We start from the raw sequence: 576,716 nt of genomic DNA, 5'->3' as shown, positions 1-576,716 counted from the left end.
GGTTACAGTTGGTTATGAACCACCTTGTCAGTGCTCAGAACCTAACTCAGGTCCTCTTCAAGAGTGGTAAGGCTCTTAACCACTCACTGACCATCTCTCCAATGCCCTCCTAAAGACTTCTTAAGGAGTTACTGAACACATAGTATAAAAGTATAAGGCTTGGTATTTTGTTAGTTTAGACTTTTGATCATATTGATCATTGTTTAATGTTGGTTGAGAAAGGGTTGACAAATGGAGGTTGAAATTATTTTAATTCCTCTTTGAACATTTGCAACACTATTTCAAGAATCCTGACAGAATAAATTTGCCTACTTTGGCTACAGGGTGCTTGGACCTTCACAGTGAGTACATGAGCCCACACATTTCTTTTTACCGAACTACACGTTTGCTGTATTTATGAACAAGACTGCAAAAAGGAGAATAAATTGCCCTTTATTTCTACAATCCACCTCTCCTAGTCATTTTCTGTTAAGTCACTGGAGACCCAGCCTTATTACAAATAAATCAGACCAATGATCAGATCCAATCACCTGATTGTACAAAATAGGAGAAGTGGCATATCCAGGGGCCTCAGTGAGGAAGGAAGCTAGGACTTGTGTGCTTCTTTCTCTAATCAAGGACCGGGATCTAGGAGACTTTCTCACTATAAATATAGTGCTACAAAGGAGGAGACTGAAGTGAGATGTAGTGTGCTTCTTTTCCCAGTTCGTTCTGCTTAAGCTTACATCATTTTAAACAGTTCTGAATCGCTTTGCCTATTAGTTACCTTCATATCACTGTGACAGATAGCTGACTGAGAAACTAGTGTGTGGAAAGACTAATTGTAACCCATGGTTTGAGGGGACCTCAGAATATCATTGTGGGCAGGTATTAATTTCATTGTGTGAGCATAAGACCACTAAAACAATTTTGAGCCAAAGTTGAAGCAATCTTTAATTAAATACTGGCCAAGATGATGGAATGTAGCCAGGACCATTCTGGGAGTTCCCAGAAAAATAGCGATGAGTAAAATTTTGCAGAGGCTTATTAAGACAAACCCTGCCCCAGCCCACGGATAATTTCCACCAGGTCTAATCTGGGTATACTTCCTTCCTGTGTACTTTCTGCCTACATCCAGACACTGCAAAGCGTACATCCTGATCTATTTCCTGCCTGTGATCCTCCCATCACCATGGGATCAAGCGCATCTGGTATAGCTGGGTCAAACAAACTTGTTTAGGGAAGCAAAAACATTTGGCTTCTTATCTCACATAAACTGTATCTTTCAGCATTCCAGGAAGTATCTGTCCTTGGTCAAGGGGCTAACAGGTTAGAGGAATTTTTATTTTATGGATCTCTTAGATACAGTAATTAAAACTTAAAACATAACTTTGGCTTTCACAATAGGGAGAGCAGTGCAGCTCCCTGGGGGAGGAGATGGGTTTGGGGTGGGGTGGGGTTGCAGGACTTGGTGGCCAGGAAACAATGAGGGGAACTCACTGCTCTGCCGAGCTCTGATCCTCAGTCTTTCTCCTAATGGTTGAGTTCCAGCAAGGTCCTGACTCCTACACCACCGCCTACTAAAGCATCACCACCCACTGGGGACCATACAGGAGTTATTTCAGACCCAAAGCATACCCTAAGCCATATCTTGCATTTCTGACAAATAAGCTAGAATTACTTCATAAATGAATATGTGATTTCACTCTTTCCCGTTCTCTGTTTTAAAACATTTTAGACAAATGAAAAGATTCAAAGCAGTTTTCAACTGGAAGTCTGCATGCGTTAATTCATATTTGAAATCTTTAACATAGCATGGGGGAGTACAGTTTTATTTGACATCTCCTTAACAAAATGATTTGTAGACATAGCTTTAAATAATTTAGGAGATGACTACTTTTACACCTGTTTTTCTAAACATTCCAAAATCTTTTAAAATTAATGTATAGTTGCTAAATGACTAAATTTAGAATTATGTTCATTTATATTCTTCCATGAAACAAAACAAAACAGGAAATTGATTTTTTTCAGACAATAACTTGTTTAAAGTTAGAAATTAGAGTAGATAAAGGTTTGTTCTATGTCTTTTAGAATATCACCTAAATTCTATAAATAAAATATGGCACAATATTTAACTAACTACACAAATTACTTATGTATCAATGAATTTATTGGCCCCTACTGTATTAAATTGTAGTTATATGGATTGCTTATAAAGTATGAGAATCAAATTAGAATCTTGGCTCTTACATGTTTGTTCAGGGTCAGCAAATGCAGTTCAAATATTTTTAAAGTAAATGTTTTGTTCAAGTAATCTCAATTATCAGGATGCAGATACTCCTCAGCAATGTGCTGATTAAAAATATCCTTCAAGTTATTCTAGTCTTGCGTTTTACTTTAGCTTGTTTTTCTAACTCCATCTTACGTAAGGAGGTTAATTTGATAACTGAGTAGTTTAGTAACCTTGTTGGCAACATGTATTGACATGCTTTTGAAATTCTGACTGCGAAAATAAATGATATTTTAGTTTTCCTCATGTGTTTCTCATTGATGTTTTCTTGACTTTACAGGGTTTAGACGTAAATGTTTGTTGAGAACTCACGGAGGGCTACACTCTTGAAGAAGTGTTTTCTGCCAGCATTCCTCCTGTCCAGTAGGAGGAGGTACCTATTAGAGAGGCCTGGAGCCCCACTAGCCCACCTCCTACTGTGTCCTCCCTCCCCTCCTACTTTTCCATGCAGCAGGCTTCCTCCAAATTAAATTGTTCAGCAGCACAATTACAACCTTTGGATCTTTTATTTTTCTTCATAATACACATACAATTCCTTTATGTCAGCAGAAGATTTTAGGGTGGCTAGAAGGCAGCTATTTTGAGCTACATCAGCATGTTTCTAAAACAAAGGCTGCCTTCAGTGCAGTCTGCAAGCTCATGGTGAAAAAGTGACAGGAGCCACATTTGCCCTGTTCCCTTCTCTGTTCCACTGTTCCAGATACACAACTCTGGCATTTTTGCCAAGCAGATCCTTTCTGATAAAAGAGGTAAATATGATTTTTAATGGAATGTGCAATTAACACTGGTTAACAATTTGTCAGGGTTTTTGTTTTTACTTGAGTTTTTTTTTTTTTGCACATTAGTCTATGGCAACTAAAAATTAGTAAATTGATTAACTGAACTGCCCGAAGCATTGTTCTACAACAAACACTGAGGAAAATAAATGCAATAAAGTAACATAAACTAAAGAGAGGAAATTAATGTTTTGTGAATGAAAAGGCATGTTTACAGTCCTATTGCATATAACAACAGTGAACAGATGTTAAAGTAGTTTTAGGATTGATGTTTGTGTTGTTTATTTAAAGAGGTCTAGGGATAAGCCAACTTTAATGCTTGCATTACATTCAGAAAAAGAAGACGCTTTTTGTTCTCTTTAATTTTAGGAAAACAATTCTCCCATAGGCCACATATCTACATAAAAAGAATAAACTATTAGCATATACTGCTTTGATAGTTGTCCAGGCATCATTTAGTCATAAAATTTACATTAATCTTATTCAGAGCATTAGCTTCTTTGCCAAATCCCTGTGATACTCCTTTTCTTAACACAGAAAGCAGATGAATAGGTACAACATTTCTAGACATAGAATCAATCTATCCAGCATTAGTAATGTAAAAATGAAGTTTGAAGTAGGAGGGGTTTTAGTATCTTATTTTTAGTATAAATGTTGGCAGAAAGTTTGGACCAAGTTAAAAATCAAAGTTGATCACCAATATAGTCTATTAAAGCATGATTAAATCATTTAATTTTTCATACTAATGGAAAATTTTCTGTCTCTTCGTGACAGAGTAAAAGCTGGTGACAATGCCTCAGATAGGAAAAATAAAAACTATTAAAAATATAGATTGAAAGTTAGTAGTCAAATGAGGGGGCAGGAAAATATTATCAAAATATTTTGTAATAAACTCTAAGTACCAATAAGAAATGTCAGTGGCAGAAATATATTCTAAATTTTATTTTCAAAAATTCTGTTAAATTGACAGTCTTTGTCTTGGTTAGGATTTTATTGCTGTGAAAAGACATCATGTATAAAGTAAAACATTTATTTGGGGCCAAATCAGAGGTTTAGTCTATTATTGTCATGTCAGAAAGCACAGTGGCATGTAGGCAGACATGACGCTGGAGAGGTAGCTGAGAGTTCTAAATTTGGATCCACAGATAGCAGGATGATACAGTGACACACTGGCCAGGCTTGAGCATCCAAGACCTCAAAACCCACTCCCAGTGACAAACTTTCTCTAAGAAAGCCATACCTCCTAATAGTACTCCCTATGTGCCCATGGGGGCTATTTTATTCAAACCAGCACAGTCTTTATCTCATATGTAAAACCCTGGAACTATTTTGTTCCAATTTAAATGAGGTGAGTTGAGGCAAGACAAAAATATGGAAAATGAAGAGGACATGGTAAGGGAATGGAGCCCTTCACCCCAAACTGGGTGAAGCCTCTGGCCAGCTGAAGAACAACTATTCTAACTCAAAAATTCTACCACAATTAATTGTTTCTCTCAACATCAGCACGTTGAGACATTATTTTTTAATGGAAGATATTTCAGAAAGGAATCTTAAAGTAACAATAAATCATGCTTAAGGACTGCATGTATGGCCTTTTTCCTCCTTGTTGTAAACGTGGAATTTCTAGTAATTTCACAAGATATCCCATTATAGTAAAACGATATCTTAAACCCTTTGTGCAACCTTTATGGGTCATTTTTTTTCTCATCAGGTTTAAATTCTTTTTTTTAAGGAATATAAAACTATTTATTGACCACTGTTTACCATTATTTACAATAAAGTAAATATACAGTTAGATGACATTCTGATACTACAAAGTTACTTTTCTGGCTCACTGAACCAGAACCCAAATACTGAAAAGATTGATCCTACCAGTAAGGAATGAGTCAGGGTAAAGAAAAAGCATGCAAGTCATTAATTTATATTACCAAATTTTGTTCATTTATGTCAGCGGGTCTGAAATTGCCAACATCTTTTCTAACTGTATTACATTTCTACAGCAAACAGATATTCCATGAATCATAACCTTTTAGTAGATTTCAACTTTCTACAAAGGAATGGATCACCAGAGGAACCTTTACATGCCCACTTACGTCTTTTTGTTTGGTTTTAAGAGACTGGGATTCTCTGTGTAGTCCAGGCTGACCTACTCTAAATCAGAGTGCTGGGATTAAAGGCATGTACAACCACACCCAGCTTAAGTCATGTATTATACTAAAACTTTGTCTAATTCCATTTTCTGAAGGGGGAGTTTGTTAATGACAAGATTTTGTAAATAAATGACTGTATGTGATATTACATACATTCTGATGCGCTTGCTGTAAAATTATCCAATAAATTACAGAATCACCTACTCATAATCTGAAAGGTTACGGTTTCAGGAAAATGTTCACAATGATGGAACCTCATCAACACAATTTCTTTCATCTGTGGTTTTTGAGTATTAAAAAAAACAAGAAAAAACAAAAAAGTTATATGTCTTATGCATAACACACAAATACAAAGAAAAAAAAACCCAGAATGGTCCTTCTGTGTCTCAGTTAAAAATAAGTTCTGATCGTAAGATCTCCCCATTGTTTAAGAAAAGCTGTTCTTCAAAGCTGAGGAAATACAACATGGTATCAAATATTCTATTGTGAAAGAAAGCTTTTCCTATAGCCTCTTTCCCTGGGTTGATACTCTCAGTTCACTGCCACAGGCTAGTTCTCCCCACTCACACATACAGAGTTCACTGAAAGTGTCTACAGATGTGATAAGACACTGGGAACACTTAAAGGAAAGAATTAGTTGAAATTAGTGTTTACCCAAATTAAAAATGGGAAATACAATTACAGTGGAGAGAGTTAGGTCTCTGTATGATTATACAATGCATGATGTAAAAATGGAACAATTAAATGAAGGGATAATCAGCTTAACTGGGGTGGACATACTGTTAATTATCATTTTAATAATTCTTGGTTTAACCAATGATGACTCATGTAGGAGAGGATGCGGAGAAAGGGGAACACTCCTCCACTGCTGGTGGGAGTGCAAACTCATATAGCCATTTTGGAGATCAGTAGGGCGGTTCCTCAGGAAAATGGGAATTAGTTTACCACAGGACCCGGCAATCCCCCTCTTAGGCATATACCCAAAGGATCCACATCCATGCAACAAAGACATCTGTTCAACTATGTTCATAGCAGGATTATTTGTAATAGCAAGAACCTGGAAGCAACCTAGATGCCCCTCAATTGAAGAATGGTTAATGAAGATGTGGCACATCTACACAATGGAATACTACTCTGCAGAAGAAAGAATAATGGTATCTTGAAATTTGCAGGCAAGTGGGTGGCACTTGAAGAAACCATCCGGAAAGAGGTAACCCAGTCACAAAAAGAGGAACACAGTATGTACTCACTCATATATGGATTTTAGACCTAGATCAAAGGATCACCAGCCTATAATTCACACCACCAGAGGAACTAGGATACAAGATGTGTTCTAAGAGATTCATATAAAGTCCCTCACAGAACTGGGAAAGGACAAGTTCCCCAGAGCACAGAGGAAGTGGGGGGGGGGGAGCAGCGAATGGAGAGAGAAGTAGGAGAAAAACGAAGAGGAGGAAAGGAAAACACATGTGACCAGGAAGATTGAGCCCGATTAGGAATAGAACAAGAGAGAGAGAGAGAGAGAGAGAGAGAGAGAGAGAGAGAGAGAGAGAGAGAGAGAGAGAGAGAGAACATAAAAGACAGAGCCAATATTGGTTTGAAGATAAAATTGAACACAAAGAAAGGTCTAGAGAACTACAAGACTGCTGCCAACTAACAATTAGAGCTTCCATGGAAAGGCTACCATAAATGCCCTTCCCAGAGAGTGAAATCAACAACTAACTTATTCATGGAGCCCTCAACCAATGTCTGTTGGAAACAGGAGCAAACATCCATACATAAACACTGAGTCAAAGTAGATCCCAGATGCAGATGGAGAGGACAAGGCCAGGTGGCAGAAACACATAGAGACAGCTTACCTGAACAAGGAGGAGCTAACGGGCCACCAGTCTGATAGCTGGGAAGCCAGCATGGGACTGACTCAGGCCCACCTGAATATGGGTCTTAGCCAGAAGGACTGAGCAGTCTAAGAGACCTCAGACAATGGAGCCAAAATGTATCCCTGGTGCACAAAATGTCCTTGCAAACACATCCCCCATGGAGGAATAAATGCCTTAATCTAGAGACAGGAGAGAAGCCCTAGTCCCTACTTCACATGACCTGTCAGATCCACATGACCCCAACTGGATGGCATTCCCCTACATATGGAATTGGGGTGGGGGGATGGGAGGTGAGGGTGGGTAGAGTGCATGTGAGGGGCAGAGAGGCTAAAAGGGAAGGAAGGAGGGAAGGAGGGAGGGAGGGAGGGAGAGGGAATTGGGATCAACATGTAAAATAATAAATTAAATTTATAAAAATGCTTTGACTCCAAAATTTAAGTTCAAGGACAAGAAAAAAAAATAATTCTTGGTTTATCTCTAATACAGTTCATTGATATGAGTGCCAAGATGTAGGCCTTAGGAAAACTTATTAAAGCAGATAATAGAGCTATTCAAACCCAAACTAAGGAAATAAACGGAGAACTAAGTTTAGCATTGAATATCAGCTTAAAGTGGAGCAGTCTAACATATTAAGAAAACCAGATTTAATAAATCCAGTATGAATATGTTATACAAAACACCAAATAATAGAGGCTCTGTAAGAGCTAATTAGAACCATGTTAAAACGTTAGATTTAGGGAAATTCAAGCAAGTGGGTAGTCTAATATGGTATGCATTCACCATATGTGTTAATTAAACGTGTAGTCAGTTAGTAATAGAGTTATCACTATAGACTGGATAAACTTGACTGAAGCCACCCTATTGCCTAGATAAAAATTACAATGGACTACTTCCTTCAAGGAAGAAGCTAAAACTATTCAACAGGCTAAAGCCAAAATTATGGCTAACTCCCAATATCAATTATGGGAAAAGGAGATTTTGCTACTCTAGAAGGCAATGTCTACATCTCTTGACTTTAATGCAGCAGCATTGAATGCTTGGGACAGAATTGGAGAAGTAGAAAAGAAAATTGAAACATTCACAAAAATTATCCAAGGCCCAAAGAAACGTTCATGGATTTCTTACAAAGATTGGCATCAGCAATAATAGAATGGCACCATATTCAGAAGCTACACAGATAATAATTGAAACTATCACTTTTGGAAATCCTAATGCCCAATGCAAAAGAATAATTATGCTTTTAAAGGCCAGGTCAGCACCTTGAAAGGAATGGATCTGAGAACAATTAATATTGAAGCTTATGACCATAATGATACATGGATAGGAGAGGTGATTTCAGAGGTGTGAAGAAAAATCAAAATATCAAATGTTTCAATTATGGCAGACAAGGTCACCTTTAAAAAGGTATTGCAAACAGGACCTTCCTAGAAACAATATTTTTTCCTGAGCATAATTCAAACAGAATGCCTGTTCCTTCTGTATTGTGCTGAAGATGCGGCAAAGGCAGGCACTGGACGAATGAATGCAGGTCAAAAAGGGACTTTCAAGGTAATTCTCTGTCATTGGGAACTAACTGCCTTGAGGGGCCTCTTGAAGGCTCCTATGTTAATGTCAGTCATTTCCTGTCAATGTGGAGGAAACTCCTTCCCAGAGCATTCAAAGAACCTAAAGTCTACTGTATAAAAAAAAGAAAGGAAGGAAGGAAGAAAAGAGTGCTTTGGATGATAGAATAGCTTTAGATGATAAAACAAAAATTTTAGCAGAAATCATAAATTAAAATCAATAAAGATTAGGATCATCCCCAAAATTAGGCCTGGAGCAAGGTTGTTTTTGTCTTTTGAGAAAAATCATAATAACTATCTTGAAGAATTTAAAGACCTTTGGACAAATAAGGATCCAAAGAAGAGAGAACTAGTGGAAAGGAAAATTTACCAAGAAAAGGATTAATCTGACCTAATATTATCTCTGAAGTCTCCAAAAATAAGATGGAACCCCACAGTGACAATTCCACCAAGACTGTAATAACACCACTAAGCTGTACAATACCAACTAAAGATCAGCTTTGGACTACAGACTGTTCAAAATAATTTTGAGGTGACTTGCGCAGATGATCCAGCCTTACAGACACTGTTTAGAACAGTTTCATGGTAGCTAGCTGAGATGATCTAGCCTCACAAACCACTCTAGCCAGGACATGAGACAAGCCCTGCACTTTCCCATTATGATACAGATTGACAATTAACCCAATTTTTTTCAGAGTTCCCTAAAGATGCTGTTGCCCCAAAACAGTAGAAATTAATTTTAATAACACAATGTCCATTTTCCCAAGAAGTGGAGTGGGTAGATTTTAGTTATTCAACAGATTATGAATATTTGTCAGTGTTTAGGGGGATTGGTTATAATTTTTATTGGCAATTGTCAAAAATGGGGGGGCAAATTATTGAATCTACTTTGAAAAGAAAAAAGGGAAGATTATATATGTACATATGTATGTATATATATTGATATATATATATATATATATATGATAAGACAAAATGGTAGATTATTGAATCTACTCTTAAGAACAACTACTAGTTTTACATATTTTACATTGGATTGAAATTTTGTATATTGTATACAAATATTATGTATTGATAAAAATTTGAGATTAATTTTGTTAAAACATATGGTACATCTATTTATAATCTTCCTCAAGGTATTATGCCTATACATCTCGTTTAACAATGTAATGCAAATTTCTAGCCCTTGAAATTTACTATTGCCAACTGTTTAGGAAAAGGAAATGTAAGTTAATAATTAGTCACCAATGATAGTCAAACTCATATTCATGATAGGTATGTTTTCAAAGTCAAACAGAGATATATTTTAGAAAGACAGGTCATCTTCAAACATTTTAGACATCTACAGAATATGGAATTTAAGATCTTTTAATAGCATAGGTTCATTTTTTTTATAACAACCAGACATGCAGACTTCAGAGAGATGATGGGCATCAAAGAAACTCCACATGGAGTTTACTTTCTTTATGGCAAAAATAGTCACTGGGCAAAAAAGTATGTTTTCCTTGACTGTTGACAGTATGCTATCATAATTAGACAAACAGGACACAAAAGAGAATTATTGCAAAACCTTGCCAGGACAAGGTGGACAGTCCTTCAAAAATCCTGCTTCACAGAAATGTGTGTCAGGTATGCTAGTCCTGTTGGCAGAAGATGGATGCCGAACATTGATGCAGAAGAACCTCCAGTGACTGTTCAGGCAGCCAGATCTTTTTATCATTTCTGACATTTTCTGGAATTCCCTTATTTGTACTTCCTGCTTACTCAGTTAATATTATCTCCTTTTTGGATCTCTGAGGGAGTGGAACACTAGATAGTGATATTTAGAGTTTTCCTTATTTAAAAGACTCAGAAAATAAACTCTCTAAAAATGAAATGGTAAAATATAAACGTTTGAAAGACATTAAAAAAAGAATTTTAAATGCAAATTAGAATAGAAATTCATATTAGGTACAAGGCTTTGGAATCACCTAGATAGGAAAAATAATGGAATATTTTCTCTTAATTTGTCAAATCCAAATGGACTAGACATTGTTGATATACTCATTGCCTGTATATATTGTATATAGATTTTTTTACTTATTGTACATAGCTTTTCTTATATTAGTTATAGCCTTATTTTTGTATTATACAAAAAAGGACAATTGTGGTAATGTATTATTTATGATTAATAAAACTTGCCTGAGGAGTTCAAAATGCAAAGCCATAAAGGCCAGGTGGTGGTGATGGGCACTTTAATCCCAGGACTCAGGAGTTAGAGGTAGATAGATCTCTGTGAGGGCTACACAAGAGTAAATCAGCCACAAATAAATAAATAAATAAATAAATAAATAAATAAACAAACAAATAAATAAGTAAGTAAATAAATAACAGAGCTCACACTTTTTTTTTTTTTAAATCGTACTTCTTTATTTCCTTCTACTGCTGAGACATGACAAGGATTTTCTTTCTCCTTGAAAAACGATACATGATAGTACATGATAAGGGGTTTCTTTGTCTTAACATATCCTATGAATAAAGTAATTTTTTAATATTCTTCACTCTGTTATATTCTTGAGAAATGGCTTTCAAATTACAGATTTGATTCCTTTCCTGGTATTGGAAGATCATAAACAAATGTGTTATTATGCTATTTTTTCTTTAGTAGGCTTTATGGTTTTCTTCCCCCAGCAACTGGAATAAGTCAATAAGCAGCAGACCATACAGCAGAGATGGATACACTATTAATTTTTGTCGCTAAAGTTTCTTTTATGTACTGTTTAATCCAGAGATGTTATTCACATTTTTTATCCAATATTTTTATCTATTTATTTATTTTTTATAACCAAGTCCATTTAAATGAAAACAAACATTTATAGACAATATTTGGGAATTTGGGCGTCATAAACTACTTACTGCTGGTAAGGGGCGCTATCTTGGGGGATTCGAAGAAGATGCAGAAATCCTGGCTGTAGCCTGTAAGGCTGCTTTGTCCAGCTGTTTTGAATGTAGGATCACCTGGTTACTCTGTTTCAGGCAGTCTGGCTTGATCAAACCACATTAGTCTGGAAGGAATCCACATCTTTTCATTTTCTGTGGAAACAAAAATAGAAATCCTTTTCCCCAGTAACTTGTCCTTGAACTTAAATTTTGGAGTCAAAGCATTTTTTTAATATAATTTATTATTTTACATGACAATCCAAGTTCCCTCTCCCTCCATTCCTCCTTCTCTTCCTCCCTCTCTCCCTCCTTCCCTCCCTCACTTCCTTCTTCCCTTTTACCCTCTCTGCCCTCTCACATATACCCTAACCACCCTCTCCTCCCATCCCCCACCCCAATTCATCCAATTGGGGTCATGTAGATGTGACAGGTCATTTAAAGTAGGGACTAGGGCTTCTCTCCTGTCTCTAGGTTAAGGCAGTTATCTCTCCATGGGGGATGTGTTCACAAGGTCCTTTTGTGCACCAGGGATACATCCTGGTTCCACTGTCTGAGGTCCCTTAGACTGCTCAGTCCTTCTGGCTGAGACCCATATTCAGGGGGGGCCTAAGTCAGTCCCATGCTGGCTTCCCAGCTATCAGTCTGGTGGCCTGTTATAGAGCTCACACCTTTAATCCCAGCACAAAGGAGGTATAAAAAGAAGAAACAAGGGGTCTCAAGTGAGATTTTATTTCCAGACAGGGAAAGAATTGCCTCTGAGGATTCGTGGAGAGCATTGTCTCTGAGATTACATGGAGACAGGATCACCATTTTAGCTTGGTAGTGTTAAGAGCTACTGGTTTGACTGCTGTGCTTTTCGGATCTTCAGCTTGAACCCCAATATCTGTCTCTGGGTTATTATTATTTGTGTTTCAGGAATACTAGAAATTACATTTATTTGGGAAAATTCTATCGAAAATATTGTAGAAATAACATGCTGTTACTTAAGAAAACAATTACCTACTTTTACAATTTCTTCATATTTAAGTTGGTACCTCAATTCATTTGAAAAAATATTAAAATAAAGTCAGCAATATTTCTCTACATAATGCAAGGGTCTCAGATTTAGTGGTTCAAAAGTGAAACCAAGGAAGATTGATCTTTGGGGTATAGGTTTGGAATATTAACGGCACAGAAGTGGAGTATTGTGTGACTTTAAGGAAAGTTCAGGGTGAAGTAGAATAAGGAACCCCTATTTGGTGTCTAGAGAGAATGGGGAGATCCCATGCCAAGTTAGTGATGAGTACCTTATAATACATCCTTGCATTCAGGTGGACTCTAATTCCTATGTGGCAGAAGCGAACAGTTGTACATCCTTTATAAAGGATATAAAATCTATAGCTCTGATTGCTTTGGGCTTTGACTAGCCTGAGGTTGGTAAACTATTTTCTTTGGAGAAATAAAAATTCAATCACTTAAGGTACTGGTTATTTTACTAGATGCTGGTGGCATGCAGCCACAATGTGGTGCTGATCATTTTTTTTTTTTTTCTGTAGCTATGAGAGTAAAGAGAAAGAAGCAGGGTATGTGAGCAAGACTGGGATAGTCTTAGCTCAAAACTGATTTTGTCTATAAAATTACCTACAAAGATAAAAGTTTAGCCCTTTCTTTCTGGGAAGATAATATAAGGCTAGCTGTTTTAAGAAGATTAACTGTAAAGAAGATAAACTTTGTTTATTATTTTTAATATTGGGAGTGATGGTGGACACACGGAACTGTGCAAAATGACCTCTGTACTAGAAATTATTGGATTTATTGGTTACTTTTCTTGTTGGTCTGATCCAGCATTCTACGAGAAGCAACTTAAGGGAGTAAAACTTTGTTGTGACTATATAGCCCTTCATGACAGGGATGACATGCTAGCAGGTGAATGAGCACACATTATCAGAAAGAATATGTATAGGAGATTTATTTGACTATCTCATGGGATTTGTCCACATAGTAAAAAACTGAATACTTTACACTGGAGAGACAATCACCATCTGATATTCAAGATCTGGAGGATTCCTGAAGAATTTTCAGTCTTCAGTAAAGACTGGAAACAAAAAGAAGCTGATTCTTATAATGGTAAAAGGATTCCCAAGCAATAGGATAATGGAATTGCTAACAAGATTGACGGTAATAGGCAGACAAAAAGTTTCCTTCCTATACATTCTATTATTTGGGCTATCACCAGAAGATTCCATCTATATTTGTTGGGAGTCTTCCTGCTTAAATAATCTGTCAACAAAGTTCCAGATAGAAGTGCCCAGTGGCTTGTGTTTCAGTTTATTTCAGATACAGTCAAGCTGACAATGGATAGGAGCCATTAAAATTAGTGATAAATACCACCTAAACATAAAATTACTGTGAAAACATTAAGAGTTATTGTTTTCCATGTTCTTCCCTTTCCTAAATCTGAAGTAGTTTGTTCTCCTTTCATGTTCATTAGTACGGTAAGTATTTAGTGTTTGATTTGAACTTTACCTCATCTGGGAGTTTGACCTCTCAATATATGAGTTGGAAAAAGAAACTTTGCAAGTTGGAATTTGCAAACTTGCAAACTGTCAAGCTTCAGCTGAGTAGAATAAAAGTGTGTAAGAATCTATCAAATTTGAACTACAATTGAAATGTTTCTGAATCATGCATATTATAATTAGGCAGGGCACCAATTTATCTATTTTCTTAGACTTTAACATCTTTCTAAAGTAGAGAATATAAGTTATTTTACTTCCATTATATAAAGTAGTCTATTACTCTCAAATGAAAGTAAAGAATAACGACCAAAAATATTTAATGGTATTACAGCAATTTGTATATTTATATACACAAATATATATATATATATATATATATATATATATAGTTAATGGTATCACAGCAATATATGTATATATTTGTATAAATTATATATATGTATATATTTGCATATACATATGCATATATACAAATTGCTGTAATACCATTAAATATTTTTTGTTATTGTATATATGATATTATATATGTGTTTGTGTATATATATATATATATATGAAATTAGAGTTATTGCATATAGTTAATTTTGATGGTTAAAAGAAACATGTGGACTCTAATATAAGAGGACATTACAACATTCCAAGTTGCTTCACAACATATTTCAATCAATACTCAAGACTGAAGCTGTTTTAGCATCTGTTAGATGTTGCAGGAAAAATTTCCTGTGTTGTGTGTTGTTAATGTCCCTTCTAAATTCAAGACGTTTTGATTGAAATAATAATGATAAGCATGACAATTGCTCTGTGAAATTTGAAATCTTCTATGGCAGGAACTCATATCTGCTTCAGTTGCATCTTCACATCATAATGATGGTGGAAAATGACTTGTCCTGTAATTTGACACAGATGCAGCACTACAATCATAATCACCTTTTCTAATCAAAACCATTGGACATTGAAGATGAGCATTCAAGCAAATAGGGAACATATCTTAATTAGATTAATTTTTACCATAAATATATAGTCTTCTCAGCCCCATTGATTACTTTTTACATATTGCCTACTTATTAAAATAAATTACTAAATGTTCATTGCTAATTACATGCTTGTCTGCATTTCTGTTTTTACAAACTCATTAATTTTATTATTTCTCTAAGTTTCTTTGTCCTTCTTCTTTTATATAATTAAAACCAAGACTGTATTACTTACTTTTTAAACAATCCACAGAAATCTTACTTCTCATTAAAGAACACACTTTTCTTTCCATATCAGAATAGATTATATCTCACAAGAAATTTGTTAGGCATTTCTGGGTAGTGTGCATGACCTTAGACAAGTCTCTTAAAATTTTGAAATGATTTATTTTTGTCACTAGAATTATAATAAAAGATAGCTTACACAAGAATTATTAATAAGAAATATAGAAAAACACCTTGTATAGGACTTGACATATAGTAACATTTTACTAAAGTTAGGTTCTGTCTGTCATGCCCATGCTCCATACTATTTCTCACACCCAAAGAATCTATAGAACTATTCCCATTTGGTATGACATTTATCTTGTGCCCAACAAAGATACTATGAACAATTTCAGCACATTATTAACAGTTAACAACTGAAGTTTTCTTTGCTATGCATTTCTCATTGGGTAAAAGTAAATCTCTATTTACCAAAATAAAAATTCAGGTTAATGATAAAAGAAAACATCTCTTGTCTTAATTTGTGTTGAATCAAAGCACTGCTGTGACAGCAGAGTCCAGGCTAAGAATGGACTCTGGTAACCAGAGAAGTTGCTACATTTCAGCTATGTCTTTCTTTTCAAACTCAATAAAGGAACCAAGGGTTCATAATCTTCCTATTGTCCTTTGCTTTGGTGTTCCTATACTTGCTCTTTATTCTCATGGTGTCAACATTTTAAGGGGAGATAAACACAGAACATTCAATAATGCTTGAGATAAGCTGTGATTGTTCTTAGCAATAAGTGAATTGGATGGACATTTCAAGCTATCCCAAGTCAATGAAGTCTTAACTTCATTATAGCTTTAAGAATCTTTTAGAAAATACAGCTTTTCTGAGATCACAGCATGGAAGTTTTAGAATTGTTACTGTACGACAGACACTTTTCCTGGTCATCGTGCAGTCTCATCCATCAGTGTTGACTTTGGCAGGTTGTACTTTTTCTAGTGGCACAAAGTTAATTTAACTTCTTCATCATAGACTATTATTCATTTAGACCACTAGCTGCTTGACAAGTTTTATATAAATATTTGATTAAAATAATGGCTTTCTGGCTCTCAAGAGAAGAACTACAAAAATTAGTCTCCCATTTATAATCTACACTGACTCCATCTTATAAAACAGTCATATCTATAAAAGTCAGACAAGTTAAAAGTAAGATAAGTAACTTTGACTAACTTGGACTCTGATTTCAATTTTTTCTGCACTTACTCTTAAGATTTAGATAAAATATTTTCATGTATAAGCATAACTTGCTGATGTTTATAATAAACATAGCAGTAAAGTAATTGAGGAACATCAAGACTGGCTTCTAGCCAATGACTAGAGCTTCTTATTGGCTACCTATGTCTTAAATATTAACTCATTTCTATCACTCTAAGTATTTCCACATGGTCTTTTCTTACCGGAGAGAGGGTCCTGACCTATTCCCCCAAGTCCTACATTTTGACTCCTCCCTACTACTCCTCCCAGAATCCTCCTTGTCTCCTATGGCTTTATTCATTAACCAATATGAGAAACATATTTACAGAATGACATCTCCCATCAGTTCCTCTTTTCTGTCTAAAATAAAAAGAAAGGTTTTATCTTTAACATAGTAAAATATATAACAAAACAGTTATCAAATAAGAACTATAGTTAACAATTTTAGTACAATAACATTTAGTTAGATTTTAAAAAAATATTCCATCATCTATCCTATCTTGGTGAGTATAAAGTCTTATATGTAACTTATCTTTAATCCTAACTAAGAAAAACTATAATGATAACTGTCTGCCTTCAACTTTAAAGACCACAGAAAATTAATATGTAAAGTCGAGAACTGGCAGAGACATCCCACACCTGGTCAGTCATCTAAAGTTCTTCTGTAATGTTCCATCTTCAGCCTATAGGCCATAGTATATCTAGCAGACTCCTCAGCAAAGCAGGAAACTTTAAACTATCCCCATGTATTGTCAGTTTGTTAGTCACTTTTCTCTCTGTCCTGCAGAATGTCTGGCAGACTCTTCCATGAGGCAGAAATGCTGTAGCATTGTCCATCTTATTTCACCAGTCACTTTCCTGTGGGTCCTGTATGTCTACTTTATAAAGCATATAGTTAAACAGTCTAGATAAGAGCAATATCTTGCCCAAACGGCTAGTCTTGCCATAAAGGAAGCAAACACCATAAGGAGCTTCTTCTATGTCCATCTTCCTTTCTGACACAGGTAGTGTTGCCAGGAGCAGTTAGGCCTCACTGTCAAGAAAAACCCTAAACCATGTTAAATTCCATATTCTGTAGGTCTTTGAAAGGTTTAAAGAATGCCTATCCTTTTGAAATATATCTCTATATATCTAGAAAACCTAACCAACCTAACTATAAGGTTTGACTATCATAGGTATAATATGTACTTTATTATACATTACACTTTTTAAATGAACCATATAAACATAATACCTAAACATGAGAAGACATATACATATCACAAAATTGACCTTAAATTTGTATCAATAAATGAAAATACATCCCAAAACAAAGTATTCATTTCTACACCATAATCCCCTTTTTACCTTTAAAAAGGGATTGGTTGTGATCATTAACCATTTACAATCAACCCCATTTAAATGAAAACAAACATGTACAGACAATATTTGCAAATTTGGGTATTGCTGTTAAATAAGGATCAGGATAAACAAATAGGCGGCGGGAGGAAAAAACCTACGCCCTACATATGGCGCCCACGTGGCTTATAAGAAGTTCCACTTAAAATTTAACAAACGCTTAAAAAACGGTTTTAGAAACAAAAGAACAGAGACAAGCAAGGTTTCTTGGTAACAGCATTTTTCTCAGTTGGACTCTGACTTGCTAGAGACAAGCAAATTGCACAGCCCCTTTAAGGGAAGGTTCCTGACTCAGCATAAGCAGCAAAAAACCTCAAGGCTTTTAAAAAGCACTGCTAACAATTTATTGGTGTGTACGAGAGCTTGCAATGGCAGTGACCACATCTCCAAGCCGGCAGTGTGCAGACCAAGGCAGTGAGCAGATTTCTCAGTGCTGGCCGTAAAATAGTAAACTAGCCGCGGCCATCTTTGCTAAACCACGGCTGACACAGCTATGATTTTCATTTTAACAATGTTGTTGTTTACCAGATAAAAGACTCGTGGCCAGAAAAAGATAAAGATTTGCAGTAAAGAAAGATTCACATTAAGAAAAAGTGCTAAAAGTTTACAGTGTGTTTTAAAATATAGATATGCTTGGGAAAAAAAAATGGTTTTAAAAAGACAAAGAGGAACTGGGTGTTGTAGCACACGCCTTTAATCCCAGCACTCAGGAGACAGAGGCAAGCAGATCTCTGTGATTCCAAGTAAACCTGGTATGCAGAGTAAATTCCAGGACAGATAAGAGATACAGAGAGAAACCCTGTCTCAAAAAATAGAAAAGAAACAGAATAATAAAAAAGCCACAGATGGAGAGAATTTGTATACTGTACGGTATTATATTGTCTTTGTATTTTTGACTGCTGAGGAAACAACAACTGTTGAAGGAAATGCTGCTGGATTAATTTAATTTATATATTTTAAAAATGCTTTGACTCCAACATTTAAGTTCAAGGACAAGTTACTGGGGAAAAGGATTTCTATTTTTGTTTCCACAGAAAATAAAAAGCTGACTAATGTGGTTTGAGCAAGCCAGACCCCCTGAAACAGTGTTCCTGGTGATCCAACATTCAAAACAACTTGAACAAGGCAACCTTGCAGACTACAGCCAGGATTTCTTCATCTTGTTAGGATTCCCCCATGACAGTGCCCCTTATCATCAGGAAGTAGTTTGGAAAGAATGACACCCAAATTCCCAAATATTGTTTATAAATGTTTGTTTTCATTTAAATGGGGTTGGTTATAAATGGTTAATGATCACAGCCAAATATTTTTAAAGGTAAAAAAGGGATTATGGTATAGATATTAATACTTTGTTTTGGAATGGATTTCATTTATTGATACGATTTAAGGTCAATTTTGTGATACGTATATTTCTTTTCTTGTTTATGTATTGTGTTTATATAGCTCATTTAGAAATGTAATGTATAATGTAGTACAGATTATAAATAATTGCCTATGATAGTCAAAGCTTAGAGTTAAGTTAGTTAAGTTTTTCAAGATACACAGAGATATATTTGAGATGAATAGGCATTCTTCAAACCTTTCAAAGACCTATAGAATATGGCATTTAAAAATGGTTTAGGGTTTTTCTTGACAAGGAGTCATAAATGCTCCTGGCAACACCACCTGCGTCAGAAAGGAAGATGGACATGAAAGAAACATGTTATGGAGTTTGCCTCCAATATGGCAAGACTAGCCATGTGGACAAGATACTGCTCTTGTCTGGACTGTTTGATTTTATGTTGTATAAACTGGACATGCAGGACCCATAGAAAAGTGACTGCTGATTCAAGATGGACGTTGCTACAGAGTTCCTGCTTCATGGAAGAGTCTGCCAGACAGTCTGCAGGACACAGAAAAGTGACTGACAAACTGCCAATACAAGAAGACAGTTTAAAGTTTCCTACTTTGCTGAAGAGTCTGCTAGACACACTATGGCCTATGGGCTGAAGATGGAAGATTACAGACAAACTTCAGGTGACTGACCAGGCAGTGAGTTATCTCTGTCATTTCTAGAGTTTATATATTATCCTCCTGTGATCTTTGAAGGAGATGAAGACAGATAGTTATGGTTATAGTTTTCCTTAGTTAGGATTAAAGATAAGTTACATATAGGACTTTAGACACACAAATATAGGATAGATGATAGAATATTTTCTTTAAATCTTGCTAAATGTTAATGAACTAAATATTGTTAACTGTGATTCTTATCTGATAACTGCTGTGTTATATATTTTGCTATGTTAAGGTTAAAACCCTTCTTTTTATTTAGACAGAAAAGAGGAGATGATGGGAGATGCCATTATGCATATATGTTCCTCATACTGGTTAATGAATAAAGCACTGTCGGCCAATAGGAAAGGAAGATAGGAGGGACTAGGAGACAAGGAGGAAAGAGGAAGTAGTAAGGAGGGCTCAACATGGAAAGTCTGGAGAAGGTAGAACCGCTAGCCACCTCTCCCTGGTAAGACCACGTGGAAATACATAGAAATGGGTTAATAATTAAGACAGAGCTATCCAATAAGAAACTAGTAATGGGCCAACAGAATTATATCAAATACAGAGTCTTGGTGTGTTCATTGGGGCTGGCTGACAAGGCCAGTAAAACCTTATACCTTACATTTGGGTGTTATTCTTTCCAAACTGCTCCTTGCTGATAGGGGGAGCTGTCATTGGGAGCCTAAGAAACATAGAAATTCTGGCTTTAGTGGTCTTCAAGGCTACCTTGACCCAGCTGTTTTGAATGTTGGATCAGCTGGGACACTGTTTCAGGGGGTCTTGATTGATCAAACCTTGTTAGCCTGGAAGGAATACACAGCTTTTCATTTTTTGTGGGAAAAAAAAAAATTGAAATTCTTTTCCCCAGAAACCTGTCCTTAGACTTAAACTTTGAAGTCAAAGCATTTTTAAAATATATAAGTTGGATTAATTCAGCAGTATTGATAATCAAAGGTGTTTTAGCAGTTGCTTTCCTTCCTTAGCAGCTGAGCAATTCAAAGGCAACACAATAGCATACAGTATCCAGACTCTTTGTGTACTTTATCTTCATGTGTCTTTTATTACTCTATTTCTTTTACTTCTATTTTTTTGAGACAGGGTTTCTCCATGCAACTTTGCAGCCCTGCAATTCACTCTGTAACCAGCCTGGCCTGGGAATTACAGAAATCTACTTGCCTCTGGCACTGAGTGCTTGAATTAAAGGTGTGTGCCACCACACCCAGCTACTCTCTTTCTTTCTTTCTTCCTTCCTTCCTTCCTTCCTTCCTTCCTTCCTTCCTTCCTTTCTTTCTTTCTTAAACCACTTTATCCTGTTTCTTTTTCTCTCCAAAGTCTATGTATATATTAAAACACACTATAAATCTTTAGAGGGTTTTCTTTATCTTAATCTGTCTTTACTGTAAATCTTTTTTTTTTTTTTTCTGGCCATGAGTCTTTTATCTGCTAAACAACAACATTACTAAAATGAAAGCCACAGCTTTTTTAGCCATCATCTATCCAAGATGGCAGGGACGAGTTTACCGCAAGCACTGAGCTCACCTCCTTGGTCTATGCTGCCATCAAGCAGCTTGCTGCCAGCTTGGAGATGTGGTCATCACCAGCTGTCATACAATGAAAACAAACATAATGAAAACAAAATTTTTAAAAAGACTGAAGTTTTCTTTGTCTATACCCATTTTTATGTGTAAAATATAGAATTCTATCAATCCTGAAAATTTGGATGGTGCATGCAACAAAAATTTAGCTTCCAGTAGGGCATTGGTGGTTCATGCCCTTAGTCCCAGCCCTTGGGAGGCAGAGGCAAGCAGATCTCTGTGAGTTCAAAACCAGCCTGGTCTACAAGAGCTAGTTCCAGGACAGGCTCCAAAGCTACACAGGGAAACCCTGTCTCAAAAAAAAAAAACAACAACAACAACAACAATAACAAAAATTAGCTTCCTACACACATACACACACACACACACACACACACACACACACACACACACACACATATATATATATATATATATATATATATATATATATATACATTTTAAATGGATGACAGATAGGGGTAATTTGTCCTCTAAAATGTTTTCTATGTTTAATGTCTCATCATATGTATAATGTCCTATTCACCATATATTTCCTAGAAATTTAGCATGAGCATTATATATAAAACTTTTGAATCACACGATTCCCTCTAACTTTCTGAAATATTCATTCCCTATTACATTGAATCCAGTATACCTTGTTTGCTTTTAGAAGCATTTCTTTTATTAGACTAGCCAAGAAAGACTTTACTCTTTTGTCCTTTGATTTTATGCTTATTGAAGAAAAAACTATCAGGAGGAACATAAGTTCTTCAGAAATTGTATATCCTATTTGAATGTTCTGCTTATTTAGTTATTAATCATTGAAAAGCTAGAATTCAGTTACTGACATTTGTGGGCATTTGCTGTTGTTGTGTTTATTTGTTTGTTGTTTTCCTTTGTGACATGAGGCTCTCTCATTTACTTTACCCAAACTGGCCTTGGATTCTTGGACTGCAAACAATCCTCCCACATTAAGCTCTGTAGTACTGAGCTCACTGGCATTTGTCACTGCTCCTGAATTAGTAAGTGCAATTTATTTCTTAATTAGAAAAAACAGAATAAATATGTATGAATTTTACATGTGTTTGCATGAATATGCACAGTGATGCAAATCAACCTAGCAAGCTGATATTTCTCAGAGCAACAAAGCTTACAATATAGTAGGAGATAGCTAATTTTAACACATATTATAGTATTTGTTTTATTAATAGCATTTTCAGTATTTTAGAAAAAACCAAATTATTCTTTAACTTTATTTTTAAATATTGATTTTTTTTTTTATGTGACCATGCAAGTGCAACATGCACATGGCTGGTGCCTATGGGGGCCAGAGGAAGGCATCAGATCTCCTGCAATTGAAATTATAGGTGGTTGTGAGTCACCATGTGAGTGCTGGGAATTGAACCCACATCCTTTCCTCAAGCAAATAGTAATACTAACTACTGAACCGTCTCTGAAACGTCTTCAAATTCTTGTTTTAATTAATGTAAACCTTAAAAAATGGTGTCAGGCTCTATTATTTATTTTTTCTTTTTTTTTAATTTTTAATTTTTATTTTACATATCAATCCCAGTTCCCTCTCCTTCCCCTCCCTTCCCTCCCTCCCTCTTTCCCCTTTTACTCTCTCATGCCGCCTGACCCCCCCTCCCCTCCCGTCCCCCTCCACTCCACATGTAGGTTGATGCCTTCCAGGAGGGGTCATCTATTTATGTCAAGTCATTTGGAGTAGGACTAGGACTTCTCTCCTGTCTCTAGGTTAAGGGAGTATCCTTCCATGGGGGATATGTGTAATGTGTAAGGTTTTTCCCATGTACTTACAGGAGACAAAAATAGAAGACAGTTGGACCTTGCCAAGTCAGGGTAAGACAGCCATTCTACCTCCCTGCTGTTGTTGTGGTCTGTCAAGTTCTCTTGGCCTTAGCCAAAACTGGGTGTACCAACGTTGCTGTGAGACCTAGGGTGACTGTCCAGGTGGCTTGCTGTTTCTGTCCTTGCTGCACCTTTTGGAAGTTGCCCATCCGCACTTCCTGTCTACTCTAGTATCGTTATTTTCCTTCTCAGGTCTTGATGAGGTTGAAGATTAAACTATCACAACTATAGGTGCTAGACTTACGTTTTCCAGCTTAGGACGACTCTATTGTAAACTCTATTATGCCTTCACCCTAGGACTAGATATGTAGGTCATTTTGTTCTCGATTCTCCTTTTCTTAGAGTACAATTGTTATTCACTGTTTTGTATAAAGTTTTGTATTAAGCCTAAATCTTTTCTTTAGACTAAAAGGGGAATTGTAGTGAGGTAGTCCTTCTGTGGCACTGACCACACCCATTGGGGGTGGAGCCATGGGTAGAAGTGACCTGTGGAAGGAGGTCGGAGGAAGAGCCTGGAAAAGCTCTCTTGCTGGCGGGACTGGGACAGGAGAGCATCCGGTGGAACTTGCTGGTGTTTATCTGTCTAGGTTGTAAGTTATTTCTCCCTGAATAAACATCTATTCGGCTTATTTGTTTATCCCAATCCTTATTTAATAGCAATAGATATGCCCCCAAAATCCTTTTGTGCACCAGGGATACATCCTTGTTCCACTGTCAGAGGTCCCTTAGACTGCCGAGGCATTCTACTGGGACCCATGTTCTTATTTTAATTTCCTATTTCACCAAAAACATTTCTCTCAACTTTTACTAATCGCTTCATTAATGTTTTAGAATTAGGATATTTGTCATATCTAGTTGATCTAAGTCAGACCTAATCCTAGCTTCAGATGTGTTGCCAGTTATATTTTGTGTACAATTTGGTAAATCCTATACTCTTAGATTTTGTAATAAATGTGTCTGGGTGGAAGATAGCATGAAAGGTTGTCTCTGTTTAGAAGCTTCTCAGTTGTTCTAATTTTAATGATTTTTAATGGTATACAGTAGCTTAAATTTTTAGGAGTCAACATACATGATAAATTTTGAAATCCTTTACTGACATCAATGGTGTGAGCCAATCAAAGAACAAACATGAAGAACAGATGCTTTTTCAAAAAGGGACATGTGGACCCTGATGTTTTATTAAAACAAATGGTATTGCTAATGACTTTGTGAATGTTTAATACTAGTTTGTGTTAAGTACATCTTAGATGTGTGTTATGTAGCTTGATAAGCAGTCTCTATTTTTCACATTTGCTATGTTAGTGTTTTTTTTTTTTTTTTTTTAATCATTAAAATCCCCAGGTATTTCTGACATATTCACATGACTCTAATGAAAATGCAATCACCATTCTAGATAAAGATGGCAATGATGGAAGATGTTGTAGAGTATTTCTTATATGAATTAAGTGGTTTATATTCTATGTTAAAGAAAACATTGCCCATCAATCTAGAAATGTATGTATTGATCCAAAGAACTTTAATGACTTACATACATGACTTCTTGCTGTGATAAACATCCTGAGGAAAGCAACTGAAGAGAGAGAAGTCTATCTTTGCTCACAGTTCCAGGGCCGGGGAACTCATAGCAACAGGAGCTCCAGGTAGCTAGCTGGTCACCCTGTATCCCATAGTAAGGAAGCAGAAAATGATGAATGCTTGTGGTCTGCTGACCTTTTATTCCCCTTTTTCTACCTGCATTCCCATATCAAGAAATGGGGCTACCCAAAGAGCTGGGTCTTCCTACTTAATTTAAACCAATAGAGACAACTAAACCAGGGGCATACCCTAAATCCTATTGAGGTAATAGACCTTATCAAGTTGACAACTGAGACTAAGCACAAAATGTATGTGTGCACTTCTAGTGTAAACCCTTCTTTTTGTAAATGCAAATCATGTGGTGTGGCCTGTGGACAAGGGCTCAGTTTTATCTCTGTGTGAAGCCTTGCTTGATAACATAAGGAGGAACATCAAGGAGGAAGGCAGAACTCAAATCAGGGCTTCCTGATCCATTAGTTAAATCCTTGAAGGCTATTTCACAGTTATATATTGGCCACTGCTGTTTCTAGAGTGCTGACTAGCTTAGGGTGGTGCTGGCCTGCAAATCAGTCAACATGGAGGCACATACCTCAGCCTGGAAGGTTGCATGATCTTCTGGAGTAGATCACACATGCTTGCAAGAAAGAGCTTGGATCCGTATATGTGATAAAGAATAAAGATAAAGTCCCTATCCTCAGTGAAAAAAAATTAAATAAAATAAAAATATATGTGTGTGTGTGTGTATGTGTGTGTGTAAATAAGTGTGTGTATATGTACTGGGGAAAGCACAGGGGAGGATAATTTATGTTGTCATCCTTAGAAATGCCGGCATGGTCTTTCAGACAGGGTTTGTCATTGGCTATAAGCTTACCAATTATACAAGAATGGCTGATCAACAAGTAACAAGAATTTATTTGCCTCCACCATCCCCATTGGGGTCATAAGCACTTGCCACCTCACCTAGTAATTTTATGTGGGTTTTCAGGATTCAACTTTTATCCTCATACTGACAAGGCAAGACCTATCAACTTGGGTATTTTCCCAATCCTGAAAATAAAATTTTAAGCAGATTTCCTTATTTCTATTTCATTTTTCTCAAATATTATATCCTATTTTGCAATAAAATTTTCTAATATGTTAGAGAAAAAATTTTAATGTTAGTATAAATTTAAAATTTAATTTAAAGGTATGACAATACTTTTTCTCTATTCTAATTATCTATGGGGATCATGACAGCCAGGTTAAAAGAGAATAAGCAAATATTTTACATACAGATGATCCTTGACTTATGTGAGGTTAAATCCTGATAAACACATTCTAACATGACAGTACTGTAAGAAAAGTACATCTAATAGGACTAGCCTCAGAGCACTGTAGCTTAGCAACAAGGTAGAGTATCAGTTATTTTCCTCATAAGTACCTAGCTGACAGAAAATATAAATAGCAACTATATATATTAAATATAGATATTCAAGGAAAATATGAACATTCAAAAGAATCATGTTTTTTTTTTATTTTTTAAACTTTATTGAATGTTTGGAGGTTTCATATCATGCACTCCAATTCTGTTCTCCTACCCAGCCCTCTATATTTTCCCCTCACCCCGTTGGATGCCCCTCACGAAAGAAAAAGAAAACATAGTAAGCAAGCAAACAAAAAACAACAATAAAAACCCCAATAAATCAAAACAGAACAAAAACCATATCTTTAACAATAACAACAAATTATGAGTTGAATCATCTTAAACTTCAGATTGCCTATTTAAAGCAAACTTCTCTACTTTTAAAGCTATCTTTATCTCTACTAATTAATTCATAAAATAGTCAACTCAAAGTGATCATTTTGCCCCTATGGATTATTTGAGAGTAACAATTAACTATTCACAGTCATATTGTGATGAACCGTACTCTGGTCTCTTAGTTCTAAACAAGGAAAATAAAGTCCTGAAATGCATTAGAGTAATTTTAATTTAAACACACCATCTAGATTTCTATTGGGAAATAATGTGATATTTAGAAGAAGCCATTGAACTAAAAAATGTAATTATGAGATTATGGGCACTGGGTAGATGGAGCGATGTAGGCCCTGTGTGATAAAATGAATTTTTTAAAGGCTGCAGTTAGTGCTCAAGAGTTCTAAATACTTATGTCTTTGTGTTATATTGCCTCAAAATGGTTAGTCAAAACATTAGTATACATTATACAATGATGAATTGTTATATTTATAACACACAAAATTAGAGTTTTAAGAAACTTTATGCAATTTTTATACAATTTTATATAATATTTGAACATGGTTTACCTCTTACCAAGTCTTCCCAGATCCTTCCCACATTTCTACCTATCCAACTTTATGTTCTTTCTTTAAAAAAAATCAAAACAAAAAACTCAATAAGACAATGTCAAAACAAAACAAAATGCCAAATGAAACAAAAAGCCCACAAACAAACAAACAAACAAACAAACAAAAATCATGAAGTTTATTTTGTGTTGGCCAACTACTACTGGGCATGGGGTTTGCCCTAAAATGTTTGCCTTAAATCCAGTGACACTTCATTGAAGAACACTGATAGGTGTGCAATATTCTTCCCCAAAATGAAATGTTTCCTAGGATACACAATATGAAAAAGACATGAGGCAAGGAAGACAAATGATGGGAGATGTCATTCTGTAAATATGTTTCTCATGCTGGTTAATAAATAAAGCATTATTGGCCAATAGGAAAGCTAGATAGGCGGGACTAGGAGATGAGGAGGAAAGAGGAAGGAGTGAGGAAGAGTCAAGATGGAGAGTCTGGAGAAAGCAGAACCGCCAGCTGCCTCTCCCTGGTGAGACCACGTGGAAATATATAGAAATGGGTTAATAATTAAGACAGAGTTAGCCGATAAGAAATTAGTACCTGGCCAACAGCATTATATCAAATACAGAGTCTTGGTGTATTAATTGGGGCTGGCGGCGGGAGGAAAAACCTTACTTCTTAAAGACAAATGTATGTTTCCATAAGTGTAACAGAGTTTCATGAACTAAAGTGAAAATTTCTTTTATTTTTCTCCTCATAGTTAACAAAGAATCAGAAAAAGGCAATTTAAGGAAGGGAAGATTTACTCTGGTTCACAGTCTAGCACAACAGGGAAGTCATGATATCAGGACTGGGATGCACCTGGTAACACTGCACCCTCAACCAGGAAGAAGAGACACACTGAGTTCCCTATTTTAATTCAATACCTTATTAACCTGACAACAAAACATAGTACTTTTAAGCCTCCATCCAATGTTCCCATATACTCGTGGCCTGGAGTTGCCTTAACCCTTCACCCATTATCCATGTAGTCATGTCATAACACACAATGCATGCAGTCCAATTTCCAATTCCCCATAGTCTTTAATAGTTCTTGTACTATTCAGAAGAGTGAAATATTTTTGCCAACCTGAGCAATCTTTTAACTTTCACAAAACCATAATTTCAATCCACAATGAGCAGAGCAAACATACACACTCTGAAAATGAAGAATGGGAACTGTCAAGGAAATATAAGACGACAGCAAGATTGAAACTCATCAGAGAAAACACTAAGTCTTGAGATTTTAAGTCTGGTATCTGGGGCTTATGATGGAATTGTCTTGATTCTAACAGCTTGGCTATCCTGTCCCCTCCTGGCTCTGCTTCCTGCAGCACCTGTAGCCTTGTCATTTTGTTTGTATCTTTTGTTTTCTTCACATTTTAGGAGAGCATATGCCAAGATTCCAGTGCCTCCAATATATCGAGTCTCCTTTGTAACTTAGACTTAATCTTCACATGTCCATCCAGTCATCTCTAAGAGTCTCCCTGCAAGGAGCTTGAACCCTGCCACACATTTTTTGGCTTAAGTGGTTCTCATGAGCCACACCTCTACTATCCATACATCTATTGGCATTATGGTATTTCAAACTGCTACCACAATGAGGCATGCTGTAATCCCTGTTTATAGCATTGTAGTGTTTCTCTAGTACAAAGCTCAAAACTCCTTTACCTGTTTTATAGCCTAACCACTATTGTCAGGTTTATCACAGCAACAACCATAACTCACAAGATCAGTGTTCTGTATTGGTTATTTTTGTCCTCATAATGACAAAATACCTGAAAAGCAACCTCAGGAATGGTTTGTCTTGGCTTACAGTTTTAGGGTACACTTCATCTTCATGGGAAATTCATGGTGGGAGAAGCTTGAGGCAGCTAGTTGCCATGTGCTCACACCCAGGAACAAGGAAAATGCTGATTTCTGCCCTGCTTTCTCCTTTTCATTCATTCTAGGACGACAGGCACTGTAATAGTGGTACCCAAGTTTAGTGTGTAACTTCTGACACCACTTAATCTGGTCAGTCTAGAAACTCCTTCACAATCATATCCATAGGTTATCTCTATGGTGATTCTGACACCCATCAAGGTGACAATCAAGATAACCACTGTATTAGTAAGAATTTTAAATAGGGTCAGAATAGCTATGTTTTACTTAATATATAGAGTGATATCTTTCATATCAATAATATACGTGTATTGTATAGCAGGCCCTGGTTTAAAAGATGAGGATGGTAGATTGAATCCATCTGAAATAAGCTCATTTTTCATCATGTTTCATGAGCATTATATGATAGCAATAATGCAGTTTCTGCATAATATAAATCTGTTTATTAATAGTGTTGCAGTGATGATTGCAACTGTGGTAATTTAAGATGAAACAAATTTGTGATGTTGAGTGAAAAGGGAAAGAAAAACCTGCTGCAACAAAAAAGCAAACTTGAAAGTAATCTAAGGGCAATAAGAAAGTGAAATTAGAATGAAGGCACTCTGTCAGTTCTAATTATCCTAATTTGAAAAAGCAAATAGGCCTACCAGATGTTACTACATGAGTTAATTGTGTCTTCAACATTAGAGGTAATTAACTTACATGCTTACTCTTGTACAATTTCTTACACTGGAGTTAAATTCATGTTATGATTTCTAATGGCACTGTCTTCAAACAAAAACCCCAGCAGAGTAGTCTAAGTATCTGCTAACTCAGTATGTCCTGTGCATTCTTTGCTCATAGGACCACCATGATGCTCTCAGCCTTTACTGGGGATGCGATGCCTTAGGTCTAACTGTCATCAGCATTCTTAACTGGCTGATTGGCTATTCCTCACTGAGAATTCCATGACATATTTTGCTTGCTTCTCAGCTCATCTAGTACCACATAGAGAGAAGATAACCTAGATAGGGATGGTATAGCTGCCTTCATCATCTACTGGTAACTTAATCACTGTAATAATGATAGGCAGAATTTACTGAATGATTTAATAAATGTCTAGCTGTATTTAATCCTCATTGGAAACCTTTAAGTTTTCAGTATCTGTATCCAGATTTCAAGAGAGTCAAAGTGTCAGGGAACCTTTCCAGTAGTCTAAGTTGGAAAACCATGAAGGCCAGAGGAGGATTTGTGATTTTAGTAAGTGGTAGGAGCAGAACAAAACTTTCTGCAATTTAAATATTCCCATATTCACATCATTTACTGTGACTTTTAAAATATGCTTCAAACCACATATGTTTATTAAGGGAAAGAAAAAATATAGCTCTGTTTTGCCCCCCGATTAAGCTGTAACTTTTAACAAGTTATAAGAAAAATATCTGATAAATATAAAACACTAGATAAGTTTTAAAATGATTATGATTATGACAGTACACTTGAGAATTCCTTTATTCTTTCTGGTTCTGTAATAGTCATCCTTCTTCACGTCTCCTACCTTTTATAATGTGTCTTCGGCTCATTCAATTTGGGGATTCTCCTGTAATGACCAACTGCTCTAAATAGGCAAAGCTGTCATACTCACCTTGGGTCTAGAGAATTGAGACTTACTCCTTCATCATATGATGAGGAAAGCTTTTAATCAGTTTTCTGTTGTTACAAGGTTAATTTCTTCCAGAGCTAGTATTTGTGCATGGATTACACTACCTAGTCTTAAGTCCTTCCTTGGCAGATGCTTGGTCAATTAAGTGGGAATAATTTCTCCATCTTTTGCACATCATAGTGTATCTGATCTGAAAGTTAATAGTGGTTAAAACATAAAAGTTACAAGAGGAAATGTTTTAAGACCATTTCTGTAAGATTGCAATCGGTGAGTAACTTCAGTTAAATGCGAAAGAAAATTAAAGGGATTAAATAAATTGACTCCATAATAAAAAGATATGCCATATCAGGGCAAAGTAACAAAAACATCTGTTTTTACATCTTTTAAGGAGGGGAAAAAACTAATTAGTTTGGTACCAATTCCGATAGATGTCATTTAAAATTAGTTTTTTTTTCTTCTGCTACTAAAATAAAGCAATCAGATGCAGTAGAACAATAAAGAAGATTGTGTTAAAACAGATGTTTGTCAATAGACATTACACTATGAAAAACTATATAAGGAACTGCCTGCTAGGCACATTACACAGAATAAAGTACGAGGTCATTCTCAGAAAAAAAAAAATACTTGGACTGAAGTGCGTAGATGAGGCCATGGCTATTTTTATGTAATCAAGGATGAATATGGCTTCTCAAGTTAGGCTGACCATATTGATCTGTTATTTGAAGGAAAAGTTGGTGGTGAGGGGAACTAATTGGCTTAGTCCATCCAAGAAAAGGCATTAGCAATATTTAATATTTTTAATTTAATTGAGATTTTTATTTGCTTTGCTCTTTTGATTTCTGTTGTGAATATGTTCTGTCTTTATATTTATATTTATATACTTGCACAATTTTTTTTTCTCAGAGAGTTAAATTATAATAAATATTGTTTCTTAGTAGTGAAATTTTCCTTAAGCAGAACTGATCCTCTTCCTGGAATACTTTTTTTAAGTAGGAAAAGAGGATTTATCTTAGATGGTAACAATTGATTTTGACTCAAGCACAAAAAGTTTATATTTTTTAAGTCTGAATAACAGAATACTTAAAATAAAAATAAAATGTGACTTTAAACCATGGGCCTTCTGAAGATCTTTAGACATTTTTACAGTGACAGACATGTTTTTCTTCCTAACCAAAAATATTAATATGTTAGAAATTACATCACGCTCTTATTATGTGAAAATTTTCTTCTTCTGCAACTAAATGATCTTTACAGTCACCTACCAATTCGTTGCACATTTCTTGCTCATCAGCTTGTACAGTACCATGAGGCCACTGTGGTGTAGGATCAACATTATGATATATGTAAGTGTGGATGGCCTGTTTCTTTGGTTGATTGTTGGGATTTTTGAGTCAGGATCCCATGGTATAGCTCTGTTTTACTTGTAATTAGCTATGTGGGGCCAGGCTGACAATGAAGAAGCAAAGAACCACCTGTCTCTATCCCTAAGTGCTAGGATTAAAGGCATATGCTACCACATCCATCCCTATGAGTGTTGGTAGTGTTATTGTTTGTAGTTTACAATTCAATATGATTAGCAGATGGAATATTTTCTATACCTGTTAAATACACATAGATCCATCTTATCTAATATGATGTAATTTGCATGTGGAAATATGTGGGACATTAATTGAGGGATATGTGGCTGTAATGAGCAAAATATAGAAAGCTGGTAGAACAAGTTGGCTAATGAAGTATGGTAACAATTTTTGAAATAACATATGAACAACAGAAAATAAGTGGTTTTAAGAAATAGAGAAATGGTTATCTAGCTTACATTAAATAGCAATTATTGCTAAGTTTAGTTTTCAGGAAATATTTATCCACACTAATCTTGACACAGCTCTTTGTCAACAAACTGTTATGACATTACAGAGAAGAAATTGAAAACTTGGGCTTGTTTGGTTTCTGCTTGATATTTATCAATTGTGTTCTTCTTTGCCATACTGCAAAGATTTGCTGGATTTTGTGAGTTTATAATAGGAACCCTTGAGACCATCAATTTGGCCAGAGAGATATTTCTGAGGAAACCACACTCCCTTTCTATTGATTTAGAGAACTGTACAACTGTGCATTTACTGGCCTGTTTCCAATTGCTTTTCTATTAATCCTGAAACCCCTTTAAATTATCATCCTGGTCAGTCTCTCTTCTTGTATCTTAGCCCACTTTATGAGACTTTCACCTGATGGCAATCCCATTTGTTTGCTTGTTTGTTTGTTTGTTTGTTTGTTTTCAAAAATCTCTGCTTCATACAGCTGTCTTTTGAATTCATGTTGCCTTGGCTCCTCTCTCAGTCTTCATAGCATCTAGAAGACATGTGTGTTTCTTTTTAAATAGTACTACACTAATGGGTCTTCACTGTTTTGCTTCCGTATATTGTGTTTAAACACGAATATGTAGATCAATGTTTAGTCAATAGCTTTTGGTGGGTAGAGTCATAGGAAATAAAGCAATATTTAGCAACTGTTCATGGAGGAAATAGTTTCCCATTGCCAACATTTCACTCCCAAAGTTACATTTTTTTAATGAGTGCTTTGTTTCAATTGTCAAGTTGTCTCCTGTCTTGATAAAAGGAGAAGGTTGGCTTTTGCTTTAAAAAAAGCCAGTTAGTGTACCCATCTGGACTTATAGCTGCCCTTCAGTTCTCAATTCTGTTCTGCTTTAGTATGAGTGGCCTTCAGCTCAGAGCTCTGGCTCCCTTTGTATTGTAACAGGCTTGAAAAATGTTTTTCTTATCTGTTGCTGTTTTTTTTATTTGTATTTCACAATCATCATGAACTAAATTGTTTCCACTCAAAACTTGCGTTTTGAAACTGTTATTCCCAAAGCATTTGAATATAAGAGTATTTGGAGATAATACCTCTAAGGTGGCATTTGGAGGGAAAATAAGATCATTTGAGTCAAAATTACCAGTGTCCTTTCAAAAAGAAAAGAGGACATATCTGGGGAAAGAGTGTGTGGAGACTTGAGGATAAAAAAAGCCTGAGAGGAAGGAAGGAGTAGAAACCAACCCTACTGACAACTTCGCCTTGACACCTAGCTCCTAAAATTGAGAAAATAAAATGTCTGTTAACTCATGCAGCATGTTGCATTTTGATGTTGCATGCATAGTGAATTCAGACAGTGGTAATAGTAACTGAGAGATTACCATATTGTAGAATCTCTACTTTATAGCATCAGATATTTTAAACTACTTGCTAATTTATAAAATTCATTATTTCATTTTATTTCTAGTTCTATTGTTTAGTAATGCCATTTTCGATCTTACAATTTTCCCCACTGCATTTATTCCATCATAACTAATCAACTTTTGGACAACTGTTTCCTATTGCAACTTTAAGGTGGTTTCTCAATGTGTCTTCTGTTTCCATTTTCAATACAGAATGTCTTAGAATTTTAGTTACCATCATTGTTGATGGATCTCAGGGCAGAACTCTAGCAGGGAAGGAGCTGAAACAGAAATCATGGGTGAATGCTGCTTGAAGTCTTTTACTCTTTGGTTTGCTTAGCTACCTTATACAGCCAATACAGCCTAGTCGTGCACTCCTGGGGACAGCAAGCCCCACAATGAACTAGATCTTCCTACATAAAGTAGCAATTAAGAAAATGCATCACAAACAAGGCCAAGGCCAATTGGATTTAGTCAACTTTTCCCTTCCCAAGATGGTTTTATGTTTATATGAATTTGGCATAGAAAGCTTTGACAGTTCTATTCTGTTTTTCTTTTAGTATCATTTTTGTTTTATCCCTTACATATTTTAAGACTTTTGTAATGAACCTTTTATTTGACCCTACAAAGTATTTTATTCCTGCATGTAACTGAAATTTCTCATCTTTTTTGTGTGTATAAGATTGAGCTGAAACAATTATTGTCTTGGAATTTTTTGTTACATTTTTAAGCCACTTATATTGTGTGGTATATATGTGTAGGTGCATGTATGCCAAGGAATGATTTGAGGTCAGTAGACAATTTGTGGGAGTCAGTTTAGATCACAGGGATCTAAATCAGGTGGTCAAAGTTGGTGACAGGGCCCTTACCTCAGTGGCCTTGATGGTTTGATTTTAAAGAGTTATATACTTATTTTAAGATAGGGTTCTCTCTTTCTCCCTCTCACTCCCCCTCTCTCTGAATCCCTCCTGCATCTCTCTGTCTCTGTCTGTCTCTGTCTCTCTCTCTCTCTCTCTCTCTCTCTCTCTCTCTCTCTCTCTCTCTGTGTGTGTGTGTGTGTGTGTGTGTGTATTAGGAACTGACCTCAAATCTTCTCCAAGAGAAGCATGCATTCTTAACCAGTGAGTCATTTCTCCAGCCCCAAATTTTATCAATAATAAATTGTTATTGAATTTTATCAAAAGTGTCTGGATTGTATCATAACTTTTTTCTAGTTTATATAATTGTAATTGAATATCTAATACTGAACCTTAGTATGTTACAATAATCTGGACTTAAGTGCTTTATTATACATTAAATTCCCATTGATTTTCTAATATTCTACTTAATATTATTAAGATGGGGCCAATACAATTTCATGCCTATTCATCAAGTCTAAGAACATACTGGCTGAATGAAGTTACTACCAAATTTAACATATTTTAGAATAGTAATATTAAGTATAAGTCTTACAGATGAATTAATTTTCATTTAATGGTTTACATTCATTTTCATTACCATCAGGTGTACTATAAAACATACATATATATGTAAATATATATACATATATATATATATATATATATATATATTATAAAAGAGGGTTATAGGAAGAGAGAGTTCCCTAAAATCCTCTTCCAGCAAAAAAAAAAAAAAAAAAAAAAAAAAAAAAAAAAGGCAATAAAACACCAGAAGGTTTGGAGAGATACTAAAAAGCATGAACTTTAAAATTGTATTACAACTCTTTGTAATTGCTTAATGTTTCTCATCAATAGAATAAAAAAAAAACCCTAAAACAAGGAATGTAGGGTAGGCAGTAGGCTAAGCATGATTTTAAATGTACCCATGACAACAGCAAGCTTATCAGAGAACTGATTTTACTGAAATAGTTGAAATACCATATCTGGGAATCTATTAGTAACTAATTCACTCTTAACTTTTCTCTCTTACATCCGTTCCCACTCTTTGTCTGGTTTTCTTCATTTGGAATTATTTTTGGTCATCCAACTGATTTTATCTATATTCAGGGTGTTCTTTTTCCCTAGTACATTTTGTATGAGTCAGCTGGGAAAATATGGGGGAATGTCCAACCACCTTAAATCTCATTTCTCTTTTGTGCCTGAAGGTGCTTCCCCTTTGGACTCCTTCCTCCATCCCCCTGCAAAATACTGTGTTGCAGAGACTTAACAGATAGTGCTTTTCTGTAAAGGATGACCAATAATTTATAATAATGATTCTTTATTTAGTGCCCTTCCAACTGTGTTGCAAAATGGGATAAAAGATTTTAAGTGAGTTTCCAATTACATGGCAAAATGCTTTTTTTTTTTTTAACCTATTACCAGATTAATGGCTCTTGAAAACACAACAAAAGTAAAAATGAATAGGACAAAAGTGCATAAATGTGTTTGATGCAAAGTTTTGTGTGACACAGACAACGGATAACCCAAAGGGTTAGAAGTATGATTGGACACAGAGAATATAGTTCAGAGGTAACAAATGGGAGTCAGGCAGGGTTGTGAGGATTCTTTTTTCAGTCTTTGAGGCAAAGATATTTCTTCCTTCTGGATATCAATGTTTTATGATCTGCTCAGAGGAGACAGAAAAAGGAAAATGAGTGATTGTACTATTTCTGCTGTTTTCTCAAAAGTCAAAGTATATTTTGCAGTGTGCATTCCTAACTTAATTTACAATGAAGTAATATTTTACCACAATTGTTTGCCAAATATCTCAATAGTAATATGTAAATGTGAGTCACTGTAGACTCAAATCAGACCTACCTGCTCAACAGTCAGAACTACCATGTACTCAGAATTATGTTAAAATTTGAATATTTGCTTTGAAAATATAATCTGAGCTTGTGTATGCATGCACACTTATCTTGTTTTATAGAGGAACCCTGTTCACGTCATAATACTGATATAAGTGGCTGATGTCTATCTATTACTATAACTAGGGAACTTGATGACTTCTTCTGATCTCTATGTGATATTTAATCACACACACACACACACACACACATACATACATACATACATACACAGAGAGAGAGAGAGAGATAAACAGAGAAATAAAAATAATAAATTCAATTTTTCACTTTAATTTTTTTTAGATTATAATATAGTTAATTATATTTCCCTTTTCCTCTTCCCACTCCAGTCTTCCCTTATGCCTCTCCATGCTTTCTTTCACATTTGTGCTCTATTTTTTCAATAATTGCATACATGTATATGAATATATATATTTTTTTCTGGTTGTATTTCAGCTCAGTCCATATAATGCTACATATATGTATAGTTTCAGGGCTGACTATTTGATATTGGATAAGTAATTAGTCATCTTCTACAGCCATTACTAAGGAGGTGAAGACAAGAGGAGTGGGTGCTGAGACTAGACATCCTGGATTATATAGAAAGACCCTGGATATCCATTGTTGATATAGTGCTTACAACTCTTTGAACTTGGAAGAAAGTGTATGGCTTACTACTTATACATGTGAGTATATGCGGTTATAAGAAAATTGCTATTCATGGTATTAATACTTAATATGTTACTGCTACTATTGATGGTAGTGACCCAATAAATAATATGTGGAATATATACATATTGTGGTCACTTACTTTGTGCCTTTGTCTTGAAAAGCAGGTAATTTATTTGTAAAAGGTCTTCATTATGCCTATCCAAAGTTAAGGCCAATTTTGACAGTTTCTGGACTAGAAAGTGTATTAACTTGCTGATGCTTAGTAGTTGGCAGGGTTTATACAAGATTTCTGGTACAAGTAATATTTTTGGAAAATTTATTCAGCTTTGTTAGTCACAAAATTTGCAATTTTCCAGCAATATGTTTTAAAGCTGTGAAGTAATATACTTTTAAAGAGATAAATATTCCATAGAATGTAGTCTATTTGGATGATAAAACCCTTTGTACTTAATTAAGAACACCAAGGAATTTGCCTGGTTACAGAAGATGGCCAGTTCAGGATCCATATTCTCCATTATTTAAAGTCTTCACTAGGGTCACCCTCATTGATTTTAGAGTTTCAACTGTACTAGGTTTCCACATCACCACTAAAATGCCCTCCATTTCTATTAATCTCCCCCCATACCCCTTCCCTCCATCCCACTCCCACCACTTGATCCCTCCTGTTTCCATTCCCATCTACCCCCAGTCCACCCACAAAATCTATTCTCTTTTCCCTTTACAAGGTAGATCTATGTGTCCCCCTTAGTTCCTGGTGTGAAGGGAAAACCAACCTAGCCACAAAACTTTTAACTTACATTTTATCCTGCCTGAAAGATTTGCAACAGCAGTGTAGTTTCAGAACTTGTAGTGGCCAACCAATGATGGGTCGAGTTTGAGGTCATCCATGTTCCACACAGTCAGGATGACCAGGAAACAGAGGCTGAATAACCCAGAGATCTAGTATAGCAAACAGATCTAGAATAGAATAAAAAAAACAATGAAATGATTTCTAATTATATTTTGCTAAATTCATATATGGTGCCTCGTTCAGGCACATCAGAGAGTCTTCCTACGGCAACTGATTGGAGCAGAGGCAGAGACCCATGGCAAAATATTAGGCAGAGATAGAGACCAAATTGGAGATCTCCATTGAGTCCATTCCCTTGGAACTTGGAGAACTCCATAGAAGAAGGGGAGGAAGAATTATAGGAGCCAGAGTGGTAGAGGATACCAGGAGAACACAGCCACAGAATAAACTAAGCAGGGCTCATATTGGCTCACTGAGACTGCAGTGACAATCATGGAACTAGGTAGGTCCTTTGCAAGTACATTGTGGTTGTTAGTTTCGTATTTCTGTGGGACTCCTAATAGTTCGAGTTGGGCTGGCTGACTCATTTGCCTGCTCTTGGGACCCTTTTCCTCCTACTGAGTTGCCTCACCCAGCCTGGTTATGAAGGTTTGTTCTAGACTTACTGCAACTTGTTATACCATGTTCTGCTGATATCCCTAGCAAACCTGCTCTTTTCTGAAGGAAATGGAGGAGAATGGATGTGGAAGAGAGGAGAGATGGGAGGAGGGACTGCAAGATGTGATGGGAGGGGAAATTGCAGTTGGGATGTATTGTTTAAGAGAACAGGAAAGAAAGAGAGAAAGAAAGAACGAAAGGAAGGAAGGAAGGAAGGAAGAAAAGAAAGGGAGAAAGAAAGGAGGGAGGGGAAGAGAAAGAAAGAGAACAATAAGAAATATAAGCCGAAGCAATGAGCCACACTACAATGTCTCCACAGGACAATGGAGTATAAAAATATGATTACTACACCTTTCCTTAAGGATTTCAGGGTAATCATGTGTATCCTATGCTCTTTTCAGCTTTCCCATGTCTCTCCCACAAAAAGAATAATACTTTGGAGGAGTCAGTTTTTTATTTTGTTAAAGAGAAACAGAAAAGTAGAACAATAACTAGAATTTTGAACTTTTCTGAAACATGCTTAACACATTGAACTTATTTTGTTTACAACTTAAAAATTATATATTGAAACAAATCTTCGATGTAGTATAATTACCACTTAAAGATAAAGTTCATTATTTTTTTTTCTCCAAGCACCTCTACCCACCGAGTCATCTTGCTGTCCTTTTTAATTAAATTTATGTAATTTTTACATTCCAAATCCAGTTCTCCCACCCTCTTCCCCTCTCCTTCTCCCCTCCTTCGCCCCACCCCACTTCTGAGAGGATAAGGCCTCTTAGAAAGTTGATTAAGTCTGTCCCATCACCTTGTTGAAGCAGTATCAAGCCACCAACCAGTGTCTAGGCTGAGCAAGGTACCTCTCTATAGAGAATGGTAACTTATAGTGAGAAAAAAAAAGGTATCAACTTTTCAATGAAATAAAAAAACTCCTTGTCATGAGTGTGCCATGTTAGCAGCATAGAGGAATGGCTGGAGCTTTTACAAAACATCAAAATTTATTAAATACCAGTGCTTTCATAAAGTCAGCAGTTTCCATGGCAGCATTTTTTTTTTTCAGAAAGATATCCCTGTTTTCCAAAATAACTCTGGCCAAGGAAATGATGTTCTTTCATTCCTATCTGTATTACTAATATTAATGTCTCTATCTCTCTCTGTCTCTGTCTCTGCCTCTCTCTCTCTCTCTCTCTCTCTCTGTGTGTGTGTGTGTGTGTGTGTTTGTTTGTAAGGTATGCTATGGGATGGTGTTAAAGGGTTACAAGGCCAAAGCAGAGCTCAAAGTTTATGATGATGAGCCAAACCCAGATGCAGAAGAAGGTAGACCTGTTGCTATGGCTATTGGCCAGTGGCCATCCATGCATGCTGTATGTCCACAGGAAGTAAGAAGCAGAACCAGGTGCATATTTACAAACATTCAAAGAGAAAGCATGCAGTTCCAGATGGGCAAGAAGAAGGAAAAGTCAAACCACATTAGTCTGGAAGGAATCCACATCTTTTCATTTTCTGTGGAAATAAAAATAGAAATACTTTTCCCCAGTAACTTGTTCTTCAACTTAAATTTTGGAGTCAAAGCGTTTTTTTTTTATTATTATTATTATTATTTTACATGTCGATCCCAGTTCCCTCTCCCTCCCTCCCTCCCTCCCCCCAAGCCCTCCCTCCCTTCTTCCCTCCCTTTTGCCCTCTCTACCCTCTCCCATGCACTCTAAACACCCTCCCCTCCCAACCCCCCACCACAATACAATATGTAGGGGAATGCCATCCAGTTGGGGTCATGTAGATCTGACAGGTCCTGTGAAGTAGGGACTAGGGCTTCTCTCCTATCTCTAGAATAAGGCAGTTATCCCTCCATGGGGGATATGTTTGCAAAGTCCTTTTGTGCACCAGGGATACATCCTGGCTCCACTGTCTGAGGTCTCTTAGGCTGCTCAGACCTTCTGGCTGAGACCCATATTCAGGGGGGTCCGAGTCAGACCCCTGTTGGCTTCACAGCTATCAGTCTAGTGGCCCTTAGCTCCTCCTTGTTCAGGTAAGCTGTCTCTATGTACTTCTACCGCATGGTCTTGTCCTCTCCATCTGCGAGTACAAGCTGATCCTACATTCCAAACAGCTGGACAAAACAGCCCTACAGACTACAGCTAGGATATCTGAATCTTCTTCGAATCCCCCAAGACAGCGCCCCTTACCAGCAGGAAGTAGTTTGGAAAGAACGACGCCCAAATTCCCAAATATTGTGTATAAATGTTTGTTTTCATTTAATTGGACTTTGTTATATAAAATTAAATAAAAAATACTCTATATGCATAAAAAAAAAAGAAGAAGAAGGAAAAGTCGATAGCAACTTGAGTACGTCGTATCAGCAGTAAACACCTACATGAACTAAAGCTTCTGGAACAAAGGAAGATTTCTGCTTGCTTGTCCCAGAAGTACACATTAGTGAAGACTATATTCATCCCAGTATTAGATTTCTTTTCTGTTTGAGGTTTAGTGCGGTTGTTATACACATTCCTCAAACAGGTATGTATATTAAGTTTTTGGCATATTTCTTTCTGATGTGACTTTATGTGGACAATTTATACGCTATGATCCTATTTAACTACAGTAAGTTTGTAGGGTTGCACACTTTCTACCTTCAAGAATAAAACATTTTTCAGTTTGTGCTGAATATGTGGTATTATAGATAGTGCCAGACAAATGAAGTTATCCATGACCCAGGTGTAGAGTCATTTAATATCAAGATGGGAACAATCGTTGCTTATAAAAAAAGATTTCACAGGGCAAAATACATGCCATAAAAACACACAATATGAAGGAATTTAGGCCAGGGCACAATCTTATCTCAACACTCCTATACAGAGAGAATTCTGATATCCTTTTGTCATACAGAGGAAGGACTCAAGAAACAAAAAGGGGGGAAGAAAGAGAGAAAGGAAAGGAGAAAAAGAGGGTGGAAGGATAACACAGAGAGAAGGAGAAGTGTGTGTGTGTGTGTGTGTGTGTGTAAAATGAGCCTCCAGACCTTAACAAAACTGTTCCTATGATGGAAATATCAATTCATGGCATAAAACTCAGAATGTGAGCAGTACCAACTGCCAAAGCAAAAACAAAGAACTAATCCATCTATGTCCGTAATTGTGAGTTCTGGGAAAATCTCTGAATGTGCTCCCCTCACCTGATTGCTTCTGTACATCCACTTCTGCCAACTGTTCTTGTCAAACTGAAGTGTGTCACCCAAGGATAAAGCTTAAGCCAAGGAAATCTTGGTGCTACACTGGGATCCCGAACACCCAGTATCAAATATGTGTCTCAGTAGTCATCTCTGATTGATATCACATGACACACACACACATACACACACACACAAACACACACACACACACACAGAGAGAGAGAGAGACAGAGAGAGAGAGATCATTTAAACTTAGGTATCTATCTAACCTGAATACTCGTATTAGTTCTGCTGCCACATACTTTATAATCATAAATTTTCTGAGACATTTTAGCGTGTGTACAGCCTGGAACTACCAGTGTGAATGAAAGCAAAAAGCAGTTTTCAAAATCTGTTAAAACTTAGTATTCTGCTATATTAACAGAACTTTACACTGGTCTCTGGACATAGTTAAATAATAGAGCAAAGGGGATTATATTGCTCTGCTGTAATTTGAAAATGTGGCAATCTGTATTTGTTTAAGTTAGTCATTTGGACTGCTGTCCTTTTATTTATAACTTAACAGTACAGGAATTGCAACATCACCACTGAAAAAAATTAGACAGGATTTAATGCATATTCCCCCCCAAAAAAATATTTTCCGTAAAATACACTAAGTGTACTAATCTCAGCTGGTCAAGCTGCAGGGTTTGGAGAATAAAAGTTCCAATTAATATTGCTTGTTTTACACATGTCATATTTTTATGCTTTTGATTAATTTCTAGGTATTTATATCTATGTTCAAGAGTTAGAACTTGTTTCATTGGTTTTGTGGCTGTAGGTAATTCACGATAACTTCAGATTTTTATGGTTTTGTATCTACAATGAGGGATAACAGACTCTCTATGAACTTTCAAAGGCTGTGAGATGAGGTAATGAATGCATTCCCTAAGTGGAAAGTCATAAATCACATGTTAGGTAATAGCATTGCATATACAGGTATACTGAAAGCATTTAGTCATAACTATGGTTTTCAAAACCTGCATCCAAATGTGCTTTGAGGAATGCAAGCCCAACCTCTATTAAAACCTACTCTTGAACTTCAAGTTTTAGTAAAAATCATTTTCTTACTATATTGTCTTACTCATTATAAATAAGTAGACATAAGGTTATGAGAACATTGTCTGACCCAGAATAGGCCATAGTCTTAAGTATAAGGTTTAATCTGTTACATTGGAGTGTAATTCATTTAGATAAATAAAATGATCAAATCATATCTGAAGGAAATACCTTTGCACATTTCTTACAATAAATAATATGTAGTATTCATCTAGTGCCTGTTGTATATCAGGCACTGATCTTATTCAGTACAATTGTGTTAATATTCAAAACTCGGGTGTTATTTCCATAATGTAGATGGGCAAACTGAGGCTTACAGAATTCAGATAATGTTTCCACTGTCACAATGCTAGAAGGTTGGGATTTATAATCCAAATCTGTGTGTTGTTTGTATTATGTCAGCTCTAGGGTTAGTCATGTATGTATATATGTGATAATGAAATGTGTATAAACACACAGAGACATGTATGAGTACTGCAAAAATCTGCTACTTTTCACCAGTAATAGCCTAAGTGGTCAAACAGCTAAATTGGTATGGTGATTCTTAAATTGTGATCCTCACACCCTTACCTGGAGTTTGAAATGGAGATTTCAAGTGTTGAGTTTTGCATGAAACCCTGGAGTAAGCATTAATAACCAGATACCTTCTAGTGAAAGTAACTAAATTAGCAATGCTGGCAGCTTGGTGGAGCTACACCTCACCCAGATCACCTAACTCGGAAACTCTAAGATAGTGGCTAGAATTTAGGTTTAAAGAGGTCCTGAAGGTTGGTTTTACTAATCCTATGTTGAGATCCATTGCCTGTTTACCTATGTGATTTTGGTGCACATAGTCTTCAGAACACACTCGGGACTTCTGCCCAGGAGAGAGGCATTTTTCAAAGAGTAAACCATATTTTAAATCAGTGAGGTCCAGAAACATACTATATTAAAAGTAAAATGCTATAGGGTTTAAAAGGTCAGTGAATCATTGATTTTGGCAAAATTCTTTACTTCCCTAGAGTGTCTATTATTGAGACCCTCAAAATCTAAAACTCTTGAGGTTTAGTTATTTCACATTGAACAGAAAGAGTAGAGTAACTGCTAATATGTTTATATAGAAATTAAAAATGATAGCAGAAAATGGAAAGATTTCCCATGCTCTTGGATAAGTAGGAGCAACATAGAAAATGGCAATCTTGCCAAAAGCAATCTACACACAATGCAATCCCCATCAAAATCTAAGCACAAATCTTTACAGACTTTGAAAGAACAATACTCAATCTTATGTGGAAAAACAAAACTTCCAGGATAGCTAAAACAACCTGGTACACTAAAGGAACTTCAAAAGCATCACTATCCTTTACTTCAAGAACTATCATAGGGCTATAGTACTGAAAACAGCTTGGTTTTGGCACAAAAATAAACAGGTAGACCAAGGAAATAGAATTGAAAACCCTGATATTTACCCACACACCTATGAGCAACTGATTTTTTGACAAAGAAATTATACAATGTAAAATTATACAATGAAAAACAGAAAGCATCTTCAAGAAATGGTGCTGGCATTACTGGATGAGGACACGTAAAAGATTGCAGATAGATTCATATCTATTTCCATGCACAAAACTTCACTCCAAATGGATGAAAGACCTCAACATAAACCCAGCCACACTGAAAGTCTTAAAAGAGAAAGTTGGAGATATCCTTGAAAAAATTGGTACCGGAACTGCTTCCTGAATATAACACCAGTAGCACAGACACTGAGATTGATAATTAATAAACTCCTCAAACTGAAAAGCTTGAGTTGACCACAGTCAACAAGACAAAATTGCAGCCTACAGAATGGGAGAATATCTTCACCAAACCCGCATCTGACAGAGGGTTGATTTCCAAAATATACAATGAACCCAACAAGCTAGTCATCAAAACACCAAATAATCCAATTAAAAAGTGGAGTAAAGAACTAAATAGAGAATTCTCAATAGAGGAATCCAAAAAGACTGGAAAACACTTAAGAAAGTGCTCAATATCCTTAACTATCAGGAAATTGCAAATCAAAACTATTCTGAGATATGATCTTGTAACTGTCAGAATGGCTAAAATGAAACACAGCAAACACAGTTTATGCTGGAGAGGATGTGGACAAGGGGAACACACCTCCACTGCTGGTGGGAGTGCAAACTTATGCAGCCACTTTGGAAATCAGTATGGTGGCTCCTCAGGAAAATGGGAATCAGTATACCTCAAGATCCAGAAATTCTACTATTAGGCATACACCCAAAGCATGCACATTCATGCAACAAGGGCATTTGTTCGAGTATGTTCATAGCAGCATTATTTATAAAAGCCACAATCTGGAAGCAACTTATATGCCCCTCAACTGAAGAATGGATAAAGAAAATGGGGTATATTTACAGAATGGATTATTACTCAGTGGGAAAAAAAAATCAATGGAACCTTCAAATTCTAAAGCAAATGGATGGAACTGGAAGAAACCATTATGAGTGAGGCAACCCAGTCACAAAAAGGCAAACATGGTATGTACTCACTCATATGTGGATTGTAGACATAGAACAAAGAATTACCAGCCTACAATCCACACCTCCAGAGAAGCTAGGAAACAAGGAAGGCCCTAAAAGAAACATACATGGTCCCCTGGGGAAGGGAAAGGAACAAGATCTCCTGAGCAAATTGGGAGCATGTGGGTAGGGAAGAGGGAGTTAGGAAAAAGAGAAGGGGATAAAGAGGGGGAGGAGGACATGAGGGAGCAGATTGATTGAGTCATGGGAAGAATAGAAGAGAGCAAGAAAAGAGATAACATGACAGAGGGAGCCATTATAGGTGTAGAAAGAAATCTGGCTCTAGGGAAATGTCCAGAGATATACTAGGATGACCTTAACTGAGAAATAAGGGACTATATTTTAAATGTCCTTCCCCTATAGTGAGATTGATAGCTACCTTATATGCCATCACAGAACATTTACCCAGTAGCTGATAAAAACAAGCAGAGACCCATAGCAAAGCATTGAGCTGAATTCCTGGAATCCAGTTGTAGAGAGGGAGGGGTGGTGAGCAAAGGAGTTAAGACCATGCTAGGGAAACCCACAGAAACATCTGTTTAAACATGTTGCCACAATCTCATTGCCCTCGTTGAGGATATGTGGGTTCTTTAGAAAATGGAGCCACATTGGAGAAATTGGTTCCTTGAAACCCAGCCCTGCTTCCTATACCATCTCTGCTTCCTGTCCTGTGAGTTGTGAACAAGCAGCCTCATAGGTTGCCACCACAGGTATGAACTGTATACTGCTCTCCCTACTGCCATCATGATGCTTAGTAAACTTTCATGCTCCCTGTTCCCACTTAAAATCCTCCCATTTCTTGTCAGCATTCCTGGAAATGAGAAAATTTAAATATATGGTGTATGTTGAAAAACAAGAAAGCAATATGAAAAGGAAATAGAAAGAAAGGAGGGGGGAGGTATGGAATGACCCAAGAGTGAAGATGATCTTAATGATTATTTATTAAATTCAGCTAGAAGTGTTACTGTAGCTGAATGTAAATATTTTTATCATTAACATTATTATTAAAGAGACAGAAAGACAAAGGACGGGTAGGTCCTGGCTATACACCTTGGTTGCCATTTTCCTTTAAAAGTGACTTTCAGAGCAGTTAAGACTTAAAATGCATCATCTTTGATATATACGATGTATCTCTATTAAGTTATTCACATTTAAATGGACATAGATTTAGGCATTGTGGTGGTTTTAAGAATGGACCCAATAGACTCATACATTTGAATGCTTGGTCACAAGGGAGTGGCACCATTTGAAAGAAGTAAGAGGTGTGTTCTACTTAGAGAAAGTGTGTCACTGAAGAATATACTTTGAGGTTTCAGAAGCCCAGGTCAAGCCAAGAGTATCTCTCTTCCTGCTGCCCATAGATCCCTGTGCAGAGCTCTCGGCTACCATATTTGCTTAAATGCCACCATGCTTCTCACCATGAGGAAAATAGACTGAACCCCTGAAAACATTAAGCAAGCCTCAACTAAATGCTTCCCTTTTTAAGAGTTGCCTTGGTCATGCATGATGTCTCTTTACAGCAATAAACACGGGCTAAAACAGGCACCAAAATACATATGTATCTCATTGCTTATATTTTTCTAATTTTTTTTTTCCATCTGTGTGCAATCAATCATGTCTCAATTCATTAAACTAAAGTTAGGCAGACAAATGCTGAATAATTTTATTCTTGGTCAATAGTGAACAAAAAGCTGCACTATGATAGGAATTTTCCTATCAGTAGCTATGAATAATGGTTGAATTTTATTGCTGGCATTTCTGTTCATGCACTTATCATCAGTGAGGCAGTATTATTACAGCTGAATGTAAACCTGTAGAGAGTATGTTTCTTGATAAAATTATGGAGTTCCATTTCTATTAGATATACTGCCTATTTCCCATTGAAACCATAATTTCATAGTGAATTAATGATGTGGCAACTAATAGACTGTAAACACTTTTACATACATATCAATTAATTAGCCTTGAAAGCATACTGGTAAATACTTGTATCCAATGAAGTATTTACAACTCTATTTTTCCCTAGAGATATAGAAGTAATTTCTGACGATCAATCAATATACTCATTTGTTACATACAATTAATGTTAAATCATTATAATATATCCCAATTACTGAGACTAGCTAGGAGCTGGTTGAAAGTAATCTTTCCTTTCCTTGGCAGTGAACCACTGACCTCTAGTTAGTCAAATTTGGGACTGTCTCTCTTCAATGCACCCAGGGACCACTCCTGAAAATTTGCAGTGTTTTTAAATGTAACATATTTTTACTGTGGTTCTTACTTTGTGTTCTTTTTCCTCTTAATAGTACTAACCACCAATTATTTTATTTTTATATAAATACTGATATCAAATATTCTTTAAAACCACCTTGAGAATATCAAAACAAACAGGAATCTTTCTCAATGTTTTGCTAATAGTCTATTATGTACATTTGATTTTTCACTTTTCTGGAGCATCTAGAGTAAATTAATATTTGAAAAATTAAATAATATAACCGTGTGTGTGTGTGTGTGTGTGTGTGTGTGTGTGTGTGTGTGTGTGTGCGTGCGCGCGCGCATGCAGCTTTTGAGTTGGACTGGTTAATCACCTGGCCAAAATAACCCCTCAGGATGTCAGCACTATCTTCTGCCACACTAAAGAAATAGGAGGAATAATTATGTCTTTAGTAAGAAAATGTTATTTTGTTCCAGGAATACCCACTCCAAACATAATAGCTTATAAAGCTGTTGACAAACAACTTGGTAATTCTGCCCACTTTTCTGATTTTTTCAGAAAAAAAAAACCCCGATAACTTTCCCTTTTCATCCTAACACATTTGTCTTACATAATACTTCAGGATTAACTCTTTAAATCTCATCTCCCTGGCATGTAGTTATATGTCTATCACAGGGCTTAATTCAGTTTATCTTTTTCTATTTCTCTAGGCAGTTACCTGAGCTTCCATTTGAATTTATTTTTCAATTCTTAAAAAAGAAAAGAAAAGAAAAAAAAAAAAGACTAAGAACTCCAGCAGAGAAATCCCCAATTTCCCTACTACTTTGTTATAGCTATAAAAGAATTTTCCTGAATTTCTGGTAATATTGTTAAAAATACAAAATACTATCTGGGGTTAGGTAAAGTCTGCTTTTATATTCAATTTAATTATAAATGTAAATTAATTTATTCTATAGTCTCCTTTAAACCTTTTTAATATATTGTGACAAATTGTGATAACCAATATTCTCAATTCCGTGGCAAAGCACAAATAATAGTTCAGTATGTAAAGGCTGTGAAGAGATACCATGACCATAGTAAAACTTATAAAGGAAAACATTTCATTGGGGTTGATTTACAATTCAGAGGTTTATTTCATTATGGTCATGGTGGCATACAGGTAGACATTGTGTTGGAGAGGTATGGGAGACTTCTACATCTGGATTGGCAGGCAGCAGGAAGAGAGGGTGAGCCACTGGGCCTGACCTGAGCTTCTGAAATCTTGAAGCCCACCGCCACTGACACACTACCTCCAACAAGACACATCCTAATCCTTTCAAATGCCACATCCTATGAGCCCATGGGAACCATTTTCATTCAAACTACCACAGATGGTAAAACAATAACAACAGTGTAATCTTGGAATTAAAGGATAAATGTTGATGTAAACTCAAAACACTCAAAATAAAAATAACTCACACCTCAAAAGGAAAAATAAAAAACTTATCCTGAAGCAAAATATGAGTGACCAATAAACAGTAACACAAGTTCAAGTTATTCAGCTTATCTCAGCTGTGAGTGTTCTTACTACTGTGATGAAACACAATGACTAAAATATGAGTGACAGACGACTTAGCAAGACAGTCTTAGCAAGAATTTCTATTGCTGTGGTGAAACACTATGACCAAAAGACAAGTTGGGAGGAGGAGTTTATTTGGCTACACTTATACTTCCACAACATTGTTCATCATTGAAGGAAGCCAGGGCACAAACTCAAACAGACAGAATCCTCAAAGCAGGAGCGAATGCACAGGGGTGCTGCTTACAGTCTTGTTCACCTTGCTTTCTTATACAATGCAGGACCACCAGCTCAGGGATGGCACCTCCCACAATGGCCTGGGTCCCTCCCCCATCATTCACTCATTAATAAAATGCCTTGCCACGGGGACTTATGGAAGCATTTTTCAATTGAGGTTCCCTTCTTTCAGATGATTTTAGCTTGTGTTAAGTTGACATAAGACTAATCATTTCACCCAACCAAATTACATACTCCAGTTTGATGAAGTTTTGAAAGTAACAGAATAAAAGGCTCATTTAAAATATATTTCTTGAGAATTCAGTTGGGTAGATCAAACTTGGGGAAATCTTGGTTACAGACCTGTGATGGCATCTTCAGGTATTCTTAGATTCTTAGTGTTTGGGTTAGTGAAAGCTATGGGTTTCTTAAGTTAATATATTCCACAAGCTATTAGGTCCAACACAGATGTTGATAAGGAATGATTATTCAGGGAGCTAAAGATAGCCTAAAATAAGTTGTAATTAAGCTCTAGATCTGCAGTATCCCAACCCTTCCATAGCTTCTAAAGTTCTTATTAGTTAATCAGCCTTTTGGAAGGTGTTGGTCTTTCTAGAAATTCTGCTTCACAAATGTCAGTAACTTACAGGAGTAACATTCTTTTCCAAAGTTTCATTCTGATTTATGAGGACATGACGTTCATTGTGCCTTCCAAACCTGGCATGTGATAGGCTCTCTGTTTTGTTTTGTTTCTTTGCTTCTGTCTTTTAGTTTGTGCTAACATTTCCAACTGAGAGCAAAGACAAAGAAGTCAGCCCACCTACACTACTGCAAATATACATATCCCCAGTTTCCTCAGTTCCTGATAGTATAAAAGCTATTACTCTGAATTGTAGAATTTTATGCATGGTTTAGGTGTTTATCTGAGCCTCTGTGTATAGGTGTATTTTTATTTTGTCACATGAAATTTTTCAATGTTTGGTCATCCTCATAAAAACTCAGAATTATCATGACACTTTTTTCTGCAGTTCAAAAAGAGGATTGAATCCAGTCTTTTGTGTAATCTGGTTTCAACACAAACAACTGTTGATTATTAATGGCTTGCCATTCTACCAGGGCAACGAAAGAGCTCTTATGCCCTTTATAGGCTTCAGCTGCAAGTCTGTTTCTCCAAAGCCTGTTAGTGATGTAATAAGTGTGAGTTTGTCAACAGGATAATATTGCAGTTCTAATTCAAGAAAACTAAGTATTGAAAGACATATTAGTATAATGCTAGCCATGGATAGGGTGCATATTTTAATTGAACTTGTATGTTTTTATTCTGGTTATGCATATTACAGACGGGTCGACATTCATCTTTCCTTCTGATTTAGGAGGAAACCTTGTAATCAAAGGTTTCCTATTTGTTTTCATAGAGAATTTAACAAGGTGTATTAGTTAATTCTTTCTTTGTTGTTTGGGAATATAAATACTTTCAAAAGTTTCTTGCCTAAAAATCAAGGGTAACTTTTTCAAGAACCTAGAGAGTGGAACGTAGTGGTTTATACTTGCATTCCCACAGTGCTCAGTTGGTTCAGAGTGATGCAGAGGCTGAGGCCAGCCTGAGCTATGAAGCTAGTTTCTTCTGAATAACCTGAGCTGTCATTTCTAAATGTACTCATCAAGGTGGTTAAGATTCTTTTCTAGTTTCTATGGGGGGTTGGGAGCTTAAGGTCATAATTTTAAGGAGTCTCATGCTGAAATAAAAAAAAAAAAGTTGCCTATCTGGAAGAGAATAGAAAATGTGTTCTTCCTTCAAGCAGTACACACAGACAAGACCCCTAAGATCCTCACTCCATCCTAGTTTTTATACTTAGTAGTGGTTCTTTCCTGTGCAGTTGCGCTCATATCCCATGGCCCCTGTGATGGTTAATTTTTATTTTAAACTTGACTGGATTTGGAGAGGACATTTCTAGAGAAAATGAACTGAAATGGTAACATACACTCTAAATATGGGTAATACTATATCATGGGCTGAGGCTCCATAATCAATAAAACAGAGGGAAGGAAAGAGAAAGATGACCACCCATTTTTTTCCCAACTTGCTCTGGGGATTTCCTGTCTCTGACTTCTGATGCAGAGATTACAGACATGAAGCCAAGGTCACCTGGTATCTAAGTATTAGGCATCCAAACTCAGGTTCTCACACTAGCTTGGCAACCATAGAACTATCTCTTTAACACAAAAGGGAGTAACACACACAACACACACACACACACACGCACATACACACACTCAACACAAACATTAAAAACTAGTCAGGGATGAGGCAACAGCCAGACTGGCCTACAGGAGTTTGTTTGCATTTTGAGATCAAAGTCTTCCTATGTCCCCTTGAATGGTCTAGGACTTGCTAAGTAGAGTAGGCTATCCTCAGATTTGCAGAAATCCCCTTGTCTCTTTATTCTAAATGCTATGATAAACACTGAGTGCCACCATACTCAGCAGATTGCAATTGTTTTCTTAGTTTTTACATTTTGACATAAGGGAATCTTTAAGCTTTAGCCACAAATTGGCTAGCCACAACTATAAATTGGATGTTCTAAAGAAAATGTAAGTAATATAGGAAACTAATAACTCTGTAATGTATTTTTGCAAACTCATAACTCTGAAATATATTACAAACAAGGGTATTAAATCTACAGTACAGTGATACTATAATTAAAAATATATAATCCCAAATCATACACCATTATGTATTTATACTGTATATACATATATATATATGTATACACATATTTTGGTATATGAGATGAATGCTGGTAAATAGTCACCAAGTCTTAATATTTATACCTTAGAAGCCAAGTTTGTTACAAAATGTATTAAATTGAACTTTGATGTACTTGGTATTCACAGTCCTTTAAATCAGAATAACATGATGTCCTCAACCCTGACCATCACCAAATAATTCAAAAGTCACTGGGATCCTTACATACAAAAAAATAGGTGACTGGGACAGGTTCCATACACAAGCAAACTCTATGTAAAACAGCATAGAGGACAAAGGAGAGAAGCCCATATTGACTCTTCCCACACAGTCTTTATATGGAATCATTCTGTAAACATCCTCACTATGGCCTTTAACTTCCCATACTTAACTTACATTTACATTTACTTTTTTTTTTTTTTTTTTTAGGACATCCAGTTTGTGGTGTGACTAGCAGCCAATCAGTGGCTAATGCTCAAAGTTTTCCTTACACACACACACACACACACACACACACACACACACACACACAGAGAGAGAGAGAAAGAAAAGAAAAAGTTTGCAATTTGCTGAGCAATGTGGCACTCAGTTTTTAATTCCAGCTTTCAGAGCAAAGAGACAAGGGGATTTCTGCAAATTTGAGGACAGCCTACACTACTTAGCATGTCCTAGACCAGTCAAAGGGTCTAGGAAGATTTTATCCCAAAAAGCAAGCAAAACAAACAAAAATGAAGTCATATTTGTTGAAAACTAAAAACATCTTCAGAGAAAGTAGAACCCATATTTCCTGCTGGTGGGAAGGTAAGCTTGTGGAGCCACTATGGAAATTTCTTAAAAAAAAAACTAAAAATAGAACAATATGAACCAGGTATATAACTGTTAGGTATGTATCCAAAAGGCTATATGTCAACATACTACTGATATTCTTAAACATCGATACTAACCACTTTGCTACTTATAACAGACAGGAAATGTAGCCAGCAATTGTATTTTAACCATTCCATGTGAATTTAAGAAGCTAACCTTAACCTAACATTTAGAGCCAAAGGGACAGATTGTGACCATTTGCTGTGCATAACTGTTCAGCAGTGTTTGGCAGTTGTGAATGTGGTAAATGATCACCCTCTCCTAGACAACTTTCTATCTAAATTGAATTCACTATAATTGCAGCTAAAATTTGGACCACATGGAGCTTACCTATAAATTTCCAATTTTTATTTATTGCTTCAGTGAAGAACTAATATTAAACTTAGAAGCCCTTTTGATTGTTTAAGTCTTGTGACAACTTTGCTCTACATCAAACATCCATCTACATTTGAAGTAACTAAACCAGAATGGTTGTAGATAATAAACAGAATACCCAAAGATAAGATTTGTCATTCAAACATTGTGTCACTTTCTGCTCTATTTAACTTTGAATTACATTCCAAATTGTTTAATAACACAATCTTAGTTGTGTTAAACGCAAATTGAAACCAACTGATCCATATCACTAATATCTTTAAATATGCCCTATTAAAGAAATGAGTCTTTTGGATACAGTATTTTCTACTACTATTTTAGACTCTTAAATAGCTCATATATAAAATAACAGAAAAATAAATATATGTACATTTTACATGCTATGTAATTTTCTTACTACAAAAATATTTTGATGAAAGATGACTTTATTAGTCCTCAGTGTAATATGATACTTGAGGTGTGATACTTACAGAGAAGGAAGGTTTATTTAGCTTATATGTTTGGTGGCTAGATGTCCAAACAGCAAACACTGGGTCATTGACAGTCCAGTTGGCTGCACCTTTTCATGGCAGATAGCATTATAATGGTAACAACTTGTACAGGAAGACAGAATTACACAACCGAATAGGAACTCAAAGCTGAGGGTTGGGCTAGTTGTATACTAGGCTGTGTCTTTTGCACATTCACCATCTTAACACTGTCAAATCTAGCACATCAGCCTTTCCTCCAGTGAATCTGAACCCCTGAAGTGACCAATTAAATTATGTAAAGCATTACTACAAATGCATGCTTTGTTGATCACACCCATGGAATTAGCAAACTGGATTTTATGAATGATGAGAGTCATTTTAACATTTAAGGATCAAAAAGAAAATAAAGAAAGAAGAGAGCATCTGCCACAGATTTCAGCTGTTAGCTTAGTCAACCATGACTCAGGACATAAAGCATGAATACACTTATATGTTTTACCAGTGTGTAGATGCTCTATGTAAGCAAACAGAAACACAATAAATGCTCACTAGTTAAATTGAGAAATATGGTTTTAAAAACATTTTTTCCAGTAGCCAAAAGACCATGAAAAGATCCCTGGAAATAATAAATATTGCTTTTGTGATTCCTTAATATATTCAACCATCAAAATTACAAATTTGATGGCTGACCTTAACACACCTCGAAAAAAGGAACTTCAGTGGAGGAATTGCCTCTATAATTGGCCTACGAAAATATATGTATTTTTGTGAACTGCAATTGATGGAGAGCCCATCTCACTGTGGGTACAATCATCCCTAAGCAGATAGACCTGGGCTATATGAAAAAGATAGTTAAACATGAGCATTTATCCATGGTTACTAATCCCAATTCCTGGCAATTTGAGTTTCTACTCTGGCTTCTCTCAGTGATGGAAGTTACCTGTAAGTATAAGTTGAAATAAACTATTTCCTCTGTTCATATCTTAGGTGCTAAAATGAATGTTCCATGAAATATATCAGGTTAGTATGGAGCTGGCCCTGCTCTAGAGAGGCTTTCAGATCCCAAAACCCAGTAAGAAGATACATTTGTGAAGATACAACATAAAATTATATTTCATTTTAAGTATACTGGAGAAATTATGACTTTAAAGGATGATGGCCTCAATTTCTCTTGGTTTCTTTTGCAGATGTCTTCAATACTATAGGGAGGTTATTCTCTGCAGCATACAATCCCTGGGGACAAGCAAATGTTTGCTTTCAGCATCTGCTTATCATTTGCAATAAGGCATAGCAGGAAATTCTGAATTATACATTGACCAATGTATTTATAGGACTAAGGTTTATGAGAGCAAAATAAAAGCCCGGGGTTTAGATAACATGGCTAATTTTTTAGTTATCTGACTTGATTGTAATTAATATACAATCAGAATTTGGTTTTACATATAGAGTAAATGCATTTATTGTTTTCAGGGAAATGAAGTAATGCCTGAAGACTAGACTTGAGCACTTCTAATATATATGATGAGGAAAACATATAGATAATAGTAAAAATACTATTACTGATATGCCCACTGATAAGTAACTGGGTTTTCTTATATTTTCAGTTGTGGGCCTAGCCTTTAAAAGCTGAGCCATCTCTCCAGCCATAAAAATGGGTTTTCTTAAAGTGATTAATTAGTTCAAGATAAATGTGACCTCTGTTGCATAACCACTTATTTCCATTTGCCAATTATTCTTAGCAATAGAATTTAGAAACTCTAAAAGAATTGCACCACAGGGCCAGTTAATTACATGGAGAATCCTATAGCCTTCTGAGTGAAGGCATCATTGACCATCAGTGACAGCCAACAAAGGCATCCAGTGCTGCCCAGAAGAAATTCATGTTTCTATGTGTAATATTATTAGTTAATATTTTCGCTGGATTGTAAAGTGATGAGTGAATCTAATAAGTTGTCTCTTCACTTCTTTAGTGTTTTGTTGACAACTTTATACATATTTTTTAGATGTTCCAATTAATTTCAACTCCTTTACCCTCTCTCATCTCCCTTCCCATCCCTGTTAACTTTGTCATCCTTATACTTTCTTTTGTTCATCTACATCTTTTTGTTTTATTTTGTGACCCAGTGAGTTTAGCAGGACCATCTATGAGCAGGTGTTTGGAACTCTCTATTGGAGTCTAGTGTGTTCATCACTTGGTATATAATGGAAAGGTGATAATCCCAACCAGCCCCCACCTCTCCCAAATCTATCAGTAACCAATAATTCAGAAGTAAGGATGGAACCTCATGAGCCCTTCCCCTGCCCATACCTGTTGATAGGTCCATTCTTTTTTTTTTTTTTTTTAAACTATTTTCTTATTATATTTAAATTAGAAACAATCTTATTTTACATGTCAATTCCAGTTCCCTCTCCCTCCTATCCTCCCATAATCCCCACCGACTGCCTCCATCCCCCATCCACTCCCCATAGAGGGTGAGGCCTTCCATCTGTGAAGTCATTTGGGATAGGGCCTAGGCTCTCCCCTGTGTATCTAGGCTAAAGGAGTATCCCTTCATAGGAAATGGGTTCCCAAAGTCCATTCATGCACTAGGAATACATCCTGGTTTCACTGTCAGAGGTCCCATAGACTGCCCTGCCTTCTAACTGAGACCCACATTCAGGGGGTCTGGGTTGGTCCTATACTGGTTTCCCAGCTATCAGTCTGTGGATTGTCCCAGCATGGTCTTAACCCCTTTGTTTATCATTTCTCCCTCAATGAAACTGGATTCCAGGAGTTTGGCTAAGAGTTTAGCTGTGCATCTCTGTTTCTGCTTCCATCAGCTACTGGATGAAGGCTCTAGGATGGCATTTAAGTTAGTCATCATTCTCATTATAGGAGAAAGGCATTTAAGGAAGACTCTCCACTATTGTTTAGATTCCTAGTTGGGATCATTCTTGTGGATCTCTGTACAAGTCCCTAGTGCCAGACTTCTCTTTAAATGTATACTGGCTCCCTCTATATATGTGTCTCTTTTCTTGCTCTCCTATATTCATCTTCCCACTCAATCTTCCTGGTCCCTCATGTTCTCCTCCCCCTCTTCTTCTCCTCTCCTCTTTCTCCTACCTCTCTTCCCACTCCCATGCTCCTAATTTGTTCAGGGGCTCTTGCCCCTTCCCCTTTCGCTTGCGGAAATTGTATGCTTCTGTAAGGCAAAAGACACTGTCAACAAGCAAAATGGCAGCCCTCAGACTGGGAAAAGAACTTTACCAATACCACTTCTGGAAGAGGGCTGATCTCTAAAACATACAAAGAACTCAAGAAACTAGTCACCAAAACACCAAATAATTCAATTAAAAAGTGGAGTGCAGAGCTAAACAGAATTCACAATAGAGGGATCTAAAATGGCAGAAAGATATTTAAGAAATTTCTCAATATCCTTAGCCATCAGGGATATGCAAATCAAAATAACTCTGAGATACCATTTTACACCAGTCAGAATGGCTAAAATGAAAAACACCAACAACAGTTTATTGATGGGAGATGCCATATGTTTCTCATACAAATAAAGCACTATTGGCCAATAGGAAAGGAAGATAGGAGGGACTAGGAGACAAGGAGGAAAGAGGAAGTTAGGAAGGAGGAGTCAAGATGGAGAGTCTGGAAAAAGCAGAATGCCAGCTGGCTCTCCTGTAAGATAAGACCACTTTGAAATACATAGAAATGGGGTAATAATTAAGACAGAGCTAGTCGATAAGAAACAAGTAACTGGCCAACAGCATAATACCAAATACACAGTCTCAGTGAGTTAATTGGGGCTGGTGCAGTGGCGGGACAAGACCAGTGGCGGGAGGAAAAACCCTACTCCTTACATATGGCACCCACGTGACTAATAAGAACTTCAACTTAAAATTTAACAAAAGCTTAAAAAAGGGTTTTACAAACAAAAGAACAGAGACAAGCAAGGTTTTTGGTAACAGCATTTTTCTCGTTTGGACTCTGACTTGCGAGAGACGAAGATTTGTGTAGCTCCTTTAAGAGAGTTTTCCTGACTCAGCATAAGCGGCAAAAAACCACAAGGCTTTAAAAAAGCACTGCTAACAATTTATTGCTGTGTATCAGAGCTGGCAATGGCAGTGACCACATCTCCAAGCCAACAACATGCGGCTGGATGGCAGTATAGACCAAGACAGTGACCACAACTCTCACTGCTGGCGGTAAAATAGCAGCCACCATCTTTGATAAACCATGGCAGAAACAAAAATGACTTTCATTTAGCAATGTTGTTGTTTACCAGTTAAAAGACTCGTGGCCAGAAAAGGTAAAGATTTAGAGTAAAGACAGATTCACATTGAAAAAAAAAAAAAGCGCTAAAGGTTTACACTGTTTTTTAAAATACACATAGACATGGAAAAAAAAGAATAAAAATGGTTTTGAAAAGACAAAGAGGAACTGGATGTGGTAGCACACACCTTTAATCCCAGCACTTGAGAGACAGAGGCAAGCAGATCTCTGTTGATGCAAAGTAAACCTGATATGCAGAGTGAATTCCAGGACAGCTAAGAGTTACACAGAGAAACCCTGTCTCAAAAAATAAAAAAATAAAAAGTAAAAGAAACAGAGTAATAATAAAGCCACGTAAAGATGAAAAGCTCAGAGAGAATCTGGTTTACTGTATAGTGTTATATTGTCTTTGTATCTTTTAACTGCTGAGGAAACAACTGTTAAAACAAATGCTGCTGGATCAATCAAATTTATATATTTTAAAAATGCTTTGACTCAGAAATTTAAGTTCTGGGGAAAAGGATTTCTATTTTTGTTTCCACAGAAAATGAAAAGCTGTGGATTTCTTCCAGACTAATGTGGTTTGATCAAGCCAGACCCCCGAAACAAAGTCACAGGTGATCCAACATTCAAAATAGCTGGGACAAGGCAGCCTTTCAGAGTACAGCCAGGATTTCTGGGTTTCTTAGGATCCCCATGACAGAGTTTAAATGTGTGATAGGGAAAATAATTTATGAAACTGTGTGTACCCAAAAGGGCAAGCTTTCTTTCTAATATATTCCATATATATATTATCTTGAAAGATCACATAGTAGACCTGGAGTCCCCAGCTGTCTGCAGGTATTCTGTACTTTAAAGGGTCTGACTGAAATACAACCCAAAAAACTAAGGAATAACATACCTGTTTCCTGTATGATTCTCATGAAAACCTTCTGGGAGAGTGGCATGCTGGGAATGATCACACAATCACTACAAGTGGCAACAGGTCACTAAACAAACACTGCAATAACTATCTCATTACTATGTTCACTAGTTGAGTCCATAATTACTAAGTGCCTGCTATAAATAGCTCAGCCAGGTTCCGTGTTTCTGTTGGGAGAGAACAAAATGGGCAGCTTTTTCTATTGCAATCCAGAGGTGAGGAGAATTGACTAGACAATTATAGTTATTTCCAAATCCGCAAATACTACTTAATTGAATATGTTTCTGGTTTTATTTTAACTTTATTATGTTTAAATCCATACAGATTCCTTTTGCCTTGATATTAAGATTCAAAATCAAACAAGTATGAGACTCAATAGATATGGCTGCTATATTGTTTAGCTTTAATCTTAAGATATATTTACTTTTATAATTTTTTTTTAACCTGTGAGAACAGAGAAATGAGAGAATTGGTTCTCTAAGGCACTTTACAGTGCTTTTGCACTAAATTAAAAACAAAACCCTAAAATGTTCGCAGCTTTTTCTTCTTCTTCTTCTTCTTCTTCTTCTTCTTCTTCTTCTTCTTCTTCTTCTTCTTCTTCTTCTTCAGTTCTAGGATGATCCCTGGATCTCAAATATTTGTATATATATATATATATATATATATATATATATATGCATATATATATATATATATATATATATATTAAAGTGAATGTTGAAGGAACAGAAGGAATGGGTGCTTACAAATTTATAAAACCATCAGGCCAACAATAAATACTTAAATAAATAATGAATTCATCAATAAAAAAAAACTGAAATCTGTGTGTTTATAAGCTATAGCATTAGAGAAAACAATAAAGAAGTTCTAGAAATTTTTTATTTAATGAAACCAGATTAATCATTGCAAGCACAGTAATGTATGCATGAGCTCATCTAGCGTTCTATGTGGGTAGACTAGACTCTCTTACCACTTGGTGGTATTCAGAAGCTCTTTTGCTACGCCTAGCCAGAGGACAAATCTGTTACTGGTTTCTGTTCATATCTCTGCTAAGACATTGTGCTTTTGTTCTCATGCTGAGAATTTTCTTGGCTTAGCAAGCTTCTGGCCCCAAACCCCACCACAAATAACAAATTTAAAATATTTTTTCTTCATTGAGTATTAGAAACAAAAGTATATGCACAGAGTCCTGGCATCAGCCTGCCTATTGTGTTTACTGAGTGTGCACAAGCATGGAGGGGGGAGCGGAGGGGGGGTGCTGGTAGAAACCATGCTGAGTAATTATCAATGGTAATGAGCTTTGCCATTGTCTTCTGCACTGAGAAATTTGCACATTTATTGTTGGATAAATATTGATACTGTATTTGTGCATTCATTAAAGTGCAAAAGTCTCTCATTTTAATTCCTAGAGCATGGATTAGGAGAAGGAAAGAATTAAATGAGGAACTGTGCAGCAAAAATCTGATTATGGCTTGGATAAGTGCTCTTTAAGTAGAATTAAATTTGCAAAGGAATCTCTTCTGCATGCTTATAGCTACCCTTATAAGGATTCAGTCATTTATGATTTCAAAGACCTACACATTGTTTGACCATGATGAGGAACTCTGTCAGCAAGTAGTTTCCTAATAACCAAATTATTTCATACTATAATTTACAGATTGTAGCTTGTCAATTGATTATTTGTCTTTTAGACAGATAGCTGCAATAATGACCCACGCTTATTTTAAAAGCCTAGCAAATTTTCTTGGCTCTCAAAAGTAGTGATTTGCTCTTTAAATCTAAAACGACAATGTTAAAGTTAGTTCTCAAAAACCCTTATCCAAGAATACAACTTCTAATACTTTATTAATATTGTGTAAGCACAACTACATCACTACAAAAACTATTAATAATAAAATGAATGATGCCATGCTATTTTTTGAGGGAAACAAAAATGGAGATAGTATCTGAAACACAGTTAGAAAAATAAGCACTTTCTAAAAGAAATTTTAAAAAAGAAAGAAAATCCTTTTACTGCATAAAGAATGCAATGAAGAAAATTATATGTTTAAAATAATTAAAGCTAAATGTTAGACTTACAAAGGGGCATGACAACAAAAGTGATAATCTCTTAGGTTCCTCTTTGTGTCCTAGTTCCTCTGGTGGTGTGAATTATAGGCTGGTGATCCTTTGATCTAGGTCTAAAATCCATATATGAGTGAGTACATACTGTGTTCCTCTTTTTGTGACTGGGTTACCTCACTCAGGATGGTTTCTTCTAGTTTCACCCATTTGCCTACAAATTTCAAGATTCCATCTACTCCCCAAACCCCCACCCCTGCTGAGTAGCACTCTAGTGTGTAAATGTACCACATTTTCTCCATCCATTCTTCAGCTGAGGGTCATCTAGGTTGCTTTTAGTTTCTGGCTATTACAAATAATGTTGCTATATACATAGTTGAACAGATGTCCTTTTTAAATGAATGTACATCCTTTGGGTATATGCCTATGACTGGAATTAATGGATCTTGAGGTAGACTGATTCCCATTTTCCTGAGGAACTGCCATACTGATTTCCATAGTGACTGTACAATTTTCACTCCCACCAGCAGTGGAGGCATGTACCCCTTTCTCCACATCCTCTCCAGCATAAAAATGTCTTTGGTGTTTTTGATTTTAGTTATTTCAACAGGAGTAAGATGATATCTCAGAGTTGTTTTGATTTGCATTTCCCTGATGGCTAAGGATGTTGAGCACTTACTTAAATGTCTTTCACTTTGGATTCCTCTATTGAGAATTTTCTATTTAGTTCTGTACCCCACATTTTAATTGAATTATTTGGTGTTTTGGTGACTAGCTTCTTGAGTTCTTTGTATATTTTAGAGATCATCCCTCCATCTGATGTGGGGTTGGTGAAGATCTTTTACCATTCTGTGGGCTGCCATTTAATACTATTATAGAGGGAGCCATTATAGCATTAGGTAAATGTCCAGAGATCTACAAGGATGACCCCAACTAACAAACTAAGCAATAATGGACAGGCTACCTTAAATGCCCTACCTCGATAATGATATTAATGGCTACATTATATGCCACCTAGAGCCCTCATCTAGTAGCTGATGGAAGCAAAAGCAGACATCCACAGCTAGACACTGAGCCAAACTCCTGGAATTCAGTTTCCAAAATGGAGGAGTGATAAGCAAAGCGGTCAAATGGGTCTGGAGAAAGTCATAGAAACTGATGACCTGAACTAGGGGGGAGCTCGTGGACTTCAGTCTGATAGCAAGGGAATCAGCAAATGACCAACCCAGAACACCTGAATGTGGGTGTTACTTAGGAGGATTAGGCAATCAATGGGGCCTCTGGCAGTGGATTAGAATTTATCCCTAGTATAGGAATGGACTTTGGGAGCCCATTCCACATAGAGGGATACTCTCTCAGCCTAGACACATGGGGGAGGGCCTAGGCCTTGCTCCAAATGATATGACAGACTTTGAAGACTCCCCATGGAAGGATTCATTCTCCCTGGGGAGCAGAAAGAAGATGGGTGGAGGGGGATATGGGAGGAAGGGAGCATGTGGGAACTGGGATTGACATGTAAAACAAGCTTGTTTCAAATTTAAATTTAAAACAGTAAAGAAAAGTTATCTTGCTAATGATGATGATGAAATAAAATTTCTTTTGGAAACAAAATAGCCAAAATCTTTTAAAATCCAGTCATTTAAAAATCAAAGTCTCTCAGCTTTGGCCTAAAGTACAGTCACAAATAAACTGAAGAGCTTCTTCCTTCAAAAGGGGAGAACCAGGGCACAGTCATAGTCAAATCAAAGTAAAACCAAATTCCAACTGCATAACTAACTTAGTGGCCAGATCTGCAATCCACTCACAATCTTCGTGATTATTTCTATGGCTCTATCCTCTGCAGCATACACAGTTTCCCCTTTAGGTTCCAGCTGACTCCACTCCATTGCTGCTGCTGCTGCTGCTGCTGCTGATGATGATGATGATGATGTTTTGGAGGTCATCTCATGCTACTGGCATCCCCAAACTACTGGGCTCTTCTGCTACAACTGGTCTGTAGTTTCATCAATAGTTCCTTGTAGTCTCTCTTCATAGTAGCTAGCCTCCCCTTCTCACAATGACCCCTTCAATCTAGAGCCTCCAATTTCCACTGAGGCTGCATCTTCTCTAATGTCCTCTCCTGGCCTCTCACAGTGCCAAGTCCTAGCTTCTGTCCACGAACCTTTCATGCCAACAAAACCAGTTACCGTCTAGGTGACTCTTCTACTACCAAGTTTGGCTTGCAGCAAGAGATACCACCTCAGCCACCTCTGGAATACAGCTTGTATGTGCTGACCCTAAGGAAATATTGTTCAAAAGATTTCATCTCAATGATACTCGTCTCTTCTAAATTACCACTACCTGTTAAGCCCAGCTAACCAGCATCAATAATCCCAGGAAGAAAACGTTTCACTTCTACAGTGCTGATCTCTTGTTAATCATGATCGATTCTTCAGCTCCAGATATCAGTGTCAGAATCTTAATTCAAAATGGCAAAAGGCCCATTTTGAACTTTAAACTTCCCAAGCCAGGCCTTCATCTCCTGTACTGTCGCTAACATTCTTATCTTCCAAGTTCTCCCAAACCATCCCATTGAGCTATCAACACTCAATACCCTTTTTAGCTCAACATTTCAAAGTCCTTCCACAGTTCTCCAAAACGACATTGTCAGATCTATCACAACAATGCCCCACGATCCTGCTACCAACTTGCCTTAGTTAATCTTTCTATTGCTGCAATGAAACATCATGACCTAAAAACAAAATGGAGAGGAAAGAGTTTATTTGGCTTACACTTCCATATCACTGTTCATCAATGAAGTAATCAAGGCAGGAACTCAAACAGGACAGAAATCTGAAGGTAGGAGATGATACAGAAGTCATAGAGGGATACTGCTTACTACCGTTCTCCCCATGGCTTGCTCAGCCTGATTTCTTATAGAACCAGGACCATCAGCCCAGGGATGGTACCAACCACAATGAGTTAGTCTCTCCCCCATCAGTCGCCAATTAAAAATGAGTTACAGCCTGGTCTTAAGGAGGCACTTTCTCAATTGAGTTTCCCTTCTTTCAGATAACTTTACCCTGTGTCAAGTTAAAATAAAATTAGTCAGCAAATCATGTAAGACTGCCTATCATTTCAATCACAGATACCACAACTACTCATTTCTCCACTAACTTCAAATTTCTCTTTTCATACATGAAATTCTTTTCTAATCTGAGACATTCTGAGCTTAATTACCTTCTAGTTTGATGTCAGTATCCTTCTATTTTCATTTTACAGTGGGCCTTTTTTTGTTTTTTCTGATGTTTGAAACAGGGTTTCCTTGTGTATAGCTCTGGATGTTCTGGAACTCACTATGCAGATCTGTCTGTTCTGGAACTCACCAAGACCCACATGCCTCTGCCTCCTGGATGCTGGAATTAAAGGCATGATCAACCACTGCATGGCCACTCTTGATAATTAATACCTTTGTACATCTTCCACACTTTGAGTTGGAGGGAATGCATGAAAAGTAAGGGACACCACTTACCCTTAGTGGAACAACAGACTTTAAATTAAAGAGACGACTAAATGAGATAATCTGAATTAATTAAGAACAAAGAACTTTTTGTGGTCATTGACAAAAATGATATTTGGAAGCAGCAGAGCCTTTGAACAACAGGCTCTTCATTACTAAGAATCAGGAGCCATAGACAAAGCAGGAGATAATCTCTAGAAACTGAAAAGGGTACACCTGGTAGCACATTTCCACCCTGCAATCACAGAGAAATTGACTCACCAAACTCCAAATGAGGAAGTATCCTCTGACTTTTTGGTGTTAGCCTTGAGTAGCCTGAGCATAGTCTTAAATATGCTGTGATGGAGTTCTATCTTAGAGGACTGTGCGATGTATTGAGCAACTACCTTTGCATTAATTTTTACAACATAATAATAAAACAATAGACATGCAGAGTGAGTTTCTTCACGTCATTAATTTTTTAAACATTTTCTTAGCTTTGCTTAAACATTTTTATTTCATTTTTTTTCTGGTTCTTCAAACAAATTGCCCTTAGAAAAGACACTAATATCTAGTTGGATAGAATTCTTCTAATACTAACTATTTGAAGGAAATTAAACTTAATATTACGAACTCAAACATTTGTTTTGTTGTGTTTTGTTTTTTTAGCACTATTATAATTATAATTTTATGTAGTGAATTATTATTGTTTCTTTTCAATATGCACTCTTCAGTTATAATGTCTAGGTAGTTTTATAGTTTTGATAATTTTTGATGTTAGGAATCTAATGTTCCTTTGTTTCTAACATTATTACAATGATATTTATAATGAACTGTAAGTTATTTAAAATATGAAAAATGTGTTTACAATTAAAAATATCATATAACCCTTGTTGCATAAGCACTTCCAAATATTAATATTCATTGCCAATTATATTATTTATGCAAACCCTTAAAACACGTGTTTTATGATACTGAAACTGTTTTACAGTTGTTTACAGTTGTAGTGGCATGCAACACTGATTTTTTTGGTCTTGGTATACAGGATGTATTAGAGTAAAAGGGAGATAATGGTACTTGAGAGAATAGTGTTGTAGTTATTCTAAAGATAAGAATGAATCAAAGGAAAGAGTAGTGTATTTAAACAAGTGTCACAGAGGAAAACTCAGAAGAATTTGTAGAGAAATTGAATTTGAAGGCAAGGATGGACCCATGCAAACTGATATAAGTTTTAAATTAAGACTTGCATTGGTGATTTATTATGTTGAATAATCACAGACATGAATATGAAGCACAGGACACAGGAAGACATGAACTTGTTATGACAATACTGAGTTTAGAGCAGCAATGAAAATGTTTATGGTTCAGGAATAATCGATCTGATAATTTAATTGAATTTTGCTCTTGACTTAACCATGGTATGGTAGCTGATCTTAAATAAGTGGGTAAACTTTGTTTATTGATTAAGGCAAGAATTTCAACCATATTCAGCTAACATTTATTAAACTTCTTCTCTGTGGAAAATACAGCTGTAGCAGCAATAGAGGAAGAAAACAAAGTGATCTGAGAGAATAGTTTGTTCATGACACTGATAAATGTGAGTTTAGGAAACACATAGATGAAAAAATCAGAATTTACAATTCAGTAACGAAGTCCAGTGCAATGGAGAGGGCTTTATTTTCTTAATGCAACATATCCAAAACCTTTCCCTACACAACTGAAAAATTTGCATTGTGTTTATTATAGAAAAGATGAATTGCTTGGAGTGTATAGACCATCATTTATGACTTTTCCTGCTTTATTCTTCTGCATTCTGCTTCCCCAAGCTACTATGAGTTCCAGTCATTTCAAGTCTGGTTAATATGTAATGCAATATTCCTGATCTGATGTCACATGTCAGTGCTTATGCCTAGAATTCCACCCCCACCATAAAATTGCTTACTCAGTGAATGTCTGTCAACACTTCAAACCTGACTGTCATTTCACCCTTTGTAAGAGATTCTAGATCTCATAATGATGATGTTGTATGGGTACTTATTTTTGTCACACAAATTTGCTTTTCTTGCCTGAGTTAAAATAGTGTATGTTTTGAAATTTCTTTTTCTCATTAGGTGAACATACTTGAAAACAGTGTTTGTGTCACATTTTAATATTTTCATTAAGCATGCAGTGTGACTTTTTCTCTTCTGATTTGTTATCAGCAGTTCCCAATTCAAGCTTGGTCCATACCAAGTCAGTACTGAATAAATATCACTGTTAACAGATCTATTCTCATTTCCTGAAGTGCTGTTTCCTTTGGTCACAAACACATTTCTAAAATGAAATCAAAACTTTCCCTTTCAAATACAGTGACTAAAGAGTTTGTCTAAAACAAATAAAATCAAGGAAATTATCACTTTACATTTTGAAAGTATGGGGTATTTTTTAATCATTTGTATTCTGATGCCTAGAGAAACATTTAGAAAAAAAAAAACTTATTCAATCTATGATTTCCATCAGCAAATACTCACTTGTGAGCTTGCGTCACAGTTTGTTTCAAAGTCAATTTAGGACCTGCCTCTACGAGCACATTTATAGAATCAGTACATCTGCTGCCATTGGACACTCAGGCCATGGAAGAGCCAGCTGCAGCATGCATTATTTATTTGAACAGCTGGCTGATTTGAAAGTCTTTAAAAATTCTCTGTCTCTAAAGCACCAATAAAGGATGTTTTCCTTTGTATTTTCCTTTTTTGGTCATTGATTTCCTACATGTTCTATGAACAGGACCTGAGTAATTAAAATAATTACAGCAAAAATTGTGTGGCACAAAGCGTTCCACCCCATAGTCATATAAGTTGGTGAGAGGGATAGCATTGTGCTGTTTCTTATGGCTCTTATTAAAGTATCTATCATAAAGATAAAGCAAATGGAATATTTTCATGACAGCAAGTGTTTATTAACAGTCTAACTGGTAAAAACTGATATATCTAAGCTATGCATAACCAAGTGGCCACCAATCTTTTAGGTAACTTTTGGAAATTTATTATATTCTAATTAGGTGTCCAAACATTTTCACAGGAGTGAGTTATTTATAATCTATTAATGCCTTAAATCCTAAACTATCTTGAAAGTGAATACACCATTTTTTTTTCTTTCTAAAAGAGTTATAAAACCTCTCTATTACTGTTATTTTGGAATAATCAACTTTGCATAATCAACTTTGATCATATTTAAGAATGTTCATGGAGGCAAGTAGTAAAAAATCAACTACATAGCACTTTTAATTAACAAATCTACACATGTGATGAATACTACACAAATGCACCACACATGCGTTTTACAACAGGGTCTTGTTTCCTTAGTTTTGACAGTAATTTCTGACATTAATTAGCTAAAGCTAGCCTCCTGTAACAGACAATGGGAAAGATGATTTGAGTAGTTGACACATGGCATGTTGCTGGTTATTTATCACAGTGACTATCATATATTTTAGGTAATTGATTTCTGGTTATATTCAAATAAGTACATTTAATTAACATTAGAACCACTTCAATTATAACATATTAGTAAAATTGGGATTGTTAATTATTTTAATCTCATAATAAAGCAACGAATGATCATTATAGATGATTATAAAAACAGTACACTGTCTTTTTGGTTCTTGGTATCCAGCATGCATTGGAGTAAAACAAAGATTTATTGTACTTGGGAGAACAGTGTTGAAGTTATTCTAAAAAGATAAGAATGAATCAAAAGAGAGAATAGTGTATTTAAACAGGTGTCACAGAGGAAAACGCAAAAGAATTTGTAGAGAAATTGAATTTAAAGGCAAGGACAGACCCATGCAAACGGTTATAATTTTTAAAACAATACTTGTATTTGATGAATTTGAAATGTTTGTTCTTGCAGTGTGAAATACAGTGACATTTAGTTTGTTCACTTTGAAGCCAAGTTTCACTATGTTGCCTAGGTTAGTCTAAAAATACCATATAGCTCAGAATGAACTTGAATTCTATTTAAATCTACTGTTTCAGTCTCCTACATGTTGGTATTGCTACAACTAGTACTTTGATGGATTGATATATGTGTATATTGTGAAATTCTTGAGTCTAAATAATTTAGATGCCCATCATTAGGTACTTATGATTCTGGACAAAATAAAATCTTTATGATCCAAGCTGCAGAAAATTCAAATGCACTGTTCATTATCTTTAACTAGAGCTCATTTGCCACACAAAAGAGCAGCAACATATTCCCTGTGGCTGGAAAGAACTCTATACCCTGTGAAAAGTGTCTTCTCCTTCTCAACTTCCCACTCCCAGACATGAGTAATCAGCTTTTTGTGTATATGAGTTTGGTATTTTTATTTTATCATCTGAAACTGAGATAATGGATTATTTACTTTTCTATGTCCGAAACTTCCCAAGTATCCATCACCTTCATGTATGTTATGTAATTGAACAGACTTCTGTCCTTTTAGAGACTGAATAATATTTGTGTGTGTGTGTGTGTGTGTGTGTGTGTGTGTGTGCGTGTGTGTGTGTGCGTGTGTGTATTATATTGTGAACATTAATTAATCCCTTTGTACCATATTTTGGAACAGTCTCTACACTGTTTTCTATAAAAATTATACGATTTTTGCATTCTTACCAAGAGTATATGTAAATTGCCCTTCTCCATGTTCTTCCCAATGCCTTTTAAATTCTTTCTGGTGACAAAATTCCAATTGATGTCAGATGGTCACATGCTGTGATGTTTCTGGTGAGTATTAATGTCGAGGATTTATTCATATGTTTGTTAACCATTTATGTGACTGTCATTCTCTGTCAACTTATTCTCCAATTGTTCTTTTCCTGTTGATGTGAGTTATATATTTATTTTAAACAATTCTTTAACATATGCATACACTTGACTTTATGAATATATACACTTTTCTAAACAATTGTTGAAGAAACTTTACTTTTTCTGTTGCACATATTTACATGTACATATTATCAAAGATTGATTGAATGTAACTCTGTAAATACTTTCTGAGATATATACATTTATTTCATTGATCTTTAGGTCTGTTTTATGCTTGTACTTTCATGTTTTAAAATATTATGTAGTTGTTTTTCTTTTTTGTTTGTTTTGTATGAGTTTTGTGAAAGAAAAAGATATTGAGAGATCAAATGTAAATTTATATGAGCAAGAAGGCAAGAAAGATCTGGGAGGATTTGGAGAAGAAAAAGAATATTATCAAAATATATTTTAGAAAAAAATTACAATAAAAATATTTTTAACAATAGGCCATGAATAGGAAAGAGAGTTGTGTGAGTATGTTGAACTATTTGTAATAAAGAAAATGGAAGAGAAGTGGTATAATTATAATATTATAATCTCAAAAATTTTCAATAATACTTATATACTTAAAAGTAACTAGTATAAAAAGAAAATTTGTAATTCATCACATAAATAGACACTAGGAGAGATAATATAAGACTGTTTCAATAGACTCCTGACTTCAATTGCTTAGGATATGTAGTTAGTGGATCACATATTTGTTCTATTTTTAATATTTTAAAAGAATTTCCATTTAGTTTTCCATAATTAGTCTACCAATTTGCATTCCAAATAGTAATGAGTAACAGTGCCCCATTATCACCAATACTAGCTGTCATCTTTTTGGTTGTGTTTTTCCAGAAAACTATTTTAGCTGGAATGAAATATTATTTCCCTGGCTTTCTTTGCATTTCATTTGATGATTAGTAAAGCTAATCTCTTATATGTGTGTACCTGTTACTGTCTATATTTTTAAAGAAATATTTTATATATTTCATTCATATTTCTGTTGGCCTTTGATAGAAGTAATAGGAGATGTTATCTATAAACTAGGGTACTTTAATATCGTTTTCCTATTGTATGCTTTTAATTTATTTCTCTTACCTATTTATTCTAAGACCATATTGAACAGTGGCTTTTCTGTTTTTACCTTGATTATAATTTTAAAATTGGCTGCTAAATGTGACCTTCATTTATTTGGGTAAACCAAAAAGAAATTTTATGTCTCCTCTACAATTATCCTAATATCAACCAGGGGGAGATTATATTACACATATAGTGTGCCAGATGGTATATAATCTAATGAAAGTTGTTTTACTTTGACATATTAAACATTTTCAATGTTAATGATAATATGTAATCTATTATTTCATACATACTTATATTTAATAATAAATAGGAACTAAATTTTTATCAAAACAGATATCTATATTAAATAATTTGGCCATTCATAGACATTTGTTTTCTTTTATAAATTGTTCACAGAAAACACTTAGAGATAAAATGTTACTGTTATATATTATTTATTTATTTATTTATTTAGTTAGTTAGATATTATTCTCTCATATAATACATTCTGACCACAGTTTCCCTTACCTCTACTCCTGCCAGCTCCCCACTCCCTCTCCCAGATCTACTCCTCCACTTCCCTTCAGAAAAAAATTAGATCTCCCATGAACATCAAATAAAGCTTAAAAAGATGCAATAAGACTAGGCACAAATCCTCATATTAGGGCTGGTAAAGGCAGTACGATGGGGGGAAAATGATCCCAAGAGGAGGCAAAAGTCAGAGACACCTTCATTCCAACTATTAGGAATCCCACATCAACACCAAGCTAATAACCATTGCATAGCACAGACCCATGTAGATATAATAATTGGCACTTTAGTCTCTGTGAGTTCCTATGAGCTCCGTTGCTTGATTTTATGGGCCATGTTCTACTGATGTTCTCAACGCCTGTAACTTTTACAATTTTCATCCCTCTTTTCTGCAATGTTCCCCAAGATCCAAAGGGAGGAACCTGACAGAGGTCTCCAATTTGGGCTCTCTCTCCACCTAATGGTTCGCTGTGAGTTTCCTCATTTGCTTACAGTATCTGCTGGAGGAAGCCTCTCTGATGATAACTGTGCTAGGTACCAGTGTATGGGTATAATACAATATCATTATGAATCATTTTTATTAACTTTTTCCTATTTTAGGTCTCTGGAATATCCAGCCCCCCAATTCCTGGTCATTAAAGCAATGCCAAATGTAGGCTCTCTTGTGACATGGGCCTCAAAGTAGACTGCTCATTGGTTAGCCACTTCCAAAAGAAGGCCCTAGTCCTATCACAGAAGGTTGCCTGGTTACAGAAGATGGTTAGTTCAAGCTTGTTATCCTCCATTATTAGGAGTCCTCACTGAGGTCACCCTAACTGAATCCTGGGAGTTTCCACATCACCCCCAAATGCCCTCAAGTTCTAACTGTCTTCTCTATAGTCTCTTCCTCCACACTACCCTCTACTTGATCCCTCCTCTACCTATTCCCACTCTTCCCCAGTCCATGAACAAAATATATTTTATTTCCTCTTTCCAGTGAGATCCATGCATCCCCTTTAGAATCCTCTTGTTATTTCACCTTCTAGGACAATGGATTGTAGCCTGGTTATCCATTATATTATGGCCATTATCCACTTTTAAGTGAGTGCCTACCATGTTTGTCTTTCTGTGTCTAGATTATCTCACTTGAGATGGTTCTTTCTAATTCCACCCATTTGCCAGCAAATTTCACAATGTCAAATTTTAAAGATGAGGTAATACACCACTATGTAAATTTACCACATTTTCTTTTTTCCATTCTTCAGTTGAGCGGCCTCTAGATTGTTTCTATTTCCTGGATATTATTAATAAAGCCAATAGGAACATAGCTGAGGGAATGTCATTTGGATATATGCCCAAGAGTGTTTTAACTGGGTCTTGAGGTAGAGCAATTCCAAGGTTTCTGGACAACTGCCATATTGATTTTCATAGTGGATGTACAAGTGTGTACTCCCAATACCAGTGGAGGAGGGCTCCCCTTACTCCAAATGCTACCCACACAAACTTCCACATTACTGATTTTAGCCATTTTGACAAGTGTAAGATGAAATCTCAAAGTAGTTTTGACTTGCATTTTCCTGATGTCTAAGGATATTTAACAGTTTTGCAACCATTTGGGATTCTGTTATTGGGAATTACCTGTTTAGAGCTGCACGCAATACTTAAATTAGATTATTTGTATTGTTGATGTCTCCTTTCTTGAGTTCTTTATATATTTTGGGTATTAGCCCTCTTTCAGATGTGGAGTTAGTAAAATCTCTTCCCATTGTGTAGTCTGCCAATATTTTTTACTGATACTATTCTTTAACTTAAAGCTTTTCAGTTTCATGTGATTCCATTTATTAATTATTGATCTTACTACCTGCATTATTGGTTTCTATTTAGGATGTTGTCTCCTGTGCAAGTGCATTCAAGGCTATTTCCCACTTTATCTTTTTTTCAGTTTCAGTGTATCTGGTTTTATGTTTGATCCATTTGAACTTGAATTTTGTGACAGGTGATAGGTGATAAATGTGGAACTATTTCCAGTCTTCTCAGTTCTGACATAGAGTTAGACTAGCACCATTTGTTGAAGAGGACATTTCCCTCATTGTGTCTTTTTGGCTCCTTTATTAAAAATCTGATGCCCCTGGTGTGTGGATTTATGTCTGTGTCTTCAATTAGATTCTACCGATGGGTGTGTGTGTGTGTGTGTCTGTGTCTGTGTTTTAGTGACAGTACCATGAACTTTTTTTTATTTCTAAAGCTCTGTATACAACTTGAAATCAGGGATGGTAATACCCCTGGAAGCACTTTTATTGCTCAGGATTATTATAGCTACCCTGTGTTTGTTTTTATTTTATATGAATATGAATCAGCAAATTATTTTTTCAAGGTTTGTGAAGAATTGTGTTGGCATATTTGATGGGGATTGAGTTGACTCTAAAGATTGCTTTTGGAAGGATGGCCATTTTTACTATGCTTATCCTATTGATCAATAAGCAATGGAGATCTTCTGATTTCCTTAAATATTTAATATTTTTTTCTTCAAATCCTGAAGTTTTTGTTTGTTTGTTTGTTTGTTTTCAAAGAAGTCTTTTACTTTCTTGGTTAGAGTTCCCCAAGACATTCTAGGTTGCATGTGTTTATTGTGAAGGGTGTAGTTTTCCCGATTTTTTCTCAGTCCCTTTGTCATTTGTATATAGGTGGGCTACTGTGTTTTGTTTTTAGTTAATCTTGTGTTCAGCCACTTCACCGAATGTGTTTATCAGCTGTAGGAATTCCCTGCTACAATTTTGGGGCCACTTTTGTATACCATCATAACATTTCTGAACAATGATAATTTGACCACTTCCTTTCAATTTGTATCCCCTTGATCTTCTTAACTTATTTTATTGCTCTAAAAAATCTAAACATTTCAAAAAGTACATTGAATAGATATGGAAAGAGTGGGTAGCCTTTTCTTGTTCCTCATTTTAGTGGCATTGTTTTTAGTTTCATTACATTTAATTTCATGTTGGCAAAAGGCTTGCTATGAATTGCCTTTATTATATTTGGGGATGTTCCTTTTAGTCCCACACTCTTCAAGACTTTTATCATGAAAGGATGTTAGATTTTGTCAAATGCTTTTTCAGCATGTATTAAGATGGTCTTATGGGTTTTTTTTTTCTTCCAGTTTGTTTGTATGGTGCATTACATTGACAGGTTTTCATATACTGAACCATCTCTGCATCTCTAGGAAGATAGAACCTAATTGATCATTGTGGATGATTTGTTTGATGTGTTCTTGGATTTGGTTTGTGAGTATTTTATTAAGTTTTTCATCATTGTTTACGAGGAAGATTGGTCTGTAATTCTCTCTCTCTCTCTCTTTTGTCATTTAATATTAATGTGGTTTGCATATCTGAGTGACAGTGGCCTCATAAAATGAATTTGACAATGTTCCTTCTGTTTCTATGTTGTGGGATAATTTGAAGAGTATTTGCATTAGCTCTTCTTTAAAAGTCTGGTAGACTGGGCTATGTTGTTGTTGTTGTTGGAAAACTTTGAACAATGGCTTCTATTTCCTTAGAGATTATAGGTATATTTAAATTGTTTATATGATCTTGACTTAACTTTGGTAAGTGATATATATCAAGAAAATTATCCGTTTCTTTTAGACTTTCCAATTTTGTTGAGTAAAGTGAAGTATAACCTAATGATTTTTTTGATTTCCTAGGTATCTGTTGTTATCCCTTTTTCTTTCTGATTTTGTTAATTTTGATATTCACTCTCTGTTTTTTAATTAGTTTGACCTGGGCCTTGTCAATCTTGTTCATTTCCTCAAAGAACAAATACTTTGTTTCATTGATTTTTTTTTTTTTTGTATTGTTCTCTTTGTTTCTATTTTATTGATTTCAGCCCCAAGTTTGACTATTTCCTTCCATCTACTCCACTGGGACGTACTTACTTCTTTTTGTTCTAGAGCTTTCAGGTGTGCTGTCAATTTGTTAGCATTAGTATTTCCAACTTTTTAAAAATGTAAGCCCTTAGCACTATGAAATTTCCCCTTATTACTGTGTTCATTGTATTCCATAAGTTTGTGTGTGTTGTCAATTCATTTTCACTGAGTTCTAGGTTTTCAATTTTTTTATTTCAGTCTTGGCCCATGTTTGTTCATTCAGTAGATAGTTGTTCAGTTTCCATGAGTTTTGTTTTTGTTGTTGGTGTTTCTGTTGATGAAATCTGTAGTGGTCTTACAGGTTGCAGGGGTTTATTTTAATTTTCTTTTATTTTTTGAGATTTGCTTTGTGAATGAGCCTGTGTTCAATTTTGGAAAAGTTCTGGGAGGTGCAGAGAAGGAGGTATTTATTTGTGTTTGGGTGAAATGTTCTGTAGATATCAGTTGGGCCATATGGTTCTTTATGATGGTGTTTGATATCCTTGAACTGGAGTCATAGACAGTCGTGAGTTGCCTTGTGAGTGCTGGGAAGAGCAGCCACCGATCCATCTCTCCAGTCCCCAGGAATATTCTTATTATACATGAGTTTAAAGAATAAAGGGCCATTTTTAATGCTATTAGTTTTTATGATTTGATCATCAGAAGTTTTCCACCTGCTTATTTTCTCTGTGTTTATATACTCTGGGTTTAAGTAAGCCTTTTCTTATTTAAAAGAGATGCACATCTCTCCAGCTAAACTCATTACTTTCCTCTCCCTCCCAGACTTAGTATGGTCCTTTTGTAAGGTTTCCAGTGAAATGCATGAAATCTTCTGAGTTGAATACTCCCAGAATTCTTCATTCATCTAGTTCAACTTCTTGAGAAAATGAGAAATGACTTGGATTTCTTAACTACAAAGCCTGATTTTAAAAATGTAACAATATGGGTACTATAGACATATATTTTTTAGTCTTTCTTTGTATGCTTCATTGTGTGCTTTTGTAGTCCAGTGACAGTACAGTGGACTGAGCAGCTATTTACCACATCACTTAGGGGCCACCACATTAACTCCATAAGGTGTTGAGATAAATAACATTCTGCATTTTGTGTTCTTTTCATTTCCTAACTTTTGATTTTCTTGAAAGTTTTATATATAGAAAGTTGCAATTTTTTCAGCATGTCTTCTCTCATTTGTAGATCATATCAATTCCAAAGCTTAGTTCTTCTCTATTATTTGTAATCATATGTGTTAGTCATGGAATTGTGATACTTTTCATAGCTATGATTCTACCATTTTTAGAATTTTCTAGAAAATGTGCCTTCAGTTATTTGTTTTGCATTTCTAACTTCAGAAATGAGTCTCTATAACATGACCAGTTCTGTTTCCCTTCTTTTTACATGTGTATATGTGTGCAATGTTCATGTACACATGTATATGCACAGAGTCCAGAGGAATGGGTGGGATACCTACCATTTTGATTCTCACCTTTATTCTTATGAACCTGGAACTATTTTGAAGGAGTCTAGCCTCAATACCTTCTGCCCATGTCTCCTCAGTGCTATTGTTACAGACATTTATTGAACCACTTATTATACGGCTGTTGGGATAAGACCCCTGGTCCTCATGACTTGGATTTTGGTATGATTTGGTTTGTTTTGTTTGTTTGTTTTTTGTTTTGTTTGTGTGTGTTTATTTTAGTTATTTTTTCATTCTACATACCAATCCCTCCTCTCTCACTTTCTCTCACTCCCATCCACTTATTCTACCTCCCATCCACTCCTCAGAGGGGGTAAGGCCTTCATTGGGGAGTCAACCAAGTCTGGCATACCACGTTGAGGCAAGACCAAGCCCTTCCTTGCTGCATCAAGGCTGAGGAAGGTTTCCTATCATAGGGAATGGGTTCCAAAAAGCCAGTTCATGTACCCAGGATAAATACTGGTCCCACTGCCAGTGACCCTCCCCCAAACAGATGAAGCCATATAACCATTACCTACATTCAGAGGGCCTAGTTAGCTCCCATGCTGGTTCTCCAGATGACAGTCCAGAGTCTCCAGGCCTTATCCCCCACTGGTCCTCATGTTTGTCTATCAAGTATTCTTAACTACCAAGCAATCTCTTTAGTTTTGGTTTTATCACCACCTGATTCAGTGATTTTCTTAGTGGCCATTACCAATGTCCATTAATTTGATGATGAAATGTCATAGTCTCTTTGATACTAAAATTCATATGAATATGGTAATATGTTATTTATGATTTATTAAAGCTTGCCTGATGGTTCAGAAAACAAAGTCGGTCACAAGCTATGGAGGTCAGAAGGTGGTGACACTCACCATTAATCCCAGGACTCAGGAGATTAATGTGGATGGATCTCTGTTGGTTCAAGGCCTCCCAGGCATACATTTGAGTGAAATCAGTCCAAAAGAGAATTAGAGCTCACACTTTTAATCCCAGGAATTATGAGAGGTATTTAAGACAGGAACAGGGTGTCAGAGCTGGCATTCAGTTTACAACCACACTGAAGATAGGGAGGCAAGGAGTCTTAGGATTCTCTCCAGTCATGCTGAGGAGAGGCAACAGTCTGATGCTTGGTGAAGAGTTCATGGCTCAGCCCTTTCACCCTTAGCTAAAGCTAAGAGTTTCTGGCTTTGCATCTCTGATGTTCAGGGAAGCTTTAATAAATCATAAATAATACATCACCACATATGAATTCAAAAGCCCTTGTGATTTAAAAAATATCCAAAGTGTTTTTATTTTTCTATCGTATATGTTTCTTGGCATGCAGTGGATTAACATAATAGATTTACTACTTGACCATGGTGTGAAAAGTGACATTTATTCAGTAGAAATCATATTTTGAATTTTGATCATATTCTTGGTCAGGAATAATACATATGTAGTATGATTATCTTGTGCAACATAGGGCAGAGAAGCAGCAACAGAAGCAAGCTACAACTCTGTCATTTCTACTTTGATGAGGATAAAAGTGACACTCCAGTGTGTACTATGTTGCTGAGCTATGATGCAGAGAAGGTTAGGTGGTATAAATGCATGTTCAACTTATGATCTCTTGAATATTCAATGGGTTTGTCAGGGTGCAATCTTATTGTGAGTTGAGGAACACTGGCACTCACTTTGCCTTGCTGGTAGCATCACTGCTGGCCTTCATATTAGCTCCCGTGTGCCTGAGTCCTATTAAAGTCACCTCTAGACACAGTATAATATATTGCCCTCCTCGTGTACATTCTACTTTTACCTTCAAGTTTTATTTATGCCTTTAAAGCCTATAATAAATCTCTTCACTCCCTTACATGCTTTGCCAAAGTCTTATCAGAACAGAGAAAACAGTCATAAACTACTCTTGATTCTCCAGGCGGGTATGTTCCATACATTCCTGCAATTCCAATGGTATCCAGAGATATGGGGAGAAGAGATTAGAGAGTTACTGTCCAGTAAGAGGCACTTGAATATGACTAGTCATGATGAAGATGTATTGTGAGTATAAAATGCATAGATTTCTACATCAACTCAAATGAAAGAATATTTTCTTAATAATTATTTATACTAAACCCTACCAGCAGCACATATATTACAATTTACAACAGATGTACCTGTTTGCAGAAACTGACAAATTTGGTAAAGGATGTATTCAACGGTTTTGGATATACATAGCGTTCAGAAAAACAGTCTAAATAAACAGAGACTCAGCCTATCCTGGGGATTAGTACCTTACCTTCTCACTTGCCCTTCCTTTTAATTTTGTGATCACAACAAGGTAACCGGATTACCCTCTCAAGTGAGCCCCTTCGTGGTATATTATATCCAACACAATAAGGATCAAAGAAACTAGTTAAATGTACCCCCCACCCTGAGACCTGAAAGAACTGTATTTTGTTATGTAACAGGCAACTATCATCTCTGATCCTGACACTATCTAGGTAAATAATCATTATTTGAGAATCCATTTTGTTTGATCCATTTCATGACTTCATTTAACAAGAAAACATGACTCAGTTTATGGTACAGAAACTGGATACCTGATGTAAGACAGTCTCTTAAATAGGTCTGGTGTCTTTGAATAGACAATGACCTTGCTGTGGGAGATGTGGCCATTCCCCTCTAGAGCTGGAAATGTAGCACTGTCCACTTGAATGGCAAATTGTGATAAACTAGTGAGAGCAAAATTGCATAGCATAATCATTGCAATTATTTTTATTGAATTGAGCCCTTTGCTCTTACATTTGACAGAACAGTTTATTGAATGTGCTTGTGGAAAACAAAGAAAGGCAGCAAATATATATATATATATATATATATATATATATATATATATATATGTATATATATATTTCTCCTTTTTCTTTGTGTAAGAATAGAGGAGGCAAAAAAATGTGTCTACTTTAAGTGAGCATTTGTTAAATGGAAGAACATTTTCAGGAGCAAACAGACTCCTTAGAAATATCATAAAACAGTGTGGCTCAAGGGCAGTTCAGTAACTGATGGATGAGGTCTCTAGATGACACTGCTGACCACTTAACAATGGGAGTTTCTTCTGTCCTTTATTTCTGGGAAATGGAAAATTTCTACCAGATGATAAAATATTTTCAATGAAAAGTAGAAAGATGATTTTTAACAGATGACTAATGTTTAATTTATGCATCTGATAAGATAATGAGAGGGTCAGTAAGTTTCAAATTAAACTTTAATGAATATGTATGAATACCAAAATGATTACCTGAAGTTGTAGGTACAATTTGACTTGGAAATTGGTTTTGAATTGTATCTTTAGTGCTGATACCACTGGGGTAGAAGGGATGATTTTTGGGGGTTGTATTAAGTATCTTCAAACTTAGTAATCTTTGAAAATAAAGCCTTGACTTTGTCTTAAGTGTTTTTGGTTAAAAGCAGGGAAAGTGCCATTTATTATGAAATACCCGGGAACATCACTGGGTCTCTGCTTCTTGCTCCTTCTCTTGGGCCCTTTGCCTTCTGCTTGTTTATTTTGTTCAAATCTGATGTGTTGGTTTTTGTTTTTGTCTTATTATATTTCTAAATCAAGAAAACTGAGAAGAAAAGGATGTGAGTTAAAAAAAAAAAATTCAAAGGGTGTGTATGTACTGAACTTGCAATGAACAATATTGATTGTCCCCCTACAAATTGAAAACATTTAACTGCAAAAGGATAGAGTAAAATCAAATAAACTAAGAAAATTGGTCTAAAACAGGTGAGGTTCTAGGTCCTCCTCCAAATGATATGACAGACTTTGAAGATCCTCCAGGGAAGGCCTCACCCTCCCTGGGAAGCAGAAAGGGGATGGGATGAGGGTTGGAAGGGGGGGCAGTGGAGGAGAGGAGGGTGAGGAAGCTGGGATTGGCATCTAAAACAAGCTTGTTTCAAATTTAAATAAAAAATAGCATATTAAAAAAATTGGTCTAAAAGTTGATTACCACATGTTGTGAGCTATCTTCAATATTTTTCATTTGTTCAATATTTTGATTTTATAGTTATTAATAGTGAAAATTCCACTTCATATGAACATAAAACCATGAAAAGATTAATGTTTGCTAGGGTCATAATAGGGTAGCATCATTGGAAAGGTAGAAAATAGAGCCAACCTGCATAAGGTTCATATGCCAGGGGATATACTTTGTCCAGTCTATTTCTGTATGCACCTTTTTCTTTTGCACTCGCATGTGATCTACATTTTGCTAAACCCTTGTCTACATTGTTATGGAATAATCTTTTTGTCCACTGTGAAGATGTGTCTTTTCCAAGGAGAGTTCTGATTTGTTTAATAAAAGGCTAAATGGCCAAAAGGTAGGCAGGTAGAGGTTAGGTGAGACTGCAGAAAAATAGAGAACACAGTGAAGAAGAAGGCAGTGCAGTGAGCCAGATGCAGAAGAAGCAGGAGATGAATATGCGGTGATGAAAAATGGTAGCTCCATATGGTAGAATATGGATAATATCTATGAATTATTTCAATATGTAATAACTAGTTAGTAAGAAACCTAAGCTCTTGGCAGAGCATTTTTAATTAATAATAAGTCTCTGTATGGTTATTTGGGAGCTGGCTGCTGGGATAGAGCTGACTGGTAGAAGAAAGAAAGTTCTCCTATACTACATTATTGAATTTAATTAAAAATATCCTTAAGTAAATTGTCGCATGGAGGTAGACAAGATTTTCAATAATTGCTAAAACTGTCTTAACCATATCAATATGATACTATACTCACAGCATCAGTAACTATAAAATAAAAAACCATCTGTAAAACAATGTTTAGAATGGTCAGTGTCATATAGTTTCAAATACTCAGCTAAAGTCATACTCTGTGTAAAATTAATGAGTACCACTTTTTTATTACTATACACATTTATTTTATATTATTAAAGACAAAATTGTATGAGGTAACACAAAAAAGTAAATGACCCAGAGACTGCTATTAGGGTTCAAACTTCAATCTGAAGTTCAGAAAAGCAAAGCAGTCAGCCACCAACTCTTACCTCTACCTCAGGCTGAATGGGCTGATCCTGTCTCCACATTCTCTCACCAAACCTCAGACTGTAACCTCTCCTCAGTGTGGCTGGAGAATGTATGCCTCTACAGAGACCTTGCTTCTGTCTTATATACTCCCCTAATGTTGGGATTAAAGGTGTGAGCTATACTTCTCTTTTAGACTGATTCTTTCTTGTGTAGATCTGGGTGGCTTTGGACTCATGGAGATTTGTCTACCTCTTAATCCAGAGTCCTAGGATTAAAGGTGTGTACCACCACTTCCTAGCTTCTTGTTGCCAGTATTAAAGGTGTATGTCTGGCTTCTATAGCTTGTGACTGACTTTGTTTTCTGAATCCTCCAGTAAGCTTTAATAAATCATAAAAATTATATCACCACAGTATGACTATATGCATATCAAATATCATCAACATATGGTGACTTGTATACCTGCATTATTTGCCTATATACCAAGGTTTGCAAAAAAAAATTCCTATGGTGAAAAAGAGTTGAGCCATGCTGTTACCAAGACACTAGATTGCTCTCCATGAAGTTACAGCAAGATGCATTGCTGAAGACAACACAATATAACTCATTTAATAGGGAAAAGTCAAGTTGGTATCCATATAGAGCCTTCCCTTCTACATTCTAATGCCTTTTGTACAAGAAGGCATTCTTCATGCTCCCAAAAAGAGAGATAACCACAAAACCACCAATCAAGTCACACACCTTTTGATCCACACAGGTGTCCTAGCCTGTAATATATGATAAGGCAATAGTGGAATAAAACATGTGGGAGTAACCACTAATATTTGATTTGTATTAAGGCCCACTCCACAAGATAGAACCTAAACCCAGTACTTCTTGTATCACCAAGAACCTGAAACTAGTTAGCCCTAGAGTAAAACCAAATGCTACTAAAAGAAAAAAATTCGTAGCAAGAAAATGACTCCTAATGGCATTCTGCTATAATTATAGAATAGTGCCTTGCTTGGCCATCACCAGGGAAGCTTCCTTCTGCCCCAGATGAACAAATACAAAGACCCACAGCTAGGCATTATGCAGAGAGTGAGAGACCTTGGTGCACTCAGCCATAAATGGGATGTCTCCTGCAAATCCGTCCCTTCAGTGCTCAGTGAACACCGGGAAGAGAAGGCAGACAGACTCTGTTAAGAGACAGAGCAGATAGAGAACAAGGCCCTCTAAACAACATGTTCAAAGCTTATATGATCTCACACAGACTGAGGCAATATGTATGGGTCTTGCACAGGTCTGAACCAGGTCCTTTGTATGTATATTATAGCAACCAGTTTAGCATCTTTATGGGTTTCTTGAGTGTATTATTGAGTGAATCTCTGTTTCTTGTGCCTACTCTTGGGCTATTTTTGTTCTGTTTGTTTGTCCAATTCTAATGTATTCATTTTGGTTTTATCTTATTTTATTATATTTTTAAAATAAAAGACAATAAAAAGGGTTGTGAGTACTGAACTTGTAATAAACCACATTGATCATCCCCCCATGAATTTGCAAAATGTATTGAGATCCTGTTATGAAAAGGATGCCAAGATTTATTTGATGCCTTCTTCTGCTGAGCTGGGGATGTATATTGTTCTCTTTAGTTATCACAATTATTTTAAGAAAAGGGACTATTATTTTCATTTCTATATAGTGAAACTAAGATTTTAGATTTTAATAATTTGTTTCATGTCTCGGTTTCTATACAGGTATGTCTTTCGAAAAGGCAGACATTTCAATCATATATCTTCTGAAGAAGAAACCCGATGGTGCTAAAAGAAAATTTAAATAGTGATATATATAAATTAGGTAAAAATATAAGCACATAGGAACAGAAAATCAGCAGCATTGAATAAATATCTAAAAGCACATTGTGTACTATAAATAACACTGTGGAAAATAAATCATGTTTACTTGAGGCACTATAGCAATAGAAACCAAATAAATGGAAAAATAGAATAGAGTGCTCATGAATTCATCATGTTCATGATAATGGTTCTCCTGGATGGCATGAAAATGACTCACAGTGTTTAAATGCAGCCTTTATGCCCAGATAGCAGGAGCCCTGTAGGCCATAGAAGCAGCAGCAGCAGGGGCCTCCCAGCAAATGTATTTTTCCCTGGCTAGAAATGCAACTGAACTACATGAAAGAAAATATGACTTGATGATAGTAGGATAGCCAAACCAATGAATCCCTCACAATCCAGGCCACAGGCAACTGGTGGTTTGAACCCACAAAGATAAGGATGAGCCATACATTGTGTTTCTGGCTTGTTCACATTAAGAAACAAAAATTGTGTGACAATTATTAGTGCTTATGTTTTAAATTATTTAAGACTCAATAAAGCTAACTGGAACCTTGTATATATAAAGTAAATGTAATAAATAAATAAATAAAGTCAAGTAATAAATGAGTATATTATAAGATATTCTCCTAGTTTTAATTGCTTGTGTATTTGACATTTAAGTTGTATGTATGCCTTACATGAAAAGTTAGTGTGTATATATATATATATATATATATATGTGTGTGTGTGTGTGTGTGTGTGTGTGTGTGTGTGTGTGTGTGTGTGTATGTGTGTGTGTGTATGTAAAGAGTAAGGTTTTTCCACCGCTGGTCTTGTCCCACCACCGCACCAGACCCAAATAACACACCGAGACTCTGTATTTGATATTATGCTGTGGGCCAGTAACTTGTTTCTTACCAGCTAGCGCTGTCTTAAGTATTAACCCATTTCTATGTATTTCCACGTGGTCTTACCGAGAGTGGAAGAATGGCGGTTCTGTTCTCTCCAGACTCTCCATCTTGACTCCTCCTTACTACTTCCTCTTTCCTCCTTGTCTCCTAGTCCCTCCTATCTTCCTTTCCTATTGGCCAACAGTGCTTTATTCATTAACCAGTATGAGAAACATATATACATAATGACATCTCCCATCATATATATATATATATATATATATATATATATATATATATATATATTTCTTAATACATATAGATTTTCAAAATGTATAGCATCTAATAAGGCTAATAGTAATATACATATTACCAAAATATTTAAAAATAATTTATATTTCCATGGTTGCTCAAATTGTTAGTTGGCGTCAGTAACTTATCCACCATCATGGAGCCCTCATCTAGTACCTGTTGGAAACAGGAACAAACACCTATACCTAAACACTGAGTTGAACTAGAATCCAGATGCAGAGGGAAAAGACAAGATCAGGTTGCAGAAACATATAGAGACAGCTGACCTGAACAAGGAGGAGCTAACGGGCCACCAGACTGATAGCTGGGAATCCAGCATGGGACTGACTCAGGCCCCCCTGATAATGGGTCTCAGCCAGAAGGACTGAACAGTCTAAGGGACCTCAGACAGTGACACCAGGATTCCCGGTACACAAAAAGACCTTGCGGACACATCCCCCACGGAGGGATACTCCCTTAACCTAGAGACAGGAAAGAAGTCCTAGTCCCTACTTCAAATGACTTGACAGATCTATATGACCCCACCTGGATGGCATTGCCCTACATGTGGAATTGGGGTGGGGGGATGGGAGGGGAGGGTGGTCAGAGTGCATGTGAGAGGGCTGAGAGGGTAAAAGGGAGGGAAGGAGGGAGGGAGAGGGAACTGGGATTGACATGTAATATAATAAAATTAAAAAATATTGTATTTAAATTTACGATTGATTCAAGTCTTATCATTACTAATCACACTGCATCCTTTGAGAACTCTTCTTTGAAGAGAATTCTATTCTTTTCTGCATGTTAGTTAAGACATAGAGTACTAAAAAAAATACTACAAATATTGTCATTTGTCTAAGTATGTAGAGATGAAACTATGAGGACCATGTAAATCTGTAAAGGCAGAAAGTCTTAACAGATAGAGTAGGGAGACATGGGACTGAACATCTCTGGCTTTAAAGAAAGATATATCTCCATTGAAACTCAGCTTAATATTCTTGTGAAGAGATAAAAAAATTAAAATCTAAAGTCTTAGCTTCACAAATGAATATAATAGTCCAAATAAGTTATACTGAGAGTGAGATATATCCAATACCAAATAATCAACCTCCTTCTCAAAATATTCAACATCAAAACAAAACAAAACAAATTGTTACTTCTTCATTTTTTAAATATCTATTTTATTGCTTTTAAATTTCTTCTTCTTGATTGTCTCATTAATATGTTGTAAGTCACAATAAAATTAGAAAATTTAAAGTAGCTTTGGCCACTTTAATAGAAAATGAAAACAAACCTGAAATCTTATAGGTATTTTTTTATTTACTGTTTTTACTTCTTATCCTGGAAAGCACTGTTTATGCCAATACCAATCAATAAAAAGTGGTTGCCTGGAGTGCTCTGTGGGAAAAGGCAGAATCCACCCATCTACTTAATGGTTAAGTGGTTTAAAGTTGTATAATCAATTAACAATGTTGGCCAGAAGCTTGGGTTTAAGCTGTGTTATTGTCAAACCTGCATTACATTATTTGTTCAGATCTCAGCCTTTTCCTGTGCTAGTCTTAGTGTAAACATGGCTTAACAATAATGTGTTTATATTATATCACTCAATGTAAAGCATGCCCAAGGGTTTTTTTTTTTTTTTTTTTTTTTTGCTTCCTGCACTTTTTCTAGCAATTAAATTTGATTACATACAAGTATTTATTTTGCCATTGCATTCTCATTAGTAGTCAAGCAATTAGAATTGTGTGTGTGTGTGTGTGTGTGTGTGTGTGTGTGTGTGTGTGTGTGTGAGTGTTGGTCTGACATTAATTTAAAAAATTTAAAAATAAGATTGGGGCTGGTGAGTTGGCTCAGTGGTTAAGAGCACTGGCTGCTCTTCCAGTGGATTCTCACATGGTGGCTAAAAACTATCTGTAATTGAAGTTCCAGATTATCCACATTCTTCAAGCCTCCATGAGAACTAGGTATGCATATGGTGCACATACATGCAAGCAATACCCATATGCATACAATAAAATAATAGTTAAGACAGAAAAACTTTATGACTATTTTTCTTCATAGATATTTTTAAAGCCCTGGGCCAATTAGCTTAAGTAGCAATTATATTTGAAAAGAAATTAAAATCTTAGTATAAAACTTTGAAACAGAATCCCAAATATTTTATGTTGACTTTACTTAGCATATATTTCTAACTCTGACTGCATGGATACTTCAACTTAACACTTGTTCGCAGACATTAAACACCTAGTTTAAAGAGAAGGCCTTTGTCTTCCCTACTCACATAAAAATTTTAATAGGTTATGAATTCTTAAGTGTGAAATTATTATTATATGAGTTATTTAAGAACTAGGAATAAAGGTATATGTCTTTAATGACTATAGTGGATAGTTAACAATTCTGTGATTCAAGAACCTCTTAGCTATGTGAATTATTGCATGAAAGAAAAATGTAGAATAAATTCTATGTACATCTTAAATACTGTAGTATAATTCACAATTCATTGGTGACTACTAATTTTGAAGCATATACGTTACTTCATATGTATGTTATTAACACTTAAAATGTATTTGTGCTAGCAAACTATTTAGTGGGTTAAGGCAACTGCTACTATGTCTAATTACCTTAGTTTGATCTCTGGGTTCTATGTGTAATAAGAGGGAGCTAACTCTGACAATTTTTCAACTGACCTGCACATGCATGCATAGCATGCTTGTATCTGTAGAGTTAAAGTTAAAAAGTCCTGAAAAAGTAAATACATTTAAGCATCTACAATAAGTATATTGGTTTGTATGCTTTTATGGCTGACTATGTGGCAATAGACAGTTTAAATTAAATGTACAATTATTTTTTTTCATATTGTGATTTTCTTTTCACGTATCTAAACAAAGGACACATACTCTATTTGATCATTATTCCTTTTATTTATCAAATTTTGTAAGTTATTGCTATGGTACTTATTTTTTATTAGTATTCACAAAGATAGATTATATTTCTTACTTGTTATTAACATATTGGTAAAATTTTATTATACACCCTTCATTTCAACATTTTATACTCCATGAGCAGTTTCAATTTTTTAAATTTTGAACATCTACATGAATTTGAAGTCCTATGCTACATTTCTTCCTAGAATTAGACTACAATTCTGCAGTATTCTTAGTGACATGTCTCCCCAATATAATTGTTGCTATTATTTATATATAAAATAAATGCATTGAGCATCTTTTGTATTTTTGTCACTGTATTATATACTTTGGAAAAGTTGAACAGCTGGTTTCTGTCTCTTCATTGATCTCAAATTATTTTTCCTTATTTATTATTTTTATTAGTACTTTGAGATTTTCATGCAATGTTTAATCCCAGCTCTCCTCCAACTCTTTCCATATTTGGACCTACCTCAACTTCATCTCCTCTCTTTTCTTTCTCATTCTCTTTAATTGATTTATATTTTATGTCTTACACATTAATCTTTAAAACATTATTATTAAAGAGTTGCAAATAAAACATGCTAAAATTAATAAAATATAATATAGATTAATATATATTAAAATAACCTATAATATATTCTCAAAGGACTGATATTAGCCCTTTGAGAATCTCATAGAGTTTGTTCTGATTGTGCATCTGCTCCTTCACTTCCTCCCAGGTAAAGGTACCTTCTGTTCCCTACCAACCAAACTTGTGCCCTTTAGTTTTTAAATCTATTGAGTCCGATTTGCTCTGGTGATAAAGCTTTGGATATGGAGTCTTCCAGTGGAGGTGTCAACTTACCAGAGGCTACATTTTCAGAGAAAACTTTCTTTGTTCAGCCACTATCAGTTGCCAATAGCTCCTCATTAAGGGGAGGGTCTTTCATGTCAAACTTCTTCCTGCATTCTGGGACTTTGTCGGACTTGAACTTGCACAGATCCTGTGGACAATGTTAAAACAACATGCATTGTATCACTTCTGTGTACAGAAGATAGGTTTCATTGTAGTCTTTCATCACCTCTGGTCTCACACACTTTCTGTATGCTCTTTACAATGATTCCACAAGCCTTTGGATATGGTATAGATTTTTTTTTAGGGCTGAGTAATCAAGCTTCCATTTCTAACCAAAGTCGGTTGTGGGTCCCTGTATTTATCCTCATCTACTCCAAATAGGATGAAGGTTGAGAAAGATGTTAATTTAAGAGTGTCATGATAAGTCATTAAAAGTCATGAAACTAGCCTCTTCATATGTGGGAGACAGTTATAAACCTTGGACTAGCTAAGAGGACCCTGGCAATAGGAACACAACACAAACCTGGTACATGAACTAGCTTATTGGAGCCCATTCCTTAAGGTGAAATGCCATGCTCAGTGGCAGTAGGGCCATGATATAATCCTGGTACATGAGCTGGCTTGTTGGAGCGCACTCCCCATGGTAGGATGACATGCTCAGCCTTAAAGTATGGGAGAGGGTCCTGGCACTGCCCCAACCTATTGTGCCAGACTATGTTGACTCCTCATGGGAACCCTTATCAATGAGGAGGAATAAACTATGGGGTAGGTTAGGAGGGAGGCAGGGGTTGAGGGAGCAGGAGGGGGCATGGGAGGGAGAACTGTAGTTGGAATGTAAAATAAAATAAAATGTTTTAAAATGGGGAAAAGAGTCACTGTGATACTGGACTATGCTCATTTAAAAACTAATAGTATCAGCTCATACCTAGGGCTTATAACCTAACTAAAGATTCTTGATCTGATAATGGCTTTCATCTTGTGGAGTGCGACTTAAATCCGTTCAGAAAGTAGCTGGTTATTCTTCACGATATTTGTGCCAATATTGCACTGGTCGACTTGTTTTGCATTCAGTCCTTATTGTATCTTGCAGGGTTTACAGCTGCATAATAATGATTTCAGACTTATCATTGCTTGTTTTTCCTCTAGTAATGTGCATAGAATCTCCTAGCACTATGAAAGCTAGGCATTAAAAATGAAGTTTCTAGGTTGATTTCTCCATGTTATTATTACTTGAAGATGTTATAGATTCAGATACAGGTCTCTATCATCAAGTGCTGGAGGTAAACCAAGAGCACTGGCAGTAGCCTGTAACGTTTGAGCATCTATGGGATATCAATAACCAGCAATTTCAATAGTACTAGATTCTACTATTTATTATTTATTTTGTTCTGCAGTGTACAAACCCAGGTCCTTTACTCAATATGTAAATGCTCTATCACTGAACCATACTCCTACAGATGATTTGGTAATAATTCTTCCTCATCCTCTATTGTGGAAAAGCATTCGCTAGTCTTACTTCACTCTGTAATTTCATTTTGGAAAGGCAATGACAATAGTGGGAGAAATAATGTATTCTCATTTTGTTTTCTTCTCTTTCAACCGGAAGGCCCATATTTGCTAACTACATTTAAACGTTTTTTCAGGCTGGAATTGAGGTAAGAAATTTTAAATTTTAGTGGTAAACAAGGAATTTTGAAAGTCTGCGGTTTGACTTAGGTTAGGCATTCCACCCCCTCCACTGCCACCCTACCCCCACCCCACCCCCACTCCCACCCTTTGGAAACCAGCCCCTGAGTAATAAATGTTTGTTCTTGGTTGGTAAAACAGAAAGTAAGTCTAGACACTTAGTATGGATAATCCTTTTTGTTGTGTTATTTTTCTCATAGAAACAGATTCTGAGCTATGTTTTCCATGTGGAAAGTGCATTAAGGCTGCTCTTAGCAAGCACTCCTCTGGGTAGAAGACTAGGGGTTTATAAGGAGATGCAGTTGCAGTCCCTAGTAAAGGAGTATCATCACAGCAGGGGTTCTTAGATGTGTATTTGCTCTAAAAGGGGGCACAAGCTTTTGTGAAGAAGTTCTTTTCTGCATAAGGCCCTTTCTGAGATAGAAGAAGTTCCTAAAGTGAGAATAACAGTATACCACAGTGTTCACTGCTCCTTTCTTTATGTTGTTTCCAATGTTTAGAGACATGAATGATTTGTACACTATTTCCCTTTTTATTTCCAAGAAAAACACTGCAATGTGAATAATCTATATTTCTTTACAAATCTAGCTTTTCCCTCAATCGTCTTATTTATAATATTTGCTTTTTTTGAATATAGAAAATCAAAGTAATGAAATACATCAAGAGAAGTGAAGTGATACCTTATTTGAAAAGTTTATTCTTTTATAAAATAAGAAGGTATAGTAGTTTGAATGTATTTGGTTTCCATAAGCTGAGGGAGAGGCACTATGAGGAAATATGGCTTTGTTGAAGGTGGTATAGCCTTATTGGAGGAAGTGTGTCACTGTGTCAGTGGGCTTTGAGGTGTCCTATTAGCTCAAGCCACAGCCAGTGTCTCAGACTACTTCCTGCAGATCAATATGTAGAACTCTCCAGCACCATGTCTGCTTGCCTGCTGCCATGTCACACCATGATGATAATGGAGTAAACCTTTCTCCTTATCCCTCATCCCTTGTCACCTGCTGCAGATGGGAAAAGCTGGTCCCAGGGTCATGAGCGTATAGGACTGATCCTGCCACTCACTGGCTACAGAACTCTGGGAGAGTGGGCCCTGCACCTCACCTGGGCAGCCAACCTGAGAGCAAGAGGACTAACCCCCCCACCCCCACTGGAGTAGAACTGGTCCTGCCACTCACCAGTTGCAGCACACTGGAGAGCGGGCATGGCACCTTGCCTAGGCATCACACTAGAGCTGATCCTGTTGGCAGGGGCTCAGGTGAGCTGGCCTGAGAGCAGGAGAGTTGCCCCCCACCCTCTTTCTCATATTCCTTAGGATGGCAAGGGTAAAGGAAATACAGCCCCCTGCCCCTAGCCACCTTCGACAGGTGCAAGGGACGACCTTGGTGGCATGAAAATGGAAGAGCCAGCCTTGCCCTTCACCTATTGTCTCACTCCTGAGAGCAGGTCCTGAACCTCAACTGGGCAAAATAGTAGAGCTGGCCCTGGTGGTGGGATTGTGGGTGAGCTGGACCCAAGGGGATGAGAGTAGGAGAACTAGCTCCACTTTTTTCCTTTCTACTACATTGGATGAGCTAGCCAGAGCGGTGATGGAGAGCTTGCCTGGGTAGCCACATGAGGGAAAGGTGGCAGGCTGGCCAATGTAGCTACCACCTAGTTCCAGAACCAGGACTATGAGGTAACGCACTCCAACACCTTCTTCATCTATGGACTGCTGAAGCATATGAAGGGGCAGGAGTTGGGAACCCAAAGCTACAGAATCTCCATAACACACTGCAACAACACGATATCCAAGAAGAGTCCCAAGGAGAGCCCAGTATTGGGGGTGTAGCAGAAACCAGAGGCCTCAAGCCAGACAGATGACTCATTGCAATAAATGTATAAGTAAAGATACATGGAATAAAGGGAAAACCATGTGACTCAGTGAGACACACTACAGCTTCCATGCTGAGATTTTTTTTTGGTCTTATTTTCTTCCATTTTGGAGTTTTGTTTGTTTGTTTGCTTTACTTTTAAATTTTGTTTTTGGGAGGATGTTGCAAGGGCAGAGAGCAGACATGAAAGGACAGGGAGTTGAGTTGAGTGGGATTGGGATGCATGCTGTTAAGTCTACAAAGAATCTTTAAAATATTTTTAAACCAAAAAAAAAAAAAAAAAAAAAAAAGACATACATAAAGAAAAAATATCTAGATAGTATCAGTAAAACCCTTAAATTCATTCAACTTACAAAATGGGCAATCACACATAAAGGAACAACATGATACCAAAGGGGTATTTTAGGTAATGAATTTAAACCAATCTGAAATGCAGATGGCTTCCAAAAAATAGATCCGTGACCTTTTCTTGACTTGGAGCTCAAAAGATAACATGCTAGAGAGTGAGCAGGAACACACTTAAATATTTTCAGTCTTCATTTGGAGCTTCTAGATCCCTGCAGAATACGTTTAAATCCTCTTAGGAGCACACTATTGCCAAAAGAATCATTTTTCTTTCCTTTGTTAAAAATTTTCCGATTTTTTTTTTTCCTGTATAAAAGATTAGACCAAGTACCTTTCACCTAAGTAGGCAAGGGAGCAACAACTAAGATACATATCCTCTGTTAGTTTTTGAGACAGTGTCTCATAACACATCAGTGTTTGGCTTGTATTTCAAAATCCTCTGGCTTCTGCCTCCTAAGTCCTGGGACTGCAGCAATACATGACTACATTTTGGGGATTTTGCACTAGAGTTTGTATGGAATGGTTCATGCTTTATATTTCCTAGGTATATTCTCCTTACATTTTCTCCCTCCATTCCTACTTTCTTCTCTCCCTCCTTCTCTACACACACACACACACACACACACACACACACACACACACACATATATATATATATTTACAATCTATATATATATATTATGAACATAATATATTAATAGGAGATGGTGGTAAAGGTGGTCATTATCAGTTTTACTAACTGTATATCCAGCTTACTATATAATTTCATAAAATCAATCATTTATGTACTATAGTGATCCACAGGCCCAAGTCAGATTGACAAGGCTGTGTGGAAAGGAGGACCCATGAGCTAACAGTAGACAGTAGCACATCCGACAGGAGCGTACTCTTCCACATAGAGAAGCGAAGTGACACAGGGCGAATACTGTCTTTCCCACACCACAGGGGGTTCAACATCTTAAGCAGAAAAAATAATGTGCATAAGGAAACGGAGCTAAATCTAAATTATTTTTTCAAAATACTCATCAGAGCCAGTTTGCTCATTTTCTTTTTATGTGTATTGAACAATCTACTCCAAGTTTTCTTTGACAAAAGGGACAAATCATAAGATACAAAGATTCGAATGTCTAAGATAAATCCATTTGGTGACTGCTGAGAAGTACATCCATTATTCTGAACTTTATTGTTGCTTCACTTAGTATGAACGCATTTTCTTATATCCTTTTTTTTTTTTTTTTTTTTTTTTTTAAATACCTTAGCATGAACTTTAGGAGTGATAATATACTAGGAATGTGGCATTGTCTTTTACAAGTTTATGTGACTTGTGCTTCGTATGTGTAAACTGAAAATCTGTAAATTTTATATTCACAACTCAGGTTAAACCTTTGTTCCATGACACTTCCTGTTTAATACAAACAGTTCAGGCAAAGGAATGAATGATGAGTATGAAATATAATTTCAAACACTGCACCTTACCACACACCACCAACTCATAACTGTGGGCACATAACTCACCAGGGTCTGCTTGAGGAAGCAATTGTGAACTCTGTTGTTTGGTCATTAAGACTGCACCTAGGGATCTTCTGAGAACTGTATGTTTCATTCTGTTTTCCTTTAGCTCTTTCTTTCTTCTATGAGGGAATATTGCACAATGCAAGCACATCCCAGTTTCCACTGGGGCCCATTCCTGAAGATGTCTTCCTCGAGCAAAAAAAGTCATTGTGGCCTTACTCACTCTATGACTTGTGTATTAAAAGATAAAATGACAAAAGTAAAACTGAGAAGGGAGAAAGGTGGAAGATAGGAATATTATAATCTGAAAAATTAAATAAAGATACAAATATAAAAATAAAAGAGTCATTCAAAAGGTAATCTCAAGGAGTACCTGATTAGTAGAAATCACAACTGCTTTTAATAAATTTATTCTTTTTTGTCATTATTCAAATTGGTGAGGTCAAGAGTTTTCATATACTCAATTTTTGGAGCTCTACATTTAGAAACAAAGAGGCATTACATTTAGTTATTTTAATATTTTTCATTTGAGTTCCTTTTAATTAATGGTACTTTAAAACATTAAAATTAGAAAAATCTTGTCTTAATACTCCATTATGCTGCTATCTGCTCTTCAGATGTGCATATGATCTCATACAAAAATATTTTACAATATTAAATCAACTCAGATTTTATCAATGTGTATAAATAGTTTATTTTTATGAGCAAATGTATTATATAAACCTTAAATTCTTTGTTCAATGCTACGAATGTACAATTATTTACTATATTAGTTATTTCATGATACAGTTTGTTTTTAATTTTCATATATTTCTATGCATGCATATAAATATATCAATGTATGATTTCACAAAATGCAAAAGCAAATAAATAAAATATAGCCTTTATGCAAAAGTACATGTCTAACATATCTTAAACTAGGTTCAATATACTCAAGATGACTAATGAAATAGTTGATTCATTAAATGTAGAAGACAACAATGGCATGAACTATTCATGTTTTGAGATTTCTTTTTAGATAATTGCTCATTTCTGTATAAATAGCAACATTTGTTAGCTGGCTCTGGGCAGGTGGCACAGCAAAGAAATTTAGAGAAAAATAATATCAAAGATAGAAGACTATGATTTAATTCTTATTAAAATGAAGTATTCCAAACTATTGCATACTGATCATACTTACTTGTTCTGCATGGAAGATTTCATTTTAGTATCATGGTTAGATCTTTTCAAAATTCAATTGTTATTTGCAGATGTATAAAGCAATTCGATATTTTAAAAATATAGCTTTGAAAAGTAATTTATCAATTCTTTGATGATTTCATGTAATGCATTTTGATCACACTCACACCAAATTCCTTCCCTTAACTCAGAGTAAAACAGTGGCATGGATGTTATGGGGTTAACTAATATATCTTTTACTTACATTTCAGGCACTTTGTGGCAACATTTTTTCTATTGTTTGTCTTAAAGATGTTTAAACTTTAATGATGACAATATAAGTTAAGTTCAGCTCCTCAGAAATTTTGACTGCCTCTTAGTTTTGAAGAGTCCTTACCTCTGATTCACATGACTACAATTTTGCTCTTTTTCCACACCTGAGTCATAATCCACTGTTAAGGACATATTCAAGCTATACAATGGAGCTGAACATGTTGGATTATTCTACAACACAATAGAAACTATACTTAAACTACCAAAAAAGTCAATACTTTGTTTTATGCTTAAAATTTAATATTTATTATTAGATTATACTGTGAGAACCTTTTACAAATAAAATCTTCATGATTTCTTCAAAATAAAATTTACACCCAATAGTCAAAATTTCCTTTTCAATAGTCAAAAGACATATTAATGGCATATTGATGACAAAATGATTTTGCAAGGTAATACTTTAATTAAAATGTGTTACCATAGGCAACTTTTATCCAAATATCATTTTTTTAAATATAACAATGTAATCTAATATTTAAAAGAAGAATAAATATAAAAATAAAGGATAACGCTTACTAATATTTTAAGATTTTAAGAAACAATATAAAAATAGAAACTGCCGCTCTTGGCATAAATTTTCAGTACTAATTAAGTTGTGGTCTCCTGCTTCCCAGATGGTTTGCTTGGGTGGCATGATCTTGCTTCTCTTATCTCCTGGGCATTAAAGCAGGCATGGAAATAAGTAGAGGCCCATGTGTCCATGGCCTAATTAGAACTGGGCAGTTAACCTCAGAAAAATTAAGTGCTTTGTGTGTCTTGTCTAGTCCCTTACTGTCAAATTACCTTAAATCCCTCTTTTGAGATGAAACACTAAATTATTCTTCTTCAAGCCAATATATTTGCTCTTATTAAAAATAATTGAAAGTATCATTATTCAAAAATACCAGAAAGTATTGACTACCTATAAATGTAGAAGATAATAAAGAAGTAGACAAATCATAGTTGTTTTCAAACTTGATGTGGCTATATCTATCTCGATAAGCCAAATAAAGAATAGATTTATTTCACTTAACATTAAATTTCAGTACACCCACTGTCCCTTAAGTGGGAGATGAGTTTTACTCAGAATGAATATACTGCCCACATTCTGCAGAACTGTAAGTGCCTTGGAACCTAGTGAAATCCTGAATAAAAATGAGAAGTGCATTCTCATTTCAAGTACTATTTGCTAGTTTTTGCCTCTACTTACTGTCATTAGAAATGGGAAATCACAGTTTTGTGCCACTTTTTGGGTTGTGTCCTTTTTTCATTTTTATGGTTTGGAATGATCAGTTCTTGTGATACTCTATATACCTTTCATTGCTTAAGGATGACTATTAGGAAGTTATAGGTGATGTCAATTCAGACATCTGTTCATAATGGGAATTCTGAAACCTATGCTCAAATCACAATCCAATTTGATGGTTGTTCACAATAAATTTGGCTCTAAGTTCCCCTATTGAGGCAAAATTCAGTATAGCAAGTTGGACTATATTCCGGTTCTATAATATTACATTAATAAACATCAGGGAACATGAAATAAGCCATATCCGTTTAGTGCTCAGAACCAGAGCCTGGTACTTGGTAGGTGATTTTGACCACTATTTTCCTCTAGCATAGATACACACCTGTAGTTGTTTCAGTTAGAATGGCACCCATAGACTCATATTTGAATACTTACCTCTCAGTTGCTGAAACTGTTTGGGAAGGATCAGAAAGTGGGACCTTGGAGTAGGCATGCCAGTGAGGGGCTGGCTTCAAGGTTTCAAAATCCTACAGCATTTCCAGTTAGCTCTGTCTCTCTGACACATGGTTCTGTCTTAAGATAGGAAATCTCAGCAACTGTTCCAGTGCCTTGCTCTCCTGCCTCCTGCCATGCTCTTGGCCATGATGGTCAAGGACTTTAACCCTCTGAAACATAAAATTTTCCTTAAATAGTTGACTTGGTCACCGTCTTATCACAGCTAAGTCAGTTCCATATGGGAACATTTAGGAAGATGTAAATCAAATTTGTAAATTTGTGTTCACTCTTTTTGAAGTTTGACCTTGCTGAAAAAACAAAAATTACTAGTATAACCTAAATGACTCATTCACTGCTAGTAATACTCCTTTATTTCAAAAATTCCATTTAAAAACATTTTGTTCATTTGATATTTACATTTAAATATCTTTAGCTATAGTTTTCAAATATAATGTTTATAATTTTTCAAAACATTCTTCATTGTAAAGGATTGTGGTGGTAAAATCATATTCAAATAATGAAAGTTTTACCACTAAAATTAGTCATAAGGAAATGAATGAATGTACAATTATTGATTAGTTGATTAATTTGTGAATATTTAACCCATATTTAACCCTCTAATCACAATTGCATTTCCAATTGCTTTTATTTTGGTGTTGCCATCCATAGTCAAGATTACTTGCAACTGGTACATAAATTTAGTTTTCTTTGAAAAGCATACAGATATCTGACAAAATTGTTACAATTTTATTCTCCATAGTCTTTACTTAGTTGCTATTCATTCTTAAGTCATTCTTCAAATCCCAAAGTTATTGGAAAGATATTCCAATAGGGCACACCTTGAAATGAAGGTAAAGTGAGAAATAAAATCTTCTAAGTATAATAATCCCACTGTTTTATTACTTCCTATAGAACAGTAAACAATCATTTAAAGGCTACAATAACAAATACTTTATGCACCCCCCCCAGGTTCATACAGGATGACATATGGAAGTGTGGAGGCCCGAGTTCTGTATGACTCTATAACTACAAGTGGAAAAGTAATTGTCACATTTAGTTCAGAATCACCAAATTACTTTAGTTTGCACAGTTAATTAAAATAGACTTTTGAAACTTTATAGGAATAATAATGGCCAGGATAAACTATTTTCTTGCTAGATTTTAATAGACTTTTATATTCAGATTCTTTATGTCACAGTATTTCAAACTAATTTCATTTTCTCACAAAATTGGTCTTCATTATGTATGAACATCCATTGTGATTATTTTATCTTTTTTCAAAAATTTTAATTTTTTAGCCTCAAGATTTCATGAAAGTAGATAGAAGGGGCTAAAAAAAAAAAACCTACTAATACGTATCTCTGAAGAAAAAGTAAACTGTATTATTGATATTATTGATTTCAAACTAAAATTTTAAATCTAAATAATGTTGGTTAATTTTACCTGTTGGTTAACAAAGCAGGCTCTCATAGTGAAAGTAACATCATTAGGTCATCTTCTCAAACACATCATGCTGAGATGGGCTTTTCTTATTTCTAGAATCTTTTTCCTTTCTTTCTTTTTATTTCTTTTCTTTCTTTCTTTATTTGTTTGTTTATTTATTTATTCTTATTTTACATATCAATCCCAGTTCCCTCTCCTTCCCTCCCTCCTTCCCTCTCTCTCCCTCCCTTGCATGCTCCCTGGTCACCCTCCCATTCCATCTCCCCCACACACACACTCCACAGGGAGAGCGGTGCCTTCCAGGAGGGGTCAAAAAATCTGTTAAGTCATTTGGAATAGTGACTAGGCCCTCCCTTCTGCCTTTAGGTTAAGGGAGTATCCCTCCATGGGGAATATGCTCTCAAATTTCTTCTGTGCACCAGGGCTACATCCTGGTTCCACTGTCAGAAGTCCCTTAGACTGCCCAGGCCTTCTAACTGAGACCCATGTTTCAGAGGGTCTGAGTTGGTCCAATGCTGGATTCCCAGCTGTCAGTCTGGGGGCCAATTGGGTCCTCCTTGTTCAGGTCAGCTGTTTCTATGTGTTTCTGTAGCCTGGTCTTGTCCTCCCTCTCTGCATCTGGATTCCAATTCGGCTCAGTGTTTAGCTGTGGGTGTCTGCTTCTGTTTTTATTAGCTACTAGATATCATAAAAAATGAAGTCATTATAGGTTTGAAGAGAAAACTGACTCTAGAGAAATGTCCAGAGACCTACAAGACTGACCCCAGCTAACAATTTGAGCAACAGTGGAAAGGCTACCATAAATGATCTTCCCTGATAATGAGATTGATGACTAAGTTATCCATCATCATAGAGCCTTCATCTTTTTCCTTTCAAATGAGTGGAAAACTTGACTCATTTCACTTGTTCATATGACTTGATTACAACAAATTCAATTATGACAGCATAAAAACTACTGTAGCACAAATAAAAAGATATATGCTATTGTGTGATTATTATGGATATAATACTACTATTATAGACCTGTGAGTTGTCTCACATTTTAATAAGCCGGTCCTTAATTGATGGGTTTCAACAAAAAAATCAGCTGTTTTAGTTGATTCTTTACAACTTAAGTATAATTTTCAAGTCATGCATATCTTTATTTATATGTATAATCATTATTAAATTGTCTCTAAATTTTAGTATGTCAAAAAATAAATGGAATATGTAATACTTTGGTCTCCCTGCGTTAGGTGCAACAAAATTGGAAGGCCAAATCAGCCTTTGATTCTAATTCTGTCCTTATCTTACACAGCTTGTTGAGATCTTGAACATTTGGATGATCTGTGGATTAATTTGTTTATATATCAATTTATTTTTAATCACTTTGAGTTTCTAGCCTCAATTAGTATTTCAAGAGTAGGATATATAAAGAGTATGGACTACCCATGATAATGATATGTAGCCGAAGAAATTCAACCTACTTTTTTCTCCATAAATATTCTTAACTGCATCCACATATTTTATCATTCTCAAACTCACTCTTTGTTTAAATATAAATTACTGTAGCTGGCATAGGGTTGTATATTAATCAATTTAAATTTAAATTTAACCTAATAGGTTATGCTTCGACATAAAGCTAGCTATTAATAAAAATATAATTAGCCTGTGTGTAAATTAGGGTTACGAAGCTGCTATCAAAGATGGCCCAAACTGTCAAGCTTACATAAAGAGTATATTTCTTACCCACTTAATGCTCCTGAAGAGTCTAGTTCTAATTCACTAAGTTACTAAGGAACCCAAGCTGGAAATATTTCTGCAATTCTCATCATACACATGACATCTTACCCAGTGGATAGAAAACTTACTCTGATTTTGGGCTCTGCACTATCAAATGAGTGAATCATCAATATGGCTTTCTGAGAACTACATAGTATTCCAGAAACATTGAGGACCCATGCTTATAAAGTGACTGTACAGCAAACCCCAATCTCACCAATAACCTCTCTCCACCCCAACCCTTACCCTCAATTATCTAGACTTTCAGTTTTCTTCTCCTCACTAAGGTGTATCCTCCTCACTACAAGCAGCAAATCATGATTTCTAGGTGTCATATGACATGGTACCATGTTCATAGACTATTTTTGTATGATTTCCAGTATTTATGGTAGTTGATTAATACAAACATTTCAACGAAATTTTTGTTCACTTATTACTAGTAAAGAGATCTCATTTGTAAAGTTCTTTAAATTTTTAAATGTTTAACACTGCTTTACAATATGTGTTGAACCCAAATTCCCTTACTTTGCCATATTTCTTTCAATGTTGTTTATAATGTTTTTCTCAGTAAGTGATTGAAAAATCACATAGTCATATTTATGAGTTTTTCCACAGCTAATTCCTTTTGAAGCGTGTTTAGAAAAGTCCATGTCACAAAAATTGGTATGCTTTGTTCCAGTATTTGTGACCCATCTTAGTGTGTAACCCTTTGATATGATTGGGATTATAAGGAGAGGACATCGCATTCAGGCAATATTGTTTGCCCGTCAATAAATGGAGTGGCACATACTAATTATTGGATTTAATAATACCTAATCTGAAGCATGTGACTATATGGTTCCTGGTTCTAATAAAGGATGTTTCAAAGAATATTTTCATGTGATGTTTATCATATTGTTTTTCGTTTCTTGGCAATATTTTTGTTTTTTGACCCATGAATTATCCATTAATATACAGTAACAAGAAAACCTGATGTTGTAAATATTAACAGAAACAACAAAATCTTAGAGCTGAGCTCCAAACATGTTCAAACATTATACATATCTTTATGTCACAAACTGGGGGGGGGCAGGGAATGATGCTAAAATCCTTCTAAATTTCCCATCCTCATTGTCGTTTGTCTCAACTTTCTTGACTCAAGGAAAAAAGTTTATTACACTAATTTAACATACTATCCAACCTTCTCAGATTCTTGAAGCATGGAGTATTTAATAGATAAAAGTGCAACAAAATAAATTAGTTGAATTAGCTTCTGAGATAATTTATAGTACTAAACTTTAAATGGTTTTAGAAGAGGTTAAAAAGAAATACAGTACGTGCATACAGGTTGATGACAAAGATGGGGACAATAGATAGGAAAGACAAAATATGTTAAATGGGAAGTAAATACAAGAATTACGAACCTGCATTTCATTTGGTCATTCATCTACTGTCTTTTCTTTGTTTGTTTGTTTATTTGCTTTTTTCAGGCTTCTTTAAATTGAGTGGACAGTTAACACAATTATTAATAGATAAAACTCCAAGTATGCCTCAGACCTAAAACATTCAAATTCTTCTAGTGCAGCTTTAATGATGGGTGGACGATATCTCTAACAATGTTGTGATAGGAAAGGGACTCTGAGTTGCTTGTTTTCTTAGCATGTCAAACACCCTGCTAAGGATGAGCAAACCAAACCTGAGCACCATCTGGATCCTAGATCTGGGCTTCAGCTGGATCACTGTCATATAACTACTGAATTACACAAACAAATAAACACATCAAAGAAACAACCAGGAAAATCCCAGTTACTGTAGCTGTCCGTTTTCCACTCACCCATCTGTTGTTTTCTCATTGTAAATGATTGACATTACCGTAACAGTCTGATTTCACTTACTACATCTAAGCTGTGTTACTTTAATTTGTACAATGCTTTTTGCCATGTGAAGTTACATTTGAATAATAGTGAAACCAAGTTGTAAGGGGAATAGCAGGAAGGTCCTTTTGCCCAAGGATCTCCAGAGAAACCAGGAATATTAAGCACCCAGGATTGCCTTTCCAATGGAAAAGAAGTAAAAGCTGTTCTTCCAGAAAGCTGAGAGCTCTAAGTGATTGATAGCCTAGTGATCTGCCTCTGCATTATCTGTTGGCACAGCAACCCTACAATCAGGACAAAGAGTGGCTAGTGATCTAAATGATCCTTACAGCCAGGGGCTCTTCAAGCTCTTACAGACCAGGACCAGAGGTGACTAATAGCCCAAATGACCTCTATGCTATTGCTATCTATATGACATACCCTTAGACCCTTTAACTAAGCTAATGTGGGTAGCCTATCTCTAGAATCAATCTTCTTGGAAGAAATGACATGTTCCTTGTATCACGTTTCAATATAGTTAAACTTTCTTGTGTAATTGTATTACACCAGGAAGCCTTGTTTCAATTATACTGGGCTTACATATACTGGACCAAAATTCCTGATATCAGATTCTTGAGAAAACTTGATCCAGATTAAAGAAGTCATTCTGAACTGAGTTTTCATTCTCATATTCTCTCACTCCGCTTATCTGCATGAGACTTACAGAGACCTCCTCACCAATTCTCCTAACTATAACAAATAAATAAATCAAGATATATATATATATATATCACTTTAAACTTATTTTGATAAAGGGTCATAAAATATATACTAGACAATTGAAAATAACAGATTGGTTCCCTAGATGGTTTGGTTGGTCTATGATAAGTCTGTGCCTGTGACTTTGTGTGAGATACTAAGGCCTCAGGATAAATGCTGCTAATGTTGTGTACAAGCTCTCCATGCCCAGAAGAATCATTACATGCAGTAACAGCAGTCTTGTATGTACATCCTGGCTCCTGGTTCCCTCACTGTGTACCACAGATGGAGTAAATGGGCCTGCAATTCCTCAGGGTTTTTAAAAATTCACTGTCGTAGTTTAGACATTGTGGCTGCTCCATTGGCTTCCACTCATAGCAGTCTGATTCAGTGTAGTCTCCTCTGCTACAGAGCCTGTAAAGATTAAATCTAAAGCTTTGCTTAAAATCTCTTTATGGACTGTTAATCACCAAAGCATGGAATATAATGGACTGCAAATATTTACAAGACTTGAGCTTTTATATACAGCTGTGCCTACATAATTTAATCAAGGCTTTACAAGACAATTTATCGCAAATAGTTTTGTAATTTTGAATTTAAATAAGAAAAAAAATACTAAGCAAAGTATTTGCATTTTAATGGTTTTGATTGTTGGCCATTAATTTAAAAGGTTTTCATTTATGATGTAATATGGAAAACTATAAAGACAGACAACATTATCCATTAACCATGCATAATTGCATGCTTAGATATAAAGAAAAATGTTGCCTTTACATAAATGTTCATTGAAAATATTCCCATGGGAAACCAGGAAATTGACAATTCTGATCAAAGAACAGAAAAGCTGAACAATTTGAATACCAGTCTTGGGATAAGTACTGCCACAGTTTCATTGATGATGTTTTACTGGGAGATGAACTAAATATTCATTTCATGCATACACAACACTTACTATATCTCATAATTAGAAACTAACCCCACTGATATGCTCATTCTCCTTAAATGCTCATTGCTTTATATTCTAATTTCTGGGAAGAACCTTTGTAGGGAGATACAATATGAGAGACAATTGTGCCCTGATTTATGTGCTAGTTTCTCAAGTCTACTTCTTTCCTTAGCTAATACCTCTGTTGAAACCAGAGCCTTACACAGTGGGAATGAACCTTGTAAGGAAAATTTGTATAGGAAAACAAAAGGAGCTCATGCCAAGATCCACGGACATATTTTTTTTTCTGAGACCCCAGATGCTGATAAAAACTGGTTCTGGAGGGAGAAGATTATTTTCATAAAAACAAAAACCAAAACCAAAAAACCCAAAAACTCATTAAGATAAAATCAGTGGTAAGAATGGGGTGGTTCCCGAACTACAGTCTGTTTTGTAAAGGGTAAGGAAATACATACTCCAAAGAGATACAATAAAGTGTATGGCTTTTTATAATAAACACTAAGTTATAAACTAGATAATGTCAATGTGGTTAATACATTAAGAAAAAGGTAAAATTTAAAAAGCCCAATTAACTGTTGTCAGCCTTAGACAAGGAGGCTAAATATCTATTGCTCCTCTTTCTAGAACTCTAGAGGGATGAGGATACAAAGTTCAAGGTCCATGTAATGGGCATATATTGAATAAACTGTAATAAGCAATTACCACAACACAGGAATACATACAGCTATAAGTGTGTCAAACTGATAAGAGAAAGTCAGGTTAATTTGTGCTAATAATCTGTTCTCACATTCCAGCCATTTATTTAAAGTAAACTGCAGAGGAATAGAAACATAATAGCTATTTTACAAAGGTGCTTCACATGGAAAGAAAAAAGAGACTGTGTAATTATGGCCCAGGGACAACGTTAGGGCTGTGAGGGATGAGATAATCATGCAAGTAGCAAGGCTTTTATGTTACTTCCAAAGGCACCAGCATGTGGTATTGTCAACCCCTTGGATCACTAGCTTTGCCTGCAAAATGAAGTCCCTTGAGATATTTAGGGGGTGGTGAGAAATTATGTGGGAGGTGTTGGGTGCTTTAATATTCTTGTACATCTTAGACCTGGCTGAATTTTATCACTTGTAAATCCACTTGTTCCACCTTTATTGTAAATGAATGTACACCTCTTTAGGATGTGCATGGATTGGGAATTAGAGATATAAATCCAAGGCAGACTTTTAAAGTAAAGCTTTCTTTGAAATATTTATCTGTGAAAAAAAATGAGAAATCCCTGGGAAACATGGATATTTTCAAACCCATATAATGTGATGCAGACAGTGTTTATGTGGTGAAAATTTATTTCCATAATCTTAAAAGCAATCTTTGCCCCAACCTTGTAATACTTAGCTGCAATTGCTTTAGGGAGTTATAAGTGTTGTAATTAAAAAAAAAAAAAAAAAAAAGTGGTTCTATAGAGAAAGACACCATACAATAGAGTTCAAGAGAAGCAGTTTTTGTTTTTGTTTTTTTATTAAGGGAAAAAGATTTAATGGGGGGAAAGGGCTGCGAGGAAGGGGGAGACTGGCTTCCAGGGATAGAAGTAGAGGCAAAGGAGAGAGGCAGAGAGACAGAAAATGAGAGAAAGAGAGAGACAGAAAGAGGTAAAGAAAGAGCGGGATGAAAGATATTAAATAGGCACAGGTGGTACTCTTAGTGGCAACAGGTGAGGGGATATCTCCAAAGGCAGGTCAGTAAACTGCCTAAATATTAACAATTTTACTGTGTTACCATCATCAACCTCAGAATATGGTGATGGGAGATGTCATTTGTAAATATGTTTCTAATACTGGTTAATGAATAAAGCACTGTTGGCCAATAGGAAAGCAAAATAGGCGGGACTAGGAGACAAGGAGGATTCCAGAAAGTAGTATGGAGGAGTCAAGATGGAGAGACCGGGGAGAGCATAACGCCACCTCATTCCCTGGTAAGATGAGACCACGTGAAAATACTTAGATTAATAGAAATGGGTTAATACTTAAGACAGAACTAGCTGATAAGAAACTAGTAACTGGCCAACAGAATTATATCAAATACAGAGTCTCTGTGTGTTATTTGTGGCTGGCTCGGAGGCAGAACAAGACCAGCAGCTGGTGAAAAAACCTACTCCTTACAATATGGATTCTAACTGTCTGGGAATGCATGTCAGCATACATCATCAAAAAGTGACTTGTTTTTCTTCTTTTATTCACTTTTATTTCAAAGTTTTAATGCCATCTTAATGGGTCATAAATTACGATGAGATTTTGGGAAGTTGTGACTTCTCTGTATTTAGCAATTAAAAACCCATTGAATTGTCTTTTTTATATATAAATGATGAATTAAATATAACTTGGTAGTTACATTGTAAAGAGGAATTATTCTAAATCTCTTGAGGTAAAATGACACACATAAACAAATTTCTTAATTTTAGCAGTCAAATACTCAAGTATTCAAGTATAACCAACCCAAAATAGTTAAAAAGGAAAAAAGTACATACTTATATGAATTTTTATGTTAAAATGACAAAAATTACTAGAGTTGAAGAACTCTGCATAGGGGATAACAAGATACAAGAAAAGTGAATTAACAGAAAACATGTAAGGGCTTTTACTTTTCTTGGTAAAATGGAAAAGAACAATACTAATGGAGAGAGGGAGAGGAGAGATTAATGAAAATAAAGATATTTGAAAAAGACAGGGGGAATCAAAATATTTTATATTTACCTAAAATTACAGATAACACACACAACCGTATACTACTTGGGGTATAGACAGAAGCCATTCAGTCCCAAATAAACATACAGGGGCTTATACTAAACTCTTTGGGCCATTGCTCAGGTTTATTACTAACAAACTCTTACAACTTAAATTACCCCATAATTCTAATCTAGTTTTTACCATGCAGCTTCATACCTTCTCTCAATAAGGCAATCTCATATTTCTTCCTCTACATCTGGCTGGTGACTCACTCTCTCTCTGCCTTTGCTCTTCCCAGAATTCTCCTAGTCTGGTAACCCGCCTATACTTCCTGCCTGGCTACTGGCCAATCAGCATTTTACTCAACCAATACAAGTGACAAATCTTTACAGTGTACAAGAGCAGTATCCCATATCAGGGTGAAAATGGTCTTCCCAAGAGCCATAGAAATGGAATATCAAGTAAAATTCTAGAACTAATTATGAAAAAAAAAAAAAAAACTCTTTGAGTTGTAGGTCAGAGAGGTTCAAGAAGCTTTCAAAACTATACAGGATGTTGCTATTGCTCTTGGTTACCTCCCAGAAGTTGGAGGTAAATCCTTATTGTGTTGACAAAGACACCAAGCTTTTTGCATATAGCACATATCATAAGATATCCTTAAGAGTGCAATAGTGGCACTCTTACCTTGGATGTAACCAACACCTCTCTAGTTGTATACAGGCCTGCTTAGCATGCAACTAGCATTGACTAAAACTACTCAATGACCTGTGGCTAATGAAATCATAGATCTTAGAGAAGAAACTACTGCAGCCATTTGCCCAGACACTGTAATTCTTAACAGCTTTAAAGATAATTTTCCTTATACTCACAGGTAAGTTTGGTTCTCACCCTTCTTCTAAGAAATATTTTTATATAATATTTTTTTATAATTTTCTTTTTTAAATTTGAAACAAGCTAGTTTTACATGTAGTTCCATTTCCCACACCCTCCTGTCCTCCCCTGTTCCCCCCACCAACCTCCACCCCATCCCCTTTCTGATCCCCAGGGAGGGTGACACCTTCCATAGGGGGGTCTTCAAAGTCTATTCTATCATTTGGAATAAGGCCTAGGCCCTACCCCCATGTGTCTAGGCCGAGGGAGTATGCATCTATATGAAATGAGCTACCAAAGTCCACTCATATACTAGGGATAAATACTAATCCCTTAAAAGAGGCCCCATAGACAGCCTAGTCCTCCTAACTAACACCCACATTCAAGGAGTCTGGAATTGGTTCTATGCTGATTTCCCAGCTATCAAACTGGAAAGATTGATGTCTCCCTTATATACCATAGCCTTTTATCTAGCAGTTGATGGAAGCAGAAGCAGACACCCATAGCTAAACACTGAGCTGAACTTCTGGAATCCAGTTGCACAGAGGGAGGAGTGATGAGCAAAGGGGTCAAGACCAGGCTAGAGAAACCCACATTAACAGCTGACCTGAACAACCAACACCATTACACAAAGTCAAAATGTGTCACATTATGGAGAACAACTGATATTTATAATACAATTCCTACACCTATGACTCAGAACGCATCATGGAAAAAGTTGGAAGAGCACAAGAGTCATAGTACCAGGAAACATGCTGAGAGATTGTTTCTTGTACATATTTCATAGACTATACATTCATGAAATCTTAATAGTATGTCTGGCTGCTTAAACAAGATCTGAACAATGAAAACACCAATCAACATATCATTAGGGATAAGGGAAATCTCCTCTTCCTGTAGATAAATATCTGAAAACAATCAAGGACTACTGAGAGAAAGAGAATTAGTTTTTCCTAGAATTGAGACTCCTAATTGGTTATACCAAGTGGTCAGTGCTAAAAACATATATATATAAACAACATTAAATGAACTCATCTTGTTACACACACACACACACACACACACACACATATATCAATAATAGTTGCTATATACTGAGTTTGTGTTGTGAGAGTGGGGAAAAGATGTATTTTATTTAAAAATAAAATTTTAAAAAATTATTAGATGGAATCTAATTGATGAATATATACAAGTTCATTGTAAATTAGTCATTTTCAAGAATATTTACAATTTTATAAAATAAAAACATACAAAATTTGTAAAGGAGCATGTGATCCAACCAACAGGTCTCAAGATCCACACCAGAACCTTTGAGGAGGAGAACAAATAGCCTTGTACTATAATTCAAAGTGTGAAATAAACAACATATTATGGTGGTTTGAATGAGAATGTTCCCTGTAGGCTCATATATTGAATATTTAGTCCCCAGTTGATAGAAATATTTGGAAAGAATTAAAGATACAGTCTTGTTGGAAGAGGTGTGTCACGGAATGTAGACTTCAAAGTTTCAAAAGCTCTTGCAATTGTCAGTGTATCTCATTATTTCATGCTTATAGATCAAGATGTAAGCTTTCAGTTACTGACTCAATGCCATACTTGCTATGTTTTCCATCATGATAGTCATAGACTCATCTCTGAAACCGTGAGCCACAAATTAACCCTTTCTTTTATAGTTACGTTGGTCATAGGGTCTTATCACAGCAATAAAAAACAAAACAAACAAACAAAAAACCCTAAGACACACTGATATAAATAAACATTTAGACAGACGAATTAGTGAGTATGGAAAAGAAGTATCCCATGCATGAGTCATCTCTGGGAAGGTGGTCCTGAGACGTATAAGGATAAGGCTGAAATGGGGAGCAAATTCCTCCATGGCTTCTGTCTAGGTCCTGCTTTTAGGTTCCAGCTCTGAGTTCCTGCCATTGTTTTCCTTCAAGGTGGACTGTAGAGTGAGTGAAATTTCATCAACAAGTTATTTTGGGGCACCTCAATAGAAATCCTAGCTTTGATTATATGCCAATTCTTTGAAATGTGTATTCATGTATAAAGTGCATATTGATCTTTTTATTTATAAATTGATTCATCATTGAAGACCCAGACAATTTTTCCTATGTGCTGCCAACTAAAGTCACAGATAATATTAATTTCAGTAGCTAAAGATAGGTACTTTATTTAAGTATAAAAACCCTTGAAAATAAATATAGGCACACACATACACACACACACACACACACACACACACACACACACAAAAGGAAAGCAGTCACTACGTTACTATATACCCAGCACAATTTATTTTCTCAAAACATTTAAAAATAGAAAAAGAAAAAGTCTTACAGCTATGATAAGTATCAGTTTTGACAAATGTAATCTACAGGTCAAAGTTTCTCTCTATAATCCCATTAATATTTTAGTAAACAGGCAATATTTAATCATATGTGCTTTAAATATAGTATGTTCTTTCATGTTTTATAAGATTTTTAGGTGAATAATCCTGTCTGAATCTGTCTGTTCACTAAACATTATGTATGTGAAACTCATCCATGCTTACAAATGTAGTTTGACTGGTATATAATTAATAATGTATTAATAATAAGTTATTAATAATAACTTTTATGTCTATTCCTTGATATAAACAAAATGTATAATTTCACATAATTAAAAAGCTATATATAATATATTATAATGATTTTTAATGTGATGTTCAACCCACACTAGAAACAATTGAGTAAATACTGTTTGAAAACACTAAGGTTAGGTATTGCTCCTCTATGAATCTCAGACTAGAAGGGTGTAACATAAATATGAATAAAACAGAGAAAATGTGAACTAAAATAAATTAGAAGTGCAATAACAATCTGGATTATTATCAAGACTCACAGAATGTATGGTCTTACCTGATTAATCAGGCACAGTCAATGTGAATCCAACTCACAGATGCAAATATCTAGCAGACCTCAAATGTACAATCATTCTCTTTAGAGGGTTGGTAAATAAACAACAAAAAAAGTCACTTCCAAGAGGTCAGTCTTACTATGAGCAAATATAAGTAAAATAAATGTACACAGTACCTGAACAGAGTGTGATCTTTTATGGGTGCACAATAGAATTACCCTATCTAAAGATTAAGAAGAAAAGAATATCATGCTATTAATTGTATAGTACAAGTGGAAATATTACATACTCCAGAAAAAGAAGTTAAGATTAACTCCAGGTATTTGTTTTAATGTTAATATTGATGAAATTTTGAGAAACACTTGACATGTCTCCGCTCAGGTGTACAAGACTCAGGGACTCATGATATGAGAAATTTGCTGATGACCAAAAGCCAGACTGAGATTCTTGATTTTCTCTTCACCCCAGTGAAATTAAAAGACCTGTACATTCATGGGTAAAAGCCAAGCACAACAAGCAATATTAAGGAAAATTATAGACAGGTGAGATTAATATAAAGGCAGACAAACTCACTAGACCAGGAGGTATTATAAAGGGAGGGGAACTCCACTGAACTGTTTTTGTTTTGTTTTGTTTTTACAGGATTTATGGCAGAAATTGGACAAAGACCACAGTAACTTCTATTGAGATTGACTAGTCCTCTTGGCTAGCATAATAAACTAAAACAATAGAGGGAATTTTTACACTGTCCATACACTGCCAAAGCTGGTGTGATTTAAGCACCAATTTTTGCTTTTCAGATTTATGTTATCTCAGTTGCATGTATTGGCTACTTGCTAGCCATTGGCCTGCTAGTCATTGATGTTGGATGTGGTTGGCTTGCATGTGCTCTCACATTTACGTTGCCAGGTTGTAGTCCTACCATGGCAGAGTACAGAATCTATCAAAGCTACTGAAATGCATCACCAGTCTATCCATTTGTCTCATGTCTAATATCTTATCTATTGGGTCTGTGACAGTTTAAATGTAATGGGACCCCAAAAGCTCATATCACCACTTAAAACTTTTCTCTGTGTTAGAAATGGTGATTTCCATAAATATTTGTCTTTGACTAAGACCCTGAATAGTTTAAATTATGAAAATATAGTTTGCAAATTAAAGGCAACAAGGAAGAGGATAAAATGGAATGAGAGACATAATAGAAGATATTTATCATCTTAGAAATATTATCTTACAGCTGAAATGCAGATTACATTGTTTCACAATGATTCTTTCTTTCAAACACCCAAGATAATATTTGCATATCTAAATTAGATCTAACCAGATGGGTTCCCTGGACCTCTTTCCCTTGAAAATAAAACGTGCAGATGACACCCCCCAAAAAAATTCATACTCAAGTCTTCATTAGATTTGTGAGTACATGTACATAGTCGTGTATATATGTAACTACATTTAATTGTACTTACAACCAAATTCACTTTTGTTTTATTTTAAATTTAGTTTTTACAAAAATGTTTACTTATTGCACTGTAAGAGATGATCCATATGGTAAGAACATATATTGCTTCTCGTCTCTTAGTTAGATTTATTGCTGTGAAGTAACACCATAACCTTGGCCACTCTTATAAAGAAAACATTTCACTGGACCTGGCTTACAGTTTCAGACAATTGCCATTGTCATCATGGCAGGAAATATGGCAGCATGCAGATAGCTCACCCTCAAAGTGACACACTTCTTCCAACAAGGTTGCACCTACTCCAACACAGCCACATCTTCTAATGGTGCACACTACCAATATGCCAAGCCTTCAAACACATGAATCAATGGGCGCCATTCCTTTTCAAACTACCACACTGCTGTTGGAAAAGGATGCCAGTTTGCTCCCAGTACATAGACTGGACAGCCCATATGATGAAGACAGACCTTGTTTTGAGAGCTAATTTATTTAAAATAGTTTTTACCCGTTGACCAAGTGGGATGTATGGTACAGTGTAGGGCCCTGCATGGGTCTGAAGCTGTTAGTTGGAACATTCTGCAGTTTTAGCTGGAACATCGTGCACAAGAGTAGTTCTTCATACTCTTCTTGATTTGCTAACACACACTGCTGAGGAGGAACTAAGCCCGAGAACTTGCATGCTTGACTCTTGATTGTTTTCCACTGTGCTGTGAGTCAGTATATAAGCCTGCTCCTTCCCCTCAATAAACAGCATTTACCGTTCCAGTATTCCTGTTGCATGAATGACCAGCTGCCTTTTCTTTTATTTAAATCTCTAGGCCTTTGCCCAGTTAGTGGAAAAGATTGTAGCTCAGGAACTATAGTACACTGTAATTCATGAAATTATACACTGTCTTATTTAATGCCAATTTCAAATAAGGGATTCTCTCTCTCTCTCTCTCTCTCTCTCTCTCTCTCTCTCTCTCTCTCTCTCTCTCTCTCTCTCTCTCCATGCATGAGTGAGTGTGTGTGTGTCTGTCTGTCTGGAATAGTTGGTTATACATATTATTTTGTTGAGAATTTAATCATGATTGCATCTTAGTCGTCCATTGAGGTACAATCAAGTTGATATTACCTCACCACACACAAAGGAAACATTTTTATTTTTTACATTTAAGCACTTCCACACAGTAGCTATCATCCTTTATTGTGAAGTCTCCATAACTTGTCACTAGTATCACCGTTTCGCAATTACTTATTGAGCTATTTTAGCATCATGATATTCTGAGTAAAATTCCATAGTTGTCCAATTACATTCTATTCACACTGTCATATTCTCTTTGAAGTTTGAAAACAAAAGTGTTGCTAAGGTAACGAAATTTGATTTGCAACAAAAATTAATACTTTCTATATTAGGAAATTACTTCAATGAACCCTTCTTATTATGAATACCAGTTGAATCTATTTATTAAAGAATAAATGTGTATATTTGAATCTAATATAACCAACAGAAACAGTCATGAAATTTAATAATCAAGAAAATATGTTATATTTAAATGCCTGTCAAGCACAGGGAGAAAAACACTTCACTAGCAATCTTTCATAAAGAGAAAAGGAATTTTGTATTTCTGCATCTAAAACACTGTGATAATATTTTAATTAGAGATGTTAATATCCCAGTGTGTGTAATACCTTGATCCCAACAGAAGGCATTTATTTAGAAGACTAATTTGGAAAACTGTGGAGATTTTGGGATGTAAAGAACACAATACCTATACAAAATGAAGACAAGTTTGCATCTGCTAGTTCATAATTTTACCAGTGTGGCTAAGGTTCCAGGTTATGCTCATTATTTATTTGCATCTGTTTAACAAGACCACTTTGCATTTCTAAATTGTTCTTAGAATCAATGATAGAATCAATGATTCTGAAGCGGAAAAAAAAAATCTCAGTTTCCAAAAACACCCCAAAATTCCCAGAGACAATCTTATTCATTTAAAACTGAGAGAACAATGACAATGACTTAGAACTTCAAAGTATTCCTTACATTTAATCAAATAGACAGTGACAGTTAATAGACAGTATCTGTTAATGTTTGGTACTACAGCTATTGGATAAAACTGAATTTGAAAATAGTTCCTGCCTGTGAGCGAAGCTATAGGCCTAATATTGATACTGCACACTGAAATCTCTTGAAGCGTGTGTTTACTTAATCATGTTAGAGATATCTGAGAGGATTCATGTATATGTAACATCGAAGTCAGAGATGTCAAAGGCATTTGACATGTCAATACATTTGTGTAATCATTGCTGGGTAGAATTGCTGGAATTCATATGCATCTGTGTGATGCAGCAACAATGACAACATAAATTTCCTGCAGCCACACTGGGAGACAGGGTTAGGGTGTAATTTCCAAGTGTTGTGCACGCATGACCTCAGTGTTGCCTATTGAACGGTGATTAATGCTTCCACTTCAGGTGCCACAATGATCATTAACTAACCAAGGGTATCATCTAAATTATAGATAATTGAATTAACTTCTTAGTTTAACTGACTTTACAGAAGAGTGAGCTTTTAACTTTAAGAAATTACAACCATCCCCATAATTTCTATTACTCAATAGATTTCCTCCAAAGAGAAGGAATTTGATCTAATAGCTGTGTTCACAGTATCTTACTAAAAACAAGCATAGTCAGATCTCCTTATTTGTCTCTTTATACAAATTGATAGTAGCCAAACTAGAACAATAATAAATTAAAATTTTTTTAGGGTGAGCCTACGCTCACTCTGTTACCTATGTAAACAACTGAAAAGTTTTGTGAATTATGATTATAAATATATATTTTGCCAGGTAACTATACAAACTAGACATTTTAATGAAAATGTACAAATCAAATGAATCCTTTAACAAGATTTTGTTTCCATACCTATAGATTTAAAAAAATAACATTTTGTGTTAATCTCTGATCTCTTATCATTTTAATGGATTAAAATTACAAAAATGCTAATTAAATGCAAAATAATGACCATAAGAGGAGACCCACAATAACTGGGATGCTCTGTGATTATCTTTGTTGAAACACAGACTTGATGTTTTGCAAAGAAATCATTTGTTCTGCCTTAGTGAAGCTAATTATTCCCAGCATGCAATCACGGTTTCAAATTGCAAAAGGCACATCAGCCTTTGCTGTATGCTTCTGGAATTAAAACCCAATCAAATGAGATAATGAAGTGCACACAAAGAATATGATCTCACTTTTGCAATGCAACAACAGTGAAAACCCCGCAAAGAAATGTTGCAGAAATCATAGCTCACAGAGGAAAAATGCAAATGTTTACTCTGTGTTTAAGTACTGAGTGCTTAGAGACAAGCATGGGTTTATCACATGATGGGATCAGTCTTCCTTTAAGTGTCTGAGTCACATCTTAATAGTTCAGAGTGAGGTATAAAATGTTTCTTTTCCTGTTATTTTGTAGAAAAGCAAGGAGCTAGACCAAAGATAAACATTTTATTATAATGATTTTATAAGAAAGTATATACTAAAAGTAGTCTCCTGAACTTACAGATCTAAAAGCATAAAACACACGTTTCCTTTTCATTAAATGGTAATTTCTGCTAATGTCTAAAACAAAGTCTTATCCATCTAACAATCTGTGTTTATTCTTCCAAATTTAAAAATGATCTACAAGCCACAGGTAGCCAGTATGATTGTATAATCTAGTGAAATATCGTTGAGACTAGGTATGTTCAATGTTACTGAAGGAAAATGTCTTGTTATTTAAACCTATTGAATCATTTACTGTGTTAGTCAGGATTCTTTGTAGACCCTACAGAAAATGTGTGTGTGTGTGTGTGTGTGTGTGTGTGATAAGATTTTTTTTCTTAAAAACCTAGCTGTTGTGACAGTGCAAACAGAATTCATATATTGTTTAACTTTTTTAGAATGACTTACAGACAATGGTCCAGCTAATTCAACAATGACTGTCTATGAATGGTAGGTCAAGAATCCAATAGTTGTTAGTCTGTGAGGTTGGATTTCTCACATAGCTGGTATTGAGTATAAGTGAGAATCCTGAAGAAGTAGGCTATAATGCCAGTAAAAGAATGGGCTTTCTAGTGAGTATGAGAGTAAACAGGAAAAAGAGAAAGAGCTTCTTTCTTTCATGTCCTTTGTTCCGGTTGTCAACAGTAGTTATGTCCCTGAATAAAAGCAGTTCTTTCCACCTTAAAAGATATATATTAAAATTTTATTTTCCTACCTCAATGATTTGGATTGCAAGTGGGTCCTCCCACTTCAAATGATTTAATGAAGAAAAAAAAATCACTCACACGTGTGCCCAGCCATTTGGGTTTTATTTAATTTCAGATGTAGTCAAAGTGACAATCAAGAATAGCCATCACAAGTTCACCCCTTGTCAATATGACACACATAATCATATTTCCTTATGTTATACACTTAATTTCCAAATGAAAACAAATACCAGGTTATAATTATACCTCACATGATATACCTATCACTTGTACAACTGCAAACCATTAGAAATTTATAATAGGTGACACTCTTTCTTGAGGGGCATTCTTTTAATATCTGGTTCTAGAGCAACATAAGAATGAATATTTTAAGTATCTGAAATAGGTTTTCCAATTTGCCAACACCTAGAGTTCCAAAGCCTCCCCAGTTACTGGAGCCTCTCCACAGAGCTCAGAAAGTGCTAAAAGCCCATGATGTAAACTATTTTACAAACTTAAGAAGGTAAATGGTTATCCTGATTCACCAGTTGTGAGTAGCAACAGATTTTGGTCACTCTGTAAATAAAACTTTTGGTAATTAAAAAGAGGTTGATGATGATGCTGGTTTGTTGCCCCTCACCTCTCTGGCGAAACTGACAAAGGGTAATAGAGAAAGATATTTATAAATACCATCTAAGACCACATGACAGGTCAAAGAAACAAGGATTATAATTGACATGATTGTTTCTGTTGTACATTGCTAAGAGTGTGTTTGCATAGATATTTGTGTTTTCTTTCCTCAGTTTCTTTATCATGCAATGTAACATCAATTAAGAAGAAGAAACCTCTCACAGTATGCTAAGTCATTTGAGGTTTAGTTTCTTCCAGATGTGGTCAAGTTGACAACCAAGAATAGGCATCCCATTCATTTTTATGTCTTGATTTTAGATTTAGTTGTCTTCCATATTAGCCTCTGTCAAGGATGCTTTCTGTTGTCTGCACCAACACTTCCTTTCAAATAAATCTGCTGAAATGAAGATGGATTATAGGTTTTGTCCCTTGCTTGTTATGAAGTAGACCAGAGTCACTTCCCTTTCCAGCTGCTAAGAATGAGCAGTCATCTCAGCTGCCCAGAGTGGAAACAGCAAGATGCAAACAGAAGTGACAATACTGAGATGCTGTAGTTTCTGCTCACTGCTGGGGGGGGGGGCTGCCGGCCTGGAACAGTTTACTCCGCATCTTACTGACGGAAGATAATGGCCACTATTAGTTACTTACATGCCAGTGTGGTCAGTATAAGGGAATGTTTCTTTCAGCTGTGGCTGGAATTCCTCCCTTACTGTTAAAATTGATCTGTGTTTACACAGTGCATGTAAACAAAGGCACATACAGTGTAGTTAGCATGTGTAGTTTCATACTCCCATTCTGGAACCTCTATACCATAAAAAGCACTGAGTGGTATGTTGTGTTGACATTGCCACCTCTACAGTCTGTCACACAGGGTAACACAGAAGCTCTCAGTAAATATTTTACTGTTGGCTGAATGAATGTGCTCACGTTCAATGACAATCTGATACAGGAGACATAATGAAATGCTGTAAAAAAAAATCTATGATGAAACAAGTGTACCAGTATTACAAAGTGGTCCACAATAATTACATCAGGACTCAACAAGCACTGGAAAGACTGTAGCACTTGCTTGTGCATGTGTGTAATTATTGAGTTGGTGTTACATTCTTAGTTTAACTTTTGCTTAAAGTTTAATAATTGTAGAAGAGGCAAACAGCTGCAAACTGTGCTTTCTATCACTATTTCTCTAACGGTATGTACTGACAGGAGCATTTTGCCTCAGCTCTCAGCCCTGGCCTATTGAGTGCTCACAACAGTTTGGCAAGTGGATGTGTGACATATTTACCAGCCTTCCCTCTTAGCGCTGCTTTGAGGGGCACTTCTCTTCCCATTCCATCTCAGCTGCTGTGCTCATCACTCTCCTTTCAACTTGAGTCACATGGAATGGGATGGTGACCTATTATTCAGCTAATGCGGCAGCTTTCATCCAGAAGATAGATAACTGAAAAGTCTTTGCACATTATTATTATCTTCTTGAATCTACTGCAACACAATATCTATGCTAAAAATTGGGAAATGAGAGAAAAGATTGGTTTTTTTAAGAAGCCAAACAATGCAATTGTCATATAAAGACAGGTTTGCATTTGCATTTCAAGGGGGAAAAAACTTTTTAAAGTAACAGAACTGCCAGTGGCAATTAATGAGAAAGCTTTTCATATTGTTTTCAGTAACAGACATGTACTAGCAGTTTGAGAAAACCGGGAGTGACGGCTGCTGTCACCACAGGGTGCTACCATGAATTGAAATAATTTACTGACATTTGCTGGGTTTGTTTTTCTTTCCCCCCCCGCAAATTGTCATATCTTTAACTTACACTGAGTTTGGTCTTCATTGCCAAATGGTGAATTTAGCATAAATATAGTTTTTCAGAATTAAATTACAGTACATGTTGGTGTGTGAGATCTAAGCCCATTGTAGTCTACAGGAACAAATGCAGCTTATACTCATGAATGACAAGCTGTAGTGAGCAGATGATACCCTTTCAACACCTACTATGCCAGAATACAAAAGATGGCCTCTCTGTTCGAAGAAGCAAAGGAAAACAAACATTAGCAAGATGTCAAAGTTATTTGACAAATTTTCCAGAGTAAAAGTATTTTCTACATAACTTCAACATTATTTCAAAGGGAAGCTGCACTTATTTTGGGGGGATAATTGTGCAAGGCTGGGTTTCTTATTTTCTTGCAAAGTCTTTTCTTTGAACTATTTCAAGGTCCTAGACACTGAGCACATTCTCTTCTCTCTTCCTAACTAAGTAAATCAAAACCTGATGATGCATCAGTTTTAAAGCATTGACGTTATTTGCTTAAATTGTTGATTCATTTTCACAATTTTTATCTTGTTTCTGTAATATAATGTGTGCTACCTTTAAATCAAAACCATATGAATATTTGCAAATATATTATGTCTCAATAAAGCCACTCTCCACAGATCACTAACTTTTAATATCTTTCTTTATTAAGAGCAGCACTACACCTAGCAAGTACTACTACTTCCTGATCACCACTGCTTATTTATGTTGTAGCATAAATAATAAAAAACCAGAGACAAATATTGGGGTTCAACTAAAGAATAGAAAAGCAAAGCATCCAGCCACTAGAGAGTTCTTACCTCTACCAAGGCTAGGGTGATCCTACCTTCAGTGTGACTACAGACAACATACACTGTACTTCTGCTTCCACCCACCTTATAGCCCTCTGTAATGCTGGGATTAAAGGTGTGCACCACCACCACCCAGCATCTACAGCTAACTAGTGTGGCTGCTGGGATTAAAGGTGTGTGTCACCACTATGACTGAGTAGTGTGGCTAGCTTTGCACTCTGACCATCAGGCAAGCTTTGTTAAATTATTAACAAATTATCACCACACTCTGTCTACTATTTTTTTGGTGACCTCATAAAGTATTATTTTAATCATCTTGTTCTTCAGACAGTGATAGCTTTAACTGACATTGCATATGTGAAAGCAATGAGCTCCTGTCAATTAGACTTTATGGCTTCTTTATGCAATTGATTATACAACTCAAAGCTAAATAAAAGCAGCAACTAAGTATCAGTTCCCAATTAATTATGATGTGTTGCCTTTCTCTATTTTATTATAAAACCTCACTGAAAGTTCACCACCATATATAAATGCAAAGACAAAATAGAAGATTAAGGGAAATAACAGCAAAAAAAAATGATAAAATGTATTTTAAAAACTCAATCAAGAAGATCTGTTTTTAAATATCTCAAGACTGTTGGAGTATCTGGAACCTTACAGGTGTTCAAGAAGCAAAGCTAAACCTTATTTGAGGGAAGACAGGAAAGTGGAGGCATCTCACACTGTCAAGATTTGTGTTTTTGTACCATATAGACACTGAAAATAAAGTACTAAAAGAGACATGTAACACTGAGAAAATAACCATTCACCTTGAACACATTCAGGTCTCTCCTTTCCTACAGTGTGATCACTTTCCCCTTTCACTTCTGAATTGGCTTCCTTATTTGGTCAGAGTTGCCAACTTGATTCCTGTTTTCTCTTTATAAAATTATTTTTTAACATTTCTAACATAACTAACATTTGTTAGTTTACATGATTGTCTGTAGACTTGGCAGTTTGGCCTGGAAAGCTGAGGGTTATGACATTTTGAACAAGTAGACAAAAAAAAAAAAAAAAAAAGTCACAAACCTTTCCGAGATACAATTGCCTTATCAAAGGACAGTATGACAGAATTAATGCTATGTATTTTTTTTAAATGTCTCGTGTGGTTCTATGATCTTTTCTTGGTTCTATACAAAGACAAGTTTTCCTGGTTCACATGCAAGTAAATGGCAGTCACACCATGCTAAGTTCCCACAAATGTATACAGAGAAAGGGAGAACATAAACATTTAATATGATTCCTTCGTCATCTTCTTTCCTTCAGTGACAAGCACAGGGGCCACAAGGTGGAACAGCAACCCAAAAGTTGATATAATCACTTATGTGAAGAAAAGCTGCATCAATAAGCTTGAACATAGATTATTAGGCTTGATGCAATCAAATGAACAGAGAAGATAAATCGAACAAACAGATCTCTACAGATGTGTGAATCAGAAACAAGCATTCAAAAGAATAAGTCATAAAACTATCAAAGTGAGTAAAGAGGGGTATGAAAAATTGTATTTGAAGATTTCATATTCAAAATTTAATGTTGAGCATTAAAAAATGAATCTCAAAAAATCTGAAGTAGAATAAGATAATATTTAAAATATGACGAGAAATTAGTATAATTCATTAAGAAAAATGAATCATTAAGTAAAAATTTAATATCAACAGCTAATTTACAACTAGAACCAATGGTTATTAGAAGACAGTAGAATATTATGTTCAAAGTATTAAAAGAACGGTTTTAACTGTGTTTTTATTAAAGAGGACAATTAATCAAAATTTAGGTGAAACAAAGGCCTTAATAGATAAAGGCCAAGTGTTTCTATGGCTCACACATTTGACTTTTATGACAAAGAAATACACAGGTTAGAGTGAAGTTAGACAGTTATTGTCCTCAACAGACTGAAATGAAGGCTGCAAAAGTGGTAAATATGTTGAGAAAATATAAAAAATTTTGTATGTTCATTTTTTAACTTCTCTAAAAGATATAAGTTTTTGCATAGGATTATTTATGCTGTTAGTTTGCTGCAGTCGCAATATATAGACGGCACAGAAAAGTGGAGGAGGAAGGAAATGTAGGGAAAGTGTGCTTTGTGTAAATTATGGTCCACTATTCTAAAGTAAATTGTAAAAAGGTGAAATAAACACTATAATTCCTAGAGCAGCTGCAAAGAAATTTACCAAATTTACCTTAAGAAGCCCAAGGATTAAGATGGCAATTATGTCTACAGTTATAAAAGGAGGCATAAAGAAGGAACAGAAGCATCAAAATAACTCTGAGACACCATCTTGCACCAGTCAGATCGGTTATATTCAGAAATGCCAAAGACAGTTAGTGGGGAAAAGAGAACATTCCTCCACTGCTGGTGTGAGTATAATCTCTTACAGCCACTTTGGAAATCAGTATGGCGGTTCCTCAGGAAAATGGGAATCAGTCTACCTCAAGATCCATTATTCCACTCTTAGACATATATCCAAAGGATGTTCATTTATACAACAAGGACATCCATCCAATTATGTTCATAGCAGCATTATTTGTGACAGGCAGAACTTGAAAGCAACCAAGATACCCCTCAACTGAAAAATGGATACAGAAAATGTGGTACATTTACACAATGGAACATTACTCAAAGGAAAAAAAAATCAATGGAATCTTGAAATTTGCAGGTAAATGTATGGAACTAGAAAAAAAAAAAAAAAAAACCATGCTGAGTGAGGTAACCCAGTCAACAAAAAGACATACATCATAGTATGTACTCATTCATATATGGATTTTAGACATAGAGCAAAGTATCATCAGCCTACAATCCACACCTCCAGAGGAAACATACATGATCCCCTGTAGAAGGGGAAAGGGAAGATCTGAGCAAATTCAGAGCATGGAGGGCGGGGAGGGAGTTAGGAGAAAGAGAAGGGGAGAAGCGGGGGGGGGGGGTGGGATGGGTGGAGACATAAGGGAGCAGGAAGATTGAGTTAGAGGAAGAACAGAGAAGAACAAGAGGGAGCCATTATAGGTTAAAGAGAAAGCTGACACTAGGGAAATGTTCAGAGACCTTTAAGGATGACCCCAACTAACAATCTAAGCAATAGTGGAGAGGCTATCTTAAATGCCCTTCCCCTATAATGAGATTGATGGCTACCTTATATACCATCCTAGAGCCTTCATCCGGGACAATTATAATATATTGTTCATAATAGTCAGAAAACAGAGACAACCCAAAAACCTGAAAACAAACTAACTAATTACTGGAATTGTTGCATCTAAATAAAATAAAGTATTTAACAACTACAAAAGAAAAACACTGCCTTCTGACATTTAAAACAGAAAGAACACTTCCAAGCTCATTTTATGTGACCAGACACTTGGAGATAAAGATATCTCACACAAAAAAGATCAAAATCATTAGTGAACACAAATGCAAAATTTCTCAAAAATTTAATATCAGATCAAATTCAATAGCACATCAAACAGATTAGACATCATAATTATGTGGGATTTGCCATTGGATTCAAGCTTACCTCAATATATTCCAACCATACAATGTGATATCCCACCTTAACACATCCAAATATAAAAAGCACAGGATCGCTCAGCTGTAGAAGAAGTAGTAGACCATATAGACAGTGTAGACAATGTTCAACATTGAGTCATGGCAAGAACTCTGTCTAAAATAGATTACCTCAACACAATAAAGGCATGCAATTAAATCATACACATGCACATACATACTACAAACACACACTCACACACACACACACACACACAGAGAGAGAGAGAGAGAGAGAGAGAGAGAGAGAGAAAGAGAGAGAGAGAGAGCACTAACATTGTAATTAATCAATGTGGAAAAACTAAAAGGTTTTCCATTAATTCCTAGGATAATGCAAAGATACCAGCTCTCTTCACGTTTACTCAGTACTATAGTAACTGTCCCAACTAAAGTAATTGCATTTAAAATGGAAGTGAAAGTATCTATATTGGAGGGAAAGAAGTCAAATTATCTGCTTGTGTAGATGATATGATTCTATAAATAGATTCCATCAAAATGTTTCAATTAGTAAGTTCAGTGATATGTCAGGATAAAACCATTAACACAACACCTCTAATCAATAATAAATTAGGTAAGAATGAAAAAAAATAACATCACAGTAATATAAAAGGGAATATAATTTTAGGAATGAGTTTAAGAAGGTAGATATATCTGCACCTGAAACAGGTAAATCAATGACAGAAGACATTGAAGAAGTCACAAATAAGCAAAGAGATTTAATGCCATTTCAGAGGAAGTTGGAAGAGATACTAGGTGATAGATATTGTCAAAATAAATTTATCCATGTATATAATCCTCAAAAAATAAAAATTATTAACTAAAAAATAAATTGCAGCACACAATATCAATATATAAAAGTTAATTTTATTGCTATGATCCAATAATTAAAAAGATCTAAAATCAAAATCAGGAAAATATTTTTAAAAATAAGAAATAAGTGCTTAAGGGAAAATTCACAAAGCATATGCAATTTTCTTATGCTGAAAAACCCAAGAAATGTATGAAAACAACTTAGGAAAACTAAATAAATGGACGGTACAATCCATGTTTATGAATCAGTAGACTCATTACTACTATTCAAATTTATCTTGAAATTTATTACTGTATCCATTTAAATCTTTTCCAGCAATTTGTAGAAGTTGAAAAATCTCCCCAAAACACTTTTGACAACACAGAGGACTTTGAATAGCCACTTTTGAGAAAGATGAAAACTAGAGCATTTAATATATTTCATAGCTTCCTACAGACAATTGGTATAAGCTTAAAGTTGGCATTTTCACCAAGGAATAGAAATAAATCATTCCATTTATGGTCATCTGACATTTAACAAAGGTTCTAAGGCAGTTCAGTGTGAAAAGTAATAATCTTAAAAATAAATTATTTTCAGACAATTGGATATGTTAGCTTTCCATTACTGTTACTACATACCTAAGATGATGCACCCAACGTGGAAAAGGCTTGGTTTTCTTCACAGTTTTGGAGTTATCTCTCATTGCTTTTGAGCTCTTTATGAGGTAGAAGTACACTGTGTTGCAAGTTCATGTCAGAGAAAGCTACTCCAGCTGCTGAAAGACAAAAACAGACAGAAGGCACAGGTTTTACTCAATAAGTCCTTTCTTGGTCTTAACAATAGTCTCGACCCAGAATATCTTTCCAGTATTTTTGAAGTTATCATCAGTTCTTAAGATTTTCAGTCTGATATTCAGGTTTTTCTACTCTACCACCAAGGAGATAAAGGTTTATATTTCAACCACTAAAGAGAACTTCTGTTGTACAAGCTTCAGGTTTGTTGTTTGTTAAGGGCCAAGGCTTTTTCATTACCCTTCTGTAGGCATCATGGCATCAGCACACTACTGAGAACTGGTCAGTGTTGTTGTCTTTTTCTGTGCTGTTCTGCATTTCTCAAATATCCAAATCCTTGCATTTAGCCAGAGAGCTCAGCTCTCTAGTAACATTCTCCCTAGTTATCCTTGGTAGATTACTTAACAGGTAGATTACCTGTCTTCTGCCAGGTACCGTTGATGTCTTGTGGACCACCTGGAAAAGGATACTCTCTGAGTCTAAGACCAGCTGTAAACAATCTACCCCCAATGTTTGAAGGATCTGAAATAGAACATAGTACTTTCATCTGATGCACAGAGTCAGATCTCTTTTGTTTCCAAAAGACTTTAAATATTAATAACATAGAAAATATGTGACAATATTAGTCTGCAAACTTTTTAAATTTAGAATCTTACCTCTTATCACTATATAAAACTCCAAATCAGAAAACCAGTTGAATAACCAACCAACCAACATAGTACATAGTTGGTAACTAAAAAGGAACTGGAAGGAAAATTGAGGATGAATACTGGAAGGTAAGATATATGGTTACTTACCACAGAGATCAAATGTGAAATGTTCTGTTTCTTTTTTACTTTGTAATTTGATGGGTGTACAGAGGATTGATGGGAAAGAGTATAAAATAAATTTTGTTGAATACAAATCTTGGTTAAGTATGACACCTAGAGGATGCATAAATAGAATTCCTTTGAGTTTTGTTTGTTGTTACTGGATTTAAGCAGTGACTATGTGGAGAAATATAGTTAAGATTTTTATTTAAAATAAGCATTTTAAATACTCCTCTGATACTATTCTGTCAATAAATAGTTTTGTCTATATTGTATCACTTAATTAAATTCATAAAGTTATATTAAAATAGCTTCATTTTCCATCAAACAATGATTATAATTGCCTTACATATTGCCTACACATACACACACACACACACACACACACACACACACACACACACCATGTGAATGTGAATAACTTTAAACAATGGAATTCCTAAATGAGATCAAGGATAACAAAGGGCAATTAAGGATACCATACATATATATAATGGATAGGGTCAGAATTGTGCCATTTCCAAGTATGAAAAATGTTGGTTTGGAAAACTTTTTAAGTCTTGGTTCATTAATACTTGAACAGCTCATGAAAAATAATGGCTGCTTTACTTCATGGCAGGCTTTACAATTTAATCTGCATCCTTGAGATGTCTCTGAACTGTATTGTCACATGGTATCATTAAACATTTGTGTACTATTTATATCTTTCCAGAAAATAAAGTTAGGTATTTCTAGCTATCTCTTGACATCAATCTGGTTTATTGATAAAGTTTATCCATGTGAACAGTATTTTTTTTTTTTTACCAGTTTCTATAACATTCTTTGGAGATGTTTCTACTACTAGGGAACATTTGCAGTGTGTCTTGGGTGGGGGGGGGGGTGGAGGTGTTCCCTAAGTTTGGTTTAAGTTTCAGTTAAAAGAGAGGAACCTACTGATGGCAAATTTCAAACACTTCTGCACAACAAGTTACCTTGGTTGTGGATTTTAAATGATAACAGATTCTGATTTAGAAATTAGCCTTGACATTATCGCTATTATATTTAATATCTTGCATGAATTAGTAATTATTCTACAATCCTGGATAAATAAAAAAATCCCATCTTAAATGTTTGTTTGACTTTAAGCTATGGAGTGTGACATCTGATGGCCTTGAGAGGTCAGGTGGTCAGCTTGCCCATTAACTACTCTGATTTGTCTCCAGCCGCCTGTCTTCTGTTGTATAAAGAGCCTCCACCTGGTGAACTGACTTGGAGCTTATGAAAAATGCTATGAATGGACACTAATAACACAGCATCTGCAGTGTGAGCTTACAGAACTTCAGGGCTGAGCACTGAGAAATACAACCAGAAGCTATAGGAAGACGATTCCTTGAAGAGTGGCATTGCAGGAAGGAACAATTTCTGAGAGGGCGCAACCCAGGAGGCAAGGACAGATCTTTTTCTTCTTTGACAGTGCGAACATTGAAGGACTTGTTCCTTCAGGGAAGCATACATTAGTTAGGATCAGGCTTCCTTTGTATCCCTATCAACCTATAATCTTTTGATCATTGCCTATTTTTCACCAGTGTAGAAATAGTAAGCCATAGTGGCTTATCGCCTCTAATCACTGACTCAGGCCAGGGCTCTCTGAGCTTTTAATTCCCTCTTAGAGGCCTAACAGAGTGAAAAGTAAACAAAGACCAAATTTGCAACCCTGAAAGCAGCTAATTTCCTCTGATGTCAGAATACTTAAACAGGCAGGACCTGGGAATTATTTGATCAAACCTGCTTTTAATCTAATGCATGCAGAAGGGCTGTGTCTGGAAAGCTCAGCAAAATGACAAGCATCCCCAGGGAGTCCTATGGAAGGTTTCCTCCCTGAGAAACAGTAGCTTTATCCTTTCAGACTCCTGGGTGGCTGATCCTTGTGGATAGTCACCAAAAGAAGTTTTCTGCTTCTCAAATGTTTTTGTACTTGGTGTAAGAACCAAATGACAACAGTTATCCTCAGCTTTTGATGCTGATGGATTTTTGTTGTTATTGTTTTGCTTTGTTGTAAATGGCTAACTGCCTTGGTATTATTTAAACTTTACAAGGAAATGAATTAGTAATAAAAGACTGTTAGTGTGAATTTGTGGGGTCGGGGGAGAAAGACAGAGCTGTTTTATCTGACTGGACACATTCTTCTGTTAGTACTGATCCAAGAAAATGAAAACAAGAGAACAAAAGGTACAAGACATGTGGTTCCTTATTCTGGTTGTGAAAAGAATTTCTAAAATAAATAAATAAAAAAATAAATAAAAATCAGGAAGTATTAGTCTCAGGAATAAAATCTAAGTAAAAATATTTTTTAACTGGGGGTAGCCAGCTACTGTTACTGACACATTCACACTTTAATTTTTCTCCCCACCTCTGATACTTACTAGTATGTTACCAACAGAGAGAGGAAAGATGGAACTTTTATTCACTTCACCCTTGAAATAGAATTCAGCTAGCAATGTTTGCACAGTCTTATTCATACAATTGGACAGCATCGTGCACTTTTGTACAAATTCACTTTCAAAGGCGATTACAGGACAAGTGTTGAATTTGACACAGACTAACCATGGTCACATTGTTACTGAGAATGGACTGAAGTTAAAAAAAAAAATAATAATAACACTTAAGAAAGTGCTCAACTGCTTTTGGACAGTGAGTTTTGTTCTGTTACCTTATAGATTCATAAATACCGCTCCTCATATAAAGTAATTCAGAAGCCAGGGCTTCAGAACAAATGACCAACACTGATGCTTTGTATAAATATGCAGGGAGAATAACACGCCTCTAGATCAGCATTTGACTCCTTGGGTGACGATGAATTTCAATGTCAGTTATTCGTCATCCCGAAGCCTGCCCCGAGATGATTCTTTTTATTGGTGTATCCTTGCGAACATATTTCACCGCACCATGTGCCAGGGAGTTCTCCGCGCGGATGCTTGGGGTCTTGGTGCTGGCCCTGTGCCCTCGCTGCCCTCCGCCCGTGGTCCCCTTGGATCCCCTCGGTTCCTCTATTCTCTCGCCCCCCTCCCCTCCCTACAGCTGGCAGCGGGGGCTGCTCCTCGCAGAGCTCTGGGCTGGCTCTGTCAGCTGGGGCCCCCTGCGGCCGGCTGTGTCCCTAGCCGCTAGGACCTGCCAGTCTGCGCGCCATGGCAGCGGAGGCAGCATCCCCGCCAGCATCCCCGCCAGCGGCGGCGGCAGTGGCGTCCACGGCCGCCGCGGATGCTATTGTTCCCTAGTGTTAGTTTCTCTTTGGCTGCTTTTCATCTGGAGCGAACAATAGCAGCTGAGAGAGCTTTGCATTCTCTTCTCGTGGTGAAGGAAGGACGGTCCCCCGCGAGAGTACTGAGGCTCCGGAGGCTGGAGCGGCTGCGGACAGCATGGGGCTGCTGCGAGCCGGGCGCCTGGCGTCCCCGAGCCGGGGCGTCCTGCAGCTGCTGTGGCTGCCGCTGCTCTTGCTGCTCCTGCTGAGCTCTGGCGCCTGCCGGGCTGCTGCTCAGGGAGACACCGAGGTGCCCACCCTCTATCTGTGGAAGACCGGTAAGTGGGACAGAGTTGCCCTTTCCTTCATCTCCAAATCGGGGACCATGGTCGGGAGCTGGGGGCGCCCGAAGGGACCCCTGTGCTTCCAGCTGTCCCTGATTATGCAGAGATACTCAGGTCAAAAGTATGATTCCTGCAAGTGAATTAGGTCACGTCCTAAGCTATCAGGAAAGAACAACATAACTAAGAGGCAACAGTGAGTCACTGGGGTGATTGTTTCTCTCACAGCTCGCTGCTCGGCAGTGAATGAGGGCAGCGTTATACTTTCATTACAAAGTGAAGTGTTTTTCTTCTCTGGATTTCCAGTCTAAGACTTTCCAAAAAGACAGTCTAGCAAGAAATAAGTTAACAGTTTCGCCCATGTTTACGCTGTGTTTCGGTAAACACTATGCTTACTGCTGTTATATATGAGGAGATAGAGCTAAATTTTTGAGCTTAGATTTATGATGTGGGGGACAGTCGGGGACAAGCTCTATGAGGACAGATCTAACAATTAAGAGGCAAAAGAGACTCTTCGAGAACCCCAGGGAAGGCTGGACAGTGCAATTTGTTATGAGTGAGTTAAAGTGATATTTAGTGTGGAATGATTAATCGTGTGGATTTTGAAACTTTTCCTTCCGAGAAAGAAGTCTTTTCGCTTTGTTTTTCGACCAAGCCAGAAAGGCAGCAACTCTCTTCTCCTAAGACTATCCCCACAAAGCGCTGTAGAGGCAAGAACCCACAGGGAAACAACAAAACGCGACCTTCCCAAGGCTCCCCTCTCAGCTTGGTGGGTGGATACTCTCTATCCGCGATCAGACATGGATTTCCCGAGCTGCCTCAGACTTCATACACTCATAGGGAAGGAGTGGAGGAGGTATTCTCATTACAGAGACCTGGGGATGACTGGAGAGTTCCGGGCGATGCCTAAATATTGAGAGGGACTAGATAAAAGCAAAAGAGCCTCAATTACAAAGTAGAGATCAGGTCTCCTTTCTGGCTTCAGCCTTCCTATCCCCAGTTGAAGAGACAGCTCTATTTACTCCAAACACACGGACAGCTGATGGTTTAAAAAAGGTCCACATACCCAAGCAACTTAGTGAGGGAATTAAACAGAAATTCACTTAAAGACAGAACACACTTTGACTCAGAACACTGCATGAAATGAACATGCGTGCTTGCACGTGTACAAATATAGACACAGATTAGGCAAAGCAAACTCTTTCTTCCTAACACTTTGAAGACAAACTGGTTGGTGAATGCGGTTTAAAATCAAATAAGTTCCTTTAGGGCTAAACAAAAAAATTGAAAAGTTTTTTTCTAAACTGGTAATAATTGGTAGTATTTGGAAGCTGAGAAAGAGCTTCTCAGGCAAACAGTGGGCTAATTGAAATTTGTACTATCAAAGGAACATGAGCCAAGTAGTAATTTAGATGAAAAAGAATGTATTCAGCATTCACTGAGCTGCCTCTTGGGTACCAATATATGTAAACATTAATGCAAAGGCAGTAACACAAGCCAATTAACAGTTTAAAATAGAAGAAAGCACTAGGGATCAAGGGGATGGAGACCTTGATACCAGTGCCCTGTTCAGCTCTAGCATGTTCTAAGAAGAGTTTGCTTGACTTTTGACCTCTACTTTCTTAGCTGCCTTCATGTTGATAGCACTTGATGTTGACTGTACATCCATACAAGGTATGGTGAAGTCAAGTGGGTTATCAGAAACTAACTCATGCATTGTCAAGTTTTGTGTAAGCAGAAGGTGATCTAATGAGGATGTGGGTACTATGTTTCTCACAGTGATTCCCTCTTTGATGGGAAATAATGAATAATTTAACCTGCTGAGCAAATTAACAATTACTTTATTTTCATTTTTTTTTCCTCATTCAGGGGAGATGTTACCAGATCTGAAATGAGTTGAGAATAGTTCTCAGAGGAAGTAGGACATATGCAAAGGGACAGAATGCATTGTAACTGAAAATGCAGAGGTGATAGAATCTTTTGTCTATCATTTGATGAGAAGCAAGCAAATACATTTGATTTAAATGAGAAAAAAAAAAAAGAGAGAGAGAGAGAGAAAAGGGGTAGGAAAGGAACTGGGAGAGGAGAATAGAGAGGGAACTTGCTCTTCTACTGTTTACAGGAAATGTCATGAAAAATGACTTCATTTAAGTGGAATTTTCACTGACAAAGGCCTGGGGAAGGATATTTAACTGTCAATAACATGCTGTCCATTGTGGTGAAGTAAGACAGTACCTAGTACAATGATTATAAAAGGTAATATCTAAATATCTACTCAGCCATTAAGTATTTTATTTACATAAATATGTATAAATGCATACATCATTAAAGACAGTATATTCGTGTAGTAAAGAATTGTGATCCATGAAGAATATGTCAGATTTATTATAACACATGATTTACAATATATTATATGTGTCATATAACAGATTTAGGTCTACTCACAAGAGAATTATTAAAGATTTGCAGTTGGCCCTCACTTTAGTAGAGGATGAATATGATATTTCTGTTTTTACCCTTAACCAATTTAAAATTAACAGTACCATAAAAACACAATAACTAATACATAGCATACCATACTCATGAACATTATATAACGAGAGAAGAGCTTTTGATGAAACAGTTGAGAGTATGGATCGATGAGGAATTTCTATTAGCTTTTGATCTTGGCTTTTTTTTTTCCCAAGGAGAAAGTGATGCACAGAAGGAAGAGAGAGAGAGAGAGAGAGAGTGTGTGTGTGTGTGTGTGTGTGTGTGAGTGTGTGTGTGTGTGTGTGTATATATATATATATATATTAGCTCATGATCAAATAAATACTCAGCAGAAAAGGATTTAATGTCAATGAAGTTAATTGCAAAGAGATTTTAAGAAAATTCTAGCACCATGAAAAAGCTGTTTAGCCATTGCAAGCTCTAAGAAGACTGATGTATTGTTTGTTGAGTAAGAAGAGAGGTGAATCTAAAGGCTGTAGGGCTGATAAGAAAGGGAAAACAGCACCTGGGCCATAGAAGTTATATTAAAATCATGATGAAGAACTCTGCTTTGCATTGCAGAAGTGTCAGATCAGATTTAACATCATTCCTAAAGAAGTCATCAAGGAACCCATCATTTCAGCACCCAAGAAGTGAGATAGAAGGTGACAAAGAAGAAACATCAGATTTCTTAGGGTTGGGAAGGACATCAGTTTAATTCAGATAAACTGAACTCAAGGAACAATGATCTAAAGGATAAAGCTAATGCAAAAAAGAAATCTAATAATCTAACAGATGATTAGGAGTATGCTGAATTTGGAAGCTTGGAAGTCAATTTTGAGTTTTCAAGTTATGAGTAGTTTGCAAATGAAAGCAAATATTGAAAAGTAAAATAAGGATAGTTTACAAAGAATATTAAATTTTTAGGAAGCATATCAGAAATAGTAAAAAAAAAGTTTGGGAAGTATTATCAGAAAATTTATAAGGAATATAGCAATAGATACTCATTGATAGATGTGTATTGCTAAACCATACTGCAAAAGATTAAGAAATTTCAGCAATTGGTGGGTATTATAGGTAATATCGTGCAAGATGAAGAATTGATGAAAGAACTGGTTTTGAAATGGACATAATAGCTAGAGTGCTAGATATATAAACTTTATTAATTGATAAACAAGAAAATAGAAAACATGCACTTTTGATTGAACTAAAAAAAACAAGTAGCATTTAAGTCTGTCACTATACTTTCAAACTTATTTTATAATAGAGCAAATTAAATCATTTCTTAAAATACAAAAGTTTAAAATTTAAATTGTTTTGTATCATAGCTATTTAAAATAACTTGCCTTTATGTGAATTGTTAGTAATACATACATATCAGTATGTCAAATAACTGATGTAATTATAATTTGAAAAACTAAGATATTATTAGATAGTAAATAATCACTACAAGTTTTAAATGGTTGCTTACTATTGATATTTTCTTAGCTTATGAAATTATTTCCACAATAGTTTTGATTAAGCAAATTTACCTGACAGTTTCATACAAGAGTGAATACACTAGCCAAAATGTGCTTGACAACATAAAAACATTAGGCATTTGCCAACTCAAGTCATGGAGATCTAGTCTTAATAAAGTCCTAATAAATACATTGAACATACTTTTATGACAAAAACATTATTTTGAAATCCGAGAAATATGAAAATATTTTCCATTATTTAGAATTGGGCTATTTATGAGTATAATTATCCTTCAAAAAGAATGCTTCTCACATCAGATTCATGTGATAACTGATAACACAACTATACTCTAATTATAATGTTACAGTGTCCTTTACACAACTAATTGCATGAAAATTAGTAGTATATTTATTCTTCAATTTAAAATGAAAAACAATAATCATTTTCTTTTCATTTCTTTTGACTGATACACATTATATATTTGAAAATGAAGTCACCTGCAATGTCTGTAGAGAATTATCTCTTCTTTGTGTCAGTCAGTAAGTAGGAAAGTTGATACCTATCATGCCAGACAGTCTAAAATACATTTCTTGAACTTCAGTTATGCTGGAAAAGTATTTTTCTTTGTATTCTATTCAGTTTACTCATATACTTGAGAAAAAATGAAAAAGCATGGGTAAAGGATGAGGACCAATGTTAGTCCTGGTCAGAGTGTTTTATTTTTTTTGTCCCTGATTTTTGTTTTTGATCATCTATTTATTTTATATCCCTGCTGCAGACTCCCTCCACCATCCTCTCCTTCCAGCCCTTCATCCCCACCACATTTCCCCATTTCTTTCTTCTTTCATCTCTATCCAGGAAAGGGTATGTCTCCTATGCATATCAATAAAATATTTTACTTTTATCGTCACTATGGTTTTGCAGCATATGTTCTCTAGTATTTAATATAGTAACATTCATAAGCTGCTAGTAAATGCTTGGCTCACATCAGAAGTTCAATAGTGATGTGTTTTTATTGTTGTTAACATTCTTCTACACAATTTTGTAACTTCAATCAAGTATGGACATGTATGTTACTTCTCTCTAAAACACTTCTTTCCCTGTAGATGCACTGCTTAACTTATATTGATAAAGTTAAAATACTGCAACAGGTTAGAAGGCATATAGCATTGTTGAATGAAAATGCACATGGACTGAGACCACACAGAATCGTTTTAACCTAAACCTTACCTAATTATTCTGGGTATTTAAATGCTACAGCATTTTGTATTAGAATGATAATAGAAGTTCTGAGGTGGAAAAGTACCTGTGAAGTTTTAACAGGTTCTAAACAGAAGGTATTTAACCGCATCCTCTGAAGTTCTCTCCTGATATAATTAGCAAGGATTCTGCTGGTCTCACCTGTTAGTCTGCCTATTTCAATTAAGGGCAAATAAAAATATCTAGGAAATGAAGTTATTTGCCCACAGATCTAACTATCATAGTAAATTGGCTCTTACTGGATATCATAAGAATATTTTAAGTAACAAGCCCAAGGTTAATTGTTCAAAAGAACCTTTTGTACTTCATTTTGTAATAGTTCTCAGGGGACTGAACAAGAGACTGAAATTCCACACACTAAAAAAATGTTCCTTCCAAGTTTCATGCATGTATACACTAAAATATGATCTTGTACTCTGTATTACCTCTTCTTCAAATCTCTCCAGATTCCCAAAACACATCCTCTGCCTATTTCTTCTTCCTCCTTCTCCTTCTCCATTCCTGACCAAGAAAATCATGAGTGCTGAAGAATTAAATCCACAGTTAGAATGAAAGCAGTATCCACTCACACACACACGAATCTGTACTTAATAAACTGAGATATTTAAGACAGCATTTGTGGACAGGTATACATGAATTGCTCAAAACTTTGGAGCTATGACTTCTAGTCTCTCTTTTTATCTTGTCCTTCAGCTGTAAATTAGGTATGCATTATTATCAACTTCTTCATACATTTTAAAGATAATGATATAAACTTGTATGGGACTTAGACAATGTTTGGCAATTACTCAGAAAATAGTTATCTACCGCAGTGATCCCATTGTGAACTTAAGCTGCCCTCAATCCCCCACCCCGGGAAAGAGTCTGTGGCCAGTATCTTTTATTTCTTCAAATTGGTTCTTCCTATGTGGATCTATGAGCACCTTCTGATCCTTACTACATCAGTGTGGGTTTGTTTGTTTGTTTGTTTTTTCCTGTCTGTTGCTTGGACAACAGCATCACAGATTTTAGCAAGATTATGTACAGTACAGAGTATTCTGCCTTGATGTTTTTCCTTGTGATAGCATGCATCATTGCCATGCTGGAAATGCTGGAGGTGTGACTCTTTAAGTGGGACTATGCAGTTCCAAAATGATTTAGTGTAGAAACACCTGACGCTATTCTTGGCAAGATGATTTAACTCTGTGATGTGTGAAGACAAAATGAATGCTTCATTTTCAAAAGTGCAATGTGTACATGTGTGTATATTTAGGTCACATATATAATTAGACTAATAATTTACATACCTAAATCTAGATGATTTGATATTTTCCAAATAAAACTATTTAATCACTACTTGTAAAAAGATAGCTATGCAAATGTTTCATGACCATTAAAACCCATTTACCTATACATTTCTAAATTTCTTTAAGCATTTTAAATTTATAGTAGAATTACAATAATCTAAAGTACCAATACAAGCATACTAACACACACATATCTGTATGTGTGTTGATATGTATAAATATAGACATATATGCACAAATTCCATCACTTATCACTAAATCACCACACAAAACTTCATTTTTTATCTTCTATTAGGAAATTACTTCTTCTGAAATGTGTTTTATATGTGTGGTATTTATAGTACTGACTTTAAAATGTTATTAAATTATTCATACTTTTTCTAAAATATTAATTATATTCAATTTATTTTAGTGTTCTTTGTGCTAATTTTTCTGCTCAATAAAATCCTATAAAAGCATTTACGCAAACTCGTAAACATCTCCCACCAACTTAAGAGTTTTATTTTAAGATACTTTATGTCTAACCACCTTCCTGTGTTTCCCACTGTGGTGTCTGAGCAATGTCTACAAACTTCAATGCCTTCATATATTTCTAAGAAATACTTCTTTTTTTTTTTTTTTTTAGTAGTATCTATCTGTTAGTGTCTAACTTGTTAGTGTCACATATAGTTAATGAAGATATTATTGGTAAGAAACCCAGGCAGAATAGAGTAGACATAGTCCTGCATTCTAGAGGAGACAGTTAAGACAGACAACACATTCTATAACTTTTGAAGACTCTGATCACAGAAGCAATGGTCTTTTTCCTTTTCAACTTTGGTCAACCTGGCTCAATTATGTAGGACCAGTATCCACTTTATGGTAAGCTCTGTGCCAGATTTAGGAGCCCAAACTTAAGGAGCACGTGAATCTGTCTCTCTTGGAAATCCCCATTAAGTTTCAGTGGATCATTTGAAGTAAGCTGACTGCCTGTAAAGACAGAAGAATATAGAGCTGTAGAACACAGGCAGAGGCACTCAGTACAGGACACAGTGACTCTCTTGCAAAATGGGTCAATCAAAGAATATTTTCCTACAAGAGGAGCTTGAAAGATAAACAGTTTACAAAACAAACATAAGCTAGAAAGAGAATTACATGCAGAGAAAGAGCACCGATAAAAAGGGAACAAACAAAAAAAGAATGAAGGCTAACCAGAAGTCTTGCATGCCTGTAATACAAGTACTCAGGAAGCTGACTCAGGAGTGCTGCTAGTTAAAAGTCAGCCAGGCTTGGGGAGGGGGTGGGGGAGGAGGTAAGGAGGGAGGAAGGAAAAAAGGGAGTGATGAAGGGAGGAAGGAAGCAAGCAGATCCTGCTTCAAAACACCAGTAAAACTTTTTATAAAAAAGAAACAAATGAAAGCCAGCAAGTTAGCTTAAGTAATAAAGGATCTTGCTTTCATGGCTTTGATCCCTAGTACACTTAAGGTGAGATGAGAAAACAGCTCCTACAAGTGTCATTTTTCTTCACATAAGTGACTTGATTATAGGACAATCTCTTGGTATTTGTTGGGAAGGTGAGGGATAAGCAGAGTATACAGAACTTGTCTAAGGAGATTGTCCTTGGTTTTCTGTCCTCTGATTTATGGAAACAAGTATGTATGTATAGATCATTGCCAGAAGTAAAAGAATATACTTGTAAAGTTTAGGTCAAGGGAACTTACATATTTCATATGACTGTTGTTCTAAATAAACATCTACCACTTTTCTTGTAAAATTTTCAGTAAAAATAAACACAACCTTTGGTGATGCTAATTACACATACTTTTAGAACGATAACTTTTCTATTATTGGAAATTAAAATACAATTACATAATTTCTCTCTACTTTCTAATCTTCCAATATACCTTTCTTACTATTCTAAAATTAATGGTCTCTTTTTGTTTTTACATACATTTATTCCTAAATATTTTAGTACAACCTGCTCAATCCATATAATGTTACTTGTATGAATATGGTTTCAGATCTGATCTCTTATTACTGAATAACCAACTGGGGCTTCTTTCTTGGGAAAAAAAATCTCCATCTTTCGTGTTAGTTGCCTATAATTCTCATCGAAGGTTGGGACCCCAAAATATTGTCCTCTTCATGCCAGCGTGACTATTGGTGTAGTTGTTGTTTACATCATGTTTATGAGACTCTGTGAGTGTTCTCTGGCATATCTAAGAGGTGCAATATCACAGCAAAATTCCTGTTCCTCTGACTGCTGTGATCTTTCTTCCCACTCTTCTACAATAAACATAAGCCTTAGTTTCAGGAACTGTGTTGTAGATGTATCAGGTGGAACAAGGCACTTTAAGGCCATTGTTTATATTTTGAGCTGGTGTGGTTTTCTGTAATGTTCTCTGTCTGTTGCAATTTGAAGCTTCATGATGAGGGGTGAGAATTACACTTATCTGTGAGTATAATGACTATGTGGAAGATGTGGAGTGAATAAAGTAGTGGCTGTAGGTTCTTCTCAAACATTCATGAGTTCATTAGCTCTGGAGAGTTGGCTAGGTTTTCATACCAGACATGATTTCACATTTGTCGGCCAGACCTTGTGTCCAATTGGAAGGCTCTTGGTTCTTGCCAAGGTATGCATGCTACTATTGCTCATTAGGGTCACACATCATGCTGGTCAGTGTTGTAGTTCATAGGCATCATAACTAGGTAGGACTATTGGTTGCTTCCCTCCGTTGGAAGTTAGCATTGTGCCTTTGATGCCATGAAAGCTCTTCCTCAGGGAGGAATCATTTAGGTCAGTAGCAGCTCAGGAGCCCAGTGCCTGAAGTGGATGATGTCTTCAGCAACAGAAATTTAACTTTCACTTCTGGGAGATAATGAAAGTTAACAACAGATGGTGGAGTCTGTCAGATAAAATTGAGAGATAAAACTCATGCCCATAGTTAGGGTTTCTGTTAGATAGTCTATGGATCTTGAGAGGAGCACTATCTGGCCAACTAGGTGAAGTTTATTTAAATTTTATTTGTGTGCAAAGATTTACATGTATTATATGCAGTTTTTAGGTAAGTATATAATGTGAATCCTTATGACTTTTTAGACATCCTTTTTTATTTTTCCCTCCTGCTTCCCTCGCCTTCAGTATTGACCTCCCCTCTTCCTTCCTAATTAAAGGTCACTCCCCATTTTCCCTACTTCCTCTTTAAATTATTTGTACCTTGCTTTCCCTCTCTCTATGATCCCAAGTATTACCATGATCCCTTTGCAATTTCCTGTTTCCAAGTTGTATACTCATTTTTTTTTCTTTTTGAGGCCATTATGAATGGGGTTGTATCTATGATTTTTTTTCTTTTTGAATGTTGTTGGTGTATTGAAAGCCTAGTGATTTTTACAAGGTTTTTGTGTATCCTGAAATACTAAAATTGATTGCCTTTAGAAGTTATCTCATATAACTTTTGACATTCCTTATGAATCTCACTCATCTGAAAATTGGGATAGTTTGAAATTTTCTTTCTCTATTTGTATCTCTTTCAGGTTTTTTTTCTCTTATTGAATTGTTCTATCTAAAGTGTTTCATGCACTGTATTGAAAAGGAGTATGGAAAATGGACAGCTGTTTTATTTCAAATTTTAGTGGGATTGCTTCAAGTGTTTCCACATTTAGGATGATGTTTTTCGGTTTCCCATATATAACTTTTATTTTATTGAGGTTTATTCCCTCTAATTGTGTTTACTCTATGGGAGCTTTATTATGAACATGTGTTAGATTTTGTCAAATATCTTTGTCTTTAAGTTCAGTTGTATAGTTTATTACATCTCTGGGATAAAGCCAATTGGTCATAGTGGATAATCTTTTTGATATATGTCTGTACATTCTTCAGTTTGCAAGTACTTTATTGAGGATTGCTGAGTCTTTGTTCACCAATGATAGAAGTCTATCTTTACCTTCCTTCTTCCCTTCTTTCCTCCTTTATTCCTCCTTCCCTCCCTCTTTCTTTCTATGTTCCTTTCTTTCCTTTCTTGTGTTTTTGCCTGGTTTTGGTATTAGAGCAATACTACCTTTATAGAATGAATTTAGGAATGCTCCTTCTGTTTATAATTTTCAGAATAATTTAAGAAGGACTGGCTGATATTTTCTTAACATCCATAAGAGATCTGCCCTTTTCTGAATAGAAATGGAGAAGTGGATTGGGAGGGTGGAGGGGAAGTGGGAGAGAGATTAGGAAAAGGGAGGGAAACCATAGTGAGGCATAAACTAAATAAATAAATTAGAAAGGAAGGAAGGAAGGAAAGAAGGAAGAAAGGAAGGAGGAAAAAGATTGGTTACAGATTGTCTTTGAAAATCTGCTAGGATCCTGCTGTGAATCCAACTGGTCCTGTGTTTGTTATTTATTCTTTTTAACTCTTTATTGCTGTCTCAATCTTCTTTGTTATGGGTCTGTTTAGGTTGCTGATCTCTTCATAGTTTAATGGTGGTGATTTAGCTGAATCTAGAAATTCTTCCTTTTCTTTTAAATTTTCTAACTTACTGGAGTAGGGTTTTTGAAGTACTCCTTTGTAATATTTTGATATTCTTTAGTTTTTGAAATTCTCTATATTTTTAAGTAGTATAGTATTTATTTTAACTTATTTGTAAAGTTTATTTAATGTCTTCTTTTCTGCTGCAATTTTTAGTAGACCTATTTTAAAGTGAATGAAAAATCTTTCTCTGGTGGGGTCTGTGATGAAGATTGTGAGCAAAATGATCCATGGTGGTCCCAAGGTACTCTTAGTCAACTCTTCTCCTTGCCAGCTCATTTGCTTTGGGAAGTAATGCCCTCCCCTAATCTTGCCAAAGATCCATTGGTTGCCTTTTGGGATAGGGTACAATTTTTAAAAAATATCTCATAAGTGATAAATGCTGTTCATCTACAGCACCTAGTGGACTAAAAATGGATGACAACTTTAAGACCTTTGTCCTTACCAAATATCTTTCCACTTTAAAAGCATATAAATCTTAAGTGTGACAGTGGAAAATGTATTTATAGCATGCCTTTGTTTTAGTGTCAGACAATGAGTCCATGAAAGAACATGGGATACCAACTGTTATATATTTGAAAATCCCTGTTTCCAACCATCTGTATTCTGTATGCTGTCTTCTGTCAGTTCACTGGCTTGGGGTCTTTATGGAGGGAAGGAGCCAGGATCCACATTTTTCCTGGCTTCTGAGATGGTGTAGATAATTACAGAAATGCAGTGATATCTCTAGGTTCAATTGCTCTATAGAACAGCCTCTTCTGACAGTTTGCAGTAGTATCTGCAGATCTCTAATGGGGAGTCATCAAAGCCGATTTGAATTTATGGAATCAAATAATTCATAAAGAAAGCCTTGACAGCAGCTAAGCTACATTTATTTGCTTGTCTCATACTGCAAAATTTAATAGGGCTTCTTCAGCTCCCTTGGCTCGTGTTGTAAGAAAGCTGACTTTGAACTGCTTTAGCCATGAAAGTTCCACAAACAGAACTAATATCTTATCAGACAAGGTGGCGTCTCAACCTTGGCAGATAAAACATTGCAGAGCTGTGATTTCCTGGTTGTAACAAAAGTTTTCAACACTCTCACTCTTGCAGTAATGTATTATTTTGATAGCATCATCTAAAAGCAGAGTTGATGAGGCTACTTTTGGGAAAAAAAATGTGACACTATGAGGGGAAATTAACCCTTTTGCCTTGTTATTTTATACAAGTTAGATTTCCTTTATAACCATATAATAAATAGTAGGAACTTTAGCTGTATTGGACAAGATTTTTTACCATGCAATCATTCATTTTAAAAAAGACAATTTAGTGCCTTTTAGTATATTCACAGAATGATGAATACATGTGGTAATATTTTGTTTGTGTTGTAACAAATAAAGCTTGCCTGAAGATCAGGGTACAGAGCTAAGCTAACCATAAAGGTTAGGCAGTGTTGACACACATCTTTAATTCCAGCCCTCAGGAGGCAGAGGCAAACTGGTTTCTGTGAGTTCAAGGCCAGCCCAGGCTACACTAGAATGATCCAGTCTCAGAGATAATGGACTCACACCTTAGATCCCAGCACCTGGGATGGCACACCTTTAATCCCAGCACTACTGAGGTGGAGTCAGTAGTGATGTGCCTGGGTGGAAAGAGGGCTATAAGGCAGGAGGAGACAGGAGCTCAAAGCATTTAGTCTGGGGATTCATAGGGACAGATTTTTTTTTTTTTTTTTTTTTTTTTTTTTTTTTTTAAATCTCATTGTCTAGTCAATACTTCATGGCCTATGCAAGTATGAAGCTGCTTCTTTTGTTATAGATTTGTTAGTTCTTGACATTTTGAATGAATCATATTCTCTGGGTTCAGAGTTCATTTGTCTTGAAATACATGTCAACATATTGTTTCCTACTACTCATTTTATAAACAACCCAATTTTGTTTTACCCATTTGTTGAAGGACATTTGAGTTATTTCAACTTTGGGACCGGAGTGAATGTTACCTATGACATCCTTTTTAGCTTGTTTGCTTTCCCTCCCACGTGTTTCCATCTTCAAGAGCTGGGCAGGACAAAGCTTCACTCAGTTGTTATTGGAAGGAAGGGTTTTGTGAGTCTGCTTTAATTTTAGGAGCTTCCTGAGACTTGGAAGTTTTATGCATTTGGTTATTTTGGTTGTTTGTTTGTTTGTTTGTTTTTCCTTCCTGCACCTTGTAAGTTGGGTGTAGTTTGTGAGCCTTAAGGGCCCACACTCCAGAAGAGATACTTTGCACTTAACTGTTCTTTCTAATTTTTACATACTAATGAATATATTTTAATGTATGAATTTGTCATGAATACAGAACCAGAAAAACTGTATCTTGTGTTTAAAGAGTATATGTAAAGTAAGAAGAAAATTAAAAAAGAGTAAACATGTAGAATAGAACTTAAATGATATGAACTAAACCACATTTTTTTTTTTTGCTATAGTATCCCTTGCTGTATTTTATGACACACACAAAATGGTTATCCCTGAAATGATGTACATATAATAACTTTGTATGGCCTTAGCAGGTTCCAACTGTGTACTAGAAAAAGAAATTTACATGCTCTCTCTCTCTCTTTCCCTCTCTCTCACTCTCTCTCTCTCTCACACACACAAAGAATAAGAAGTCATGAAGTTAAGAGAAAGTGAGAGGAACTAAGAGGGAGGGGTGAGAGGGAGTAAAGAGGAGAAGAAAAATGGTATAATTATCTTTTGACTTAAAAAGATGAAAACTTCTTATAAGCACTTAAGCTTTACTTCTTAGTATTTTAACTGTAGATGCCAAGTGTAAAATATTTTTTAGCTTTGTGATGAGTAAGTTTATCAAAGTAAATTAGCATTTTATAACTCAGATAATATATTGTAACAGAAAATTGATGTCAAAACTCTGAGATAAGCTTAGAAACCTCTGCTGAATTATCATAAATTGTGTTTTTAAAAATAGTTCAACTATTCAATATACTGAGAAATGAATACTTTAATTCAAACTTTACTATTTATGCTTATAACTTTCAGTTTTATATGGCATAATAATAACATGTCTTATCTAAACAACAAATTACACTACTATCAAACACAAGGACACCATCATATTATTCCAAGATACAATGAATCTTACCTCTCCTTTCAAGACATAATTCAATCATCTTTTCCAATACCTTGTTAGCCCTTTTTATTTTGGCCATTCTTAAAAGTGTAACACAGAGTCTACACTGGACCTCCCAAACCTTTCTTCACCAATGTGTGTGTCTCCCAAGATACCCCACATATAGGCTCTTGTTGTGGAATATTATTTTAAGATATGTTACAGTTGTTTATGCTGTGGAATATTTGTTTAATGATTCAAAGATGTGTTGTGTTCTATTATGTTGCATTTGTTTACCTCTGTAAAGCTGTGTTTCTTTGCCTGCCTAAAACACCTCAATGGTCCAATAAAGAGCTGAATGGTCAATAGCTAGGCAGGAGATGAATAGGAGGCACTGCCAGCCAGAGAGAATAAATAGAAAGGGAAGAGGGAAGAGGTATAGAAGGAGAAGGCGAGAGGACACCAGAGGCCAGTCACCCAGCCATAAAACCAGCAACAGAGTAAGAAATAAAGAAAGGAATATATAGAATAGAGAAATGCAAAAGTTCAGAGGCAAAAAGTAGATGGGAAAATTTTAGGGAAGAAAAGCTGGCTAGAAACAAGCCAAGCTAAGTTCAGACTTTCATATGTAAGAATAAGTCTCTGTATGTTTATTTGGAAGCTGTGTGACAGGCCCCCTAAGAGTCAAAGAGTGAAAGGGTGGAAATAAAACAAAACAAAACACCTATAGCTTCTCTTTCCTCTTCTTCCCTCCAGCCCCTCCTGGGCACACACTAATGTCTTCCTTGCAATCAGGAACTTCTCTTTGCTGAGATCTTCTTGCCCCTTCTCTCCAGCTTCTCTCATCTGACCATCCGCCTGTGTTCTGAACAATAGTGCATTCTGCCTTTACTTTCGGAGAATCTTCTAAGTGTGTAAACTGATCTAATTTATTGAACCGGCATTCATCAACAATAGAAATGCTGACTTCCTCAGCATCCTGTACTTGCTTTCCAGCTGCAGTATTCTTTGTTTTTTCTTCCCGGAATGAGACAAAATGAAAACTTTACAGCATCATTTAAGATGTCTGAAGACATCTAAGCTTATATATTCAGTGTGGACTGCTGTTTGGAATGCAGCTGTGAAATGAGCTAAATTTTATTATTGCAGGTAAAAGAACTAGTGTAAATTTATTCAAATTAAATCCTTTGCAAGCATTACTGTAAATAGACTTTGGAACAGCCTCATTCTGCCTCTCGTATTAAAAATGACTTATCTGAAGATACTATATATCTCAAGGCATGTGATGAAAGAGATGAAAGTGAGTCTTTCCACACTCAGAGAGATCTATGTGGTTTGGGTCTTATACCACCAGGGAAATACAACTTTTAATTTGAATTTAGATCTGTGCGTGACTCATTCTAAACACTGGACTAGTGTCAAATATTTCTCAATGATATATGAGAGAAGTGACTACCAAACGCATCATTTTGTTACCTAAATAAGTATCAAGACAAAAATTTTCTATCTCAGAAGAAACTTGAACTTTTTTTTCTATTTGTACAGGACACACCTGTGTTATAAGTAGTATGTCTAACTCTTTTTTCTCTCTCTCTCCTCTCTCTCTCTCTGTGTGTGTGTGTGTGTGTGTGTGTGTGTGTGTGTGTGTGTGTGTGTGAGAGAGAGAGAGAGGGTCTGCTGATTAATGTATACAGGAAGTTTTACTTCTTAATCAAAGATTGGTCAAGGGACAGAAGAGATATTACACACAAATCAAGTTTTAAAATACTAAAAACCAATATAATGTACTTAATACTAACATTATATTCCACATAATTTAATCTGAATGTCTTCTGACATTTGAAGTACACCAGAGTCCTTACTAATAAATGAATATGTATTGTTATCATGGAATTGTGAAGAAGTTCTGGGAGATATTTGTAGTATACAAAACACAGAAGAGAACAATATTTGAGGTATCCTTGTTTTGTTAGTTTAATTAAAATTTAAAGCCTGTTCTAGAACATCAATATTTGTCTGAATGATTCGCTCTGATCAGAGCTTCCGTCATTGCCAGAACTTGGGAATTTAGAATCAAAGAATTTGTTAGACCTCTGATACTTTCAGTGATGTCACCGACATGTACACTTGCATGCTTCCATTATTTGTTAACATCATATTAATTTGTCTAGTTTCAGAAAATTAGCCAAAAGTGAAGAAAAGTTGTTTTATCTTTTTCACACCATCACCCCCACACTGATTTTAATGTTGCACACATACTATTAGTGTGTTATACTCTAAGCCCCTCTATTTATGGCATATACCTCTGGCTTCATGCTATTTGGCTATGGGTAAGTACAGACAAATGACTGGGTCTCTCTATCACTGATGAGCTCATGTCTTTGAAAGAGATGCAGAAGCAGAACAGCCATAAATCAGGATAATTGGGGCTATCAGGAAGGCATGTTTGAAGTGCTCTCAGATACTGAAGGGAGTGATCAATTACTTTGGGCTGGGTATCAAGACAGGCCTGACAAAGACATTTACATTTGTGCTAGGCTCCGAAAGATGAGCAAAAATCTTTGAAAGAGGAAGGGATATTGTGTAAAGGAAACAGTGAGTGTCTGAGTGCTTTCCCAACTCAAAATGGCTCTTTTGCTCCCTGTGTGCTAAACAGGGCCCTATGGGGCTTCTCACTAGGTTTCCCAGAATTCTGCTTTACCTCTAGTTACCATTCCTGGAGTTGATGAGTTCCTGTTAGCAGCTATATTCTGTGTCATTCCTGTTCAGCATTTCACAGTGTTTCCATGGGGATATTCATGTTTCAGATGCTTAGTTCATTCCTGGTCCACTGTTTGTCCGAGGTCCTTGGTTCTTGTTTCACTTCTCTACACTGTCCACTGTTTGAGAAACTCTATCTTCCACATCATCTTGGATGCATCAAATAGCTCTTTGGTACAGGTAAGACCTGCTGGAGGAACCGGGTGAGAAAACAAGTTAGTAGTTCATGCAGAAGCTATGTTGTTGGCATCTGCTTTAGATCTTAGATTGAGGCTAGGGGCAAGTATCAGAATAATTTTAAACAGTTAATTTTAAAAAAAGCACAGGATTACTAAATGTTTCAAATAGTGACTACAATAATGTTAAGCACAGTTAATTCTGAATTTTTCTACTTCACAAGCCTATAATTTGACACATCCATCAGAGTGAGTATCAGGTTATAATTTTTTTCTCCAATAAGTGCACTATGTTTTTAACAATAAATGCTCATGAGTAACCTAACTGAGGGGAAAGATAGTTGTGATTCATAAAATTTAATGAGTAGCAATAGTCATGTTCCTGATGTGTGGCAGCATTTACATTGGTATTTTATTTCATTTTCTCGACACCTCTACATATTTGGTATACATTTTTCTCAAAGGCCCAACAATAATTTGTAGGTGTATGCCTTCTCTACTTTATTCATTATATGTCTCCTTAGTACTACGATGAAATCTCCTAGAGGCATGGACTGGACCATTCAGACTGTCCCCAAGCATCTTTACATGCTAAGTGTCCATACATGATTTTAGATAAAATATTGATGAATCTTTATTTAAAGTGCTTAGCAATGTGTCACAGTGCTTCATTTTATCATACTAGGGTAACTTTCTTTTTTTTTTTTTTTACTAAGTAACACCTGAAATTTTGACACCCTCTCTTTCAAAAGACGATACATCATATTACTGTATGAACTGAATACTTACCTTTCTTTAATACTGATTTTGCAAATTATTTTCTCCTTTAGTATAGATAAACTGCTGTGGATTACATTCCTGTAGTTCTTTCTTCTTGTATTTATCTGGGGCTTTTCCTAGGAACAATTAAAGGAATGAAGAACATGTATAAAGTTCAATATAGATTTTTTTAAATATCATCGACACATAATTTATTAATAAGAAGTAAAGATACCTAATTTTCATAGCCACAATGACATAAAAGCTTGAAATATTTTCCTGGTATGTAAAATTTCAAGGCATTTTCAGTTCATATACATTTCCAATTTTTCCAAAGAAGACAGAACCATAGTATAATCACAGTTACTCTGAGAGCAGATCAGCTACTGCAGAGCCCCAGGGGGCCTCTCTGTAATGGTGCTCTTGTAAGGTGTGTGGAGTGTCATCATTGATCTAACAATGTTTTGTTTGCCATCATGTTTTGGTTTGAAGTTTTGAATTACTGGTGTTAGGTAAGATACAGGAAAGTTGGCTTATAAAGTTAGTTTGTCTTTGTGGTTTTTTTTTTCTGTGTGTGTGTGTGTGTGTGTGTGTTGTACATATTTGCTTTAAAGAATCCTATACATGTATATTTTGTATATTAAGATCCGTATATTTTAGTGTCAGCAATGTATTTTATTTACTGATAAAATAATTTATGCAATAGGATATTCTAGAGTAAATGTATAAAGCCAAGCCTTAAAAACCTGTTTTTCTGAAAAATAAAACAAATACTCTATTAATATCATATATAAGTTAAGACTGCTATAGTTCATGTCATGCTTAAATGATTTGCTTAAATTAAATTTGAGTTTGCATGGAGACAAAAGTATAGAGGTGATTAGTACTCTTATTTAGTTGATAGTTATATAAGACTTCAAATGATAAGGCCAGTGATTTGGTTTTCCTTTCATGTACCTTCTATTTTCTTTTCTTTCAGTTCTCATTTTATATCACTTACACATGTAAGAAAGCAGAGCTTTTCTTAGTACAACATAGCAAATAATTCTACTCCCTGATACCCAACTAAGGGGTTCATCTTCTCCCCTCAGCCCCCTTCTATTTTAGGGCACTATCTTGATAAGGAGCTAATTGGTGATTGCAAATATTGGTGCAAATAAATTTCCACATGATTGTTTCAAACCCTGCTACCTCACAGGTCTTAGGACATGACATTTATATGTTCTGTGGCCACTGTGACACCCGTGCTACACCCACAATCCATTACCAAAGGCAATGCAGAGAGGCTGACACAAGGGAGGGTGGTAGTTGTGAGGAGGGGGGGTTGTACAATTTCCTATGGAAAAATGTTCAAGATATCGCTCAAGAGCATTACTTTTGTCTAATCATTTTGTAGTAAAGAACTTGTAGTGGCAAAATGGGTTCTTGTAATTAGTAAGCATAAAGTGCCAAATAGACACACCCACAGAGTTAGGTAAATACAGATTATTTTATTCTGCTACTACTGTCCTCTATATTTTGTGCAAGCAAAGATCTCTCTCTATGTTCTGAAGCTAACACAGAAAGGGAAGTATAACATTGAAGGGTGTTTGTTGGGTGAGGTACGAAGACATCTTGAAAGAACAATCAGGAAGTGAACAGGGCAGTGCCTGATGATTGGTACCCTCCTGCTGTAGCTGAACACAAGGACCACTCCCCTACCTGTGGCTGATCCATAATCACCTCCAAGAATCTTTTTGTCTGGATGAAGCTGCTCATCTAGAACTCCTAGTAGTAAGTTGAGCATACCAACAGTGTTAAAGTATCATCACTGTCTATTGATATTTCTTATGTAAAGAGGCCTGAAATTCTCATATTTTGAATTTTTCAATAAATATTTCATACCAACAGCCATTAAACTTTTATAGAATAACATATGTAAAGGTCTTTTAATTTTTTTTAACCTCTGTGAGATGTTGGGTAGTGTACTCCTTTTTTCTATAATATATAAATATATATATATATATATATATATATATTTATATATATATTTGTTTTCACGTGGAGTGTTTTAATGTCTGTTTGCTTTTAAAATAAATGTTCCATGTGAAGTAAAAACATTTATAAAAACTAGTTCTTGAAACCATTTTTGCTTACATACTTTTATTGTTCATGAAAAATTAAGAAAATTTAATCGTATAAGTTAAGATACACATACAAAAGTAAATATTTGAAAACTGTGGAGTGGTGCTCTAATGGGAGACTTGGGTGATGCTGGTTAGCACTGTGGAGAAGCCATGCATGAATTATTCAGATGATCACAGGGCATTAGGAACATCCTGATTTGCTGACAAATATCAAATGTGTATCACTTATCACAGAGAAAATGTGAAATTATAAGTGTTGGAGGTCAAAAAAAAAAAAAAGAGAGAAAAGAAAAGAAGACAAAGCTGCATTTAATTTTTCAAGGTCAGAATAAAAATGATCAATCACTGAATCTTTGCAAATATCTGCAATCATCCCAAAGGACAATTATAATTCATAATATCCTTCTACAAAATAATTTATTAGCTGCAGTCAAAACACATGAAATATTGAGATCTATGCAGGCAATAGCTGAGCCATATTTTAGAAACAGTAATACATAAATAATGTTGAATATAAGCAGATTACAAGAAGCCATTTCTGAATAGAAATACTGAAGGACTTGATATATTTTTTAAGAAAAAATTTATTTCATAATAATTTTTCACTTAGCATCCTCCAATCTTCTTTCACAAGCACAGTTCTAACTGCCACAATTGCTATTTAAAAGAAAATGTTTGTAAAAAATGTATTGCCAATTTTTAATAGAATGATAGCACTTCCCTCCTTCCCTTCTTTCCACCTATCCCTTCCAAGGTAGCATCTCTCAAACCCCTTCTGTGCCCACCACTACTCTTAAGTTGATCGCATCTTTTTCTTTGATTATTATTTTTAAATACGTGTATAGACATTTATTTATATGGATGTCCAACTATAACTTCAACTTGATAAAAGTGTTTTTGTTGTCTCTTTTGTTTATAGTTTTAGGGCAGGCTACTCTGCAATGAACAACCAATGAAGAGAATTATCCCTGGGAGAGATCATTTCTCATCCCAGCAGTCATTAGTTGTCTAAAGAACTTTGCCCAGGAGTAGAAACTTTCAAAATTGCCCCTATCCACATTAATTTGTCCATCGATATTGCCATTGCTCTAATTTTGTTTATATAGCCATTTCTAGGAGAGACAATTGGACAGACTTCCTGGTATTCTAGCTCATGCAATCTTTCTACTCCGTCTCCTGTGATTGTCCATGGGCATAGATTCATGAACTATGACATAGATGTATCCTTGGGACTGAGAGCCCTATAATCTGTCCATCTTTACATAGTTTCCAGTTGTGCATTTCTGTGATGGTCTTCATTTGCTGTTAAGAGAATCTTCTTTGATGAAGTGTGATAGTCACATTTATCTGTAGGTATAAGGATACGTTTTAGGACATGGTAAGGTATCCTGGTCTAGCAAAGCAGGGGTAGTAGATTCTTTTCAATGGCTCATGGCCTCACTTGTCCTGGGAAACTGGTTAGGTTTCTTGTATGAGGAATGATTTACTCCTGCTGAGTGGGATTTAAGTCCAGCTGGATAACTATTTGTTACCATTGACATGTGAGTGCCAGTTTTTGTACCATTAAATCTATCTGGCCATGTTGATTGTTGCTGTGGTTCATAGGTACTGAAGCTGAATAGGACAGCTCAATTATCCTTTGGCAGCTTGCATATTTGTTCAGCAGTAAAGAAAATGACATCAAGAGATTGGCAGGTTAAATAGATGATCTAGACAGGAATATGTTGTGTGAGATAACCCAGACTCAGAAGAACAATTGCTGTATGCTCTCAATCATTTATAGTTCCTACTTTCAAGTCATCTGGTGTGCATGTACAACATTGAATAATTATAGAAACGAGGAAAATGTAGAGGAACCAAAGCTGAGGGTGTACTTAGTGGGGAATTACAGCAGGATACGGATGATGTAAAGTAGGAAATGGAAAAACTGGGAGGTGCTCCAACTGGGAATGAGGGATGGGGGTCAATATAGAAGGATAAGAAGGGACAAGGCACAAATAACACAAAGATTGTTTGATAAATGTCCTAAGAATCAAAATATTATATTACCTAATTATACTATATGTAGTTTTATATATCATATATATCTGTAAATATATATGTGTTGAATACATTACTATTATAATATATATTTCTTGTAGGGAACATTAACAACTGCCCACAATATGCTGCCCACAAGGACTATAAACCGAATGAAACCCAGTACTAGGCATGAGAAACCTATTTTCAAATGGTTGGACAGGGTAATGTAGGTGACTCCACAAGAAATGTAGACTATTAATGGTTACTAGTCAGGGCTTCAGGGTGGGCAGTTAGCAACGAAAACACTGCAAACATAGGAGTCAGAACTTGAGTATTCTAGCTGAATATTATCTGAAAGCCTTTCTATCTTCTATAGTTCCAGGAGATGCTCTAAAATGTTACAAATTGCACATAGCTGTACATTTATCTTAAGCTTGAAATCACAACTTCTACATCATATTCCACAAACATAATTACTGAGTTACAACTTGACATTTCAAAATAACATGAAAATGTGAATGAACTAAAAGTATCAACTTTTCCTTTGTGAATGATGTAAAAATATATTCTCTAAAGAGGATTTAAGGAGATATAAATAAATTTTCCCAGAATGTCATTCCCACAATGTATAGATTATCAAAAGTTTGTGGATATTACTTTTTATATTTTTGTGTAGAAATCTACATTAAAAGACATAGAGGGATAGCTATAAGAGATGCTCAATTATATTTTTTATAATTTGGTGAATAAAAATCATATGGTATTATGGTATTTCTGTCTGTACGCAACACAGTAAATAAGAAACATTGTTTAAACTAGTATCAAAATAACTCATATCAGACCACAACAGTGATAACTCCTCTATCTTTCAAATCCTTTTTACAAATGTTAATCAATACATTACTTTTAGGTACCACGAGTGAATAAAGCTTCAATGGTAAGTGAGAACGGGAGGTTTGGATATACATATGTCCGTGGACAGAGAACTGTCCCAAAAATAGTGATTCCCCAAAATGGGCCTTTACTTAAGTGATTGATATTCAATGAATGGAATTTATCTAATTTTTAGAAGTGGGTGAAAATATTGAGAGTTTAAGAATGGTGACCAAGTTAAAAAATACTTGGCACTGTAGGGGTGCTGCAGGTACTGTTGGCCCATTTTTTGGGTGGATCCCAAAGAGCACCAAGAAATCAGTAAACAGATAATTGAAGGCTTTAACAGCCACTCTCATTATCTGAAGCACCTAAAATTCTGTAAATCCAGTAACCCTTTTATTTTTAGAAAAGGAAAAATAAAGCAGCTTAATGATACTTAGAAACTAAATGTCACAAGGTAGCATAAAAGTATATTTTCTCAACAATAGTTGCTGTTTTGATTAATGTAATGCATACAAATTAAAATACTATGCAACTTTCCATGAAACACATTTTAACAGCTAAGAATATTTTTAGAAACATGTATTTTACTCATGTTGGGTTTGAAAATTACATTTACCTTTTCAAACACTCATGTTTTTAAGAGTTTGTTTTTCCTGTTGTTGACAGACAACTGATGATTTTGAAATGCACCATAAATATATCTGAGACTGGGCCATTTAAAAATAAGAAATACATATGCTTTCTTTTGCAAGAACTTAGTATTTAAGTTCATGAATTTCCAAAAGAGAACTCTAATTGCCACAATATTTTATGCCTATATTTTTTGAACAGAAAAAAATACTCAAATCCACACTTCACAAACCCAGAAGCAAACATATAATAGTAAAAAAGTCTTTAGTGGTGAAAACAGAATCAGTTAGTCTACTTGTTTATATTTTTGAAGGATAACATGTAAAACAATAATCTGAATATCATCTAATATCTCTAGTGTTCTCCTGAACAACTAGATAATTTAATTATCCTAAAACTGTTTTGAATAAAAAGTCTAAAACCAGAAATTTGCCATCTTTCTAGTCCATAACTTGCTATATTAAATTACGGTATTTTAATAGGACTGACCCAGACTCCCTGAATTAAGTGTTTGTTAGGAGGACTGGGAAGTTTTTGTGGCTTCTAGTAATAGATCAGTATTTATTCGTAGTATATGAATGGACTTTGGGAGTCCATTCCACATAGAGGAATACTTTTTCTGCCTAGACAATTGGGGGAGGGCCTATGCTCTGCTCCAAATGATATGACAGATTTTGATGATCCCCCATGGAAGGCCTCACCTTCCCTGGTGAGCAGAAAGGGATGGGCTGAGGTTTGATGGGGGTGATAGGGGAGGATGGGAAGGTAAGGGAACTGGGATTAACATGTAAAACAACCTTGTTCCAAATTTAAATAAAAAGGAAAAAAAAATTACTGGCTTTCAGTCCTTGCTACTTTAGAGTTACTGAGGACATTGTAGACAGTTCAGCTATCCATACCCTTTGCACACCTGACCCACTAAAGAAACAGTACTGGTGCACCTACCTACCTACATACATACATACATACATACATACATACATATATATATATATATTTAATTTTAGAACTGCAGGTAATTATAATGTGTAATTGTAGTTGAGTAAATCAGTATATTGTGTGGGCTGAATGGTAAATGCTGTAACTCATACAGGATGCAGAAGAATCCAAATTCTAGGGCTGACTAGGCTGCATAGACTATGTCCAAAGGGCAAAAACGCCAATATATATATATATATATATATATATATATATATATATATATATATATAATTAAAGAAAGAAGAGGTTGGAGATAAAGAAGAAAGGGAGGGGAAGGGGAAAATAAAAGGACTATGGAGAGGGAGGAAAATATAGAGGGAGAGAGGGAAAGGCTGCATTGGATTAAAGATTCCTCTAGGCATTATCACAGTTTACAGTGGGTGGACTCTTTATCTAGTGTAGCCATGCAGGAAATGAAGAGCCTTCACAGCTTTGATTTAACTGCCACCAGAAACTCTTATACTTAAGCTCAAAGCAAAACATTGCTTTAGGAGACACATTCCACTTCACTGTTCCTTTATCTCTCTTTCCTCCTTTCCAGTATTACGGGTCTAGTTCCATCCTTTCTGATTCTGCTTCTGTTAATTCTGGAGAGAATGTTAGCTCCATTTATAGTTTGAAACATGTCTTTCACCAAATAGAGAATGTAGTGTAAGAAACTGAAACTGGTTAAAGGAAGTTCTACTCATATGTGTAGCACTTGCTTTTGATTTTGCTTAAGTATTTATCTTTTTTAAACATCACTTCCTCACCATAAAACACTGATGGAAATTTCAAGCATAAATCTTTCTGCCTTTTAGAAAGATGACATGCACCCAGCATGAGAAAGAGGTGTGTAGAGAAATTCAAGACTCGCAAACATGCTGTCTGAACCTTCTGAAGAATGCTTCATTCGGATTGTCCCAGGGAAGCTTTTACTGTGCTCTCCCCCTTTAATTATCTTGGTATTTTCTGACCCCCTCTACTTTCCCATTTGTCACAGAAGTACTTTAATATCTGCTCGATTATTTTATTAGCATCTGTGTTCTTCACAAGACTCTTACCTTGCTTTGTATTGTTTTTTTTTCTTTCTTCTTTGCATATGGCATAATGGAACCCGGGAAAACAAAAAGTGTCTCCCCTGAGCTGCAGCCTTAGATCTCATGAGTAATTTTTAATCATAGGGGGATTTACTTGCCATAGCAGATTGTCAAGAGCACAAGAAAATATAAGAAACTTAACACTCAATGCATACTTAACCCAGGCTTTCTCCCTCTGCCATTCCCTTCTATGTTTTTTCGTTTATTTGTTCTGTTTTGTTTTGTTTTCTTCATAAGTCAGAAGCAACAAAATTTCCCACATACTGTAAACCTCCTCTGCTGTGTCCTTACTTGAGTTTTCTCTCAGTAGAGAGCTCACACTCTCCAACTCTCAGGTTCGTGGTCTGAAAGCTCCCAACAAGGAGATGGATGTTGTATTTCTTGACATCCTTGTTACCAGAAGTAATGATACTGTAAATGTGTGGCTCCTTTCTCATCTGAAGAAAACTCAACTCAGTAGCATAGTAGCAGAGTTCAAGTAATAAGATCCTAGGAACCTCATACCTGATGAGAGTATAAAGACCATGATTCCCTCAAATCTGGACAAAGGTACTCCCTAAAAAGTCTTTGATTTGGGGAGTTAAAATGATGTCAAACAGCTTCTTAACTATAGAAGAAAGATATAAAATAGTTACATCACTGAGATGATTCCTGCATCTGACCTTTCTCTAGAAAGCAAGGTATAATTTTTGGAGACTAAAAGTTTCCTGAATACATGGCATTGAAATTATTAATGGACATTGTTATATCACATGAAATAGACAGGCTGTCAATAACAGAGAATGTCATACTTCAAAACTGGCTTATATAATAGGAAATCTCCATTTTGAAATATAATATCAATTGAATTTATATGAACTACTTTAAACTTTTTCCTAATATCTACAACATGAGAGTTCACATGCATGTTTTTAAAACATATCACTGTGATATTTTAGCAAGCTTTGCCCAATTAGAAAGGCATGACTTAAAATAAGATTTTAAATCATTGCCCTTGAACATTGCCCTATAAGATTTATTGTCATACTTTTTTGACTGTTTTCTATTATTTTAAAATTTATTAAAAATATTTATTCTGGGAGGAGAAGAGGGAGGGGAAACTGCTACCAGAATGTAAAATAAACCAACAAATAAATATATTTATAGAATAAAAAAGATATATATTTTTATTTTGTATGTATGTTAGTTTTCTTGTACATATGTTGTATGTGTTTCATATGCATGCTTGGTGCCCATGGAGGTGAGGAGAGGATGTTGGATATCAAGAACTAGTATTCTTGATGTTTGTGAAGCAAACCTGTGTCCTCTGTAAGAGCATCAAGTACTCTAAACAGGTGAGCTATCTCTCCAGCTCCTTAAACCTCTAAATTAATTCAATTTTCCAGATCTAGACAAAGACATTCATTATTTCTTTCGTAAATAATTTGCAATTTGAAAGTGGACACTAATCTTCATATAAGACTTGTGACCATTTAACATGTTAAACCATTAAATAATGCAAATAATTATATTATAAAACTCACAATATTTTAACAGACAGTACAAATTCAGAACCTTGGTATACCATAGTTAAAATCCTGTTTCTGACACTTGCTAGCATTTTATACAGGAAAACTTTCTCAAGCTTGTTATACTTAATGGAACACTTCACAATTTATATTCTGTACTTCACAAATTTTCCAGGACTTAAGATAATATATGTGAAAGATTTACTGTGCTATTAGCACACAAATGAAAAAAAAGTACTAAAATGTTTTAGATACTCATTATCATACCCAAAAATGTAATTTTAGCTTTGTGAGATATAATTAATATGAAAATTTTGAAGTCCTTTAATATATTTCAGTAAGGTTGGAAATGAAAATATATTGATGGTATCTATATTAGACATTTTTGCAGCTGTGGCAAAAATGTCCAAGAGAATAATTTAGAGGAAAGATTTAGTTAGCTTACTGTGCCTAGGCAAACATCATGGAAGTGGGAATATGTGGTCCACACTGTTGTGTTACCTCATGATGGACAGATAGCAGAGCTAGGAAGTAAGGAACCAAAGGCAAAATATCACCAATGGCCCACACCTACTTCCTGAAGTTTCCAGAACCTCCTACAATAATGTCACTTTTAAGAGACGAAATAGTTAATGCATGAACCATTGTGAGACAGTTCTTATTCAACAATAATGATATCTATGACCTCCGGAAATCCTTTATGTGCTTTAATGGTTTTGTTTGTATAGGTGTCATGTGTTAGGTGAGAAAAAAAGATCTATTTTCCTAACACATGTGATGATATAATGTTATGTATGGTTTTTATATTGTAGGGCAGAATTCGAATCATAATTATCTTCAATAACAGTTACTTTCTATCCAAATCCATTAATCACTTTCCTCTTCCTCTATCTTTATCAACAACCATTTCCCTTTCTGTTTCTGATTTTGATTATTTTATATGTGTTATGCTAGTTGAGTCATACAATATACATCTTTATGATAATCAGCATAACCTGTGTGTGTATATGTGTATAAAACATGATTATTCTCATATTCAAGGATGAATGATATCTCATTGTATATGAATATGACGAATGTCTATCACCTAAATTACTGTTGGGCAAGCTGCTCTTTTAGACAAAGTTACAACAAAAATTCACATTTCTTTGCAATCTTAGCTTGGATAATTGCATCAAAGTGCTTTTAGTAGGAAAGACAAAATTTGAATTCATGTGTGTTTTTGTTTTTACTGACATTTAACAGTGCAGTTGAATGTTTTAGAATAACAACAAGAAATGTGATCTAAAGCAAGGGTGATTTAAGAATATCAAAACATTTATGATAAATCATATTTATTTTCTTATTAAATTCATTTGAAGTCTTATTATATAAGCTTTAACAGCCCCACTAAGTAAACATTATGATCTCAGTCAGTTTGGGGCACAATGTAGCTTAAAACCAAGGTAAATATTGATACTATTTCTATTTATTCTTTACTAATTATAGGACCTTTACATAAAAGTAGGTTAGATAAGTTTAACTTAAAACAGATACATTACATACAGAAATGGGTGAGAAAGAATTTCTTGCTTGTATTTAAATAGTTAGCATTCATACAGAACAGCTTTACAAAGCTATGTTGTTACTGCATATGCATTTTATTTTTATTTGACAAAATGAATGCAAAGATTTAAAGAAGCTCATCTGATTTATCACCTTTCATGTTTTCATGTTGACTTAACAGGAAGACATAAAAATGCTCACAATCCTGAGCTCCATCTTTGTTTGTATTTTAAAAATACATTAAAATGTTGCTCAGATCACCTAAATATTGATGGCAATGGCTTCTAGGAACATGAATATCAATCAACAACACACAAAATGTATACACTTTGTGCATGTTTTGTTGCTACATAAACCAATAAATAATAAGATGACAAGTTTGTGGACACAATAAAAGATGGGTAAAAAAACATATTCTTCTGGCCATCTTTATATGAAAAATATCAGCAAGTGCTGCACAGACTTCTGTACCTAATGTGTGTTGGTTCCCACCGACTGGTACGCTTTTGCCTATCCATTGTTTACTATCCTGTTTTTGTTTAGTAAGGTTGGATGTACAGATAGCTGAGTTTTTTTTCTGCGAACTTGTAAATAATAATAAGAGTTAAGTAGCTAGATTAAAAAGAAATACATACAAATCCATACTAATTCATGAATATCTACCAAAAGCACATATTTTGTACACATTGTGCGGAATGTTTTGTTGTTATTAAAACCAGTAAATAAATTAATTACACATAAATTATTTAAATTACAAATTAAGCATCAAAACATCTAATACACATAAAAATTTTTATTTATTTTTAGTTATTCTCATTGTCATTTGGAGACAAGGTTGTCTCTGTTACTTTTATAGTAATTAAGTTAAAAAGAAAACCCAGAAGAGAAAATTACCTACCTGTCCAAGAGCTCTGAAAGGAAACAGACTGGAAGTGACATAGTAAAACAACAGTGCATTAATTTGTAGATGCAGGCTCATTTTGTGGAATTACACAATATGCTTGAATTATAAATAAACCTTTATTTCAGCTCTATATTGTAAAGCATAAGCCCACAGACAATAACCTACGTTACAGTGAATGGAGTCTACGGATCATGATAGCTGCTGAATTTTGTTTCTGTCAGTCCATCCATGAAAAAAAAAAAAACTAAAACCATTTGCTATTTACATGATATCAATTTTAGTTGTGATTTTCTATGTATAGAATAGCATCATGTTTTGAAGAAACACAAATGGCTTGCTAATGCTGGTAAGGAAAGAGCTCGAGGCTATTAGAATCTTACTGTAACTTTAAAATATGTATTTATACATGTGGGGGGGTGCTTAAAGTACATATCTGTTTGTGTGTGTGTGTGTGTGTGTGTGTGTGTGTGTGTACATGCTTGTTTTTGCCAACTTGATACAAATTCAAGTTTCCTGCAAAGAAGCACCTTCAATGGAGGACTTGTCTCCATCATATTGAACTTTGGACACATCTATGGGGTATTTTCTTGATCAATGACTGAAATAGGAAGACCCAGCACACTGTGGGACATGCAATTCTGGACATGGGATCCTGGATTCTATAAGGTAGTTGAGTAATCCAGTGAGAACAAGCCAGTAAGCAGTTTTCCTCCAGGTTCTCTGCTTCAGCTGCTGAATCTAGGTCCCTGTTTTGACTGCCTGCTCTGGCTTGGATTGTAACCTGTATGGGAATAAACCATTTCCCCCACAAGTTGTGTTTTATCAGAGATCAAAGAGAGATGCAAGTTAGGACAATGTATTATTTTAAATGTTGAAAGTGTAACCAATATTCTTCAGGATGCTGTAATTATTTGAAATGAGAGGACAGTTCTCTAATGTTATAAGCCTATACTTTTACAAAACCCAGTAGCACTTATAAACTAAAAGTCATCTGGCATTTTATCAAAATATACTATGTCTGGAAAACAGCTTACCCTGAATCCTCTAACTAGATATTATAAAACTATTCAATGTATGTCATATGTATTACTATTTGTTTAATGGACTAAAGGCTCAAAAAGCCAATGATCATGTTTATATTTAATTTATTCAATTGTTCTGAATGTTTATAAAAATGAAATCCTGTGTCTGTTCCATTTGTCTCTCTATATATAGATTGAACAAAAAAAAAAAAAAAAAAAAAAAAAAAAAGAAAGAAAGAAAGAAAGAAAGAAAGCTTTAGGTTCATAATGCTCTGAAAATAGAATTTTGAAAATTTATTTTGAAGAAGCCCAACTGGTATGTGCTCTCACACAATGGAAGAGAGCTGAGATTCATATTGAAAAAATGTCTTTCTAGCCAAAAAACACAGGTTTCAAGTGATTTTGTGGGGATGAGCCTCTCGTTATTGATTCTTAAGTCTTAGGCAATGGTATTAATGCACACTAGAAAATTAAGCTAGCTTAAATACTGATGCAGACCCCTCGGCAATGCTGCTTTCTCAATCATGCTGTGGATTAGTAAGCGATTGACCTGAATTAAATCCTGTATCATGTTGCCTGATAAAAATAGAAGTCGTGCTGTGGGAGGAGTGGACGTATATGAAGGAGTGTACTTTCCTTTAGAGCTGGTTTAAAAGGCATTGCTAATGATCATTAATTCCTAAGCAGAACCTTGATACGGATTTCCATGTAGGCCAAAGGATTGCTATTCAGTTTAATGTACTAAAAAATTCTCAATTAAATTATACAGACCTATCACTTACTGCATAAGCACTGAACTGCTACTGATATTTCAGCTTCTATGGGAAGTCACACTCATGCAAATCTGTAGTGCATCTTTATATTTGTATGGTCAAAAATGAGGTGGCAGTTTTATTCATCTGTCTTAACTTCAAAGGCATTTTATCTTCTGACCTTTGTGTTTACTGATTAAATAAAAATAAAATGCATCCAAATACTGAAATTAAGATTGTGTCCTCTCAGAAACTTCTTTTTGTTCGACTTTCTTCTGTTGCCTCATCATTTCAAATATATTGTTGTTGTAAAAAATGTTTTTTCCTTGGCCTAAGATATCCCAAACCTTAAAGTATGTTACTATGGCCAATCTAATCCTCCCATGGGAAGCAAATGTACACGTTCTTCATTTTTTTTTTCTACTGCTTGATTGTCTTTTTAAAAATTAAGATTAAAAAATACATGATGAACCTGATATAAACACCAGTATTAGATGTTGGGGGCCATGCATTTAGGATTAATTAAAGACTTTGAATACTACCTAAAATTGTCTGCGAAACATTTCCACACAACCTTTTTTTCTTAATTTATTTTTTATTTTTATTTTATATATTGATCCCAGTTCTCCTCTCTCCCACCATCACATGCACCCCGACCACCCTACCCTCCCATTCTCCCCACTCCACATGTAGGGTGATGCCCTCCAGAAGGGGTCATCTAATCTGTAAAGTCATTTGGAGTAGGGTCATTAGGACTTTCCTCCTGTCTCTAGGTTAAGGGAGTATCCCTCCATGGGGGATGTGCCCGCAAGGTCCTTTTGTGCACCAGGAATACATCCTGGTTCCACTCTCTAAGGTCCCTTAGACTGCTCAGGCCTTCTGGCTGAGACGCATGTTCAGGGCATCTGAGTCAGTCCCACGCTGGATTTCCAGCTATCAGTCTGGGGACCCATTAGCTCCTTCTTGTTGAGATAAGCTGTCTCTATGTGTTTCTGCAGCCTGATCTTCTGCATCTGGATTCCAGTTTGGCTCAGTTTAGTTGTGGGTGTTTGCTTCTGTTTCCATCAGCTACTAGATGAGGGCTCCATAATGGTGGATAAGTTAGTCGTTGATCTCATTATCAGGGAAGTGCATTTATGGTAGCCTTTCCACTGTTGCTCAAATTGTTAGTTGGGGTCAGTCTTGTAGGTCTCTGGACATTCCTTTAGGTACAGTTTTTCTCTTCAAACATATAGTGGCTCCCTCTTTTATGCTATGACCTATCTATCTATCTATCTATCTATCTATCTATCTATCTATCTATCTATCTATATTTCTTTTCTCTCTTCTATTCCTCCTCTAACTCAATCTTCCTAGTCCCACATGATTTCCTCTCCTCCCCTTTTCTTTCTGCTAGTTCCCTCTCCACTCACTGCCCCCTCACTCCCCATGTGCTCTGGAGAACTTGTCCCTTCCCCCCTTCTGTGGGGGACCATATATGAATCTCTTATAATCCACCTTGTATCCTAGTTCCTCTGGTGGTGTGAATTTATAGGCTGGTGATCCTTTGCTCTATGTCTAAAATCCATATATGAGCGAGTACATACCATGTTCCTCTTTTTGTGACTGGGTTACCTCATTCAGGATGGTTTCTTCAAGTTCCATCCACTTGCCTGTGAATTTCAGGATTCCATTTTTTTTTTTCCAGCAGAGTAGTATTCCATTGTGTAAATGTGCCACATCTTCTTTATCCATTCTTCAGTTGAGGGGCATCTAGGTTGCTTCCAGCTTCTTGCTATTACAAATAATGCTGCTATGAACATAGTTGAGCACATGCATTTGCTGAATGGATACGGATCATTTGAGTAGATGCCTAAGAGAGGGGAAGAAAGAAATTAAAGAAGATACCAGAAAATGGAAAGATCTCCCATGCTCTTGGATAGGTAGGATAAACATAGTAAAAATGGCAATCTTGCCAAAAGCAATCTATAGATTCAATGCAATCCCCATTAAAATCCCAATTTTTCACTGACCTTGAAAGATAATAATCAATTTAATGTGGAAAACAAAAGACCCAGGGTAGGCTGTACAACCCTGTACAATAAAGGAACTTCTGGAGGCATCACCATCTCTGACTTTAAGCTCTACTACAGAGCTATAGTCCTGAAAACAGCCTGGTATTGGCACACAAATAGACAAGTAGACCAATGGAATCGAATTGAAAATCCTGATGTTAACCCACACATCTACAAATACCTGATTTTTGACAAAACAGCTAAAAGTATACAATGGGAGGAGGAAAGCATCTTCAACAAATGGTGCTGGCACAACCGGATGATGGTGTTTAGAAGACTGCAGATAGAGCCCACGCATAAAACTCAAGTCCAAATGGATTCACATAACTTTTGAACAACACAGCATTATCTCATTTAATGACTCATGAACTTCCTATTTTAACAGGACTTTGTTGCTTTCACTTTTTTTTTATTATTCAAATGTGTTTATTGAGATGGTTTCTACTCATCTGCAGTCAGTAGTTTGTTGTGCTACTTCCTCCTATGGGAGCTTCCTTCTGTCAGCCTTGCTTTTCTGCCTGTGGGATGACAGAACAGTGGAGTGGTTAACACACAGGATTACCGTTTGTGCATGGCCAAAGGGTGTGGTGAGTTTATAGCATCCTGGGCACTTCACACCCATAAAGTAGGAGTTAGGGCTCTGTGTCAGTTGTCTCTTCTCCTCTTCCGGAGAAGGATGAAGGAGACCCTTTGTGAGAGGTATGATTTCTGAGGGAGGTCATCATCTCCTGAAAAACCAAAGGTTGTGATTTTTAGAAGTAATGACTGTGCAATTTGTTACCATGCTGTCCAAATTCCTTGGTTTTTGTGTATTACTTTTCAATGTCTATACTTTGTGTCTTTGAAAATCCCTGTTTTATTCTTACCCAGATACACAAATATTTTTCAGGTTGACTCTCTATGCCCTGTACACTGTAGCCCCAATACTGCTTTCTATTAATCATTATCTGCAATATAAATTCTTTGCAGTTTTGCCAATGGCTACTACTTGAAGCATTGCTAATTATTATTTTTCTATTTAAAAACTACATATTAATTCTGTCATTACCAATGGAGTTTTCAAATAGCAAAATATTCCCACCTTTTATCTCTTCCAATAGACTCATTTTGTCTTTGCAGCAGGTTCTCCCTTAATTGTCCCTTTCTGTGAATGGAGACTGTGTAATTCTTATACTCATTTGAAAACCTCTTGGTGTTTTATTGTTACTTACAAAACAAATAGCACAATCTTAATCCACAGGTGTCTTGGTTAGAAATTGTACTGCTACAGTCAATTTTGAGGATTAGAAAATTACAGCTCACATTTCTTAATGTATTTTCAATAGGAGCCTCTATTCCAATTCAAAGTAGAATGATTCAGATTAAAAGAATAAACAAAACAAACAAATCAAAACAAAACAAACAAAATGAGGGACAAAAAAATGTCCTAAACAGTTTGTTTTGACCCCTTATGGAAAACATGTAAAGACTTATATCAGACACTTTATTTAAAAGACATATTAGTTTTGTCTGCCTTTGATTGTCCATCCATTTCTCTCTCAAAGACCATTTAATGTCTTCTATTAAAGTTGTGATTCCTTCATTTGATAGAGTTGGAACATTCATTCTATAGGCTGAACAAGCGGCCTTCACTACAGTGATCAATTGTTTTTCATTGTTCATGGAATTTGTATTAAATATGCTGCAATTGTGGTAGGCCTCTGATCAGATGTCCCCACTCCAACACCTGCTTTAAAATATATTAGAGTAAGCTGCTAATAAACTCATGGAAGACAGAACTTGCAGTAAGAAATCAGATTGTTAAAAAACTCTTGCTACATGTATAGTAGTTTGCAAAAGTTATAAATGGCTTTATACTAGAAAATTATATTAAGATTTGACTTTAAGGCAGGTACATTATGATGACTGAAGGGAAAAATACTATGGTAGAGATAAAAGCACTTTTGTTACTAGCATAGTTAATTAAAATTCATGGTAATACATAGAATGGCCAAGAAACAGTAAAACAAACATGATGGCAAAGCAATGTTCAGAGTAAAGAGAAGACAAGGTACAAGTAGGGAGAGAAAGAATCAATTTCAAAAGCCCTATTACAGAAGAGAGCATTTATGGTTGTATATAACACACTCCAAAGAACGGTTTTAAAAGGATCGTGTTGGTTCGTTTGTTTTTTTCACATTTAGACCTTGTGATATGTGTTTGTGGGAAATCATTGTGAACTTACTAAGAACATAATAGCACTTTGTAAGAATGTAAAATGGGGTGAATTTATTAGGAACAACACAAAGAAATACAACTAATTAAAAGACAGTACAGAAAATGAGGAAACAAAGACAGAGGATCGAGCATAGGAGAAAAAGGAAAGTACCACACTTTGCTTTTTATAGTCCACCCCTTTCATACCATCCCTCTTGGGCTTAAAAATGTATCTTTTTTAAAAAATTACTCATATTAAAAAATAAGTAGTCTCTGAATCAAAACATAAGATTAAATAAAAAGTCTCAACTACAAATTATACTTTCTTTTTCCCAAAATAAATTCGTGAAGGGAAGACTACAGTGATTGATTTACTATTGATTTACCATGGAACTTTATTTAGAAAACTCACCATGTAATGCACCTTACAAGAAACTGCAATTTTAGACAACTAAAACTCTTCACTAATCCCCATGAGGCAATGGGGGCACATTTTATCTTAATACCTGGATTCCATGACTCTTCAAAGAGAGAGAGAGAGAAAGAGAGAGAATAAGATGGGGACAATAAAACGCTCATCAAAATGTCACAATGTCAGGAAAATACATCAACATTTCAAAACTACCTCTGAGATAAGGGATGCCAGTGTCAAGAAAGTGGAGAGTAGCACCTGGTGGAAACCTGAAAAAGCATTGATTGCATCGAAGGTTCCTGAACCATGTAGACTTCAAGATTTTAGGTGATCTCTGACTCTATTTGTTGACTATTGTAGCAAGCCAATTAAATTCATGTTATTAAAATTGTCACATTAGATCTGTGCAGAAACAAGTTTTTATGTGACTTTCATTTATACCTCATCTTGTGAAACTATAGTAGATGGTTTTGTGTGACTTGATTTCTAACTTTTCACACAGTATATTTCATTCTTCTTTACATTTTAAAAATGAATATTGAGAGGAGTTTTCTTCAGAAGTAAAGGCAAAAGAATTCAAGTAATTATCTGAGCAAAACAATCTTTTGTCTGTATTTTGTATAAAATTAGAGAATTCAAAGATACTGATTATCTTACTATCTTATTGGGATACAACTCTTTATCTTATAAAACTTGAAAAGTATGGCATTGTATTATGTACACACTTATATATCTGTAGATAAATCAGTTTCTGTAATAAAAATAACTTAGGGGCTTAATGAGAAGACTCAACATTTAGGTATTTGCAACCAGGCATACGGGCCTGAGTTTGATTCATGTGACCCACAAGGTAGATTAAACTAACTCCCATAAATTATCTTCTGACCTCCATATGTGGCATGCACATACAAACATTCACACACACACACCCGCACACACACACACACTCTTTCTCTCTCTCTCTCTCTCTCTCTCTCTCTCTCTTTCTCTCTCTCTCTCTCACGCGCACACATGCGCATGCGCACATAATATACAAAATAATAAAGTATTAAAAATATTAGGAAATGCTCATCCAGACTGATGATATGCACATCTGTCAAGCTAATGGTCCTCAGCAAAAACTTTTTAGTTAAAAAAAATATACATATCATATTAATGAAGTTTGAAATTTCTTCTTGCAGAAGTATTCTTGCTGTATTAAGATCTTGTTTTATACAAATTAATGTTGCATGATTACTGAAGCTCTTAATTTTGTAACATACAAAATCTTCAAAATTTCAGCATGGAGTCATTCTATGCAAGGTAAATAACTGGTCTACTTCAAAACTAACTTCAGTGTTCTGCACGATGCACTCATTGCTATCTTCTACATCAATTCTGCAATTCGAGGACATCAACCTACCACTCAATCCCCTTGAATAGAGATTTATTTGTTTTAATTTTTCTATATTGCTCATTGTGTTGGATAATCTCATGCCAAATTGACACATGATAGAATCATCTGAAAGGAGGGAACCTCCAATGGAAGACGTCTCCATACAGTACAACTGTAGAGCGTTTTCTTAATGAGTGATTGGTAGGAAAGAGTCTAGCTCATTGTGGGTGGCTTTAACCATAGGCTTTTGGTCCAGGATTCTATAAAGCAGCTAAGCCAGCCATAGGGAGGAAGGCAGTAAGTATCATGCCTTCATGGCTTCTCCATCATCTCCTGCCTGGGTTCCCTGTAGTGGTTTGATTGCTTGTGTTGATTTCATTGGACTGGGACTCAGGACATGTAAGACAAATAAATCCTTTCATCTCCATGTTGATTTTGGTTATAGTGCTTCATCTCAGTAACAGTAACGTTAAGATAGTGGCTTAGTAAATATGCAATGAAAATCAGGAGCAGGATATTTATTTTCTTAAAAATTACCATACAGTACAGCAGTAGTTGGGTTGTTTAGTCTGATTTTAAATCATATTTAGTTATCTTTTTCTTAAAACATTCAGCAGTTTTAGCTCAAACAGTGCATGTTTTTATTTTGCCTCTGATTTACAAGTCAATATAATTTTTATTTGTCCTTTCAACATCAATAAGTTATTTCAGGGCACATTTGTGTCTTCTTTTATCTTCCTAAGATTTACTTTCAAATAGACCTTGAAAGAAACTCAAAATGAAATGACAAGGTGTTTTTTTATTCATAAATTGTAGCATGTGATACACATTTAAAACACAAATGTGATTTTAGCAAATTATTATAAAGCAAATTGGAGGCATTGACGTTCATAGCATATGTGTCCTGACAGCAAGGAAAGCTTGCAAGGCTCATTGTAAGTAGTGATGCAAATGGCTGTGCCTGTGTGTGCCATAGGAACCACAGAAGAATTTCAGATTGCCAGATATGAGGGAGATCTCCAAAAGGTACATATTTTGATTTGGTTATGAAACATGGTGACACCGATATTCAGCCAATGTGAAGTTTCAATGAAACAAGATGAAATGAGTCCTAATTAGTGCTTTATCATATCAGTGAAGAGTACAGTACTATGTGTTTCACAATTTGCTAGGAGGTTAGACCCTTTGTTCCATGATAGAATGTACCTTTTAGTTTTAAAGGAAAAAAAAATATGACAGAAATGATGGTTTGCCTTCATGAATATGCCTGACTCCAGTGGCCTATTTTATTGTTTTTCCTCTTCTACTCTAATCCTATCCGGTACGGTCAGTCATCCGGGTGTGCCCCACTTAAAGTTCTCCAAAGGTCACCCTGTCCTCTGAGAATGAAAGCAATGTCCTAAGTGAAGGGTCGATGCCCATCTTATCTAATGTCTTCAGTCTCTTCTCTGTGCTCAGCATGATGGCCTTTATGTGGCTCAGTGACACCACTTCAGTCCCCTACACTTCTCTTTGCTGGAGACTGCATCCCTTCTCCTCTCTGGGGGGTTGAGGCTAATTCAGGATTCTGTTGCAGCCTTATCTGTTCAGGGAGACCTTCCATTTAATTGCCTCCTCACCCAGAATCATTTCCAATTATCTCCCTTGGTGTAGTATTCCTCATGGTACTTACTGCTATTTGAGAGCTATTTGTTTATGTTACTATATTTTTCTTGACAGATTTCCCTCCCTAGAATACAATAAAAATAACAGTGAACGTTTATTTCCCACTTATTTTCTGGTATTTACATTGTATTTATTCAGTGATCACTATAAGAATGTATGAATTGATTTAGCTTAATCTAGAAAGACATCCAATGTTTATTTATTCTATTGTCTCATACATACACGCATACATACATACATACATACATATGCATATACCTGAATGATGTGTGATCAAGAGATTAAAAACTGCCTCCACCTCAGTTGTAGGGCAGCCTAACCTTTGAACTTCAGAGTTTATAGTTCCAAGGTTGAATGACTAGGTTGATTCATATTATACCTCACTGTGTGCACGCTAATAACTGTTAATATTTTTAAAAACTGTCCTAGGATCTGAATAACAGGCAAGGGCATAAGCAGCTTGGTTAGCAGCTGAAAGTAAGGGATTTTGTTGGCAGTAAATAAAACCAAATGGCTTTTAGGGGAAAAAAATGAGGCATGTGCACAAAAATTGAATACTTATAAATATAAATCTAGGTAGAGCAGACTATAAAGATAATATTCCAGAGAAGATTAGGCAGTGAAAAAGAAGAGGTAACAATATAAAAGTTACGTTTTAAAGAAAAATGTGGCAGGGTACAGTGGAAAGATCATGATCTGTAACATGCTTGTTTTGCAAAAGCAAGACTTGAGTTTGATTCATTAAAAATAAACAATAAACAAAAAAGCATTGTACACATACTTGTAATATCAGTGCTAAGGATGTAAATAAAAGTTGATCTTCTGGGCTCCCTGGCCAGACAGGCTAGCCTACTTCAACAGTTCCTGGCCCTTAAGAGACTCCATCTCAGAAAAAGTTGGCTGGGGCCTGAAAAAACCCACAGGTTTTTTTCTGCCCTGCACATAAAGGACACACACACACGTCTCCCAGATAGGGATGAATATGTTAGACTAATGTGGTAGAAATGTGGACGTAAATTCAGCTTTATCACTCATACAGAAAATAAGCAAGAGACATCCCTATCGCAGAGAAGGCAGATTCATAGGAATTCTGGGATGATTCAACACTGAAATTATTCTGAGAATGCATATTTATAGGATATAGGTACCCATCAGAAGGAAATGAAGAGCAAAGAAACCCAATTTGTAAACAAACTATGTAGGTTTGGTAGAGATTTTGATATTAATATTAATGTTTTGTGTATTACAATTTTTCAGAAATTTAGAATATTCAGTTGCTATACCAGAAGACACTGGAAACATGAAGCCACTGTTTGTGAGGGATTCAGAGTTGATTTGTATTGTAAGAGATTGGCAAACTACCTTCCAGAGTTGCTGTACTATTTTTCATTCACATCATAAATGAAATATTTTGCATATTCTCACTAGCATTTTGTGTTGTCTTTAATTATTTTAAGATGTGAGCAGATTTTTAAATTATCAGGTAGTGATATCTCATTGTTCTAATCTGAATTTAACTGATAACATATGATATTTAGAAACATTCTGCATACTTATCTGTAAAATTGTGTATTTGCTTTAGTGAATTTGTGACTTTGTGCTTTATATATTTGTGACTACTTTAAAATTGGATTGCCTCCTCATTGAGTTTTATGAGATTTTATATATTCTGACTGAACTGGTTAGTTTTAGTCAACTTGACACCAACCAGATTCACTGGAGAGGAAGGAAATGAAAAACTTTCTACATTAGATTGTTCTATGAATGATTAGTGTGGAACATTTTGCAGAATGATGATTGAAATGGAAAAGTACAACCTATTTTGCTGGTGCCAACCCCTGCGTGGGTGGTCTGGGTTAAACCAGAAAGTAAGCTGAGTGAGCCAAGAAGCTATAGCCAGTAAGTAGCTTTCCTCCATAGTTCCTTCCTTTGTTTAGCTAGAGTTCTTGCCCTGACTTCCCTTTACCATTAGCTGTAACTGGGATCCCTAACCCAAACAAATCCTTTCTTTCCCAAGGTTAGCCATCATATTTATCACACGAAAGAATGCAAACTAGAACAGTGGGTAACCACTTAGCCATGACTTTGCAGTTGACTTCGAATCATCTTGATAGTGCAAGGAAGGAGCAAACCTATTTTAATGAAGTTAGTTTTGTTAGTTATTTTTTCACAGATAGTATCATTAGTGTTGTATCTTATAAGTGAGTTTTATGCCCAATGCTGTTTAGATTGTCTTCAATGTTACTATGTAGGCCTTTTAAAGTTTTATGTTTTATATTTTGACTTAATTTGAAATATTCGCCAGATTTCTGTTTTCCTGTGTAGATATCCAACGTTCTCTGAAGCATTTACTCAGAAGACGAAGTTTTCTTTCTTAAATGTCTTGCTTTATTTTAAACCCAGACATTATACAGCTCCAGTATGAGATTAGCAGTTTTGACTCTCAGGAAGAATAGATCCGTTTTACTGTTCTCTTAGCCATTTCATGAATGATCCTAGAAGTTGAAAAGCCTTAATTTCCTGAATTTGAAATATATAGAAGTTTGGTTGAAAATAGCCTTCATAAACATATATTTGGATGCTTCCCCCTGCCCCCCAGCACTCACAGGTGGTGGAACTATTTGGAAAGGATTAGGAGTTCTGGCCTTGTTGGATAAGGCTTGTCAATTGCGAGTGGGCTTTGAGATTTAAAACCCATGCCATTCTGGGTGAACCCCTATCTTTCTGTTGGCAACTGTGGATCAGACGTAAGCTCTCAGCTAATGCTCCCACAACATGGCTACCTGCCTGCTGCAATGCATACTTCCTAAAATGGTGCCTGTGGATTCTACTACCCTCTAGAACCATGAACCACAAATAAAATGCTTCGTTTTATAGGTTGCCTTGGATATGTTGTTTTGTACTGAAGCCAAGTGTTAGCACCTAACACAAACTTAGTAGAAGCTGTTGAACCAAGCACTGTATTTTTTGCTACTGATTTGTCTGAGGAACACTATCTCCAAATCACTGCTTGGTGAGTGTGACTGATTGGGGGAAATGGGGAAAACATGCATGCAATGGGTTATATGTTTTACTTTTGGGTGTGGAAGAAGAGAGAGATTGAAGAACTTATCCATTAATATCATATTAGTTTACAAGTTAGATGCTACCATCAAACTACAGCAACTTCTGTCTCTTCATTTGTTTTTAAAGTGTGGTTGTTGTTTTCTTAGCAAGATGCCTTAAGTGAGAAAGTGTGGAAGTTCTGCTGCTGCAAAATAGCCTTCTCAGCGTCCCCTTAGCTTCATCTTCATCACAGGTTCAGATTGCCCCTTCACTTTTTTTCCTAAAATAAAAACATATCATAAGACTGTTGCTGTACTGATAGGCTTAGTAACCATGTGCCAGTCAGTGAAAAGGGAAAGAGGCAAGGAGACGAAAGCTACCTCTCCTAGCTAAGCTTCTCCTACCTTATGAAAGAATTTCTCTCCAGGGTCTTTTAGCAGGCTTAATTGGGCATAGCCACGTAGCCCAGCTGTTTCTGACAGAAGATAGGATACAACATTGAGATTTCTGTTTGCTTGTTTCTTTGGGGGTAGGGAGAAAAGAAAGAATGGGGTTTCTGGTGGGTTCTGCCTGGTTGGGCCATTGTCTGCCACTGTGTAGGGCTGGAAAAGGAATGAGTATGAAGAACTAAGACAGGATGAATAATCTATTACAGAAGGAACAATGGGAGATTCAAAAGAAAAGATAGTAATTAGCAAAACAATCTATTCTCTGGAAAGGGAAGTGAAAAAGGGTTGGGTTAATTATGCAGAGTTATTCCATAATGCCTAAACCAGTTTAAAGGAAATTACTTTAAATTGAAATGGGAAATGAGATTCAAGAGGGAGTAGAAAAATGTCTTAAAAATTTAGTGAAAGATGAATTAAAGATTATAAATTAGCCAAGGAGCACATCTGAGTTTTAGAGACTTGTTTTGTAGACTGAACAATTAGTCTATAATTTTTTCCCATCACAGCTTGTTATGCCGATAAAGACAGTACATGAAGTTTAGCAGAGGTCAGGGTGCACTCAGTCTTTGTGACTGTGAAAGTAGACATGGTATAAAGATAAACTGTATAAATGTGTAAAGGTATGATTTTAACAGTTGATTATAGATACATTGAACATTGAGGATACAAAAGTATGATGAGTTACATAAAGCAGTAAGAGAGTGAATATATGGGAGGAACAGATTAACAGTGAAGGTCAAATCCAGGTGAAAGGTAGGGTAAGCATATGGAACTGAATGTTTAATATTTTGTGAAACATTATTGAATAGAATATTTCCCTCTCCAAGATCTGAAATAAAATGTAGTCATCATCAAGATAGGAATGATATCACAAGGAGGGAAGGGCATTTTAAGAGTCTAAACTGAAATAAAACTAAAAATCAGTCATTCGTTTTGTTGGAAAACCGAGGCTGGCTGGCCAGTAGGGCACAGGAAGCAGAGCTCTTAGGCCTCAAACAAAGGCTGACACATAATGAACACTTCCCCACCCCTATCTGCCACCCCAGCTAGACTCTTGTCTACAAGTTTCCTTGGTCTCCCAAAACAGCACCACTAGAGGAACAAGTATTCAACACACAAGTCTGTGAAAGACATTCCATATTCAAACTATAGTAACCTACAAGAAGGCAATAATATTCTCTTCATAGTTTTGGTCTGCTGCATTTATGATTTAGTATGAAGTATAATGTAGCAGCTGATATCAGTGCTCAATCAGTACCCTTTTAGTTCACTAAATTATTGATTGCTAACTGCCAATCTCTGTGTGTTTTCCCCTTCTCTGAAAACTTCCATTGGCTTCTGAAGTGCTTAACTTGGCTGCACCCTAAGCTACAAATGTCAGGACGTTAGTGTCACTTGGAGCAGAATCAATCAATAGCTTTTGAATATTGGTTTTGAATATTTCAGCTGTGCTCCTTCTCAATAGAATTGTCATCTGCTGAAGATTTCTTCTTCATTCTTGTTTTCTCAAAGGAAAAGAAGTCAGCTGAGAAACACAAAATGTTTAAACAATAGTTTATTTGGCAAAACAGAAAAATATATATATATATATATATATATATATATATATATATAGAGAGAGAGAGAGAGAGAGAGAGAGAGAGAGCACAAAGGGGTTTCAAAATGTCCACACAGATAATATAAAAATGAAGCCAGGGCCTTTTGGAAATGCAGAATTTGGTGATGAGGCAGTTAGGAAAGTTCCTGGAATATTAGTTTCTGACACAGTGCAAAGAATCAGGCTGTAAACTTATGCATGTTTATCAAAGAAAATTCTGACAGCACAGCTGCCAATATATAGGTGAGGTTTACTTGGTTAACCCCATAGCTAACTCTCACAGGATGACTGAGTTGTGTATTTGTAATATATATATATAAATATATATATAATTATATATTAATATATATTAATCCTAGTAGGATTAGACTTATTGTTTCCAGTCAAGGATAAATTATGGAAACATTATTGACTGTCACCTCCCCCTCTTCTGTTTCTTAGCCTTGTACCCTACATCCTCAACAAAAAATATAAGTATGATCCCATTGTATGAGCTTCTACAGTAGATCAAGAAACAACATAGCACAATTTTTGTTGTTGTATTTTTGTAGTTTTGATTTATTTTTTTTTGGTCAAAATTCCTGTACAATAGTCTTCAATTGTGCACGAAGATGGCAAATTATCATTTCAATTTCATTATAGAAAAGAATTCCACAATACCTTATAATGTGGCAGAGAAATTCCTAATACTAAATCCTCTTTGTTTTCTGTTAACAGTAGTGCCACAAAAATAATTAGACATTTCACAACTGAAATATCTTTCATGCCTCTAAGTAGAAGACTCACAAAGTTTCACCTTATTCAAGTCTTTGTAAATTTAATTAGTCTGTTTATTCAACTTTTGAGCATTTTAACAATAGGGAGCCCTTGAACTATTCTTCACTTTCTGACATTCCTAGAAGTTAAGATTCATTGATTTTCATCTTCCTAAAATGAAATCTCCATTCATTCAGACACTGACTCTAGGAAGTGGTGGAAATGAATGGATGCTTTCTCTTCCTCTCTCTACTCCTCTCCCTGTGAGTGTACATGTGTGTGTAAGAAAGATAGCGAGAATATGTGTATCTATAAGAGAGTATTTACTGCATGTGTGTATGTGTCTATGAGTGTTGTATGAGTGTCTATATGTTTATAACATGTAAACCTTTCTTTGTATTTTTTGCAATAAGGATCTTATCACAGACTCATATCTAAAATAGCTTTTCCTAATATTTGCAACATAACATGCAACGACAATTTGTGGCAATCTGTCAGATTTTTAGAACTATAGCAGATGGCATCAAACTGTCTAATCAGAAAAATCCAAACTGAAGGTTCTAGATTTTTCTTTTCATTCCTAAAAATGAAATGGTCAGAGCAGATGGGAACATTGCTCTTGTTGAAAATGTTATTTTGAGTCAATAAATTACCTAGTATAATTACACCTACAGCAGTTATCTCACTATATGTGATTTAGCTTCCACCCTGGCCTCCTTAGCCAATCTCTATAAATAATTTTTGCCCTTACATTTTTAAGTACCACTACTGGTGCTCAGATATTTGATGCCTCGGATACTGCTGAAAACCCTATCACAAACACAAAAGATCCCGTTTCAAAAATGCATATACCAGTGGCTAAGATGTCCTACTGTTTTATATTTTAAAAGTGCATGCTTTTCTTTTGATTTTCAATAGTTGATAAAATACAGAAACATTTTGGAAGGAAACATTTCCATTTGAATCTCATTAGAAGCAATTTTTCACAGAGTTGGGTTGTTTTTATCAATATAAAGCCAGATTCTAAATTACATTTTGTTGTTTATTTAGCATATTGAAAACAGATGTTCAATGACCCTGAAAACAAGGGAAATGTGTTACTTGACACATCCTTTTAATTAAGGATGCACCTGCTTTTCAGGAATATCTATGACATTTGTAGAAAACACATGAACCATTACTGCATAATGTAACTTAATGTTTTGTTGCATCGGACTTTTATTTTGAAGTAGTGTTTTGAACGTGGTCTTTATTTCCCCATCTAGTGAATTGCTTTCAATGTCAACTGCTTTCAATAAATCATGCTTATTACATATGTTTTGATTTTTTTAAATTCAGATATTTTATAACTTCTTATTTCACTCTATAAATTAAAAGCCTTGTTAGGTTTTACATTTAGCTCCAAAACTCAGTTGGTTGAAACAATGAAACAACTGTAGGATACTTTTTGTGATTCAGGAATTACAGGGGTAAATCATTTAGTAAGTTAGATTGATAGCAATTTATGAGATTACTTTCAAAGTATTAGATGTGCAAAAGTCATCTGAATGATTGGCCAGACCAACAAAATTCATTTATAGAATGGCTTACTTAGATTCCCAGTATGTCATAACTAACTGCTTACTAGAACCAGGCTTTATTTTATTATATGGACTTACATATCAAGTGTCTTAAAAGCATGACAACTAGAAATAAAAGTGAAAATCAGAATGTATTTTATGACTTAAAACAAGTCACATATTTTAATTATATATTATTCTTTTGATATGTGGGTAACTTTTATTCATTGTGAAAGGAAATTACACAAACACATTTAAGGGTTAAATATTTGAATTTCATATATATATATATCCAACTCGAAATATGAAGGTGCTAGTAAGTGTGGTCATTGATAGGTAAAAAGTTAATTAGAGGAGGAGGATAGTACCTCATGGATAGAATGAGGAACCTTAGAAGATGACATAAGACCTCCTACTTTCTTTATGATGAGGCCATTAATGATTCAATGAGAAACTGAATGTGGTGGTTTGAATGATAATGTTCCCTATAGGCGCATATATTTGAATGCATACTCATCAAGCAGTGGAATTGTTTGATAGGATTAGAAGGATTAGGAAGTATGGCCTTTTTTGAAAGAAATATGTCATAGGTAGTGGGCTTTGAGGTTACAAAAGTCATGCCAGGCCCAGTCTCTCTCTTGCTTTCTGCTGGCTATGGATCAGGATGTTGAACTCCCAACTGTTTCTTCAGCACCCTGTTTATGTGCCAACATGCCCACCACCAAGATAATAACGGCCTAACCGCTGAAGTGTAAGTGGTTATCAGTGGTCACTTTGTGCACATCTATAATGAAAAGGACAAACTGAGCAAGAAAAAAATGTAAAATGTACAGTTTGAGGATAAAAGAATCACCAGAAATACAATGTAGAATTCAAGTGCAGTGCTCAAGTAGATAAAGTTTCATAAAACCTTGATGTTAAATTAAATAAAGCAAGTAGTGACCTCAGGGTAACAACCCACCCTGCTAAGCTCTCAACTTGTAAAAAAGGAGTTAACCAAAGGCTTAAGCACTGAAGGAAACCATCAAAAACAGCTGATGCAAATGTATTTATACTAGTGGAGAAAGTTCCAGCCACACCAAGCAGCATAACTTGGTAGCTTTGGCCTTGTGGAAGCAGTTGTGAACTCTCCCACTAATGCTCCCAGTAAAGCCCCTGAGACCAGGCATGTCAGGAGTGTCCCTGCATGGAGGATCAGACTCCATTTTGTGAAGCTATGGGGCATAGAACTTGTTGGAGACCCCAAGATATTGGATAATGTCAGAGCTGTGGGATAATGCCCAAGGAAAGCTGAAGACTGAACATGGAACCAGTCCAAGAGAGAGAAGTATGTAGTAGGCAACAGAACTAAAAGGAGCTGGAGATCTGAAGAACAATTTAACAACAGAAATGGAGATGCAAAATTTGGAGTTTGCCTGCTGGTTTTAGGACTCTGCTCCCCGTCTTCCCTTTTTGTAATGGTCATGTATATTCTTTGCCATTGTATGTTGAAACCATGTGATCTGCCCTTTGATTGTTTTATTTGTGCAAAGGATTTTAGTTAAAAGATTTCCTTGAGTTTCAGGTGGTGATTTTGAAGTTGGACTAATTGCATTTTTGTATTATGGTATGGACAGAAATCTTTAGGGTTCAGGGAATGAAATGTGGTGGTTTGAATGAGAGTGGCCCATAAAGGCTTATATATTTGAAAGCTTAATTACCAGGCAGTAGAACTCTCTGATACAATGAGAAAGATTGGGTTATGTGGCCATTTTGGAGGAAGTTTGTATCTGGAGGTGGAATTTGAAGTTTAAAAGTCCATGCCAGACCTAGTTTCTCTCTCTCTCTCTCTCTCTCTCTCTCTTTCTCTCTCTCTCTCTCTCTCTCTCTCTCTCTCTCTCTCTCTCTCTCGCTCTTTCTCTCTCTCTCTCTGGTCTTTATGGACCAGAATGTAGAACCTTGAAAGTACATTTTATAAGACTATAGAACTGCACAAGATACATGTTTATGGTGAAATCAAAGTATAATTTGCTACAGAGGTATAAACTAAGACAGAGATAACAATGATGAGGGGTCTATCACTGCAGTCATCTGCTGTTTTGTTATCAACACTTACACTCTAAAAGACATGGTAAAATGTTTTATGATAGCCAAAAAGTTTGCTTTCATATGTTCATAAATAATTTAGTTGTGTTTTACAATAATTTTGCAACTCAATAATTGATGCCTTGGAAAGGAAAGAGATTAGAAGTAGAGAAATCAATATAAAAGTTAACGTTCAAATTATAAATATACCATAATAGTATAATATAGAATCAACATATAAAGTTAAAATTCAAATAATACTCCAAAGGACCAGGCATGTAGAGCAAACATATATCTTGAGAAAGATGGAGAGATACACAGGTGAATAGGTAAGCTTTGGATAAAAATAACTGCAGGTGATTATAAAGACCTCTATGTCTGCTTATAGAAAGAAGGAGTCCTTCAAAAAGATAACAAAACACAGAAAGACAAGTGATACTCAATAATGAATCTACTTTTTATTCATACCATCATGATGTATCATCTGACAAATAAATTCAAAGAAGTATCCAGGAATGAGTGGGAAACAGAGGAAAAGATAAAGAAACAAAAACAACACAGTACTTATTCTCATATTAACTCATGTTGGAGAATTGAGGGAAGGATATAAGGAAGACAGAAAAAAAGAGTGGTGGGGGAAGAGAGGGATATAGATAGATGATAGATAGATAGATGATAGATAGATAGATAGATAGATAGATAGATAGATAGATAGATAGTTGATCCTGAATGGAAGTGGACATTTCTGGGAGGTGGATGGACTATTTCTTAGCAGTAAGTTATAGAAAGAATGGAATAAGCACTATTTCCTAATTGAAATAAACCAGTAGTGATCCTAACCATCAGGTTGATCTTTTGCAATCCTTTTATTTTATTATTCTTTTCACATTGTTATAGATTTCATCCAAAACAAAACAAAACAAACAAACAAAAAAACAACCTTTACAGTACTTCTATATAAATAGTTACTAATGCTGAGAGAACCAATTCACATAACTTGTTCTCTTACCCCCACATATATATTAGACAAGTAAGTACACCTTTACACACACACACACACACACACACACACACACACACACACACACACCCTTAAAAGATATATGTGATAAACTAAAATATCAGACAAATGTTCAAAGTTTACAACATAAAGAAAAAGCTACTATGGGAGGGCTGGGGTATTCCAAGCCATGCTAGTTAATCAATCTGTTGAACTATACCCTAGCCCCTAGTGCTAGGCCAAATAAATGAACCACACCCTTATCTTTTGCTAAGCCCTCTACTGAGAAACCTCAGTATTCATTGTGAGTACAATGTAAAGAAATTACTCTTCAATGGATAAGGGCATCCTAGAGAGACTTGTAAATGCTGGAACTGCCTTTTCAGTACACATGTGCAGATATAAGTATTAAATTTTGTGCACAAAGGAACCTACATGGTATCTAAACCTGTGGAAAATATTACACTTTAAATAACACTTTAAGACCAGTAGCTGAAGCACTTCAGGAAACGTATTTTCCATCATCTGTCTCCCCAGAGGGCTCTTAAGCCTTTCTTTAAGTCACATCCCTAAATACTAACTTATCTTGAAAATAATAGGAAACTTAACCTACAATATGCTACTGACGTCTCTACTGTGTTTCTATAACTCTTCATGTTATTTCTTATGCCTGCATCAGATAATTAGGGTTGGGATGGAGAGATTGGTAGGAGGTTAAGAGTTCTTGCTGCTCTTGTAGTGGAATTAGATTCAGTTCCCAGCATCCATATGCTAACTCACAGCTGATTTTATCTTTAGTTCCAGGGTATCTGAGCCCTCCTGTTCTCTGAGGGCACTGGGCATGCACATACTGCAGAAAATTACAGACAAGCCAACACTCATACACATCAAAATGAAAAAAAAAATAATAGTCCACTTGGTTAATTCTGAATTCTTAATACTTTTGCAAAAACTGTTCTTAAAGCCATACCTCTAAACTGTTGTATATAACCCATGGGAAAGATTGTTCATATAGGATGGATTGTAATTTTAACAGCTCCATAGTGTAGTAAATTCAGGATTATAATAGGAAAATATATACTGGATTAGCCAAGGCACAAATACCAAACCATTTTTCTTAAATCCTTGGTAAATGTTGATTTAAAATTAACATCACTAAAGCCATTCTTATATTCATGACCTTTAAATGATGAGTAATTTGAGAACTGGACTACTGTTTTTTGTATGAACAGTAAACATTCAGAACACATACACAAACAAGATGAAGGAGTCAAGGGTTCCTTTTTTTTTTTTTTTTTTTTTTTTAATGATCCTCAATAAGGAGGTGTGGATCTGTTCACATGGGGAGACTGATCACAGCAAGATGTCTTTTCGTATGCATGCATTCTGGCTGAAATTGATCCATGCCTAAAAGTTCGTGTGTGTGTGTGTGTGTGTGTGTGTGTGTGTGTGTGTGTGTGTGTGTGTGTGTGTGTGTGTGTTATTTAATCTATGTATAAAGCACAGCAGAAGGAAATCTTGAACGTTTGTTCTTTTTCATTGCTCATGTTTTTCTCTTTGTGGTGGGATATAGGAGCATAATCATTACCCAGTTTTGGTCTCTTCATACAATACGCTACACCAAATCTCTCAAAACTGTTGCCACATAACTCCAAATGTTCCTTTCCATCACATGTTGTAAAAGAAATAAGCTTTTAAGAAACTGACCAGTGTAACTTAGATTCCACTTCGCATTTCTGACATCATATTATCTCTGATAATTTTCTGTCATGCAAAATAAACATCACTTTCCATTCAGTGTTCAAATGCATAAAATATACCTGGTAATGCTCTTTATAACAACTGAGATTATCTGCTGGAGGAGGACCTGAGTGTACCAGTATGCATCCATTATTTAGGGTTCAATCATAGCAAGTCTATAGTAATGTGTGAAAAGTGGTCCATAATTGAATGCCTTATATTTATTTGAGCTGTAATGAGAGAGGATGTCTAGAAATCCTATTTCATAATTTCAAATGGTTGCAGACTATTTTCAAAGTCTTCAGTGTTAAGATTTTTGATACAGAGTTTTATTGCTGGTCAGGGTGTGTATTTAGCTCTCCTCAAACACTTTTGTGTTTCTTCATTTTACAGTGTCTATATTTTCAAAAGGTTTGTAAAACATTGTAAATTGTTCTTGAGAAACTATATGGTAAAAAAAAAATCTCATTTTATAAAATGTATCTGACTGTCAAATTGGAAAAAGTAAGAGACAAACCAGATAGTGTGTTTAATACAGTGTAATATGAATTTAAAATAGATCTTGTATAAAGTCATGGACTAGAAAATGAGATTTGATTATAAGGGACCACCATCTCTATTAGCAAATAAGGCTGAGAAAATTAATCAGATAATAAAACAAGGACTCTTTTTGTTTTTTTTTTTTTTCTCTCTTTGGGAATTCTTAAAAATTATAAAGCCTTCAACATTTTCCTTCCAGGCATTGTAACTATAGCAGATCAGTGTGTCCCATGATGGAGAATGATGTTTCCTATGCAGATTGAGTCTCTAGGGCAAAATTTTATGAGTGAGAGCAGTTACTTCCACAAATGTGTTTGCTGCCCTGGAGGAGAAAATGAAACATATGTCCCAACTTTCATGTTTCCGATCTTTGGTGGTCGGGAGGCAGCCCCTCCACACCAAGTAGACACTTACCGGAGAACCATGTGCAGTTTGCCTCCGTGAAATAGTAGCTCCCCTGGGCCAGCCATGACTTAGGAAACATCTGCTTCACCATCAGACAAGGTTCACAAAGGGAAGCTTATATTTAAAAAGGACAGACATTTATTTAACTTAACTGAATCTTTATAATAATGTAGTGAGGGCATTTTCAACAAATTCAGAAATTATGGAAATGTCTCATCATTTTAAAATGTTTATAGTTGTTTTTAATTTTATTTTGTGTGAGACATTTTGATTTCATTGTTTTTGTCTTTTTTTTTTTTAAATGTGGCAAAGTGCATTCAGTACAAAGTTACCATTATAATCTTACTTATTAATTATTTTCTAGTTTATCTTTTGTATATATATAAATAAGATTTGTGTCTGTGGTGCTTGCTTGTGTGTGTGTGTGTGTGTGTGTGTGTGTGCGTGCGCGCGCACGCGCGCGCGTGCCACAGCAGACATAGAGTTTGCATGACAATGTCAAGAGTCAGTCCTTGCCTTCCAATTTATTTGGCTAATTGGCCTCTAAGCTTTCAGGGATTCTTCTGTCTTCCATCTTATCAGAGGACTGCTGGGAATCCAGATTCACAGTAATTTGTCTGCTTTGCAAGGTGCTAGTGTTAGTATTAATTGTCAGTGATAGACTAGAATCACCTCAGGGATGGGCCCTATCTTAGGTAGGGTTTTTATCGCTGTGAAAAGACAGCTATAGCCACAGAAACTTATATAAAGGAAAACATTTAATTGAGGTGACAGCTTACAGTTCAGTGTTTTAGTTCATTACCATCATTGAGGGGAGTGTAGTGGTATATAGGCAAGCATAGTACTGTAGAAGGAGCTGCTACATTTGATCCTGGAGGCAACAGGAAGTGGTCTGTCTCACTGGGAGTGGCTGAGCAGATATCAGACTACAATGACATGCTTCCTCCAACATGATCACCTCCACTCCAACAAGGCCACACCTAATAGTGCCATTCTCTTTGGGGGCCATTTTCTTTCAAACCATCGCAGGCTCCTTAGCATGCCAATGGGGTATTTTCCTAATTGTCTTAATTGAGTTTTGAAGCCCTTCCTGCAGTGGGTGGTGTTGCTCTGTGTCTTGGATCCCAGACTGCATAAACGGAGAGAGGTGTGCGGTAACATTCATTCATTATTGTGACACAACTAACTGCTTTAGCATGTTGCACATTTGACTTCCCCACTACAAAGGACTGTACCCCTGAACTATGATCCTGAACAAGCAATTTCTCCCTTAAATTGCTTTTGTGGTAGGATTTTATTACAGAAACTAGAAAAGAACCAATGACCTATGGATTGTAGATGTCAGAGCTTAAGTTATTATGATCAGGTAGCATGCAGTTTACAGACTGAGCCATCTTCCCATACTATTATGGTTTTCTTTGAGACAGCATTCCTGTGACTAAGTTTACTTCAAACTCCCAATCATATATACATACATACTTTTTCCATAGTGCTGGATTATAGGCATGTGCCACCAGACCAGGCAGGTTTTGTGTATGGTTCTGTGGATTAAGCCTATACACATTTCTGTGACCCAATAATACTATCCACCCTTAAGAAACTTTCATCCTATATACTTGAAACTTTCTAGCAGTTAAACAATAAATCCCTATTTTTTCTGAATCAAATGGATGTGAACTAGCATTATCCTTTGAGTCTCAGGTTTTTTTTTTTTTTTTTTTTTTTAATACTTTTCCTCGTGTAGATGAATTCACAGTAATTATGTTTTTGATTTTTGATGTCTTTTTTTTTTTTTTGCTTAATATAGTATCTTCTAGGACTTTTTGCGTTGTAATAGTTGCTCAAATATCCTTTCTAATTTAGGGCTGAATAATACTCTACTGTATGTATTTTCCTATTCATCTGTATTCATCTACCAGTATGCAAATGGCATGTCTTATGTCAATTAGGAGTAGTACCAATGTTAGGAACTCAGAGGTGCAAATATCTGAACTTGTAGTCAATTCTTGTAGGTATGTACCTTCAGGTAGGATTGCTGAATCATACGATAATCCTACTATTCATGTAAGAAAAGTAGCTATGCTCCTTTTCCTGGTTGTTCTTCCATTTTTCTACCCTAACCAACGCTGAATGAAGAATTTCAACTTCACACCCTCTCTTCATCTCATATCATTATCTAAATATTTTAAAAAATAGTACTGACTATATTACAGTTGGTGTTGTTTTATTACAAATAAAAATAAAATAAGTAATCTTTCATTTACATTTTCATAACACACCTCCAAGTAGAGATTCCCTATCATAGATGCATAGTATAAGTTGAACATAAGCACATATGCCATTAACACCACACAAACATAAAATCAAGATAATAAACATGCATTGTGTGTGTGTGTGAGAGAGACAATGTTCAACTTGAACTCTACGTCTAGTACATTTCAGATGCACAATGCTGTGTTGACCATGTTGTTAACTATGGGTGCAAAGTAGGGCACAGCTGATGAACTAAATGACTCCACATTTCTCCTTCTTCCAGTAACTGGCAGTGACCATTCTGTTCTTTACTTCTAAAAGTTGGGCTATTTTGGGGTAAGTGAAGTATCTCTATTCCTGACACTGAATTATTTCATTTCATATTCTTATCCTTGTTATTACACAAAGTAGAATTCTCTCACTTTTAAAATCTCCGTAGCCTTTTTGGCAAATTGTTTTACAGAATTCCTATTGTAACTCTTCTTTCAGTGTAAATGTGCCAGCTTCCCACTTTCCAATACTGACTGATACTGTTACTTAAGTCTGTGTGGTTTTATTCTTTAAAACTATTCTTTTTTACTTGCTAACTATTGTTAGGCAAATGTCTAACAAGTTCCCGGCACTAACTTGCACCTGAGAGGCATGGTCTCTTCAATTCCCCTACACCGTTTTTCCACAGGACGTTTACTTCTCTCTTCTCTTCCCACATCATTAGTGTTCACCTCTTAATGCTGTTCCCTTCTGCTTTTGTCATGTGGAAAATCAAGACTCCTTGTATTTACATATGTGATTTCTTCCCCTTGGGTAATGGTTTACTATTTTTCTAATTGCTGAAGAATTTCTGTCTATCATGTTTATTAGCAATTTCTCTATTAAGTGTTTGAGTTTTGACGTTATGTATTTAGTTGCTAAATTTACATCAAATACAGGTATTTTTGAAACCATGACTGGAAAAAAGCATCTTTTAACATCTCAAGGATAGTCATCCTTTAATGAAAACTAACTGATGGTGTATTTATTATAACATCGAATGATGTCTTTATTATAAATAGATACCAAATTCTTACACTGGATGTCAGACTTTTTCAACTATCTCATTAATATTATTCTTAAGTCCTTCATGAGTAGCACCATTTAAGTCTTGCAGTTCATTGACTTTAGTGTTTTACTACCCAGTGGGCTTCATGGTTGGACTTCTTTGAAATTTTTTTGGCTATTTTTAAATTTCCTTGTGGATAAGTTTTATACTCACCTCTTAATCCAGGAAAGAGAAAATAACTGATATTTGTATTGGAATTATATTAAATAGCCTGAGAATAACTGTTACCATTATAATTAAACTTCTAAATTTCATAACTGTTACCATTATAATTAAAATTCTAAATTTCATATAAATTGTGATCAGATGCCAATCATACTGTTTCTCAAACTTCAAAATAGGTTTTTTTATATGTTGAGTATACACTAAGACTTTGATGTACTAAACTTTTTCTCTTAGTATAGCATCTCCAATGACAATACTGTTGTTTAATATTTTTTCCATTGAATATTAAATTAGAGCTCTTTGAGAATTTTGTTAATTTAGTCATTGGTATATATGATAATTTATTGTTTATAAAATTTAAATTTGTTCAATATTTACTAACTTGAAAATTACAATTTTGATTTTCATGATTGAGGAATAATCATTATAAAATTTCTATTAGATATTTTATATCATAAACATTTTCTATTATATTCAGTATGATGTAGAATTTTTAATAGTGTTTGTTTAAATACTTTATACACTTTCTCACCTTTGAAGACAACTAAAAGTACCAATGTTTGGAGATGCTTGCCAGAATAATTTTAATACATACATTTTAAATGTACATTAGACAAACTGGATTTCAATACAATGGGTTTATTCATTTGCATACAACTATCTTTGATATTTAAAAATATAGAAAATATTACAAATATTGTTTATATTATATCATAAATAATTTTAGGTATTAAAGCTATTTTGGTTTTGTTTGGATATAGTATTAGTCCATAATATTGGTCTTATTTCAGCATTTTTTTTTAGTATATGTAAGAATTTGTTATTCTTTGAAAAGAATATGCATGCTTTTGTGAAAAATCTTGCAGATGACACAAACTAGAATTTCTTTAAGTCTTGGTTATGGTTCAGTTTCATACTGTGTTTTGTCCTTGGGGTGGAAGAGAGAGTTCTTAGATGTCAGTCATGATGAAGTTTAAGAATCACGTGAAAGCTGCCATTTGTTGGTTGCACCTGATAAGATTGTTTCTCTTCCTAAACAACACTGGTAAATGTGGCATGCTGTCAGAGTGACCTTGTTCTTAGAGTGTACTCTTGAAGGTAGAAAATGCACTGTATAGTGCTGTACATCAATACGTTTTGATCATATTTTGAGCAAACCCAAGCTCTAAACAGATTCCAGATTACTCTGTAATTTAAATGCAATTCTCAGAATGAAAGATTTCTCTACTAGGGAAATAAAATTTCAGTTCCTTTTTTTCCTTGGTAGAACATTAATTTTAAAAATTTTAATCAGTTAAAATTAATAAGATCTTCCTATAATTGGTGAAATAGGCCTCTGAGGGTGACAAAATTCAAAACTCAAAGTGACCACTTTTAAAGATCTGTAAGTATGCCATAATACAATTTTATTGTTTTCCGTAAATTTGCAGCTTGTTTGCATGAAGATCATAGGATTCGGTATCAATCCAAGTTATAAAGCATAAACACATGGAAAACTGGTGTGAGTGTTTAGATCACTGCCTTCAGAGCCAGCTTCAAACATATGTCTCCTGGCATAGTTCATGAATTTTCATATTAGCATGAAATGTAACAGTAACAACAAAGCAGAATTTAAGATGGTAATAAAATAATCATTTTCCAAACATTGGCTATTCACATTATTTAATTGAAATATTTCAAAATATTTGAATTTTTGCACTCATTGTAGATAACATTGATGCCTTCCCTGTCAAAACTAAGAAGTGATCTAATGGATCTTACTTGTGAATAAATCAATAAGCCCATAGATTAGTGAATTTCCTAAACCTCATCAGAAAAGCTTAATGTTAACAGTAGTTAGTGAGTGATTGGTCCCAACTAGGGCATCTGCATGCTTGTGATTATTGTGGTTCATAGGTGATGCAGCTGGGTAGGACTGTTTAGTTACTTCTCTCCCTTGGTAGCTTTCATAGATTTCCTTTGGCCGTGGTAGCCAGACTGCAGGAAGGAGGAGTTCAAGTCAGATCTAGCAGAATCATCTGAGTCGTATGTCCTAATTGTGTGGTGTCTTTAGCAAAAGGGTCCCACTTCTAACCACTGAGAGGAAACTAAGGTCTTGGTCAGTAATTGGTGTTGTCTTATCAGCCACTTGGACTCCCCTGGGTCTCTTCTTAGAATATGGTTCTTGTGGAGTGCACTGTCAGAACAAGCTGCAAATCTCTCTCTCTCTCTCTCTTTCTCTCTCTCTCTCTCTCTTTCTCTCTCTATCTCTCTCTCTCTCTCTCTCTCTCTCTCTCTCTGTGTGTGTGTGTATGTGTACCCTTAGAAGTATGTTGGACTACTTAATTAAATAGAAAACAATATGCTTATGTGAGTTCTTATGAAAAAGCTTGGTACTATTTGCCCCTCCTTTACCTTGTCTTCTAATATCCCACCCTCTTCCCAGTTTGATCTCCGCCTGTTTATTTCATTTGACACCTCACAACACATGTATCCTGATGCTGTACTCATCGTCACCTATTGTCCCATTATACCTCCCTGACTTTTGTGGTCACTCCATGTTATATACTCATATATGATCTACAGATAAGAGTAAACTTTTCTGGTTTGAGTTACATCCTTCAATACAGTCTTTCCTAGCACAATATACCTAAAATTTTTCTTTATAACCGAATAGTATTCTATTGTGTATCTATACCACATTTCTGTTATCCCACTCAGCTGATGAAGTCATTTAAGTTGTTTCAATTTCTTGGCTATTGTGAATTGAGAGGCAATGAACATTGCTGGGCAAGCAGTAAGATATCAAGTCCTTTGGATATATTCCAAGGAATGATGTGGCTGAGTCATATGATAGATTTAGTCATAGATGTTTGAGTGTTCTCCATACTTATTTCCAGAGTTACTACACCAACTTGCATTTTCATAAACAATGAATGAGGGTGTCTCTTTTTTCCACATCACCAGCATTTCTCACCAGTTATTTTGTTGATCTCAGCCATTCTAAGCAGGGTGAGATGAAAAGACAAAGCTTTTTTAATTGATAATAAGCACTTTTGAAACATTAGCCATTTTCATTTCTCCTGTTGAGAACTCTCTGCTTCGCTAGCCCCATTTAATGTGGTCATTTGTTTCCTTGACTTTTTTTTTTTTTAATTCTTAGTATATCCTGGATATTACTCCTCTAACAGATAAATAGGTGACAAAGATTCTTTCCCATTCTGTGGGTTTCTTCATTCACCCTCCCCACCAGTTGTCTATAGTTTACCTTAATTCCTGGCAAGTAGAGTTCTGTTCAGCAAGGTTTTTTTTCTTGCCTCTATATTTTGTGTGACACTTACTATGTCTCCAACTAGCAGATTTAGTTCTTCAGATTGAAATTGAAATCTTTGATCTTCCTGAGCCTAATTTTTTTCAGGGTGACAGATATGGGTCTTTCATCCTTCTGCATGTGGACATCCAATATTTCCAGAAGAAAGAGTAAAAGGGCATGAAATTGAGTGAATAAGGTGATGGGGAGATTCTGGAAAAAGTGGGTGAGAGTTAAGAATATGATGCAATTATTTATATGAAAAATATTTTAAAATAAGATATGAAATTTGGGGTAAATAATAATGGGATGGATGGAGGAGGAACTGAAGCAGAGAAAACAGTGTGTATATAATTGATTAAGTTCCAGTGGAAAACTCCTTTCAAAGTCCCTAGCAAAGTTAACACACAAAAACACACCAACACATGGGGCAATGGTGGTGCACACCTTTAATCCCAACACTCGGTTGGCAGAGCTATGTGAGTTCGAGACCAGCCTGGTCTACAAAAGCTAGTTCCAGGACAGCCTCTAGAGCCACAGAGAAACCCCATCTAGAAAAAATACACAAAATCCCACAAATACATACAAGCGCACACATGCACACACACACACACACACACACACAGACACGTACACGCATGCGCACTCATGTATGCACACATTCCACACCTCTCCGAGTTACATACATTTTAAATTTGTTGACTTTGAATCATTTTCTTCATAATATAGAGTACCTAGATACTATTTAACTTATTTATTGATCTCTGTTTTCATCTTGTCATGTTCCAAAATAAGCAAAACTCTAATATCTTAAAGTCCACTTATTTTAACTCACTATGCATTTAATCTTCTTTTTTCTTCTTCCTGCCATGCTGAGTTGTTTCTTTCTTGTACTCTCTCTTCCTCAAACCGTTTGAAACCACATGTTTCATTTTCTAACTACAAGGAAGGTATTCTTCACTCTGTAAACTTTCAACAGGAATTAATTAAGGCTGTATTCAATGCCAGGATCTTATGTAGGGCTGTCAGCGAACAGCATTCTAAAATGCTTTCACTCAGGCCTTATTGTGGGATGAAGCTGAAGATAAAAATATAAATTTTAAAATCACGCAGAACTGTAAGAGGGTATTTTTCAATATGCTACAGTTTTACACAATGCTCAGAGTTGGTTTCTTTGCAGTGTAATGAGAGGGTTGATGGTGTAGACTAATAGTGCTCCAGAATCAGGAAAGAATACATACAATCATACATACATACATACATACATACATACATACATACATACATATATTCCAAATAATATAATGCCAGTGGAGGATTTTGAGCACAAAAATAACATGATCTGATTTTCATACAAATGGAATTATCTCAAACAAAATTTTAAAAGAGTATGCTTCTGAGCAGTGGTGATACCCGCCTTTAATCCCAGCACTAGGGAGGAAAAGAAAGATGGATCTCTGTAAGTTCAAACCCATCCTGGTTTACTGAGTGAGTTCCAGGACAGCTTTCAAAACTATAGAGAAACCTGTCTTAATAAAACAAACAAAAAAGAGTATGCAATGTATTCTTGCTTACCCCCTTTTTGTCTCATAAATTATTGATTTTATTCCCCCGTTTTCCAAAGTTCTAACAAAACCCTATTTCATATCTCTACACACACAAATACACAAGTCACTAAAAGTTGTCTACAGACAGGACATCACCTCCAAACATTTCCCTTTATACTTTCTAGGAACAAAGACCTCTTACATAGCCACATCATTGCATGGTACCTAAGGCAGTGGCCAAAACTTCAATACAGTTTTCAATTTTCCCTGAGGTCTCTCAAAATGCTTTTTTCCAGTCTCTTGTAATACAAGACCCAGTTAGTGCATCCCCTAAACAATCTGTGTTCTCCTTATTATGCATCTTGATGTTTTTGTTCTTCATGCTACTTAATCTCTGAGAGACTCCAGGTCATTTGTCCTGTAGGTCACCCCTTATTCTAATAGGCCTGGGTGACAGACATACATTTATATCCTGCTTTGCTTTTTCCATATATTAATTGCTTGAATAGGCAGAGAAAGTCAAATCTGTGTGAGCAGAGTCTACATTGACAGTTGCTTGTGTGATCTATATTAGAACAAATGTTTGAACCAGCACAGTTATTCCTAAAGTCATCTTTTGTTTAAATGATAAATGAGGATCTTGGGGGAATATAAGCTGAGGTTCAATAGCCTGTAAATTTGCCTTGGGAAGTTGTATCTTATTTATCTCCTTCATTTATCCCTTGGGGCTAGTAGTTGATTTTCAAACTTTGAGCATCCAAGTTAGATGTGTTATTGATGAAATTACTGTTCAGACCTGATGATAATTTAATATATGGCAAAAGTGCATTGAGTGACTTTTGCTGCAACTGACATTGGCCTTAGTTCATGTTAAGTGACTGGCCAATTTATCTAAGTTATAGGAAATACTGTGATTGCTAAATAGACTGTCATAGATAAACATACACATCATTCATCTTGAACAGGTTCACCAGACAACAGTAATAAGAGAAAGTCAAGGGGCATAAGCTTCATAAACCCCTTGAAATACAATGTTCTTCCATACAAAGTTAGTTGCATGACTTCTTATCTTTTAGCTATTTAAGCACAGTCCAGTTTACAAAATACAAATTGTGTCCCAAAGAGTGAGAACATGTTTTAAACTATCAGTATAACATTAAATGTTTACATTTATGTATGAAATGAACATAATCTGTTTATTCTTTGTATTTTGAACACAAATCTAGGTAATTATCAATGTTTATTAAACTGTAGATTCTAGATTATTTCTAAGGAAAATTGGACTTACTTTTCAACAGAGCCATATATGCTTCTTGCATATACAGAATGGGAGGGACCAAAGTGTAGGAACATAGCCAATCTGGGAATATGCTGCTTCATTAGAATTGCATGAAGTTGTACAAGAAAGCTGTACATAGCCAGCTTTTCTCCAAGCTGGAAATAAAAGCTTATGAAATGAATATAGTGACTCAATACAAATAGTTAAAAGGAAAATTTAAAATACTGGTAACAATAATTCTTCCTCTACATAGGTTACACACACACACACACACAAACACACACACACACACACACACACACACACACACACACTTACGTGTGATTTATATAAGCAAATAGTAGTATGCCAGGTACTAAAACATTAATTGCTTCCTCCCTGGTGTAATTACTGTTCACAAAAGTCATCTGGCCAATTGTAAGAATGGAATGTGATATTCTTTCAGATATTGACTTAACTAGTACACTGATTATGCCATATCTTTCTGGCTCTTTGTCATTTTAAAGTAAATTCATAATGTTATTAAGAAGCAACTAAAATAAAATAATTTTAGATAAGTACATCAAAAGTCCATCCTGTACAGACTTGAAAATAAAGAAATAAAGCTTGTTAGTTCTTTGCAGGAATCTTGATAACAAACATAATTATGTTCTGTTTATTAAAATATATTTTTCTACAGCTCATATGCACATTTTCAAAACTGTAACTCTTATAAAAATGAATTTTCAATTTTTGTGAATCTGCTACTAGTATCCACTTTCGTATAAGAATATATACATTGTTTATCTTACACACTCCTATGTGTTTAGCTGTCTACCATCTCCCTCACCACTTAGGGTCATTACGGAATTTCTGTAGTATTACATACTTTCAAGCCATTACTTGCTACATTAGGGTTTGACAAATTGCCCTCTTGAAATCCTTATTCTATTTTTATAGCTTTTCCATTTGATTTAATGAGTTAGGGAAATTTACTTCACTTTACTTTAATTGCTTTATTAGAAATGCCATATTTTCCAGAAGGCTGGAGCTGAAAAACTGACTTTCTCCAGTCTCTTCTAGTTTCTATATTCATTAATTTACTACATTAGTTCAACCCTTAATCACTGAAAATTGTAATTATAACCTAAATCAAGATTTATTTGGTTCTTCTTTCATGTTTACAGAAGAAACTATGTAACTATATGCTCATTCCTTTCCAATTACTTCTTTATCCAAATGGATAAATAGCTTATTTACTATATAATCATGTTTAATGTCAACTGGTGTTTTTTATATATATTTATTATTTTTCATATTTTACATATTGATCCCAGTTCCATCTCACGTCCCCCCTCTTATCTCATCCCCCCCACTCCACAAGGATGATGTTGTCAAACATTGACCTTGTCAGTCTATACTTTTCTGTCTCCATGTAAGTTATCCAGTTTAAATTAGGATCAAATAATCTTATTGCAGTAAATCAAATTCATAAAAACAATAAGTTGGTAGTTATGAATTTAAACCTATCCATAATGTTTATCTATTTTGTGTGTTTATAATTAGAAAGAAATATTAAAGACAGATTATAGTTAAAAGTAATATAGTCAATAAGTTTCAAGTCTTTTATTGTTTGATAGAATCTGACACACTCATCCAATTAATATAGCATAATATATTGTGATGAATCCCTCCACATAGGAAATTTAGTTTATCAGTGCAATTGACATGTTGTATACAACATATAACATTCAAGTCCCAAAAAATGTGCAACTTATGAGAGTTTTAAAAAGAGTTGAAACAATGTTTAAATGTAATTTTTCTGGAAAAGTAGGAACTGCACAAATATTGTTCATATCATTAAAGAAAGTTAAGTTCAAAGGATATGTAAAAAATAACCTGTTATATTTTTATTATTTAAATTATAATTGCTGACATTCCTTACTCATCCACAAACTTAGGAATTTGAGTTGACCATTTTTAGGTATTCTGCTGCATTTTATGTTTCATTTCTGGGCAAAAAATACCGATATGTACATATTTATTCATCCATATCTATACATGTTGATACAAATGTACATATATATATATATATATATATGCATACACACATTATACCTAAGGCATAATGAAATAGATTGTCTTATTTGTAAACACAGAGGAAAGAGCATCTCACTCAGCTCATTTTTACCATAGGATGACTCACGAACTGACATTTTGTGTAAGGCAGCAAGTTGAACAAGCTGGTAACAGGTAATAACATAACTGAGGGTAGCTATAAAAGTAAGTATCCATGTGGCCAAGAAAATAGCATCTGTACATGTCTGCTGTGTGATGCCTGCTGAGCAGTAAAAACTCTACCTTAAAGTTTGCTTTCCCAGAAAATTTAGATGATAGTAAAACAGTTTGGAGTGGATACATGTGTCATATATAAGCATTTTTATTATTGTTCTTGTTTCTCCTGAGCTATGATAGGGACCAAATGCAATGGATTGATTTAAGTGCTTAGATGCTTAGTAGACAGTTCTGTTACCAAAACATCATTTAAAAATGTGTTCTTGATAAGAGAAAAGAGCATTTAAAATGGTCAATCTCTATCCCTCTCAGAAGCCTTTCAACTATAAATGGAAAGTATTGTACAAGCCTCTGTCTTATCTTAATATGGCCTCCTGATGGAAACAATTTCTGTATCCAGTGAGTTAATACCTTTTTTATAGGAAAAAGATCCATGATAGCACATTTTATGACCTAATTTCTAGGCAAATACATTTCTAGGAGCACAAAGATACTACACTATGACCAGATCTATAGTTTTAGTATACCATTATATCACATACCCTCAATTAATAGACTTTAGGTCTCCTTCATTAAAAATACATTGGCTTTTATGTCTGTGTAACAACTGGTAAGAGTGGTTCATTGATGACCATGTAAGATGACTTTTCTTTTTCTTTTTCTTTTTGGTCATAATAAAACTCTTTAAAATTATTTGATGCAATTTAAAATTTCAAGGTACTGAAATAACTGAAATCATCATACCTATCTTCCTGGTTTTTGTTTCTTTATCTTTCAATAGTTTGATGATTAATATATTTATTGTTTTTTATCTAACCATTTTGAGAAGTCTGTATTGGAATTATAAATTATCCTGTTAGGTAGTTTTTATGTTTTAAACTAAGGATAGTAGGGAATTAAGTAATAGGTAGGTAGTCCTTGAAGAAACAAATCAGTCAATAGTATCACATTAGCATTCCATGCACTGAGTGTATAAAAGGTAACACATTAATAGCATGTGTCCATATCATAGGATAAATAAATTATACCAGCTAGTTCTAGTTGAATGCCATTATTTTGGTTGTCTGGTTGTACACTGTGTGGTGGCTGGTACTATTAGCACAGTGTGTGCTGAAACCACTGGTACTCCGTGAAAGTCATAATAAAATTTACTGTAAACCATCCATGAAGGGATTTTTACAGATATCATGGTTATGTGGATGTGGGCCTAAAGGCTGTCTTGCTATAATTGGCCTCCCATGAGGCTGATCTTCAATTATTCCTGGAAGTTCAGGAACAAGAATTCCACAATGTTCATAGGATTTCACAAAGTTTACGACTGTTGACTGTTACTTTGAATTCACGGCATTCACATCGAGCTGAGCAGCCACTCATGCTTGCAGGTCTGTCCTTTGCATATAATTAGATACACATCCAGAATTATCTTTGCTTTTCCCCTTTTTCTGATACATAATTAGTCACTGTGATAATGTTGAAAGGACTATGTAAAAAATACCATGATATATCCCCCTTTCCCTCAAACGTCTTGTTTATGTGTCTGCCAAATATTCTAGTGTGGACATGGAAATCTCACAATATTTCATTGGTTTCTTGATTTTCTAATTTGGAAGTTTTATCTTTTATTTCAAATCCTTTGCTGATCATAAGGCACTGAAGCGGTAACTATAAACCATGATAAATTCCTTTAGTGAGTGGTTATAGTTATAGATAGATAAAGATAGATGTTGTAAGGTAATTTTCTCTCTCGATGTTGGTAGCATTTCACAGATACTTTGTGGTTTGGTTCTGCTTCTTAGAAGGGATATTATATACACATATACATTTTTACCATATGGTTTGTTTGCCTTTTGGAGTCTGAAAACTGATATACTTGATTGGTTTTAAAAATCATTAATCATGATTTTTTCTAATGTGTCCTTCTTTGTATAGTATTTGCATAGACTGCCCCTGAGATGTGTTTTGCCTTTTCATTATGTTGTATATACCTGTCTCAGGGTGCATCATTTCTACAAAACAGTATTGCAACTCATTAATTCTCTCTGTTATATTCAGTCTTCTACTTAATATTCTCTCTGAATTTCAATAAGAATTAATTGCATCTGTTTTACTTGTGATCATCTTATGGTATCCTTTCAAACACTGCAGTGATTTTTATTACCTGTCATTTAAGTATATTTTAAGAACATGTGGTTATACTTTTAAACATTCAAAAATCCCTGGCTTATATTTTGTTTTAGAATTTCATTATTTGTTGTTTTTTCACCCAAACTATACAATTTTCTAGTTATCTTTAAGTAGTGACTGTTCTTTTCTTTTGAAACATATTTCCTGTAACATCGCTGAGGGAATTCTTTGAAGCCTGAGCTTGCACAATTTCTCCAGAGACAACTAGTATTGCTGTGCCAGATCCAGAATCATCAGCAGGATATAACCATTTAAAGCAAATGTTCTACAGAAGGTATTCTGTAGCACATTTCAGCCTATAGAACAATGCAGTGCTCTGTTTGCCTTTGTGCGTGAATAAAGCTTTTCTAATATTTTGTCCATGTCTGATTAGCTATTACAATGGCAGAATGAATAGTAACAGAAGTCGTATGACTCCCAGTGCCAAAAAATATTTGCTCACCATCCTTTTCAGGTAATTTCTGTTCACTATAGTTTTAGACCACACACTCTGTTGGTTTGTAGTGAACTCTTCCAGAAAACATTTTCTTCTTCTTTAGACACAATGGTAGGATGAATTTTACTGCTCTTTTCTTCAGTTTATCTACTGGTGGATTCACTTACAGGAGTTCTGGCATCAACTGCATCCTACTCAAAACTTACATAAAACCAGCTTCTGTGGAGTTTATAAAAGATGATCATCACTGTCTATCTTTGCTGGGCTAATTTCACTTAACACAAGGATGTTCAGCTTTATCCTTATGCTGCAGATACAGGAAGTATCACTACCCTTATTTTATCCTTGGAGAAATGGGAAGCACTAACTGCTGTTTCCTAAGTTTCAGACCTAGCCTTGTCACTGTTGGGATTTTAAATCCAGATCTTCAAAGTTCATTCTCATACATTTGCTTAGTATACCATTGTCTAGAAGTTTCACATTTTCATTATTCATTTGTCAGTTAATGGACACAAGTTGTGTCCATTTTGTTCCAGATCAGAATTCAGTACTACATAGAAAATGGGAACATGAATATCTCTGCATCACATTACTTCAATTCCTTTGACTACAGCTGGATTTTTCTTTGGGCTGCCAGCTCACAAAAAATAACATGGAAACTTATTATTATAAAAACACAGCCTATAGTTTAGGCTTGTCTTACTAGCTCTTATAATTTAAACTACACACTGCCATGTGACTCGTGGCTTTTCCTTTCCTCTGCATGTCTTGCTACCTCAGCTTCTAGCTTGTGACCCTACCCTCTTTCTTTCCAGAGCTCTCACTATCCAGAAGTCCCACCTATACATCTGCTTAGCTATTTGCCATTTAGCTTTTAATTAAACCAACCACAGTGACACATCGTCACACAGTCTAAAGGAAATATTCTACAACATTTGACTGTGTATCCAATAGTGGACATGCAGATTCATACAGCTGTTCTATTTTTAACTTGTTTTGTTGGTGGTGGAGGTTTATTGAGATATGGTTTCTCTGTGTACCTTTGAAGCCTGTCCTGGCACTCTCTCTATAGACTAGGCTGGTCTTGAATTCACAGAGATCCTCCTGCCTCTGCCTCCCGAATGCTAGGATTAAAGATGTGCACCAACTTTGCATGGCTATTATTGTTAACTTTTGACAAAATTTATATGATTTCCACAATGACTGTACTGGCCTATGTTCTTACCAATAGTGTGCAAAGAGTCACTTTTCTATATACATTCAAGCAATACTTCCTTTTAGATAATAACAATCCTAGCTATGGTTAGATATTATCTCCTGTGGTTTGACTCACACTTTTCAGATGATTAGTAATGATATTTTTTTTCACATACCTGTTGTCCATTTGTATATGCTTCTTTGAGAGATGTCTACATTTTGAGAGATGTGGACATTTTTAAATTCTGTTACTTGGTTCTTTCCCTATTAAGTATTCAGAGCTACTTACATTTCTGAATATTTACACAATCTCACATATACAAATCTCACAAATAAAAGAAAAAAAGAAATTTTTCTTTTATTTTATATAACTCTTTATTTTTTCATCATTTCCACATTTAGGGAAGTATTATATGGTATTTAGAATAAAAACAGTAGGAATTTGTAATTTAATTTTTTGTAAAACCAGAAATATTTTTTCTTTCTTTTTTCTTTTTTGTTTTGTTTTGTTTTAATGTATTAATACATTTTCATGGTATCTTAAAATAGCTAGAAATTAGAAGATATGGATTTAACATACCAACATGTGTGAGCAAGATCTGAGATTTTGAACATAATAGGTAGTTCTAGAGTTTCTCCATTGATAAAATAAAGATAGTAATGCTGTCTTCCTTGAAGAACAGAACTACTGACATGCACACTAGTGTATGATAGCAGATCTATACATCATTCAGTACTTATGCACCAGGGATTAGACTTTGGAAAAGCTGAGTCTGTGGCATTTCTCTTCTTTTGACTCTAATTGGACCTTGCTTAATCACTGTGGGTAAATATGAAAGCAGATCTAATAGATAATGATAATTTTGAATAAATATTTCTAACTTCCCACAATGTGCCTATGCTATTGGGCTTTTAATTAATTTTCCCAATTTCTCTATAGTCTTTTGGTAGTTATAGTAGTTTTATATGGAAGCTATATAATTGGATGTTTACTGAATACTCACTGCTAGTAAAGCACATATCAGTGAGAAGTGAGAACCACTTTATCAACAAGACTATAGATTTAAGAAGCTTACACACTCTGCTCACCAGAGATAAAAAAAATCTGCATTCATTTTGTGCTAGAAGGCAATACTCAATAAATAAAGAGCACACTATTTCCTTTTAATGTTTCACAAAACTCTTAAAATAAGTTCAGGCAACATTTTCCTCTTTGACACAAAATACTATTTTAATTTCTTTTGGCTTTTACCTAAGCAACAAACATATAATTATTGAAACAGGGAAGTAGGATAATTCATTATGTATAACACCCTCCTGGAAAAAAAAAAAGGTGGACTTTAGATAATACGATTTCACAGCTTTGACAAAAAAAATAAAATAAAATAAATAATATGGAGTCATCTGGAAAGCACTGTGTTTTTGCATGAGAGAGAATATCTTCTCTATTTTTTGTCCTCCAAATTATCTATGACATTTGTTGATTATTTCAGTTTTATTTACATTAATTTTACTTATTCTTGATGTCTTCATTTTATTGAGTATTGAGTATAATTATTTATTTATAGTCATTTTTGTCAGAAACACAACAACGACCCTGATGGCAAATAAGAGAAATTGCCTTTGCTACAGCAGTATTAGTTCTCAGACATCATAATCTATATTCCCTCAGAAGCAAGGACAGGCACTATGCACTGAATATGGGATTCTGCAGGTTGACAATATGGCAGAACTAATCCAAGAATAGATACAATCACATTTTAGAAATGCTCAAAACATTCATGTATAGAAACATTTAAACATATACAGGATACAGATTTAGATATGCTTATATGTATATGTGTGTGCACAATTGAACACTCATTTGTTATTAAATGTTTTTAGGTAGTAACAACAACAACAACAAAAACCCAGCTTTATTCTTGAGTTTTGATTGTATATTGCATCTTGTAGTTGGAAACAGATTTTGTTGATGTGAGGCATTCAACGTGAGTCTGATGACATGAAGATTGTCTAACCTAATTGTTCTTGGAAGATGGGTCTGAATGTCATAAATAGAAAATGGATTCATCCTCACTTAAGGCCCAAACTATGAATTTAATTTCTAATCAGGAAGTTGTAGGCTTAATATGTTTCTTTCCTCCATATTTAACCTTAAATACCACTTTGATATGTTTACTCTACCCTCTATGGTAATGGTCTGGAAAATAACTATACCTTTGTATCAGCTTTGTTTTCTAAAAGGACTACACATGTGTAGGTTTCTGAGTCTAATAAAGAGAGCCAGATAGTCTGTAGTCTCCTGTACTTTAATTTATTGAGATATATCATGCATAGATTATGAATAATAGTATTTTAATCTTGCCTACAGCATTTAGGCAAATAAATCATTATTTAATCATCTATTGTCTTATTTATAGACATCTGTGGCTTTACCAAAGTATACTAATATTGATAAGATTTTGTTAAATATTCTTAGATACAATTGTTGTAGCTTATTCAGATGCATATCTAGTCTTGCTATATAATGAAATTGTTAATACCTTCTCTAGATAATGAAGTTGGAAATGCTCTATAATATAATATGTATGTATTTGATTTCAATGACTATTCAAAATTCTAAATTATAGAGTGTAATTTTGTTGTATTATAGAGTAAATAAATCATAGATGTTAGTTAGGAAGATTAAGCAGTCTATGGAGCCTCTGGTAATGGATCAGTATTTGTTCCTGGTATATGAATGTACTTTGGGAGCCCATTCCACATAGATGGATACTACCTCAGCCTAGACACATGGGGGAGGGCTTAGGCCCTGATCCAATGATATGATAGACTTTGAAGACTCCCCATGGAATGCCTCACACTCCCTGGGGAGCAGAAAAGGGATGGAATGGGAGTTGGTGGGGAGAACAGGGGAGGAAAAGAGAGCCAGAACTGGGATTGACTTGTAAAACAAGCTTGCTTCAAATTTAAATAAAAAATAAATTGAATAAGTTTAATTATAATTAAATAAGAAATCATAAAAAATCTGAGAAAGTAGCTGAGAATTAGGCTGCTAGGTAGTAGCTACATTTAATCACTAGTGTACATTTTTTGCTTGTAGTTTATGTCCTCATAATGTCTTACAGTCCAACAACAATTCCCTTTTTACTCTCAATGACATTTTACTCACAACTACTTTTCAAATAGCATGCTTCAAAGAAAACGATATTGGATAATTTTCATATCTGAACAAAGAATTTTAAGGGAATTTCAAATGTTTTCTTCCAATGAATATATGACCATCATGCTACGAAGGATTTTATTATAATTTTATTTCATTTTTCTTTAGCTAATCTCATCCTGTCTATATTCTTTAAAAATGAGGGTGATCTAACAGTGGAACAAGGATGTATCCCTGGTGCAGGAAAGGACTTTGGGAGCACATTCCCTATGGAGGGATACTCCCTTAACCTAGAGGCAGGAAGCAGGGCCTATTCCCTACTCCATAGGGCTTGACTGATTTTGTTGACCCCTCCTGGAAGGCATCACCCTCCCTGTGGAGTGGGAAGGGATGGGAGGGTGATTGGTGCCATGGGAAGGAGGGAGACAGGGAGGGAAGGAGGAAGAAAGAGGAAACTGGGATTGATATGTAAAATAAGAAAAAAAAAATAAATAATAAAAATAATGAGAATGATCTGGGTTGTGGTGATTGTTCAGTGGTTAAGAGCACTTGAGAATGCCCTAGATTTGCTTTCTAGCATCCATGTGGTAGATCACAACTGCTTGTTACAACAGTAGTGTAGGACCTGATTCCCACTTATGGCCTCTGCAAACACCATACACAGATATGGTTCCCTTACAAACATTCAGGAAAACACTCATGCAGATAAAATAAAATAAATCTGAAAAGAAGAAATAAGAATGGTCTTATAAACAATCTTTTATTCTATAATGACATTAAGTTGTATTTGGGGACCTTTTAATATATTTAATATGTTAATACTTCCTTTGTAACTACACTTGAAAAATAACAAACAGGAATATATGGTTTAATGTCATTTTAATCTTTGCATTTATAAATAGAGATTGAAAATCCCAAGTAAATCTAAAATACAATATAAGGAACCATGTGATACTTTATCCAACTGTTTTTGTTTTATTTCTTAATATACTGCCAACTACATTTGTGATTCTATGTTAAAATCTCCTTAACATAAGCAAGTTTTCAGAATCTAGTCACTTAGTCACTAGACTAAAGGTCTCCTTCCTTTTTTAAAAAAACTTAAATTAGAAACAGTCTTATTTTACATATCAATCCCAGTTCCCTCTCCCTCCCATCCTCCCATGCCTCCCCACTGAACCCCTTAATCCCATCCCCCTTCTGCTCCCCAGGGAGGGTGAGGCCTTTCATGGGGGATTATCAAAGTCTGTCATATCATTTGGGGAGGAGCCTAGTCCCTTCCCTGTTTGTCTAGGCTGAGGGAGTATCCCTCTAAGGGGAATGGGCTCCCAAAATCCATTCCTACAGGAGTTTCATTACCAGAGGCCCCATAGACTGTCCAGGCCTCCTAACTGACACCCATGAAAAGGAGATCAAAGGCATACAAATTGGAAAGTTCTTCCTAATTCTCAAGGTTCTCTTCCAACTGCTAATGTTTTGTTACTTTTCTTCCTTGAGGTTTAACTTCAATTCCTATATTTTTCCCATACAGTTATTTCCCCATATACTTGAGGTGGCCACACTTCTCTCCAATATGAACATTGTCACTTTATTTCAGAGCATAAAGAACAGGAGAAACAGACAAATCACGTTAGCTTTATGTAATATTTAGTGATAGCTCCTTATTTTTCTTGATGAGTCATTCATTACATATTTTTCCTGCTGAAATCTGCTATTTCTAATATTACTAATACCTTTTTTGGTAAGTATACTGAAGATTTACTGTTTTCCATAACAATTGTATGGGGCACTGAGAATATCTCTCTTTACGTTCCAAATCATTTCCATTATTCTAAGTTCATTGGTTGACTCCTCTCTTCATTCCCCCCATTTTCTCATGGATGATGATGTGGAGGCAGCTCCATTTTTGTCTGTACTGGTCTTGAAAAAGATTAGATTCTAAGACATCCCATCAGTTTCTTTTTAAAGCATAACATCTCTCAGGAAAATTTTCAGACAAAATTGGTTTATACTGATAACTAACCTACAACCATATCTGATTCCTTGTTGTATCAGGCCTGTTAGCATCTTTCCTTTCCCTAAATAGTAGCCATGGTGCCAACGGCTGTTTTTAGCAGTTTCATGTGCACAATAAAAAAGATCCACATTTGGGTTTTTCTTCCTTATGGGGAGATTTGTAAATTTTGTAAATTTCTATTAACCTTTGAAGAGACAGGTCAAGGTGGATTCCTTTCATCTTCTCCTGGGTCCTAGGAGACATTTCCAGTGTTTTCTTTTGAAGCCAACATACTATCATATGCGTTTTGTTATTAAGTGCATATTTTCTTGTCTGACTTTTCTTGATCTGTCCTCTAAACTCCTGTCCCTAACCATGCTTTATTGTTGCTAAGAAACAAATATTGTTCATAATTGCTCACCCTTTCTATAAGCCATATATAATTAGCTGTTGATAATTTCCCACCTGATTTCAAATGAAGTAGAAACATTTAGACTTATTTTTCAAATGAGTATATTTTAAGCTTAAGCAATAAAATTTTTCTCTATTTTGATGTTATAACAAGTGAAACACCAAACACAGATGCCTTGATTGCATGCATTTTTGTTAATGTAGAAATAGTACCAATCAAGCTTTAAAGGAAATGAACAGCTGGTTTCCTGAAAATAATATTCTCTTCTCCTTATTTATTAGACAATATTCCCTCAGGTTTATTGAAAACAGTAATAGACTAATAAGCATAACATTATTGATCTTCAAATGGCCATAGTGGCTGTCAGGGAGATGTGCTGCATAGTTCTTTCCTACTGAACTTTTGCTATGGGTAGCAGGCTTTTCTAGTTGCCTCCAGCTGCCACATCTGTGGTTCCTTGTACATTGCTGATGCCATGATCAAATTTCCTCTGGGATAATCCTAGCCAAAACTTCACAGCAGTTACTAGAGACAAGAAACTCTACAATGAATCCTCCAATTGGCATTTTGAATCCAAACCCTGTCCAGGTACCTGATAGAAATATCTTCAGGTTTATGGTATCAAACAAGATGTTGCCTGCTCAATCTTTCTGTCCCTATTCCTGTCACAGTCAAGGAAGGAAGAACTCTCTCAAGTTCCTTCCCTTCTTACCTTCTCCAGTATATCCTTTCTACTAAACAAAACATCTCTTATCATCCTCATCTCAGAATTTGACTCAAGAAAAACACAAATGACACAGCCATAATAAGAAATTGTATCTAGTACTTTTTTGGTTTGTCACTCATAGTTTCTATGTTAATGCTTTCAAACTAGCATTTATGTGATTTAATGTAGTTTTTAAATGCCTCATAAGGATTTGCATAAATAAGTAATAGTCCCTAAACAACGGTTTCCCAACTTTGACTTCGTTAAAAGATTTTACTAACTTACCATCTGTTGTAGGGTATCTAAAGTAAGTAGATTTGTGACTAGTCCTTCCACTAAGCAGTCTCCAGACATTGACAAATGACTTGAAACATTACTAAATAGCTTATCAAAGGCAAATGGGGCCCTCATTGAAAATCAGTGGTACCATGTATAATTGTATAATTTGTGCTGTTACTACCCATGCTTCTGTCAGGACTTTATTTGAATTTAGTTTGGTATTATTTAAATTTGGTTTGGGTACTATTTGAATTTTATTCTAGGCTATGGAATTGTCAGTCTATAAGATAGATCGACATACACTGCCTAATAGAGTTACATAATAACAAAGTCACACCTACAATAGCTGAGAAGACAATCCTGTCCTAGAAAATAAGAGATGAGTTATAATGTGGAACAGAGACTAGACTGGCCTTAAATACATCAAGTAGCAAAGAATGACTGACTTCTGGTCCATCTCACCCATCTTACAAGTGCTGGTTTTACAGACAGGCCCACCATATCTGGGTTTACATTTTGTTGGGTGTCAGACCCAGTGCTTTGGATATCCTAGTCAAGTTCTGAACCAATTTAATTACATCTTCAGTTCCATTACATCTGAAATGATAATAACTGCGTTTTAGGACTCAGTAGTTGACACAGGTTTTTGACGTTTGACAAGGATTTGCTCAGACAAGGAATAGAACACATGGGCAAAGGTGCAGAAGCAGAAATAAGTGCATCAAGGAACCACCTTGACAGAAGCATAGCTCCTACACTGGGGATGGTAGACTAGTAAAGTGACTCCTTCAGTGATATGTGCCTCAAAGCTCAATGCTATGTTTTCTCTGTTACACTTCCCTTAGTCAATCAATCACTAAGATGTGTGTGCAGGCTTCATTAAAACATGGAAGTCTTTCTATGCTTTGTATCATGGGAGATGAAAACCAACACCTTCTAAGGAGGCCTCCTTTATAGTACTGATCACTTCAATTGCTTCATTAATTTTCTGACATGTTTCATTCTTATGCTGCCTTTGGTTCCTTCAGACTTGTTTCTGTGATTCCTTGGCAGATAATTAAATGACTTAAAGTGTATGTAAAATAACTCTACTATGTAGGCTTCTTTGTGATTTTATTCAAAGGTTCTATTGATTTAATTTGTCTACAAGCACTAAAATTTCCAGTTTCTTGTGTGTCTTCTAATGGCTTCAGTTCAGCTCTAGATTATACACACACACACACACAATTATTTATATATGTGACCTCAAAGATATCAACATAGCTTATGGCTTTATAAGTTTCATATATTAGTTATACTCTGTAAATAACAAATATTTTCAAGTTTTATATTTCAGTACTTGTAGCAGAATACATATTTTGGTTTTGTAAAAAGAGCTATACAATTTCTTATATATGAGACTCTGTAATTGAATCACTAACTTACCATAACTGATGTCCTTGGCTCTAAAGGGGTCTACACTTTAAAAGTTTGAATCTTTAACAATCTATATATAATATGCATGGCTTGTAATGTTGTCTTTAGATAGACTTCTCATACTTCTGTCTCTGAATAAGAGGAATTAAGAATTAAGAAATATTTCAGACATATTTAGTTCACCATACTTTAGATATTCACATGGTAAAAAACATTCATAACAAATATTTTTTAAAGCACCTCTTATATTTTGCCTTAAATGATGTTTTCAAGAACAAAATGTGAAAATAGTTTCATCTCCAATTACTGTAAGTCTGAGTCACCTACATTATCCAAATTAAGCTTCATTTTACTCTTTTTTGTTAATCAAGCTTGCCCAAAGGGAAAACTATCCTTCATTGTTCTAATTTAATCAATTCAGATCATCATATCAAATTTGTTTTCTAAACAACGCAGTAAAGAATCCACCCTCTCTGTCCTCATTGTTATAATTAGGCCCTCAAACCTTTTTAGCTTGGGTCCCAGTTTACCTCATCTCTCTGTCTGGATGCTGAGCCAGCCTAACCAGTCCTTAGAAACACAAGTCCTACTCCTTTGGTCCTTAGATTGATGTGCAGATTTCTTCCCAGAGAATTGATGCTTTCTCTTCCTCTTGGCCCTTTCCCTCCTACTTATCTGCTCCAATCTATCTGCAGCATCCCTGTGTATTTTCTTAGAAAAAAACATGTTTCCCCAAGAGTGCTCTTTTGCATTACTGTGCTTGCAATTGCATATATCCTTTTTCCCAGTGTCAAGCATCTCTATTTGTTGATTAGCCCTTGGGTTAATGCACCATTTAAGATGGATCAGAGTCAACTTAACTTATTTGGAAATGTTCCCCCATAAACTTTCACAGAGAATGACTCCTCCTGGCTTTATGTTCATTAGCACCACATGTATATTGTCAAAAGTTTGCTGACTTTATGTATTTTTCTACATATCCTAGATAACCATCCACCTTATGTAGAGACTGTCTTTGGTAAAAAATAGTACCAGCATCCCATGTCTGGGCCTTAGATGTGCTAGACATGAAAGTTATCATATCAAAGAATAAAAAAATATCCACAAATATCAAACTGACAAAGACTAAACTATCATCCATTAACAATATTTAATTGGTTCAACAGTATGCATATTAGTGCCAGTTTAAAAGTGTGATTTATTTTCTCTGCATTTGCTTTTCTATATTCACTTTATTATTTTTTTATTTATTTAAACATGTTTAAGAGAAAGATATTAAAATTCTTAGAATCAGAGAGTAAGCCAGGAGCAAATTTTCATGTTCATGCCTAGGGCTGCCTCACAGCATATCTTTGAAATTAGATCAATTAATAAAGATGATGATACACAATGCTAAATGCACAAAGCAATATGAAAACACTTAACAAGTTTACTGTGATTTTTCTCATTACTAGGAGCCTTGCCTCTTGAGAAGATATTAGATTCTCATTTATCAACATAATATCTAGGCCTTGAGTCACCAAAACCACTATTTACAAGCTAGAATGCCCATTTCCTTGATATTAGCAAAACAAAACACAGCTTCCCAAACTATCACATTAACTTTCTTTCTGAATTTCTAAGTTCATGGATCAGTTAATGTGAGTATATAATATTTTACTTACGGAGAGTAAGAAAGCATTAGTGTGAAACCCTGGCTTTATTCTCAATATTTACATATTGTTTAAAAACAGAAGAGAAGGGAAACATCTTCTACACAAAATTAAAACCAATTCATTAGACACCTCTCCTCTAAGATGTCTTTTAATTTGCTTCCAGATCAGTGCTATGTTTAAAGACTGATTTCCCATCAAATTACTGGAGTATAGACAGGTGAAATGAAACCATATAGTAGGGAGAATGGTGACAAGCCTGGCAACCACCACTTATGCTACCATGGCAATAAATATACTTTTCATATGCACTGATGAGAATACTGTCTCTGGTATATTTGTTCACAAACCAAAACCATGGAGGCTAACAATGAACAGATTTCTAGACAGCCCCAAATTAATATTTTATAAAATGTGTATTTACTGCTATTCAAGACAGACAAAGCCATAAAAAGGAATGAATATTTGAGAAACTGGTCCAACTCACAGAGATCCTGAAGCCCGTATAAATTAGGTATAGGGGGGATCCTGGGATGGTTTGTGCAACAGGAGCAAATGGTAATGTGAAAATGCATATAATCTCTGAAATTGAGGAAATTATAATATGCCCCTCTTAGTGTTTCTTGCTTCTGATAGATGAAACATGGTAATGTAAGATGTCAAAATTAAAAGAGATAGTATGAAGGTTTTAGAGATGTTTCATATATAATCTGTACAAATATTTATTAAAAATAAACAGTTATAAAATATAAGACAATTGTAACTATTTAAAATACCAAGAGAGTGCAGCTCTAAGTTAATTAAAGGGACAATTAGGCCTGGTATCATAAAAATTGATTCAAACATAAGTTAATCTACATATTTTAATTGAGAGTATATAAATGAGTGTCTACTATTCAATCTTTTGATGCAAGAACCAGAGGGTCTTTTTAACTTTATTCCTTTGTACTTTTAAACACCTGTCAGATCTTTTCAGGAGGAAAGCAAAGGCACATTAAAATTTGGGAAAATCGGTTACATAAAGAATAAGACAAATTCTCCCTTTAGAATTGTGTTAGGAGGACAACCTTCTGTCGAAGGACTTCGAGGCTGACTCCATCATTCATTCAGTTGTTAAAAGGGTTAGTAGTAAACTTGCCTGAGAATACATCATGAGAACAGCACAACCCATCCAGCACCATTAAGACTGAGTGGGAGAAGGAGACATACATGTCTACCTGGGGCTCCTTGTCCCGGGCCAGCTGGGAGAAAACACAGGCCTGCCAGGCACCAGTACTATGGTGAGCAAATATAGGATGGGTTTAAGGAGAGACAGAGAAAGAAAGAGAGACAGAATGGTTCATGTCATGTGGAGGGAGACAGATTCGAAGAAGTGAAGGCGGTGATGAGTACTCTGAAGTGGGTGGCCTATATGCCACCTGGGGCCATGGTGAAGTCCAGGCCTAGGCTTCCACCAAGGGCCATGTCAAGGACTGCCCATGGCCCTGCTGCACCTATGGTCTCTGTCAATGCAGTTGACTCCTGTTGCCACAGGAGGCTGAGAGAATAGGGCTGCACAGAGTTGATTTGCCCATCACTGACTGAAATACTGGGGAGAACTTACCATGCCCTTTACCATCTGTAGGCCTTAGAAGAACAAGCCCTGAACTCAGCATAGCTGAACTGACTTTGTTATCAGCTGGCCTCAAGAATGTGACATGGGAAATCAAGCCTTGGCTGTCATCTGACATATGGTGGCATGGACAAAGGAGAGATGTCTTCCCCACACCTGTACTAGGTAGAAGTGTTGGCCCTGTGGTCTTCAAAGTGGGAGATCTGTCCCTGACCCTAACCCGCTGCACCACTTAGGAGAGTGAGCCCTGAACCTCATTTGGGTAGCACAGTAGATCTGGTCCTGGTGGTATAGGTATAGGTGGCTGGCCCTGAAGTCATGAAAGTAGGAAATAAAATCTGAAAAAAAGGCAGTCCGGAGCGAGTGAGCCGGAGGCTGTTGGACAGCAAGATTGGAGCAATGCCTAAATCAAAGGAACTTGTTTCTTCAAGCTCTTCAGGCAGTGATTCTGACAGTGAGGTTGAAAAACAGTTAAAGAGGAAAAAGCAAGTTGTTCCAGAAAAACCTGTGAAGAAGCAAAAGCCTGGTGAGACTTCTAGAGCTTTGGCATCTTCTAAGCAGAGTAGCAGCAGCAGAGATGATAACATGTTTCAGATTGGGAAGATGAGATACATCAGTGTTCGGGACTTTAAAAGAAATATTCTAATTGATATTAGAGAATATTGGATGGATTCAGAAGGTGAAATGAAACCAGGGAGAAAAGGTATTTCTTTAAACATGGAGCAATGGAGCCAACTGAAAGAACAGATCTCTGACATAGATGATACAGTAAGAAAGTTGTAAAATCTGAGCCATATCAAACCTGTGCTGTTGTAGTTGTTTTAATCTGTCTTTTTACATTGACTTTTGTTTTCTAAATGTTGTTTTCCAAGCTGTTGTATATTTGGATTGCAGAACAATTTGTAAGGTGAATATTTTTTTTAATGTGCATTATTAAAATGTTCTGAGTGAAGCTAAATGTCAACTTTATTAAAGAGGATTGCTTTGTGTCCCCTACCTAGTGTAAAATAAAGTCAGATCATTACAATCTTAAAAAAAAATCTGAAAAAAGGTACGGACAATGCTTAGAAAACTACAAAGGGACCATGAGACTAGAAAAGGCAACAGGTTTAAAGGTTGGAGGAAACAGTACAACAAAGATGATGGGGACATACTGGACACAAAGGGGACATACTGGCAAAAATGCTGTATTGGGATGAGGAGAGATGGGGAACTCAACAAAATGAACTCTGTGTGAAAATACCTTATTATGGAAAATCTAATTTTGAAACAAAAATTATTTTAAAAATTTATCTGCAAACATCTAACATTAAATGACAATTCATGAAAGGTATAAAGATTATTTTGCTTCCTTACAAATCTAGTGTTTCTATCAGAAAATAATTCAACAAGTATCATGAGCTCTGATGCTTTGTCCTTTTCATTTTGCTCAGTGTCTGGTGACTAAGTAGCTGTGTGGTGTCAGGGAATATGATGAATGGAGTCAAACACAGGAATATGACTGGAGTTTCTTTGATATTGGGATGTTTTAAAATCCGTCCTTACATTTTTCTATTGATTTCAATTTTTAAAAATTCAAAACTTGTGTAATTCTTTACACATTTACAGAATGGATGGATGTTGCAGGTGATCCTGCTCAGGCATCCCTTGGGGGAGGGAGTGAAAAGGATTATATCTCTGGGAAGCAAGCTTGGGTGGGAGGAATGTCCATCAAACTAATGTCTCATGAATATTTGTGAGTCAGAACCAAATGACCTCCAGAGGAGGACCAAGTTTTAGGTGTTAAAGTGACATGGGAACCTGGAGCGTGGAAATACACTGTGGGAAACACTTAAGGAGAATGACTAGAATAAGACAATACCCTCAATCAAAGCATAGCAAACAGGGGGTCAAATACTGGAAATACATGCCTGGGGTGGTGCCCCATGTCGAATTAGCAATTTGTGTAACATTAACCATCAGGGTGTTGGCCCATTACCATGAAGCTTGGGTAGGCTGGCCAGCAGTTTCTCCTACAGATGACTGGGATGTCACATAAACTGAGCCAGGTGTACTTAAAAAAATATTCCTCATCATAGTGCACAAATTTGGGCATTTCTCAATTCTTCAACAATATTTGAAGTGTTTTCACAGGAGATAAGAGGTGTGTTCTCATGTGACTTTCTTTGTGGTCTCCACATGACGTGATGATATTTATCTCTAAAGGGAACCAATAGTACAATCCAGATGAATTGTGTTCTCAGAAAAAACACAAATTAAGAGGGATACATTCCAATGCATTAACCAAAAAGACAAATTAAAAACCTCAATGAGTAGTATATTGGACTACCAAAATGAATGGAGTTCTCAATTATTTGGTATTCTCAAGTAGACATTGTTCTCTATTGAACTCATTCTATATTAATGTGGCAATGAAAGAACAGGAATAATGCCAATTTGATCTTTCAGGCTTAGATGAATAGACCCCATGGCTGATAAATTTAGTTTCAATTTGTATACATTTCAGGTCTCAGAGATAAGGAAATAGTAATGGTAAGATCCGATTTGGTGTTACATTCTAAACACCATAACAAATTATTACTGAGCTGCCTAGTAAAGATAAAAGAAACCCCTAAAGCATTGATAAGCATCTCATCTACTAGGGCTGTGAAATATGTGTATGCTTTCATAAATGTTAATGAAAGAGGGCAGGTAAACAAATGTCACTGAGTATAAATTAGATATTAAAAAGGCAGTAAAACCATAAGGCTCTGCAATCTTCATCCATCCAAAACTACCTTTGCATTTTAGTAGAATTCTTCAATAAAGTAGAGGAACTCTTATTGTTGCAGTATCCTTCTAACTTTGATGGTGATATCACTGAATGCCAGAGTAGCAGGTTTCATTATAAACCTCAATGAACAGGTCTATCATGCCACAAAAGGCAGCCATTAATTAAGTATGAAATTCTAGATCTTAAAGTGCTGTCTGTGGAAGAAGAAATGTCACCTTCAAATGAATAGTTTCCTCTGGTTGATCTGGCCTCCTCCCACTTGAGATGTGAAGGTGATAAATCACTAGGGTGGCAGCAGCAGGGATCCTCAATAATGGCAGTCCCCATTCTCTGACAGTTACCACAAGGCCTGATAACGTGCACAAAGGCTTTCTGTTCTAGCTGAAAGGATGTAAATGCTCTGTAAGAATTTCTTAGAAAGGGTACAGAATTTCTGGGTCATACAGGTAATTGCTTCATCAACTGACAATGTAAAGAAGGGTTCTCAGAAAACATGACAATAAGACATCAGCTGTTGCCCTAATGGTTTGAATTGAGGGTTTTTATATCCCTATTGGGGCTATGTTTTAGAGAGGAATGCAAAGATCACTGCAGAATTTATTCCCCTTTGAAGGGGCTGGAAAATTGAAGTAGTAGTCAAAGGATATGATTTTTGCTGAATTAACCATTTGAAAGAAAAATCTAATTTTAAAAATGGTAACTTAAAACTAGGGGTTTTTAATTTCTTATTTATTACTGTGGCTATTATAATGAAAAGTTTGACTACAGTTATGTTTTTACATTTACATTTCTTATTCCAGTGCCTCTGAATGTGACAGCTTCTACTGAAAAGCATATGATTAGCAGGGAATAGTGAGGTTTGACCTTGGTATTTCAATCCATTAGAATTCCAGAAATTAAAAACAAAAGGAAAAGAACTTGAAGACTTGTTTGAATAAAAAAAAAAGCCTAATGTGAATTTTAAAAATTTGAGCTTCAGTCTCAGAATAAACCTTATGAAAGCAGATAACCGCTATCCTTGGGGAAAAACACCCACACCTTCAGACAATACAACCATGCCAACATTACTCAACACAAAATTGGAAGGATTATTTGTATGGTAACAAACATTGGAAACATTGTGTGTATATCAGCACAGGGAAAAGTAGACTCATCAAAAGTTTAAGTTGTTCATATAAATATTATTATTGAGGAAAAATATATTGATACCAATAATTTGGAATTGATATGGAAATTTGACCACATTTTTGTTTCTATCACCTTTGTACCTATTGAAAAATTGACTTGCATGGAAGTATATCTTATTTTCTCTTTACTTCTTCCCTTTTAAAAATATTAGCCTTATAATTAAAGTATTTTCATATTTGTTAGTTCAGTGACTACTCACAGATTATAATTTCTTTTTTAAATTTTATATCCCAACCACAGTTTCCCCTCTATTCTCTCCTTCTAACTCCCTCTTCCTCCATCCTTCTTCTGTGTCCCCCAACTAATCCACTCTTAGCACAACTTGATATGCCATGTTTTATAGATATCCATGGGAGGACAGCCCTTCTCTAAACAAAAACAGGAAGTTATGATACACAAAAAAACTGAATTTATCTCCACTTCTCTGTGTACATTTAATCCATTTTGCAAATAATGTTAAAAAAAAAATAACCAAAGTCACTCAGGAGCTTGCTTCCTAACACACACAAGCACACACACACACACACACACACACACACACACACACACACACACTCAATGTGGATATACCTGTATTTATGTTATATGTGTATGCTTGTGATCCTGTAAAATTAACCATGAAGTTTATTTCAATACCTACTAATTCTGGAAAAGAAAGAGTTCAGAATTATGGGTAAAGATCCATTCAAAATTTGACATGACACATCACGGAGGAGTCTGTGTTCCTCTGACCAGCTTAAGTGGCAGGGAAGGGCTTTTCTTAGTTCAGCTAATTTAAAATCCTTTTTTTTTTTTTTTTTTTGGCTATTCAAAACTACCTCACAAATTAATCTAATAAATACCATCTCATACTATCAGAAGGGAATGCTATAACATTCTTACAGAGCTAGCAGAATACATAGGATACAGGATGAAAGAACAAAATTTATGTGTTCACCATTGAATATATGGAAATACCTTTCTTTCTACTGTTGTCTTTTCATATAAAAACAATATAGTAAACTCAAGCAATTTATTCATTCAAGAGGTGTTTTTCTATTTTCATATGTGACAAGTATGTGTAAAACAATAGAAAACAATTGCTGATGGATTTTGTATTCTAGTCAAGAGAAGCAGAAGTTTTAATAGAGTTCCATTTATGGAATAGCAGATTAGCCTGTTTTCTACAAGGATAATCACAGTGGTATGATTAGAAGAATAAGGACGGTTTATCATATTCCTGGCAGACACATGTAGATTTCTTCTCCCTGCCCCTGACTCTGAAGCCAATGGTCACTCACTCCATCTGGTCACCAAGGTTTTGAGAACAATGTAGACATATCTTTTCTTATCTATGCCTCATAACCCTCCCTTTCAAGACTTGCCTTATACTCTGGAGTTGTAGAGGAGGTGGCCATCAGAGATAAATATATGATCATTAGAAGAAGGGAGACAAATGTACAAAGGATAGGAATTTCTACTTCAGGAAAAATTTCTTGGAATGGGACATCATCTGATGTGGCAATTTCTCTGCCACCACCAAGGTCATAGAAAGAATCTAGAAGAAAATATATTCCCTTGCCCCTTTCACTCGCTGGATATTCCTAATGTATGTATTAGTATTTTATTGCTTTGCAACAGCTGCTATGACTAATCACAAGTTCAACAACATAAACATTCTCTTGACCTCTTCAACTGTCAAAAAAAACTCTAGAAATCACAAATCCTAGGAACTAGGACACATACATGTTGAAGATGGGGTATGGTTCTTCTTACCACATGGGTCATTAACATTTAGAGTGAAAACTAAGACACAAAGAGATTAAGAAATTAATTAAAGTCCTAAAAAAACCAGGTTAATTGGAGACATAGTCAACTGCTTGCTGAAGCATATTCTTATATTAAAAGAAGAATAAGAATACTTGTATAATGTTCTCTGTGGTCTTTTTGGACAATATTTGATAACAGTGTTTGTTGAGATGATATTATGTTAGACATCTTAAAATACTATATGAACTTTCATTATGATTGAAATATGTAAGTGACCACAGTTCCCAACATTCAAGAAACAAAGATTCTTAACAGAAGAGACAATGAATATCAAAATAAAGTATTAACTATTTGCATACATATATAGCATGTATAAATAGTGTTAAATACATAAACTGCTATAGGAAGTGAAAAAATGGAATTCGTACAGCTTAGTTCATTTTTCCAGTACGATCTTGCTTACCATAATGAGCCATGGAAGACTGATTCAATTTTTTTTTATGCTACTAAATACAATGTTCACACTGGCTGATTGTCTTCATGTAACATCCTTGAAAGCTATAGTCTTTCCAGCTTTATATAATTTGAAAATTGTTTTGAAGGTGAATTCACCATCTTTGTTTGATATACAATATTGCTCAAAATATTGACTATTTCTTAATTTAGATTTTAATTTAAACATATGAAGTGATTAAGTTGTAGTACCTGTATGCCCCAAATGTTCCCTGGAGAAATTTCTCCTTGGAGGACATGGTGCATTTCACAAAATTAAACTGTCTAAAGATATTTGGTTCCTTCTTTGCAATTTGTGATTTCTTCACAACTGCCTTAGGTTTCAGCATGCAGTACTTCTCTGGGCACAAAAGGACACTTTTTCCTCAAATTTTATGGAGATTTTCCACAGACAGACTAAACTGTATAAATATATTCAGCGTTGGCAAGTCTTAAGACAGAGCTTAGGATAGGATTAGGCCATCCTTTCATGAACTTTCTATTCTTGATCATCCCAGCCCTCATTCTGCTCTGGCCTTCCCAGAAGTCACCACCTGCCAAGAACCCAGATCTTCATTTACATAAATCTCAAAAGAAGTGTCTTCAGTACCATCCCCCATGGCCAACACATAAGGCAACTTCTGTCTTCAGGCAGCCACTCCTAATTGTGGGGACTGACCTTTCCTGTTCTCTAATAGTCTCACATTAACATCAACAACTACAAAAGGTCTCCTTTTTATGTCAGCAAAATGTAGTAGATGCAGAAATATTTTCAAGTAGTTTTCAACCATGTTTGAAAATCAAAGTGCCTTTTCCTCATCATTTATAATTTCTGGTCCTTCCATTTAAATATGGAAGGGCTATGGGTATGCTAAGTTTTGTCTTTTTCTTGTAAAAAGAAAGTTGGTTTTCTTATGATTTTGTAACTAAAAATGATTAAAAAGAGCATCTGGAGCCTCTTCATTAAATCATCCTTATACATCTGAACAGCTTTGAAATGAAGGCTTAACTACATTCTATGCTGACTATATCAAACACATTAGCTAATGGTAAAGGCAAAATATATTGCTTTAGTATACATGTGGATCCAGTACTGTTGGTTTCTGTTATTGAACATACCTTAAACTTTCTATGTGTTTGTCAAATAATACCATTATTTGCTCTTTACATATTCATCTTAAGAATCTAAATACTGCAATTGGGGCTTATTTACCTTATGATAAACTGAAATTAGAATTGCAAATCTGACACATAAATATACATTGTTGAGCTTTTAGATCTATGTGGGGATTTAATTTGTGAATATATTTAAAAGTTCAAATATGATTCATTTAGTAAAAATATAAGAATGCAAATATACTGGCATTTGAATATAATATAAATCAAATTATATGCTTCTATTTTCCAGCTAGTAATATACTAAGTATGCACAATCAACATGCTCATAATCAAATCTCTTATCTATTAATTCCTTCCTGTGAATTGTAATTGCTATTATTTATTCAATAATGGATGCTAATGATTTTAGCATCATGTTAGACCACTTTCACTTCTGACTCTTATGTGTTCAGACAAAGAAAAAGTAGTTTGAGCTCTCTAATCAGTACCCCATATGCCTGATGGGCTATTACTTATTAGTATTGCCCCCCAATCTATGTATAGAAAGTCCTCAAAGTTGAAAATACAGCACTGGCTTAGAGTGAGGTCCTAGGTTCAATACTCATTACCTGCCATTCTCTATAGAAAAGGTATTACAGAAACAGAAAAAAAATCAACAAAACAGTAATATGTATGTATGTATGTATGTGTTCTTAAAAAAACAATGTTTCTGTCTGCACCAATACTGAATTAAGAATTTTTTTTAAATCCCTTATTGGAATAGTTTGACCAAGAGTGAACCCAAATTAGAATTATCTTTTTCTCTGTGTGTCTTTCATCTGTCTCTAGTCTGTGTTTGCTGCACTGTCTGAAACCTTTGTTGTGTTTGTTCCATCTGCTTCTGTTGTCTGTTGTGCCTAAGGCATGTTATTGTCCATGGTGCCTTTCTGTTGTGTGTCACCTATCCTTAGCAAAGGACTTTGCTCCGTACTTACTAAACAGGATAGAAAACATGATATGGGAAAAAATGACAGTAGCCTTTATGTAGAAATTAACAGAATATTGCAAGGAAAAACGAATAGCACTCAAAACTTTACACAGACATTACCAACCTGTGCCTGTATGTTAGTTATGTCCACCATTTATAGAGTATTTTCTTTGTTTCACTAAAGTTGCTTTCATCTTTTTGCAAATGATCACCACAATGCACATATACATTATTCTGGTTGAAAGGTATAGAAGGATACACAACTGACAATTATATTTATGCACTTAGCTTATGTTATAAATGCCCATTGCATGAGAAATCCAAGGCATAGTAGGGTTGTTTACATTGTTTTCTTAAAGGCCAGTTAAACTTAAAATGTCTGAGCACATAGTAGGATAACAGGCTACTACACAACCTTAATGATTACAAAATCTTCATTAACTTAACTGCAAGGTCAGGCAAAAGTTCAGTCTCTTTGAAGACAGGAGGCTTTCAGAAAAATATATTACCACACTGTTTGTAAAAATGAAGGAAAACCTTGATAAAAAATGATACAGATACATTCCAGTAAGAGCATACAAGGTTAAGTTAACAGGTAGAAAGATATGGGGCAGGCTATGTGAATATGTGCAAGACTTGACTGCACACAGTGATTTTTACAAAAAGTGGTTGAAACTCATGAAAGTGAGGAAGTCCTGCTTTCAACAATTAATTGATTAGATCTGCTTTTTTAATTAATAAACTTTCAGTGACAAAGCTAGCCGCACCAGTCAGGCATACAGGCCATACAGCGGTGGCACATGCCTTTAAACCCAGTAGCCACACTAGTTAGCCTTAGAGGCCAGGCAGTGGTAGTAAGCACCTTTAATACCAGCACTAAAAAGCAATATAAGACAAGAGGGGACAGTAGTCAGTGCGCAGTTACAGCGAGGACAGGATCAACCATTTTGTTCTGAGCCTTGGTAGAGGTATGGACTCTTTGGTGGTTGTCTGCTTTGCTTTTCTGATCTTCAGACAACCTTTGTTAGATCATAAACAAAATATCACCACATTTTTATAGTCTTTTTTATTTTAGACAAAAAAGGAGAAATGTACTGACATTTTGTTTGTAATCTAATGAATAAAACTTCTGTGAAGATTAGAGTGCAGAGCTAAGCCACTAGTTAGCCATAGAGGACAGGCATTGGTGGCCACACCTTTAATCCCAGCACTCAGGAAACAGAGGCAGATGGATCTTTGTGAGTTCAAGACCACCCTGGGCTACATGAAAGTGAATCAGTCTAAAAGAGAAACAGAGCTCACACCTTTTATCCTAGCAGTGGGATGGATGACTTTAATCCCAGCATTAGAGAGGAATATAAAACAGAACCTCAATGCAGTCTCAGGGAATTGTGAGGTTTGGTGGAGAATATTGCAGACCAGAGTCACTCCGAGGGCAGGACTGACTCACTTTGGTCTGTGCCTTGGTAAAGGTAAGAACACTCTATTGGATTTGCTTCTTTGATTTTCTGATTTTTATCTTGAACCCCAATAACTGTCTCTGATATTTTATTATTAAGAACAATTAGAATTCATGCTATAACAAAAAGTTCTTTTAAATTGCCACATAATCAAGAAGAAAATGATTTGTTACATATTATTTGAGTACTTCCTCCCTGAAGGAAATACGGAAAGCCATTATGTTGTTATTTGAATGAGATTAAAAATTTATTGCCCTGGAATCCCTGTCCATGAAAACAATCTCTTTGTTTAGGGAGTTCATATTGTTAAAGAAAATAATACCTTAGCAAATACTTATAGCAAAATGAAGATCATTGCCAGGGCTCTAAGAGAAAGACAAAAGTAATATTATTCAATGTTTAGGGGGAAGAGGCCATACTAGACTACACCGTAGCAAAGGGTTATCATGTAAGCACTAATTGCACTGATTAGTTAAATATTGTCAAGAAAACAAGGTAACTATTTCAGGGCATGATGAGGGACATTTAATTCCCTGTAAATGAGGAACGGCCTCTCACTGTTTTGAACTATGAGGTATATAAAGGTTACAAAAACTGAAGTTTTAAATGACATTGTGGATATATTTAATATTTGCCATAGTAATTTTTCTTTATTCTCTAAGAGAGAGCTAGATAGACTTCTTGAAATGATTAATGGTCTGCATACTAGGCATAATTAACTTGCTTGTGAGGTATGAATGATTTGAGACAGGGCAAAATTTTAAGTTAAAAGCTGTTAATTCAGGGCAAGTCATGACTTTCTTACCCACAGAAGTAAAAAATGGAAAGATATTTCTCAAAATATTTTACAATTAAGATTTTCAGGTATGGGATCCAAGAAGATATGACAGCTAGTCAATAGGACGGGGTCAAAGGGAGAATACAATAGAATATTGAAAGCAGAGATCAGGATAAGGTTAATAGTGAAAGGTACAGAAGCCTGAGAAATCTGCCTTTGGGAAGCTGAATAGGAAGAGTCTGTGAAAGGAAACCTATTAAAAACCTATATACTGTTCATGTCTATCACATACACAAACACACACACACACACACACACACACACACACCAGATACAGGAAAAGTACAGGGAGAGAGGCCATAGGACAGGGTAAGGGAATGGAGTATTAAACTTCATGTTGACAACTTATTTATTTCATTGTATGAACTGTGCAACATCCTTGAACATCAAATGTTTCATGAATATTTTGTAAGAGAAAGAAAGCAGCAGCCTGTGGTGTCTGTGAGCTCAATTTCTCTCCTATGGCTGTGTCTGCTTTCCTGCTCTTGGCCACCTCCCATCTTTCTCAAGGTTGTATATCCCTCAGCCCTGACTTAGTGAAAGACTTTAGTTCCTAACTTCCTGTCCTGTTTGCAGCTTTCTCTTGCATTTGGAAAGGTGCATTTCCCCATCACATTCATTTCATCATTACTGCAGCCAGATTGATCTAATTACTACTGCTTTTCGTTACTTTCAAAGCCCTTTATAAAATGTAACACAAGGTCAGATAAAGTGACCAAAGTTTGTGAACTTCCATTACTTTTGAACACATGTCATAACTTTTTGCATTCATTGTATGCGTAAGTCTTTTGTAAATTCTGATCTCAAGTGTTGTCTACCCTCATCATGAAGATGTACTTAACCAGTGTAGGTAAGTCAAGATGCTACCATTTGGAGCTTTCAAATGATAATTCAGCAGTGGATATAATAGAAAGACTGATGTGGACATGAAGTGAAATAGAGGGACTTCACCTATCACAGGTGGATATACATATCTCACTGTGGTCACTCAACTGCCTCTGTTGACATTGGCTTCACATGAAACACCAATTATTCCCCTGCAGAGAAAAACAAATGCCTCAATATTAAGGACATGATAAACTAACTGGCTTGCTAGGTGGTAACTAAGCAATTTGAATATCCTGAAATCATTAAGCTTTCTAAATTATGTGCCTACTTTTTCTAATTATCAATGTAGTGTTATATGGGTATGTTAATTTACATTTCTGGGTTGTAACATTAACCAGTTTCATTAACTAATTGATGCTCACTGAATGTTATTTTATGTTAGGTGTGTCATGTATGTGTTTCTTTAAAAATATACTTTAAAGACTGTACTCAGACTATAGGATATGAAGATTAACCGTAACTGATCTAAAGAATTAGGCTTTTAATCATGGTTCACATGTTATCAACTCCATTCCATTACCCTACTGTAAGGCCACTTTTATACCCTCTTACTGGTACACTTACTGGTACACTGTATGGCTACAGAAAGATACTTGATTCTGGATCCAAGGTTAGGCAGTACTTTGTAGATGAGTTGAGAACACATTTATTTTTGTTACTGTTTTAGTAATTGAAAGGTCATCACTACAAGTGTATATTTTTATTTCATATTTTATTCATAAGTGATACACTATAGGCAAAATACAGAATATATTTTATACAATAAAATGTGCTATGAACATTTTGAAAATTGAAAGGGCACTGAAATACAAGGTTCAAGAAATAATCCCTTTTGATTTAAACTCATGAATAAGAATTAATTTCATGTTTAACATGGTTTCACTCTGCATTGCATCCCAAAGTATGCCACATGGCTGACTACATTCTGTTTTCATTATTTTATTTTACATCTATTTACATTTTCAGATTAGTTTTTCCCCCAACACTTGTAGAAATGGATGGTAAATGTTAAGACATACATTCTAAAGGGACTTTCAAAAAATGTGTGTTTTCTTTTATTAAAATAAAAGAGATATGTTCACGTTTTTACAACAACAAATATGTACCTGTGTATTTGATGCTCATTGAACAATCTAATCATTTTGACAAATAAAACCAGGTCTTTTAGAGAATTTCTAGAGCTACTTTTAAATCCTTGATTAATTGATTACTCTTTTTAAGATTTATTTATTGTATTATTTTATGTGTTAAATGTTTGCATGAATGTATGTGTATGCATCATAGGCATGTTTGGTGCCCATGGGGGTCAAAAGAGGGCATCAAATCCACTGGGTCTAGAATTACAGATGATTGTGAGCCAATATGTGGATGCTGGAAATCAAACCGGGGTCCTCTGAAAGAGCAAACAGCACTGTTAACTGCTGAACCAACTCTTTAGTTCTATTCATTTTTTAAGCACAAACTTCAATATTACTCATTAATATTTCTATATTATGTACCAAACTTTTTCTATAATTGTAGTTAAACATTTTATAATGCAATGTTACAATGTGCTCTTCCTAATTCCATTAAATTTAAATTTTGATTCAACCTATCCTAAGTACACAAGAATCCTACAACAAAATAGGGTACTTTTTGGAGAATAGTAGAATATTGTCTATAGTTGCAAAAGCAGATTCCCTCAGTGATTGCAGAAAATGCACTGAGGTTGTTCCCCACATTGCAAAATTCAACATTCCCTTACCCACTTTCATCTCCTTGATAATGTCAATCACTTATCTGGCAAACTAATTAGAAGACTTTTCATGTGTGTTTTCCTTAGCTTCTAAAATTACTAAAATTCTTACTTTAATCATTCTAAAATAAGTTAACAAATTCTGTTTCCAAACTGAACAGTACATGGAATAATTAAGGATCTCATTAGTTTGGAATACTATATTAGAAAGATGATTAAGTGATTTTATAATGTTTTCTGAGCTATTAGTTTAGTGAAAGTGTGTGAAATGCCTGGCAATTTGTACTTTTATTGTTTATAAGTTCCTAGGAGAAAGCTCTTCAATATAACCTTAAATATGATTCTTATAAAGTATTTGTCATAAGAAAAACATCAAAATACACATTATCATATAATTGATATATGTAGCCACTTTGTATATTTTTATATAATATGTAATATGGAATTTATGATTGCTTATGTTTGCCTTTTTATTTTCAAGTATTTTTGAAAGATAATTATAATGGTATTTTCAGTGAGTTCTGGTTTTGGTAAAATAATTTTTATCATCTAGAACAAATTTTGATTATTTATATCTCACAGTATAGATGAAATATTACTTGAACAAAAATGAGGAGAATCAACTCTGCCAGTCTTCTTGTTAACATGTTGAAATATTCTTCCTCCTTTCTTTAGATTTGGAAGTACTCTTGATGCCTATGCTATCAAATCATGAAATGTCTGCATAAACCTACAGGAAGTTGTATAAAACATGAAATCATTGAAACACAGGAGACTTAGCATGTCTTCCCATTAATAAAATCTTGCCTTTTCTTAGTATATGTAACAAATGAACTAACTGAGATGTCCAATCTCAAATAGGCATTGGATATTGTAGCCCTTCATGTATTTATTTTCATATAAACATGTCTGAGACATTAGGTATGATGATGCATACATGCAATTTCATCAGCCATGAGTCTGAAGTAGAAGAACACATACAAGTGTAAGTTTGCATAGCTTGTTTGGGTCCCCTTGAGGAACATAGTGAGATCTGATCATAAAATCAAATCTAAAGCCAAATAAAACAAAATCAGAAATCAGGTTTGATAGGCCAGGCCTTTAATTCCAGTGTGCAATAAACCAAGACCGAAGAATTGATGCATGTATTTTTATACCAGCCTGAGCTACATTTTGAGACACAGTTTCAAAACAAACAAACAACAAAATTTCAAATATAATTATATATTCACTTGAAATGCCTTGATGTCATTTGGCAGTTTATGATATAGTGGGTAGCAAGTAGAATCAGAGAGCTTGCATTTATCATGCTCCTGGATAATCTGAGCCCTCTAATCCACACACCACACTTGAAGTTACCAGATCTTACAATGAAACTGCAGATCTAATGCACACCTTAAGAAACTCTCTTCCAGCTTGAAGACAGCCAGAAACAATAGGTTATGTCACTTAAGCATTTTCTAAGAGAAAAAATAAAAATTAAGTAATGTACACTAAATATGAGATGGGAGCTAGAGTCTCTCTCAACAGGTAAGAATGTATATATACTTCTCTTGCAAAGAACCCAAGCTAGTTCTCAGTACTCACAGCAGAGGACCCATAAGTACCTGTAACTTCAGCTGCAAGAAACTCAACATAATTTTCAGAATTCTGTGGATACCTGCATTCAGGTACATAGATCCATACACACACACACACACACACACACACACACACACACACACACACACACACACACACACGCACACACTAAAAATAAATTTTTAAAAATTACATAAAATGGCTAAGCCATTCTACTGATGACATTAAAAGGGCTACCTGTATTATAATTTGGTTCTATAATACTGTGTTGAATCAAAATGACAGATCCTAAAGAAAAATCCATCTTATTACCAGTGAACTGATCTAATAGTTATTGGAATGCTTTTATAAATATTGCCCTTTTTCTGCCATTTTAAAACAGAAATGTTAAACTTAGTTCTTTTTAATTAATTTATTTTTTTACCTTATGTGCATTGGTGTTTTGTCATGGGTCCCCTGGAATAGAAATTGCAGATAGTTGCGAACTTCCATATGGGTACTGAGAATAGAACCTGGGTCCTCTGGAAGAACAGTCAGCACTCTTAACCACTGAGCTATCTCTTCAGCTCCTAAACTTAGTTCTTAATAAACCAGTAAAGAATGCTGATGGCCATTCACATTAATGAAGCCTGAAACTGTATGTGGTGCTCCATAGCTACTCATCATGTTAATTTTAATTTGGTATTTGTTATACATATTGATAATGTTTGTATTCTGAATCCCAAAATATTTTCAGAAAGCATAGTAAATTAATATATACTTTTAAAATGTGTTCATCAAAAAACTATATTTATTAATTTATTGTCACTGTATAGTTGTTTTGATCTTTCCATTCCTTTATAGTCAGTGGAAAAGAGACCAAGATGGGATATTGTTGCTATTAAGAAAAGTGAAATTAAATGCCCTAAATGAAGGAAGGAAAAACAAAGATTTCCTAAGAAAGATGCATAAAGAGCTCAAGATAGTAAAAAATGAATGCCTAACGATTTTGCCAAATATTTTCAGTGGCAAGTCTCTGTTTTCTTTTCCCTTTTCCTTTTCCTTCCTGGCCTGGTGACAGATTACTCGTCTTTTCACCTGGAGTATTAGGGTGTATTTCAATAGAAATACACTACTTACCATGTGAAATAACACTAGCTGTAGGAGTGCAAGAATAAATGCAGAAATGATGTGGATGCCTCTGAATTGGGACCAAGAGCATTGCTGTTCAGTCATGCCATGTCATGCTGTGCTCAGCATCCGTGTCCCCAAACTATTGGTTTTCCATTATGAAGCAGAGGCTAAGATGAACATAGGGAATTTCTTTTAGATGACTGAAAAGGTAGTCTAGAAAATTTGAGACCCTCCAGGCATGGAGTATTGTGTTTTATGATTCTCTAGTCAGTGTTATTTCTTCAGCCCATGGAAGACAACACAAAGGGAAACTGTAATTTCAGCGGTACTCACTGCTCAGTGTCCACATGGTACACACAGATGAGAGAACCAATGTGTAGAGAACGTCCATCCACACTGCACTAATCCTTGATCTAGGTACACCATGAGGGAGTCACAACCTATTTAGAGTACCAGTGCAATCACCATCCAGCTCCATCAACTGAATGCAAAAGGTGGAAAGGGAATCATTAGGGTGCAAAAAATCAATTCTGGGCATCTGTCTGCATGCAGACCTCAGGCCAAAACAGATTGAGTACTGAAAAGTAGACAAAAGGGAAATCCTGGATTTCATTGCACAGCTCCTATTATGTGACTAATGAACCTTTCATTTTGAATCAGTGTGTTTTACAGCTGCACCTAATCATTGTTTCTGAGACCTAAAATTATGATGTGTGGCAGAAGTTGCAGATGAGGTGAGGCGTGATGGATTGTCATTGTCAAATTATTAATAGAAAATTTCATTTTCTATTAGTATTATAAAGTATATGATATTTTATTCACTGCTCCCTTTTTGAACTCTGCCTCCAGCTGCCAAAATCAACTATATCATTCAATGACACACAACTTTTCAAAAAGTAGGTTATTTGACGATGTAACTATGAAACTTTTAACTCTCCCTTTTTTGATCACTGTTTCATAAATATTTTTGTACATATAATTACTGTGTTTATTATTGAGAGAAGGTTTCACTATGTACCTTTAACTTGTCTAAAACTCTCTATGTAGACCATGATAGCCTCAAAATCATACAGATATGTGCGAGTCTTCCTCTTGAATGTTGGTATTCAAGGCATGTACCACCATGTCTGTCTATAAGTGTTATTTTTTAATAATGTTAAAATGTTATATAAAAATTAAATAAAATAAAAAAATAAATATAAAAGAAAATAAAAAAAATAAAAAAATAAAAAAAAAAATGTTACCAAACTTTTGTTGAAAGCGACAGTGAAAAGAATTTATTTGGAGAACATTTATTCTATTGGACATACTGGTAAAATTTGTTCTGTGGTTCATGTTCAATGTATTTACAATGTGTGCATACTATAATATTAGTATCATAAAATTAATTATCCACCTTTTATAAATAAGAACTTGAGATCCAAACACAGACATATCTTTCCTTTAAAAGACCCCATTACATAAACATGAACATGGACTTGAACAATTGATGAATCTAATTTTACTACTCATGCTAATTGTAAATTTCACCCACCAAAATTTATACAGTTACAAAAGTATACAAGAGTATTAAGTAGGTATGTGCATATATATTTTGTGCTCAGATGTAAGTGGAAAAGCTCTCGTGACCATTTTCATATGTAAAAATAAGACTATTTCAAATCTATAGCAGTTTCTTTTTATGGGAGGGCTGAGAAAGAGGGAGGGGGAAGCAGAAGTGATAATCTTAAAAATAAGAGAAATAAAATAAGTAAAATATAAAACTAAACAGTAAATCACACAACGTTCAATGACTAATTCTAAAAATTATTTTTTGATTTTATATAACCCTTTGACATTTTACTTTTCGATCCTGATTCTAAACTAAGGCAAACTTTCTGAACACAATAAGGGAGTGGAGTACATTATTTGCTTCCATTCAAAGTCAAACAAATTAAGCATTTAAAATTATATAGGAAAATAATTTCAGAAAAAAACTATTTCTGAAAATACATGTGCAGATATTGTCACAAGAAATGAAGTTGAGGCTTGAAGAAGCTGATTCATATGTCTGGTTAGTAGCAGATACACCTCAATTTTAAGAAGAAAATGTTTATTCACATTATATTTCTTCTTTACATGCCTAGTTGAGTAACAAGTGTCGATATCCTTCAAAATTAAAAAGGATTCATTTTTAATCATTAGTTTCACTTATTCTGTTTAAGCTTCAGGATTAGACAGATTAAATTCTGTAAATTCAGCATTATTGCATTACAATAGAGAAATAGGGAAGATATCAAAATGCATTTGAAAGCATTTCTCTCCCTGTGGTCTTTCTTAGGTGCTTTGACCATTAGTGCTTGTTTCATAAAGAACTGATGAAAGGTTAAGTGGCTTGCCTTTTCTACTGTTTCTTTGTTCTTTGTTTTGAAGGGTTTCTTTGCCATGTGTTTTACTGGCCTGTATACTAGAATATACTCCACATGGAGACAATTTCATTCAAGTGCACCTTCATGTACCATAACCATCCTCTTCTGTGTAGCCTTCCTTCTGCATTTTTTCTCTTCATAGGTGGTCTACTAGAAAGTTTTCTTTAGAGATTAAAAGATGAAAAGTGGCCAGACTGCTTCCTTAATTCAATCTAAGAAGAAATTCTCAGTGGTGCTGAGAAAACAAACATTTATAGACAATATTTGGGAATTTGGGCGTTGTTCTTTCCAAACTACTTCCTGCTGGTAAGGGGCGCAATGACTGTTAGTTTTCTTCCTATTTACTGCCTGTTACTCTCATTCACTCATCAATAATTTGTACAACTTAAGTTTTTGAAATTATACTTGACCATCATCAAAGTGAATTTGATGTTCACTCATAATGAAAGTGATATATTGAGTTACAATATGGATTACATGTATATATACTGGCTTATATCTTATGTATTTTATCTTTTTCTGAAGTATGTTTTGTACCACAGTATCATTCTATATAGCTAGTTTTATATCACCAAGTCAGTATGAAGCTGGCAGCTATGAAAAAATTGATCAGAGGGAAATTATTTAGAAATGACACACTTCTAGTATTGTACAGCTTAGAGCATATTGAATGCTGGAAGACTATGCTATATTGGATTCTGTTCCAGAAATTGTTAAGCCTTCAGCATGATACTCAACATCCTTATTATGTCATCTCTTATTAAATAACACTGTCATTCTTCCACAGACATGGACAACAGTCATTCTTTACATCACATGTCTCATTTTTATCCCTTCACAAGTCATTTGGGCTCAGTGTTTGCCCATATCCCAGCCTGCAGCTCATTGCTACTTGCAATTCGATCATCACTATTTGGACCTTCCACCATCTTCTGTCTCCTACCGGTGTCTTCTAATTGTTCTCGGTTCTATATTTGAGAATTTTAGAATCCATTCACAATACTTCAGCTACAGTGCACAAAATCCTCTAGTGCCTCTTCCCACTCAAAATCTGAAGTCTTAATGATGATCTCCAATGATCCTATGGTCTGAAACAATGACATTCTGTGTAACCCAAATTTGTACTATTCTTGTTTTTCTGTTATGCTTCAATGGATCTTCATGTCATGAATGAAGCACAAAAGTCTGACTTATTTTTCTGAATTTGGGAGTTGTTATATGCTCTTGTGAAGTTCTCACTATGATATGGCACATAGATGTTTCCTTTTCTACTGAAAATCTCTCTCAAACACTTGAGGTATAGCACTAAATAAAACTGTAATGCTAATCAAGAAAACAGAAGATTAAAAATGACATTACCTATTTGCTATGTCTTCTTTGTTTTTCTAAGTATTCATTACTAGCTAACATATACTTTAATGTCTGTTAAATCTAGTTCATTGCCTTCTTTCTTAGAATAAAATCTATTTTTCATTTCCATGGGTTTATACAGTAGCTGTTACGCCATAAGTATTTATTTAACTTGTTGAAAGAAAGAACTGGATTATGTCTCCAAGTAAATACTTTGGAGGCATATACCAGTAATCTCAGCATTCAGGAAGGCTGAGGGAAGATGCTTGCTATTAGTATGAGGACAGCATGGGCTACAATAAGAGTTTAAGCTACTATAGGCCACATTGTGGGGCCCCTTAGCAGTGGAGCCAGGATCTATCCCTGATTCATGGTCTGGCTCTTTGGAACCTAATCCCTATGGTGAGAGGCCTTTTTCAGCCTTGATGCAGTGAGGAGAAGCTTGGTCCTGCCTCAACTTGATGTGCCATGCTTTGTTGATTCCCATCGGAGGCCTTACTTCATCTGACTGGAAAAGGAGGAGGAGTGGACCCGGCTGAGAGGGGAGGGCTCTAAGTAGAAGGGAGGTGTGGGAAGGAACATGAGGAGAGAAAGGCAGGGAAACTGGGGTTAGTCTGTAAAATACATTTAAAAAATGAATAACATAACCAAAAAAGCTCAAAGCAAAAGAAAAATGAGAGAAGATTAAAAAAAAAAAAAAGGTGAGAGAGAGAGAGAGAGAGAAGAGGGGGGAGATATTGACCATAGTTAAAATCTGATAAGAAAAGTGATGAAGGCTACAGCATACACAGATTCCTGAGAAAACACATATGAAAGACTAGAGAAGTTGTCATTATGAGAAGGTGCGTAATAAAATTTCAGCAATGAAAATGAGGGATTTTATCTGGACTATTTAGTGGTTTAATTACAAGATAATGACAGATGTTAAGGTTGAAGGTCAAGAGGGGAAATAGTTTGTGGGAAAATTTGACACTTTTCTTGGCAAAGAATGGTTGTGTAAGCTGAGTGGGATGACGGAATAGGACTTCTAGGGTTGTTGTGACAGATCTATTAAAGTTTGGGACCCTTTGTTGGTTTGGGAGTGTTTGTTCAAATTCTCAAGGGATTTTTCAAGTAATACAAAGCTGATCACTTGAAATCATCACAAAGATATATGACAAAACCATATTGAAGCTAAATTCGGTTCTGAGACAAAGCAATGGCTGTGGTTCAAGATATGAGATTTTATCTTAGTCAGTAGGATATGAAGACAAATTACACTTAAAGGAGAAAGTGGCACTTATTCATTCAATAAAGTTTATCTAACACCTACTATGTTTATGAGTATTTTCCCTTTTTTCTTTTTATTATTATTATATTTTTTTATTTTACATGTTGATCCCAGTTCCTTCTCTCTCCCTCCCTCCCTACCTCTCACCCTCTCTCCCTCCTCACATGCACTCTGACCACCCTCCCCTCCCATCCCCCCACCCCCAAATTTATGAGTATTTTTGAGATATACGGAAGACACATGTTCTCTAGCCTTTAGGTTTTAAGGCTCTGCTGATAGAGAAGAGCTATGAAATCCGTGTTTGAAATTTCAGTGTATACTGAGAAAGAGTCTGAGATCTAAGGAATAAAATAAATGATTAGGGCTAAAGTAAAGAAATTCCATCCATTAGGCATATCACTGTTGACAATAATAGCCTTAGGCAACCAGGCGTTACAAGTGAACATCAAAGTCACCTTGATAATTGTCAAATATCATTGCAAAAGCTTAAGTTATATAAATTATTGATGAATGAATGAGAGTAACAAGCAGTACATGGGGAGAAAAATAACATTCCTAAGGAAAGATGACCAGATAATGAGGCAAAGAAATATGAGACTTTATAAAAGTGTGTTCTAGCACTTGAGAGGCAGAGTCATGTGGATCTCTGCAAGTTTGAGGCTAGCCTGGTCTCCAGAGTAAGTTCCTGGACAGCCAGGGTTGTGACACAGAGAAACCCTTTCTCAAACACAACAAAACAAAACTGTGTTCAAGACTCATGCATGATAGACAGTCTTGGAAAACTAATGGGGCAGTGAATGACTATGCCTCCAGATTGGGGGTTCATTGAATGGAGAAGTAATTTTTTATTTGAAGGAACTTTGGGGGGAACAGAAGTAAAAGCTTCATGGGAAACCTGGGTTTAATTAAAGCAGGAAAATGGAAGCACTGTAAAAAAGGTGAACAGTTTTGTAAGGAGTTTTCAGGTCTCATGGGTGACTCAATGACAATGACTAAGCTTTGCTAAGGGGAAATGATAAGGTAGTTGACATTTTATGGATGTAAGACAAACATGTTTTACACATGCATGCATACACAAGTACTGCTTGCACAGGAGACATATTTTCCAGTTCTTTTCTCAATAAAAGCTATACATGTCTTCACTGAGTAGAGTAATAAATATTATGATGCTTTCCCTGATGTCCTTTTTACTTTTGATAACTGGCTCCATTTTCAATGATGACATTTGACTCAAGCATTAATTTTTAAAGGAGATTTACACTGAAATTGAAAGTTATAAATTCTTAAAATTTATCTTGATTTAATTAATACGAACAAGATCAGGGTCAAAAGGCATCCAATACATCACTTTTAAGCTTGATTTAGAGTGCTATAAGTTACGCTTAAAATATTTTACTTAATTTTAATTTATTTGATGTATATGTGGACTGTGTCTACATGAGTTTTTCTGCACCATAATATCAGATCTTCTGTATCTGGAGGTACAAGCAACTGTGAGCTGCCAAGCATGGGTGCTGGGAACCAAACCAAAGATCTGTACAACAGCAATAAGCAAATACCACTTTCTATCTTTCTTTTATTAAAAATTTAAATATTATTTTCTCATTCAATACATCCCAACTGCAGCCTCTATTCCCTCCATCCTCCAAGTAATCCCCTCCTCTCTCCACTGCTTATCCATTTCCTTCAGAAAAGAGCAGGCCTTCCAGGGATATCAACCAAACATGACATAAATGATGCTATAATAAATTCACATGTAAATGGATAGAACTGGAAGAAAGCATCCTGAGTGAGGTAACCTAGTCACAAAAAGACAAACATGGTATGTACTCACTCATATATGGATTTTAGACATAGAGCAAAGGATAACCAGCCTACAATGTATCCTGCCAGAGAAGCTAAGAAACAAGGAGGACCCTAAGAGAGACATATGTGGTCAACCACAGAAGGGAAAAGGGACAAGATCTTCTGAGGAAATTGGGAGCAGGTGGGAAGAGAGGGGAGATAGGAGAAAGAGAAGGGGAAAAGAGGTGGGGAGAGAAGAACATGAGAGAACAGGGAGATTGAATTGGGGAAAAATAGAGGAGAGCAAGAAAAGAGATACCTTACTAGAGGGAGCCATTATAGGTCTAATGAGAAATCTGTCACTATGGAAATGTTCAGAGATCTACAATGATGACCCCAATCTAACAATTTAAGGATTAGCGGAAAGACAACCTTAAATACTCTTCTCTGATAATGAGATTGATTACTATCTTATATGCCATCCTAGAGCCTTCATCCAATAGTTACCAGAAGCAGAAGCAAACACCCAAAGCTGAACACTGAGCCAAACTCTTGGAATCCAGTTGCAGACAGGGAAGAATGATAAGAAAAGGGGGCAAGACCAGGCTGGAGAAACCCACAAAAATAGGGAGCTCTTGGACCCCAGTCTGATAGCTGAGAAACCAGCATAGGACCAATCCAGACCTACTGAATGTAGGTCTCAGTTAGGAGGCCTGGGCAGTCTATAGCGCCTCTGACAATGGAACCAGTCTATGAATGAACTTTGGGAACCCATTCCCCATGGAGGGATACTCACTTAGTGTAGAGACACAGAAGAGGGCCAAGGCCCTACCCCAAATGACTTGACATATTTTGATGAGCCCTCATGGAAGGTCTCACCCACCCTGGGGAGTGGATAGGGGATGTGATCGGGGGTCAGTGGCAGGCATGGGAGGATAGGAGAGAGAGGGAACTGGGAATGAGATGTAAAATAAGAATAATAACATTAAATAATAAAAATACAAGGCACATTAGGTCTGGAAGAGACAACTCAAAAGGAGAAAAATGATCCCAAGAGCAGGCAAAGGAGTCAGTGACAGCCCCACTTCCACTGTTTGGAGTTCTACAAATAGCGAAGCTAAACATCCACAGCATTTATACATAGGACCTTCTACAGATCCTTGTAGGCTCTGTGATTGCTGCTTCAGTCTTTGAGCCCTTATGAGCCCTAATTAGTTGATGCTGGAGGTCATGTTCTCCTAGTGGCCTCCACCTCTCTGGATCCTACAATCTTTCCTCCCTCTCTTCAGTTGGGTTCTCTGAGCTCTGCCTAATTTTTGACTATTGGTCTCTGCATGTGCTCCCATCAGCTACTGGGGGAAGCCTCTCTGATGACAATAGGGTCAATGGGTATAGTTGAATATCATTAGGAATAATTTTATTAAATTTTTTTTTTTTTTTTGGCCAGTCATGTTTGGTTCTACCCTAGTTCTCTGCCCCTCCAGATTCTGGTTCCTGGCCATCCAGGCAGTGTCTGGCATGGTCCCCCTCTCATGGCATGGGCCTCAAGTTAAATCAGTCATTGGTTGGCCATTCTTACAAGTTCTGAGCCGCCATTGCCCCAGTACATCTTGCAGTCATGGCAATAACAAGCACTCTTAAGCACTGAGCCATCTCTTCATCATGTCTGAAAGTCACTTTTTAAGGGGACTATGTATTGTGTGAAGATTTCTTATCAGTTAATTCTTTGATCAATTCCTTATCCCAGTTTAATGCATTCAGTAATTTACTACTATATCATGACCTATTGATTAAAACAACTAGCTACAGATGAATGACTAAAGGAAACAAAAGTAGATATTTATCACAGATGTGCTTACCATTTAGTGATGAACACAGATTGCATGTATTACTTGCTAATCTGTGAAATATTTAAAAGCTATAGAGTGTATCATCATTTAATCTTCAAATATTTTAAATGATAGTAACAAATATAAGGATACATAATCAGTTTAGTTTCTCATTAAGAGTATTGTTACATTCCCAATAGGAAAACCACAGCTAAATTCTGTTTTTATGTGAAATTATATACCTCCTGTGTGTTCTAGTCCTGTGCTTATGTGTCTGTGTGTGTGTGTGTATGTGTGTGTGTGTGTGTGTGTGTGTGTGTGTGTGTGTGTATGTGTGTGTATGCATATGCGAGTGTTACTTTTGGAGAGTATATAGGTAACTGGTTATATAGGTAGTCTGACAGTCTGATTCTGGTTTTTTAAGACTATGAAAAGAATGATTTCTCCTAGTTCCTAGGAGAAAGAGAAGAGGAGGAGGAGAGGAAAACTGAGTCAGAAGAGGAATAGATGAAAGAAAAAAGACAGAGAGATACCATAAAAGAGGGTGCCATTATAGGTGTGAAGAGAAAATTGACACAAGAGAAATGTCCAGAGACCTACAAGACTAACCCCAACTAAGAATTTGAATAACAGTGGAAAAGCTACCATAAATACACTTCCTTGATAATGAGATTGATGACTAACTTATCCACCATAATAGAGCCTTCATCTAGTAGCTGATGGAAAAACAAGCAGACACCCACAGCTAAACACTGAGCCAAACTGGAATCCAGATGCAGAAAGGGAGGACAAGACCAGGCTACAGAAACCCACAGAGACAGCTGACCTGAACAAGGAGGAGCTAATGAGCCCCCAGACTGATAGCTGGGAAACCAGCACTGGACTGACTCAGAACCCCCTGAACATGGGCCTCAGTTAGAAGGCCTGGGCAGTCTAAGAGACCCATGACAGTGGAACCAGGATGTACCCCTTGTGCACAAAAGGACTTTGGGGGCACATCCCCCATGGAGGGATACTCCCTTAACCTAGAAGCAGGAGGGATGGCCCAGTCCCTACTCCAAATGACTTGACAGATTTTGATGACCCCTCCTGGAAGGCACCACCCTACATGTGGAATGGGGGGGGGATGGGATGGGAAGGTGGTTGGGGGGCATCGGAAGGAGGGAGAGAGGGAGGGAGGGAGAGGGAAGTAGGGTCAATATGTAAAATAAGATAGATAAATAAATAAATAAATAAATAAATAAACAAATAAATAAATAAATAAATAAATAAATGAAAAGAATGATTTCCAGGCCATTGATGAGTTCTAACTAATCAATACCCAAAAGTCAGGGATTAACGTGAAAATGGTAGGAAAGGTGGTATCCAACACTAGGGAAACCCGGTTGTGTGTAGGAATGCAGAGTTTTGGTTCTGTTTACCCATTATAGGCTACATGTTTCCAAAATAACGCCTAAATTTACACAATGTCATTTCTATTTATCTATTCATGCCTTTTAGCATGGGTAAGGGGATGAAACAGACAGGATTCTGGGGCTGTAAAGAGTCAGAGGCCCTAGAAGCTAAGGAAGCCTGTGGGATTGGCCTCTGCTTCCAGATATATGTAAATTGCAGATGCAGATAATGATGATATACATTTCAGCCACAAATTTAAAAAGCATGAAATCTAAGTAATGAGAAAATCATGTGGAATGAACATTAGCTTCCTCTGACATTCAGTAGGCAAGAAGGTATAGTATTTGCTCACTTATTTGACAGCTAATCAAATTCTGATGAGTTCGCCTGATTGTATAGAACCATAGTTATTCCAGTTTTGCCATCCAAGGCTACAGGGTTCCTCCCTAAGTTTTCCACTTATTTATTTATCTTTATTTCTTACTTCAATGAAAATATTGTTCTCTTTCACATAGTTATAATAACTAGGTGAAATTTAATACAACTTTCATTATTTCTGAAGTAGTCTTAGTATATATGTCCACAGTTACTATTATTTTATTTGCTGGAAGTTCTGGGGATGAGGAAGAAGAGAGGTGGTATCTCAAGTTCAATGTGTGTGTGGGTGGGGGATTTTTTGTTGTTTTTTACTGTGGCTGGGAATTAAAATACTCAAAGAAAGCAACTTGGAGAAGGGGATTACTTGGCTCACAGTTTCAGGTTAAGAGTCCATCATGGTGATGATGTCACAGGAGCAGGAGCTTGTGGGAGGTGTTCATATGACATCCAGGGCTAGAAATAGAGCAGTGAGGATGCATGCTCAGCTGACTGTCTTCACTTACACAGTCTAGGTGTTGATTAGTAACAGTGTCCCTATTAGTCAGTGTGTCTTCCACCTCAATTAACATATTCAAGGCAATATCCCACAGACATATCCAAAAAGAACAGAAACTATATTATCCATTACAGAGATTCCCTTCTGCAATGATTTACATGTATAAAACTGAAAATTAAAACTATCTGGTACACAGGATATAGCATATAACCTATAACACAATATTGTTACCTTAGGGACAGTACAGAAGACTGAGAGTTCTGTAGAAACTTGCTATTTATCTTTGATTCATGTCATGTTGTATTCCACCTAAGCACCAAAAGGAAGAATTATTTTTAATCTATGTGGTACTTAGTTTCAAACAGAGGGCAGAGAATAACACAATAATTTTCAAGTTATGTTTGATAAACAGAAAAGATAAAAGACAAACTAATATATTTTTTTCATACAGCATTCTAACTAGTTTAACCACTTTAGTAGTTGAACAATCTGGTTAAAATTACTTAAAACTGGAAGTTTAAAATCTATTTTAAGCAATTGTCAAGATTTCTTTTCTCTACTTCTTAAAACTTCTGTGATATTATTTCAGTAAATCAAATTGTTTTCAGTTTGTTTTGGAGTATCCTTGCCGAATTATCCTCTACATGTTACAGAATGAGCCGCTCTATTAGTCATGAAAGGAGCCTTGGCTGACATAGTAAGGTGTTCTTTGCTTCTAAAAGGAAGCAAATGGATTTTTCCAAATGGAACTTAATTTACATGATCAGTATAATGATCCACTAATTCTTAACACAGTTGTGAACATTTACTTTTCTTTGCCTGACTAATGGGCAGATTGAATTCCTGGGCCAATGTTTTATTGATCTTAAAGAGTCAAGTTATTCAAGCACCTTTGTTTTCAATGGAAATCATAAAGCAACTACAACAAGTGCCTAGCCAGACATGTACTTCCTAGTGCCAGAGAGAGAGAGAGAGAGAGAGAGAGAGAGAGAGAGAGAGAGGTGCACTTGGCAAATATAATTAGTGTATATAAGGTTTTATGGCAAATTTAGTTAACTGCTATTCTAAAAATTGATAATTTGACTAGTTTATACACAGTGCAGTTTGTTGTTACTAGAATACTTATTGTGTATTTGATAAACAAACGAGGAGTGAACTTTAGGAGCTTTTAACCTTGTTAAGAAACACTATGTGTTTGATAAACAAGGAATGGACTATAGGAGAGGTGTTGAACCTCGTATCAATACATTCTAACAAATTAAGAATTAAAATAATTAGTTCTTTGAGATGGGTATTTTTGTCTCCTACATTGTTCCATTCAATTTAATAAAATACAGTCTGCATCTGTCTGGTTTATTGTTTCTGTTAGTTTGGTGTTATAGCAGAACCGCCAAGTCTATGTATTTTATCAAGAAAAGGGGTCATTTAGCTCACAGTTACAGTTCAAGAGCCAATACTTGCATTTTCTTGGCTATTTTTAAAGATTCACATAGCAGATGGCAGGAAAGCTTACATGTGACTGGGAAACAGAGCTCAGTGAAGAACCATACTCAGTCTTTTTGTGACACCCATTGTTGTTTGAGCTAATGGACTTCTGCCAAATCTGAGAATTTCCCAAGAGACAACATTATTCCATTCATGAACCTGGAACCCTGTGATCTCACTACACGGCATCTATAACATCAATTACCCTTTGTGGAACAATAAGTAATCCAAACTTCAGCAGTCATTCTAAGAATTTATACCCGTTGATAAGAATTATGATTTAAATAATGAAGAACCTCTTTATTCAGATTATATGTTGTATCTTCAGAAGTTTGACATTTAACTAAAAATCACTAGGTTTTCAAAAACCAAACATCATGATTATCTGACCTCTTCAATAAAGAGTAATGTTAAAAAATTCCTTAAATAATAAAATATTGATTTCGATGCATAATATGTGTAAATGTGTGTATAATATATATGTATATAATATTAGTATATATATAATATTAGTATATATATATACATATATTTATTGGTACATATAGTAATTTTTAAGCATTCATTCTGTTCAGGAGATTTCTCTGTGTTTGTAGAAGGAAAGAAGTAAGGAGAAAATAAGGTATATACTCCTATCCAAGTCAACTTTTCAATAGGCACAATGGCGACAGAAACAAAAATGTAGTCTAATTTCCCTATCTATTCCAAATTATTGGTATCAGTATTTTTTCTTTCTCACTAATAATATTTATATGATCACCTTAAACTTTTGATGAGTTCACTGTTTTCGGTGCTAATATACACTCAATATTTCCAATGATTGTTACCATACAAATAATCCTAATTTTGTGTTGAGTAGTGCCTGTATGGCTGTTTTGTCTAAAGGTGTGGATGTGGATCCCCAAGTATAGCTGATGTTTGCAATGTGCTCCCCAGGAGTATGTTGATAAGGACTTGTGGCTTTGGAGAAAGAGATTGAGGCATTCTATTTAGAAGAATTAGGAAAATTGGCTGGGCAGCAGTGGCAGGTGCCTCTACTCAGGAGGTAGAGGCAGGTGAAACTTTGTGAGTTCAAGGCCAGTCTGGCCTATAGGAGCTAGTTCCAGAACAGCCTCCAAAGCCACAGAGAAACCCTATCTCGAAAAACCAAAAAAAAAAAAAAAAGAATTAAGAAAATTGTGTGTTAATTCAATCATTCAATTCTACATTCCTGGCTACATGGAGATAAAAATTATTCAGAAAAATTAGAAAGGTAAGTCTACGGAATTCATAGGCAGGATACAGGGGACACTTCATGGCTTGTAATATTCAAATTGGATAGAATTCGCATTCAGTGCAGAAAGAGTATTCCTGCTCCATATATGAATTATGATCTTTAATATGGCTTGCACATTAAGAAACAGGGAGATATTAGAGGTTTCTAGATGTATTACAGGAACAATTTATATCTACAATAATCTCCTACCCACACCAGTCATGTATGAACCTTTACTTAAAAGTAAAATTTGATTTCATTTTCCGAGGTCCTTTAGACTGCCCATGCCTTCTAGCTGAGACCCATATTCAGGGCATCTGAGTCAGTCCCATGTTGGATTCCCAGCTATCAGTCTGGAGGCCCATTTGCTCTTTCTTGTTCAGCTCAGCTGTCTCTGTATGTTTCTGTAGCCTGGTCTTGTCCTCCCTTTCTGCATCTGGATTCCAGTTTGGCTCAGTGTTTAGTTGTGGGTGTCTGCTTCTGTTTCCATCAGCTACTAGATGAGGGCTCACCCTACATGTGGAGTGGGGGGGGGCGGGTGGGAGGGTGGGTGGTTTGGAGGCATGGGAGGTTGGGAGAGAGGAAAAGAGGGAGGGAGAGAGAGAAGGAGGGAGGGAGGCTGGGAGGGAAGGAGAGGGGACTGGGATCAATATTTAAAATAAAAACAAAACAAAACAAAAAAGTAAAATTTGACCTTAGGATCAAGTAGAAAATACATAAGTAACAAATGTTATAGTAACAGAGAATCATAGCTAAAGAAAGATAGAGACAGTGATTGAGAGAGAAAAGTCTTGGTCTGTGGGGCGTTATATTCATCAAGGTCATGAGTAGCTGAGCTATTTCTAATACCTGGGATTGTGGAAAATGAAAATATTGATATTTATGGGGGAAATAACTAAATTCTGGAGTCTAGATTACTGATTACGTCTCAGAATGTTGATTTTTTTCAGAGGTAATTATTTTGAGTGAACACGAGGCAAGGTTTCAATGACATACAATCCCAACCACAAGATTGGCTATGTGATAAGACTAGAAAAAATATCTGTTCATATCCCTGGTTTGGCAACTAACATAACATGCTCTGTAGTTACAGCACTACATTGCAGACCGTGATATTTGTGTTTACTATAGAGTATAGTAGCTTGGGTACATTGAATGGAGCCATCATTTTGATGATGTCATTCTCTTTGAGTAAATTTATGCTTTGTAACAGGTTGACAAATGTTCTAGAGACATAGCTCAATAGTTCTCCCATGGTTATGTTGATGTGCTTTCTATTTGAGGCTTCTTTTGCATATTTGTCTTCCCATGGTAACTTCTTAGGCATGAGGAATGTTGTAATTGGGACCTGTTTGCTCTGTGTCTCTTTTAGAGGGAGAACTCTAAAAGCCAACTATTTCTAGTGATATTTCTAGACACCAAATAATGTGAAAGGGCACTGGCAAGATGGTTCTGGAGCTTTTATTGATAGAGATGCAAGGGTGGCAAAAAGTTAGCTATCTTAGCTAGGAGATTAACAAGCTGATTGACAACTGGTATCCTTTCTCTTGTTCTGATCATTAGGGTAGATGAGACTGAAATGCCTTCTTCCTTTGGAATTGAAGTTGCCTTCTGCTAATTCTCACTCATTTCTTGATAGATTTTTTTTTTAATTCATGCAGTAACTTTTAAAAATCATTCCTTTAAGAAAACATTATTATGATGTTTGTTACCTATATTTTTCCAAGTGTTATATACATTTACATTTATTACCTCATATAACTAATAACTGTCATATCTTGTAGCTACTAAAAATGTCAGTTCCATGATGGGGAAATAGAAGATGTTAATACATGATGGGAAAACATGGATTTATGCAGAAAGGCAAATAAATGTGGAATAGAGATATAAAGTGATTTTACGAGCAGATAAATGTCATATTTAAGATTGAAGTGACATTTCAGATGATTCGCCAGGCTATAGGGTATAGTCCAGAACAGGTGGCACCAGGAGTCACTTCTGAGCTTCTGTAATAAGCTACAGTATGTATAGCACATCAACAGCAAGTTCAAGACTTAAATGAATGATACACTAAATCATTAACTATTTCTCAACTGTCTATTATTCATCAAAAATACATACAGCTAGTTTTCTTTACTGACTATTGTATATTACCTCAATTCTCTGGCACTTTGTTTAAGTCCAGGATGGAGAGATAGAGAAGAGAGAGAAAACAAACTGGAAACATTCCTATAGCACTATTTCCACACAGGAAATTACAGCTCCCATGCTTGCAGTCTTAACAACACTTTATAATGGGTGTTCTTCAATAGATGTGTTTTAGAGCAATTTAGCACATGACTTTTCTGGCCTCTCTAAACATACTATTTTTATCAAGTAAAGTAATGAGCAAAATTATCCTCTTAGAAGAAAAAAATGAAATTATGGTCCTATAACTTACTCAAACTCAGTTATCTAAAATCACCTCTTGTCATTTTTGTTATAACTTTCATAAAACCCCAGTGGTCCAAAATGTAGGATAGTATATAAATTTGCACAGGTAACAGAAATTTAATAACTCAGAAGTACTTTTAGCTTCTTGGGTGAAATCATCAAGTGTTTTCCACCTCAGAGCATTTTGCCAGACTTGATCAGTCATGCTTTCTTGAGAAATAGGTCAGCATTCAGCTTCTCTTTGCATTAGAACTCAGGAAGAGCTGGTGAATTCATCATGCAAGAATCCAGGAGGGGATGTCTACCCCAGATTTTACAGCTACCCCCTAATTCAGGCTTTTGCCCTCTTGAAAACTGCAGCTTATAGATTTTGCTACGTACTTTTGTAGATGAAGACTTATGTAATCTGCAGCTCAATTTTACTTCTGACACCTAGCATTGATGAGTAGATTAGATAAAACCAGTTGCTGTAAATCTATTCAGAATCCCCAACATGGTTTAAATATATGTGAGGATTTGGAAGTTCCAGTATTGAACATAGAAAAGTCACTACATAGTGACTTTACCTTGATAATAGAACATATTAAAGTTCTACAAGAAACATTGCTCAAGTACTTTATCTGATTCTCTGTTCTTTCTCTCTTGATGTATACTTGTATCATGTCCTTGGTACAGTGGTACTCAAAGACTTTTGCCCAGTTGACCAGCATTAGTATTCCCTGGAACCTGGTTACAGACAGATAGATTACTGGGCCTCATCCAAGATTTTATTAATCCAAGGATTTCATATGGGATCACATACATTTTGTCTTTGATAAGCATCCATGAGATTTCTGTGTTTGCCAAAGTTTTGAAAACACCCTGTTAATGCATATGACAAATTTCTCCATTTTCTATAAATGTTTATTTGTTAAAGTATCTTCCACAGAGTCAGACTGTAGGGCTAATCACATTTAAACAGAAAATGTTTAAGCACAGTGGCAAGGTATATGGATAGCAAATTTCTTTGATCTGCCCTTTAAAGAGTCAGTGACCAGTAAGTTTGGCTATACCTGTGCACACTTAGGAAAACATATTTGTTTTTATTCCACACAGAAGTCAGAGAATCTTATGCTTAAATCTCTTTTGGAAAGGTAGCAAGTTTTTTGTTTTGTTTAGTTTTTGTAATTTTTTAATTTAAATTTGAAACAAGCTTCTTTTACATATCAATCCTAGTTCCCCCACCCTCCCATCCCCCATGTTCCCCCCTCCAACTCCTATCCCATCCTCTTTTTGATGGAAGTAGAAGCAGACATACTCAGCTAAATACTGAGCTGAACTCTCGGGATCCAGTTGCAAACTGGGAGGAGTGATGAACAAAGGGGTGGAGAAACACACAGAAACTACTGCTCTGAACACAGGGGAGCTCATGGACTCCAATCTGTTAGCTGCAAAACCAGCATAGGACATAACCAGATTCCCTGAATGTGGTGTTAGTTGGGAGGACTGGGTAGTCTATGAGGCCTCTGGCAGTGTATCAATATTTATCCCCAGTTTACGAACGGACTTTGGGAGCCCACTACCCATAGAGGGATACTCTCTCAGCCTAGATACATAGGGGATGGTCCAGGCCCCACTCCAAATGAAATAACAGACTTTGACGACTCCCCCCCACCCCCATGGAAGGAAAGGTAGCAAGTTTTTAAAACACAGGATACATTCCTCTGATAAAACGAGTTGCTATTCCTTCTACTGATTCTCAGCCATTCTTCACTTTTTTTTTCTTTTTTGTATTTTCCTTTCTGTTGATAAAAAGAAATATTTTCTACAAACTCCAAGCACTGATTTCTTCGAATTATTTAACATAGACAAAATCAAAATAATCTAGTACATGTTTGTCTGCACAAATGCTCACCTTTACGTTTTATAATATGGCAAGGACTACCTAAAAAATAGATCAACAATGACAGCAATGGAGAAGGACAGAAAAGCAATTCTTTCTGGTTTCTTCCATCACAGCTATGAATTATAGCAGTAAGAGCAAATCTAATTCACAAGTGATTCAATACACCATAATGCCTTTAACAGGTCAAATTCTGAAATTGATAAATCAGAAGCCCTGAACTCCAGTGTTCAGCCAGTGTATAAATCATGACAGTGCATTTTTTTTTATATCTCAGGCTGACCTGGTGATATCCATGTACCTGTGGATATAAATTCATGTAGTTGAAAATAATCATTCATTTAAGGATATCCATTAGGTACTCACAGACTCCATATATGAGGAGGATTAAGTTAAATCTCACAGTGAACCTATGCAATGTGAGAGAAAACAACAAATTAGTAAATAAGTTTGAGAAAATGTCTCAAACACTCTACAGCTATTTGTTAATCACAGTTAGTTCAGACTTTATTGTTCCTTTCTCTTCAGGACTTAATATAGAGTTTACTGCATAGTGCATTCAAAATAAATTGAAATTACTCAAAGGAGTGTCATCTGATTTTTCTTACTAACATTTTATAAATGTTCACATCTCATGATTATATATTGCTTAGACTTTCATTGTTTTTTTTTTATATTGATAACCAGTATTTCTGCCTACATAAAATGCCTAAGCATCTAAAGGCTCTCTCTCTCTCTCTATATATATATATATGTATATATATATATATATAGTGAATGTGTGTTAGTTAGGGTTTCTATTGCTGAGAGCAAACACCATGACCACACAACTCTTATAAAGGAAAACATTTAATTGGGGCTGACTTACAGGTCCAGAGGTTTAGTTCATAATTGGCATGGTAGGAAGCCTGGCATAGGAAGCATGGTGCTGCAAAATGAGCTGAGAGTTCTACATCTGGATTGTCGTGCAGCAGGGAGAGAGAGTGGGGGATGGAGGGAGAGAGACTGAGCCTAGCTTGAGCATTTGAAACCTCAAGCCCACCCCCAGGGACACACTTCCTCCATCTGGCCATACCTACCACAATAAGGCCACACCTCCTAATAGTGCTACTCCTTATGAGCCTATGTGGGCCATTTTCATTCAAACCACCACAGTGTGTTTAAATACCTTAGGGATTTATGAGTTTGTCAACAATGACTATTAATGACTGTGGTGGTAGGTAGTGGAAGCAGAGTGAAAAATCCTGATAACATTTTCTGTTAATATTTCACAGCATGGCAGAGTGATGAGGCTCAGCCAATCACTGTCCACTGAGTTGGCCAATGACATTCTTATGTGGGGGAAGTAGGTATTCTGAAGGTAGAGTAGAGAAAATACAATATACAGGGCCAGTTTGGAATTGAGATGGACTTTACTCAAAAGTCTTCCTGTCACCACTGAGGACCTTTGTCCAGGGAGACTAAGTAATTTATTTTCAATGTCCTGACATTTAGTGTTGACTTGTTTGTCGTTGATGGTTTGATTGATAGTATTAGAAATTCTTTGTGAAGAGATGCTTTCCGATTATACCCTCAACAGCATACGGAATATTATAGATAAAATACTAAAACACACGTAACAAATATGTATTTAGGAGTCCTGTTCAATATTCTGTAGTGTTTAAACACATGGGCATATTCCCAAATCTGTGGGAAATGAAATAATCATATGAGCATTCATAAAAATACCAATGATAAATGACAAATTTCATTGGCCAGCATAGAAGAATAATTATAAAAGTTCATTATCTTGCTACAAATGGTAACTATTCTTCCTCATTTTCCTTGCTTCCTACAAAATATCTACTATCTTTACCTCTGGGCTCTGAGGCAGGCCTATTGTAGATTAATAAGGCAGGATTAGGCAAAGAAGCTAGGTTGGCTCTATGGATTGCAGAAGTGAGTGAAAAGATATACAGGGAGGAAATTACAAAGAACATAAGCAAAAATACGGTGTCCTCCAGCTAATTTTGCATCATGTTGTTCTTAGTGAGTTTCGGGGTGGGGAATAAAAAAAAAAATGAATGGAGAAGATATAAAATGTGCAGATACAAACTTTTATCAGTGTGCTAAGAAACAGAAAAGGACAAACCAGTGAGAGTCTTGAATGAAATATTTTTGTTCCATCAGCTCTTTCATTTTCAAGGGTTAGTTTGGCCCAAGCTAAATGAGTGAATTTCAAAGGAATATCAAATCAGTATTGAAAGATGCAGATCTGGAAATGATAGTGTACCACATGCTGCTGAAGTCTTTGGAACAGACTCCGTTGGGTATCAAAGGCTCTGGTTTGGATGTGCATTTTATATTAATTAAAAATAAAAATAAGAGCTCTCCCTTGTCTGGGGAAGATCCTAGTCTCTCTGATGGGTTTGCCTGCCAGGCATGCACATTCAAGGTTTTGCAGAGATTATAATGATAGAATGTATTGATTTGAGCTAACAAATGGAGAAACAGGAGTCAGCTGGGGCTCCTCTTTTAATAACAAACCCAGGGTTTTCCACAATTCCTCAACCCAACCGTCTTAGACACACTGGTTCGGCAGGCAGCCAGCACTCTTGGCATTCTGCACAGGGTGTCAGGGTAAACAGAAGCTATGTAAAACTTTAATAGCTCCATCATTGAGAGGCAGTCATGAAAGCAAGAGAGCAAAAACAAACCAGCAAAGACAAATACTGTGATTACCTCCCCACTGTGGCTCCACTATGATCTACGACTTCGAGGGCATGAGTTCGAAGAAATACAATGGAAGGGACCTGGGACATTCCTGGCTACAGATGAGAATTCAGAAGACTGTTTCAAAGGGCTGCCTTTGTACATGGGGACAGAAAGGAATGCTTCACTGTCCCAGCTCAGTGTGACACACTAGTTCTCAAATGAGTTGTTTAGAAGCTCGTTTTATATTGATGCCAGCTTCACTCTATGCAAAAGATTACTCTAGGTTACACTCTCATTGCCCAATATCTTTATCAAACAAAACAACAACAACAAAAAATAGTTGTGTCAATGAGGAACCCTTTTGCAGATAAGTGCGTCAGAGTTGTGACTGCCTGGCATCTGAAATGTTCAGGTAATGGTTAGCATGTGAAGAATAGCTTATTGGCCAAGAAGCCATTGCTTCCTTAGACTCTGATAGATACATTTAATGATTTTCTGTAAACCTCAAGTTTAATCTTGAGAGTGATTAGAACACATTTTCTCTGCTTTGTATTATTGTGAGTTGTTATTGATGTACTTAAGAAGCAAATGTGTTCCTGTTATGCAGTTGATAATTTAAATGCATAACTACTCTGTAACTTTCATAATGAGAAGTGATAATGAAATTTATGAAAGAAGTGATTTATCTTTATTATTGAACATAAGAAAGCACAACATCCTATATGCACAGATTATGCTTGCTAATGATGGTGGGTATGCAGTTGGTAAAGCATTATGACTATCTTTACAAACACACCCTTTCAAGGAAAGTGATTCCTTATTACTATGTGCATATTCAAAGTATATTTCCTGCTTTAAATATTCTTTCATGCTCCACTGCAATAGCACTAGCAAACCAGATTAATATGGCTACACAATGTATTAATGAAAGGTGTAACCCGTGTCATAAAGACTTGAATAATATGGTGACCATTTAGACAGTCATAGGTTATGTATTCATTTTCTTGATTCAATTTATGTTAAGGGGAAGTTGGAATGTGTCATTACACTATTCTTTGAGATACTGAAACAATGTATGGAATAGTATTTAAACCATAAGTAATGTTTAGTTGGGTGTTGGGGAGATGGCATCATTGATAAAGTACCTGTCGTATTTACCAGTAGATCCAAGTTTAATTCCTAACACCCAGTGGAAATGCTGGGCATGGTCATGTATGCTGTAATATTAACTCTGGGAATGGCACAGGGCAGGCTGATTCACTGAGCTTTAACTTTAGCCAACTGATGAGAACAGAGAGAGAGAGAGAGAGAGAGAGAGAGAGAGAGAGAGAGAGACAGAGACAGAGAGATGGGCTTTAGAAAATAATATGGAAAGTGGTAGAAAATGACAACTAATGTCAATCTCTGCTCCCACATACATATATAGACACTGTCCTCTCTCTCTCTCCCTCTCTGACTCTCTTGCTCTATCTCTCTAATATACACTTTATACAATCACAAGACCCACTAAAAATTAAAAAACAAAGAAACCCTATAAATAGTATTTGAGCAATCCCTAGTAGCCTCATGGAAAAATGTACACACCATTTCTAGTGGGGCACCAAGCTACACGGGATCCTCCTTTAGGAAAAGATAAGCCATTTGCAAATTAAACCAGTTTGGAGAAACTGTACCAAAGTAAAGTACAATTATTTTTTTTTACTCACTTCTCTTAATTTTTATTTTACTTTACATATTGATCTCAGTTCCCTCTCCCTCCATCCCTCCCTTCCTACCTTCTTCCCTCTTTCCCTCTCTCCCTCTCTTCCACCCTCACATGCACCCTGACAACCCTCCCCTCCCATGCCCCCCCACTCTACATGTAGGGTGATGCCCTCTAGGAGGGGCCATCTAAAACTGTCAAGTCATTTGGAATAGGAACTAAGACATCTCTCCTGTCTCTAGATTAAGGGAGTATCCCTTCATGGGGGAAGTGCCCCCAAAGTCCTTTTGTGCACCAGGAATATATCCTGGTTTTACTGTCTGAGGTCCCTTAGATTGCCCAGGCCTTCTAACTGAGTCCCATGTTCAGGGTGTCTGAGTCAGTCCAATGCTGGTTTCCCAGCTATCAGTCTGGGGGCTCATTGGCTCCTCTTTGTTCAGATCAGCTGCCTCTGTGGGTTTCTGTAGCCTGGTCTTGTCCTCCCACTTTGCATCTAGATTCCAGGAGTGTTTAGCTGTGGGTGTTTGCTTCTGTTTCCATCAGCTACTAGATGAGGGCTCTATTATGGTGGATAAGTTAGTCATCAATCTCACTCTCAGGGAAGGGAATTTATTGTAGCCTTTCCACTGTTGCCCAAATTGTTAGTTGGGGTCAGTCTTGTAGGTCTCTGGACATTTCTTTAGGTTCAGTTTTCTCTTCAACCATCTTTGTGCTCTTCTTCCTCTCTCTCTCTCTCTCTCTCTCTCTCTCTCTCTCTCTCTCTCTCTCTGTCTCCCTCTCTCTCTTCTTTCTTCTATTCCTCCCCTGACTCACTCTTCCTAGTCCCACATGTTTCCCTCTCTTCCCTTCTCTTTCTCCTAGTTCTTTCTCCACTCACAGTCCCCCTCACCCAACTCCCCATGTGCTCTGTAGACCTTGTCCCTTTACCCTTCTGTGAGGGACCTTATATGAATCTCTTAGAATACTCCTTGAATCCTAGTTCCTTTGGCGGTGTGAATTATAGGCTGGTGATCCATTGTTCTATGTCTAAAATCCACATATGAGTGAGTACATACCATGTTCCTCTTTTTGTGACTAGGTTACCTCATTCAGGATAGTTTCTTCAAGTTCCATCCACTTGCCTGCAAATTTCAAGATTCCATTGTTTTTTTTTTTTTTTCCCCGCAGAGTAGTATTCAATTGTGTAGATGTGCCACATCTTCTTTATCCATTCTTCAGTTGAGGGACATCTAGGTTGCTTCCAGGTTCTTGCTATTACAAATAATGATGCTATGAACATAGTTGAGCATGTGTGTTTGTTGCATGGATGTGTATCATTTTGCTATATGCCTAAGAGGGGGATCCTGAGGAACTGCTGTTATGAGTAAGGTTTTTCCCCTGCTGGCCTGGGCCCACTTCTGCGCCAGCTTCAAATAACACACAGAGATACTGTATTAGATATAATTTTGTTGGCCAGTTACTAGTTTCTTATTGGCTAGCTTTGTCTTAAATATTAACCAATTTCTAATAATCTAAGTTTCCATGTGCTCTTATCTTCCCAGAGAGAGGGGCTGGCATTCTACCCCTGAGTCTTCCATCTTGAATCTCCTCCCTACTACCTCCTCTCTTCTCCTAGACTCCTAGTCCCTCCTATCTTGCTTACCTATTGGCCAACAGTGCTTTATTCATTAACCAATGTGAGAAACATATTTACAGAATGACATCTCCCATCAAACTGCCATACTGATCTCACTAAATAAATATCCTGTGGTAAATATCTCTGCAGTCATTCAGCCTACAATATGAGCATGTATTTCTATATGTCTTTTTTGGTGTGAAGTGTTGAAGGGTGCAACTTCAGACTGGGAAAATCTGACAGAAAAGGAACAGGTAGACCACATTTATGTGACAATGACTTCTAGTATCAGCATGATCTAGCCAGAGCAGATATGTCTGAGTCAACTTTCTGGAGTACAAGATGCTCTTAGACCTGGTTAATTTGACCTTGCATTTATCGAAGTATTAAAATATATATTAAATATGTTTTTAACTATTTATATTGCATTTACTAATTTATGCATATTAAACACAATTTTAGGCTACGTATCCATTTTTGTGATTTTTATTAATTCAACATAACCATGATGACACTTTGTGTCACTGTTAGAGCATTGCATCTAAAGATTAGCAAGGACAAATTTTTTTTTTATATTTTGTAGTTTCTTAATGTTTCCCTTGAGTTTTTTGTTCTATAAGGCTCTACTTTTGGAGTATTGAGTGATGATTAGTTTTCATGACAGGAGGTTATAAAGTGAAGGCTAGTCAAATCATCCCTAAGAGTCCGTCCTTATTTTGGAGATTTCATTCAACTGAGACATACTTCATTCTCTTTAGGGTTCCATGTTATATAGTTCCCAATCAACTAGAAATCTTGGCAAGCTATGCTCCCAAGTGTACCTGGAGTATAAGAGGACAGTCTTCCCTTGATCAAGAATCACAAGCAGACATTAAGCTATAGATCCTTTATGAGAGGGATTTAGTTGGGAAAAAATCAACAAAGCATATATAACACATTTGTTACCTTAATTAGTCTCAGCTTATGAACTTTATTATTTAGAAAGTTCCAAAAGGTCTCATGTGAAAAAATCTCCTTTATGTGATGCAAAGACAGTTTTTACTCATCCATGGACACTTTACATTGTTGAACATCTAAAGTGTATGTACTTTATTTCTGATGCTTCTCATTGTAGAATAATTCACTGAGCAATGATTATTTTCATATATATATATATATATATATATATATATATATATATATATATATATCTGTCTATATCCCAATTATCTACTCTGTTCAAACATCTAATTTATACACTATATGATTTGCTTTCTCTGATTTAATTCCTATATAGTAAGAAATGCTGACATATATGTCCTAACCTGCTACATTATACAATATTGCATTTTTCTTTTAATGAATGTTTAATATAAAATTATATTTTTGAATTGAATTAGAGAAAGTCTCAGAACATTAGAAATAAAGATATATGTAGCAGGGGTAATTATTTTAGTTCTGCTTTAAAGTTATTTTCAAAGTTCAAATAATTTATAGATAAATCATTTTCCTACTTGTGTTAAATAACTATCAAGAAAGCCTTTCAGTGCTTTGTTCTTCTCAATTAAATGCTGGCTCTGTGTATAGAATTAGAATAAAGACTGGTTTTGCTTCAAAGATACCACTAATTAAGTGATAATATAATGCATTCTGAATCCTATTTTGTTTTCAACTCGAATCTGTGTCTGTTGCCAATTATACCCCAATTAATTCCAGTTGCAGTGTGAGAATTTCTTTCCTTTCTCAATGCACTAGAGGAGAACCTTTGACTGAAGCTTCTCTGATCTTCCAGCTTTGCATATCTTTCAAAAATCATAAGCTATATGACACACAGAGATTTACTCATTGCATTTCAATAGGTTCTGTTGTCCACTGAGCATATTTGATCAGTGCATTAAGAATATATAATGGGCATATTCAAACCAAACGGAAAGAGAAGGTCAAGTACAATTAGATACTGCATTGCATATTTTTATTTTTGTACTTTCTGAACAGAATTATTTTATATGCATACTTCATACAAGATATTATGACACATGCTACAGTGGTACATAACAAGGAATTTTTATGAAGACTGAAGAAATGCAAAAACCCTGCAATAATGTGAAATATTAATTCCCAAAGACTAGTGGCTTCTCATTTTTTTAAAATGGGTAAAGCAATACTATGACCTCTAATCTGCACTGAACCAAGGCTTAATACTGCCACTGCCTCTGACTGAGTATGGAACAAGGAAATCGAATATTTCTAATCTTTAGATCCTGAAACATGGATCCTCTGAGAAAATAATGCACAGAGGATTGAATGTATGAATTTGTAGCTAATTTTGGAACATGGCAGGTGTATACCTATACCTGCAACCAATCAAGCCAAAGTAAAACCCATCCAGGAAGCTATGATAATGGGGTATAATGATCATACATCCTTTCCCTTCCAGTATATTCTTGCAAAGAATGTTCAGTAGAGCTTCTTAAGAGAGAAACTTCTTCCCAGAGAGCTAAGCCAAGGTAACTATGAGTTTCTCCCTAAGAGAGCTAGATAATTCACAGTTAACCTAGCACTAATCAGGGGGATGCTTGCAAGAGCAAGAGCAACCAGATACTTTGCGACCAAAATATCAATGATTATTCTTGTTAACTAATGCATACTGAATAGCTAGCATGAATCCATTGTTATCTGGATGAACTATATTTGTATGTCTACCTTCACAAGGATTTCTGTTGGTTATTTATCACCATATATACGTGGAAAGGGTAAAAGGAACCTTGATTTGCTCAAGCAGAAACCAAGATGACTCCCCAACATACTGGGCTACTGGATATGAATTCCAATAGATGTAATTAAAATTCTGGTTTAATGAACACAGATAAGATTTTCCAAGTAGGTTTTCTTGACAAAATCATATAAGCACTTTAAATAAAAAGATTTGCTCAAGCTGCAGGTAGAAAAAGAAAGTGTAAAATATAAACCAGGGGAAGGATTTTTAGAGATATTGATATTTAGATAATGTAGATAATGAGATGAGATAACTAGACACACTTTTTTTTTTTAACTGAAGAAAGGAAGAATTCTCATAAAAAAGGAAGAATCATGGCAATATGGTATCATGGACTTTGATTCTTTCTTTCTACAGTCTGATTAAGGACCATAAAGTATCGCTCTCCACCACAACCCCCAGGTTCTTCATCTTTTCACACTAATTCGAGTTAATGCCTTAACTTACGTTAAGCAGTGAACTCATCAACATAGTATCAACTTCTAGCTAAAGAAATGTGCACTGATAAATAGTTATCATTTCAAATGGATCCTTATAGTGATTTGTTAGTCAGCAATTAAAAGTTAAACATACAATTACTGAAGATATATGTTAGGAAGTTCTTTGGAATTAGAAGGAAGGTTAAGACACTGGGACAGATTTCACACCCAAGATTACACTGAGCATGGGGACAAAAGTGAGACCTGGAAGCAACAAAGTGGCCATGGGAAGCAACTTGACATGAGAGGCTACCTTACAAGGAGGTAATGACCTCAGTCTTGAGAGAGACTGAAAAAAGACCAAGTCTTGTAACATTTTGCTTGTACAAATAGATATCACCACACAGCCTGACAGAAAAGTGAGATGTCTCCTTAGTCTACTTAGCATCATGAGGATGCTACTGGCCTGAGGCCTAACTTTTTTTTAAAATCATCTACAAGGTGATTAGAGAAGGTGAATGTGAGTTCCCAACCTAGACCTAGTATGCTGGGATGTGACCTTTAACAACTTCTCACTAACATGACCTATTCACATACTATTGTTTGAAAAATACTGAACTAGGAAACTATGAAAAAACTAGCTAGTTGCTAGTTGAAATAGAAGCTGAGGAAAAAAGAACTAAGAGTTGAAAATCATTTTTTGTTGTACTACTAAGTATCTTTTGCATTAATTATAGTGATACAAATAGCTTAGAGTATTCTAAAGATTAAACAAATGGAGTGTACAGTAAGAGGAAATTGATTTGCAATTCTTTGAAGAAAGAATTGCACACAGAAAATGTAAATGTTTCTTCAGCTGAATGGTATCTTAAAGACCTGATAAGATGTGTGTTTATGGCATGTGGTCTAAAATATGTTACATGGCTCACACCAAATAACTTCTGAACATTTGCTTATACCTTGAATTGCATGCAGATTTAGAAAACTACAACTAAGAGAAACCCTACAAAGTCTTTTTACATATAGAAATTTTAAAGCGAATTATACGATGTCAAGTTCTGCATACACACCTTTAAAAGTAATCAGAACTGTAAAAAGAAAGTTTTGAAAACCAATTCCGTGAAGCTGGAAGACATTTTTCATCTTCATTTAAAATAAAATTAATAAAATCAAATACCATATTTCTTTACAGAAGACTTTGCAAACATCTTAGGCAGATAAATTTAAATATAGAGAGTTCTTTAAATTTGACATTTTTTTTTCCAAATGGAAACTGGAATTACTTGTAGATGAAGTCTGTTATTTTTCCTGGGGCTGTAAAGCAATCATGAATACAGTATTGCTTGTTAGACAGATAAGGCACCCAAAGCAAACAGCAGTGAAATTCAGAGCATACAATCTCTATGAAAGATTGGTATTAAGATCAAAATAAATTATTGCAATTTTCAGAAATGATTGAGGAAATGCTGTCATCCTCATCTATTTTCATAGAAGGCTGTGTATAAACAACTATGACATAAAAACATGCCCAATGCAGTTTTACCATAATGTTTATTGGAACTTTACTTATAAAATTCATACCATTTTGTTATATGATTGATTTTTTTCATTTGTTATATATTCTGTTGTTCATTGAAACTAATAATCTTTGCGTCAGGTATGAATATTTTCTTATTTAATGGATATTTTCATTAAGATAAAACAGAATTTCAAAGTATGTCACTGTTTTCCAAAAGTAATAAAACAGACCCAATGCTCTAATACCAAATGGTGAGACTATTATTTGAAGTTTTGTTAACTGTCTTTGTACTGTTATTGGAAAAAATGGAGTATTCTATTTAATCAGCTTCTTCAAACTGTCTCATAAGTTGGACATGTTCCAGGAGTTGATCTACCATAAAAAATGTGTGAGACCCGACAGAAGAATCTACTGACACAATATCATGTCCTTACCATACTATAATTCTTGTGGTTGTCTGAAAGTAGTCATTTTGTTAACATCACACACACACACACATACACACACACACACACACACACACACACACACACACACACACACACACACACCACTGTTATATATGGAATTATAAACAACTTAAGTCCACACGACTGTTTATACTGATAGAATAGGTACTGTGCCATAGAACTTTGACTGCTCGTTTGCACTGTTGTAAGACTGTCTCAAGTTAAGAGGTTTCCCATGTTTTCATGAGGATTTTGTTCAGGGCAAGACAAGATGTGCTGTGGCAGAGCAACCATCTAAATGCACTTCTTCAGTGCCAGATCCTGACTCTCTCATTAGTACCAATTATAGATCCTTCCATCACACATTCTTATGACATGGGATCTAGTACTCAGTTCTTTGGTGGCCATCACACTTCAGCACTGAAGGTGACAAACTGAAGACGGCACTCTGAGGAGAAATGGTGCTAACAAATAGCAAAATTGTCTTATTCTGTATATGAGTGTAAGTCTGAAGATAATTTAAAGTTCCATGATGTACCGATCTATCTATCTATCTATCTATCTATCTATCTATCTATCTATCTATCTATCTATTCACTCATTTATTTAAGATGCAGCATTCTAGGCCAAGGGAGCAAGATGAATCATATCATATGATAATGATCCTGTAGACAAAGAGTCACTTAGTCTTTTGAATACAGATGAATATTGATGGAATAATTGATCTATTTATTAGGAACAATGATAGGTGAATAGTAGAAAAAATTACTTCACATGAATTAGTTTATTTTATAGTTGGGAGGGCTCCAATTAAGGCAAATTTAGTTTTGTTTTGTTTTGTTTTATGTTTGAGGCAGGGTTTCTCTGTGTAACAACAGTCCTGGCTGTCCTAGAACTCCTAGACCAGGCTAACCTCAAACTAACAGAAATCTGACTGTCTCTGCCTCTGATTGCTAGGATTAAAGACTTGCAATGCCACCACCCAGCTCATATTGCAAATTTTTAATTTGACACTCAGCCTAATTAGCAAACAAAATGTCTTGATAAATTAGATGTAGATACATGAATAAGACTGAGGTTTGTGTTTATTTGAAGGTTTTGTATGGGCTATGGAGTCTACATAGTGAATGAAAGACAAAAGTCAAATTGGTGCAACTGTGAAAATAATTAGCCAGAATTACTTTTGAGGTAATTGAAATTTGAATTTTCATTATTCTTTATACATTATTTATGTGTACTTGTGTTTTATGTTAATACATACTTTGAGGATACAGAATTCTAGAATTGGTGGTATAAAATCAGAAAACTCTAGACATACATCAATGCTATTAAAAATGTAGGTATCTCAAAAGACACAAAGCTTGGGTTTTTTAAATTAAATTTTAGTAGATATGTTTTGTTTTGTTTTGTATTACTGGAAGAGGATTCTGCAGTAAGTTCCACTGTAGCTTCTATTAGGGGGGAAATTAACATAAACTATATATAAATAAACTCCTACAATGAATTGATATTTTAAAATGTGTTTGTATGCTTACTTTTATCTTGTCTATAAATGTGAGACACAATTCTTTAAAGAATAAAAATGAGTGGCAAAAGTCAATTTCTGTAAGAAACACAGAGAGCGAGAGAGAGAGTGTGTGTGTGAGAGAGAGAGAGAAAGAGAGAGGAAGAGAGAAAGAGACAGAAAGAGAGAGAGAGAATGTAGTGCTGAGATAGAAGCTGTGGTTCCATGCCTAGTCAGCCTCAAATGACATAAACTCAAGGCTCACCTTACCTTATTAGCACAACAAGGATTAATTTAATTTCTTACTGTAAATTTTCTATATTCAGGTTTTCTAGCTCTTAATTAGTTATCTGCCCCTTGGCAATGTTTTGATATCCTGGAATTATAATGCACAAAAGCATCAACAACAAATCCAGAAACATTTCAAGATAGCTATATACTCTTTCATGTAACATGAAGAATACACTTGGGCTGAGAGCTGATAGAAACCTGACCCAATTCTCCAATTTTGGTAATAATTTGAATTCATTAGAACTGTTAGTTTCTATAATTAACATTGTTCTGACTTTATATTACTATTTCTGAAATAGCAGCTTCCCGTATCTTCATACTTCCTTTCTAAAGTTGAAAGATTTCCAAATGAAAATGTTGTTTTGAACCTAGATAGAATCCACCCTGAGCCACTTCATGATGCAGAGAGGAATAAAGTGTCTTTGGAGAAAGAACTTCAAGTGCAAATTAACTTGAAATAATTTAACCTGAGTGTAGAATAATTTGCAGTCTTTCTTCTATGCAGCTGTGGGAGTTATTTCTGCTGGCCCAGGTGGGGGAGTTGCCTGGCGACTAGAAATTTTGTCACATCTGTCAGTTGTAATGAAATGGAAAATACCATAAGAGGTAACCTTACAGAGATGTGGGACATCCCTGCAGGATCTTGTCTCTTTGCAGCAGTGAATAAATTATGGGAAAGTTCGAAATTAAACACGCTGTTGATTTGCCAACCCACGCAATTGAAAGAATGGAAAATATAAAAGCAAAAACACTTCTTATATTCATCTTTTAGTTCTCTAAAGCTAAGAAGCCAAGAAGCACCTATCTACCAAAATTTTATTTTTAAAATTAAAACAAAACAAAACAAAAAACAGGCCACTATTACCGGGGACAGACTGTACTTTTTGTTTTATTTATTTTGTTTCTTTTCTCTTTTTTCTTTTTTTCTTTTTTCTTTTTGCAAGGATGTAATCATTACATCCTTATTAAGTATATTGCATCAATAAATTTGTATTTTTAAAACAACTGATGTTACCTGGAAACAGACATGAAAACCATCTTACAAAATTGAGTCATCAATATAAAGCTAATATTAATTAACATTATTAATTGGTTTATATTAATTGAATTATAAACATAGTCAATGAGAGAGAAAGTGTGCAATAATATGTAGGTGAAACATTAAGTATCAAGTTCTGAAGCAGCTTACTCCAGGACAGCAATGCATATTACCTATTTAAATGAACTTAATTGATGTTCTTGTTTGTGAAGGAACTTTGTTACTTCCTTTTCTAGTAAAGTACCTAAGTAGGAAACTAGGTGACCTTCCATAAGATCTTCTCAATGGCACAGATCCTTGCATTGGTTTATATAGGTCATTAACTAGGTAAAATACTAAAAACAAGGTCTGCACTTCACATCTTGAACATTTAATTTTAGGATATGTAATGAGTAGACATGTGAGAGTAACTTATAAACTGTAAAGAAATGGTTCTTAACCTTTCCAATGCTATGACTTTTTAATGTAGCCTTTCATGCTGTGGTGACCCCCCCAACCATAAAAGTTATTTTCATTACTACTTCATAACTGTAATTTTGCTACTGTTATGATGAATCATAATGTAAATATCTGCATTTGATGGTCTTAGGCGACCCCTGTAGAAAGGTCATTTGACCCCCAAGGGAGGCAACACACAGATTGAGACCAATGCTATAAAGGATCAGTAACAATTCTTATCCTTTGGGTGAATCTAAGAAAATAAGAAATTGAAATGCTTTACATCCTTTCCTTTGATCTTAACAATTGTTTATCAAGGTACATATTCTCCTGTTACTTATTTTTAGAGTCATTTAAGAAATATTTAGCATACACTGAATATCAAATTACACAGAAAGTCAAACAACACATAATTATGTCAGTCATCATTATCATTAATAAATTTGTAGTTGCAAAACACAGCAACATGGAGCAAACACAAAAGTTAAAGAGAATGAGAGTAATGTTTTCAATACAGGAAAATGTTTAATTAATATATATTTTAACCCAAAGTATTATAATGTTTATTTGATCATAGATTTAATACAACTTAATAACATAGTTGGAAAAGTCATTAGAATTTATTGTAAAAATTCACAGGAATAGGAAGCACTCTGATCTGGTCAAATTCAGAAGCTCTAAACATATTGCCTTTATTTAATAGTTGGACTTTTTACACAAACGTTTTAGCTGAAGCTTTCTAAAACTTCTGGCCAAACTATAACAATGGCCCATATAATCAGGTGGAGCTGAACTCATGTCTTCATAAATAGGATGTGTGCCCTCTCTCTTCATTGATTTATGTCAGCTGACCAGTGCCTGTAAGGATATGAATTCTCAAGCTGTGATGTTTAAAAGGGATTCTTGTTTAACATCTATAAATTTTACCTCCCTTTCCTTTCATACTACCAAATTTTACTACTGTGATAACCCCTTCTTATCTTATAAGGTCTCCCTTATATTGATTTGATATTTATCTCCTTGTTTATTCCAAGTATTTATCATAAACTTACTTAGTGGGGTCACATAATCATCTATTTTTCAAATTGTTAATATTTACCATTCCAATACATCATTTTGATTATTAACTTAATTGGATTTCAAATATAGGAGATGAGTGATGTTTACATATGAATATATCTGTGAAGGATATTTCAGGAAAGTTAAATGACAGAGAAAACCCATCCTGAATATGAACAATGCCATCCCTTTGGTTAAGACCATGGAAAGATTAAAAAAGGGAGAATGGGCAAGCCAATGGAGCTCTGGGAATCTCCCTTTGCTATGCTTTGACTTGCTGTATCATGTACTGCTCAGTTCCATCGCAGCCTCCCAACCATGACGCATTGAAACTGAGCCAAAGTAAACCCTTCCTCACCTAAGTCATTGATGTCACACATTTGGTAACAGAAAAGAAAAGCAACTAACCCAAGCATTTATCATTGTTACAACGCTATCCTCCTTTCCTTATTTAATTACTATTCATGCAGCCACATAGTTGCAGTTATCTACAGACCACTTCTAGATACCCCTCCTTTTTTTTTTTTTCTCAACTATTCAAAGGCAGCATATTTGTATTGTGAATGCATGGTTACTTAGAAAATTCCTTGCTTTCTCAGTTTTATTGCTTGGTAACTGACCTCCACATTCACCAAATGATAAAATCGAAATCTGCCTAAAGGGATCACAGGAATTTTTACTTGCTCTAGTCAGCAGTTACTTAACTACATTCAAACTTATTGCAAATGTGTCATACTTATTTACATGATAAATACAGCAGGCCCTTAGTTCCCTTTTTATAAGTCAGTGCCCCCTTTATCTTTTTCTGATGCTGGAAGATCTCTCTAAAATGTGGATTTTTTTTTCTTTAAATTTAAAATGTCATTGGTTTGCTACTATACTTAAGATGATGTTCAAAATATTTAAATTGTCTTTCAGAATCTATTTCTACCTATTTTGTTCTCTTTGGAACAATAAAACAGACAACGATGGACACAGTATATTTTGAATGATAATATCTACCACAGACACTGCGCATTGTTTGACATTCATGAAAAAATAATTGAATGAATCATTTCTACACTAAACATCTCCAAATTTTAAAACATTCTCAGCCATTCACTTCTCTATTTCTGAAATACCAGCTCTTTGTCAGTATTCTGTTTAATAAAGGTGTGTTATGATCAGCTTGAGATGGATAGGAAACATAACTCCATGGGGAGAATCTATGAACCCTAAAATCCAATAGAGCAGACTGAATGTCTCATTCCATTTGAATGTTACATATACGATTATGAGAGTTTTACTGGTCTCACTAGCTCTTTATTCCTCATGTGTAAAATATGAGTAATAATATTTGAACGAAATATACTTTTTTATATTGAATGAGACAGTTTAAGAGTTCTGGCACATGGTCAGTAAATATCCAACTTCTTCACTCTAAGTTTATAATCTACCATGCCTTGTCCCACTATAATATGCAGTAATTATGTCAAATAGTCCCACAGAAATTGATTTAGAACTCTAAAAAAGATTTATAAGTGATTTTAAACTTATAAGGTGTGGAATCTAAAATATTAATATGTTTGGGTTAAAATCTGAAATAGGAAACATACTTAATATTTAAATTCAACTAATGTAGCTATATTCAGAGTTACTTTGATCACCAAAGATATGGTCCAAAAATCAAGGGTTTCTGATCTATGTGAACTGTATATGAAAATCCCAATGAACGGGGTGATGATATGAGGCTTCTGACATATGAAATCTCATCTGGTTCTTATTGCATTGGTGAGAACACACTTCATTGTTCTTTTATGTAAACACTTTTATTGAGATTTTACCCTGTGCCTGAACTATATGAATATTCAATGTAACTGGGAAACCCTATAATGGAGATGATAGAGTTTGCATTTTGTTGACTAATGTGTAACAAGAAAGAAACTTAAGAAAGCTATAACTAAGTATTGTTTATCTCCATGAAGATCGCTTGGCTCCAGAGGCCCAACTGTGGCTTTTGGTGGCCTGAGCCTGGAAGATTCAGGCTGCTTTTCTTTTTCAATGCTTGCAATAAAGGGAGACATGCAGTAATTATTGGAAATGACATCCTAAGGTTGACACCATAAAAATAAATAAAATAGAAAGATGAAGTTGGACATCATTTGAAATCAGGTTAGAGAAATAAACAAGATACACAATGGAACAAGCCCATGGGATACAGTAGATAATCACTGAAGGTTAATCTGGCCCAAAGTCCTTCAATGTCTTCACATATTCATTTGTTCCCTATATGTTCTCAAGCATCAACCTGAAAACTCTTTATAAATGATGAATTATAATGAATTGATATCTGACAGCCAGTGTATTCATATTTTCTATTAGCTCACAGCAACTCTGCAATTATTATCTTTTCTCTCCTGATGAGAACAGGGAACAAAGATAGATACAAATAATTCTAACTAAGGTTTCTTTAGTATTGATTATTGTTTTACAATATGTTCATCTTATTGTGTCTGTCTGTCTCTGTGTGTGTGTGTGTGTGTGTGCATGTCTGTATGTATACTACATTCATTTCTGGTTCCTACAGAGTCTAGACTAGGGTGTTGGATCCCCTGGTACTAAATTTACATCAAATTGTGAACTGCAGTATGGGTACCAGGAACCAAACTCAAGTCCCCTACAAGAACAGAAAGAACTTTTAACCACTGAACCATCTTTTCTGCTCCAAAATTGACTATCTTATTTAGGCATAAGCACTAATATGAAGAATAATAAGGGATAGGTCAAGGTTTTAACTGCATATTCTCCTAGAAAACTTGTAATTGGCTGAGTTTCCTTTTATTTTTAAGATATGTTAGTATCTAGGTTTGCAACCCAAAAGAAACCTTAAGAGTTCTCTCAAGCACAACAAACTTAATAAAAATATCTTTTCCTGAAGAATTTCAGCTACCAGTCTTAAAATATTGTTTAAAGAATAACATTTTATGCAAGTTTAGATACCATGTAGGATTCTTTGTTCACACAATTTAAATATGTACTGAAAAGGCAGTTCCAGCATTTACAAGGCTTTCTCTAGGATGCCATTGCCATTGAAGTGTGCTTTCTTTACAATGTCTTATAGCAATGAGCTTTTAATGTTCTCAGAACAAATACCGAGGTTTCTCACTGTAGGGGTTATAAAGATGACAAGGGTTTGGTTCACTAAACACTTTTAAAAAGAACAGCACTAGGTTCTGGAGTGTAGCTCATCAGCAGATTGATTGGATGGCAGGAAGGAGGCCTGTAATACTCCAGTATTTTACGTCATCCTCCCACATAGTTTTCTTTCATATGTAATACATATTGAGCACTTGTATAATATTACTCTGTTTGTTATTAGTGTGTGTGTGTGTGTGTGTGTGTGTGTGTGAGAGAGAGAGAGAGAGAGAGAGAGAGAGAGAGATTGAGAGAGAGAACATGGCATAGTAGAGGCCCATCACAGTAGAGTCCAGGGATTGAGCTCAGGTCATTGGGCTTGTGTTCCAAATGACTTCACTACCTGAGCCAGTTTGCCTGCTCTTAATTATTTGTATTTCACACTCATTTTCTAAAATGAGAAAGTAATTTTTTAAAGCATTGGACTATAATAAGACTGTCCTATTTTGCCCTGGGAAATGATGGAGGCTATCATGGAAGAATACTCTGGTTTCTCTACTCCTAGGTTCTGCGTTATTCAGGTAGATCTTGAATTGAGAACTAGGCAGCCAATTAGGCCTATTAGGACATTGCCCTTGACTGACACTATGACTGACCTTTGCTCAAACAGTGTTACTTTAAGTGTGTATTGCAATGAGTCATCGGTCTGGTTCAAGACCTCTGACTTCTGTTATACCATAATTCTGGATCCTCACCAAGATGCCTCTTATGTATTCTGCTCCTGCTCTGAGTCACTAAGATCATCCCACTATAGTTCTGCAGGACTGGTCACTTACATGCCATTGAGGAGCAAGGCCAGCCTCTCATGTCAACATGGCCTCAGGTGACAGCCATTCTTCTGCAGGGGCCATATTGGTCCAAGAAGCCTGCTGTGGCACCTGAGGAGCATGTAATTATATGTAAAGTGTATTAAGTAGAGAAGTATAGCACTTATATGTTATGGTATAAAAGGCCTCATATAATACCAATTTGTATGAGTTTTAAAGAAGCACATCTTATGGACCAAGATAACCTTTTATTGCTGCTGTTCCAAATGTAGTTCTTTCTTTCTTTTATTGTAACTGACCATATTGCATCAGAAAGTAACTTTTAGTGCCCTGAAATCTTATTAAATGTCCCATTGTTCTCTCTTACAACATCACAAACTTCTCATGAAAAGTAATCATTATAATCACAATTTTCTGTGAACTTTAAGAATTGTTGACTAAAGCATGTTTCCTTATTTCACCGGGTTCTTGAGGACCCAGGAAATCATGGCTTTTATTTGCTACTGTCTCCTTAGTGACAACATTTATGATACATCTTCCAGTTTCAAGAAATGTGTCCAATACATGTGCTTGTATTAGATTTCTTCTTTAGAAACACCCATTTTCAAAAGTTAATGAATAGACAACCTTAGCACATAGTTCACATTTATTTAATGGCTAAATAATGTTTCTTCCTCTAATCCTGCCAAAAATATGATAAAATGTAAGAATTTAATTAAAAGTTCTGAGACTTAATGACTTCACTATTTCTTATTAGTCTTTTCCTTCAGACCACTATTTTAAAAAGATTTTTATATTATATTAAATTCCACTCAGAATTTCAAAGAAAACTATAAATGGATGAAGGAAGCATCTTTGTGTACCACCATAGCCATGTTCTCTCCAGTTGATTTTTAGAGCATTTAAGGGAAGCAAAGAGGTTATTTTCTTTACATTTACTTTTAAAGATGTTAAATATTTGTGTTTTAATAAGTATTACATGCATATATGTTATTTCTGAAAAAAAAAAGAGCTTCCTGATTCTCATATTCCCACCCCTCTGCTACTCCTGTTTTGAACTTGTATTCCCCCTTTCCCAACTGGGTGTACCTCCAACAATGTTCTTATAATGAAGCAGAGTCTGTTTCTCCAAATAGAAAATATAAGAAAGCATATGTTGCTGCTAGTGTAGCATAAATTAGCCCTTATGATGCAGAACCCCCAAAAGTATTCAGGGGAGCTGAATGTATGGCTTTCATTGAGCAAAACCCACCAACAAAAAAGTTAGTTTCCATCTAATACCTTTCACAATACTAGACAATGCCCTTCTGTAACAGAGTACCAATGACAAAACAGGAAATAACATACCAGTGAGATAACCTGTAATCCACATTAGACATGGACTTCTACAAAAAGCTTGAGCACCGACATTAGTTCTTCACTGTAGCACACATATATTTACCATGTAATGTCAATTCACCATTCACTTTTGGATTTGAGAAGAAGCAAACACTTCAAAAATAGACGGGGGGATCTCACTCTGCCCCCATTGAAGGTATATTCCTTGTTCTTCTAGTCATCTCTTGGTAGTTTTAATGACCAAAAGATAATCAATAAAAAAGACAGGTAAGAAGATGTTTGGTCATCTAATGTAATAGACATGTGATGTATGTTATGGAATGATGGTCTGAAAAATATTTGAAGTTGAATCAGTCATGGGGCATTTTCCATGCTAGAATTCTATGGCTATATTGAGAATTTAGAACTATATTTGCTATATAACGTGAATTCCTTGCAGCTAATTCAGTCATATTATTTTCCTTAAAATAGAATCAAATTTATAGCTGGGCATAGTTCTAGTAGCAATCAAAGCTTTGAATTGAATGTGGGCTGCTATACTCCCCTGGAGCCTGGATTGGCAGGAAAGTTCAACATTTTGGTCCAGTTTTTAAAGTGTTTCCTTAGTCCTTCTTTAATTGGAACAGACCTCATCATATAAAGCTCATCTTTACTCCATTTACTATTGATTTCTAAAGGTCTGACCACTTACAGTTTTTGAAAACATGGGTTAACCTTCTTGCCTGAAGGAAAATTACCATTGGGGAATGCATTTCCGTTTGCTAAAGAATCATGACAAAAGATGCAAGACTAAAATGGCCTGAGATGCTACTGTGGCCCTTAGGAAGATGCTTCAGATTTATAACACAAAAATTACTTTTAAAAAGGCCTTGGTTTCCTATTTTAAGGGACAGACTATTGGAGAGGTTCAAAGAGAGGTGGGGGAAGGTTTTCTTCCATTCTTCCAAGAACCTTTTGAAACCTTTCCCCCATAGACTATGGAAATATCATAAAGGCCATTTGTACTAGCCATATTACCAGTTGTTTAAAGTGATAATCTTTTTCTAGTGATAATCACTCCTCTACTTCAGTCAATTACAGAAAGTGTCAGTTAGGAGAAAAGCATTTTATTGCAAGCTCTGATATCTAATGTGTCCAGTGATCCAGTGAGAGCTCTGACCTTACATAACAGTTTATCATTCCAGCAGCTCTATCCAATTTGATCATAATTGTTACATAGAAAGTTTGCCATATAAGGAGTTCCTGTGCAGGCACTGGAGCTTCATCTTCATTGAAGCAGGCCCATCTAGTCCAGAGCTTACACTGTCGTCACCCATATTTTAATTCAATACAGAAGGGAAGTCTGCAAAAAGTTGTTACCCACTGCGAGAAGAAACAGAGAAAAGGGAAAAAGTTTCCTTTGAATCTGTGCTTATACAATGTCCACAGAAACCCCAATGTATTCTGCCATTATATCATTCTTTGTAACTGAAGCTTCTACTCAGATCCATTTTCTATAGATCATAAAGTCTCTGTGCATATTTATTGTGGTAGTACAAAATGAGGACACTACAAGCCAACTTAAGTGTAACCAGTGAAAATAAGTTTTTTTCTTTCTGTTTTTGTTCCACAACATGATATTTTTATTAATTATTTGGGAACTTCATACCGTGTTCCAGAGCTCCGTTAAGTGAGGCCTACTTATCAGTGATACTTAGAAGCCTTGAGATAAGAAACTCAGAGCAAATATCCACTCTGACCTTTAGGAAACTGCTTGTCATTTTCATTGTCCACTCTATGACCAGTGACTAGATGCAGCCTGGCAGATGTCAGCATCAGTGGTCTAGGAGTGTTTGAATTGCTGGCATTCTAGTATCCTTCGCTTGCCAAAATGCTACACAAAGAGGACAGAAATACTCTCAACAGCACTGTCAACGCTGAAATAAAAAAGACACTTGAAAGTGTTATAGCTCTTATGAACTTCAAAGACAAATAAATCCCAGTTTCCCTTTCCTGAAACAAACAAAAGAAATCATTCTGTCTTGTGTTACAAAGAATCCTTTACCATTTATATAGAAATGTAACTATAAACACTCTCTTTCTCTGTCTCTATATCTCTTTTTTATCTCTGCCTCTCCCCTCTCACTCCCTGTCCCTCTGTCTCTGTCTTTCTCTCTTGTGTGTGTGTGTGATGTTTCCTTTTGTAATCTGGTCTTACCCATAGACCACTAAAGTCAGAAGTCAGTATGTCAATCATGTAATTATTCATGCTTATACAACTAAAATGACTAGTCTTATTTTGAATGTTATCAAACATTCCTTTACTTGTCCTGAAAATTAATTTCATTTATTTTCTATTATCTATATTTTAGTGTAGGTTTTTTATTGATTTTTTATAACATTTTTAATTTAAATTTGCAACAAGTTTGTTTGATATGTCAATCCCAGTTCCCTCACCCTCCCTCCTCTCCTGTCCTTCTCCCAACCTCCATCCTATCCTCTATCTGCTCCCCAGAGAGGGTGAGGATTTCAATGGGGAATCTTCAAATCTGTCATATAATTTGGGGCATGGCTTAGGCCCTCCCCAATGTGTCTAGGCTGAGACAGTATCCATATATGTGGAATGGGCTCCCATATCCATTCATATACTAGGGATAAATACTGATCTACTACCAGAGGCCCCATAGACTTCCCAGTCCTCCTAACTAACACCCATGCTCAGGGGCTCTGTGTGGTCCAATGCTATCAGCCTGGGGTGCATGGGCTGCCCCTTGTTCAGGTCAGCTGTTTCTATGGATCTCCAGGCTGGTCTTAACCCCTTTGCTCATTGCTCCTCTCTTTCTGCAACTAGATTCCAGGAGTTCTGTTCAGTGTTTAGCTGTGGGTGTCTGCTTCTACTTCTATTAGTTACTAGATGAAGGCTCTTGGATGGCATATAAGGTAGTTGTCAATCTCATTATCGTGGAAGGGCATTAAATGTAGCCTCTCCAATATTGCTTAGACTGTTAGTTGGGGTCATCCTTGTAGATCTCTGGACATTTCCCTAGTGCCATCTATAATGGCTCTCTCTATTATGATATCTCTTTTCTTGCTCTCTTCTATTCTTCCTCTGACTCATTTTTCCTACATCCTCATGCCCTCCTCTATCCTCCTCTTCTCCTCTTTCTCCCCCCATGCTCACAATTTGCTCAGGAGATTTTGTCTCTTTCCCTTTCTCCAAGGGACCATATATGTCTCTCTTAGAGTCCTCATTTCCTAGCTTCTCTGGCGGTGTGGATTGTAGGCTTGTAATCCTTTGCTGCATGTCTAAAATCCGTATACGAGTGAGTATATACCATGTTCCTCTTTTTTTGACTGGGTTACCTCACTCAGGATGGTTTCTTCTAGCTGCTCACATTTGCCTGCAAATGTCAAGATTCCATTGTATGTTCCCTCTGAATAGTACTCCATTGTGTAAATTAAAGTTAGCATATTTGGTATATAATTGGAACCAAAAACTATGCTGATATGGGCAAAGCACTTCTTTGTAAAAGATCTCAGTGGACATTCAATTATGCCAGACTATTTGTTGAAGATGCTTTCTTTTTTCTATTGTACAGTTTTGATTTCATTGTAAAAAATCAAGTGTTCATGGGTATGTGGGTTAATGTCAGGATTTTCGATTTAATTTCATTGGTCCATGGGTCTGCTTTTATGCCAATAGCAAGATGGTTTATGGCTATGGTTCTATAGTAGGGCTTAAAGTCAGGGGTGGTAATGCTTCCAGAAGTTCCTTTATTGAACAGGATTGTTTCAGCTATCCTGTTTTTCTTTTTCTTTTCTTTTCTTTCCTTTTTTTTTTTTTTAATTTGTTTTGTTTTTCCAGTAGGAAATTGAGTATTGTGCTTTTAAGGTATGTGAAAAAATTGTGTTGAGATTTTTGATGGGTATTGCACTGAATATTTAGATTGCTTTGGGTTAGATTGACAGTTTTTATTATGTTGATCTTACCTTTCCAAGAACATGGGAGATTTTTCCATTTTCTGATATCTTCTTCAATTTCTCTCTTCAAAGACGTAAAGACTTGAACCAGACCCTCTGCATGTGGGTGGCAGATTTATAGCCCGCTGTGTTTGTGGGACCTGTGCCATTGGGACAATTATGTGTCTCTAGTGCATGAGCTGTATTTTTGTAGTCCATTCCATGTGTAGGATGCCTTGTTCCACCATAACATGGCAGGCATAGGGGTGGGAGGGCATGCTTCATCTGAATGTGCCATGCTTTGTTGACTTCCCATGGGAGGCCATGCGCTTTCTGAGGAGTGGATGGGGGTGGGTTGGGAGGATGTGGGAAGAGGGGCAACTGTGGTTGGTATGTAAAAGAAGTCATACAATAAAAATGTAAATGGGGTAAAAAACTCCCAATATTAAAATTTTATCATTTGATATCATGTTTTTAAAAATAAAATTCAAAGCAAAATCTACCGTGAGAAAAATACAACTTTTTCTTGTTACAAGTAAAATATAATTACATCATTTCCCTTCATTACCTTTTCTTTCTCGAACTCTTCTCACTTTACCCAATACCTTAACTTCCTTTCAAATTTCTGGCCTCTTTTCAATTATTGTAGTTACACACACACACACACACACACACACACACACACCTAAATATATAAATATATAAATACAAACTACTAACCTACACTTACTGAATCTGTTTAGCGATATATTCATCTCTCAGAGAGTATTGCTTCTCAAGATCTCAACATCTCTTAATTGCCTTTACTTCTTTGTCTACAGGCAGAGCCCAGTGAGACTTCTTCTATTTGTGATAGCTTGTCTGTTGATGTTGTCATTGTTACAGTCTGGGTAGGCAGGCATAGTTGACTTATCTAGGGTGAAACGTCCCTGACATTTCTATGAAACATCATCTCACAGGTGATTTCCTAGATCTTATAGCTTTTCTGTCCCCTCTTCAATAGTGGAATGACAGCCACTGTTGAAAGCCACTTCAGACACTCCATGAAAAGGAAAAGATATGTGCTTGGCTACAGGTTTTTATGTACTTTATGGATAAATTATTCCAGAGTGTTATAGATGGTGCTTTGTGTAACATCAGGTCTTATTTGTAACACTACACTTCATTCTAATTTTACATCAGGTAAAGCTAGTTAAAACCATTTGACTGTCTCTTAGTCAAGAAAAGTTATCTACCTGTCATTTTTATTCACTGAGTAAAAAACTAAATAAAATAAAGTTTAGAAAGATGACTGATGAAATTCCTTACACACAAGCAAACCCCTCACCTTTCCAGAAAGCTCTGAATGCCTGTTACTAGTTAGTCAACACACAATAAAACCTCCCACAAGTAAATGTGACATTGTCATATCAAATTGAAATCCTATGCAAAGAAATATAAGAAAGTAAAGACAACTGCTATATGTTAAAAGTGAAAATTTGGCATTTACACTGTTGTGCATGTCAGACATAAATATGCAAAAACATTCAAAATGGAAGGATGGTGGAATGGATCATAGCTATAAGAATAGTACCTTGGTTCAATTTAAGAAACAACATAATCCAATGCGAGGATTTCAATAGCTCCATGAACATTATACCTGATGCTACTTATCAACTCTGAAAAGTTTAAAAAAGAGCAGTAATTCAAATGGTTGCACTTGTAAAGGCTTCTCTTCAAAAGAAAATAAAAGGAAAAAATAGAGACAGTTAAAAATAAAATAAGAATTTATATTCTCAATTTGGCAAACAATTCCCTTGAGAATGTCTGAAAAAACAAGTAGAAAACCACACATCTATACTTGGATATTTAATGAGGGAATGATATCCAGTATGTTCAAAGACCTGGGATAATTTATGAACTGAAACAAGAGTAAGTTTATGAAGGTTAATAATTAAAGAGTCTCCAATCATTCTGCATGTTCTTATCAATAATAGTTGGTAATATTTAATTTTTTTAAAATTGGGAATAAAGCAGAATGTAATGTGGAAATAAAAAGTTCATCTTGAAAACTAAATTATCACATCCTCAATATAGCTATTGATAATAAATTCCCTGCTCCCTTTGGGACTCTGGTAATTAGACAACTACAAAATGAAAGAGAAAAATCTGCTATGGGAAAAGTTAATCATTCTAATTTGATTGCACAAGTTCATCTCCAGTAAGAAATGTGTGCAGAGTGTTTCATTGTGCTAGAAAGGGTAGGTGATTACCCAAACTATTTACTTAATTGAACCTCTGTGTTTTAATCCATTCCATATGTTACATCCTTCCAGTTATCTATTTATAAATAAAAATAGCATTATAATTTAGAAAATAAAAACAAAAATGAACATTTTATGTGACTATCTTTTAAAAGGAAGTATAAAACAGTAAATGGGTTTCACAGCAACTCAGCAAGCTGCAAATTACAGTGAATAATGAATGAACACAGGCCTGTTCCTTAGGATGTTCTCATCAAAATCTGTCATTCTTATAATTTGAATGCAGAAATGTTTGATTATTTCTACCAAACGATTTATACTTCTGAATCATGCCTAGAACTGAGAAGTAAACTGCTTTTTCCTGGGAGTTTGTAATGCCTTATAAAACTAAGCCATTGAGAGCCAAGGGCACAAGAAGAAACTTGCCATTAAGTTGTCTTCTCACTTTGAGGATTGATTTCACTAGTGCTAACAGGATCGGAAAAGCAAGTAAAAACATTTGCTATCTCCATCCCTACTGTTTGCCCTTGAAGGTCTGTTAATGCTCTCTTGCAGCCCTCCGGAATTCCAGACATGACAGGAGCGCTCACTATTATCTCCATAGCCTCCAGAGCTGTACACAATAACACTTCTCATCAAACTTGAAGCATCAGCAAACTTGTTAAATCCTCTGGAAAATACATTGCTTTACAGAGTCAGGGAGTCACACCACACAAGGTCAGTGTAGTACTGCTTGCTGGGTGGAGTGTTTAGGAAAAGGTATTAGATTAACAACACAGCAGGAAAGAGCTAGAAATATTTGGGGAGAGTTTGAGAATTAAGAACAAATTATTTTAGCTCGAGATAATCTTAAATCAAAAAGACGGGAATGAATTTCTGTGAATAGATTCAAAGCAAGGGTTTAAAATATAAACTGTTACAGATTAAATTAAAGCTGTCTATAGTACTTTGATGTGAGCCTCTCTGCCTGAATCCTTTTTTTTTTTTCCAGAGTTATCAGAATTAAGCACATGACTATCTGGACTATCTGTGTACGGTCATGCCTTTTGGTTACAGTTGGTTTGTCTTCAGCAAGCCCATTGGTCACATGTGTGCTTACACTACAACTGACAAAATAAAACATCAGCTTATTGTATTGTAGCTCATTAAATTTAGTTCTATTTGTTTATCCATTAATTTAACTGTTTATCAAAGCAAGCATGCATCCTATTCATTTATATACATAGAATTTCAGAATTCGGGATATAACCAGGTTGTGTGCTGACTGGATCAATGATCTCTTTCTATTCCATAATCACACATCTCTAAGCTTTCTGCTTCTGCATGCTCAGTGAATATTTCACTACACTAATGGCCCTGCCCTGTCTATACAACAAACTTGAAGTTTCAGCCCTCAGCACAGCCTTTCACTCTCTTCAGAACTTTCTGTGTACTTAAGCTCTTGGTTTCTTCTTCCATTACCATATCATATTGTAGCAGAACTGTACTCTCCAAACATATGTTAATCCAAAGTCCTTGCCTTTTTGACCTTCTTATGATTTCTGCTTCCATGTGAAATACTTTTCCCTCGGAATTTTATGTTTGTTGAATGTTATGCTAGCAAAGTATACTGCTCATATTTGTTACATGTGTTTAAATACATAGTCACACATAAAGCATACAATACCACCCAGTTATAAGACATTCAGGAGTGGAGTAGTTTGGGGGGGGGATGGTTTTAAGAAGTCCAAAGAGGTAACAAAGCCTTGAAAGCTGAACAAAAAATCAGTAGGAACATCTTTAGGAGAACTATGATTTAAAGTACCACTTTTATGTCTTAAAACCTATTGAACTATAATTATAAAACAATCATGAATATTATGTATGTCTCTAAGACAAAATCATTAGACTATTGTTATGCATGGATCATTTATATTAAACATTAACCAACTTGTTAATAATTAATAGCAACTTAAAATAATAAAACCTCCAGACATAAAAATTTAAAATCCTAATATTTGACTTTACTTTAAATATTCAATAATTATAAGCACAGATAGTCCTAGCATTTATTTCTGATTCCTCAAACACTGTTTATCATGTTATTGACATTCATGCCACACATAGTTTACTTTTAATCACATGCTCTCTCACTCACACCAGTTAGACTTTGCTCAAGGGCACCATGAGCATCTTTATCCCTGTATCTCTAACAAATGGCATGCTCTGGCAAAGAAACAGCAATTATAAATAAATGACAAAATGTTGACTTAATAATTACCTTTTTTTAAGTATTATGTCCGATCATGCTAAGAAATACTTCCTGTGGAAAAGTCCAGTAGTGTGGGTCTTTTCTTTACCTCTGATGTGGTTAGTTGTCTGCGTGAGTTAGTTATCTGCAGGATAACTTGTTTGAAACAATTGAATTCACATATTCACCCCTACATTTCACATTCCTTGTGAGGCATTTCTGTAATGGAGAATCTTGAATTCCTGATATTAATAGTTTGCAAAAGTTGAAGTAATAAGTGATAAATCACTTGAAATGGAGAGACTATGCAAAATGGTCAAAGCCACACCATAGCTGTTGACAAGAACACAGTCGTTTAAAAGTCCTATTCCATAGTACTTGTGTGAAACTGATAGTCTCTGGTGGGTTAAGTAGAATAAGGGGCAAGGAAAGGCATTGATACCTATAGTCTGTACATAATAATTAACATTGGAAAAAATTTGGCATTAAATAGACCATTGGATTTTAATGAAATAATTAACTTTATACTGTTCTTGATGAGCTCTCCTCCACGTTTCCACCTTCTTCTATTCATCCCTCTATTTTAAGCCTTAGCATTTATTGACACTGCAGGACTGTGAGTCTCTCTATGGCAGGCTCACTGACCACTACCCTGTTGTTTACATGTTATTTGTTTGGTTAGCTCATTCATCTTTTCTATTGTAGTTATGCAGATGTACACTGATGTAAAAAATCAATGATTCCATTTCTTCTGGGAGAAGGTAACAGACATCACTTAGAGAACAGGACAAGCACTTCAGCTGATCTTAACAATATGCCATTCCTGGTCTCATTTGCCATCACAACCCAGCCACGATTTGGACATACTGTTTCATCTTCTGCTCTCCATAAACACAGTTGAAGCATTTGACTCAGTAATCTCTGAGGTCCCTACGCATTGGGGGTTCATTCCTGTAACAATTAACATTTGTGTAGTACATACTGTTTTGTGAAAATTAGTATAATTTTGTTTAATGTCAACCCAGGGCATTTTTTCCTCAAATAGTTACATTCAATGAAGCAGATAGGCAACTCCTTTCAGCTTTTTTTCCTAAGGCAAATCTGCTCAACTTTAAAAATAAATCACAGGGAATTATGGAAAAAAATCAGTAATTTTGCATAACTCTCAATTTTCTGCATTTGCACATGGATGAAATACTGATAACAAAATACTTGTTTCATCGTTCACATTGATTGACAGTTTAGCTCTAGGCCCCCAAGGAGCATCTGCCATAAAGCCACTATTCTTTGTAATGTGGCTATGACACACTGTGAATATCTGAGAGAGCACAAATGCTGTCTTCCTTTCCCTTGCCCTACTGCTTACAGAATTTACTATGCTGTGACTTCCATTCCAGGAATATTGTTATGAATAACAATATGTGACTAAAGTGACCATTAGAAGTAAGAACCATGAGAAAGTAAACATTCAAGCATTTGGGTTTTACATTGAGACAATATTGAATCCATAAAGATATAAAAATGTCAACAAAGTCTAGAATGCCTCATATAATGCTTAATGAATGGCCCACTCAAGTTCACACATCAGCATTTAGAAGACCTGGGATTTTAACAGTGAAACTATACAGACTTCATGGGTAAGATTCTACATTCTGCTTGTGTGACTTCTTTCTATGTGACTGCTCTAAATCCAAAATTTAATTTTAAATACAGCAACCAGCATGAAATTTCAAATGCTTTCATTATTTCTTTGATGATTTTTTGTTTGTTATTATAAAATTAAATGCCAATCTTCATATTTTTAAAAAGAAAGGTTCAATTTATATGCCCTTTAGTATATTTTTATTGGAAACACTCAAACTCTTTGTTAGCAGAGATTTTTTTTAAAGGAATACATATTTCCTGAACCACTCAACAACCATATCCACAATGTTTCATAACTATATACTATCTAGAGAGATGCTGGGTGGTCTCCAGTTCCCATCTCTGCCTATTGCAGAACAAACAAAAACAAAACCAAACCACATGTAGCTTAACATCAATATAACTTAATTCATGACATTTATTGAAGACCTACAAACTTTACTCAGAAAAATGGCAAAAATATTGTGGTCTTTCGTTTCTCGTTTATTCCTTACGATCTTTTGAAGCCCAAAGAGCTAATTGGGAATCAATACAGAAAATAACCTGTTTGACCTGATCCTGATAAATTAGAACCAGAGTCACCTTGGGAATAGTAAAGCCATTTTCTGGCATAGATACCTTTGAAGGACAGTGGTCACATGATCATATGATCATGTATGGCTACAATATGTCCTTCAAAGGCTGATATTTTTTCTTTTTTTTTTTAATCTTTAAGTGTAGCATTACTCATTACTCATGCACCTTAAATGCACTGACAGGTTTTTGGTAGCCTCTTTTACTATTCCTTTTCCTCTCTGTGGTTCTTTTTCCTTTCTCTCTCTAGAGAGAATAGTATAAGTTTAGGTGGCATGAAATCTGCTCTTCAGTCTACAGGACTTTCAGGCTCTCAAACTGTCCTTTCATCCATGAAGCCACAGTTCACAGAGCGCTGTCTCTGGTAAAATGTGTTTTATGTGCAATTAGAGATTGCCCATGGAGATAAATGCTGCAGACTCCTCATGTAAAAATATCAGAGAAGCCTGTAATAGTCACAATACAGAAAAACACTAAGAAGCTATGAGAATGGTATTTCAGTGTGGAAAGTATGCAAATGTGGTAGACCTATCAATGGAGGTTCAATTAAGGACACTATAAAAACAGTTTCCATGTGCCTTATTTTTCTCTAGGGTTTTAGGTCTCAACCCCACCACTTATTAGCTCTACTCATACCATATTTATTGAATTTATACGCCTGCAAAGCTGTTTTGCAGCTGGCAGGGTCTGAAAATTATTGGTAATTAACATTAATGGGCATGAACATTTTCAGTGGAAATAAAAAAAAAAATCCTTTGGTGCCAGGCATAACAACAAGATCAGCAGGCTGGCTCTTCTGGCATTCTCATTTTCTCCTTGGAAATAGGCTTTGCCTGTGCCCTTATTTATGCAGAAAGAACCAGGCAGCAAGGAGGGAGGGGTTGGGGGAGCAGCAATCCTTTCATATTCTGTTGGAGATCTCAACACAATCATGCCATCAAGAAACAGCTACATAAACTGCCTGGCATCACAACACCTTGGAGACTGCTCTACCTGTAAATTGGTGCCTTTGGCTCCTCTGTTGTGTAATTCTGCTAACAGAAACAGGTCAGTCAATTGAATACTGAAATCAACCTTTCCTTTTTCTTTGATTAGCATCCACCTCATTAGAAAGTGACACTGTCTTATTGATTACATTCTACCCCTGAAAGAGGAGATAACAAAAAAAGAGTGAAAATGTGACAGAGATAAGAGATTCCCAAGGTGATCCATGGTCGATGTCTAAAAGAAAGGATCACTTCTGGTCTCAGTGATTGGTAGTGGGATACCATGTTCAGGGCTGAGAAAAAGTTCTTTTAATGGTTTAATGGTTTACTTGAAAATCTACTCTGCTGCTCTTTGCTGGAGAGTAATGGCACACTTTAGAGCCATGTCTCTTTCACGTTTTATGTTCCTGTGAGCAAAGCAGACTATAGGGATGCTAACATGGATAGCTGCACACATCTTACATCAATTCGGTGTATGCTTTTTGCTTGTTTCTGAGAAACCAAAAGTCAAATAAAATTTCATAATTCATGTTCTTTAAACATACAGCATCCCTATGAAGACTGTCCTGCTATTATCTCTGTTTTAAGAAAATTACTGTTTTCCAGAAGTTCAGCAAGCAATCCAAAGAGTAAGAGAGAGTAAAACAAATTCACCTGACAGATAGACTTCCCTTCTCACTGTATCCTGAGTGCTATAGTGTAGTGCATTATTGGGACAAAATACATATATAACCATAACCTTTGAGGATTCTATTGTCTAAATTCTATTAATTGTCTAAATTCTTGGTTTGGGGGCATTTTGTTGTTGTTCTTTGGGTATGTCTAATGTTTTTTTAAATGTTGAATCTTTCCTATAAGCCCATGTCAAGACTAAAATCAATAAAACATGAAGAATTATTTAAACTAAGCGTTGAAGCCAGAAAATACCAACATAGTAAATAGAATGGGTGGAAAGACAATAAAAGGAACATACACAGATTTAGACCCTATGGAAGCACCCCAGTGCTGCATTCATTTGAAAAATAAATTCATCATGATTCTTTTAGTTTTTATAAAGCATAATTGTTTCCCTTGTTCACATGTTTATTGAAAACCATGACTAGCCTAGGTTGTTCAGCACGGTTGCTCCTTGCTGGTTAATAGTAGACCGTGTATTTTTTTCCCTCCAAGCCTTATACCACTACTAACAGCTGCACTGTCATCTAGCTCTGAGCCACAGTTTAAGAACAGGTAAAGGTCTCAAGAGTACAAGTTAAGGTAGCTCATTATTCTGATTTCATTTGTGCCTGGGATTTCAGCTCAGCAGTCCAAGCTGGATTAACCTCTCTGGCGCTTTGCAGAAGGTAGCTAGCAAAATTCCCAGTTTCTCTAGTCGCTCTCTTTTAGGAAAGTTGATCTGATAGACGTAAATATGTCAGGGTCAGAAATGGGAATGTTTCTCTGAAAAATTATTCATTAACACATTTCTTTCTTATGATCATGTCAAGTTCTTTTACCTACCTAACGTATGAAATTTTATAGTATCTGCTATACGTTACGGATTCAATGTGTTTTTCATAAAAATGATAATCAAGATTTCCAATAATGGGTCTTGGAATGAGAGCTCGATGGTTAAGGATGCTTAACTCCCTTGCAAACCATGAGTTCTTTACCAGCACTCCCATCAAGGAGTTCTCAACTGACTGTAACCAAACTCCTGGGATCTGAATACTGGCCTCCACCTGCACCTATACTCATGTACTCAGACCACACATATTTTAAAGAGACCCAGTTTTATTTATTATTATTTATATTATTATTTATTATTTATATTTTGCTTGCACAGTAACTACAATATAAATGTATATCATATATCTTTATTCTGACACATACATATGGTTATGATTTTTTAATATCTTTCACAACTTTTGCTCTTATTTAGGCATCACAAGATTTTTCTTTTCATGTGACAACAAAGTATTAGTATATATATAAAAACATGCAGCATATTATTGCTTTTATTTTCAATGTTTACCTTTAACATTTATTTATTTATTTATTTATTTATTTATTTATTTATTATTTTATATGAGTGAATGTTTGCCTGAATGTATGTATGTATGTGAACCATGTGCACGCCTGGTGCCTAATGGAAGCCAAAACATTTTCCTGAACTAGAGCTGTGAGACATCATGTGGGTTCTGGAACCTGAATCAGAGTCCTCAATAGGAGACCTCTGCAAAAAACAGTCAGTGCTCTTAACTACTGAGCCTTGTTTTCAGTCCAGCAAATTCTGTCCTTACAAAGATGATTTTAATAAGATATGAAGCTTGAAGTGGATATCTATCTAATTTATATTAGCTTGACTATGCTGGTACCTCTAGCTTTCCTTGTAAGTGTAAAATCAGCTGCATATGTTGTGTTTAAGCTGATCTTCAGTTAGAAGAAGTGCAGCTTGGAGGCAATCACTCTCTCTTCTACTGAACTCTGCTACAGGGATATCTGCTATTTCCACAGCATCTGATCAGTAGTCAACAGATATTCTCAGCTTGTTCAAAGAAGAAAAAAATCATAAATTTTTATACTAACCATTTTATATTAACCCTTTATATCTATGAATTTTCTCCATTCTGACAGAAAACTATCTGATATAGCAGAGTAACTGATGTAAATTATTAGTTCTTCTAAAATGTTAATGTGCAAGTTGTTGTGAATTGCTCTGCATGCTGATAAGATTCCTTTGGCTTCTCAGTGCAGAGCATACAAAAGATGTATAAAAGTTCCTGAAGGGTACAGAATCTTACAATCATGTATATGATTCAAGTTTCTTGGGTGTCTTTTAACACTGAGATTTTGTATTAGAGCCAAAGGGGTGGCTACTCAAGAATTAAGTCATTCATTATCAAATGGATATACAATCAACAAAAACTAGGTAGTAACTAAAAAGGATAATGAGAGATGTTATTTTTTTAATATTTGAAAGTGATCAAATGTAACAAGCCTTGTGTCATTTAAAGAAATGTCTCCAAACTTTCTCAAGTCTAGACACATGGAGGAGGGCCTATGCCCTGCCGAAATTATATGACAGACTTTGAAGATTTCCCATGGAAGGCCTCACCCTCCCTGGGAAGCAGAAAGGGGATGGGCTGGGGTTTGGTGGGGGTGATAGGGAAGAATGGGATGGTGAGGGAACTGGGATTGACATGTAAAACAACCTTGTTTCAAATTTAAATAAAGGGACCAAAAAAAAGGGGGGTGTCTTCAAATCTTTCAATTCAAGCACATTTATCTATAAATCACTTACCTGCCTGCCTGCCTGCCTGCCTGCCTGCCTGCCTGCCTGCCTGCCTGTATAAAACTTTCTAATTCAACCCAACCCCATATTAAACTAGTCCTTTTTAAGCAAAGGTAATATTTTTGAATTATGTTTGAATTATTAAAATACAACCAATGAGTCTTATACACACTCATTTTCTTTCCATTAAAAGTAAAAGTTATCCTTGACTTCATGATCTATGGATAGGGCAGGTAAAACGAGTTCTCTAAAAAAGAGCATTTGTAATTCTTTATGTTATGAATCTGCAAAAAACCTAAATAAGGCCAGTGTATTTTATGGTAAAAAATTCTGAAACTTTGCTTATTAGGGATTAAAAGAAAATCAACCTTTGGAAAAATGACTAGAGCCCTCCAAGTAATTATGATTTCCTTTGCAAGCGATGAATTTCACAGCTGAGGCTTGGTGTTTATCACATGGAAAAGCCAAGGTGTTTTCAGAAGGGGAGCAATTATGAAAATACAGAACTCATGACACAGAAGAAAATGCCACTGAAATAATGAGTAGACCATTAGCACCATCAGAAGTGAAAAGGTAAAAAAATGAATTCTATCATTCCTTGCAGGCATCTGGTCACAAGCATATTAGCAAGTGACAAACAGGTCTAAAATAAAATATATGTGATAGACACAAATCTTTCTGGTGACAACCTCTGAGGAAAGGAAATAAACCACTAGTTAAATAATGTTAACCTTTGCTACGTAATTATCCTCAGTATGAGTAGGTGGCCCTTTCTAAAAAAGAGGTAGCCAGGCTACATTCTACATTTTAATTACATAATGATGTCTTATAGAAGTTCCATGAATCCTTGATTAATTTTAGGTACAAGTTTTCTTAACCTTTGAATTAATTTTTCTCACTAATTAACCCTACAATTAATGCATATTTCATATTGGACTCATTGACTGCCTCTCGTTGATTCTGGCTGTGTGACTACATAATTTAGTACTCGATTTTCATTACTGTCACTTTCATAGTGCTATGTGACCTTGGTCTTCACAGCTAGGTCCTCTATCTTCTAGTTCCTCACTAATAAAAGGAATGTCAAAATACCACTTCTAATTCAGAATCTTATGCTATCAATTACGGCTCCCCCCAAATTTTTAGTGAACAATACCAATAACATATTAAGCACATTTTGGCATGCTTTTCATTGACACTCTTACATTCCAATGAGAACTGCATGAAGAAAAAGACAGCATGCATGTCTTTTACTAGCTTCAAATCTTCCGACAGAAATGGAAGAAATAACAGTGGAGGATACAAGGAAATGTATGTTAAAGCATTTAGGACAGATCATATTATAGATGTTCCTGGAAACACATCACATGCTGAGACTAGTTGAGCACACTGGTGGGATTTTAAGGACAGACATGTTCCTGTGGTAGAGCATCATAAGATGCTGAACACTAACCTTCAATTTTCTGGCCCAGTTTCCAGATTTTTGACAGCTGATTTATTCGGTTTTTCTTTTCCCTGTCACATTTCTCAGTTCAGCAGTTTGTTTCCGTTTATAATTTTGTTTATATTCCCAATTCTTAGTACTCTCCATTTGCTGTTCTAAGAACCCAGCCTCAGTGTTCATGATTCCCATTTGTACTAAAAAGCCCATTGTTTCCACAAACCTTTGAGTTTCCTACATGGATTGAATATCTTGGTTTTGTAGTTTTCTCCACCCTAGAAATATCCACAAAGCCCATCCTCCTGTTTCTAAGGACTAAATATTAACTTGAAATGTATGATGAAGCTATGGCTTAAAGTACATTAAAATTATATACCTACAATCTGTGACTTATTATCCCCACTCTAAAAAGGTTAGGACATTATGTAAAAATTAACACATGGCAGTTTTATTAATTAGGTGGCACAACATTTATACCAGAGTATGTTGTGAATTGCTAACTATAGCTAATTATTTACACTTTGTGTTACATGTGTGTTTTATTTGTATGAGACGAAATGTGATGAGATGAAGGTCTCCCTATGTAGATAAGGTAGTCTGCAAATTGTGATTCTCCTGAACCTACACCACCCTCACCCACCAAGTATTCAGATTGTAGAACTGTGGCATGGTAGTCTGTTGTACTCTCTGTTACACTTTCTAAAAGATGATAAAATTAACCTTTACTTTTCCAAGTTAAAATCTACTTAAATTTTCCAATAGTGATAATATGATGACCTGAGGAGAAACACTCCATCTCCCTCAATTTCAGATATTTCTTATCTCAGAAAGTTGATGAGTATATAAGACAATTATGCCTGACTGTATTTGGGTGTTTGAGTTTCTAGACACATGCACTAATTTATACATTCTAATTATTTAATTGAATTCTAAATTAATTAGAATATAAATTTTCAGTTAACCTTATATTGCTATAACTGGTCATATATATTGATTATTTAACTTCTAAAGAATTAATAACTGACATAAAGTGATTTAAGATAATGCTTAGGGTCAAGATGAATACCGATAAAAGATAATAATATAAATTCTTGTAATTCATTCAGTTTTGACTATTTTAATTTTGAGATTTCTTGTACTCTTACATAGACAAGCATCTTGAAAAACTAACATTGTATCTTATTAAATGGTGGACTATTAATAAGACTTATTTTCTGACGTTTAACAATTATAGAATTTTCCCCAGTGAAAATACAATATCAAGGAAGAAATTACACCAAAGCAATAATTGGAAAATTGAAGCTGATTTCTTAACTGATTTTCAAGAAGACCTCATGATTTTAGACAAAAAGAAATTATACTGGCTAAAAGTAAAATGCAATTTCCATGGTTATGAAATTAAAAAAAATATGTATGACTTCAATAGTATTTTGTATGTCATTTCTTTGTAGAGCAAACTGATTATCTGATAATATTAGTCCATTGTTTCATCTGAATTGATATATTCAATTTATCAAATCAGGTTAAGATTGTGTACTACATCAGGGTATCCAAAATATTTTACACATGAATTATTTTCTAGCAATACTTATTGAGTGAAAAATATTAATAGAAATGAATTCTTAAGGAGTACTTACATAGTATATTTTATTATCAAAGCCCTAGATATTCTTTCTTTAGTTCTAGATCATACTATTCAGCTTATTAATTTTCACAAACTCCATTTTGCAAGTAAGTCTCAACATTGAGTTTCTATAGAGGATGTCTTTTATGGTAATTCTACATGTACTCCATGTTATCTACAGTAGTTTTAAGTAAGGACACAGTCAACAACCTACCTCTAATATTACAAAAATAATAACTTTTGCCACAGTGATAATCAATAGTCCATTCATACAGCATAGCAGAGAATGTAAAACCCATGTTATTTTATACATATTTGTTTTGAGAAGTAAGCATTAAGGTAAATTTATTAAAATTTGGGGAACTGTGTTTAAACTACCTGACTATGCTTTTCCAGTTCCTTACAATGAGAACAGAGGCCTTGTTCTTCTGATGCCATGCCTTCCAAACCATGATGGGAGATACCCTGAGCCTGTGAGCTAAAACAAACCCCTTCCTTACTTTTTTTGGGGGTCCCACCAATAAGAAAAGTAACTAATAGAAGAGTCAAAGAAGAAATGCTTAGTTCTTCTGTCCTGTGGAATGACAGTTCTATAGTATCATTTAGAAAGCCTTTCAGAAAGTATTTAGAGTCAAAACCAGCCACCAACAGTGGATAGATTGCACATGTCTTTGTATTGACTTTCCCTTAATTGCCTTCTCCTGTGTTGCTCTGTGCCTTATTCCTTCCCAGTGGAACACTATTAAAATAAGCAATGAACATGCACTCCTATATTCCAAGTTCTACTTTCAATAATATAAGAGAACACATGCTTTTTAAATTTGATTGATAATCACTATTTTGCTAGGAAAAAGTCAAATGAGCAGGCAAAAGATTCAGAGATACTCACCCTCCTACTTAGGAATCTTCCAAAGCACCCAGTGTTAACAGCCATAACATATATGCAGGAGATCTCACACAACCTATGCAGTACCCAGGCTTGTTGCTGGAGTCTCCGTGAGACCATGTGAGCCCTGGTTAGGTGACTCAGTGAACCATGTTCTCCTCCATTCTCTCTGATGTCTACAATTTTCCTCCTGTCTTCTGGGGAGTGCCCCAACTCTGAGGCGAGGGACCTGATGGAGACCTCAAGTTTAGACTCTCTATTTACATAATGGTCTTTGTACCCATTCCCATCTGATGCCAAAGGAAGTATCTCTTATCATTGGCCAAGGCACCAACCTATGAGTATAGCAGAATAACATTAGGATATATTTCATTTTTTACCCAATAGTGTTTGGTTTTACCATAGGTCTCTATATTATCCAGTCCCAGATTTCTGGCCATCCATACAGTATATGGCATGGGCTGCCTCTCATGGTGCGGTGCTCAAAATAAATCCAACATTGATTGGCCACTCCCATGAGTTTTGGTCCACCATTGCCCCAGCATATCTTACAGGCAAGACATAATGAAGGTGGAGGGTTTTATGGCTGGCTTGGAGACTAGAATGTAGGGTGAAGGCTGCATTCAGGCACCTTCTTGATGTCTCTACATTCAATGAACTGTGTTGTCTTCAGTAATGGACCCCATTTGTCAGTTTTCATTAAAGCAACCTTCTGGCATAGCAGCTCTCTCTTAGGTAATTATAACTAAATATGTTCAATTTTATATGTGTAGAAATATTTTGATTTTTACATTCTCATTATTGCTGTTTTAACATCAGTGTTAATAAAACATATTTCACATGATTCTGGCATTTATCACATTTGATATCGTTAACTTAAATCCATTCCCTAAAACGCATGTGTTGATGAAGAACATATTTCATATCACCTGAGGATATATAATTGCATCCATTTAAATGACAGAAATGTTTGAAGAATGTATGGCTTTATAGTTTTTCAAGCCTCTTAAACCTGTCATGTAGAAGAACATTGTCTTTGTTCATATCTCGCCCTGGAGGTGAAGTTCAAGTGAGATTGTATATACAGTCCACTAAATAATGACCAACGATATGTAAAGTTTAATAATAAAATGCAATCTAGCTATTCAGTATTCAAGGCTAAAAATTAAAAATTACCATTATTATTTATTGTGAAGTTTTAAGTATAACAGTACTAAAATTATTGAAAGTTTTTACATGTTCAATTAAGTTCCTAGTAGCTAACATATTTGTTCAAGTAAATATGAAAAGATGAAAGTTATAATGTGTTCCTGTAAATCTCTATATTTCAAAATATATCCTCAAATAAATGACAAAAGTACAAATGCATAAACTGTTGGAAAATGAATAACACAGAGAAGATAATTTATTAAAAATTATATGTGTTAGATGTTCACGGTGGGGTGGATATTATTTATCATTCCCCATTAAAGCTGTTACGATAAGCACTTATTTATGTACAGTGATGAGATGGACTTATACATATTTTATTGAAAAAAATCAGATTGGCAACATAACTTTAAATCTTCATAATTGTCAAATGCTTTGGCCCTCTTGTTTGCTTTAATGGAGATTAGCCTAATAAATTAATCATTATGCCTGCTTTGGCCATGCATAATAGTGAATTCCTATAATTAAAAATGGAAAGTGGAGCTAAGAGGATATTTAAAATATTGCCATATGAAAGTGTGACTCTGTGTGAGAAAAGAGTGCTTCATTATAATAATGATATTTCAGTTATCATGAGATGGTAGGACTAAATGACATGACTCATTTTATACAATATTTTATAAAAATGGAAACCAGGACTCAGAAGACTGAGATGTGCTCAAGAAGGATCAACTATGATAGGTCCTAAAAATAGGTTATTGTATTTAGTAATTGTTAAATAGCTCTCCTAGTTACCAGTTCTCATTCCCTTTTTTATCAAATTTAAAGTGTGTTCCAATTTTGAACATTTAATTTGATACACTTATAATTTTATGAAAGTTTAATTACTTATTGAAGATGAAAGCACATTTGACTTCCACAGTAATCGCTCCTTATCCACCAAACTGATTTGTCATTTGAGAGTTGTTCTTTAAATTAAATTTAATTAAAATTCAAGTCAAAGGAGCCATGAGCTCTCCTTTTGTTTTTAAAGAAAAAGAAAATGTACCTAGTTTGGGTTGGTAACTACTGAAGCTTTGTTTTATAGTTGTGTGTTCCAATAGTCTGCCTTAAGGGATCTATGAGGCAGAGCTTGTACACTGACAAAATCAACTAATATGCTTTATAGTAGCTTTGTGGTTTTTATTTGTTTATTAAAAATGGATTCTTCTCTCATGCAAGACATCTGGACCATAGTTTCCTCTCCCTTCATTCTTCCCAGCTCCTTCCATCACTTCTTTCCCTTAGATCCACTCCTCCTCCATCTCCCTTCAGAAAAGAACAGGCCTCCAAGAGACAACAACCAAAAGTAACAAAACAAGATGCAATAGGACAAAACAAAAACCCTCATATGGAGACTAGACAAGGAAACCAATAGGAGGAACAGAGTCCCAACTGCCATCAAGCAAAAGAATTAGAGACACATCCACTTTCACTGCTAAGAAACACACAAAATCACCAAGCTAACAGCCATAAGGTATATAACAGAACCGGTGTTTTCAAGGCTATGAAAATATTTCAAGGTGGATAATTTAAGCACAAATAACTCTTTTACACACACACACACACACACACACTGTTGGCATGATAAATGAGTACAGGGCAAGCAAGACTGTGTTTCTGTGCTGTAGAAGATACTATCATCACAACTTCTTGGCAAGTTTTTCAGGTCTATCTGGAGATAACAGTACACAAAGAATTGAAATAAAATAAACCAAGTCTTGGCAGTAGACAAAATAAATATAAAACTACCTCAGCAGGAATCCACATTTGAAGCAACAGTTATTGATAAGAGAGGGGAATGTACTTATAAATTGCCATTAAAAGGGCTAACTGATACATTTCCAGGGGCACTTTCAACATATAGAAAAGCTGAAAATTGCAAATGTTTGGGCCAGTTTATCTGACCACCCTATCACACACCTCATTTTAGTATTCTTTATAATCCCAAAACCATTGGAAAATTATGTCCACTGGGAGAACATCAACTAAGGCATGACACAATAACAGAACAAAATATTATATAAGCATACCTTATTGGGACTTGTTAAATTCCCAATAATTAGCAGTCAAATCTGTATTGAAATATGTATTAAAATGAAAATATTTACATGATACTAAGGTATAAAGGCTGATTTTATAACAATTTATCCTGATTCAAATTGAGTATTTTGGAGTGAAATTAATTACCCAGTAGGATGATAACAAAATATGAAGTTACTTTAGGATTGAGAGGAAGACAGTCTCTACCAATTAATAACACATTGCTTTAGGACAAACACATGAATACATTTTTATCCATGTATTTTAAAACACAATATTTCATTGTAAACAGGACATGGTAATCAGTCTCTAACAAAGGTCTTCAAATGTTCATGACCTTGTGGTAATTAGGACATGCTACTCTAGAAGCAATTTCAGGAGGGGAAACATATTGTCTCATTGGAAAGATGCAGATGTATTTAGCCAAATAAGAACCTGGTTCATTTAAGAGTTTTATAGCAAACAAGGATGGAAGGTAGTTTGCATAATTTTCTCATGTTCCTTTAATAGTGTTTATCCTTCATAACACTCTTTGGAACAGTTGCTGGCCACCTGTCAATAATGTGGCCTTTTATAGACTCAGCCTTCTATTGTTCTCATGTCCTTGCCGATAAAGTCAAGAGTCTTAGGAGAAACAAGTGTTGAACTTCATAAGAACCACTAATTTTAAATTTGGAAGTTCATCTTTTGTCAGCTGAGGTAAAGAGAGAGTTTTTGAAACACATGAAGAAACTAGATGCATTATAAAATTCTCTTTAGTTAAGATATTCTATTGTTTTAGTTACAGGTTTTTCAAGGTTGGTATAGAGTTGTATTTTAAATACTATTGGAAACGAAGCTAAGAAACATTCACTTAATGCTTTTCTTAATTACTTTTTTGTCTCAGAGTTATTTAATTTTACAAACATTCTATTTGAAAATATTTATTTTGTAAATATTAATGACATAAATGCTTTGGGCATAAAACAGTTGTTTTCATTTATTTCTGAAAGAATAAGACATCCAATATTTCTCTCTAGAGTTTCACAAAATCTGTGAAGTTCAGTGTTTTTATACATATTTATTGACCTAAATCCTGGACAGACTTTGTGCAATAGTGGATAAACACAGTCCTACAAATCTGCACACATGAATACATTTCCATTCATAAAATGTAGTATCCATTGATTATTATTCTTTTGCCCTATTAGACTCCAACTTCCCCTACATTATCATGAGCAAGAATAAATGAAGCAGGTTTCAAACCAAGGGAAATTGTTACCGATCTTGGTAAAAATTACACACAAACCCCACCAACTTTCCACCTCTTCTCACTCACAGTAATGCAAGTTGTGGGGCTGAAAATTAACATTCGCACAGAGATGGTGGATGACACATGTCACTTTCTCAGATCATGCATGGCAGTGGACTTTTTGTTTCCCTTAATAGAATTTGCATACTGTGTTTTCAAGCTGTATTTTAAACCATGTGTGCGCTTAGAAACAGAGTAGCTAATTGGGTTGACTATGCTTGGGTGTCAAGAGCAATTTTAGATATGGTCTTCATTCTAGTCAGTGTGTGATTATTTCAAGTCTGCTTGGAGGGCATAAGTAGACAGCCATTCATTGGGTATACTGAGCTGAAAATCTAATCTTCCATGAGAGTACTTAATTGGACACACATGCAATACTCAAGGTGCAATGAAATGATAAGATAGCAGTAAGAGCCTTCGAGGTGCATGAGTTCTTTCCATAATGATTGTATTGCCACTTCTGCTTTTGCAGTTACTCTAATGCATGCTGTTCTTTCTTTCTTTCCCTCCTCCTTCCTTTCTTTCTTTATTTCTTAAGAATCTTTATCGATCTCTATTGCATTTTTGTAGGATGCTGTCATTTAGTTCTTGGAGTGAATATATGTGACAGTGAACATGTTGTCTGTGAGGAGTTACTTAGTAAGAATCGGAGCTGCAGGGACTCCAGTTGTAAAGCTGCAGAACCAACATTAGACCGAAAACAAGCTCTCTGAATGCGGATGATAGTAAGGAAGCCTGGCAAGTCTATAAGACCTGTAAGAATGGAACTAGTATTTATCCGTAGTGCACAAATGGAATTTAGGAGCCCATTCCTTATGGAGGGACACTATTTCAGCCCGGATACATGGAAGAGGGCCTAGGCCCTCTCCCAAATGATGTGATAGACTCCTGAGAAAGGCCTCACTGTCTTTGGGGAGTGGGTAGGGGGTGGGTAGGGGGGCGTGGGTGGGAGACATGGGAGGATGGGAGGGAGTGGGAATTGTGAATTGATATGTAAAGTAAGATTGTTTCAATATAAAAATTCTCACAAAAATAAAAAAGAATCTGTGATCATAGTATTCGAAATGTAGGTAAACTATACTTGCATTTATAACTTGTCCTTTTGTCTAATGATTGATGTATCTTGAGAGATTCTTATTATCTGTTGGTACAAGATTGTGTAGAAGTTCTCTGGAGGTCCATCTCTTTATCTGCTACAACTGCCATCAACCACATAGTGCCTTCAGTATTAATATCTACCAACAAACTCCTCTCTTTATGAACATAATCACTGAGGATATTCTCACAAGAGTATACCAGGAAATTAAAAGATACAAACTAAGGAATGCAATGAGTTATTCCACTAATTAGTCGCAGTGCAAATTTTATATACACATAAATATAATCGAATATATGTGAAAGATGGCCCACATATATGTATGATATTCAATACATCCAAAACTATAAATATACACTGTATACTTATGTGAGTGAATGTATGTACCATGGGACCACATACAATGAATATGTACAATAAATCAAAAATTTAATTTTGAGAAGGATATCACAGTAAAAATGTTCTCATTTTTCTAGTAAGCTGGATGTAGAGTAACTGATGTCATACATTTCTATGCATCAAGCATCAAATAAAAATTTAAAAGTTATTTATTCAAAAAGCTATTATCAGGGACTTTTGTGCACTAAAACATTCACTCCTGGGAAAGCATACAATTCTGAAAAGTACTGAGCATAATCTAAAAGCTCAGAAAGTCCTAATACTCACAGGACCATTGCCTATCTTTTTGAAAGCTTTTCTTTTATTTAAAATAACTCATATAATTGATTTTGATCATGTTTTCCTATCCCCTAATTCTTCCTGTATCCTCCAAACCTACCTACACAACTTTATATTCTCCCCACCATCACAGACAAAGACAAAAACAATCAAAACTAAGAAGGACACACATAAACTCTCCAGAGAAACACAAAGGCACAACTCAAAATAAACAAGCAAAATACTAAAAGACAAAAATGACCAAAGAAGACCAAGATAAAAAGCATAAAATACCATTTAGATAATTTTGTATTTGTCAAATACTTCAAAGCTTGGGTCCTAACCTGAAGTGTGATGTATATACTCAGTGAGACTCCGTTACAGAAAAACTTATCTTGCCTTTGCCATTGGGTATCAATTTCAGATAGTTTCTTAAGGGTAACAGCCTCTGTACTTAGACCTCATCTGGCTTGAAACTGTACAGGATTTATCTTTGCAGCCACAGAGTCTGTGAACTGAGATGTGCATGAGTCCTGTTGTGCCTGGAAATCACTGGTTCCTTGGAGTCATCCACCCATTCTGGCTGTTACAGTCTTTCTGTTTCTCTTTCACAAAGACCCCTAATACTTAAGGAGAGCACTTTGATGAAGACACCCATTTAGGAATGAATGCTCCAACTCTCTCGTTTACTTCCAGTTTTGTAAGGAATAGGGTTTTTCCTCCCGCCGCCGGTATTGTCCTGCAGCCACACCAGCCCCAAATAACGCACAGAGACTCTGTATTTGATATTATGCTGTAGGCCCGGTACTAGTTTCTTAATGGCTAGGTCTGTCTTAAGTATTAACCCATTTCTGCTAATCTAGTATTTACACGTGGTCTTCTCTTACTGGGGAGCCGGCAGGCATTCTGCTTTCTCCAGACTCTCCATGCTGACTCCTCCTTCCTGCTTTCTCTTTCCTCCTTGTCTCCCAGTCCCTCCTGTCTTCCTTTCCTATTGGCCAACAGTGCTTTATTCATTAACCGTTATGAGAAACATATATACATAATGGCATCTCCCATCACAGTTGCCCAGTTGTGTGTTATTCATGCAAAAAGAAACTTCTCTAACGATGCACTGATCTATGCGTATAACAGTATTTGATTAGGAGTCATTTTGTTGCTATGTTCCTTAGGCGAAGTAATAGTATTCAAACGTTATTGATAACCAACCACTTCCTAATTGTATTTCAGACTCATTTCATGGAAACAAATACCTGTCATTGGTAAAGTGGCCAAGATCCTGAGACTATATAGGTCATGAGCCTTGGAGAAAACTCACTAATATTATTCTACTCAAGGAACATAGCTCCTGCCCAATCTTATGTAAGCTACAAACAACTGCTAGCCAGAGGAAACTCGCTCCTATGGAGCAAGCTACAAGTTGGGCAGAGAAATCTAAGGATGTAGCTGGGTGGACTTGAAGTGATGCAGATGTCTGTGAATCATCCACCTCTACTCCATTAGTAACCCCTATGAACTCCCTGGTTTCCAAATGAGACAGGGGTGGAACCATTTCTGTGGCCTGTCTTGGTGCCCTGTCTGAAGTGAATATATTTTTAGTCATGTCCCCTCACGAAAAGCATGCATAGTCATCTAAACAGTCTTTAGAGTAGGGTTTGCCAACACTATGAACTTTATTTTTCTTTCAAGACAGGGTTTCTCTGTAGCTTTGGATCTTGTTTTGGAATTTTCTTAGTAGACCAGGACTCAAACTCACAGAGATCTGTCCACATCTGCCTCCCAAGTGCTGGGATTAAAGGCATATTCCACCACAGAATTTCTATAAAATTCTTCCCTTAGTTTTATTCTAGGAATAAAATCTAAATATTGATGAATTGATATAACTCATAATCGATGTTAAAGATGGAAAATAAAAGGATAGGGTTTTGGATTCTGAGTTAGCCCCTATGCTTTAACGCACTGACCAAACTTCATATAGTTTAGCCTTTCAGGGATGTGTTTATGGTGGGGAAGAGCTAACAGTTTTATTAAAACATAATGAGTAGAGATAACTAAAACTATGTGGAATTAATTCTAATTATACATGATACAAAATTTCCTTTTGAGAAGCATCTTAAGTTTTATGATTCTCCTGCAGAATCTTTTGCAAATCTGTAAGAAGTCAATGAAAATATTATGGAAAAATATAATACAGAGACAAAGTAAAAATACAATTAAAATATCTTTAGCTACTATACATTGTAATTCTTAACAAATTCACTGTCTTTTGAGTTTATAAGTTATTAATGTTACTATCCTAGGAAGACTGTTTACATGATGTAGTATTTGAATATATTAAATCATATTATTATAAATGAAAAGACAACTAATTACCACAATATTTCAGAAAAGTCTCAGTCTTATGTTTACAAGTTGGTTGTGTCACTTGTAAGGAAGACAGCATCATTAAACATTTTTTTTTTTTACTAATACAGTGCTGAGAACTAATCCAGGGCTCATGCATGCTAGGTAAACATTCTACCATCTATGCCACAGCACAGGGGGAGGAGTGAGAGATATAGGAGTAAGAGGACGGGAGAAAAGGGGCAGAAGAAAATGAAGAATCAAGAAGATCAAGTCAGGAAAAGACTAAAGAAGCAAGAAAAGAGATACCTTAATTGAGGGAGTCATTATAGGTTTAAAGAGAAATCTGGAACTAGGGAAATGTTCAGAAATCTACAAGGATAACCAAAACTAAGAATCTAAGCAATAGTGGAGAGGCTACTGCAAATGCCCTCTTCCTCTATCATGAGATTGATGACTACCTTAAATGCCATCCTAGATGATGGAATCAGAAGAGATCCAAAGCTAAGCACTGAGCTGAACTCTTGGAATCCAGTCGCAGAGAAGGAGGAGTGATGAGCAAAGGGGTCAAGACCATGCTGGGGAAACCCACAGAAACAGCTGACCTGAGCAAGTGAGATCTCATGGACCCTAGTCTGATAGCTGGGGGGGGAGGGACCAGCATAGAACAAAAACCAGCACTCAAGAATAAGGGTGTCAGTTGGGGGCCTGAGCAGTCTATGGGCCTCTGGCAGTGGAACCAGTATTTATCCCTTGTACAAGAAAGAACTCTGGGAGCCCATTCCCTATGGAGGGATATTCTCTCAGCCTAGATACATGGGGGAGGGCCTAGGCCCTTCCCCAAATGATGTGACAGACTTTAATGACCCCCCCCCATGGAAATGGGATGGAGAGGGAACTGGGATTGGTATCAAAAATAAGCTTATTTGTAATTTAAATAAAAATTTATAAAAATAATCTTTTGTCCAATGAAATTAGATACTATAAATGCATTCTTTGTGTTGTTTCTTGTGTAGATTTGTGGTTGTTTTGTGCAGAGAAAAACATCTAAACCTAAATCTCTTAACAGACTTTTTCAGAGCCCAAGTGTCAGAAGAACTGGATCTAAACTGCAACTAGTTCTATTACTCATTCAAGTAGAGAATTTGTGTCCTGTTTTTCTGGGCCACAGAATAAGTCCTTTGGCCTAGTTCAATAGTTTTCACTTTCTTTTCTTCTTCAGCCTCTTGCACACCAAACCTTGTGCATAATGTACACATTAATACAAATAAGTGTAAAGCCAGACTTTCCCGGAAAGCAGAATTGAGGGAAGAGAGCAGAAGCTCTCTCTCTCTCTCTCTCTCTCTCTCTCTCTCTCTATATATATATATATATATATATATATATATATATATATGTGTGTGTGTGTGTGTGTGTGTGTGTGTGTGTATGTGTGTGTCTCACTCTCTGTCCTACATGTATAGTTGTGCTCTGTGTTTCTGTCTATGTCTGTCTGTCTCTCTGTCTCGCTGACTGTCTATCTTTGGGAACCCTATAGCCATCTCACGAAACTTAACCTTCCCAGGACTCGTTAACAACAATCAGGGGTCATCAAATATGTCCTCAACTTCATGATAACATTTCAAAATCATGAAATTATGTGATCTTTGTGTTTACTCTCAAGTCTAAAATGTATTCCAATTTAGCACATTGGAATTTGTAAATACTTCGAAAATATTATGAGCTGTCTCAGAAAAAGAATCAGTTAAGAAATGTGAGAGCTGTGTCTTCTTTAAAAAAGTGTTCTAGGCTAACAATCCCCCTATCATACTGAAACCATTGACTCACATGCTCCATAAAATGCTAAGTTATTCACATTTAACAATGAATGAACTGAAAGAATTCGGTCGTTTCTCAAAAAAAGGTTGGATAATTGAGAAAGTTTTGTTTGATTTAGTCGAAATAAAATTTCTTTACTATCTCTATCATTCATTGAGTTTTTCTTTTAATTAAAAGGTAGCAAATACCTTTGAAAAAAGGAGTTTTGATTTCTCAGCTTTAGTTCCCATGAAGTCTCACTTTAAATTCTATCAGCAACACCAAACACATCCATTAGACCTCTGCAGCCACAGCCAGCAACAATAAAAAAGCAGGGGAGGAAGATTGTTTTCTGCAAAATAGTTAATTGCCCAGGCAAAGAAAGCCTTCAGGAGAAGGATTTCAGGAGGGGCGATTTTCTTTACCAGTTACTAAAACAGAGTTCAGAATGTGAAGCAAGAATAATGGGTTTCCGCTGTGACTAGTTTCTGATGCCCTTTATGAGCAACGATCTCTGCCTACCTGAAATAAAGGAAATGAATCAAAGCAAACTTTTAGTAATCCCAAAAGGACCCGAAGTGCAATTGCCCCAGCTGTTACCTTATATAGACACCTTGACACAGTTCCCTCTTGTAGAAGTATCCAGGGAGGATCATTACTTTCCAGTCGTCTCATAGAGACCTATTTTATAAGATGTCGGGGAAGTTAATGTACTAAGTCTAGAGATGTCTTTCTGAAATGGGAATAGCATGTCACTTTCGTCCCGAAGCCCTGCTGACTGACTCTTGTGCTGATTTGTAGGTCCCTGGGGACGGTGCATGGGAGATGACTGTGGACCAGGCGGCATCCAGACCCGGGCTGTGTGGTGTGCTCATGTGGAAGGTTGGACAACATTGCATACGAACTGCAAGCAGGCTGGAAGACCCAGCAACCAGCAAAACTGCTTCAAAGTGTGTGACTGGCACAAAGAGTTGTACGACTGGAGACTGGGACCCTGGAATCAGTGTCAGCCTGTGAATTCCAAAAGCCTGGAGAAAGCTCGAGAATGTGTGAAGGGAGAGGAAGGCATCCAGGTGAGAGAGATAACCTGCATCCAGAAGGATAAGGACATTCCCGCAGAGGATATCATCTGCGAGTACTTTGAGCCCAAGCCCCTCCTGGAACAAGCATGCCTCATCCCGTGCCAGCAAGACTGTATCGTGTCTGAGTTCTCGGCCTGGTCAGAGTGCTCCAAGACATGTGGCAGCGGCCTTCAGCACCGCACTAGACATGTGGTTGCACCGCCACAATTTGGAGGCTCTGGCTGTCCCAACCTCACCGAGTTCCAAGTGTGCCAGTCCAATCCCTGCGAGGCAGAGGCGAGCATGTACAGCTTGCAGGTGGGGCCCTGGAGTGCATGCTCAGTGCCACACTCAAGGCAAGCCAGACAAGTCAGGCGTCGTGGCAAGAACAAAGAGCGGGAGAGGGACAGAGGCAAGGCAGTGAAGGACCCAGAGGCCCGTGAGCTCATCAAGAAGAAGAGAAACAGAAACAGACAAAACAGACAGGAGAACAGATATTGGGACATCCAGATTGGGTATCAGACCAGGGATGTGACGTGCACGAACAAGACTGGGAAAGCGGCGGATCTCAGGTAAACTTTTATTACCAGTAACATCACCTGTCTCCTGGCTGCGGAAAGAGTAGGAACTTCAGACTCACTATATTGACTCCTGTAATAAAATTGAGGCAAATATTCCCTAGTTCAAGGCTTTTTAAGTTTTTGATGATTTTATGGTGTAATTTTATTTTGTCCATGAATAGGTGCCACCCTGCTTTTTAGTTTCTTAGCTCATGAACGCTTCTCTGTGTCAAAATACAGCTTCTTGGGCAGGACGTACAGGGGAGTTGGAGAACCTACCTAGCGCATGTGAGGGCCAAAGTTGAGTTCCCAGCAACCAAAAAGGAAACTCAAGACTGCTTCTTTAAGTCTCCCGTATTCTCTTCCCCTACAATAAAAGAAGGTAAAATTACTACGAGCTTGGAGCATTAGGATTTTGAATGCAGATATGTATCTGAGTGAGTTAATAGAATAAGGCGCTCTTGTAATCTCTCTAAGTTTATAGCATTTTCAGAATTACCCTATAAACAAAATCTGCTGTTAACAAGCACCTCGGGAACCATACCTAAGAATAATATTCTTTCACGACTTATAAAACAAACTCCAGTGAAGAAAACAGGAAGGAGTGGGAAATAAGGTGAGTGTATTACACCAGAAGTGGCCTAGTTTTGAAAGTTTAATTAATTGGCAGCAATTCATAGATGGAAATTATTAGGCAGATTATCTTCTGATATGTAATGACTATGTTATGGAAAGCTTCCTCATGTATGATTCACTAGTTGTGAAAATGGTGTTCATTGAAAATTGCAGGTAGGCTATGATTTCCCTGGACTGGTTAAATTTTGCTCTTGGATAAGCCAGACCATCTGGGAGTAGCGGCTATCTGGATCATTCGCATAATTGCTTTGTCTGAAATATTCATGAAGTTATGATTTGGACTCAACCAAAGAAATTATAGCATCATCACTCAGAATTTTATATCATGTTTATTGTAGAATTGGCATTGGTTGTACTATCTCCTTTATCATGCAGCCTGTTCTCTTGATTAAAAACATAAGATAAATTTCACTGATGTCTTAGCCCATATGCCTTTATCAAGCTGCTAGAGTTTGTCTCTTGTTGCCCCTGGAAATCTTGTGAAAGATTACAATTTCCTGTTTCCTTTAGAGATTGGAAACCTAAATAGGATTGGAAACCTAAATAGGATTGTGTGGTATGCCTGATGTTTTCTCAAATAACCACTCTTTCTTTCTTCTTTCCTTTCTTTCTTTCTTTCTTTCTTTCTTTCTTTATTTCTCGCCTCCCACCTATTCCTCTTTATTGATTTCATTACTGTGGATTTTTAGATATAGGCAGAATCCTCTTTGGAAGAGATTATAGCTTAAATAAACGAGTAAATAAAAGTGAACAATTGATTCTTCAAGACAAATACTTTCTCTCATCATACTATTGTTCTGGTTGCATTTTATTTCATCTCAACATTTTATGGTATGAGATACAGAGCCTCTGGCTATGTTTGTGCTAGGCAAGCGCTCTACCATCGATCTGTGTGCAGTCCTAGGTGCTGTCTTGAACCTATTTGCTGCTGTTCCCCTTTTTGAATTCATGCAATTGCATTTCATTGCAGCTACATTGTAAATTACTCATTGTTCCTTCACAGCCTCTTCCCTCTTCCAAAGTTTGTTGGCTTTGCTGATTATGTCTGGTTTCCCCACCTCCATTCACCAGGTTCATTTCATATATGTGTGTATATTTGTACTTCTGTACTGTATGGATTTTCAATCCACTTCCTATTTGGTTCTCTGACTGCCTTTATTCTGATGGTTCCCCATTCTTTTTCCATGTAGTAGTTACAGTAATCTAAGTTGCTTGGCTCCCACTAAGTAATTGAATGAGCCTCTGATGAGCAACTTTGAATAGACTCCTGCTGTCACTGGGGTAGCATGCTATAGAGGTTTAATTTAATGTTGACTCTCGATTAAAAGTGTAATTAGGCTATTAACTTCCATTGCATGAAGCCTAATATGCACATCAGTTGTGTGCATTAAGCAAATATACTTAAAAATGTGGGTATTTGTTATTTTTTTTAAATCAACCACTTGTATCATTTTAGAAACACCATACATGACTATTCCATTATGATGATAACTACACACATATATTAGTAGACTATGTCCTAAAATAATCAAATGGGTAACATATCTCTTCAATAGGGATTATTGTGTTGTAATTATAAAATTAAAAATTCTAGGCAAGATGTGACAGGAAAAGGGTCTTTAGAATATATTTCATTCCAACTTCACCTCATCAAGGAAGCCAGTACAGTAAGATGTGAGCTAGCATAGAGTCACAAATCAGGGATTTAGTCACAAAATTTCAAATATTTCCCATCTCATTGGATCTTGATTATATAATAGGATAAATAATCATCGAATAACACTATTAATATTCTATTTCATTTGCTAAAAGAACTTACATAAATAGGCCTAAGATTCTTTGGAGACTTGTCTATTGACCAATAAAGTGTTTAAAAGAACTGCTGCTGAATTGCCCAAGTTAAAGAAAACACATATGCCTTGATTTCAATGAGACCATAATCAATAATGATGGCAAGTGTGAATCACAGTTCATTTTTATGACAATAAGAAATCCAGAAGTCTGGGACTATGTGGTAGTCAAATGTAACAGAGATGGGAAACATGGGAAACTGTTGTGTCTTGCCACTTTATGAACACTCAAATCCTCCAGAGAAGCCTGAATTCTCTGTGGGGTGAAGATGTTGTAGAAATAATATGCTTTCCCAGTGAGATATCACTCTGCACACTTACAGATTAATAAGAGTAAACCCTTTTTAATATAGTATGTTCTGGCTCTGTCTAATGCCCAAAGTGGATCCAACCTCAAATAAACTCTGCTGACTTAAACACATATACCTTTGGGCTATGCATCCCACATATACTGTCTTCTTTAAATCTTTTGGGTGCAATTCCCAAGTTACACTTTGAACATTTAAACAGAAGCAAGAGGCTGAAAATCTGTTCATGTAAGTGAATTGGGCAAATTATGGAGCAAATATTTTGTCATATTTATTAAGTAGATCAGAGTTGTTCTTTTTTAATTGTTTTTACCCAGGGTCATCCTGCCCACCTATCAGAATTATACTTTCTCTGATAAGAACACAAAGGACTTAATGGCAAACTTGGACTTAATTGTATTGCGACCCAGCACTACCCACTTGAGCTAACTCTTAGAGGCAGGTTATTTGATATGGGCATGGCCTAATGGCTGGTTGTATGTCATGATTATCTCCTTTTGTTATAGGAATGGAGCCTAATTGGAGGTCCATCTTGGTGAATAACCATTAACAGAAACTTTCTCAGAAATGCTAAACTTCAACTGTGGTACTAACTTGTAGATTCTAACAAGCCTGGTTAGCATACTACTTGTGTTCTAGTCATATTGGAGGTAGGGCTTCTTAGCTCAATTCTACTTTTTAATCTTTCAATGTTTCTAAGGCAAGTTTATTAATAAATACTTTATAGCATCAAGTTTCCCCTGCATCAAAGGGAATAGCATTTCCTTGTTACATATAGCAGGGTCTGAGGTAGGAAAAAGGGTTGTTCAAATATCCTTGGGTTATGTTTAAAATTTGTTAAAGGTAATCCTGAACAAGGAAACTCAACTTCAGCCTGTCAGCATGTCAAATGTTGTAAGTGATAGTTCTTCTAAGAAGAAATTATCTATTTACTTTTTGTAAAGTTTGGTCCATATCCTCAGGAGAAAAATATTTGCAAATGTTGTGTTGCTGAAATATTATGAAATCTAGGCATCTGTAAATCTTCACATTTTTTAAGTATATTCCATTTTGAAACTGGTGGGCTTACCAGATTCTACACAATGGAAAGATTGAAGTTGTGACAATCAGTGGGTAAGGCCATGAAAATCACTACACTTAGGAGAATACAAGTTTTATTCCTGTGCAACATTGACTTTTAGCTGGCTTTGAATAGAATCTTACTCAGCCTAGGAATTGATGAGATAGTATGTCAAGCATTTCTCTAGAAAATTAAAAATATTAAAGGACAATACGGCCCAAAATTGGAAGAAAAGTTAGTGTTCAAACAAGAGCTAGGACATTCAAGCAATGCTAGGAAAAGGCTCAATGACAGGTGGCCATCTCTAGCCTGCAGTGAGCACAGTCAAAATTTGAGACTTCTCTAAGAACCATTTCACTCTGGAATGTTGTTTGCTGAAGTAAAGACTCCAATCTGTATATTAAGTCACAAGTTTCAGGAATTGCTAGGAAGTGAGCGGTAAGTAAAACAGACTCATTTAGTGGAAGTACTTGAGGACTTTAGAAAATACCTGCTATTCAAATGCACTTTGTTTTGTCACATTTTCTAACAAAAGCAATTAGTTGTAATTACAATCCCAGTGGAAGCATTGCCAAGAATGGTGGGAAATTTATCTCAAGAGATTCCTGAGGGAAGAAGAATGAATTTGGGTTTGAAAGAGGGTTTTTGGTGCTTAAATCAGAAGAAGTAGATTTAGCCAGCACTGGGGAAATTGTATAAAGCAAACACTTATGTGCAAATAAAAAGTTAAATCTAAAAAAGACTAGAACAATACAGTAACATGTAGACATAACACATTGGACTCCATATCTCTGATCTCTGTTATTGATTTCATTCTTGTTTATGTGTCTAGAAAGTACACCACAGCATGTCGAATGGCAGAGGGTAATGATTCTTGGTTGGCTTACTGGTTATTTTTTCAATGTCGGATATTTTGTAACATGACCTCTCTTATCCTTAATTGTTAATCAGAAAGTTAAATTACTCTTCAACAAAATCAATGTCTTTATGTCATTTAGCCTTAAAATGCCAGTTGTTAACTGATCTGGCATTCATTTGTTTTTAGTATTGCTTTCTAGAGTGATAATATAAAACTTGAATAAAAGCTGTGCATGATGCTGGGTGCCTTTCATTCCAGCACTCAGGAAACAGATAGGCTGATCTCTGTGAGTCTGAGGCTAGCCTGGTATACATAGAGAGAAAGTTTAAGACAGCCAGAGCTACAAACAGAAACCCTGTCCTTTTGTTTTTTAAGTTTTAGATTTTTTTTATTTTTTATTTTATTTATTTATTTATTTTATAACCAAGTCCATTTGAATGAAAACAAACATTTATAGACAATATTTGGGAATTTGGGCATCGTTCTTTCCAAACTACTTTTCAAAGTACTTCCTGCTGGTAAGGGGCACTGTCATGGGGGATTCTAAGAAGATGCAGAAATCCTGGCTGTAGTCTGCAAGGCTGCTTTGTCCATCTGTTTTGAATGTAGGACCACCTGGTTACTCTGTTTCAGGCAGTCTGGCTTGATCAAACCACATTAGTCTGGAAGGAATCCACAGCTTTTCATTTTCTGTGGAAACAAAAATAGAAATCCTTTTCCCCAGTAACTTGTCCTTGAACTTAAATTTTGGAGTCAAAACTTTTTTTTATTTAATTTATTATTTTACATATCAATCCCAGTTCCCCCTCCCTCCCTTCCTCCTTCACTTTTACCCTCTCTGCCCTCTCACATGCACCCTAACCACCCTCCCCTCCCATCTCCCCACCCCAATTCCATATGTCAGGGAATGCCATCTAGTTGGGGTCATGTAGATCTGACAGGTCATGTGAAATAGGGACTAGGGCTTCTCTCCTGTCTCTAGGTTAAGGCAGTTATCCCTCCATGGGGGATGTGTTCGCAAGGTCCTTTTGTGCACCAGGGATACATCCTGGCTCCACTGTCTGAGGTCCCTTAGACTGCTCAGTCCTTCTGGCTGAGACCCATATCCGGGGGGGCTGAGTCAGTCCCATGCTGGCTTCCCAGCTATCAGTCTGGGGGGCCGTTAGCTCCTCCTTGTTCAGGTAAACTGTCTCTGTGTTAGAAACCCTGTCTTAAAAGAGAAAAATTAAAAAAAAAAAAAAAGAAATGAAATGAAGATTAATTAATTAATTAATTGGTAAGCACATGAAGATAAAGTTGTAGGTTTGACGGTATTCTTAAAACCGACTGAAACAACTAGAGAAATTAAAATAATAGATGATTAGGAAAAATATGAGTGCAAAACTGGTGGGGTCGACTAGAATGCAAAGGGGTTTCCAGGCATGCTTGTCCATCTGCGTTTGATCCCCGAAACCCATATAAAAGATGAAAGGAAAAGAACCGACTTAGCTCAGTTGTCCTCCGACTTACAATGAAGCTATGACATTTACATGCTGTTGTCTTCCCTCTTCCCCTATCCATATCATTGTGTGTGTGTGTGTGTGTGTGTGTGTGTGTGTGTGTGTGTGTGTGTTTCCACACTTTTTTTGTGAGGGGGAGTGCTTTATAAGAATAAAGAAACCGGTGGCCTCAATTCAGTGGTATTCAGTGCAGTGTTAGATATGTCATGTTAATTTTCTGTAATGGAGTTGAAGTTGTACTTCTATAAAATTGTATGTGGGTAGCGGAAGAATGGGGGCAAACAGAAAAGCCTTACAAATATTGTGATGCCAGCAAGCCTTCAAACAAAAGTGTCTAAAATTGTGGACATGAGATCTTCTACATTTTCCTTAGAAGAAAGCTCACTCGCTTCCAGCATGTACTACAGATCAGTTTATTCTGAAGCAGGGTGAGTTTGTAAGCAGTGAATCCCAAGCCCTAGCACAGCAGCCTGGTGAGAGCCTGTGAGGGTTCCACTCCTGAGGTCCTTTCCCCACTCTAAGACTTTGAGAACTGATGATATTGCCAATTTAATGCGACCCGTACCAAAAAAAGAAAGGAGAAAATTACCTGCTATTTAAGGCAGCATTGAGTCCTATTCAGAATCCATTTGTAAAATTACTTCCTCTTGTGCATGAGTAACAGGCTTTCCCGTTTACAATTTTCCTGTAGTGTCCAGTGTTGACATGCCTGTCAGATATCCCTCCTCACACCTTCCTGGCTTGCTGCTGCTTCCTCTTGATTATGCTAGAAAGAGTCAGAGTGAATATTTCGTTTTCTTAGAGAGTCAATAGCTGACAAGAAAGAATGCGGCACTGTCAGGGGGATGAATTATGCCACAAGTATGAAAAGGCCACTCTCAGGCATTCACTGCTCTGTTTCAGTGTCCCAAAAGGGTCTACTAGCAGAATATTTATGAGGTGTCCCACTCTTCTTTCTAGGGTTCTACCAAAGGAAGCGGTGGTCCGATTCTCGAAAGTAGGAAAAGGGAGCAGTTACAATTAGCAGGGGTGAATTTCTCCCGCAAAGGCAGCCCTCTCCTCCGCTCTAGGTTTGCCTTAGGTTCAGACTAAACCCTGCCTCCTTGATCCATTCATCATTGAAGCACAATTTTCCCAGGGCCCAGCTTTAATGCGCTTCATCTTGACTGAGAGAGGTCTCTTTTGTAAATGATAGTTTGTATTCAACTTTTACAATCAATAATTACGAACTTGCAACCTGTTTTCTGAAGCCCTGACTGAGGGACAGCTATATGAGAGTACGATGCCAGGACCACAAAACCGAACACTGGCACATAGTACATAAAAACAAAGCAAAGCTAATCCTTAGGTACTTGTTTTTTCATTATAATGAAACTGCCCCTAAAGAACCAACAAAATATTGAGGTCATGCAGGCAAAGAACAATCAGGCTAGTGAGCCCTTCCTGGCAGGAAGTTGATAGGATCCAGAACAGCCTTCCAGAGGGATACTATTAGATGGTATTAATAGTGCTGAGTGGGTTGCATAGTGTCAAGGAGCATGATGGAGAAAGAATGTGGGACAAGAAAAAAAAAAACAGCTCTGATATCTGTAGGCTAATATCAGTTTGCTGTTTAGGAGTGTCATATCCACAAGTTCTTCACATGTCAGGCTAGGTTTTAGGGAGATGAAGAATTAGCACCTGCCTAAACATATGGGGCTTGTGAATTCCAGCTTAAATGTTTGGATTTTTTTATCCCCTGGTACAAACATCTCCATAGTTATTAGTAATGAATTTTTAGCATGTTCCAGTGTGTGTGTGTGTGTGTGTGTGTGTGTGTGTGTGTGTGTGTGTGTGCGCGTGTATGTGCTGTTCATTTATACATAATAAACAGGGACATAAAAAGCGTGTTGTGTGTATAAAAATCAGGATAATTAAATTTTAAGATAAAGAAATAAGGAAATAATTAGCTCATTAATCATTATGGATTTTTGTTGCATTTAACAAGAATCTTTTATGAGTGTATGTGTATGTATGTCCATGTACTTATAAATGAGGGTAAGCATGCATACATATGCATACATGTGGAAGCCAGAAGATCAACCAAAGGTGTCCTTCCTCAGGTACTGCCACCTTGTAAGACAGTGTGTCTCATTGTTTTGGAGCTGCCTAATTAAGCTAAACTGGCTGGCCACAAGACCCAAGGATCCATTTGTCTCTTTCTTCTCAAGAACATGATTACAAATTTGGCCCATATACCCACTGTTTTTCATATGGGTTCAGAAGATAAAACTCAGGCCCCACTTGTTGCATAGCATGAATTTAACCAACATTTTATCCCCACCAGCACCTTACTGGAGTTGTAAGGTAAACTACATTAGTGATTTTTAATCACTACATATTATTATTAAATATGTATGTGTATGCACGTGAAGGTGCCTGTGTGTGCAGTTACTGAGAAAGTTCTCAGTCTTAACCAATATGAACACCTACTAACAATTTGAGCAACAGTGGAAAAGCTACCATAAATGCCCTTCCCTGATAATGAGACTGACAACTAACTTACCCACCATCATGGAGCCCTCATCTAGTAGCTGATGGAAACAGAAGCAAACATCCACAACTAAACATTGAGCAAATTTGAAATCCAGATGCAAAGAGGGAGGACAACACCAGGCTGCAGATACACATAGAGACAGTTGACCTGAACAAGGAGGAGCTAATGGGCCCTCAGACTGATAGCTGGGAATCCAGATGGGACTGACTCAGACCCCCTGAACATGGGTCTCAGTTAGAAGGCAGTCTATGGGACCTCTGACAGTGGAATCAGGATGTATTCTTGGTGCACAAAAGGACTTTGGGGGCATACCCCATGGAGAAATACTCCATTAACCTAGAGAGAGGAGAGAAGTCCTAGTTCCTACTCTATATGACTTGACAGATTTCGATGGCCCTCCTGGAGGGCATCACCCTACATATTGAGTGTGGGGGGGGAATGGGAGGGGAGGATGGTCAGGGAGCATGAGAGGGTGGGAGAGAGAGAAAGAGGGAGGAAGGGAGGGAGGGAGTGAATGGGAATTGGGATTGATATGTAAAATAATAATAAAAATAAAAAACATAACTGCATCCACTAAAAAATAATCCAGTAGTTTCTGCCTCATGAGGAATATCTTCTTTGTATCTGATCAGATTAGCTTTTGCACCTTTTTATAAGGTTGGTGCATAGCCATAGTGTTAGTCTCCATTGCCTTAAGTTTATCTGTTCCCAGAGTATAATAGTAGGAAAGAAAGCATATAACTGTCTAAAATCAGTTGGAAGGAAACACATGCCCATTCATGTTATTTTGTGTTTACACCCATTTCAAAATACTACAGTACCCTAACACTGAAAACAAATGCTTAGAAGCATATATTCTCCACTGTATTAATATTGGGACCCAAGATATCTACAACCCTGTTGTTCTGTATTCAGTTCCCAGTTAACACCACTCATTAATCATAATCCATTTCTGCTAAAATTTGTGATTGATTTACAGACAACCCCATCTTCCTCTTTTCACCCAAATTCATGTCAACTTCTGTCGTTTTGTTTCCTCAACTTGATTTAATTCCTTACTAAAACAACTAGCAAACAAATGAATAGCTGACCCATACATGAACATATCTGTTTATATGTGTAAATGGCTATTTACATAGGGCTAGGTAAACTGTTGCTTAGAAAAAGATACAGTATTATCCAGCACAGTTTACACTCAACTGAAATAACACCTACCAGGTATTCAGGTCTGAGCAAACACCGAAGCCCTGAAATTTAAAGGAGAGCCTTTCCATTTATAAGGCTTGAACGTATTAGTAAATTACAAGATGTCAACTGAGAACTACAGTAAATGGAAATTCTTTGAGCTTATGAAGCATGTGAAGGGATACTGCCTAAAGGTATATGGGACTCAATTAGGAGAATATAGGCTTATGTTTATTTTATGAGTCACTGTTTTGCATATTTACCACTACTGTGATGGCTAGTAAACACCAATCAATTGCTACCACATTGTTAAAGTTAGATTTTCCCATTAAAACTAGGGAATGTACTGTTATTAACATTCTGAGTACACACTGATACTTTCTTGGTAATTATTTAGTTTGATGCTTCACAAAAAAGAATTCTTATTGGTGCTCCCTTTTACTTCTGTTCTTACATCTTTAAATTGTGTATTTATATATTTATTTATTTTTATGTATATGATGTGTATGTTAGAAACATATATGTCATGGCATGCATGTTGAGGTCAGAGGGCTTTGGGAGTCAGTTCTCTCCTTCCACCGTGAATTCATAGGATCCACTTTGTTCCCATGATTCCATGAGAATCATTTTTACCCACTTATCATCTTACTTATCTTGTTTTCACATCTTGAAACCATTAGAGTAGTTTTTCCCCAATGTCACTTACTTGTTGCTAATAAAGAACTAAGGCCTCCTATTATGAATGTGTGTTAACTTTTAGCAAATTCCAACTATCAAAGTGAATATCAGGGTCAATTCCCAATTCTAAGGGAAGACTATATCACAGCCAAAATGTCTTTACTTCCTTCAAACTACTCTGGGTCACTTCCTCTAAGTTTTTAAAGTCATGTTGGAGATATATGGTTCATATAAAAGCCATACATATGTAATATGTAGTCATTTGCTGCATTACAGAGTTTTGCTGATTACATTAACATTGTAATGAAGCTTGAAAATCCTTACCACCTGGTGATGTTGTAGCCATTGTAATACAAGAGCATTGCTTTGCTCATGTGTTTGACAAGATGCTGGGGTAAACACACTGGGCTGCAGTCAAATAAAAGCATAGTACTCACAAGAATGAATAACAGATGTAAAGTAGGTTATACTGTCTAGGTTTTTGTAAATATATTCTCTGGTGTCTGCAGATGAACTAAACAACTAACGATGCCTCTCATATTCTTAAGCAACTTACAACTAAGTACATCAGGCTGAATTTAGTGATAAGGATATATTTGTGAAACCATCAAGGCTATAACATTACATATTTTGCCTCACAGGATTTTGTTTAACCCTTTTCGTTATTACATGGGTTTTACTGTTTTGTGTGCCAAGAATATCTAAGATCTATTCTTTTACAAATTTTAAGTAAGAAATACAGTATGGACTATTCTTGTGTAAGTGAGGAGAATTAAACAAAAGAAAGCTCCACAGGAAGAGATGTGGAGTTTGAACTAACATTAAATCAGATAAGAGATATCTGCATAATTTTCTCCCAACACACACACTCAGTATATTTCATTCTACTCTCCTCACTTTTCTTGGTGGGTTTATTAATAACTCACAATTGGTCATTCTGTTTAAGTCTCTTGTTTGAGATATTGTGAGAGAAAGTTTCCTATGGGAACCACTACTCCCTCCAGCAGAATGGACTCTGATTGGGGTAGTGACCTTGGAGCTCCTTGGCACTAAAAGTGATCGCACCATTGTTTTAACTTATTTGCTGGAATGTTGCTAGCTCCACATCACTACTAATGACTTTTCCTCTGACAAATAAATCAATAAGGTTTTTTGAATAGGAGGAAACACTTCAAAAGGAGAAAAATAATTCCCATAGGAGAAGTAATTAAATAAATCATTATAATTCTCTATTTGCATAATCTAATTAAAAATACACCAGTTTGTGGAATTTACTAACAAATTACATGACAGTTTCATGTGTTGCTTTTTATTATTTAATTTGTTTTTAAATTGTTATTAGTCCATTTATTGCATGATTTTAGGTTTCTATTCACACTTGTATTATTAAGTGATATTTTTCTAATTTAATATCATTTCATTGTGGAAGAAAATTTGTTTGAGTGATACTCTGTTTTATTTTGGTTACAAATATGTGTGCAGGTACACTGGATTTTAAAAGGAGGTGGTCATGGTAACCTTTTTGAGTAGTACTTACTGGGTTAGGAATGATTTCAGACAAAATAACTGTGCTCTGTGCAGGACAAGCAGCCTCTGCACTGTAATGTCTTGCAATGTCCATACAGGCAAAAGTAGTGTAGTGTTCTTGAATAAATACATTTAGGTTATCACAAGGAAAGCATCATGACTACCAGAAGCTTGGATTACACTCATTATTCTCCTTAGTTTTACAAACGGCTGAAAATTTTGCAAAAGACTTGAGCAGATGAAAGCTAGACCACACCCATAGATGTGTAAACATGCAGGGATCCCCACTGGTGACATGAACAAAAACAGACACTGAAATAGGTACATATATCTTAACCTAAATAATAGGCATGAGATTGTTAGAAATTCTCTTCAGTTGTGTGACATTTGAATGCAAATGGATAGTGTACCGATACAATTTGAAGCCCACAACATTTTTCAGTTTTTGTTAAACACTGACTTCTCTGCCGTGTTCTAACTCTTCATAGAATTGTATTATAAAACTGTGTAGGGAGTAAATGAATCAAAGCACTCCAAAGTCTCAACTCTGTACAATGCCTTGTCCCCGCACTTGAATTTTTAATATTATTAACATAACAGAAAATAATGTACAAAATATTTGGATTGAAATCTACGTTGATGACGATGTTTATATCACCATGGTAGAATGCTTAGTTGGGGAAGAGAAAAAGTATCTAATGAACAGATGAAGCTAATATAAAAACAACTAGAGGCTCTGGGAGAAAGACTGCTTCTAAATTAGCTGCAGTCATTTTAAAGGCTGTTATCGTTTGGCTAGTTCCTGGGAAATGAGCTGCACTTGCTCTTGTTAGCTATGATAGCATTCCATGTTAGCCCACAGTTAAAAACAATCTTGGAACTGTTGTGAGCAAGTTTGTGACAGGAGCAGAGAAGATACTAGTTTTACCTGCACTGGGGGGAGCTGGTGACTAAGAAGCAGCAAATAAGCTTGGCAGAAAGGCTAACAGCACTGATCACAAGTCACATACATTTGGATTCCCCCCCCCCCCAGTAATCATGAAGGAAAATCATATCCATGGACAGGAATGGCATGACATGGAAGCCTGCTTGGTGCAAGGTATCAACTATGGAAATAGACAATTCAGGATGAACTCAGTACGAAATATAACAATAACAATTTCCATGTAACAGTTTGCTATTATCTTCTGATGGTGGCCCACCAGCAGCCTCCAACCTCTGGAGTTTTGATAATAAATTAGAAAATTCTAGGATGGTCAGGATGTCCTTGTCAATAGCTAAAATAAAAAGAGAAGTTTTCTGACCTATTCTGGCACTCAGTTATTTCATGTCTCAAGTCATAGGCAAAATTAAAAGTGTGCATATTATCTGGAATTACATATCCTCTGTAGAGGAAAGCCTGAGACACTCTAATTACAAGTATCTGAGACCTGAGTATCAATTGTCCTAAGATGTGAGTCTTGGCTGTGCCTGTGTATGATTTCATGATAACCATTAAGGTTTCCTTCAACACATCTCCATTGCCAGGTATGCTAGACTAGAACATTTGGCTCTGTAGTTATGTATGCCAGCCAGATCCTTCGTTTCCCAGATTTTTCCCTCTTTGTTTTGAAAAATCACTTTTTTGTATTGCCTCCTGTCTTCCATATTTACTTTCTCTAATCCTTAGTGAAATGAGCAGAAAATGTCTGCCATCAGTATGTAGCATAACGCCTTTCTTCTATATAATGAATAAGAGAAAAAAAGACTAATAAATGAAAAATAAGTAATGTAGATCAGGGAGAATGCGCACATGGCAAGAGACAAGAGAGGATCTTGAGGCACAAGTGTTAAAACAAACCAGCCTTAAACCAGCTAGTATAGATTGAGTAAATGACCTCCAAACCTCACTCGTTATGTAGGAGCTACAGACAATGAATTATCTATTACGATAATTATATTTAAATACAAATAAACCTTTATATACCATATGTAATATAAAGTTGGAACTTTGAATCATTCAATTTAACCCTAAAGTGAAATGTAACTTTGATGGTTTTCTTACAAAAAGAAAAGAGAGCTGAAGCATTCATTTCCAGTTTTTCATCCCCAAATTTAATATTAAGCTTAAATTGTTTGTAATTACATATCTACATAGATATCTCACATGCATATACATATATATTTCATATATGCATACATACATTGCGATACATATATACATATATGTATATACATATCAGTCTCACTTAAAAGGGGATAGAAAAAAATGACTGTTGCATTGAGAAATCTTGAATCTTCTCCTTTCAAAGTTTGTCCATCATGTACATTGTATATTCATAAACAGACATAAACTTTCATTATTACCCAATATTTTCTCTAAAAAAGCTTTGAATGATATTGATTTTGATGATCTTGTCCTCTGTGCTTTATTTATTCTGACTCTAGCAGTATTTTCTACTTACATATGTATATATCACTGTGAGTTAAAAGAGAAGGCACAAAGTCATGAATTCCATTTTCTTTGACTCTACTTTCATAGGGAAATAGTTTCCATTTCATGCAGTATGCAATCTCTGTCATTTTGGAAACTGTCTCTATAATTTTATAAGGCTTTCATTTTGTTTATGGGAGTGTGTTGGCTATTTAATTTAACAAAATACTTACATAATCTATTCATGAAAATAATACAATACTAATACTAAGGAGTACCAAGCAAACAGTTTTAGATATTTAGGGAGGTTAAAAAGGGAAATTAGGGCAAGTGACTCCCTCGTGGTGCTTTTATGGTAAACCTTGTGCTTAGTCTGAACAGTAGTGTCATTTCTCAAAGGTTTTTGGAAAACAAGATATATTGGACACTAGAGGAATTGTCTTATGTCACTTGCATAATAGAATCAGATAGCCTAGATTCAAGGAAGAACTCTACCACTCATTTCTTAACTCCAAGATGGAACAATATTCCCATGCTGCACATGTGACAGGATTATTATGAGTAAACAAAAGTTTACGTGCATGAAATAGAGAATGGCTATGAAAAACAAATAATACTAAAAGACAGCTTTAAAAATAATTAGATACTAAAGACCAAAGATTGTGCAGAACAAAAATAGGAAAAAAGGTAACATGAAAACTTTTAACTTCTTAGGCTTTCTAAATATCTTTCAAATGATCAAAGTAATACTCATTGCGAAGAATTAGTGTTTACATGCCATATATATGATTTCACAAATTAAATATCTTACTTAAATCCTTCTTTAATATGCAGTAGAAATTTAATACTAGCAGTAGAAATCGATTTATATTATTGCTATTCTGCCAACTCACGGAATTTCTGATTATACTCAAACTAACCAGAAAAGCTGTTTTATATTAAGAAATATCCAACATATCATTTAAGAGATATTATCTTTAGCACTATTCTGTGGAGAAAAAATAATTTTTTGTGCAAAAGTCACCCTGTTATGCGAAGGTTATGTAAAGATCATGTTTGTTGGATTTATGATATTCAAGAATTTAAATGCATATCTGTGATTGGCAAGATCACTGAGTATTTTGACCATAAAATAAGATGATGAAATTAGTGCTGTATCACAGACTTGCATCTCTTTACTTAGCATTTCTGTATTATTTCACTCAAAATGAATTTATCACTTTATTTTATCCACTAATTTTAAAACAAACTTGGATATAAGAGATTTTGTTCATATTACTCTTCAACATGCCAGCTGTTCGCATCTGCAGAATTTTCCATACAGAATATTAGAAACTGTCTTACTTCGGCGAAAGAAAAATTACTGTTGAATACTTATTAGAATTGCAATTCAGAATATTTGTGAAGATAAGGTGTCAAGCAGTAATAAAAGTATTAGTTGCTAACAGAATCAGTCTTTTCATATTGTTTTAAAACATATTTTTTGAGACTTTCATGTAGGAGTTCTATACTTACATCATTTTTGCCCATTCTCTCCTCTAAATCATCCTCAAGCTCATAAACTCTTCTTCGACCTGTGAGATATATAATATATGATATCATGTATATACACAACTTGCTGAACCCTTTTAGTGTTGCTCTTATGCATGTCCTTAGGGCTGATCACTTGGGTTGAATAATCTATCAGCAACCTTGTCCCTAAAGATTATGGTATCTCCCTCTCAAAGAAGCCATTAATTGCCTCTTGTTCTTCATCTAGCAGTGAGGATGAGGCCTTACACCTGTGGAGGTGTATATGTCCATGCCATCATTATTGCAGCTCACAACGTTCAAAGCTGTGTGACTCTGATAATTGATTTTCTCCCCTGTTAGTGTGCATAGAATCTTCCAGCATGGTAAAACCAGTAAGGACTAGAGGACTTGACCGGTGTGACTTTGCCATGTTCTAAGACTCAACTGTATAATGTCTTCAACCATAGGGATTCTTTTTAAATATAAAATATATTTGGAGATATTAAATTGCTGGGTCAAATTAAATTTTAAAAGACACATCCTGGTGTTTTTTTTTTTTTTTTTTACAAAGTTTGTAGCACCTAATGTTTCTAATATCTGTGCAAAATTATTATTTTTTATCTTATTTCTCCAAGTAGAAGCTTTTGTTGATAGTCTCATGCATGTCTAATTATATTACATCTTTACGCAAATTTGTGGGTTTTTTTTGTGTGTAGCAAATCAGAACATTTAACCATTAAATGATTTCTTGCTAATGTGTGAATGTTTCAGGATGTATGTGCATTCTCATAGGGGGTATGTGTATTCTCATTTGTGGATGTGTGTGCTCATTTGTTCAGGAGCATGTGGAGACCAGCATTGATGCCCGGTGTCTTCATAAATCACTATCCACCTTTAGTGAGGTAGAGTACCTTGATGAACTCAGAGCTCACTGATTTGCCCGATGTCTTTGTCGATAACTCTGCACTTTTATTGAGACAGGGTATCCTGATAAACTCAGAGCTCACTTATTTGAATAGTGTAACGAGTCAGCTTGTTCTTGAAATCCCCTGTGTCTGTCCCATGTGCTGTGAATACACGTGGCCTGCCACACTTTTCCATCATTTACCAGATTTCTCCTTAAATCTATAATGGCTCCCTCTATTATGGGATCTCATTTCTTGTTCTCCTCTATTCATTCCCTGACTCAGTCTTCCTGTTCCCTCATGTCCACCTCTTCCTCCTCTGACTATTTAACTTGGTCAGTTCCTTCATTTGGATATTTAATAATTATATTATTTTTCCACTCTGATATTTTAGTAACAGTATCAACAATATGCTGTTGATATTTCACTTGACTTTGTAAAGACAATTATACTCATCCTTCCCAGGAAGTCTCATTTTGACTGTTTTGTATGTCTTGATGTCATTTGTTTCTCCTCTAATTAAATCAATACTTTTGTTCTAGTAGTAAGCACCTAGGCTTGGGAAATCTTTTATTAATTATTTTTACAACAGCAAGGAAAATGTGTAAAATAAATTAAAATCCAGAATTAATTAAAGTTACACTTTATATTATATAACATAATAGGTCTTATATATATGGATAAAGAAATGAAAAATTAATGTGATTAATGCAAAAAAATTGAATTTATAAAGATTTACTAGAGACATCAAAAGAAGTTAAGAACATCCTGGTTTCTCTGATTACAAGGTCATAACTGAACTACAATTGTGTTCTTAGTAAATATTCAATTTCCCAACAGCCTTCAGCTAGAATATTATCTCCTTGGTATTCCCAATATAGGGAATGCATTAATATTCTATTGGTTTGAGCTCATGGATCTGCCTTCACAATCCTAATAAGAATAGACTAAGTACACAGTTTTGTTTGGGACTATAAGTTCCTTTGCTTGAAAACATCAGAGCCAAATACACCACTGTTTTTCTCCACAGATGATTAGTTAGCATAAAGAACCCAAAATTCATTAGCTGCCAAGTCATTGGAAATAATGTCTCTGGATGAAAACACAGATCATTTGGAAGATTTCTTTATACATATTTATTTTTTCTTATTTTAAATATTTAATTTCAGGTAAAACAGACAAAACTTTCTCAATTGTCCAACCTTTTCTTGAGCAATGACTTTGAGTTTTTTCAGTTCATTCATTGTTAAATATGAATAACTTAGTGTTTTATGGAGTACTTGAGTCAATTGTTTCAGTATGACAAGGGGCTTGTTACCCTAGAAAACTTTTTAAAGGAGACACAGCTCTTTAATATATATATATTTTTTTCTTATTTTACATATCAATCCCAGTTCCCTCTCCCTCCTTTCCTCCCTCCCCTGCCCCTGAACACCTACTGTCCCCTACCCACCCCCATTCCACTGGGAAGTTGATGCCTTCCAGTAGGGATCATCAAAATCTGTCATGGCATTTGGAGTAGAGTCTAGGCCCTCCCTCCTGTCTCTAGGCTAAGGGAGTATCCCTCCATGGAGAATGTGCTCCCAAAGTTCTTTTGTGCATGAGGGATACATCCTGGTTCCACGGTCAGAGGTCCCATAGACTGCCCAGGCCTTCTAAGACCCATGTTCAGGAGGTCTGAGTCGGTACAAGGGTGGATTCCCAGCTATCAGTATGGGTGTCTATGTGCTCCCACTTGTTCAGGTCAGCTGTGTCTGTGGGTATATGCAGCCTGGTCTTGATCCCTTTTATTGTCACTCCTCCCTCTCTACAACTGGATTTCAGGAGTTTAGCTCAGTGTTTAGCTGTGGGTATCTGCTTCTGTTTCCATCAGCTACTAGATGAAGGCTCTATGATGGCATATAAGTTAGTAATCAATCTCATTATCAGGGAAGGGCATACAACTTAGCCTTTCCACTGTTGCTCAGATTGTTAGTTGGGGTCATCCTTGTAGGTCTCTGGACATTTCTCTAGAGTCAGTTTTCTCTTCAAACCTATAATGGCTCCCTTTACTATAGTACCTCCTTTTTTCCCTCTTGTCTATTCATCCCTTGACTCAGTCTTCCTGGTCCCACATGTTCTCCTCTCCTCAATTTCTATGGCAGGATTCACAAAGTCATGGGAACTATCAACTAGATTTTTCAAGTGGATCATGTAGTATAAGTCTCTCTACTATTTTTAAATTCTGAGAAATACATTTTTTCACTTTGGAATAATTAACACCACTTACCTGCTATTTGGTCCCAACATCACTATTTCCCAGTAAACAAATTCACTGAAACTTCCCTTGACTCTTTTCTCTTTCCATAAGTTTAATTACTATGTGTGATGGGACATCTATAGGATTAGCTGGGCCTGCTGCATTTATCCCTTGCCTTCATCCTTTTTCTGTAAAGTAAATTCTTTACTCAGAAGCAATGGGATGCCATGTCTGTATATAGGCATTGAGTAATTTTTATAGATTATTTTGGAAGAAAAGTGATAGAAAAGTAGGATATAATTGTCTGTTCCAGTGATATTAAACTACTAGCGCTTCCAGTGTCTGGATTCATCATCCTGTCTATTTTTGTTTATAAAATTACACCACAGAATATCGTACTGTTCATAGATCAGGACTGCTCACAGCTGCTCAGATGTTGAAAATCAAGATGATCGCATCTATTGCACTAATAGGAAGTACCTGTAATAACCTCATACTTGCCAGCCTGTCCACCCCTTCCAGGAACAAGCACTGGCATGATTGTAGAATACAAAGATTGACTGGTGTGAGTCACTGGGGCGTGTGCTGTGATTCCAAAATCAAGATAAAATACAACTGCACAAAATCCTATCTACCTAGGCCTGGTTTGAGTTTGTTTCAAAGACATATGACAGCCAAGTTCATACCTGCTGTCATTAAAGCTACGGTGGACTGAAAATACATTTGCTTCATGTTGAGACTCATTCAACGTTACCAATTTATAGTTTTCTTAGTAAATCGATCATATTCAAATAGCTAAAGAAGTTAAGTATGCTGTTACTTCTCACATAATTCAGGCACTAAGAAGCTGTGAATGAAAGATCATGAGTTTGATGTAGCCGAAACAACATGGAGAACTACCTTTGGATTACATCACAAGATTCTGTCTCAAAACAAACAAAACCCAGCCAAATATATGAATATTTCCCCTAAGACACTATGAGTTCAACAAAATCATACGTCCCTCTTAGACCCCAGAGAAGCAAGGCATTGCATTTGTCATTGAAGAGCATTGTCCTGGATTATGGTCATCTAGGACTTGTTTCGTTTATATCAGACCTGATTCTCACTTAGAGCATTCACATTAGACTAAGTATACAGCTACCCTATAATTATGAGTTCATTGGCATACAGCCATCTTTACAGATATCCAGGATGACAGATAATGATATGAACTGAATCTCGACAACCTAAACTACAAAAGCATATAGAGGTGCCTGTAAGGAAGGAAAGTGAAAATCTCTAGTCATCACAAGAAGAAAATATAAAAGACCAACTTGCTTGTAAGAAGATGCTCCTTTTTACTAATAATCAACAAAATATAAGCAAAACAATAAAGATCTAGTCAGTTGCCACTATTCTAGTTTAAACAATATGTGTGTATTCTAGCTTAATTATATATGCATATGTATATGTACATAATGATTTTATAATGTAAGATGTGGGTTACAATATGATGAAATGGGACTCACACACTGGCAACAGAAATATAAATTATGATTGCCCCATGGGAAGACACTTTGGTGGTATTGTTAAAAATATGTAGTGCTGAGGATGAGAATGCAGCCCAGTGGTAGAGCCCCAGCCTATCATACATTTGAGGGCTTCAATTTCCAACCCCTCAGAAAAACTGAACATATGACCCAATTATAGTAAATTTTGATACTGTTCTATGATGACTTACTTGTATACACTCAGATAAATATCAGCATCTTCTTAGGGATTTTTTTAAAAGATAGATTTGTAGACATATCTAGGAAATACATATAAAAATCATAAGTAGATACACTTGGGCCTTCATTTGGTAGATAGTGATCCTCATATTTATTAGAAGAATATGAAGACAAGTGGAAACACAAAAAATGATTCAGAAGTACTATTTATGAGGAAAGCTGATGTTCCCTCCACATCCACCCAGTGAGGAATGTTCCTTGGGGCTATGTGCCCCTTGAGACACAAGAGTCTGGGTAAGTCAGAGCTGCCTGACTAATATTTCAATGGTAGCAGTGCCTGGAGAGTGTTGTCTGGAAAGCCTGCAGTGCACATCATACATCTTATACAACCAGAGTCCTTTGTAGGGACAGGTCCTTCCTGGAGGCCATGCTGTCGTAAAGGAGAGCAACATGGGGTCATTTGGAAAGATGTTCAACAGCAAGAATCGGGTACATTTCCCTTTGGCAATTTGAGAAATAACAACATGATCCTGAGGGCATTGCTCAAGCTTCTTAGGAAACACAAAGATGTAGGCACTTCCATGGCTACAGAGTCCATGGCAATAATTACATGAACTTGGACAAGATATATACTTACATATGTACTTCTTTGCACAGCCTTATGGCCAGTAATAGTAATATGTACTGTACTATTAACCTATCATCTTTAACACCCTCCTCTGTCTAGGTTATATATATTACTTTCTCCTTAAACTATAAAGTCAGATAAATAATATTAAGTATTATTAAATCAATACATTTATAAGGCAAATATGTGAGTTCAAATGCATAGTAATGTTGTTCTTTATAGTAGGGTTTACTCCTAAGTAAGACATTAAATCAATAAATGATAGGTGTCATTAATATTAATGATTTTGATCATTAATATTTATCATTACATAAATATTTAATGTACAGTAATTATTTTCACAAGGAACATAAAAGACCTCTTGCTTTAATACACATTAATATTAGAATTTATGTATTTTTTTAGAATAACTGTTATAAGAGTCTATGTAGCATAAAAAATACAATAATGTGATTCAGTTGCCCTTCCTCAAAAAAAGTTCTATATGTTTTAAAATGTAATCTGCATGTAATTCATGCATTACCTCTTTCTCTGAGGTAAAAATTGCCTTACTTTTCCTTGTACTTTAAATGTTGATTTATTAGATCTGCTATAGCACTTAAAAAATTAATAAGGAAAAATGTTTAATTAAAAATATCTTCCAAGTTTGACAGTTGTGTACTGAAGGGTGAAGCTTAGTGTTCACATTTGTGATTACTCAAGACCAGATTACACTTCAATTTAAAACTCAAGTTCTTACCTTTTTTCTACCATGTCAGACAGGCACTTAAACATTCTTGCCCCCTCTCCTTGTTAGTCTCCTTAAGCATATTCTTCTATGCAAGTGTAACTGGAAAAAGAGATACATTTCACTATGTATAAAAAAAACACACATTTGAGATTACAAAGTGCACATATTGGAGCACAGTGGAAAGAACGTGTACGCTAAACATATTACCAACACTGGCAACTTCCATCAAGTGGAACAAATGTTCTAGAGGGGATTTCCTTACAGCTGAAATGGCTTTTCATTTGTCCTCTTTATTACAATTTATCTAAAGATGTTGATTTTAAAATCCTATTTCTGAATTTCTATCCTGTGCCTCATGAATCCTTTGAGACTGTATTATAGAATGGCAAACAGAATTATCTTCTTTCAAATGAGTTAGATTTCCCACTTCTCTCAGAGTAGAAAGAAATAAGCATATTGTGTTTTCCTTCCAATTTGCATATTTCAAGAAATTATTAAAGGGTTATTGAGTGTTGGGTAAGATGTTTTAAAGTACTATCTGTTTTTCAAGAACTCTTTTTATATTCCAATCCAAGCCTTGTCTCCACTTTTATTACAAATAATATACTTTTTACTACCTTCACCTACAACATTCATGGAGATTTCTTCTTGTTTGTCTGCATTATACAGTTTATCAACTGAGCACATGTTATACATTTATTTTCCTATATTGAAGCAAAATGAGCTAATGATTAAATAAGACCACACTAAAATTCTTTGAAAGAGTATAAGAGTGAACTTAGAATGAGTACTACTTCACATGCAGACTTTTAGCAGAATAGGAGTCAACAAATGATCTTATATCCTTTTCTACATTAGGAGAGGTAAATTTTTAAACTATCTTTTGTATTACTAAATAATTACACAAGATTGTAACCAAAATGCTGACCTATTCCATACATTAAGTCTTATAATACATTTTTGAGCCACTGGAAAAGTTAATTTCTTCATAGAAGTATATAATGGCAAAAAGAAATACTCCACTTTAACATTAAATTTAATAAGACATTACTTTCAAATGCTACACAGTTAAACAATAAGAAAACTGATGAGTTATGAACTAAAAATTTTAATGCCCTCTGTGTAAAGCTTAAATGGTAGCTGTCAGGTTGCTAAACCATCCTATGTGGACATATACAATAGTTCTGTTCATTCTACAATTGTCATTTATTAATTTAAATTAGATGTCTTATAAATTCTCTTATTAAAGCCAGACTTTAATGAAAGCTTCAAGGGTTTAATGAGTGTTTGACAGATTTATGAAGCTGATTAGGGTTGCAGAGAAACAAGCAAATTTCATCAACAGAAAGATGTTCTTGTGGCAACATTTTGTACTTGTAAGATGATAGAGTGAATCAGGAAGGTCAAGTGGATGGGTTCTGACTTGGGACATTCTGACAAGGCAGCCACTGTGTGTTTCCAAATAGATGATTAATGGAATGAATATAGATGTGCTAGAACTGGCCTTCTGCTTGAGCAATGTGAGGTAGTACCTCCTAAACCAGTCAGAAGGAAGAGAACAATTGGTTCATGACTTTAAATGAAAATAGAGATTACTGGGTGATTTCAACCAGTACATTTTATCAGAGTTTCTAATGCTTTGTTACTAATCTGCATAGAGGGGATTTGAAAACGAAGACTCACGAGGAATGGGAAAACCTAAGCAGGAAAGTTTCAGGAAACGATTCAGGAAACTGGGCAACAATGTGTTTATAGAGATGGGCATCATGGCACACGATTTTGTAGTGCTTTGATTAAAAAAGAAAAAATGCCATGGCCAAAATCAACTTGGAAAGAAAAGACTTTATTTGGCTTAAAAATTATAACCCATTATCAGGGGAAGCCACAACAGGAACCTAAGGCAGGAATTAAAGCGAAGACTGGAGGAACACTACTGACTGGCTTGCTTCCCATGACTTGCTCAGTCTGATTTCTTACACAACCCAGAAGCAATTGCCCAGAAGTATCACCACCCACACCAATCATTACTCAATAAAAATCCCACAGACTTTCCTTATACACCAATCTGATGGAGGCAATTCATCAACTGAGATTCCTCTTTGGAGACATGTCTATATTTGTGCCAAGTTTACAAAAACCAACCAGCACATATGGCTATGGTGACATGCCACTGGGTAAAGTCCTTGCTACACAAGCATGAGGTACTCAAGTTAGATTCACAGCACTCATGTAAATAGCCAGGTAATGCAGTATGACCTGAAGTCATGATGATGGGAAGCAAAGCAGGTAGAGGGAGACAGGAGGATCCTGGAATGTTACTAGTAAGATGGCATAGTCAATCCATGAGCTCCAAGTTTAGTAATAGACTGTCTCAAATGATAAAGTAGAACACGAAAGAAGGAGACACCCAACATTGATCTCTATTAGACACAGGAGCACTTTGAAACACAGAGAGATGCAGAACAAAGGAGGAATCACATTTGCAATTACTTTAGGTCAGGTCATATCTGTGTATGTTTTCCTATGATTGTGAAAATTTATAAAGAAGATACTGGGTAAGCATTATCAATTAGTCATCAAAACCAAGAAAGTATGACATTATTTTTCAATAATTACATCTACTTTCTTCAAATTTTATGACTTATGGATTGCATTTTATGATTAGGTTTCTATAATAATTTAATGGAGTGGACACATGTACCTCCAAGTTGTCCAAGCCATTAAGAATAGACTATGCTGTGGGCAATGTAGCAAAGAATTTTTAGTCATTACCCTAAAATTATTATTACCCTAAAAGTCATTATCCTAAAATTTTTACCTCTGACTTCTATTTTTTAACTCAGAGATATGATACTTTGTTGTCTCTGACTTATGTCATAAAATTATGTGACAAATGGCAAATTTTGAATAAATATTTGTTAATTCTACTTTTAAATACTTAATAGCTAAAATTTTCCCGTAGTCATAGTGTCCTACTCTACATGCTTAGTTTAAGCATTGGAAACATAATTCTTTAGATTAGGCTGAATACACATGCACTGAGATCTGCCTGACTCTGACCAACAAGTGCCTACATTAATGGTGTGTGCCACCACAGCCCAGGAGCAGAATTATTACAGGCAAAATTCCTCTTAAAGGCTAACTTTGATAAAAATTGCCAAAATTAGTCATATTATTTTCTATTACTTTCACACTCTTTTTTGTTTGTTTTTGTTCTTGTTTGTTTATTTTGTTTTCGCTTTGTTTTCTCAAGACAGGGTTTCTCTGTATTGCTTTGGAACCTGTCCTGGAACTAGCTCTGTATAACAGGCTGGCCTCAAACTCACAGAGATCTGCCTTCCTCCGCCTCCCTAGTGCTAGGACTAAAGGCATTCACTACCAACGCTACCCACTTTCACAGTCTGAAAGCCAGTTTTCACACTATTTCTGAAAACAGGTTACAGTTTTTTCACTCGGAGTGGATTTGGGTGTCAGCCATGGATTTTCACTATGGTGGCTGGACCAGCATGGAGATAAGGAAGCAAATGCATGCAAGTTTAAAGGATGGTAAATGTAGTATTTGCTCTTCAGGGATGCCTCACTGCTATAGCAGTTTATCCCATTATGAAACATGCACCATGCTGCTATTGTCCAATTCAGATGCTGACCAGCAGTGCGGCCCTCAGCTTTAATAGGTACCATATGATCACTCCAGCTGGCAGGTGACATCTGCTGGCAACGTTCCCAAACAACTCAACAGAAGATTTTCAAATATCAGAGCAAGGCAAAGATCTCTATCTTTCTTAGAAAAAAAAAAGGGGGGGGTTAATATGCATGCATTTGCTTCCATAGGTATTGTTACCTATGCTCTGTTGAGTTCTGTGAAAGAAAAGGGTGCTTGATAATAAAATTCAGAGGGATCATAAAGGGATTCGTTCAAACTGATACAAAAATGATAAGGTATAGGAAACAATTTTATGCTAAAGGCAGAGTTTCACTTCACTATACTTACAAGTGAAAGAAATGTCTAAGCAAAGCTTCAACTAAATGTAACCCAATCCGGATTTAGGTTAGTTGGTTAAGTTATAAAAATTAATGTATACGCATTTATTGAAGAAAGAAACTTTGTTATCTTTTAGTAAAATGTAATTTCACCTTAATTAAAGATCATGAGGTGGACTCTTCATTAGCTTAGCAGGGTTGTGTATCAGAGGACCAGCCAAGTGGGGCTGTCTTGGGTCCCTTGACTCTGATCATAGCATTTATCACTTTCTGACACTGCAATTTGGTGATTAAGAAGATCTGAGAAACCTTCTGCTCATTAGTATTGAAAAAGCACAGTATGAAATATATGCATGCCTTATTAGCATTATATTCTAGCATAAAATATCTGAGTGTAAGTTTGAAATCTTTAACTATAAGCTTAAGAGATGGAAACTCAGATATAATAGACAATTGCCAATCTAGGTAAAAGAGAAAAGTGTATATACCTAAAGGTACAAATCAGTTTCTTTTTTTTTCTCTCTAAGCTTTATACTTTGCCAGTCAAAAATAAAGAAGGCACTTTCATTCTTAGTACAAGACATTTTATGAGACAGTGTCAATGACCATTCTGACACAACCAATTATTTAAGCCTGGGCATTTTGTATAACACAAATTGAATGATATTTTTAATACCTAAACAAAATAGTATTTGGTAACATTGCACATATTGAAAAAGTTTGGAAACATTATGCAGTAATAACACATAATTTCTCTTCTATTGAAAACCCTACAGTAAACTTAAAATATGCCAATGGATTTACTTCTATCTTTAGAGAAGGAAAACTTGTTCTTTAATGGAATAAAAATATTTCAAGTGCTTGCTATAGACTAAGTCTATAGGGAGTTAAAATTGACATGCTGTTATATTGTTTATAGATAACATATCCCTAAATGACAAAAGATTCATATTTATAAACAGTTATATAGACTTTTCACAGTATAATTCTCAAGCAGTAAAATATTATCTTGTTTGGGGAGGGTGCCACATATGGGTTGGCTTGTCAATAATACTGATCCTATTTATTGTTCAGAGCTTTTACAATTACCTGGGTGGAAGCATCAGAGTTTGGGATTTGATTTTTGTTTCAATTCCTACTGATAAATAACATGGTTGTACAATGTAAATAACAATGTACAATGTCCAGTATGTTGTTCATGGCACTGTCAACATACTTGACATTCTTCTTCAGCTGAGTCTGCTGAGTATGCAATGTGTGTGTGGGGGAGGTGGTACATCTATTAATTACTACAAAATAACTTAGAGAATATTTTCAACTGATATAGAAAACCTATAAATAATCTCTTGCTTTCTTATATAGCACATGGCTTGGCTACCAAGACTCTAATGGACTCTCTGCACTGTGAAGTCTGAAAGCTAAGGTTAATGTTTCCAAAAGGTGCTGGCAGCCAGGTATCTGAATGTGATTTAGATTCCAAGAGCAAAACATGCTAGTGCTGGGCTTGTTGTCTGAGCTGAGGGCAGTAGAAAGAGGCAGCACATACATTTCTTGGAGCAGCTGATGCCAGAAAGTACAGAGTTTTCTGTAGGCACAAAAGCTCATAACCCAGAGAAATGCCGGTGCAGTTATCAATGCTGAGAATTGCTAGGATAACTTTGGTTAGTTCTCTGCTCCAGATTTTTTTGACTTTGGTAATCAGCCATCTGCTAACAAATTCTTATTGCATATGAGATCACTTTAGAATGTTTTGTTTGTTAAAAGTAGGGTTACCTAGATATGGACTCATTTTCCAGCTGTTAATACTGCCTGATTTATGCTTGTTTGGGAGTGAATATATGTGAATAATCTCTGATTCTAAAACTTCACTACCCAAGTAGATCTCATGAGGATTTTGTTAAACTTCAGGCCCTAGTTCTGTTGTTTAGAAAGCATCCTAGAATTCCCATGTACAAGAAGATAGCATTTAGAGGCAATGGTCTTAGTCAACTCAATAAAGAAGCAAACCCTACATTTTACTAGTCCCCAGGAACAGCTTCCACTTACAGACTATAGGCTGCCAATGCTAGAGTTCTAGCCTCATGAAATCATCTAACATTAAACAATAGCCTCCTTTATTTTTCCTATTTTTCAATATTAGGATGATATAGTCAGATCCGTAGGTATAAACAAGAGGGAGGGAGAAAAAGAGAGGGGAGACACACACACACACACACACACACACAGAGAGAGAGAGAGAGAGAGAGAGAGAGAGAGAGGAATGAATTTCAGAGCATAGGCTTCAAATAACATTATGTTTTGGCCACTTATAGTCTACTTACTTATAAAGAGCCTTTTTACATGTTTGTGCATTGTATATATATATATATATATATATATATATATATGTGTGTGTGTGTGTGTGTGTGTGTGTGCACTCACATTCATGTTCACATGTGTAAGGAGTTTGGTTGTCATATGGCATATCATAAATTTGGAGGTCAGAGGACAACCTCAGTCTTGACCATATACTTTTCTTATTTGAAACTAGGTTGCGCTCCTTGTTGTTATTCTGTGCATGCCAGGCTATCTTTAGCTCCTGGGATTCTCCTGTCTTCACTTCCCATCTTGCTGCAGGAGCACTAGAATTATAAACATGTGCTACCACTCCTGTCTTTACATGAATTTTGAGGATTTCAACTCAGTCCTCATGCTTATTCCAAAAACTATCCTCTTAGCCCAAGGGCGCATGTTTTTTCTTTTTTGTCTGTCTGTTCCTTTGCAGGTAGATCATGATACCAATTTTGCAGTCTGTTAGTTTCTACTTTCCACGAGGAAGATAATCTTTTAGGAACTGTTTGGGACAGGAAAATCAATGATATGCTTGGAGACTTTCTACAAATCATCTATATCATCAAGATCCTCAGAATTTACTTAGTGGCAGAGGAGGTTCCTGGTAGGATATGGTGACCCACAGTCTAGGCTACTTTCCTTCTGAGGACAGTGAGAACAGGGCAGAAGCTCAGGCTGCTGGAGAACCCTGATAAGAGTTAATTTTATCAGCTGGCCATCTGAGAAAGCAATGGAAAAAGTGACAGATTTCTGAAAGCCTATCAGATGGCAATGCTGGAATTTGATTTTAAGATAAAGAAGGAAAATGACCTTTCAGAAAATGTAATGAGCAGCCTTCAGAAAAAGGTAGTTTTCTTGAGCAGTCATCACTAAATGGGCTGCAAAGTTGTTTGTTTTTTTTTTTTGTTTTGTTTTGTTTTCTTTTGTTTGTTTGTAATGATTTAAATAGCTTCCATTTCTAATAGGGTATAGCATGAATTAACAGATTTGAAATAAAGTGACTTGGCATTTTTCAGATTGAGGAAAGTCTCTGTTCTTTATCGCTGGAGGAAGTCTTTTAACACAAAAACCAGTTTGCTTGTCATTTTTCACTGTTATCTGGTTCCCCTTTCCAATAAAAGGTGTAGTCCATAACATCTGTTTCTTTCTCAAAGCCAGAGTTTTGTTCTAATCAGTACTGGCCATCTGGCTCTCCTATGAACACCACATAAAGGAAAAAAAGCTGTCACAGTGACAGTAGCATCCTTATCAAAAGCATCATTTGTCCATATCCTCACTTCCACAGAGGCATAATCTTGTAAAAACATAAGGAACCAAAATGTATTTATCCTCTGTGTCTCACGATGTCAGCTTTTTTCGGTCCAGGATGAAGCAGGAAGTGACTGATTGTGGAAGGTGAAAAATCTAGTAGATTTGGATGACCTTATGGTTCTACTTAGCCTCATTAATAATCATGAACCAACCCAACTAAATATCAGAGTGTCTATGCAAGCACCTTGATCATCGGTAAGAAAGGAACAGATCTAAAATGCGCCCAGATGTGTGATCCCTCCTCTGTCACTACAGCTTTGGCTGTGAGTTTGTAATCTATACTAACATACACATATATGATGTACAAGACTTTCAGCAACACTTTGGTCCTTGGATAAAATTTCTCACTGTATGCATCTTTGGTTAATCTGCATCAAGTAAGAATGTGACTGCTGAGACTATTGAGCTAGAAAACTGGTACTTATTATTCTTTCATAATTGACCCATTTTTTGCCAGACTCAAAGCTAAAAGTGTCTAAGATTTCAATGACTCCCTCTCTCCTTTTGACTCCTGCTGTCTATGAGATCAAATAGTTTCTAATTTCAGTTCTTTAACAGTTCATAATAGTTTTAGTGTGTGCTTCTGTTGCTGACACCCTCATCAATGCCATCAGCAGAAAGATCTTTTTATTTTCCAGCTGTACAAAATAGAGGAGCTAATAAAAATTCTGTTACCTAATTTATAAAATAAATCAATCTATTGGGAAAAGACTTGCAGGTTGTTTGTTTTTAAGATACCGTTAATAAAGTCTTAATGACTGAAATTGTGCATGTATGCCCTTATGTGTGCATGCATGTGGAGCTTTGAGGGAAAACCTACTATGTCATTCCTCATTCCTGAGGTCCTCCACCTTTTCTTGAGACAGTATCTCAGTGTCCTGAAACTTGCCATATAGGTTAGACTGGGTGGCCAGCTACTACCCTTGATCTTCAGATAACAGCCTCCCCATGTATGGGAATTACAAGTATGTGCCACCATGTCTGCCATTTTAAAAACAGGAATTATGTGGATAAAATTCATATCCTTATTCTTTCAATACAAGTACATTATAGGCTAAGCCAACTTCTTAGCTCTGGTGGAAATATTATTTTAAAACAACAATCCATTTTTAAATTTCTACATACAACTCTTACAAATAGATAGTGGGTATATTGATAAATAGAGAGCTAGAGCATAGACAGACAAATAAACAATAGTATGGAATTTTCCCTTACAGAGTAATTTGGAGGACTATATGACATATTCTAGAAAATCTTAGCATAGTACAGGATTTGCTGTAGACATGCAGTGATAGACAACCCCATTTTTACATCTGTTGGCTAGACTGCTTGCTAAGAAAGAGCTCAGATGTGTCAGAAGGAAACAAAACAAAACAAAACAAACAAACAAAAAAAAAGTCTTCCAAACTGCCTTTCCACACCTTATTTAGATGTAACCAAGTTGAACTATTTCCTCATAAAGTTATTATGAGCATAAAATTATTTACTGTTTTACACACTTTCCAGACACAGAGGTTCGTAAATTATTTGGTAGACAGTACGTACTAAAGACATTTATTGTGAATACTAATCATTGTGAGAATCACTGCATTCAATCATATTTTAGTTAATTTTTCCTAAAACCCAAATACCTCTTTTTGTTCCAAATCTTTTAATGAAATCTTTACCCATAGGAGATCATTTATTATTTTACAAAAATATTAATTTGAAAAACTCATACATGAGTGCTACATCTATGTCACTCCCCTCCCATCTTTCCTACTACCCATCCAACTCTTCCTAGTACCATGCCTTTCCCTCTCAAATTAAAAATCTCTTCTTATATAGGTTATGCACACATAACATACTGAGCCCATTTAGTATTGCTCATAAGAATACATACATACATACATACATACATACATATATATATATATGTATATATATATATATATACATATATATATATATATATATATATATATATATATATATGGCTACCCACATTGGATAGAAGAACCAATGGGGAATCTAGTCCCTGGAGGAAACTAAATCTCACTCTTTTAGCAACCCCTGATCACCTGTAGCTCTTCATCTAGGAATGGGACCATGTGGATATAGCCTGTCCATTTTGACATGCCAATTGGTGTTTTCATTATATTGGTCTTATTCAAACAAGTATATCGTAGAGATTTTCTGGAGATTTCATAGGTGCATCTTTCCCTTCAAGTCAACGGGACATTATCTCATTGCTGCTGCTTTGCCCTTCTGACTTTTACAATAATTCCACCTGCTTTTTTGTAATTATTTTTGTAAGCCATGAATGTAGGTGTAGCATTGCAGATTGATCCTTTGAGGCTGTACACTCTATGGTCACCTATCCTATACATTTTGAAGAGTTGTGGATCTTTGTAATTTCCTCCATAGTTGCAAAAAGAGGCTTTTTAAACGAGGGGTAAAAGATACATTTGTCTTGGTTATAAGGAGATGCATTTAGGAAGCAGGGGTTACATTGTTTTATGAATATAGCAACAGCAGATTCCTCTTTGTAGTCTATGGATTCTCTAAGGATGGGTAGGTAACTGGCTCTGTTTACAGTATCCAGCCTGAATTCCCTCCTGTTGAGAAGGTCTTAAGTCCAATTAGACAACTCCTGGTCACCCTCAAAATAAAAGTGCCATCATTTTGCTGTTTTAGGTATTTTACAAGTCTAGACATTGATGTGTTTCATACCCTTTATGATGGGTTGACTAGCAATTGTTCCTTTCCTTTGGCAAATGCATAGTAACTCCAATTCTGTGAGAAGCAGTCCTCAAGAAGGCATCCTAAATCAATTTCATATCAATCAATCCACTTACCATGTTCAAAGTATGTGGCATCTCTAGCAATACAATCTTACAATTAAATTTTGGAGGTAAATTGAGAGGAATAGCAATAGCCTCTATAACTTTTAAAGGCTTTGTATTTCTCCAACCAAAAACTCATGGAGAGGTTTCCCATACCTGGTACTGGAGTTTTTATAAAATGCTATGTGGTTCTTGGGTGGAGCCCCATCACTTTAAGCTGTAAATTTTCACTGAACACACACACACACTTGTATACACATATAATATATTTTAAATAAGCATAAAACAATGTTTCTCTCTATCTTTTCAAGGATCCTTATTATTTATCTCTCCCTCTCCTACTTTCCCCTGTATTGCCCTTCCCTCCAAGTTAAAGCCCTTCCTCATTAACATCACCTGTCTCTTACTGTGACTCCTCCTCTCCTCCTTTAATGAGCCATTTGTTATTCTCTATATTATTAGGATACTTCAGAATGTATGCTCAAATCTAAAGATTCAGAACAAGCACAGGCATATAAGAGACCTCAAGCAGCATTTTTCTTTCTAGGTCTGGGTCAACCTTGCTGAGTACAATAATTTCCAGCTCTATTAATTTACCTGAAAATTTCCTTTCTTTTTTATTTATAGCTAAATAGTTCCATAGTTTACTACATTTTTATTACGCATTCATCAATGGAAGAGCATGTAGATTGCTTCAATTTCCTAGCTATTGTGGCAATAATCGCAATAAACATTTAAGGTTAAGCAAGGATCTCTTGGGTAGGTTATAAATTTCTTTGGGTACCATGACAAGGTGGTATAGAATTTGGCAGGAAATTCTGAGAATGATGCAGGGGAAAAGAATTCTCAACAACTGTTTGGTGAGATTACAAATCAGTGCAGCAGTTAAATCAGTGTGGAGAGCTCTCAAAAGGCCAGAAGTACCATAGACTGTCTTACACAGGGCCTGTATGAGTGCCTGAAATGTAAGCCAGGCTTCTTGTACTTCACCCAGCTTCCCTCCCACATCTCCTTTCTCCCAGATCCCCTCCATTTCCTCTTCATGAAAGTGTAGGCTTCTAAGGAACAACAACCAAGCACAAATGAAACAGGATACAGTGAGACACAGCAAAAGCCCTCATACTGAGGCTGGACATGCCAACCCAACAGGAGGAAAAAGGTTCCAAGATCATGCAAAAGGGTCAGAGACATACCCACTCCCCCTGCTAGGAGTTACACAAAAACACCAAGTTCATAACCATGCATACATACATACAGGGGACTGGGTGCAGGCTCTGCTTGTTTCTGTCCCTGTGACAGATGTTAGCAGAGTTTAGTTGATTTTATGAGCCATATTTTCCTGGTGTCCTCCACCCCCTCTGACTCCTACAATCTTTCCTCCTCTTCTACAGGGTTATCAGATCTCCAAGGGGAGGGACCCAAAGGAGACCTCCAATTTAGACTCCCTCTCTCCACATAATATCTGGCTATGTAAGCAAAGCTTGCAATGTGCTTTTCTTAATTGCATTACATATTACCAACTCTCTGTCTGGGCCAAGAAAACATTGTTTTCTCTGGTCCAATATGTTATTTCATCACAGGTTCACTTTATCTCAACTAATCACCATCAATTTACTATCTCAACCTGAAAACTTCTAATATAGAGTTAACATCACCACAGTTACCTACTACTTAAAGTGACCTTCTGTGTCTTCCATCATGCAATTATGATTCTAACTTAATTACTATCATCTTTTCTTCATATTTCTAAATCCCATGGTTTCAGTTTCTTTATCTGTATTTCTAGAAACTTGAGGCATACTAGAAAATCACACACAAACACACACATACAAATATACATTGTATGTGCCCCACATAGAAGTATGTAATTGCAATATGATATCATCCTTCTATTGGTGTTTAACTTTCTTCATTTGAGACTTACACTGAAAATTAAAATATATTACAAAACTGTTTTTAAGCTTGTGATAGACAGATCTTTAATTGATCTTTGACAAATTCTTGCATATATAAATTTCATTCAAGTATAATGATTACTGTAACCCATATTCTCTACTCTCACCCTTATTAAACACCTCTCCTCCCACCCTTCATCCCTACACCTCCTTTATAATCATCCATGCTTCTTCTTTCTTTGTGTGTGTGTGTGTGTTTGTTATTACTTTGTTTCATTTTTTTAATCCATTGTGTTTAACTAGTATCATCAGTGTTATCATGACTTTGGAAAAAATGTATTTGTTTGGGATTTTAATAACTACTTCTAAGTCCCTGTATGACTAACAAAACACTTGTGAAGCCTATTGTTGGTGCAGTGTGGGTTCATTTGTTTCACAGGTTACTCCTGGCATCCTCCTCCGCTAAAGCAGTGACTTAAAAACCTTTATGCTTTAGATCCAGTTAAAGCTATGCGAAGTGACTGAGAACGGGATGGCTAAAGAAATGAGTTCTAATTTTAGAAAAATCTAAGCTCAGATTGCATTGCCACAATTCAGAACTGGCAAACCCTTAAGCAAGCTCTGTCGGGATGCTTCCTTATGAAATGGAATTAACCCATAGGAAAGTATGTGAGTTCAGTTTTAAACTTGGGCTTTACAAAGTTTCCAAACTGACAATACTAACAATGGTCCCACCAACAGCAAGTGTTATAAGCACACTTAGAAAAATATGAAAGGGGAAACAGAACCCACCCTAATTGTCATACTCCTATCTGGTGGGATAACAACCAAAACTGACACATAGGAATATCTTATTTTATGAATGTGAATATGAATATATATTCTCTTACTCTTATATCAGATTTGTGTGGGAGATAACTCAAAAGTTTCATGGAACACTGGAATCAGTGTTTCTTGAAGGAATCTCATAGTCTTAGTCTCCAAACTTTCCATGAGTTTTTTTGTGCTCTGAGTGTTACCTCAGTCACTAGGAGCTAGTACTATACCTGTTAACAAGGCATTCCTATTTCCAAAAATCAGATGAATTTATCTAAAGGGCTCACTTTTAAACAAAAAAAAATGTGACACAGTAATATAGTGGGCAAGTCACTTGGCATCAGATAATGAGGATAATTGTACTAATAGTAAACCAATAGTCCAATTATCTAGAAAAGATTAAAATAGATTACTTCTCTTTTACCTGTATGAACTTTTTCAGAATTACCTGCAAGGCAATGCATGTCAATGTAGAGGATAAGCAATAAATATAAGAGGAAATGAATTGTGTACATTTTGTAAAAGTGGGGTTATAGGGAACATTATTTGGTTATTTATTTTTCCCCAATTCTTAGAAGTGACTCTCAATATGAGTATGAAAAGTTGCTCATCACAAAGAAAATTCACAATGTCATACCTAAAGACATCACCAATGCCAGTGCTTATGTAGCATTTGTGCACAGGTGGCCTTTGTTCGGGCGTAGTGAGAAAGAGCTAACTCACAGGCCTTTTAACCAGTCTCTGATGATTTTCTGTGGAGGCTCTTCAACTTCAACAAATTGGCTTTGAGGTTTTTCAGTTCAAATTTGATTGTGGGAACAGAATTTGTTAAAATATGCACACAGGTAGGATTAAGACAACAGGGTGTAAGTTGTTAGAGTAAAATGGACCAACCTCCTTCTGTGGGTGATTAGAACAAATGAATATGGAACCTGAATTAGATGGAATAATAAGGATTTCTCCATCAAGCCGGATCACCACAGGCTGACTCTATGACTGTACAGTATTGGTTATTGAGTCTGGACAAGAGTCCAACAAAGAGTAATTCCAGCAAAACTCAAGCTACTTGAAACTTTACCTGTTGAGATCCACAATTCCATCTTTTGTTTTGTTGGTTACATTCCAATTTTTAATCCAATATGCCTCATATTCAAAGAGAATTAAAATGACAGTGATTTGAATACATACTTTATTGGTAAAATATATATTAAATGTATCTTTAAAGTTTATCTCTATTATATGTGGAAAATAAATAAATATTTTGAAAATATTTTTGTGCATTTAATCAGGATAGTTACAAGTATTTCATATTAATTAGAGACACTGGGGACATGGGTCAGTGGTTAAAAACATTCATTTTTCCTCCAGAGGAACCACATTCAGGTCTCAGCATCCACATCAAGGACTTCACAACTCTCTTGTCTCCAGCTCCCAAGAACCAACCATCCTCTACTGGGCTCTGCACATACCATAAATTCACAAACTTAACACAGACACATACAAAATGAAATTTAAAAATGTATAAATTAGAAAGGTTAATATATCTGTATAGCCATATAGTATAACTGAAATCATAACTGACATAAAATTATTCTAAGACACATTAAATTATGTTTTCAATGCCAAAAGTATTGGAGCTAAGCACTAATGCTTATTTAATTTAGCAAGATAGAATGGAAATTAACATATGTTAACAGTTTCAGGTTTCCCCTTTCTAAATTAAAATAAGCCTAGAATGAATATGAATCAACGGGATAAATTCAGCTTTGGTTGATTTTTCTAACTCTTCTTTATTTTCAACTTCTTGTGAATGGATTAACAACTCCACGCTCCCATAAAAAGGAGGTGAGGCAAACACTAATATCGGCTAATTTTTCCACTGCACTTTGCAAATGTTCACATGTTTTCAGTGAAACTATCAGCTGCATGTCCACTTAGAAATTCAAACTTCCAAGCTGATTTTATTGTCTGAGGTGTTGAAGGCAAAGTTTCCAACTGCCTATGAGTCTGAGGTAAAACTATCAATGCTTTGTTACAGCTTTTGCCAACAAGAGAAACTGCCCATGACCTTCCAGTCCTGTGTGATCAACAAAGAGTGCCAAGTGTCCGAGTGGTCGGAATGGAGCCCATGTTCGAAAACATGCCATGATGCCACATCCCCCACCGGCACTCGTGTAAGGACAAGGACCATCAGGCAGTTCCCAATTGGAAGTGAAAATGAATGTCCAGAACTTGAGGAGAAAGAACCCTGTTCATCTCAGGGAGACAGAGCTGTCCTCTGTGCTACGTGAGTAAAAGTGAGAGTATTGTGTCCTCAAATGGCACGCCACTTCAGCTTTCCAATGTCACAAATATTTGAAACTTGTTATATAAGTATTCTGAGTATTCTGACTTAAAATGTTTCTGACATGACAGTATTAGAAATGATGAATTTTTTGAATGTTTTAAGAAGAAAACTAGAATATCTGGTTACAAAATTTATCCAATAAAAATGTGCTTCTTCTACAGAATGTAGATGTATTTAACAACTACACTTCCAATCTCCGTAAAGGCTACCTTTTTAACACCATTTCTTTGTTTATTTGTTTTTTTTGTTTTTGTTTTTCTTTTTTTTTTTTATTTTTCGAGACAGGATTTCTCTGTATTGCTTTGGATCCTGTCCTGGAACTCTCTCTGTAGACCAGGCTTGCCTTGAACTTTTAGAGATCTGCCTGCCTCTGCTTCCCAAGTGCTGGGATTAAAGGCATGCACCACCAACACCAGACTTCAACACCAATTTTTTTAGTAGTGTATTCTATAATATTGGTTGGTGAATTATTTTAGTAAATGGCACACAATGAGGACATTTGATTGGACAGACTATATATTTCTTTGTTGCAATGAGTCACCACTTTCAGGAGAGATATAAGTGGTATGTAAATGAGTGTGTCCCTGCACCAATAAAACTTTATTAACAAAAAGCAAGAGACATGCTAATTTTGTCTTTGGTCCACCTTTTGTCAACCTCCAAGCATTGAAATCACATATTCCTGTAACCTACTAAAATGTATTAAGACATATATATATATATATATATATATATATATATATATATATGTCAGTTTTAATGGAATATAGCAAAAAAAAAAAAACTACACCAAAATTAAGGGGGTTTTTAGGTGTTGGGAATTGGTGATGTTTTGGTTTTGTTTGTTTGTTTGTTTGTTTGTTTCATCACCAGCATGTATTATATGGCCTAGTAGCATTAAAGTACCTGATAAACATTCATTGACTTAGATGAAATAAAACTAGTTCTGAAATATTTGCCAAAATAACAGTATTTTCATTAAGAATACTCTTTCCAAGACATTACAGAAAATTGTCTTAACAACTAAATCATCTGAATATATTTATAAGGAAACTTGGAGAATCTTAGTCTGCACACTCAACTGGGAGCTTCTCTATACTGTCCATGCTTTCATGGACAGGCACATAGTTTGACATTCATAAACCAGGTGATGAGGCAAATTAGTGCCATTAGTAGATTGACATGGTAACAAAAATAGCAATGGTTTACACGAAGTCTCCTATTGTGTTTTGCAATCACCTACAATCTTTCCATACATGAAGGGAATAAAAAACCCAGTTCCCCTCTAGGGAACTCCGGGTGCTGCTGACTACAGTTCTTCTCTATTACAGAGCTCAGGGATGTTGCCCACATTTCTGGATGTTGTCTCCACGGGAAGTTTCTTCTGCTTTTGTCTAACCATGGTGCCTCATTTTTATCTTCTTAAATCTTCAAATATCACTTAAAGCAGATATCATTGGTTCTCTTTATCTTCCAACGTAACACTTTTCTTGGATTATATCAGCTATTTATATTAAAGTCTGTTTTTATCGAAGCATTCTTTAGTATGACCCAAACTGGAATGCCATTCGAGTTTTTTTTTTTAATGTCATTTAATATCCCATAGAAAATTGGTTGTTTCATTTTACTTTCTTCTACACGATTCCTAACTCATTCTCAATTATCCATGTATCTAGAAATGTTCCTTCTTTATACGCAAGATTGAGTGCTGTTTGTTCTTTGATGGTCCAATCCCTCAATTGTGCATCTCCAAACCCCCACTTCCAAAAATGAAAATGGGGAGGAATCTCAATATCACTGGCAAATTACTCACCACTGACAGATCCAAACACCCAGAGAAGACATGTAAGGGCACCCTTAACCGTTTTGTCTAATTGAGATGAGCACATCCATTTACATCTCTGTTAGCTATTAATCTGATGCATGGGGAATCATCAGTGGTTAGACTGACAAAATGCTACTTGAGCCATTTCCTTTGGGCTTTTAACATATCTGCTTTCCTAGAGGTGGAGAAATGTCATCACTTTCTATTGTTGGTGACATCAGGAAATGCTTCCCTGTCTGTCTCCTTCTAGGGAGAATCAGGCTGACAACCCCAACATTGCTTTCAAATCATAATCTTGATTGGAGCTCTGAGAATCAGGGATTATCATTTCTGTGCTTTACTAACAGCCTAGTCAGCTTTTCCCATCATTCATTGGCATTCATCAGGAATGCTAGTCTCTACAGAGCATGTACATGAAACACTTCTGATTCTTGACAGTAATGAGAAAGCTCTGAATTGCTCTGTTATATTTTTAAATCTAGAATGCAGTTAAAATTTTGCTCCAATATGAATAAGCAATTTTCATGCATTTTATTAAAAGCAAAACAAGTGTTTGGGCTTGTCATCACTTAGAATGTTTGGAATTCTCAGATTTGGCCTGCCTTTGTTTATAAGCATTAAGAGAGGGCAAGCTTGAGTTCAGTTTAATTGCACATAAAATTTCATGTTTTCAGCATTATGTTCTTATTTCATAAAATATTGATGAGTAACCTCAAGCAGTTGCAATTAAAACAGGCACACTCTACATTTAACCCTTTTAACGGATGCTCAATTGAGGACAAGGAAGCTATTGAAACTGAATCTGCATCTGACTGGGAGTCTGTATGGATCCAGAAGAAGTGTTTTTGAGTTTAAGTTTTACAAAAATCTGAAAAGAGTGGAGAAACGTTTTCCTGAATAAGCAGTGCTGCCACCCTCAAATTCTCTTCATCTAGATATGGCTGGAGAACTACAGAGTGGACAGAGTGCCACGTGGACCCTTTGCTCAGTCAGCAGGACAAGAGGCGTGCCAATCAGACAGCCCTCTGTGGAGGTGGTGTCCAGACTCGGGAGGTATACTGCACACAAACCAATGACAACCAGCTCTCCCACTTAAGTACACAAAAGGACAAAGAAGGTAGGTGATACTCCCCTCAAATGGCTTGCTCATGAAGATTGAGCAGGTAGTTGCCCTTGAGGAACATAAACAGACCATGGAGGACAGGAAGAGCCCCCGACTATTCACACTGTATTTACAGTCCAAGTCAGCTAAAGAAAACCTCCCTGATGGTTGATAAGAAACTAAACACAACTCTGCCTCTGCCTTGGTCAGGTTTTATTTGTCTTAGAGGTCTTTAAAAAAAAAAAAAATAGTAAAAGCCACTGGCATTGAAATTTAGGAGTGATTAGTTATGAAACTAAAATTGTAATCTATCTTGTAAATATATGCGTATATTGCATATATAAAATGAAAAAAATAAATATGAAGCTCATGATCAACTTTTTAAAGAAATCTTACTTTGTTTACTTGTGACTAAAAATAAACTAATATGTATATTTGGTTGTCTATTGTTTCTGTTTTGTTATATAGGGATTTTTGTAATTTATTATTTATGATTGTTGTCTTTTATTATTTTTCTTATTTTACATATTGATCCCAGTTCACTCTCCCTGCTTCCCTCCCTCCCAGTCTTCCACCCTGGCCCTCCCATGCCCCCTAACCATCCTCCCATCTCACCCCCCCCCATTCCACAGGTAGGCTGATGCCTTCTAGGAGGGGTCATCAAAATCTGTCAAGTCATTTGGAGTAGGGACTAGGCTGTCCCTCCTGCCTCTAGGTTAAGGGAGTATCCCTCCTTGGGGAATGTGCTTCCAAAGTCCTTTTGTGCACCAGTGTTATGTTCTGGTTCCACTGTCAGAGGTTCCTTAGACTATCCAGGTCATGTAACTGAGACCCATGTCTGGGGAGTCTGAGTCAGTACAATGCTGGATTCTCAGCTATCAGTCTAGGGGTTCATTATCTCCTCCTTGTGCAGACCAGCTGACTCTGTGGGTTTCTATAGCCTGGTCTTGTCCTCCTACTCTGCATCTGGATTCCAGGAGTTTGGCTCAGTGTTTAGCTGTGGGTGTCTGCCTCTGCTTCCATCAGCTACTAGATGAGGGCTCTATGATGGTGGATAAGTTACTCATCAATCTCATTATCAGGGAAGGGCATTTATGGTAGCCTTTCCACTGTTGCTCAAATTGTTAGTTGGGGTCAGTCTTGTAGGTCTCTGAACATTTCTCTAGAGTCAGTTTTCTCTTCAAACATATAATGGCTCCCTCTTTTATGGTATCTCTCTCTCTCTCTCTCTCTCTCTCTCTCTGTCTCTCTCACATCCATTCCTCCCATGACTCAATCTTTCTAGTCCAACGTGCTTCCTCTCCTCCCCTTCTCTTTCTCCTAGCTCCCTCTCCACTCACTGGACTGCCACTCCCAATATGCTCAGGAGATCTTGTTCCTTTCCCCTTCTGTGAGGGACCTTGTATGAATCTCTTAGATTCCTCCTTGTGTCCTAGTTTCTCTGGCGATGTGAATTCTAGGCTGGTGATCTTTGCTCTATGTCTAAAATCCATATATGTGTGAGTACAACCATATGACTCTTTTTGTGACTGGGTTACCTCATTTGGGATGGTTTCATCCATTTGCCTGCGAATTTCAAGATTCCATTGTTTTTTTCACAGAGTAGTGTTCCATTGTATAAATGTATCACATCTTCTTTATCCATTCATCAGTTGAGGGGCATCTAGGTTGCTTCCAGGTTCTTGCTATTACAAATAATGCTGCTACAAACACAGGTGAACACATGTCTTTGTTGCATGGATGTGGATCACTTGGGTATATGCCTAAGAGTGGGATTGCTGGGTCCTATGGTAGACTGATCCCCATTTTCCTGAGGAACTGTCATACTGATCTCCAAAATGGCTGTACAAGTTTGCACTCCCACCAGCAGTGGAGCAGTGTTCCCCTTTCTCCACATCTTCGCCAGCATAAGTTGTCATTGGTGTTTCTAATTTAAGCCATTCTAGCAAAAGTAAGATGGTATCTCAGTGTTGTTTTGATTTGCATTTCCCTGATAGCTAAGGATGTTGAGCGCTTTCTTAAGTGTCTTTCAGTCTTTTTTATTTCCTCTATTGAGAATTCTTTCTTCGGTTCTGTACACTATTTTTTAACAGGGTTATTTAGTGTTTTGTTGACTAGTTTCTTGAGTTCTTTGTATATTTTGGAGATCAGCTTTCTGTAAGATGTAGGATTGTTAAAATCTTTTCCCAGTCTGTGGGCTGCCATTTGGTCTTGTCACCTGTGTCCTTTGCCTTATAGAAGCTTCTCAGTTTGAGGAGGTCCCATTTATTAATTGTTGATTTCAGTGTTTGTGCTACTGGAGTTATGTTTAGGAAGTGGTCTCCTGTACCAATTTCTTCAAGGGTACCTCCCACTTTCTCTTCTAAGAGGTTCAGTGTGGCTGGATTTATAGCTGAATAGGTTGTTATACATTTCCTAATTATATAAATAAAATCTGCTCAGTCTATGTAATGATATTTAGATAAGTATAGTTTCAGGGCTAGCCACTTTGTACTAGATAGTCAATTTGGGGACTATTCCTTGGGGAAGACTACTTGTCTTGCTCTCAACATTCATTCTTTAGCAGTCTACAGTTCCTTGTGGAGGGTGAAATTTCCACGAGGTATGCCCCTTCTGTGTTAACATGTCTAATGGTGCCATCTATGTTCAGGTTTTGTTTAGGCAGCAGTGTTGCTGACACTTCACAGGTGCACTTTTTCTGACATTCCTAGGAGAAAATATGTCACTGCAAGCTTCCTCTTCCTCTCACTCTTGCATTCTTCCTACCTTGTCTTCTCTATGACCCCTGAGCCTCAGATGTAGAAGTTTTCAGGCATGGTACTAGAAACCTGCCAAATACTTGAGGCCAGTACTCAAATACTTGGATCTTGGAGGAGAACCTCCAGCTGCCATTTTCTAAACCAACATATTTCTGAACTACATTTCATGTATTTGTCCCTATAAGCGCAGATAAGTATAGGGCTCACCCCTTATTTTTATTATAATTTAATCAATTGGGGGACTGGATGGACAAGTGTGCAAAAGACCAAGTGAATTCAAAACGGCCCATGCTATGGGAGGATCACTATGTTATTAGGTCAAGTTTATCATGGGTTCTTTAAAATAGTTCTGTAAGCCACTATTTATCTGTGTACCAGCAAGACTCCCAAGACTAATCTGTGATGACATATTATTTATGATTTATTAAAGCTTGTCTGAGGATTCAGAGAGCAAAGTCAGCCACAAGCTATAGAGATCAGGCAGTGGTGGTAAACACATTCAATCCTAGGGCTCAGGTTTAAGAGGTAGATGGATCTCTGTTAGTTCAAGGCCACACTAACTACATGAAATTGATACATTCCTAAAAGAAACAGCTCACATAAAGTTGATCTCAGCACCTGGGATCACAGGCTTTTAATCCCAGCATTAAGGAAGTGGAGACAGGAAGATATTGCTGGGCAGAGAAAGGAATATAAGGAGGAGGAGGAGACAGTATCTGAGAGCCTTTTGCCTCTGAGGATTCCTGTATACAGATTTGCCATTTCAGCTTGGTAGAAGATCTACTACTGGCTTGGCTGCTTTGCTTCTCTGGTCTTCTTGTAGCATTTTGTATACTACACTAATCCATATGACATATATTTATTAGATATCAGTAAACTGGTTATAACCAAAGATCCAAAGATGGATATAATAGGATAATATGTCAACATATATTTCATTTCATAAAAGTCTTAAAATTCATTATGATGGTACACAAAGCAAAAGTCACAACAGTATGATGACCTGCATAACCACAATTAGCAAAAAACTAGTGTGAATAGTAGTTCAGCAGACTGACCACTGACAAGCAACTTTGAGAAAAGAGGGTGAGAGCACAGACTGCAGGAGTTTGTTTCAGGCAGAGAGGATAGTGACTTATCAAGGTACAACACTAAAGCAATGTCAGAACAAAGCACATTTGCATTTGACAACTGGGACTAGAAGGGAACTTCTTAGGAAATATGTTGATTGGGAAATGAAAAACAACTAGTTGATGAAAGAAAATAAAAGAAGAGAAAAAAAGATAATAATTGGGGAAGAATTCTGAATAAGAATAATCAGAAAAGGGGGTAGGGTGAGAGGACAGGAAGAGAAATGGAAGCTTTTAAAACTAAGATTTGCTTTACAGCCTGAGCAAGTGGGGCATTGCCAGTGACCAATGAAAAGCACTGAAGTTTTGCATTTGCAACTTCCAAAATTTAATTGTTCTACATCGACTAATTTTACCCAGCATGTCAGCTCATTTAGGAATATAACTTTAGGATAGATTTTACTACTAATGTAGCCTGAGGTTATAAGGAAGTAGCATAAAACACAAATGTTAGTACATTAATATTTTCCTGGCCACTTTAATGGCTGCATTCTGAAAACTTTTAGGTAGATTTATTACAGTAGGCTTTTCAGAGTAGTATAATTTCATTGCTTAGAGTAGATCAGATTTTAGTTTCTGAATGTCAATTATGTCTTGAAGGTTATTACTTTCAGAAGATCTTGAGAATTCTGGACTGCAACTGGCTATGTTTTAAATCAATTTTTTTTTCAGAGCCCCTCACACCTCTTCTAAACCACTGCGACGAACCAAAATAAAACAGAAAGACAGGAACACAAGAAGAATATCATTATTAAGATGTATCTTAATAAAATAAAGCAAATACCAAAGAAAGTTAAGTGGACATTAAATAATGAGTTCACCTAAAATGAATATTTATGACTGGTATATATACCATGAGTAACTTAGGAATGTGTATTCTTTTATATACTTAGAATATTAATACAGGGTAGAGGTCGTGTTTGTTTTGTTGTGTGTGTGTGAGTTAAAAGTGATTGCTTTCCTTCCTCAAAACATACATGTAGGTCTTCCTTAGGCGCTATTAACATTTCCCAATAGAAATTCACTCGATACAGCAGCATCCCAGGAGTGAAATATGTGGATTACAAATATGAGTGAATGGGGAACAATTAGACTGTCTGTTGTAGAGATTATGCACAGCCTGTTTTCCTTCAATAAATATGAAAAGGCCAAATCTCATGTATAAAGAGAGAGGGACCTCTCAAACCAGCCCCTACCACGATGCCCCATTGTGACAGCAGACTCACAAATGTTGACTGTGCTACCATGCACAAATCCCCCTGATATTCCATCTATACTGAGTTTATTTCAAAGAACAAATTCCACACTTTCTTTTGAAGATTCATACTGTTCTATAAATGAGTTGTTTTCACAAGTAGCAAGGTATTTTTAACATCAGTTCCAAATAATTTGACTCAAAATAAACTTCCTCACACTCAAATATAGCAGGTGATATGAAGTTCATATAAACTTCTTTAGTATTTTGACAGGTAGGTCTCATTATGGAATCAAAGGCTAATGCCCGTATTATCGTGAAGACAGGGTCATCTTTGTCACTTTCCTTCACTGTGTATGGCACTATTATTAACTAAATCATACCATAGTGGTCACAAAAATACTCCTGCCAGCCTCAGTTTTCAGAAAATCAAAACATAAGTGATTAATGTGCACATATGTTTAGTTTAATACACTAGAACACTCAAATTGTGACAGTCAAATTATCATCACAATATTGTGTAAGCCAATGATAGCGTCTATTGATAATACAAAAAGCTGCTAGCAGTAGGTAATTCTTGACAATGCTTCTCCTACAATGTCCAGCCAGAGGACAACTATCTCTTTAGAGAAAAGCCCTGGAAAGCTTCATACTGAGGTGAATTAGTAGTGGAGACTTAACAGTTTTGTTCATCCACCTGATTGGGACTCAGGATAGCTGTAAATGGTGTCCAGATCATACTAGGACAAAATCAGCCTTTATCAGTGTATGCCAGGGTGGAGCCCATGGGGAAGTGACCCGTGTTTATCTTAGACAGCAGCTAAAAATATTTCTCATTGGATGTTCATCTTCAGTGGAGTAGGAACAAATTGATTGTGTTCACAGGTCAAAGGGAAACTAAAATAGATTTTTAAGTCCAATAACCTAGGGATCCTTTTAGTGGGTACAGGTCAAGCATGGTCTAGATTATTGAAAGTAAAACAGTGTGAAAAAGTAGATCATACTCAAGATGACTTACATCATAGAAAACTTGAACAGGTCTTCTCTAGGAAGTACATTAATAATATCTGGACGACAATAGAGAGGCTCGGATTGCCAAGAAAGAGAGCACAGACTGTGAACCTGTGTGATAAGGTACAACAGCAGAAAGGATTGGTGCTTATAAAAGATAGTTGGAAGGAAAAAAGAGTTGAACTGGACTGTGTAGAAAGCCATATAAACTCATACTCTCCCACACTCTGCCAAGAAATGAGAATAAAATAGGCACATTCCTCCTACGTATAATATAGACTCATTATGCTTTAGCTCTCTCTCTATCTATACTTTTAATAGTGAGCACACTTTAGCCATTGCTTTATCTTGAAAAGGAAAGGTGGGCTTTGCTGATGATGCTAATTCTCTCTTGTTACAGAAAGTCACTATCACAGTACATCAAAGTTTAATGGTACACCTTTGCTGTCCATCACTTTTGAAATAACATATGGGTGGGACTATTGTATATCACTTTACTATCAGAACTGTACATCTGAGTATCACATCATGAGCCTGAACCTTTACAGTTCACTGTGCTTAACCATCTCAGAAAAAAAATTGTGCTTTCACTCTTAGGATCCTAGATGTGTAACAATCTATCCCATGACATGTAAATGATCTCAGTTTTTTGAGAATTAATACAATATCATCACAGGTATAGATTACAGAAAATAATTACTGACTTCAACAGTTATTATTATACCTTATACATAGTAATCATGCAAACAGTTATATAAATGATAGTAAATAAACACTTTTACTGAAAGAAGTTAAACACTTTTCATAATTTTTTACATGTCCAAATGTTCCATTCTGTGCCTGACTAAGCCTGATATGGTGAATTGAAACATAAATAAAAGGTATGGTGGCTATGATTTGGAGATACAGCCTGTACTGTAGATGAAATGTACTATTGTTGTAGGATAATTACCGCAGTAGAAAACCCTGAAGGAATCGGAGATTTCTTGCCAAGGTACCCTCTGGAGAGAACAGAAAGAGAAGGATTGATACCCTGTACAGTTTCCTCCTGATCTGGAGATCTTAAGAGGTTTCACCCATTGGGATAAATGCTAATGGGAACTAGAATAAGATGGTTAGTGTTGTATCCAGAGGTGAATTCTGAGACTTTTTATGGGAAGGGGAGCCTACCCATAAGATCTCAGGAAGTATGCAAACAAAAATAGAGTCATTAAAAACAGTATTGTATCCACATGCAAACAATGATTCTTTGCTTGGCTAAGGTCAAGTGCTCAGAGTGTTTACAGCCCCCATGATACAAAATGTTTGAAATTTGTCTGAAAATGACTGCTTAATTGATCCCCCCTCTTTAAAACTCTCTCTCATAGGCAGAGACAATATTTACACTCCCTCTGCCCTTCACCTACAGAGACATTAATAGATCTTAGAATTTTGATAGAGAGGTTAGAGCAAAGGATGAGGCCATGTTGATGTACTTTGACAAGTTTGTTCACTTAAAATTCTATTTTAAAAGTATTTGACCATTTTGAAACACTTTTATTCTCTCTATTTGAGTTAAGTAGCTAACTTAACTGTAGTTTGTACTTTTGTCCTTAATGCTACTTTCAAAGGAGCCTGAGACAGAACTCTAGAAATTCTAGGTTTTGATTCTATTTTTCCTTGTATTCATCTCCATGTTATTTAATTTTATTTTTCTGAATATGCATAGTTAATAGTAGCTCTCCCATTCCATTTTCATCAGGATGAAAGACTACATTATCTTGATATTATCTTTTCAAAACTACTTAGGCTCCCAAGATGTAATTTTTTTTTTTTTTAAATGCTTTTAAGGGTGGAAGTGAACCCTTGACTAAGCAATTCCCAGAACAAACCAGCAAAGTATGCTGATGCTTTCTTGCTGTGGTTTCTCTGAAGTGGGAAATGGTGCAGGTTGAGGGCTATGCATTATTGTGACTTAGGAGCAGTGAAGCAAGTAAGGGGCAGGACACAGAAATAGTAAATTGCTGTGTCATCTAATGAGGTTATGGCTCTGAGTGCTTCGGGAATCCCAACTTCCCTTACAGGGAGCTGACAGCATACTAGGTCATCTTGCATTGAGAAAATGAGCCTCTCCAAAGACACTCAGCGATAGGCCTGCACTCAAGCTAGTTTTACTTTCAAATTTATGGTTACGTTGGGAGACCTAAAGGCACAAAAGCTGGGGAAATAATATAACAAATGGAACCAGGCCAATGGTACCACCTGGGAAAAAAGTGGGTGGGGGTGGGCAAAGGGAAAAATCACTAATGGGGATTCCTAAAGTGAAAACAAAGAATTTCTATACTGTACTGCACTAACAAAAACTGCAAATTTCTATTCCTGTGAAGAATATTACAGGTGTTAAAATGATACTGAATCTGTTATTTGCTTTTGGTAAGATGATCATTTTCACAATCTAATTTTGACAATGTGCATGGGAGGTCTTTCCATCTGCTAGTATCTCCCTCATCTCTCTTTTTTTTTTTTTTTTCCAGAAATTTAAAGTGTTTATTGTATAGGTCTTCCACCCCTTGCTTACCCTTAATTCATAGTATTTTTTTTCAGCTATTGTAAATGGAAGTGTTTCTGTGATGTCTCTTTTGTTATGGGTATATAAGTTGATTTTGTATTCTGCCACGGCTAAGTGTGTTGATCATTGCTCGAACATTTCTGGTGGAATTTTGAGCATTAGTTTTTGTATAGTATTGATAATACTATGTCTGCAAGAGGTAAAATATGACTTCTCTTTTTCCTATTTTTGTCCCTTAATTTCCTTTTATTGCCGTAAATTTCTAGGGCTTCAAGTACTTTATTGAAAAGGATTGGGGTAGTGGACATCCTTGTCTTCCTGGTTCTAATGGTATCTTTCAAGTTTTTCTTCATTTAGGATGATGTTTCTTTTGTATTTAACTTATGTATCTTTTATGATGATGAGTCATATTTCCTCTAATCCCATTCTCCTACGGCTTTTGTCATGAAAACATATTGTATTTTTTTTTCCAAGGCCTTTTCGGCATCTATTTAAATGTTTATGTGATTTTTATCTTTAAATCCATTTTATTCTTCATAACATTATCAACTTCAGTGGGGCTAACCATCCAAGTATCTACTAGGTGAAGCCAACGTTATATGTTGTTTATATGTATGCTGGTATTCAGTTTGAAGTATTTTGTTAAGAATTTTTGCATCTATGCTCATCAGGGATACTGGCCTATAATATCCTTTGTTGTTGTTGTTGTGCTTTTACATGGCTTTGCATAAAATAATACTAGTTACATAGAAGGAGATTAAAAGTGATTCTTTCTTTTTATTTTTTGAAATAATTTGAAAAGTATTCATTGGTGGGAGCTTGAATTATTGATACCATGTACAAATACTGTTGCAAAATAATTAGACTAAGAGATTAAATACTGTATTTAATTATGTAATTAATGATGCCATATTTGTTTAGAAAGTCCAGCTAAAATATTATTAAGGATATAATATAACTAGAAGAATAATGACTGGATCAATTAAATTATATTTGGCATAAGATGTTCTTTTTATTTATTTATTTATTTATTTTTATTTATTTTTTTTTTTTTTGGTTTTCTGAGACAAGGTTTCTCTGTATTTCTTTGGAGCTTGTCCTGGAACTTGCTCTGTAGACCAGGCTGGCCTTGATCTCACAGAGATCCTCCTGCCTCCTGTCTCCAGAGTCCTGGGATTAAAAGTATGTACCACCAACGCCCAGCTAGAATTTTCTTTAATACTCATAATTACCCAGAATCTCTAGACTACAAGTTTATATTTACAAACATAAGACTCAACAGAATTTAGTTACTATAAGTTATTGACAAACTACTACATTTCAGTGGTACACCCAAGTGGTTAACACTTTTGAAATTGAAGAAATGGAACGCAAAAATATAAACATCTCTTATCTATTCGTGTCTTTCATTTCCTTTTTCTTCCTTCAATTCACTAATAGTAAATATAAATGCCATTGACCAAAAATATTTTCCAGAAGAATAAAAAAATTATTCTTTATACATGTTTCCTGAAGAAAGCTTCATGTGATATCCTAACAATATATATAGACAGTATTAAGATAAAAGCATAATAGGTAATGATTTTATGGTATGTTAAAAAGTGAGAAAAACAAAATATTTCCAACAACATGAGTGTATGTCAATATTTATAAATATCTAAATTTAAACCCCAAATGTCCACTATAAAATAATAGTAATAGCATCTATAAAAATGATATTAACTAAGACCCTATGCTAGTTATTTGCATGTAGAAAAGTATATGCCTCTACAAGGATGAAGTAGGTATTCAATATGCCTTCTATTTTTTATTCAGTATAAAACCCTAGCCCATGAAATGGTACCATGGAGTGTAAAGGTAGGTTTTCACATCTCAGCCTAATCTTAACAATCCCACAGAGAATCTAAACTATCTACATAATAACTGAAAAAAAAAAACCATACCCAGACAGTCCCTCCAAGGTGATTCTGGATCTTGTTAATTGATAATCAACTTTAACCATTATAAGGACTTACTTATTGGGTAAATAATTGGTCTCCAAAGAATATAACCTCAATGTGTAGTTCAAGAACCACCTGAATACTTTAAGAAAATGCAAATCCTTGATGTTACCTGTAGCATGGATAGTAAAAAACCAGAAATAGATACAGGGGTTAATGCAGAAGATCAGAGAAGCAAAGCAGGCAGCCACTAGAGATCTCTTACCTCCACCAGTGCTCAGACCAAAGAAGCAATCCACCAAATCTCAGATTGCACCTCCAAACTGCACTGCTCCTCAAACTGTCTAGAGTGCAATGCTCTCTTCAACATGACTAGAGACTAATTGCCTACATAAGACCCTTTGCTTTTTCTTTATATGTACCTCTTTAATGCTGGGATTAAAGGAATGAGGTCTGTTTCTCTTTTTGACTGATTCACTCTTGTGTAGCTCTGGGTGGCCTTGGCCTCTCAGAGATCCATCTGCCTTTGTCTCCTGAGTCATGGGAATAAAGGTGTGTACCAACCACTGTCCAACTTCTATGGCTAACTCGTTTGCATTCTGATCTCCAGGAAAGCTTTATTACATCATAAACACATCATCACCACAGATACCCAGTGAGATTGTGATTTCTATAGGTAAGCAAAGGCCACAGTTAGTGTCTTGGAAGATAGTCACCATACTATAGAGTTACCTAGTTTCTGAGCACTGGGGGGATTGAGATTGTGGAGGTCTGACTCCCAAAGCTGATACATTTTAAAATGATTTTCTAATTAAAGAAGACAATGAATGCAACACAAGTGCAAGATATGGGTGATTTACTACCAGAGCTGGAGAAGCCCACCATGTGAAGTATCCTAAACCTGAAACTTCTCATATGCTTCTCCATTAATCTTTCTTTAATTCTAACACTGCTATTGGCCTTTATAAATGGATGAAGAGAATCACCAGTTTAAGATGAGAAACAGGAGGGTTAGGTATGTATTTCCAGAAAAGCCTTGATTCCATAGTTCTTACAATAATGCACATGGGAGAAAAGGGGAATGAAAAGTAGTCTTAGCCATATTCAGATTCCTGTTTCAGGTCACTTGGCTATACATTTGTAAAAACCTGTTATATATTTCTGGAAAATTTGGGAAAAACAGGATAATTTCGTTGTACATCAGACTTATTACCTGAGATGGAAAAAAATCCATAATTGTTAGTACAGGACCTTCCATTAATAAGAGAAAGATAGAGTATAAAATTTCTTCTACCATGACTTGATCAAATGGTTGTGCTTTGTATTCTTTTTGTCACCCTTACGCACTTAGTTCGTGAAGTCTGTTGTAGGTGACTGATAGCACCAGAAGGAATTCTGAAACTAGCACTCAGGGATGTGCACTGGAGAATGAATAGCATTTTTTTTCAGAGGCACACTCCTGCTATGTAAGGATGTAAAAGAAATGGTTTGTGGCTGCCACTAGCTGTTCACTGCCTTGCTAATGATTACTCAATAGGGAGTAGGTACTCTCTCTAGTGTTAACAGAGGAGTACAAACTACATTGTGGAACTCATTAATATTTATTCCTTCTAAAAGCAATGGGCAATAAAAGGGGAAATAAACTGGGGAGAATAGCAATGGGGAAAGGAAGCCATGACAACAGATTCATTGTGGAAAGGTTTCACCATTTATTGCACATGTACAAAAAAAAAAAAATATCCCTATGTAAAATGCAAGGGTCTCTATTATTATATTATTAGACTGGAACTCAGTATAATGCTACTTTTACATGATATCATTTTTAAAACATTTGTATTGGCATAATGAATTGTATACAAGTATGACATTGTCAGTTGTATTAATTAAAAATTAAATATTGAAGATAATGCATTCATTTGAAGTATTAACATACTTTCATAATGATTTGCATTTGATTTACTTCATTATCATTTTCTATTTTCTCCACTCAAAAAGGCTGCACAGCATTAGTGTAAAAGTTCATTCTGTTTACACCCACAATAAAGGACATATACTCTCCTGAAGCTAAGGTCCTTGCAACAGAGACAGATGACATCCACTGTTCCTTCATCTACTGAAACATCATCAACTATCTTTTCCCATTTTAAGTAACTATATGATCTTTAATCATTTCTAGTTACTCAAAGCCCATAACCTTCTTATGGTTCTTCAAAAATTATTATTTCAATATATATTATTATAGACTTTTACAATTACTTCATGAATATTAATTTCAACTTCTTAAAATGTTAAGTTTACAAGAGATGGCACAGTGCTTTCTCTACAATATAGCCCTTTATTATAACACATCCTTCTCCATAAATGTCTGGGTGCATTTGCTATTCTGTCATTTGGAAATAGATTTAAGATAGGTAAAGACCTCTCTTCAGTTAGAGGATGTGGACTTGCTGGACATCTAATTTACAGTATATCATCTTAAATCAATCCATTTGCCTTCATCAACCACCTCTTTCTTCCTTTGCTTCTGTTTCCTCTGACATGATTTAATAGCAGAATACACATGAGGTCTACCATCAGGACTTGTTTTTATTACAGAGCAAATATTATTTTGTTTCTGTTTGCTTTACTGGTTCATCAGAACTTGCTTTTACTACATAGCAAATAAATGTTATTTTGTTTATGTTTGCTATACTAGTTGGTTCATCAGGACTTTTTCTTTATTACATAGCAAATAAATATTATTTTGTTTATGTTTGCTTTACTGGTTAAATTGAGAAAAGGGGAGGAATTTTATTAATAAGACTTCTACTCTAAATTTTTTCATGCAATAAAACAGAAATTGTATATTGGCTTTTGAGAAACCCAGTGGCAGATATATTATGCAGAGAAACTTTTTATAATATGTTGTAAATATGTTGGCATATGCTTACATTATGTATGAAATAGCTCCTTTCTTGGGAAAATATATACTTTTTTTCAAAAGCTTTCACGTTATTATTCTAGAGCAAAAGTAATTATGACTAATTTTAATTTTGTAGTTGTTACAGACAGGATAATTGTAGTGTTCTTTCCTTTGTGAGTCACTGTTGAGAAGTTCAAGGAACACAACATTGCCAAAAGGTTATAAAAGAAGTGTTTGTATGTGGATTATTTGGTTTCTCTGAAAAAAAAATTGATTTTTTTTATTTGTTTTGTTTTTACCTTTGACATACACCTTCCATCATGCAGTGTTTCTGGATATAAATTCTATATGTCTAGAGAACATCATGCCTAAAAACACTAACTCTTGTTAACATAATAGTAATAGTGAAAAGTAATGGGAAATATTTGGAAAAAAATCATTGTTTTATGTTTCTGCTAGGTCTGTTACATGCAATGTCTTGAATTCATTGAGCTCTAACTCCTTGACATATATCAAATGTACCTTGGAAATAAAGGCTCATTTTCAAAGAGGAAGATGGTGGCTTCTTACTGGATTTCTAAAAATCTATAATAAAGAAAGAAAAGTCACTAATGTGCTGTAGTAGACAATGTTTTCCATAATTACATAACTATGTGGTTAATTAGAAAATAGTTTTCCCCAACACTCTGAAATAAGCACAAAGCCCAGACTCTAAGCCAGCTTTTTCATAGCTAAGTAAAACCACTACTCAAAAAATATTGCCCTTTCCTGTGAATCTGCTCCATTGTAAATGTACAGGCTAAAGTAGATATTTATTATTTTCTCAAAATCATTATTACTAGCTCAGCGCTAGAACTTGTGACCTAATTCAAGAGACTTACAGAATCATGTGGCACACATTCAAATTTTTCTTTATTGTACTCACTATTAGTCAGACATCCTATCGCATGACACTTCTCCTTTGCTTCACCCAACTAATGTATTAATCCTTAAAATCACTTCATCTCCTTTTATTGCAAGAATTTCCATATAACACAGTGGAACAAAATAAGCATTGCAAAGCACACCATGAAGTGAAGATTTCTTTTTGTCTGTGCATAAATGCTGCTTGATGAATTCAACTCACAGTCAAGTCATAAATGTGAGTTATTGTCCCATGAAGGGTATCTACTATGGAGAATCTACATATTTTTATAGAAGACCATTATTGTTCTATCTGTAGCATATTGCTCATAGGGAAACAAGAGCCACAATTTATAACTAGTAAATGAGAGCATGATTCTGCAAGTCTAGCATAGAAAGCAATTCACACCAGGAGATGTAATAAAATACATTAAAGTAACTTTTTTCCTTTAATCACATGAAATTACTGTAACTTATCATTGTTAAAATTAAAACTGCTCTTTCATAAGTTCCAACATACTGGTTCAAATAAGCATAACAAGATTCAAAATTCAATATGTGCCTTGTAAACTCTTTTTTTTAAGCTGGTAACTAAAAATTTCTTAACTCCTTTGCCTTTAGTTCTTTGTGTAGGGTTGAGGCCTCTTGAACAATTCCCCACTGTAGTTTGACTTGTTCATTGGTGCCTTCCTTGTTCAGCTCATGTTTGGACAGTCATAGCAATGGAAATTTATAGGTATAGCTTCTGATGTTGCTAGGAAACACAATCTCACAGCCAACTCCCTGCCACTCTGGCTCTTACAATTTCTGTCCACTATTCCACAATATGTCCTTGCTTAAGTGAAGGACAATGTTTTGTAGATGCATTTGTTGGGACTTGGTTCTACAACTCTGCCCATTGGTTGTGGTTTCCTGAGTAAAGCTGGGAGCATGAGAGGTGGTCCTCCCAGTGAAAAGCACACCAATTTGTTGTTCAGTGCCAAATAGTCAGCCCTGAAAGCATAATACAAATAAAATTATACAGTCTCAACTGGTTACTTTTAGAGTTGTATATGTATATGCATATAGGCATGTGAAACAATTACTGAAAAACAAAGAAGTCATGAACTTGTATGGGAGGGCTTGGAGGGAGGAAATGGAAACAAATGGAAGGAAGAAATTAAATTACAATCTCTAAAATAAACAGAGACACAAAAATACAAAGCCTGAAAATGAAAAGCTTAATATTTGCCTGGCTTTCCTTTATAAGAAGCCGTTTTCAGGGTTGGAGAGTTGTCTCAGTGTTTAACAAAACTCATTGTTCTTCCAGAGTTTCTGGGTTTAGCTCCCAGTTCTTAAATCAAGTGGATCACAACAACCAGTAACAATATATCCATGGAACCTGATGCCTTCTTCTGGCCTGCACAGACAAAGTACCATAAACTGCATTAAAAACTCTTTTAGGCATGCACACATAGGCACACACATACACACACACACACACACACACACACACATACACACACACACACACACACACACAGAGAGAGAGAGAGAGAGAGAGAGAGAGAGAAATGAAGTTAAAAAAGATACAGTCTTCTGTGCTATTTTCGTTTTATAACAAATGTGTGAAATAATAAAATATATTCCTGATTATTTTGGACAGTGATACAATATATATTACAATGAACTTTACTAGAAAGACTCTTTCTGAACCAATTCCTGCAGCATTGCTACTACTTTAATATAAAATTATAGTGCAATGAGGGCAGATACATGGGCTTAACATAACATGTCATAGATACAATGATTTCCACTAATAAAACAGCCCATGAATGGCATTAAAAGAATAGTATTCTCCAATGAAAGTTGTAAGACTTTACAAAGACATTAGCTTGCATAAAATACCATCTGTCAGCTACAGGTGCATAATCCCATGAACAGATAAAAAGTTTACTTGTCAGGTGTTCATGAGGCAGTAATTTAATATCCTTACAGTACTCTATTCATAAAGGCCAACAGACAAACTTTCTTTGTGATCCCAAACCAGAAACTTGTACTTTTCCTAGGAAGGAAGCCAGTTCCTATTACCTCATGGGCACAGTAAGCTTAAAAATTATTATAATGGTCCTGTTCACACTCATTGTTATAAGTTTAGAGCTAGAAGCTGTGACCTAAAAGCATTGGTTCAGGAGTCCGACTAAAATTTAACCAATTAAGTTACATAAATATATGTCTGGTGATCATATTATCTTGAAAACTACACCTCTTCCAAGAAATGACATTATTGTTGATCTGGATACCCCTAGTAATCTTTTATAATTTTGCTATGGCTGAAAACAATCAGAATAGATTTAAGAACCTTTAATTTTCTTTGAAGTAATAGTGACAGGGAAGACAGAAATAAGAGAGGTGCTCAATACTTACAATATGTGAAACGGTCTTCTAAGTGGTTTATAGTTATTTTCTGATATCTCTAAGCCTATGAAATAAGTGCTATTATTGTTATGAAATATGTAGGTATAGAGGTGGTTAATAAGTTGTGTTCATGATTGTCAATCAAGTACATCTGACCCTACACTTATAACTGCCATGCTGTGAGCTGAGGCTCACTAAGAGCAAGACAGTTGGAAGTTGGAAAAAAAAAATACACTTCCTTTCCAGATACTACCAATGGAATATCTGCCTTTAAAAATTCTATTCTGTCACAAAGCCAATGATGTATTAAAGTTAGCCTTCTGATGGCACAAAACATTGTGAGTCATATGCGCATCCTCTCACATCTCTGTCTTCGGTTTACTGAGTGATCTGTGAATTACAGGCATTATTCTGAATGTTGAAAACAGAAATGTTAAGAACCCAAACAAAATTTTCTCTGTCAACAAATGATTTTAATTGAAGAAACTAGATGATAAACAAAATAAACAAGAAACTATCATATAACCATATGCATTGTGCAGGGGATTAAAATAGAGCTCCTAGTTGTTTAGTAATTATTTGTTGGGAAATGAAAAGATGCACTTAGTAATGAAATCAAAATATTAATAAATATGATTAGCAGCTAACCTGAACTCTAGAATGTCTTTCATTAGTAGCCAGGGTCAGAAGACCTAATACATTCATAGTTATTAATAAAACACAAAACCTAGAAGAGGATATTCAAATCATCAACAAAACAAACATTCTGGATTCTGTTTCCTGCCAAAATAATATAACCGGTAACATTCCAATGAATACAACTCTGAAATTTGAAAAATATGTAAAATAACTATTTCATACATTACAAAAATAAGCAGCCAAGACTGTACATTGTGAGCAGAGCTTTCCAATTTCATGTGCTTCCCTGGAGGTTCTTTTCTACCACAGAAGAGGGAAGGTAAATATCATGTCAGAATCAGGTAGGCAAAGGAGATAAATATCTACATTCTGTGCTGCTGACATGACTGGGGATCTCAGAACAGGACTCTGAACAAGGAGACTCTGCTTTGTAGGCCAAGAAGCACGATATAGTGATTTATATATTAGTGTGACTGTGTATGTACAGTAAGAAATCTTTGGGTGCAAAGCTGAAAACTAAGATATAGTCTGGAGCTAACAATGCCAGCATCTGAGCTTGAGAAAGGTAAAAACTATTGTTGAGTACCTCAGTTTATAATTCAGGGCCATGATATGTACTCATGCATAAGTGGATACTAGAAATAAAGCAAAGGATAACCAGCTTACAACCCACAACCCCAGAGAAGCTGGGAAAAAGGAGGACCCAAAAGAGAGGCATACATAGTCCCTCAGTGAAAGGGGAAGGGAAAAGATCTCCTGAGCAATTGGGAGCACTGGGGGAAATAGGTAGAAGAAAGAGGAAGGAAAAATGGGGAAGGAGAACATGAGGGTTCGGGAAGATGGAGTTGGGGAAAGAATAGAGAAGAGCAAGAAAAGAGATATCTAAATAGAGGGTACCATTATAGGTTTAAAGAGAAATCTGCCACTAGGGAAATGACTAGAGATCCACAAGGATAACTCCAGCTAAGAACCTAAGCAAGAGTGGAGTGGCTACATTACATGTCCTTTCCCTATAATGAGATAGATGACTACCTTAAATGCCATCCTAGAGCTTTCATCTAGTAGCTAATGGAAGCAGAAGCAGAACTTCACAGCTAAGCATTGAGCCAAAATCCTGGGATTCAGTACAGAAAGGGAGGAGTGATGAGCAAAGGGGTCAAGACTATTCTGGGGAAACCCACAGAGACAGAGCTAACCTGAGCTAGTGGGACTTCACAGACCCCAGTCAGACAGCTGGAGAACCAGCATAGGACCAAATCAGACCCGCTGAACTTGGGTGTCAGTTGTGAAGCCTGGGCAGTCTATGGGACTTCTGGCAGAGGAACCAGTATTTATCCCTAGTGCATGAATGAGCTTTGGGAGTCCATTCCCTATGGAAGGATATTCTCTCAACCTAAATACACCAGAGAGGGTCTAGGCCCTACCCCCAAATGATGTGAATGCCTTTGATGATACCACATTGGAGGCCTCACCCTCTCTGAGGAGTGGATAGGGGGTGGGATGGGTGGTATGTGGGAGGGAGAGGGAACTGAGTGCTTTCACAGCCTGTGGAAGGTTCTGGATTTGATCCCCAGCAGTGGAAGAAGAGGAAGGAGGAAGAAGAGAAAAGGGAGGAGGAGACAATAAAGGAGGTGTGGAGAAAGGGGAAAAAAGAAGACAAGAAGTAAAAAAATTAAAAAAAAAAGATTGTTTTTAGTTTAAATGAAAAAAAATATTTTTAAAAAATGTCAGAGCTGCACTGTCTCAGTTAAGTTCATATTTGAAAAAGACTAGTCCTAATGCGAACAAACTCAATCTTGATAGAATACTGAGATTAGGTGCCAAATAAGCAATATGTTATAGAGAATAGTGATATCTCCATGACTCTTTATTGTATCATTTATAAATGTTGCTTTCTATGACTAGAAATATGGCAATATGCCTTGCATCAAGAAAAAAAGTACTAGAAAGAAATATTGAAATGTCCCAGATACTAGAATCAGCAGACAAGGACTGTAAGAAACTCTGGCTTGAAGTGCTTTTGAAAAAGTTTTCTGGGAGAATGAATAGACAGGGGTAAGAGCAGCTAAGCAGCCACTTAGAAATGCAGAAATAAATGATGCTCTAACTCTTCAATAATCTCTCATAGAGTGAGTTCAGCAATTGTAGATGGAAAAACAAGTCTAAATCTAAATAGTGCGAGAGAAAATAGAAATTACTATGTTTCAATAGACAAAAGGGTTATTGTTCTTGAAGACAGAGAAATAGAAGTGATCAGATCTAAGGAAAAGAAAGAAAGAATACTAAGGGGAATAAGCAAAGGGATAGTTGGTGACTGGTGTTTAGATGTGTGGTATGTGTGGCAGTGATATTTTAGAGGGACTAGTATAACAGAAAACATGTTGGAATACATAGCATTCAAACTTTTATCAAATTTGTTGAAAAAAAAATTCAACCTACAGATCTATGAAACTCAGCATGTCTTAAGAAGGAAGCATACAAAAGCAACATTGATGTGGGGATGTATTGGGCTTTAATTGTGGCAGACTAGCAACAAAAAAGAAAAAAAATCAAGTGTGATTCATACACGTGAATAGAGGTAACAAATGAGGGTTGAAATCTTGTCAGAGAAAATAGAAACCTTGAAACAATGGAACATCTGCTGAAAAAAAAATCAGAATTCTCTACGCATTGAAAATATTCTTTATTATAGATTATGGCAAGCTGACTTCTTGAAAGAAATGACAGCTGAAAGCATTTCTTATGAAGCACTTAGGAGTACACAGAATGAAAATAGAATGCCTAAGTCATGTGATCTTGGATGATTTATTACATTTCTCTGTGAACAAATTTGTGAGATTTTAAATAAAAGAACCCATGTAGTGTCATGGGAATCATGTCAGACATACACCAAGTCATCATTTAATATGATCTGAAATATTAGGTAAAGCCAGTGATTTAGAGTAGATTATCTTTCAGCAAGAATGCTTGATGCTGTTCAGAAGTAGCTGTGTTGGGGAAAAGACATGCCCTCTGTGAGAGTTGAGGCCACAGGCCCACTTGAGAATGCAAGGCTCAGGTTCTCTATTCTCCCTCAGAATATGCTCATGGGTTTATAACCTCCCCCATCTACTCTGTTCCAGAGAGCTTCATCCAGTGCAACTAAATCATGTAGTCTTGAAGAGAAACTCACTTCACTTTTCATATTAGTAGCTCCTCCAATTTGTTTGATGCCAGGTGGTCAAACCTAACTCCTGACAAATTAACATGGCTTCCCATCTGCAGTGCAGCTGCGACCATCAGAAACTAATTCCCTACCCAGAGACACAAGCTGAGGAAAACCATTCCCAAGAGAGTTCTGTGAGGATTCCAAGAATGGCCTCAGAAATGATCCCAAAATCTGAATTCACTAAATGCATTTGATACCAAACCTCTGGTTATGGATGTCCCTCATTATTCTTTTTTTTACATTTTATATTACCTGATGCTAGATACGTGGGTTATGGTTACATACTTTCCTCTACAACCAGTAGTTCTTAAAATGCCAAGTGTAATGGATATTTAAACATGGAGCTGTCATTTTGCTTTGAGTGACATGAGACAATAAAAAATATAGCCATTTCATTTCTTTGTGTGGTATTTGAGAACTCCCAGAACTGCTTTGGGGATAAATGGAAGGTCTAGAAACTGAGGGTGAGCACCCTTCTCGAAGAGGTTGGTATGGATACTCTCATTTATATTGTCAGAGGAAAAGTGATTTTTTTAAATACATGGAAACATCGCATTTAAAACACATAACAATGATGATAATTATGGTGATAAAGAATAGAAGTGAAGTTGTTATATTGCAAATGAAGTTTTATTGAAGAAATAAATATAATACTTAAATATCATTACAATAAATCAGGCCTGGTAATGTGGGATAATTGTGAGTTAAAAGCCATCCTGGGTTATAGAGTGATAGTGACACAAGCCAGGGCAATTTAATGAGATCCAGTCTCAAAACTTAAAAATTAAACAAAGTCTAAAGATACTGTTCATGGTATATAGTACCTTCCTGGCATGTGCATGGGTCTAGGCTCATTCCCCAATACAAAAAAAAACAAAAAACAAAAAAAAAAAAAACACTTTTGTGTGTGTGTGTGTGTGTGTGTGTGTGTGTTGCCATTTCAACAAAAATGTAAATGAAAAACAATGATAAATTAACAGACAATATTAAAATAACCAAAGTTAGGCCTGACATGGACAAAAAACAGTAACATCAGAGACACAAAGATATTTTAAAAGATAAAAATCTTCACAATAAATTATAAGAGGAACTATTAATAAATTATAATAGATACTCTCAACAGAAACTGCATTAGGAACATTAAAAATCTACAAGGACAATTTTTAAAAGATAGTAATTATTTGAGAAAGGGAGAGAAAGTAATAGAACAGGCCTAGAGCGAGCTGGTTTCAGAGTATGTGCAATAGGTGTAACAGAAGGGTACAAACAGAGCAGTGGTTGGTAATCTACATTTTCATTTAAATCACTTGAATGGCCTTAAGAATCCTGGTGTTCAGGCCTTATTCTGAACCATTACACTACACATATGTCCAAGAGATGACTTTGGGCATCAGGACTTTTAAAACACCTCCAGCTGATTCCAATGCATAGCAAGACTAAGAATCCCTGTATTATAGGAAGCAACACAATGCAATTTCTTCCTGGAGCATTGTGACCACGGGCCCCAAAGGACTTTTAGCTTTTACATAGCAAGTTAGGCCTGGAGACACCTGAAAACCAACACAACTGGAGCTGGTCCTTAGGGATAAACAGGAACCACTGCCTTAGGAAACTGCTTTTCCCTCCTCCCCTTAGCAGATTATTTTTATCCTTCTGACTAAAGTGAGACTTTTCCAGCCCACAATGATCATGGGGGGGGGAGGTCATCCTCCTGGAGGATGGAAGAGTGAGTTCTCAGTCATGCTCAAAGAGATGCAAAGATGATTTCATTTCTTTTGTTTTCTGTGCCAAGCTTATTATGCCAAGCTTCGTCTCCTTTTCTTTCTGTTTTAGAGTAAACAGTGGAAAGGTAAAGGCTGGATATAGCATACCTTACTGTACTTCATAAAACATATAATTTCATCATGAACAGTCTGGAGCAATAATCTCCAGATTTTCTGGCAGGCTTTGAGTTCTGCTATGGTAGATGGCTGAGAGTATCCAGCATCGTTCTTCTGAGCAGCTGTACTAGATTGAACACACTATTATTCCAGAGAACTCAGTTTATGTACTGTGGTAAACAAAAATGAGGATCAGGAATCAGAGAAGTATCTATGAATCTTTCCTCAGTAGAAAGAAGTTATATGCCCCTTAGGAAATTTTCTTTGGTATCTTGAAACCAATGCCAATGGTAAGTAATTCTTCACAGGTGTGCATGCAGCTGCTCTGGGGTGTGTGTGGTATTCTCTGGTAGGTAATACACAGTCACACAGAGCTTTATGGAATCCTGTGGTTCAATTTAGCTGCAGTTCTCAAACTGCTTTTAAAGAGCTGTGTGAGTATTACTGTATGGGGATCGTCTGAAGTACACTTTCAATATTGCCATCCCTAGATTGTTCTTGGGTCTTCATTCATTTTTGGAATATGATTCCTAGGAGTCCACTTCTTCCCTTACTTCTCCCACTTAACAATTGCCTCATATACTGAAAACCGAAAAACTACTGCTGCAAACATCAGCATGGATCATGAAAAACCATGACTGTGCCTTATGTGATTTTCTCACATTGCAAAATGTTACAATGCCACATGATGATGTCTCAGCAACACTGTGTATTTATTTATTTATTTATTTATTTATTTATTTATTTATTTAATCATATTAGAGTTGAGATGATTACAGTGCTTTACTGCAATTCTTTGAAGAAGACTATGCCCAGATTTGACAAACCCAATCATGAGTGGAGTGTTATTACCCCTCATGCTACAGTCTAGCCAAGGAGGAACACAGAAAAAGGGTATTTTCTGTTGTTTAAATGTGAAATTCAGATGGCTGCTGCTAGAGGGATGGACTAAATGAAGACAAAGCAAAGTCAGATAGAAAGAGAGGGTAATTGCTGTGCTGAGTGTGGTATGGATCAGAGTCCCCTGGCATACTGTAAGGAGGTATGACAGAGACTCATTCCACCCCGGGAGTCAGGAACAGACAGACACAAGTCAGTGCCAGTCAATCTATGTATGAAGTTTGGACATACATCTTTGGAGTTGTTTTTGTCTCCTCTTTCATTATCACAAAGGCTCAGGAGATCCCCCTGCCTCTGTTTTCTATATTTTCTCTGTGCCAATATCAGGCTCGAGTCTAAGCCACTTTTCCCATGTTGTATTACTGAAAAGATTCCTAAAAATATACCTGTATCTCTGCCCTCCATAACTGATTCTCTTCCCAACAACAGAGCATCACTTTAAATATAGTAAGATGTCGTGTTGTTTCTTAAGTAACCTCATCTGTGGAAATTTGTTCTAGTTGTCCTAGCTGACTGAAATTCACCATTACTTGAGTAGCTTTAATTGACGTAGATCAATTAAATGTGGAGCTGGCTGCAATTTTATTTGATTAGATATTCAATTTTTTCAACACTAACTTTTAAGATTGTATTTCGTCAAAATTCTAAATGTTAATGTTCTGTCATATTGTGGATAATATGCATGTTGTTAGCTAATTATCTTAATTTACAGTATCTATTAACACCTTTCTCTTAGTTAGGGCCATTATAAGTGGAAATTTGAGTCAATAGGAAATGTTGGAAGATTTCAGTAGGAGTTTTTATATGTGCTATTTTACAGTGTGTCCTGTATAAAAGAGGGAAAACAGGAAAAATTATATTTGCAAGGCAGCAACAGATGGTGCAATCATGTAGTAGGATTGGGAGGCCCCAGACGAGCTGCTGACAGAATGTGTGAGGTCTAAATATTAACAAAGACTGGCTTTGCTCTAGAGATGTGTATTTTGAAAATCCTATGTTTATAATAATTCTTGTCTTTTATGAAACAGGGTCAGTGAAAGAAAATGTCTACTTTTTTTCTATAGGTTTTTAACCAGATTGGACAGTTCTACTTTATGAGTCAGGGCATAACCACAGTTACTTTCTGTGGCTTTGTATCTGGATTTGCTTCTGTGTCCTCTAGCATGAAATAGGAAACAGGAAATGGAAATAGGAAAAAACAACACACAAGTCCTTGAAGTAAAGGAAGAGGTGGACCAGAGGCTGGACCCTTAGAGAAGTGTTTATTTTCTCCCAGAATAATGCTGCAATGTTGAATAAGTTGGAAGGACCAAGGGAAGGGCCAACCCCTGTAAGACTGAGCAGAGTCTGCAAGAAGTAGGAAAGAACCAGTCTTCTCTAACAATCCAGCACATTACAGAAGGATGAAGCCAAGAGTACTAACAAGTCCTATACTGGGATGCTCTCCAATTCTTTTCACAAGCAGCATTATGATAATGAGAGCAGCTGCAATGTGGTCTTGCTCTTCTATGTAAGATTCCACTGCCTTGGGAGTCCTTATCTATCTCTAAAAACACTGCTGATAACTCATCATTGAAGAACTTTTCCTGGGGTTCTAGTCTACCCTGAGCTACATAGTGAGTTTCTAAACTAGCTTGTCGTGTAGTTTGAGACCTTGTCATAAAAATTCTAAACAATATTTAGCTATGGATGTCTGCTTCTATTTCCCTACTCCAAATGACTTGACAGATTTAGATGACCCCTCCAGGAAGGCATCATGCTACATGTGGATTTGGGGGGGGGAATGGGATGGGAAAGGGGTGGTCAGGGGGCATGGGAGGGTGGGAGAGGAGGAGGGAGGGACGGACAGAGAGGGAACTGAGATCGATATGTAAAATGAGAAAAGTAAATAAAAAAGAATGAAGAAAAATTATAAACAATAAAAATAAAACAATTTTTAAAAAATAATAAAAATAAAATTAATAAATATTTAAATAATCTTAGTGTTGATATGCTAGGTCCTTCATCACCCTCAGCCTCTTCTCTTCCATCATTGTGACATTAAAGCTGGAATCTACAGCTGATGAGGACAGGAAAAGAATATTCTTTTTTAAATCGGGGCACAAATATCCTGTATTGGAATATTTTAGAAGGACTTTCTCTTTGATTTTGAAATGGGTCTATAATCACTTTCATTTTACAATGAACTAGCCAAAAGGAAAACTCAAACATAACCATAGTTCCTAAGGGAGTGACACTCGAATTAATCACTTAATATTAAATACTCTTTTTTGACAATTTTTTATTTAAATTTTAAACAAACAAGTTTGTTTTACATGTCACTCCCAGTTCCTGCACCCTCCTGTCCTCCCCTGTTCCCGCCACCAACCCCCACCTCATCCCCTTTCTGCTCCCCAGGGAGCAGACTTCCATGGGGCGTCTTTAAAGTCTGCCATATCATTTGGCACAGGGCTCAGGCCCTCCGCCATGCGTCTAGGCTGAGGGACTATCCCTCTATGTGGAATGGGCTCCCAAAGTCTATTCATATACTAGGGATAAATACTGATCTATTACCAGAGGCCCATAGACCACCCAGTCCTCTCATAATATTAAGTAGTCTAATGAAAAGTAAATAAGAAACATTTACAAACACCTGATTTATGATCTCAACACTATCCAGGATATCCTAGCAGCCCGAGCACTCTCCAAAATGAAGCAATCTTTGTTCCACCATGGATGTTTGAGGCTAACATATAAATGGAATTCTTTCCTTGAGCCAGCCAGCCACCCTGTGTCTTTTGATTGGAGAACAGAGGCAATTTAATTTTAAAGGTGTTATTAAAAAATGGCTGCTGATTACAGTTATGTTTTTGTTGGTGGTGTTGGTGTTCTCAGGAGTGCTTTGTGTTTCCATAATTATAGCTTTATTGCTTTATTTATTTTCTTTCTGCAATCTGTTTGTTATGCTTATTCCTCTATTCAGCCCAGAGTGTTGCTTCCCATATTCTGTTTAGGTGGTTTAGTTGTTAGAGCATGCTGGATATAAACGTTTTCAGGCTGTTTGTTTCATGGAAAGTGTTTCTTTCTCCATCACTTATGGCAGATAATTTTGCTAGATTAGCAGTTGTGCTCTTTAGAACTTAGAATGCACTGCTCCAGGCTCTTCTGGCTTTCAAAGTTTGCATTGAGAAATCAACTGTTACTTTAATGTAATTTCCTTTATAGGGAGTTGCAATTTGTGTTTCTTTTTCAGCTTTCAATACTCTTTATTTGTTATGCCTTGATGACTGGTCTATGCCATTGATCTAGGATTTTTGTTTTATTTATTTCCAAAAGTAAAAGGCTTGTTCCTTCCCAACATACTTTTTCAATTTAGGTAGTATTTTTTTAAACATGTTTTTAATTGAGAAAAAAAAAAATGACACCATTTTTCCCATCCCCTTGTTCCTTCCAGCTCTTCCAAGATTACCTCCTTCAAACCCCTTCTATGCCCCCCACTTTCATTGATTAACTTTATCCTGAATTACTGTTGTTACAAATATAGGAGCATGTATGTACAAATACATACACACACATATATAATACATAAATATATATTAAGATAAAGTACAGGAACTATATGTATGTATGTATGTATGTATGTATATATGTATGTATGTATGTATGCACCACTCTGAGTCCATTCTTGCTGGTGGCATGCATACATTTTCAGGGATGACTATTCTGCACTGGACTGCCATTAAAGGAGCTCATCGTTGGGTGAATCTAATGATCCTACAGCTAGTTGCCTGTAGTTCTTTGTGTACAGGTGGGATCCCACAAAACTTGTCCCTTCCATGTTAACGTATCCATTGATATTACCATTGACTAGGCCCTGTTAATATAGCCATTTCAAGCAAAGACTACTTAATAGTAGACATACTGGTGTTTTGATTCTGAAAATCTTATCACCTCTTCTGATTTTCTCTGAGCCATAGATGCAGCGACCATGGCAGCGATATATCTATCAGGACTGGGCTCCCCATTGTCTATGATGGCATTCATTCTCTGTAAAAGAGCCTTCTTTAATGAGAGACAGTAGCTACACTTACCTTTGGGTATGATTGCAGTTAGCCTAGAAAATTGTTAGTAGTAGATTCTTTTCTAAGGTCTATGACCTCTCCAGCTCTAGGAAGACAGTTAGGTTTCCAGCCCCATATATTATTTTCTCCTGTTTAGTGAGCCTTGAGTAAAAGTGCAATTGCTAGCAACTACATGTCAGTAGTAACCAATAGCTATCTAACTGAACAAAGGAAAATTTCTGTGCTTTAATTTTTTTTTCATATTCTTGTTTGTTTGACCTAGTTTCTGTACTTTATCTTAAAGTCATGATATTTTATCTTCTCTTTGTTTCATTTTGCTTGTGAGGCTTTCCCTAGAGTTTTCTAGGTTAGTTATGGGGTTTTTCAGTTCCATCTTCATGAGCCGATCAAGGATGCTACCAATAGACATTCTAATATGGATGGAGAAAGCTCAGGAGGCCTCAATTTTAGTCCAAGAACTACAGGTCATTAAAGAGTGTTGAAATCTGAAGATATTATCTTCCCCAGAAAAGATCACACCAGTTGGTTATTCAGTTCCAAATGATCAGCCATGAAAACATACATATGTAACATTATATAGATGGAACAGGTTGTATTTATATATTTAGGAATATATGTGTATATTATATAATGATAAAAGAGGTCATGAATTTGAAAACAAGAAAGGAGGGACTTGTAGAACAGGTAAGAGGGAAGAAAAGGAAGGGGGGAATGATGCAAGTATATTATCATTCCGAAATGAGAGAAGTCGTTCTGGTCTCTGTGAAGCAAAATCTCTAAAGTTTTTCTGTGTGAAAGAATTTACAAATGAAACTTTACATTTATTTTAATTTGCAGTGAATTAAACTTCATATTATACATTTTTATGTCTATTAGGGTCTTCAGTAAGATTTTGTTTTTTTTGGAAAATATGCATCATTATGTCTAGAGTTTCTTTTAGAGTTTTTACATTCAGAGACATGAAGTATTTATTTCCATATTTTCTGTCAATGATATGTGGAGTACATTCCCTGTTAGAAAGCAATAAAATTATCATCCTTGGCATTGGCTGCTATAAGATGCACTTACAACATTCCTAGACTTGAGTGAGAATCATTGCTTTGTTTCAGACTAACGAAAGCCTAGGTGCCCTGTCAATTATTTTCCACTGTGATGTGTGTAAGGAATGGAAGGATAAGCACTACTGGAGGAAAAAGAAAAAAAAGCCTGAAATATTTTTTCTAAATGTCAAGTGTAACCATGAGAGGAGTCAACACCATATCCTCTAGGAGCCATTTATATTAGATGTGTTTATGTGTATGAAAACTTCACAGATACACAACTACTTAAGTCTGTCTTAGAGTTTTAACAACACATGTACATTTTCAGTACTTTCATTTAAATGTTAGCTATGTAGTTTAAATTATTTATTTTCCTATGAGTATCTAGATACAATCTTACACAATTGGAAACTAGTAGTATTCTCCCACAAGAGTGAAAAATATCCAGTACCATTTATTTAAGTCCTTTATTCTACAAGTCCATGCTGTCCAAATTGTCAGAGTAAAACTGTCTTTTCTAAAAGAAGATGTAGCCAAAACATTTTTGAAGCAAAAGTAATTATAGCTTTTAATAATAAGCAATGTGTCATAGAAGAATAAGTGATAGATAGTAAACACAGAGATAATTTTCTTATCCTGTCCATGGAACTTTATATATCTTTCTGGGTCATTCATCTCAATTATATATCTACAAATGGATCTCTATATAACTATGAATGTGTGTGTATACACACACACACACATACACACACACACACACACACAATTACATTAACTGTGACCAACTTATAAGTAAGCATAATAACTGTAAGTTGGGCCCCTTAGCAGCTCTTAGAATGTAGATAGTAAGGCAGACAAAATTTCTGGGAACCATTGGATCAACTTGAATCTGGAAATCAAGGATAACACTACTGGATCTTTTTCCCCCCTACATCTACTGGACACATCTCCAAACAGTAGACCAAAATGAACAGGAGTTTGTTCTTCCAGAGCCAATTGTTGGATTTTTGTTTTTGTTTAGTGAGGCAATGTATCCCTTCCTACCATGTTCAGTTCTCTAAAGCACCACTCTGCTTAGAAGTTCCGGACTCATCTGAAGAACTATTTAGATAATGAGGAGAGTTGCATTGGTTTTACCAACTTCAAAGCCCATCAGTTACTAACCAAGCAACTTATCAGAGTCCCGGTACAGTTCTATTTGATGGATGTGCTTTGCTTTTTTCATTTATCCCCTTTGTCATCCTTTTATTCTCAGCACATAGGAGAGAAATCTGGAGTAATATCTTAATGACACATCTTCAAATTTTCTCCTCTGCACACACATACAGATTCTAGTTTGGACCATAATATTTGTTTTTGTCTAAATTTTAAGAGATGTCTGTATTTTTATCCAAACAGCTTCAAAACCAGTGGACTCAAAATTATGCAGTGGTCCTGTTCCTAACACTACACAGTTGTGCCACATTCCTTGTCCAGTTGAATGTGAGGTTTCGCCTTGGTCTGCCTGGGGACCTTGTACTTATGAAAATTGTAATGACCAACAAGGAAGAAAAGGTATGTAATGGTGACATGACCTGTTCAAATCACCCATTTAATGAGTAAAATTGGGAGCTATGTTTTATGTGTTTTGTGTTCCTTGTCTGACTTGATATTTTATAGGTCTTGTGTATTCTGTCAAAACTGCCAGAAGTTCATAGGAACAATTGTCATTTGAGTTTCCTTGTAGTCATTTACTACCTCTGGCCCTTCTATTACAATGATCCTAGAACTGGGGAGAGGAGTGTGTGGCTCAGATACCTTACTTAGAACAGAGTAATCTATAGTCTCTTATTCTTTGTCCTTTGACCAGTTGTGAGACACTGTGTTAATCACTATCCACTGCAGAAGCTTCTATGATGACAGTTTAGAGATTATATATTCTCTGGGTACAATGATAAGTCACTAGGAGTTCTTCTAATCCTATGTCCATTTAGCAGAACAATAGTTTCAGGTTCTTTCCTAGGGTCTATATCCTACATAGCTTGGTAACTTGCCAAATATGGGTTTCATCTTGTGAAGTGAGCCTGAAACCCGTTCAGAAAATCATTTAATATTCCCATAGTATTTATGCCACTATTAAACCAGTGGAAATAACATGCCAGGCCAGCCAATACTGTAGCCTTCAGAGTTCAAAGCTGGGTAAGATAGATGGTTACTATTTCTCTTTGGGGTCTGTGTGTAGCACCTTCTATCATGACGCAAGTGTGAGTCTAAAGTTTCCAGGTCGATACAAGTTTAGATTCTCCTGAACTACAACTCAATGACACAGTATCTTGCCATCACATTCTGGATGATAGCCAAGAGCATTGATAATAGCCTGTGACATTTGGAAATCTATAGGACCCAGTGGCCAACAAGCTCAAAAGAGAAAAGTCATTCTTGTGATTGGGCATTTTGTGCTAGCATGTGGTATCTAGCTGGAATATCCCTTCACTACTGGATAACTTCATTTAAAGTCTTTTATATATGTATACACAAATATTTTAGGAGAATTCTTCACTATTCAATTTCCATATGACTTTTTCACATGGTCTTGTGTTAGTTAATCCTACCCTCCCATGCCCTCAAATCATTTAAACTTTCATTTGAAGTGAGGTAACCCAGAGCCAGAAAGAAAAAGGTGACATGTTTTCTCTCATTTGTGATGTTTGCTTGGAACCTTTAAATATATATTTAGTTCAGAATACCATAATGAGTGAACAATTAGTAAGTGACCTTAGCCAGTAGAAGGGGCCTTTAAAGTGTGGGAAAGAAAGAATGCAGTGTTTTAAAAGAGCAGAGGGTAACAATTAAACCATAAACTTTCTCAGTTCTTTTTTGCTCCTTCCTTCCCTTTTTCTTTCCCCCTCCCTCTCTTCCCCTTCACCCCTGCCTTCGTTTCTATTTTCCTTCTATCACTAAATGCTAATGGTCTCACATTATGCTTTAATTTGTTAATGTATACACTGGCTCTTCTATTCATGACTCTTTCCTTCTACCCTCATCCACATTCACTCTGGGGCTAAATCCTCTTTCTGAAATATTACAACTGTGGTATTAACAATAAATTTCTTTCCTTCCCCAATAACTTAGGATTCAAACTAAGGAAGCGGCACATTACTAATGAGCCTACTGGAGGGTCTGGGGCAACTGGAAACTGTCCTCACTTGCTGGAAGCTATTCCCTGTGAAGAGCCATCCTGCTATGACTGGAAAGCAGTGAGACTCGGAGACTGTGAACCAGATAATGGAAAAGACTGTGGGCCTGGCACTCAAGTTCAAGAGGTTGTGTGCATCAACAGTGATGGTAAGACACATGCTTTGTCGCAGTTCATTGAAAAGACACTCAGCCTGGAGAGTGATTTTTACCTTATGTTAAAATCAGATCATCAGATCTCTCTCTCTTTCTCTCTCTCTCTCTCTCTCTCTCTCTCTCTCTCTCTCTCTCTCTCTCTCTCTCTCTCTCTCTCTCTCTCTCTGTGTGTCTTATTGTTGCTATGTACAGCTATTCCATAAACTACCTAGATTGTTTTGCATGTTTTATTAATAATATTTTCATTGTTGTGTATTAGTTATTCCTGGTTCTAAGTTTCATAACGACATTTTCTGTGCATTTACCCCCATTAGTAACCTTTCTCCCTCTCCCTGCTCCTTCCCCCTCTTGTTAATCTTCCTTGCTCACTTACATTGTTTCCTATTCTCGTGTCATATACACATACAAGACTTTATTTCTCTATATAACTATTTAGAATCCCCAAATGAGTCAAAACTTGTGATACTTATCTTTCCAAGCATGCAATAATTCACATAAAACAATTATCCTCAGTTGTATATATCTTCATGCAGACAATGTAATCCTATTATTTTCTTATGCTTTATGAAATAAAATATTCCATTTGATATCTACCACATCTCCTCCACCCATTCCACTATCAATGGACTCAGTACTTTTACTTTGAAAGTAGAACAGATGAGGTATGATAAGATAAATTAAAATCACCAGAAGAATGTTTAAAAGAACAAATTTAAAAATAATAAAGAAAGGCAAATTTTTCTAAGTAATATTATATCATTTGTTTGGTTATTAAATGTAAACAATAACCAAAAAATCATTGGCATGACTCTAGAACTCCTTAATTCCCACTTGATCTGTCCTAATGATATAATTTAGTTTCTGAGCCCACATGCCACAAGGCCTGACAAAGTACAGAGTATCTAAATTAGTTTCTCCTCCCTTCCGTGATGTAGCTCAGATAGTGGAAGGTTGCTGTCCACAGAGTTCTTTTCGTCAGTCAGAGTATGACCTTGGATTCTATAATTAGTTTGTATTTAGTAAATGTTGTGATATCCGACATAATACAGTTATAGTCTTTCTATGAATGATGACCCCTTTTGGGGAGACAACTCCTAAAATATACTCAGCAATTTTTGAGCCACATTTTGGAATCACAGGGCTCTCAAATTTCCAGTTTAATCCCTCTGAATGGGTCATCTCCAAGGGTCCTGCTCACTCTCAAATTCTATGACTCTGCATCTCAGTGAAGTGTGAGCATTGAACCCCAGAGTCCCATAGTCTGACAGTTTATGATGTCTGTAGCATATGCAGAAACATCGTGGTGCCCCCTGAGGGGCATTGCAACATCTGGCAGGCATCATAATTCCTTCTATTCTATTTTATTCCAGCAAGCAAAATTGTTTCCTCCTGTGGCTCAGAAACTGTTCAGGAGTAAGAAGAATTCTCTGAGGTGGGAAATAGACATTGCTATCACTGAGAAATTAGCCTTTCACCTTTTAAATATGATCTGTCATCCTGTCCAGGGTCTGCAGTAGCCACATAGTGCAATACTAAGTAGAGTCCGAGCTGGTGCTTGAAATTGAACCATGGAGAAGGAGATTATTGCTCTAGACTATTTATGATGAAATTATGTCCTCTGCTTTGTTTTATAAAGTACAATAAAGTATGATAGCCACATAGTGCAACACTAGGTAGAATCCAAGCTGGTGCTTGAAATTGAACCATGGAAAAAGAGATTATTTCTCCAGACTATTCGTGATGAAATTATGTCCTCTGCTTTGTTTTATAAAGTACAATAAAGTATGATAGCCACATAGTGCAACACTAGGTAGAATCCAAGCTGGTGCTTGAAATTGAACCATGGAAAAAGAGATTATTTCTCCAGACTATTCGTGATGAAATTATGTCCTCTGCTTTGTTTTATGAAGTACAATAAGGTACGATACATCCAGTCTTTAGCTTTTCCCTGTTCTACACTAAAACAGAAAGAAAAGGAGACAGAGATTGGCATTCTAAGCTTTGCACACTGGAAGGCAAAACAAAATAAATAAATCATCTTTGCATCTCTTTGAACATGACTGAAAACTCACACTTCCAACCCTAATTTGAGTTAATTGTACTTTATAGTTTTAGTTGCTGAAAATCAACCTGTGATATTTAACTCTCTTTTTGATACTACTTCCTAATTTCTTTGCTCGGTTCAAATAACTTTTCTTGCCCTTCTAAAATCCTAGGAAGGTATTCAAGTCCCAAGTATGGCAAAATGAGTATTTTAAGGAAGCAAAAAGCTCCAACAGAAGTGAATTAATCTCAAGTTCCTGCCTCCATAAAATAATCAAACCTATCTTGTTTGATGTACATATCTTAATGACTATCATGAAAATTGAAAATAGTTTATATAGGGGAAGATTTACCTATTTAAATATGGGTGGTTAACTTTAATTTTGTAAAGTTGAAAAATTTTAGTGACAAAAGTAATCATGTCTTTTCCTTTTTATGGGATATTCTTTAAAAGCAGAGATGTTGGGTAAATCCAGTTATATTACAAAATACTCTTTGTGATGAGCAAAACACAAGTTGATAACTCATAATACATATGGGTTGCTTTCCCGGTGTCTACATCACTGAAAAAAAAAAAAAAGAATGGAATCAGTTAAGAGGTATGCATATATTGTCCACTTACTACTGTGTTCCTTTACCTGGGACATCTCTTCCATCAGTATGGTGACATTGTACACACCACAAAAATACTGATTTGTCAAAGGTGTAACTTAGGCTTAGCTACAGAGGTGTGCAAAGTCAAGCAAATTTTAGGATAAATTCAAGAGTTTGCTCAAATTTGTAAACGATTTACTCATAGCTGTGCTGAAAGTATGTGAGCAAGACTGGAGGCCTGTAAATCCTGCTCCCATATCATCCTGTGGTCACCTGGCAAGTGTTTAGCAGCTGTACCAAATGTTGCTTTGTAATTAAATTGGGCCAAGGGAATTAACATTGATTAGTAGTACAGACTTTACCCTCAGGCTGGAGCTGCAACTATAGATTTTGTTTTATAATGAAGTTAAAGTTCATCTAGGGGCATGAAGAATTAGAGAAAATTAATCTGGATAATATTAAAAAGAATTTTCTGGTCCCATATTTCCCACAAATTTCACAACTTTGTTAACAACACAGAAACATCTGAAGTCTCTATTTGCTTTGTTCTGAAATATTCTTGTGTAGGCTTCCAGAGACCATTAGGGCTTTTGCTGCTGTTTATTGCTCTAATTGTCTTGTGTGGAACAGGGATGGGAATGGTGGTGAGGAGGGCCAAGGCAGTTTTATGCAGAGTCACTCCCAAAGGAGGGCATGTAACACAAAATTTCACAGGGAAGAGAGTACAATACAGTCTGAGAAGAGAAAAACATCTTATGTGTAGTCAAAAATGAGAATCCTAAATAAAGCCAATGCCGGATCTCTAGTGCAATTAGAGGCCCCACTTCAGGGGTAACAAAAGACACAACCCTATTGGGTGTTATACCGTGGAGAACATCTGAATCCTCCTCAGTTCCCATGGTGCATTTATATTTTACTTAAAGGTATAAACATCGTGAGCTGGGAGTGTTTTGTTTCCAAATTGGCTGGTTAGAAGCAGAACAAAGACCACTAAACTGAAAAGGGGAGTGGTGGTCTATTTATGTCTGTACTTCAGTTCTTGGGTGGCCGACAGGCACATGGAAAGTTCAAGAAGGCTTGAACTATATAGCAAGTTCCAAACTAGTGTGAGCTATGAGAAATGTCTCAAAATAACAAATAAAATTATTAGGAGTTTGGGGGAGCTGTAGTATTATAGCTTGAACCTATAAACAAAATATTCTTTATATTCCTTTTTTTAAAAAAGGAAAGAAATCATAACATCAACATTTTCTTAGAGGGCTCTTTTTCAGAATGATGACATTACTCTGCCCCCAAACTCCCCATGTCTTGCTTAATCGTTCATATGCAGTTAAAATTCAGCAACAGTTTCAAATGTTGATAGCTTTGTTATGTTATTTCCTCACTCTTGTTAGTAAATGTTACTTGATTAATAATACTAACAGGTACAATTCATTGTCATCCCCGATTCATAATTTTATGAAGACAAAAACTATATGTGTTTGTCTAGGCAAGGGCTCTCTTGCTGAGATACATCCCAGGCCTAGAAAAAATATTATTTCATCAATATGATCTTTTATTCCACAGACTTTACAGGCACAGTTGTGAGCACATGGAGGAAATATTTGCTTGGACTTGGCAGTGTTTGCTTTATCATTCCCGAATGCAATAGCTATCCCACCCAAAGACAAAGTGCCATACCCATCTGACTAGATTTTCAAGATGCAAAAGAAAGTCTACTTTATGTTTTGGATATGAAGTGCCACCCAGAGGTTCATGGGCCTGTTTGGAGATTGTGGACTGTTTAGGATATGGGAAAAAGCTGGAGGAGGAATAACGTCATTGGGACAAGCTTAAGGTTTCTTGTCAGGCCCTGCTTCCTATCCTACCTTAACTTGCTCACCTTCAAAAATGTAAACTGATGAGGAGTCAACTGCCTGCTCCTACCACTTTACTGTCCCTTTCTCACCATGAGATAAGGAACACTTTCAAACTGTAGCTGCTTAACCTTTACAGAAAATTTACCACCAATTTCTTTACTCTGTAATGAGATGTGTACACGTTCACATCTAAGAAGAAAACAAAGACACATACTATTTTCCCTGAGTACTTCCTGCTATTTTTCATTGATCCTAGGTAGTTATTATTGAGAGGAATATGGGTATATTCAAGATATTTTCAATACAAGATTAAATATGTAGCTATTGAACACTTTACCTCTAAATAGCAGGATCCAAAGTGAAACAGATTAAACAAGTTATTATTCTATTTTATTTTAAGCATCAGTAAACTATTTTTATTTTATGCAAATTAAAATAATTAACACTGGGTCAATTTGCCCACATGGATACTTATTTTAAAAAATCATTTGTAGGGGCTGTACAAGTAGAATGGACAAGGAATAAAGGATGCAGACCAAGGCTCTCTGTGAATAAAATTTCTAGAGCTCTTGGTCAAAACTAAATATTCTGACTCAGAAACATTATGGATTCTTTTAGAATGATAAATTAATCAAAGATTCTGATTCTGGAGTTTATTGATGATATCATGGTAGCAAGGAAATGGAAAGAAAATACTTTATTAGTTATCTGTTTCTGTTCCCCTTTTCATTCCATTTGGACTTCAGACTATAAGATGGTACTCTCCAAATCCATGATGACTCTTCTCTATGGAGTGCTCTTTGAAAAACTTCTATCACAAATGTTTTGCTTACCTCCTTAGTATGCCTCATTTCTTTCCAGCTAAAAATGATTGACTGTCACTATTAAGACTTATAGGTTTGAATTTTTTAAAACTATTTCCAGATTCTGTGATCCACCAAAAATCACAGGACTCAGCATGCAATTGTAACCACAACTGTAGTCAATTACCATGAACAACAGCAAAGTGTACATGGCACAAAGCCTAGAGGAATCCATGCATAAACTTATAGGAGTCTTCTCTAGGTAGAATCACAGAATATTTTTAGTTTCTTCATTAATGACTCTGACTCCCTCAGTGAAGCTCACCAGAATTCGGATTTCAGAAAGTCTGCCATGTAGTCATTATCTATGTAACACACACCAATTTCCAGCATCCCCAAAGGCAATTATATGTAAAATCTAGAGCACATGGTACAAACATTTTAAGCGAATGGGGTACCCTTATAATCTGAAGAATGGCAGAACCCTTCAGAAACTCAAATACCCAGCTGCAATACAAGAATCACCTTTGTAAATATGAGAATCTAAGGGTAAGATGTACAAGACTGGAGTAGAAAATCTTCTGCTCAGTAGAACTTTATCTGCACATTGTGTTTCAATTTGATGAAATCTTAGCAGTATAAATTAAAGACTGTGATACTAGAAGGAAAGCTGATAGTTTTTATATTTGATGCATCAATCACTGGACCACAGCTGCTAACAGGAAGGAAGAAGTAGAAATGTCCTCAGATCCACATGGATGACTCCAACTAAGAATCTAACCAATACTGGAGAGGCTATCCTTAATGCCCTTCCTTAATAATGAGATTGATGACTACCTTAAATGCTATCCTAGAGCCTTCCATCCAATAGTTGATGGAAGCAGAAGCAGACATCTAAAGCTAGGCACTGAGCCAAACTCCTGGAATCCAGCTGTAGAGAGGAAGGAGGAATGAGCAAAGGGGTCAAGACCATGCTGGGGAAACCCACAGAAACAGCTGACCTAACCAAGTGAGAGCACACAGGCTCCATTCTTAAAACTGGGAATCAGCATTGGTCCAAACCAACCCTTCTGAATGTGGGTGTCAGGTAGGAGGTCTGGGAAGTCTGTGGGACCTCTGACAGTGGAACCAGTATTTATCCCTAGTGCACAAATGGATTTTGAGAGCTCTAAACTAAAAGAAACAGAGACTAGGAAGAGGGCATCTTCTAACCTAGAAAAGACTGACCATGAGGCTATGTTGGTTCTCATTTTAGGAGAACACTTTGGTGATTTGTTTTGGTTGACATATGTGTGGCACTCTACCTTCCCTGCATAATAGCAGCACCAAAACAAGTCGATGTGTCCTTCAAAATAAATTAGGAGGATTTGTACATTACCTCTGTCAGCATGAAGAGAGACACAAGAAATTTGGAAGTAGACAAAAAAGATATGAGATGTGTCTGGGTTCAAATGCATCAATAAAAATTCAAAGGAAGATAGAGATGAAACTTGAGGCAGACCACAGCTAATTATAAGTGCCTTTTGGTATGAAAGAGATAACTGGTTTCTTTAGCTACCCTTTTGCTCTCAAGAGTGTCTGGGTTACTGCCTTCCTATGTGGAATTTAAATAATTCTATTTTATGCTTAGAGGTTAAAAGAATTTTAGAAGGCAATAAATCTGAAAACTCAGAGCAGGCATTTAGACAGATTATTATTTTTAAATATCAGAATACCTTTAGGGTTTTTAATCAAAAATAACAGTCATAAATATTTTTTATGTATCTATAACACAAAAGCTTTTTGATTCATATTTTATAAAAATTGTCACCAATAACAGGCAAGAATAGTATGACATATAAAAATGAGAGACTAGTAATTATCCTAAAATTTATTTAAATGTACAACGGAACTTTACCTCAGGAGGACTTACTTATGTAACTTGAGTGAAAATTCTGAACAGCCAGTTTTCTTAAATGTGGATCATCCTAAACCGGTACAGTGCACTTTCCTACACAGCTAGCTGATAATAACATTTCACCTGTATGATCATTTACCGTCACGGAAATATCTTTCCTAGAACAAATTATGTGGCCATTATATGGACAAGCTGATCTTGTAAATGCAAGAACCCATACTATAACCAAATATTCCCTCTATAATTTAAGTAATAAATCTCTTAAGAAGTCCCCTTCCAGTAGAATGCTATGCCTGTTAATGTGTTTGAAATATAATTAGATTGGGTATTGTGTTTAAATGTGAGGTCTCTTACTTAAAATTAGGATCAGCTAACATTATTGGTTGGAGTTTATTTTATATAATTGGGTTGAGATTCTTATTTAATTTGTTGTAAAGATGATAGTCATTGTATGCTTTTAGAAAATTTAATACAACATGATATTCTTCAATGTTGGTGTGTAGTAACCACAATTTTATAATGGATTATTGTTTTACTTAAGTGTCAGTTATACTGATCTCTGTTATAATATATTTTGTTATGTTGTTGATAAAAGTTACTTTCCTTTCTGAAAAATGTAATGAGACTAAGTCAGTGATTTTTGAATTGAAATATTATAGCTAACAAGAGGAATGCATAGTGGATTTTTTTTAGTACAGCATATTAGGCAAAGACTTTCCATGAAACTCAGGTAAATATGTGAGAATTTACCAACCATTCATATAAATTCCCCAGTTGAATCTTAGCTATCATCTCAATGCTCAATTCAAGACAAGACAGACCCCAATTGTCATATGCAACAGTAAGGTAATAACACAGACAGAAGAGTCAGTTTTCTTACATGTGGGTCATCTTAAACCAGAATAGATAGAATAAGTTATGGTCACATTAGGCAAGAGTTTATTTCATAACTAGAGAGATGGTATCTCAGTTGTTACATTCTCCACCCTTTCCTCTACTCCTTGGATTAGTATAAGGATTCTCTATCATACTTATCTCCTTGTTATTTCACTGACTCAGCTAAAAAGCCACTTACTGTCAAGTCTCGAGAAATCTTCAGAGATCAATTCAACAACCCTGCCCTAAATCATATGATCGAAATTATTCTTAAAACTAACCATACCGAAGAAACTGTGAAACTTCACACATTTTGATGTGAGGTATCCACTAGAATTAGAAGTTGTGTTTAATTGACCGCAGACTACTTGCTCTGTTTCCTACAGACAGTACCCTTGCTCTTCCTCTTTCTTAAATATTAACAGTCCTCTATAACACTCTGCCACTGGGAAGCCACATCCAAATCCTCCTGGCATTTCAAATCCACTGTCTACCAAAGTTAACTTCATCTTTTTTTTCAAAGTTGATTTCTTCTCTAATTTTTACAGCCTAGTACATGTTACCACAACTTAATCCTGTTGACAGAATGATGATGTAGAGTGACATAAAGTAGATTTCACATGGGAGGTTGCATGGGGCGGGGTGGGGGGGGAGCAAAAAGTACCTCTGTTGCAACACCTTGAGATAAATGCTCTGAATATTAGTCAAGTACTCAGTGTCCATGCAGGGAATTTATTTAGTGGGAGGCAACTTGCAGGATGGGTTTAAAGAGACTTCAGAGGGAGGGAACATTCCAGGGCTTTTATCATAAGATAGGAATTTCCAGACTTAAACAAACAACCATTGGCATCTCCTCTTAAATAGTCATTTACATTGTTTTGTTAAGACTGAACTTTAATGAGCAGAAAAGAAGGAACGAGGGGGCCATGACATTAGTTCAGGTGAGAAAACAGATTTGTCTTGAATGAAAGATCTGATAGTACCATCCAGGATGCTGATATGAAAAAAAAAATTGTTGTAATTGGGAAGAAACAGAGAAGCTATTGCAGATATTGGTCTTATAGTATCAAGTGTTCTTTTTGCCTCCGTTAGGATACTTACCCTGAATTCTCCCTTGCTCAATGACACAATTTGGCTGTTTTACCATCACTTACTGGCTTCCTGGTGGCTTCTTTGTGAAGCTCGAAGCAATTTTGTAATTGCAAAATTATCTCTGTCATTTCACCCAGCTATTTGTCCTCTGCTTTCCCCTTTTTATGTAACCACTGTACACTTTATAACATGAGAAAATCAGTTAGTCTCAAGTTCCATAGTAGTACTGTTAGTTACAGTTAGATAGTGCCTTATTATCTTTACATGCTTATTTTTTAGTGTTATCACCACATAACAGGCTATCAGTAAGTCTCAAGCGCATCACTAATTTCTGTATTTATCCCTAGATACCGCCTCTTTTGAAAAAATGGAGTTGAATTTTTCTTTACATATTTTTTTTGTTGTCCTCATTGCAAATTTCAGCTTTGCCTGTCAGATGTCAGAAAAACCTTGGCATTAAATTGCATACCATATTAACATCTGGACATGCCTTCAAATTCCATTAGTCTCTAGTGTCAGTACACTGGAGCAAATAGATACTATCTTCTCATGAGGATAAAAAATAAATAGGGTACCATAAAAAAATGACATCTGGATTTTGAAGAATTTCTCCAAAAAAATTTAATTATAGATACATTTTTGAGAGTCATTTTTGTGAAACCCAGTGATTATAACACTGAATATAGGTTCATGTATGAAATCTGTTAGTCAGCTTTCTGTTACTGTAACAAGATATGTGAAACAAGCAACTTGTTTCAGAAGAGTTTATATTGACTCACAATTTTGGAACTTTTAATCTATGAACAGAGGGCCCATTGCTGATTCACGACATAAAAAATATAACATTCACTTCAATGCCAAGCAGCAAATGGAGAGAAAGAGGAAAGAATCAAACCCCCCTGTCCCATTCAAGGCATATTTTTAATGGGCCAAAAAGTTCCCACTAAGACATGACTCCTAACTTAAAGACATCAACAACAACAACAAATCTTCTAATAGCACCACCCTAGAGATCATGCCTCATGGGCCTTTAAGAGAGACATTTAATATGTACAGGGTGTCCCATCCATGTACACATGCATACATACATGCAACAGATAGAGGTTAGGGAGGGTGGTGATTTGTGTTAACAAAAGGAAAAAGGGAAACAAACTGTTAAGAACATTAAAAGTATTTTAGGCTAAATTCAGAGCTGTGAGAAAGCATGTAGTAACTTCCATACGATTTAATAACCTACGATAATTCAAGAATAAAAAAATGTATCATAATTTCCATGCATAAATGTGGGATGAGTTTCCCTGGATGACAAGAGTTCATGAAGGAGGAAAATATGCACACCATCCTATTCAAATTAAAAATATTTGTTGGATAGTGTGATCATTATTTAGAAACAGAACTCCAGCCACAGGAGGGTAAAAGGGAATCTGAAACAATTGGGCTTGATCTTTCTTTAGAAAATAAAAAATAGAAAAAAATCCCACAAATTTTAAAAATGAAAGAAAGTTATCTAGGAATAATCCCAAGTTTTTCGTTGTAGTGAAATTGTTTTTAATTGGTCAGATTGGTGCTCTCTTGTTCCAATACCATGCATCCACTTTACAAAGCAGTGATCTATAGCCACATGTTTCATAAGAAATATCTTTTATAAGTTATCATAATCAAAAGAATAAATGCTTCAAATTACTATTCAGGAAGTTAATTAAAACAGAAGTTATATTACCAACTTCCAATTATTTTTTTAGCATATCCATGACATAAAATAGCATTAAAAAAAGAAAAATCTTTTCATGATGTTGAAAATTTTTTATCTGAGCTCTGTATGTAAACATCTGTGGCCACCATGTGAGAGTATGTAATAGGCCTATATATGCTGTTTACTTTTCTCATTACTGTGATAAAGAACTGATTAAATTAACTTACAGTTTTCTTGGCTCACTGTGACAGAAGGGATCCAGTCCATATTGATGGGAAAGGCAATGCTACATGGTCACAAAACTGCTAGCCACACTGTGTCTTTAGTCAAGAAGCATAAACTGGACAAGTAGTGATGAAAGGCTAAAAAAAAAGTCTCTGGTGGCCTACTTGTGTATCTTAAATATATCACTGTCTGTCACCCAAAAATGGTTCCAGCAGGAGGGAATGAGTGTTAAACTCATGAATCTATTGGGCAAGTTTCACATTCTAAACATAAATATCAAGAAACCTATTATCTTTTATCTGCCTAAAAAGTTAAAATTACATCAGTTCTGTAATGACATCAGTTCTCATATACACAAGTAGTCAGTTGCTTGTACTCAGTTTCTATAATTACTCATTATTGACAATGACAGTTTGCTGACCGCTCATACATTATACTTTTACAAGCTGTATTTTTAAATTTTCGATTTCAGTTCAAAATGTTATGATATTTAGATGTTCCAATATTTGATGCACATATTTGTAGTATTTCTTAGCAGTATGGGTTTAAAAAAAAAAAAACTCCGGCCATACAGGTGAACTGAAAATATGATCTATCTGATCTATTGATTTCAGTTAGGAGGAAATGACAAACCAAAGTCATGTCTAAGTCATAAAGGCTTTACTTTCTTTTCCCCTACAATAACCTAGTGTTCTAATTTGATTAAAAAAAAAAAACATTTTAAAGTGGATTTGATGATGGGTTAACATGTAGCTTCAGTCAATAGAAAGGTTAGTATTAAATGTGAAAACATGATAATCTTTATAAAGAATGTGCCTGTCAGTTCTCAGGAAACAGAAGTGTTTACCTCTTGCTAAAATGAAGAAAGGCAGTGCAGTCTCCCTGCTGTTTCTTTTTAAAAATAATCCTGTAATCACTGTGTCAAAGTCAAGAAAGGGAACAACGAACATTCTTTTTTAGAACACCTTTATTTTATTTTTTCATTTTTTTTTTTAGCAAATTGTATTTCCTATTGATTCGAGGTAGGCATTAACCATAGTCTTGAGTATGTGTTGATTTCTTTCCATCTTTACCCTTTATTACAGAAGAGAATGGCAATAATTCCTTTGAAGTAGAGAGATTCCCATTATTGCTTTGACTTTCTACACATATAAGAGGAGTTCTAAGATCTCTTCTAAGTGACCTAGAGAGCTTAACCATTAGAGCCTTGTTATGGGCTGGTTAGATATCTGTAAGGCTGCAAATATTGTCAAACCCAAATCATCTCTCTGTATACTTTGAATATCTGTTTACCTTGTGTGTTTTAATATTTTTATCAACCCATACATATCAGAGTATTATTCCTCTGAGGAGGGCTAGTTGCTATTTAAGTTTCCCTGAAATACATAAAAGTGTTATTCTAAGTGGAGGAGTCTAGGCATTTTTAAAACTAGCACATCTAAACCTCACTCTAGCCTAAACAGTTAGGACAAAACAGAGCCCAGTTGTACCAGAAGAAGAAAACATGGTTAACATCTGGAGTTTAGATTCCTTTCTGGTGTTTGTTACAGCGAAACTGAGATGATAGTACATGCAAGATGCCCCTAGATTGCAGTATACTGACTGACAGTTTGCCATTGAGGACCAGATTGTAAGTACTAGCACTCAACTCCTGAAAATTTGAAAATAATGCAGCAAATACTTAAATATGGAAAGTCAATGTCTTGCTTACCTATCTATACAGTATGAGGTGAACATGCATAGGGAAGAAGAAAGAATAAAGTATTATGATCTTTAGAATGAGAAACCTCATATATGATAATCTATAGTATTCTAGTAATCTGAATTAAGGCATAAAGCTCCAAATGTGGAGTTATTATATGTTTGGTTAGTTTGGTTGTTTTTGGTAGTGAAGATGACACTCAATATATGTAAGCAAAAGCTACTGCTCTACAAGGTTTATTAAAAGAATAAGAGACTCAAAAATGTAGATTCTTAAAGAAAAAAATCTGCAGAATTTCTTAAGGGAAGAGTAAATTATTCCCAAGAAAAAGTAAAAAAAAAAAAAAAATAGAAGAAATAAGAAGAAACAATAGGAATAATTTTATGTAGGTAAAAATATTTTAGTTCTAGCTAGGCCATGGTAGTGCATCCCAGCACTTGGAAGGCAGAGACCAGGGCAGGTAGATCCATATGAGTTTGGGGCTAGTCTTGTCTACAGAGTAAGTTCCAGGACAGCTAGGACTACACAAAGGAACACTGTCATGGCATTTGAATGTAATTGGCTCTTGCAGAGTGGCACTATTAGGAGGTGTGGCTTTGTAGGAGGGTGTGTGAGTGGGCTTTGAAGTCTCCTGTGAGTAAGCTACTCCCACTGTCATAGTTCACTTCCTGTTGTCTACAAATCAAGATTTAGGACTCTGAGCTCCTTCTCCATCACCATGCCTGCTTGTGTGACATTATGTTTCCCACATGATGATAATGGTCTAAACCTCTGAAACGGTGAGTCACCAAAAAATGTTTTCTTTATAAGCATTGTTGTGGTCATGGTGTCTCTTCACAACAACTTAAACCCTAAGACAAAAGTCGGTACCAGGAATTAAGATGTTGCTGTGATAGGCCTGACCATGATTTGTTTGGAGAAATTTGGGTTAGGGAAGTAGTGTAATGCCTTAAGCACTGCTTAATTGTCCATACTAATAGATACATGGCAGATCTGCACTATGGAGGCCTGGCACAAGAGTTTTCAAAAAAGAATTTTAATATGTTGTTTAGAGATCATTCTTGTCATACTTTGGTGAAGCAAATACATAAATATTGAAAGACAATGTCTGTGTTTACCTATCTATACAGTATGAGGTGAACATGCATAGGGAAGAAGAAAGAATAAAGTATTATGATCTTGGTGAAGAAATTGGCTGCTTTTTGCCCTTGTCCAAAAAGTGTGCCTGAGACTAAAGTGAAGATTAATTTGGATTAATTCTAATGGCAGAGGACATCTCAAAGCAGCCTAGTATACACTCTGTTGTGTAGTTATTGGTGTTAACTCTAATGAAGACATATAATAAAAAGAAGCAAGACAAGCAAAGAAAGAAATATAAAATGTACATTTCAAGGAAAAAGGGAGCACCAAGAAGTGGAATGGAGCTAAGCCCTGTATTCAAGGGGATAAACCAATTAAGAAATGAAATAAAGGAAGTAGTGACTTCAGAGCAAGATCCTAACCAGCGAAGTTTCTAACATGCACACAGGAATTAAAGAAAATCTTAGAGCAAAGTGTTGTGGTACATGCCTTTAATCCCAGCACTGGGAAGGCAGAGGGGGCAGATCTGAGTTTAATGCTAGCCTGGTCTACAGAGCAAGTTCCAGGATAGCCAAGTTCAGCAGTGAAAGTAACCATCAAAAACAGAACTCTGGTGAAGATGTCATTGAATGAAAGGGGCATGTTCCAGCCCTAGGATGCAGCAGAACTTGGTATCTTCAGCCACATCATTCTGGCTATGATGATAATGGTTTAAACCTCTGAAACTATAAGCCACACAAGTTAAATGTTTCCCTATATTAAACTTGCTGTGGTCAGCATCTCTTCAGTGACTAAAACCTTAACTAAGATACCTGCCATGAACAAACCAAAAAAAAAAAAAAAAAAAGTTATATAATAAGATTTTTTTTCTTGTGATTACATGTAATGACAATATACAGTATTACTAACAAAAAGGAAACCAATTTGTTCAATTTTTATTTTATTTTTGATACACAAAATGTTATTCCAGCTTTCATATCTCAGCAGCCTCTTAATTCCCTGCCACATGAGAAAGCCCGGAGGGGAGATATTTCTGTACAGAGGGAGAAGAGAAATACTTCTGTCATGTATGTTTATACAGGAATGAATGTGTGAGCAGTTAACAATTGTGCTAGGCTTCTCAAGACCACACTCAGAATTGTGCCAATTGCTCTTCCTTTGTGTTAATTTATGCTAATGGCACTAACTTTCTCATAGTCACTCAGGCTTAAAATCTCCAATGCTACTTTGGATCCTCTCTCCTTTGTTCCAAATACTACCACCTGTCAAGGCCTTGGTGGCGCCTTCATAAAAATCTCTCCCATATCTGTTTCTTACAATTTACTCTCACAGCCACTAATGTAGTTCAAAACACTATCAACACACTGTCACTCTTGTAGTCCAGTCATAGAAGGGACAGCATCCTGAATTGTCTGGGCCTCCATGTTCTGGCCACTTGTCTTGCTCTCCCAGGGCCCTGTCATGTTTGTCCTTCATTAGAGAATCTCTAGAGCCAAAGAATAAGATCAGAACTCTTCACTGGAATTCTGGGTCTCTTCAGTAAGTCTCTGTCCTGTCTGGCTGATGCTTCTCTAGAGTTCTGCATTCTACTGCTTTCTACTAGTCTCAACTATTGTTTATCAGCATTTGTTATTAGTAATTATTTCTTACTTTCTATACCAATTTCCTTCTTCCATCTTATGAACTCTATCAAAAGATGCAGTCCCTAAAGAGAGCACTATGTTGTGTTCTCTTTGGTTTTATTACAAACTTTGGTGATTATTACAAACATCCGATAAATACTTACAAGTTATCGAATGGTTTAAGAGACATTTTAGTAATGGTAATTACTGAATATTTAAAATGTCACAGAGTATCCTGACCATCTAGCCAGTCTATTATATTAATTGCATCTTTTTGTCTATTCTTTAATCAGAACCAGAGCACAGTTTAATCATTTGTTTTAACATTAATAAAGACAGTCTTCTTTCTCTATTCATGGCATTGAAAAGCTTAGTAACTAGTTTGCTGTCTCAAGTCCAAAATTCACTTTTTTGAATTTCTTTTAGCAGAGATTTAGAAGTCAAATTAATTTAGAGAAAAATGCTGTCTTTATCACTTATAATCTCTCTTTCCACTGTTTGTTGTTTTATTTTTTCTTTGTAGTGTTATGACAATTTTATAAAGCTTACAAAATATGAATGAGATTTTATTTTTTTGTAGTCACTTGCACTGCATACTATGTTAATAATGATTTTTCTAAAAGGCAAATTAAAACTATTCATAGTTTGCTTTAACTTTTATTTTTAGTGATTAAGAAACAAAAAGCTAGCTTTTTAGTTATAAATGTACTATTGAATAATTTTCAGATAATGTATTAAACTTTGTGAATCTCCATCCATGAAAGTACAAAATAAATATAGAATTGATGAAGATCACATGTTCACATATGGTCAAATATTAAGAAAAGAATATTTTCTTTATTGAGTATTTATGTGAGAAAGCCAAGCTCACTGTGGTTGGGATGATCTGTGACTTTGTGGCCCCAAGTGCTATAAGGAAGCAGGCTAAGCAAGCAATGAAGAGAAATTAGTAAGCAGCACTCCTCCATAGCCTCGGTATGGGTTCCTGCCTCCATGTTCCTTGAGTTCTTTCTCTGACTTCCCTCAATGATGGACTATAAGCTGTGAGATGAAATAACCCTTTCCTACCTATGCTGTTTTTCATGGTGCTTCATCACAGCAGTAAAAGTCCTAAATGGGACACCTTAACAAATTTAATGAAGATTTAAGAAAAGGAAAAGGATAGTATAGTGGAAATATGACAAAAGAAACATAGCGTGAATATGCTACTATTTTAAATTAAATATTTGCAATGCACTGATACCTTTATTATATATGTGTTTATTAGTTCATTGAGAATTTTATACAATGTGTTTTGCCCATATGCTTGCTCTCTTCCAACTCTTCTCAGATCTACATGCCTTTCCTACCATGTTGTATCCTTTTCTGTGTTGTTTTAGCCCATCTAGTCAAATGTGCTACTGACATATTCTTCGACCATGGGTCCTTCCATCAGGACTTCACTGTGTAAGCAAATGTTTTCCCCTTTCCCAGCATCTAATAATTGTGAACAGCTCCTTGAATGGGTAGGAATTCATGACTGTCACCCCTCTTCAAGCTGGGATTTGGTCTTTCTTGGGCTTATGCATGTTTTATGTATGTTATTACAACAGCTTGAGTTCATATGTACAACTGCCATACTATACTATTGCCTTATAATTATACACTACCTTATATTCTTTCTACCCTCTTTTCCTCAATGATCTCTGTGCCTTGGAAAGAGGGTATTTGGTATAAATGTTTCATTCATTGTAGTTGGACTATCTTCTCCAACTTTCGTTTGACCGCCAGCTCCCACATAATGATATGGAGAGTTATTACTAATTCTGAAAGCTTGACCTTAGTTTAGGTTTGTCCCACTAGCTCTTATAAGTGAAATTAACATGTTTTTGTTAATCTACATTCTGCCACGTGATTCTTTACCTCTCCTCCATTTTGTATGCCCAACTCCCTTCATGTCTTATTGGCTAATGCCACCTTTCTTTCTCAGAGTTCCCATCTCTGTCTGCAAGTCCTGCCTATTCTTTTCTGCCTAGCTATTGGCCATTCAGTTCCTTGTTAAGCCACACTTTTACATAATGTGAACAAATATCCCACAGCAATTAACAGCTGATTACATGAAGTCTCTAATTCTGTGCACTTTGGTCAGTTGTGGATCTTCATGCTAATCACCACTTACTGCAAATAGACACTGCCTTCATAAACGTCAAGTGGTACATTTGTCTATGGGTATAATGATGAGTGGGTGAGAGTTGTTTTAATACTGTGTTCATGAAGCAGAATAATGGTAGTAGGTTCTCCCTCAGGGCCTATACCCTTTCTAGCTATAAATTCTGGCCTGATAATTAGAAAAGTCATAAGTTATGTCTTGAAGCAGACCTCAATTCCAATCAGAAAGCAATGGGTTATTCTGAGAACATTTGTGTCACTATTGCCCAATGGACATATTTTGCTAGGATGGTTATCATTGTAGTTTGCAGGGTTCACAGCTCAGTAAGATTATTGATGACTTTCCACCCTCACTAGCATTCAGAGAACCTTCTAGCACTATTAAACGTAGTCAGTAGATATGAGGCAACCAGATCTCTTCCAGCTTGATTTTTCCATATTCTGTGACTTGAGTATGTGGTTTCTTCTGCAATAGGTTCTTACCATACCACTCTAGAGGTAACCAAAAGTATAAATGATAAGTATTTTGCAATATTTTGGAATCCATATGACATTAATGGCCAGCAATAACACAAAAGAAGTTACCATTCCTGATATTGTATTTTGTTTTAATTCTCAGCCCCTGGTGTCTAGTAGGGATATTGTTACATATTATAATATGGCTTTATTTCAACTCTTTTTGTGTATGTGAATATATATTTTTAGGGAGTGTTTAAAGTAGTTGGTTTCCCTATGACTTGTTCTAAAAGGTCTTTTGTATTGTGTATTCCTCTCCATATTCCCTCCTTTACCCTGTCTGCCCTCCTCCCCAATGTATCCCTCTTGTTCCATTATTTCCCATTTACAACAATGCATTGTATCTCCCCTCCCTAGAAAGCCTCTCCAAATAGCCCCGTAGCAATTTCCAGACCTCTATGGATATTCCAAATGAAAAACACATAGCTAAACAGTCAAAGCTAAACCAACATTCAAAATTGAGGGAATATGTAGCATTCATCTTTCTTGGTTTTGGTTATTTCACTCAGAATGATTGTTTCCTTCAAATTGCATAATTTCACTTTTCGCAAAGCTTTCTGAACAGAATACAAATTACATGGCCATTAAGATCAGTAAATAATAAATGGGACCTCATGAAACTAAAGAGTTTCTGTACAGCAAGGGCACTATCATTTGAATGAAGTGGCCTTTCAACCATGGGAAGATTTTTTTACTAGTTGTTATAGTAAATGTTCTATGGCTGTGAAGAGACATCATCATGACCATGGCAACTCTTACAAAGGAAACTATTTACTTGGAGCTGGCTTACATTTCAGACATTTAGTTCATTATTATTTTGGCAGGAAGCATGGCAAAATGAAGATAGACATTATGCTAGAGAGGTAGCTGAGAAGTCTACAACCAGATTAGTAGGCAACAGTAACAGAAGCACACTGAGCCTGGATTGACCACCCCCAGGGACACAATTCCTCAAAAGGCCACACCTCTTCCAACAGGCTGCAACCACTCCAACAAAGCCATACCTTCTGATGCCACTTACTAAGCATTCAAATATATGAGCCTATGGGGATTGTTCTTATTGAAACCGCCAACCAGCTATACAGTAAAAAGTGGTTTCATAGCTAGAATATACAAAAATTCAAAAATTTAAGAATGAAGAAGTCAACCCACTTTTAAAAATATGACATGGAACAAAACAGAATTTTTGAAGGATTAAGTAAGAATGATTGACAAAAAAAAAAAAAAAAAAACTTTAAAATGTCCAACAACTTCAACCATTAGGAAAATGAGATATCATCTTATCCAACTCAAAATAACTAAGATTAAAGAAATAGATAAACAAATGATAACAGGTGCTGGCATGAATGTGGAGAAAAGGAAACACTCATTGACTGTTGGTAGGAGTGCAAACTGATGTAGGCACAATGGATATCAATGTTGAGGTCCTTCAGAATCCTGAAAATAGATCTTACACATGGTTCAGCTATACCATTCTTAGGAACATGCCCAAAAATCCTATCCTACTGTAGAGATACCTACTCACCCATATTTATTACTCGTCCATTCATAGTTGCTGAAAATGAAACAGCATACATACCCATCAACTAATGAATGAATACTAAATATATAAATAGAATATTATTCAGTTATTAAGACAAATGAAACATGAATTTTAAATAATTTATACTCTTGTGGAAGCAAATTAGAAAGAAAAAGAAAAAGCAAAGCATTAACAAGCAATAAGTAACTTCCCATAAGAAGACTGAAAGCAAGATTTTGGAAGAAAATTGATATCTCATTCTTATTTCCAATGTTTAACTCATAAACCCATCATTAATTTACATTTTTATAATTTGTATTATAACAACCTTTAATAAAAAATAAGCAATTTTGAGCTACCAACAATAAATATATGTGAGACTATTTAGTAGAAAAGAAAACAAGATTAAGAAATAGTGAATAAAAATAAGGCTTATAGATACATGAACAAAATATTTTAAAAACAGTATGTTCTTAGTAAACTTATCTATAAACATGAGACTATATAAAAAGTTGTATAAATCAATTCAATGAATATTTGCTCATGAATATTTTAAGATATATTGATTTCTGCTATTCACTTATTAGTGACCTGCTTCTGCTGGATGCATGCCCAGTGGCCTATGGGGAAACACTCACTTTCTAAGCAAAGAATCGTAAGCAGACAATGATTTATGGGCTTCTCAGAATTTGTCAGAGTTAAAGTAATATTTGGGTGTTATGAATGAGCTCATTCTGGTGAATGGCTCTTTCCTTCCACTGAGTTTTCATTCTGTATCATGGAAGGCCCTGTTATCAAAATTCTTGTCAGGCTAATTCTACTTTCCCTAATTTTGACAGCATTTGTCTGTATTAGGGTCCTCAAGATTTTAGAAATAAATACAAAATATTTAATATTAGATGTATTGTTCAAATTTATATTGGAAAGGATTTACATTTTAGAATACAAAGGTCAGACATAATATTTTCCATAGGAAAGCATATTCTAAATTCCTTCAAACAACCATCTTTAAAATAAATAGTATTTTTCTTAACTATGTCTACACTGAAGCTACAACTACAGAAAGTCTATTAGAAATTATAGTAGCATTTGTGTATTACATTAAAGAATATCCCCAAATAGAATTTGTGAAAGTAAATTTATTAGTGGTCTTTACTCAAGAACAGTATTATCTTTCTTGAAAATAATTATGGTGAATTAATATCCCTTTGACAACTAAAAAGTTGAGAGTTAAGGTTTTTGAGGTGCTTGGAACAAATGCCCAAGATTTCATATAAACAAATATTTGATTTAACCTAATTCTGCTATCTCTACTTTCAAAAAACAGATTTATCACTTGTCTCCTTTTAATTACTACCAGGTAATGTATATGTTAAGTCATACTAAGTCTCATTTGGGGAAGCTAGATAACCTGTACTAATGAATGCATTAAATTATCTCATGTTCTATCAGCCTTACATATTTTGAAACAAATCAATGCAAATCTGTAATTTGGAGGAAAAGCCATAATGGGAGCATTATGCAATTAAACAAAGTAATTCTTTTTAAAGTCCACATCCTAAAGTTTTGACTCAGTGTCTCTAGAAGTTTCTGTCTTAGAAATCATGCTGTCCAATTATAATCTTTTAAAATTTTGTGCATACAGTTTTTTTGAGAACACAAGGCTGTGTGAGTCTAATGGGCATGTTGAACTCCTAGAGGGTCTAAGAAAATTGTGGTGGTTTGTGGGATCTCTTGTAGTAAGACAGAAAGGACAACTCAGGATAAAGAATCTTTTCCCACATATTTGTATGTGTATTTGGTATACGTGGGTATATAACGTTCAAGTTGGAAATGTCAGAACGTATAATAACTTTTTGAGTTCCTTGGAGCAGGTCGATTGGTTATGTTTTGAAAATTCTCTAATAGATTTACAGGAATATTAAATGATGACATTTGAAGAGCAATATCTGTCAGTCACCATTTTCTAAATAGCACAGTCAGCAGTCTTATTCCCTATAAAATCTTTCAGTGTATTTGTTGACTGGTGGTCTGCATATTGATTCCTGCTGTTTCCATGACTAAAATTGATCCTTCACCTACTGAGACCTTTGCCTGTCATCAGACTTACTTTTTCTCTTATGCCAGAGTGACATTTGATTGTATTATGTACAGAAGAAGTCTTCTGTTGGAAAGCATGATCAATATGCTTATGTCACTGATTTTACAGACCTCACAAGGACCACATTTTGAATGAAAGCTGGGCTGACTCAGGTTGTGGGAAGATCATGCCACATTTTTCTGAATAATACTGTCTACTTAAACCCAAAACTTCACCATATACTCACTGGGATGGCTAAAATGGAATCATTAGCAACACTAATTGTTGGTGAGGGTGTGGAGCAAAGGAGATCTCCAAAATCCCTGGAGTAAAGTTAGCTTGCTATTGTCTAACAAAATGAAAATTCTCATGAATGATGATTTAGGGACCCTACTTCTAAGAGCATAATAAAAATAAAGTTATGTTACATTAAATACATGCTAAGACTAATAAAACTTTAATTGTAAGAATTCAAAGTATCCAAAATTAAACAAATTAGCTGCTACAATTTGTCTGGGTCCCTGGCAATTTTGGAGCTTTTAAATTGTAAAGACATACAGGAGAGAGTATGTCCCTGGAACGGGATTTTGAGAGTTTGTAACTTTACCAGTTTTCTCTCTCTGCTTTCTATATATAGTGGATATGACTTCTTAGCTTTCTGTTTCAATCACTTATAATGTGTCCCCTGCCACTATGAACATTAACCACCCCAACACTAGATCCATAAGCCAAAATAAACTCTTTCTTCAATTAGTTGTTTTAGATCATTGTATCCTATCAGAGCAATAGAAACATAACTGATGTATAGTGAATGTTGAAAACTGAAGTGTTAGAAAAAGCCTCTGAGTAAAATCATTCTCTAACCATTTCCCAGTCTTTAATTTCAGTCATATCCAAAATCATAAATTCAATAACCTATTTACACATCATTTCTTCTCCACTGGAGTAGATTGTAAGTTTCTGGTATTTCAATTGTGTCTTAAATCTCTAAAGGACTAACTTTAGGGTGAATGGCATACAGATAGAAAATATTTCTTTTGTGACTTAATTTCTGAGAGAAATATACATGCATGATTGTGTTTTGTGCTTCTTTTCCTTGCTTCTACTAGGATATTAATTGTTTCACTCTTTAAAGAAAGAATGCCAGTTTTCTGTGTTCCACAGTGTACCCATAACATGTACAGCATGCCAACCAACATTTGAGTGATGGTCATATATTCCTTGCCAAACACTCAGCAGATCTGCTCCTTCGCCAACTTATTTGCTCTCTTTCTCATACCTATGTTGACATTCCACTCATGCTTCAAGAGACATGATGAATACTGTTTCCTCCACGAATCCTCCATCTCCACAGTCACAACCCGATGCTTTCTTACATTGTAATTCAACAGTCATCTTCTAGTGTCTCTATCATGAAATACATTAAACCTTCCATGCATTTTATTTCTTTGTGTACTGTCCATCTTTCTGACTCGAACTATGCAAGTAGATACTCCAGAGAAAAAGAAAATTAAGAAGTAGGTATCAGAATTCATAAATAAAACTTAGACAATGTGGCCAGGGTGGCACATCTAGTAAGCACTCTGCTCCTGTTGGCCCGTAAGACCCATCCACCCCTGGAATCATGTTCTCTTTCACTACCATAGACATGATATGTCTGTTTTATTTGACTATGGTTCCCATAGCACCCTGGGTCCTACACTATGTAACAGAATTTTAATTCTTAAAAAGTTTGCTAGTTTCCATTACAAATGTCTAATCTCCTAATTGATCATCAATTATTGGAGAGAATGTAGACTAACAAATAATGTATGCATTGTTAACATCCATTTTCAGTTAGATGTTTATGAAACTATATAGTTGCCCATTGCCAGTTCAAATCTACAGAAGACCTAAGAGAGGCTTAAAATAAAGTGATTTTATATCTTACTGACACATTTTTATTTGGAGAGGTATATTAGTTATTAGCTGTTGTGATAAAACACAATAACCAAAAGTGGAAAAAAATTATGTGGGCAAATAGTACCAAGACGGGACTTCATAATGGTATAGGAGGTATGGCAGCAGGAAGCTAATACAGGAAACTAAGAGATCACATCTTCAACCTCGGATACAAGCAAAGAGAGTAAATCAATGGTAGGACAAGGCTATAAACTCCTAAAAACCTCCCCCAGTTGCCTACTTTCTCCAGAAAGGCTCTGTGTCCTAAAAATTCCATAAGTGTGTATTGAAATACATGAGCCTTTGGGGACATTTCTCATTCAAATAAACATGGGATGGAAAATATGAATTTTAACTTTTATGGTGCAAGAAGTTTTTTAAAATGTAGCTTATATATTTTTTAGATGATAAAATGGAAACATATCTATCTTCTGTTAGTCCTGTGAGCAGTGCCATCCCTGGACAGGTGGTCCTAGGTTGTACTAGAAGGCAGGCTGAGCAAGAGGCCAAGATCAAGTCAGTATTATTCCTCCATGATCTCTGCTTCAGTTCCTGATTACAGGATCTTGCCTCAAGGTCCTTCCTTGGCTTCCTTAAATGATGGATATAACCTATAAGCCAAATAAACCCTTTCCTTTCCATCTTGCTTCTGATCATTCTGTTTATCTATAAGAAAGTCGGTATTTTCAGAAAAGAACTATGCAAATAACTAAGACTCAGATCAGAGAGAGCCATTTAGCATCAGGGAAATATTTCTCATTGAATGGGGTTAACTGGCCAATTGCAGTAAAGAATTAAATGCCTGGGAGCTTGTTTGGAGGTTATAGCAGGGGAGTGCAGCTACTATTATACCCTAGACCGAAGACTTGTCCCCCTCTAGTCTGGGAAGGTTGTTCTCATTGACAGAGCCTAAAGCTTAGGAAGGGATACACAGGGAGTGATGAGGGAGGAAGTGGAAACCCGCCTAACCAACCATATCAGCCAATCAACCCTAGTGATCAATGGGGCAGCAGATGTCACAGGCAGATCGCCGTAATAATGGACTACTACTCAGCAGTAAAAAACTCAATAAAATTTGCAGGCAAATAATACAGAAAGAACTACAGAAAGCTATACTGAATGGCCCAGAAGGACAGATATAACATGTATTCACTCATAAAGTGGATATTGATATAAAGCAAAGGCCAGCTAGATTATAGGCCACAACCTCAGAGAATTTAGGTAACATAGAGGACTCTAACAGAGACACACATGGATCTGCCTAGGAAGGGGCAAAAGACAAGATCTCCTGAGTAAATTGGGAGCAGGTGGGGGCATGGTGGAGGGTGGAAGGGGAGAGGCGAGAAAGAAAGGCGAGTGGGAAAAGTGTATAGCTCAATTAAAAATGGCAAAAAAAGAAGGTACTTTTATAGACTGAATAGATTCTAATAAAATTTTAAAAAAGAATCAAGTGGTATGAATTATGTCTAAGTTATTCTTTGAATCAGTAAGGGAATTATCAGAATATAAATTAGCCAAATACTACTAATAGCTATGTCGAAGCAACATGAGTTTTTATTTAGTAACAAACCACATTCTCCATAAGAAAACACTTAATTAACAGAAAAATTCCCAAAATATAAATATTCCAACACTTTTAGAACTGTTTGGAAATGCAAACTAAGCAGCAATTGCTGATGCTAAGGACCCTTGCTCCTGGATGGCTTGGCCTTTTCAAAATTTTGTTTTCCCGTATCTATTTGCTTTAGAAATACTGTTTTATGATAATATTTTTATTTAAATTTGAAACAAGCTTGTTTTACATGTCAATCTCAGTTCCCTCGCCTTCCTCTTCTCCTCTGTTCACCTCCAAACCCCCACCACATCCCTTTTCTGCTCCTCAGGGAGGGTGAGGGCTTCTATGGGGGTCTGCCACATCATTTGGAACAGGGCAGAGGCTCTCCCCCATGTGTCTAGGCTGAGAGAGTATCCTTCCTTGTGAAATGGACTCCCAAAGTCCATTTGTGTACTAGGAATAAATACTGATCCACTTCCAGAGGCCCCATAGACTGCCCAGTCCTCCTAACTAACACAAAAGTCCTATGCTGGTTTCCCAGCTATCAGGTTAGCTGTTTCTGTGGATTTCTCCAGCCTGGTCTTGACCCTTTTGCTCATCACTCCTTGCTCTTAGATTCTTCATCCTGTAAATTCAAACTCTTACCATGACAAGTCCCCCACCAGCAAAAGAAGAAACTAGGTAATAAACCCCATTTAAATTAAGCCACAGTCCTTGTCATAATAGCACAAATGACATTTAGCATGCTATGTATCCTAATTATTTTGAATCTTAACTCACATTTAGGCAGATGAACTTTTCTATAACCGTTCATTGAACAGAACTTTATGGAAGGATTATTCTTCTGAACCTATGTAACCATTATGTTATATAAATGCACTAATGCATTTAATTATTTATTTTAAATGCATGAATAAAATACTACTTTTAGCTTGAGTGTTTCTGTTTTTTGCAAAGGCTTTTATGCTTAGTTCAAGGCTAAGAACGCTTTCTGTGTTTCAAAAACACCATTCAACTCTTCTGGCCTAAAAATAAATGTGCCTTTATAATAAAATGCTAATTTTTGAAACATAAATGGTAACTGAGTTTTTCAAAGTACATTAAATCTATTACTTTACATTGAAAAAGGAAGAAGACATTAGATTCTCATGCTTAAACTTGGGATTAGTAAACCTTGAATTTCAAAGTGATTTGTGAGGATAAATTGAATAATTGATGGACCGAGTCACAATATTTTCATTATTATCTCATTTTATCAAATAATTTCAGTCCTCTGATATGCAGAATATGCAATTATACTTTCCCTCAGTGCACAATTTAATTTTGACAGCACCTAAAACTTTATAAATTGAAGATTTTACTAAGGATAAACCAACTAAATATATTTTACAGCCAGTGAAGTGGAAGACACTGTGAGAGCCACACAGAATTTTACAACAGTTTCTGGGATAGACCTGCATCTCTGAGGTCCCTGACACAAATCCTTGGTTTCCTCATTTGTGTTTATAGTACAATGCACTCTAATGGTCATCCTTAGGATAACCATTTTTCTAAGTGCGCAGTGCTACTTAATGTTAAGGACTACAGATGGTACATGACAGAAGTATGTTTACATAAAGAATGGTCAGCATTTGTGATATTTTTTGGAATAAACATGGTTTAGGAATTGCTTTTTCTGTGGACTGCCTCCCAAAATTTACCATATTTTTGACACCTCTAAAGAAATTGAACAGAGTACCTCTTAAGAGAGCCATTTGTTTCAAATTTTAGAATCACATCCTCCAAATAATCTGGTTCTTTGCAGAATAGATGTTTCCATTAAAATTATTGCACTAAGTTATGATAGAAAGTATCATGGCATTGACATTGCCTTCTGTGATCACTTCATGATATTTAACCTTAAAAACCTCAGTTTCTATGCTCCATTTTCATGATTATTGACTTCAATTTAACTTTTGTTTTAATGTTGTTACTTGTTTTTATTTATCTTTCAGTAAACTAACATCCCATATTTTAAGTCTATGGGTGTTTGATGAAATTTCCTATTTTTATACTTTATTTGCATAGTTTGCTCACTTTGAAAGCTACATACAATGTCCTATTTGTAAGAAGTACTGTAATGTTGTATGTAGTCACAGGTACTTGGCTCTTAGAAGAAAGGAAATTTGCTTCCTTAGTATATTTTATAATTAGCACAATGCTCAGAGGAAATATTTATAATCTTTATTATAATAATAATAATAATAATAATATAGTCTCAAACATGATAAAATAACTAATACTTCAGCCCTAAACACTGGATCCATATGGGCACTAAGTAAATGCCCTATTAGCAACTTTTTGCTGTTATATGGTTCACTTTTAATCTTTAAATGCTCTCTTGCATCTTTTTTCTTCATATATTTATACTAAAATATTCCACATGAGAATCACATAATAGCCAAATAAGTGTAATAAGTGCTAAGAAAGGTAGCATTGTATTAGTATAGGTATTTTTGCCAAACCCATGCTCAGTTTCTATCTATATAAATAATAAGGCTATAATAACTATATATGCCTCATACAGTTATTGGAAAATTACATCTGTTAAAATTCACAAAACACTTAAAACCAAGCACATAGCAGTAAACAAAATATGTCAGCAATTATTAGTGTTGTATTATAGTTCTATATTTATCTCATCTAGACAAGAAATGAAAAGATCATGGTAATTACAAATGAGTACAGTGTTTATACTTTGAACACTAGAATTTATACTTAAGCTAGAAGACTACAACTAGTGTCCTCACATTGGAACATCTATTATTCTTTCCTTTAACTTCCTAATAACTTACCTTGACTGAAATTCTTAACTTTCCAAACCCTATAATTTTAATTCTGTGCATTTTCTCATCCATATTCCTCCTGTATTTGTAAGTCCACCCAAACCCAAGTGTATTATCTTATTATTCCTACCCTCAGGATAAAAAACTTCAAAAGTATTAATATATTATCTCAGGAACTCATTATGCCTACATATTCTCTTTTTATTTGATCACTGTCTCTAGTCTCTAGTCCATCAATCTCGGGTGCACATAAGCCAAACATTTCTTCTGATTTCTCTAGGTCATGGTGGTTTTGATTTTTTAATGGTTTTAGAGAGCAATATTTTGACACACATGTTAGAAGATACAGTTTTACAGCTGAACTCATTAAAATTGATTTGAAGTTATCCTCATTGATAACTTTGGCAATTATCACACAAATTGGGGGTGAAAGAGCTTTTAAAGAATATGATAGGGATTCTACAGCATCTCACCTATGTTTTAGTAAGACTATTCATTGTGAACGCAATTCTTTTTCCTTAACATGCAAATTTAGTTATGACTATTAACATTTATCTCCTTACGCAGAAATGACCCAGGGCCTTGCTAAAGCTTATTTGCCTTGTGATTGCCTTTGCTCTTATCTTATGGTTATAAAGCACATACATGCCAGGTGCTAAGGATAAAATGAAAGATTAAATTAAAGGAGGAGATTTCATCTGACTCAGCAATGCTTTGTCAGTCAGTCTTTTGTTTGGCTTTTAACTTTTATCATGAATGCAGTATTTCTGTCACTTATCAAGCTACAAGTTTTCATAAAGAACTGTATCAAAGGTCAAGTCACTCATGAAAACATTGCTGAATTGTCAGGAATAATTCTATTCCACAAAAGAATAAACTCCTAAAGAAATTAAATATCCATTTGTAAAATGTTGTCTCTGTATGGTGATCTCATTTCCCAAATCCTAGTATTGATGACCTACAAATTGTGTTATGCCACATTGAATTGATTTATTTTAAAAGTAGGTTATGAAATAAAAGAAAAATGTATTTTGGCAAGTGATCTAGCATAAAATTTCAGTAAAATATGCTTATTTATTTTTACCAATGTCTGACATGACTTTAAAGACCAGTAAGAGGGGTGGAAAATCCTACCTCTGTCATTCAATATATGATGGTATCTAAGGAAAAGAAGACTCTTTCAGATACCTTATTCCCAATACTCTAAAGTTATTCCCCAAATTTATTTTGGTCCACTGCTTACATATAATGAGACTTCAAAAGTGTACTTTTTCGCCCACAAATAAGCACCATTATGTTACAGAAGCTATAGAACAGACACATAGCATGGTAATAGATTTTACTAAGATGGTGCTTAGAATTTCAGCTTTATGCAGATTGAGACTAAGGAAATGTTTCTTAAATTTAAATGCATGTTTATTTATTTCCCTTTGGATTTATAGGAGTAATTAGAGAATTAAGAAAATTGGACTTATAAAGAGAGATATATTTTTTGTGATGATTATTTTAAGTGATAGTTATCACTTAAAAGTAATAACTGCACCAGTTTTTGTCCATAATTTTGGACAGAGAACAGCTCTGACCACTCAAGCCAGATGTTTTGAACAACCAGATTGTTTTTGAAAGTAAAAATCGCCTTTATCTGTGCAAGCCAAAACACAAAAGAAATGAGGATTTCCCATAATTATATCATAAAATTCTATATATCTTTAAACTACACTGTCTCAAACTTAGAAAGTATTTGCTCTCTTCTATAAGAGTAAAACTTCCTCTAACATATAGCTTTATTTGCTTTGAGATTTGAAGTGAAATCATGTTTGGAATACACAGTTTGTACATGCATCCACATTTTCTGTTACGAACTCTGTCATGTCTAGCCAAACTCCATTAGTTCAAGATCTTTTATCAGTAAGCCCTGCATTAATTGTGTCAATCAGTATGTGTTTATGTGACATATATAATTCTAAGTCACTTAGTCTTTTTATGATATTTGGCAAGATCATGAAGTCAAAGATAGTTCTATTTTTAATGTAATTTATCTGTTATACCAGAGATGTGTTTATTCATTTTAAGTTTGTAAAAACAATTTTTGTAGTGCCTGACCTGATAAGGTAACACACCCCTTTAATCCAAGTTTGAGGCTGGCCTGTCCTACACAGCAAGTTCTGGACAAGTCAGAGCTACCTACAGAGACCCTGTCTCACAAACAAACAAATAAAAAATTCTGTAGTGTATATATAATAATTACACTTACTTTGTGTGTGTGTCTCTGAGAGATACATCAAAAAGAAATGCAGGAAACAAGGACGAGAATGATTATTCAAGCAAGAATATTTTCAATTTAAAATTAAAGGCATTATATATTCATTTATTTCAAGCAGCTGTAGGGCCCATTAAGCATTGTTCCCTAGAAATGATAGACGATAGGTAGGTAGGTAGATAGATAGATAGATAGATAGATAGATAGATAGATAGATAGATAGGAAAATAGACTCACCAGACAGATTCTATCAAGTAGGGGCATATAGTGGGATATGTTTAAATATAGCCAGCATGAGTGCGTGATCAGGTAAATTATAAGGAGTCATTACTGGGTACAATGCAGTCACAGCAGTGTAATAGGTAGCTGGTTATAATTTTCAGAGAACATGAGAAGTGCAAGAATCTTCAGAAACACAAGTATAGTAACTAGGACCTTAAACAATAGCTACTCCAAATCTGGATAGGAGGGGAAGTAGGGAAAAAACTTGGAGGAGGGGAAAGTTTAATCAGGATATAGTATATGAGAAAAGAATCTATTTTCCATAAAAGAGGGGGGAAAACAGTCAATAATCCCTCATCCACAAGGAACCCTGGGTTGTTCTTTGAAGCACTTAACTGGTCCAACACCTACAAGATGTCTTAGTGTGGTATAAAGAGAGGTACTAGGGGATGACCAGCAATTGTGTGTCATCATAAGGAAATGTCACTCTGTGATGCAGCTACTTTTGAACACAAGATTTAAAACCAATAGATTACAATAAATGTGACTGCTTTTGGTGATTAAATTGATTTCTCTTAAAAATGCCCATAATATATCACTTCTCTTATTCAGGGCTATAATTCTTGTCATAGTTCTGTCCAGCAATATTGGAGCAATTCAAACATGAGGGACTTTCTTATCTACAACATGCCCCAGAGTATGATAACGACTCTAGCTCTACACAGCTATTTTATGTACAGTTGCTAATAGTCCCATGTTAATTGGTTCATAGATAATTGATTATGGAACATTAATGGTAGATTATGTCTTAATGCTTCTGTTGATCATTGAGAGCTAATTATCCTAACCTATAATATGACTTTCAGCCAGTGTCAGACAGGTAGAGCATGAGCTCAGAAGCTTTGTGATTATGTCCTCAGCACTGAAATAAATGCATAAACAAACAAGTAAATAAACCAAGAGTAAAATGCCACAATTCCAAATCATTTTCAAAAAATGACTATACTATTTAATAATTGTGTATCAAGTTATCATTTCTTCATTTACTTATTTCATTAGTTTTGCAAAACTGACAATGGAAAGTCACTGAATTATCAAGCTTATGTTATAAGTACAATGGTATTTGCCCAGTAGAGTACTTTTACACAAGTCAGTTTGTAAGTAGAATTAGGAAAATATGATTAGCACAATAGTCCAAGTTAATTAGAACAATGGACCATATTCCTCCCCACAGTGGTGTGGCAGGGATGTAATTTCTTCTTCTGATGGGTGCTGAAATAGCATAGGCATTACAGCATAGGCATGGTACTATTGCATCGCAGACATGGCATTATTGCATCACAGGCATAGCACTATTGCACTACAGGCATGACACTATTGCACCACAGGCATGGTACTATTGCACCACAGGCATGGTATGATGTATCAAATAAGATTTTCAAACTATGTGAAAGACATTGTGCTAAATGTTCATTTTTGTTATCATTCATGAGTTAAGATACATTAAAGTTGTTTCAATTTCATAGCCATTGTGAGTATAATTGCAATGAATATGGATGAGCAAGTATCTGTGGAGTAGGATGTCCAATACTTTGAGTATGCCTGCATCACATATTAGATTTATTTTTAGGTTTCTGAGGTTTCTCCAGACGGATATCAGGGAAATATAATAGAAAAAAAATGTCTGAAAAGAAAGCCACAAAGAATCTTACTATTAAGTATCTACATTAAAAGTATCTCTAATACATGTAAATATTACATATCAATAAACTTACAAGGTTTAAATAAAATATCTCACCCGTGTCTCTCCCTCACCCCTACCAAGGGCCACAGACAATGTAAGAAAAAAACCCAATACCAGACATGAGAAACCCTTTTTGAGTTGGTGGAAAATATTGTCCAAGAAACTTCCACAATATTATAAGCTATTAATTGCTATTGCTATTGCTATTGCCCTTGGTTCCATTCCAGAAGTAGTAAGAAGACCCTATAGCTGAAGATACCATGCACTTCAGACACAGAGTTTAGAGGACCTGAGCTGGATCTGACATGAATTCTTCCTGCCTGAAAACTAACTTTCATGGTACCAAGAAGGCAGCAAGCAAGCTTCCAAAGGAAGGAAAGAACCAATAATCCCATCCAGCTATGATACCAATGAGTCACAACAACAACCTCTATGGCACAATAACCATCTAAGGGCGCAGTTGTGGCAAGCATACCTTATTGTCAGCCAGGAAAACTCTAATTGGACTTCAGGCATGTCCAACAAGAAGTAAGTGGTGTGTGGTACAGAAAACTTACTCAACTACCCAGTGCTAGTTAATAATAGAACTTGGAGCAGAAGAACACCTCAACTTTTTAATCCAGTATAATCCCTAAATTCATTCTAACAATTAATTCTTATACCTACAAATAAGTGTAGTCCTTACTCCTCAGCAAGGAAACTTCTTTGCAAGAGACGGAAACCATTATAGGAAAACCACAATTAATCAAAATGCAATATTTTGGACACAGTTATAACTAATACATCTGTAACACAACTTCCATGCCTAAAGTTCAGGGATCATTGCGGGAAGAGGGGTGGAAAGATCATAAGAGTCAAAGAGTCTCCTAGAAATGCCATACACTACACCTATGACGTCTTACCGATATGGCTTCCTAAATATGACCTGAATAAAGGAAACAACAGCAGAGATGCTTACTTGGAAGCAGGAAAGCACATTGGGCCTTAGTGACAGACAGAGAACTATAGGTAACTAGGGAATACTGAGAGAGGGAGAAATAGTCTATTCCAGGGAAGAACAAATCAATTGCCTATCCAATACAATATCAATTGTTGTCCATCTGTGAAAACATTATACACACACATACACGTGCACGCTTGTATGCGTAGTCACGCGCATAATGTGACCTGGACTGAGCAGGTTTTATTTGCATATTAAGAGTGTGTATAGCCAGGTGGTGGTGACAAGGTCTTTAATCAGGAAGCAGAGGCAGGTGGATCTCTGTGAATTCAAAGCTATCCTGGTCTACAAACAAGTTACAGGACAGTAAGGGCTGTTACACAGAGAAATCCTGTCCCAAAACAAAAGAAAGTATAAATGTATGTATGTGTATATATATGTATGTAAGTATGTATGTATATATGTACATATATATATATATATGTTTGTGTGTGTGCACGTGTGTATGTGTTTGTGTGTGTAATATATTTGCATATGTATATAAACAATTCAAGTAAAAGAAGCCATGAATTATGAAAGAGAACAAGGAGGAGTTTACGGGAAGATTTGAAAGGAAAGGAAGAAGAGAAAAATGATATGTTTCTATTATACTCTCAAAAACTAAAAAAAAAAAAAGCCTAGGAAATGAAATTATGAAATAAATATGTCTAAAGTTATTATTTGAATTTTCTACAGCCATGCGAATTATTTTTTATAAACCTGACTCAAGATATATTTTAGTCACTAAAAATAAAAAGTCAGAGGGTCTGTGATATTCATAAATATAGAATCACAGTAGGGAAAGGAAAAAAAGTTAAGTATTAACTTCAATTAATAGAAGTGAAGAAAACACATCCCACTCTTTTTTCAAAAAGTCATGGGCTTTCCAATAAGTAAAGCACATATAAAGCATTCACTGATAACCTACCAAGTAGTAGCAAAGTCACAGTACCTCCATGTCTACACCTGAAGATCATTAGCATGCCTTTTCCTCCCTAACACTGGCGTTCTTAGAAAGGTCAATTACACTTGCTATATCTTGCTTACTAATGGACCAAAAGACATCATAGGTGACAAATAAGAAAATTCCACTTAAATTCCATTTAGCCCCTCCACTCTCTCTTTGACCAGACTCCAGGAGCTTGGCCCAGTGTTTGGCTGTGGATCTCTGCATCTAATTCCATCAATTACTGGATGTAAGTAATAGATGACAATTAGGGTAGCCACCAATCTAGAAGACTGGATCAGGCACCCTCTCCACTATTGTTACGAATCTTAGCTGGGGTCATCATTCATCATTGCAGATTCTTGGGAATTTACCTAGCACCAGTTTTGATAGGGAAACACACAGAGACAGCTGAAGTGAGCTAATGGAAACTAATGGACTCTGGACTGACAGCTGGAGAGCCTGCATGGGGCCAAACTGGACCCTCTGAATATGGGCAACATGTGTGTGGTTTGGCCTGTTATTATGTACTGGGATCTATCTCTGGTGCATGGCTTTTTGGAGCCCATTCTCTATGATGGGATACCTTACTCAGCCTTGATGCAGTGAGGAGAGACTTGGTCCTGCCTCAACTCAATGTGCCAGGCTTAGTTGACCCCCATTAGAGGTCTTGCTCTCTCTGAACAGTGCAAGGGGGAGGGAGAGGAGGGAGAAGGAGAAAAAGGAGGAGGAGGAACTGTGGTTGCTATATAAAATGAATTAGATAGATAGATAGATAGATAGATAGATAGATAGATAGATAGGTAGATTCCACTTAGGCCTTAGCATTCAGCATTTATTCATGAGTCATGTTATTTACTCCACTTGATTAGGATAGATTTGAACTCAAAAAAGAAGATGAAAGTCATATGACTACATTGAAGCCTGGAACAGCAAGTTGATGACAACAGGGCAACGGGATCCCTGCATTCAGAGACATGCGACTCTGTTTCCTGTTGTCTTAAAGGAATGAAAACTTGGCCAAGGATTTGAAATAATAACAAAATTGAGGACAGTGACAGAGAAGATATCATAGTGGGAAACTTAGAATAGAAACAAAGATGGGGAAAAAATCACTTAAAGTAATATTTGAAGAAATTTGGTTGGTGAAAGATACTTAAATGTCAACATGTAAGTCTATAATTTGATAAAAGAGGAAGCTAGAGATATTTGATATTTTTCATGTCAAAAATTACATAAAGAAGTTGTCAAGTAAAAATCGTTCCAATATTGTACTCTGTTTTCTACAGTTACAATGGGGAGGGGCTGGAAGTCAGAGTGGCAGAAACAAAGACAGAGAGTATTTTAAATGCTGGGGTTGGGCTAGTGGGAAGGGACTGCAGAGCTCTGCAAGAGGCTTGAGCAATAGAATCTGCCTTGCAGAATGAGCTGTTCCTGAGTTTCAGTGCTTTGCTCTTCTGGCCATCTGTTTTTACACATCAGCACACAGGAAGCTAGGCATTTCCACATCTTCTGAACATGAGAAACCAAGGCACTCTGTCTTTACACACCAACAATTGGGAGGGATAGTTCTCAACCCTGAAAGAAAGATAACTTCTAGGATTTAATACTGGAAAATAGTTTTGAAATTACATAGATTTCAATGAGAGAGAGAGAATTTATAATTGTGTCTTAAAGTAAATGTTCAAACAGAAAGTGAAAGTAAAAAGATCCCGAATCCCAATAGATATTCAAGCTTCTCTCCAAACCAAAACCAAGAATCCCAGCACAATTAATATGGGCTATGAAATGTGCTGCCGTAGAAATAGAATTGGAGTCCTTTCACACAGAGATATCTATGTCAAGGTACTAATGAGCCAGGCTTACTGAACTTTAGAGCCTCAATGGACATGACCTGATTACCTTGACCAGGTATCAGCTAAGAACTATATATATATATATATATATATGTATATGTATATGTATATGTATATGTATATGTATATGTATATGTATATGTATATGTGTATATATATATATATATATATATATATATATATATATACTTTCCTGTATGTGGAGGCTACACTTTTGAACAATAGACTTGTCACACACCTCTCAGCAGCCACCCGGTAATAAGATAATGTTCAGACCCCATCAAAATCTTGTATATGACTACCGTGAAAACAACGAGGTGAGACTTGATTGGAAATAAGCTCGCTGAGTCATTCTGTGTGAGTCTTCCTTTCTTCTGAGTGCCTCTCTTCCCCCAATCCTAAAGTGCAAGCCTACACTAAAATATAATTGACAAATCTCCAACCCTATTTATCCCAAACTTCTTTGCAATGCTGAAATCATAAATTCCATTTTAGCTTAAGTCAAGGCTCCTAGATTCTAGGTCAACTCATCTGACTGCTGAGGGTGGCAGTATGGAACCTTGTCTCTGTCTTCTCACAGCTGTCCTTAAAGGCTTAGAATCTAGAAGAAAGGTACAGTTTAGTCCTAGTGAAGAAATGTTAAGGCCTAAATTGTCAGGTCGTAGTGAACTCATATTTTGTACACACTAGTGGGAAGGATTTGTTTGTTTGTTAGGAAAAAAAAAATGCGTAACAGGATTTCAGACCCATTTCTCCTCATTTCAAAGCAGTTGATGTGAAACCCCAAAGTGACAGCATCTGAACCAAGGGCACAGCCAGATCAGAGTAAGCAAACCTCTAAATAAGAAGTCCTTGTCTAATTGGGGTGTAGGTGAGCAAACACAGTAAAGCATTACTCAGTAAGCTGATTCTGAACCTACCAACTTTGCAATAAGTTGCAGAGAGTTTAATGAGGGTTATAAGAAAATATTTTCTTAAAAAGGCATTATCTTAATTCTTAAGCTTTTGCTGGTTAACAAATAAATATGTAAATACATTCTCACAATGTCAATATGACTTTTACAACACAACAATTTTAGAACATGGAGATAGAACAATGATGTTTCTTCGAGTTGCTGTAGAGTTTGTCTAGGTCTGCTAAGACAAATCTAATTCTCAAATTATAGTGCTAAGGACTCATCACAGAATTTGCTTTTTCAGCTAACATCTGCACCTACTTTCACACAGTCTAAGATCCCTTTTCTGTTTTTAATTTAAGCTCCATTGTGCTGGTAAATTTTAATATTGTGTAGAAATGCCTTACATAGACTACTACTGTAAGCCAAATATATACGACAACCTACATAGTGGAACTGTAGAGATGCCTCAGTGGTTAAGAGAATGCACTGCTCTTCCAGAGAACCCAGGTTCCATCCTCAGCACCCAAATGTTGACTCACAATTGTATATAACTCCAGTGGCATGGACCACACACCCCGCCCCGGTCTCTGTGCACACTAAGCATATACATGGAAACAAAACACCCCCACACATAAAAACAATTTTAAAGAATAAAGATGTAAATTAGAATAATTCAGCAGGTATTTAAGGAACAGTGCCAGCACATATATCCTAGAACATGTTTAAAACAGTTAATCTCGAATGCTTAGTGTTTTCCGGTTTTAATCTTCATCTTAATACTGTCACAGCCTTGACAAGCAATGGCTTATCTTTTATATTTCATTTAATATCTGTGTAAAATAATGTAATAAGTTTCTAGTATATGATTTTTGTGGAAAAGCTATAATGAATTTATTTTTATTATGTTTTTTAATTATAAACAATATTGTTTTATATGTCAATCCTAGTTTCCTCTCCATCCCCTCTTCCCCTGCCCCTCCCAGGACCACATCCCATTCCCAAAGAGGGTGAGGCCTTCCATGGGGAGTCTTCAAAGTCTGTCATATCATTTGGAGCAGAGCCTAGGTCCTCCCCCATGTGTCTAGGCTGAGAGAGTATCCCATTATGTGGAATGGGCTCCCAAAGTCCATTAATATACTAGGGATAAATACTGATCCACTACCAGAGGCCCCATAGACTGCCCAGGCCTCCTACCTAACACCCACATTCAGGGGGTCTGGCTCGGTCCTATGCTGGTTTTCCAGCTATCAGTTTGGTGTCCATGCGGTCCTCCTTGTTCAGGTCAGCAATTCTGTGGTTTCTCCAGACTATCTTGACCCCTTTTCTCATCCCTCTTTCCTGTCTGCAACTGGATTCCAGGAGTTCAGTTCAGTGTTTACCACGTGTCTGCTTCTTCTTCCATCAGCTTTCAGTATATACCTAATAAAGGAAGAAAATCTATGCTAAATCTCAATTCCTATTTTGTTTTATTTCCATTGGAAATTTCATGAATTTTCAACACTATTATTTCAAGTAAATGTTCAAGTCTTTTACTAGTGAAAGGAAGTTCAATAGAATGGAAGGATAGTTCAGAATTTCATGAAACAGTTGGACTGGACACAGGATTTGCAGACTAGACTAAAGATGTCAAAATTCATGTTTCAGTTTATAAAATGATAAAAAGATGATTTATGAATACACACTCTTTATTTTGCAATTATAATATATTTAGATCATCTCTCCCTTTATTAAATTCCTCCAAACCCTCCCATACACCTCTCCTTTCTCTCTTTCAAATTCATTACTTCTGTTTTTAAAGTTACATTTGCATATGTATACATTCATGTATACATATATACATATATATTCCTAAATATAAATGCTCAGTTCATATAATGGTACCTTTATGTATGTTTCCAGGGGTGATAATTGGACAATCAATTGGTGTGTCTCTTCCCAGGGGAAGGCTCTTTCTCCCACTCAGCATCCTGTAGTTGCTTCTAGTTCCTTGTGAAGAGTCGAGACCTTACGGACTTTCTTTCTGTCCACTTAAGCATGTCATCCTTGTTCAGTAATGAAAACATACTCTTAACATGACACTTGTGATTTAAAAAGCTAAATGGATAAATACCAATTTGAAAAATTATATCTCAACCTTACTTGACAAAAATTAATGGGCACACCAATTTAGTTTTATGGATAATTTCTCACAGACATATTTAAGTTAGGCTTCAAAATGAAGTATAGGTTGAAGATCTAAATTAAAAGTTGATTTTTGTGTTCAATATTTCCTGTAAAATATATGAGGTTACAAGTTAAAAAAAAAATCTCAAGCTATTTAGGTATATAAAAATGAGCTATGTAATTGTAAACCAAATCTTTGAAAGTATTTACTTATTAAATGTGTGTCAAAAGTGGGTATATATATATTACACAAAAGAGAAAATAAAACTTTGTTTAACGTCACCGTAAGAATCTCACTCAGATACTGTCTTCTAACCAACCAAAGAGAAGAAACAAATGCACTGGCTTGTATCAACACTGCCTCCAGAACTTCATCTACTAGAGGAGTTATCATCATACATGTCTGCCTGGTTTAAAGGGATGTTCATTCAGCCAAACAGGGCATCAAAAAGTCCTGTAGGGATAACTACCTGGAAGTGCCACAGTTGAAGGTCACCCAGGATAAAAAAAGGTGCATTTCCAAAGTTCTTAGCAGATGTGTGGCATTGTGGTTCAGTGACAGAATTCTCGACTGCCAAAGTTCTTAAGTATTGGGTGACCTTTGGCTATATATATATATATAAAATCTCTGAAGTTGTCTCATGCAAAACAATACTTATAAAACAAAAACAAACATAATTAAGAAACAAGTTCTAAGATTTTGAAGGAGAAAATTATTTTTGGCTGTTCTTTTGTGACCTTTTTCCAATCTGTTTCCCACATATAAAGTAAAAAAATGACAGTTCAGTCTCCCAAGGTACTTTGACTACGAAACTGCTAGTTAAAAATATAGACACATTTTACTGCTTCCTTGTCTTGTTTCTTTTTTATATTGTTTCATTTAACTAGTGATTCCCACATGACTTAGCCCTGGATGTTTCTAATTAGTCACATTGATTAAAGCCCTCATCCAAACAAAGTCAAAGATTCCAATGGTTCTCAATTCTCACAGGTTCATTATTGTTTGTTCACTGGCTATGAGCCCAGTATATTAATATAACCATATAAAGATTGGCACTACCTCTGTGCTGAGGCAGTGTGTAGCTGCCACCATACATTACTTTTTGGAGAAGCAACTGAAGAGTACAAATTTATTTATTGACTTTTTTGTTGACAAAGCCCATCCATTAACTGCCTTAGTGATTCTTACCAACACACAGGTAAAAAAGCATCCAGTAGCTGATGGAAGCAGAAACAGACATCCACAGCTAAACACTGAGCCAAACTCATGGAATCCAGTTGCAGAGAGGGAGAAGTGAGCAGGCTGGAGAAACCCACAAAAATGCTGACCTGAACAAGGGGGAGCTCATGGACCCCAGACTGATAGCTGGGAGACCAGCATAGGACCAACCCAGCCCCCCTGAACATGGTGGTTAGTTAGTAGGCCTGGGAAGTCTATGGAGTCTCTGGTAGTGGATCAGTATTTATCTCTAACATATGAATGGACTTTTGGAATCCATTCCACATAGAGGCATACTCTCTCAGCCTAGACACATGGGGGAGGACCTAGGCTCTGCTCCAAATGATATGACAGACTTTGAAGATCCCCCATGGGAGGCTTCACCCTCCCTGGGAGCAGAAAGGGGATGGATGGGGGTTGGGGGCTGACATAGGAGGAGGGGAGGGAGAGGGAACTGGGACTGACATGTAAAACAAGCTTGTTTCAAATTTAAATTTTAAAAAAAGACGGGGGAAATGGTTAGTATCTCTGTCACTTTAGAAAAACATCTACCGTTTGTTACAAATAGCCAAAGCTTCCTACTTCTCAATTTAATTTAAAGAAAAACAACAACAAAAGCAAAGTTTTTGATCTGGGAGTATCAGTGTCATAGCATGTACCTAGCATTTATAAGGCTCTGGATTTACCACTAAAAATTAAAATTAAGTTTTTAAAAATATCGATGCCTAGTCTGAATGTTAGTCTGAGAATTAGCTACTAAGATGAATGTATACAACATTCATTAGACAAAAAGGTTATCTAGTAATGATTTGTGAAGGCACAGTTTTCACCTGTGCATATTTTCTGTATGAAAAGAAGTGCAAGGTGTGTCCCCCAGAAAAGCAAGAGTTACAAAGTATAAAATTCAATTTATGTGGTGGTCCTTTAAAAAGGAAGTCTGATTCCCCTCAAACCAGAAGAAAACAGATAAATCCGAGAGCAATATTTCTTAGATTTTATGTGTATGTGAATCACCTGAGGATATGTTGTAAGTGTACATTCTGATAAAAAGGAGAGGCTACATCCCAAGCCCACAGATGATTTATACATGCTGAGTATGGTTTGGTAAGGTCCTAGACTGTCAGAGTGTGTGACACCTGAAGAAATGTAGTTTTAAATCCATATGTAGTACATAGTCCACATCCAAAACATTTGTTTCCCTAATACAAGAGTCATTCATTTGTTTTTCATTTTATATACAAACTATTTATTATATATGTCAGCTATAGGCTCTAAGTAAAAGGAATTACACTTAAAAAAGAAGAATATTGGGTGCCCAAGATGACTTAACATATAAAGACTCTCTGTGCCAAGCCTGAAGACTTGAATTCATTTCCTCAGACTCCTCATATTAAAAGGAGAAAGCCAACTCCAATAAGTTGCTTATTTATTTATTTATTTATTTATTTATTTGCACCTCCAGAGTCACTACATGACATTTTTGTACTCACTCATCCATGCACATACACAAAATAAATGTTAAAAAAGTGACAAATGTTATGACCTTCTTTAATCTTTTTATTTTATTTTATATAACCAAGTCCATTTAAATGAAAACAAAAATTTATGGACAATATTTGGGAATTTGGGCGTCGTTCTTTCCAAACTACTCCTGCTGGTAAGGGGCGCTGTCACGGGGGGATTCGAAGAAGATGCAGAAATCCTGGCTATAGTCTATAAGGCTGCTTTGTCCAGCTGTTTTGAATGTAGGATCAACTGGTACTCTGTTTCAGGCGGTCTGGCTTGATCAAACCACACTAGTCTGGAAGGAATCCGCAGTTATTCATTTTCTGTGGAAACAAAAATAGACATTCTTTTCCCCAGTAACTTGAACTTAAATTTTGGAGTCAAAGCATTTTTTTTATTTAATTTATTATTTTACATGTCGATCCCAGTTGGAGGGAGGGAGAGAGGGAGGGAAACCTTCTTTAATCTTAATAACAGTTTCATTTTATCTTTTTTATTTAATATTTTTTATTTTACATATCAATTCCAGTTCCCTCTCATCCTCCCTACTGACCCCTGCATCTCATCCTGTATCCACTCCCTAAGAAAGGTGAGGCCTTCCATGAGCAAATATCAAAATCTGTCAAGTCATTTTGGGTAGGGCCTAGGCCTTCCTCCTGTCTCTGGTTAAGGGTGTATCCCTCCATGGGGAATGGGCTCCCGAAGCTTATCAATGCACTAGAGATATATCCTGGTTCCACTGTCAGAGGTCCCATAGACTGTCCAGGCCTTCTAACTGAGACCCACGTTCAGGGGGTCTGAGTCTGTCCTATTCTGGTTTCCCAGCCATCAGTCTGGGGTCCATGAGCTTCCCCTTAATAACATAATCTTACAGTGATTAAAATCATGATAAAATAATTATGCCAGTTACTGTGAATGTATTTGGTCAATAGAGACAGAATTTTGGCAGCCAGCTGCAGAAAGAACAAAATGTTTCATACAAAGTGGAATTTGTTACTTTTCTATTGCTGTAAAAACACCATGTCCAAGGCAACATATAGAGGAAGGGTTCATTTAGGTCTGTGTTTCCAGGGTGTTAGAAATCATGATTGTGAAATGGAGCAGAGTTCATGATGGCAGGAGCAGACACCTAAGGGCTCACACTTGAATCATGAGTGTAGAATAACACAGAGAAAGTGAAGCTAGAAAGACCTGGCCTTTAGAATCTCAAAGCCTGTCCCAAATGGCATACTTCCTCCAGGGAGAACATGCCTCCTAAGCCTCCCAAAAGCAATTGGAGGACAATACTACAATGCCTGCTGAAACAATGGGGATATTTCTCATTCAAACCATCACAAAAGCAAAGAAATTGTAAAGTCCCTGCTTCAACAGTGAGATTTGTCCGTGGAAGGAAAAGGAAAACTAGCTATTATGTCTGGGTCATGAGGCTTCGGTGTGCCCACAGAGGCTGTGATTGATGTGTGTGGCCTAGCCTACACAGGACCAGAGCAGAACAAATCCCCACACAGATCCTCACACTACTTAAATAACAGTTTCACTGTGAATACTGGACAGTAATGTCTGAGAAATAAGCGACCTTATCTCGCCTTCCTCCACCTCGTATCTGGCGAGGTGGAGGAAAGTGCAATATACACTCCAGAGTCATCAAAGGATTCTCAGAAATTGCACCTGATGGAGTCTACATGGTGCCACCAAAATTAAGCTATGCTGTTTGCTTTTTAAATTGAAAAATATTCCCCTAAGGAACATGTGATGAGTAAACTGGCTGATGGAAGGTAAGAGTAACTTGAAACATGAAGATCAATGTATATATCCCTTTGGTTACACTCTAGCAAATGGAAACCCATTTCTCAAGTCATGAAGTCTATTACAATAGTTACAACAGTATTCTTGGCACGGAGTCACAATTGCTGCAGAACTATATCTTTCTGAGTGAGATGATTGGAAACTATTAGAGAAGGCATGACTTGTCACGCTTGTTAACTATCAGCTGCAGTTTCTAACTCTCCTGTCATTCCATAGGATACTGGAAATGGGAAAAAAAAAAAGACAGCAGAGAGATATGACAATAAGAGATACTCTGCTTGTCCTAAGAAACAGCTCAGTTTAATAGATAAACAGTCATCATCGTTATTATTATATAAATTATAAAATATTAACTGCCTTACAACACGATAATGATTTTCTACTCGGTGTCTGTGTATCTACTTATTAATCATATTGTCTTATTGGATTATATGTGTAACTTCACAGCTAGCAAAGCAGTATTTCAAACATCAGAGTCACAAAGATAGAATGAGACCCTGTTGCCTTGGTTATAATTCTAATGAACCTCTCCTACTTAGTGAAGAGGTCTAATGACTTAAGATCTTACGAACTAGTGGATGTAAATGTACTTCAATTGACTTCTGAATTTTTTCTAACGCCTTTCAAAGTAATGGCTATTAACATGTTAGCACATTTCCAATTTACTACTAATTTTCTATCTCACTTTTCAAATATGTGATTAAAGAAGTATACAGTACAACGATATCCCTATGTCCCTAGGCTTCAACCAAAAAAAAAAAATTGCTTTGATTTGTTAGTGTAATGGTTGTCAGGAATGGCACAGTCAATATCCTTCCTCGCATGAATGTCTAATATATAACACTCATGATTTTTATCAATTCATCCAGGATTGTAGCTATGTTCTATGGTGAACAACAGAAAGTTTCCACTTATTTACATGGTATATTGTTTCATTCTACTCTGTGAAACTCAGGAGTTCATTTGTCACCAAGTCACAGGCTCCAGATTTGTTCCAGACTTCTCCTTTTATCCCATTTTCTCAGTCTTACTGCTTCTGCTTGTTCTTTATTCACAGTAATATTTTCCTTTTCCCTGGCCTTTTGTTTATCTCATTTCATCCACTCATCAAATATTAACTGAACATTGACTTAACTACTTTTTACTGTGACAAAATGCATGAAAAACAACTTGAAGGGAAAATTTCCTTTTTTTATTAATAAATTTTATTTAAATTAGAAACAATCTTATTTTACATACTAATACCAGTTCCCTCTCCCTCCCATCCTCCCATGTTCCCCATTAACCCCCCCCCATCCACTTCCCAGGGAGAGTGAGGCCTTCCATAAACAAACATCAAAATCTTTCAAGTCATTTGAGGTAGGGCATAGGCCTTCCTCCTGTCTCTAGTCTAAGGAAGTATCCCTCCATGGGAAATGGGCTCCAGAAGTCTACTCGTGCACTAGGCATACATCCTGGTTCCACTGCCAGAGGCCCCAAAGATTGCCCAGGCCTCCTAGCTGGCACCCTGGGGGCCTGGTTTGGTTTTACGTTGGTTCCCCAACTGTCAGACTGGGGTCCATGAGTTCCAAGTTGCTTAGGTCAGCTGTTTCTGTGGGTTTTCCCAGAGTGGTGTTAACCTCTTTGTTTATCACTCCTCCATCTTTGAAACTGTATTCCAGGAGTTTGGCTCAGTGCTTAGCTGTGGATCGCTGCTTCTGCTTCCATAAGCTACTAGATGAAGGCTCTAGGATGGCATTTAGGGTAGTCGTCAAGTTTAGTAACAAGAAAGGGCATTTAAGGTAGCATCTCCACTATTGCTTTGATTCCTAGTTGGAGTCATCCTTGTAGATCTCTGTATAATTCCCTAGTGTCAGATTTCTCTTTAAACCTATAACGGCTCTCTCTATCGATGTGTCTCTTTTCTTGCTCTTCTCTGTTCATTTCCCCATTCAGTCTTCCTGAAAGAGGAAAACTCATTTCTTTGGCTTGTGGTTTAAGAAATTTAAATCCATGCTCCTTGGTTTCATTGATTCAAAACTGATGATAACACAGAATGCCATGGCAGAAAGAGAAAGGGCTATCCAAATATGGTGTGCAGGAAGCAGAGAAGTACAAACAGCCTATATCCCCAAAAGACATGAGTTTCCCTGAATCACACAATTCTTCAAGCAAGGTGCCATCTTCTGAAGTCCCCAGATTCTCCCAAAGTAGCGCCACCCTCTGGGGATGAATCATTCAGTTCATTTGCCTGTGGGGAACATTTCCTATTCAAGCCACACATGTAGGCTACTTAATAGCACCTTAAGGTTTAGATCAGTGGGAGAGAGTGTTACATGAGGTTTTGTTTGCTATAAAGCAAACAGCTCTTTACCTAAAGACCCGTAGAAACTGGCGATGACTTTGAAGCACTTTGGTGACTCCCGCTTACTTCTGCACATTCTCTGTCTTGTCGCCAGTCCTCCGTCTTCCCATGTGGCCATCTTAAGAACTGGCATGGTGATTCTATTCTATCCTTTGTATTTCCTATGTACTTCCAATGGGGGAGTGGTAAGAACGAGGAAGGTGGCTCGTTACATAAAATTACCCTCTCGGGTAGTTACAACAGTATTTATAGACATATCTGTGAGTTGATACATGGAAACATTGACACCTGCTAAAGCTATCTGCCACTGTTTGTAAATCATAGTCCACACTGTGGAGGGCCCTCCACAATGAGGAGGGCAATATAATTTCATAATGCTCTTCATTGCACATTAACTTTAGAAATGTAAATATCACTTGTGGGAAAATACTGCAGGGTAAAAATATTTACAGCTGATTTCTGTGCCTCTGATAAATAAAGAAATCTCAATTATTTGGGAATTCATGTGTCTGTTTCTACATTTGCATTTTTCTGATATTCTCTTAGCATGTAATCATAACAAGCATGTCTTCTTTTTACTTCATTGTTAATTTAGAGTTAATGAGAAATTGTCTAACTCATTTGGACACCTGTCTTATTTCAATCATTCATTTTACGAGGGCTTAATGATGATAAGCTGTTGATGGTCATGTGTTTCCCAGGAGAGGAAGTGAACAGACAGCTATGCAGAGATGCGATCTTTCCCATTCCTGTGGCCTGTGATGCTCCCTGCCCTAAGGACTGCGTGTTAAGTGCATGGTCCTCATGGTCCTCCTGTTCACACACCTGCTCTGGGAAAACCACAGAAGGGAAACAGATCCGAGCTCGTTCCATTCTGGCCTATGCAGGTGAAGAAGGTAAGGTCTCTTCTGTCTCTTCTGAAAATTGATGGCCATTTACTTTTGTGTAGCCTGTATAAGATGACATTCTATGAAAATGAGCTGACAGAAATCTAGTAACGAATGACATTTAATATTTGCTCATGTGGTTTGATTATATTCCAAATAATTAACTTAGAAAATGGATCTTTAATGAAGGACAAATGATTTTTTTAAGGAATTTGCTTTTTTCCATTCACCTAATAATTCATGTTCCTTCTACTCCAAAGTTTACAAAGCAGGAGAAACTGAGAAATGGATTCTAAAAATCCAAACATTTCTTTTTTTCTGTTTCAGTAGTTAGTTTTTAGCCATTGACAGTCTAAAACTGCCATATATGTATAACAAGAACATTTACTTTAAATTTTATCATGGTATTGCATGGCTAAACACTGTGTATGCCCTCTACCATTCATATTTTTGAGCATTGGCCCTGAGATCCACAGAACTCAAACCTGAGCTCACCTTATGGGATGAATAAGGCATGATTGCCACAGATCACACCTCACTGCAAGCTTTATTGCCAAGTAATACAAGACAGTAATTGTCTCCGAGCTGCTCTCCAAATGCTAATTTGTCCTCTGTGTGACTGGGTGAGACAGTGTCAAACTCCTGTATTTCTGAAAGATAACAGAGGATTTGGAAAGCACAGGAGTCAAATTCACACTGAGGCGCATGCACTTTGGGGATGTAGGTGTGTCGCTGCAGCATGCCACACTAAATGACACTTCTCCTTATTCACATTTAGGGAGGATAGATCACAGTTCCACTTTATAGAAAGCAGACACACCTATTAATCACTGAAATTAATTGATTTTTATTGTTTTTATGTCATTTGTGCCTTTTTATGTTTTCAGGCATTTTTGTCATGGTATCTCATAATATTATTTAACAATTTTTGTTGTTATTTTACATAATAACTATGAAGATTACACATAATTACCTTGACTTTATTGCACAAGTGCAACATATTATGTACAAAAGTTACCCTTTGGAAATTTCATAAGTTTTATAGAGACCTCAAATAATTTCCACTACGGATATACCTATTTGCTTAGAAAATCGAAAACTTTTAGAAACAATACAAATTTTTGAGAAAACAAAACAAAACAAACAAACAAACAAAAAATATTACTTTTCTTTTGATCTCAAAATCACCACCAGCTGGAAGAGACTACCTACACACATCAAAGTCTATCAGCTCAGATTATGTCTTGGGTTTCATTAAAATTAGATCTGTGGTCACCCTCTTCCTGTAAATCCATTATACTTGGCAGACATTTGCTGTGTGAGTAGTAATGAGTGACTTTTCACCCGAGTCGCATAGCAAGGATTTTGCTGTGCTTGCAAATTTGCGGCAGATCATTATGTCTATAGATGAGACACTTCAGGCTGAAAGGTCTTGAATGTTTTAAAGGCAGAAACTCATGGTTAGTATTTGATACATATCATCTACTTAATTTGAAAGGGTGTGACTTCAATAATTTCTAATTAAGTCTAGTAGCTGCATCCTAACCCAGTCATCCTGGGAGGTTACAGATGTTTCTGTAGTAGACCATGAGAGTATGTATACAAACATCATGCTAAGTACAAAGCAGACTGAATATCTGTAAGTGGATGTCTTACTGTCTGTCTCTCTCAATGACATTTATAAAAACAGTATAATTGTGTGAGACACTTAATGGAGAATTCATCTGCAAAAAATTTCTTAATAACTCATTTGCTAGATATGAAAATATCATTTTATCTTGTGGGAAATGAGACTGTTATGATACTGAGCTTTAAAAAAGGTTTTATTTTCTTTTTTTTTTTTTAGAGAACTATATCTATAAGAAGTCTTAAAATATGTGCCCTTATTGGTGATATTACATTCAGAAAAAGTAGGAATTTTATTATTCCACAAATATTAGAGCTTGGAATGTGTCACAGATTTTTTTATGGAACCTATGTGATAATTTTATAGGAAAATGAGATAAAAGTGATATGTAATATTTAGAGACAAGATTACACATTTTTTTAAAAAGGAAAAGGAAAGAAAAACCTATGTGTAGGGCAAATGTGAATGTGTGGGGTCACTGTAACATAGTAGGAAGTCAGTCACATGTGCTGGGGATTGAACTAGGCCTTTGTGCTCTAACTTTGAGCTATATCCCCAGTCCCAGATCTTGTTTTCTGAGTCTATTTTACCATAACTATAACTGTTACTGAACTATAGGCAGTGGTGGTGTTTTGTTTATGATCTAACAAATAAAACTTGTTTGAAGATCAGAAGAGCAAAGCTAGCCATACTAGTCGGCCATAGAGGTCAGGATGTGGTGGCATACACCTTTAATCCCAGCAGCCACAATAGTTAGCCACAGAAGCTGGGTGTTGGTGGTGCACACCTTTAATCCCAGTATTAGAGAGGAATATAAGATGGGTGAAGACAGGAGTACAGTGTGTCCAGTCTGCAGTCATGCTGAGGACAGGATCACCTCATCCTTGGTGAAGGTAGGAAATCTGGTGATTGTCTGTTTTGCTTCTCTGATCTTCAACTGGAACCCCAATATCTGTCTCTGGATTTTCATTATTCATGCTACAATAAGGCAGAGGATTGACTTACCCCAAGGAATCTGAACATCACAACAAAACCAAAACTTTCAGAGACAAAATTATGTTTCTTGACTTGTCAAACAGCACCTCTAGCTTTTATAGATTACGTTCAGAAAAGAAATAAAATTACATAGTAAAATGTTAATAAATGTAGCTTAACCATAAAGACAAGGGGCCTAACCTTTAGCCATTTCTCTCTGGTTGTTAATGTGAGTAAGAGTTTAAATAGGGGAGTAGTATTTAATCTTTGACCTGATTGTGATTTGGTTTATAGTGTTCCAAATCTGCTATGGCAAGATCCTGGAAAATCCCTGATTTTGTGAATCTCCACCACCACTACTACCCAGAGATGAATGTTTTTATTCATGGGGCAGCCTACTTCCTGCCATAGAATAACGACTTACAGTTAAGGAGAGACAGTCCAGTCAGTGGGTGTTCTATCTGCAGGATAGCATGCTGTAGGGAGGGCCTGGAGAGACACTTCAGCAGGTAAGAGCACTTGCTGATAGTCTAGAGAATTATAGTTGGAGAGTTAACAACCACCTGTAACACCAACTCTGGTGAACCTGAAACTTGCTCTGGCTTCCCAGGCACTAACAAACACTGTAGTATGCAAACACACAAGCACACACATATAAATAAAAATAGAGATGTCTTTAATAGAAATCAATCTAGTTCATTTAGTAATCCAAGTAATTGGGAGTAATGGAGGAACTCAGAACCTCATATCCTAGACATTCTGCAATAAAAACATGATATTACTTCTGAGACACCTTGCCAGAAATCCATCTTACTCTGATTAGAAAGTTGCTATATAATCATAAAATAATGAATGCCAAATCTTCAGAATTGCCTATAAAAATTAATGAAATACAGAAGAAATATTTCCAATTAAAGGAGATCAACAATGAGCAAGATGCCTAAATGTACTGCTTGACAGTGAATTTAATCCTTGGGCTATGATGATTATTAGGGGATAGTTGCAAGTTTGGATGGGGCTAGGAGTACTGGGTGTGCTTATTATTGGAAGGATGCCTTACTTAAAAGAAATACACACCAAGTTGTTCAGAGTGATGAGCCTCATTCATCAACTTTTCATAAATGATCCATGAAAATAATTGTTGATTCTGTGATACAATTGTGAAGGTGTCTCAAAAAAAGAATTTGAAAGAAGTTATTTGTGTATCTTTTCTTCCCATACAATCTTAGATAATTCTACACAGCATAGTATCAGCAATACACAAAAACATGTACAAAATAATTCATGCTAAAATGCCATTTGAAAACCAAATCACAATTGGAAGCACATACATATACTCAAGGCATGAACACTGGAAAAAGTAGACTAGAACTTTTAAGTTAAACCAGGTGGAAACAAAAAGTTGCTAAAGAAAGCTCCATGGGGAAGTGTTTGCCATGCAAAAATGAGGACCAAACCCAAAACCCATGTTAAAAAAAAAGAAAAAGAAATCTAGGTATTACGGAACATGCTATTATTCCCAGAGCTAGGTCAGCCTTGGTGAGAGAGATCTTCACATACACAAGGTGAACAGGAACAATACCTGGGGTTGCCCCCTGAATTTCACACAAATGTGCACCTGCACAGACATGAATGCATTTGCACAAACACACATATATACAGATGGAAAGGGATACTTGCCTTTCTTCAGGTCAGATTTTTAGTTCTTGTTTTCTACTTGTATAAAATCAGTAACATCAGCATTGAATGATTTTTTAAATAAGCATCTTTATGATAGTATGTAAGCTAGAGCTTGTCCCAAAGCTACTTTAAATTTATGTTGTCAAGTTCCAAAAGAAAGAAACCCTGTAACAGTTGAATCTGGCATGCATTTAATATCAGTAGTGGTGTTAATGTCAGTAGTAGTTATATTAATGCTAATATAAGCATTAATAATAGATTTTCAGTGTATTTCATTTTGAATCTCTGTGCAGATTTACAACAAACTTCATTTATAAAGGTAAGAATGATGCCCTAATACCCTCAGACAGTGAAAAGTGGGAATACATTTGTTTTTACAAAGTTCAGAATGACCTGATATAACTTCACTAGCCAAATGTCAGTGTTTTGTCATATCTGTCGTGCAGAGAGAATAGATGCAGATTGAAATAGAATTATGCCAATTTTCTCAAATAATTAGAAGCCTTCAGAATCACATTTTATAGAGGAAAAACTTGGAAGTAGTAGTTCTATTTTAACATGTTTGTGTTTTACAGTTTACTGATTTTTTGATTATTAGAGCCATGAAGCAGCTGTGTTTCCTAGAGAATTCAAAGACCCACATATACAAGCATTATTTGGTGTCTAAGGAGACAGTGGCGTGTCCCCATCCCCCTGCTTCAGAGGATTTGAGGATGCTGCACAATAAGAACTCATCCTCCTATTTTGCTAATGCTCTCATGACTCAATTCTCCCTAACACTTGCCATGCCCTGGATAGGACTTCTCCCCAAGCTGAATCTGCCATGAGAGGATTTGGGCTGCAACAGCAGCTGACAGTAAAAACACAGTGTCAACTCTTCCTATCCTACACCATATCCCCTTCCTTATCTTTGCATACATGTCCTTCCTCCTGAGAATGCTGCACTCTGAGTTCAAACATGCCCATATGCTAATCCCCAAGCAATACCTAGATGAATTCGTTTGCACTTAGTTTCACTTTTGCTTAGATAAAATGATCTCTTCTTTCTCATCTCAGAAACTTGCTACATAAAATCCTAGCTCTTCTTAGCTCATCCCAGTGCCTCAGCCCAGTGTCTCTAAACCACAATGAATCTTGCTTCTCTTAATCATTATTAAATTGCATACCTCTCAACATAATTCTGACATTCCACATATAATTTTGCTCATGTCTCAGCCACTTTACCCCTCCTACTAATTTTCATTATCACATTACAATATCCTTGAGTGTAGTGAACTATTTCTAATCCCTTTAATGTCTCTTGAAGCACCCCACATGCATGCTGTACATCACACTCCATATACAGGTATCCAGTTATCATTTTTAATAGGGATACACACACACACACACACACACACACACACACACACACACATATATATGAGTATCAACAAAACATGGCATATCAAGTTGCACATCCCATGTACTATAAGGCTAGGCAAGGTGACCTAGTATGAGGAGTAGCAACCCAAGCAGGCCAAAGAGTCAGAGACAGCCCCTGTTCCCACTGTTAGAAGTACCAAAAGAGGATCAAGCATACATACCTGTAATTTATAGGCAGAGTGTCTAGGTCAGTCCTATGCAGGCTCCCTGGTTGTCAGTTCAGTCTCTGTGAGCCCCTGTGACTCCATGATAATTGATTCTGTGACTTTTCTCACTGTGTCCTTAACCCCTCAGGTTCCTACAACCCTTTATCTCCCTCTTCTGCAGGATTTTCCCTAATTCTGCCTAATGTTAAGTTGTGGATCTCTACATTTGTTTCCATCCCTTGCTGGATGAAGCCTCTCTGATATAATTGGGCTAGTCACCAATCTAGTCACAGGAGATGGACAGTTCAGACTACGTATCTGCTGTTGCTACTAGGGATCTTTTTAAATCTCATATCAGTTGTAAATACATCCCAGAAATAACAATTCCCTAATTCTCACCATACGCATTCTAGCAAAGCTTTGGCAAGACTGATTTGTACAGGAAAACTTATGCTTCATATCACATACTTTGATTTTTCTTTGTATTTACAGAATATGTGTTTGGTATATGCACCTGTGTATCTGTGTGTGAGTATGAGCCTGTGCACATGCACGCAATAGAGGTCTGAAAAGGATGTCTGGTGTTCTGTGTTATTGCTATGTTATACACTTGAGATGGTTTCATACTAAAGTTGGGCTTACTTTAGCAAGCACTAGCCATCCTCCAGTTTCTGTTTCTGGCATCACAGTGCTGAATTACCAATCACTCAGCTACACCCAGTATTTGAAATGAGTTCTGGGGCATTGAATTCAGGCCCTCATGGTTGCAGCAAGTACCATTATCTATTGAGCCATCTCCATAGCCCAATGCATCTTGTCTTAATGCAGAAGTTTCTCCTAATAGTTGGACCATTTTACATGTGCATAAATGTTTCATTCTTTCTTTATATTGAAGAGATATCTTTTCTCACATTTAATTATTTCTTTTTAATGAATATAGATCTTTTTCTCACATAATATGTCCTGATTAAAGTTTCTTCCCTCTTTAACTCCTCTTAGCTCTCCAACACCTCCTCTTTAAAGGTTTATTTATCTAACAGAAGGTTTATAAGGTCCTTCAATCTCTTTCCTGTTGCTGAAATTATTAAAAAATATCTAAGTAACAGTTTTAGTGTAACGCTTATATTTTTACATATAAGAGGGCATTTTAAAATTCACTTATTACTAATTTTGTCAGAGTTCACATTTTATAATTTCTCCAAGACTATGGAAATACTCCCAAAGGTCCAAAATTGGGTTTTCCCATAAATAATAGACACTTTCAAGATTATATTGATCAATTTTTCTAACATAAAATTATTTCACAAACAACATAGTGATGCTGTAGTGACAGATTGCACCAAACCATACCTGTAAAATTGCAATGTTGTAAGGATACTCCCTTAACCTAGAGATAGGAGGGAGAGCCTAGGCCCTACTCCAAATAATTTGACAGATTTTGATGATCCCTCCTGGAAGGCATCACCCTACATGTGGAGTGGGTTGAGAATAGAATGGGAGGGGGTCAGGAGGCATGAGAGGATGAGTGGGTGAGGGAACTGGGATCAATACATAAGAAAAAAATAATATTTAAAAAAAAAGATAAAAGGACCTCACTAGAGCTTATCCTTGCAAGGATCCTACATCAGACCCAAAATGCTGATGTGGCTTTAATGTGGATTAGGGAGAGAAAGTAAATAGCCTTTATGTCTATAAACTTAACAGCTCTCTTGTAGTTCCTTGACATGTTATGCTGATGTTGTAGAAGTTATCTTCTCCCTATCATTTTTCCCCTAAGCCAAGCAGTCAATTCAAGTGTCAAAAGCAATTCAGAGTTTTAAAATCAGTTCTAAAAGTATATTATTTTTACAGTGAAAATGTTCAGAAATTTAACATTTTATCACAAATTTTAGTATTAAATGTAAAGGAATTGTTCAATAATTTTATACACACACACACAAACACACACACACACACGCACATATATATATATATGAGATTGCTATGGAGTTTTTTAAGGTTGAATACATCTAGCACCTGGAGGAAGGAACTTTGGGCATGCTCACTTAAGTCTCCCCAATACAATTAATGTGTTTTAGAATTCAGTATATTCAAATCCTAAAAGTCCATACAAGGGTTTTCAGGGTCATCCAGCAGTATGATAGAGGACAGGGTATTATGTTTACAGATGTCTTACCTTCATGAAGCACAGATGCTAATAAAAATGTTTAAGATAGGTTGTTTTGATGTTGGAACCACATTCACCAATGCAGAAATGCTTCTAAATTATTATTAACAAACTGCCAATTGATTAACTGCTGACCAGAGGGAAGTCTGAAAATATCTACAATCTCTGGAGATCATCTCTGATGTTGCCACTGGAATCAAATCATCAATGAGGTTAGCGATGAATCTCCAATTCCTGCCTTTATATTTTTACAATTGTTTTAAAAAGAATATAATCATCCTGCGTTCCTCATTAATACACTGGTCACATCATTTCAGATACTTGCGTTTATACATTTATTCACTTGGCTTCTGTGAACACAAATTAAAATCCAGCCTATAAAGTTCACACAATAAGGCTGGCACAAAAATAATTCCAGAGTGTTAGCCCTCACATCACAATTTACCAGTTAGAGTTGTTCTAGCTTACCATTTAATATCTCCAGTTTATTGCTTTGTACCTTGAATGCATTTCTGAAACACAGCAGCTAAGCAGAAGTTATGGCATAGTTGTCATTGCCTATAGTGATCATGAACATTGTTGTTCTGGCTGAAATAACAGTCCTATATATACAGAAGCAATAAAGTCAGCTAAAGACCATTTGGAAACAATAAATCCTAGTTGTTTGCTTAAGACTTTTAATATATCTCTGGTGTATTTAAAATCCCATCCAGACTTGGGGAAGTGTCTCCATAATAAAATACTTGCCTACCATGTGGACACCCACAATTACTTCCCCCAAAACTAAAAGGAAGTGTGTGTGTGTGTGTGTGTGTGTGTGTGTGTGTGTGTGTGTGTGTGTGTACTTGCAATTGAATGCAGTCCTGAGGCACCAGATCCCCTGTGATTTATAGGCCGGTGTGAGCTGTCTGATATGAGAACTGAGAACCAAACTGAGATCCTCTACAAGATGAGTATATGCTCTTAATGGCTGAGCCATCTCTCTAGGTCTTGGGACAAAACTGTATTAAAAATTTGATATTAGGCTGGCAAGAAGACTCAATGGGTAAAGGTACTTGCCCCCAAACGTGATGACCTGAATTCAGTTTGGGACTCATATTGTGAAAAGCAAGAACTAACTCCCACAACTTTGCATTTGATATACACCATGATGACATGTGCATACCCAACCTAATATATAAATAAATGCACACAAATGAACAAATGTAATAATTTTAATAAAAAATGATGTCCCCAACATCTTTGCTATCACAGACAGTGACACTATGAAAAACACCAACTTTGATGGTTCAAAATGACTGAAAAGATCTGCACTCTGAGTAGAACAATTTAAATTATCTTTTCTTGTAATTTTTACAAACCACTTCTTTCTCTTTGGAACACACAAACTAATGGTGCATTGCACAGCCAATGACATCATAGATTTGAGCAAATATTAATACTCCATTGTTTTCTCAATAATACTCTGTAAGATCCTAAATTTTTATCCAGTTTTAACATCCTTGCTTGTAATCACCCTTAACTCTAATGTATTAAAGTAAGTGCTATTTAAATCCCTGGATTAAGACTTTCAATTTAAAAGATGGCAACTGAAAATACATTCAGATATTTTCATCCACTGTGTGAAGTTGTCTGTTACTTGTGGTTAACAATATTGTGGGCTTTCTTGCATTTGATGTTGGGTTTCTCTGAAGAACAATGGCTTCTCCTTAACGTTCTAAGTATCTCCAGTATTTGGCATGTATATTCTATGCTTTAAATTCTAAGCTAGAACATAAAAAAGAATATTTGCCTCCGTTTCAGTGTGCTGGTAGCATGCCATGTGCTCAGTATGTGGTCAGAATCATCGTTATTAGCTCTGAAAATTCCTAGGAAGAGAGAACAATGATTTCCTTTTGGTTCTCTGTCTAATTAATGTTTTAATTGTCCATTTTTTGTAGGTGGAATCCGCTGCCCCAACAGCAGTGCTCTGCAGGAGGTGCGCAGCTGCAATGAACATCCTTGCACTGTGTACCACTGGCAAACTGGTCCCTGGGGTCAGTGTATAGAGGACACATCAGTATCATCCTTCAATACGACTACAACATGGAATGGGGAATCTTCATGTTCTGTGGGCATGCAGACACGGAAAGTCATCTGTGTGCGAGTCAACGTGGGCCAAGTGGGACCCAAGAAGTAAGGACCTTTAGGATGTCTGCAGTGAATTCCGTATTCAGCCATGCAGAAGATTGGCTTGGGCTTTGCTTGATTCATTAGATGGGGTCTTTTGACGCTTGTCATTCCTGTCCCCAAGAAAAGATTTGTTTTTAGTGTGAGTTGCTGTTAAAGCTGTAACTACTTCTGAGTCTTGTACCTGGTGCCCATAAATTCTGTAAAAACCTTTCTACCTGCTGCCCATTTTCAATTCCATTGTAGCAAGTCTGCTTTTATTAAGCTATTGAGATAGAGAAAGAAGTCTTGCTTTAGGCTTGGCTGATCAATGACAGTATCCAAAGCCTAGCAATAGAGATTATCCATGACCTCCTGTATATCCCTAGGCTTGGAGGCTGACGATCTATTTAATTGAATAGAAACCATCTATGATCTGCCTTCCATTTTCCCAAGCAAATACTATATCATTAGTAAGAAGGCCAAATTTATATTTTTTGGTGGCAAAACAAGTAATCACTTACTTCCAACAGAAAGACTTGGGATCAAATGGCTGTTAAAATAAAGCAAAAAAAAAAAAAATGAGATTTGAGGTGTTAATGGTATCTTGTAACAATTGTAAGTGAATCCAAGTAAAGTAATCCAAGGGGAAAAAATCAACTCTTAGAGAAAAATTAGTGAATTATCTAAAACAAACAAATATTATTTTGAGTGGGAAAATCCTATTTATATTATGAAACAAGTAAATTTTTTAGTGATTCAAATGTCTTAGCCATATTGAATGTGGGTAGAAAAACCAACATGTTCTATATAGGTGCAAATTTGGCCTTGTATTTCCCAAATTATCAGCCAAGAGACTTTGATTTTCAAAGCTAACTGAAACAATTATATAATGAGAAATACTCTGATGTGGTCATGCAATAAGCATTGAAAATTACTGTTTTAATCATGCCCTCCCTCCCATGATCCCATGACCCCCGACTCCTCCTCCCATCCCATTCCCCCACCACTCCACAGGGAGGGTGATATTTCTTTTGCTTTTTTTTTTTTTTCTTTTTTTGTATTAATGACATTAGCTCTTTGAAAATTTTGTGGTTGTATACAAAGCACTTGGGTTACTCTGTCTTCCTCCCATCAACCTTCTTCCCTATCCCTGTAATGCACCTTATCTGTCCCTTTTCCAAATGCATTGTTTTTGGTTTTGTACTATGAATTTTTCAAGAGGATGAGGAAATTTATTTCATATATGGAAATAAGCAAGAATCCCATTATGCACTTTTATCTAGCTAACATTCCAGATACTAAAGATATTTAGCTCCCTGGTATAGCTTCAAATATATATATATATTTGAAAATATATTAGAAAATATGTGCCAAAGAGATTGGTGTAAATTGAGAGACAATTCTTCACACTTCATATGTAACCACAAAGCAGTATATTAATGGGAATTACACTAAGGTTGTTATTAATCTGACTCAGGGAATTAATTAGCAATATATTAAAATTCAGTGGTGTTAGCAGCAGCAGGGGCGAAAGCTCCAAGTCTGGCAGAGCCTGATTCTTGCTGGGATGAGAACAGAGATAGAAGTGCTCACTAACCCAGACAGGAGGAGCAATAATATACTGATTTGCAAAAGGCTTCCTCTATCTGTTTGACAGATTACGTCCTTTCAAAGGTTGCACCTTAGAACTACTACAAAATAAAGTACTGTTCCGGGATGAAGGGCGTGAATGTGATATAGGGTGGCTGTGTGAAAGAGCCTGTTGGACCCAGTGTCATGAGATCGTTCAGTAAGAAGGACATCCTGATGCCTCATACCAGAACAAGTAATCCAGTAAAAATTTACTATGCCTCCACAGCTGTTTTTCAATGATCCGGATATGCCCATATGTTTCTAGAATCATGTGGGTTTCCTTTGCCCTTAAAATTGGAGGAAATTAAACCAAGTACAATGAGTTCAAAAGAAACTGCTATTGCTCTCCTCCCTAAATGCTAGGTTAAATTCAATGAATGCTTTCCGATACAAGTCATTTGAAACAAAAATGCAAATAGAAGCCTTGTTTTAAACTCTTCTTAATAAAATAGATTGCTGAGAGATGGTAAAATCAATGTTATTGATCTCATCCATCCTCCCAAGTAACAAACTTCAACTCCTATCACATCTGTTTAATTTGACCTTGAGTAAGATTGGGAGGAGGGGGGAATCAATTCTTTGATTTAAACCACAAATGCTAAATACACACAGTTCCCAGGAAAAGAAACATGTTGACTAAAACAATTGCTTCACCAAAGGAAGTCAGAATTCATTTTATTGGATGAATCTGGACTGTATAATTTATCTTCATGTGTGCACTTAATAACTTTGTTGTTGGTAATTTTGCTCTCCACAGTTAGCCCTGTATCTTGCTGTGGTTATTTCCAAACTAAAAGAGTATCTAGAGGGTCAGTGATAACATTGTAAATTCCATTGATTTATGTAGGGATACATATTTGAAAAGCATGTAATTGAGTAATGGCCTCCCATTGTTAAAGTTATAAAATGTGTCATTGAAAAGAACTGCTTTCAATAATAATTACTGACCAGTGGCTCCATAATCCCAAAAGAATTCTTTAGATTATATGTTGTATTTTGTCATAGATGTTTTCAAGTTAAATTATAACTCCAGTCTTATAAAAATCTAATCATAAAAACACATCAATTCCTGTCATTCATATTTAAATATTTTCTGCCCAATATTTTTGACAGTCATAGCAATTAGGGAAATTCAAGGTTATACACAACTAAACAGAGAAGCTAGTGTTATTTGACATGTTAAATCTTAAATATTTTTGAAAATAGACATCCAAATAAACATGAGTATATAAAATAAGAGATCTCATTTTTACAATAGAAAAGAGCATTATATTTGTGTGTGAGAAATGGCATGTAGGCAAATAATTATAGGATATGTCAAAAATAAAGTATCAGCAAAATGCTAAAAGAAATTTTTTTAATACAAATGGTGTTCATTATTATTTCTCATTGTTTAAAGGTGATTAGTATAGAACTAAGAATGATGGCATAAACCTTAAGCCTCAGCATTCAGGAAGCAAAGGCAGGCAGATCGCTGTGAGTTTGAGGCCAGCCTAGTTAGTCTTCATTGTGAGTGCTAGGCCAGCCAGGGCTATAGAGTAGAACCCTGTCTCAAAACCTAAATTAAACAGAGAAAGAGAGAAAGGGGAGAGAGAGAGAGAGAAAGAGAGAGAATGGAGGAAGGAAGACAGCAAACAAGCTTGATGACCTGTGTTCAATCCCAGAACCAACATTCAAGCACTATCACATGCATACACACACATGAATACATACATATGATGATAATATTAATTATTATTATTATTAAGAAGCATCTATAATAATAATAATAATTTTGTCCTACTATTATGATATACTATTATGAAATGTCTATAACACGGAAATTTTGCTCTACCATTTATAATTAGAATTCCCACAAAATTTTATGATAATACATATTAGATAATACATATTTACTAGTGGGGAGATTATTCTAAAGGGAACGATATAGTGGCTCTATATCTCCTAGATGGCATGAGTGCCATTAAATATACATATTTGCTTGTGTACTCTTGTCCAAGTAAATCTGAAGAAAATTTAGCCGAATGGTGCTTGTTAAAAGCAGCTGTGAAAGCTAAGTAATAGAGTCTTGTAACGGTGACTCATACAATAATTAAAACTGGAAGGAAATTAAGATGCTTCACTTCATGGATTGTTAAAGGCTCAATAATTTCTTTGCTTGTTCTAGGTGTCCTGAAAGCCTTCGGCCTGAAACAGTGAGACCTTGCTTGCTTCCTTGTAGGAAGGATTGTATTGTGACTTCATACAGTGACTGGACACCATGTCCCTCTTCCTGCAAAGAAGGTATGGGGTATAGATTGTGAAGGCTTCTCACCAGGGCCCTCATTCAGCAGGATATTTAACTTCTAAATGATCAAAATGTGTGATTCTTCTACACGGCCTTGTTGTCCTGGCTTTTCATGAATCTCAAAACATTTGGGTTTCTCCCTGGAAATAATATTACATTAGAGTAACTGGAAGGCAGTAAATTTTATGCCAGAGTATGCCTTGAATTTTTATTATATACCTCAAATTGAAATGGTTCTGGATTTTATTAATACATCTTATCTTTCATTAATCTTTAAAAAATGGATACTGGTCTTATGAACTTTTAAGAGAGTTGCTAGTGACCTCAGTACACATGGCTTCTATCCTACTTACAGGCAAGAAATAGCCTGAGACCAGGTTTGCTACAGATTCAATTATTTGGCCCAAGGATGGGAATAAAGCAAAGAGAAAAATGGCCGAGTTGACTCCCTGCCAACACTTAATGTGCCATGAGGCATTTCCAAGATGAGTATTTGTTCCCTGCGAGGCTTGGTTTTGCTTTTGTGATTCGCAAAGACTTTTTTTTTATCATGGTCAGTGCCCTGATAAATCTTTCCTTACCCTTCAGGACATGGTCTTTTAGCAGTCCTACTGAGACAAATTTTCACACCTTCCATGTGATTTACACAATAACAGCAAATTTTCTCTCAGAGTGACAGGCAGCATCCCCTCCTACTTTCTAGTTTGCTTTCTCAACCAGGAGACTTGCATATAAGAGTAAACTTCTAGTTTAATGACTATTGTAACTTGGTAAATTTTATTTTGAACTACTCAATTTTTCTAAATGTCTTAATTGATTGTTTTAACAGCTTATCATTGTGTATAGTTAAAGCACAACTTTTTGGAGTTTTTGTTTATGAGGTAGGTCCTCAGTCTGTAGAGCAGACAGGCATGGTTCTTCCAATCTGGAATATTTATGTTATGTTTTATAGCATACTGCTAAAATATTATATAAACTAAACTGCTACCTGAGCCAAAAGAGATTTTATATCAATGTCTTAAAATTCATAGTAGCTTTGGTGGAGAAAGAATGACTGCCATTAGTTTGCCTGTTTGTTTGTTTCTTTGTTTGTTTGCTTGCTTTTAAGACAGAGTCTCTCAGCCCAAGTTGGCCTTGAACTTACTAAGTAGGTGAGGATGATCCCGGCCTCACCTCTTGCCTGGCCAGTATTTTATTCATCAACCAATAAAAGAAACATATATAGAATAGCATCTCCCATCAAGCATGGTCTTGACTCCTTTGCATATCACTCCTTCTCTACGACTGGATTCCAGGAGTTCAACTCAGTGCTTAGCTATGAATCTCTGTTTCTGATCCCATAAGCTGCTAGATGAAGGCTCTAGGATGGCATTTAAGGTAGTGATCAATCTCACTATAGGGGAAGGGCATTTAAGGTAGCCTCTCCACCATTGCTTAGCTTGTTAGTTGGGGTCATCCTTATGATCTTATTTCTTTATTTTCCTAAAAGTCACATAAAATATGGTTATTATTGGTTTGGTCAATATCAAGTAATACACTTTCCTATAGACTGTGATCTCTGAAGTATTTAGTGCTGTTCGTCACTTTATTCATATATATTATATATTACATTGCATCACACCACATCACGTTACATGTGAAACCTTTTTTTCATTTAGTTTGGGATCTGGTTTTAGTTTAGTCTATAATAATTACAAGCTCTTGTAAGATAGGCACAGCATGCATGCTCATGCTTAACTATGCAGTAAATGCTATAGTTTGGTGGATTTGAAGCAATCTTTCTGAGAAACTTCTAGGAAAAGTATTCAAATAAATAAACAAATAAAACAGTCTTAGAAGATTCGAAATGAATGTTATTAATTAGCAATTTCCTAATAGGCTTATTATTTTCAATGCTTCACTATTTCCTTAAAAGAAGTCATCATCTTTCACTCTATAATGTCTATCAAGTGATGCAATGTGTCAAGGTTGATTCCAAATAGAAGGTATCAGCAGTCAACAAGTTGATGTCCTAGGGGTATGAGATGTGTGAATAAAAGTTTTTCTAATCTCTTAATTTGTGTAAATAAAGCATCATCACTGGGCATGAGGGTCAGTGAAATAAAAATAGGGGTAAAGAAGAGAAGTAATGACAGACAGTCTAGGCAATATCAAAATCTCATTTAAACATGCACTTAAAAAGAGATTCCTCAACACACTGCTAGTATATCTTAATTCATAAAGCTGAATTTGCAAAAATTAAAGGAAAAAAATGGCTATGAGCAGAGTTAAGATTGCTCCAAAACAATACAAGAGCAGGAAGGGAGATGGAACACCAAGGACAGTTATGAGTACACATAATAATAACGGTTGCATTGGGAGAGAAATTAGGTCATAAAGGCAACAAAAGACCACACAAGAGTGCTAGGAAATAGATGTATCAGCCCCTATTGAATCTGAAGAATTTCAGTAAGATAAAAAAAAAATAGATGAACTTTCAAGTTAGGAAAAATGGTCAGTATATAAAATATTTAAAAATGAAAATATGCAAGTACTAATGGTTATAAGACTGAGGTCTTAGCAGAAGACTAAGTAACTGATACAAGACAAAAGAGAAGAGCATGATATTAGTGGAGGAATAATAATATTAAATGCAGTGTATATAGTGGAATAAACTTGTTATGTAACAAAGGTAGAGAAGATTGCAGTGAGGGATATGTCAAGGCCACTAATTAGTGAAGCTTCTTAAGGTTACTGTTACATGGCAGATAGATAGTGAGGTTAATGTCCGAAGTTTAGGAGAGTTGGAAGTTTTTAAAGCTAGAAGAAAGGAGAAAGAATAAGAAGTAACTACATGGAGCTCAGTAGCATCTGTTAAAGGAAGTACTGAATATTTCAATGAAGATACTGTAGATGAGAGATCGGGGTTCCAAATGAGTGTGTAAATAAACATATCAGAGGATAGGGAGGAATGAGAAACTCTAATAGGGTAAGTCTGCAGACAGTGCTGTGGATCTGACTGATAATAAACACTTGGGTGTGGATTTGGTATAATGTGAGTTATAATGGGGGTGAGTTGGATTGATTACTTGGTCATATATAGGTAATTGTCCTAAGTTAAAACTCAAGCCGCCACCAGATGATAGTACTTTCCTAGGTATGGGGTGAGAGTGGCCCCTCTGCACAGGAACACCACCAGCTCAGAGCCTCTGTGGTGATGGACAATATAAGCAGGGCTCTACTTGGCTGGGCAAAAGCTCTCTCACCTGTACAGCAAACCAGCTCTACTCACATTGAGTGAAAGCTATGTGCTGAGTCTCCTAGAAAATACTTTTAAAAACCGGAAAGCTAGGCTCTTAGATTGAAAACTAACAGTGGAAAATACTTTGTGCTCTCCAAGAACCTTTTTCTCTTCTCCTGCTTACTGCTCCCTCCCTTACTGAGCAAGGGGGACTGTGACAAAGCAAAAGGGTACTTTTGCTTTGGGGAAGGAAATGAAAAAGTGGCATAAGTCTAATTTTTCCATTGTTTACTTAAGAAATGATCTAATCCAAATGCCATTGACATTGCACTGACTTCAGCATGCATCTCTAAATTCTAAACAAAGCATCGTGTCCAGTAAGAGGCAATGATAAAAAAAAAGATTAATTTGGGAATGGAGTACTTTTCAATTTCAATTTTCAGGAAAATCCTAAATTTTATGAGTTTGGTATATACTAGATTATATTTACTACAACTTGGAACTACCCTCCTTCCAAAAATCAGTTTAAGGGAGTAAAATTAGAGTGGAATATTGCAGAAAATGAAAAAAGTAGAAGCAAAGACAAAAGAAGAACAGAAGTTGGAGCATACGAGTTGGAATATCCTTGACTATGCATCAGGTGCATAGTCTAATACAGTCCACCATAACTAGACAGTTAATGCTTAGGAACTTCAGCTTATACTGTATCATTGATGCTGAGCTCACTGCGTGTTCCAATCTCCAGTCCCTTGGCCTCAATTCTGTGTCTAACTTAGTTATGCAAATTGAAGAAGGATAGGGAGTGACTTCCTCTATTTTGACCACCTGGGAAAAAAAGGTGATCTTTTTCCTAATGAAGAAAGGAAAGTATAAAACAGATTGAGGGAGGGAAGGGAGGAAGGAAGAAAATAAAGAAATCCTCTTCAGATGCTAACCAAGTGATCAAATGTTTATTTACTCTGTTTTAAAATATTAGTTCTAAGCAACCACTAAAATAAAATAAATATTCACAATAATAGAAGGGTGGACCTTAGCAGTGAATGGAGAGGTTGTGAAGGGGAACAAAGAAAAATACAAAGAGAAAATAAATCAAAGTTAATGTACGTACCTGTAATGGATAGGAAAATCAGCTCTGAGATTCCATTGACCAAAATGAAAAGCAGAAGCATAATGGATTGTAAGGGCAACAAGAGACATGAATATACTCCTCACTCTGAAGGGTTAGAGGCATTTCCCACCTGGGCATGAAGCTGGAAGTCATTTGAACAATATGATAAATACAGAAGCATTGGTAACATTAAAGTTCTACTGACATTCTTAGATCTCTGAATCTGAGTAAGTATTCAAATTTATATTTTTATAATAAAAAGTCCATAACAGTGTTCCCAAATATTTCAATTCCTAGTTGCCAGCAATTCCAGTCCCCAATTCCCTGCTCCATTAACTATACTATTCCTATTATTAGTTAATATAATCATTGTAGTTATAAATACGATTCACACACTATGGGAATAATGCTAACAGTTCACAATAATCCAGAATCTTGAATTAGAACAAGGTGCACATATCTATTCAGCCGGTCCTGTGCTCTTTCTTTACGTGACCATCCATTACAAGCTCCTGAAAGTTTTTTAAAACAGATTCTTAAGCCTTGCTTTGAGGATGTTGACTCAGTAGTGCTGGCTTTGGGCTTAGCTGTCTGCTATTATTGTTTCTGTTTTAAAAGGGCTTATCCAGTAGAGTCATTCAGAAATCACTGGTACCTGATGGGCTCTTCTATCTGGTGCAAGAGTCCTCTCTAAGCATGGCTGCCATTGTTTGTCCACCACTGTGTTAAGGGACACCTTGAGTTCATAAAAAAGGGTTGTGTTGGGAGAAAAATTTTCACTTTCATATCATTTTACCTTATAAACACAATAACTTTTGAAATATTTTCTTTCCTTTTGGTTGAACTTCAGTTGTTAAAGCTTGTAAACTCTACAAAGACCCTGTTGTTCCTATAGTCTATGTATGAAATATTCAATAATTTTGCAAAATAATGTCATTGCATGAGAAATTATATTATCTGCTGATGTAATTCTCTACAGAATTCTTTTCTGAAATTGTAGCATGAAATTGTAGCTACTCACTCTTAAATGTATGTGTATCAAAATTTGAAATATAGTTCATCAGTGCAGATAAACCCTGTAACTCTATAATCTAAAACTCAAATTTGAATACCCTTTAATCAGTAATACATTTGTCCTTCCAGACTGTTACCTTTCTTGAAGGTAAAGCTCCCTTCCCAGTTTTAGAAATCATTTGGACTTATTTACTTACAGTAATAGCTGCTATTTTTGACACTTTCCTAAAAAAGTCTTTCTCTGAGAAATTTCTTTTGTTTCTCCACATAGAACATGCGGCTCAGACTGTGGCCTGAATTGGGGCTCTTAGGCTGCTTAGCATGAATAATAAATAGCTGGAATAATTTGTAAGTTACAAGTTTCAAAATTAAGAGAGTAACAACAAAATAGAATTATAATATTGAACATATATTCCTAAGGAAGATTCACAAGAATATGTGTCCCACGTGGCGAACATGGTTACTTGAGATGACATGAAAATAAGCTTTCAGTAAGGGGAAGGATTTAATTAGATCGTCCATATCTCTCAAGAGGACAGGAAAATAAAATAAAATAAAATAAAAACAATTGCTTTGAAACTGCACAGTAGAAGAACTCACTGATTTTGGAATGGTTTATCTTTGTTTTTTTCATTTTAAAATATAAACAGATTGAGTTTTGGATGTAAGTGGTCTGTGAGACAAGTAGTAAATGATGAGATGAAAGGTACATCACAGCACAGGTTGCTGGATGCCGAGGAATTTCTTTATCACCAGCTGCTGGGGAGAGATTCTGTTACCGGTACATTGTGCTGAGGTTGAAAAGTTGCTTCATTGCAGGGGACTCTGGACCCAGGAAGCAGTCTCGACATCGCGTCATCATTCAGCTACCAGCCAATGGAGGCCGGGACTGCTCAGACCAATTATATGAAGAGAAGGCCTGCGAGGTCCCTCCCATGTGCCACAGCTACAGGTAAAGGGGGAAAGGAAGTATATGGTGCATTGGACAAATCCTAATCCTATCTTTAAGCTGATACTCCTTCCACCAACTCAGTAGGTTGTTCACTGCTGAAGCAACCACTCCTCACCTCTATTTCAAAGAACTTCTCCACTTCTAAATTTACTTCTCCGAAGGCAAATATATGTGTAAATTTGCCAGCTGTGTATGTAGAGATAATGCCTTATGTTGATAGAAACTGTAAGAAATATAGAAAAGAGTTAACAATTAAAAGGCACACGTTCTTAAGAAGGGACTTATTTGTCGCAGGGGAATAATCAGGATTGGTCTTCCTTGTCTCCAAAGAACCCTTGTTTCTCCTAAGTGTGAGCATTGTGGTTCAGGAAGTGACATTGTTCCTCTGCAATGCTAGTGAGATGTCTGAGTGTTCTAGTCATCTATTAACAACTCCAGGAAAGTTGAAGTCACTGAAGCTACACATAACCTGAAAATTTTATTACAGGAATCTGGCCTCTTTGCCATGAGACTAAAACTTTCTTACTGAACCTTGTTGAAGTGTATCATTCAAGTCCTGACAATAAATGAAAAAATTCTATGGTATTAGTTCATGAAATGTATGATCACAACATGATCATTTAAGTGGATATCAGTCACAAATTTTCCATCTTAATACATGTACCATTAATTCAGAAATGACAAATAGAATTATTGTTTTTACACCATAAACATGATTGACTATCTGGACAGCATATTGAGTTTTTGGAATTTGCATTTGTTATGGGATATATAATCTCAGTTGCTATTACCCCTGCAGTGATCATACAAAGGGTACCACAGAGAAGACCCTTGGCCTGACTGCAGTTTAGTTAATGGAATGCAACACTTCTGGTGCCAGCTGGGCCATCTCTTGGAAGTATGGATAGCAAGTTCAAATGTTCTCTGTCCCCCTGAGAAGTCCTTTTCCACAGAACTTGCCAATGATACCTTCTTGTCTCTAGAGCCATAGGAAGAATTTTGTAATTAATGTTGCCTTAAGAAGGGGTGACTAAGTAGCTAAATTAAAATTACATGAAACTGAATGTGGCTAAATAACCTGTTTATTTGTTTTAACACTACATTATCTGTGATTTTTCTGCCATCTCTGCTTCTTCTCACTGGGATTTTATCCTTTTCCTATAGGTGGAAGACACACAAATGGCGCAGGTGCCAGTTAGTTCCTTGGAGCATTCAACAGGATGTCCCTGGAGCTCAGGAAGGCTGCGGGCCTGGACGGCAGGCAAGAGGTGGGAAGCTACACACCAGAGTCATTTTGCATGCACTTCTCCAGCATTCATTCTCCTATCGCCCCCACCACTGCCTTGTTGCATTTGGCTTTGATATCAGGCTTGGCATACAGAGCAGAGCGGAGCAGATAGGAACAGCTTTGCCCTATTCTACAAAACACCAGAAAACAGAAACTTAGCTTTTGAAGTTTTGTTCTTTGGAATGAACACATATCTATTGAGTTCTTCCCTAACTAATAGGTGGAAGAAAATAAGGTGTAGGTTTTGGTTATGACATAGATAATAATATAACTAAGCATTTGTATATTTTAGCTATTGGTAATTTATAGCGCCTTACTTGACGCCTTAAAAACCACTATGATTCATGTGCCCTTGTTTGTGTGCATTTTATCTGTCCATACACACATTGTAGTTTAGCTGGTTAGCTTTCCTGGAATTCATAATGGTAATATTCCTAATATCACAGACCTAATATCCATGACCCTGATTATACTTCATACTATCTTTTAAATTGCATATTTATTTACTCAAAGCGTGCAGTAAGTGAGGTACAGACTGTTTGCTCTTCTACAAAACAAAGAATCCTGCAGAACTCTATGTATGGTGGAAAGCTTTCATATCTGCATTAATTATGTGCTGGATTTTTATAGAAAATAAATCTGAATATTTGGAAAATATTGTTCATACCCATGCATGAAGTAGAAAACTTGGTCTTTAGGTATTTAATTATTTTCACTTACACAAACTGTTAATAGTTAATACATACTTTAGAAGTGCAGTTCAATATGTAACTGAACATGCATCTACCTTTCTACAACCTTTTCAGATGTGTTTTGCTGTCTTATGTGTATTCATTTTCTTAAAAACAATACAGAAGTTTGATATAGAACAGAATTCCCGTTTTTATAGACTTGACTATGATCCTCGTTTTTGCATTTAAAAAATGATGTATTTTTAATCTTGAGAAAAACCCTTTTAAAAATAATCTATTTTTATATTGTTCTTTTAAGAAATCTTCACTTGAAATATAAATTTTACTCTATTATTAATACTATTGACATGGTGATATTTAGGATCCATTTTACTTGAATAACTTCCATTATCTTCTGCTGTGGGGGATGCTGTCTGTCTGTGATGTCCCATGAGCTGATGTGATGTTCTGGTCTTTTGTGACTCAAGCAGTGAATTGAACAACACAGCACAGACCATCTCATACTGATAGTGAAAATGCAGATTTATTAAAAATTAAAATAAAAGTACTGAATATCTTCCAGTGTATGGGAACATGTTCCAGCAAACATGCAGATTAAAAGCTCTAGGTTTATAGTCCAGGTGCATTGACTTACCTGAGGACAGAGAGATCTTTCTTTGGTTGTTGTGAGTGGTGTGTGTGTGTGTGTGTGTGTGTGCATGCACGTATGCGTGCATGAGCATGAATGTGCCCATATTAGTAGAGGCTTGTTTATGCCTTGAGACAGCCTGGGAGTATCCAAGTGATGGCCTTTCCTGGTTGCCTGGCCTGGAGTTACAGTTACCCAATTCTGACCCTAACTTTCATTCTCATCTCCATCATGAACCTTAGATAAAAAAATCACTCTGGCTAGAGCGATGATGAACGGAGAGTCACCCTTCCCATTGCAAATTTTTCTTCAGAAAATTGAGTACCATAAAGTCTTATCATTCACTGATAACTCCTCCTTCAAACAAAATATGAATTCATGTCCATTTCTGGTTCTACACAGAGTTGCTAATGATCAGGTGCACAGGTGAGTTGGAAGTCAAGACATAAATTTCAGTTCCAATTCTAGTACAAATGCAAGGTGAGCCTTTCTAATCTAGTCACCCTCCTATGTGGCAAAGAAAAAGTCTGCTCCAAAGTAGGATTCTTCCAATTTTAATATGTAACTACACACAAATAGTATTCAGAGATTAATGGTCAGAATCTGAAAGGTATATATTAAAGGATACCACTAGAGGAAATGTTGGATATGATTAAACTGAATGGTTTTGTGTCATCTTGACAAGCTAGAACCATCAGAAAGGAGAGAACATCAGTTGAGAAAACTATCTCCATAGATTGTCTTGTAGGCAGGCCTGCGGTACATTTTCTTACATAGGGAGGGCCCAGCCAGTTGTGTGTGGTACCATCCTGGGCTGCTGGTCCTGGGTTCTACATGAAAGTGGGTTGAGCAAGCCTTCAAGAGCAATCCATTCCTTCATGCCCTCTACATCAGCTCCTGCCTACACATTCCTACCCTGTTTTAGTTCCTGTCCTGACTTCCTTCAATGACAAATAGTGGTATGAAATCATGGTGTTCTATAGCAGCAAGAGTAGCCCTAACTAAGACAATGATGAAAGTACACGTGTCAGATGGCTTTATAATTCAAAACTCTACTATTAAAAGCTATACAAACTTGAGTGATTCACTTCTTCCCTCTGAGGCTGAAAACACAAAAGCCTTACAGAACTGGGCTCATGTTTTCTTCACTGAAAGACAATTCCTTCTCCTTCCTGTCAGTCCACAACCCTAATGACAGTCCACAGACTGTCACAGGGCACAGAAGCAACAGTACAACAAGGATATCTTGCACTTTAGACACACTGTCTGTACAGAAACTGATTTTTTATGATGATCATTGACTTCATTGACTTTATCATTTCCAAATCTTAGACTGTTCTTTTCTGGTCCTAGTGAGTACATCTTAATATCTAATACACTTATCCACTTCCTCTGAGGAAGGGGACATTGTCTTTGGCTTCCTCGAGGACACTTTCTCCTGGCTTTTGAATGTTCATTTGTTGGCTTCCTGTTTGGTAGCTCTTCCTCCCCAAGTCTTTAAGCAATGCTTGCTAATCCTGGCCCAGACCCCACGCTGCTCATTCTGTCCCAGGAATATCTGTTTCAGGAAATCTCAGAGGATAGAGTTGCATTATAGCAACTGATTTGTGTGTAAGTAACTTTAGGAAAACCACTTTCTTGGAAAGGTGCTTCTTGTCTTTATTATTCCAGCCTGTGGAGATTTATTTTCCTTGCCTATGTCCCTATGGTCGTGAGATGGACAGAAGGTTTTCTTACATTGATATTCACAGTGGATTCCAGAACTGTGAATGATTAGCTTGCCAATGTCTCATGGTCCTTGTCATTGACATCATATGGTCACAGGCAAAATAAAATTAAAGAAAATGGTTTCCTTTAGTGATTGAAGTAATCACATTGCCTTAGTTAAATCAGCAAAGTCTACAGAATGGGCATGTCTGTGTTGCTAGTATATCAGACTTTCTAAGCCAGCTACTCATTCACTTGTGACTGCATTGAGGAAGCTCTTCAGGAAGAACCATGGGTGTTGTGAAAGGGAGGGGATATTGAAACCAAGGAGCTTGCATTTCTTAAGGAAATGAGATGATTTACTCCCAATCAACAAATAGGATTTAAACACTAAAAGCAATTGTCTACAGATCTGATCATCTGAAGTTGAAGGAGCAAAAAAGATTTAAAGGATGGGCTTGTCCCATCTTCCTAGAATAAGCAGAAAGAAGAGAGAAACTCACAGTGAGATCAATTCTACATGCTAAGCATTTGAGGTTAAAAAAGAAATGTAATTAATAAGCTCATAGAAAAGTAGGTAGGTTGAGGCCACAAAGATGTGAGCAGGAGCCTGGGGAGACTTTGTGGAGACCTTATAAGTGTCAGGATCAGTATCTGAGACAGTGTTCAATAAGTGAAATGAGCAAAGCCCGATGAAAGCAGCATCTTATCTGTCAGCTCGTGCAGAATAAATTAGAATGATAAGACACTTGGGTTCAGCTTCCGGCTAAGACACTGTTGGAACAATAAAAGGCAGAACTGTCAGGGGCTCAGATAAGAGCCTCCATATGAAAATGGACAGAAGTAAATAGATATTGAATTTAAAATAGCAAAGGTGTTTGTAGGACTTCACAGTAGAGAATAGAATGGAGAGTAGAAATAAGAGTTAAAGCTGAACCTTTTTCATTTCACAATAGTTCTGCTGGTAGAAATTATTAATTCTGAATTCAAAGTTAATTTGTGAAGTTGTAGTTTGCATAATCACTAAGTATAAAGCACCTAATCTGAAATTGAAACAGATATGTAATTGTAAAGGTGACATAGAATAGTAGATGGTTATTTGACCAATATTCCATAAAGTGATTTTGTGTATTATAGACAATCTCAAATATTGTATGTGTTTATCCAAGTATCCAAGATATTGTATGTATTTATATAAAAACATGCTAGTAATATTTTCCATTAATATATTTCTTTTTTCTCCAGCCTACTCAGCTTCATTCCTTTTAATCTAAAGAATTTAGATTTAATTTAATTTTTCTATAACTTACTAACTTTAGATAACATTTCCTGTTTACACCAGAAATTCATTATGTGAATTAAAATATAACCAATATTTGTGAACACCATGTTAGAACTATAAAAATGTATGCATTTATTGCATGGCCTTTATCAAATGATTTGCCTCAACTATGGCCTGTCAACCAAATCTAGCATATAGCCTGTTTCTCTGTAGTTAACATTACATTGGAACTCATTTCGTAATGCATTGGCTATGACTGTTTTCAAAATATGGTGGCAAAGTTGAGTAGCTACAATAGACAATATATCCCAGAAAGCAAAAATTAATTGCTATCTTAGCTTTACAGAAAAAAGTTTTTGGCCCCAATCTAAATTGGGAAGCAAATAATTATTGATATAGTCACAACTTCTATTAGTACTACAATCAATAGCATCCAATACTCCTATCTTATCCTTAGCTCAAATTTCTAAAGGAAGGCCATCAGTGAACAAACCCATTTAATGTTACAAGAAAGACAGTCTCCAAAATCTATTATAGTGATAAAATATCTCTCTTAAAAATGAAATAGCATTCTTTTGGAAATATCAGAGTACAGCATTGACTTTTTGAACTCCTACAGTAAAGTTTTAAAAGAAAAGAAATATGTTAAAGATTAACCCTTAAAATACAGAGAGTGTGGAATACAATAGGCAGAAATTGTTCTAGGTTTTTGCAATTCTTTTCTCTAGACTTTAATTTCTGGCTTATGCATGTTGTATTGCATAGAGAGGAATGTTTTGTATAATAAATATACACATCTCAGCACTTCACTTGCAAGATCCTGCTGTGGTTATGTTTTTCTCAGAAGACTTGAGTTTCCTCATCACTAGAAAAGTAGAACACTAAATTCTCTCCTATATACCAAAGCAGCTTTGGACGGAAACTTTCTTTAAACATAATATGTGATCCTGTAGATATCTAATAGTCTTTTGTAAAAATAATAAATAAATAAATACATAGTCACTAGTGTACTGTGGTTGCTATGACAATCTATCACAAGTTGAACGTGGTAAGCAACTCAATTTCTGGTGAAGGCTTTTTTTTTATACTTTTTATTTTTTGCCTCTTGGCTTTCAGAGAGCATTTTTCCTGTAACATATGGAATAGAGAGGGAAAGAGATAGAGAAACAGAAAGAAAGAGACAGAGCAGGCAGAGAGGCAAAGAGGCAGAGTCATGTAAACATGGAGGGGAAGCTCTCTGGTCTCATTTTGTAAGAGCATAAATATCATCATAAGAAAACACTCCCTTGTGAACATATTTGATTCTAATTGCCTTCCGAAATTTCCATATCATGACTCCATTACACTGGGATTAGAGCCTCAATCTATGAATTTTAGGGAATTACAACTCAGATCATATCATCAATGTCTTACACTTACTATCATGATGCAGGTGGACTATAAAAAGTCTTTTATATTGAACTTTCTCCAAAAAAAAAAAAAAAAAAAAAAAAACTGTATAAACTGGGTAATACCAGTCCCTAAAGACAATGTAAATTTCCTGAATACTACTCAATATAAATAATGGTTGCATAACCAATTATTTGTTAAGTACTCGATACACATGTCATGTTGCCTCATGCTATTCACCAGTTGAGAGAATAAAAATATGTGGATAATTTTATATGGTATGAAATAGTCTAAAGCTTACAGGCAGATTATTAATGCATATGTTATTGTAAAAGCACAACAACCACAGATAATTTGAAGGAAGAAATCATAGGTAACTATTGCCATACACCCAGTGAAAGAGGAAATTACATTTAAGCATGGGGTGAGTCAAGGAAAAGAGCACGATGTAAAATCTATACACTTAAGGGCAGTGTATTGGCTGGTTTCTCTGGGGCTTCTCTGCATGCATTTGAGGCAGGCAGACATCCGCAGGGGACTGGAATACCAAGAGAAAAAGAATGGATTTTTTTTTCAATTAAAAACAAAAACTGATGTAGCAAATTATCTAATGACTTAAGAACAAAAAAGAAAGAAAGAAAAGAGATTTTAAAGAAGTAATTAATAGGACTTGGTAATGTTAAAAGCTTGTTTCATAGTGCTCAAATCATTTGTATGTAAACATGTCATAGACCAGCAGCCTCTATGTTTGTTCTATTCACCATTCTCCTGTCCAGATGGTATTTAGAAGACTAACTCACTGCTTTATCAGGTGGATGCATTTTTGAATTCTAGCCACATTTACGGATAAAGTTAGTACTGCATTTGCATTAGAAATAAAATATATGGCTCATAACCATGATAATTTTGGGCAGCCCCCAACCGAGTTTAGATCTCATACCTTCTTCTCTTGACTGCATGAGTGTGCCAATTCCTCAAATTTCTCCACCAATTAATTCCCAATTTCTCAGATTCCTCAGATCAGCCAGGCACTGGCCCTTAGCCAGCAGGTAACCAGTAACAAAGACTTGGGCTTCTAGTTCTCTGTCTTCTTTCAGCCACCAGAGCAGAGTGGTTCTCCAGGCTACAATGAGATTAGGAGGCATCCAAAGTGAGAAGACCACAGAAAGACTGATTGGCTGTCTGCAACCAACGTAGACTGAGCAATCGCCTATAGATAATAATGTATAGAACACAGATTTTTGGATACTAGAAAAGAGCAAAGGCCCAGGTCAGACTGGAAGCATCGCTTTAGAACAATCAGAAAAATTAGCCCTTCAAGACTAATGAACTCTAGGAAACCAGAAAGTCTGAGAGACATTCAGGATTACTATTTCTTACAGTTGGGTGATCTCAGTGGAGTACTGATATACCTGGAGCCTGAGTTGTCATTCACTAGGTCAGGAACAGGGCCAGGCTGGGGATTCAGAGTCTAGACATAAAATGAAGCTGAAGGCTGTACCCTCTTACCCCTACCTGGGCTGAGAAGATTTCACAATGGCATGGACATCAGCAGCTCAATGCAAAAATCAAAAATATAACCCCCTGTAGGGTCATGGATAGCAACTTGGTGTCTGAGTCAGTGAAATCACAGATCAGAGGTACAAAGATAGCAGAAGCATGGTACCCTCTGGAGAAGAGGAAGTTAGCAAAAGTTTGATGACCAATGAACATTAAAAAAAAATTAGTAATGACATATTTCAGATTATTTCCTCACTTTTTCTCAACAATTGTTCAAAAGAAAAATATCAGCTTCTGCTATTTAAATATGAGTGTGTAATTCTGGGATTCATTATTTGTTACACATTCGTGAAAGAGCATGGAACAAGAGTCATAGATATTAAATGTAAAGCTTTCATGTAAATAACATCCAAGTTGTTTCAGTTCAATATTCATGTTAGTCCCTTTGCTATCTATTATCAAGGATACTTTATGTAGTCAAAATTAAATGTAAATAATTTGTAGAATGTGAACTAAAAATATTTAACTGCACATCATGTTGCTATTTATGAAGAAATGTTCTTAAATCTTGGATTTCAATATGTTGAGCCTGTTGTGATGCTCTGATATTATCCTTTAGCTGTGCCTCTTGTCCATTTTATCATTTTTATAAGGTTTATTTTAGAGGTATTATTAAAGTTCAGATTGGACCACATATCTGAGTCAGGTTATTTCGGCAATACATATCACTATGTTTATTTACAGAAAGAATTCAATAATAAACAAGAAAAGATAAGCAGAAAACAACTAAATAATAATGGGAGATTGTTACTTCATGGAAACTTCTTTGGACAGATTTTACTTATTAATTGCTTCCTAAATTGTGTATTTTTTACTTTTATAACTGTTATGTAAAGCTTTTATAATTATTTCCATTCCAAGTGCTATCTTCTGATTTTCTACGAATCTCAGCAACTTATTAGACTTGAACATTCTCATTCAGTCTTATATTTCTCCAAGACCTTGTTACCAGCTGTTTGCCAGCACTTGCCACTTTTCAAATAGCAGCTCATAAAATACATGTGGCACCATCCCATGGTTATGATTGCTCCTGGATGTCCCACTTGGGGCCAAGCAGTTAACTAAAGCTTCCAATATCTCCACCCCAGTCTAGGTGACTTTGATCTGAGCTACTCTTCTGGGAGCTGACAGTTTTTTCCTAGTAAGAGGTGTGAATATTTTCACATATATTATGTGCATTAATGATACAGGGACCACTGAAAACTATTTAAGAGTAATTTTTAAAAAGAAGTGTTTTTTTTTTTATATTCTGACAGGTTTTGTTCACAAATTGTAATTAAGAAGTATAATTTAGCAACTACGTTAGTAAAAATCTCTTTGCTATAAAGAAGGACCAGGATAATTATATCTACCTAGGAAACAACTGGGGTGTTCTTACATTATTTATAGGCTGGATCTAAGCACAATTAGGTCTCTTGGTAACAAGCTTCTATTCATGCTAAGCCTTTTCTGTTTCATTTTTATATGATTTCATTCTCATTGTTGCCACTTGTTCATAAAACTAAGGGAAAATAATTCATGTAATCAACTTACCAGCTGAGCATATTATGTCTAGAATGTCACCCAGACACTATTGTGATAGGATACATCATGTTTAACCCACTCAGTATAACAAATAAGGTTTCAGAGCCCCTTGACCTCTTTGTTAAACATAATTCAACAGCTTTCATTACATCAAGATATAGTTTCTGCTTTCTGTAACGAATGGTGTGCACATTTTAGATTTAGTAATTTATTTCACTCTGATTAGTTAAGTAAAATGACAGCATGAGCTTACATACTGCAGAGTAACACACAGTCTACTTGAATTACCCACTTATATGCAACCTGAATAATATGGGAGTGTGTACTGACTCCAAGTAACTTCAAACTGATACTCATATCAACATGTACCCATCTCCATCTGCTGGTAACTCAACAGTGCTATCTCTGTTTCCTCTCATTCCTTCAACCTTTAACATTTTTCCATATAAAATATTGTCCTTGTGGCTAATGGATCATCAGTTAGGAGCACAGGCTTCAGGCTCTTTGTTTGTTTGCTTGCTTATGCTTTTGAGAGAGGGTCTCCTTGTGTAGCCCTGGATAGCCAGGAACTCACTATGTAGTTCAAGCCAGCCTTGAATTTACAAACATGTGCCTTCCTCTGTCTCCTGAGTACTGAAATTAAAATTGTGTGCTACCATGCTTTCCTATCTTCTACCACTTTTGTAGAGACATTGATTAAGTTCCCAAGATGTATATAAGACCAATGCCCTCTTATGCCCTCTGTGAGCAGCTGCTCTGATGCTTACATACTACTACATGAAAGCACACATCTCATAGCTTAAACAATGAAATAAATCTAAAACATAGTTCAGAAACAGATTCACACAAAAATATTCTGAAATTCGTTATTCAATTTATAAGGATTTGATGCGTAAATTTGGAAATTGTTTTAGAAATACACAAAATTGGGGAGACTGAGATGAGTGTTCACAGTATGGTATGGTTGTAATTTATTTAGCACTATAGGCTTTTGACATGTTGCCGTATTGGTCACCTGTCTGTCACTCCCTGCATACTGTAAAAGAATATTCCTGGAGTATTTAAAAGCAATGCCTAGATAAAACATGTAATTCCTATAGACATTTCAATCTTTTCTAACATAAAATTCATATATCACATGACATAAAATTAGTAATAATTTAATGATGTGTAATTTTTAGACCATATCTAATTTTCCCCTATTGTCTCAAAAATGTGTAAATACACAGTCTGGGGAGACGGCTCAGTAGTACATAAGCAAATTGGCACACCAGCAAAGAACCTGAATGTTTATACCCGTAACCCATGTAAAGCTGAGCACACAGCACGCTCAGTAATTCCAAGGCAACAAGATGGAGAGGGGAGGCAGAAACAGGGAATCTCTGGAAGTCTATGGGCTAAGTGGGCTGATATACACATCTGTGAAAAGCATAAACCTGGCTCGGTTTCAAGCAGGACTTATTTATTTATTTATTTATTTATTTATTTTTCTTATTTTACATATCGATCCCAGTTCCCTCTCCCTCTCTCTCTTTCTTTCTTCCTCCCTTGCTCCCTCCCATGCCCCCTGACCACGCCTCCTATCCCATTCCCCCCACACACTCCACAAGGGAGGATGATGCCTTCCAGGAGGGGTCAACAAAATCTGTCAAGTCATTTGAGGTAGGGACTAGGCCTTCTCTCCTACCTCTAGGTTAAAGGAGTATTCCTCTGTGGGGAATGTGCTCCCAGAGTCATTTTGTGCACTAGGGATAAATCCTGGTTACACTGTCAGATATGCCTTAAACTGCCCAGACCTTTTAACTGAGACCCATGTTCGGGGGGTCTGAGTCGTTCCAATGCTGGATTCCCAGCTATTAGTCTAGGGGTTCATTAGCTCCCCCTTGTTCAGGTCAGCTGTCTCTGTGGGTTTCTGTAGCCTGGTCTTGTCCTCCCTCTCTGCATCTGGATTCCAGTTTGGCTCAGTGTTTATCTGTGGGTGTCTCCTTCTGTTTCCATCAGCTACTAGATGAGGGCTCTATGATGGTGGATAAGTTAGTCATCAATCTCATTATCAGGGAAGAACATATAAGGTAGCCTTTCCACTGTTGCTCAGATTGTTAGTTGGGGGTCATCCTTGTAGGTCTCTAGACCTTTCACTAGAGTCAGTTTTCTCTTCAAACCTATAATGGTTCCCTCTTTTATAGCATCTTCTCTCTTTTTCTCTCTTATCTGTTCCTCCCCTGACACATGCTTTCCTCTCCTCCCCTTCTCTTTCTCTTTCCATTCACTGCCCCCTCCCCCACTCTCCCACTCAGGACATCTTGTTTCTTTCCCCTTCTGTGAGGGACCTTGTATGAATCTCTTAGGATCCTTCTTATATCCTAGTTTCTCCGGCAGTGTGAATTATAGGCTGGTGGTCTTTAAGCAGAACAGATTTTAAGAATCAATATGAGGGTGTTGTCTGAACTCTATACATGCACAGTGACATGTGAATGCCTGTCTTGACATACATAAGCATTCTCACAGGAACATATCAACAGAGATGTGCCCCCCACACACACACACCATATACACTCATAAAAATCTACACAATTGTTTTGCAAATCAGTCCCCCTAAGGTCTATAAATGTTCCTTGATTAATGTATCTTTATGAATTACTTTTATACCACTTTGGATTATTTTCCTTATAGCATTAATTTGCTGAAGAACTAAATTTCTTACTTACCTTTATAATATTCCTGAATCTTGATGGACTGACTATGTTTGCCTAAGGTTATTCATCTTTAGTGCATAGTTAGTATACTTGTGTCTCACTCTTTTAGCCAGTTAGACTCACTTAATACTGTAACTAATAAAACTTGCTGTGATATCTATAACTTTATATTTCACAAATGAAATGAATGTAGATAGTCAACATGCTGGTAGCTCTGGTATTTTCATTTAAAATAACTATTTTCAAAGTTGCTAACTCACTGAAAGGCTTTTGTGATCCAACTCTTCATAGAATGCATTATTTTGACCAATCTTGCTTATAAGTCCCCAACACAAAGGAGAATTAGCATAATCACAATACACGAAGACAGATGCAAATACGGTTACAATTATTTGTGTATGTGTGGCTTTCTGAAATGCCAGGAAGCCAATTTGGTATGACCCATTTGTGCCACAATTAATCCCCCCGTCCAATTTCAGTGACTCACAAATTATTTTTAAGGTTTACCAAATTGCTAGACCAGGTGGTTCCCTTTCCAAACATTTATATTTTCTTCACCCAGTAACAGGAAGTTCATTTTAGACTGCATTTCTATGTTTGAATTGTTGTATTTCCTCTAAGTTACAATACAAACAGGCTAAGACGCATGATAAATTTCCAATATATTGTACAAACGGTGTTCTTGCTCTTGTTTGGATAACACTGTGTGATTTATTCCAAAAGTAAACTGTTGGAAATCTCAGATAAGGGAAGTGAAGTCCTGAGCAGGTTTCTGGGAGCAGAAATGGAAATTTTACACATTTGTTTTTCATTTCAACTACCTGAAGCACTAACAAGATTTTATGCCATGTCTGACCATGGAGAAAAAAACCTTTTGATTTTTGTAAATAGTATATTTATCAATGATGTTAATTTATTTATATAATTATATTGGTAGTGGACTTATTTAGATTTCCTTTCTTACATCACAGTGTAATGATATATGGAGTAATTCTCAAATAAGATTTGAGTGAGTACTTATGTTTCTCTTTTTGTGACTGGGTTACCTCACTCAATATGGTTTCTTTTAGTTCCATCCATTTTCCTGCAAATTTCAAGATTCAATTGCCCCCCCCCCCCGAGTAGTATTCCATTGTGTAATGTACCACATTTTATTTATCCATTCTTCAGTTGAGGGACATATACGTTGTTTTCAGGTTCTAGCTGTTACAAATAATGGTGCTATGTATTCATATAGTCTTTTTTGCATGGATATGCATCTTTTGGGCATATGCCTAAGAGTGAAATTGCTGGATCTTGTAGTAGACTGATTTCCATTTTCCTGAGGAAACACCATACCAATTTCCAAACTGGCTGGTGGTTTGCACTCCTACATGTAGTGGAGGAGTGTTCTCTTTTCTCCACATCATCTCACTTAAACTGTCCTTGGTGTTTCTAATTTTAGCCATTCTGATAGGAGTAAGATGGTACTGCAAAGTTGTTTTGATTTGCATTTGCCTGATGGCTAAGGATGTTGAGCACTTTCTTATCTTTCAGCCATTTTGGATTCCTCTATTGAGAAGTCTCTATTTAGTTCTGTACCCCACTTTTTAACTTGATTATTTGGTGTTTTTGGTAACTGGCTTCTTGAGTTCTTTGTATATTTTGGAGATCAGCCCTCTATCAAATGTGGGATTGGTGAAGATCTTTTCCCACTCTGTGGGCTGCCATTTTGTCTTGTCGATTGTGTCCTTTGCCTTACAGAAGCTTCTCAGTTTCAGGAATTCCCATTTATTAATTGTTGATCTCATTTGTCTGTGCTACTCAGGAAGCAGTCTCCTATGCCAATTCATTCAAGGGTACCTCCCACTTTCTCTTCTAAGAACTTCAGTGTGGCTGGATTTATGTTGAGGTCTTTGATCCATTTGGACTTAAGTTTTGTGCATGGTGATAGATGTGTATCTATCTTCAGTCCTCTACATACCATCATCCAGTTATGACAGCATCATTTGTTGAAGATGCTTTTTTTTTTTCCTATTGTATAATTCTAGCCACTTTGTAAAATTCAGGTGTTCATAGTATGTGGGTTAATATCAGGGTTTTCAATTCGATTCCATTGGTCTACCTGTCTGTTTTTGTTCCAATACCAAGCTGTTTTCAGGACTATAACTCTATAGTAGAGCTTGAAGTCAGGGATGGTGATACCTCTGGAAGTTCCTTTATTGTACAGGGTTGTTTTGGCTATCTTGGGTCTTCTGTTTTTCAATATAAAGTTGAGTATTGTCCTTTCAAGTTTTGTGAAGAATTGTGCTGGGATGGGATTTTAATGGGGAAATAAGATGAGAGAGAGAGAGAAAGAGAGAGAGAGAGAGAGTGTGTGTGTGTGTGTGTGTGTGAGAGAGAGAGAGAGAGAGAGAGAGAGAGAGAGAGAGAGAGAGAGAGAGAGACTAAGATCTTCATGGAGAATCCAAGGCAACTTTATTAACTTTCTCAAAAGATTTATACTTGAGTCTCCATTTCAGAAAGGGATGTTAGATAAGCAGATAAATTTCATTTCATTTTAAAGACACCCAACTTTACTTTTATAATCCTTAATTTTAGTTGAAAATATTTCAGAGAGAATAATTCTAACACAGTCAAATACTTTATATTACAAGTTAATCCTTCTTGGAGGTTCTAGATATCCTAGGTAGTAAAATGTCCAATGTTTTCATTTCTCAAGTCTTTCTTTTTAGTATCTTTGGAACAATCTTGTCAATAAACTATGGTAACTTACTGAGTTTATGGCATATTAGTGATTGGTCCTATTTCCAAATGGCAGGAGTAAAGAGTGTGAAATTCCATAAGAACGTTCCACGTCTACTGTACTAGAGATGGTTTTCCGTCAAAATAAATGGATTCTCCCCGATCCATCCCCATACAAGCACCCATAATACCTTCTCAAGAGAACAATAACTTATGTAGAGCTCCAGACCCATATGCCATTGTTTTCCAAAACTTGACATAGTGCAAGGGTCACCGGGTATCAGAAAAACTTCCAAGTTAACCACTATTCCTGGTCAGAACTCTTGTGCCTTGAATTCCTAGCAGCTTTGGAAAGTGCTTGTTTCTTAACCTCAGTACAGACACAACTTGGATGAAACTAAAAATCAAGGTGCTGAATAGCATTCCAGATGTTTCTGCTGCAGGCAGTACTACATTACCTCCTAGAGCAGTAGCTTTCATCCATCCAGCAAATTAATATCCTCAGAGCTGCAAAGGAATTGAATATTCATAACCTTGTCCTTAGCCAATGAAATAAAAGAATTTGAGTTTAGTAAGAAATCTATATTCCAAAAGGCAACCAGCTTATTCTACATTGCAGCCTGACACAACCACTCCCTTAGACTTCTGTGACCATGCCAGCCTGCTAAAAAGTGGTGAGAGTTGTTGTCACCTGGTTTTTGCAATGCCCACCATTCCAAGCATTATAACTTCCCAATTCAAGGATCTCTATTTATAGAAATTGGCTCTACAAAACTAGAGCATAAGAATGAGGCTCCAGTCAAAGCACAAAAGTCCTGGAACTGCTCTTGCAGCACAAAATTATCTGTGTGGATTTCTTCCTCGTTATGCTCATATTGCAAGGAACATCTTCCTTTCTCTGGCTGTCAGCTATGTCCCTTTGCATGCCCATTATACACCCTGCACTGCTTGGTTAGGTCTTAGCTCACAGGTGCAGAGGGTGTAACCTAATCTGGGTACACCTGTGTCCCATCTTGGATTCAGGGCAACATGTCAGCCTCTTCCCTTAATTTCAAGTTATTAGGGTCCTGAACAAGCTAGAGAGCATAGGCATTTTCAGCCCCCCCCCAACCCCTAAACCTGAAAAGGTCATATAAATCAGTGTGAATGAGGTTATTTACAGTAGTTTAATGAAGATTTCAATTGAGGACTTTAAATGTTTCTTTGAATTCCTCAATAAATGAAGAAATGATTTTTACAATCTATATAGTAAATGGTAAAGAGAGAAGAGAAATGGTATCATTTGATCTTTAAAGATCTGTTACATTAATACAACAGTGTTGTCTATATGTTTTGTGTCTAATAAAACTGTTTCTTTTTCTAAATAAATCACTGAAACAATATCATGGATATAAACATTATGTGAATTGTTTGGTCGTTGAAGTTTCCACATTTATTTTTAAATCATTGTTTCTTCGATGTGATGAACTTAAGTTCAGAAGTGATGGAGGACTTTGATGCTGCCTATTAACCACTCAAAAGACACCTAGTACACTCTGTGTGGAGGAAAATGGTGCTGCTTTCTACACTAATATGGCTGTAAGACAATTTACATAAGCATGCTCTACCACCACAACTTACTTACCAATGGGCATTCATTGAGACCTTTGTATATAGAAAGTTTAGATTACTTGATGTCTTACAACATTGGAGACATCTGATTTGCTTCTAGTACTGTGACAAATATTCCATGTTCAACACAAACTAAAATCCGTCTATGGTCTATGACTTATCTGTTATAACTAATTAATTTAAATCATTCATAGATGATGGGAGATGCCATTATGTATATATGTTTCTCATACTGGTTAGTGAATAAAGCACTGTTGGCCAATAGGAAAGGAAGATAGGAGGGACTAGGAGACAAAGAGGAAAGAGGAAGTAGTAAGGAGGAGTCAAGATGGAGAGTCTAGAGAAAGCAGAATTCCGGCTGGCTCCCCGGTAAGAGAAGACCATGTGAAAAAACATAGATCAGCAGAAATGGGTTAATACTTAAGACAGAGCTAGCCAATAAGAAACTAGTACTGGGCCAACAGCATTATATCAAATACAGAGTCTCTGTGCGTTATTTGGGGCTGGCGCGGCAGCGGGACCAGACCAATGGCGGGCAGAAAAACTTAACTCCTTACACATAGAACTAGTAAAATTTGCTAAATATCACTCTGTGTGTGTGTGTGTGTGTGTGTGTGTGTGTGTGTGTGTGTGTGTGTTATGGCATGTTTTCCTTTGTCACAACAGCCAATGAAGGAAGGCTATGTGTTATTTAAAGAATATGCAAGGCTTGAGGAGATGCCTCTGTGAGTAATGTACATACTGTACAGGCATGAAGATCTTAGTGTGTGATTCCCAGCATCCACATAAAAGCAGGGTATAGTAGAACATGACTATAATCCAGCACTAGGAGGCTCAAGATTATAGACCAGCCAGCCTTGGCAAAAGGTTGACCTACAGGTTCTACAAGAGACACTGTCTCAAGACTAAGCAGAGAAAGATAGAAGGCAGCACTCAATGTCAAACTATGACTTCCAAATGTGCACTCACAGTGTGTACCAAAAGAAACACACACACACACACACACACACACACACACACACACACACACACAACCGCAAGCTTTTATGTCTACAGTAATTCTTGGAAATACTCTAACCACATTTCTACTATAAACTGGGAATTAGAAGAAAATTCTTCACTCTGTGAAAATGCTTTTAATTTTTTAATTATGGAGTAATTAGACACATGCTTTTCTTTCAGCCATTACTTGTCGAAAGCAAGATGGAGGGCAGGCTAGCATCCAGGAGTGCTTCCAGTATGCAGGCCCTGTGCCAGCCCTGACCCAAGCTTGCCAGATCCCCTGCCAAGATGACTGTCAATTTACCAGCTGGTCCAAGTTTTCTTCATGCAATGGAGACTGTGGTGCAGTTAGAACCAGAAAGCGTGCAATTGTTGGTAAGAATAATTGGGATGTTAATGGCTTCTCTTAGCATGACAGATAAATACAATAAAACTCAAACCAAGAGCATTCTGACAGTATACTTGAAAAACCGTTATTTTTGCTGCAGTTATACTGAATATTTCAGAATATTAAGATGTGTATTTTAATGCAAGGTAACAACAATAAAGCATAGCATTTTTTAGAAGAAAGAAAAGGCAAACTAATTTCCTATGCAACAAACAATAAAACATTATTGTCATTTAAACATGCACCTTTAGTGCATTGACCAGAAATTTTGATGTGCCTGGAACAAGGAGTAGAGGCTACCCTTTACCATCTCAGTCTGTTCTTAGTGCCACAACCTTAGCCCTTGGCTTATCTCCTACAGTGAGAAATGCAGCACTAATTCAGCCTGAAAGCTACACTTAAATACAGTCACAATGGCTTTAAAAAGTGAAAAGACAAGTGACATAGCTACACTAAACCTGGAGGCATATGGACATACTGTTAGGAACAAAATAGAAAAAGAAAAAAACAAAACAAAATGTTGACTGTTAAGAGTTTTCAAATTATAAGATAAGCCAAAGTCAAATGAAGTCTGATGACCCTGGAAAACTTCATATTCTAACCATATATGTATCAATGTGTATAAATTAGAAATAAGTATGTTATTAAACCTCATAATGTACTTAAAGGATTTATTATATATGACAGAATTATGATTATATATCATGGACATTTCATATGATATGACTAGCAAAATTAAAGATATAATTTGAAAATATACATATAAGGATTTTCAAGAGAGAATTTATTTCTTTTGATTCAAAACATTTAAAATGTTTTATTCTGATACCCAAATATTCCTTTTGAATACTACTGGTATTGTCTGTATTAGTCATCAAGTATGTCAAAGGGACTGCTGTTCAGAAATTTTGAAAGATATAAAATAAGAGGCCAAGAAATAAGCCTTAAATTTCCATTTATGAATTAAAACCCATTGGACTTCTGCCACCTCTTTGCATTCATCAAAAGGGAATGCAACCCAATGAGTTGTCTATATCTCTGACTCTTGTATTTTTGTATATATTAAAAAAGAAAAGGTTAGTGCAATTGCCACACACTCCTGAGTCATTACAAAGATTTCAGTCATTTCAAAGAATGTAAAAATCAACTACAATCCTTTATGCAAAAGTGAACTATTTTTAAATGAAAAAGTAAGAAAAGTTCCACTGTGCAAAGCCCAAAGCACCGAATATCAGCAAAAACTGTATTTAGAAAATACTGAGAAATGAAAAAATATCATTTATTTATAGGCTACTACTGAATAGAATCAAAAGAGGGAACAGAAGTTTAAGAATGTGAAAGATCTAAGGATGTTAGAAATTAATAATGCTATTTTCCAATGTAATTCTCTTCTACAGGAAAAAGTAAAAAGAAGGAAAAATGTAAAAACTCCCATTTATACCCTCTGATTGAGACTCAGTATTGTCCTTGTGACAAATACAACGCACAGCCTGTGGGAAACTGGTCAGACTGTATTTTACCAGAAGGGAAGGCTGAAATGCTGTTGGGAATGAAGGTACAAGGAGACAGCAAGGAATGTGGACAAGGATACCGTTACCAAGCAATGGCGTGCTACGACCAAAATGGCAGACTCGTTGAAACATCGCGATGCAACAGCCATGGTAACCCAATATTACTGCAGTGCTCATATCGATCTTTGGTAGTGGCAGTATCATAGGAGGCAAAGGAAAGTTTGCAAAGTTTGTTCTAAATGGAAGGCTGGGCACACCACAGTCCACCTTGTGAGCAGAACATGACATAAAGCAGCACAGTCCAGTGACTCTTGGTTGGTAGATGAGTCCTAATGTGATTAGAAGCAGCATTATGGGGCTCACATTTTTAAAGGGGAAGGCTAGAATAACTGTAGAAAATTCCATTGGGACATATTCCCTGTTCGTTCAATAGACCCAACAATCCCTAACTGGTATGTGAACAATAAGGTACTGTACAGAGAAAAGATTTGGATACAAAAAGATTAAGTTTTAAATGAAGGAGACTTTCAAAAACCAAACTGGCGAACTTTTTTTATTAATTAATTAATTTATTTATTATTATTTTCTCATCCTCCCCTATCACCCTCACCAAATCCCAGCCAATCACCTTTCTGCTACCCAGGGAAAGTGACACCTTCCATGGGGAGTTTTCAAAGTCTATCATATCATTTGGAGAAGGGCCTAGATCCTCACCCATGTGTCTAGGCTGAGAAAGTATCCCTCTATGTAAGATGGGCTCCTAAAGTCTATTCATATACTAGGGATAAATCTTGATCCCTTACTGGACGCCCCATAAACTGTCCAGGCCTCCTAACTGACACCCACATTCTTTGCTCATCACTCCTCCCTCTCTGTAATTGGATTCCAGGAGTTTGGCTAGTGTTTAGCTGTAGGTGTCTGCTTCTGCTTCCATCAGCTACAAGATGAAGGCTCTAGGATGGCATATAAAGTGATCATCAATCTCATTATTGTGGAAGGGCATTAAAGATCGCCTGTATGGAATTAATTTACCTCAAGATCCAGTAATTCCACTCTTAGGCATATATACCCAAAAGGTGAACATTCATAAAACAAGGAAGTCTGTTCAACTAGAAAACAATTTTTGGCAAATTATAAAACTATCACAACTTGCTAGCTAGTAAATATAACTAAGCTACACAATTTAAAACATTAAAAAACAGAAATGCCATTGAAATTAGCCAAAGGCAAACTTCTTACCTTAGTGTGATCAAGTTGAGGCATGGAGAAATCAGCTCTACACTCCAGGGGAAGTACAGACAGCAAAAAAATATTATGAGGAATGTGAAAGAATCTAAGAAAAATTCTTTACCAAGAAAGCTATTCCACTATGAGTTCTTTGGTGAACCTGTCATCTTTAATGATGGTCATGTTCCTGTCATCATCTTCATCTTCCTTTATCTCTTCTCATTTATAATAGAGTACCCAGTGAGGTATATTAGCATTTACTAACACTGATTCAAAGAAAAGGCTAAGGAAATTTCATTTCTGTTGAGAGATTGCTGTTTTAGAATTACTTTACTTGTCTTTGGCAAGTTCTGTCAGTTCTGATAGTGTGTGGAATGCCGAAGCTGGCTACAACATTCTAGCCATGCTCTGCATTGCTCTATACCTTCTCACAGTTTAGTCAGTTCTAGATGGATGATGGATATGGAGTTTTATGTAGCTTGGAGCAAACTATCTTCCTATTTCAGTTTAACCATAAAGTTGACCTGTATGTGTATGAAGTGCAATGATATTAATCTCTTACTCAGTTCTCCCTTGCCTTGGGCACGTCTGTTTAATCACTGCTGTCCATCATCTGTGACTTATGTTACCAGTAATTACAAGGTATGCAATTCGATTTTTACCCAGTTTGACTGTATGTTCTTTTAGACTATTTCCCATGTGGCCATCCTTTTTTAATTTCTTAAACTTGGGGCACGATTTTATTACCACGGTGTTGGCTTTCTTCTGATGATAGACTCTAGACTGAAAAATGCTACAATCATATCCATAAAATTAGATCTTATATAATGGTTTCAGTTCAGTCTATATAAACCTTTTGTCTTTAAATAACATCAGTTTTCATCTGTAGTGTATAATTATATAAGTTTTTATTCTTTTCATTATGAAATCTAAAATAATTATGTTAGTCTTAATATTCTAAAGAATCTCAGGGGTAACTTGGCTTATGCTGTGTGTGTGTGTGTGTGTGTGTGTGTGTGTGTATAAGACTTTCATTCAAGTATAAGTGATAAAACTTTATTATGTAACTTCTTAACTGATCCAGAACTGTAAAATCCCACACTCTGTTCTACATTTGGTACTTATGAGGCATGCATCATCTTATGAACATACCATATACTCATTATGTGTTTTCATCTATCATGCATGAATGCAGATTTGCTAAGACACTTGAGACGATTGTATTCACTGTTATAGTCTTAGCTTCTGGAAGAGTTGATAAATATATGCAGAATGTATGAATGAATGATATACTAGAGAGAATTTTTCAACATGAAAAGAATGGGTTCCTGGTGTGCTTACAGTTGGTGAGGACCATTATAGCACTTTCTTTTTTCTAGCTACCCCCCCCCATGCAGCTCATTTTTGAACAATAACCAAATGGATCATTGAAATTGTTGTGATATCTAGAAAAAAAAATAAGAGCTACACATTCTACAAAATATCAATATGATTCTAATTGAATGCCAAGGTTCCAGTCTGTCCATTTAATGGGAGAAAAATAATAATAGCCACAAAGCCATCCTGCTCAATTAGATTAATAATATCATTATAATAAAAAGTTCTTTCATTGTCAAAGTTTCCTGTTCAAAGTGTTCTGATTATATAAATAGTTTAATTCTTGGTTCCTGTTTGTAATCATGATGTTTTTAGTTTTCCAGTGCTGTTTGCAAATTTAATTGGTAATTGGTAGTTTGAGATTTTGGACTCTCTTAGTTATCACTCATGTTTTCTGTGAAAATAAGGAATAATTATTCCAACTCTTTTTCCTGAAAGACATGTTCTATATGTGGAATAAGAAAGTATAAAAAAAAAATATGACAGATACCTTAGACTATAAGTCTCCAAGCCACAACATTCCTTCTAGACAATTCTCTTTAAATTTACCCTCAAGAAAATTTAACTTGCTGTTTTGAATAGTCAGTTTAATGAAGTACCAGTAAATAGCCTAAGGTTGAAGTTAACTATATATGTAATGACAAAGAAATCTGTCAATAGCAAGTAAACAGAAAAGTTCATTGGGATTTTTTTTTATGATTCTCATTGCTTAGGGTATGGAACTCTCCTATGACCTGAACATAAAATACAGCCATTGAAAATATCAAAGAGTTGCGACACACACAGACCATGAGGAAATTCAATAATTGGGTATTACTTTAGATTACTTTCAACTAAATGTCTTCCTAAAGCGTCAGATAACAAATATTTTAGGGTTTGTGACTCGTAGTCATTGTTACAACTTGTACAGTTGTAGAATGAAACAGGCTGTGAACAAAATATGAGCCAATGGGAACAGTTGTTTCCAGGAATACTTTATTTGTAAAAATAGGGCATTAGATGCTCTGTTATTTGAATTTTGACCTACTTCTTAGCTGTATAAAATGTGGTTCAGATTGACCTAATTCTTAGCTGTATAAAAAGTGACTGAAACACTTAGAGTCAGCATCTCCACATCAATGGAATCATGGATGGCTTCATCTACACATTCGCAATCTTAGGAGCACCACGCTGAGTCAAGTCTGTCTCAGGGTGCTGATGAGGGGAGGAATAAGGAGCTATCAGAGAGAAACTGCTCTCCAGAATCCTAGGTGGATGTTTTGTTTAGTGGCAACACAATCCACAAATCCCAGTGCCCTTACATGGATAATCAGCCATGGATAAGTTTGGATGTTTATGACAGCAGGTCTTGTTAAAGGCAAACTCTTTGACCCATTCTGGAAAGTAACTAAGTTTTATGGCCCAATACATCTTTTAGCATTTTACTGTAGTGTTTTTATGTATAAAGAAGGAAACTATTAAAATCATAAAAATAATATGTCCATGTATCACTGAACACACAATATATCTCTCAAAACATTAAAAGTGGAAAGCATTTTAACCCTGTGGAGAAGTAAGAGGGAACTCCAAGTTATATGCTGCTCTGTTGGTAAACTGAACACAAATTTCCTTGAATACATTAGTTACATGTTACTCAGAAAATTCAATAGCCATGATCCAATAACTCTAAACTTCCATTGCCATGTGATGTCACACTGGCATTCAGAGACCCTGGACGTTTTGTAGATCACATAGTATTCTTCCTTCCTTCCTTCATTCCTCCCTTTCTTTCTTTTTTCTTTCTTGCTTGCTTGCTTTCTTTCTTCTTCTCCTCCTTCTCCCCCTTTTCCTTCTCCTTCTTCTTCTTCTCCTTCTTTTAATTTGCTTTCTGTCACCTCAAAGCTGAGGTTGTGGATAGTTTCTCTAGTGTGATTCATATTTCTTCTTAACATTAATTTTGAAAAGGGACCATTTGTGTTAAATCATTCCTGCTTTCTCTCTTTGCCTGCTATGCTAACAAATGATAATATCGTAGATGGTGCCACTCAATTGAACAGTTGATTTTGCAAGCACCCATAGGATTCACAGCATATCCATTCAAATTTGATATTTTGCAAAATTTCACTAGCAACCAAAGTTAATCATATAGAATTTACTCATAGGTAGTTTGAAGTATTACACTGTTAATTAAAAGAGAAATAAACCCTTAAAGTTTATAGCTGAAACAAATTTGATACTAATATACAGTATTTTATATTGCACAAATACCAAAATTTGGATAAATAAAATTTTAATGTTAATAAATATTTTCATATTATAGAAAAATTATACCCTTATGTGGCAGCACTTGTCATTATTGCCTAACAGCCTAAGCATCCCCATCTCACCAATTTTCAGTTCTAATACTGAAATGATTTCAAACATTTCAATTATTTCAGTGGCCAGAAAAGGATTGTGAGCACCAGGCAGTATCTCCTTAGTCAGAATCTACAGAGCAGGCTCTCCAAGTGTGAGGTTATTTACTATTAAGACATATAGAAACAGAAAACCTCATCAGCAATACTTAGAAAGGAAATGCATCTCAGAAGAACAGAATATAACTCTGCTACCCAAATTTGTGTAGATTCCAGTCTGAGGGTTTATGCTTTAAGTTACATCTGAAACTCAAAATATGCCCGATAAAAAATAGTTGTGAATGTGGGTAGAATTGATTTTTCAGATAGCACACATGACCACTCAGCACAATAACAGAAATGGATTTATTTTCTGATGGAATTAAAGGGGGCATATAAGTTTAATTTTAGAAGTTGATTAGAAGCCAGGTGGTTGTAGTACATGCCTTTAATCCCAGCACTCAAGAGGCAGAGTCAGGTGGATCTCTGTGAGTTTGAGGTCAGCATGGTCTACAGAGCAAGTTCTAGAACAGGCTCCAAAGCTACATAGAGAAACCCTGTGTCTAAAAGCCAAAAAAAAAAAAAAAAAAAGATTAGAAACAAAATTAAATAAGAAAGTGTTTCCTGTCATGGTGGATTATTGTAACCCTGCCTAGAAACATGTGTTTCATTATATCAAGCAGAACAGAAAAAGCAATGAAAATAATTTTATGAAGAAACTTGAATAGAGTTCTGATATTTCCAAGAAGCTTTTTCAGTTGCAGAATTTATTTAATGACTAATCCACTTCAGAATTTTTAATTTCTCATTTGAAAGTACACATACAGCTAGTTGCCCCAAGATTGAATCCCCCCCGTTTTCAACCATGAAGAGAAGTCAGAGTGCACGTGTTTGTATCTTACTTTTCTTGAGATAAATGGATTCAAAGTTGAAGAGCCAGAGAAATGGGTAATCCCTGGAGAAACCTAGCACAAAGAGAAAGAAATGGTGCAGGTGTTGATTTAATCTGGATGTATTCTCATCTCCGTACTTCCAGAGCTCTCGGTAACTCCACTATAGATGTGAAGAGAAATGGACTTGGAGAATTAATTCCCCACAGCTACAGTTCATGGCACATGTGACAGGAAATCAACTGTTCTTGCAATTTAGTTGTGTATGCTTGATCCTCTGTCTTAGTTAAGGTTTCTGTTGCTGTGATGAAAGCAACTTGGGGAGGAACTTGTTCAGCTTACACTTGTACAACATAGTTCATCATCAAAGGGAGTCAGGACAGGAACCTGGAGGCAGGAGCTGATGCAGAGATGGTGGACCAGTGTTGCTTACTAAATTGTTTCCCAAGGCTTTCTCACCATGCTTTCTTAGAGAACCTAGGGCACCACCCATAATGTAATAGGGCCTCTCCCGACTAATTAAAGAAATGTCCTGCAGGCTTGCTTGCCGCTCACTCATATAGAAACATTTTCTCAACTAAGGTGCTCTACTCTCTAATGACTCTAGCTTGTATCAAGTTGACATAAAACTATCCAGCACAACTTTACACCCCAACTTACCTCTCTTCTTAATAATGTGGTTCTTAAAATGGTTCCCTAGTGCTCTCCCAGGCATTTGCTGTTTAGTGTAATCTTTAATATATTCTGTATTTGTTTGGATTTGGTTTTAGGATGAACATGTTGCACTACTTAGAATAAATTTAACAGCTAGAAACAATTCACTATGTTCAAAAATAAGCAAAGAGTAGAAAAACTGATTATTTGTGGTTTCTGCCACTGTATTTTAATCCTCTTTCTGTTAACATTTGACCTCTTATAGTTTCTAATATCAGTCAAAGGGAGAAACGGGACCTTTTATGAACTATATGAAGTGATAATATAGTTGATTGATTGATTGTGTGAATATGGCAGGAAGCAAGTGCCACAACATCCATGGAAGTCAAAGGACAGCTTGTAGGAGTGGGTTCTCTTCCTCCATCATGTGGGCTTTAGGGATGCTACTTAGGTCTTCAAGCCTAGCGACAAGTACGCTCTCCTGTTGAGGCATCTCCTTGACCCCATGGGAGCTTTTTTTATGTAAGTAGATATTTATGCAGTACTTGTTTTGTTATATCACAATTGTGAAATACATAAAAATGTGTATGTGAGTTTAGATATGGAAATCTACTCTTTCAGTATACGGATACACATAAAGGAATCAGGATATATTTAGCCAGTGAGTAGATATGGTACATAAGTAGCATACAAACCACTCAGCTTTTCTAATGATACTAATGTTTTCTGAGAATGTGTATGAGTACATAGTAAATGTGAAGAGCTGGGCCTTCGTGTTTCTCTAAAGCAAACAAATAAATTCCAAATACTATTTTGTCATATTTACCTTGCTGCTTCACCAGGACAATTAATGCCCAATGTTGACTCACAACTTTTCATCAAATATATGAGTTTGAGTAGAATATTTAAATATTGGAGTTTAGATATATGTTATAATTTGGTTTTCTGTAAGTTATCAAATTATCAGTTTTAATATGTAATTTAAAATAATATTTTCAGTTTTTTCCAGTCCCTGATAAAAGTCTGTTTAATTACTCTGAGCCTGGTTACGGATATATGCAGATAATTTATACATGTTAGGTAGAAGATATTTCTGAGATTTCTTTTTAGAGACTGCACTGGAGTTACTCATTCATGGAGCTGTAAATCACACTAAACAATATTTACTATGTGCTTTCAGAATGAATTATTCAATCATCTACAGTGCACCTTTCAGAAACATAATTTACTAATTGTGAAGGCTGTTGACAGCTTCTTTATCTGCATGTTCATAATTCAAATGAATGAGGTGATTGCATGTGTCTCAGAGGTAGTGTGTCCTGTGATTGCCCCCTTGAAGCTTGCTAGTATTTTATGATCTTTCTAACTGAAGAAGGATCAGAGCACATAAAGGCGTCAAAACCATATGATCAGAATTCTCAGCTTGATTTTCTTGAGTACCAGAGTTGTTTTTGAATTGCAAAAAGTTTTAACATCCTAAACGTGAAGTCATTTGTTGTGTTTTAGCATTCCTCAGAAACCATGAATTGTTATAAGATGCCAGCAATTTATTTAGCCTTAAAATGCTTGAAATGTTCCATCTCCTGTGATTGTTGGATGTTAATTGCCCTCAAAAATGATCTTAGCAGAACAGGCAAGGGAATGCTTATCTGGCAGTTCACTGGTAGCATTAAAGATTTTAATAGTGCTAGAAAAACACGACAGGCAATTATTGAATGTGGCTACATACTGGGAAATAAAGACAAGAGATTGAAAAATATAATCTTCTGCTGTTTTGTCTTTATCTTATTTCCTAATTTGGTCCTTTTAAAAGTTTAATAGATTTTTTTTAAATGTTTTATGGAATACTGTTATACCTTCATTTGTAGTGATACACAATGAATTAGTCAAACATATTAAATCTTTCTAGAACAAAGGATCTAAGTTTTAAAAGGTGTCCAGTCAAAGCACTGAAGGTGACTTTTTTCTCCACCTCAAACCACAATTAAAATCAACATAAAGTCAATCACTGCAAATTACTAAAAGAATAACTACACTTTTTGAATTTTTAGTAGACAGTTTTTGAAGTGCCCCTTTGTTTCTTTGTTAGACTTTCTTCTAGATCGTTACAGAATCAAGAATACATTCAAAACATCACTGTAACCTCCTGCTTGTCTGTAACATTCTATGCTGTTATAACCTCACCAGGTACATTTGCTCCCCAGAAGAATATCTGGCAACTCATCTTGTAGAAATCTTTATTCTTCATAACAAATCTGTGATTGCATTTTTAAAACAGTTTAACATCACGCTTACAATAAAATAATATAAAGTGTATGCCCTCAACACATGTTTCTCTCCTAAGAATACATACATTAAAGTGCATACTTAACTTACCAAAACACATGGTCTGAAATAGCAGGTCTATTTATATTAACTTCCTATTTAAAACTACCTTTATGCTTACCAACTAGTACAATGAATAAATAAGACATAACACTTTCACACAATAAAATACAATCTCCAACAACATACAGAATATGAAAGAATCTCACAGTGTAATATAGAGTGAAAATGACTACAAGTCATCACATACTATGCGTTAGCTAGTTTTTCATTGCAGCAAAAAAGTATCCCTGAAAACAAAGGAAGAGGGATTTATTTTGGTTCATACTTTTAGAGCTGGCAGTGTCTTTTTAGATAACTTTGAAGTTTATGTCCTGAAGATATGCAGAATGTGGTGGAAAGTTGTCATCTGTATTCACCCGATTGCAGCCCAAGAGTGTAAAAGAAAGACCAATACACCAAATACACCTTTGGACACTACACCTAGATCTTATCTCCTACTTTGTAAAAACTTTTATTTAAATTAGAAACAATCTTATTTTACATATTAATCCTTCTCCCTCCCATCTTCCCATGCCCTCCACCAAACCCCCCATCCACTCCCTAGGGAGGGTGAGCCTTCCATGGGGGATCATCAAAGTCATTCACATCATTTGGGGCAGGACATGGGCCCTCCTCCATGTTTCTAGGTTGAGAGAGATTCCCTCCATGGGGAATGGGCTCCCAAAGTTGATTCATGCACTAGGAGTAAATACTGGTTCCACTGCCAAAGGCCCCATAGACACCCAGGCCTCTTCCCAGTAACACTATAAGATTATGAATCCATAACTAGACTAATTCATTGATGAAGTTTGAACCCACTGGTTAAGATCACTTCTGAATGGTTGGTATCATTAGCTGGGACCAACACTCAACACAGGAGGACATTCTAGGGACACTTAATATCTAAATGACATGCTGTATGATTTTAATTATGTGCAGATTTAAAAAAATAACACTATTTCACCCTGAAATAGAGAGCTGAATGAAGAATTCATACTCATTTTGAAAAGCCAGATCCTGTCATAAAGATTTTATCTGAAGGCTATACTTTTGAAATATTCTAAAATTAAAAAGTATTCTATAGTATTATAGGAAATCAGCATTTTAATATTACTTCAATCCAATACATTTTGGAAACAAGGTTATATACTAAGCCTAACATTTTAATTTAAAGATGGCCTGATTTCTCTATATTTAAAAATATCAATACTTACAACTTACTTTTAAAATATAAAGTATAAAATTAAATAAACAAGTTAATAAAATTAATTTAAGACCTAAATACTACAAAAATACCAAGCAGAGTCATTAAAAATTAAAGAGCTAGGCAGTGGTAGCAAATGGCTTTAATTAGCACTCAAGAGGCAGAGATAGGCTGATTTCTATGAGATCAAAACTGGCCTGTTATATGGAGTAGTTCCAGGAAAGGAGAAAGAAAGAAAGAAAGAAAGAAAGAAAGAAAGAAAGAAAGAAAGAAAGAAAGAAAGAAAGAGAGGAGGGGAGGGAGGGAGGAAGGGAGGAAGGAAGGAGGGAAGGAAAAAAGAAAAATTAAAGACCCAAATAAATGGAAATAATTTCCAGCTACCTGAATTGTTACCATGGCAAGATGCTCATGTATTCCTAAATATCTTTGGTTGCAGAAATTGAGATGATCTAAAATTCATATGATAATATAAGTGATTCAAAAATAACCAAATCTATATTGAGAAAGAATAAAACTGAAATATTCACACTTTCTAATTTCAAAGCTCTCACCGAAGTTAGGCTTGTCAAGTCAGAATGGGACTAGCAAAGACTAGAGACAGGGATAAATGGAATTAAACTTCAGGTCCAGAAGGAAACCCTTCCTTCAATGTGGAGGGCAAAATCTTTCAAGAAATGGGACCAGGGTGACTCAGAAAGCTGATGACTAATGCCATCTCATTCCATGGCACTCTAGGTGATGTTAGTGACCACATGCAAAAGGGTGGGCTCTTTAATCATACGGAAAATTTAAGCCAAAGACAAAGGTAAAATATATAGAACTCTCAGAGGAAAAAAAAAGAAGAATATAAACCTTTGTGAGTTTGAATTAGGTAACAATGTTCTAGACATGAAACCAAAGCACAACAAAATAGAAAAGGAATGGATTTTCTCGACATTTGAATCTTTTTATTATTTATTTATGTATTTATCCATTCATTCATTTATTAGAGAACATCCTTTTATCTACTCTTGAGAATAAATTCCTCCTATTGTATTGCCTTATCCAGCCTCAATATGGTGAAAGTATTAAATTAAATGAAAACAAAAACAACAAAATGGATATTGTTTAATTTGATCTCATTCATATAAAATGTCAATTAAAAGGCAATTTTGTAGGGCCCTATAGTAAATGATGATTGGTGGCAGATGAGAAGCAGATACTGAGTGATAACAGTAAGGACAGAATTTCAGAAAAGGAGCCTAAAAATTAAATAAAATCCTAAAATTTAGCCATACAACTCTACAAATGTACAAAATTCAAAACATAAGCTGATTTTTATGTTATATGATTTTTAAGCTCAAAATATTTGTCCCCTCATAGGTTGTGACTATGGTAATGAGAGTCATATGCATAATAAAGTCTGTGACATTGGTATAAAATGATAAAGCAGACTGACTTTGTTTCTTTCTAAAGTCAATATTACAGAAGGAGAAAGAACAGGCATTTGACTTTTGACCAGAGGAATTCTGCTTTTCCATCTATGTGCCTTGAGACTAGCAGGGATAGTTTCACATCATGAAACGTCAAGTTGATAGTGAAAAACTAATCAAAGAAAGCAGCCTGCTTCCCAATTCAGATCTATACACTATTCATTTAGCTAGTGAGCTGAATGAATGAGTCTACACCATCCCTTTCTCTGATCTCTTAACCTTGTCAATCGTCCCTCTCCATTTGTTTTCTGGTTTCTGCCTAATACAGTTAAAATTCCAAGAGAGCCAAATGGACCCAAGATGAGGTGTACCTTTAATAGTAACCGTGCTGTGGAGATATGAGGCATTGTTTGCATAAGGTCCTTCAGTTTCCCTCCTCAGAATTGACTTTCAAGGAACGGGGGACATAAGGCGCTAAGTTAAATGGATTCTTTCGGATGTTTATTGAGACAGACCAGCTTTTCTTGGGGAAGAATGCTGTGAGGTCTCAGAGTCCTGCTGGTGTGTGGCATTAATACATAAGGCATTACAGACATCTTGTGCTAGGAGATTTTTGAACAGCATTCTGGCAACACGAAGAGTGGGATGGTTAGCCGACAGGTTACTGTCAATTAAACAAGAGCTGTCACAAAGTCAGAAATGTTGAAACATGGTGGGCATGAATCCTAAGCATATCATATGGCAGCTATTCAGCTGTTATTTTAACACAGTCGTGGTATATATGTGCCATTTCCCTGAAGAATTGAATTTGAGTCCGTACGGACACAGACATCTCTGCATTTGCATCCTGCTGCCCAGTCAAATGTGGACCGTCTGAATGAGCTGGAATGGTGGGTGTGAGGCTAAGAATGACACTTAGCAACTTGCTTCTTGTTCCATTTTCCTCTACTTAGGTTACATAGAAGAAGCCTGCATCATCCCCTGCCCCTCAGACTGCAAGCTCAGTGAGTGGTCCAACTGGTCTCGCTGCAGCAAGTCCTGTGGCAGCGGCGTGAAGGTCCGGTCCAAGTGGCTGAGAGAAAAGCCATATAATGGAGGCAGACCTTGCCCCAAACTGGACCATGTCAACCAGGTATTATCCTAACACCAAATGTATTAAGGTATTTCTGAGATTCCCAAGAATCTATTATTTCTCCAAAATGAAAAACATTAAATAATAGCTCCTGAATAAGAAATATGATGGATTCTATTTTTATAAGGTCTGAGTAAAATATGTGTAGCTCACTGAAATGTAAAAGCCTGAATTATATATATTATCGCTGAACTCACTGGGGATTCAGAGACCTGCAAGCATCTAAAGAGGAGTACAATTCCAAAGAGCTGAAATGACACTATCTAATGGTAGTGTATTTAATCTCCCATACAATTGTGCCTAACTGCTGTGATGAGGTCACATACTTCTTAGGGTTTCTCTAGAATCTCAGAGTGAGTTCTCAGTTACCAAGTACTAAAGATAAAAGCAAATAAGTATTCTCTAAAATTAGGAGAAACACTATTTATTCATTTCCATCTACTTTGTGTAAAACAAATTCAAGAAAAGAAATATGAAGTGTCTCAAAGTTCATATATATATATATATGTGTGTGTGTGTGTGTGTGTGTGTGTGTGTGTGTGTATGCTAGCTACCAATTTAGCCTCTGCCTTTTCTCTTTTTCTGTTTTTGTTAAAAAATGTTTTTTTATTTCGCATACCAACCCCAGTTCCCACTCCTTCCCCTTCTGCCCCCACCACCTGCTCCCCTTCCCACTCCCCATCCATTCCTCAAAGGGGGGTAAAGTCTTCCTTGAGGAATCAGCAAAGTCTGGCATACCAAGATGGGGCAGAACCAAGACCCTCCCCTCTGTAGCAAGGCTGAGCAAGGTATCCCACCATAGGGAATGGACTCCATAAAGTCAGTTCATGCCCCTGGGTTAGATCCTGGGTCTCTGCCTTTTCTAACATTGGAGCTGTATTAGGGCTCGAATGCGTACTTTGTTAGCTGCTGCCAGTGGTTGTTATTTGTATTCTATTGGCGATAAAGAGTAAAACGGCTGGCTAATGATGGAATTGTGATTAATTTAAGTGTAACAGAACAGACAATTGTTATCACAGTTGATCAGCATGTAAATTAGCACAGAATGGATTTATAGAGTGTGTACAGATGTTATGTTTTGAATTTGAGCCATGATCAAATGAACCAAGTATTTAAATATGTAAAGCTGTTTCATGGGGACATAGCATGTCTCATTTTAACCTCTAACTACATTGCTATCAGATGTTTTCTTCTGATTAACCTAAGATTGTTGATAATAAAACAATCACACTACATAAAGAGTAAATAAGTATTTTAAACAAGTATTACTTAATTATATTATCCTAATTTTAATTATATATTAGGTAAATAATAAATGTTAGTAAGTATTGTAAGTAGATAAAAATGAACACATTGAAGAATTAAATCTATGGAAAGTATTCTCAAACAGTCTGAAGTTTTCCAAAGTGGGTGAGTATCGCCATCTCCTGGCAGTTGAGCTGCCTTGTCATTGAATAATTTGTATTCCTACACTGCAAGTGTTCATTTCCAAAGTAGGCATTCATCTGCACAGCTGTCATTGTGTGACTATGAAACAGAATAGCAGAAGTGACATGTTTATGATCCAGAAGAATGCTTGTCTACGACTTAGGAAATTCTGAATTTCCCAATGACAAAATTAAATATTAATAAATTATAATCCATGGTCCTAACAAAGAGGAAGGGCACATACACACAATACCTCATGTGTGTATGTGTGAGTCAGTATGCAATGTAAATACACCATGTTTTCCTGAGCACTTCTGTTTCCTAAGTTGTCTGTACTGTACAAATCACTACACTAAGATCTTTTCGTTGTTATATTCTAATATAAATAGGGATTTGAATATTAGCAAAATAGTCAAGGAAATAAAATACACAAAATGTGCATAAATGTTTTTAAAATATAAAGCATGCATATTTTTGCTACAATAAATTCCTCAGTAAAAAGACAGCAGTTCGTTGATTTGAAAGTGGTCTGTGAGGTTCTGTTTCCTAGCTGAAGTTAAGTCCTAAGATTCTTATTTCACTAGAAATGGATGGATGGATTAAAGTGGATTAAAGGATAGATGGATCTGTATATGGCTCAATATATAGATAACAGTCCATTGATTAGTTGGCTCATAAGTTATTTGCTGTCATAGTTCAGTTTTCCACGACAGGCACTGTGAGATCCACTCCGTTTTTGAAGCTTTGCCACCCTGCACATACAATCCTTCCCTTCCTTGTCCAATCCTTGTCTGTACATTTTAGATTTAAGCAGGATTAAATTGTTGATTTATCTCTCCTGATAATCTTTTGCAAAAAATAATTTTTGCAAAAAAGTCCTTATAACTGAAATGTAGCTTTTGAGCTCTTATCAAAATAACTGACATTTTAACCTTTCTCTTTTCTTATACTTTTTTGGATTCCTGCCAAACACCACTCCAGGCACAGGTAAGCTCTCTTATTTCCTGATTCTTCGGAGTTTCTAAAAAGACATTACTTTCTTCACTTCCTTGATCTAGTGCCTATTTATTTTATTTAGTTACTAGACTTTATTTATAGAACCTGAGGAGTTGGGGTAAAGTAAATAGGTTTCACCTATCCCACTTCGATGAGGCAATGGCATCCCTTATTTATGCTTGAAGGAGAGAGACAGGGTGGGCTGAAAATGGTTATTTGGAAATGCCTATGAAATAATTTGCATTTACCCCAACAAAAGAGGAATAATGGTCCTTCTATCAAAGGATTAGGAATAGCAGCAGGTCCCCTTCATTTCAATTCTTCCATTCCCTTGGAGTGGTGGGTGATGTTTAGCCATGTGATAATAGTACTGTTTTAAGAAACCTCTTAACTATGCTGGCTGTGGCATTAACTACAGTCCTATTCGAACACTGCAGATGTTTTACTCTTATTTAGGGTAGTTCTGCCTTTTTTTTTTTTTTTTTTTTTTTTTGGTTTTTTAGTCCTCCAAATGTGAAAAATAGCTCCCAAGGACTGTTTAAATCTGTTTCCTGGAACTTATTACATAAACCATTTTGTATGTGAAAGAGTGTGAAGAAGGAAACAAAATTGGATTTTTACATGTTATGAAAATGTTTTTAAATATTTTCATCTAATGATTTGTATATTTGGTTGCAGTAGATTGTGGTCCATTTATTTCTTTTACTTATTTTTCTCATTGGAAAACACCATTATTGCTTCATTGTTCCAGAATTCCTGAAACAAACATAATACACTTGAAAGCTTTGTGAGAAATAGCCACAAATAGCTGGCTGTGTTCTGTGTTGTCTTGAATTCTAACAGTTGTATCTATAGCTATATATCATGTAAAGCTAATTTAGAACAATATTTCCATACCTCAAGTGATTGAGAATTAGTCTTAAAGATTATTTGTTTATCATTTTAGTTTCTTATATGAAAAAATGTAATTCTTACAACTATACACATTTATATGTAAAGCTGGCTAAACTATATTTATTTGGAAAACAGATATTTTTACCATAGTCTTCATTCATTCGTTCATTCATTCATTTGACAAATCTCCACCAAGTATTTAGGATATGAGTGCCCTAAGCTAAGGAATAAAGGCACATAAAACCTTTAACAAACTAAACAGTCCAGAAGATCATAAAATAATGTGCTAAATGCCAGTTTATGAAAATACATTTTGAATCTGGCCCAGTGGATTAGATCTATACCCACTGTGTGAAAACAGAGAATGCAGCTCAACCCACCTTCTCTCTCTTTACTATACTGGATCTTTCTTACTACTTGAGAGTATGAACAATAAGGGGGAGGAATAAAAACAGAACTGATGGAATACTGACTGTGATGATACAGGTGTCTTCCATCCACCCACCCCTCTCTCATTCCACTGCCTGAGATTAGCAGATGTGTGTTTCAGGTGTATGAAGTCGTACCATGCCACAGTGACTGCAACCAGTACATATGGGTCACAGAGCCATGGAGTGTCTGCAAGGTGACCTTTGTGAACATGCGAGATAACTGTGGAGAAGGTGTGCAGACCCGTAAAGTGAGGTAAGACCAAGCAGAATGACAGAGAGGCAGCATGACAATCATCTCCCAATTTCATTGTACTGAAACTTTTGTTAGTTTTGGTTTTAGGGATTGTGGGCACCTCAAGAGGAAGTTTATGTATTCTAGTTTGTGACTTTAAAAGCTCCACTTTATAATACTTCTTAAAAGTTGCATTTTTATTTTTGAGATTATTATTATATCCCCCCTTCCTTTCTCCCTCTAGAAGTGCCCCTAATATCACCCCTTGCTTTTTTGAAAATGCATGGCCTACATTTTCATTAATTGCTGTTACATACATGTATGGTTATACAGATAAAGATTGAAATATAGATTCCTTAATATAAATACATCCTCTAGGCCTGTATGTTACTTGTAAGTGGTATGTATGTTATCAGGGCTGACCATTGGAAATACATGTTGAAAGCAAACATTATAGGTGTGGATGTTAAACCTCAGAGGCTTCTTAAAAGCCAAACATGCTTCTTTTGTGCACATGTTTGTTGGTTTTTTGTTTGTTTGTTTGTTTGTTTGGGGTTTTTTTTTTGTATATGTTCATTTGTGTGTGTTGAGGTCAGAGATTAACACTGGATGTTTATCTCATTCATTGCTGGCCTTATTTTTTGAGTTAGGGTCTCTTGGAGTCCCAGGGATAGATAATACCTATCCTCAGTGCTAGGTTTGGTGCTGTAGAGCCTACTATGTTTGTCACATGAGTGATGGAAATTGAACCCAGGTCCTCAGGCTTATGTGGCAAGCACTCTGACTTTCTAAGCCATTTTCCCTAGCAGAAAGGACAAATATAGTTTGCAAATACACATTTCCAAATACCCCTTCTTGACTTCCTGCTCCTTTCTGTCAACCTGGCTAGCATTTGAAAACCCTCATCTCCTTCAGGAAGCCTTCTCTTGAGCCTGTAGTTAGCTATTGCCTCTCACTTATTCAAATGTAGTTATCTTGTGTGATAGAGTACTGGTCATGTATGGATATTTCAATTTCACATTTAACTAATAAAGTGTTGAATGCCTTCCTTCATTCTCACTACTCATAATTTCAATTTCTCAACTGACACATGTGGCTGTTCTATTGGACAGCACTGATGTGGAACATTCCTGTCATCCAAAGGGTCTAAAGTATAATTGTAATAATAAATGCAGAATTTGGCATCAGTTCATTCTCATCTATAATTTATCTTGAGTTTTAGAATTATGTAATAGTGTCACAATCTATTTTTGTAGAAAGTTTTTGTTCAGTTAATGTTAATATCATAAACTTTACATTTTACATTTTGCATGTTAAATATGTAAATATGTATAAATTTGTTTCTGATTTAAAAAAAAAACACTTTCTATTTGTCTCAAAGACCCACTTACAATTTCTATGGACCATAATAAAGGTAGGCTAAAGATGAAGATAGGAAAGAAGGCAATAAGTAGATAGGAAATGAAAAAGAAAAAAGAGTTCATGTTCTCTACACTTCTACTTCTAATTTAAAACTTTTAACTCCAAACATACAAAATCATATCCTTATGTGAAAACTTTGGGTAGGTTGCTATTTTGTTAGTGGAAAATAATAATGCAAGAATGTGCATTACACTTTTCCTTCAACTCTTGTGTACATGCTTCTTTTTGCTTTGTAGATAGTTATTTTTCAATGTTTCCAAACACATTTGAAACAAAGTAACTTTTCAGATCAACTTATGTATTGAGGTTGATGCAATAGAGAGAAGGGTCACTATTGATCGTGATCTCAGCTCACGTAATAATGTGCCTGTTTCTTCCTAATTGAGTGGTACTCTATCCTCTGATAATTAGGGTCAGTATGGCCTGCCTGTGTACAAATGTGGACTGACATTTCAAAATAGATGAGTCTATAAAAGGACAGGTTTGTATTTGCCTGATTTCAATCTTTCTCAGTGTGAAAAGTGGAAGTGGTTCTTCCTAACAGGAATTCCTTCCTCCCCTGCTTCCTGCCTGCCTGCCATTTTTCTTCCATCCTCCTTCCGCCCTCCTTGCTTCTCCTCTTTTTCCTTTCCTTCCTTCTTTCTTTTCTTCCCTTCCCCTAGTGCTAGGAATCAAGCCATGATCTCAAGGATGCTAGACAAAGAAAGGGCATGCTGTCAATGACATTTTTTTGTTTTCACAATGTTATGCACACAATGACAATAGAAATAAAAAGAAGCAGTTTTAGTTGCTGTTTCTGCAGCTGCAGTGTTTTATTGATACAGACACCCTGTATTCACCTACATGTTATGAGTCTGTTACCTCCAAAGTGGTCTTGCAGTTGATGTTCCTAATATACTTCAGTCTTCCCAAAGAACTAGATTGCTCTCTAGAAAAAATAGAAAGGCCAAGGCAAAGAAGGAAACAAATGTAAAATATATTTATTTGGGCTTAAGCTCGATCCAAACATTTATTCTGAATTTTAAGTAGAAAGAAATGTTCATTCAAATAAAACAAATACACATCTTGGTTGGTAAAATTTATTCCTATCTTATGAAATGGAAATATGTTTTAAAATAATAATTCATTTTAAAATAAATCAAGTCTGCTAAGAGAAGTTACCTCTGAGAGGTTGATTTGCAGTTTATTTTTCATTCTGAGTTTTGTGTGATTTATAGAATACAAAATTTAAAAAGATAAAATCCTTTAAAAATAAACTTGTATGTATGTAGCTACCTATCAGAATATTGGACATTTGTTCTTAACTTGGATCAATAGGCAATTTTACAAGTTAATCCTGTGTGCTAAATCAGTATCTGCTAAGAATGTGATCTTAGCATCAATTCCACACTTTGAGTGTGAAACTGCTTGCCCTATCCATGTCTTTGCCAGGCCACTGTCAAAAGAATATTTTTAGAATGGTACTAAAGATAGGACTTTTCCTACATAACTAAAAACCCTTTTAAATAAATTTCTAATTAATTTTTCAACAATTAAATCACAAAGTACCTGCTGATTTATTTTTGTGTATGATTTTTCAAAAAATCATAAGGATCGGTATTTATGTAGTTTTTTTTTTTTTTTCAGATTTCATGCCCAGTCAAGATACAATTATCAACAGTTTCCCAAGCTTTCAATGTCTCACTTAAAAGAAATATTTTCTTAAATTTGGTATCAATATAAACAGTAATCTTTCAGAGTATTTTTTAAAGACACAGTGTCCTTCCTCCTGGAAATCTCTGAGCAAAGATGGGATGTCAGGCATATAACTGTGGCATATCTCAACCGACTACTAATTCATGGCCCAGGAGGTTTAAGAGCCCATCTTCATTTTCAGCTTCCCAAAGGCAGCTCCCTTCCAAAACCCATTAATTTAGTTGACCTTTTCTACATTATAGATTAAGGATCAAGGTGTTCTCTCCTACTGTTAAAGTTCACAGAGAGATTATTAACTAAGGCAAAGGGAAACCATATTAATTACCTTCTCAAGAGATCAGTAAAGAGTAATTCTTAACTGTTCATAATAGAATAGTATGAACTAAGTTTTAAATTTGTTCTAATAAAATGAAAACTAACAAGAAAAAAATCAAGATAGAAGGTCCAAATAACCACACTTAGAGAAGTTGTGCTGTTTTATTTATACTTTTCTTTTGGTTTCTGGCTTTCTTTAGAAGTTAGCAGATGGGAAACTGAAATTGCCTTTTTAATGGATTTTAAAACTATTTTACTTTATTTTTTTACACAAGCATAACCACACACACACAAACACACGTCACTCACACACACATACACACACACACAAACACATACAGACATACATTCACACATCTCATGTACCATCTCTCTTACACACAAGTCTGTCACACACATGCACAGTCATACACACTCACACATCTCACACAAATACACAACCACACTGGAAAGCACACACAGATGCATACACACACCACACACAGAAGAATACACATACCACACAAGTCTCACATACACACACACAACCAAACATATGCATACTCTCACACACACACATTTCACATGTCTTATACACACACACATCACACTCAGGTCTTACACACACACACACACACACACACACACACATATGTTGGGCCCTTGTAGAGGATAATTTGCAGGAATTAGTTTTCTTTCCTATAATGTGAATTCTAAGAACTGGAATCTAGTCATCAGGTTTGATTCCAAATGGCTTTCCTCACCGAGTCATCTTGCTGGCAGCTAAAATGGCTTTTAAATGATAAACTGATAATTGCCTTATCTTGGAATTCACCTTATGAAGCGTTTTGTGTGAATATTGCACTGTACCTAAACCTCCATCACCTATGAGTCAACTGTATCTTCTCTGAGAATGTCTTCGGATCATTTTTCAAATGTAAAAACCACTTCCCTTGCAAAGAAACATGATAGCATTTGCCAATGCATGGAAGCTATCTTATTAAAATACTATGAGTGAGCATCTGAGCATACTTTTTTTTTAATCTTAAAGGAGTACAAGCTATATTTAGAGAGGCATGGTTTCTTATTCTTCACTTTGGGAGAAGGTTATTCATCAGATGGTGTCTTAATGAGAACTACCCATCCTGTGTATTGGCTGCCATTCTAAATGTCCTGGTTACTTTGCTGATATGCTTGCTTTTGTTTAGATGCATGCAGAATACAGCAGATGGCCCTTCTGAACATGTGGAGGATTACCTATGCGACCCAGAAGATATGCCCCTGGGCTCTAGAGAGTGTAAACTACCGTGCCCTGAGGATTGTGTGATATCTGAGTGGGGACCATGGACCCAATGTGCTTTGGTGAGATTATGATCCATTTGGGTAAAATGGAGTTTGCTTAATTTTTGAAGGTTTAAGAAAAATAATCTCATTGGAAAAAAATCTCTTTGTGATCCAAGCTTGAAAAGTGAGGTGAGCTTTCTTTGCTACTTCCTTGGATGAGTAAGTCATGTAAATTCAGCAGTGTTTTTCCAACATCTTGACTTCTTGCAAACCCTTTGCTCCTTTTCAAATGTGCTCCTAAACCAGCACATGATGCCTTCAGCTGGCCTCACAGATTACACAGAATGTTAAATTCTGCAGTGGTCATAAAGATTTCCTTTATGGAAAGTGAGGAAGGAATGAAACTCTAGTGAAGTTTCTTTAATGGTGTTAGATTGCTATCCCTTGCTTCAAATCTTTTAATGTAAACAGCAGAGAATGCCACACCAGGAATGCTTACACTAGAAAGTGAAAGATCCTGAGGAAGAAATTGAAGAGGAAGAAGGTTACACATGGTGAGACATGAAATATTCTTCTTAGATGATTGTTTGTGGACATTTAAAACAGAATCCAAGTGGTTGTAGTTTCTGTTCAGTGAACCTGCCTTTAGAATCCCTGTTGATGAATATAAAATCAGCCTGAGTTCAGCAGCCTCTATTTTATAAGAGGACAAGTTTGTAACAGAATCTGTGGTGATTTGAATTCATCTGTGGAATCCACTATTTCCATATGAAGGAAAAGATCATGTGCCAAAACAGCACTCTTCCTGAACATCTCTTCTTAGAACTACTTCTTATTAGTGTCTATCTCAAGAGGGGACTTGGAATGTTATTTCCCTTATAAAGTAAGTTCATCTGTGTATTAGTCAGGGTTCCCTAGAAGAACAGAAGTTATACAGTTTATATATTAAGTAGGGAAGGGAGATTTATCAGAGTGTCTTACGGGATGTGGTCCAGCTAATCCAACAATGGCTAACATCAACTGAAGGACTGCTCATTCCAAGAGGCTGAATGTCTCAGCTGGTCTTCAGAATATTCCAGAATCCCAAAGTAGGCTCTAAGGAGTGAACTTGCTAGTGAGAGCAAGGTCGAGCCAGCAGAGACCATCCCTCTTCCAGGTCCTTTATATAGCCTACCAACAAAAGGTGTGGTCCATATTAAGGGCAGATCTCACCTCAAAAAACAAGTATGTATTAAAAGTGTATCTTCCAATTTCCAAGATCTGGATTAAAGGTGTATTTTCTCACTTCAAATTATTTAATTAAGGAAAATTTCTCACTGATGTGCCCAGCCATTTAGATTTTAGTTGTTGTCAAATTGACAACAAAAACAGCCTTCACAGCCCGACAGTCATACATAGTCTGCTTCTTGACTCCTAGAAAACCAAATGAGTTCAAACTTGACAAATCTGTGGATTTCAGTAAGAGTCAAAACCCTACCACCCAGCTAGAGGAAGGGAATCACTTGAAACAATAGGAAAGTAGCATCTCAGAGTTACTGTTGCTATGATGAACGATCATGACAAAAGGAGCTTGGGAAGTATAGGGTTTATTTTACTCACACTTCCATACTTCCAGTTTACCATCAAAAGCAGTGAGAGCAAGAACTCATGAATGACAGGAACCTGGAGGCAGGGGCTCATGCAGAGACCATGATGGAGTACTTCTTTCTGGCTTTCTCCCCCTTTCTTGCTTGCTCATCCTGTTTTCATATAGAACCCAGGAGTACAAGCTAAGTACCACACCGCCAACAATGGCCTGGACCCTTAATTTAATTAATTTATGTAATTATGTAATTATTAATTAAATAATTAATTTTATTTAATTGTTTGATTAATTTAATTAAGAAAACCTCTACTGGCTTGCCTATAGCTCATTATGGAAACATTGTCTTACTTGGTGGTTCCCTCTTCTCAGACAATGCTAGTCTATGTCAAGTTGCCATAAAACTACCCGGCATAGTTAGGTTAGCCCTGCACAGTTGTGAAAAGCAATATAAAAAAAAAAAAAAAAAAGGAAAGATACACCTAATGTTAAATTCCTTGAGTTACAGTGAAGGACAGCTTCAGCCATGCTTATAGTCTGTGCTTTCCAAGGAGATTTGACTTTTTGTCCCTGTTAAAATGCAAGCTGGAAACCAATTGACTGTTCAGAAACAAAACAGGCCCAATATATCATTTCAATAGATATTGAAAGAAAAGTGAAGGCTCCACACTTCATAAGGGTCTGCAAATGAATCTCTGTTCTAATTCTGCAGTTGAACTACATTCTATGGTGTCTAATTCTGTTTACACTGATGAAATACTTATCATCTGAGATTCCTTTAGAAGAACATTCAGCTTATATAAAAAGGAGGCTGTTGAACTTGGGCTACTTTGTAAATTCCTTAGCAGGGATGCCAGTAACAATGAATAGGAACTCTGTCCATCTGGGCTCTGTTTTAAATATCCATAAGTAAACATTTTAGAAAAATATTGAGTTCCACCATGTGTGACAAGAGTTTGTGAAATATATTTTGTTTTCTTGAGCATTTGCCAAAAGAAATTTTGAGGTGAAACTAAAATTTAACTAGTTGAATAAGTGTGCATTTTGGACTTATAAGTTACCTTGTTTTATCACCTATAACATCTATAAACAAATGCAAAGCATTTACCATGTGTGGAAAAACCATGGTTCAAAGAATATACAGTATAGAAAACAGAAATTGTTCAATGTACGCACACTGGATATGGTAGCAGGACCTTTAAACAATTAGCATTCTCTAAATACAGTAAGTATTCCTTCAGTGGTTTGACCAAAGAGAGCAAAGGACAAGGCAATAACTACTTAAGGCCTAAGAAACCCAAAATATTTGTCCTTTCCTTTTCTAAGAAGCCAGATGTTTTCAGAAAGATACACCAATATGAAAATAGCCAGCCACTCTATAGATATTAAATTGTTTATGTGAGGATGAGCATTAGAAAAATAAAGGCAATTAATACCTATATAATTATTTGAAGTCACCACTCAAATAGTTTGCCAATTGATACACATATACACACACATGAGTGTAAACATGTATACACATACATACACTTTTATGCATATACATCAAATCATTACAGCATATGGGAACTAACATTCTTTGTTACTGAATATGGACATATGATGAACGTGTTTATATAGATGTAATAAAATGACTTAAGCATCTTCTGGCCAGGAAGGCACATCAGACTCTTAGTCAATGCCAACATTTTGCATATGGGAACTCTGAAACATAATGAGATTAACTGACTTGTTCAAATTAGCCAATAAATTGGGTGCTCTAATGCCAGCTCCAGTAACACATTAGCTGTTGTATGGCTGAGCTTATCCTTCTTTAAAAAAATGGTACTGTTTTTTGTAAGCCTTGCAACCCAAGTGGTTCCCGGCAAAGGTCAGCTGAACCCATCAGACAGCCTGCTGATGAAGGAAGAGCCTGCCCCAATGCTGTGGAGGAAGAACCCTGTAATCTGAACAAAAACTGCTACCACTATGACTACAATGTCACAGGTAAGCACTCCATCATATCTTCAGAGAGTCACATATAAATAAGCTCCAGACAGTCTCATCTGCTTAGACTAGCTACACTGTGTGCCATTTGGAGACACAGTTTACACTCTGAGCAATAATGACAGGAAGAAGTAGTAATCTGTTTTATATTTTGAATTATGTGATAAATATTCCAGATAAACCGATTTAAAACCTTCTCCCACTTTGGGAAGGTGCAACTCTACTTTCCTTTTTAGCCGATGTTAGTTATAACATCTACATAAATAGTTTTTGGGGTGCAAGGACATTTATGAATAACATTAGCATGATGTAAAATTCTCTCATCTTAAAAATAAATATTCAACTGTCTCTACGGGTTTCTGTAGTCTGGTCTTGACCACTTTGCTTATTACTCCTTCTCGCAACTGGATTCAAGGAGTTTGCTGTGGGTGTCTGCTTCTGTTTCCATCAGCTACTAGATGAAGGCTCTCACTCAGGATGGTTTCTTCAAGTTCCATCCATTTGACTGTGAATTTCAAGATTCCATTTTTTTTCCCGCTGAGTGGATTTCATTGTGTAAATGTACCACATCTTCTTTATCCATTTTTCAGTTGAAGGGCATCTAGGTTACTTCCAGATTCTAGCTATTATAAATAATGTTGGTATGAACATAGCTGAAAAGATGTCTTTGTGGCATGGATGTGGATCATTTGGGTATATGCCTAAGAGTGGAATTATCTGGGTCCTGTGGTAGACTATTTCCCATTTTTCTGAGGAACCACAATACTGATCTCCAAAGTGGCTGTACAAGTTTGTACTCCCACCAGCAGTGGAGGAGTGTTCCCCTCTCTCTATATCCTCTCCAGCATAAACTGTCATTGATGTTTCTGATTTTAGCCATTCTGACAGGAGTAAGATGGTATCTCAGAGTTGCCGTATTTGCATTTGCCTGATGGCTAAGACTACAGAAACCCACAGAGACAGCAGACCTGAACAAGGGGGAGCTCATGGACCCCAGACTGATAGCTGAGAAACCAGGATTGGACCAACCCAGACCCCCTGAACATAGGTCTTAATTAAAAGGCTTGTGCAGTCTATGGGACCTTTGACAGTGGAACCAGGATGTATCCCTGGTGCATTAAAAAACTCTGGGAGAACATTCCTCATGAAGGGAAAATCCCTTAACCTAGAGGCAGGAGGGTGGGCCTAGGCCCTACTCCAAATGACTTAAAAGATTTTGATGATCCCTCCTGGAAGTCCTCATCCTCCCTGTGGAGTGGGTAGGGAATGGGATGGGAGGAGGGTGTTAGGGGACATGGGAGTATTGGAGGGAGAGGGAACTGGGATTGATATGTAAAATAAGAAAAGAAAATAATAATTTTAAAATGCACTATAAAAAATAAATAAATATTCAAAAAAAGTAGATTTGTAATAAATTACATTTGTTTCCTCCATTTTATTTAGTATTATCTAAGCTTCACATCAAAAATATTTCATTGGTTCCTTTGGTTAGGTACAACATCAAAGCAAAGTTGGATTTTTCCCAAGTAATTTCCACATTGAAGCAAGATCAAGAAATTGCAAACAGAGACATCACAGTCACATTGGCTTCTGTTTCTTAGTTTTCTCTCCAATTTTGTTTTGATGACACAAAGGAAATCAAAGTTCTCTAGAATATGTTTCCTAGCCTGGAGAAAGATGAAAGTGATTTTTGGAAAAGATACAAAATAAGAGAATTTAATAAATATGCTGAAGTTATTTTGGAAATAAATGAGTTTGCATTTTAAAAAACACTCAGACTTAAGGAAATAAATTAACTATATGGTATTAATATAACTACATAGAGTACCATCCCTTAAAATTATGCTAAAATTTGCTAAAAGAGGCATAATAGCAAATTTTTAAATTCTACTCCTTGAGAAAAAAAAAAACCATTTGAAATGGTATTGATCTATAGAGCAAAGCCGATTTTACGATATCACTAAATAGCTAGCTGTCGAGATTGTCAAGTAGACACCTGACTTAAAAAATAATCCCCACCGCTATGTGCAACCCCAGCAATTCCATTTGACTGCCTAATGTGTTCAACTCTGGGACCCACATGCTCTGTATGGGGGATGATTGATTGTGGGGCTTAGGAAAAGCAGCTGGGAATCAGGTATGGGATTCGGGTCATCAGAGTTTCCTCTGAAATCTGTTTGTGCATCGCCTTCTGTTCTGACGGGTCTTTTCTGTTCAGACTGGAGCACGTGTCAGCTGAGTGAGAAGGCAGTTTGTGGAAATGGCATTAAAACAAGGATGTTGGACTGTGTTCGAAGTGATGGCAAGTCCGTTGACCTGAAATATTGTGAAGAGGTGGGTGAGTGCTGTGTTAAGTCTCCCTAGGAAATTCTTTCCTGACAATTTAAATTCACATGGAGCCGCGTGACGTAAGCTCCACACAGTGCATGGTCAACAGCTGTTTTCACAGCCTGTCTAGTGCCCTCTTGAATAGAGACAGTATCCACACGACTGATTTCCACAGATAATTTCCTGTATTTTGTTCTGCATGGAGCCCAAAGGTATGCTAATTAGCCCATTCTAGAAGAAATGCTTAGGAAACAATAAGCAATCAAGGTGAATAAAGGCAATAAATCTTAATCAGACCCACTCATCATCTTTTGTAATTTGAGGTGAATTGGATGCAGAGTTTGGACACCTGCCAAGATCCATCATTTATTCTTTCTATTGCTAAACATTGGTCACATGCAGTTTCATAGCAGATTTTGATATTAAGATCTGATAGCCAGCTGTGAGAATCTAAGTACTTAGGTCTCATGTCTGGATAAGAAAACTTAATGTTCTAGGGAAGAAATGAAGTCTTGAATGTAGTTTATAGTTAATCGGTAGATGAAAGTAATGCCATCACCTTATCTATGACCTTCTGAGCAGTAGGGAAACATGGCATTGACCTTTCTTTTCAAGAAGCTGAATCTTTTAGTGAGTTTTATCTGATCTCCAAACCAAAGAGGCAGTGGTGTCCCCGTCGTTTGGCTCTCTGTGCTTCTGAGATCTATAGGGTTATTATCAGACCAAATTAAGAGATTTAATAGATCTGGAACACAATGGCCTTAACTCTTAAGAGAAAGCCATCCATGGAACTACTTGAACCCACTTAGTGCCACTGTCAAGTGCATGGAACTTTAACTTCTTTATATCTCCATCTATAGGGATAGACTTTCAGATTCTCTAAAAACATCCAGTTGTTTAGCTAATAAATGCCTGCCACTAAAAACTTGTGACATGAGTAGACCTATTCATATGTTATGTTCAAGTTTTTAGACTAATGCTATTTAAGCCACCACTAAATAGCACTTTTGTGAGTGAAGATTACAACAATCACAAACTTCCCAGAGAGTGGTCTGTGATCTAGCACAAGCTGGTGGTGAGTGTAGTCTCTTTCATAAATGCCTGGCAAGGTTCCCTCCTTACAAGAACATGAAATGAGACCTCTCTGAAAGGGGAGCCCAATGCATCTAAGACTACTATAAACAACTCCATATCACATGTGTTCTGCAGGCACAACTGCAGGTTCAAATTCAAACATCCTGGCAAATTCTGGCTTCAGGGAAATCTAAGCTACTCTCTGTGGGAATTAAACAGCACACATACCATTTTACACATCCCTGTGAATCCAGCTGGCTCCACAAACCACTGTGCTGTCTTTGTAAACAATGGTCAGACCACCCACCAACCAACCTCTGTGCAAACGCTGCACTCAATTCAGCAGCAGTAGGTAACTCTTGCTGCTTCCTTAATAGCCTCAAAGAAATATGTCATTACTGCCCAACAAAGAGGAAAATTAGGGTTAAATTCACTTGCGTTTATGTAGTATACTTTCCCCTTTGGTGTTGAGGTTTTTTTTTTTTTTTTTAACTCATTTCATACCTAGTATTTGTGTCTTCTTTTCTATTCTTAAAACCTAAATATATTATTAAAATTTCCTTAGAAACATATGTGCACATGAATAGATGGATTGATTTGGGCAGATGATCTGCATGCATACATAGATAGATGAATAGATGATGATTTAGATAGATCGTAGATAGATAATAGAGAGAGATGCATACATACATAGGTATACAATGGTGATGATTTAGTTAGATGACAGAGAGATTAGAGAGACAGAGAAATAGATTGAAAACCAGAGGAACAGAGTAAAAAGATGAAATAGATATCAGGAGAAAGAAACAGAGAGATTTAAAGTATAATTAATGGAAAGCCAAAACACTCTCTAATGAAGTAAGTCAGTAATATTTGAATCTGTGTTAAATGCTCCATCATGACTAGAGAATATCATAAATGTTTCACATCATATTCACTCTATCACCCCAAGATTTGTCTCTCTACCCTTCTGTATTTCTTAATTATTTTTAGTGGCCTGGAATAGCTTTAAATGCCAAATGCTCAAGTCTATCAACTATATCTAGTGTAGATTATAGTGGGATGCCTGATGAGGAATATAGTATCCAAAAAAAAAAAAAAAAAAAAAAAAACATGTTGATCTGATCATTACACTGGATAGTATATATTTAAGTATAGCTAAAATGAATTGCAATGATCAGAAAATATTTCTTGTTATCTTCTGGATTTGATTAGACAATACAAATTAAGGGTGGTGGCGGCACAGTCAGGAGGCAGAGGTAGGCATGTCTCCATGCATTCAAGGCCACCCTGACCTGCAGAATAAATTCCAGTACAGCCAGAGCTACACAGAGATACTTAGTGTCAAAAGAAAAAAGGAAGGACTACAGGAAGGAAATGCAAATGAAGATACTCGTATCGTATCGGCATACAAAGTGTTATGCTTCATTATGACATTCCTCGTATTTTCTCAGATGCTCTTTCCCTCTTGTACTCTTCCATGCCTCCATAACCTCCTTTGCTCTTTTCTACCGCGATTTCCTTTCCCTTCCTCTTTTTCTTCAGCATTTCCTGCCCCATTCTCATGGTCTCTTGTCTAATTGCAGAGTGTATATTCACTCTCAAGACCACACAGTTACATATGCACAGCACTAAAAGTTTAAACTTCTTTTCGTGTAAAACAGAAAAGCTTTCACAGTTCTGAGAATTACCATTAAAAATAAAACTTTGTCTTCCTGCTATAATCTTAATATTTTACATTTTAATGCTAAATTTATACCTTGGACTTCACTTAACAGGTTGGGCTGTATGATGAAAGAATTTGAAACTTTGTCTTCTATAAACTATAATACATAAGTCACAATGACAGAGCCAAAATGCAAATAAAATAGTACACCATGACATCATCATGAGACACCAAACACACACACACACACACACACAAACACACAAACACACACACACACACACAAAACACCTGAACTATACTAAAGAAAGTCATATAAAACATTTATATTCAACAGTTTCTGAGGATCCACTTTTTTTAATTTTTATAATATATTTATTCTTTTGAATTTCATTTTATATTCTAATCACCATTCTCCCTCCCATCACTCCTCCCATTCCCCTCCTATCCCCTCCAGCCCATCCTCTTTCTATTCTTCCCCATGGGTAAGGGGTCCCATGAGGAGCCAACAAATTCTGACACAATAGGTTGGGAGCAGGAATAAGTCCCTCTCCCATGCATTAAGACTAAGCGTGGCATCCCACCACAGGGAATGGGCTCTAATAACCTAGCTCATGTACCAGGTTTGTTCTACTGCCAGGGTCCCCTCAGATAGTCCAAGCTTCACAACTGTCTGCCAGATACAGATGGCCTAGTTTGGTCCTATAGAAGCTCCACAGATGTCAGTCTTAGAGTTCATGAGTTTCCACGAGCTTGGTTCAGCTGTATCTGAAGATTTCTCCATCATGATTTTGACCTCCTTTGCTCATATATTCCTACCTCCCTCTCTTTGACTGGATTCCTAGAGCTGGGGCTGGGGCTTGGTTGTAGATCTCTGTGTCTGGTTCCATGGATGTCTGGATGATGGCTCTAAGATGATAGTTTGGGTATTCACCTATCTGATTACAGGGGAATGCCAGTTTGAGCATCCTCTCCACTATTGCTAGGAATCTTAGCTGAGGTCATCCTTGTGGATTCTTGGGAATTTCCCTAGCACCAGGTTTCTAGCTAATCCCATAGTGGCTCTCTCTATTAAGACATCTTGAAATGTACAGGCAAATGGATGAAACTAGAAATATAATCCTGAGTAAAATAACCCAGTCACAAAAAGACAAACACAGTATGTACTCACTCATATATCGTTTTTTAGACATAGAACAAAGGATTACCAGCCTACAATACACACCACCAGAAAAGCTAGGGAACAAGGAGGACCTGAAGAGTGACAACCACAAGTCCCCCGGGGAAGGAGAAAGGCACAAGATCTCCCAAGCAAATTGGGAGCATGGAGGGAGAGGAGAGAGAGCTAGGAGGAAGAGGAGGGGAGAGGTGGGCATGAGGGAGTAGGAAGATTGAGTCGGGGAAAGAATAGACAAGAGCAAGACAAGAGATACCATAATAGAGGGAGTCATTACAAGTTTTAAGAAAAATCTGGCACTAGGGAAATGTCCAGAGATCTACAAGGATGACCCCAACTAACAAGTTAAGCAGTAGTGGACAGGCTACCTTAAATGCCCTTCCCCAATAATGAGATTGATGACTACCTTATATGCCTTCATCTAGTAACTGATGGAAGTAGAATCAGACACCCACAGCTAGAAACTGAGCCAAACTCCTGGAATCCAGTTGCAGAGAGGGATGAGTGATGAGCAAAGGAGTCAAGACCAGGCTGGAGAAAACCACAGAAACTGCTGACCTGAACAAGGGAGAGCTCATGGACACCAGTCTGACAGCTGGGAAACCAGCATAGGACTGACCCAGACTCCCTGAATGTGGGTATTAGTTAGGAGGGCTGGGAAATCTATGGAGCCTCTGGTAATAGATCAGTATTTATCCCTACTATACGAGTGGTCTTTAGGAGCCCACTCCACATAGAGGGATACTCTCTCATCCTAGACACTTGGGGGAGGACCTAGGCCCAGCTCCAAATGATATGACAGAATTTGAAGACTTCCCATGGAAGGCCTTACCTCCCTGGGGAACAGAAAGAGGATGGGATAGGGGTTGGTGGGGGGATCAGGAAGAATGGAAAGGTGAAGGAACATGTTTAACATGTAAAACAAGCTTGTTTCAAATTTAAATTTAAACAATTATCAAAAAAGGTATCTTTCATTGCTCTTCCACTGCATCCCTCCCCCAATTGACCATCTAGTTCCCTCATATTCTCATCCTCCCTCCCCCTCCATTACCACCCCTTTCCTCAGTTTACCCAATAGACCTCATCTGATTTTCCTTCCCTGGGCAATCCTTGTGCCCCTCTTAGGGTCCTCCTTGTTACCTAGCTTCTCTGGAGCTGTGGATTATAATCTAGTTATCCTTTGCTTTATATCTAATACCCACTTACAACTGAATGCATACTGTGTTTGTCTTCTGAGTTTGGGTTACCTCGCTCAGAATGTTTTTTTCTAGTTCCATCCATTTGCTGCAAGTTTCACGAGGTCATCATTTTTTAAAGCTGAGTACTACTCCATTGTGTAAATGTACCATATTTTTCTTATTCATTCTTTGGTTAAGGGGCATCTGGGGTGTTTCCAGTTCTGGCTATAAGCTGCTATGACCATTGTTGAGCAAGTGTCCTTGTGGTATGATTGAGCATCGGACCCACATTTATTTTGAGAAAGATGGTTTACTTCATTCCCTTGCATTTCTATCCAGGCATTGTGATACATGTATAATTCAAGTTTAGGCAGGTGGATAGAAAGTCAGGTCAACATTGGTTACAAAGAACATTTTAAGATATTCTAGTCTACATAGAAAATTCCATTATCAACAAACAAAAAAGTCAATTCATTCATCCGTTCATGCATTCATTCTTTTTCTATGCAATATACTAAATTTGGAGACATCTGGATAGTAACCATGTACTCTACCACGGAACTACACCCCAGATCCCAAACTGTGTGAAGAGTAAGGTTTTTCCTGCTGGCCTGGTCCCACACCAGCCCCAAATAACACATAGAGATGCTGTATTAGAAATAAAGCTGTAAGATAGTTACTAGTTTCTTATTGTCTTAAATATTAACCCATTTCTATTAATCTAAGTATTTCCATGTGGACTTACCCTACCAGAGAGAGAGGGGCCTGCATTCTGCTCTCTCTGTCCTCCATCTTGAATCTCCTCTCTACTTCTTCTTCTCTCCTCCTGTCTCCTAGTCCTGCCTATCTTGCTTTCCTATTTGCCAACAGTGTTTTATTCATTAACCAATATGAGAAACATATGTATAGAATGATATCTCTCATCAAAACTGTTCTTTGATTTTTTTTTCCGGTGTACTCTAACTTTGGTTTTAAGTGGCAGTTTGACTTTAAAATCATTTGACTATTCAGTTTAACCTGTCTACATAAAAACAAATAATATGAGGAAGATAAAATTATAGGTCTATATATGGATTATATTTGGGGTTTGAAATATCGCAAAGCAGTTAACAGTATTTTTTCACTATTTATGGAAAATGTTAACACAGTACATAGCTGTATAAGAGTCTGTATAACCCTGAATTTGTCTTCTGTCCTTAGCCCCTAACTTTGTTGGGCTGAATCATTTTATATTCTTAATAGTTTGGATAATGGTTGTCTTTCCAGTAGCCTTCTGCACGCCATGCTGTCTTTGCTCACTTCCTCTCAGGCCCTCTGCCTCCCTCCAGTCTCCTCCCCTGAGTCTCCACATCTCTACTGCTCTCTATACTTTCGTCTATCCTTTAGTCTTCCACCTCTCTGCTCCCTTGATATCCCTTTTTCTACCTACAATGATCACAGTTCTGTCTCCCCATCTGTACAAATGTATCTGCCTCTCCTTTTTCAGCTTGGCCTGGAGAAGAACTGGCAGATGAACATGTCCTGCATGGTGGAATGCCCCTTGAACTGTCAGCTTTCAGAGTGGTCTTCTTGGTCGGAATGCTCTCAAACATGCGGACTCACAGGTTGGTTTGGGTTACAATTAACATTACCCTAGCTGTCAAGCCACACCAAACAAAATACCTCTCTAGTGATAAATGGTATCAGGTGAGCTCCACAAAGGCATCTTCCTTGTGAAAATATATGAGGGCCTGCTCCAGGGTCTCCTCAAGAGAGACATCTATGATACTTTCTCCCAATAATATATTCATCAATCTGCATGACCGTAACATCACACTAAAGTTGTATCATGTTATATTTTTAAAGGAAAAATGATTCGGAGACGAACAGTGACCCAGCCCTTTCAAGGCGATGGGAGACCCTGCCCTTCCCTGATGGAGCAGTCCAAGCCTTGCCCAGTGAAGCCATGCTATCGTTGGCAGTATGGCCAGTGGTCTCCATGCCAAGTTCAGGTATCAAACCTCAGGAAGCTATGTGAAGGTGGCATTTTCGATCTGCTAAGACTTGGTTCTAGAAATATTTTTGAGTTAGAGAGATGGTCATTCTTCTCATCAACATTTAGTCTTAGCCACTTCCCAATCTTTTAATTAGTTTTGAGAACAAGCACCCTTGTCCTGTACTTTTAAAATCATTTGGAGACTGATTCCTTCTAATGAAAATTTATTTGCCTGTCTTAGTCTAGGAAGCACTATGTATGCTTTATAGTATGTGCCCTATAAGGCTTCTTCCCTGTGGTTTCCAATGTTTCTCTAGCTACTCATAAATCAAAATCAGTGATGCAGAAATGACTACAAGCCATGAGCTCTCTAATGAATTATTTTTTTCCTTTTCTAATTAGCTGTTTCTCCCTCCATTCCAGGAAGCCCAGTGCGGAGAAGGAACCAGGACACGGAACATTTCTTGTGTAGTGAGTGATGGCTCACCTGATGATTTCAGCAAAGTGGTGGATGAAGAGTTCTGCACTGACATTGAGCTTATCGTAGATGGTAATAAACAGATAGTTCTGGAGGAAACCTGCACCCAACCCTGCCCAGGTAACAACAGAACAGAATTCATACTTTAGAGACATCTTCCTGGAAACAGGAAGAGGTAATGTATATAGTCCAAGTGAAGGGTATCAACAATCATATTCAGTAATACCTGTACTAACAGCATAACACCATACCCGTGGGTCAGAAATCACTGCATTACTGCAGGGGATAAGCTCTCTAGTACCCTGAGCTGCATCTCCAACCCATACATACATACATACATACATACATACATACATATATTGTCTTCTAAGGAAGACAAATTTGACACAGTATTTTTTAAAGAGTAGAATATGAATTAAGAAAAACAGCATTTTTCATCTCTGACAGGTATGGTGCAAATTTATTTCCCCAGTGGATTTGATCAAAATATTAAAGTGTATTTAATATTAGAAGTACTTCACTCTCATATTGTTATTGCATCTTGACATAGATATTTCAAGATGATGGTTATGTAGTGAACAGACTACAACAAAATATAATTATTGGATTTCTCTGCAAATGCATGATGATATCAAATAAAGATACATATAGAGATTAAGCCTACTCACACAAAATAGAGAGATTAAATTTCCATTCAGCTTGTAGTCACTTAGGTAAAGTTATCATACATACATAAATACATACATACATACATATATTATCAGGTTTCCCTGGTAAATTCTGGGTAACCCAAAATGTGACTACTCAGAGACACAAACATTTCTACAATGTTCTTAAATTATCTCGCTGGTTGCTTTTTTACTTGGCATTTCCAAAATATCCTAGTCTTTTTTTTAAGCTTCCTTTTTATTTATTCTTTCTGTCTTTTACATTATGCTTACCATCTCACCCATCTCCCTCCACCCATGAAAAATAAAACAAAGTAAAATATAAGATAAAAGAAAAGATATAGAAATGAAGAAGGAGAAATCTCGTCATGAAATCTTCTGTGTAATAGTGAGTCACGTAGTAAGCCCTTTAATTCATATTATTACTTTAATGGTTATGGTGGCACACACTTGTAGAATTTGCTGAAGAGGGTAGAGACAAGAGAATCACAAGTTCAAAGCCAGCCAGGACCCTCTCATCTTTGGCTCAACCTATTTTTTTTTTGGTCTGATACATGAAAAGCAATCCTGATGCCTCAGTTATTCTGAAACATGGCTATCAAATAGAAAAACACTAAAATCCATAATTTGAATTCATTCTACTTCCTAATTCAAGCTTTAAAAGATAAAAGCTAATGAGTCCCCAGACTGAGCACTGGGAATCCAGCATGGGACTGACTCAGACACACCCCCCCCCAGAACATGTGTCTCAAATAGCATGCCTGAGCAGCCTAAGGATCATCATACAGTGGAAACAGGATGTATTCCTGATGCACAAAAGGACTTTGGGGCACATCCCCTATGGAGGGATAGTCCCTTAACCTAGAGACAGGAGAGAAGGCCTAGTCTCTATTCCAAATGACTTGACAGATTTAGATGACCCCTCCTAGATGGCATCACCCTACATGTGGAGTGGGGGGAGGGGGAGGGTAGTCGGGGTGCATGTGAGGGGGGAGAGAGGGAAAGAGAGAGGGAGGGAAGGAGGGAGGAGGGAGGGGGAACTGGGATTGATATGTAAAATAAAAATAAAATAAAAGTTAAGATAAAAGCCTAAAATAACAATATCTAGCATGAAAGCAGGCTTATCATTCATGTGACTAGGACAGTAGCAGATTCTGTAGACTAACTCTATTATTTAAGCTCTTGTATTAGGAGGTATTGCTCTTAATTCTTTGTCTCTTTTTTATTAATGAAATTTACTCTGTTTTTCACACCTTGATTTTTAAAATAATATTTTATTAATTCCTTGAGAATTTCATACAATATATTTTAACCATATTACTCCCTCCCCCACTGGTCTCAGATCTGCCACCACCACCTCTGGACCCAACCGGCTTCCATCCCCTTCTCCCTCCCTCTTTCACCCTCTTAATCCCATTCTCCCTCACTCCTCTCTCTCCCTATCCCCCCCTCTATTTATATCTCTAACTCTCCCCTTCTCTTCCTCTGTTCTTTCCTGTTCTCAAAATATGGAAGATGTTGGATGCATCCATCTATTCCTATGCATATACTCAACAAAATAACACACGTAATGTATATGTTCAGAACTGATTTGTCCTTCAATATTTGCAATGAAACTATTTAAACATGTAATAGATCTTACAAATATGAGTGAGTGAAAATTGTAAATAAGTGTGTGTGTGTGTGTGTGTGCGCGCGCGCGCGCGCACGCGCGTGTGTATTTTATATATATAATCATGGTATTCTAGCAATAACATAATGGGAGATTTCTAAGGATATTGGAATGGCCTGTTCTTGATTAAATGTTGATTAAATAGATATATAATCAGACTGTGAATTTCTGGTATTTGGCATTTTGCAGGTACTATGTATTTTCCTCAAAGGGGGTGTGATTGGATGGAGACATAGACTAGAAGAAATAACCAGTATCATTTCCCCTATATAAACTTAGTAACCTGCCTCAGTTTGACTCCTCTAGGAAGAAAAAGATAGCATATACTCACTAGGTCTCTGTTACAAATAGTTTTCCTGCCAGTCTGGTCCCACAGCTGCATCAGCCCCAAAAAACACACAGAGACTATATTAGATATAAAGCTGTTGGACTATTACTAGCATTTCTTATTGGCTAGCTCTGTCTTAAATATTAACCCATTTCTATCAATCTAACTATTTCCACATGGTCTTATCTTACCAGAGACAGTTCTGTTCTCTTCATCCTACATGTTGAATCTCCTCCTACCTCTCCCCGAAATCTCCTTGTCTCCTAGTCTCACCTGCCTTAATTTCTTATTGGCTAACAGGGCTTTATTCATTAATCAATAAGAGAAACATATTTATAGAATGATATCTCCCATCAGGTCTCTCATCTAGAACTACCAGCTCACATAAATTTATGAATATCTAGAGACAAGTTCTATGTATTCTTAGGTTTTACTGGCCCATTTTACAATAACAACAAAAGTCATGTTAGCTTTTAGCCAAATACTATCCATCTCTTAGGAAATGATCACGATGGGCAAAGTCTTTCAACTTATGTAGCTTATGTTTTATACCATTAAGACACATAGAGACTCTCAGTCACTCCAAACAACATATTTACTACATATAAAATAATAGTTATTGTTTATCCAAGTATCATAAACATCATGCATAACTAGCATACTTACAAATATGGCCTAGCACAGTTGGAATCAAAATGAGTATCTGCATCACTGTCCCCATGGGTATAAATTACCAACATATTTCTTACAGGTGACTGCTATTTGAATGAGTGGTCCTCATGGAGTCTTTGTCAGCTGACCTGTGTGAATGGTGAGGATCTTGGCTTTGGTGGAATCCAAGTTCGATCGAGAGCAGTGATTATACAGGAACTGGAGAATCAACATCTGTGCCCAGAGCAGATGTTAGAAACAATGTCATGTGATGGTGAGTGGTTCCAATCATGAATTCTATTCATATGGTTGTGTTCCACTTTCTGTTGAATGACTGGATTTGTTAAATTTCTTTTTATACTTGATAATTAAATTAAAAGTAACATTCTGAGAGCCCAAGGATGTGCTTCAGTAAGTAAAGTGCTTGCCATGCAAGGATGAAGGCCTGAGTTTGAATACTCAAAGACTGGAGGCAGAGACAGAAGAATGTCCAGCAGTTTGAGAGCCAGCTAGCCCAGTGTACTCAATAGTAATGAAAGACAGAGTCTGTCCCAAACCATGTGGATTACTAACAATATAGGTTGTTCTGCAACATACATCCAAGTACATATCTCCAGATTTTATATGTACACAGAGAGAAAGACAGAGACAGAGACAGAGGGACAGAGAGACAGGGAGACAGAGAGCAAAATACTGGTTTTAAAATGTGTAATGTTGTAAAAATATCTCCTAGATTTAAAGATTACCTAGGCCTAATTAGTATCATTGAATATTTGTAACACTTATGATCAAACACAACATTAACATTTTTCATTTGTCTAACAAATGGAAACAAGTAACAAAATTAAACACTATAAATCATAGTAAAATTAGAGTCTTTAACATAGTCTAAGAAGCTTATAAATAAATTTACTGGTAAGAATTAGAAATTTCAACTTCACAATAATTGGACATAGAATACCATGGGAATACATGTCTGTGTGTTTATGCATGGATATGAACATATAGAAGCATTCCTTCATTGTTTGCAGCATACTCTGTATTCAGAACCTCAATGCATTACAATGAGAGAATTTGGGTTGAGTGTCCTCTTGATAACAAGGAAAGACTTGGTATCTAGTGGAGAATGTAAGGCTCAAATTCTTAGCTTTATTCTGTAATGGTTAAGAAATGTGACACATAACTAATAGCAAGTAGGATGAAAAGTATGACCTTAGGTCAAAAAACCAGAGGAGGAGACCTAAGATGCTGAGAACACTTAGAATCAAAACTAATGACTAGATGACTTAAACTAGGAATTAAGTAAAATTACCTACCTACCTGACATATATGCGTCAACATAACCTTGCTAAATTTACCAATTACATAAAATATCCTGGTTCTGAGGACAGAATAGGCAAAGGAGTACAGAAGCTTGAGGTCAAGGGAAAGAACTGTTATTCTTAAATGACAGCGAGGTCATATAGAAATCGATAGTACAACTACAGAAGAAATCCTCTCCTACACACATAAGCAAAATCTGGAAGCCATAAAGACTGTTACCTGTCATCAATTAGTAAAGAAAGCAGTGTTTAGGGTAGAATTAAAGCCTTATATGGTCACACATGTGGGGCAGAGCAAATATAAGCAGCATATTCAAATCAAGAAGTTTTATTTTTCAAGAGTAAGTAGATATGTAAGGATAAAAGCTCAAGAGAAAGAGACCATGAGTTTGAGGAGTGGGAGAAAAGGGAAATGAGAGGTTGGGAATGGAGGACAAGGATAGTAAAATCCAGTAATTATATTTTAATTAAATTTTAAAAATCAGAAAATGGGAAGTAGTATGCAACCTATATAGATACAAATTGGATGAAGCAGAGAACATAGACAGTCAACAGAAATAATAATGTGTTTTATATGACAATGGAACAAAATAAGCACATCATAGAAAATAGGTAAAGGAAAAAAGTTAACAATACTACAAGTAGAAAACTGTTTAGAAAATATAATTCTATATAGAATTTTACTAATAAACATGAAAATGTAAATGAAGATAACTTGTGGCATTATTAATCTATCAACAGTAACAGAAAAGCTATGCCATGAATTTTTTAGCTACTACAAATTCAAATGTATTAAATTTATATTCACATTTAATATAATATAAAATGTGACTGAGTACCCATGTATAATAAAAATCTGTAAACCAAACTTGGAAGAAAATGTTCATACTAAGTCACTTGAATATATAAGTATTTGGAAGTGAGGAAAAAGCTTACAAACATGATTTTTAAGCTAACATTTAAATGATTAGTCTTTATCAGGAAAATTCAATATTAAAATTTTTACTAGAAAAAAATTATACTTAAGTGTGGTGATATCTTGCTTGTACAAATAAAGCCTGTCTGAAGGTCAGAGAATGGAGGGACTTGCCAGTAGCTAACCATAGAAGTCTGGAGATCTGTATAGAGAGGCAGGAAGTGAAATGGCTGGGCAGAGAGAGGATATAAACTAGAAGAAACAAAAACTGGATATTTTGTCTGTTGAGATGCTAAGGAGGTAAGGTGTGGCTGTGGCTTGCCCCTTCTTCTCTGTGATCTCTCAGTATTTTCCTCTATATCTGACTCCAGGTTCTTATTAATTAGACCAATTAAGAGCTCCATTTACATATTTATGCCCAACATGGAGTCAAACCCACAACCCTGAGATTAAGAGTCTAATGTTCTTTCATGTTCTACCAACTATGCTAGCTGAATTTTTTTTAATTAATTATGAACTGTTTGGCCAATGGTTAAAGCTTCTTATTGGCTAGCTCTCTCTTATTAACCCATTTTTTGTTAGTCTATGTATTTCCACGTGGTATTGGCTTACCTGAAAATGTCCAGGCACCCTACATCCCCAGTGTGTACACAGTGTCTTGCTGATGACTCACTCTTTCTGTCTTCTACCAGCACTCTCCTAGTCTGATATCCCCACCTATCTTTCCTGCCTGGCTACAGTCTGCCTGTCCATTTGCAGAAACAGCTTTATTCATCACCCAATAAGAAACATACATTCACAGCATACAGAATGATATCCCCCATCTTAATCTATATCTAAATCTAACAAAAGTGGTGTAAGACATGTATGAAAAAAGACATAAAATCTTAACAGAAATAAGTAAAGGATTAAATATTGATGCAGTAGAACAGTTCACAGATGAATAGCTCCAGTGCCACACGCATTTTACACATATTTAATCTACAGATTCCATGTTATTTGAACAGGCTAGAAAGGCAATCTGATAAGTAGCTCCTAAGGTTAATTTGGCTATTAAATACAAAATGAACCACGAAATTTTTGAAAACAAAAATTAAGAGAAGATTTCACTAGCCTTTTCTTATGACTCACTCTAAGCACTGATAGAATTTCTTGCCAATAATGGAGTAATCACTCTGGTAGGATAGGATGGAATCTTAGAGCAAATACAGCCTTACACCCAGATATGTAGTTGAACATGGAACAGAGCTACATACTCTGCTGGAACATCAAGACAGCCTGGGCTTCCTGCTGCATACATTGATGACCACTACTTAAATTTAATAACTTCCTCATTTCAGTGAGAAAACATGGATGTCGATAATAAACAAAATGGCTGAAATAGAAATAGGCCATTTTAATCAAAGGAAATCCAAAACATTCTTTAAACCTTTTGATAACTTTAGTTATCAATAATTTATTTAATTATAATAAGGCAGATTTTTATATACCCACGACTGATTAAAAGAGATTAAATGTGTTATTCTGAGTCTTCCTGTTATGCAGAGAGAGGGAAATAGAATCACTACTACAGTTGGGTATTTAAATGTTTGCCTTGCAGTGCAAGAGACAAACACTGTTTATCAAAGTTTCAAATGTCTACATTTATACCAGAGATTTCTCCTCTAGATATTTATATTTTAAAAGCACAGATGTAAGTGTCTCAGGCTGACCAATAAGGCATTTTAATGGCAATAATTTAGAATAACAAACCATTGAATAAATTGTAATACCTGATACAATGCAATTCTATATGGCAGTTAACTGACTACATCTACATTAAAAGTCACATTCAGATAGTCTATCTTTAACAATGGCAAAAAGGCTCCTAAATTATCTATGAAACATAATTAACTATGAACCATAGTTCTGAAAAAAATGTACAAATTGTATTAATTAATATTATATAAAATGTGTACATATGTTTATATAGTAATACCAAAAAACAAAGTAGAAAGCTGTACATTTGTCTTAGAATGATGTGGACCGACTGGGACTTTAGGCAATAGGATTAGGAAATTATATCATACAATAAAAAGTTCTTGACTCATTTTATTGATAAGCAAACAAATGAAATTAAAGCAAGTATGGCTAACTGGTAATGTTTGTTAGACTACATGATAAATAGTTGAATATATTTTATAGTTAGTGATTCTCTGTATTTGTGTGTATATGTTCAATTTCCAGTGTATAAAAATAAACTAAAAAACTTTAGAATTAACCATAAATTAAATTATACATCCAGGGTCTGGCACAGTATCAGGATAGCAGATGCAGAACATTAATGGGATTTAGATCAATAACTGCAGTTTTCTCTAACTTGTTTTGTAACTTCCAGGCCATCCATTGACATTGTAATCCTCAGCAATAGACTTCATGTCACCTTCTAGTTGTTCATACATGTGTTGTTGCAAACCCTCTCTCATGATGGCCCTGAGTAATGAAACATCAGTGTTTGCTCTCTGCCTGCAGATGGACAGTGCTACGAGTATAAGTGGATGGCAAGTGCTTGGAAGGGCTCCTCTCGAACAGTCTGGTGTCAAAGGTCAGATGGTGTGAATGTAACAGGTAAAACACCAATATCTTGTTTTTCTGAATCTATTCCTGTGACACATATGTAGTTGAATACTGAAGGACATTCAGTTGGTAACCCTGTTGGAATCAAGAAATACGTGTTACAAACATGTGTGTTAACCTGTGACAAATTATTTTATTTTAAAATACTTCCATGTTCTCTCTTACCTATCACCTTTGAACATTAGGATATATTTAATTGAATATAAGTGAATATAAGTGGTTTCCTGATTTTTCCCTAGAGATTTTATACATTAACAAATTACTATATACAAACAAAACAATAATTATGCCTTTTACTAGTTCTGTTTGTGTACTTTGAAAGTGATACAGATCAAGGTATTATGTACGTATGACATAATCTAGTTGAATTATCAAATCTATTATTAAGACAATTTTTGATTAATAAGAAAGATTTGTCAGTAAATTCATCTAAAAGGAACATTTGTTATATTCTATCACAAACAATTATTATACTTCCAAAGGAGAAAATTAAATTAAGAAGGTTTTTGAAAGATACTTCCAATGGACTTCTTTAATCTACAAGTTCTTTGTGAACTCAGTGAAGTCAAGGGCTCATTCCAAACACCTATTGAAGGGAATAGAAACTTCAGGCTGATTATATATTGAATAGCTTGCAAACTTCATGGAAAAAATCAAGGTCAGAAACAGAACCTCAACTTCAAACACATAACTACAGATTTAAAATGTTTTTTTTTCCTTAATTGTCATTTTAAAAATAATTTAGTTGTTAGGAATCTCCATGTCACAGGCAGTAGGGATATTGACTGTCAGCTGCCCAGGGCATCTGCTGACTTGGGGTTCTTGCTTCAACTCTTCTGCAAGAAAAACAAAGTAGTATGCACCAGAGTGCCCCTGAGAAACACCACTTGTGATTTAACTTTCACATATACAGTGAGGTCATAGGATCCAGCCAGAATCAATGTGCTTCTTGGAAAACATCAATTTTTATATTGAGTTTCAAGTGACCCAGGTTTATTGAAACCTAATTACTTATTTCTTCCCCCATTAAAGCAAGAATAGAATGTCAAATTATATTTTTATGAAGACAGGATTTTTCATGAATAAAAGCTACACCAAGAAGACTTTGAAGATAGCATCTCCCAGTGGACATACAATATATAATAGAACCACTCCTACCAGGAAGCTCTTTGCTTTCTCAACAGTATTATTTGGAGAAGGAAAATAGTCAAACTGAATTCCATTCAAAGAGGAATGGGTGATAAAAAGCACAGACAAGGAAGTGTAGCCATTGCAAAACAGGTGTCTCAGATGTCATTCACTTAGCTCAGATATTGGGAAGGAATATACTTCATTTTTTAAATGATTCTTAGGGAAACTTATAGTTTCCTAAAAGGTTCTACTTGATTCAAAGTTTTTGTTTTTTGTTTTTTTTTTTAATGTAGAAGCAAATAATATTTGTCTGCCGGAGTTTTGTTAAGCTGAGTAAGTATAGTTTGAAACCATGACTCCCACCTATATCACCAATACTGGTCCTTTAGGGCAACTGTCTCCATCTTTAAGAGTGTAATAACAGGCAATGAACAGTTTGTATTGTATGTGAGAAATAAATCAGAAGAATTAACTTCAGTGCCTAGCTGGGCAATAATTCAAGCCAAAGACTTGCTAGTTACTTTGTCCTTCTCAGCAACCACAAGTATCTGGAATTAACAAGAATAGTTATTTTCCTCAAAATAAATATGCATTATAATAAACACTTTTGTGGAATGGTCAAAAAGTTGAAAAGTTGCTTTTGAGGGATATGAAAACGACCATATTGAGTAGACAAGAAAGGTATTTACTATAAAATAAAAGTAAATCTGTTTTGCTTTCCAATTACTGGGCTTGGCTTGAGGAAATAGGTTCTATGACCTATTTTTATTCTATTATCAGAAATAGGTTATATGAAACTAGCATTTCAAAAATAGCAGCTACAAAATCAGCTTCTTGGCAATTTGTCTTGGATACTTACAAAGCACAAGGCACAGTGCTCTCACCTGGGTAAAAGGTTCCAAGTTACCAATGAAAGTGATGATAGTTAACAAGCCATTTCACAAATTCAGGAATTCTTGGAGATTTCCAAGTGGCTCAAACTTCAAAGACAAGTCTATAACAGTGTGTATGTTTATCACAGCACGAGGAGCCACTTGTTATTTTCTGTTTTGCAGGGGGCTGCTTGGTAGTGAGCCAGCCTGATGCTGACAGGTCTTGTAACCCACCGTGTAATCAACCCCACTCATACTGTAGTGAGGTATGTGCACATTCATTAAGATGGAGAAGCGACCTCCATCGTTTGCCACCCCACTGTCCCATGTACAGCCCCTCCCCTGTACCCAAAAGGCCATGACTGGAGGCAGGAACCATCCACTTCAAAGCATCTCTTTTTACCTTTATGAACAAGTCTTAATGTACTTCATTTATTTACCTTTAGAACGACTTTGCACTGCAGCACAGGGAGGCGGGCTTCATGTAGCTAAAGCAGAAATTGCATGCAGTAAATTCTCATAAAAATGCTTCCTAATGTCCCTTTTCAAAGTAAGCTTAGTTACGGTTTCCAAGATCACCTTGCACGTGTAGTGTAAACCTCGCTGTTCTCCTGCAGATGAAGGCATGTCGCTGTGAAGAAGGGTACACTGAAGTCATGTCTTCCAACAGCACCCTTGAGCAATGTACACTTATCCCAGTGGTGGTGATTCCCACTGTGGAGGACAAAAGAGGAGATGTGAAAACCAGTCGGGCAGTTCACCCAACCCAACCCTCCACTAACCCAGCAGGACGGGGCAGGACCTGGTTTCTACAGCCATTTGGGCCAGGTGAAACACCCAGACACTGAACACAGAATTCTTTACATAGACATTCCACTAATAAGATATTATTTTTAATAACCGAGCATTTTCAAATAAATGATTATTTCATAACCCATTTACTCATTTTAACATTGCATCTATGTCATCTTATTTACCTTGCCCCAAATGCATAGAAATGAATTTACTTTTTTCAAAACAATTGTTGATATTACTTATCCAAAGCCCAGTCCTAAAGTTATAAGTATACTAAATACACATCATTAAATAAAGCTGTATGATAATGAAAATAACTAGAAAAATATGTTTTCACCTACAATAAGCTCAAATAAGACTACAAAGACATTTGGAGTTTTCAGTTTAACCATACAGACTATGTGGCATGAACCTTCTTCATAAAGAGCATGAGCAATGCTTCCCACACCAAGGACACTCAGGTGGTAGAAGGATAAGTAACATCCCCAAAGTTGATGTTCACATCCCCTAGAATCCACACTAGTGCAGATATACAGAGTCAATGTTAGAACCTTCCTTTCTTAATGGAACAATCCAAACTTGGATGCTGACTATTGTCATATTACAATATATACTCAGTATACCCAGTAGGATTCCAATGCAGGAATAAGTCTACAGGCATGAGAAAATTCTACTTTCTATTTTGCATATTCTAACTGGAATAAATAGTATACACTTGTCTCCAAGTACAAAAAGTACCCCACTAGTACTCCATAAGCAATGTGGATTCTACCTCTTTCTCCCTCACCATGGAAAAGATCCATGCAAAGCCAGACATAACTAACTTTATAATTCCATTAGAAACATGAGAAATGAAGGGAGAAAACTGCATAGCCAGCATACCTCTATTTATGATCCATTAAGTACAAGTATTTCCCTTGCTAAAGAACCAATATTGAATTTTTAAGGTGTTTTAAATATCTGCGTGATTACCTTTATCCATATAGTCACTGCTTTTATTGGAATCTTAGCTGAAAATACAGTTGAGTTTTGAAAAGCTGATTTGTCTATAAAGATGTTAGAAACATTCCTCTCCAAGTTAGGAGAGCAAATTACCATTTAACAATTTTGACCTGAACTAAGAATCTAAACAGATCTCCACAAATGAGACAACTTTTCTCAATTTAAATTATTTATTTAATAATTTCCAAAAATGAATATATTAAAATAGTAAAGAGGTAGACATCCTTTGTTTTTGAATATTTGCTAAATTTTACAGCAAAGAAACCTAGTAGTATAATTTCTCTTTTGATTCCAAACTCAATTCAAAAAAAGAAAAAGAAAGAAAGATAAGAAAAGGGAAAAAACACTTTTAAATCTCCACATTTAAAAGGAAGAGATATTTGAATATTAGCTGAACTTATTTCCAACAACTTGGCCTCCAATGAACAAAGTATCTAGTACTAATTAGCATAAATACTTTTTAAATATTGTATAAATCTCACAGAGTCAATTTCATAATCTTATCATATTGTAATATGAGTACTGTCTACATACTTGTATGCAGGCAACAGACAATGTATGCTAATGTTAGCATCAAATTAATTTAGGCAATATCATCCCTAGCAACATGTTTGAAGTTTACTCAGAGACTAACACTTCAAGGACTACAAGACCAAAAACTGAACTAGAATAGTACCTGTCACATGTGATACCACATATCAGAAAAATTAGCAAAGGGACATTAAAATAATTGCTATGTTATTCTATGTGATCATCTCTGAAAATTCTATTATTGCCAAGGTACACTAAAAATACAGACTAGATAAAAGATTGTAATTGCAAAACGAATAAGTTAGGGTGTTAATTTTCATATGGTACAAAACTGTTGAAATCAATAGCAAATGGTCAAATACCCATTGGTATCAACTCCAGTTTTTATGTATTTCTCAAAGGCTGCATTATTTTTTTTAATTGTTTTAATGTAACATGCCATTCCAGAAGTAGGTGGAAAAGTCAAAACATCTGTGACTAGAACTACATACATATTGAATTTAAGATAAGATTTCATATAAAGAGTTTAGACATGAACTCAACATCTGAACATAAACACAATTTGTTGCTTTTCAACTGTTTCCATTGCTAATTCCCCTGAGGGCAGTACTGCCTAACTCCTAGTAGCTACTTCACATCAGTGATAACTGTGCTAGGAAAGAATTCATATCAAGTTTTGAACAGAACTGGTCATATGTGACTGACCATGGGTCATAGTTCAAACCTGTAATATATGTTCCAGACTAATGTAAACTAATGACTAATCTCTGTTTTTCTTAGATGGAAGACTAAAGACCTGGGTTTATGGTGTCGCTGCAGGGGCATTTGTACTGTTAGTCTTCATTGTTTCCATGATTTATCTAGCTTGGTGAGTGAGTAAATGTTTCAGAATCTAGAAGGATATATAAGATTATTATTTTAAGGAAAAATCTTTCAGCTGCCAGTAACATAGGAACAGACTAGTGTGAGATGCATATGCTGTACTTACTCCATCTTCACACAAAGTTCTGATTTTAAAACATAAACTTTAAGATTAGAGAGCCTAAAATCTGTCTACCATGTCTGAGTCATTCAGATTGAATAAATGAGTCAGGGATGTTCTAGGTCATTTTTTTTCAAGATTTTTCTCATGACTAAATGACGAAGGATGTTGGTTTTCATCAATGGTATGAAATATGTGTTTTAACCTGAATTTTCCCTAGAAGAAGATGTGATAATTCTTATTTACCTATATTTGTAAATGTCCATTATTTATAAAAGTTCTTGAACAAACCCAAAATATATTATATAACCACTTCTTTTGCTATCAACCAAGAAATTGATTAATTTTGCTTTTACAAAATAGTTGGATGCCTTGACATGGCTTCTTGGAACTGTGAAACTCAAAGAGATCACAAAGTCATATTCTAAAAGGCAATGTGGAAAATAATCAATTTAGATTTGCCATTTTATTTTGTTTTTCTTTTTAATTTAAAACAATAATATTTAACATGAAACACTGACTTTCTTCAATTTTTCCTGAACTTCCTACAGCAAGAAGCCAAAGAAACCTCAAAGACGGCAAAACAACCGTCTCAAACCTTTAACCTTAGCATATGATGGAGACGCTGATATGTAACATTGACTATTCCTGGAAACAACCAGACATGGCCTTTTGCCGTTGTTGTAGACACCCAGGGGCCACAGTGCCAGTATTCAAATGTGTGAAATATAATTAACTTAAACTGTTAACGAACACCATCATGACGAAAAAGAGAGAAAAAAAACCTTCCTCCCACTTAGAGTATTCAGGACAGTACCAATGACATACATATAGAAAGTCAATCTTGAGACTTCTAGGAGATGCAGTGGAATGCATGTTGTATCTCGAGAGTTTTGTATCATCTTTTCTGAAATCTACCAAAACCACTTTGATCCCTAAAAGGCAGTGAGGAAATTGCCCAATTGGGAAGGCAGATGCAAGACTGCTTACAGCACCAATCTACAGAACTTTCTAGCATGAAGAGTTCATAATGAAGCTTTTACAATTCTACACTTAAGCATACAACATGTATACTCGGTCAGATGATGCCATCTTATATACTTATATACTTGTTAATAATCAACGTCTAACAGCGACAAAGATAAAAATCCTATGCTAGAGGGAGAACCCATTGGACAATTTAGCATCTTCATTATTGATGGTAGCTTTTATTGCCCTGCATTTCAGAGACAAACTCTTATCTCTCTCCAATGTGTGAATGCTGGACGTGTACTAGTACCTTAGAAGATGGGATCCTCAAGTTCGGTATTTTATAGTGGGTATTGTCTAGAAAACAGATATGCTTGTGTTAATACATTTCTACTCTCCCTAAGTTCACACTGGTTGCCTACATCTTTTATGCTATATGGAAGGCACATTTTGCACTATATTAGTGCAGCATGATAGGCACTTAACCAGTATTGCCATAGGAACTGCCTCTTTTCATGTGTGATGAAGACATCTGTGCCAAGAGCACTGTGGAGACATTTGCAAGCTTTTGTACTCAGAAGAGAATTAGTTCAATCTTAATGGTAACAGGATCGAATCTGCTGTCTACACTCTTCCTTCTCACTACAGCCATTATGAAATTAACAAAACGGCAAGAATTCAAGTGTTGAAGTTCCTAACCTATCAATCTCCAAAAGGTGGAAGCCCCTGGTTGGGTTGCAGTTGCTCTTGGAAGGCTGTTTCTGATGAGATTTATATATTTGTTATCTTTGTTTAAAAAAATAAGAAGAAAAGAAAAGAAAAAAGGACTGGTTGTCTTCGTAATTTTGAGCAGATGGAGAAAATAATGTACTGATGATTTTTGTAACAAAAAAAAAAAAAAAGGTCACAATTATGTGTTAACTTTTCTTTCTTCCTGATTTGATTTTTCTGTGTGAGGTTGACATTCTGCCATGGAGGCCGTATTTCACTTTTGCCTTTCTCATGACTGAAATCTGAAGCAGTATGATTTTAAAACCTAAAACTTAAAAAGAGAAGAGTGAATGATCTAGTCCAGAGCTTACTTTAACATCTAGAGCAAGGGCCACAAGGCTTTTAAGCAAAAGATCAAACAGGAAATGTTTTCAATCGGGTCTGTAGTTGAGCTCACAACACTGCCATTGGTCCAGAGAAGATATTCCACAGGAAAAACAGTGACATCACTGTTTTCCACAAAATAATAATAATAATAATAAACAGGCTACATTTGCATGTCTTAGTTTATGGACCCACCTTGCACTGTAGTTGTGTTTGTAGAGCTAACTCTATGTTGTTCAATCATTAGTTTTCAGTTGGTTACTCTCTGTCTACCAGGTTTAATCTCACAGGTTATTTTATAGTCATTACTTATGATTGTTGGAGAAGTAATTCTATGTACACTGGCACAGCTGGAATATGTGACCATGGAATATTTCTCAATTCTTTCTTCTAAAGAAGAAGTTAAACTATGTTGTGAAAAACAAACAAACAAAAAAACAAAAAACACAATCACATATTTCTGGCAGTAACTTCTGCAATTAGCCTCTGGACCATTATGCTTTCCAGTCTTTTAAATACATTAAACACCTTTGGGTTTTTTACTTTGTTTGTTTGTTTGTTTGTTTGTTTGTTTTTAAAAGCTTAAGCACTTGTGTGTTGCTGGAAGTGTGGTTTGGGTGGTGAGGTATTTGCCTTCATAGACTGGGTATGAGCTCCCCCTGCTGTCCATTAGAACAGCATTTTCTGCAAAGATTACAAAAGAATCCTGAATAAGAGGATGTTGTAATCCCCTAAATGAAAATCTTTATATATAATGCAATATCAAAAAATGATAAGTGTTTCTTATTTATTCCAAGTGTAAGGCTTTAGATGATATATGTCATTTCAAAGAGAGCAGACAGGAAGATGACTTTCACTGTAAGCCAAGGATTTAGTTGAGGTAAAACGAAAAGGAAGGAAAATAATATTCTTATTCTAAAACTGTGATTGTACACACACACAAAAAAAAACACCACAAGCCTTCAACATAATCCTTAAATTAATCTCTTTGGATAAAAAAAGCTTTTATGATTATGATTTTTTCATGATTATGAAACATAATTTGTTGTGATTAGGTGGAAATTGTAACAATATGATGAATGTTGGCCACACCTTGCATTCTTTAGATGGGGAATAAAATGAGATTTCATTTCTTACACAAGCTACACTCAAGGTATTTTATGAAATGTGATTAATTATAAAGACAAGTCAGTGTTCGCTTACCTGGGACATAATAATCAAATAAGTTTTAAAAATCATGTTGTAAAATATTGTGAAATGAAGGATGTTTATGAATAAATATATTTAAAACTACATTAATGTTGGGGAAAATTGGATATACAGTATGAGGATAAATCAATACTGCATGGATTCTTGTTAGAGATGGAGAAATGTATCCACTTAGATAATTTGGACAAATGGACAGTTATTATACTCATGTATAATGGCTTTATTGAGCTTCTAGGGAAAGAAATACTGTAACTTCACCAGAACTTTATTCTCTTGGTTCATCTAATAATTCAGGAAGTAAACAGTAAAAAATTTTCTATTGACAACCTTTGACTTTCTGTGGGCAGAAATAGAAGGAGAGGGAGACAGAAAGGGAGGTAAAGAGAGAGAATGGAGGTAAAGAAGGAAGGAGGGAGGAAGGAAGCAAGCAAGGAAGGAAGGAAGGAATAGAGACTTTCTATTTGATTTTAAGAACAAAAGACAATTGCAGACATGTATGGAATTGTGTTGAACTATCCCAGGAAGAGTGGCATGGGTGATATTCCTTGAGAGGGGCTGATTTGCCTGTTCATCAGTACCCATCCAGTATACTGATTATAAATAAGCTCTATTTCAAACCTTTTTTGAGTGTAGCTTAAGCTAATTGAAAAGGAGTACATTAAAGCATGTCTTTAATTATTTATATAATAAAGCACAAATTACTTATAAGAAGACATATTTATTGAGTTATCACATGTAAGACACTCAGCTGGGCACTTAAAATTAATAAAGGCTTTGTATATGTACGGTATTAAGACCTCCAAAAGAAGAAAAGCAAGCATGCTTCATGAGAGGTGCCTGCATTGGGACACATTACTACACATTTTTTATAAGCATGCTTAGTCCCTTTCCACTGGGATTCTAAATGTCAGAACATGCTGTGAGGGGTGGCAATGGTCACAATGACTTAATGAAACTGCTGAGTTCCTGAGTATCTCAAGATAAAGACATTGCTTCTGGAAGAAGAAAGTAGTACTTCCCACATAAGACTTTACCTCCTCTGACTTGCTGTATCCTTGCTTCTGTGTGATGCTTTTCTCTGCCTAGTCTCTCTAATTCTACTCTCCTCACACTTGTCATATCCTTGTCTCTTTCCCTCCAAACCACCTTCCACTAAACAAGCCCAAAAGTTTACAAAGAAAAGTGTACCATATTTATTAACTCTTCCCACTGAAACACAAACATCATTTAGGGTGTCAATATTTTATTTAAGTAGAATGTACTTACCAAAACAATGAATGAAGAGTAAAGAGTCACGCAGGTGGCACACCAAGAAAAGAATAAAAAAGAAAATCTTCAGTGTGAAAATGTCAATTTCTATATTTATATTGTTATTAAACAGTATTCCCTTATTCCCCCTATTTTCATCTAAAATTTTTGTTTTCTTCCCACTCTGCACAACATTTAAAAGGTCCATGTCTATCCGGAATGAATAGGAAATAACCTATTTCTAGGGAGAGTTAAAATCTGAATAGATGTGTAGACATCATGCTTGTCAATGTCCTGCAGTCTTATCATTTGTAATGTTTCCACATTCAGTTTGAATGTGATTTGTCCAGTTTCTGTTGTACTGAGAGAAGAGGCAGCCAACAGTTCCTGAGCAAGTCTATAAGAACCCATGCAGACCATGTTTGAACACTGGGGTCTAGTTTGGGTGTGAGAACAGAATCTCCCTGTTCCCATCATGACAGTGCCCCAGTCCTGACTTCAGATGTCCTGGCTGCCCATCAGGGATTCAGGCTTCTAACACTGAAGTGTGGACCTAGCAAGTGACTTGTTCTTGGTTTTACATTAATTTTTGTTTTTCTATCAATAATATATTTGCAGTGTGATGAAAATTCTTATGTAGTAAAGACAGTGGGAAGTGCTTATGTCTGCAATGTTAAATGAATAAATGTTAAACAAGTAGAGTTAAATATGCATTTTGATTCTGCTATGTCAAGCCAGACCAGAAACCTGGAAACATCTGATGCAAGCTACCTTGTCAGTGGGTAGAAACTTACTTTACTTAGACTATAACTGGCTATATGATTCATTGTTCTGTTTTGTAGTTCTTTGGTTTCTTTTCTTTGTTTAAGTAATCATTTATTTATTATCTAGTTTTGAGCCTCAATAAACTCCCAGAAAAAATTGCTTGTGTTTATTTTTTAAATGAAATATTTTAATTCCCTATCTGGTCCTTTTTTGTGCCCATTTTAGTCAAAGAATTTTGAGGAGATCAGTATCCATTACTGTAAAATATAATTTTATTAAATTTGTAATCAATCTTTCTTTAAATTATATGGCTCTAAGTGGGACACTTTTGTTAATTTAACTACCTGAATATTTATTTTACTGGAGTAAGGAGGCAAATGTCTGTGAATCTTTTGTTAATATTACTTTGTAAATTGTGTAATGTAATTTATTTTAAATTATGTATACTTATTTTTAATGCACAAAATATCTATGTACAAGTAACTGCAGATTGGCAAACACTATCACCGAGCGTTGTGCAGCCAATGTGGATGGTGTGTGGAGATGTAATGTGCTTTTCTACATTTTTCATATGGGTTATTTGTAAATATCTATATTGCTGACAGACATAAATTGGAAGTCATTTTCATTCTAACTGTGTGGGTCTGTGTTTTTATTTGCATCTGCTTCTTATGCATGGATAAAAACATTTATTTAGTTAATATCAGAGTCTTTTACCTTTCTTTGTTTTTATTATTTGTCTTTCATTTGCAATCCCAATATAGAACCTTTGGGAAATTTAGATTTGTCTTTAAAAGTCACCCAAAGTATGGATAAAGAAAATATGGTACACTTACACAATGGAGTATTACTCAGCTGTTAAAAATAATGATATCAGTATATTTGAAAACAAATAGAACTAGGGGAAAAAATCATCCTGAATGAGATAACCCAGATTCAGAAAGACAAACATGGTATGTACCATTCGTAAGTGGGTATTCCCTATATAGAATAACAAGACTACAATCCACAGACCGAGAGAGAGGCTAGGTAAGAAGGAGGGCCCAAGGGAGGCACACACGGTTTTCACTGTGAAGGGCAAACAGAAGAGATGTCTTGGGTGGACTAGGCATGGGTGGCGATGGGAACTAGAGGGGTCTGGTTAGGAGGTGGATGGAGGAGAAGAGTACTGAAAGAGATGACTCGAAAGGGGGAGTATTTGGGGGTCAGGTGGGAACCTGATGCAAGGGAAACGCCTACGAATCTGTAAGGATAACACTAGCTAGACTATCAACAATACTGGAGGATGATAGGAAAGGAGGGGAGAGAAAAATGCGGTCAGGATGTAAAATAATTAATTAAAGTTTTTTTTTTAAAAAAAAAAAAAAAACTCAGCTGCTGAGGCTACCCAGTGAGTTGTCGTGGTCCCAGGGCCTCTTGGTATTTGGTCATTTCACAGGACACTACAGCACAAAGATAAGGCTGCCATAATGGCAGTCATCACTCTGCCTTCGCACTTGGATTACTTTGCTTTCATCAGTGTTTTCCTAATCTCCCTTATTATCTTCTTTTTTATCTTGCTTGCTATTGCCACCACCTCCACTTCTGCCCTTGGGAGAAGCCAGTTACTTATCTGTTCTATTCCTTGCTTGGAATAATGCTCAACACATAGTAGTAGTAGTAGTAGTAGTAGTAGTAGTAGTAGTAGTAAGTGAATGCTTAATTTATGAAATTAATTTGTGAGCTGCAAAGCCAATGGATAGCATGTAATGAAGCACAAATATCGGAGCAAGAAACACAAGGCCCTAGGCATAGGAGACTGATGAATTAGTCCAAAACTGCAAGGTATCAGTGCTCCACACAAAGAGATTACAGGGGTTTAGTGACCAGAGAATTTCTCCAGCATACCAAGCTTCTGTTACTCTACTGCCCAGAATACTTTATTTTGTGTTTCCATTTACCTAAAGTATGTTACATAAACATAACATGTGGTATAAACAGAATAGAGATCGATCAGTTGAAGCTGGTATGGATAAGGCTGGCCCTGCAGAGAAATGAAGAGCTAAGAATATTCCAGTAAGATGGGCAGTGTTGTTGATTTGAAAACCATGATGAAAACAAGTTCTATAACTCAAATAGGCATGCAGTCCCGCTGTGACTGAGTCAGACAGCTCAGAATACTGGAAAATGAGGAAAGGAGTAGTTGAAAATTTCAAACAACAACAACAAAAAGCCTGTATTCCAAACTATAAAATAAGTCTGATTGTACTATTCAGTCTTAAATTAATTCCCTTTTATGTCAGTAATGATTAAATTACGTGTTATTTGTTTCAGTGCAAAAGACAGTAGAAAAGCAAAAGCAAAACAAAACAGTGGGCAAATCAAAGTGATTCCTCAAACATTGCTTTGGAAGTATAGGGATGGGCATTCGGCAACCATGAAGCACAGTTACAAACAAAGGAATGAGTCCATTCCATGCAGAAAGCAATGATGTACCTTCCCTGAGAAGTAAAATTATTTTTAAAATGAATTTCGAAATGAGAGTCAGCTGGTAAGTCCAGAGGATGGCATGGAAGACAAAGCATGAACATTAAGAAAGAGTGAGGGCCCACATATGCTTTTTGTAAATACAATGAGTTGACAGAAAACCCCATCAACCATGTCCCCAGCGACCCCCTTGGCTGCTCTGCTGACAGCTGATGGGTCACTGCTCATTTCACAATTTATCTCTATGAAAGGGCTACATGTTCCTAATTGCCCATGGGGTTCTTTTTCCCAATGTTTATCATATTGTACCGTTTCTTTGCCAAAGGGTTCTGGCCCCTTTCTTCTGATGGCTCTGTCTTGCTTCTGTGGGATGTGGCTTGGAAAAATAGATCATCAAGAGGGCATCATGTGTGGAAAAAGGATGCAGAGTACACGAAAATGGCATCTGGTGCTCCTATCAAAGACTCTTCAACAAGCATCTGGACAGACTGGGAGACCATAGGAAAATAATATTAAAAATTGCCCCATAATGATTCATAATAGGAAAGACTGAGATCAGATCTGGCATGCTGCAAAACAGTTACGGAACTAAGGAAGTCTGAGAGCCCTGGAATCTGCATGTCTTATCGGGTCTAGTAAGAAAAAAGAAACAAAGTCAGTTGTTGTATTGAGGAAATGACCCCAGAGGTTATAAAACAAATCTCAACGGTCTATTACCTTCAAAGATTAAAAAAGTGGGAGGTTTAAAATTTCACTTTTAATTGACAAGGGAAGTATTAACTAACTTAAGTCAAGAAGAAACAATGTCAAAACTATGTTGATTTAAAAAGTCTTTAACCTACTAATTCCATTTCTCAGAACTTCTTCTAAGACATAGAAATATATGGTAAATATTCATATACCTGTACACACACACACACATATATATATATATGAGACAGAAAAGAAAAGATTAGCAGGATAATACACACCGTATTTGCATTTGCATATTGTGTGTGTGTGCATGTGTGAAAGAGATAATAGGTAAATGAATGGCAGTTGCAAAGCATCCACACAATGATAGTGCTAGACTGATAATTACTGTAATAAGTTTCAAGCTACAGAATTATAAGCGCTCAGAAATGGGCAGACATAGCAAAGTTTCAGTACATATATTACAAAAGCACAAGTGAGGAGATAACAGGGGGAGAGTGCACAGAAATCAGCTGGAGGATGGCTGAGGTGCTGCAGAGGGCTGTAGGGGAGAGGAACAAGCAAAGAATAAAGTGTGACACATTCGTATGAAGGTGGAAACAACTTCTGATAAATGAGTAACCCAAAATCTTGTACACATATTCATTTAATGTCTGTCTTCATCAGAAAGATGAACAATTAGTGAAAAGTCATAGCCATATTAAAATGTATGTTATTCTTTGTTAATGACCATGAAGCCATTTAGTTTTTAATCTATCATCTGTCTAGTTATATATCTATCTATATACTAACTTATTTGTGTGGTGCTGGAATGAAACCAAAGGGCTTGCTCATGCTACGCAATCAGTTTTGAGGTTCTGAGCCTTGCCTGACCTACACTCAGAGGCCAAGTTATTTATTCTGAATAGACCAACCATTGATTGGAAACTCACTCTAGAGTTTTGACTGAGGATGAAATCTACGATTATTTGGTCCTATTTATGCACCTGTAAAGCCAACTTTAAAAGCAATGATGACTAGGGGTCATCCATATAAAAAAAGAAAAAAATAATTTCAACTATCTGTTTTTGGAGAAATAAACTTTTTTCAACCTAAATCACTCTTTCACAAAGTAAATTTTTAAAAACATGAAAACTTACTGGCTCATTGTTGCTAATGCAAGACACAATTTTGGGAGTGCCAAAAGAATAACGACCACAAAGAGGAGTTATCTGCCCGAGTGGCAATTGCCTGAGGTTGAACTTAATGAACTGAGAAAGAAGGCTTCTGTGACATTAGGGTGAGCAGCAGGAAAGGGGGCTCTTTCTGTTTGTAATGGTCAGCGCTCACCAGATAATCAACTGCTCATTTCCTGAACTCAGGAAAACATCAACACATGGAGTCCTGATAATTGTCTTCCTGACTATAGATCCATCCTCGATGTGTGAAGCTAATAAAAAAGGGCTGAGAAAGGGGTCTGAAAATGGACATTGAGCATTCTGAGAAAAATAAATGCTTGCCCATGTATCTCACATAGCACTCTATTATAACTTGGCTGCAAAGAGCAAGAGCAGATAGCACATGAACATTCTTGTCTTCCATCCAGAACTATTTAGAGGAAGCTGAAAATGAGGAACTAATGTCGAGTGCAGGTGAAATTAGGATGCTATTCAGCAGATGAAAAGGAAACAACTCTAACATTTCCCAATTGATTCACTAATATGATAGCCATGGGTAAATTGTTTATACTATAGCATTGAAGAGATTGCAGAGAATTAAATATAAGCACTTGATAAAAAAACTAAATACTCTGTTGATGAAATGTCAGAAAGTCTCACACAAATTAATAGATGGAGTATAAGTACTTATTGAACACAAACAGTAAAATGTAATGTGTATCCCTCTGCCCTGTCATTCACTGTAAATAGTAGTTGAGCCTAATAAGTACCAGGATTTGAAGGCATGCCAGGAAAGAACCAAATATATGAAACATCTTTTCATGGAACATCCATTCTAATCAGGGGAATAAGACAATAAATAAAGGCAGAAAGAAATCAATGAGCTGACTGGTGAAAATGTCATTAAGAAAAGTGAAGTATGGCAAAAGCAATAATTAATGCTAAAGTGGATAAAGGGAGGTCACCTGACAGGAATAGGTTGGTGGGAAAAAGCTGAAGGACACACAGAGATTCAGATGCAGGAAATGTACACCAAAAACAAGAGGAAACATGGCTTACCAGTTAGAAATTTGCACAGTCTAAAGTAGAAAAGAGAATTCTGCCAAACAACAATGGTGAGTTGATCAATGGGGAAGCATCCCCCACCATCTCCTTTGACACATGCAGTAAAATGCAGTTTCTACTGGAAAATCCTCAGAGAATGGCTATGCTGAGAAGAGCAAAGCTTCAGTGTCCAAATCACCGCAGCCTAGTAAAACCATAGAAGACTCCTCTGTCTCCTTTAAACACACGTTGGTGTTATTATATTTACAAATACATGTGTGTGTGGCAGCACTATGAAGAGGCTTAAAATATGAATGCCTGTAACCACAGAATTCCATGTTATGAATTCTGAAAAATAATTCAGGATTGGTAAGTTTTACATACCTGATTTCAAAATTACAAACAGTGCTTGAAAATATATGTGAAATTGTAGAGGCATGTTCAAAGAAATATGCTAAAATCATACAAGGAAAATTATGAGGAGTTTCAACATGGTTGTAATGCAGTTGTGTTTTGTTTTTAAGCTCAAAGACAATTTAATCAGAATTTGAAGAAAAACGCCACGGCGGCAAACTATAAATATTGAGTGCTGCCTGAAAGTTGGAGACAGAAGAAAGAAGCCATGTCTTTTGAGTTAGGCTGACATGGAGTTCAGCCACTCAACAGGGAGGGATCTTTCTAGAAAGAATGGAGTGGAATGTAAGGTGTTAGGGAAACCCAGAATGCTGGAGAAGCCCAGTATGCTAGGGAAGCCCAACACACTAAGGAATCTCTAAAGGCTGGGAATTCTCAAGGGCTTGGGAAAATGTGCTGAGAAAAATAGATGTAAAGAAGAAAAGGGAAACAAGTACTTTTCTGATAAACCAGGGACGAGAGGAGACTCATGAGGCTTCCTGACTGGGACTCTGTATGCTTCTGCTAGTGAAGAACTGTAAATGTGTAAAGGGTTTATAATAAGAATCAGTGAAAATACCCAGGATACTAAACAGTATATGTGATAAAGACAGACATCAGTGTGGCCCCATAGCACAGCAGAAGGTAAGAGAGAACGTAGACAGAAAGAGGATGGGGTTCAGATGCATTCTCCTGCTAAAAGCAAGACCCTGATCCCCTTTATATTATGTATGGTTCTTCTCCTACAAAAGCAGAAAAGAAAGAGACCCCTTCATCTCTTTTTACAAAACTACAAATGAGATAATATGCATACATTTGATACATTCTATAAACATTACTGTTGGTCTAACAGTCTGTTAAGCAGAGAAATAGTCACATTGCTTAAATGAACGTAAATATCATACCATAGAGTTTGAACTTAAGAGCTACAAGCTGAAAATTATATGGCATCACTGGAAACTACTGCACTGATCTGGGAAAGAAAAAATGAAAATGGAACAAAAGAAAGAATGGCAAGTGTGGGAAAAATGGTAAGATAATACCTCCATAGAGGTTAATATGGTCAGATCATGATCTATATTTCTTTCTTCCTTTCTTCCCTCCTTCCTTCCTTCCTTTCTACTTACTTCTTTCTTTTCCTGTAGAATGGTTTTGGAAAAGGAATCTCACTATGCAGGATATCTTTGGAAGTATGATCCTTCTGCCTCAGTTTCCCAAGTGCTAGGTCATGTGACAACATACTACCCAGTGCTAATTTAATTACCATGTGACACCATGGGTACCAGGTGGAAACTGGAATAGCTTCCCCAAAAGTAAGGCAAAAATTTATGCCCAATTTACTGAAGTACCTAAGTTTCAAAGTAAAAATTATTTAAGACAGATGGGAAAACAGGAGCAATTAGATAAGAATATAATTAGCTGCTCTCACTCCAAATTAAAGGGTTATAAAATAGAATCTATCAAGAAAGACATAGAGACCTAGAGATTAATTAACACTGGAGCAGAAGTAACTGAGGTGATAGGCCAAATAGCACTCAATATGTCACCCAGAGTTTTTCTCCACTGACAGAACAATGAAACTTGTTCTTAAATAGCAACAAGAAGACATGATGACTTAAAAAAAGAGAGAGAGAGAGATGGAATTCAACTTAAAAGATGTGAGAAGTTTATGTGTAAATTAGTTAAGGTTGCTCTGGTGGAAACATTGACAAAATGCCCAGAGATGAAGTAGTTAGCCCCATCCCAGCGTTCTCTTTTGTTTATAGCTCTAAGTCATCCTGATTCATGATAAGTGATGACCATGTTCTAAGCTACACAGCAGAGTAACAAGACTGCTGCAGGATCAATTGTCTCACTGACTCACTTACATCATCAGAAACCTAGGTTCTTGGAAACTGATTTGTTTTTCTCTAATTGCAGTATCTAATATGGATTGAACTTGGGTCCTCACGCACACAAGGCCAACCATTGTGCTACAATTTCAGCCCTGTGCCTGTTATGTCTTGGTGTTGTTTACATTACATCAATGGGACTACATTCATAACAGCACCTAGGCACAAGATAGACTGAAAAGTATAGTCTTACCTCAGGAAGAGGAGAAACATATTTTGGAAATATCAAGAATCTGGCACAAAGAATTAATGTCAGGAAAAGAAAAACACTGATCTCAGTTGACTCTGCCAACTGGATGGGTATGGTGGTCTCTGGAGTTAGCTGGAGTCAAAAGCAAGAGGCCATGGAGATATTCAGTTAAACCTGTGCAATCATTTAATTATGAATTTAACAGCAGTGGTCAGTAAGAATGAATAAACAAACCAGTATCCCACGAAGAAGCCTTTCTATGGTAGTAGTTAGACACAAAAGTGCCAACATGGGGCAGCTGCAGCCATGTTAAGTGAGAGCTTTGTGCTCTTCATCTGAGCCCCTCTCCTGTAGACAGTCCTTCATTCTACATGGCCACACTAACCAAACTCAGGTGGGTTTTGAGGAAAATCGAGGAGGCAAAAGAAAGCTATGCGCACTTTCTTTGACCCTTACCTACTTATTTACACTGATTTGTGTAATTGAGAATTCACCTAAGCCAAGAGAGCCTGGCCATTCCAGAAGACAAGACTAAACACTGCTCTCCATCTATCCAAAATCTGGTGCTATTTGTTGTCAATGTGTAGTACTGTGACAGGATGTACTCTAAAGAAGAAGGTAGGGACATCTTATCATATTTATCACCTACAGGTGGTCCTCCCAACCTAACTCCTCAGTGAATGACTTCAACATCTTAGGTAAGCTGGACAAGCTTCTGTGATTCTTTGCATTCCATCATCAAACTAAATCTATGGAATTACTGGTATTGTTGTCAAATTCCATTTAATAGCTAAATACAAAGTATATTGTGAATGTGAGATACAATCTATATTCAGAAATTTTAATAACATGAACATTTGATTCTCATTTCCCCAATGAAGGGAGAAAATGGGTCATGATTTCATATTTTTAAAGATAATGGAGGGACTCTGAGATGGCTCACCAGAGTAGGGCACTTGATGCCAAACCTGAGAACCCAAGTTCTATCCCTGAAACCCAATGGTAGAAGAAGAAACAAATTACTCCTACTAGCTGTTCTCTTACCTTCACATATTCAATGTAACACACACACACACACAAACACACACACACGATGATAGGTAGATGATAGTTAATAGATTGATAGATTACAGATAGATACACATAATAAACATAGATAAATAGATGATGGATAGATAGATACTTTATAAAAATTTGGAGCATATAATCATTTTATTATGCCCCATCTATCCCTAAAAGGTCCACAACTATTACTTTGTAATTTTCCTAAATCCATTAATATTCATGCCTTGTCTTTACCAAAGAAAAAATGAACACTACAGATCATTGACTATTATCTAACATACTTTTAGTGTTATCTTAGTTTGATTCCTAGGAAATGAAGTTCTCTTAAAATACATTTGTTTAAGCTGTAATACACATACAACATGCACACATGCATGTACAACACACACACACATAAACACACACACACACTGTCTCAAGTTTATGTGAACTGCCATCAAGTGTCCTTAAGAGAGTGGCAAATCCCTAGGGGTTTTAATACTGAATTGTGTGATGGATAATACCAGGGAACCCCAAGGAAAGTACTGTGTATACAATACTGAACTTCAAGTATCTGAAGGACAGCTGCATTCAGAAACTCCAGAGAATGGCATGTACATCATAAAAACTGTACAGGATATACCTCAAACTGCCACACAGATGCCAACAGATGTTTTCCTTACTGCCTCTAAACTTAGAACTGAGGATGACACAGAGATTCACTGCTGTGATAGTAGATGACAACTTCCCAGTGTCAAAATACATATATAATTGTCAGTGTAATAAGCACATTTCATAGTATGAAAAGCCACATTCCAAAGCCCCAAATGATGGCACTTTCTGGTTCAAAACAAATGCCATGCTTAAGCTTCCATTCTCCTGTTGAAAATTAACCTTTTCTGTTGGAAACTAACCCATGAGATATGAGCTTTGGCTACTGTTCAGTCCTCTGGGTTTGGGTGGTATCCCATGAGACTTAGAAGTATCTTACCTTCTTTACCTGTCACAGCTTCGCTATGCCCCTGTCCTTGTTCCTCAGCTTACAAGAACTGTAAATCTGAGTTTAATTATGTGAGCCTGGGAGGGCATGTTCTTCTGCACTTCATACTGCTTGTGCGTTCATTTCTCCACTGGTGAGCTGGAAGTAAAGGTCAAAACCATGGTAATTAAATTCAGACAGATTCCTTCCACCTCTATCTAGTGGCTGAAAGGACCAAAGGAAAAACTAGTCTGTCAAATGTCACATCAGGAAATCAAGGAAAAGGTATAACTCATTTTGCCTGGGAGGCTGGGGTTATGGGGTCCAAACAGCATGCATTAATTCTCCCCTTTGATTGGCTCCTGTAACCTCCATACAATACCACACATAAGACTTTTCCAATCCTAGAGGGTCCTATAATTGACCCCAGGAGAACTTTGGATCCCTTGTTCTTGCTAAAGGTATCTGTGTAGAAACCAGAGCAACAGCAGCACAGGGCAGCCAGTAGCCGGTCTTGGTGCTTCTCCAGCATGAAGCACCAGGATTGGTTCATAGAGCTAGGAGAAGCCACTGAAGTGAAGCTACCCCATTGGCCACAAGCAACACTTATTAGACACTGAGGTAATGGAAAGCATACTCCCCTGTGTGACTTAATACTAATGACAGAATCACAATTAAGTCTCATCCCAGAGAGAACTTGGCCATTAACTTTCACTAAATCTTTAATGAAGGACCTGGAGCAAAGGGAGGAAAGGACAAAGCTCATATGCACTATTACTGACAGCTGGTATGAGGACAAAAGCCTGCCTGTATCCTCAAGGCTCTTTGCTCAGGCTCTCTCTAGCCCACGGCTCATCCAGAACCTTGAGGCACTTTTGCTAAGACTGGATGCATATTAGCATTGTTTCCCTCATCCTTCAGACTCCCCCTGTGGTCTACATCCCACTTCTGGAACTCTTGTTATCTGATGACTACTCTTCTCAGAAGCCAGTGTGTTAGTGACACTACATCTGATGTGAGAGCATTTCCCAGTTATAGGATACAGTCAGCTTCACTCTCTGAACTGTGGCCCTTTTATCTCCCAGGCATTTATAGTATAAATATCTCTGCAGCAGAAATACATATAGTGAAGTTTTCACTTAAGAATAATAAATTTACTTCTGGACAGTTTTTGGAGGGACAGCCACTTCCCTTCAATAAAAATTAAGTGTTCCTCTCAGTTGATTAATTTCAGTTAAGTAAAAGTGAGTCTTAGCCAGTAAGTTGTCAGAATGCGTATAAAAAAGTATAATAGAAAAAAAATGTTTTTCTTTTCTATTTAGACAATCTTATTATTATAGGTTTTTATATTGATTTGGCTTTTGCTTTGGGGGGGGCTTGTTGTTGTTATTGTTTTGTTCTGTTTTACTCTTTGAGTGTTTCCATTTTACTTCCTGTATGAGTGAAGCCCTGAGGAACATGGCCATTAGAGTCCTCTAAGGCCTTAGTTCAGAAGACATTGGAGGGCAGGCTCACAAGGGATGGCCTCTCCTTCAGAATCCTCTATGAGTGTTCATGAGTGCTAATTCCCTGTGTAAACAAAGACTAGCAACAGTAGCCTCCTCCACCCAGTTGTTTACAGCCTAAAACTGTTCTCTGCGCAGACCCAGAAATGTAACTCCTTGCCCAGTGCTTTGCCTAATTAACATGTTGACATCCCAGGTCTCATTAGTAGCCCTCAGGCATGATCCTGGCTTCATTGGAGCTGTGTGTGTGTGTGTGTGTGTGTGTGTGTGTGTGTGTGTGTGTGTGTGTGTATGTGTGTGTGTGTGTGAGCTGTGTGTGTGTGTGTGTGTATCCTCTCTGCATTTCTCCATTGCAGATCCCATCATATGTCATTTGTTTTTACTTATGATAAGAATATCATGAGAACATTTTTAGTCTTTTGCTTGACAAATATGCTCTGAATAGGAGGGGGAAAGACAAATCTGTTTTCTTTGAGTATCTTAATATTGCTAAAATAGATCAATATAAACCAGTATCTCAAAACAACACACTTTTTTTCTCCCACAACCCTGGAGATCAAAATCTAAAATCAATGTGTGAATTATGAACCATGAGGAAGACCGCCCAGTCTTCCCTCTGGGATCATCAGAAAGGAGCTTTCTTTGCCTGTATAGTTGCTAGGGTTCACTGGCCACTGTCTTCCCTTCTGTATTCGCTGCCCCTGTCACTCTATCAATAACTGTCATCCTTACCCTCCTCTTCTCTTTGTGACTGTATGGGGCCAACTTAGGAAGTGCAGAATAATCATTGCACCTCAAAATCCCTCACTTAATTACATCTATAAAGCTCCCTTTGCCATGTAAGATAACATACCTTGGGCTCCACGATTAAGACATGTCTTCCCACTCTGTCTACATATAAAATATTCTCTACTAAGGAGCCAGCAGAATACTATGTCTCGAATTCGAAAGCAGAAAAGAATACAGTCATGTTTTCTTTATAAAGGACTATAAAATGCCATTGATTTTTCGGCTCCAGGTTTTGTTTTTTTTAAAAAACAACTAAATAATCTTGGATTGGAAGCCAGTTAAACTGTAGGTTTTATATGAGTAGACATGAAAATATACTATAATAGTAGGTATACAAGTGCTGTCACTATTTTTGTGATCACTGTAATTGTCCCAGGGGCAGAGTTCTCCTTTTGTAAACTCTTGATCTTGTTGATGAACCAATTTTAAAACTGACACAGAAAGAAAACCAAAAACGATTTACTGAAAATAGAGAAATAGATGCCCAGAACATCAGGACAACACTATCAGGGGAAGAGAGAAAACTAAAATGTTATATTTCTAATAAAAAAAAAAAGGATGAAAAGTGCATGTCTTGGAGGGCCTGGTAGAAAAAAAAACAGCAAAAAGAGTATGAACTGAACACCTAGGACCTGTGTTTTCATAGTTTGTGTTGGATGCATACAAAAGTAACTTCACCTCAGGATGGCATAAGATTTGGGACAACCAAGAAGAAAAGTTATAACCTTAGTATTATTTGGTTTAACCTGGATCAGATAATAGTTGTTTATGTGACCCAGAACTCAGACATATCTCATGCAGAAAAGAATCATAACTAAATGTATTTGTGTTATTTTAACTCTTAGCTCAAGTGGTGATAGGTCAGGAAGGTATAGCTCACTGCATTTACTGTCATCAGTTTACCCTTTAACTCTTGGCCATGTTAAAGCCCAGCCATTCATCTTAACTTTGCAGTTAGCTACACACATCCCAGGAATATTTAGCACTTACTGAAAGGCTGGTGTAGCAGAGCTCTTGGGCCACCAACCAGCTCCCAAATCATGACAAGGAGACTTAGTATTAGTTATGAATGATCGGCTTTAGCTTATGCATGCTCCACTAGCTCTTATAACTTAAATCAACCTGTTTATCTTCATATTCATTTTGCCTCAGGGCTTTTTTACCTTTCTTTCATTCTGTATGTCCTGTTTCATGTCTGGCTGGTTGGTGAATGGATGGCTGGCCTGGCTTTCTCCCTTATTCTCTTCGCTCTGTCCTCGTTCTCTTCCTCCTGAGCCTTGAGTCCTCCTACTTATTCTCTCTGCCTGCCGACCCTGCCTACCCTCTACTGCCTAGCTACTGCCAATTTAGCTTTTTATTAGACTAATCAGGTATCTTAGGCAGGCAAGGTGAAACAACATGTAGTTACATAATTAAACAAATGCAGCATAAACAAACGTAACACAACTTTACATAGTTAAATTAGTATCCCACAAAAGGCTACTGCTAGACTGTTTTCAACCTAGAATTTTGGAAGCCAGTTTGAGAATGAGTCACAAGCAGCTTGGAGATTTTCTATTGCAGAACTGGAAATATGAATCCTTTGTAAACTTGTAAGTCTCTACAGCCTCGTGAAGGTCTGTACACTCTACAGCAGTGAAGGTCTGCAGGCCCCTGTCTTCAGGAATGGTGCCTAATGGGATAAAAAGTACCTGATTCATTAGCAGAAAAGTTTCTTTCTCATTTTCTTATCACAGACTCATGAGTGCCATATTTGGTTTTATCTTTTGGATTTCAATTTGCACTTCTTAGGTTGAAAAGGAGAACTTTCAATTTAACAAGAAGGACCTTGCATCCAAGGAGATTAACTCCTCACTTGATCAAGACAAGGAGTGCCCCATTGTTTACTGTTATAAGGAAGTTTCTGACAACTGACAATGCTGTCTGTAAAGGGTATTATCTCCGTGAGTGTTACTTGTCACAAAACATTCATTTGTCTCAGATGAAAGTGATATATTGATACTTGGATGTCTCAAACTGTTGGGAAAGCAGATAGCTGCAGAAGGCCTTCCCTTCTCTTTTACCCAGCCTAGCATCTCCTATCATAACAATTCCCAATTATGCTCTACAAGGATGTTTAATCCAGGGATTCTATGATGCCTTGTGTGGGGAAGAGAGTGAAGGGGGAGAGAGGAAGAGGGGAGAGGATGGGAGGAGCAGGGGATGGGAGATGAGAGAGGAGGGGGAAGAGAGGAGAAAAAAGAACAGGAGGGGAGGGAAGGAGAGAGGAGGGGAGGGGAAAGAAGAGGAGAGGAGAGAGAGGAGAAAACTGGGGGGCAGTGGATACAGAGGATAAAACAAATGGGGAAAATATCAGTGTGGGAAAAACAAAAGCACCAAAGTCTAAAACTAAAGGATACTAGGGCGACATCAGTGCACATGATAATAGAAATACAAGCACACTAAAGTCAACAAAATGGCAACAATTAATACACTATCATCAGTAATAGCACTGAATATTAAAGCTCTCATACTGTGGTCAAAGACATAGACTAGCTGACTGGATTATAAATCATTTTTGCTCTCTACAGAAATACCTCACTTTCAAGGATAAACAGAGTGAAAGCAAAAAAAGAAAAAAAAGGATTTCAAACAAGCTGGTGTTGCTATTCTACTACCTTACAAAGCATCCTTCAGACACAAACTAGTTGTCAGAGATCACTTCATTCATTCTCAAGGGAACAGTCCACTAACAGGACCTGGAAATCACAATTCTAAATATGTACACATCAAACTCAGATACACCTAATTTCTAATTTCAAGTAACAAATACAAGTAACAAATAGATCAACCCAAATACAGAAAATAGTAGGTGATTTCAGTACCCCAGTTTAACCAAAGAACAAGTCATCAGGACAAAAAGTAGACAAATATCAAAACTACTTGACCCCATAGATCAAATGGACCTAACAGTTATATACAGAATAGTTCACTCAAACTCTAGAGAATACTCGTTCTTTGCAGCAGCCCATTGAAGTTTTTCTAAAAAAGGCCAAGTATTGGTATGCATCACAAATATCAACAAATATACGATTGATATCTGGAATGTACAAAGAACTCAAAAAAGAGCGCATTGAGGAAACCAAAACCCAAATGGCAAACAAGCACATCTAAAGTACTCAGTACCATTAGCCATGAAAGATCCACAAGCAAAAACTACTTTCAGATTCCATCTCATTCCAGTCAGGTTAGCTGTCATCAAATGTCAAATGATTTCTCTATCCTGTGCAGTCAAAAGGTGAAGAGTATTCACCAATGGTGTCTTATGTAGATGTGCTGGGAAAACAAAGGAAATGTCAAAAGCTCGTGTTGATTTGGATACTTCTGAGACCTCTGTAACAATAATTTGTAGAAGGGTTTCCATGCCTTGCACTGTAGTTTTCACTTAATAACCCATGGCTTCTGGGAGTGACATTATTGGCCCATGTAAAATAAATAATCCCATTCACTTCTCTTTAAATTATATTTTTAATCTAGCTTACTAAATAGTGGGTTTTCCTAAGGCGATTTCTTAGCTTTGGTGTTCCCACCTACAGATGCCTCCTCTCCCCCATCCTCCCACCCTTAACCTTATTTAACCCTTTAACATCTCTTCATCCATCTGGCATGTATACTACTATCTCTGTAATTGTGCTTTAATAGGCTTGTGAGACAGCAGGGTTCCATAAGAATTTTTATACACGGTTCTTAGCTCTCTCTTCTACCCTGTGGCTTCCCCCATACCCTTATTCCCTCCCTGCTTAAAGTTTACTGCTCACAGTATTCCATGCTTTCATTTTTTATGTATAGTCCACTATTCTCCATTTTTAATGTGCCCACATAAACACCCTTTTCTCATTTCCTGGCTCCTACTTGTGTTCTAAGTTAAACACACAAAACAAAATATTCAAAGCTAGGATCACTATATGAGAAAAAAACATGTGGTAATCATCTTTCTGGACCTGACTTACCTCACTTGGTATATGAGATACATTTTTTTAAGCTCTACCTTTTGACCTTCAAATTTTATGAACTCATTTTTCTTTATAGCAGAGCAATATTTCATTGTGCATATGTACCACAGTTTTCTTATTCATTCATCTGTTGATGGACATCTAGGTTGATTCTATTTCATAGTTATTGTGAATTAAGCAGACATTCACAGAGGTGGACAAGTATCTCTATAGTAGGATATTACGTGCATTGAGTATAAAAGGGTGGTCATAGCAGTTCTATTCCTAGGATGGTTTGTTTTTATTTTTTGGTTTGGATTTTGTGTGTGTGTTTGCTTGCTTGCTTGTTTGTTTGTTTGTTTGTTTTTTGAGAAACCTCCAAGATCATTTTCAAGATATCTGCACTAGATTATACTCCCAGCAACAATGTATAAGAGTTCTCCTTTTCCCACATCCATACTAGCCTTTGTAGTGATCTGAGTTCCTGTTGATGGTTACTTTGACTGGGGTGAGTTAATGGGGAGGAGTTTTATGAAATTCTATCTTCTGGGCATGACATGGCTATCCTACTTCTGAACTCACAACAGCTGATGTTATCTGCATGAGACCTGTACACAATCAAGCCAACCAAAATTCCAGCACAGATGGGTAGGTGAACCCCAAGTGCCACCCCTCGGTGAGGCGCTATTAGCAATGGACAATTGCTGGAAGAGGGAAAATCATTGTTTGAAGGATGTGGCTCTGTTGAGTGCATGATGCCTATGGGAATCACTAACTAGACTTAGTGGGCTATCACTAAGTTTAGAGAGGAAATGTATTGTTATTGGGGGGGATCGGGGAGAGATGGAGGGGAGGAATGAGGGTAGATATGATCGTGTTCATTGTATACCTTTATGAAATCCTACAGAACAAAGAGAAAATAAATAACAATAATGTTGGCAAGGACATAGTGGAAGAGGAAGTCTTATCTCCTGTTTTGGAGAGGGCAAACTTGTGGAGCCACTGTGGAAATCAGTGAGACTATTCTTTGGAATCCAGGAATAGGACCTATCTATATTACTCAGCTATTCTACTCCTGTGCATTTAGACTTTAAGAACTCTATGTCTTGCTACAGAGTTGTGTGCAAATCTACTTTCATTGTCAGTCAATTCGCAATAGCCGGTGAATTAAATCAGCCTACAAGTCCATCAGCAAATGACTTGGTAATGAAAATGAAGCACACTGGCGCACATACGCGATAGAATTTCACTCGTTTATAAAGAAAGTGAAATTGTAAATTTGAAGGTAAATGGATGAAACTGAACTACATAGCTGAGTGAAATAACCTGGGCACGAGGAAACAAACCCCACATGTTCTTCTGCAACGTGGATCTGAGCTATGAGTCTCTAATTTTCTGTACTAAAATTATTGATCCTTTATTGGACAGAAGTCTACAGAGAGGCCTTTAGGATTGAGGTGCCTTAGGGATGGAGGATAGTTGGTCACAGATAATATGAAAGTAGAGAGGGGTGGAAATGTTTAATAGGAGGGGGGGTATAGAAGAGGCAAGATGGGGGAAGATGCAGAAGATTAACTGCAATGAAGAGGATATGAAAAAAAAAACACATGGAAATGTACAATCTTATAACCAAACTTTTTTTTAAAATAATGGGAGATAGCCTGCATGGCTGGAAAGCACTACTCTTTGAAGCCACAGACTGATAAAACAAAAACAGCTGCCTTAGAACCAGTGGTGGTATAACTACTTACGGGTTGTTGCTCACAAAGCTGCTATCTGTGTAAGACTTCTAGTTTTATCACTAACTAGTCATAAGGATTTAAACAAGCCACCTTGTCACTTCCCTCATATGCAACTGCGGCCGTTGCCTCCTGTCTAGAACCATGTAAGTTGAGATGAGAAGATCAAACTCAGGGCTAAAGAAATGGCTTGGGACTTTAGTGTACATATTCCTCTTCTGAGAGACCCAAGTTTGGTTCACAGCATCTACACAGGATCACCTATAACTTAACTATAGACCACCTAACATCCTCTTCTGGCTTCCATGGGAGCCTGCAATCACATGGCACACATTCATGCAGATATAAACATACACATATTTGTTTAATGAATTAAAGTGTAACAGTAAAAATCAAATGGTACTGCTGGAGACATGACAGAACAATGATCTGTCTTCTGTGCTCTGGTTTTAACTAGAACCCCAAGGACAAACGTGTCAGTCTTGTGTTCTTTGGAGAAGAGAGAGAGTGGGGAGGGATAAAGGAAGGAAGGAAGGAAGAAAGAAAGGAAGGAAGAAAGAAATAAAGGAAGGAAGGAAGAAGGAAGGAAGGAAGGAAGGAAGGAAAGAAAGAAAGAAAGAAAGAAAGAAAGAAAGAAAGAAAGAAAGAAAGAAAGAAAGGAGAATCCAATAGTTCAAGCAGTCTTGCCTGGTCTGAGCTACTTAAGTTTTCCCAAATTCCATTCCTGCTCGTAAAACATTAAAATCATTTTTAACAACCCAGAGGCTCTAAACAGCACTACATTGTCCCCAGACACCAGACATAGGCATGCTCCTAACTGTAATGAAATCCTAGCATAGTGCTTCCGCATTTTCTGAATGAGGTCAGCAGTCAAATGAACAACCTACCCCTTACCTTTGACACATCTAAAAATTAAAAAGCAAGAACATACTTCAGATTCTTTTTAATATTACTGAGCACAGAGCACAGTTGCATTGCTCTTGGACAAGATTGTTTGCATAAATGTTGCTCAAGAGAGAAAGCCAGGGGATTAATTTACCTCTGCCATCCATCCTGATTGACTGTGGTGCAGCTGTCAGGCCACTGAGGTGCCTCCCATCTCCATCACAAATTACTCTAAATGGTTGTGAAGGTAAACTTGCCAAGCCTGTTATGCCTAGCAAGCCTGACAGGAAAATGTGCAGTTGACTTAAATGAGAAACGAGAGGGTCCATTTGTGGTCCTCATGACAAAACTGCCATGTTGCCTTTGCCAATGCTCTAGGAACTACAGACATTATAAGTGCAACCAGACCAGCAAACAATGGGGTCTGCTCTGTGTACAGCTCTAATGAATTTATGACTTAGCCATAGACAGCTGAGCTTTCCCAATGAGGAAGAGGAAAGACCTCAAGCTCAGATAATCTTAGCTGTCAACTCTGTTTCTGTCCGCTGAAATGTTCTTGGGCATGGTACAAAAAGAATCTACAATTGGGCTTGCAAGATGATTCAGTTACAAAGTCTTGAGCTAAACAATACTAACATCAGTTAAACACAAGGGCTAGGCACATTAAATGTCTACATGCCTTTTGCTTCACTCTTGAAATAATAGCTAACTTTGAAAATGAGAGAAGAAAACTGATTTTCAGTAAGGATTGTGAACCCTGGTTTGGTTCTCCTGGTATATTTAAGAAGACACAAAGGGAAACACTGGGAATCTGGAAGTCCAGGAAGGTTCAAGCAGAGTAGTGATGGAACTTGGAAAAACATAATTTTCTATTTTGCACATTAACAAGAAGGAGAAAATTTATAACCATAATTTCCAGTTTTGTCTAAGAACAGACATTATTAATCTATGGCTGTAAGAAACACAAATCACACTTAAGGTTTTCCAAACTGCTGGCAATACTAAGCTGGTAGATTCGCACTATAAATAAATCATTTGTCCAATAGCAGCTACAAGTACACTCTCGTGGAGGAATTCATCTCCAAGTGCTGTAATTAATAGACCTCAAATAAACTCTGTTGTACAGAACAGTGAAGTGTGAATATAGTCGGGTGCAAACTCTGCCAATGCTGTTTCTCGTAACCTACGGACATGAGCTTGAAACACCACACTTCTCTATTTCATTTGTCTGTTGCCATAGTAAGTAGGGGTAGAAGAAAAATGAGATGCCATGGTTTATTAACTGCAGGGTGATTTATTTATTTGTGTGTATACTTGTGGCTGTGAATGTGGACATGCGTGTGGCATGATACATATTGAGGCCAGTCAGTGGTGGTCCTCATCTTCTACCATGTTTGATATAAGGTCTCTTGCTTTGTTTTGTTTCTCTGCTGCACATACGGCACTAGCCGGTCCAGGTCCCTCTCTGCCTTACACTTTCATTTCAGAGTGCTAGGGTCACAACACGATTGCTACAACTGTATGCATGAGTTCTGGTGATTCAAACTAAGATCCTCACACTTGCACAACAAACACTTTACCCCATCTCCCCAAAGCCATCTCATAGTTCAAGAGAAATATTTATATGATTAAATTCCCAGCCACTCAGACTCTTCAAGCTTTCAGGGTTCAATGTTCACAGTTGAGCTATCTAAAAAAAAAAAATTAACATGATCCCTAATTTCCCTGGGGACACCAGTCTCCATGTGTTAGGATCAGTCACCAACTTGTCATTTCTTCTTAATTTCCACAACTTACAGCCTTCTCTCTCATCTCCCTCCATCCTAGTCTTTACTGGATCAAAGACAGAAATAGGTACATGGATTAAGATGGCATCTATCAAGAAATTCAGTCTCTGCCATATCCTAGTGTTACATTACAAATTAATGAAAATATACTAATAAGGTAAAAAGCCTTTATAATACTAGAAATAAACTAATAACTTCTACAACTGGAAGGAGGTTTTTCACTAATTATCATCCGTATACAATGTTGATTCCCTTTTCTGTATGGATAGGTGTAAAAATTACACTAGGAAGCAATTTAATAAAAGAACCAAAAATGATTTTCATTTCTGAAGGATATCTTCAGAAAGGCATAAAAAGGTATGGCCTCCATGAAATGGAAACAGAAAAGCATAAGCAAAAGACAGAGATGAAGGTGAGAAATGAAAGGGCTATTTCTGTACATGAAAGCTGAAAATGGAGAGTAAAGCAAACACCAATGCCTCTTACCCCACAGAAAACTTAAAAGTCACAAACCAAACAAAGCGCTCGGAGCAAGCTGGGAACACGCCTGGCAGAAGACACTGTGACGAATGGCTAATGGGACGGACTCTATAAACAGCTCTAATAAATCAACACAGAGAAATGCCACGAGAAAAAGATGCTCAAATAACGACACAAGAAATGCAATTTCTAGTAAACACTGAGTAACTTATTAACAAAAGACCCGCAGCTTACCGTCCCATGGAATATTCTTTGTATGTTCGCTCGGTCAAATGGAAATGATCACGTCACCAAGGGTGAGAGCAAAAAGGATTTCCAATACCAGCACAACCTGGACACAATCAATCACTCCAAGCTCACATAAGGGAACTTTGTCAATTAAAACAAAATACTTGTTAGTCATGAACTTTAAGGTAATTTATTCTCGTGAAATAAGCTATTCTCACCAATGTGTGTGTGTTGGGAGTTCGAGATGGCAATATTTATTAGAAAATATTTGCGTGCTTAGTGCCCTGTTGATGGACTGTTTGAGAGGACTAGGAGATGTGGCCTTGTTGAAGTAAATGTGACTTTGTTGGAGGAGGTGAGTCATTGGTGGGGGGGCCTTTGAGGTTTCAAAAGCCTAAGCCAGGCCCAGTGTCTGTCTTTATGCCTGCAGCCTGAAGATCTGGACATAATGTTCTCAAAAATGTATGTTTGTAGTTACTATATATGTGTGTTTGTAAGAACAATTGTTTAAAAGCATTTGAGAGAGAACAAGGGTTTGATAGATAGTTGTATGTCAACTTGACACCGGCTAAAGTCATTTGTGAGGAGGTAACCTCAAGTTAGAAAATGCCTCAATGTGAAAACTGGAAAACTGGTCCCCTTGTTCATCTCATGGCTGCAAGAGAGAACTCATGAGAGCAATGCAGGAGAGCCCACCTTGGTAGGGAGAGCTGGCGGCCTGAACAACCCTGCAACTTTACCCAGGCTCAGAACCAGGGTTATGAGTTGGCCCATTCCAACATCCACCCCATGTATGATCTGCTGGAACACATGACATTGCCAGTCCTGCAGATCCAAAGTTGCAGGATCTCCATGACACAGAGCAACAACAGGATATCCAAGGGAAGTCGCAGTGAGGGCCCAGCATTGAAACTGTAGTAGAAACCAGAGTCCTTGAACCAGACCAAGACTTTGCAATGAACACTTGCAAATAAAGATAATATGGACTAAAGGGTTTAACTATGTGACTCAATCTGTCCTACTACATCTTCCAGGATGAGGTTTTTCTTTTTTTCTCTTAAATTTTATTTCATTTTATCAGGGAGGGATTGTTTCAGGGCAGATACAAGGGAATATGGAAATGAATGGGATCGAGACTGATGGTGTGAAAGACACAAGGAATAAATTAAAAGAAAACAGGCTGAGCAAGCCATGAGGAGCAAGCCAGTAAGCAGCACTCCTCCATGGCCTCTGCATCAGCTGCTGGCCCCAGGTTCCTGCCCTTGAGTTCATCTTGAGTTTCTTTAATGATAAACAGCCTTGGGGAGTTGCTGTGTTCATCACAGCCTAGCTAACACAAAGGGAATACATAGCAAGGGTTTCAGGGAGGAAATGGTGGTAATTATATTATACTTTTTTTTTTTTAAGATTTATTTATTATGTATACAGTATTCTGTACGCATGTGTGTCTGCATTCCAGCAGAGGGCACCAGATCTCATTACAGATGGCTGTGAGCCACCATGTGGTTGCTGGGAATTGAACTCAGGACCTCTGGAAGAACAGTCAGTGCTCTTAACCTCTGAGCCATCTCTCCAGCCCTTGTATTATACTTTTAAAAAAAGGATTAAAATGTATTTAAAGGGATTTTTCTGGAGATCAATTATAGTTGATTAAGCAATCCTTTACAAATCTATTTTTTTTTTCATTATAATGAACTTACACAATCTTCATAATCAGGGTATGCATTTTAAAATAAAAACCAATGATTGAAAAGCAATATCAATTTCTAGTAATATATCCAACTAGGCAGAAAAATATGAACAAATGCTGTAAACAAAGCCATGGGATACAGTATTATCCCACAGTAACAGCTCTGAGTTCCCTTTGCTTCCAGGGAGCTTTTACCACAGCTCAACCACACCTAATACAGGAGCTTAAATATGTATTTTTGGAACTTTCCAATTACGGATAAAATGGTCCTGAGACCTTTGAAGGTCCCTGGCGACGACCCCTGTTCTTAACCTCTACCTCTCTCCCTAAGTCATCATCTCTCCCATCATCTCGCCACACTGTCACAGCAAGAACTAGCTTGGCCAAACCCACTCTTCAAGAGCCCTGCAAAGTTCAAAATAATAGTCACAGCATACATAGTGGCTCATCTAGAATCCATTTGCGACAATTAAATGAAATTTCTAGTTGCAATACTCTAGTTTTGCAAATTGAAGCCGAGGCGTCTTTGAAGTCTGATGAAAGGAGTCCTTTCTACCCAAAGCAATCCTCATCCTCTTCTGAAATGATCTCCGGAGAAAACGGTCTTGACCATTGTATTCCACTAGATGGCAGACTTGAGACGCTGTATGAAACAAATCAGGACGTTATGAGCTTTAACCAAAAGAGGAAAAAAAAAAAAAAAAAAAAAAAAAAAAAAAGCAGACACACACACACACAGCTCTCCGAGAAGGTGAAATGATGTTTAAAATGCTAAAATAAAAAAATATAAACAAGCAGAGGGAAATATTTAGAAATCGCAGCTGGCACTGATAACAGGAGCTACTGCTTTTGCTCTCGCGTTCTGTGCTGAGTAGATTTTCAGTGTGGCTCACTCTCTCCCCTGTGTCCCTGTGTCCCTTTGTTGAGTCTCCACTGAACCAGCCCTCTTCAGGAAGGGAGCCGGACTCAGCGTGACCTTGCCCTGGTCAGCTCTCTGGTATCAGCTCAGCGGTGCACACAGGCCTCAGGGTTCATGGTGTCTGTGAAGATGACTTTTATGCTGGAATTGCATAGAAATAGAGGGTAAACAAAGGCACGGGTTTGTAACAAAGCGGGCAGACTCACCATGCCCCTTTATAGCTTCTCTCTGTCCCTGTGTACTAACTGGAGGATTCCTCTGATTCTTCTAGCAAAGGCAATGCTTTGAGTCACAACACCTGGAGTTGAAATCTGGCCCCTGCTGTCACCTGCTGCAAAAGCTGGAAGGGAGGGGTTCTTTGCAGAGACTCCCAACTGAGGAACAATCTCTTCTCCGGACAGAGGGGACAGGAGACACCTATCAAGAGTCCTCTGGCCAGCAGGTCACTGCCAGGTACAGCTTCTGCGCTTCTAATCATTGGATTCTTCCACTTGCCAATACTGGCTTTGGAATTAAGTCTCTGGATATTCCAGAACAGTTCATAGGAACCCAGCAGCTCTAATCATCAGTGCAACCATTGACAACAGGCTGTCCCTGCCTCGCTGGTAATAGTTATTTTTATTTCCACTAAGCCATCGTTAGCACTGGATCCTGGTAGAAATCACCTAGCGATATTCACAGGCTGCGTCAAAAAGAGTTATTCTTACAAAACACTGTAATTCTTTTATCGGTCTCTTCTGTGATTCATCTGGCACGGTGTGTGCCTGTAATTTTATTAGTAAATCACAGACATTCCAGTGACTTAGATGCTGCCTTATCATGATGTCCCATCATAAATGTCACATTGAATTACAGGACACACAAAGTTCTAAGTTAAGCACAGAGTCTGAAGACTCAAAATGTAGAGAAGGCATAACTGGCAATGTTGAAAAGAAACATGAATAGCACCTTGTAAAATCATATTAATGTGAAAGTTTGATGGCTATATATTTTGTCTGATCAAATATTTGGATCAAAGTAAACAGTCTCTTTACCAAACAAATTATTGTTTAATATTGCACTCAGTGTGAACCTAAGTATACTCCTCAAGAATTTCACCTAAAATAACCCACCATGAAGCCACTCTGCAGCATAATATATAGACTCGGGGGGAGGGGGTATCCATATAGCAAGTAACAGTCATGTCAGTGGAATGAACAAAACAATGACTTTAAAAGATTTATATTTGCTGGAGACAGGGACATTGTTTTTCAGTTTGGGTTTGGCTTCATTTTTTCGAGACAAAGAGTTTTTCTGTGTAGCTGTCCTGAAACTCACTCTGTAGCCCAGGCTGGCCTCGAACCCAGAGATCTGACTGCCTCTGCCTCCCAGGTGCTGGAATTAAAGGCATGCACCACTGGCTAACTGGGACATTCTTAAAAGACACAAAGGAAAACGCTAATTTTAATAGTAATGAAATTTAAAGCCAAGAAGGGTGATTAAGGTCTATAATCTCAGCAGTTAGGCAGGACTGTGAGTTCAACACTAGCCTGGGTTATGTGGTGAGGCCCTGACTCAAAAAGAAAATTTAAATTTTGCAAAGAACGCAGCTTTTAAAATATTGCAAGCATAAAAAATTAAAATGCAAGTCATAGGTTTAACAATATATTGCCATTGTGCACAAAAGAGAAAACTCGGAATCTACACATATATATAAATACAATTACCCAAGAAAAATTGTGAAGGAATGCACATGGCAATTGCCTGGGAAGGAGAGCGCAAAGTGGTCCTGCGCAGCTACATGAGTGGCAGAGTTGGTGAGCCAAGGGGAAGGGAAGGCGGGTGACATGAAAGAAGGCAGCTTCATGTTTCCATTTCATTCTTCTTGGATCTCTTCCTCAGTTGGTTCCCAATTTTGTGAGTTAATATTTACTCCTTCTGCACATGAAATACCTACTTTTGAAAGCAGCAAGCTCCTCAAATGTCTCGATTCCTCCACTTTATCTTACCAAGAAGGCTAGAAGTTTGACTTGCCTTTTAATCCCAGAGGCCCCAAGCCAGGTAAGAAGAGGAAAATGCTGATGGCAGAGAATAGCACCTCAGTGGGGCAAACATGAACTCATGATATTGTGAACACAAACCGGGAAGCTGTGTGGATTTAGTCCTCTGTGTAAGAAGATTTGGGAACATTAAACACTGGATGGATACTCTAAGAATGCTCTGATTGTTCTGAAATCCTGGTCAATCAGGTTTTGCTCAGCCCACATAGAGCATGTCAATACTTAATTGAGCCACCAGAGGGCAGAATAGTCTCAGTTTTGAAATTAATGCGTTGCTGGTTTTTGTTTCCATTTTAATTCTAGATTCCATTCTCTCTGTCTCTCTGTGTGTGTCTTTTCTCTTCATGCTTACAGCTGCTAAGTACAAACACGTTCCGTTTGGTCTGAGAACAGAGATATGGGATATTGCTTCCCTCCCCTCTGCAGACACGAATGACGCTTTGTTGGACACATGCTCTCCTTTTGCAGAAACGCTGCCCTTACATGGTATTAGGTGCTGTTTGAGATGAGGTAACTGACCCTACACAAACTGTGTGAATCTCCTTTGTACTGCTGCTCTTCAGAAAATCGCTTTCCTCGTTTGGTGAGCTCACATTCACCGAGACTGATAGCATCGCTGCTTACTAATGGTGTAAAAATGCAATGGACAGAAGAATACTCCGATTTCTGCCTTAATGAACACTGCTTCTATTTCTCCAGGAACTTGCTCTCAAAAGAGCCAGCACTCAAAAGAGTGAACACTTGGATCTTTCTTAAGCATCACAATACTAGGCTCCATACTCCACATGAAAACTAAGTTAAATGGAGGGTGCTAATAACATAGCATCACAAAGAGACACCAGGCTCTATACTCCACATGAGATCTACGTTAAATGGAGAGGGCTAATAACATAAAGAATCACTTTTTATTAATTTTTAAATTTTAATATGCAAAAAACAGTACAATGATGCAGTGGATATAGATTCTCCAATTTATTTGAAATTGTTTAACTCCTACACATTGCGATTTAAAGGAGAAAAGTCCTTAGCCTGCATAGGCTACCAACCCATTTTGTAATTTAAGTAATTATGACTTAATGGAACATCAAAGAACCTACAAGGAAGAAAACCCGCAAGCTTATTTTATCCTCATTAGGTATGAAACAGATTGGTCTGTGCGGCTTTGTTTTTGTTTTGAATTCCCTGAAGCTTGGGCTGTTTCCCCAGAGCAAATCCTTTACTAATACATATCACCCTCAACATCGAAGCCGCCCCATCACACCATTGGCATCCACTACGCGATAATAACCCAAGAACTCTGTGTGCAGAAAAGCAATCTAGAGGGCTGAAGAATGAATTACTTGTTCTACAGATAATTGTGTCTCCGCACAAAAGAAACAAGGGAAGGAGGGCTGCTCTCTTTTGATAACAAATAATAGAAGCCGCCTTTATTTTCTCCTATGCAGGCTCCAGGAATGAAGATGGAAATTTAGCACACACGGCACCCTGGTCCTTCTCATTATGATTCTGCAAAGTCTTGCCATTTGGGAAACGTGTCTCTATTTCCGCAGAGATGAAGCAGGAAGGTCAGGCTGAGCCTTAATCATGGTATCTCCCTGCTGGGGAGAAAGGCTTCCCCTCCCCTCAGGTAGGGACCTTTAATTTAACTGCTGTTGTTAAGGAAGCCTGAAGCCGCATCCGGGCCTGACAGTGGCTGCTGCTCACCTAATCCCTGAAGCTGAGAGAGTACACTGATGTTGTCGTTGACAATTTACTCTTGCTGCATCTTTCTGCTAAACTGAGAAGGATTTTTGTCACCGGCGCACTATCAAAAATACATGAAGGACTTGCCCTTATTAAGAGATGCCATGTCAGTGGAGTTCACATTTAGACCGTAACCCTAGCAACCAACGGCCCCCATCTCTCACAGGAAACAAGTAAAAGACTGGAACTCTTAAGTCTCTGTGTTCTGACTTAGCCAGAACTCAGCCTGGGGACAATGAATGGCGCTGTCACACCACTGTATTCAAAAGGCTGTCGACTTCTCAGCATCTCATCCCTCTCTCTGCCCTCCAGCATTCCCACTACTCAGGACACCCCTGCCCTGCTGTAGCAATTCCTACCCCTTTGTTTCTTTCACAGACAACTGCTTTGCTTTTCCAGTGTGGCCTGGTATTACACCATACTTCAGTACTTCGAAGAGACCTGGATGTCACATAGAGAAAGAAGGTCATTAGTACAGAACATGTTGTGGCATCTATTGGTACCACATATAGACGCTGTAATGTGCTCCACATTAAGTGGGAATGGCTGATTGCTTCTTGTGTTGTGATAAGGCAGGTGGTTCCTGGGCTGGAAACGGTGTTATGCATGATAGGCCCTCTCTCCTCGCAGACTTCATATTTGGTATGCCAGTGAAGTTTCCCTCTGCAGGGCCAGAGACTATCAAATTCCACTATTGTGCCGGACAAAGTGCATTAACAACAGACCTTGATTTCTAGTCATCAGATTCAAAAGGACTGGAGGTTTCTGCCCGTGTGCATCAGACATATGAGGCGGATTTCAATGGCGCAGCCACTCCCTGGGAGAACAATCGCTATTGTCCCGGACTGCCCTATGCCCTTGTCAGGTCTCTGCCATGTACACTTTCTGCCCCATACTTCCTCCAGCTGGCTCTCTGCAGCCTGCTGTAGGCTCCTTCATAGGATGGAGCCATTTCCTGATCAACCAGGAAGCTCCACCTCAATCCAGGAGGAATAAGTTGCCGAGGTAAGGGCAGTTACACATACACGAAGGAAGAATTAATAACCAAGGCAAGGGACAGGCAGAGGTGTATTGAAGCCTCAGACTTCTACCTCACCCGTGCCTTGTGTTCTTCAAACACTTCACTCTTTAACACACTCATTTTCCCATGCCCCCTTCCTCCCCTCCTCTCCCCTCCATTCCTCTTCTCTCCTCTCATCTTTTCCTATCGGCTCCCAGAATAATTTTCTCTGCCCCTGGTGGCCAGCAAACACAACGAATAGCTCTAAATATTTCTTTGCAGATTCTTTGATCTGCAACCTGCCAGAATCATCTCTCTGAGAAGATGTTTCAAATGCACACTGTACTTCCACTGCCTGCATAAATCCCTTATGCTTGCAAGTCTGAGTTCCGAAGACCTCCTAGGATGGTTCACTATACCATGTTACTCTTTTTAATCAGCTTGAAGTAAAAAGGGAGCAAGCATTTGTGCCGGCAGAAGGAGAGCCCTCAGGATACTCGAGCCCTCACCTCTGCCGCCTCAATGGCAAAAATGACTTTGCAGATTTGCTTGGGAAGTTTGGGGTTAAGAGGCTATTTGGTAGACCACAGATACAAACTCAAGAGCCATCATTAAGGGCCAGCAGAGACTCTGTTTTGGATCAGAAGGGACAACAAATTGGAGCAGAAATGGAGGGATATGTTTTGAAATGGTGAAAGGAAGCCACAAACCAAGGGACATCTGGGAGCCCCTGGAGAGAACTCATCCCTTGCTGGTACCTTACTTTTAGCCCGATCATTTTGTCCTTTATGCTGGCAAGATGGCAGTATTTTACAATAGGCGTCAGTACACACTGATTAAGGTAATTCTTAAAATAGAGGTAGCCGTGGTGTTTCTTGAAAGCACCTCTTGGAAGGTTTTAAGCCTCTTGGTAGGAAAAAAGTCCTGGGAGGGGCTAAGAGATATTAGCCCATAGGATCCTTGCAAAGGACATCAGGCCAGTCAGATGCAAACCCTCTGAGATGGAAGTGAGCACCTTGCACAAGAAGCAGGGTTGCCTGTAAATAGCCTGGTGAGATGTGGCAGGGCAGTGAGGGGGAGTCAAAAGGAAGCCTGGGATACGAGAGAAAGACCTAAACAGAGAAGCAAGGATGCAGGTGACAGAGCCAAAGAACACAAATCCAGAAGAGGGTCTGTTCCCTGGTCCCCAGCCTAGTCCCTGGCAAGACAGGTCAGCCACCAACAAGCATTTTTTTCCTGAAATGAGGTTTTAATGACAAGAGTCCCTTCCTTCTGCCAGGCTCAGTGATATCACGCTCCCATCAAGAGTTTGTGTCGAGTCACGTGTGACAGCTCCTAGGACTCTTGGAGTTTACATTTCTCCACTTTGACACAGGTGATATTTGACACAAAGTACTGTACAATTAGTGAAAAATCACACAAAAAAAATCTGACATCAGGGATTATTCAATATGAGAACAAGACAAACTGAAGATAGAGCACTTGAGTCAGCCATGGTAAACACCTTCACAGAAGACTAAACTAACAGTGGCTTGCAAAGGTGTTTGTGGATGTTTCTCCAGGGATCTAAAGATAGCTCCACAGAGCTGAAGGTAAAATACAAATCTTCTAGTAATACAGGAAAGAAGAAGACATTCCCAGAAGGGGAACAATTCATTACTAACAGAAATTAACAGTATTTAAAAGAAAAAAAAATAAAGTGATGTCTATATTGGGGAATTTAGGTTAAGATGTACCAGTGTGCAGAGAGTTAGAATATCACATTTTTCTCTTAAATTCTTAGCATGTGTATTCTTGGGTAGCAAAATATCAAAATACCTTATCAAAAGTTACTCCATATAGACGGATGCAGACACTCACAGCCAAACATTAGCTTGTGAATCCTGTAAAGAGGGAAGGAAGGATTGTAGGTACTACAACAGTCAAGGACACCAAAAGAAACCCAACAGAAGCAACTAATCAGGCTCATAGGGGCTCACAGAGACTGAACCTACAACCAAGGAGCCTACACGGAACTGGCCTAGGCCCTCTGCACATATGTTACAAAAGCCTGGTGTCAGGAACAGGGATGCTGCTCAGTCATAGATGGTTGATGTGGAAACATAACTAGTCAATGTTTTGAGAAAAAGTGAAGTGAATTTGGAAATATGTTTCCAATGACAATATATATGAAATTCAGTAAACTCATAGTTGGTTGTGTAAAGGGATAAAGGACAAAAAGAGAATCCAAATTTTACTGTGCCCATCTATGCTGATAGAGGAGCAGCTCTGATTTCATCTCTGATGCTAAGACTACAAGTTATCTGATGATCTTAATTAGGGTTTTCGATGCTGGGAAGAAACACCATGACCACAGCAACTCTTAAATGGAAAACAGTTAAGTATAATGTTTATATATGTTAAGCTTCCTGTCTCAGTAAGGGTCTCTACTGCCGTGAAAAGCTGCCATGACCATGGAAACTCTTATAAAGGAAATAGTTGGGGTGGCTCACTTACAGTTTCAGAGGTCTAGTCCATCATGACAATGAGTATGGCAGTATGCATATATATGGTGCTGTAGTTGTAGCTGAGAGTCCTACAACTTGCAAGCAACAGGAAGTCAGCTGAGACACTGAGCATAGGAAGCCTCAAAGCCCGCCCCCACAGTGACACACTTCCTCCAACGAGACCATACCCATTCAACAAAGCCACACCTCCTAATAGTACCACACCCTGTGAGATTATGAGGGCCAATTACATTCAAACTACCACAACTGATATTATTACGGAGTCCCTATAAAACACTCCTGAAGTTTGGGACTGGGAACTGAGTACTTTTCCATGGAAAATTCAGCCAGATGGGAAATTCACACAGTTGAGCCCAAAGCAAGCCTAGCACCTGTCTCCACCATCATGCCACCCATGTTCTTGAATGTCCTGATTAAACACCATACTGGCTAGTAAATAGAACTTACTGGCATGTTTAGGCTACCCTGTGCACCTGATGGCAAAGGCCCTATTCTGCTTCCATGAGAAACAAGTGTTCTCCGTCTCAAGCACCCTTCTTAAAGAAGCATCCACACCTACCAATATCTTGCCTCCTTGTCCCAAGCGTTTTAATCTAGGACTTTTAGACCCAAATACTTCCACATGGTATTTCCTTTCAGGCAAAGTAAACAGCAAATTGTTATATTTCCAGCCATAGTCTTCTCTGTTATCTTCAGGGATGCTGATTAGGGGTGTAACATTGAACTGAACATGTTAGTTAATGCCAGCATTTCACACTGAACCATGAATGAGGTTTAGTCTTCTATCAAGTTAACTCAGAAAACTATCTATCAGGAGATTAGTAGGTGAGCTGAAATACACACAGCAATGATAACCCAGATTGCACAAGATATTTACACATTCTGTGCCTAGACTGAGGTTAGAATATCATCCATACCAGTTTGAAGATACTTGTCAAATATATCAATGGCCTATGAGTAGCTTGAAGACAAGCTATCTCCATGACTTGGTCTTCTATCCTCACCAAACTCCACACAAAAATAGACACACATCCTGAAAAGTATTCATGGACAAAGGCAACATGGCTTTTCCTGAAACTCAAGAGACCAACTCCAGAGTAAATCATAACTGGTTTTCTAAGGCACACGGGCTTTATCACTGTACCCTTGGAACATCTCAGTCATAAGGTCTGAGAAAAGAGCAAAGTAAATTTTGTCACAGACACCAGCTCTGTTACTTTTGCCCTGAGAGATCTTTAGATGTTCAAAGGTAACACTTTCCTCCCTTTTCCTGTCATGGTTTACTGTGGCAAGGGTTTGCCTTCACATTTCATGGATGTCGGGTTGTACTGTATTTGCTAGCTGGCATTGATCAGAGGGATATGAGTGAATGTAACTGTATTTCAAATTCTGAAGAAAACTTAGAGGAAGTATATTTGTTATAAGTGTAGTTAAACATTCTAGCCATTCACCAAGAGGCCATCATGACCCCGACAGAATGGCATTCCTTCAACTAAGCCCTGCAATAGGAATGTCTAAGCCCTCATTGAAGTCTTGGGCTAGATCTGCAGAGTCACTGTTCTATGAAAGCGAAGGAGAAATGAATGTTTGTTTTTGTGAGCAACTGAGATTCTTGGTGTTGTTTCAGCAAAAATTAATGATGGCAGATAATGGTCCCGATAAAAAGGCCAGAGACTACGCAACATGCTTCTTCATGGTGTAATGTGAAATCATACCCACATGTTCTACCTTCTCCATGATAGGGGACATCAGGTGTAGAAATGTCCTTACTTTGAAATGATGTCTCAACATACTCTACAACATTAAAGTGCTGGAGAGTTCACACTAGCCCACTCCAATAGCAGTCCTTGAGCCAAATTGTCTTGGCACTTGTCACTCCCTGTTCTTCCAGATCCATTACTAGACATCATCAATGTAATGAACTCACACAGTACCTACTCTCAGAGACTCACCTGAAATGTGACCAAGCCCAGCTGCTTTGTGTTTCCTGCTGTTTATTCATATCTGTGACTCTGTCCAAGGCTACAAGCAAGAAGAATTTACTTAGAGGCCTTAATATCACATGGTGCTAGTTCCAATTCCAGTAAGCAAGGGTGTGCTTTCACACACACTCCAATGACTAATTCCATATCTCCTGAGAGCCTGCTGCCTGCATTCTCACAGTGCAATGACTACGCTAACTGTCGTAAGTTTCCGAGAAACAGAAATACATTCTTCGATGCCCTAATCAGAAATATCATTGGAAGATTCTAAGAGTGGCTTACAAATAAGAACAAGAGTTGAATAGTGAGGGTTTGAGATGTGAAGAAGCCGTGGAACTCTGAGAACATTGCAGGAGATATCTCAAGCCTTCACTTGCTGGTACTGATTCTCAGGCTTACTGAACACTACATTCATGAGTTCATCATAAAATCCTCTTGCTGATGCCTAAGTCTCAATATCCTTTAAATCCTAGGGTGGTAGTCATAGCTGAAACTTTAGCTGCATCAGAAACACCTGGAAAGCTAGTTAAAACACAGATAACTGACCTTCATTCCCAGATCCTCTAACTTGCATAAATCAGTTAGAGATTATTTGCAATTACATCAAGTTTACAGATGATGGACTGGGTGTTGGGTGAGGCCTGAGACTCCGCATTCACAACAAGTTGTCTTGTGATCTGAAGTTGCTGATCCTCGGATCCCACCTACAGAAGCAACATTCTAGAGAGTTCTTCTCGAATTCTAACATAGATGCATCACTTCAAACTGAGTGAAACATGAAGTCCTAGAGCCATCAGCAATTTATGATTCAAATAGCACCCAGGTGGTACCAAGGCAGCCAGTCCAGCAAGCATACTTTCTCTACCGCTGCTCTGACACAAAGCCTAAGGTGATTTTCTTTTATTGTCACACTGGCGTATTGCTAGAATCTGGCCATGGTCTGTAGCCTTTTTTCTCCAGATTAACCGTTCCTTTCAGAGAGAAAAGCCACAAATCACAGGACAGTTAGAAAAGAGTTAAAGGACTCTGAAGTCTTCTCCCTGAGCTTGTAGAAGTGTTGTTGGTAATTGCTTGGAAGGAGGAGACCCTCCAATGGTGTGGTCTGCAGTAGTATGGGGAGTCTCATGGATTCAGCTTTTTCTAAGTTGTCGTTCATCCTGTGGTTGGAAACTTTAGCAATTCAGTTGAGAGACATTCTCCTGTAAATCCCTCCTCACACATGATCCTGTAAGTAACCACGATGAACTCATCCGTCCACCAAGCTACGCTTGGGTATAATCAGGTCCTTACTTTGTCATTTAAAAGAGCAAGTGAGGCTGAGTAGGAGACAGGGATCCTGCTATACAGTGCACTGTAGCCCCCACAGCAGATTGCACAGTCTAAAATGTCAGTGATGCTAAGGCAGAGAAACACAACTGCTCCAACCCTCAGGTCTCTGTTCTACTTTTACAGTTCCCTGTTAGAAAGAAAGAAAAACTAAAACAGCATGGTCCCTGATAAGGGGATGTACCCAGCCACTGATCAGTCAGTTCTGTAAGGTAGCAAAACTCTTGTGATGCATACCCAATGGTTCTCTGGGAGAAAAGCAAATGGAGATGGCCAGTGAGCTCTTAGAAGTCCAGAGAAGCAGGGAAAGAAATAATGAGCTGGGACAACTGAGCTGTCTAGAGCCATAGTCCCATGGGGAGTTAGTAACACTCTCTGAGAGATGTAAAGATGAGCTTCTATACCTGTTGCAGTGGCTAGATAGCTGCTGTTGTCCTCACCCTAAGGAACCTCATTCCAGGCTCTTGACGCCCAGGGAAGCTGTAGTTTCCTGTGTATAATCATGGCCTGGGTTTCTTTGAAATAAATCCTTGTTCCTGCCGTAACTAAGCCTATTTCTTTTCTGCACAACTGAACTGTTTGTACACACAGACCAGCATGCATGTGAACATGCACGTGTCATTCCACAAGGCAGTGTTGGCTCAATATGAATTTCTAATCTATCCTACACACAACCTGGTGAAACGGAGAGGCAGTTGACCTGCCCTGTGCCACCAGGTCACCTTGACTCTGATTGTTCAACACTGCCTCAACACTAACTTCTTCAAACTACTCAAGTCTGTTCTAGAAGTGGGGCTTGAAGAGGAATCACAGTCTCCCTCCCCCGCTTTACTGGGTGTTTATTCAGACTTCCTGTTGTGAATGTTTCTCAAGATAGCAACACACACACACACACACACACACACACACACACACACACGCACACACACACACAGTGAGGTATCCACCAGAGAACCAGAGAAGACTATGTAGACACAAGTTCAAGCCAATTGAAAGTCTAATTAGCCATCTGGAAAAGACAGGGTATTGGGAGCCCAAGTATGGTCCCAAGCCTTTCTCAGGATGGACTCTTAAGTACAAAAACCACATCCCAGGTTCATACACTTCAGTTAGCAAGAAAAGTTCTACAGAAGTAGAATTATAGAAGCCAGAGAGCGTTAATACATTTAGGAACATTCCTAAAATTATGCATTTTAAAGGATTAAATCTTTGTTCTGATTTTGGCAGGAGTTGCTGCCTATGTGCTGGGTTCCAAGGCCTGAAAGGTGTCTCTATTATGGTGTTAGTTGTGTCTGAGGACCTGACATATATGTATATATAGTATTATATTATATACTATATATACTATTTATACTATTTATACCGGCTAGCTCAGTCGGTAGAGCATGAGACTCTTGATCTCAGGGTCGTGGGTTCGTGCCCCGCATTGGGCGCCATTCGTAATGAGTACAGGTTTTTCTGCCCGCCGCCTGGTATTGTCCTGCCATCGCGCCAGCCCCAAATAATACACAGAGACTCTGTGTTTGATACAATGCTGTTGGCCCGGTTACTTGTTTCTTATCGGCTAGCTCTGCCTTAATTATTAACCCATTTCTGCTGATCTATGTATTTCTCTTACCGGGGAGCCGGCGGCATACTGCTTTCTCCAGACTCTCCATCTTGACTCCTCCTTCCCTACTTCCTATTTCCTCCTTGTCTCCTAGTCCCTCCTATCTTCCTTTCCTATTGGCCAACAGTGTTTTATTATTAACCAGTATGAGAAACATATATACATAATGACATCTCCCATCATATATATATATATATACATATATACATATGTATATACTATTTTAATCTTTACAAGATTTTTAGATAATGCAATTATCATCAGTGAAGAAAATTAAGTCTTAGTAGAGGTTAGATAGACTACCTAAAGAAACCTGTCTCAAAGACTAGAACTGGAGCACAACTTCAGGTGTGTACTTAACCATGACCTATTCACTTTTTTCATCCCTCTCTCTCTAACATCATCCAGTTAACCAGTTTGCTAAGTCCATCCTCCATGGCTTCCTAGTATTTCTAAGCTAGATATTGGTTAGAGCCTAAGTCCATAAATTAAAATTTACCCATATAGAATAGGACCTGGCTAGAGACTGTGTCCTCAGTAAACCCATTTTTAATCAACTTTGCACTTCACCGTAGTTTTAGAGAGAGTTCCCTGTGTGTCTCACCCACTTTGCCTCCTTATGATATCAAACAGATGGTAATGTAAGCTCAAAAATGAGCAGGCCCTTATTGCAACCTATTTCAGGACAGAGACACTGCACAGGAACCTGTGACTGCAAGCAGCTCTCTGTAGGTCACCAGGCAGCATGCTGTCAGATCAGCCCAGCTGGAATGGACCCTGGTGTCACAGAAATGTCCCAGGAATGTTACAGACTTTGTGAGTTTCAGAGCAGCTGACACCTCGCTGGCTCCTAGAACAGAGGGTAAACCGGTGGAGTATGCCTGGGTCGTGCCAGCTCCTCCAAAGGTTGTGTCTCACTTAGATCATCAAAGCCATTGGCCATACGTCCTGCTCTCTCCTGTGTTTTACACAAAGCCAAGTATACCACAGATGGTTTCCCAAGTGCTAAATAATAACACTGTCTAGCTTTCAGAGGCTATTTGCAGTGCAGTCATTCTTTATATGCATTCTATTAACTACTGTGGTCCCTGCTCTTGGTAAGAAAGAGTGTTATGGGTAACAAGATGGACATTCGGTTAAAAGACATTTTCAGAAATTGATCTTGCTCCCAATCATTTTAGATTCTTACAGCATGTAGCCAGAGAAGAGCATTAAAAGTTTTAGCACCTTGTCCTTTCTGCTAGGTGTAAAAATTTACAGCCACCTCTGTACCTGCATCTTCTCTGAGATCTGATCTGCCTTTGAGGACTAACATGACATAATTCTACTCAGCTGTAATAATGTAATGGTGAAGAGGAATTTTCTGCTTGGAAGAGACCCTCTCATTTCAATATGCAGTGACATCTTTTGGAAACCAATATCCTCTATAATGGGGAATGGCTGCAGATCAAGGGCAATCATTTCTGTGATTTATGAGCAGTGCAAGCAGATGGTTTTTTGAATATTTGGCCTTTTACCAAAACCTTCATGCAAGCTAAGCTGTTGTATCTTATTGCATGAGAAGCCTCTGCTTCCAGCCAAGGGATGGGCTGACTCAGAATCTGCCTTTGTACTTGAAAGCAGGGGCCAAGATGCTGCTTAACATATGATGAGGGAACTTTTTATTTTAATTTCCTCCTGCTAGCAGCAATCATAGGTACAGACCAAGTCATATCAGCCACAAAGATAAAGAGCCAGATATCTGGCCTGGGCAGTGAGGTTGCCTCACTTTGCTGTGGTTATTAGATTATCAATTTTCTGTCCTTAAGACCTGTGTGACTCACGGGGAGAACTATTAGCCTTACAAGAATTAATTACAGCCACAGAAAAGGTGACCTTCCCAACAAAGGCAAAAAGGCAAACCACCCATCGTTTATGTGAGCAACTAGGGAGGTGGGAAGTTTTGTGTTAGGAATCTAAACAAGATCTTGAGATCTAGGCAATTAAAAAGGAGCATATCGGATTGCTTCCAGTGGGAGGCAAGAGTAAGCAAGACTTTAGGCTTCATCATACAGGTCCTACTGGAATACGAACTCTGTGTATTATTCAATATTTTGATGGTGGAAGCATTTCTTACAATTTAGTTACTCTTTACATGAGCCAAGAAAAGGCAGAAGTTTCTGAGGACTGAATATTGGCAATGGAAAAAAGAAGTATCAGTTCACCTCATTTTAACTTCAGAAAACACAGAGAACTGCACAATGTCTTGGTCTTTACAAGCTTCTCTAACCAAATATCAGAATCTGAATAAATTATGAATGATTTAAAAAAATATTTTTCTCATAATTTTAGCAGCTAAGAAACACAAAATCAAGCACCAGCATATTGGGTCCTCCATGAAAACCCACTTTGGGGTTCATAAATAGTTCTTCTGGCACTCTGTCATGGAAACCCCTAATCTGTGAGGGTCCTGCCTTCATGATCTAATTACTTACAAAAGGCTCACTTTCTAATGCCATCAAAATGATCCCATTGATGATCAGTTTTCAGGATACGAATCTGAGGTTATAAACATTCATTCAACAGCATACATGTGTGAGAGCGGTGGCGAAAGAGGAGCCGATCATGGGGACCCAACATATGGCTCCCCACCCCCAAAAAGAAAATATCACTGTAATCAGGGTAGCCAACAAGTGCCCTTAGCTGCACAGTCTACTTGTTCATCTGGTGTTTTGTTTTGTTTCTAGAAAAGTGCTGCTTGGATAAGACCTGCAGTCCTCTATTGAGATTTGAATATGAAATATCCCCAGAGATTTATGTGTTTAAACTGTTGTGCTGCTTGGGAAGTTATAGAACTTTTAGGAGGTGGGTGACTGGGGTTGTGCCTTGAAATATTAGAGGCTGGCCTCACTTCCTGCATGTGCTCCACTTCTTGAGTGTGGATGCAAAGTGACCAATCAGGTTCCTGCTTCTTTTACTGTGCCTGTCCTGCCCATTGCTGTGTCTTCTCTACAGTGATAGACAACAGGCCTCTAGAACTTTGAATTTTCAACCCTTCTTTCTTAAGTTGCTTTTGTTGAGGGTTCAACTTAGCAAGGAGTACAAAAATAAGTGAAGATGGAAGTTGCTGTCCCTCCAGTGACCAAAGAGCCCAATCCTCTTTAAGAATGAAGCACTTTTTCATTAACTCTGGGAATTTGTAATTCTACTTGCTTTCTTCTTTGACCTACTCATTATTCGGTACTGTTGTTTAATCTCCAGAAGTCTATATAATTACTTAATGTTATTTTAATGTTGATTTTTAAGAAAAACTTTGTTTAATTGTGGTTGGATAAAATGCATGAAGTTATTCCAATCTGTCTATACTGCTTGAGATTTGTTTTGAGTCCCAGTCTGCAGTCTTTTAGAGAAGCCTCAATGAACCTGCAAATAGAATATAGATTCATGAGTTTTGGGTAGAATATTCTCTAGATATCTGTTAGGTCCGTTTGACATGAGATTGCATGCAATTCAGAAAAGGTGGGATACTAAAGTAACCTATTACTAAGCTGGAGTTAATCTGAGTCTTTTGTTGCAGTAGAACACTTTTAATGAAGTTGAAATGGGGTTTGCCAGAGTATGATTAGGATTGAAATATCTTCTTGATTAAATGGAAGTGTCTGTCTTTAGCTCATCTGCTTAGTTTTAATTTGAAGTCTATTTCTTCAGGTTTAAGGGTTAAGACACTTCTTTATTTCCTTCTCTGTCTCATTCACTAGGAATACTTCTATTCGTCTTTACACTCTAAAGTGGTGCCTTTGCTTGAAGGTAATATAAATTTCTTGAAAGCTAAAACATAGATTTTGTTTCTTACTCCAATTAACTAACTTGATTTTAATCTTTTTTATTTGTCTTAGCATGTTTTTCACATTTTTAAAATTCTCTCATACATTACATCCTGACCACAGTTTCCCTTCCCTCCACTCTTCCGAATTTTCTCCCTACCTCCCATCTCCCCTGATCTACCCCTCCTCCCTTTCCCTTCAGAAAAGAGCAGGCCTCCCAGGGGTATCAACCAAGCATGGCATAACCCGGTACCCTACAACCAGATGCAAAGCCTCAATATCAAGGCTAGATAAGGCAACCCAGTAGGAGGTTGTATCTTTGAAAGGTAACTTGAGGTCGTTAATAACTTAAAATTATATTGTACTAACTGCTGTCATGTTTTTGCTTATTTGCTATTCAGAGTCTTAGTTGCATTTTGGGTTTCAGGAGTCATGGTTTCTTTCTACACTCTTTCCTGCTTCTTAGCTGTGCTTATCCCTCTCCAGGCCGAAGTATTACTTCCATGTTTCACAATATGGCTGCTTTGGTTGACATGAATTCTCTTAGCCTGATTATATCATGAAAAGTTTTCCGTTCTCCTTCAACAATGGCTGGGTAGTAACCTGAGTTGTCTCTGGAATCTTTTAGAACTTGGAACACATTGCCCCAGACTCTTCTGGCTTTTAAGTTTCCATTGAGAAGTCAGCCGTTATTCTGGTGTGTTTTCACTTATGGTTTTTCTCTTGAAACTTTTACTACCCTCTCTTCATTCTGAATTTTTTGGAACTTTAACTACAATGTAGCATGGGGATTGTGAACTCTTTCCTGATTCTGTTTAGTGTTTTATGTTCTTTTTATTTCTGTATGAGTATGAAGTTTTCTTTATTTTAATTGAAAATTGATTCTTCTCTCATACAGTCCATCCTGCCTACAGTTTGTACTCCCTCCACTCCTCCCAGAATGCCCCTCCTTCCCTCTCTTCCAGATCTGCCCCTACCATTTCCTTTTAGAAAAGGGCAGGCCTCCAAGAGACAACAATTTTCTTCTATGCGGGCAGAGTGGATATCTCACTACACAACTATGTTCATAGCAGCATTATTGTAATGGCCAAAACCTGGAAACAACGTAGATGCCCCTCATAGAATGGATAAAAAAAAATGTGGTACATTTACACAAGGGAGTACTACTCAATAGGAAAACAACAGAACAAACAAAACCAAAAAATGACAATTTGAAATTTGCAGACAAATGGATGGACCTAGAAAAAACCATACCGAGTGTGCTAACTTGGACTGAGAAAGGCAAATATGGTATGTACTTACTTGTAAGTAGATATTAGACATCAAGCAAAGGATAACCAACCGATAATCTCCAACCCCAGAGAAGAAAGGTAACAAAGAGAACCCTAAGAGAGACACACATGGATCTGCCTAGGAAGGGGAAAAGACAAGAGCTTCTGAGCAACTTAGGAGCATGGGAGGCAGTGGAAGGATGTAAGGAGAGACAGGTAGAGGAAGGCGAGTGGGGAGGAGAACAGAAGGGAACAGGATGGTCGAGTTACGTGAAGGGCAAAGAGGGAGAGCAAGGAAAGAAATGTCCTGATAGAGGGAGCTATTACAGGATTAGCAAGAAACATAACACTGGGAAAATTCCCAGGAATACACAAGGATGATCCCCGATAAAACTTTAAGCAATAGTAAACATGGTACCTGAACTGGCCTTCCCCTGGAATCAGATTGAGGAATACCTTAATTGTCATCATAGGACCTTCATCCAGTAACTGATGGAAGCAGATCCAGAGATCCACAACTGACCACTGGACTGAACTCCTGGAGTCTAGTCAAAGAGAGGAAGGAGTGATAATATGAGCAAGGCCACAAAGGGGAAAACCACAAAAACAGCTGATCCGAGCTAGTAGGAGACCACTGACTCCAGACTGTCAGCTGGGGAACATGCATAGGTCCAAACTAGCCCCCCACCTTGATGCAGGTGACAGTAGATGACTTCAGCAGTTTGGGAGCCACTGGCAGTGGGGCCAGGATCTGTTCCTAGTAAATGAACTGGTTTTTTGGAGCTCACTTCCTATGAGGAGACAGCTTGCTCAGTTTAGACACAGTGGGAAGAGGGCCTTGGTCCTGACTCAACATGGTGATGGGACAGACTTAGTTGACTCTCTGATGGAGGTGGGGTGGGAGGAAGGTAGGGGGAGTTGGAGGAGGGGAGAGAGAGGGAACTGGAATTGCTATGGAAGGAAGGAAGGAAAGAAGGAAGGAAGGAAGGAAGGAAGGAAGGAAGGAAGGAAGAAACGAACGAACGAAAAGCTACCAGGGCTCATTTGCTCTATCTTTGCCTCCTATCCATAGAGATGTGAGCAAGCAGCCTTGCTTCACCTATGGACATACTTTCATCTATAGCATGTCTGCTATGATGGACTATGTCTCTGAGCCTTGAGTTAAAAATCAGTATTTCCTCCTTAAGTTGCATCTTGACAGGCATTTGATCAACACAATGAGAAGAGGAAAAAAAAAAAAAAACAATTGAACATCGATCTCTTGGCTAGATGAATAAAGCTTCCCTTTGAATATATATTCCTTGGTTTTTTTATCGGAGCTATTTTCTTCTTTCAGTACAAGTCTGGGATACACATTAGGAAAATAGAAAATTCCGGAAGCTTAATAAAATTTCCTTTCTTGATTCCATGATTCCCAGCTAGTGTACCTGGTTCTTTTCCCTAACCAGTATCTTCCTGTGTTTGTATTGTTTATAATGTAACATGCAAGATTTCACTCTTCATTTCAGGAAGTCTTTATACTATTACATCTCTGTTCAGTTTGTTCTTTTCAGTTTTCTCCTTGGAAGATGAGATTCTGAGACTAGAATTCTATGTTATTTTCTCATGCCTATAGCCTTCTTTCCTATTAATTCTCCAAGTTCTGGAAAAATTATTAAAAGATATATTTTAAGTTACACACGACTTCTCTGAAGAGGTGAATTTATTTGTATCTCTAGTATTCTTACTACAGATGCTAATTTTACTTCATTATATTATTAGCTTCATTTTAAAACCCTTTTGTGTATAACCGTGAGTGGGGTGGTGTGCATGGGGAGGTCAGAAGACAACTTTGTAGAGTCAGTTTTGTCTTTCCATCTTTGTGAGGATTCCCAACATCAAAATCATATTGCCAGGCTTATCCAACAAATGACTTTTCCTCTGAGACACATCAATGAAACTTTTTTTTTTTACTTATAATTTAAGCTGTTTAGAAACTTCCTTCTTGTGTATGGTCATGTAGAAACTCAATCCTGGCTTTCGTTGAATCATCTTTCCTCTTCAATTCCATCTTTCCTCTTCAGAAATTTTGTATTTTCTTCTTTTTTAATTTTCAATTAAGATACAATCATGTTCTGTCTCCCAAAAGTTTTACAGTTTAATAATATGTGAAAACATACACACACACAAAATCAACTATGATAAAGTCAAATGTAATGAAAAGAAAATCTCCCTGTTATACTAAATGTTAACCCTTTTTCAGTAATCAAACATTATTAATAGTTCATATTTCATCCAGAAATGTCTTATTTACATTAATGTGAGTATGTATTTGTTCTTTATTTTTAATATGAAAAGGATCATATAGACATTGGTTTTATCCTTTATTGTATCGTAAAGATCATTTCACATCTCTGCAAAAATATTCCTATTAAAATGATAACCCATGAGAAATACTCCTTTTAGTCCTGTGGTTTTGTAAATGGGCTTCACTTATTTTTCATTTCTTTCTTTCTTTAATTTTTGTTGTTGTTGTTTCTTGGCTTGTGAGAAGTATCCAGATGTGGTATTTATTAATAAGATGGCTTCATGTCCTTTGTCTCATTTTACCTCACCTTTTCTTGCACAGTTTTTATCCTGTTTCTAGATATAAAATTGTTATGCTGATGGTTTTTATTCAGATAAGTCTGAAGGAACATACACCAAAATGTGTACCTATTGCGTGAGTGACTGAATTAACAGATACTTTTACTTTCATACCTTTCATTAGCTCAAATATCATATGTTTAAATGTTATGAAAATAAAGGAGGAGCTAACGGGCCCCCAGTCTGATAGCTGGGAATCCAGCATGGGACTGACTTGACCCCCTGAACATGGGTCTCAGCCAGAAGGCCTGAGCAGTCTAAGGGACCTCAGACAGTGGAACCAGGATGTATTCCTGGTGCACAAAAGGACCTTGCGGGCACATCCCCCATGGAGGGATAACTGCCTTAACCTAGAGACAGGAGAGAACTCCTAGTCCCTACTTCAAATGAGTTGACAGATTTAGATGACCCCTCCTGGGTGACATCACCCTACATGTGGAGTGGGGGGGATAGGAGGGGAGGGTGTCCGGGGAGAGGGAGGGAAAGGGAACTAGGATCGATATGTAAAAGAAAAAGAAAAAGAAAATAAAGAAATAATATAATAAGTGTTTGTTTGGTATATAGAGTTAGTAAGCAGCCCACCTACTCAAAATTTGGGAGCTGAAGTCTGCCCAAAGGAGGAATTCCATGTTTATGCCACATCACAAGTGTTATGAAGCTAGTGGCAAGCTTTTTCTCTTGGTCCTGGCCGAGAAGGAGTAGTGGACAGCCACTATGTCATCAACCCAAAACGTCACCTTCCCACTTACTGTTAACAAACCACAAATAAACAGAATAGACTGTCCTGATACAAAATTCAAGAAAAACCAAGGATTTGACAGCAGTTGGCTTAGTCAGGGTTTCTATTGCTGTTAAGAGACACCATAACCAAGAAAACTCTTATAAGGAAAATATTTAATTGGGGTCAGCTTATACTTAAAAAGGTTTAGTCCATTATTGACATGGTGAGAAGCATAGCAGGATGCAGGCAGACGTGGTGTTGGAGAGTTCTAAAACTTGATTCGCAGATGGTAAACTGAGACCACGTGACACGCTGGGCATAGCTTGAGCAGAGGAGACTTTAAAGCCTGCCCCTCCAGTGATGCACTTCCTCAACCAAGGCTGCAACTGTTCCAACACAGCCATGCCTCTTAATAGTGCCATTCTCTACAGGCCAAGCACTCAAACACATGTGTCTATGGGGACCATACCTATTCAGTCATAATAGTTTAGTGAATAGTTGACTTCACATAGTTTGAGGAGGTTCTCTGCATTCATAGAGATCTCAAAATTACTCTGGGCCACAAAGAAATGAGAGAGAGAGAGATAGAGAGAGACAGAGAGAGAGAGAGAGAGAGAGAGAGAGAGAGAGAGAGTAGGTTACAGAGTCTGGAGAGCTATAGCTATAGGAAATGGCCTGGCAGGAGCTGTGCTGCTAAATGTAAAGAGAATAGCAATACCAACCAATACTCAGACAACTGGGATATGAGAATTGAACTGTACCAGTATCAGGATAGAGGAAGCTAAAGGAAACAGAGACCCCTGAATGATTCTACTCTCCTGCATTCTGTTTACTGAGACTCAGTAAAAAGCCAAATTGCAGTTGCCTAGGTGATCTAGGCCTGAGGGGTCAAGCTTCTGTGATGTAGAGCAGGCTGAAAAGAGAAATGGGACTTCTGGATTCTATTGCCCCGCCATTTTCTTTTCTGCCAAGTGCTTTAGCAGCCAACTGCTGCAATAGAACCTTGAGTTAGCTACAAACTAGTGGCATGCCTCTCTGGGATTCTGGCCTCTTATTGCATGAGATGTCTATGTGAAACCAGACTACTCATCCATCCTTCTGCATGTCCAACTTGTCTATGCAAGGAAAACAGCCATGCCTGGAGCAACTCTAAGTCAATTAGAGCTTCACGGTAGAAGAGAAATGAGCCACTTCCCATGGCTAAAATGTCCAAGGTAAACCCTATACAGTTGCGCAAAGATTTCTCGGCAAATATGTCCACCACTCACCATAAGAGCAACTCACATTCAACCTTCATAACTCTCCTCATGGCTTAGCTTTATCACTTTCTTTGCCTTCATTTATTCTGATGACTAAGGTTCCCTGAGAATCTTACCAAAAATTTCACAACTGCTCGTTTTGAAGCAAATAAAGGTAAAGTAAGCATAGGAACATTTACTGTTCTTTCAGAAGACCCAGATTTAATTCCTAGCACCTACAGTATAGCTCAAAATCCATCTTTAAATGCAGTTATAAGAGACTCAATGCCTGCTTTTGACCTCTGAGGACTCCTGCATGTATGTGTGGACAGAAATGTACTCAGACATACGCATGCATACCTTTAAATTAAATAAATAAATTTTTAAATTAAACAAAGAACATGCCATTCTAGAAAGGCAATAGAATTACTGAAATAGCTGATCTTTCTACCAAGTAATGCAAGAACAAGTAGCCCCATTCCAAATACATGTGAACACCTATTCGTCTAGAGAATAAGAAATTCCTTTTAGTTTGTTCCAGTTGCTTCTATAAACTACCCCAACAGAAGAAACTTAATGGGGGACAGGTGTGCTTAGCACAACTCAAAGTTAAAACCCATCATTGATGGAAGTCAAGGCTTCACAAATTTAAAATGACTGGTTACATCACATTGAAAGCAGAAATCAATGAATCAACACAGACAAGTCTGTGCAGTTAAGGTTGTTGAGCATGGGAAATGGGGCAGTTGCATTTAAGACAGGCTCTGCCCACCACAACTATCCCAATGAAGATGATCCTCATAGACTTTGCTAGATGCCTCCTACCCGGGTGATTTTATAGTCTTCGAAGTTGACAATTCGCACTAACTGTAACAACTCTATCCCTATTGAACAGGATAATGTAGTATGAATAATATAAACCCAGAAACAGATATTAGGGTTCAAGTTGAAGATTAAGGAAATCAGAGAACTAAGCTACCAGAGAGCTTTTACCTCTACCAGGGCTGGGAGGATACTGTTTCCAAAGTGGCTGGAGACTACCAGAATACTAAATACTGAATCCCACACAAAGACCCTGGGCTCCTTCCTTCTTATACACCTCTCTAGAGCTGGGATGAAAGGCATGAGTTCTGTTTCTCTTTTAAACTAATTCATTCTCTTGTAGCCCTGGGTGGTCTTGAACTCTCAAAGACCCATTTGCCTGTCTCCTGAGTACTGGGATTAAAGGTGTGTGCCACCACTGTCCAGGTTCTATAACTATAGCTAGCTTTACATTCTGATTTTTAGTGACTTTATTAGATCATAAACAATATATCACCACAGTATACCAAGCCTCAGATGTTCTTTGAAACCCTTCTAATTTTGTATCTTTCATTCCTTTGAAATCAACACCATAAGGTTAATGTTCTCAAGTCCTGCTGCCAGCTCATGATGGAGCCCAGCTTTCTTAGACCATAAATGTGTCAGCTTCTGTGTACAGAACCTGAGGGGAAATTCTCCTATTACCCTATTACCCCAGTGCAGAACATCAGGTTTCTCTTTGATGCCATTAAACTTTACAGTTATAGCTATTTTGTTGTCTTCACTCTCCTTGCCCAAAACTTTAGACTTGCCCATAAACACTTTCCTCATCAAAAAAGTTAGTCCATTATCTTGATATTCAACCTATCTCAAGTTTTCAGGATACATGTTAATTGAAGACAGATTCCTGCCCAAAATACCAGATGAATGGCCTATAACCCAAGAATTAATTCATATTGCTATTCTAAAACCTCATTTGCTGGGCTTCCACTGCCTGTAATTGTCCCATTATTCTACCAAGTACATACAAAAAATGGCCTGCTAAATACATCTCACATCATTGAATGGTTTTCCAGCCCAAAACATCAAATTCTTCCACAGTCTTCCCACAAAACCATCCCAGATGCTTAAAATACAACTGGTCAGGTCTTCCACAGCAACAGCCCCAATTCTTGGTACAATCATTATGTGTCATAGTTCTCTACAGGAATATAACTCACAGAACGAATATATGTTAAATATCAAAAGGTAATTTATTATATTGTCATACACAATACAATATGGATATTCCAACATGGAGAGGCTGAGAACTTGGTAGTTGCTCAATCCATGAGGGTGTATGCCTTGACAGTCCCATCCTGGTAATAATGCCTGGAGGATTTCTGGAGATCCAGGAGTATTCAGACCATTTTGGATAGCTGAAGAGGCTTGGTTCTAACCTCACCAAAAATGGCATCAGTCGGTGAACATGACTGATAAAATCAACAGGCCGGCATGAATGAACAGGGTAGATAACTTGGCAGCATGACTAGAAAGTAACACATGGGAAAGCAGAAAAGAAGAAACGAAGCTTTTTCCTTTGACCTCTTTTTATTTGGCTGCCATGAAAATGTAGCTCATATTTAGGATGGGTCTTTCCACATAAAACCTGACTCAAAAAATCACTTACAGGTAGGTCCAGGGACTTATCTCTTAGTTGACTCCAGATCAAGTCCAGTTGACCACCTAGATTAGCCAATACAGAAGCAAGCAAGCAGATAATCATCACTCTTTAGTGTAAAGTTTCAAAACAAGGAAACAACACTCTCACTCCAAGAATTTAAGTAACAAGATTAAGTAGTAACCATGGGCCAGGTTTGATGTCACACACCTATGATCCAAGCCTTGGGAAGACCAAGGCGTAGAAGATCATGGTGCCTGCATAGTGGATTTCCCATTTCAAAAAGATGTGAAGACGGCAAGAGCCACCTTAAAGAATGGCATCTATCAAATGCAGATGACTGGTGACACAGTCACAGATAAAGGCTGGGCCATGAAACCTGAGAAAAGGAGAAAGAAATATTGAAGTTTGTACTCATCTCAAGTGTTAGGCCAAAGTCCAAGGGGTGGGAAGGTCCTAAGTTTAACTGTTTCTTGGATGTGTGAACTGTTCTTTTCTTTTGTTAGGAAGAACACAATTATCTCTGGTCCCACAACATAAAGGTGATTATGTATATGTATATCATGGATCAACTAATTTTTCCTAGAAAGAGACAGAGAGTTCGTATTTTAAGTTTTATGGCCACAAATTAGCCAGAAAATTTACATAATTAATTGGACGTGGCCATCCCCCCAGTAATACTTCATTTATATAAATAAGGCCCAGACCTGAACTATGCTGAGAGATGTTATTTCTGGCCCGCATGTAAACACAACTGTCTTCTGTTGTTTCCTCACAAAGGCTCAGTTTCATCTCCATATACCTGTACTTACTACCTCTGTAGTGTGAAAACCATCACAAGTAAACAAAAATCTATCTATTGGTTATTTTGAATTAAGTTTTCTCTTACTTAAGAATGCTGAATTAGCAAATTACCATCTCACGGATCATATTTAATTTTTCCATATTATAAAACACTTCAAACTTCACCTGACACTTCTACCCCATGACCAAATGAAAATTTGAACACCAGATCTGAAAACCCCTTAGGAAAGTGTGTCAATTTAAAATACACTAAGTATTAGCACTGAAGAAAGGTGTTTTTTTGTTTTTTTGTTTTTTTTTTTTTCAGAGGCAGCTGAATAGCTAAACCAAAAACTAGTCTCCTGGAGATAACCTCAGGTTAAAAGGTTCTTGTATTTTCTTGAGAGCTTTTCCTGCTGAAATTTCTAAAAGCCCACTGGTTTTACACAGTAGCAGAATACAACTATGATTTAGTAACCCCAGGCAAACTTCTATAACAAAGGTAAGATATGACTGACTACATTTCTTACCCATTGGTAAAGTAATCTTTGATTGTACAAATTAATGTTTGACCAGAATCCAGATGCTAATTGCAATACTGGGCAAATTGTGCTCAAGGATTAATTTGCAGTAAATAGAGAAGAGGCTTGCAGCATTGGGCTCTGAACTCTGGGCTTGAATGCTGTAGATTTTCCTACAGCAAAATAATACACTGAAACATCATTTGTTCAGAAGCACCATAGGTATCTCTGTGGGAATTCTCTAACAAATTACTGATGAGAGTTGGCCTATTTAATCCATAATCGTGAATGCCATCAATGCCTATGGTTAGAAGGCTATAAAGCCAAAGAATAGCACACACTTGGGTCTTGTTCAAACTAAATTACTACAGCACAAGAGCCAAATAGCAAAGTAACCACAACTGCATCTTTAGATTATCCTCCCAAAATTATTTCTTTGTCCTGAAAATTAAATGGAAAAATACAGAATTCCTTTTAAAGCTAGTATTTTTTAAAATTCTGGTAAACAAATATTTTACTTCCCACCCAGTGATGATTTACTTTCTTATTAACACCCACACTTTCCATCAAAGAAAATAGATTTCAGCAATTTATTTGAATGTTCTATAAAGTAAACTGAATTATCACATAAAAATAGTTATTGATATCAAGCAGTAAATTTGACAGCTTTGAACAGATGCATAAAGAACATAAAAACTCCCCTCCACACCATGAGGCATTTTAGCAATGGTGATCAAAGGATGTCCATTATACTTGTGTGTTTAAGTGAGGAGCATGAGACAGGATTCCCTATGACTTCCAAATTACCACAAAACATTCACAAGGTTGTGAAATAACAGTATTGCAAAAGGAAGTCTAGTTTGAATACTTTAAGGATGGAAGCTGTATAAAACATTGTGATAGAATTGGGGAGGGAAACGTTCAATTTGAAACATGCTTCTGACGCTTAACTTAGCAGGAATTAGGATGACAACAATAATGGGCACATAAGAGAAATCATCTAGCTGTGAAAAGTTGCAATGATCCTAAGAGACATGATGGAGCTGCATGAGGAGTGTGATTAATGGAGAAGACATCACAGGTCAAAAGAAAGACCTGACATTCATAGTGATTTACAAAAGAGTTCACTTCTGGAAAAAAAAAAAAAACAAAACCCTGTGAAGTACTATATTATATCCAGTTTTCCAATAAGGAATTTCAAGGATGAGTGTTTCACCTAAGCCTCTTTAACTCATATCTGGTAAAACACAAAATATAGTCAGATCCTTTAGCTGTTTGTCTAATATTATTTCCACTCTAGCATAGTACTCTTGTCATGGAGGACAAAGCAGCAAGATGTCACAGCACAAACACTGTAGGAATGAAAGTCACATTGAAGTGTTTCATTTCAGTACTCTGCTTCTCAAGGCCGTGTGAGCCACAAACTATCTATAAGGCTACATTAGTAGTTATGACACACACATCACCCGCCTTATACCACTTTCATCAGTCACAATCCTTTGCAAACAGCTCCAGAGACTTCTGAGAGTTCCAGCATTGTCTCACATATTCTCAGAAGCTGTTTCTTCCCTGTCTCATAGTGTATCTTTTTAGTGACTATCACTGTCTTTTATAAATATTTTATTACCACATACAAATTATACATAATAGTGTGTTTCATTATAACATTTTCACATGTATATAATTTCTATGTTACATTTGTTTTGATCATATTAAACACTGGTAGCTATACCAATAAGCAAACAATAAGTATCTATAAATCCCAGAAAGCCATAATGCCTCATGGGTGTGTCTCACTTTGAGGACAAGATGATAATGGGATGAGTCTTATGCAGATAATTAAAGACAATGTAAGTGAAAGAGAGCCATGGCCATGTCATGTCCAGAAAAAGAATTCCATAACACTCAACACAATCCTTGGGTTCTTAAACTCTACCCTCACTTCTATAGTGTTCCATGAGCTTTAGAGAGGATGATATTGGTACTCCATTTAACTTTTTAAATTTTAGTTAGTGTATAGAAGGTGAAATGAATATACATGTCACAGTGGCCAGGTAAGATAAGTCTTAGACAGCTTTGTAGAGAGTTCATTCTGAACTTCCAACTTTATAAAGGGTCCAAGAGTCAAATCTTGGTCACTAGGATTGTGTGCCTTTTCCCATTGAGCTGCCTCATAAGCTCTCAGTGTCCAGTTTAGAACTCAGAATTCACTGGCCATTTATTATCAGCACTTTGATGAGATATGAATCTTTGAACCACTGCCAAATGCACAAGAACCTATTCTAACTAAAGATGAGAGCAACCGATCTATAGAGATAAACATACTTATTTAGAAGTCAATTTGTTGAAAAAAGTCATATTCATCTAACAAAACAGCAGCTGTAGAATTGCCACTAGGTGACAATTACTACCTTAAAGCCACTGAAAGGCTGTGCCTGTTGGTGCCACTACCACAGCTGCCTTACTAGAGAACAACAAGCACATAAAACAGCTCCCTCCCCACAATGTCTTCTAGAATTTCTCAGCTGCTCAACTTAGCATGTAGAAGGCCTCCACTCCTGTTTCAGAGTTCACACTCTCATCCCTATCTCAGTGGTCTTGAACTAAGTCATTCTAGCTGTTGACATCCAGCAAATGTTTTTTTGGTTGTTTTGTTTTTCTTGCTTAAAGTGTCTTTCCTAAAATCCTTCCAGAGGAATAAACCCTCAAAGAGGCTTTAGGCAGAATGTCTTTGCCTACATTACACAGTATAATTTATGGTAAGTTCAAAGAACTCATATCTTCTGGAATCTGTGGTATAAAGTTCCTCTAATTCTGGATTTAATTTTCTCCAGACTTAATCCAGATAATGTGGCGGGCAGTGCCACGCTGCTCGCCTCAGCTCAGTTTTCCATGTCATCTTCCTAATAGATGCTCTGATTAATAAAATGTCACCCCACAGGTTTGTGCTTCAAAAGTTTAGCCCCAGCTGTGTAGATATCTTGGACAGCTATGAATCCTATAAAGGGTGGGATCTATCCAGAAGAAAGACAAGGGTCAGGCTTTTAGACGTGATAGGTTTGCCCTGGCTCAGCATGTTCTCTCTGTCTCCTGGTATACATACATACATACATACATACATACATACATACATACCATACATCTGTCATTTTTGAAAAGAGGCCATGAATAAGAAAAAAAAAGTAAGGAGAGGCATATGGAAGAGTTTGAAGGGAAAAAAAGGTAATGGGGATATGGTGCAGTTACATTAAAAATCTCAAAAAATAAATAAATTATTTTTGAATGGCATTATTGTGAGATGATTATCACAGGTAAAAACTAGAGGTAGCAAATTTGCTACTAAGCATTGAAAAGAGGTATAGAAATTACATCTTTTCAAAGTCCAATTAGTTGCTGTTCCAAAATTTAGTCTATATTTTGGGATCTGGATCAGAACTGGAGAGTACTCAGGCAGTCAGAATACATGCTACTATGTGGCAGAGAGAAGCCAAGCAAAGCAAGAAAGACAGTGATTTGATCCACAGACTACTTTTACTCTGAGATGATACTGTTTGGTGGTATTAACAATTTAAAAATATATTCTTTTGGATTCCTTGATACAATTTTCTTTATTTTTTCATTATACATTTTAGCATCTCATAAGCCAAATAAAAAATGGAGAGTTTCTGTCTGACATGAACATAATATCAGAGTCATTTTATCACACATCAACATCAGGGCAGAGGGGACAGCATCACCGAATAGCACACTTAATTGGATATTATGCGCTGCTATTATCTGCACTCTTGGCATCATGTTTGAATGTGATTTAGTTATTCCACACAGAAGTCCCCATGCAATTAGCCATTATTTACTTGTGCCTCAATAATCTGAGCATTACCAAGACAGGAATTGCTCTTTTTTTATTCCTATAAAGATTTCAGTACCAGAAGTGTGTGTCACACACAGAATTACCAAAGAAGACATATTCTTTCCTCTCTAATCACCAGTGCCATGGGAGACAGAGAAAGAGCCCCAAGAAGAGTCCTATGTTTCTCTCCGCTCTTCCTCTCCATGCGCTAGTGGGTGAGGGAGCAGCTGGGCTCAATCAATGTCAGAAATCAAGCAAATTGGCCTGGCAGTGTGGGGCAGCTTAATTTCTGGAGGGCATTCAATGCTCCTGGTATAAAAGTCACAAAAAATTAACAACAGCACAAGAAGATTGTGGGCCATGGGATACTGTAGACTTGTGGGTAAGTCACCAAACAGTCTCAGATCTTAAGGGCTCTTCATGTCCCCAAAATGGTATTTGTCCTTTTATGATTATCACAGGTATTGTTCTCAAATTTTAAAAGCAAAGTTTTTATTATTTTGTGCATGCATATTTACATATGTGCTGACATTCATGCAAGCGTGTGTGTGCATGCACACACATGCATGTGCTTGGGGAGAGAGAGACAGAGACAGAGAGACAGAGACACAGAGAGAGAGAGACTAAATGAAATCAAATCCTTGGGTATTGCTTGGTATGTTTTCCTTCTTCAGCCATTGTCTTTCATTGGAGCCTGCGACTCACAAAGCATGCCAGCCTAGGAGCAGACCCATGATCCTCTGCTCTCCACCTCGGCGCAGAACTAGAATTACAAGCGCATTCCACCACATCTGGTTTTACTTTATGTTTTTTAGTATGAATTCTGAATATCAGAATTAGCTCCTCCTCAAAGTTGCTTGGCAAATACTTTAAACACAGAGCTGTCACCTGGTTCTTTTCTTTTTTTCTTTTCTTTTTTCTCTTTTTCCCCAGCAAAGAAAATGAATAAAGGAGAGAGTCCTTTAATTCTAGAAGGCCACTGACCACAAATTTCCAAAGGCTTTGTCCCCAAGTCAGGGAATAGAACCAACAGGACACGTTGACCTCGAATTCTCGAGTTCAGGAAAAGATCCTCACTTTTTTTTTCTTTTTATATGTGTCAAAACATCCACATATTTCTCTTTTTCCTCTTCCTCTTCTTCCTCTTCTTCTTCTTCTTTTGCATATCGATCCCAGTTCCCTCTCCCTCACTCACTCCCTTCCATGCCCCCCCCCGACAAACCCCCAATCCCACTTTTTATCAGCAATGATATCCACTACTAATAAAGAATCCAGAAAGAGCCTTGTCTTAACATTCCATTTATGCTGAACACAAATTACTTCTCTACTCACCCAGGAGTAGAGAAGGCTTATCTTTTATAGTTTTTCTGACATGTTAAACATTAAACTTATGCACACAGATTCATTTTTGTGACTGAATCTTTAATGATTTCTAAAAACACTTGTTATAAAGCACTTATTTAATTCTAGAAAGATATAAAAACTAAAAATGTGTTGTCTCCCTGGCTTACACTGCTTTATTCTACCCTAATAGCTATGATTCACCTCTTTGATTATGTCACCAAAAAGAGTAAAAGCCCATTATATAAGAACAACCATTTGCAGGATTTATTGGTATTGTGTGTATTGCACTACTCATCAGGACAAATGGAGAGCAAACTCCTCTGTGATTGTTGAATCTGATGCTCTGGGGATTGTGTCAAGAAGAATATGAACAGGCAGACACTCCATCCTCCAAGAGCCTACATGTGTCCTGAGCTGTGTCGAGGTCCTCAGATGATGAAACCTGCAATAAGTAACCAGAATCATAGGATTCTGGTTTCCATTAAAAACCAAGCACCCAGCTACGCTTTTCTTCTGCTGTGATAATACTATTTTTTCTGAGGTGAGTAAGATATTTCAATGGTTTGAGTGAAAGAGCTAGCTTTTTTTTTCAAAATATATCTGTGATAGGCACAATGCCACTCCCCCCCTCCAGCCATTGTTCCTTTTACTTTGACCAGCAGAATTGCCTATAAGCTTCTTTTCTTTCTTTCTTTCTTTTTTTTTTTTTTTTTATCAAATTTTACTTTGAAAGACTGAATTAAAATTCCCTCAGTGTGCCCTGCTGCTTGAGTCAGAGCACAGAGAATTATAGCTCGGGCCTATCTGTAAAGTCAGTGTGTTGGCACAGACACCAACCAGCTCTCCTACAAAGGAGCCTTTTGAATCATGAATCAAATGAACAGCATCATAAAGGCACACACCTCTGGAACTACACCTTCAATGTGTTCTGGGGAGGGGGAGGAGGAAGAATACTTATCCTCTCATTTCTGAATCCATGGAAATACATTTTTAAAGGTTTAGATTTATTCAACTCTATAGTTCATTTTCATTCTCATATTTTCATGGGGTGTCCCTCATTTACAATGTTTCCCCCATTAGATGACCTGGTGAAGGCAACACGTTGTTTACTCCATACTCCCCCAAACAAAACAAAAGGAGGGGAGCACCAAGACATAAGCTACTTCAAGCCCCTGCCCTAGAAGTACCAGTGTTGATAACAACATAAACCCAACAGTAGTAATAGGAAATGCTCACAGGCACAAGTGTTAAAAGCAATGGTGGTGATTTCCCAGCGCTGTCCCTGGATATTACAAAGTGGTTTTTATAATAAATATTAGTCACTTGAATTAATGACATATTTCACATAAGAGCAGCTTTACTTAAAGTTCCTTTCTGTTATTTTCCATTTCTTATTACTATAATTTATTAAAACTGAAATTAAGCAATGACGATTTTAAGAAAACATTTAATTATGGAGAAGTTATTGTATACTGATTGCGCATAAATTATCAGCAAAGGGTTAATGGGGGAGTTTTATTTCTGTGCAATCCCACTCACGGGTATCAGCTTCTCCTTCCACCACAACCTGTTTTACACGCTATGAAGCCCACCCATTGTTTCTAGGGTTTGACTTTTTCCACCATTGAAAAGATCAGTTGCAAATGCGCAACTTAAATATATCTAGAAACATTCAGGAAGATGTCAGTGGACTAGATACCCTGGGAGCCAGGCAACATCAAGGATTTCATACAGTCCACATAGCATCAAGAAAAGCTATTTCCTCTGCTTCTGCCCATGCTGTAACCTAACAAAGACCTCTCTTTGTTATTCTCTCTTTATTATAACAAAGACCTCTCTTTATTATAAAGCTTCACTTTATAATAATAATAATAATAACAAAACAATAATAAAGCATATTCCCCAGACTCTTGGGGTATTAAGTATGTCAGGGGCTTGGTGCTTCAACCCCCCCTTCTTTCTCTGTGTTTTTCATTGCTTTTGTTTCTTTTTGTCACAGCCTTCATGTGACCATGAAGTCACTGTAACAATGAAAGACAGACAGCCATAAACAGGACAGAAAGATAGAGCCCAGAGAATTCATATCAAGGAACACAATTCCAGCCTGGAGTACTTCTTCATAAATTAACCCATCCTCTGTTAAGGCTTTTGTGTGTATGTGGGGGGGTGTTTCTGTTCCAAGTTGCCCACTCCAGTTCTTAAATGACAAATGACATATCAGCTATTGTCCCTCTTGTGCCTGAGAGGATAGGGTAGTTGTGTCTTTCTCAATTTCCTTTTGTTCTGTTATCATAGTCCTAATGTCAATGCCTGCTTCCTTCAGACTCTTCCTTTTTATTTCTCAAGTGACCATTTCCCTTTCAATCAAAGTCAGCATTTAAAAAGCCAGATTTTTCCTTGTGAAAATATCGATTCTGGTATGTGTTTCAAGAGCCTGTCTGGGAAGTAAAAAACTGAATACCTATTGATTTTTTTCTCTTTTCCTGCAATTATAACAATCTTAACTTTCCTCAAGGCAATGTGAGAAATTAATAGTTTTTGAAGGAATAATCATTCAATGGAATTTTTTAAAAATGCAGCTGTTTGATAAAGCAATAAGAGGAAAGGGAAACCGATTTACAAATAAGTCTTGATTTCTTCTAAAGCTCAAGTTACTTTTCTTTTTCTCAGCATAGTGTTTTGCTTTGTTTTTTCTACCATTCAAGTTGCATAGTCTTGATTTCTTCTAAAGTTCAAGTTACTCTTCTTTTTCTCAGCATAGTGTTTTGCTTTGTGTTTTTCTACCATTCAGGTTGCATAGTTTTCTCAGAGAGAAAGGATGTCTGTGTTTATTTCTGTACCTCAACTAAAGAACAAGGTCTTACAGAAGATTTGGTAGTGGCTTCCAAGCTAGCAAGAAGCTAAACTTGCAAGACATCTGCAAACTAAGACTGCAGCCAGATGCTCTGAACTTTCAGAAGGCATCCTGGGCTACAGACAGCCTGGCGTGCAGATTCTTCACACAGTGTCTAATGGGCCAGAGTGTGTTGTAGAAAAGATTTTTCTGTGAAGAACTAAAGAGGAGTTCAAACTTTGTGTAAAGAAGATATGTTCAATTCTGCTGCTGTTAGAAATCCATCCTTTCAGAGAGAGCAGTGTCTCTCAGCCTTCCTGTCTCTGCAACCCCCTCACTTCCTCATGGTGCGCTGATCCCCAACCATAAAATTGTTTTCGTTGCTACTTCAGAACTGTAATCTTGCTGCTGTTATGAATCATAATGTGTTTTTGGAGGTAAGGGTTTGGTAAAGGGGTTGCGATCCACAGATTGAGAACCACTCTTCTAGATACAAAATAATAAAAGGGAAGGTGATTTCAAGAGCATGGATTACCAACTTAACAAAGAGATAAACAAGCCTAGACATCCCAAAGGAGCTGACAGCTGATTTGTCTGTTGGCAGCATACCCTGAAGTTGAGAGGATAAACTCTTCATTCCTAATATAGAATGTTTGCAAAAAACTGCGAATCTAAAGTAAACACCTGTTTTATATATGTGACCCTGTCACATTTTAAGTAACCCCATTTTATTCTTTAAAAGTCGTCCTTTTGTCAGTTAGCTTTTTAATCACTGTAACAAAACATCTTAGAGAAATCAATTTAAAGGATAAAATTAGTTGAACCTGCAGATTCATTAGCTCTATCACCATGGGCTATGGCAGAACAGAGATGCTCCCCTCATGGGAGCTGATACACAGAAGGAGCAGAGGACCTAGGATGAGATACTCCCTTAAAGCACACCTCAGTGGCCATGCTTCCTTCGACCAGATCTTCATCCTAATACCTCATTAATCCACCAATGATGTTAACACCTTAAAGTCCATGAACCTTTCAATGGTGCTGCTTACAGGGTACCAAATCTTCAGTACATAAGCTGTTGGGTCCATGTTGTGTACAAAATCTGATTCCTTCTTTCTAAGCCCATCTTCGATCTGTAAGTGCCTTAATGACTCTAGCACTACTACCTAATTCACTTGTTAAATATGTGAAAATTATTGCAAACATAATAAACAAAAAGGATTCTAACATGTTGAATATTTCTAATGTTCATAAGCTGTTTATGTAGCTAATAGAAAAAACTACAGACTAGAGATATTTCTCTACAGTTCATTTACAAATTCTTATCTAAATAATAGTAATTATAATTAGCAAGAAAAAAAGGCATGTGATGAATAGGAATTCACTAACAAAATTAGGAGAGTTACATGGGGAACGTTTTAGTCCTTAATGCTTTATAAGTTGCTGTGAGTGTTAAGTGAAGTTTTTAGTACTTAAAGAACATAATGCATACTAGATTAATCTATCCTGTTAGTATTATCCAATATAACATCAGAAAATGAATAATTAATAATCAATATTATGCTTATTAGTTAACAACACAATCTAGAGTTACCTTGAAAAAGAATCTCAATGTGGAAATGAGTAGATTATGTTGGTCTATGAGCATATCTGTGAGAGACTGTATTAATTCTTCTAAATGATATGGGAAGAACCAGGCTAGTCCAGGACTGTATAAGAGTTAAGGAAACAAATTGAGGAGTAGGCATGCATGCACTAACTCCTCTGACCCTGGCTATATATGTGATTAGTTCCTCCAATTTTTGCCATCTTGGCTTCCCAACAATGATGGACTATAGCCTAGAATAACCCTTTCCACATAAGTTGCTTTTGTCAGGTTTTGTTAAAACAGCAACAGAAACAAAGCCAGAGCAGTGGTTTTCTAAACATTCCTTAAAGTTTAGTTGCTACTTATTTGTCTTCAAAGATGCAGTGATGTTTATGCTAATATTCTGATTCTATATATTTTCTGGAGTGTCTTCTATTCAAACAGTATATGAATTACCTGAGAGTCTGATTTTTAATGCCTACTTTTACAAATGCCTATACACATGTTATTCTATATTTCAGAGTGTCATAATTTTATTACATCTGAGGTATGTGTGAAATAATTATTAAAGCTGTTTATGGCTTATTTCAGTTTGAAGTATTGGGGATTACATGGTAATGGACACAGAAGGGGGCACTGTACCATTGAACCAAATACCCAGTTGAATAGTGTTATTTTCCCCCAAAGAAAGCCTATTCCTTCTTCACCTTAGTCAGACAAGTTAAAAAAAAAAGTTGTCACTCTTTCCGGTAAGATAAGACCATGTGGAAGTACTTCGATTAATAGAAATGGGTCAATAATTAAGACAGAGCTAGTCCATAAGAAACTAGTACCTGGCCAATAGCATTATATCAAAAAAAATTGTCACTTAACCCAAATAGTGACTGAATTGAGTTAGGTCTAGAGTCTACTATTTGCCAAAGTTGCATACCATACTAGAATTTGACTTAGATTCTTTTTAATCCTGAAAAATGGAAAAATGGTTGAGGATTCAATTCTGTCCTTTATAGAAGGTGAGCTTAACTCTATAGTTTCCTCATTCAACTAGGTCCAATATATTAATTAGATTTTTAAAACTTATTGCATATGTAGGGGGAGGGGTCTTCACAATGTGTATATATGTAGATCAGAAGGCAATTTTCTGAAGTTAGTTCTCTCCCTCTACCACGTAGATTCTGGAAATCAAACTCAGGTCATCAAGCTTAGTGCTAAGTACTTTTATCCACTGAGACATCTTGCTGGCCCTTTGATAAATATTTTGATGTAGAAACTAGATCTGTCAAATTTCCCCTAGAATGAAGAAACTAAAATTAATTTCACCCTGTCTTTTAAGTCTTGACCAAGTTCCCACCCTCAAGTTCTTTTTTATTTATTTATTTATTTTTCTTATTTTACATATCCATCCCAGTTCCCTCTTCCTTCCTCTCTCTCTCTTTACCCCCTCCCGCCTCCCTCCCATGCCCCCACCACCACCCTCCCATCCTATCCCCCCTCCCTCAAGTTCTAACAAACGAAACAGTGAAGCATAGTTTTGACTTCCTCATAGATTTAATCAGCTTTGCTAGCCTTTACAGTTACTGACACTTTAGACTATTATATTGATAGAATTCTTCCCTAAAGTAAGGCCAGTCTTCCTCAGAGACTGTAGTAATGGATTTGATAAGCAAAAGCATTTCCCTCTGAGTATTATAGCATCTATTCTCTATGTTTTAAGTAATTTCCCCAACATCTTTAAAACAAAACTTACAGTTCATCTTATTTTTAAAGTTGGTACTGGGGGATTGAGAGATTGCAGCTCTCCTGTGATCCCAGGGAGGGGGTAAAGAGAGAGAGAGAGAAAGGAAGAGGGAACTGGGATGGATATGTAAAATAAGAAAAATAAATAAATAAATAAATAAATAAGAACTTGAGGGTGGGAACTTGGTCAAGACTTAAAAGACAGGGTGAAATTAATTTTAGTTTCTTCATTCTAGGGGAAATTTGACAGATCTAGTTTCTACATCAAAATATTTATCAAAGGGCCATCCCCCTACATCTTCTTGAGAGAGAATTTTAATTCCATTACATTTAAAGAGCCATAATTTTAATGGTTTCACAAAATGAGTCTTTCATCTATAATGATAAAAATACGAAAGTAGCAGTGGAAAAAGCATAAAATCACTACTATTTCCAATCTACCTAAGATGTGGCCACACTTAAAAACACTCCAGTCAGAGGGCAGTAGACACATTTATCACATACTAGTTGCATACAATGAAGGTGAACATGGCCTTCTGTTTTCCCTACACAATCCCAGTCTATGCTTACACTCACAAATGCATCACTGTTTAAAGGATCAATTAGAGGATCTCACTCGGGTTTATATAAGGGCATGAAGTATGAATAAAGATAATATTCTTGTTTTCCTGGACCTTCCTCCCAGTCTATGAAAGTCTAGATCATTAGCATACCCCAGTGTACTGGGAATTCTTAATCATGCCCTCTTACATGTACCCAAAGCCAGAGCAAGATGAAGGACTTATAATGTAAATATTCCTTAGTAGTCCACACCTTTAGCTTCAGAAATGTGTGTGTGTGTGTGTGTGTGTGTGAGAGAGAGAGAGAGAGAGAGAGAGAGAGAGAGAGAGAGAGAGAGAGAGAGAAAGGGGGAGATACGCTTATTCCTGTGTGGAGACAGTGGCATTTTTGATCTCTCACTCTCCTTTACTCTATTGAGACAGGATGTCATACTGTCTCAATATGACAACCTGGAACTAGGCTGGCTGCCAAAAAAAAAAAAAAAAAAACTAAGAATCATCTTGTCCCATCCCCCCACCACCTTCCAGATCCCAGATCATTGAAGTTATAAGGTCATGAAACCACACATGGTTTTTTACATGGATACTAGAATTCAAATTCAGATCTGTACACATATAAAGCAAGTGTTTTAACCTGCTAAGCCATCTATCTCCTCAGCCCCACAGAAGTCTTTCTTTTTTATTGTGTTCTTCTGTTTTGAGAAAAGCTTTCTGGTCACATCACCTTAAACCTTTGAAGGTAAAAGCTGATTCAGTCTCAGGGTGTCACATCTAAACACAATGTCTTTGCTGTTGTGAAACATTTAGATTATGTTTTTCTTCTTGACCTTAATATAATACATATTTGAAGCTGGAGCCAGAAAGCAACTTTGGAATTTTCACCATTATTGCAAAAAATATTAAATAAAACATGGTTAGTTCAATTCTCCATGGAGTAAATTTTGGAAAGAAGGCTGAATTATTTGTAGATGACAAATTTCAAAATGTGAAACAGAGATCTTGTTGGTTAAATCACTTGAGCCATCAAGATTTTCTTAAAGTGTCTCGATATGCTTTTGACTGATGCCATCTGTTCTCTGCTGAAAAAAAATATTTTACCTTGGAAAGTATTCATCAAATTATAGGTGACATATTTGTTTGAGAATATACTAGACCATCTGGTGCTATAAAACTGTTTCTAAAAAATACTGCCACTCTGTTTCAGCTATCCATCCACATTTTTCAGAAGCTCTTTTTGTTGCTCCTAAAACAGAAATGTGATATTTTTGGCTCCAGACTAAAGAAGCAAAGGAAAACATTTACAAAGAGGGTTTTGTTTTTTTCTAAACACTATGGTATTTTACAGCTCTTTCCTGAAGAAATAAGTAGGTGTCCAGAAGAATAGAGTATGTAGAAGAAAAGAAGGAAGCAAGGTGGGCTCAAGGAATATTTCATACTGTGAATAGAAAAGAACCAGAATAAAGATCCCCAGAAACCTTTCCCTGCATTCAGATATATTGTTTAAAAACTAGGTGTATTATCCTATTTGTAATCATGAAAGCCAAATTTTCAATACAAACATACTCTCATTGGTATTAGAATCCTACAGTTCATCCTTGGTATTGTTAAAAGTTATATTTTCCTTGGGGCTGTTCTTTTATTTTAAAAAGTGATAGAAAGTCCAAGAATACCTGTATTTTTCATTTTCTCTTAGAAAATTTATAAGAGAACAAATTTTCTCCAACTGTGTGAGTTTCTCATCAGACTAAGGTTTCTATAAATCAGTCCAAAATTCCTTTTTAAATATTTTGAAGTAGAGCAATGGCTCCAAATAGTCTCACCTCATCTCACCAGCCTTAGTTAGCAAGGGCATCACTGTGAAGGGAAGAAGACTGCCAATTTTCCTACAAAGGATTTCACTGGTGTAGTGTTGATTTATTTATTTAAAACATTATGGAGCACTTCCTATGTAGGTGGCATTGCCAATCTCTAAATATGTAATAATGAACAAAACCAGCCATGGTCTCTCCCATAGAGACCTTAAAATCCAGCGTGTAAGGAAGGCATTATTGAAATAGCCAACAAAACAAATCTACATTTGTAGGTAAAAGGAGAGTTAGAAAGAGTTTGGATTGGATAACAAGCATTTAAAAGGTGTGAAATTGTCAAGAATTAAGCACAAATTTCATGGTCAGTGTGTGTGAAAGAATGTGAAGCAAGAGTGGCTTGAGGTATCTCAGTAAGGAAGATAGAAGAGAAACTTGAAAAATAAACTCAAGACTTCCACAACCACTAATTTACTAAACTAGTTCAATCTCTAACAACAATCTATAAATATTTGTCCTTACATTAACATGTAAATGTAGTCTTCCCCTCATCAAGAAAACTTTTCTTTCCAACAGATGGAGACCACTATAGAAAACCACATCCAATCAAACTGCAGGGTGTGGAGCCAGTCCCAATGGATACATATCTAAAATACAACTCCTGTACTTAAGGCTCAGGAAAGATGGCAGGAAAGTGGGCAGAGAGATTGTACAAGCCAGAGAGGATCAGGGATTTCAGAATGGAACTGTGTCTTCTAACATTATCAGAAGCTACACCCATTAAGTCACACCAACATCTCTCCCAAATGTGAGCTAAACAAGGAGGACATCAATGAACATGCCAAAATAGATGGGAACAAGCTCAGGAGACCTCAACCCTACACAAGGAAATACAGGCAACTGAGGAGGGCTGGGAGTGAGACAGGAGTTCCCCAGGGAAGAAATACCAATTGTTTGCCCAGTGCCAAACACTAAGCCCCCAAAACATGTATGCAGGTAGCATTGTATGGACTGAAAGGTTATATTTAGGAATGTACAATTATATACATGTAATAATACTTAATAAAAAAAGAGATTATGAATCTGAAGGCAAGTGGGGAGGAGTATGCATGAGAGTTTGGAAGAAGAAAGAGAAAAATGTTGTAATTCTATTAATCTCAAAAATAAAGTTTTAAAAACCTCCCATGAAAAAAAATGTCCCTGAATGTCCTTCCAGCTTTGTTCTCTGTCTCTGAATGGAAGAAAACTCCTTTACCTTAAAAACAAATTATACCACCCAGATTCCCAAGGAAAATCTGTATTTCAAGTGCTGCGATCTTTAGTGCATCAGTGAAATCTCCTTTTCCTGTAAAATATATCAAGGGAGCAAGGAAGTACAGCTTGAGCATTTTTAGGAGGCTACTATTTGGACTTTTAAAAAAATAATTGTTCACCAGCCATAGCACAAAATTATTTCTGTTGAGACAACTCTCCAAGGAAAACCATGACACTGGTAACTTGGTATGCAATTTGTGACCTATTAGTGATGTAAAAATATGACATTTACAGAGACAGGAACAATATAAAAAAACATGGTATCTTAAACTTCTGTTTGATGCTTCTTGTTGGGTTCTAGGGTTCATTTGGCACATTGTGACTATACGTTATCTTCTTCCTGTGGATTTTGTCCTTTGACAAAGTTGCCTTGGCCCTGGGCTAACGTGCAATGCTTGATTGAAGTTCTGTGTGAGCTCTTCTATACATATAAGAAGCTACTGTCAGCCTTCGAGTTTATGTTCCATGAGACACTCTAAGAACCTTCTGAAAAGGATTGCATTTGGTCAAGAATTAAGAGCAAAGAGTTGACAACTGGGAGCTCATATAGTTTTTTTTTTTTTTAAAAAAAGGAGACAATCCTCTGAGTGAATAGGACATCCACTAGGTAGGAGAGAATTTAAACAACACGAAGCATGAAGCTATTAAAGTTGAAATAATTTGAGTTTACAACAGCTTATGCTCCAATTTTAAAGAGTTTTACGTGTGTGATGTTTGTGTACAGTGTATACGTGTGTGAATAAACACACACATGCATACAGTAGGTATGTGGAGGTAAGAAGCCAATTCCAAGTGTTGGTCCTCAGGTACCTTCTATCTGTTGTTTGAGACAGAGTTTTTCATTGGCTTGGGAGTTCCCCCACAGCGGCCAGATGAGCTGGTCAGCAAGTTTCCAAGGATCTGCTGTCTTTGCCTTCCCTCTCTCTACCTTCATAAGAAAAATGACACAATCATGTCAATACTGAGATCTACCAAAGGACACTTAATCACGGAAAGAAAACTAAATTTCTCAGGGACAAAAGCTAATATATGTGACATGTTTCAAATAAAAATATCACAAATATCACTTAAGAGTTATTATTCATATTAAAAACTAAGTTATTATACACAAAAATATAGATATGTGTGTGGAACATTGGAGTGACAGTAGCAAATGACTAAATCTGGCTATGTCATTAGCTTTTATATAATACTTCTATCTTTGAACCTAATATAACAATGCTAAAATTGCCAGTTTAGGAGAAAGCTAAAATTAATCAACAAAGAGACAATTTGTGTGCGATTGAAAGTGCAGCAGACCATTTTTCTAAATAGTATCAAAGAGGTTTTGGAAGTCTGGCAGTTAAGGAGCTTCATGCAAATATAGAGATTTCAGAAATACCTGAGCTAGTACAAATTTTATTAAAAATTCTCAAGAAATGACAGAAACATTACAATTACATATACTTTTGTATTTGTATAGTAATGGATCCTTGGAAAAATAAATGCCTATGTAGAAGCAACAATCTCTAGATAAACTGTGCTTTCAGAAAACGTTTCTCCCCTTCCAGGAAAGAAGTGATTTCAAATGGGTAACAACTGAATTTCAGTTATCAGGTTACAGATTGGTTACTAAAGCCAAAAACAAAGAGACATCAATCTGTCTTTTTAAAATCTGTTGTAGTGACAGGGCAGACTTTGAAGACTCCCCCTGGGGAGCAGAAAGGGATGGGATGGAGGTTGGTGGGGGGAACAGAGGAGGATTGGAGGGTACAGAACTGGGAGTGACATGTAAAACAAGCTTGTTTCAAATTTGAATTTTAAAAAAATCATCATAAAAAAAGAAAATACATTTAAAAAAAATCAAATAAAATCTGTTTTACAGTGGCTTAAGTCTGATTTTAGTATACAAATAATTAAATTATTTATACAGCTTTTAAAAGTAAATATTTTGTGTCAAATGGCAATATTCAATAATTGTGGAAAATATTGGAGCAAATTAAACAATCACAATGTGGAAGAAATACAAACAGCATCTTAATTCGCATGTGACTACTACATATTAGGAGAGGAGACCTAATTAATCAAAAACAACTTATGTCATGTAGATCAAATAAGTAATTATTAATTACACTGAAATTTTGATATTTTAGAGATGTGGAAGCATATGTAAACTATATTGAGTTAACATAATGAAAATCATTAAAAATTATGCCTCTGAGCTTTTGGCAACACTACTTATTTCCTAAACCCAGTTGCCTTATTAGCATGTTTTGAGTAAAGTTGTTAGGTTAAATGTTTCACACTAAGTAGACTTACTGTTCTTTAATACCAACTTAAATTGTATGTAAGACCCTTAATTAACTGTAAGACTTCAGACTTAATTAACTTTAAGACCCAAGGCTTAAAAATGTTCAAGTAATTAAAGTAAATAGAAACTGCTCTTTGTAACAGAAGCTCTACCACTTAGAAAGTAGGGACACTGGCAACAATATCAAGGAAAATTAGTTGGCCATCATACAACAAATTTTACAGATAACTTCTTATGTATCAACACATCTTCCTTTTAATATCAACTTAAGAGACTAAAATTAGTAGTATGAAAATATACCCTTAAAGCATGATTGGTCAGGGTAACCCTAAGGGTTGATTTAAGAGTGCTTCTACACTCTATACATATGTGAGAAAACAACAAGAGGAAACCTGTTCCATAATACACATTAATACACATTAATAGACACAAATAAAAGACAATCAACTACTCAGTGTGAAATAATAATTTTTAAACTTGTAATTTAAGCTTACATAATGCCATTTTAATATTATATTATTTGCTATAGCTCCATCTTAAAAATATAAATATTCAGAGGTATTAAATTTCAATTAAAAATAAGTAATATATGGCTTTATTTTTGCTTTTTCAAGACCAGGTTTCTTTGCGCAACAGCTTAGACTGTCCTGAAACGTACTCTGTAGACCAGACTGACCTCAATCTCACAGAGATACACCTGCTTCTGCCTCCTGAGTGCTGGGATCAAAGACATGCACGACCACTGCCCGACAACATATGTCCTTTTTAATGGAGAGCAGTTAGATCACAAAGGTAAGTGCTCTTCCTGTGTGCAGCCTGGCTTGGACAGGAAGCTCTGCAGGAGCAACTCTTGCTTGTCTCATAGCCTACCCAGTTTATTCTGTAAGATGGTTGCCTAACAGCTGAAGTCGTTGTCCTACTCAGATTTATAGGACTTTGATCTAACTTGTAATATTTTATAAGTACAATCAGCTACCTGCAAAGAGAAGGGTAAAGATTCTTTCATTTTTACACACCCAACATGCCTTCAGGACTTATGAGGTGATGTCTCTGGTTAACAGCACAGTGCTCTCACTATCTCTTGTTCATAGACACCTATAGTTTATCCAAAGGCATTTATTGTTATTTTCTCAATAATAAACCCCAATTTACGGGACTAAGAGGACTTAAAATTTGCAATCATTTCTGGTATTCCATGAAAATAAATACACACACCCTCTGGCTATTCCTATGACCCTTGACAGGGGGAGAGAGCTGTAATGAGAAGTTAAAAGAGAGATTTCCATCTACTCTTACTCAGCATAAAATAAGAAAGAAGATAAAAACAAATCAATGTAGCAGCATCTCTCCTTGCCAATGAACTTGTAGTAGTGGCTACACCCTTTGGGCATGGTTTCAGGTGCAGACATGATCCCTTTAAGGTAGAGGAGCTTCAGGTGCATGCTCTCTTTTTGGGTCTTAGAGAACATCAGAAGGGCACACACTGTATCTTCTGGAGCAGGAAGGCCACAGCAATTATTTACTCTTATCTATGTAAGTTGTTCCCCTATAAAACACCTATTTATCTTTTATTTTGGATCTGGTGAACACATTTAAAACCTGCTTTCAATTGTTGCCTATAACATTTTGCCTAGCCAGATCAATTAAACCTAGATTAATTTTATTCAGGGGAAGAGGTCCTATTTGTAATGTAGTGACTGTGTAATACTTCACGGTGGATAGAGCATGCTCAGATTCATGAACCTAAATAGACGCAGTGACAGTAAATTCATTGGACACCAAGAAAATTTTATACCTAGATTGAAATTTCATGAGCCTTCTTCCAACCAAAACAGAGACTAGAGTTTCACTCCTGCCTGAAACAGCCTAAAGATACAAATTATTTACAAGTGTTTTGTAACATCAGATTACAGCAAGAAAAGACAAGGGTCCTTGAGAAATGGAAAGCAAATGAGGTGACCCAAGACTGTCTACACTAACTTCTCTGACAGAGTTTGTAAGCCTGGAACACAGAGGTCAGAATTAGTAAATTCAACATATTATAAGAGAGTGAACAAATTCCTCAAAAGGCACAAACTAGTAAAACTCACACATAACCTGTGTGGCCCTGTGTGTATTAAAGAAATTAAATTTGTACTTTAAAACCTTCTGACAATGAAAATATTAAGAGCAGACCACTTCAAAGTGTTTGTTAAAAAAATTAAAAAGAAGATAGATTCCCCAGTGCATTCCAAAATTATATAATAAAAATGAATAAGATTTCTTTTATTTTTTTAATCTTATCACTCTTTCCTTTTTGTGTATATATGTTCACAGGTAGTATAGTATGTGGGTATATTTGTACAAAAGTTTGCATGTACATATGCACATGTGTGAGAGAGACAGAGAAAGTGTGTGTGTGTGTGTGTGTGTGTGTGTGTGTGTGTGTGCGCATGTGCGATGGCCAGAAATTGACCACAGGCATCTATTCCAATTTCTTTCCTAAGGCAGAGTCCCTTACTGAATCTAGGCTTGCAAATTTCCCTCTCCTAGCTAGCTCAAGGATCCCAGCTCCAATCTTCTGAGCACTGGGGTAACAGCCAGCTCTCATGACCACCTGTTTTTTATGTGGGTGCTGTGGGGCCACACTCTGATCCTTACTCTCGTGAAACAAGTGCTTTGTCCAGTGAGCTGCCCCCTATCTTTTCACCACTGTTTTTACTGTGGATCTCTGCATAAAGAGAAATCACTGAAATGACCTCCTGTTTAAGAAGCCGTTTTAGTTAGCATTTCTGTTGCGGTGAAGCGACTCCGTGAACATGGCAATTAAAGAAAACCATTTAATTGAGGTGGAAGCTTACAGTTTCAGAGATTTAGTTCATTACCATCATGACAGGGAGTGTGGAGGAGTACAGGCAGACATAGAGCTGGATCAGGAGCTCAGAGTTCTTAAATTTTGACTCATACACAACAGGAAGTAGTCCGAGAAACTGGGCTATACCTTGAGCATATATGATACCTCAAAGCCTCCACAGTGACACACTTCCTCCAAGACCACAAGTATTCCACAAGGCCATAACTCCTAATAGTGCCCCCCTTTGGGGGTCATTTTTTTTCAAACCGCCACACAAGCATATAAAATTCTTGGCTTATGGACATAACTAGTTACTCAATATTATTTACTAGCACTCAAAAGGAATTTTAACTTTAAAATTTTTACTGTCATTTAAAAATGACAATATTAGGATATTGGAGAGATAACTCGGTGGTTAAATGCACTTTCTGTTGCTCTTCCAGAAGATTTGTGTTGGTTTCCAGAACCCATTACAGGCAGCACACAACTCCCTCTAA

General features: G+C 36.3%; 2 protein-coding genes and 1 long non-coding RNA gene across 3 annotated transcripts; 2 read left to right on the top strand and 1 right to left on the bottom strand.

Moving 5' to 3' along the window:
* Positions 1 to 128,282: 128,282 nt before the first annotated feature.
* Thsd7a (thrombospondin type 1 domain containing 7A) lies at positions 128,283 to 502,041 on the top strand. The gene is made up of 28 exons (XM_051175692.1): positions 128,283 to 128,689; positions 292,399 to 293,230; positions 330,693 to 330,941; positions 333,762 to 333,943; positions 363,840 to 363,995; positions 365,553 to 365,765; positions 412,490 to 412,684; positions 422,633 to 422,867; positions 426,643 to 426,758; positions 432,924 to 433,056; positions 434,221 to 434,324; positions 451,340 to 451,534; positions 452,945 to 453,208; positions 465,515 to 465,693; positions 468,103 to 468,108; positions 469,562 to 469,695; positions 474,294 to 474,447; positions 477,793 to 477,937; positions 480,156 to 480,271; positions 486,847 to 486,964; positions 487,206 to 487,351; positions 487,759 to 487,933; positions 491,233 to 491,406; positions 495,882 to 495,977; positions 498,173 to 498,255; positions 498,607 to 498,817; positions 501,098 to 501,185; positions 501,851 to 502,041. The coding sequence occupies exons 1-28, from the start codon at positions 128,530 to 128,532 to the stop codon at positions 501,933 to 501,935; spliced, it is 4,944 nt and encodes a 1,647-aa protein (XP_051031649.1). The 5' UTR covers positions 128,283 to 128,529; the 3' UTR covers positions 501,936 to 502,041.
* LOC127215320 (activated RNA polymerase II transcriptional coactivator p15) lies at positions 208,065 to 208,737 on the top strand. Its single transcript, XM_051175691.1, has one exon. The coding sequence runs from the start codon at positions 208,110 to 208,112 to the stop codon at positions 208,491 to 208,493; it is 384 nt and encodes a 127-aa protein (XP_051031648.1). The 5' UTR covers positions 208,065 to 208,109; the 3' UTR covers positions 208,494 to 208,737.
* Positions 304,153 to 347,996, bottom strand: LOC127215322 (uncharacterized). Its single transcript, XR_007833941.1, has 3 exons — positions 347,936 to 347,996; positions 315,505 to 315,594; positions 304,153 to 304,237 (listed from the first exon to the last, which is right to left on the bottom strand). It is a non-coding gene; the product is annotated as an uncharacterized LOC127215322 (long non-coding RNA).
* Positions 502,042 to 576,716: the final 74,675 nt, after the last annotated feature.

Source organism: Phodopus roborovskii, unplaced genomic scaffold (assembly GCF_943737965.1).
Source record: "Phodopus roborovskii unplaced genomic scaffold, PHOROB, whole genome shotgun sequence".
NCBI classification, from domain to species: domain Eukaryota; kingdom Metazoa; phylum Chordata; class Mammalia; order Rodentia; family Cricetidae; genus Phodopus; species Phodopus roborovskii.
This window is presented reverse-complemented; position numbering and strand designations above follow the sequence as displayed.

What these genes read in the sequence shown, in the direction of transcription:
- LOC127215320 (XM_051175691.1), top strand. Translation starts at nt 208,110, where the DNA reads ATGCCTAAATCAAAGGAACTTGTTTCTTCAAGCTCTTCAGGCAGTGAT.
- Thsd7a (XM_051175692.1), top strand. Translation starts at nt 128,530, where the DNA reads ATGGGGCTGCTGCGAGCCGGGCGCCTGGCGTCCCCGAGCCGGGGCGTC. An exon ending in GGTCTCCATGCCAAGTTCAG is followed by an intron (nt 487,352 to 487,758) that starts GTATCAAACCTC and finishes CCTCCATTCCAG; the next exon opens with GAAGCCCAGTGCGGAGAAGG. An exon ending in TCTACAGCCATTTGGGCCAG is followed by an intron (nt 498,818 to 501,097) that starts GTGAAACACCCA and finishes TGTTTTTCTTAG; the next exon opens with ATGGAAGACTAAAGACCTGG.